The sequence below is a fragment of the Crocodylus siamensis genome, chromosome 1 (genome assembly GCF_052110815.1).
Source record: "Crocodylus siamensis isolate JL-2025a chromosome 1, ASM5211081v1, whole genome shotgun sequence".
Taxonomy (NCBI): domain Eukaryota; kingdom Metazoa; phylum Chordata; order Crocodylia; family Crocodylidae; genus Crocodylus; species Crocodylus siamensis.
Genome location: NC_143395.1, coordinates 157,292,958 through 157,869,673, shown reverse-complemented (window position 1 = coordinate 157,869,673; position 576,716 = coordinate 157,292,958). Strand labels below are relative to the sequence as shown.

The window sequence follows — 576,716 nt, the reverse complement described above, 5'->3', positions numbered from 1 at the left end:
TGTTTGTGTAGAGGCATTTGAGGCCTCTTGTGGATGTGTGCACTGGCCCCCTCATCTCAGCATTTCCCTGGCCCCTGTCACTTACCTGTGTATATGTTCCGCTCACTGGTCTTGGCTGGGCTGTACGTGTGGGTGTTGCTTGGTATGGCAGTCCAAGGCTTCCTCCGCCCTCATCTTCCCCTTCCCCCAGTGAGCCTAGTTTAAAGCCCGCCAGAGGAGATCCACCAACCAAAAAGAAACACACGCTTACCTTTAGTGGAAAGGTGGAGCCCATCCCATCCGAGCATGTCTCTTGTCGTGATGTGTGGGTCATTGTTGAGGAAGCCAAAGCCCACCTCGAGACACCATTCCTGAAGCCGCCAGCTGGTCTCTGCAATGCACATTGCAAGCCGTCTTCCACATCTACTCACTGGTAGGACAGAAGAGAAAACCACCTGTGCGCCTGTCTCTTTCAGCACGCCCCCCAAGAGAGTGGTAGTCTGCCATCTCAGGGCATCTCCTGTCCGCATCATTAGTACCCACATGGATTAGGACCGTGGGGTAGTAATCGGTGGGCTGGACCATGGCCTGGATCATCCCCTTCATGTCCTGAACCTTTACTCCGGGTAGGCAGTAGACCTCATGTGTCAAGGGGTCCTGGTGACAGATGGGGCCCTCTGTACCTCTCAGGATGGTGTCGCCTATGACAATCACTCGACACCTTTTTCCCCTGGGACTGCTTGGCTCCTTCAGCCAGCTCAAATCATGGAGAGTGTGGAGTTGCCTCCTCTCCTTCCTTCTCCTCCAGAGCTGCCAGGGCCTCATACCTGTTCTCCAGCTGGACTGGAGGAACTGGTACTGCTGTGTTACAAGCAGCCCTGGTTCTGGAGGTGACTGTCTGCCACTCTATAGTGAAGGGCACTTCCCGAGGTGCTTCTTCCTTGGGTGTGTGGCCCTGCAGGGAAAGGAAATAGCTGACAGTTTCATCCTCCACCTCCCTGATTCCCCTCAGCCTCCTAACCTCCTCCTGGAGCTCCCTCACCTGAAACTTGTCATTCCCCTAGTCATCCTAGTAGTCATTTTCTGTATGTATTCCAGCTTGAATTCATCTTTCCTGAATATGGTTGATTAGAATTGCACCCAATATTTTTAATGAGGTTTCATCAATGACATTAATACTTCCTTATCCTTGTTGGAAATATTTGGCCTGATACATTTGAGGATGAGGTGACTAGAACTCTGGCTTTAATCATTCAATATATTACTCATGTGTAGATGGTGAGTACAAGGTGTGGCAGAATACCATCTCTCCCCCCCCAGAAAACTTTGCTATCTCACAATTTGGTTACCATGGTCACTGCAGAGGGCAGACACCTCTGGCCCCATTGGCTTCAGGTAACCCTGAGTTGTAACCTGAGCTAGATACATTCATGAGAGTGGGGGAAACCTGCTCCCTCTGTCTACATGACTGGCATCACATACCAGGGTCGGGGTCTTAAACTCCCTATTTTTCTAAGCAATACCAACATGACTGGGAGGGGGCTAAAGACCCTGATACTCTACCCAGCAGCCAGTAATGCATTTCAAATTGGTTGGCTAGCAGCCAACAGTTGCTGTCCTTTATTGGAAGGGCTATATAAGTGAAGGACTGCCCAGGAGGAGGGGGTGGAGGTGAGGAGGAGCAGAAGTGATGAAAACGCACAAAGAAGCTAAACCATCTGAAATTCTCTCTCTCTCTTGAAACTCATGGTCAAGGAACTGTTTGCCTCCAGAGGAAATCTCCACCTGCCTCTGGATGATACCTGTGAGTAAACTACTTGAAATCTAACTAGATCTATAGCTTGCAGTAACACAGATTAAAGAATGTACCTTTAATAAAATTTCTGTACCCAGAAGCTTTGATGCAATTATTTTACTTTTGATCAATAATAATTTTATTTTTCACAAATATAAAGATCCTACTTTTAAAGCTCATAATTTCCATGGAAGCTTTGATAACGCTAATGTTGATGGATTATTTCGCAAATGATGGTCATTTATCTTCAAAGAACACCCTGTTACAGCTGATTATGGCATCAAAAACATGCTCTTCCCTTGAGACCTGACCAATACCCTTGATTATTATACTCTGCAAACACTGCTCAAATGTTCCCAGGCACACAGTATAGTAGATAATAATCCTGGAAAATAAGAGAGAGGCTGGCATGCTTTAAGCAGAGGAGGCTTTACTGACTCTTACCTAGAATAAATAGATGGTATAAGCATATATGCATGCAACTACTTACATCCTGGAGGCAGCATTGCTTATAGTTACAGGCAGATTACTTGGTTCATCATCTGGCACTTTATTATACATCATAGAGATGTAGCAAAGAATCTTAACCTTGGAAATGTAATGTATCTAAACTTCCATGTTCAGAAACCTAGAGATTGCACCTTCCTTACTGTATTAAAATAGAATGAAAGAGAAGGATGTTCCAGCTATGTAATCAGAGGAGAAATGAATGTGAATGGGGAATAAGCAAAGAGACAAAAGATGCAGCTGCAAAGGTAATGATCATAACTCAACTGCTTTCAGTATAGACATTCTGAATAAAGTTCCAACTGGTGGCATATGCAATTTATGCATTAGAGAAATCAATTTTATAAAACAGAAAGAATTATGAGTTAAAATATCTGGACAAAAATAATTTAAACCAACAAAACAACTAACAAAAATGTGAATTACACATGAGAACTTTTTCAGAACCTTTTACTAGATGCCCAAAAGCCACACTGAAGAAAGAAACACTATTTAGAAGAGAAAAGAGTCTCATTTCGAAAAAAAAGTGAAAGCAACAATAAAAATATATGTAAGAGAAAGAGAAAAAGGGAAGCAGATAGCAGGGACTATAAATTAGACGCTAGAAATTGCTTAAAATTGATAAGGCCCAAGCAGCCAGAATTAAAGATAGTTGTGGGGGGAGGGTTGTTTTTTAAGTACATCTAAAACAAAAAGGAACTCTAACAATGGTATTGATCCATTATAAAGGTGAAATGGTAGAACTGTCAATAGTAATGCAGAAGGGCAGCACCATTTGATATTTTTGTTTTCCATTTATGAAACAACTGATGATGCATTTGTATCATATGCTGAGGATGAAACACTTTCCTGCTGAACTGTAACACAAGAGGCTGCTAAACAGAAGCTCCTAAAAATCAGACATCTTTGAAAAAAACAGGTTTGGAGAACTTGTGTCCAAGGGATTTAGAGGAACTGCAAAAGGATTCCCCTGGACTAGTAAACTGCATTTTCAATCTTGGAACACAGGGCATTTTAGAAGCCTAGGGAAAATTTAATGCTATGCCAGTATTTAAAAAGGGTAAATGGATGGCCCAGATGGACCTGTCTCAATGAGTGTGCACATGCTTCTTGTGGGACAAATAGCCCTTGCACATATTTGTGCCAGGGATATTTGTCCCTATGCATGTGCTCTGACACCTAGCAAAGTCATGGGTGGGGTAAGCTGGGGACCCCCAACAGCCTTACCTGGGGTCCTCCTGGGACAGCAGCAATAGTGATATGGGTGCTTGGAGCCTGGCTGGCAGCCAGACAATGGCTCTGGCTGGCCAGGTTCCAGTTTTTGGCATCACATGCTGCTGTTACATGCACCGCGCCACTTTTTTTTAAACAGTGGGGTTTTTTGTTTGCTTGTTTGTTTCATACTGGGATCTCCCAGTGTAAAAAAGAAGAAAAGGAAAAAAAAAAGAAAAGAAAAGAAAAGAAACCCCACTGTGCTGCAAATTAACAGCATGGCAAACAGATGCACGTGCCCTGTGTGGTTTGTGATGCCTTAAACAGGTTTGAGGGGCCACAAACCTCACATGAGTGCTCATTGGGATGTGCCTCATGAGTATTAGTAAGTGACATGAGTATGGGTAAGTAACATATGCAAATGTCATTATAAATGGAAAATCACTGCTGAGTAGGCATGTTTCCAGTGGAGGGCTGCAGGAATTGATTGTTAGTCCAGGGCTGCAGGAATTGATTGTTAGTCTTTATCTATTTCATATTTTTAAATTTAATATTCTTATCAGTGAATTTGTGAAAAGATTGAAGGCCTTACATACAAAGTTTGCAAGTGTCAAAAACCAATAGGGGTGTTAAATAACAAAAAGACAAAAGGAATCTGAAAAGGTCACTGGAAAGAGAAATCTGTATCAAGTGATAAGCAAGGCACCAGGAAAAATATGTTTTATGATATGGTCCCAATTGTAAAAGTTATGAATCGAGGAACAAAGAATGAAGACCATTCTTACAGAACAGGAGACTCTTCTCCTGGGAGATGGTGATTCGGTAAAAGACTTAGATCTACAGATTGTAATAGAACATAAGCATTGAAGGGAAGCCCTCTATCCCTAAATTAGGACAAAGGGAGCTTACTTTGTTGGAACCTGGAATAAAGAAAGAGCACATACTTGTCTGTTTTCCAGAAAAATCACTTTATTGGAAAGCTAAATGTACCTTTAACTAGTATTTAGATCAGTCAATGGGAATGCAAAAACATACTCATTCCTGGGAGAATGGGTGTAGGCCAGACCCTAGGAACCCTGTGCTCTTGTTAGTTGTCTCCCTCCCTCCCCCCACCCAGCTAAGTGAAGAATTTATGATTAACAGTTAACAATTGTTTAAATAGCATAGCCTTACAGATGTTACCTGTTAGGTCTCTGATTCTTGACAATGAGTGCTATTCCTTATGGCAACAATTGGTTTCAACTGCTTTGTTTCTTTTACTATGGTCAAACACTTAAGCAGATGCCTTTCTGTTTACATCAGGTGTTGCAAGCCTATCTATATACAAAGTTACCCAAAGTTTGTTTCAGTCATTACATAATGGAGGCACTTATGCCAAGGCTTCTAATGTGTTCCTTACAAGCATGGTCTCTCATTGTGATCCTTTGGCCCAAGGGGCTAAAGAAATCTTTAGATGTATGAGTAGGAAAATATCAAATAAGAACAGTGAAGTTATGCTGTCTATTTGGCACTGTTGCAACCACTGCTGGAATACCTTGTCCATTTCTGGTGCTTATGCTTCAATTAGTATGTCAAATAACTGAAAAGAGATATGAGATAAATTGGGAAGTGTGCCTTAAAGCATATGTAGACAGTAAACTGAAGGTCTAATTGTACCATGGATTGGCATATCCATGTTAGCTTCATATGACACCAGTAACAAGCTCTGGCTCCTGCTGTCCCTAACCCCCTCCCCACACCCTGCCATGGGAAGACGGATAAAGTGGGAAGCACCGGGGGCAGAAGAAGCATTCAGAATCCCCATGTCATCATCCTTCTCACCAAGGCATGCACCTGCTGGCTTGCTTACATTTTTCCCCCTCAATTTTTCTCTGCTTGCTTACCAACTGGGACAGCTTCAACAGAAGGGGTAGAGGGTGCTTTTGTTACTGCCTAGCCCATGGCTTGGTGGCTAGGGCACTTCTGGGTTGCAGTTATTGTTGATTCAACCCCCTGTACACCCTTGGTGTTAGAATCTGGATCTCCCACTTACTGAACAAGTGCCCTAATCACTAAAGCCCTGGTCTTAAAGAGAGAGGGCCCTTTCTTCCAGTATCAAATAGTAACTAGCACTTTTTTATGCAACTAACATTTCAGGGACTCTTATGAGTGGAACAGGATCACTACAGAGTGTTAAGTGGCCAAAGCAAACCCCTTCAGCATGCTCAGAAAGCCAGGACAAGTTGTGTAGGGACATAGGATCTAAAATCCACACAGTGGGGCAAAACGGCTAAACTTCACTACCTGACTGGTGCTTACCCACTTCCAAGGTAGTTGGATTAAAAAAAATATGTTAAAAATTATGCATGGCCTGTGCAATTCCATTCCGCAGAGGGGTAAATGTCAATCTGTGCTGTACTCCTCATGTGGTATCTGGATGTTATGCTGGCTGTCTGTACGCTAGTGAATTTATACCTGTAAGAAAAAGTCCAGAGTCTAGAGAAAAAAAAAAACATTTAACTGTTGTGGGGGAGGTAGGGTGTTGCTTATTTTTTTTAATTTCATTTTCTTTTGTTATCCCTTTCTTAATGCTTACAAAATGCTGGGATTTTTGCAAAACAATAGCAGTGCTGGCAGATGAGATGGTGAAATGAGAACCATGTTTATTGCTTCAGACAAGCCTATTCCTCTTCCCTTTCCATAGTGACATGAACCCCTTCATGGTGCTTTGTCACCAGAAAAGATAAATAAGGTTTTGCTTCAGATTTGGGTTGGGATTTTCTGTTTTTATGCATAGACCAGGAGTTTTAGATATCTTTTCAACTTAGATCTGCAGGACTGCTTACATGGTAAAAACAGAGTGAGAAAAAACAGGAAAACTTTTTAAACAACTTCCTTTTTTCCTGTGCAGAGCAATGATTCTGGCTGTCAGTGGGAGTATTATGATTTAATAATATGACAAAGCCCTTGCAAAGTCTAGTGTATTCTGCATTTAAATGAGAACACCCTGAAGCCAACAAATCAGCCTCTGTGATACACATAAGCAAAAGCAGCAAAGCTTTTCTTTCCACATAAGACTACGTGCCAGATCCAAATTGACCTTGCAGGAGGCTCCACACAAGTGTCACAGGTTAAGTACAGACAGTCAAAAAACCTGAGGCTGATTTAATTCAAACTTTGCAGGTTAGTCTAAGCTGTGTAGATTCAACCAATAAGCAAGTGAACAGACATTCACTTTTGATGCCAGAATGCAGCCACATGCCTGCAGTGGCTCAGGCCAGAAGCTGGGGGGCACTAGAGCATGCCTCCCTACTTGGCTGGAGCAGACAGTTTGAGCCAAAATTAGCCTGCCCACCCTGGGGGGTGGGGGTTTGCTGGAGAATTGCAAAGAATCCTGGAATGCGAGGGTAATCAGGGTTAACTTGAATCTGGAAGGGAGCTGGTACAGAAGTTCAGTAAACTGACTTAACCTAACTTAGTTAAATTGGATACTGCATCCATCCAGGTTTATGTTAAACCAGTTTCAGACATTTTGAAAGCAGTTTGTGCACACTGGACTTCTGTTGTGTTACATATTTGAATTGGTTTCTGGTCATTTATACCGGTTTGTGTGTAGTTTCTGTCCCTAGGCATAATGCCTAAAGTTTTGGCACCCTGGAGAATGATTCATTTCAATGGATTAAGTATGTAGATGGGAGGTACCTGCATCTCACCAAGGAAAATCCAGGGTGCCTATGTGCTCAGCAGGGAAGTGCCTACAGCTAGTCACTAGAAAATGGTAGGCTGAGGGGTGAGTCTGAACTCCTAGGCAGGAGTTCAGACATGGTACTCAGGGTTTGCAAAGAGGCAAAGTGTCTGTTTAACTCACAGTAGTACTGAGTTTCATATCATGCATTTAAAAATGACCAGTGGTGGGGCCTATCTTTTGCCCAACAACCAGGTAGTTGGACCACTCATGCAGGAAGTGGGAGGTCTGCTTTATGGCTAGGGATAGACATTACACATAAATCAGTTTCACTGTTCGAAGACTAGTTTAAACCTATAACAGAACACATAACTGGTTTATTCAGTGCACATAAACTAGTTTGAGAATGGCTGAAACTGGTTTGAGATAAACCTGGTTGACTGTAATATTAGACTTAACTGATTTGGCTCAAACCACTTTATACAATGTCTGTTCCAGACCCCTTGCTGATTTAGACCCTTCCAGACACCCCCAGCATGCTCTCTGGGCTGGGCGGGGCCCTCTGCTCCCTGGCTAGAGCTCCAGAGCGGCTGCTTCCCCACCACCACCACCACTTCCTGCTAAACAGGAATTCCCCCCTTCTCTCTGCCTTGCTGTGTATTAGCTAGCAGACCACGTGCTGGCTACAGTCCATGCTGAATCAACAGGCAGAATCAACAAGTAGCTGGTAATGTCCTTCTGTTGTTTTCTTAACTGGGTGATAAACACTATTATCAATTCCCTGCTGGGCTAATCAGAGCTCCTGCCTGAGCCTAGCCATGCCCCACTCAGCTCCTGCTAGGGAAGGAAGGGAGGGCTGCTCTAGTGCCTCCTAGCTTCTAGCCTGAGCCACTGCAGGGATGTGCCTGTATTTCTCGGATGTCTGTCCCATTACAAAATGGATTTAACCTAGCCAGGTTAGACTAACCTGCAAAGATTCAGTTCAGGCTCAGGCTTTTTTTAATGTCTGTCCCTATAGGTTCTGCCAAACCTGAGGGGATTCAAAATCATTTCTCTCACTTCCCAGTAGAGTGCCCTCTTCCAGGATAGTGCTTCTGTCTCACACTAAGAAATGCTTTCCCCTTGTAAAAATAGAGCTCTTGAGTCCTAGTCCTTGCTGTTATGATTGTTTATGCATTTTATTCAGACAAAAATTGGTAAAAATGAGGAATAGCCCTGGCAGTAGGGACCAGAACTCAGGACTCACCCCCAGTTGACAGTTCAGCCACTATGCCACAAAGTCACATTTGGTCTTACCTAATGGGTCAGCTTTAATAGAAGAAATGGAAGAGAACCCCACCAAACCTAGCCATAGTCTCATGGTTAGGATACTTACCTTCTCTTTTGGCAGTTATGCTTTGTCATGAACTGCATGCATGTTGTCAGCATCAAGCACCTTCTAGCAGTTTTCTGTCCCTGTCCAGTTAATCAGGGAATTTAGGGGATTTTAGGCCCTTCCGATGCTGAGGTGGATCATAACAGAACTTAGGTGGGAATTAGATGCCCTAGGTGATCACTTCTGAACATGTGCAAAAGTGTAAGTCTAGGTACCTAGCAAGTTTTTTATTCCTTCTGCTACCATAGGCCATGTGTGCTAGCAGAAACCATTCTAGACTTTTTTATTAATATTGTGGTTTGTTAGGGTTCTTTTTCCAAGTAGTGTAACAGGAATAATCTTCAAGACACCTGCAGTCAATGGTTTCTGTATTTATTCAGTAGCTCAGAGAATCATTTGCAAAAGCTGTTTATTTCCTCATATGCCTCCTCTGTGACTATTATCCCTTAAAAATTATTTCAGCCTTAGAATTTCTATACTAGAGCAAAGGGTTTTAAAAAAAACAACTCTTTCCCCATCTCTCATGATTTGGAACTGGAATGCTCCATGGTACTGTACCTTCCTGGACTGTAACTATAATATTAATATTGGTTAAGTATAAAGAAAAATGCTTAGTCATCCCCTCCTGCATCCTGTCTATTCTCTGGCTCTGTTACATAGGCAGTAATTCTTCAGGGCAGGGGTTGTCTATATTTTTGCATGCCTTGCTGAGTTGAACACAAGTTAGCATTGTGATGACCTGAGACAACTTTCCATTCATCCATATACATCATTGTGTAAGAATATGACCCGTGTGGCAAGAAGCACCCATTGATACTTAGAGTTATACCATATTAACATCATTGTAATGCTCTTATACTGTGATAACATCATTGTAATGCTGGTTTCAATTATATAAACATTAAAGTTAAATACAGACATTCAAAAAGCCCAAGGCAGAAGCACTAAGTATTACACTTTACTCAAAGTATTCTAGATTAGCCAGGAGTGAACAGAACAGACATTCACTGTTGGGGGGTGCTCAGAGCTTGCCTGTATTGGCTCAGAGTCCCCCACTACCCATCACAGCCTCTCATTACTTTTCACTGCACCAGGAAATAGGGGTGAACAGGGGGCGATGGGGGGAGGAAGGGGGGGAATGAAACCACCCTGCCACATGCCTCCCCCCGACTTGCTCACTCACTTCCCCTGCCCAAGCCTTCTGACAACTGCAGCCAGGAGCTGCAGCAAAGGGCTACCTGGTCTGGCTTTTTGCCACACTGGAAACTGGAGTTGAGAGGGAACTGAACCTCCCTGCCACATGGGCTCCCCCAACTTGCTGGCTCAGGTCATGGTGGGGGGCAGGTCAAGTCCTCATGGCAGGTGGGCTCCATTCCCTCCTCTCCCATAATTCCCAGCTTGGTGAAAGGTGGCACAGCCCTGAGATGCAGCTCCTGTCTGCAGCTGGGGGAGCCCCTCTGTCACACAGACCTGGCCTGCCCACACCCCAAGACCTAAGCCAGAAAGCTGTGGGGGCCTATGTTTCCCCCCCACCCCCATCCCAGCTATGTGGGGAGGAGATAGATCCTTTTCTGTATTCTCTCTGTGACAGCCCAGGGGTGGGACTGGGCCAGTACTTGCCCAAAGCTAATAAGCACTAGCCAAGGTTAGCATGCTGCCTTGTAAGAGGCCCCTGAGATGCCAGCAAAATGCAACCTACCTTGATTGCGATTGGATGTGGAACAGCTGTTCAATAAAGCGCTCTAACCTAAAGTTCTTTATTCTGATACCACATATATTCAGGGTTAACTTAGAGTGGGATCCACCATTTTTAAAGCAGTCTATGTGCCATGAGTATCTGTGTAGTTATAGCTGTAGGGTGCTTTCTGCATACTTAATCCAGAATAAGTATAACATCCGTACCTAGCCTTAGTGTGTGCCTCTTTGAATGAACAAAGCCTCACATGCCCAAATGTCCATGTGCTAAAGGTGACCACAGGCAATTAAAATTTGATTTATCATTAGGAGGAAAGTTCATGGAAATTTCTCTTTCATTTTATTCTTTGCTCCAATTTTTAAGCAAAGCAGTGCGCTGAGCATTTTATATGTTGTCTGTCTAAGCATTTATAATACCTTCACCAATTCAGGTTCTGAGTGCTCTGCACAACAATGGAGATAGACAAGATGAATGAATTCATGACATTCCATCACTAATTTCTATGATCCAATATAGCTAGGCAGCTATTTGCTTGTGGCTGCATCACAATGTTGTGTTACTTCCTCTGACTTAATATTTTCCTTAACAGGAACATTAGAGAAGGCAAAGCACAGATGTGGAGCTGTTAAAGTAGAATGAAACGATGTTTGGAAAAAAAATTTAATCAAAACACTCTTAGTCTGTCCATTAAGAATTCTAGAAAATCTTGTTCAGTTTCAGCTGAAGCGGGGGGGGAAAAAGCACAAGAAGAGAAGAAACATAGTGCTATTGCTCTTTTCTTCTAGCTAGTTTAAATCTGCTAGTGCTATTATTTAAGTCACAGGAAATGGAGTGCTTTTCCTCTTCAACATAAATTTTGGTAAACTTAGCAAATCCAGTCATTGGGTTTCCTGGTAATCATCTAAGATTCCAATGGCCTCCAAGGGTGTACTCTGGGTCAAAACTGAAAAGCAAAAAACATGTTCATGGAACTTGGTGGAAGTAATTCCTCTCTCATTCAAGTCTTACAGCAGAACTTCTGTTGGTTACAATGGAGGTAGTTTTCATAGACACCAAAGTAACTGAGAAGAGAACTCAGAGGAATGAGTTTCAGAATTGTTCTATATTTCCCCATTTCATGTTTGTTTGGTTTCTTTAAAGTTATAGTAACACATCAAGTATATCTATACAGTGCCAGACAACATTGAGCAGAATTTATCAACCTGCCTGAGTAACTATACCACTTCTTACTCTGGGGCTAACATGGATAAAGACAGACTCAAGGAAGGACGGCAGAGTATCTCAGCAGGTTGCTGCCTTGCACCATGAAGACAGAGTGAGCTGTCTTGGAAACACCATCAGTTCTACATTTTCTCTTCCCTTTTCATTACTTTTTATTCTCTTTCCTTGAGCACCACTGAAGAATCAGTGACTACATTTCTCATAGCCATTATAGTCACATGCTCTCAAATTTTTCCGGTGGATCAACCAAAGCAGCAACTCTGATGCATCATGAAAGATATGAGGCATCTAAAGTATGCAGCACCTTGGCAACTCAGGGAGACACCAGCTCATATTTAATTGAGCCAAAAGAAAGCATTTTGATTCAGTTCAACCAAAATAAAAACTAGAACTGGAGGTCCAATTCTCAGACACAGCAGGCACCTCTACACATGCACATTTACTGTGCACTAACCTAAATTACTGTGCAGCATGGACGCACGTCTACATGTGCACACCTATACTGCACAGTAACTATGGCAACTCATGCCAACTAGTGCAAAAATGTGATACTTGCATCATGAAGGTATCAAATTTATGCCCAGTTATTTACTTCACAGTAACACACATCTAGATACATTACTGCTCAGTAATGCAGGAGTTTCCCACCACTAGTGTGAACAGCAGGGGCCATTAGGGGGCCAGCCAGAGCCCAAACCCAGGGCTCCTGCCTGGCCCCCTCTTCTGCTGCTGGGTTGGGCTTCAATCTGGCAGCCCCTAGCTGCAGGGTATAAAAGCCTGCAGCCATTTTGTACCTTGGTACACACACTCCAGGGAGCTGCCAGGCCCTGTGTGCCCCCCTGGACAGCCCATAGGCTGTGTTTCCTGGGTCTGGCCTACTCCAGAGCTGCTGCCTGGCCATAGGTGAGTACTGCATAGGCCTGTAGTTTGCTGTACCCCTTGCCTAGCCCTGTGATCCCACCAGGGCTGCTGACCCTCGGGCCAACAGCACCCAGCCCTGCACTCCTCCCTGGCTGCTGCATCCACTGGCAGCCCAGGGTGCCCTGGCCAGTGGCTGCCTCAGCCCCGGCCCTGCCCCGAAACCACCCACAAGAAGGGACCAGCCACACCACCACCAGCAGCACTAGCTCCAGAGGCCACAGACACTAGGTGGAACCAGACACTCCCTGTCTGACACAGGGAGCCCCATGCTGAGCCGCCAGCCTCGCCAGCCCTGGACCTACCATGGTAAGTTCTGCACTGGGGGGTGGGCCCTCCCAAAGCCCCAGCTGCTCCTCCTTCCCCAACCTGCCTGCACTCCCCTGGCCCCAGGTTCCCCACCACCACAGCATGTAGAGAGGCAGGGCACAGGTCAAACCTTTACCGAACAGCCTGTGTCCCTGCAGCTGGGTGGGCATGGGCCTTTCATGCACTGAGGAAGGCATCAATCCTGGCAATGATCTCCTCCTTAGCAGGCAGGAGCAGAAACGTGTAACAGATAGCCCTCCAAGTGGTAGCAGAGGTTGTGGAGCAGGCCGGGCTTGCCTCCCATGCCATCATATCTCAGGGTCCTGATCCAAGAGTGCAGGTATGCCCAGGACACCAGCAGAATCAACAGCAGCAAGGCATAGTAGTCTAGGCAGCCCTCTGACTGCACAAACAGCCCATCATGCACCACCCGTGGTATGCACAGAAGGGGCACACTCAAGGCAAAGCAGTGGCATGGCTGAGGACTGGCCCCAAGGTATCTTCCTGGAGAGACCCCCAGTGGGGAGGACAGGGATACAGCCAGCCCTTTGCCCCAGTTGTCTGGAGCCCAGGCACCAGGAGCGAAGCAGAAGCACAGCAGAGTGGTGGGCCTATAGAGGCAGAGTGGGGGATCAGCAGGGGCTTGATGCATAAAGCGGTTCGTTTCTCTGGAGGCCCACAAAAAGTCACAGACACACACACATTAAATGGCACAAAGGTGGCATTTGTTTGCAAACAAAGGTCAGAGCAGAGTCAGGTACTCAGATTACTCTGACCCCGCATTGGTATTCGCAAGCGAAATTTATCTTCTCTCTCCTGGGCACGTGTGCAGAAACAGGAACTCTTACAGCTTACTTCCGTTTTATACAAACATACATGTAAGTTACATCACTACATACATCGCATGTATAGTATAATTAACTACTTAAGTATGCAGGGTGGAGAAGTAAATATGCATCAGCTAATTAAGCATGCTCAGAAACTACAACAGGTCACCAAAAGTTTACTTTCTCCCCCCCACTTTCAAGGACACAGATAATTGAATTTTGGCTCCTGCAGTCCGCATGAGAAAGACTTAAGGCAGGTGAGGGGGAGAAACTGCAATTAGCATAAGAAAGGCTGTAGCAAGGCTGGGAAAGAAAAAAGTCCTTGGCAGTATTTCTTTCTTATCAGGTGCAAGATGCAAGCTGCACATTTCTAACAATATTCTAACAGGCTGGAGCTGCAGCAACAGGTGCTGCCAGAAACTTTCCCTGGCCTTCCATGGGAAGAGGGCAGGGGATACAGCCTGAAGCCAGCCCCCAGGGAGCAAGTGGGGGCAGAAGCACTGGTGACACATAGCAGGTGCACACAGGTGCATGTGCACCCCCTGAGTGTGGCGGTGCACTCCTATGAAAAGGTGCTGCCAACACTGTCAGCAGCACCTGTGGGTGGTCACCTCTGGCCACCCCTGTCATTGACACCATGAGTGGCGTATGCAGGCAGTAACCAACAGGGCATGTGTCCCAGTTTACTGCAGCTGCATTCCCAACATTGCCGCTGCCACTGCCGAACTCGCACCACCGCGCCCCCCGCAGCCGCCAGGGGCATGAGTTGTTCATGGACAGGAGGCTTGGGCAGCACCCACTTACGCCTAGGCCTGCCTTCGCAGCAAGTAAGTCTATGTGGGAAGGGGCAAAGAGAGGGGAAAGGTCCAGGGCGAGAGCAGATCTAGGCCCCACCCTACACAGCTGGTGGGGCATGGGACAGAGCCACAAGCGGCTTGTTTGGGGGGTGCCTGGTGCAGGGAGTGAGTGGCAGCTCCCACCACTGCACACATTCCAGGAGGCATGTGCCCCCAGGTCTGCATGGAGCAGGGACAGGTTGCCGCTCACTGTGGGCTGGGGCCACAGCAGTGCCAGACTCTTCCCAGTGCAGGGACTGGGCTGTGCTTGGGTGGGGCAGTGGTGGTGCTGGGAGCTGGGCAATGGCGAATTTTGGGGTGGCTGCAGCCCCACTCATATCCCCCCTCCCAGCACTGCTGCTGCCTGCCTGGAGCACAATCTGGCCTGGCCCCCCACTGGGAAAAGCCCAGCACTGCCCCAGACCAAGCCTGAAGCAAGCAGAAACCTGTCCTGCCCCATGCAGATGTGGGGTCACATACCCCATGCCTCCTGGGGTGCGCATAGCAACAGGAGCCATGCCCCTCAGATAAGCCACTCTGTCCCAAAGCCCACCAGCTGTGCAGCACCTGCCCCATCCTCATTCTCTTCCTACCTCTGCTGCAGCTGCCGGAAGCCTGTGGCCAGGCTGCCTTTCGGCCCTACCACTGCTGCACATTTTGGGGAGCTAAGTCTAGGGCTGTGCAAAACAGCACCATTTCATTTTGACTCTCATTTCACCATTTCAATGGGACAGTGGGTTTTTTTTTTTTAGTTTTCTTTCATTTCAAAGGCACTGTTCCATTTTGTTTCATTGAAACTGTTTCACTTTTTTGACACATTTCCATGTTTCTCCCATAGGCAATAATGGGCAAGCATGAAACTGCCTATAACATTGTCATTTTTTGGCAGATCTAAATGAAAACAGCAGGGATAGTAGCCCCTTTTCAGGGAATAAAGCATACCAAGTTTCAAGGAGCTAGACTGCAGGTATTTCCAGTAAACTGTACCTCAAAATCTTGAAAGCAGAATTCGTGTCACTTGTAAGTGTGAAGGCACAGAGGATGAAAACAGCAGGCATGGTAGACCCTGTTGAGGCTACGAAGCCTGCCAGGTTTCAAGGAGATGGGTGCAGTGGTTTCTGGGAAACTGCACCTCAAGCTGCTGACAAGCAAATCTCGTGACATATGTGACTTGCGTATGTGTGGTAAGGCATGCCTTCACTGGCACCAGGGCCCCTACAAAACAAGGTAGTGTGCCCCAATGTGGTCTCCTCCTCCCCTACAGCCTCAGTTCAGCCCACCACCTTAAATGACAACAGGTAATACGTCAGTAAGCAGAACAGTAACACCACCATCACCTTAGGCAGCAAAACAGTCACAGTCAATATTAAAGCAGTCCTTCCCCACTCTTCCCCCTTCCTCTCCTTATCTTCTGTTTCCCTGCAGGCAAGCCCAGCTTCAGCTTCAAAACTCAAAACATTTTGAAACATGCGAAACATTTTGACTGCCCTCATTTTGTTTCGAGGCTGTTTTTAAGCCCTTCATTCCATTTTGATTTCACTGTTTCAAGCTCGAAACAAGTCAAAACAGCATCAAAATGAAACAGTTGGTGAAATTTTTCACAGCCCTAGTTAGCACCCCGCTTCCACTGCCTATGCCAGCCACCTTACTATGATCCCTGGATACCCATGCGTGGCTGACCAGGCAGCATAGGGCCTCTGGAGCATAGCATCTTATTTCTCAAATGTTGCAAACTCTAACAAAAGCTTTCTGTCTCTTGCCTCTTCAGGGCCAACATCTGGATGAGAGGGAGCAGCCACAGGTAGCCACAGGACCACCCCTGCAAGCTCACTGCTACAGCTGCCTGGAGGTGCTGGTTGCAACAAAAGTGCAGCCAGGATGGGATCCACCTGCTCCAGTGGCTAGTGGTCACAGTGGAGGGCTGGATGGCAGACCAGTGGGCATGATGAGCAAAGCATCTTTCCCAAGAGACCACCCAGGAGGAGGTGCCGCTCTAGGCATATGTGGTGCACAGGACTGAGCTGGTGGCCCTGGAACAGTGGTGTGTGGTGCTGCTGGAGCAGCAGCTTGCTGCCCAGAGCCACCTACCAGATGCTGTGCCCATGCCCTGCCACACCTGGCCCCCTGCCCCAGCCCCACAGGATTCCTGGGTCCCTCCCACCATCCTGCAGCAGGCCCCTAGCAACACCCTAGAGCAAGTACTGCAGTGCTTGCTGGCCATAGGCATCCCCAGGCTTTGCTGCGGCCACTGGACCAAAGGGGCACTGTCTGCAGCTATGGAGCAGGCCTGCTGCCAGTCTGTTCCCCCTGGGCAGCCCCATCCCTCAGCCCCTCGCAGGTATACTTAGGGATGGGGTCAGGCATGTGAAGTGTCTTTCAAGTTTGGGGAACGGTGTTTTTATTGTTGGTGGATGGGGAGGGTGGTGAAGGGGCACTGTGTGAGGGAAGTGGGGAGGAAGCTGTTTTTTGAGGGGGAAGGGAAGAGGGATGTAGGTTTTGTTCTGTTAATAAAGTTTGTATGGTTTTGCCTATGTGTGTGTCCTGGAGTGGTGCTAGGGGTGGGTAGGAGGTCAGGGGTGTGTGGGCAGTGGAGCAGATGGGCTGGAGGGAGAGCGCAGGAGGAAGGGGTCAGCCAGAACCTCCCGCAGCGAGTGCCCTGGGGCACAGCTGATGGGTGCACAGCTGCCCTGGGTCCCGGGCATGGGCAGATGTGGTGGGGCCACCAGAGCCAGCACCTTTGCCAGCAGCAGCACAGGCCACTGGTTCCAGGAGCAGGGGTGTCATGGGGAGGCAGGGTGGGAGCTGCTGCATGCTGCCCCTGTGCTGGGTACACAGCTCCCAGGCAGGGGAGCTGCTCAGCAGGGCTGTGTGGGCAGGGATGATCCTTTAAGATGGCTGCTACATGCTGGCAGCTGCTTCTGGCCTCAGCATGGCTGTCAGGTGCTGACAGCCATGTGGCTGAAGGCTGGAGCTTCTCCTGGTGGCCACAGGGGCACATGACAGGCTGCTCTGACTTGTGCAGGTGACCTGGAACTAGATGTAGTCCCATGTAGACACCGGCCTATTTCCAATTACTGCATAGTAAATTTAATACAATATAAATAAACGTGTAGATGTGCCCAGTGTATCCAGATCAAATGGCAACCAGGCTCCAGCCAAAGGCCTCCATTACTGGGTGAAAACCGGGCAAGTGGAAACCTTAGACACATTATCCTTTTACTTTTCCAAGGCTGAGCAGTGACATCATGGTCGGGTTAAGTGAAAGGAATCATGAATAGCTACCCCACCTTATTTATAGATTAGACAAGTCTTCAGCTAGTATGCACATCCTACTCTCAACAGCATTGTAATGTTAAAAAACAAACTGTAGAAACTTCCATTCATTTTTAAATTTCTTACAGATCCCTCATAAGCAAAAAGTAGGAAATACAGAAGAAACCTAATGAGACAAACATTATTGTGTGTAGAGAATACTGTGGATCGACTTCATACAATCATTATTTCTTGACCTGGCAATGACCTGTAGAATATTAAAACAATTGTGCTGGATTTTAACTATGCAACTTCCATTAATGTTCATGCCCAGCAGATGGCTACCCATTTATTAAGTACTCCCTTGAGATATAAAAAGTACTGAGCATGCAGTTTTGCTTGACATTGAAATCTTTTGTAAGTCTTTTATTTTTCTGCTATACAAAATTTCATTTGCTGCTTTGGATTTGCACTGAAAATGTCATTGTCCTACACATCTTTCATCAAACTGCATCACTTTTGACAAGGGAACTACCTTAAATTGCTCCCCCATTCAAGGTGCAATGAGATTACTTACTTTGTTTTTTGCATTTTCCTTAACTTACTTTTGTGGCCCTAAACAATGGGTGAGTTTAAATTATGTCACAGAGATTGAAATAATGATCATTTTTATACTTACAAATCAACTAAGTCTGGGTTATTGTTTGAAGATGCTGTATATTGGGCGTGTCTACATGAGGCACTAACTGTGTGGTGACAGTACTGCACAGTAGTAAAAAGCTACTGTGCAATAGCTCATTGCTACTGCACAGTAGCATCCGGAAAAAACTGTTTGGTGATGGTACTGAGCCATAACTTGCTTATGCAAATACTAAATGACTACGCAGTAACAACTGTGCAGTCCACCATTCATGTAGACATGACCACTGTATATTCCAGCAGTCCTTCTCAGGAAGTCTGGGCCTGATGAATTTGGAACAGGTTTTCCAGTTCATTTTAATCCCTTTAATTACAGCATATTCATTCCAGCTTCATATTTGCCTCTCTTCCCTGCCTACTACCTTCACTCATCGGAAGTCTTTATAGTTTGTCCTCAGTCCCTTCCAGCATTTCCACATGTGCAGGTTTCTCTTTAACAGAGGCCATCTCCTACTTTGTTTATCAAACTTTTTCTTCCTCCTCTTCCCTCCTGCTGTGTTGCTTCATGGAATTACAAAATTTAAGGACAGAAAAGGCTGACTAAGTCTTTTGGTCTGTCTCTCTGGAGTAGTACAGAATTGATCATTATAATACATTTTCTAGTGTTTTAGTCCAGCAAATTTTAAAGGGCCTATGTTTCTATAAGCTGAAAATCCCACAGTGTTATTGGTCTTATTGTAAATACATTCTCTGGATAGCCATCCTAAACTTTCTTCCCATTATTTCCAGCAATTGACCACTCAACCCTGTAAAACTTTGTGTTAAGTTTGAATTCTTCTAGCTTGCATTAGTAGCTTTAGTAGGCTTTTCGGTTTGTTACATTTAAGTTAAGCCAAGTTTGCATAAGCAAAGTTAAGAGAAGTAGTTTAAAAGGAATGAAATCATAAGCAAGAGAACATCCGAGGAAAGGGTCTCTCAGATCCCAACTGCTGACGGTCAACATGTTCCTGCCTGACCACAATATGACGCAAGAATATTGCTTTTCTGACCATATTTGCTCATTTCATAGAGTCATAGATGCTCAGGTCAGAAGGGACCTCAACAAATCATCAGGTCTGACACTGCCTAGCCAGGAAAGAGTGCTGGGGTCAGATGACCCCAGCCAGATGCCTATCCAGCCTTATCTTAAAGACCCCCAGTAGGTATATAGGAGAAAATCTCTCAAGGTCTTTCACAAATATAGGCTAGCCTCAACCATGGGATATTGCAAGCCTACACCCCCAATGCAAAATGCCTCCAAAGCTTGACATCTTGCTAGGTGTGCTAGGATGGCATCAGGTTCTCATCCTGAGTCTACTTTCTTAAGCTTAACCTCTGCCGTCACTCTCTGCAAAATCAAGAAGCCATGCATCGCTAAATAGATCTCACCTAAACAAACATCAGGCTGCAGCCCTAAACCTGGGACCTCAGCCTAGCTAGTACAACCACTCATGCCAAACTGCCATCCTACCATTCATCCCCCAGGCTGGTCAAGGCTGTCCTGAAGCTTCCAACAGGACTGAGCTCTCTGCCTGCTCCCTGTCACCAGTGTGGCCAGCTAAGGTCTGCTGACCCTCCACTTCCCACATAAAATCCTGAACAGGGAGAGGAAGTGTCTTCTCATTAAGGTGTTACCCAATTTATGACTACTCTATTGCTCCCTCCTAGATTCTGCTCTCAGCATTAGCTCACAGCTCACCTTGAATCACAGAACCATAGAAATTAAGGGCTAGAAGGGACTTCAAAAGATCATTGCAGGGTACTGACACTGCTTACATGTCACTTTTCTCATGCAAAGCAGCAGATACCAACAAGAACAAGGCAGCTCATCATTTCCTATTTTGGTGGGGTCTGCAGGAAGAGGTAAAAGACTGATGTGGGTGGAGCCACCCTCAGTGTCATACCTCTGTGGACCTGGCAGTTAAATCAACTGTTGCCTCTTGGAGTGGAGGAAGGGAAAAGGTACTTTCATAGATTTCATAGACATTAGGGCTGGAAGGGACCTCTGGAGATCATCGAGTCCAGCCCCCTACCCAAAGGGCAGGAAGTCAGCTGGGGTCATAGGATCCCAGCAAGATAAGCATCCAATTTACTCTTGAAGGTGTTCAATGTAGGTGCTTGAACCACCTCCGCTGGCAGACTGTTCCAGACCTTGGGGGCTCGGACAGTAAAGAAATTCTTCCTTATGTCCAGCCTGAAACGGTCTTGCAGGAGTTTGTGACCGTTCGACCTCGTCATCCCATGGGGCGCTCTGGTGAACAAACATTCCCCCAGATCCTGGTGGTCACCCCTGATAAACTTATAGGTGGCCATCAGATCACCCCTGAGCCTGCGCTTTTCCAGGCTAAAGAGTCCCATGGCTCTCAGCCTGTCATCGTAAGATCTGTTTTCCTGACCTCTGATCATGCGCGTGCCTCTCCTCTGGACTCTCTCAAGCTTTTCCACATCCTTTTTGAATTGTGGAGCCCAAAACTGGACACAGTACTCCAGCTGCGGCCTCACCAAGGCCGAGTACAAGGGGAGAATGACGTCCTGGGATTTGCTCGAGAAGCATCTATGGATGCAAGCCAGCGTTTTGGTCGCTTTACTAGCCGCAGCATCGCATTGGAGGCTCATGTTCATCTTGTGGTCAATGATGACCCCCAAGTCTCTTTCTTCTGTAGTGCCATCCAACGTAGCACTGCCGAGCCTATAAGGATGCTGCAGGTTTTTCCTCCCAAGGTGGAGACCCTTGCATTTTTCGGTGTTAAACACCATCAGGTTCTCGTCCGCCCATTTGCTGAGCTTGTCCAGGTCAGCCTGGATCACCCGCCTGTCTTCTGGCGTGGATGCTTTGCCCCAAAGTTTGGTGTCATCGGCGAACTTGGCCAGTCCACTCCTAACTCCAGTGTCCACATCATTAATGAAGATGTGGAACAGTATGGGTCCCAGGACAGAGCCTTGAGGGACCCCACTTGTCACAGGGCACCACGATGAGTGACTGCCATCAATTACAACCCTCTGGATCTGACCACGGAGCCAATTTCCCAGCCAGCGGATCGTGGTGGAGCCAAGGCCACAACTGGCCAGTTTGGCCAAGAGGTGATCATGGGATACCAGATCAAAGGCTTTTTTGAAGTCAAGATATATGACATCAATCTCTTCTCCCTTGTCCAGATGATAGGTCACCTGGTCACAGAAGGAAATGAGATTGGTCAAACAAGACCTACCCGCAACAAACCCGTGCTGGCTGTCCCTGGGCCAGTCCATCAAGGATGGCCTCCTTAATAAACTTTTCTAAGATCTTCCCCAGGATAGAAGTCAGGCTAATAGGCCTGTAGTTAGCCGGATCCACTCTCCTCCCTTTCTTGAAGATCGGCACCACATTCGCCTTCTTCCAGTCTTCGGGCACTACACCAGAGCGCCAGGAGTTTTCAAAAATCCGTGCCAGGGGCTGGGCTATGACGCTCACCAGTTCCTTGAGTACCCTGGGGTGCAGATTGTCAGGGCCAGCTGACTTGAAGGTATCCAGCTTCTCAAGATGTTCCTTCATGAGGTCAGCATTTATGGAGGGTAGGGGATCCCCATCACCCGGATCTCCCTGTCCCATAGCAGGCATGGGCATCCCATGTGACTGATGAAAGACTGATGCAAAGTACCTATTTAATAGGTTGGCTTTTTCCTGGGCGTCAGTTGTCAGTTGCCCCATCTGGTTTAGCAGGGGTCCAACGTTGCCCTTGCTTTTCCTCCGGCTCCCCACATATCTGAAAAAGGACTTTTTATTGTCCTTGATGCTTGAAGCTAGTTGGAGTTCAGTTGCAGCCTTGGCTTTCCTGGTTTGCTCCCTGCAGGACCGGACCAGTGCAGAATAATTCTCCTTGGAGGTGAATCCCATCCTCCATCCTTTGTAGGCTTTCCTTTTTAGCCGCAGGAGGTCTGCTAGGTCCCTAGAGAGCCAGGGGGGCTGCTGTGCCTTCTTGCTGCCTTTCCTCCGTGTTGGGATAGATTTGGCTTGTGCACTGAGGATCGCTTCCTTGAGAAGCAATCACTCTTCTTGAACTCCCATCTCCCTGGGGTCATGGTCCCTGAGGGCCTGACCGACTAGCCTCTTGAGCTTGTCAAGGTCGGCTTCTCTGAAGTCAAGTCGGCTTTTCAACCTTCTCTGGGTCCCCATCCCACTGCTGCTACTCCTGATCAATGATGGGGGGGCACCACTTCCCTACCCCAGGTGAATGGGAGTGATCCTGTCAACACGTGTCTTTATTGTGGGATCCTAGGACACAGACTTGCCCACTGCCGAAAGAGAGGCGATGTGGCATCCTGGGCCCTAATAGGCAGCTCAGCCTCTGGGCTAATTGTCTAGGTCAGTGGTTCTCAAACTTTTTTTTTTCCACAGACCACTTGAAAATTGCTGAGGGTCCCAGCGGACCACTTAATAAACTTTTTTTGTTTTACAAATCAAAGCACACAAGTCATATTTTCATATCAGTAGTCTTACCTTACAAGTACAGATATTCTTGATTGTTCCACAACCTTTCTGCGAACCACCTGAATGGAGCTTGTGGACCAGTGGTGATCCACAGACCACAGTTTGAGAACCTCTGGTCTAGTGGACTATACTTACCTGGGGCTTTGACTGGCAAGCCTAACCCAACCAATCTAGCTAGGCACTCTCTGGATCTCCTGATTGGCTGCCTGGAGAGCAGCTTCTCAATTTAGCTCCCGCTATAGCAACAGATCCCAGGGCAGCCAACAGCTCTGATTAAGGTCTGCTTTGAATTCCATTACACCAGCTATCTAAGCCATAAACCATCAATGCCATAGATAGTTCACCCCTGGTTTATTTAAGCACCTGTTAAAATTTTTTCTTTTTAGATGTGGTCAGTGCCTTCATGCCAGAATTGGTATTTAGTACATTTTCATTCAGCTCCCACTGGAGTGATTATTTTGAAAGTCTCATAATATTTGGTATTTACCTTGTAGCCCACAGCCCCTGGTATTTTTTAAATACAAGAGAATCTTAGCCTCCACTTCCTAAAAGGCCTGTTTCTTTTCTCGCCCTTGCATTTACAGAATAAAAGTAAAAAAAATGTGACCTAAGTTCAATCCAAAGGGTGAAACCAGAAAAAAGAGCACATCATCTTCAAATGTATTATTATATTATTTAATAACTTATTATTTTTAAGACAATCTCATTATTTTTAGACCCCTAACTCATGGTTTTGAAATGCCTGGGGGATGGCAATGCTAAGTGCCTGGCACAATAGGACTCAGGCACGGCCGAGAACTTTAGGCATTACTGTTGTAATAAGTGGTGGTAATAATGTATAGGTTTGTTACATATAGACGCCTTGTTCAATATGAGTAAAATTTGTCTCTCTGTAAAGGGTTGGCAAAAGACCCCAGCAATATTTATTTCCTGTCTAGATCCTCCAGGTACCATTGCTGAAGTCCACGCTTTCTTGAAGTCAAGGGAAGTTTGCCATTGACTGCAATATGGGCAGGGTTTTATCAAGCTGGGAAGCAATACCTCAGTTCCTTCAGGGTTTAGACAGGATTGAAGCAGAACATAAAAGCGGGGAATTTCACTCCATGACTAAACCTTTGTGATAAAACTGCACAGGCTCTTAGAATGAATTCTTGTAACAGAAAGGCAAGTTTTCTGTTCTGCAATACAGAAAGACTGCCTGATGAACAGGTTTGTTATGGTCCAATCAGCAGTCAGGAACAGCAGGACCACATGTGGTGTTCATGCCTTTACCATCACCTTAGAAGATGCAGGTGTTTCCCCAGTGAAAGAATAAGTGCTGTGTGTATGTGTGTGTTTGGGAGGGTGGGTTGGAATAAGAAACAGTTTCCCAGCTTGATGCATTAGCATCTTGTTTAGGGCTTCTACAGTTTTACCTAAAAGCTCATAAACACATGTTTATTTTGCTGGGACAATGAGGTGTCATTTAGCTACTGAAGGCTCAATTAACTAAGATTCTGTGCTGGTGCAATTGATGTAAATCAGGCTATTAGACAGGCAGTACAAATAAAGAAGCGGAATTGGCTCCAGCCATTTAGCTGCTGCTAATTGCGATGAAACGGAAGGCAACACATTGAATTTTACATGTAGACAGCTTAGTGCTTTTTTTTTATTGTAAGAATTTATGGACTGTGCAATGATAGCACCAGTGAAAACATGACAATATAATAGTGTGATGCATTGTAATGCTTTTTTTTTTTTATTGTAAAACAATTGGGGAATATGGGAGGTGATGGAACATTACCTCTCACATTTGCCAATGAACCTTTCTTTACTACTGTATCTCACGGAACTGCAGTGGCTACAAATGGTGGCAGGGACATAAGAGAATCCTAGTAGAGGGGTGGGGTTGGATTATTATTTTTTATGAGAGAATTTCAAGATTCACAAAGGGGACTTAGCTCTTTCAGTTTGGAGCATTTCAGCATTCTTTAAGTACCCTGCCTCCTCACAGAATTTAACATCTCACCTTAGGTGCCCAGCATCCCCCAGTACAATGTCTGGAGGGAGTTAGGCGCCACTCATATTTCCAAAACCTCTACCTGGCCCTGCAGGCGTAAAATCTCACTGAGCCAAAGCTTCTGCTGATACGTTCTCTTAGCCACCTCAGCTTCTGCTGCTGGTCGTGTATGCAGCCACCTTAGTTGTGGTAGCACTGAGCTGACCGGTGCTTGTCTCCTGCATAAACTCTATCAGAATGCACAGCATATACATTTCCTTGCTGGACCTGATGAAGTAGATGTATTCTGATCATGTCTATACCCAAACAAAAGCCAACTATAGGAGGTGGCCTAGTGCTTAAATATGTCACCCAGAACATGGAAAACATCAAATCAAGTCCTACCTAGGCTGCAGGGGAGTTAAACTAAGTCTCTTACCTTTCAAGAGAACAACCTAACTACTTGATTAGCATCCTTTCACTCCCTCTTGTTGAACCTGTCTTGTATATAAAATAATTAAACATCAATGAGGAGAGAGAGATTGGCTCCCTAGCCTAGTGATTAGGCTCTTCAGCTTGAGAGAGGGGAAGGGGAATATCTGAGTTCTATATCCCATTCTGAAGAACCAGATCTTTATGTGCTCATGAAAACTTCCTTGGCATAAAATCCTCAGGCACTTCAGCTTAAGTGGCAGCTGAGAGAGATCACAGGTATAAACGTAAGTACTTAAATGTTCTTAGTAATGCAATTCATCTGAGTTCATGGCAATTCATCGGAGTTCATGGCCCTTTTGCTTTCATTTCCATAAACTTATTGTGTGACTGAATTTCACTAAAATAAATATTTCATATAAATACATATTTTATCTCCAATAGTCAAATATCTGAGAAGTATATTTTAAAAAATGCTTTTTTTTTGAATGGATTGGCATTAGGAACTTGAGTTACATTTCATCAACCGAGGAATGGAAACAATGCCAGGGGAATTAAGTTATCAAACAAAGTAAACAACACAGCTCCTGGCTTGAATTTCAGATAGCAACCACAGAATAAGCAAAATAAGGGGAAAATATGATCAAATCCAAAAATGACTGAATTTGAAAAAAAATCTTTATGTGTTCATAGACATTCTTTGAAGAAAAATACAGGCAAATAAAATGGATCAATGTATTTACTATAAATTATGTGCTTAGCAGTGTTCCTAATGGTAAAAACTAATAAATAGTTAAATAAAATCTATTACATAATGAGTTGGCCATTAAGAGCAGTTTAAGCCCAGTTCCACCTATCAATGGCTTGTCCCAAAACACGTTACACAAACTGCCAATTGCTCAACTCATGAGTGAGACTTTATAAAGGGGGGATAAGGCAAGGTGATGCATTTATTGATTACATGAGTTAGACATAGAGGTTCGGGCACACCATTCTTATAAACACACACAAATCATCATACACATCATTACACACAGGCATACACATACACAAAGCAACCATTTCATCCACACATACACCAGATATAGTTACCAGCAATAGTTGCTCAATATCAGCCCAGGGTGGCCAACCCGGGCTTATTGAGTAGATGATGATGATTTGAAGATAGCAGATTTAAAGATAACAGCTGCAGCAGGGTGAATGGATGCATCTGTGCTCCGATGAAACAGCAGTAGAGAAAGAGACTCACCCAACCTGGCATTTTCAAAGTGTTCTTTTATAGCAGGGGTGTCCAACCCTTTTGAATGTGGGGCCAGATCATGAACTTTTTATCACCCCGTGGGCTGGCAGAAGCAGACACTCATTCGACCTGTCCAGTCCGGCCACGGCCTGGGGCTGCAGGGGTCAAGGGGTGCCTTGCTGTGTGGCCCTGGGTGGCCTCAAGGATGCTCCCACGCCTGTGTGCCTGGGCTCAGCAGCCAGGGGGACATGCAGGGACCCTATGGGGGGTTCAGGACATGCAGGGACACCCCCCTGCTCCCTCTCCCCTGGGGCAGCCCGAGCTCCAGCCCAACCAGCAGGGCTCCCTCCCTACCTGGGGCCCATGACTCACCACCCCCAGCACAATGTCTATGGGTGGAGGGGGATGTGGGGAGGCAGAAGCAGTGCCAGCTTCCTTCCCTGACAGCCACAGCCACAGCAGCAGCAGCAGCATCTCCCGTGGGCCCGGTCGCAGCATCCCTCTGAGCCAGCATCTATGCTCCCCACACCTGCCCGCCTGCTGCACCGCAACCTGCTCCAGCCCACGTGGCCAGCGGGGACTGGTGCAGGGCAACACCAGCATGCAAATGAGGAAGGGAGGGGTGGAGCTAGAAAAGGACACCATGAAATGAGGGGGGAGGGGAGGAACCGCACCGCGTCAACATCAAGCTGACACGGTGCATGTGGGAACCTTGTCCCTTCCCCAGCCCTTCAGCAGGCGTTAGGAAGCTGCTGAGGGGCTGAAGGAGGGACAAGGAGTGGGAACAAAAGTAAACAGTGTTTACTTTAGTTTCCTGTCGCAACACCTCAGCCCGTATGTTGGACAAGCCTGTTTTATAGAGATTGGCATCCTTTGTTTCAGTGCTTTGGGGTTCTTTCATACCCAGCTTCTGTTTTTGCAGTTGTTCTTCTTTTGTCTTCAGCTTGTCTTAGCCTTGGAGTGTCCTTGTTGTCCATCTGGCAGAATTTTTTTTTCTGTTATCTCCTTTGTGCCCTTGAGCTTCAAAGGGATTTTGTCAGCCATTTGTTAGTTAGTTACTGGCTGGTGACTTACATTTGGTGCCTTGTTGCTTACATAAACAGTTACATTTTATTTTCCCATCTCTATGCCATTCTCTCACCATTCACCCTTTTATACAGACTCATACATAAAGGCCACGCAGAGTTCATTCACCTATGTCAAAGAGAAGGATACAAAATGAAGTTTTCAAGTTGCTTACAGGACAAGACTAACATGGTTATATTTTACTATTATTACACTCAGTGTTAACATTAGCTACATTAGTTCAGTTTATGCTACACATGGAACTGAGATAAGGAGCCCCGAAGTAAAGTATCACATGGAGCATACAACCTCCAAGGTCAAGTGACAAGCAACTGGCCCAATACCTGGCATAAAATGAATTGCCTTCCTCTCAGCTAGAGAGAGATTATTATTGTATAAGAAGGGAGACTATGAAGAACTTAAGAAGCAGCAGTTGGAGTAGTCTGAGACAAAACCTTAGGAATATACAGCTGAATGAACCATAAATAAGTAACTGAAAGGACAATGATAGCTAGATATTTTAGTCTGAAACCAGGCACAAAGCATGGCATGGTGGCACCTTGGACTAACTGGCTCAAGCATAGATTTTGTAGCCAACAGCCTAATTTAACAGGTGATATCAGACTCCTAAATCAAGCTCTTAATTATTATTACTAACTGGCAAGTTTTCAAAATCTTGAGTCAGGATCACAGAAAGCATGAAAGTAGTTTAAAAATAATAAATCTCAAAAATTATAAAAATCATCCTAATGTACCTTCTCATTTTAAGTTTTTAATGCTCAAGTTTTTTACTTTTTCTCTACAGCTAGCACAGCTTGAAATTTAGTTTATAGCAGAAACTGGAATTTTTTTTGTAAAGGTGCTTAAGGGTTTGCTCAGGGCTTGCATATCCCATCAGGGTGTTTTCACCATTGGGATGTGGATTTGCAGCAGGCTATGCAGGTTTGGAACTGAAGGCTACAGAATGTATGCATGCGATTGGACAGCTGCAACTCTAGGCCAGGAAACCTGTGAAAAAAGGGAGAGCAAGTAGCTGAGAGCTGCGTGGAGAAGGTCCACTTCTGAAGGGGCTACTACCAGAACAATTGCTTCTGAGAGGATGGCTGGCAGAAGAATTTTTGCCGAGTGAGCTGCTACTGAGGGCAGAGGAGCCACCAGCTACTGAGTACCCAGGGTTGCCTGGTATCCTTTACTAAAGGAGCAGGTTTTGTGCAAACCAGTTCCTCTCCCCACTCCTTAGTTCCTTGAGTGCAAGGATTTACTGGGAGGGAACCAGGGAAAGGGGTTGCTAGAGCCGGTTCTCTGGGAGAACTAAAGAAAGTAGCAAGGAATCGTGGGAGCTCCAGCAGAGACCTCAATAAAGTAGAGCTGAGAAGGGGCACTCCAGGTGCCAAGCACAGGGGAGCTGCCCTGGGGAAGCATTTGGGGACCTGTGATTGTTTGCAAGACTCCAGGAAAGACTGGAAAAGAGAAAAAACCCCTGTCTCAGGAGCAGCTGCCCCCACAAGGGCCTGACAAATGACTCCATCTTCTGACCAGATGATGGCATTGTCACACCTCTTCTGAGGCAGAGCAAGCACAGCTCCACAGGTACTCAACTGCAACCATCTCACAGATGATTGCTTTGCTGTGGGCAGAGTGATTCTGTAGCGATCTAGCTGATTAGGTGTACACAGTAGCCTCCTGACTACGCAAGTATTGCATTCCGGGGGGATTTCGCACAAGTCAAATTTGCGTAAATCGAGATGACTTTCCCCATAGGAAATAATAGAATAGTGAGGGGTTTTGTACCTCAGACATACATTAGTCAAAGCTTTCTTCCACCTTTTCTCAGTGGACTCGCCTTTAGGAGGTGCAGCTAGCATTTCATCTATGCATCTTGAGATGCCACTACCACAATGGCAGCAAAGCTCCGCTTGATTCTGCCTGCAAATCTTGTGAGGTGTTTGTGTATATACATGAATCTCATGAGTGTTTGCATATATATGCGAATGGCACACATCTTGAGGGGCATTTTCCAGTCCGGACCCTAATAAAAAAAAAAAAATTACCTGAGGGGCCCAATATTGATTCTGTGTACCGAAAAAGAAAGCATGAGAAAGAGAGTCTTAAAGGGGGCAGATGGGGAACCATCAGTAAGGTATAGGCCTGGCTAAGAGAGCAGCAAGGAGGCCTCAAGAATAGCTCTAAAGCACCCTGGAAAGGACTATCCCAGTCTCAAGGGTAGTCTCTTTCTAAGAACACACTGGTTATCAGCAAATCATGACAGGGAGAATAAGGAAACAGAGTAGGATAAGGTAGTACAGATGAGAAGGGGTGGGGACAAGAACCCAGACTCATCACTGACTCTTGTAATATATATAAGACGGGTTATTAGCATGTCTGATGCTTTTCTTCAAGTGACCAGCGACACACATGTCTGTGCAATTTTTAGACTTCCTTTTCTTTTGTTACTTGAAATGGTGTCCTTGAACTGACATCAGTCCACAATTGCATTTCAAGGAATCTTGGTGTCTCCACAGTTAAAAGTCCCACTTTGGGTTGGAATCCCACAAGATATGAATGCCCTCTGCACCCATATTTTAGACATATTTTCCTTTGAAACTGAGGTTGCGCAGAACCTTGCCAGACTGGTACTTTGACAGACTTGCCAGGCAGTGGGCAGAGTGGAGTTGTAGGCATCTGGGGGACTCTCTTGCCATGAACATAGTTGTCTCCAGAAGGATGGGGAAAGCAAGCCATAATTAACTTTGCCTCAAAACCTCTGTACCATCAGACTGGTGGCACAGAATGACTCCTGGTTTTAGGTAATTGTGAGTAGAATAGCAAAATTCCACACTGTCTTCTACCTACTTTCTTTCTATTTTTCACTTGCTCTCCTTGTGTGTGGAAACAAGAGATGACATTCAATCTGTGAAGGGGGCAGTATGATACCTACCTACCAGTTTTATCATGTTTGAACATTCCAAAAAAACCACAAGAAGCAATGGAGTAGTGTATAGTAGAGGTGTGCAAAACGGGCCCTATTAGATTCAGATTTGGTCTGAATCAGGGACTGTGATTTGATTCACTGATTCGGATCACTATCCCTGATTCGATTCAGCTGAATCTGAAGATAGGATGCTGATTCAGAGAATCAGCAACTTGGACACAGACACAACTTTAAATGTTTTTTCTACATACCTTGAGGTAGCGGGCATGGCTCATGATGGCTGTGATGCATGGAGCATCCCACAGGAGTGGGGTGGGGGAGGGGCCTCCAGGTGCTCAGCAGTGAACCTGGAAGTGGACCAGAAGTAGTTCCAGTCCACTTCCAGGTCTGCCAGGGAGCACGCAGGGCTCTCCACCCCTCGCATCCCCCAGCTCAGTGATTGGCCACAGGGGGACCCTGGGTGTCCCCCCAGACCCAGGAGTCACCAGTCACTGAGCCACAAGGATGTGGGGGGGTCCCCCAGCATGCTCCCCAGTGGTCCCACAAGTGGACTGGAAGTGCTTCTGGTCCACTTCCAGGTGTCTGTTGCCAAGTGCACTGGGGAGCCCCCCCACGCTCCTGTGGGATACTCCAAGTGCCCCAGCATTGCAGTGTTCATGAGCCCCTGCTACCTAGCGGTATGTAGAAAAAACATTTAAAGCTCTCTCTATGTATGAATCGCCAAATCTTTCCAAAACTCTCCAAATTGATGTGGAGGGTTCCGATTCAATTCAGAGAGATTAAATGGTCCTCTAATTTAATTCAGATTTGGAGATTTGGGTTGTGGGGCTCATGGCAATGCCCCTCCATGCAGCGTGAAGCAGTGGGGGGAACCAGGGATTACCACCCCCACCTGGCAGCAGCCACTGAGTAGGGGATTTTTTTTTAAAGCACCAGGATCTGGGGCAGGCAGGGTAGTCACTGGGGGGTAAGGGGAGCAGGCAGGAGTCTGGGGGTGTTTGGGGAGTGAGGAGCAGGCAGGGGATAGGGCCTAGCAGGGGGCCCCCCATGTTCCCCTCCCCTCCTCCTGCCCTCTACTTACCAGCATGCAGTCTGGTGCAGTGGACGGGGACTGCCCAAATCACTGAAGCTCTCCAAATCTTTTCTGAATCAATTCATCAAGCTTCAATTCAGACCTTTTAATTGGTCCCCTGATTCAACTTGGATTCAGAGTTTTGGCCACCAAATCAGGCCAAGTCTCCTCCGAATCTAATCAGCAACCAAAACTTTGCACAGCCCTACTGTTTATGTATAATTGACAGTATGGAGGAAGGTTTTCATTATTTATTTTCAAATCCCCAAATTTACTTGCATACCTCACACCCTTCCCCCAAAAAATATCCATCCAAAATTGGGAGGTGTGTGTTAAGCCAGAACAGAGACATGAGAACATTAGAATGGTTGCTCAACCCTTCCCTTGTTATTCAGCCAAAAGCTACAAGTTTAACCCTCTCACAGCTACTTCCATGGCTTTGGAAAAAATACCTTTTTTTTCTTCATTCTACCTTCTAAAAACAAGCTGCATGTCTTATCTGATTATACTGCAGTTGCTCGGGGATGTAGGGGGTCAGTCAGGAAGGCCAAGGCAGAGATGGAACTGGGACTAGCTTCCCAGATTAAGGACAATAAGAAGTCCTTCTTTAAATACATAGGGGGTAAAAAGAAGGCTCCGGGTAATGTGGGGCCCCTGCAGGACACGTTAGGAAATCTGGTCATGACACTAGACAACAAAGCCAACATATTTAACAATTTCTTTGCCTCCATCTTCCCAAGCTGGGACCGGAACAGCCACCCCCCCACTGGCCGCCCCCCCAGGCCCCAGGGGTGGCACACCTCGGCCAAGGGTTAGTAAGGAAGTAGTTAGGGAGCTTCTGGAGGGACTGGAAGTATTCAAGTCAGCCAGTCTGGATGATATCCAGTCTAGAGTACTAAAGGAATTGGCTGAGGTCATTGCAGGACCCTTGGCACGGCTTTACGAGCACTCGTGGTGCTCTGGTGTGGTGCCAGAGGACTGGAAGAGGGCCAACATGGTTCCCATCTTCAAAAAGGGGAAGAAGGAGGACCCGGGAAACTATAGGCCAGTTAGTCTTATTTCGATCCTAGGGAAGCTGTTCGAGAAAATTATGCTGGCACACATCCATGAGGGGCCAGCAGGGGATTTCATGCTTAGGGGCAACCAGCACGGGTTCATCAGTGGCAAGTCCTGTCAGACCAATCTGGTGGCCTTCTATGATCAGATCACCAAATCCCTAGATGCAGGGGTAGCAGTGGACATAGTCTTCCTGGACTTTCGGAAGGCCTTCGACACTGTCTCTCACCCTGTTCTCATTAAGAAACTGGGGGACCATGGTGTCGACACCCACACAGTCAATTGGGTCGCCAACTGGCTGGAGGGCCGCACCCAGAGAGTGGTGGTGGATGGGTCATTTTCAGCCTGGAGGGATGTGGGCAGTGGGGTTCTGCAGGGCTCGGTCCTCGGGCCCGCACTGTTCAACATCTTCATCAGCGACTTGGACGAGGGGGTAAAAAGCACCCTGTTCAAATTAGCTGATGACACTAAGATGTGGGGGGATGTGGGCGCTCTAGAAGAGAGCAATAGGCTACAATTGGACCTAGACAGGTTACAGGGGTGGGTGGATGAGAACAGGATAGGATTCAACACAGACAAGTGCAAAGTGATGCACCTGGGGAGGAACAACCGGCACCATACCTACAGGCTGGGGAACTCCCTCCTTGTCAGTGCAGAGGCAGAAAAGGATCTTGGAGTCATCACCGACTCCAAAGTGAACATGGGCCAGCAGTGTGGGGATGCAGTCAGGAAGACCAACCACACCTTGTCATGTATCCACAGATGCATCTCGAGCAGGTCCAAGGAGGTGATCCTCCCCCTCTATGCAGCACTGGCCAGGCCGCAGCTGGAGTACTGCATCCAGTTCTGGGCGCCGCACTTCAAGAGGGATGTGGACAGCATGGAGAGGGTCCAGAGGTGGGCCACTCATATGATCAGGGGGCAGCAGGGCAGGCCCTATGAGGAGAGGGTACGGGACCTGAACATGTTCAGCCTCCACAAGAGAAGGCTGAGGGGGGATCTTGTGCGCCTGTTACAAACTAGTCAGGGGGGATCAGCAGGCATTGGAGAAGTCCCTGTTCCCGCGAGCACTGCCAGGAGTGACCAGGAATAACGGTCACAAGATGGTAGAGGGTAGATTTAGGTTAGATATCAGGAGGCGCTACTTCACAGTCAGGGCAGCTAGGATCTGGAACCAACTTCCAAGAGAAGTGGTGCTGGCTCCTACCCTGGGGGTGTTTAAGAGGAGGTTAGATGAACACCTTGCTGGGATCGTTTGACCCCAGTATGCCATGGCAGGGGGTCGGACTAGATGATCTACTCAGGTCCCTTCCAACCCTAGAAACTATGAAACTACTTGGGGGGTGGGGTTGTATGGTATGCAGTAAGATATGGTGACATCCTCTGGATCATAGGCAGGGATTGGGACACCTCAAAAAGATCAGAGAACAAACCTGAGCCAGCATCACAGACCCTGTAGACTTCTTCACACCATTAGGGTCTGCAGCACAGAGATAGACATCCTGCAGCAATAATGATCTCTTTGGAGACATACTATTTCTTTCCAGCTGCTCCATTTCTTGCTGAGAAGATCAATCTGCTAGCTCTTAATCAATCAATAAATCTGGTTATACAGGACTTTCCTGGAGCCCCATCTGAAAAGATTTGAAGAATCCACTTTAAATACATTCTTTCCCTTTAGGTCAAACATTAAAAAAGTTTCTCCTTCCTAACTCCCCCAGCAAAATATGACTATTAAAGAACAGACATCAATGTGCTATATAATAATGTGTCCCTTGTTAATTGTGTTATCTTAGGCTATACTTACATTGGAGGCTGCTTAACTGCTCTCTGAAACTGTAATATGGGACCATTGCAGAAGAAGCTTCTAGGGTGATACTATCACCTCCAATTAATAAGAGTCCTATTAATGCTCCTTAATTAACTGCCACGTGTGATTTTTTTTTAGCTGGAAGGTCTGACTCTTTTTAACAATTTATTGCCAAAGAGGCCCAAGCAGGTGCCCTTTATAAATCTGTTTCATTAATACAGTACATTTAATGAGAAAAAGGTTATTCTACAGAGCCTGGACTTGGTGAACATATTAGCTTTAAAGATCACTAGGCTTTTTCTAATCCTGCAACAACTTTTAATATTGAATTCTCAATAGCACCTTCACTTGTTCCTATTTTACTTTTTATTTTTTAAAAATCCATCAAAGCTCAGATTTTTTTAAAAATGAAGACTTGTGAGCTTGTGTCTAGTGGGAAAGACCCCACTCAATGTTCCAACTAACACTAGGGGAGCTCTGCAAGTTTTAACTGGGCATGAAAATTTTTTTTTTGTATCCAAACATCTTTATAGAAAGCAAAAGTAGGGTGGTCTGGTAAAACAAACACAAAGCTAGAAGCCAGGAACTCTGAGTCCCCCATTGTTAAGGTTACAAGGGATCAGTATGGTCACATATCCAACTCCCTGCTTAACACATGAATTTTATCCAGTAATTACTGAATCTAGCCCATAACTTTTGAGATATAGTCTATCAATTGGGAAGGCTTCTAATCAATATAGACAAGGCAGAGTAAAAAAAGGGAAAAACATTATGCCTATTTTACAGACATGGAACTGAAGCACAGAAATAAAATGATTCATCCAAGTTCCTCAAGGAAATCTGAAACAGTCAGAAATTGGGGATGCAGGGAAGAGGGGAAACAAAGAGAACCAAAGCTTTGCCAACCTCAAAACAGGCTGTCTGGGGCATTTGGCTGGGGGGTGATTATGAGATTAAAGATTTCATCATTTCAGTGGAATGTGACCATTATGGGAGGGAGGGAGGTATCCCTAAATGAGAGGATCTTTTCAGCTGCTTGGCCTAATGCCAGTGATGAACTTGCAGATCCTGGTATCCTGTGGGCATCCAGTGTAATGAGTGAAGTACTAGGGAAATAGTCTTGGCTACTGATACTGCTCTAGAGAGGAGCTGTCTAGTTCTGGACAAGCTGAGATGCTCTGTCTGCTCGCTCGTTCCGAAGTAGAATGATCTGCTGCAGTTCAGCCTGGTAGTCAGACAATCGTGCGGCATGATAGCCAGACAGCAAAGGATGCAGCCTCTTTGCCAGTCACAGATGGAAGAGGGCACCTGTGGCACCGGGGCACATTTGAGTGTTAAGGACCAAAGAAGAATTCAGTAAAATTCCAAAGTTATAAACTGACTTGACTACTGGACAACAGACTGTCAACAGGGAAGGATGCTATAATGGTAACCAGGTCACCAACATCTTCCCACCAGTATCACTTTGGTGTTGGTTAGATGTAATTTTAACCATCTGCCTTTTATTCACTAGCTGATCTCAGTCAGACAGGAAGATAATTGGGTAATAGAAAGTCAGGCTTTGCCATAAGCGATTTTATGCAGAGCTGTATATATCTTACATTGGGCAGCAGACAAATGCTGCTGGTTTTCTCCATCTTTGTTAGAGCTCTGTAAGCCTCCTCACAGGGGACAAGAAAAGTCTGAAGTCCTATGGGGCTCTAATAATAAGCATTGTAAGATGAGGTGCACTTTAAAGAAAAAAATGTCTATATGTTGGTGTTCCCTAGGCTAGATGCTCCATTGCAGTTTAACTGTGTTCGCTGCTAGGACAGGTGAGAGAAGGGGAGGGGAGTACTATGAAGCCTTATGGCACCTGATGGGATTTTTAAAAGTACCAAGACATCTAACCCGTGATTTCAATGGGAATTAGGCTCCTTAAGAATTGTTGAAAATCCCCCTGAGTGCCTAAAGATCTTTAAAATTCTGGCCCCAATTGTGCAGCAGGTCCCTATTTCTTTCATTATGCACAGAGGAGATGATAACCGATCATGGGAATAGGGATGGCGAACACTTCCCTCTGAAATGAATGCTCTGCTATTCTGGGCCTTGTCTCATTCTCCCTTAATTTAAAAACAGTTGTTTTTAAAGGTCCTTTGAGATGTTTTTGTCTCCTGAAAGCTCTATGGATAGGTTAAGAAAATGGAATAATTTGGGTAAACAGGGAATCAAACTTCCTCCTGGGTATAAACAGGAACTGGTGAAATGCTTGTATTTAATTAGTCCACAGCTGGGTTTGCTGGAGTCTGGAGAAAATAGTTTCCTGACTCATCAGCTCTCTTCATGCTTTGTCCCATTCTCTCTAGTCTCTTTGTCCTGTTCCTTCCTGTAGGTGTAGTACAGGTTCACATGCTACATTATGCTAAAGCCTCTAAGAATAATCAGCCAATGTTTTCACCAGGATTGGTGAAGAACTGTTCATAAAAAGGATTAGCCAAACAATTATTCTCCTGAGAGCCAATGGGATGATTTATTTGTGCCTTAAAGCAAGAAAAGTGAAAGCCTTTTGCAATGATTTGTAAAGATTGTTTCATCCATAGTGGCTACACATGCACTGAGCTTCAGGGTAGACTAATTAGCTGTGAAGTAAAGTATCACTGTCTACACATGAGATGGTATTAAGCAACAGTAAACTAATTAATGCTGCAGTGAGATTGTATTGTCAGGGACAGTACTATCTTACACCAGGGTACTTTACTGTGATTAAATGCGAGTGTAAGCGCTGACTGCAGGCATAAATTTGCACCGTCAGACCAGCCAGCTGGGGGCCAGACTCCTGCCTGCCACCTAGCTACATGGCTCCACGATTTCAGCACCCTAATGCTCCAGGCAGCCCCTCCACCACCTGACACCACCACCCAAATCCTGGGACTGACCCCTCCCCCCCACCCCAGGCGCACACATAGATGCTGCACTGGGAGTAGTTTACTTGGGCTCAAACTGCCCCAGAATTTATTGCTCCACATTGGGTGCATTACACATGCAATTAATACAAAACAATAAATCCCAGAGTTTATTACCATTTGAACATGAGCCCAGGAGCACAGCCTGTTGAGTTGGGTCAGAGCGGCCCCACCGGGCGGGGAACCTTTCGGGGGGGTCAGCTTGCTAGCCTGGGGCTGCTCCCCCCATCTTAACATGCTGCAGAGGGGCTGGCTGGGACATGAGGGTGCTTCAGAGTGCAGCTAACAGGTAAGCAACCCCTGCATTGAAGCACCCTCATGCTCCAGCCATCCAGGAGAGTGTCTATACATGAGCTGCCGTGGACATTTTTTTTTCTCTGCAGCAGGATAGTGCTTATATTTACAAGTAATACCCTGGTGTGGAGTAAATTAATTTACTGCAGCCTAATAGGGGTGCAGAAACATTAATTGCACAGCTAATTATCCTACTGTGCAGTAACCATCTCATGTAGATGCACCCATTAATTGCACAGCACCCAGTGTCAAGCATTAGGTGGCAGTAGTATAGCTAGGGCCTGCCACAGCTGACAACACACTGTCTTTCCCCTATTGGCCATACCATCCATACTAAGAACCTGCAAAGACAAGGTTGTGAATGGGCAGAATCCCCAGGAGGCCTGTAAATCCCACATTGACATAACAAACTGGAGTAGCTGGGGCATCACCTCCAGCTATCAAACCTGAAAAAGGGCAGAGGAGGGGAGGTGAAAAATATAAATGGCTGCATTGTCAGGCCAGCCATCACTGTTCCACTGCTTTGTACAGTGCTGCCACCCAGGGCACTCAGGCATCACGTTACACCTCTGAAGACCAGCTTTACAAGTGCAGAAGGGCTGTAGGAATGGCAGGGAACTTGCTCCTGTGGAAGGTGCAAATTCACATAAGAGACAGCCAGGCTACGTAAAAAAGAAGTGTGCATGTAAGGGAGAGATCTGAACAGACAACTTACTTAGATTATTTAACCTTGTGACAGAGATGCTTTCAGTACATTGCAAGATTCTAGACAGAATGGAACAGAGCTTATGGAAGAGAAGTGTGTATTATTACAGCTCTCCCACAGCATCAAGCTGAAAACTGCAATAAATTAAGGACCAAACTTTAAAAAGACCTTCATCAGACATTGAATAGTATTTTTTAGAATGATTGATAAGCAATTATGAAGCTGCTGTCACACCCCTCAAGTCATCTTTCATCCTGTCTGCCTGGTGGACTGCTTAAATCACTGACTGGTTCATGACAGGAGAAATAAATAAGAGCCTCATTTCTCATACAACACAGGGTCTTCTTTTTCTCTTTCTCTCATCCACCCTGAATATTTTCCCTCTACTGTATCCACGCTGGCTAAGAAGCCATGGGAATTTCTCTGTTGAAACTAAAGAAAAGTGACTGATGCGACTTGGCGGCCTGGCTTGATAACCTGTCCTATTGCATTCCTCTGGGCATGCTCTGTAGATGGACCGCTTAATTGTTGTTCACAGGTGCCATGTCCCGAGGGGAGCCCTACTGTTGACTAGGTTTTAGAACCAGCCACCAGATGAAACTACTGACAGCTCCTTCCAGGGAAGCATGCAAAGAAACATGACATTCGGGGACTAATATTTATTGCTCTACAACAGCTGCCGAATTGTTCTCATCTAATTCAACGGACTGCTCTTCGTTGGAAATCAATAGCAGATTGGAGATATTTCACTCCATCTATTAGGTGCAACAAATAAATAAATAACTATAACCATATACATATAGGGCTATATATGTATATATACACACAACTATAATTAAAGCCAGGCTTTGCATTAAAAACCTCATTTGAATTTGGGCAGTGCTTTACAATCCAAGTTACAACCCAGAAACTACAGTGGCTAATACATTCTTGTAAAGTGTCACTGGGGAAGTAAATAATGAGGTATACTCAGTCAGCCTTCCATGCAGCTGGTTCTGTGATCTTGGAATTTATTGAACAACTAACTTGATTCGTGGTCAATGTGACTAGTTACCATGCCCAGCCAGCAGGTGGCAGCATAAAATTTCTCTGCTACTCTACACAACTGATTCCCAAAATGCCTTTCACTCTATGACATGCATTGCCTGCATCCACAATGTGTGCCATAGAGAAAGATGGCAAGGACACGAGCAGTAGCCCTGCGGTGAGGCACCCCCCCTTCCCATTCTCCCATCCTTCTGATGCCACTCCCTTTTGGCAGCACCTGGGATGCATGTCCCCTTTGCCCACCACATGGTATGCTACTGCTCACAATATATTTGCTACTTGGGACAGTCAGCAGTAGCTTTCCCTAGCAGAAGGTTGTCTGACTTACTTTCAGTAAACCACATTATAGTTTCTGGATGGTGGCTCTGACTCACTCATCAAGCTACCAGACAACATGCAGATCAGGATTCAGGTGTTTATTTGCTTGATCTGTATGTCTGCAAAAGAGAAGCTTGCACAAATCCCACCTGCCTTTTCTTGATGTGTTTGATTTTTAGTACTTGCTTTTATGCTTTTACCTGAAGACTGGGTGCCTGGTAACCAAGCAGTGAGGATGTCATGTTAGCCCAGGTTATAGCAAATCCAATCAGTCCCTGTCTCATGTGTACTCTGAATCTTAACCTAAAAGGCTATGAAAGAAGCCAGACAGAGAGACCTTCATTTCCACCTAATATGTCAGATTAGCCTAAATTATTCACATTTTTAGCTGTGGATAATTCAAACTGATAAAGTTGCTTTTCCAGTGATTAGTTGCTTCAACCTACTTGTTTGCTCTTTGAATCCTTCCCTAGTGACTCACTGATGGCTGAGGTGTCTAGGAAACTGATTTTGAGAAAAAGATGTGGTATTAGATTGAGGCTGTTAGAAAATGGAAAGGAAAAAGTCAAAAGAAAATAGCTTTGAATTTATTTTGTCATGGGCTGCCCATGACTCCCAAGGGAGGAAGAAGTCAAGACAATTGGTTTACCACATTACTTCTGCATTCACTGGAGTTTGCCATGGCTCTAAGACATCAGTTGTAAGACATCTGAAGTGTTAGTTCTTTGGGAGAATTTTGTCTTTGGTCAAAATCTATGTAAAAAGTATGCCCTTACATATAGCCCAATTATGAGGGTTTGATTAGGACTAGAGTAGCACGAAGTACTATCCTGACTCTGCAGAGCAGTAAATATCACCCTTTCCTAACTACCAAGGGACTTGTTCATTCTCAGGGTGAATAAATTGAAATTGTCAAATAATTTATTCCTCATCCCATGACACATGCTCCTTCAGAACTCCCAATTCGCTGGTCTAAGCCAGGATCTTCTGAGTTCTACTTCTGGATTTTCTGCTCATTTCCTACTTGAAAGTCATTTTACCCATCTTTAACCTGAATGGATTAAATGGAGGGGAGAAGAGAAATATGGAAGACAGTATAGAGGGTTAAACACAAAGATTTAGGGTTTTAGAATCAAAATAATAGAAAATTAGGGTTGGAGGGGACCTCAGGAGATCATTTAGTCCAACCTCTGCTCAAAGCAGGACCATCCCCAAATACATCATCACAGCCAAGGCTTTGTCTACCTGGGTCTTAAAAACCTCCAAGGATGAAGCTTCTGCAACCTCTCTGTGTAACCTGTTCCAGTGCTTTACTACCTTCCCCATAAAAGAGGTTTTTTGGGGTTTTTTTTTTTTCCTACTGTAACCTAAACTTCTCTTGATGCAACTTGAAACCATCATCCTTGCTCCTTGTTCCGTCATCTGCCAACAGTGAGAACAGTCCAGCTCCATCTTCTTTGGACCCCACTTCAGGTAGTTGAAGGCTGCTATTAAATCCCCGCCCCCAGTCTTCTCTTCACTAGACTAAATAAGCCCAGTTCCCTCAGCCTCTCTTCATAAGTCATGTGCTCCAGCCCCATCACCATTTTCATTGCCCTCCATTGGACTATCTCCAATTTGTCTATATCTTTTCTGCAGTTGGGGACCCAAAACTGGACACAGTACTCCAGATGTGGCCTCACCAGTGGCAAATAGACAAGAATAATCATTTGCCTCAATCTGCTGGCAATGTTCCTACTAATGCAGCTAATGTGGGGATACAATGGGAAGGAAAAGACAGTTTAGAGATACAGTAAAAGAGACAGTGGCTGAACGAGAGCATGCAGATGAAGAATTTTATGTTTCTCACTTCTCTCTCTCTTGGTTTCTCTCTTTTCTGCTTTATTTTGCAGAATTGGCTCAATTGGCTTTTTCCCCTATAGCAGCTTCTCTCTCATTATTCATATTTTACCTGCCCAAGACAGTTCTGAAACGTGGACTCTTGGGGCTGTCCCCAGAAAGTAAGTCGTTTGTCTCTGTAATCCAGTTAAACCCCATGTCTGGATTTGGATTTTGACATGGCATTTCTGACATGACATGTTGCAGGTATGACAAGCTGAGCTAGGTCTTGGTGTCATGGTATATCAGATTAGAGCAGCCTGACAGTGGAAAACAAGACTCCCCGATAGCATATAACCTTTGCAGACAGTGAAGCATCTCATCAATGTGATGGCTGCTGCTAGATTATGAAGGCAGCCCAGGGGAGGACAGGAGAAAGTGGGGGTGGGGAGGAGGTGGAGGAGAGCCCTTGCCAACTGGCTCTCTGACATATTGTAACAAAAGGCCAGGAGCAGGGTGACCATGATGCCCTCTGGTGGCCAGGATGCCCCTGTTTCACCCTATTCTTTGAGCATCCTCCCCTAATGTTCTCCAGCCATGCCTTGGTATAAATAGGTACTTGTAAAAGGGAGGCTGCCTCAGGGATCCCTGAGCAAGATTTCATCTTCTCATGTACTATGACCTAACTGCTCACCACCCACCACCTTAAGTGCAATTTCATGGCTTCCTCATCTCCCCAATTAGCCATGTTCAAGCCTCACAGATGTTGCCTATCCAATCAATCAGTCTCCCTTGTTGGGACCTCAGATCTCTTGACCTCTGCCCCCTTTCTCTGGGTGGGGCCACTTAAGCTGGGTCCAACATAGTGGATCTGAGTTATGGGCTCCACCCCTAGTTTCATAGTTTCTAGGGTTGGAAGGGACCTGAGCAGATCATCTAGTCCGACCCCCTGCCATGGCAGGAAAGAGTACTGGGGTCAAATCACCCCAGCAAGATGTTCATCTAACCTCCTCTTAAAGACCCCCAGGGTAGGAGCCAGCACCACTTCTCTTGGAAGCTGGTTCCAGACCCTAGCCGCCCTGACCGTGAAGTAGCACCTCCTGATATCTAACCTAAACCTACCCCCTACCATCTTGTGACCGTTATTCCTGGTCACTCCTGGCAGTGCTCGTGGGAACAGGGACTTCTCCAATTCCTGCTGATCCCCCCTGACTAGTTTGTAACAGGCGCACAAGATCCCCCCTCAGCCTTCTCTTGTGGAGGCTGAACATGTTCAGGTCCCGTACCCTCTCCTCATAGGGCCTGCCCTGCTGCCCCCTGATCATACGAGTGGCCCTCCTCTGGACCCTCTCCATGCTGTCGACATCCCTCTTGAAGTGTGGCGCCCAGAACTGGACGCAGTACTCCAGCTGCGGCCTGACCAGTGCTGCATAGAGGGGGAGGATCACCTCCTTGGACCTGCTCGAGATGCATCTGTGGATGCATGCCAAGGTGCAGTTGGCCTTCCTTACTGCCTCCCCACACTGCCAGCGCATGTTCATCTTGGAGTCAATGATGACCCCCAGATCCCTTTCCGCCTCCATGCTGACAAGAGGGGAGTTCCCCAACCTGTAGGTATGGTGCCAGTTGTTCCTCCCCAGGTGCATCACCTTGCACTTGTCTGTGTTGAAACCCATCCTATTCTTGTCTCCCCACCCTTGTAACCTGTCTAGATCTGATTGTAGCCTGTTGCATCCTTCCAGTGTGCCCATGTCCCCCCACATCTTAGTGTCATCAGCAAATTTGAACAGGGTGCTTTTTACCCCCTCGTCCAAGTCGCTGATGAAGATGTTGAACAGTGCGGGCCCGAGGACCGAGCCCTGTGGAACCCCACTGCCCACGTCCTTCCAGATTGAGAAGGACCCATCTACTACCACCCTCTGGGTGCAGCCCTCCAGCCAGTTGGCAACCCATTTGACTGTGTGGGTGTCTACACCACAGCCCCCCAGTTTCTTAATGAGAACAGGGTGAGAGACAGTGTCAAAAGCCTTCCGGAAGTCCAGGAAGACTATATCCACTGCTACCCCTGCGTCTAATGATCTGGTGATCTGATTGTAAAAGGCCACCAGGTTGGTCTGACAGGACGTGCCACCGATGAACCCATGTTGGTTGCCCCTAAGCATGCAGTCTCCTGCTGGCCTCTCCTGGATGTGTGCCAGCATAATTTTCTCGAACAGCTTGCCTAGGATCGAGGTGAGACTAACCGGCCTATAGTTTCCCGGGTCCTCCTTCCTGCCTTTTTTGAAGATGGGGACCACGTTGGCCCACTTCCAGTTCTCCGGTACCTCACCAGAGCACCATGAGTGCTCATAAAGTTGTGCCAGGGGACTTGCAATGACCTCTGCTAGTTCCTTTAGAACTCTAGGGTGGAGATCATCCAGACTGGCTGACTTGAATACGTCCAACCCCTCCAGAAGCTCCCTAACTAAATCCTCGCTAACCTGTGGCCCAGGTGTGCCTCCCCCGGGGCCCGAGGGGGGCCTAGCAGGGAGGTGGCCGTTTTGGTCCCTACTTAGGAAGACGGAGGCAAAGAAATCGTTAAACATGTTAGCTTTGCCGTCTGGTGTGACGACCAAGTTACACATGTCGTCCTGCAAGGGCCCCACATTACCCGGGACCTTCTTTTTACCCCCTACATATTTTAAAAAAAAAAAATTTATATTAATTTATATTGTCCTTAATCTGGGAAGCTAGTCCCAGTTCCATCTCTGCCTTGGCCTTCCTAACTGCCCCCCTACATCTCCAAGCAACTACAGAATAGCCCTCCCTGGTGATGACCCCTTCTTTCCACTGGGTATAAGCCTCTTTTTTAGCAAGGAGACATTCCCGGATTCTTTTGGTGAGCCACAGAGGCTTGTGTGCTCTCCTGCTCCCATTGATCCTTGTTGGGATTACCTTCCTTTGGGCTTGGAGGATCGTCTCCTTAAGGAGCGACCACTCTCCTTGGACACCTGGCTCCCCTCCCCTCCGGGACCTCAGAGCTTCTCCAACTATCCTCCTTAGCTCGTTGAAGTCTGCCCTCCTAAAGTCTAGGGCCGCTGCCTTACTGCATGCCTTTGCCACCTTGCGCTGGATGGTGAATTCCAGCAGGCGATGATCGCTGTCGCCCAGGTGGTCGAGCACTTGCAGCCCCCCTCACCAGGTCATCACCCATGGCCAGCACTAGGTCCAACAAGGCGTCTCCCCTGGTGGGGCTGTGCACCTCCTGGGTTAGATGGAGGTCCTGCACTCTGGCCAAGAACCTACGTGAGTGTTCAGACCTGGCTGACTGCTCTTCCCAGCAGATGTCTGGGAAATTCAGGTCCCCCATGACAGCCACATCCTTAGCCTTCACTACCTCTGTGAGCTGACCCAAGAATTCCTGGTCAAGCTCTTCTCCCTGGTTGGGAGATCTGTAGTAGACTCCCACCATTAAGTCCCTTTTCTCTCAACTGCCTTGTACTCTAACCCAAAGCACTTCAGAGTGCCCCTCCCCTGGCTCCTTGCTAATTAACGAGGATGTGTATTCCTCCTTAATATAGAGCGCCACGCCCCCACCTCTCTTTCCTATCCTGTCCCTCCTGTACAGCCTATAGCCCTTGACATTGACCACCCAATCATGCGTTTGATCCCACCACGTTTCTGTAATCCCCACTGTGTCCGGACTGGTGTCAGCCAGCAGGAGGGTGAGTTCCTCCTGCTTGTTGCCCATACTACAAGCATTTATGTAGAGGCATTTGAGGCCTCCTGTGGGTGTGTATACTGACCCCCTAGTCCCAACGTTACCCTGGCCCCTCTCTCTTACCTGCTTGATTGCTTCGCTTATCGGTCTGGGCTGGGCTGTAGTTGGGGGTGCTGTTTGGTCTGGCAGTCTGATATTTCCTCCGCCCTCATCTTCCCCGTCCCCCGACAAGTCTAGTTTAAAGCCCACCGGAGGAGGTCCGCCAACTTAGAAGACAACACACACTTACCTTTAGGAGAAAGGTGGAGCCCATTCCATCCCAGCATGTCTCTCATCGTGATGTGCCGGTCGTGGCTGAGGGAGCCAAAGCCCTCCTCAAAGCACCATTCCTGTAGCCGCCAGTTGGTCTCCACGATGCACATTTCATGCCGTCTGCCTCGCCCACTCACTGGCAGGATAGAAGAGAAAACCACTTGTGCGCCCATCTCCTTCAGTACGTACCCCAGAGCGTCTCACCCTATCAGGCTCTAGGCTTAACCCCTCTCAGGCTTCAGGCTCCTGTCCCTGATTCTCACCCCTCTGTCCCAGCTTAGCTACAATTTGCAGTGCTTTCTCAAGCTTTGGCTTCACCCATTCTCAGGTGCCATCAGTCACTGTCAAGCCTGGCCTCTAGCTGGACTTAAAGTAGTTATTGGCCCCTTGGGCACCACTAGGACCTCCAAAGCAACCCCTTACAGTCCCACCCAAACCACTGGTATAAACTGTAATGAAGGAATAAGGCCACCTCGGGTATTTTGAACATCTGTTCTTATCCTGTGTCAGTTCTCTATGTGCATGTCACCACTCCTGAAAACCAAGCCTCAGCTCACCAGAATCTGGCCCTATGTTGGGTGTCACTGGTAGGTGTTATAAGGTTTTGGCCCCCTTTTGGTTGGTGCCTTGCACCCCAGCAAAGTCAGGATAAGATCTGATTTCAATGCCACCTAGATGTTTTGGGCACTGCCCCTTCTCACCTGCCATGTCTTTGATGTTCATTGCTGGGGAGGCAGTTCCCTGTGGGTGGCCCAAGGGGGTCTCGGCCCTGGGCTGTCTTTGTGGAGTTCCAAACTTGCCCTTTACCCTACACTTACCACGTCCTTGGCCTGGATAGATGCTGCTTCCCACAAGTCTTCCCCTGGATGGTTCCACCTCATCCACACTGCCTGCCTCCACAGGGTCAGGTTTTCCTGGCCATCAGTCTTCCCAGGTCCATCCCTCATCTTTGGGTCAGCTTCCCCTCTCCCAAGTAACTAAACCTGCCCCGTCTGGGGCTAGACTGTAACTAAAGAAAACATAACTGAAAAATGACCGGCATCTGCTGGAGGGATCCTGAGATTCTGTCTCTCTTGTCCCTCAGTCCCTTGGGGAGACTCGTCTGCCCATTTTATCTTAGTAGGCATGGGGACAGGCCATCTCCCTGTGCCCAGCCTCTGCCATCTCTTCCAGCATGACCTCCCTGGGTCCTGGCTGACCTGTGGTCCAGCTGTCCTGGTCCCTCCAGCCAGTGTTGTTTACTTCCCCCTCCCAGGGGCTCATGATCCCCCGTGCCCTGCTCCCTGCAAGGCTGCCTAGGGAAGCCTGAGGTCCTGAGGAGCTGTCCCCAGCCATGGCATCTGAGCTCCTGGTCAGAGCCCCTTTGTTCTCCTGTGGCGTCCCTTGAGGCTGGTGCTCCTCAGTAGGGCTCCCTTGCCCCTGTCATCCCCCAAGGCTGTTCTCAGCCTCACCGATCTGGGTCGTCCGGCAAGCACCGAGCTCCTTCCCCTGGCATCTGGGGGTTGAAGCCTACCAGCTCTGCAGCTGGCATTTTCCAGCTAGCATTCTGCTCCCCACACCTCGGCACCAGCTCAGCTGGGTCCCTGACTGCCTTTACAGCAGCCCACACTTCTTAGGAGCCATGCCCCCAGTGCTCGCTGATATGCAGGCTCAGGCAGCTGCAGAACTACCAAGCCTGCATCAGCATTTCCTTCTGGCTGCTGTTTGTCCTGGCTCCTAAGGTAAGTACCAGGGCATGTTGGGCGAGGGTTTGGGACACGCTGCGGGTGCTCTTGGGATATGTAGCTTTTAAGCATTTGTGATATTAGGAGTCAGTTTGAATATTTTTCAGTGGGCTTGTATAGCAGGTTGATCTGTCTCCCTCCTTATTTTAGCCTATTTTTGAAACCTCACAAGTCACTGTATTCTGCATTGAGGAAAGTTATGAATGTCTCCAGAATTAACCACACAATTACAGAAAGGGGCATGAAATAGGAAATGAGGAGGTGGGTTCATTCTTCAGATTGATTTGCTGTACATATTTACTGAGCTAAATGGTCAGTAATTTAATTTAGTCTCCAACTTGCTATTTGGAATGGAGAGTTAGAACAGAGAGTAGCTTTCCAGCACTTGCACATGTACTGCAGGTGAACGTGCCTCTGTGATAGCTCCGGCCTACTAGCCATGGACAGCTCTGGGGAAGATGTCAAAATTTAAAGCATCTTCACAAAATGTTGGTCATTACTTAGAGTCTGTTTTGGCCCATGGGACCTTCCAAAATTATGTGGGTGATAAAGGAGTTTTAAAGCTACCTTTGTTCCCTTATCTTGGTCTGTCCTGATGGCAGTGCACACAGATTCCTAGCCCCACTGTAAAAGATAACAAGTCCATTCCAGTCTGGGGAAAGAGGTGAAACTCCCAAGGACTGAATGCACTCTATTTAGGCATTCATCCTGCAGTTGCTCTAGACTCTTGCATGACAACACAGATCAGCATTATCCACAGTGACGCCATTTGGAGCAATCCTCTTGAGTCTGAACATAATTTCACAGTACAATGTGTGCGCTTGAGCAGAGCCGTTGTGCACTTTTCATTTGAGTAAATACATTTAAAATGGGTTTTCAAAATGAGCCTGAAATTATTTATTTCTAATATGAAAGAACTTTAAAGAGCCCCTGTGGGCTACTTTATTGGCTGAAAAGTGACAATTATAAACAGTAACTGGAATCTAAATAAGAAAACACAGATTTGTAAGTACTTCCCATTTTTTAAGTGGATGGAAATGGGAGAATAGTTAAAAAGTCCATAGCTGATGACAAAGAATGTCATAGAATTCCATTAAGAGGCAGCAGATTAAACATCTTTTTATTGCCTAGTCACGGAGCTTGTGCATCTTTAAAGGGTGCAAAATGTTACTGACAATGTTGAGGGAGAGTCGGAGTGGATGTGTAGCTGGGATAGGCTGGAGAATATGCAAGTGAAGTTTATTTGGCAATATCTTTTATTGGGCTAACTGTAGCTTGGAAAGAAGTTAGACATGCTTTTGGGTACAAAATGCCTTTCCTCCAGGGTGGGAAAGAAACATATACAGTTTAGCCTATGGACTGAACACAAATATTGGTTTTGTGACTTATTACTATTTACGTGTTCTCTCTCTGTACTCAAGAGACTGGAACAACCCTCTCCCTCTTCCCTTTTGAATGGTCTGTTGTTTTGCCTAATGTATGTAATTCAATTGTCCTTTATTTGCTTTGTAGCTATTTCTGAAAACTTCTTTGCTCCACAGGTTTCCAATCCTTTTCCACTTCAAGTGACTTCCAATTCTTTAAGTTACATTTACATAATGGAGATAAACAGAAGTCATTATTTTATCTGGTATTTAGCTTAGGCTATATCTGCTTTCTTATACCTGAGGAATGGCCCATTTTTTTTTAACTGAAAGCTTGTTGAACATGTCTCCTAATAATACAGCTGAGCCAATAAAAGATATTACCAAATTCACATTGGAAGTGTTAGTCATCTAAACCTCAAGTTGAGCTAGCTTGAGGAGAATCTTTTCAAATGTGTTGAATGTGTGCATGTGCACACACTACGATAGCCATCAGAGAGGACAGTCCGGTCGTCCTCTGTCCTCTTTTGATACAAAAACAGACACTCTTAGGTCTTGAAGAGAAAAATAGAGGACATAAAAGGCATCGGGTTTCATATCAATAGAGGACAGAATAGCAGAAAACCAGAATGTCCTCTAGCACACATACACTCACACACATACACAAACATAGCAGGAGGGAGGAGCTACTTGAGCATTTCAGCACCATGCCTTCAAAAAGATGGGTTCTAGAAATGGCTGCATTTGATTAAGGTGTGGGCATATAATGTAGCACTTGTCATGCTTGTGTCTTAACATTCAAGTGCCAAGGTATCAATTGTATTTGGTCCTGGAACCATGAGTAACTTACCAGCTTTGTTCCAAAATGGGCCTTGCTACATACACATTGTACTTCGAGCTGCACAAATGCTGACTGGTGTTAGTGCTAGCTTGAGTTTGGAGCAGTCACATGTGAAGGTTAAAACCCTTCTCTGAGTGTCCCCCACCTGCACAGCTGTAGCTTGCCACAAGAGGGCTGGCAAGTAGTGTGCTGACAAGGACCTGTAGCTGTGAGTTGCAATTACAGGGCTGGTGAACCAGGACAGGTATCAATCTCTGCTCTAGGTGGGGGTGTGGAGGGCGGGGGGGAGACAGGAACATAGAGCTGGAAGGTGAAGCATTAATGGGATGGGTAATCAAATGGGAGGAGGAAAGGAAGTGGGGGATGGAGGAAGGGTATTGAAATGAAGACAGCTAGCCACCAAAGAATAAAGTAAAATGAAGATTAAAAAAGCATTAAAAAAAGAAATAAAGAGGAAGAAAATTAAAGGAGGTCTCATGTTTTAATTAATTGGGGTTTGGGTCTAAGGGGTGCTGGTCATGCTTCCTGGTATGGCTGGGAGGTGGCAGTGGTGAGGGAAGGTGCTTTTGGGGGAGCTACTATCCCTGCCCTGGGAAGGACACCCAGACTCCCGGGGACCCAATCCAGCTCCCTACCTTGTTCCCCCACCCCTTCTAGACCCCACTTCTGGAGCCCATCCATGTCCTGAGACCTGCCTTCGTTCTTCAAGCTGTGGGGAAAGTCACACCCCTGGGAGCAGGAGGGGGAGTTGGCTTGGTGCCAGAACAGCCCCCTAACCAATAGAGTTCTCGGGGTGGAAAGTTCGTCCACAAAGAACAGGAGGGTGGGGAGGAGATGCTGCATCCTGGGATGCTGGGGAACTGCAACATTTAGTGGCTCAACTGTGGGGAGTGGCCACATTTTAATGGAACATGAGCTGGGTAACACGGATCAAAGATAAACCTGCCCTGGAATGGTATAGCTCTAAGCTGCCTAAAGTGTGCTTAAAACTAATTTCAGGTGTTAATGTGTGGCCAATCCAGGGGTTTTGAGCTTCAGAAGCCACCTAAAATGGATGTTTAACAAGACCCTTAGATGAACTTGAATGTTGTTAAATCTTATGTGTCCATGTTGAGTCACAGTCAAAGGCACTTGGAGTCAGGTACAGTGGCTGCAGTGGGAAACACAACTTGGCCCATAAGCCAAGAAAAAACGGAAAGGAGAAGATATCAGTAAAAATGGATGTGGAGGTGTTATTGTATTTTGATCATATGGTCAAACTTGGTGCTAGAACTGTTAAAATGTTCAGTTGAGTAAATCTTGATATATTTTCCAACCCTATTTGTTCATTCTCTGTTCCCAGATTACTTCAGAATGAGACCAGATGTGTCATAAGATTGGCTTGACTGTATCATACTTTTCAACACATCTAGTTTTCTTTGAAAGTTTCACTTGGTCTTTGACTATCAGGAAAGATTAACTGTTTGCCACTGTGTGGGGACTTCTAGAAACACTTTTCTTCCCCAATAGAGCTTGACAGTTTTAGAATTTAAATTTTAATTGTAGTGATGTTTCCAAGGCAACTATGGTTTGGCAGCCCTTAAGCAAAAACAAAAATAAAGGGGAAAAAAAATGAAATTTGCATTTAGATGGAGAGATTTTTTTAGTTTTGAAAAGCCTAACAAGCAACAAACTATGATAACTTCTAGTCTCTGAAATAACACCAGTTTGGAATAATGCCAACCATGATCAAATTAAGGGACTGTCTCTTATTTAAATATATTCTTCAATTCCAGGCACAATATGTTCCTTTTTCTCAATTTTGCGCCTTGCCTGTAGCAAGAGGCAATAGAAACAAATCAAATCAGCTCATTTTGTGCCAAATCTGAGGAATGAATTGCTTTCAGTAATGCACCTACACTTTCAGGCTGAAAGGAGAAAATTGTTGGCCCCCTGACTTTTAAAGATGTAAAGCATTTATTTTATTCTTTAAGAAGCAGCCAGTCACATAAGGCACTTGAACTGCACAGTTCAAGGAAAACAACATGCTTTGATGCTAAATGATGCAGCCTTAAGTGAAGTGATTAAATAGTTTGATGGATAAATGCTTCAAAGCTGACTTTCCCAGGAGGTGTGCATGTTGTGTAGATTTTCACTGACTTAGGAATGGGTAAATCAGAAATTACTACCTATGCTACTTACATGCCTTCATTGGCAATACAGACATACCTTCAGTTTCCTATCTGAATCCACTGAAATCCTTGGCCACAATAAGGTTTCTTGCATCTCTGGAGCAGAATAATAATAATAAAAAAAACACTTGAAATAACCCAAAGAGGCACTGAGAAAATACGGGCTAGTGAAGACAAGAAGGGGATGGAACAGAAATATTCCAGGGTGGGTAGAGGGGTGAGGGCCCTGAATTCAAGGAACTACCATTTCCTCTTGTTTATTCAACTGTGCCAAATATAATGGATGTTCAGTGTCACTGAGGGTTGTGTCCAGGTTGAGGAGATTGCAATAAATTATCCTGGACTGAATTCTTATATCAGGAGCCATTTGTCTGCTACTATGGTTAAGGTTTATGGCACATGTATTATTGGTAAAATGCCTTAACATGTCGTGTAAGGCATTTTTCCACATAGTGTTTCTTCAGCTAATCGCAGTGAGGGGGATGTAGCTGCTAGTGGTCTTTCGCACTTGGAAGCCTGAATTATGGCATCACTACAGACATCAGGAGGGTGGGTGTCAAAAACTAATCTCTGTATAAGTCCTGGTTCACAAAAATGAGCACTACAAGCCTCTTAGGGCACAGTCAGAAGTGACAATTTTCACCCAGTGTGGCCACTGAAAGCGTTTTACAGCTGTGACCAAACAGAACTGCAAAAAACTTTAAATGGTCCCAATGCATGAGGGTTCAGATGAAGATGTTTCAAACTATAGTGTCTTCAGTGACTTCTGTCTGCGCTGCCTCCCAGCCTGTCACTGTTTTCAGAATGGGAGAGGGGAAAAGCACCAGAGGAAGTATGGTCTGGGGTTTTTTCAACCTGCACTGAAGGATGGAGCAGGTGGATTGGAGCTTCCCTCCAAGACTGGAGGGGTGGGGTGGGAATCAACCCCTCACCCTCCAACACCCACTGGAAAACCCCGAGAATGAGCTCCCTCTGCTCCGTTTCCCCCCTTCCCATTCTGAAAACAGCATGGGCTGGGAGGGAGGAGGGGCTGTTGCTAGGTGAAATTGGCTGCAGACTCAAAGCCAGCAACTAGATTCCCTTCCCCCCTGGACCCAACAGTGAATTTCTGTTTGGTCCAGGGGATCACTGTAACTCAGAACACTTCCCGCAAAGCCTTCTGAGTTACAGTGTGAAGCTGCACTTCTGCTTGCAGCGTTAGTTCCCTTAAATTCCACTGCACGGGCTTCAGACAACTGATCTTTTCTTCTGCTTTGGTAGTTCATAAAGTAAAGGACTATTATAACACCTAGCAAGAACAATTATAATAGATTATGAATTCTGAAAGGAGCAGAGATGAACAAAGTAGGGAAGACAAAGCCAATTCTTTATAGCAATTCCTTTTATCCTACAATTTATGCCATCTTCCTCTAAATAGCCTAAAAATAGAATACAAATTCATTTTTTTCTAACTTCAATTCACCTTGCTCTAATCTTAGTAATACTTGACTCCAATTTTCTAAATATAATACTTTGTCATTTTAAAGATCTTTCACATTACACAAATGAATTCATTCAGTCTTAAATAATTCATTTATCCATTCATCTCCATGAGGCACAGAAAGCCGAAGTGACTTGCTCATGGTCATGCAGGTCTTCTACAGAGCTTGCAAAGGTACCCATCCCTCCTGACTTCCAGACATGTACCTTGCAATAACAGTCTTCAAAAGCTCTCACTTTCTTTTCTGTACCCAGAAGATACCTTATGATATGAATAAGCATGGTTACTCTAAGTTACTTTTCATACCTTTTCTGAAACAGAGCTGAAACTAAACAGCAGGGCCAGTCAAAAAGAGTGAGCAGTATACTTTTCCATCAAAAGAAGGCTATTTTGTCACATAGGAAAATGTTGATTTTAATGTCATATTCCTTTAAAAAAAATGAATTGAAATCAGAATGAAAGTTTTGAAAGTCCTCCCTGGAACATTGATCAAGATAAACTGCTCACACAATAGTTTACTTAAATCATTGGCCTGATGAGCAAACTTGACTGATGCCTGGACTCCTTATGTAAGCAAAACTTGACATGAGGGCCAGATGTGCACTCCTACCATGAGATGGGTAGGGAGATGGATCTATTAGGTGTAAGGTAGTCCAGTACCAGGTTGATATACCTGAAATAAAAACAGGCAGCTTAGAATGTGAAACAACCCCATGGTACAGGGCACTTTAAGATATTCAAGATGGAATGTAATATGTAATTTGCTTTGATCACTATATAAAAGAAGAGTTGGAAAGTATGGGAAATTTGTAGTGGCCTAGGGGAGCCTGCATGGTATTGTGCCAGCTACCGTATCACAGGTACAAATGCCTCAACTCCTGGTCTGATGTACTTGTCAGGCCAAAATATATTACGGCTATGTTCGTAAACAATAAATCTGGCTATGTCCTGTGGTCATTCTTTAAGACAAAATTGGTGCTGGAATTTCCTGGCTGCAACTTTGTTGACACCACAATTTCTAAGACTCCAACACTGACAACACATTAACACCACCTAACAAAGACAACAGCACTGATGACACTGCTATCACTGACACTGGAAACTCCAACAACAACGTTCTTTTTTTTGTTTGTTTCTTTGTTTGTTTGGGTTTTTTGGGGGTTTTTTGGAGTTGCCTGTTTTCTTTTCTTTTAATATTATACAGAGATGTGGTTAGCCATTTTAGTCCGAAGTCAGTCAAGAAAAAAAATAGGGCAGGGTGATGCTATAGAGACTAAATGGGCATATCTACACATGTGGTTTAATACAGTAGACTATTTTACTGCACACTGGCATAATGTCACTTTTTTAACGTGATGCATAGTAAAATAGTCTACTGCACATTAAGCATCACTAAAAAAGTATGCAAATGTGCTACTGTGCATTAGTGCAGCCTAATGTTAATTAATTTAGTACCTTACGTGGGGGGCCACTTTTACACATGCTCTATGGTGAGGGGGTCAGCGTTTTAATTTGAGCGGCTCTGAGACCCAGTCTAATTGAAGCACCCCAACTTCTCACGTATTGGCGTCCCTGCATTCCAGAGCTTTAATTCAAGCACACCCCTGCCATTTTTAAGCACGGGCATGCTGATACATGAGACACAGGAGGCTGCTGAAGTGTGGTAATTACTACGCTCCAGCAGACTTGATTAATAGAGTCTGCTCTGACACACTGTAATTACAGTGTGCTGGAACAGCCTCCACACCTGTGTACAGGTATCCACAGGTACTAAATTTAATATGCATGAGAAAAGGCTTATTAATGCACAAGTAGTCACGCCCACCAATTCAGAGAGACTTGGTCCTTTGTAGTCAGCAATCTACTTTGTCAGATATTATCAGCATCTGACATTATGCTTTAAGCATCTGACAAAGCAGGTTGTTGCCTACAAAGCTCACGCCTCTCTGAACCAGTTGAGCTGTAGGACTAGCTGAACCAATTGGTCTGCCCTATCTTCTGCCAATATTATGTATAGTTAATCAATTTATCCTGTTTTGACATTCTAAAATATCTCATTTTAACTTTTTTAGTTTGGGATGAAAACAAATTCTGAGATTCTGGCATTTCCTGTGTGATGGGAATTTCATTTTCTTGCCAATGCTAAAGACCCTGGATTCAGTTTAAGGAATTCCTATTCATGTCCAGGTCTGCCTAAGTAATGAGCTGTTCTGCACTTTGCCTCTTGTAAATCTAGACATATTGGCTACATTCACACAAACACTGTCACTATTAACCAGCAGGGACTCTCTCTTCTACAACCTGAGCTATTTTTAATACATCCCCAGTGCAAATAGGAACTAAGGGGAACAGGAAGAAGTTGCAGACAAAATGAAAATTCTGAATTGTTTTATCTCCAAAGTTAATGACTTGTCTTATACAGACCAGGCACTGATTTCCCAGTGGTATGTACTGAATGTTGTGGGATTTTTTTTTAATGGAAGCTCCTACAGAGTTTAATGGTCATGAAACAATTGGGTGTCCATGGAATTACTCTAAACTCTACAGACTATGGCAGAGAACGGAATCATTTCTATACATTTAAACTGTGTTATAAAGTTGAACAGCAAGGATGTAACTTTTTACATTCTAGATTTTGGTTTTAACTGCCTTTGAAAGTGATTATCTTTTCCATGTTCAGTTTTGTAGTCTTTTTCTACAAAGGGTTATGCAATAAAAAGACTCCTAGTAGAGACTTTAGGGGACCAGTCTTGTTCTTTGTATAGATGAAACAGGCAGAGAAGCAGACTGCTGATGAGATGGTTACTTTGGTCAGCCTAGTGTATGTGTTTTGAAAATGCTGAGAGAGGAACAAATCTGGAAAAGTGTTGAGCACCTGCTACTCTGATTAGTTTAAATGACAGGTATGGATGCTCCCCACACACAATTTTCCCTAAAATTAAAACCCACAGGAAATGTACTGCATATCAATAATATTTGTTTTCCTTTGAACTTAACAGTTGAGTGCAGCATTGATTAGATTGTCACAGATACAAAAGGAACATAGCACACAGGGTCATCCAAAGACCAACAGAGGATTAAAAGTGTATGATGTATTAAAAAGACAAGTGGCTTGGAGTGTCACCCACGTGCATATGAAGGCAGGGGCTGGGCACATAATTCAGCTGAGCTGTTTCTGGGAAAGAGCAAGTTTTACAAACATTATGATGTATGGAATCCTGGGCAGTCTTAAAGAGCAGGCATTTACTAGAGAAAACCATTAAAACTATATATTTAAACAAAGAGCTTCTATGCAGCTTAAATTCCTACCTTATCTCGCTTATTTGTCAGGGATTATGCCTTAACTGGATCTGTAGGCAACAGACACTTAACGGGTGAATACTGTATGCTACCACAAAAGCGGAATAGTTGTACGTGAGTTCAGTCTTCCCTCACACAACTGGTTTTAGGTTCACAAGTGCCGTCACCATAGCTTCCAGCACAGTTGATGAGTAAGAAAAACAGCCCTGAGAACTGAAGGAAGGCAGACCCTACAACAACAGGCTGAGAGCCATGGGGCTCTTTAGCCTGCAAAAGCGTAGGCTCAGGGGTGATCTGATGGCCACCTATAAGTTTATCAGGGGTGACCACCAGGATCTGGGGGAACGATTATTCACCAGAGCACCCCAAGGGATGACAAGGTTGAACGGTCATAAACTACTGCAAGACCATCTCAGGTTGGACGTAAGGAAGAATTTCTTTACTGTCCGAGCCCCCAAGGTCTGAAACAGTCTGCCATTGGAGGTGGTTCAAGCACTTACATTAAACACCTTCAAGAGCAAATTGGATGCTTATCTTGCTGGGATCCTATGACCCCAGCTGACTTCCTGCACTTTGGGCGGGGGGCTGGACTCGATGATCTCCCGAGGTCCCTTCCAGCCCTAATGTCTGTGAATCTATGAAATCTAAATTTGGGCCTCGGTGTGGCATTGCACTGCTGGCTCATGTTCATATTGTGGTCAATTATTACCCCCAGGTCTGTGGTGGCAAGTGCTGGGGGATCTTCAGTCCTACTGCCTGATGAGAGGCAGAAGTTGCACAAGCACCCTTGTCACAAGTTTTGCCTGTCAGCACCTAGGAGTGCAGGGCCCCAGAACCCCCCTGCACCAATCTCCTTGACAGCTGGCAGGCTTTGTAGCCTTAGGAGGGGCTAGCATGCCAGCAGTTTTGACCCTGCTGTGGCTTAAGACATTCATATGACACAAGTTTGGCCCTCAAGAATTTGGGGTGCAGTTTCTCTGAACTCCTTGCACCTATCTTCTTGAAACTTGACATGCTTTATGCCCTCAGAAGGTGCTACCACTTCAGCATGTTTTATCCAAATCTGGCCAGAAATGACAAAGTTATAGGCTGTTTCAACCTTCCCCATTATAGCATATGGGCAAAACGTTGAAACACCGTCAAAACATTTCAACTTGCCTCATTTTGTTTCAAGGCTGTTTCAATCATATCTGATACATTTTGATTTTGCTATTTCAAACTCAAAACAGGTCGAAACAACGTCAAAACAAAACTGGTGGCGAAATTTCACACAGCCCTACTATCCATCCTTCTCTTAAAGACCCCCAAGGTAGGGGAGAGCACCACCTCCCTTGGACGCCCATTCCAGATTTTGGCCACACTTACTGTGAAGAAGTTTTTCCTGATATCTAGCCTAAATCTGCTCTGTCAGTTTGTGACCATTGTTCCTTGTTACCACAAGAGGCGCCCTGGTAAACAGAGCATCTGCGATCCCTTTCTGCATCCCCCCTAATAAATTTGTAGGTGGCCACAAGATCACCTCTCAGCCTTCTCTTGCAGAGGCTGAAGAGGTCCAGGTCCCTCAGTCTCTCCTCATAAACCGCAAACCATATGAGTGGGTCTCCTCTGGACCCTCTCAAGTTTATCAACATCCTTCTTGAAGTATGGTGCCCCAAACTGGATGCAGTACTCAAACTGTGGTCTGACCAATGCTTCACAGAGGGGAAGCATCACCTCCTGGGATCTATTTGTCATGCATGTGCTGATGCATGTTGAAGTGCGGTTAGTTTTGCTGATGATTTCATCACACTGACAGCTCATGTTCATCTGGGAGTCCACTATGAATCAGAGATCCCTTTCTGCTTCTGTGTAGATGCGAGGTTCACTTCCCAGCCAGCAGGTGTGCTGGATATTTTTACATCCTGGTGCAGCACTCTGTACTTGTCCCTGTTGTACTGCATCCTATTGTGTACTGCCCACTTTTCTAACCTGTCTAGGTCTGCCTGCAATTGTTCCCTACCCTCCATAGTGTGCACTTCACCCCACAATTCAGTATCATCTGCAAACTTGGACAGAGTACACTTCACACCCACATCCAAGTCAGTGCTGAAGATATTGAAGAGTACAGGTCAAAGGACCAAACCCTGCAGGACCCCACTACCCACATCCCTCCAGGTTGATACCAGCCCATCTACTACCACTCTATGGGTGTGACCGCTAAGCCAATTTGCCACCCACCAGACCATGTAAACATCTATGTCACAGCCTCTTAATTTATTTATGAAAATAGGATGAGATACTTTATCAAAGGCCTTGCTAAAGTCCAAGAAAATGACATCCACCTCTACTCCTGCATCTAAGCAATTAACAAAGGAAACTTCTCAAAAGAAAAATTATGGATTTACCTTTTAACAATCTCCTGTTTCATATTAGAAATTGCTGTTTCTATCATGGCAGGACATTTGTATGGTTTTTTTTCAGACCTTAATTCATTCTGAAAGGCAGGACAAAAGTTTTGAGAGGTATCCAGGTAATGTCAACCATACAAGAAAAAGGTTCCATAGGATAAACACAGTGTGAACTGAGTGAGGGAAAAAAAGCCCCATTAAAGGACTTTGATTTTAATAAGAGGATGAAGTTAATTAAAGTGCAGTGCCTGTGAGCAAAGATAGGATGAGTGCACTTTGGGGTTTTTCTTTTTGCTTTGCTCCAGCTGTTCCTTTCTCCAAGCCAAGTGTCGGAGCCAAAATATTGCAGACTGGCAGACTTTTATAGCAAGGGGATCATCTGCTAACTGGTTAGGCTGGTTTGGTTTTTCATAAGGCGTTGTGAAGTATTTTGGAAAGCCTTCAGCAGGGATTTTACTGAGTAATTTGAACTGATTTCTTTTCCTAAAGGAATTATGCAAATAATCCCTCCTCCTACCCTCTGCGACATGTTTCTCCTCATTGGAAGAATTACTCTTCAGTTTCATTCTACACTACACTACATATAACCCCTTTAAATAATACATCTGATGCTGTCATGACTAAAGAGATCATACATGAAAACCTGTATGTGTACCTGCAACTGGATATTTCTACATAGAAAAAGTTGAGTATTTGTTAATGGGCTGGATGCTGAGATGTTAAGAATCAAAGTTCACATATTTCTTTGACCTATTAACCTATGTGACAAATTAACATGTATTATATTATCTTTCTTCCAAAGGTTTACCTTTACCTGATGGGCTTCATTTGGCTGACATTGCTTGGAAGACAGTTGCCTCATAGAGATTCAGTCTGATCCTCCAGTACCGAGTGCCTTTTGGGAGGTGTGCTCAACTCACACTTAAGTAAACGTGAGGGTAAGAGTGTTCATTGCACCTCAGAATGCATGTTACTACAGCTTAAAACTATCACATATACTGCACTTACATCAGGAAGTGCCATTATCTTCAGTGGATTTGCTCCTGAGTTACATCAGAGTACACTGGGAAGAACTAGACTCAGAGTCTCTCCTAATGTCCATCCAATAATATGGATTATTTCTTCCAAACTGGCTTCATTTTTGTGAGCTGCTGACCAAAGCCACCTTTTTGCAGCCTCCAAAATTACTGGCTTCTACATGAAATGACCAACTGTGGGCATGCAAAGATCAGGGTTTGCAAGTATACTCGTATAAAACAAGGGTCATGGCATTTGCTTCCAAAAGTGCCTCAGATGGGCAACACTCTCAATACTGTACAACTTTATTATAGCTTTTGGCAAAGAGAAAAGGGCTGAGATTCATTTCTAGCAGCTATGACAATACATTAAGGCCACTCATCCCTATACCAGGAACTAAGGCATCCAACTAAGTCTGTGTCAGAAACAAGTAAAAGTGAGAATCAGTACTCCCTGAAAATACCATGATTCTGCAAAGTGTCAGCAGACTTCCTCACCTGCTGAAATCAACTAAGGAGTCAGAATTTCATTCTTTATCTGAGGGAGTGAGGGACAGCCTTTTTTGGCAAGCATGCCTCAGATTACGCTCCATGCTGTTCCTGGGTGCATCTACATGAGGCGCTTAATGAACACTGGACTAATACTATTGCACATTAGCGTGACAGGCAAAAACATGCCAATACATTAATGCAGGGACTGTCAGCCAGGGATATGTGTACCCCTGGGGGTACTTGGGAAGGCCCCAGGGGGTACACAGCAATGGCACAGAGAAGCAGCAGCACCCCTGCCCCTGGTTTCACCACTGCACACAGGGACCCCTATCCCCCACTTGCCAATCAGCCACTGGGGGACCTCTCCCCCTCCTCTGCGCTTGTTGACCAGTCAGAGGACTCCCTGTTTCTTCACCAGCTGCTGGCAGTACACCAACCAAAAAAGGTTGAAAACCCCTGCACTAATGCATAGTAGTCCAATGAGTATAAGCATCACACAAAAAGCATTCATCTGCACTAATGCACAATAGCACTTATTATAATGCATTAAGTTGGCACCTGTTATTAAAGGCACTAAACTTAATGCACTGTAATTACGGTGCATTAATGAATGTGTATAGGCATGCACCTGAGTGCTACTCCAATTCCTTTAACCTGGCCTATCTGCTGCTGTGCTTTCTGCGCTCTGCTGTATCTGCAATCGTCCTGCTACCTGATCTGCCACATGCCACACCTAGGGCAACATGTAGACACACCCTAAGATGATACTGTTACTGTGCTGTGCTTTAGTACTTCCAAAAGGAAGTACTAAACCATGGTGCAGTAACCACCCATATCGCACGGTACATATGGCACACAGTTATTTCTAGCAGCTACTTTGCTGTAGTGGTGCAGTATAACAGAGGAGCACACTGCTATGGTGAAGTAGTTGCTGGTCAAGTGTAAACACCTGTGGATACTCCGTCGCTGTAGCAATGTAGCATCGTGTGTAGACGTGCCCATAGAGATTGCCCTTGTCACTTACAGCATGCATGCTACAGGTTGGCCAACCTTATCTAAGGTATCTGGTGAAAAGTGGGGGAAATGAAATGATACCAAAGGGATTTTAAAACACAACATATCATTATATGTTCCATTTTAAAGGAAGTGTCCCCAAAAGATGATTAGTTTTTGTACAATATAGTTCTACAGGCAGTTTGTCAATGTCTCTTTAAATACCAGAATTGCTAATATCCACAAGTAATTAATGGTGACATTTTTGGAAAATGGGGAGCTACCTTTAACCCCAGGGAAATAGATTGAGCTCCATTAAGTTTCTGGCAGAGGAGTGACTAGTCAACATGGATGAAATGGTGAAAGAAACTCTGCATGATATGCTTTTCAGAACAGTTGGAGCTCAAAAAAAAAAAAATACCTAATGACATCCTTTGCTGGGATAAACTTAAAAAAAAAAAAATTGAAAGCCAGTCAATGTCCCAGGAATGCCAACAAAAAAACAACCCTCCCACCCCCCTGTCAGAACACAGATGATCAGCAAAATAAGGGGAGAGGTTTGGAAATAAGGATATCCATGTTCTATTCACCAGCCTTCATGATCATGGGACACTCTGTACGAGGGTGACCCAACCCAAATCTTCACTTGAACCTGGAGTCTTTCATTAAGATTGGGCATCCCTCCTCCTTTTAGACACTGCTCAGAATATACTAAGTTTAAGGGAAATGAGCACATCTAAAGGGCTGTGCCATACTCCATAGACCATATTTGAAACCTTGAAGATGATATATTGTAAGAAGAATCCCATGTTCTTCAGAACTTGCAGCTATACTAAACATATGGATCCATGTGACAGGGGGCACACTCAGGGCTGGGTCTCATACTGGCCCGCCAACCTGTCTCTATGGGGCAGTCAACCTGGGCTTGCCTCCCATGACTTGTTGGTCACCTTGATTTGCTAAGCGGGAGGCTGCCCATTCCCAGCTCCAATGCCAGGGGGCACGATCTGTGGCTCCAAACCTCCCCTACACCATAGTCCAGGCCTCACAGATAGCATCCACATGATATTCATAACCAACACCATGAATGGTGCTTCAGGGGCTCACAGAGACTCTCCCTCCCTGGAGCAACAGGTGATTTTGCTCAAAACTTAGATCTTACTTTCAACCCACACTTGGCTTCCTAGTAGTGAAGGACTTACCAGGGTCATGATTCACCCCTAGCTCTCTGGCTGAGCCCCCCCCCACTTCCCCCCCCCCCCCACATACACATTCAGCCTCTGTCCCAAACTATGGCCTCAGGCATCCATGGACATACCTTGGCCTCTGCCCTACACATGGTGTTCCTACTATGTCCACTCTAGGGCGTCCATACCATGCCCCACCCTGAGATCTTCTCATCATCCTCACAACCAACTACTCACAGGGCTGGCCCATGCACTGTTCTTCAGGCTTACTCCCAGTTCAGTCCTACTCAACGCACCCCTAGGAATGTCCTTCAGGCCTACTCCCTGTTGAGTCCTACTCTGTGCAGGGCCACACAACCCTGCCTTCTTCCCTAGGGCTATACACCTGTCCCCTCTCTGGGGCCACGCTACCACCCCATCTCTGGGGCTACATTTCTATCCCCTCCAGGGCTTACAGGATCTCAATCCCCTGTGGGTTCAGGTGGCCATGGCCATGCCTGGCCCCACTTGCTAGATGTAACCCACCCAAAGATGGGGGCTAGGGGTTAGTAAGGCACCCCAACCCACCTTTCACCAGGGAGGTGAGCAGTCCTGTTATTTCCTGAGGACTGCTGAGCCATTGGCAGTCCCACCAGGCCTTCCTTCCCCAGCAGGGTGCAGTTTTAGGTCATGCCCAGGACCAGGAACCTCCAAGCCATCCCCCTAGCTCCTGCCCTTACCTCCAGCATGTTGTGAACCTCAGCTCAGTCAGCTAACATCTCCCTCAGAGCAACCAGCAGCAAACTACTGCTTCACCCTATATATACCCTGGGTCTCAAAATGGCCACCTTAATCAGGCACCTGTCAGCTGCCTCCTCCTTAAAGTGGCACCTACCCAAAAGTACACTGCCACAATCATGTTCAAATATCAGTCACTTATCCCTCAGAATGTACAATCATAGGTTTCTTTGCTAAAGGCTGAGATAGCTAACAGGTACAGTTTGAGGCAACTACTGTCAAATCAGTTAGCTGAAATGGCCAGCCTCAGAAGACAATGTATGTTGCAGGTCTTGAAGGGGGGCAACAGACCCAGGGAGGGGTGCACTGGTGCATTTGCACTATGAACAACGTGTGCCCCCAGAGCATGTGGAGGTATGGAAACCATCTGCAGGCAGCGGTGGTGGTGTTGGCAGCGGGGGTGTGGCAGCAGCAAGCAGAGACCATCCACAGATGGCCGCGGTGGTGTCTGCAGCAGGAAGCGGGGGTGGTGAGCAGCAGGCAGTGAGCTGGGACCAGCCGCATCCACCAGCGGCTGTGTCAGCAGTGAGGGGGGAGGGTGAACGCCCACAGGAGCTGGTGGCGGCCAATCTTGGGAGGATGCGTGCCAGCCTGTGCCCCCCCATGCATCACCTATGACTTGCAGCCTCCTTTCATTCCTGCTCCATCCAAAGTTTAAAAACAACTGCCTGGCAATGGCAGCAGCAGTTCTAGTCAGGTGGTGCTGAGGGAGTCAATTGACTCCATTGTTCACTGAGCCCTTCTAATCTCTTCATTCCATGGGTGTTAATGGAACACCTCTCTTGTTCTTAATAATCATGCTGTTCCACCCATAGGTGACTGGTGCCTGCTGAGTCAGGGGGGGCACTTGCCCCCGCTGTGGCCAGTCTCAACAACTGGCTGTGGGGGATTCCCTCCGCAGCTCATTGCACTTGCCAACCCAGAAGCAGTGTTCCCTCTAAGCTGGCTTTAAGTTGCGTGCCCAGAAGGTCCAGGGACACATCCAAAAGTGTCAGGGGCATTTCTCCTGGTGCCTCCATTCCCCAGCCGGCACTCTCGGGGGGACACCAGTGCTCCCACTTGCCCCCCCACCCACCACCTAAGTGGGGAACACTGCAGTGAGAGGGTGCACCAGCACTCTCAGGGGGTTTGTGTGCACTCCCATGCACCCCAAACACATTGACGCTGGTTCCACCAATCAAGCTATCCTTTTTGCTACAATTCTGCTAATCATGGTAATGAAGCTCCTATTTCACAAGCCCTGCAGACTATTTTTAACTCATGCCAATGAAGTTATATATTTTTTCTTCACATTTAAACTGAATACTACATCCCTGGGCCCTTATTGTGTTAGCAGAGCTTCTAGTTTATTTCTAACTGGAGAAAAAAATGTTATTTTGTATGAAATTATACACCTTAGCACCTGCACCCCACTTTGTCAAAATTCCAGATCCACCCATGGGTGTAACAATAGACATGTTTGCCTTCTGTGTTTGGAAGCTCCAGGAACCACTCTTATTACTTCAGGCACAATGTTTCCTGGCAGTTCTACTGTACATGCGCTGCTTTGCACAAAACCTATAATGTGCCTAAACTGAATAAGTATGTTTCAGCCTGGTCAGAGCTGCAGCTTCCTTACAAAGACCTAAAATACCTTGAGAGTCTGTAAAAGTGCTGGTTCCTGCGAAAGTATGCCTACTGGCTCTCCCTGCTCATGAGCCTGTTACTTAGAGAGAAGCATAGGTGACCTCTATCTAACTTGATGCAGAAGCACTTACCAATGGCCCTGGTATAGACAGTAAAACAGTATGTGGTGAATGATCCAGACTTGGAAAATTTTTTCCAAATTACTTTATAACTTGGAGCAAAGTTTCTTACTTCTCTCAGGAAAAGACATTTAAAATTCATGGACCAGGTCTCCAGCATGGAAGTTCTTCAAGTTACTTCATCTAAAAACCTAAGCTATCTACAAATGTGTCTGGGGAATATTCCCCAGCTTCCAAAGACCAATTTAAATATATATATTAAAATGAGATATACACATTATAATTTTGCATGGCAGTAGTACCTAGTAGCCTCAACTGGGGACTGGACTTCCATTGTGATACGTTGTTTCAGGGGTGAATCCAGGATGAGGTTGAGGGTGCAGCTGCACCCCTCCCTTCAGCTGTGTGATATATACACAGAGGTCTCTGAGCTCACTATCTTGTCAGCAAAGCTTCTGGCCAGGGACACCATTTTGGAATAACTCCAGAACCCAGGAGGTGAACACTGCTGTTGCTGACCTCTTGCCCCACCTTCTTGACCACTGGAGAATTTGGTGGCAGGGGAAAATGGGCAAGGGGGTGATCTGCCATGGTTCTCTCCTCAGTATGGATTCCAGAAATGTACCAAAGCAGCAGCTTCAGGCAGGAGCTGGAGTAACAAGCCAGTGAGCTCAGGGAATCCAGTGCACATGTGCCACACAGCAAAGGTAGGGGTGGCCATATACACCCCACTCCCCCTTACGTCTCCCCCGGATCTGTCCATGCTCTATATGCCTTTTGAAAAGAAGCTTGCCACAAAAAACTTGTCATTTACCCACTTATTACAGGAATGAAAAGACACCCACATCTTATTTTACCTGCACACAACTTCACCATGGTTAGGGCATTAGCCTGCGACTGGGGAACCCAGGATTTCATTTTTTTCTCAGCCAAAAGCTTCCATTATGACCTTTGGCAAATCATGTCAGGCAAAATCCAGACTGAACCCTCAAGTGTCACAAGGTCAAAAATTAAGTGCCTGTCCTCAAAAGGATGCTTTGGGGAAGGCAGAAGGGAGGGGCAAGCAGGGAAGATAATTCAGGCAACTCTGTTCCAATACAGTCAGTAACAAGAGTTAGGTAGCTCTGTGAGGCAGTTCACAGAGTCTGGACAGGGAGCAAACATGGCGATATATTGGAACTCCCATCAGCCTCTGGAACACAGGTACCTGACTCCTCTCCTGGCTATAAATTAGGCATCTGTGCCATCTTGTCCCTGCTTCCAGCGCTATATTTTACATTATAGTTATTCTTAGAAAAGAGGAATAACCATAGAAGCAGGGACCAGAATTCCTTTCTGTAAAGTGGCATAGATTCAGCCTACAGCCTGGTGGTAGGATACTCTCTGGGAATGTAGGAGAGGTGGATTTAAATTTCCTCAGGCTAGGAAGCATCTGAAAGCCAGACTTCCCAATTCCTGAGGAGTAAATACTAAGACACTGTGTAAAAGTTGTGCACCGTTGCTACATTTTTGAGTGAGAGTGACCATAGCTGCTGCACTTTGTACTGAACTGTCAATGCATGTTAGGCATGCTTGGTTTCTCTTTAACAGTATGTGCAGAACATTGCTGAATGCTTTGTTTAAATCCCCTTTTAAGAGAATGCTACAAGGTTCAGTTCACTATTAAGGTTAATAACAAAAATGGTGACCAAATATCAGTGAACCAAAGACCTGGATTTTCCTCTATCATTCTGAGGGCTGTATTTCAGCGAATAAATGACAAAGTTCCCCTTAAGCATTTCCCCTAGCTAAAAATCTGCCAGTTTTACCAACGTATTTCCCAATTTGTAGGAGTGCTGTATCAGATACCATGCTGTATCAGATACCAGCATCCAGTCAGTTTCTTGCAATTATTTATTATGCTGATATGTTTCCATTTTGTAAAGAAGATAGGAACAGTCTGTTGCTTGGGTATGTCATCTTTATAGACATTCAGCTATAGGTCCTGGATTTTGTTGCTTGTTTCTGTAAAGACAATACAATCCCTAAGAGAGCTGTCAGAATGCACATTATCAATTTGGCAGTTAGCAAGCAAATAAAACAAGGTCAGCTTTGCAATTAAGAAGTTATATTTATATCAGGTTGTCAGTATTTTGAATACAGCAAGTATGAAACCCAGTAGACATATACTTTACTCAGTAGTAAAGTACAAAAGGAGCAAGTACTGGATTCACATTGATGAGCACTACGGCTAAAATTATCAGATAGTTTATTTTAGGAATTCTTTAAATGCTACATATCCAAAATGCATTCAAAAGATTAAAGCCAGAGGCACTGCGATCAGGTGGTTTTGACACTGTGCTAGAACCCTGAATGTGTGGGTACTCACAACTAACTCTGTGACCTTGGGCAGGTCATTTTACCTAGGGTAAATTTGTACCTTATAAACTAACCAAAGTAGATAGATATAGCACAAACTGTTGTGGGCTGAAATTCACTTCAACAAATGCCGTGAAAGGACATGCACAAAAGCAATGCATTATTCATAGATTCATAGACATTAGGGCTGGAAGCAACCTCAAAGATCATCAAGTCCAGCCCCTTGTCCCAGGGTCAGGAAGTCAGCTAGGGTCAAAGGATCCCAGCAAGATAAGCATCCAAGCATTTGTTGAATGAGTCCAGAGTAGGTGCCGGCACCACTTCTGGAGGAGTCTGTTCCAGGTCTTGGGGGCTCAGACAATAAATAATTATTTTCTTATGTCCAGCCTAAAATGGTCTGGGAGGAGTTTATGACTCTTGGCCCTTTTTTTATCTTGGGACGCTCTGGTGGGAGTCCTGGCGTACACCCCTTATATAAGCAGCCACCAGGTCCCCCCTGAGGCTGTGCTTTTCCAGGCTGAAGAGTCCCATGGACCTCAGCCTCTCTTCATAAGGCCTATTTTCTTGCTCTCTGATCATGTGTGTGACTCTCCTTTGGACTCTGTCAAGCTTCTTGACATCCTTCTTGAATTGTGGAGCCCAGAATTGGATGCAGTACTCCAGTGGCTGAGTACAGGGGGAGGATGACATCCTGAGATTTACTTGAGAAACATCTATGGGTGCAAGCCAGAGTTTTGTCTGCTTTGCCAGCTGCAACATCTCATTGGTGGCTCATGTTCATCTTGTTGTCAGTCATGACCCCAAGTCTCTTTCAGCAGTGGTGATAGAAAGCGTAGCACTGCCAAGCCTATAAGTATGTCAGGATTGTTCCCTTGAGGAACAACCACTCCTCTTGGACTCCTCTTCCTGTCGAGTCATGGTCCCTTAGGGCCTCGCTGACAAGCCTCCTGAGCTTATTAAAGTCAGCGTTCCTGAAGTTGAGGACTTCTGTATTGCTGACTGACTTGCCAGCTTTGCAATGGATAGTAAAGCTGATCAGCTCATGGTCACTATCACGCAGATTTCCATTGATTCTTAGGTCACTCAATAGGTCATCCCCATTGGCCAGTAACAGATGCAGCAATGCTTTAACTCTTGACGGCCCATACACTTCTTGAGTCAGGTAGAGCTCGTCCTCACACGTGCGGAAGCTTTGCGACCCATCAGATTTGGCCGAGTGCTCATCCTGTGAGATGTCCAGGTAGTTAAAGTCTCCCATGACAACCATGCACTGAGAGCATGCATCCTCAGCCAGTTCCCTGGCAAATTCCTGGTCCAGCTCTTGTTTCTGGTTAAGAGGTCTGTAGTAGACTCCTACCATGGTGTTCCCTGTGCCGCGTTCCCCATATATTTTAACCCAGAGAGACTCCAGCCATCCTTCCTGGGTGCCAATGTCAATTTGCAGGGATGTGTAGCTGCCCTTGACATAGAGAGCTACACCCTTACCCCTTTTTTCTGTATGATCTCACCTGTATGGGGTATAGCCATCTATACCTCTGGCCCAGTCATAGGTGGAGTCCCACCAGGTCTCCTTTATCCCTATGAGTTCATAGTCATTCTTGTTTAGCAGGAGGACCATTTCCTCCTGTTTATTCCCCAGGCTCCTGGCATTGGTATACAGGCAGGTAAGTGTCCCATTAGGACCCCTGCCTTCCCTACAGATCATTCTGGAGTTAGGGTAGGGTTGGATTCCCTTAAGTGCCTTAGCCTGCTGGATTTACAAAGGTTGCCCAGTGGGCTTGCAGTGGCAGTAATCCCCACAACCTCCGGCAGGCTTAATTTAAAGCCCGGTTGAGCAAGTCAGCCAGTCTGGCTGAGAACAGCCACCTCCCCAGTGCAGTGAGGTGAAGACCACCTCTCCACAGCAGACCACTGTCTCTCTCACCAAAGAGCAGACTGTGATCATGGAAGCCGAAGCTTTCAAAATGACACCCGCGCCTCAGTCTTTGGTTGACTACCTTGACCCATCTCTCCCTCCTCAGCCCATGACCCACAACTGGGAGCAGCGAGGAAAAGATTACTTGCACCCCCAACCCTCTCCCAGAGCTCTGACCCAGCTGGGATTACTCTGACCAGTGTCATTCATGCCCACATGGTTAAGGAACATAGGGTAGTGTTTGGAGGGCCAGATAAGCTTTGGGAACCTCTCTGCCATGTCCTGGATGTGGGTCCCCAGGAAGTAGCAGACCTCCTGGGTTAGGGGGTTGGGGCATCAGATTGCCCCCTCTGTCTCCCTCAGGAAGGAGTCTCCCATGACAACCACTCTGCGTTTCGTCTTAGGGAGAGTAGGGGTGGGTGATCCTCCCTTGCCTGCAGGAGCTGGCATCTCTGCAGGCTCAACTGGGGCTACAATTAGAAGGAGAAAGAAATTTGAATATAAAAAGCAAAAAGGAGAGAGAAAGAGACAGAAGGGTGGAGAAAAGAGGCAGGAGGGGGGCAGTGCTAGGTCATTTCACCTCCAAATTCTCCTCTCCCTCATCCATTTAGAGTGTTAACTCAGGGCAAGAACTGTTTGATTGTACAGCATCCACCTAAATGGTGCTTCTCTGTTACCTGGGGCCTTTAGACACCAATATAATGCAAATAAAAAATAATCTTGAAGTGTTTTGATAGGTGTTTCCTGCAGGTCAGTGTTGAAGGAGATCAGTTGTACCAAAAGCTTATGTTTACATTACCCATGTTATCCATAAAAAAATCGCACAAAGCATGGAACTGTCAATCCAGCAGCATTCAACTAAAACTAATACAGTGGCAAATGAAGTGGTGTTTCCTGGTATTCTGAATGATGACTGTACAAAGATGTTGTTACAAGAGCTGAGTAGTTTAGCAATGAACTGAAGCATGGGAGTTATCTGGACTCTTTAAGAGATTGTAATAATCATCCCTTTTAAAAGGTGACAGGGAAATGACTGACCATCCACTAAGGACAATGGAATTGACCCATGTAATGAAAAGGATTGTGGATAAAATAAAAGATCTGAGGACTACAAGATCAGTAAAATGAAGTGTCCAGGCAACAATACGAAACCAGCAGACAAAACACGAGGTCAGAATATCAACTAAGTTACTGCCATGTGCTTTGTAACTTACCTCGTAAATTTTGGGGATGGTATGCATCAATTATTTCTATTTAATGCTGCTTTTGAAATGAAACAGCTCGGAACTGATAAAGGTATAAACTATGAATCCATTGTGGATCACTGAAGCATTTAATCAATGTTTTACTAATCTTCCCATCCTATCTGAACTCCAAGTGGCTTCTCACAGTAAAATCAATGAAACAAGTCTGTCCATTAACTCTGACTTGCCTGCTAAAACAAAATGTTTGGAGCTGTAATAAGGTCAGAATTTGGTTTTCAGGATTTGGGCTTCTTGAATACCCAGGAGATGATCAGTCCATCCACCTGAAGGCCAAATTCAAGGGGCAGAGAGTATATGAAATCTCCTATCTGGAATTTGGGCTTCACTGAGTGAGTTTCCAAAAATTATTACAAAATATACAGATTTATGAAGAGGATGGCAAAAAGTTTCTAGAAAAATCTAGAACTTTCACAATAGAAGACACTAGACACTGGAATTATTGTGTACTGATCCCTGCCGCATTTAATATTTTAAATCTTTTGGGGTTTAATCTTCTTGTCCTGATTTATATTATATTATTAGAATTAGTACATAAAGATCACCGACATCCCTGTATGTCTTACATTTTATTAAATAAAGAATTAGAGTCATCAGTGGGTGCATCTACACGAGACACTTTAGTCGAAATTAAAGGAAATTACTACACAGTAAGCATCACTATCTATATGGGTGGAGGCTTACTACGCAGTAATTTGCTCTAAGCATGAGTAAATTTGCTACCTGTAAATACAAATTGCAAATGTACTCACGATTGTACAGCAGATCGGAGCAGGGGGCTGGGGCCTGCCTCCCCCTCACAGCTCTTTCCATGCCCCGCACCTCAATCGCCTGATGGGGAGATGGGGCTGAGACCTGTCCCTGACCTGCCCCTCCCCTGCAGCTCTTTCCAAACTCTCTGTCCCTGGTCAGGGAGCTGGGGCCTCTGCTGCCAGGAACAGCAAATCTTCTTCCACATCACTGCATGTGGAGACACCTGCCTGGAGTGGGTTTAATCCAAAGTAATTTACTCTAGAGCAAACCAACCCCACAACATTTGCATGTGTAGACACCTCCCAAAAGCAGACATCTCTCACACTTAAGCTGAGGAAGTAACTCCTTTCATCATGAGTAAATATCATGCTGTCACAAGTCACAGGGCCACCAGTGATTATCAACCAGTGTGCCATAGCACTCTCGGGTGCCAAGAGATCCTCTTAAAGATGTTGCACAATATTAGGAATGTTAAGTGCAGAAACATTCACCCATGATTTACAAGATAAACTGAGAAATTTCAAAAAGGATTCCATAGTGTCAAAAACAAACTGATGTGGTGTGGTCTTTCTGAGCTCTCTGCAATACCAGAATTGCTCTATTATTTTTTCATAGTAAAAAAAAGTAGTGAAAGTAAAGAGATGGCATTTTTGAGGGGTGCATGGAGTCTAAAAAGTTGAGAACTGCTACAATAGAGGGAGACTTGAATATCCATACATTAAACTGGTTAAACAAATGAGTATGTTGTGCTGAGATTGTCTCATTGGAAAATCTTTCTTTGCATATCCTACAGGAGGACTTGGCTATACTTGAGCTCTGTGAAATGGAAAGCAAGTCTATACATTTTCTGAAGGCTCTAAAGAGCTGGATATTGACAAATAAAATACACTGCTCACAGGGACAGGGACTTGAATGGCTAAGGGCTGATACCCTCAGTCCTGAATGGTGCAATTGTTCACCTTTTGAGCTCTGGTGGCTCAAATTTACAATGTACCACTGGACTGGCCTTCAACTGGATGGGTTATAGACTTAGGGAGTTGAAAGACAGCAGGTACTCTGCTCTTACAATGTCTCTTATGAATTCTGTCATCCCAGGACCAAAACTGTTCCTGGTCTGAGGTCATTTTTTTAGCAGGCTTAACAGACAGTACCGAGGATGAAATCATACCAGATGGCAGAATTCTTGTGGAGCATATGGAGTCCATCTTCAGTAACACTGATGGAGCTTTGATAAATGGGTGATCATTGATTAACACAGATGGACCTTTGCAGATTTATCTCAGTGTAGCTTCCATGCTGTGCATTTCTTTCATAAATCAGAAAGATAGTTAACCTAATGTCCTCTCTATAGAAAAAGGAAACAATACAGGTCAGCTGTTACCTTTTCATAGGATGACATTTCCACTTTGCTCAGTGTTTATTGCAGGACTATGTGGTACATGGACCTGAAGTTCTTATTGTTATTACAAATTGAGGCCCTGAACTGTAACTTCTATATCTTCTTCTGAAACACATCACTAACTCAACTCTAAAACACCTGATTTTAGTTCAATTCTGCATACACCTTTTTCTGTACAAAAACCTTTTAGAGAGGTCGGACTATAGTACCAAGAGTCAGGAGATGTGAATTCTATTCTCAGGCTGACTTGAAGCAAGCTCTTGACCTGTTAGTACCTTTTTTCATAAAAGTCAAGTTCTGTGCCAACAAAAGGGGAGAAGGGGAGAGGAAGAAAAACAGACTGGGGTACTGGAGGCATGACTGATATACCTACCCCAAGTTTAGTCTCAAAACCTCCCAGTCTATGACAGCATAAGTGGCTGGAAAAGCAATGGCCTCTTGAGTTTATTAAGCATTGGGCAGAGTGGTTTAGCTTCCACTTTCTCCATCTAAGACAACAAACAAAGCGAGCAATGGCTCCTCTTTTAATGGATCCTCACACATCAATATGCCAACATGCACTTTATATGTATAGAATCCTTTGGACAACATTGAAGTTCATTGCCATTACAAACCCCTCCACACATATTTATGATGATAGAGAGAAGGAGTAGATGTTAGTGTGTGAATTGCTAAGTGCATTTTAACAGGCCTTTATGCCTGACATCTTGGAAATCTATCTCCTTTTGTGCCCTTGTTTCAAAACGGACCTGCCTCTATTTACTGCAGCTCTTAGTAACACGTTGCTTTTCAGCCCAATCCCTATTTATAACTGCATGAAAGACACAGGGGCAGACACAGACAAAAAGCTGGAATGTTTAAATTATCTAAAAGACTGATTGAAACTGACAAAAGCTAGGAAATTGACAGCTAAGGGCTGACACTCCCCTTATAATGTACCCTCAGATTTTATTCTGTGTGTGCACGTGTGTAGGACTTTTCTTTTGCAGAGTTCTTTAATGTTAGTTTTAAAGAGACACTTCAACATTGGAAAAAACTTGAAAGACAAGAATGCAAATACAAACAGACAACATCCTTATAAACAATAATGGCAATACCGGCAGCTACTATATATTATAATCCATCTTGACATAGTGCTGTGCATCAGTCTCCCGGGGCTATTTAGTATGACCTTTTTAACTAGAATACTAATGGCTGTGTATCTTACTCCCCTGCTGCCTGTATATAATGATGTCATTCTTTAGCAGCCCCTTCTTATTGGTTAAAAGGGATTTTTTCGTGATAGCATCATCAAAGGATGCAGAAGACGACACAGCAGGGAGGAGAGTACTTGGCATGTTACAAGGTATGAAAAGCAAAGAACAGATACACGTTGCCTTTTATGAGCACACTTTCATCCAAAAAACTCAAAATGCATTGTAAACATTAATTAAACATTTATCAAGTCTGAAATGATAAAATGACTCCGGTTTTTTTCCATAAATATGAGGAAAGGAAGCTAGGAATATGACAACTGTCTCCAGGTGTTTGGAAAACATTGTTAAACGAGGAGATTTATGCATTTTCTCAAAAACAACAGCAAAGGAAATTAACAGTGATAGTGATAGTTCTAGGCTCATATACCTCCTTTTTTTATTGTAATACCTTCCAAAAAGTCTTCACTCTCCAAAAACAATGAAGCTGCCTGCAGCAAGGATAAATCTGTGTGAGCTAGAGACAGGGTTTGATTGGTGGTCAATAATGGTTATTGGGCTCCCTTTCTGAACAGCCTAGAATTACCTGGAACTTGGCTGTTTTCAGGGCAGCATTTTAAAGACCCAACTTTCCCATCACACTAAGAACAAAACTCCACAAAAGGCAACAAAGAAAAAGCTTCCTCCTGAACAACACCTTTCTGTCTTGAGAAGGGCTACCCACATGGCAAAAAGCCATATGTTGGTTTTCTTGTAAAGCATTCAAGGTCATAGTAACAGACAAACAGTTATCCTTGCACAGTAGGAGTTGTCCAAAGGCTGGAATTGAGAGTGAAAGAGACAGAGGAAGATCTTTAGATTTTAGGCAATGGAATATCTAGCTTTATACAAGGGACTTTTTTTTGGCTTTTCTCAGATATTACCAACCCCTGAACTAAATACAGTACTTATAGTTATCTCATCTGTCCCACAGAAAGAGGTCCTTGATATGATGTGTGATGCTACTGCATATACAAAATGCACCTCAAATTCATTGATTTTGTTTAATTGCTCAAGATCTCATTGTAAACTGAATATGATTAGTAGAACATTTTCCCAATTACCCTACTTCACACATCTCCACCAAACTGAGTAGCTGGGATTTGAACAATTACTCCTTAGATTAATTAGCTTACAGAATGTTTCCTGCCCACTTTATTAACAGCTCAGTCCATTTTATTGTGTCTCATGTTGTGGCATTTGTAACGCTTCCTAGTTTACATTCACACACTTCAGATATGTTGTTCCCCCCCTGCCCCTCCTTCTGCACACCACACTAGTAGCTCTGCAAACAGTTGATTCATTCTCACAGAGAATTATGACCTCAGGTAAGATATAAACTTCTGATGCATATAAACTGGTATGGATTAAATATTCTGTTTTTATGTGAATATCACTACGATCTACAGATATCAAGTGCATTTTTTCTAAAATGAATGTTGTTTGTTTTTCCAAAAGCATCATCTGTGATACCAGGGGCACTAATAATGTCTAGAAATTCAATAACATTATTCTTTCAAAGTGCTATACAAAGTATTCAAGGTTTTGGTCTTCATCTTCAAAGCCCTCCGAGGTTTTAGTACAAGTTACTTGAGAGGTTGAGTCTGTAGCAGGTTGTCCCTTTGCAAAGCACAATCTTTATTTCCCTGGGGCAAACTTGCCCCTCAGTATACAACATAACTCATCAATCAGCAACCAAAGACATTAACAGTAAAGGGTTAAGTCACACACTAGTCTTTCCCAGACCCTAAGAAAGTATCTGGCTCAATGCTGTAGCCTCTAGCCAACAACCTTCCCTCTTCCACCCCATCGGTTCCCTCCCCTGAGAGCTTTTAACTTCCTCTTAATCAGCCAGTTATCCACATCAGCTTCCCAGTCCTCCTAGGCAGGCAGGCAATCTTGCCTTACCGCCTGCAGCCAAGCTGCAGCCTCTGCTACATGGAACCTGCTCCAAGGTCACTTTAGGTGCTCATGAAGTCACAATGATAGCAGTGTCCCAATGGAATAATGGAAGTATCAACCTCAAGAATACCTTTAACTGTGGAACTCACATGTAAATGCACATGTATTTCTCTTTTTTTCCCCTTTCATCCAGAACTGTGTTTTCTTAGTGGTGATAATCTGAAAACATTAGGCTAACAGGGTTGAATTTTGTTCTGTAAATTGTACTTATCTTCATCACTTATTATATACAATACTTGATAGGCATGGCATAATCAGAAAGAGATTAAAAGTTTAGACAAATTCTGTAGTTAAGTATATCCCTTGTTGGTATATGTTTAATTTTAAGAGGCATTCAGGTAGCATGTTGATATAACTACATTAAGCTCCTAGGATGAGTTCAGTGATTTGAGTGAATAATACATTCACTATATGTCTCCTTGTATTTTTTTTATAAATTGTCCATGAGCAGATCACAATTTTCTTGATTATATTTGTCATTAGAAGTAATTCTTGGTCCATGGCTTATTCACAAGCAAATACTTGCAATTATTCAGTACTGGAAATTGCAGCTTTTTTGATCTCTTATATAGGCCATGTGGTCTGCTAATTAGGCGAACATGACCCTTCAAATTAGGATTCTGTGTAAATATTCCTAGTTATGCAGTTGGAATTCATTTTTCACAAATATTCTGCAGTGTCCATTCAATCCTCATGCAATCCCTCTTTCCAGTTCCCTATTTTGTTAAGTGTAGATATGTCTATACTGTGTCCTCGGGTATTCCCATTAAGCACAGCTCTACAAAATGTTCCACCCATCCTCTCCTGCCAAACCCAGTAATGAGGCAGCGATGCAGGAATCCTCAGAAACAGTTTCACTGACACATTTCCAGGTTTGGTGTGTCTACACAGGAGTGGGCAGTGGGAAACCAACTAAAATAAATTCATCACAAATGTGAATACATATCCCTAAAACATATCCCTAAAATAGGATAAGGCCCGACGAAAGGTGTTTGTGCCTGAAAGCTTGAAAAGAACTTTTCCCCATCTATTTAGTTGGTCTAATAAAAGATATCACATCTACCCAAAGAACCTTACCTGCCTATCCCTAAAACATTTTGTTTTACAGTATTTGCAAAAAAAACCAACCAATTTCATTTAAATGAATAGATGATGCTATTCAAGTTTAAGCCTCTCAAAAAAATCAAACCCTGTTGTTACTGAAATTGGTAGTATTCAGTGACACTATTTACCATGTTGGATCAGGCATCCTGAAATGATCTTGCATTTAGGGTTCTATAGTAAGTTAGAGTAAATGTGTATAAATGTTAAGACTATCATGTATCTTACAGGGTTTTCTCCCAGAAATGTGTTACTTACATGGTACTGCACCATGCAGGACTGAGATGACTATCTCTGGGATTTTGCAAGTACGAATATGAATAAAAATAGTCAGCAAAAGCTAGAGAGCTAGTTAGACTGAGCTATTGTTTTCTCTATATGCTGATTTTACAATAGGCATAGAAATGTGATTGCAACTGGAAGCACTTTTACATGTGCTCCGAGGGTGGGGCAGGTGGCGCTTTAGTTAGAGCAGCTCCAAGAGCTGCTCTAATTAAAGCACCATCTTATCTCATGGATCAGTGTCCCCATGCTTAAATATGGCAATGGGGGCACTTGAGCTAAAGTTCATTCAACAAGCTTCAGATAAAGTGCCCCTGCTACTATTTTTAAGCACGGAGACACTGATACACGAGACACAGGTGGGTGCTGGAGTAAAGAAATTGCCACGCTCCAGCAGACTCAATTAATTAATCACAGAATTTCATAGAATTTCATAGACATTAGGGCTGGAAGGGACCTCAGGAGATCATCGAGTCCAGCCCCCTGCCCAAAGGGCAGGAAGTCAGCTGGGGTCATAGGATCCCAGCAAGATAAGCATCCAATTTACTCTTGAAGGTGTTCAATGTAGGTGCTTGAACCACCTCCGCTGGCAGACTGTTCCAGACCTTGGGGGCTCGGACAGTAAAGAAATTCTTCCTTATGTCCAGCCTGAAACGGTCTTGCAGGAGTTTGTGACCGTTCAACCTCGTCATCCCATGGGGCGCTCTGGTGAACAGATGTTCCCCCAGATCCTGGTGGTCACCCCGATAAACTTATAGGTGGCCATCAGATCACCCCTGAGCCTGCGCTTTTCCAGGCTAAAGAGTCCCATGGCTCTCAGCCTGTCATCATAAGATCTGTTTTCCTGACCTCTGATCATGCGCGTGGCTCTCCTTTGGACTCTCTCAAGCTTCTCCACATCCTTTTTGAATAGTGGAGCCCAAAACTGGACACAGTACTCCAGCTGCGGCCTCACTAAGGCCGAGTACAAGGGGAGAATGACGTCCCGGGATTTGCTCGAGAAGCATCTATGGATGCACGCCAGCATTTTGGTCGCTTTACTAGCCGCAGCATCGCATTGCAGGTTCATGTTCATCTTGTGGTCAATGATGACCCCCAAGTCTTTTTCTTCTGTAGTGCTAACCAACGTAGCACTGCCGAGCCTATAAGGGTGCTGCAGGTTTTTCCTCCCAAGGTGGAGAACCTTGCATTTTTCGGTGTTAAATACCATGAGGTTCTCATCTGCCCATTTGCTGAGCTTGTCCAGGTCAGCCTGGATCACTCGCCTATCTTCTGGCGTGGATGCTTTGCCAGTCCACTCCTGACTCCAATGTCCACATCGTTAATGAAGATGTTGAACAGTATGGGTCCCAGGACAGAGCCTTGAGGGACCCCACTGGTCACAGGGCACCACGATGAGTGACTGCCATCAATCACAACCCTATGGGTCCGACCACGAAGCCAATTTCCCAGCCAGCGGATCGTGGTGGAGCCAAAGCCACAACTGGGCAGTTTGGCCAAGAGGTGATCATGGGATACCAGATCAAAAGCTTTTTTGAAGTCAAGATATATGACATCAATGTCTTCTCCCTTGTCCAGGTGATAGGTCACCTGGTCATAGAAGGAAATGAGATTTGTCAAACAAGACCTATCCGCAACAAACCCTTGCTGACTATCCCTGGGCCAGTCCCTCAAGGATGGCCTCCTTAATAAACTTTTCTAAGATCTTCCCCAGGATAGAAGTCAGGCTAATGGGCCTGTAGTTAGCCAGATCCACTCTCCTCCCTTTCTTGAAGATCGGCACCACATTGGCCTTCTTCCAGTTTTCGGGCACTACACCAGAGCGCCAGGAGTTTTCAAAGATCAAATCTACTCTGATGCATTGAAATTCCAGCATGTCAAAGCAGACTCCATGCTCGTGTATAGGCACTGGTGTATAGGATCGTTAGGTTTTTGGCTGGCTTCATTTTAGTCCCACCCTATTAGCAAGAAAGATGCTAATCGAGCCCCATTGTAGATAGTGTGCATTATCTCCCCCATGGATATAATGGACATAGGAGTGGTTCTTTATAAAGAGGGGGATTTGTGATCTGAATCAGAGCTCAGACTGACACTTCCCTCATGTGTCACCTTTCAAGGATTTAAATTTGTCCTTGCTCTTCCTGGGAATAAGAAACAAAACATTCCCTTTTTTGTGAAAACAGAGTTGTGTCAAAATGTTATATTTGCAGTTTGGAAATTTCAGGTTTTTTATTCAAGAAGCAAAAGAAAATGTCCAAGAGAGACTAGCCTAGCAGTTAAGGTACTGGCCTGAGATTTTGATGACCCAATTCAAGTCTGCTTTGCCCGATACAAAGCTAATTTGTTCATTCCTATTAATTCTGACTCAAGCAGAACACAAACCAGGAAATCACTCTCCTGTCTCAATTTCTCCCTCTCCACAAAACCTTTAACAGTATTTCATTTCAGCTGCTCCCTGAAGAAATAGCCAACAAGGGAAGAAAACTTGGAGTGTAGCTTATGTTGGGGTTTTTGGGGTTAATAATGTCAAAGCACAGAAGCACAAGAAGGATGTGATTTTTGGGTATTGGGAACATGTGTAGAATATATTCTGGAACTGGCCTGCAACACTATTTCTTTCAAGAGTTAAGTCAGGACTCACTTGCTGAGGTTGATTTAGCCACTCTTCATCTGTAGTTGAATATTAATGTTGTTACAATCACCTCCTTTTCCTCCCTCACATCTGGAAGCAGTTTTCTTCCGGTTATTGTTTTAGTCCAAAGCCCATGCAGCAAGACAGCTACAGGGAGGTAGAAATCACCCCTAGAAGATTCCCCTCACCCTGAAGCCTCTGCATGACAAGTTCAAGTAGAGCAGTCAAACTGTCACTAGCATGAAGACTAGGCCTCTGCTGAAGAATAAGGAAGGCTTCCAGCTCCCCTGGGGCTTAGTTATGCATCATGACTAGTACTGACTAAACATTTTTCAACAGATTTTTTTTTTCTGTCAGAAAATGCCAACTTTTTGAAAATCAGCTCTGTTTTCAACCAAACAGGAATGTGCTAATTTTGTCTTCATTTCTGACCGCACATAGGCAGGTGTTGAAACATGGTTGCCATCTTCCATCAGAAACCCTCCTGGTTTCCTTCCAGTTCACCCACCCAGCTCTTCAGCCTTGCCTGAAGGACTGCTGTGGAAGATTAGGTTGATTAAGATAGCCTTTTCCCCAAATCCTGTACTTCAGGGAGCCAACAGCATCAAGAATCAGACAGCCTGAGGAACCAGCTGGCAAGCTCTCACAGCCTCCAGTTTCCCTGCTGTGGAAGTAGGAACCTGGAAGTTTTGGGATGGGCCTCTAGACTTCATAAATGTGAGCCATCTATGGTCTTGGGGTCCTAGCACTAACAGTTTTGGAGCATCTATGCTTTGTAGCTTGCTCCAGAGCTAGAGAGCCCAGGGCTTCGAAGTCCCAGGCCAGCTAACTCCTCAAGCTGCCAAAGACCTGCAGCCTGGAGACCCAGAGCACTTAATAGTCTGGAAACCAGAGATTCCCAGCCATGAGGCCTCCTACTAAGTGGGCATGGTCCAGAGCCTTAGATGCTTCTGTCTAAAATTGACATGACTCTTGTCATTTTGACTATGTCCTACCCATGTTATTCTATGGTGGGCTTCAGTGAAATGCTAGGAAGCCCCATTATCTGGAAATATCATGGAGTAGGTCCTCAAGGAATCTGTTGTGAAGCACCTAGAGGAGAGCAAATTGACCAGGAACAGCTAACATGGAGTCACCAAGAGAAAATTGTACCTCACCAACCTGACTGTTATGATAAGGTGACAGCTTCTGTGGATGGGGGAGAGCAGTCAGTATGACATATCTTGATTTTTAGTTAGGATTTTGATACTGTCTCTCACAACATTCTCATTAACAAGCTAAGGAAATAGAGACTAGATGAAAGTGCTGCAAAGTGGACATATAATTGGCTGGATCATCATACTCAACAGTTAGTCACCAATAACACAATCTCTATATGGGAGAAGGCATCAAGTGGGGTTCCCCAGAACTCTGTTCTGGGTCTGGTATTGTTTAATTACTTCATTAATTATTTGGATGATGGCATTGCTTAGCAAATTTGCAGATGACATCAAGTTGGGTAGAGTTGCAGATGTTTCAGAGAGTAGAGCTGGGATCCAGAATGATCTGAATAGACTGGAGAAATAGTCAATCAATGAGTTTCGACAAGGGCAAAGTTCCAAATTTCAGACAGAATAATTGCATACACAAATACAGATGGGAGAATGATTCCAGATGTGGGCTGCAGTATCGCAGAGAAGGCTAGGCTGCAGTATTGAAGAGAAAAACCTGTGGGTTACAGTAAACCTAAGCAAAATATGAGCCAACAGCGTGATCTTGTTGCAAACAAAAAGGCCAACAGCATACTAGGTATTGATCACCTGCAAACCAAAAGAAGTGATTCTTCTTCTCTATTCATCATGGATGAGGGCTCCCCTGGAGTATTGTGTGTGGTTTTGGGCTCTACACTTTGGGAAATACATGGACAAATGGGAAGTAATCCAGTGCAGATAAATAAAAATGATTCAAGCACTAGGAGACAAGATTTACGAGGAAGGTCCGAAAGAACCAGGGTTATTTAGTCTAAAGAAGAGAAGACCAAGGAGAGATTTGGTACCAGTCTTCAAATACCTTAAGGGTGATTATAGAGACGATGGAGATGGGCTTTTCTCTGTGGCTGTAGTGGATAGGACTAGGAGCAATGGCCTCAAGCTGTAGCTGGGGACATTTCAGTTGGAGATTAGGAGGAACTTTGAGGAAGAACTTTCTGACTATGAAAATGATCAAGTACTGGAACAGGCTACCTAGATTAAGTTGTGAAGCAGATGGGACAAACACTTGGCTGGAATGCTTTAGTCAGGGATGACCTGCCTTGAGCAAGGGGGCTGGACTAGATAACCTTGTGAAGTCTCTTCCAGCCTGACTTTCCAGAGCTCCAATGATCTTGGCTTTTCACCGTGGTTTAGGATGATTTTTTTTTATGGAAACTCAAATTATTGGAGTAAAGATATTTGATTCCTTTTAGCTGGAGAAAGGATGTGATCACATTAATAAGCCAGTTTAGTAGCCATTATATGCGGTGGAAACAGTACTTGAGGCTGTTTTACCTTCCCATCACTACTTCCCTCTTGTCCCAGTCCACTGTCAGTTGCTAAGGGATTGGGAATTCAGACTCTACTTAACAGAGAGACTGAGAAGAAACACATATGCACCCAGTGAAAGCAGCGGGTCTGATTCTACTCTCTTCCATGGCAAAGAAATTCCATTGGGACAGATCTTCCATTGGATTATATCTAGACATAGCTCCTTTGATTTTGATGGAGCTTTACCAGGTTACACAAACTGAAGATGTAACATTTTCCCCTAGTCCTCTGATCTGAACCTGTACCCCACTCAAGTAGAGTCACTGTTATATTTACTCTAGGATAAATAAAAGGGAAATCAGGTCTACGTGTTCTAGAGAGACTATGGTACAACGCTGGTGAGAGCACGGCTGTTGACATGACCAGGTGACTGATGCAATGAGAAAATTAATAGACGTTTCATTTATTTGGAGCTGTTTATGGCATCTCCCAATGTTAGCACTGCTCTTTCTTCTCTGTTAGTGATGGTAATTTTCATCCTGCTCTTGAAAAAATGAGATTTCTGGGGAATCAGTTAGGAGTCCTCTTCAGGTCACCAGTTCAAATCAAATCCATGTTAGTAGGTGACTCATATGACAGGCATCATTCATTAAGCAACATATAGTGATTAATCTATGTCGACTCCACAGTGATAGATGTGCACACCATGGCAAATACTATCATAGCCATGATTAGCTAGCTCACTTTCATTCACAGCACTAGCACCAAAGAAATTAACTATGGAGATAACATTGCTGTCTCATCTCCAGCACATCTGACAAAAACACTGTGGTTGGAGGATGGATAGAGGAAAAGGGGGTGGCTTATACTCACTATCCATTCTGTTCCTCACCCCCAGAGCTATGAGCCTTACACCATTTACCATCATCATTCAAAAGAAAAGAGAATTCAGATTATTTTGGCAGTGCAATTTGCCCTCCAGATTTAAAATAAGATGAACATGAGTATTACATGAAGGTGGTGAAAACTATAAGACCCAGTAGTATCTGGATCTGCAGTTAGCTAGAAGAAACAGCAGAGCAAACATAATGCATGGCAAAGAGTTAAGCAATCAATATTTCAAGGCCTGAATTATTGTAATTATGTATTTTGCACATCTGTTGCACAATGCAGCCAAGGATCACAAACCCTTTTACAAGCATTAATTATGTCTCATGACAACCCCTACATTATAGGTGTTGCAACAATCCTGTTATAGGTGTGGGAAACAAAGCACAGAGTTGTAAGTGATTTTGAGAAGGTCACAACAAAAGCCACATGGAAAGCTGGGAATAAAATGAGACTGCTAGTGATTAAACCATTGGACAAAACTCCCTCTCAGCGTGGCCACTACTGCAAACATTTATGTCAGTTTCAGGGAGCAGTTGCACATTAGTGAAAAAGATTAGCTTTCATTCAGCTTCTGAAGGTTCAGGATGTAGGCAGCCAAGCCTGCAGGTAGACCCTGAAGCAGGGGTGGGCAATTATTTTGGGAAGAGGGCTGCTTCCTGAGTTTTGGCAGGCCATCAAGGGCCGCATGACAGGCAGCCAGGGGCAAATAAATATTAATTTTCTTAACTTTCGTTGGGGCCTGCAAGCTGGATAGAACGGCCTGGTGGGCTGCATGCGGCCCCTGGGCCACATTTTGCCCACCCCTGCCCAGAAGCATAGGCAATTATTAGGGGGTTCACAGGGGTGCACATGCCCCCCCGACAGGGCCGGTGGCCCCCAAACGGCCAACACTGATGCTGTCAGCAGGGTTGGGGCCCCGCCTGACTGGGCTGCCACCATTGGCAGCTTCTGCAGGTGCCCCCCCCCATTCAGGAGGCACCAATCACTCATGCCCTGAAGGGCAACCAGAAGGTCAGCTAGGTGGGGGTATGTGTTACCAGAGCATCAGGTCAGTGTCTGGATCAACAGAGCAGAGAATATGGGGCCAGGTCAAGACAGCAGAGAGAGAGAGCTGAGAGGCATAGTCCAGGATGAAGCTGAGACCAGAAACTGGAAGAATCAGAGAGCTGGGTGACAAGTCCCCGGGAAGATCAAAGAGAAGGGTCAGAAAAAGCCAAAGCTGAGCGAGGAGACGAGACTTGGTGGAGCTGACTTATTTTTGTTGTCAAGGCATGCCTGCAGCCTAAGGACAAAGGTGTGCTTAAAAGAGCTGAGTGGCACTCTCAGCAACCGATCTAGTTATAGAGAACTAGGGCAGTTGTGTTAACCTGGGATCAAGGTCAGAAGTTGAAGCTCAAGAACTGGGAGGCCCTGACAGCTTCTCCCTTTCCTTGCTTAGATGTTCCTGTGAGACTGTATAAGGCTGGCTGCTTGAGAGACCAAAAGAGAAAAACACCTTTAATGAAGTCTAGGATGAAATTAAACCTGGGAATTTTCTGTCTTCTTTCTGATTATGTTATTTTACTTCCTTATTATGAACACTATGCTTTGAGGAAAGATCCTGCTGATTCAACAGTGATATCATCTGCTGCTGAATCATTCTACCCAAGTGAGGTCCACAAGGTCTCTGAATCATTAACTAGTACTTTGAATTTTATAGCTAGATTTCATGGCATGGGATAGAATACAGGTCATTTATAAAGGCTGCTGAGGAGCTACTAATTAACAATTAAGTTTCCATATTGTTCCACCAGATTCAAATTAGGAAAAAATGGCTAAAATGGATAAAATATTTTGGCAGTAATATTTCTATCCTCCCCTGGCATTTCATCCTTCACTCTGGGCACTTTGCCTCCAAACTTAACCCAAAGCCCAAAGTAGCTGCTTCCCCCCCATGGTCTTTCAGTATGCTAAGCCCTAGCATTTTCAGGTTTCATAGAGAAAGGGTGAAAGACTGTCCCTGAGAGAATTCCAGCCTGGCTATTCCAGCAGGTATTTCAGCTAAACAAAATTAATTAAAAAAACTAAACTAAATTAAACTTCCTCATTTCTTATTTTAAAAATTCATCAGCATTTTGAATTTCCACCAAAAGGGCTTTTTTTTTTTTCCTTTTTGGAATTTTTTGATGAGAATGTTAGTCTTTTAGACCAACTACACACACAGATTTTTCAAGCTTTGGCCAATTTTATTTAAAACAATATATGATCCAGTGAATTACCTATAAAGAAATCAAACACAACATTCTTTGTGTTCTGTCTGTCCTTCAAACTAAGTGGGTGACTTTGTGTTGCTTGTTCAGCTACTCTGTGCTTCTGTTCCCCCATTTGGTAAATTAATATCATGATTCTTGCCCATCTTTGCATACCATTTGGAGACTGATGGACCAAAAAAATGTTGTATAATTAGTATATCCCCTTTATCATTACCAGAATTGAATCTGAACTTTCTGAATTTGGACCCCCAATCTAGTTCTTGCCCTCTGAGTGTAAATACTATCATTATTTATTAAGTAAGAATGACTCTATTGTAAGTGTTCAAAAGTCTCAGTCCAGATCCAGACCCCTTTGTAACAAAACCTGTATAGGAATATATATAGTCTGTCCCAGTGAGCTTGAAATCTAAATAAGACAGACAAATAATAGTGCAAAACCCATTGTGAGTTACTCATAACGTTTATCCAAAGCAAGGAAGCTGAGTTTGACAAATAAAATACAAATACTCTGCCATTGTTTATAAAGGGATTTTAAAGTCAGTAGTGTCACAGAGTAATAAGCAGGGTGTTATATATTTTAAAAAATATTAGTACTAGAGGTTTCATTATTTATAAAGGCGAATGGCCATATAGCCATATAGCGGAACGCCACATAATTTCCTCTTCTACCTTGCCACTAAAGGTCAGGGTGCCCTAATAGAATTGACTTGCTCACTGGGGTGACAAAATGTTAATTAGTTTTCATGAAAGATTCATCTATAGCATTTTAAATGAGTGCCATGACTTCCAAGATGCTGGAAAAACTTGGTGTAATATGCCTTCTATTCACATGTCACATTGGTGCTATTGGCAAAGACCACAGGAAGGTGGCACATCCTGCTTGGTACAGTGTCTCACCAGTCTCCCAGAATCCAAAAGATTAAAACACAGGAGAAGCACCACAGCCAAAGAGATGGAAGACCACTATTTAAGTGCAGCATTGATGCAGGTACAGTGACTTCCTGCAACTGTTACGTTATAAGTAAAAGGACAGAACTAACAGGTGGCTTCATTTCCCAAAACTGCTGATGGTGGTGGTTGTGACTGCGGAAGAATTCTGCAATGCACCACCTAAAACAACAATTCAACCATTAAGAAGGCCTTTTCTCCTTTAAAAAATCCACCTTGTTTTATAAAAGCATAACTAAAACAAATGGGGAAAAAAGAAAAACTGTGGATAGCAATAAATATAAATCATAATTTACAAATTGTAGCAAATTGGTAAGGACAGCTAAAGGACACAAAGAGAAAGTTGTGGCCAGCAAAATTAAGGACATCTTTAAAATATCTTGTAAACAAAGGGTGTGCTAACACTGGTATTGGCCTATTAATACGTGAACATGTTGATAATAATGCAAAAAAGGCAAAAAAATATTTAGATACACATCTGTCTGTGTTCAGGGAGGAGAGGCAAATTGTGTTTTCTTATATGATGATAATGAACTACTCGTCATTATAACAATAATTCTGTAGGATGTAAAAGAGTAGATTATAGTCAGACATTTTCAGATCAGCTGGTCCAAAAAAATGGGATAGAAGAATTTTAAGAGATGGTCCAGGACAGTTTCGGGCTGTTATTGTTGTTTTGCAGCAAGTTTGGGGCCACTTGTGATGATGCAGAGAATTGCAAGAAATCTAGCAGTGTACGAACATTTAAAAAGGAAAACAGAATAACTGGAATAAGTATAGGCCTGTCACCATGTCATCAATCCCAGACAAAATAATAGAACAGCTGATACAAGACCCAGTTAAAAAACATTAAAGAAAGAAAGCATAATTAATGCTAGTCAACCTGAGATTTATGGAAAATATATCCTCGTCAAGCTAACCAACAATCTTTTCTGGTGAGACGAAATATTTTTGATCAATGCAATAACATTGATATAATAGACACCGGCAAGACAGATTGCCTCGATAATGCACAACATTTTAAGAAACTACCATAATACAATATCAACATGGTTCATGAAAAGTGGATTAAAAGCTGGTTAAATTGCAGGTCTCAAAATGTACATGTGCATAGGGAATCATCAATGAAAATATATATAGTCCAAGTAATTGGTTCCCAGAGCTACTCTATTTACAATTATTATAAATGGTTTCAAAGAAAACATAAATCATTTTTGATAAAGTTTGCAGATGCCACAAAGATTTTAGTTAATAATGAACAGGGTTGGTCATTGTTTCAAAAACATCTAAATTGTATGATAACCTGGGCATGAGCAAATAATGTATATTTTAATATGGCCAAAGGCAACACTATTTGTCACATTTCCAGGCTGTTGGAGCCTGTCCTAGGGATCAGCAGCTCTGAAAATGACAAGGAGATAATTACTTGAACATCCTCTCAGCTGGACCCCTTGGCTCAAGTGATTAATGAGATCAGGTGCTATATAAACAGGAGGATACTGATCAGGAAGAGAGAGAAGGCGTTATCTCTCTATTTGGCACTGTAGCAACCGCTACTGGAACACTTTGTCCACTTTGGAGCCTGCAACCCAAGTAAAATGTTTAAAAATTGGAGGGGACTCAGAGAAGTCAGGAGAAGATTAAATAATTGGAAACCATGACTTTTAATAAGGAACTCCCATAATTCAATCTATTTATCATTTCAAGGAGAATATTAAGAGATGAGATGGTCAGTTCAGAGGCATCTACCTGGGGAAGAGGTATTTGAAGAACAAAGGGCTCTGCAGTCTTGCTAGCAGAGACTCAGTGGCTGAAATCTGAAGCCAGAGTGGTGAGAGGTGACCAGACATTTTCTATAAGCTTTACTGTAATTCAAATACAAGTTCATTCAGGAAGTTCTATGGCCTGTTTTACACACAAAATCACTCTGATCAAAATAATCCCTTCTAACCTGACAAAACATGAATTTAAAATACCTAAGTGAGGACTTCTGGAAGTTCATCTTTTACATTGTCAGGGGCCCTAACAGGCAGCTCAACCTGTGTGAATTTCCTAGTGGGCCCACCTGCCTGGGGTTTTCACTAGCACCCCTAAGCCAGCTTCATAGATTTCATAGATGTTACAGCTGGAAGGGACCTTGAAGATCATCAAGTCCAGCCTCCTGCCCCAGCGCCGGAGGTCAAAGGATCCCAATAAGATAAGTATCCAAACATTTGTTGAATGAGTCCAGAGTAGGTGCCTGCACCACTTCTGGAGGGAGTCTGTTCCAGGTCTTGGGGACTCGGACAGTAAAGAATTAATTTCTTATGTCCAGGCTAAAACAGTTTTGGAGGGGTTTATGACCATTGGTCCTTGTTTTTCCTTGGGGCGTTCTGGTGAACAGACTTTATCCCGGATCCTGATGTACACCCCTTATATACTTATAAGCAGCCACCAGGTTCCCCCTGAGTCTGCACTTTTCCAGGCTAAAGAGTCCCATGGCTCTCAGCCTCTCTTCATAAGGCCTGTTCCCTTGTCCTCTGATCATGCGCGTGGCTCTCCTCTGGACTATCTCAAGCTTCTCCACATCCTTCTTGAATTATTTTTGATTCAAGAGCCCAGAACTGGATGCAGTACTCCAGCTGCAGCCTCACCAAGGCTGAGTACAACGGGAGGATGACATCCTCAGATTTACTTGAGAAGCATCTATGGATGCAAACCAGAGTTTTATTTGCTTGACCAGCTGCGACATCACATTGGTGGCTTATGTTCATCTTGTCGTTGATCATGACCCCCCAAGTCTCTTTCAGTCATGGTGCTAGCAAGTGTAGCACAGCCAAGCGTATAAGCATGCTGCAGGGTTTTTTCCCAAAGGTGTAATACCTTATATTTATTGGTATTGAACATCATCAGGTTTGTATCCGCCCACTTACTAAGTTTATCCAAGTCAGCCTAGATCACTAGCCTGTCCTCAGGTGTGGACACTATGCCCCAAAATTTAGTGTCATTGGAGAACTTAGCCAGTGCGCTTTTGACACCAATGTCCACATTGTTGATAAAGATGTTAAAATGAACTGGTCCAAGGACAGAGCCTTGGGGGACACCACTGGTCACAGAGCTGACCACTCTCTGGGCCTCCTGAATGGCTGCTAGGGGAGCAGCTTCCCCATTTAGCTCTGGTAATGGAAGTAGACTCTAGGCCAATTCATAGTTCTTGTTAAAAGTCTGTCCTGGTAAGCTTCTGTGATCTAGTTTCCTGATCCTGATTGCTTCATTCCTGGACTCTGGCTTCTGGATTTGCCCTTGAATTTTGTAATGTAATCGCTGACCCCTGAACTTCAACTTGGCTTGTGATTCAGACCTTGCCCCCTGGGTTTGTCTTGGATCTGGTAACTGGGTATTTGTTTCATGATCCTGGATTTGGCCTGTATTTTGGATTCTGTCTCTATCTCTGGCTTTTCTCTGGTGGCCTAACCACTAGATTAGACTGCCTACAACCAAGTCTGTTATACACATCCAGCAAGCATTAGTCTTTGGATGCTTCCCACTGTGCAGAAAGAGTGCAAAACTGACTCTATTGCTGCAAACACAAGGCAATGTCACGGTGGTAAGGTTGACAGAAGGCAGGAGAATGAGAAGAGAGTTGTCACCCAGATGGACAGGTACTCTATTGATCTGAATCAGAATTAACACTGAGGATTTACACTGTGTCATGCCAGCACTCACCAGATGCTTCTAACATAATCAATATGAGGGAGGTCATTGCATAATTCAACCCAACAGCAACAAGAACATCTGTCTCTTTTAACTACCCTTTCACTTTATTTTATTTAATTTTTTACTACTGTACACACCATTGATATTCAAGCATGGCAGCAGAAGACAGTGGTGTTAAAGCTCAGTGGTTCTGGAGTAGGTAATGGGACAATATATGCATTCTGCCCTATCATAATTGAGGCAGCAGAGAAACAGCAGGTAGATTGGAAGAGGGTATTTATTTTTAATATCAAGCACAGTGCCAGTCAATGTGTTAATGCTGCATGATTTTCCATTCTTCACATTAAAGCAGCCAACAGCTCCCACTGCCCCTTTAAAATAAGATTAGTCTAGTAAAATGAGCAAAGGAGCAACGGCACCTGATCTCCTGTTATCTTGGCCATCTGCAAGCTTTTCTCATGGCATTGCTCCAAACACTTAAAAGAGAATCCATGCAAAGTGTTAACAGCCAATGTAAATTTGCAAATGCCCTTCCTAGCATGTCTCCTTCTCATTCTCCCACCATCACTAAAAAAAAAGAATACAAGCCTGATTATTTCACTCTGATGAAATTGTTGGTGACAGTGTATGCTATCAAATCAGCCCAAGGCTGGCAGCAACCCAAGATAAGTCTTAATGGCTGCCTCTCAGACTTAGTCCCAGGCATGCCATGCTGCCAGCATGATGTACAACTGAACATTAATCCCCCAATCCCACAGAGATGAGCAGAATGTGAACGCCAAGGCAGAGGCACTCCAGAAGGCAGGAAATTCTTTCCTAGCCATTGAGTTTGGTTTTCAATATTTTTGTTTCTGGAGAAGTGGGATTGAAGAAGGCTTTACCATTCCCTAGTTTCTATCCTGCCTCCCCAGCCACACATCCACCTCACTTTTGTAAAAAAATAAGCAGCATTCATTCATTCTGGAACTTGTGTTAAGGGACTGGAAGCTAAAACAGCATCTCCCACAGAGCAAGGTACAAAGTAATGGTAAACCACTGGCCAGTTATCGATGTTTTCTTGGGAGTATTATTGTTGTTATTCGCACTCATGCAGTGCTATAACTGACCACGGTACTGTAGAGCAGTAAAGAGTTAGGTCCTTCTTACATATCTAGTCATTCTCAGGCTAAACAGTGGGGGAAGCCACATTTTGTGGTAGCAGGACTTAGACATTTCTTTTCTATGAATATCTGTGCTCATGGAACTCTCCAGAGGCAGCTTTGGTCCAAAATGATATGTATGAGAAGTATGATAAACATGTATCTTTTGAATGATATGACTTCCCTAGGTACTCTTTTCCCATTTTCTTCTCTATGTTTGTTTACCCACTCGGTGCCCAATGAAGTCAATGAAAGTCTATCCAGTCTTTCCAGGGATTCTAGCAGAGGTTAGTTTGCACTATTTGATTCTGTTCCTTTGGTCAGAGACCTTGTCTTATGTTCTGTCTGTGGAATCATGAGCATGTATGCATCTATGGAAATGATCAATTACAACATAGTAAGAAATGAATCTGCTAATACAAGTAAGCTGATGCAGAAGAAGCTGTCAGGTTCTTTCAAAAGGAAGGATAAATTGCATCTTTTTAAAAATAAAGCCGCCCATTTCTGAAGTTCAGCTCATAACACAGGAGAGAAATAGCCCAGAAGACCCTGTGTTCTCATTCATCTCTAGATCCTGTGCAAGAAACATGTTTTGTCTTTCTGACTTTTTTTTAAAAGAACAATGGGTCATAAAAAGCTTTCTACCAAGTGGCCACCTCTTTGTTGCTTTGTATTCATTTGCATTCATTCCTCATTCATTTTCCCAAACCACTAGAGATTAAATTGCTGTTGTTCATGAGTAAAGTCAAGGTTTGTTTTCCTGTAATTATCACACAATGATTTATGGTTCTAGAAACAAACTCTGTGATTTAGCTTTCAGAGAATTGCCAAGGAAGAAACATGCCTGGCAATCCTGCAAGGTGCTAAGTACATCCATGTGGCTTCTGGCAGGACTGAACTGCCAAAGATAGACTAAAAATAACAATCAACCAGGATTTTTTCTGCCAAACGTTGCTCATCATAAAAATCCAGTGTGTTAGGCTAAACTCACTATTTTGAAAAAAAAAATCACTGAAATATTTAAACATCATATTTTTCTAGGCAGAAACCTTCTGCCCCAGGTGGTCAAAATGACATTTTGTTTAGAGATGCAATTTTTTATTTTATAGTTAAAAAACAAACAAAAGGAGATGTTTGGTTTGACCTGAACTGGTTTTTCTTCTCCTTCAGATTTTTGGTTTATAAAAATTTGAGGTTTCAATTTTCCTTCTCTATTCAAGATGGGATATACACTTACTGTACACTTAATTCTTTCAGACAAGAAATGCTATTTCCCATCCACTTCTACATAAACGTCCCCACTGCCCATTGTGTCTTCTCTGCCACCAAGACAGACAAAAGAAAGCCTATAGTTCAGATCATCCAGTCTCCTTAGATTATCCAGTAGTCATCCCTTCTCATTGTCTGATTTATCAACATCTGACACTGACCTTCAGGTAGCATTATTGCTGTGATATAGAGTTTTTTCAAATACCGCGGTCTATTAAAAGCATCAGTTCATCGAAGTCCACAACATTAATTTACTAGGATTATTCCACAGGAATTTTTAAATATTTTTTTATTATGAAATCATGCTTCAAAATGAACTAACAGAAACCTAATTATAAATGGGAGCAGAGTGATAATTAAGCTACCCATTCTAGGGTTAAAGCCCCGTTGGGGGTAATACACACTGGTAAATTGCGAATTTGGACTATATTGTAAGATATAAACTTGTAGTACCAGTTAACTCTATCTACTCTTTGCTTCCCCCATTGGTCCATTCTCTAGTTACAAAGGGTAACTAGAAATCTAAAGGTCTGATCCCTTATGACTCTTTCTATGAATAACAATAGTTTCTGTAGTTACAATAGTTAGTAGACATGTGAGAAACAGGCCATATTCAATTTGGATTTGGATTCAGCCTGAATCAGGGACAGTGATTCAATTCATGGATTCAGATCACTATCCTGATTCAATTCAGCCGAATCCAAATCTGAAGATTTGATGCTAATTCAGAGAATCAGTGATTCAGGCATAGACACAACTTTACATGTTTTTTCTACATACCTCGAGGTACCAGGCATAGCTTGTGAACACTGTGATGCTGGGGTGGATGGAGCAACCCACAGGAGTGTGGGGGCCCCGCCTGCTTGGCAGCAGACCCAGAAGTAGACCAGAAGTACTGCCGGTCCACTTCTGGATCCACCACTGAGTGCATGGGGCTCCCCCCACCATGCTCCCTGGTTCTGTAGGAGTACCCCAAGTGTCCCCTCTCCCAAGTGACCCAGGAGGCACCAGTTGCCAAGCCATGGCAGCAGAGCGTGGGTCCCCCACACGCAACCTGGCAGACCCAGAAGTGGACTGAAAGTGCTTCTGGTCCACTTCCGTGTCTGCCGCTGAGCACACTGGGGACCCACTGCACTCCCATGGGACACTCCATCCGCCCCAACATCCCAGCATTCACGAGACACCTGGTACCTTGAGGTATGTAGAAAAAACATTTAAAGCTGTGTCTACAGCTGAATCATTGAATCTCTCCAAATTGATTTGGAGGGTTCTGATTCAATTCAGAAAGATTAAAGGGTCTCCTGATTAGATTCTGATTTGGAGATTCAGCCAGCGAATCAGGCCGAATCTCCGCCAAATTGAATCAGCAACTGAAACTTCAAACAGCCCTAATAAAAAAAAAAAAAAACAGTTCCCAAGCCTCATCCTCCACATGGGACAACATTTTGAAGTAACCCAGTATGATCTGTCACTTGCCTGATCTATCCCACATGCTGAGCCAGATGCCCTAGTCCTACTTTACTTAAATAGTCTGGGGTTGGGTGGCAATATGATATGTCTATTTACAGCCTGAGAGGTAAACATTAATTATTCCATTAAATCCACCTTGGAAATCATTATGGCCATAAATAGACTTCACATTTGTCCTGGGAAAAAGCCTATGTTCTGAGATCCTACAGACCTGCAAATCCATTGTCCTCCTCTTTCAAAAGTTCTCTTGAGGAACAGGTTGAGAGGAAGTGACACACTCTTGGGTCTCAGTTCAGACCAAGTGATAAAAGACAATACCTTTTTATTTGGTAGACTGGTACCTACATACTAAATCCTAAGTGTCAGGTGCATCAAAATGTGATTGGACAGAGAGGGACAGAGATAAATGGCAGGGCAACCATCTGTTGCTAACTGAAGGTGACCTTGTCCTTATGACAGGTTAAACACAGATAAAGAAATATTAACACTTCCTGTTTAGGACTGAATCTGAAACACTAAATCTATCTTCTGTGATGCTCATTAATTTTCAACATATATTTTATCATGTAGTTTAATTGTTACACCAAAGACATTCCTGCATGCTGTGAAGTGTATTCAACCCTGAGGTATCTTCAGTGACAAGGCACTAAAAACAATTTAACCATTGACTGGAGCCCCTATCTACTGGCCATGTGTGTGTGTGTGTGCACGTGTGTGTGTGTGCGTGCGTGTGCGTGTGCATGTGTGTGAGAGAGAGAGAGAGAGAGACACTAAAATGTACAAAGGGACCCTCATGCCCAGCAAAAAGTATCCCAACAGAATGACTACAAAAAGATTCCCTCTTGGAAACTTGAAATTGTGCCCAGCTTGCATCAGGAGGCCACTGCCTTAGATGTGATCTCATGTCTGTCCTCCTGCAGGTACCATTTTTTGGAGGAGACTGAAAACCAAGGTTATGATGCGTCTTGTGGCTGTTAAAGTTCTCAGAGTACCGTGCCCACCAGAACTATTTTGTTGCCTCACCAGAATCTTTATTGTATGGGAAAATGTATTCTATTCTACCTAAAATTACTTGTGGAACTTGAATTGCATATGGTATTCATCGCTTCTTCCCCTGTGTATTCCAGCATTTCTACTGTATGTTGCCATCTAACCACCACATTCTACCCCACATTCCTTCAATGAAGGGGAAATCCCCTACCTTGCTTGCCAAAAGGTTTTGCTTTTAAAGGTGTTCTTGCTATATCCACAAAATGGAACACATAAGTAACACCATGCTGCTGGGTTTTCGGTTATAGCTGTGTTGGTCTAAGGACATAGGTAGGCATATGCCTGAAGAAGGGTGGCTGCGCCCAAAGGCTTGCTAAGAACTTTTTTCCAACTATTCAGTTGGTCTAATAAAAGATATCACATCTACCCAAAGAACCTTGCCTGCGTAAGTAACATCATTGAATTCTGGCAGAATTGGCAGTGCTGTATCATAAGCATGCTTGATACTATGTCTTCAGTTGCTTAAAGCTTTGCCAACTCTTAACTGTTCGGGCTGAATTTTCCCATCTTGCACATCTGCCTCGAGTGGATTTTTGGAAAGCTTCATCCAAAACAGATTATTTTGCTCCTTTACAATTATTTCAACATTTTTTGAGAAGCTCTAATAAAGTCCTGCTTCAAAGTAGGAACTGAAATGTGTTTGGGGGTGATCTTTGTGCTCTGCATCTGCTTTTTCCTGTTCCCATGGACATCTATCTAAAATTGGCCAGGTTGTGCTTCAATTCACACAGAATCTATGGAGACATGTTGGAATGCTCCATCTAAGGTCTCTGGAAAATCCTTTCTGGAGCTATAGGCTGGATCCAGATATTCAGACATGCAGGCACCTCTTTGTGGTGCCACAAACCACATGCACTGCAAAGTAAACCATGAACAGTGCTGCTAATTTGCAGCACTAGGGCAAAATTTGCTCCTGGGATTCCCCAGTAGCAACCCCACCCCCCACCAAAAAAAAAACTGGAAGAAAAAAGTGGCATAAAAATGCCAAAGTGGCCTGCACCAAGACAAACACAGAGATGCAGGTGAAGGCATGGCTCCCCAGCTGGCTGGGATGCACTGTGCCTCAGGATGGGTGAGCAGGCAGCCCTGGGCTGGCTGCTCCTCTGCCTTGAGGCACACTGTGCCCCAGCCAGCTGCTGAACAGGTGGCTGGGGTGTGGGGTGCCTCAGCATGGGAGCTCCATGTGGTTCAGGGTGGCAACCAGAGACAAGGGAGCAGGCAGCTCGGGGCTGCCTGCTCCCTCATTGTGAGACAGCCAGCTGGGGAGTGGCTGGCTGGGGTGCAGGGTGCTTCAGCATGGCGGGGCTCTGCTGCGTGGAGAGACAGGGGAGCAGACAGCCCTGGGCGGCCTGCTCCCCCATCTCCAGGTGCCATTTCCCAGCTGGCTGCATCACAGGGTGCCTCAGCACACGGACTGCCTGCTGGCTAGCCCCTCACTGAGGAACCCTGGGCCTCAGCCAGCCCTGGCCCCCTGCAGGACAAAGCAGGACAATGTGCCCTGCTGCAAAGCACACAAGCAGGGGCATGAGCTGCAACACAAAGTAGTGGCACAAATTTGCACTGCTACTATTTGTGCTGCTGCAACACACACCCCTGAACATGTGGATGTGGCCATAAGGGCCAAAAGGAACTTTTCCTGTAATTTTACCTCCCAGATGCTGCAAGCTGGGGGTGCTGAGCATCAGAACTGAGAGCAGTTAAATGGACTTTGTGGTGTTCTAAGTGAAGTCTGCCTGATGCTAGGGCAGTGTAGAAAAGGAAAGAGCCTAATCTGAATGCAGAAGGGGAAGAACTGGATCAGAGTGTAAGGAGAAATAAGATGAGTAAAAGTGTAAGGAGACAGACAGTTGGATTGAAAGCTGGCAAGGTAGAGAGCTGAACAAGGGGATTGAAAGTGGAAGAAAGTGGGAGTGACTGGAGATAGGGAGCCAGTGGAGGGAAATGGCAGGGTGGAAAATGACTGAAGCCAAGGAGACTTTGGGTGAGAGAAGTTGGTACAGATCTAGAAGGTGGAGTTGGGACCAGCTGAACAAAGGGATCTGACATTGAGGTTGGAGAGAAAGAAGAGAGATGCTGGGACTGGGCATGGAGAAAGGGACACTGGGATTCATATGGGAAACGTAGAGGGTGGGGAACAAGTTTGGGCAACAAAAGTGGTCCAAAGATATGAAGCTAGTATTAGAGAAGAGACAGAAGCAAGACTTACAGCTTGTCAGAGAAGGTTCAATAGGATTATATTGGTGGGGGGGAGGTAAGCATTCATGAAGGTTTACATTCACTAGAGCAGTGGTTCTCAAACTTTTGGGACTCAAGGAACCCCTCACTGGACTCAAGATGTCCTTCCATAACTTTGTGAGTTGAGTGACACTCAATTTCAAAAACTAATGTATATATGACAGTTCTTGCTTCCTGGCAGAGGGTCCTGGCAGTGGGAGTGGGAGACTGGCCAGGCAGAGACCAGCCTGAGCCTGCACTTATCAGCTTATCTCTTCACACCTCAGGCCACCATTGAAAGAAGCTGGTGGCACCCCAGGGTGCCAAGGCACTACAGCATGCCTCCCTCCAAGATTCCTGAGTTGTCTCTGCTGACAAAAGTTACTGGTGAAATTTGCCAGCAAAGTGTGAACCCCCCACCTCCCTTTTTAGTGCTTATCCACAGCCTGCCACTGCTGTCACCTGGTCCCTTTGCTCAACTGGGAGAAATCTGTAGGAGGATCTGAAAGCTCCAGCCCCATTAATAACCTATGTGTATGTCAATATGATGTTACATGATGGATTTTTGTGGTCTATTCAGGAGTATAGCGAGATTTATCACTTGTATCTATCAAAGGATAGCTACATAAGCGCCTGTAGTGTGCCTGCTATATCTGCATGATTCTGTAGTGTTGTAAGTACAGCAGAATTACTGTGTTTCATTCAGGGTCAAAGGTAGGATGATTTAATTTTGGGATGTCAAACTCACCTGGAGCCCTGGGATAGATCTGGACCATGGGGTTTCTTGTGGCTAGATCTATCCCAGGGTGAGAAATCCTCCATGGGGATCCAGTGGCAGCAGTGGAAGTGGGATCTGGTGGCAAGAGTGACTGTGGGAGAGGCCAGGTGTGGTTACTGCCAAAGGCCGTGCCCAGCTGAGCCAAAGGGCCCTGGATTCTGCAGCAGGCCACACTCCCCAACTTCTAATGTCTCACCAGTACCCTGGCAGGCCAAATAGAGAGGTTCCATGGGCCAAATCCAGCCCACAGAATGTATGTTTGACATCACTGGTATCACTGTAGGTTCATAACAGTTGATATACACTTCCAAGCAGCAGCTTCCCCCCGCCCCCCTTTTAAAGCAGCTAAAAAGGATACAGACAGTCCTCTGCTTAAGATGTTTCGAGTCACAATGAATGGCATTTACGACGTTTATAAATTGACACCCTGTTTCAACTTTCTGACATCAGTTTTGACTTTATGATGCTTGACCCGATGCGACGCCATGCCAGCAAACAAGTTCACTGCATCACCCATCCCCCTGGAGAACATCCAACTTCCTTGGAAATTTTCTTTAAAAAAGCAGACAAGACTCCAGAAAACCCTGCGGCCAAGACTCCTGAGAAGACTGCAGCCAAGAACCCTTCGAAAAGTCCAACCAAGAGCCCTTCAAAAAGTCCAGCAAAGTCACCTCAAAGAGGTCCTTCCAAATCAATATGATTGCTATTTACAGTATAAATAAATTAATGTAGCTTTTTTACTCAACTATAATTGACCAAGTATAAAATTCTGGTTTATTTTTGGTGAAAACAGGGTATCGGGCCTTGGTTCTGGAACTAATCCCCATTTATAACATTGTTCCTATGGGGAAATCACTTCCAAGTTACGATGTTTTGACTTAAGATGTGGTTTTCAGGAATCATGTGTGTCATAAGTCCAAGGACTGCCTATACTTGATCATGACATCAGTTTGCTTTTTGCAAAAAAAGCCTTAAGTTATGATACAAATACACACACAAACTGTGTTACAAGAATATTTCAGTTGCTAAGCAAAATACTTGGAATTTAGGAAGTGCCTCCATTAAAATAGTCTATTCTACTTTAGTTGGGGCCCTTATGCATGTGTACTCTGAAACAGTCTTTAATTAAACAATCACATGTTCAATTAAATAATCTTTAATAGTCTTTAATTAAACAATCAGCATAGCCCTCAGTGCTTCACAAACAGTAATTGATTTATACACGCATGGAGGCTGCTAGTTTTCCCGTTTTAAAGATAGAGAATTACCCTAACTACAACATATGACACAGAATGAAACAGACATTGCCTTTTGTTACCTTTCTCAACACCACAGTTCCTGAGGCTTCAACACTGACAACACATCAATAACACCCAACGAGGACAACAGCAATGACAACACTAATAACACCTGATGACATGGTGTCAGCGAAGTCACAGCCAAGCGATTCTAGCACCAATCTTGTCTTAAAGAGTGACTACAGGCTCTGTTTAGTGGCAACGATTTGGTTGAGTTTATTGTCTACAAGCACAGCCTTAGCACATTTTGGCCTTACAAGTACATCAGATCAGGAGTTAAGGCATTTGTACCTGTGATAAGGTAGTAGGCAAAATACCATGCAGGCTCTCCTAGGCTGTTATAAACGTCCCCTGATTTCCAATTCTCCTTTTATACAATGATCAAAACAAATTACATATTGCATTCCATCTGAATTTTGAATCTCTCATACTGTCCTATTCTGGGTGTTCCTGTTCTAGTCTTATCATGCAGGCAGTAGAATATCCTACATCTTCTACAGCCATCTCCCCCTCCCATCCTTCGGCAGGAGAGCCCATCTGGACCACATGCCAAGTTTTGCTTACATAAGGAGTTCAGGCATTGGTCAGGTTTGCTGGTCAGGACCTACTCTGGCCAATACTTTAGCAAAGCCTTTGTATGAGAAGTATATATTGATCACTGCCCCAGTGAGACCTATAACCACTAGGGTCTCCTGGGCACACCTCAATAAGGGGAGAAAGCTGGATTTTTCACACTTACCGAGACATGCCCCAATGATCCCAGGGACACTTCTCAGTACGTGGGGAAATCCTGATTTTCCCTGCTTACTAGGATTTACCCAGGACACATCCTGGCATAAGTAATCTACTTCATTTGACAATATCTATTTCTAGCCACAGATTCCACCACCACCACCCCCCCCCCACCGATTTGTGAGCTCCAAGCCTTCATCCTGTACCATTCTGGTAGGACTTGATGAAACAGTGGGATGATATAAGACATACCAGCTAAACTATGGATATTACAATTTTTTCAATAAAGTAATATTTATCATGGGAAACAGTAACAGGGATTTTCACTTCCATCATTCTTTTCACCTGTAGCTTTCAAAACACTTTAAAAACAAGGGTCAGTAATGTTTTCCTCATTTTACAAATGGAGACACTGAAACTCAAAGAGGTTCAAGTGAGTGACTTTTCAGAAGGGTGCAAAAATAAAATTATTTGTCAGCAGTTCATCAGCCAAGAAGGAATCTGCACTGTAGGACACTGGGAAAGAAATATGGTTGGACTATGTTATTTCTTAGTGTCACAAAATATGCAAATTTTAGGAGAACTGAACGATTTACTAAACATCTTTTCTTTTCTTCCAAGCAGTGGGGTGAACCCTGAAGAAATGTGGGGCATGGGAAGGAACCATCTGAGAACTACATGATGTGACTTACCCTAAGGGAGCAGAGTTTTCTTGAAATATGTCCATTCCCCAGGGAAGTGTCTCACTTTTTCTCAGATCTCTGAGTTGGCTACCTCTCTGTTATATATTCAGCAGTTAAAGCATAAGTCACGTCATTGCTCTGATGGCTTCAGAATGAATGCGTTTCTGGCCTGTGTAACTGGGAAGAAATTAATCTTACAAATGGGCAAAAAATGTAGATTTGGCTCCTTAAATTAAAGTTTGCTGAAGTGTTCCACAGAAACTTTTTTGAGTTCCTTTGAAGCAATTTCATGCAGTCTTCCACAGGGGCATTTGCCTACAAGACTGAAGTCTGCAGAATTCATTCTCAGGCAGATACATGGAGACTGTTGATCAGAAGGGTGAAAGGCAAATTTTGTATCCTAAGAATTATGCTAGTACAGCTAAGAAATCCTGTAGTCTCCAGAGACAGAATAAGCTGCAGCAGTTTGCAACATGTTCTGCTCTTGTCCATATGAATGGAGAAAATAAAACAAACACACATTGATCCTGATTCTTATACACATGAATGCCCTTATACCGTGTCCTAGTGGAATAAGGGAGACTTAAGTGAATGTGTGTGAATGAAGCTTTCCGAGTAAGAATCAAACCCATTGGTTTTGGGGTTATTTAGTAGTCCCTGAAGCCTTTTCAGGAAACAGCTATGGCTGCCAAAATGGGGCGGAAGTCATTTGCAGGAGTCGGGGAATAAATCCCACTTTTGTTCAGGGTCAATCTCCATTTATAGGAGCTATTGAGCCATGGCATGTTTCCCATGGGAGCCCTTCTGCAGTCCAGGAGATGGTGTCATTTCAGTTCCCTACTGAATTTTAGGCTGGTGTCACAAAATTTGTCCCCATACCTAGCCTAGGTATTGACAGAGAAAGTGGTGGTGAATGAGCCTTCTCTGAGCTATGCAAATCCTTCAGGTTGGAGGGTTCTTTTTATTAGGAATGTGCATTACATTAATGCTGAGAGAGAGGGGCCATTTTTACAAGGTGATACATATACACTACAGGACATCAAGAAGCTTACAATTACATGAACAAGAGACATAATGGGTACATCTACACATGCAATTAATACAGATGAGTAAGCTCTGGAGCTTATTGCTCTGGAGTTTTTGCTTTCATGCATGCCATTTGAACATGTGCCTGGGAGCAAAAAACTCTGGAGCATATTGCTAATCTCTTTCTGGAAACAGAAGTTGCTTTTGTGCCACCATAAAAATGCTTATGGCAGCTCATAGGTCAAGCAAATAGACATTCATACCCCTTGTTACACCATAAATTGTGGCTGTGATAACAGGTGGTATAAATTTGTGCTGCTTTTTGTGGTGGGAGTAGCCCATAGTTGCCTGCACTCTCCAGCTGGCCTGAGCAGGTAATCCTGGGGCTTCAAGGAGCCAATACTGTGAGCCCCCTTGGGGAAAACTAGGAGTAATGGTCACAGTCTGGACAGCCTAATTGTGAAGTAGTTTTTCCTAATGTTGATCCTGAAATGAGCCTGAAATGATCTTCCAGGAGTTTGTGACCATTACTCCTAGTTTTCCCCAAGGGTGCCGTGGTGAACAGTTGTTCACTGAGCCCTAGATGTATGCTTCTGATGTAGCTTTGAGCTGCTACCAAGTCCCCTTTCAGCCTTCTCTTTTTCAGGCTGAAGAGTCCCAGGTCCCTCAGCCTTTCCTCATGTGGCTTTCTGTGCAAGTTTCTGATCATATGAGTGGCCCTTCTCTGGACTCTCTTAAGCTTTTTCACATCTTTGTTAAGGTGAGGAACCCAGAACTGGATGTAGTACTCCAACTGCAGTCTCACCAGTGCCGGGTAGAGCCAAGTAGAGCAGGAGAATCACTTCTTTGCAATGGCTTTGCTGGAGATGCATCAATTGATACATGCCAGCATATTGTTGGCACTGCTGGTTACAGCATCGCACTGCCGACTCATGTTCATACTGTGATCAATTATTACCCCCGGGTCTGTGGTGGCAAGTGATGGGGGATCTTCAGTCCTGCTGCCTGATGAGAGGCAGCAGTTGCACAAGCACCCATGACACAAGTTTTGCCTGTCAGCAGCTAAGGGTGCAGGGCCCCAGAACGCCTCTGCACCTCTCCCCTCGACAGCTGGCAGGCTTCATGGCCTCAGCAGGGGCTAGCAGGCCTGCAGCTTTCACTCTGCTGCGCCTTACCACACAGTGTCACCCATGTCACGAGTTTTGCTGGTCTGCAGCTTGAGGTGCAGTTTCCCCCAAACCCCTGCACCTATCTCCTTGAAACTTGGCAGGCTTTGTGGCCTCAGCAGGGGCTAGCACGCCTGCAGTTTTGACCCTGCTGTGGCTTAACACACACACACACGACAGGAGTTTTGCTTTCAAGATTTTGGGGTGCAGTTTCTCCAAACCCCCTTTACCTATGTTCTTGAAATGTGGCACACTTCATGCCCTTAGAAGGGGCTACCAATCCCGCAAGTTTCATCCAACTCCAGCCAGAAATTACAAAGTTATAGTCTGTTTCAACCTTCCCCATTATAGCCTATGGGTGAAACATTGAAAGGTTTCGACTTGCCTCATTTTGTTTCAAGGCTGTTTTGACCATATCTGTTCCTTTTTTATTTTGCTGTTTCAATCTTCTAACAGGTTGAAACAGTACCGAAACAAAACCGGTGGCGAAATTACACAGAGCCCTACTGCTCGCCTCTCACCCCATGGGCAGAATCTGGACCGGCTCCCCACAGGTCCAGAAATTTGGTGGTGGGAGAGAGATAGCAACAGTAGGGAATAATAAGAAAATGAATGCTGCCGCCATTCTCCTGCTGCCAAATATCCAGACCCATGGGGAACCCTTTGAGCTGGATGGCATGAGACTGCATGCTAATTTATGCTGTCGCATGGGGTCACTCCACACTCAGGGAGTGGGGTTGCTCCACAGCTGAACCTGGTGTGCTGTCTCACACCTGCAGGCTGAACCCACGCTGGATCAGGCCCTAGCAGCAACAATGCTCACAGGACTGGCCCCACACCACTCATCTGGCCCACAGGCTGAACGGTTGAGCATCAATGGACTGCACAATAATACTTTGCCTACTGAAGCTGGGGCACCAGCAGTCACAAGTCATGGCAATATAGGAGAGCTCACAAGATGACGCATGCCTCATAGTCCACTATTTACAGAAGCCACGTAAGGGTGGGGAGGACCCTGAGTTCGCGTCCCTGTGGCCATCACTGTTCTTGTTTTTTCAAATAATGACCATCTAATGTAAAATGCCCAAACAGACCCAGTAAAATCTTACCAGCAAGACCACCCTCCCTGTCATGAATCCATCAGTTATTTTAAATCACATAAAATTTAAGATGTCTTATTGTTTATCTAAATTGCCTTCATAGATGAATTGGGGGATTGCTTTGAGTTCTGGTGGGCCTGACAGGTGACAGAAACACAAACCCACTAAGAATAATCATTATATATTATTTGCCCAATTCCTCCAAACACAAAAGCTGTGGATCTGCTCATTACTTTGGTGTATGTCTGTCAGAGAGGTTTCATTGCGGATATAAGTTTCTGGTTAATATACCGAAAAAGATTCTTGAAGAACATCACTTGAATTATTTATTATTACAGGCATTCACAAGGCACTTATCACCATGATATCTGGATGCACTTTTCATAGCCTATAGTAGGGCATTAATAATTATGACTAAAAGGGGGGAAAAAGAACATTATTGCTGTTCCACCGCTTTAAGGCTGAAGAAGTGTTTTTGGCCAGTCAGCTAAAAGACTAGCAGCTCGTAGTTTATGATCAGTTGAAAGCCCACACATAAACGTGAATTTTTCAATTCTTTCTGTGCCTGACCGGGTGGATGATTAAATATATTGCTGAGGCCCATAGCCCAGAATGCTTTGCTTCCTGTTCACAGAACCATCATCTGAAGCCTAGTAAATTCTGGCATTCCAGATGAGTGTTGGCCACATAAGTGATAAATGAATCCCATCACTTGGCAACATGACATTGGACACATAAGAACTCACAGTTATTACAGAATGGGGCCCAGCATTTATGTAGTAGCTATGGGTGCCTGTCCATGTATTCGGTGGTGGGGAGAGGCCGTTTTGATTAGATCTGTTCCCCAACAGCTGCTCTAATTCAAATGGCTCCCCGTCACATGTATTAAGCCTCTGACATTTTAAAATGGCCACTGGGGTGCTTTAACCATTCGGCAAGCTTTAATTAAATGTCCTTGCAATCATTTTAAAATAGGGGAAGGGTGGGGGGCTTAATATACATGACAGTGGGGCGATGTTGGAGCATTTGAATTAGATGGCAGAGCAGGCTCAATTAATCAAGTCTGCTTTGGCCCATTCTAATTAGAACACAAACCAGCACATCTATAAACAGCCTATATTCCTATGAAATCCTTTGCCTATGAAACATTGCCTAACTCAAGGCTGTGGGAAGAATATGTAATTTCCTGGTTTTGTCTATGTGATGTTTCATTCTGGTGCCTGCCTTATAGAAATGTGCTATTAGAACTGTTGAAGAGAAAACTGCATTAGTCTCTAGTAGTAGAGATGTACCTTAGAGACTAACTAAATCAGAGAGCCTATCATATGCACCTCTACCTTGTCTTCTGTCTGACTTCAGACTAACAGAGCTAACTATCTTTTTGCGACCTTAGTTTTAAGAGTTAGAAACCTACATTTGGTGGGCCTGGCAGGGCAGAGTTCTCATCTCAGCTGCCTACCTGTGTACGAGGTATCTGATAGTTGTGTCTTGTCTAAAAACAGCACAGTGCCTTCCCCACCTGCTCCTGAATTTTGGCAGAAGGCCTTAAGGGCTACTGCTGACCTGTTTTTTTTTGCTGGAAGTGACAAGCTACTGTACTCTCCCTGCATCTGTCATCTGATATACTCCATTGCTATTCACATCATGATCCTTCCCCCATGCATCATTCTGGACTTGCTACTGATGCTTTTTTTTTTAAACCTCTCACTAGTTATATTGCAATTTTCCACTATGTTAATTCTGCTAATTCTGGTGGCTAAAAATGATACAATATCTTTTCCCTTATCAAGGTATAGCAAAAAGGGAAATCCCATGAAAAGCTCTTTAGCCCACAGGATTATAGCTTCATTTGGCCACAACTCACTAAGCTACTCTTACATCAGGACTTAATCTTACATTTTTATCTAATAGCCATTGACACTTTAGGCTGAAATTCAGCCTTCCCATGCTCCAAAAGGGGTGTCATCTGCATTTGAGAAAAATGTCTTTAGACCCTTTCCCTGTTTGGGCCTGCAGCTTGATGACGTGTCTCGAAAACTAAACACAGAAACACCACAAACACATTTGAAATATTCTAGCTAAGTGTGTTAGATCTCCCTCTGGTAATTCTTCTGCATAAAAGGATAAGAACTGGCTCCTGCTATACTGGTTCAAGTAGCATATTCCTTTAGCTCAAGCTCAAGAGATTGATGCCTGCTCATGGGCAGATCTAGGATTGTGAAAACAGGTTGGGGGGGAGGGGAGAGGGTGGGGGGGCAGATGGAGTGATGTACCATCACATATAACACAACACATATTTTTCAACAGTTAAAAAGAAACTAGAAGCCTTACTAATGTGCTAGTGGCCCAGAGCTATATTATTCCTTTTAAGAACAAAGCAAAAACAAATAACTTTACTGAAGTATGCATTAATTGGCTCTAACATATATTACATATCATAGGTGCTGACTTATTTTTGCTGGAGGGAGGGGGCTAAGATGTTGGGCATGTGGAAAGGTTTATGCATTTCAGATGACAGCCCTCTTTCTGAGGGGGGCCAAGGCCCTCAGGCCCCCACATACTAGGCACCTCTGGTATGTGTAAAAACACAACCAATTTAGCAAAATAAATTATCAAAAATTGTTTGCTTCATTAATTCTATAGTCATTAAAATTAAATGTACATCTTTTTTTCTGATCCAGAAAACAAAATCTAGCCTTCTTCAGAGTCTTCACACTGCATCCAATACTTCACTGGAAGTTATTTCTGCACCCGAGTTGATGTTTTTACACAGAGTTAAAAACAGTCTGCAGAGCTGTGAGGTAGGAGCTACATAACCCAAAGCAGCTCACAGCTAGCAGAATTGCAGAAGAAACATTAGCGCCATTAAAAAGGAAGAGAGGGTTGTTAACACCTGTGGAACAAAGAATTTAGAAGGAATCAAATAGATTACAATAATCCATGAAGTCAATGGACTCCCTCACTACTATCTGAATAGAAATGTTGTTGCCACTGTCTGGCACTTGGTTTTTAGCTTTGAGTGGAGCCAGAATCAAAGGGGACTGTGACTGCACCACTGCACCCACCATGGAACCACCCCGGTTTTTCTTCAAGGATTAATTCTTAAAACGACAATCCCAAAATAGCATAAGTAAAAAGAAGCAAAGAAAAAAAAAAGCCTCCTGCAGCTAAAGAGTTTGTACAACATAGCTTTTCCACTGATATTTGCCCCTCTCCCCCACAAGAGAGCCAATGTAGGGTCCTTCTTCACAGCAAATTTATAGGAAAGCAGAGCTGAGATTAACTATTGGCTCACCAAGGATCAGATAATAAAGCTGCACAGTGCAGCAATGGTGTTAATTCATTTTAAACACTGCTTTAAAATAATAGTAAGGATGAGGTTACCTGTTGATGAGCCCTTGGGTCTAGTAGGGCTGCCGTTGTAACGTGCATCCTTTGAGAAAAATTGAGATAATTTTTTTAGTGAAAAAACGCTCCAGTTTATAAGATCCAGTTTGGTTTATGGACTCCAGGATTGGACATGGTATTCTAGAAGCAATCCTACCAGGGCCAATGGAGGAAAAATCTAATCTCTGTGCCTTAACTGTTATCCCTATTTATACAGCCATGAATCACATTAGCATTTTTTTGGCCACAGTGCTGCCCTGAGGAAGCATGATCAGCTGACAAGCTATCCAGACCTCCAAACCTTTTCAGAGTTCCTGCTTCCCGGGATAGGATCCTGCACCTTGCAAGTATGACCTGTATTCTTTGTCTCTCATGGTATAACTTGAAATGTGACTATTCTGAAATAGGGAGTAAGTGAACATCTTATATTTTCAAAGTAATCCAGTTTGCTTAATATTAGCAATGTATGCTCCTTGTTATTTACCACTCCCCCAGCTTTTGTGTCGGAAACTTTATAAGTTATGATTTTATGTTTTCTTTCAAGTTATTAATAACATTAATAAAGAGCACAAGGACAAAAACCAAATCTCTGTGAGATTCCATTAGAGACTCACATATTCAGTGATGCTTCCTATTTACAATTTCATTTGGAGACTCAGTCATTAGCTACTGTTTAATCCATTTAATGAACTCCATGTTGATGTTTTGTCATTTTCTGTCTGGTCTTAAGTCAAATGCCTTAGACCATGTCTATGTGGCAAACCTACTGTGCCCAGAAGCAGCACCCTCACACATACACACCATACTGCACACAACACTGCCTCCTGAGCCAAAGCAGCGTAGCTGTGTTCACGCAGAACTCTGGGTGATCTAACTCACAGCACTACTCAGTCAAAGTTATGGTGCTTAGTTTAGGATTCTGTCAACCCAGAGCAGACATTCATGCTTGAGGGCACTACTGCTGTATGAGTGGTAAATGAATTGTGTAGATATGGTTTTACAAAAAGTCTAAACCTATTTGATCCATCCTTTTTCTGTGTGTGTACATCACCCAGCACAATAGGATCCATCTCCACGTCTAGGGTTCCTAGATGCTGCAATAATACAAACTACGATTATAATCAATATTATTATCATTGTCAATCAAGCTGATGATCTTGTCAAAAAAAAAAAAAAGACCGCACTCAGGTTAACAAGATCCATTTTCCATTAACATATGATGTTTGGCATTGATTATATTACCTGTAGTTAGTTGTTTCATAGATTTCATAGACATCAGGGCTGGAAGGGACCTCGGGAGATCGAGTCCAGCCCCCTGCGCAAAGGGCAGGAAGTCAGATGGGGTCATAGGATCCCAGCAAGATAAGCATCCAATTTACTCTTGAAGGTGTTCAATGTAGGTGCTTAAACCACCTCCGCTGGCAGACTGTTCCAGACCTTGAGGGCTCAGACAGTAAAGAAATTCTTCCTTATGTCCAGCCTGAAACGGTCTTGCAGGAGTTTGTGACCGTTCGACCTCGTCATCCTTTGCGGCGCTCTGGTGAACAAACGTTCCCCCAGATCCTGGTGAACAAACGTTCCCCCAGATCCTGGTGGTCACCCCTGATAAACTCATAGGCCGTCAGATCACCCCTGAGCCTACGCTTTTCTAGGCTAAGGAGTCCCATGTCTCTCAGCCTATCATCGTAAAATCTGTTTTCCTGACCTCTGATCACGCGCGTGGCTCTCCTCTGGACTCTCTCAAGCTTCTCCACATTCTTTTTGAATTGTGGAGCCCAAAACTGGATGCAGTACTCCAGCTGCGGCCTCACCAAGACCGAGTACAAGGGGAGAATGACGTCCTGGGATTTGCTCGAGAAGCATCTATGGATGCAAGCCAGCGTTTTGGTCGCTTTACTAGCCGCAGCATCGCGTTGCAGGCTCATGTTCATCTTGTGGTCAATGATGACCCCCAAGTCTCTTTCTTCTGTAGTGCTATCCAACGTAGCACTGCCGAGCCTATAAGGATGCTGCAGGTTTTTCTTCCCAAGGTGGAGACCCTTGCATTTTTCGGTGTTAAACACCATCAGGTTCTCATCTGCCCATTTGCTGAGCTTGTCCAGGTCAGCCTGGATCACTCGCCTATCTTCTGGCATGGATGCTTTGCCCCAAAGTTTGGTGTCATCGGCGAACTTGGCCAGTCCACTCCTGACTCCAATGTCCACATCATCATTGAAGATGTTGAACAGTATGGGTCCAAGGACAGAGCCTTGAGGGACCCCACTGGTCACAGGTCACCACGATGAGTGACTGCCATCAATTACAACCCTCTGGGTCCGACCACGGAGCAAGTTTCCCAGCCAGTGGATCGTGGTGGAGCCAAGGCCACAACTGGCCAGTTTGGCCAAGAGGTGATCATGGGATACCAGATCAAAAGCTTTTTTGAAGTCAAGATATATGAAATCAATCTCTTCTCCCTCATCCAGGTGATAGGTCACCTGGTCATAGAAGGAAATGAGATTTGTCAAACAAGACCTACCCGCAACAAACCCATGCTGGCTATCCCTTAGGATGCTAGCCTGGGCCAGTCTATCAAGGATGGCCTCCTTAATAAACTTTTCTAAGATCTTCCCCAGGATAGAAGTCAGGCTAATGGGCCTGTAGTTAGCTGGATCCACTCTTCTCCCTTTCTTGAAGATCGGCACCACATTGGCCTTCTTCCAGTTTTCAGGCACTACACCAGAGCGCCAGGAGTTTTCAAAGATCCATGCCAGGGGCTGGGCTATGACGCTCACCAGCTCCTTGAGTACCCTGGGGTGCAGATTGTCAGGGCCAGCTGACTTGAAGGTATCCAGCTTCTCAAGGTGTTCCTTCATGAGGTCAGCATTTATGGAGGGTAGGGGATCCCCATCACCCGGATCTCCCTGTCCCATAGCAGGCATGGGTGTCCCATGGGACTCATGAAAGACTGACGCAAAGTACCTATTTAATAGGTTGGCTTTTTCCTGGGCGTCAGTTGTCAGTTGCCCCATCTGGTTTAGCAGGGGTCCAACGTTGCCCTTGCTTTTCCTCTGGTTCCCCACATATCTGAAAAAGGACTTTTTGTTGTCCTTGATGCTTGAAGCTAGTTGGAGTTCAGTTGCAGCCTTGGCTTTCCTGATTTGCTCCCTGCATGACCGGACCAGCGCAGAATAATCCTCCTTGGAGGCAAATCCCGTCCTCCATCCTTTGTAGGCTTTCCTTTTTAGCCGCAGGAGGTCCGCTAGGTCCCTAGAGAGCCAGGAAGGCTGCTGTACCTTCTTGCTGCCTTTCCTCCGTGTTGGAATAGATTTAGCTTGTGCATTGAGGATCGCTTCCTTCAGAAGCAACCACTCTTCTTGAACTCCCATCTCCCTGGGGTCATGGTCCCTGAGGGCCTGACTGACAAGCCTCTTGAGCTTGTCAAAGTCGGCTTTTGTGAAGTCAAGGACTTCTGTGTTGCTGACTGACTTGCTAGCTTTACGGCAGATGGTGAAGGTGATCAGCTCGTGGTCACTGTCACCCAGCTTCCCATCGATCACTAGGTAGCCGATTAGGTCGTCCCCCATAGCCAGTACCAGGTCGAGCAGCGCTTTGCCTCTCGTTGGCCCATAGACTTCTTGAGTCAGGTAGAGGTCATCCACGCATGAGAGAAAGCCTTGCAACCGCTCAGATTTTGCTGAGTGATCTTCCCACGAGATGTCCGGGTAATTGAAGTCATCCATGACAACCAAGGTCCTGGAGCAAGCGGCCTCAGTCAGTTCCCGGGCGAACTCCTAGTCAAGCTCAGGACTTTGAGTGGGAGGTCTGTAGTAGACTCCCACCGTTGTGTCCCCTGTGCTGTATTCCCCATGAATTTTTACCCAGGGTGGGCTCCCTTAAGTGCCTTGGTCTGCTGGCTTTGCAAGGGTTGCTCAGCGGGCCAGCAGTGGCAGTAGTCCCCCCATCCCCCAGCGGGCTTAGTTTAATGGAACAACATATATAGGACTCTATTAATAAACAAAGCACCTTTGTTTTGCCCAGAATCAGTGTCAGGATGATATGTTATTATTTGAGCCACCCCACTTCCTTTTTTAAACTATATGCACAAAATTAAATGCTTTTAGTTTTCTAGAACTTCCCAAGTGTTCTAAACCATACTGAAAATGAACATAAATGGTCCAGAGAGCTCCTCAACCAGCTCTTTTAAGTCTTGGGTCATGTGTAGATGAAATGAGGGGTATGTGTGCAGAACCCTTTAAAGTGGGTTAAATCCTTTTGCACCGCTTTAATGGTGTTGTTTGTGTGCATTGATGGTGTATTGTGCAGTAATTCCAGCTGTAGCAAATCTGACAGCATAATGCACCTTAAGTGACTTGGGGTGCAGCAAACTAAAACTTCTCCAAGGAGTTTTACTTTGCTGCCCTACAGATGGGAAGTGAAGCACCAGGCCCCATGCAGCTCAGAGGCTCTGCAGGAAGCCCATGCAGGCAGCCTGGCAGCAGCCTCGGAAGGCAGGCTTCGCCCAAGAAAAGCAGAGAGCCTGGGTGTTTTGTTTTTTTTTTTTGTCTGGAGCCTTCATGCCTGAGCTGCATTGGGGTCTGGTACTTCCCTCCACAGCTGCAATGCCCCCTGGGACCACCTGAGCCAGGTGCCTGCCGGTGGGTGCTGCCTGGGGGAGGGCGGGGGCTGCTGCTGATGCAGAGGGAAGCACCAGCCCCACCTCGCAGCAGCCCAGGCAGCGCTCCACCAGCCGGCAGCTCACCCTCCACTCCCTACCAGACAGGCAGGTAAGTCAGCAGGGTGTGTGCACAACACAGGGGTTTAATCATCTCTAAATGGAAGTGGTGTTTTTAAAAACCCACTGCTTCAGTTTAGGGCCCCCATTTCATCTACACATGCCCTTGGACTCAAGTTGGCCAAACTTACCTGATTTTGAAAGGTCCATGTCTATTTGTTATTGTTTAATAGTTTCCTTGAGTGCCCATTGGAATTGAAAGCATTTCATCATATGGATTGAACACGTGACTTAGCTTTTTCCTCATACAGAATAGAAATATTTATTGAATATTTTTGCCGTTTTTATTATTATTGAAAATTCTATAATTTCCATCTAGAAACTGATAAGGAAAGCAAAAGGATAAAAGGTAATTTCTGTGGCCATCAGAATTAAGTAAATCAAGGAGTTTTCTAAGTAAATTAGTGGGGAAAGCTATTCTATCAGTGGTATAGGTCCATTATTAGTTGGAAATAATAAAATTGTCAATAGTATTATAGAAAAAATAGATTCTATCAGAAAGTGGAAAATTAGCATGTTACAGAAATCCAACAGAGAAAAGGCAAATTCTGGTCTCAGGAATATTACGTGATAAAGCTTTGTTGAGTAGGTAAAAGAGATGGGGAATATTGACACTAATTGAAGTATGACATTTTCCTTTTTAATTTAAAATTAGCACAAGAAGCCCTTTCTCTTCTAAACATTCTGAGCATTTATCTTGTTGTCTGTCAGCTCATGTAAAATTTTTGCAAGTGATATCCATCTTCTACATATCATATAGCTTGGTACAGAGTCATGGAAATGTCATTCCATCATAGCTTTAAAAAAAAATAAATCCCAAAAACAGTACTACCCTCTTCAAAGCAATGTTTCACTAGAGCTAGAGAAATTGTTGAAGTTGATATTTTTAAAGAACATTTTTTATAAAGCTCTGATGCCTGTGTGTGGAGCCTTTAGCTACAGTAGCAACATCAGAGGAAACCTAAAAGTAATTTTCCTAAGTGTGCAGTAAGAGAAACGGTCATTGGTAACCGCGCACTGAGTTAAAGTAAATTACCTTTGAAGGAGCCCTGCTGTGGAGAATGGAAGCCATTATATAACTGGACCAGCAGATAAGCATGAACTGTAGATTGAAAATTATGACAAAGATTGACAGGAAAATTGAAGCTGTTTGGTGCAAATCTGAAAAAGTTTGTAGACACAGAAATGAGTTCAGAAAACATAAAGCTATCCATCCTCATGCTTCTCCACTGAGAGCTTGTGGGAGTTAGTAAGAAACTACCACCCCCTCCTTTCAGAGTGCAGGTGTGCAATTATCAAGGCTCATCTTCACTTTTCAGACCAAGTAAAGATGATACCATAGATAGAAAAATGCTCTAATTCTAATTGTCAGGTAGCCGGGTTGTAGGCATATTTGTCTAGAGGAAAAGGCAATTGGGATGTGTAGTAGAGATGATATCTTGTATTAGACCAACAAGATTTTTGCAACAAAAAAAATCTTTAATTGCAAGCTTTTGGGCACTATGAAATATGGACTTTCATTTCTACCCAGGAGAACTTTTACAATCTTTTCTTCAATGCCTGATGAAGGAAGTTTGTGCCGGAAAGCTTGTAATTAAAGAAATGTTTTTGCAAAAATCTTGTTGGTCTAATAAAAGATATCATCTCTACTATGAGTCCTGATTGCCTAATTCTATTGTGAAATGTAGTGTTGCTGAGACAGATATCTTTGATAGTCTTGAAGTGTAGGGTGTATTCAACTCATTCATTTCTGCAGCTTTGATACACGGGAGGTGAAGGCGTGGACTGTTAACTTAAAAGCGATAACCAAATTGTCCAAGCAGAAAATATAGCTCCTGTAGAAAAACTGGAGTTAGTCTGCAAGAAACAGTCAGAAAATAAGTAGTGGAATAAGAGAACATAACCACGACTTAAGTATCAACTGCAGCATATGCTTCTAAGTCTTCAGCCCCCAAACAGAGGAACTGCTGAATAGGTGGGCAGCCAGATGTGTAAGTATGGAGAAGAAAGACAAGAGAATATTCTGGTCTAATAAATACAGAATTGTCAAAACAAAACAAGCAGAATGAATCCAAGGTGAGAGAAACTAGTTAGGTGAATGATAAGATGTGGCTGACGATGACATCTATGTTACTGGTAGCCAGTAAGTCTTGCTCTAGCAGGGAACACTGCCTGCAATTTCTAACTGAAGATCAACCATGACATCAGAGTATCTTTTCTCTACATTAATAATATTTCTTGTACAGGCAACCCCCACTTAGTGCTTTTAATTGGTTCACGAAAAACTGAGTGCTAAGCAAAACCACGCTAAGCAAAACCCATTTGCCCATAGGAATGAATGTAAATGTAAGTAATTGGTTACTGGCGCTTTTTGCCGCCATTTCTTGCCGCCACTGCCTCTTCCCACTAGCCTACCGGCTGCTGTAGTCCCACATACCAGCCCGGGCCTGCATTCCTGCTGCCTCACCCTGGGCCCTGGCCCTGGGCACCAACGCAGGCCCTAAGCTGATGCCCATCCCCTACAACTCACCGCTTCTCACTGCCACCACCTCTATCCACCTGCCCACTGGCCCCACGTGCCAGCCTGGGCCCCGCACTCCTGCTGCCCCACCCTGGGTGCAGGCCCCTGCTGGCCCTGGCCCTGGGCAAGGCCCTGCACTCCTCACCACCACCACTACTTCAGCTGGTGCATTCAGGTGATGGAGCATGCCACAGGAGCAGGGTGGATGTTTGCAGCTGACCAGGGGTTTGCAGCATCCCTGCTACATGCCCGGCTGACTGTAAACCCCATCCTGCTACCAGCTGGCTTCAAAACCGACCCTCCCCCCCCATGGGATGCTCCACTGCCCCACCAGTCTGTATTCAGCAGCCATGCCTGGCTTCTCCCCACCGCTCATGCCTGTCCCCCACTTGTTGCCACTCACCACACTTGCTGCTGCCGCTGCCACCGCTGCTTCTCCCCACCTTCCTGCCAAAACTTGCCGATTCCACTGAGCACTATAGCGAAACCCGCTGAGCGCTCAGTGAAACCAGGTATCATTTTTAAATGAGTGCTATAGCGAAAGAGCACTAATCGCAACCGCATTAAGAGGGGGCTGCCTGTACTGCCCTGTCATCAAGCTATGCTTTAGCTGAGCAAGGAGTTTTAATCTTCTTGCAGAAATTAATGTGTAACATATGTAGTCTGCTATGTAGGAAGTCAGAGGAACTCTTAATAGTGATTTTTATAGTCTTGAAATCCATGAAGCTGTATGGCTCACCATCTTCAGTGACATTATCTTAGAAAAGGGTAATAGGGCTTACTTTATACTAGGTTGATGAGACATGGACTTAGGACCTGATCCTCTAAGATGCTGATTTCCATGGAGTTCAGGCCAGTCCGCTTCTGACAGGGTTGTTTGCTGCAGGGATACTGAATATGCTGCACAAATAAATGTGTGCACATCCAACTTCAGTTTACACACTTCATGAATTGAATTTGGAATGCTTAGTTGGAAAATTAGCTCATTGCATTTGTGTAGATTTTTTTGCTCGTAACAGCTTGTAGGAATGAGAAAAGACCTCTTTGCAATGCAGTCTGGGATCAAACCCTTTACAGGAATGGTCACTCTGTTTCCCCTAGTGGCTCATCTACCCTTTCTTGACCAAGAGCAGGAGCAACATTCTGGCTACCTGCCTACATTACTGTCAAGATGATCTGATTATTTAGAACCTTCCCCTAATACCAGCTGTTTTTCCCTTTATTAACTTGAGGCTGCTTCTTGTCTTGTTATCATCCATGACAAAAAATAATTCCTTTTTCAAGGCAATATGGATTGCTTAAGAATCAATTATTATATTTTTTTAAATAAATGCAAAAGAATTCTATATACAAATATTTCAAAGGATTAATGAAACTAGCCAAAGAATAATTGGCCATGAACTTTGTTTGGTGCATTCATCTTCAACCAACTACTTTGCAATATACTCCTGTCCTTTTTCTGGGCTTTAGAGCACAGACTGGATTCAGCTGATATCCCCTCCCTGCATGTGATTCATCATGCCATAGTCCCAGGTTGTGCACTTACAAGATAAGCCTTTTTTTTTTTTTTAAATAGCCAGGCTTCATTATGTGGTTGTATCAGCATCTCACAGTTCCAAAGAATTACAAAAGAAAACACATGCGGCTGAAGACTTCAGAGGATGTTAGAATCTCAGACACTCTGTGATCACCAATTTATACCATTGTTGATCTGTAGTATTTTTCAGAAGTGCATGTAATGTCCTCCATCAAATCCTCCCTAATGATTTGAAACTGCAAACATTTATATATTATTCTGGGGAAGCATTTATAGACAGATCATGTCTCCTCAAGCTGTGTTTTCTCTTTTCTAGACAACATAAATTTAGCTCCCTCGTCTCAGCCTTCAATCTTTGTATCATTTTTGGTGCCTCCCTTTGTGCTTTTCTGTCAAACTAGTAATTTACTTATCGTCACACAAAACGCCCCCCAAAAGCAATCCATTTTGTCATCAAATTACAATTCTGCAATCTTCCACTTCTTGCTTCACTTCACTTCATCCTTTCTGACAAGCCAAGTAAATCGTTGGCCTTGGATGGGCTCTTCAGTTTATATGGCCACTTGAACATACCTTTTCTTCACACTGCTAATGCACCTCAATCTAGCCCAAAAGTTGTTCATCTGAAAAAACAAAAAAGTTCATCTTCCATACAGACTTGTTTGCCAATTTCTCTGCTGCAATTGGCAATTAGTGTGAATTATGATGTCTGCTTGCGTCATAAAAGTAGGCATCTAGTAAATTAGCTTGGGAATTTTCTGTCAAAATGCCTGTGTGACAGAAAATTCACTTTCTGAAAAACTAAAATGTAGTCCAGCCTATATGAGAGAATCGGGGCATGAGACAACCAACTGACAAAACCTATGAGGTAACACAACACCATGGGAATAAGCAATTTCATAATGAAATGTTTCAAGCCAATTCAGCAAATCAAAATGAAACATGATTTTTATATATCAAAAAGTCCTATTTCAATTTTTAAAAATTCCAAAATGAAATACTTCACTATGCCTGAATAAAAAAAAACTTTTGTTATGGGTAAAAATGCACCATTTCACCTTTTTTTCTTCTTATTCAGGATCAAAAAATGTTGGAATGATAGAATTTCCTGCAGGATAAAAATTTCGATTCTTGCTCATCTCTAATGATCAGCCATTGTACGGTGTAGCTGTGAAAAAGCGTTAATGTAATTCTCATGTACAGACCATTTCTCCTGGTAGAAGCCAGAAATGTACAAATGTTCAAATGGTTTCTCCTGGACCAAAAAAAAAAAGCCATTCCTGGAGAAAAATAAGCCAGCTCCACTGCTTTCTCCCAGCCTAACTCCTCCCAGTGACCAGAAGGAATGGAGGCAAAGAAAAGGCTCCCTTCCCATCCCTGAGACTGGGGCCTTGGAGAAGGCATGAGAAGCAGCTGTTCCTGCCCCGCCAGTAGACTGGGAAGGGAAGAGCAGCTGCCAGCTCCTGCCTGCTGGCTCCTCACTCTCCAGGGACTCCTGTGTGAGAAGCAGGCAGAGAGTTTTGCCATGCTGCTCCATCTGCTCAACTCATAGGCACTTGCTTGGGAGTCCTCAGAGTCAAAAGCAAGATGGTAGCTTTGCCACACTACTTCTTTCCCCTCCTAAATCAGTCCAAGACATGTGAAAGCAGCAGCAACAGCCATTCTTCCCTGCCTCCCTGCAGTCCCTGGTTTCAGGAAGAGGTGGGGGGCTTTGCCAGCCCCACCTGCTTACCCTGGCCATCCATGCTGCCCAAATGGGTGGTGCGGTTGATGATTTAAAAGACAGCAGGACCAGGAAGTAGGCTGTTGTGTAGGAGTGTGGAAGAGATGTTCTTGAACAAAGTTGCCTGAAAATAAAAGAAACTGGGCCCTGTGGCCCAGGAGGTCCTTTCTAATCCTAAATTCCTAATATCTAGACTAAGTATTTGCCTTCTGATTTATTTCACAAAGTAATTGCATAGGCATCAGACACTGATCCATGCTGAGTTAGAACCTGTGATTCAGACATATTTGGCAGGCTATTCTGCAGATTTGCTTCAGTAATTCCTGGCCAATGTGTGGAGTCTTGGTTAACAGTGATGGAATTCCTTCCAAGAATGTGATCTGTGATTGCCAAAGGGCACCAAGTTCCTCAGAAATACACTTAAACCCAAACAACGACTAATTTGTGAAATACCCTGCCACATAAAATCAGGGGAGCCAAGATTTTAGAAAGATTATAAAGATACTTACATACTTACATGAATAATGAGGACATCCATGTTAAGAGTGTTAAAAAAACCCCAAAGAGTAGAAACTTCAGTGGTTTAGGGTAGAGGCAGCCAATATGTGACATGCATGCTACAAGTGGCACGGACAGTCTCTGTGTGGCACTTGGCAGATTGAGGAGGGGACAGGCATCACCGCAGTAGATAGGGCAGGAAGCAGAATGGAGAACAGCAGGTTGGGCAGGGAGCACAGGACAGGCAGAAAGCAGAAAAACAGATTTGTCAGGGGAAATAGATCAGACTGGCACTTGGGGATAGTGTGGGGCTAATTTGTGGCAAGCCTGCCAAGATTGTTGGCCCCTGCCAATTTAAGTGATAAGCCCATTACCAGGGATCCAGGTTTTCCACTTACCCCAGAAAAATGCAGAAAAAACACAGATTTTCCTCATTTTAAAGAGAAAAATGTGTATTTTCTCCTTTAAAAGGAGAGAAACATGGAAAACAGTGCATTTCCCCTTCTAGGCAGGCAGAGTTTCAGCATGCAAGGGGCCGGGGGGGGTGGAAGGAGGGCAACCAGGCAGGGGGCACCATATGCATGTGTACATGCACAGATGCATATGGCAGCCAGGCAGCCTGGAGAGCAGCTTACACAGCTCCCTCCAGGTAAGTCTAGGGAATAGGGAGAGAGTGAGGCCTCCATAGTGAGGGAGGCAGGCAGGCAGGCAGGCATGGCTAGGTCTGGGGATCTTGCCCAGCCAGGGTGGTGTGTGGGGCCTGAGGCTTGGGTTCAGGGCTGGGGCAGGAATGTGCACCTGCAGAGCCTGGGCAGAGAGCAGGATGGAGGCACGGGTGGCTCATCTGTGGGGCGTCAGGGTAAGTGACTCCCCAACACTGTGTGCCCCCTATATTTGTGCACAAGGTTGGAGTAAATGTAGACCGGCCACTGCAGACTTGGGGCTCCCTACCCTGCTGCCCTTCCCCTGGCCCCTCCGCAGCCCAGCTGCCCTTCCCCAAGGGCCTCTACAGCCAAACAGGTGAGACCTAGTATTGTAGGGTGGGGAAGCTTGGTGCCACTGCTGGGAGCCCCATGCTGCCATGGCAAGGTATTCCCTGCCTGCCTGGCAGCAGCAGGGGGCACCAAGCCTCCCCACCCTGCTTGTTAAAAATCAGCCATGGGTATCAGCCCAAAAAGTCTCTATCGGTGCACCCCTACTTAAGACCATTCTGATGTTCAGATAAAAAAAATCATGCTTGGTACAGCTGGTTATAGGGCCCTCTGGATAAGAATGTGAAGACTCCAAGAGGCAAGATCCAAATCAGCTGTTGATATTAATGCACTGTTAATGAAGACCTTTTTCAGTAGTGTCAGTGATTTGAGTGGTAAGATAAATTAAGATGTTTTCACACCAACAGCTGGGCTGTCACTCCTCTTTCTGATATAGTCCAGGAACACTGAAGAGGAGATGAACTCAAACCTACAGGAAACTTGCAAAGTATAGCCCACTGGCTGCAAAGTGGAAGAAACAGAAGATCACTCCTTGCCACCAAAGCAGAACTGTTCCCTTAAAAAATATTCCATGGTTAAATTTTAAATGTTCAGGGAGAGGGTATGAACCAAATAGTGAAGTAAGAAAGGACTGGGACACACAACCCTCCTCTTCCCCCCACACCAAGTTCTGCTTCTTATTTTGACGATGATGCAGAGAGAATGCAATGGTGAGAGAATAACCTCATTATGTTGTTTTCCCTATGAAATGAAGATGTGTAATGATTACTGCTTCTCTAACAGGGCCCACAAGAGGAAAAATCATTTTGTGATCCCAGTCGTACAGCTCTTACAGATACAGTCCCATTAGGACTATGCTGACATAAAGACTACTCATGTAGGGATTTCAGAGTTTGCACACTGCTTTGAAGATGAAAAGGACTAGGCAAAGCATACTGTAATGTATTCTCCTTGCCCTTCCCTAAAGGCCTAATCCCATGGGGTGTTGAGTATCCTCAAGCCCACTGACCTGAGGTCTTCAACAGTTTGCAGCATCAGGCACTTAGATTCCCTTGGGAGTCTGCTAATCCTCCTTTCTACCAATGCTCACTGTAAGGAAGTGTTTCTTTGTATTTGCCTAAATTGTCCTTAACCTCATTTTTTTTGCTCTTAGCTGTTTCCTGTATACCATCTTTTCCTGTCCTGGACATTCAGATCCCCATCAACATCCCCCAGCCTTCTACATACTGCAGCATACTGCTCTGTTCTGCAAGACTCTGGCAGAGGGCAGGAAATGCAAGGAAGAAAATGATATGGTAATTTTGTTTAGTCAGTGATTGGAGCATCACTGTATACAGGGCAGTAATTTCCCCATGCAGCTGCTCAGAGATTATGGTGATGAGCTAGAATAAGAATCTAAATCATAGACAGTGGAAGAGATAGATGATAGAAAATATTCATTCACAGCAATTAAGGGAGTCACGTAATGAATATATATTGACTTCCAAGGCTTTGTATTGACATTTTTACCTAATTAATAATGCCCCTATCCTGTGCCCCATCATTAAAAGCATTCAAGCAGCCTGCTCTGTTTTTAATGCCTGGTACTGCAGTGGGAACTGGGATGTAGCAAGATCTGCCAGGATAGATTTAAGCTGTTGCAAAAAGAAAACTGACTGGTTTTCATGATATTTAAAGTGTACAGAATGCTGCCATAAATCAAGTTCTCTACATATATATATATCGCAATACAGGGCATCAGCAGCACATATTATAAATAGCTAGAAAACTGGCCCATCTTGTAATGGTTTTAAATTTATTGACTGTGTTGTGGATGCATTTTTCTGTTAAAATGCAGGTGGGAAACACATATTGCGTGGTCTCCAGGGAAGCTGAGACCATATGTGCCCTGTCTGATGTGAGTGGAAGTGTAGAGGAGAGTTATAAGATGCCAGTGTTTGGGTCAGGAAAGACATGCTGACACCCAAGCTGTCCTTAACACAGAAACAGGAATAAGTCATTCAGGCTCCTTTACTTTTTCCCTCTCTCCCCTCCTGCCACTCCTCTTTTATCCTGTCACTCAGGCAAATTAAAAGGGCATTAAAAATGCAAGTTGGAGAAGGGACAACGACAGAGGGGGATGAAGGAAGATCTGACAAATTAAAAATTAACCTGCACTCCAGAAAAATTATTTTTTCTATAAAATATAATTGCATCTTCCCCTGCTGCTCTGGTAAATGAAATTTAAATATTTTACCAGAGTGCTGGTGTCACCGGAGCTGCAGCATGTGCTATACCCTACTCTACCCTGCAGAAAGAGAAAGCATGTCTCAAAAAAAAAAAGAAAACAAAAAAAATGGAGTTACACTATTCAACATATGATCAGGCTAGCTGGCCCTTTTCACAGCTTTCCTATTTTGGTCACCTTTTCTGTTTGTAGTAGTAGAGTGACCCACCAGCATAAACAGGAGATGGTCTGGATGCCTCATGCAGGAGGCAGGAAGTACAAATGCCCCTTATGTCATCCTCAGCTAAGATAAGCAGAACTCACCAGTGGGATATCAAACCCTTAAAAACCAGGTCACAGACTATTGCAGCCAGAACCAGGAACAAACCACTTGGGTTGAGCACTGCAAGCTACAGATCGCAGAAACTTTCAAGGGAAGAGATTTAAAGGTGATTGTAACAATCAAACAAAGGTGATTGTTACAGGAGGGTATGAAATGCTTAGAAAAATGGGGCTTGGTAATGATCCTGAAGCATTTTTAGAGATTTTCAAGTTGGTGGCCAGAATTTATCAATGGGCACCTTACCTAAGGGCACTTTACCTGACCTGGGAAGTTCAAGCAGCCTACTAATCCTGGGGGCTGAGGCTGCACACAGTTGTGACACCCTTAAGTCTGCTATTTTAGATCAAGTGAGCTCATGGAAAACATAGCTTTCAAATGGAGACTGGATAGCTGAACAGGTTGCAGCAGTTGCCAGCCACCTTTCTTACCCTGTGAGTCAAGATTGGGATCTGGTGACCAAAATGTTATGCCTGCCTGTATGACAGAAAGGAAACCAGGCACCATCAGAGCACCACAGGGATCAACCAAATGAGACATTCCCTTTTGACCCTGTCTTCAGACTGAACCATGCCATGCTGAGAGTGCCAACAGGTCAGGAAAGCAACCTTGGCAGCCAAGAACAGACCAGGTAATAGGCAAAATAAAGTGGTCAGTGTCCAGTATGAGCTGGGTGGGCCCAGAAAGGATTCTCCAGAGTCAGGTTCTGCAGGTAGTTCATCTGAAAACAATGTAGGGCCTGACTTCATAAAAAGGCAAAGAGAGGACCCAGTTTTTGCATTGTTCTATGGCTGACTGGCCTGGGTGAACAATAAAGCAGTATACCCTCACCTAGCCACTCAGGATCACTGCAGTGAGCTGCAAAGGGTTGTCCCGACATGGGCCTCATGAAACCAAACAACTGGAGCCTGGAGAACACAGTTGCTCATGCCAAAACCACATCAGAATCAAGTTTTGAAATTGGCACATGACATACCTGGGCAGGCCACTGGGGGTTCAAGAAGACCCAGAAGAGGGTATATGCCAAGTTCTTCTGGCCTGGAATTTACTAGGAAATTAAAGGACTACTGTCTTTATGTCCCAAGTACCAGCTGGTGGCCCCACAACGATGATATCGGGCATAACTGGTTCCATTGCCAATGGTGGGCACCCTGTTTGAATGGGCTGGAAAAGATCTCATCAGGCCCTTAGAATCTAGGGCAAGCAGGTGCCACTTTATCCTGTGGCTTGTGAATTATGCTATCTGGTATCCAGAGATGATAGCAGTCCACGATGCCTCATCTCAAACAGTGGCCATAGAACTGTTAAAGATCTCAAATGTGGGCCTCCCAGGAGAAATATTAATAGATCAAGGCACAATCTTCATGTCCCACCTTCTGCAAGAGGTATGGGGACTTCTGAATATCTTTCCAGACAGAACCTCCATTTCCCACCCCAGACAGATTGGAGGAGAGGTTCAACTGGACCTTGAAGAGAACGTGACGAAATTTGTGCCAGGAGCCCCAGAAGTGAGACATGTTGCTACCTTATCTACTGTTTGCAATCCGGTGTCATGCCAGGCCATAGGCAACCAGGTTAGGGGGTCACCCTGGGTCAAGAGAAGCAGCCAAGATCTGAGGGGAGTATTCAGAGTCTGAGTGCAGGGAAGTCAGAAAGCCAGAAGATTTGGTGGGGGAACAGAGTCAGTGATCCAGAGGGCCGGGCAGAGCACAGGGTCAAGAAGCTAGCCAAGTCAGCTATTCAGAAGATCAAACCAGAGACAGGTCAGGGAGCCAAATGTTCAGGTCAAACTTGGAGTGCAGGGGCAAGCAGAGCCAGGTATGCAATAATGTCTTACAGATTGGCATGTTAAAGCAGGATAAATTTTCAAGCCTGAATTTCAAAGGAATAAAATAAAAAAATAAATAAAACTGGACTCAGTCTCATGAGGTCCCTGCCAGCCTCTAATGTCTATCTAGAGGACCTGTCAGAGAAACAGAAGCCAAGGGTGCAGCAGTCTAGGTACAAGATTGAGCCTTGTTGCCTAGAAACTTCCTCTTCCAGATCATGGATTTATACTGGAAGAGGTAAAGAGTCAGATGACCCTGTTTAGCCCTCCAGTGGTAGATCATGCAGAAAAGGCTGGTGTGCTCAATGCCTTCTTCGTCTCTGTCTTCACTGGCAAGGTCAGCTCCCAGACTACTGCACCAGGCAGCACAGTTTGGGCAGAAAGTAAGCAGCCAACAGTGGTGAAAGAACAGGTTAGGGACTATTTAGAAAAGCTGGACATATACAAGTCCATGGGGCTGGATAGGATGCACCTGAGGATGCCGAGGGAGCTGGCTAATGAGACTGCAGAGCCACTAGCCATCATCTTTGAAACCTCATGGTGATCAGGAGAGGTCTTGGATGATTGGAAAAGGGTAAACATAGTGCCCATATTTAAGAAAGGAAAAAATGAAGATCCAGGAAACTACAGACCAGTCAGTCTCACCTCAGTCCCTGGAAAAATCATGGAATAGATTGTGAAGGAATCCATTTCTAAGCACTTGGAGGAAAAGGTGATGAGGACCAGTCAACACAGAATCACCAAGGACAAGTCATGCTTGACCCACCTGATTGCCTTCTGTGATGAGATGACTGGCTCTGTAGATGCGGAGAAACCAGTGGAAGTGATGTACCTTGATTTTAGCAAGGCTTTTGATACAGTCTTCCACAATAATCTTGCAGGCAAACTAAGGAATTACAGACTGGATGAATGGACTGTGAGGTGGATAGAAAACTGACTGGAGCATTGGGCTCAGAGGGTAGTAATCAATGGCTCAATGTCTGCTTGGCAGCCAGTATCAAGTAGAGTGCCCCAAGAGTCAGTCCTGGGGCCAGTTTTGTTCAATGTCTTCATCAAAGACCTGGAAGATGACGTAGAGTGCACCTTCAGCAAGTCTGCAGATGACACCAACTTGGGGGGAGTAGTAGATATGCTGGAGGGTAGGGCTAGGATTCAGAGTGACATAGACAAATTGGAGGTTTGGACCAAAAGAAATCTCATGAGATTCAACAAGGACAATTGCAAAGTCCTGCACTTAGGACAGAACAGTCCCATGCACGAGTACAGGATGGGGGCTGACTGACTAAGCAGCAGCTCTGCAGAAAAGGCCCTGGGAGTAACAGTGAACAATAAGCTGAATGTGAGCCAACAATGTGCCCTTGTTGCCAAGAAGGCTAACAGCATCCTGGGCTGCATTGGTAGGAGCGTTGCCTGCAGGTCAAGGGAAGTGAGTATTCCCCTCTATTCAGCACATCTAGAGTACTGTGTCCAGTTCTGGGCCCAGTTCTGGGCCCCCCACTACAGAAAAGATATGGACAAATCGGAGAGAGTCCACCAGAGGGCAACAAAAATGGTGAAGGGCCTGGGGAACATGACTTACAAGGAAAGACTGAGGAAACTGGGCTTATTTAGTCTAAAGAAGAGGAGACTGAGAGGGGATTTAATAGCAGCCTTTAACTACCTGAAGGGAGATTCAAAAGAGAATGGAGCTAAACTGTTCACACTGGTGGTAGATGATAGAACAAGGAGCAACGGTCTCAAGTTGCAGCAAGGGAAGTTTAGGTTAGATAATTAGGAAGAATTTTCATACTACCAGGGTAGTAAAACACTGGAACACGTTACTCAGAGGGGTAGTAGAAGCTCCTTCCTTGGATGTTCTCAAGACCCAACTAGACAGAGTTTGGCCAGGATGATCTGGTTGTGGATGGTCCTGCCTTGAGCAGGGGTTGGACTATACGACCTCCTGAGGTCCCTTCAAACCCTAATTTTCTATGATTTTTTGAAATTCCCTTACCTCCAGAATATCACTAGCTAACCACATTTACAATGCCTTGGGGGCTCTATCAATTTAAGATTCACCCCTTTGGTCTCATGGTACTTTATTCACTTTTCACAACCTGATAGATAGGTTTTGTGACCACAAAATCCCTCTGTTACTGCTGAACAACTCCCTATCATGTAATTTGTCTAGTCTATTTTTTAAATGACCAAGCAATGGAGCCTCCAGCAGTTCCCCACATAACTGTTCCACCACCTACTAGATCTCACTTCTTCATACTCAGCCTCAATGTTCCTTTCCTTAGTTTATCCTGTTTCTACCCCCTTAAGCTGCCCTTATGAAACTCCTTTGTTTCCTTGAGGTATATTCTTCTAGATAACGTTAGATAAAATTGTCTGCACATATTTAAGACATAATTGCTTCTTCTATTCCATCCACCACCACCCTCTAGTGGCTAACCACATTCTCAGCATGAAGACATGGTATCCTTCCTCTTGTTAAAGCAGAACAAACATAGTACAGTTGGCTGGGAGCAGGCATCAAGAGTGAAAGCACTGAATGTTGAGTACACCGCTTTTTATAGCCCTACTGAGAATCCCAAGTGCATCAGAGCAGGAACTGCTAAGAACTCCCTGTGGGCAGGGTCCTTCCCATCCAATCCCTGCCGAAAACCCCCAACAAATGTGAGGATTTTGGCAGTGTCTTTTACTATTTATCTGTTGCTCCTAACCTACTAGTTAGCTCAACCCTAAAGAGACTGTAATGGTATAGGACATGTGGCTGAGTTCCAGCTGAGGCAAACTTCTACAAGGGTTGATCTGATGTCAGGAAAGAAGTAAGAGCTTGAACACACTTAGATGGATTACAATATCAGGGGTGTAGCCAGAGTGAAACCTTCGAGGTGAAAAGTATAGTAGTGGAGAACACTGTTCCCCTTTCATTTTAAAAACATCTCACACTGGAACGCTGGCCCAAAACCTCCTGTCTGACAGTGCTGAGCAACAAGATCAACAAAGCACAGGAGCCTTCAGGGCAGCTGGCTGGGGAAAGTTGAGCTTCTTAGTCAATTAGGAACTATGCTTTTAAACCCATTTCAGTCAGCATCTTTCCTCAAGATAAGAGCAGAGGGGACAGCCACAGGACTTGCATGTGAATTGTGTGATACCAGCTACCGAAGGCAAGAGGAGATAATTTGGATGTAGTTCAGAAATACATCTTACTTTGCCCTACCCACACCCCTCCCAAAGGTACAGCAGCCCCCTAAAGATTATTTCTTTTTCACTACAGATCCCTTTGGAAGGAAAAGGAAAACTACCTGAGGAGCTCTTCACCATGCGAGTCTTGCTGCCTTGGAAAAAGTTGACTGAGCTTGCAGATACTTAAGTATTGGAGGGACTAGGTGATTCAGGAGGGTCTGAAACTCAGACAGAGACCCTCACCCAGGGAGCTGTTTTAAACCTTGCCAGGGGTGATTCTACTAAATTATACTGTCACCCTATGGCTGTTCAGTGGCCCGGGACAAAGGAAATGGTGCTTCACAGTCCTATTTTTACTAACCTGATATTTTTTTACAGGCATTTTCCATTTACATAGACAAGAATTCCAATAGACTTTGCATCCGGTGTTAATTGGGAAGGTTGGAAGAGGGACTGACAACTGAATATGGGCCTGGGGACTACACTCTTTTCTATCCGTCTTTTGAAAAGCAGACTAGACTACACCAGATTGTATCAAACAAGACTGATAATCTATTTCTGCTACTGGCTGGTGCCTTGTGAACCTTGCCAAAAGCCATGTTCTGTCATTAAACCACAGCAAAGAGTGCTTTAATGGGGTTTCTATACTGCATCCTGAGTGAGTCCGGGCAAGCTGATGAAGAAGGAACCCCAAAATACATGGCTCAGAACCACCCAGGTGCACAGCCCTGCACAACGCCTATGCTTCCCCAAGACAGAGAGCCTAGGCATAGTGCTGAGACACATACCCAGAGCCACCCCAAGTCATCTACTGCAAACCTACTAGCCTGGGGACAAGCAGAGCTTATTTCTCAGTAGGTAGTATTTCTCATACCGGGCTTATTTCTCAGTGACATCCCCACACTTACTTAGGAAGCAGTGTTAGACATACCTACTGCGTATTTCCCTCCTCAGACAACAGTATGACCCCTTTCCTACCTCCATTTTGGAGAGATTAATGCCTGCTAAGGCACTAAGCCAGAGCAGCCCTTTAGAGAAGCTCAAAGGTAGCAGCTCTGACTGGCCCCTGCACAGGGGGTGAAGGGGCAAGAAGGTTCTTTGGCTTTCACTCCTGTGGAGTCCATTCAAGAACCAGTTACTGTCTGGCCCCCAATTCTTCATTGTTATACTTCACAGGGGTCCCCAGAGGGAATCCTCATGCAAGATGTACTTACCCATATCATGTATCACTACAAATCTTACTACTCACAAATCAAGACCTTTAGGAAACCCAGCAACTCAAGAAGCAAAATGCCATGGAAGCTGCATGAATAAAACTTATAGTCCCTTTTCTCCCAGCTCCATGGATAAAGAATAGACATTAGTCATCAGCCTGTCCAGGACTTTTAATTTTAAGCTCATTTAACACTCATTTATAATATTCATTTCTCATTGTAATCAAACAAAAGTTTGGGGGGGCTTTTTAATTAAAATAATTATCTGGACTTTTCATTGAAATCAATTACTCCCTGGAGCTCAGTTAACGCCAGTGTTAAAATGGGATGCTGAAGATGATGATTATGGACTTTGAAAGGAGACGCATGGGCAAATGGCACCAAGAGACAATACAAGTGGGATCCAGGGACTAACTTACCTGGATGATCTGCTCTATGGATTAATGGACTGAATCCTTGCATAATACCGTGCAGAACAGCTTCAATAAAACAACTTGACAGAGTCCCCTTACCTACTCTTTCACAAGTCATTGGGCTTTGATGCCGAAATCACCACATGAAATCTATGGTATGTGTTATGTAGGAGACCAGACTAATGAGTGTAATAGTCCCTTCTGGCCTTAAAAATCTATGAATCTCTGGGGCTCTGTCTCACTCTCCACAGGTGAAAGTCAATAAAGCAGCACACAGATTGCTCATTTAGAAGGACAAAGCTTGAATAAAATCCAGGTCCGCCCATTCCACTAGAATGTATATCAAGCAAGATTTTCCTTAGCCTGGCTCCTAGGCAGTCTTTTTTCTGCAGATTCAGACCAGACTGTCCTGCTCTAAGCAAACACAACCAAGCTTTCTCTTTGCTTTTTTTCCTCTGAGAAGGCAATTTATTGCAAGAAAGGAACACCTGGGTTGACAAGATTACTGCATACCAATGGGAGCCAGCTGTGGGCCACAGTGATCTGGATAACCTTGTGAACTGCAGCAGCTTTTGCAGAGCTCAGAGAGGGAAAAGCAAAATATTAATTTGCTGAATAAATATTCCATGGCACTGTCTAGTGTCTGGCAACACACTACGGAAAAGTCTGAGTCTTTGTCTCCTTCTAATGCTTATCTGCATAAGGGAACAGGAGTCTACTACAGCTTTCAGGTAAGGGAATTACCTGTAGGTCAAGAGATAAAGGACTATATTCTTTTAAGAGTGAAGGTCCTATGTTCAATATTTGTTATGTTTGCATAGGCATAGTAACATTTGTTGCACAAAGGGGATGTCCCTTTGGCAGGAAAGAATATTGGAAAAAAAGAGGACCCTTAAGGTGCTGTGGGAGATGAATGGTTATGTGGGAAGGGAAAGAAAACTGAAGAATGTGCAGCAACAGCAGCAAAGTAGAAAAAAGCGTTAAGGAGAGACGTGCTCAGTTTGGAAGGAAGAGTCCGTGGAAACTGAGAAAAGCACGCCAGAGAATCAGCATTAGGTTCATGACATGGAGCTAACGTGATATCTGCCTGTCTCAGGAACAAAACTCCAACCTGGGAAACTTCTATCATGTGCACATTTGAAAGGAGAATTCTGTGGAGAATGGAAAGCATCTGTTTATCCCAAGCACTCAGTAATCAGTGAGTGACTTTGTCAAATGCCATTTCAATATCTTGTGTCCCACAAGGGAAGTACATACCACATCAGTTGCATTTTTTAAAAAAAAAATAAAGATACCAAGCTCCAGTTCTCCATTGTGAAAGCAATACAGTCAGATCTTCAGGAGGTACCAGATGTGGATGAATGCATGAATCATTTGCGAACATAGCTATCAAATGTATGCACAATTCCAGTTGCCATACAGCTACACTATACTTCTAACTTGACTGAGAGGTGTGGCTGTGTGTGTGTTTTTGTTTTGTTTTGGGTTTTTTTGGTTTTTTGTTTTCAAAAGGTACATGAGGGATTGCCTGCCTACCATTTTATTCTACTCTGGATTGGCTCTGGGCAATTTCAAGAACTTTGTACCCAGTGATTTATCTGTGAAATTCCCTGAAAAGGTAAAAGCCACACAAGGGCCCTGAAGCTGTGGATGGAGGTAAAGAGTGCATCTTACAATGATAAAATATTGTAGTGATGAGAAATATGGAGAGGGGACAAATTCACCCCAAGCTACACAATTATTGCATTTATAGAGCTGAAGAACTGATTGCTTAGAAAGGAGAAAGTGATTATTTATTTTATATCAGTGTTTCCACTTGCAGTTTTCTGTCACTGAGATCAAACAGGTCAAAAGAGCTCCTTATCATAGAAAGAAAAAGGAAAGAGAGCTCTTGCAAGTGTCCAAACAAGGTAATGTCAGTGTCAACCCAACAGATATTTGAGCTGCTTTCCCATCTCTAACCCTGATTCTCCATGTGGCTTTAAGTAAATCAGGTAAACTTTCTATGCCTCAGTCAACCCACCTTTAAAACAGAGATCACAAAAATTCCTTCAACATGTGAAAGACATGGAGAATATTTGAGATAAGTTGTTGTATACTATAAGTGGAAAAGCCTCTTTATTAAACATAATGAGCTAGACCAGTCAGCAAGCACATAGAGGTATAGTATTATTGACGTCAGTAGAGCTATGGCAGTTTACAAAACCTTGGGACTTGACCCCCTGATTTTACTTAGGATACACACACATTTTAAAAAAATGTTCTGCTTTACTGGGTGTAATATTTAGAGCCTGATCCACAGCTCATTGAAACCAGTAGACCGGTATCCATTTATCTGAGCAGATATGGGAGCAGGTTCTAAAGCTCCAACGAAAGCATGGAGCTTTAGAAGCTGCATGCTTAAGTCCTAGCAAAGGACTTCAGCATGTGAATAGTGAGTACAAGTGATCTATTCATGTGCTTAATATTATATCACGCTGAATCAGATCCTTGCTGCTCTATCCTGCAATGTACTGGGCCCTTTGGCCATGATATACCACAACATTTAAGCATATGCTTAGCATAAAGTACATGCATAGTTTTCTTGATGTCAAAAATGGCATCCATGCACTTGACTATGGGTATATATGTGCTTAAGGGCAATGTTGGACTTGGCCCAGCAATTTGTAGAACTAAGATTTCATTGAGTATGTTGCTGTTCTCACTTACATTGATGTCAGTCTGGATTTATTCCACTGAAGTCAATGGATTTACTCCAGACTTACCATAGCATACATGAGAGCAGAATTTGGTTCATTTCATTAAGCACCCCTTATTGCATTCTATACCTTGAAGAATAATTCTGCTAGAGCTGCTTAGTTCTGCAATATCAGTGAGAAATTATCTATTATTTGGGGTAATCAGGAGATTTTCATCTTACTAATATTAATTTCTTGGCTTCTACCAGCATGGCCCTGAGGAACCTTCTTTCAACTTTGTAATATAGATCACCCATTGTTGATAAGTTTTATAATAAGCACTCTGCTTTCCTTTCTGTGTTTAAATTTAATATATTTATATAGCAGATATATTTTTAAGATTAAAATAATATCCCAACAGCCAAGCTGCTATTGTTCTCATGACTTAGCCTAGTATCTGTTGCTTGCTTCCCTAGTAACAGTTTGAATCGTCAATAGAAAGCAGGCAAACACTGAATCAAAGGACTCTCAGGGCATCTAGTGGTGCTTAAGTTAAACTACATCTTCACACACATTTTTATTCCTCCTTGCTTTTGTTAAAACAATTTAGTCCATGAATAAAGACCACTGGTATGTGGCAGAACATGACCAGTTTCAGCTATGGCCAATCTCGTATGACTGGGGCCAGGAACAAAAGGCCCGGTCTTTTTACTGGAGTTCTTCTACTAGCTTGCATGTGCTGAAGCCAGACTTCTGTAACACCTGTGAAATTCCAGCTAGAGACATTGAACAGATTAAAGTAGCAGAGGCGCTAATCTGTTGTCTTCATCCTCCCTTTAGAGTATAAATGAAGCATGGGGGGGAGAAGGGGATGGAACAGTATGCACCCTATTGGGGTACAGTAGTTTCAAGCTAGCCCTATTGTTCGTGGGACACAAGGTGATATGCTGAATATTGCCTATCAGACTGTTGGTTTCTGTGATTAATGGGGCACATTAAAAGTGAAGTTCTTACCCTGACACCAACACCCCCTCCAAGGACAAAGGAACTGCAGTTTGAGCATAGCTGCTTCAGTTATGCACAAACCATTCAAGACCCCCTGCTCACTTCCCTTTCACAGCACCCAGCTTAGCTAGCACTCCTGTCACGGCACAAGATTAAGAAACTATCTGAGGATGCTGCCTGCATGACCCTCCAAATGGCCAAAGACTCATTTAAGCTTTAATTTTGAGCACAGCAGTATGAACCGTTGTTGTTTTTTTGTATTCAGTTAGTGTTTAGATGCCCTAACTTAGACCAGGGCCTTTATTATGCTGGGCACTGTACAAATACACAGTGGAAGAGAGTCCCAGCTCACCATTTACAATCTACAGGAATCTTAGGAGGAGGAAAGGATAGTAATTGGTTGTCATATATTACAGTAACACCTAAGAATTCTAGTCAGGGATCAAGGCCCCATTGTACAAGCAAATAGCAAAAGACAGAGGGGAGGGCAGAGAGAGGTAATCAGAGAACTAATCTCCTCCCCAGTGATCCCTCTATAGCTGCCCAGAATTAAACTGTTGCCCTGCATAACTTTTTGACTGAGAGAGAGTACAAGCACTTTGGGTCAAGTGCAGTGTCTTGTAAAGCACTGGCTATGTCTCCCATGTGATGTAAATAAAACCAACACAAAACATAAATGAAAGTGTGCTATTAAGACAGCCAAGTCCCAAGTTAGGAAATGACAGAATGAATGCAGCAAAATGAATTTCACTTCAGCAGTCTTGTGCATCTCAATGATGAGACAGTCCATTATTACATGATGTGGTTTTCCATAGGACCTCTGGTTTGCATGTGGGGGGAGAGGCACAGCGTAGAACCACAACTGCTCAGCCATGTACTATTTTGCTAACAGCTAGTAGAAAGTCTTCTAATTTAAGGACCTGAGCTTTTGGATCAGGCAGATCAGAGTTCTACTCCTGCTGTTCCTTATTGTATCGAGCATCTGTGCTATGCAATATGGTGACATCCATGAAGTTCCCAGATGTCCCTTGATTTGTTACAAAAGTATGCCTTGAAGTGTAAATGTCATTCCATTTAAATATTGTTATCTAAGCCATCCTGGGCAAGACACTTCTCACCACTAAGTCAAAAAGCAGCAAAAGGAGTGAGAGGAGGAACTGACAGGAATGGCTGAATTTGTTTAAAGGGAAAATAATATTAAGTAGGAGAAATATTTCAGAGAATAAAGAGAAAGATATCAGAGGGTAGAAAGAAAAACCTTGATGGTAAGACAGACTTCTAATAAAGACTGCAGTTTGATCACTTGAAAGCTTCCTAAGGAAAGTAAAGTGATTCAAGATCAAGTCAGGTGATATAAAGATTATTTACATGTGCATTTGAGTGCTGCAAGTTTGCTGCAACCTGGATAGTTTAAAAGAACCTTGCTGAGATTATGGAACCAGACTGCATCCTGTCCATAGCAGTCACTTGGAGGTGTCCCCCCCTCCCCCCACAGTGAGCCTGGAAACGTCCTATATTCCAGCTCTTCTCTACTTGTAACTGAAGACTGGGGTGCATCTGATTAAGACTGCAAAGCTTCAGGTGCTGATTCAATTCAGAGAAGATTCAGCCCGATTCGGTGGCTAAATCTCCAAATCCATATCGAATCAGGAGACCAATGAAAAGGTCTGAATTGATCCAAAACTCTCTGAATCTATCTGGAAAAGATTCAGAGAGCTTTGGTGATTCAGGCAGTCCCCACTTGCTACAGCAGGGAGCTGGACCCAGACTCCATGCTGGTAAGTAAGGGGGGGGGGGGCTGGAGAGGAGGGAGGGGACCATGAGGGGACCCCCACTGGTCCCCATTTCCCACCTGCTCCCCCAGCCTCCTGCCCACTCTGCCAACCCCCCAAGCCCTGACTCACCAGCTGCTGCAGTGTCCTTGGGCTTCTCGGGGCTCATGGCAGAGCCTCCCATGAAACATCAGGCAGTGGGTGGCAGGATCTGGTGAATCAGGACTTTTTCTTTTTTAAGGGCCGGGAGCTAGGGTAGGGGGGACAGCCATGGAGGGGTACTGGGAAAGCAAGAGGGGGTCAGGGGCTCATGGCAGAGTGCCCCATGCAACAGGGGACAGTATGGATTGTCCCCCTGCTGGGCAGCAGCCAGTGAGTGTGGGCTTTGTTTATTTATTTATTTTCTTAAGAGCCGGTTGCTGGGAGAACAGGTGGGGCAGCCATTAAGTGTGGACAGAGGTGGGGCCAATTCAGCTGCAGCTGAATCTCCGAATCAGATTCAGGACAGTGATTCGAATCACCAAATCGTATCACTGACCTCCGAAATAGCCGAATCGAAATCCAAAGCAAATACTAGCTGCTGCGCACAGGTCTACAGCTGATTTCTCACTAGCAAGCTCAAAGAAGAAGCAATTTCTTTTCAACCCTCACACAGAGCTGTATGCACACTTTAGGAGAATTACCATGAATATTCAAATTATTGTGTGATTAATTTCCTGGGATGCTTTTGTATTTGACCTTCCATGAAACTGTGTTCTGTTAATAGTTACTAGGAAAAGTGTCCTCAGATAAGGAACCCTGAATTTGCATGCTTGGTTACACAGATAAAGCCATGTTAAATTTCCTTTCCAGGATTGCTTGGTATAGCCTGTTCATCTCTTTTCCTTCTGTTTAAGAGGAAGTTTCCATCCGCTCCTAACACCTTCCACAACCATCTCTACTTATGACCCCACCTTTTTATTTCTCTGCTCTTACCTTATTAGTTGATTATCACTTGCTGTAGGCATTAGCAGAAAACAGTCTCTGAATTCTGCTGAACAGGATGAAAGAGATGGGGAAGTTCTTTTTTGCTCCTCCCCTAGTGGTACCAGTCCCACTGTTATTTATACTAGAGGGGCTGTGGCCTAATAGCATCATCATGGATGAAATGTCAGAAGTTCACAGGTTCTAATCATGGCTCTATCATTGACTGCCTCTCTCTGTGGTTTGAGCAAGTCCCTTCACCTTCCTTGCTTTGTTTTCTGCATCTGGAAATGTAGATAGCAATCTCACTCAGACTTGTGTTGTATGGTTTAATTAGTTAAGGCCTTTTAGGCATTTTGAACATGTAAAGCATTGCGTGCTGAGAAATGCGAACCCATATTGAATAGATAGGGTCTCCTATTTAGATCCCTATATCCTAGAATTTTTTTAGTGTAGTTGAGTTGTGTACACAGGGTTTTTTTTGAGATAAGCTAGTTCTCTTCATCTTCTGTTGCAATCACAGTGGTGGATATAATTAGAAATGGCCTTAGAACTGTAAGGAGAATGAGCCCCATTTCTTCAGTACAGTTTTTCCCCTATCATTTTCTCTTTTTTCCCTTTTAATTGCATAAACTGCATTTTGTGGGAATTGCTGATACTTGTTGCCTCCTTCAGAGTGTGTGAAACTGCTGATAAAAACATACAGAGAGTAGAATCATAAGGTTATCCTAAAACTGCACCAAAGGGAGATGGTTTAATAAGTCCCCAATGCAGAATCTAAAGGGACATCAGCACTTGTTGGTTGAGTGACAGCACCTGATGAAAGGTGAGTGGACCAGCTCCAGACTTCTGTGCTCTTCATTCCATCTGAAGCAAAGCACTCCAACCTGATCCTCTAGGGGAATCATACAGGCTCTGTTTCCCTCTACCTCTCTCTTGCACAGAAAACTGGACATAAATATATTCAAGAATGAACCTGGCCACTTGGATCAATGGAACACAAATTCTGCTCAGGCTCAGAACTGCCTATCTCACTCCAAAACCCTCTACTCACTGAAACCTTCCCTCCTTCCTTCTCTTCCAATTTAATGAGGTGGCTTGATGTTGTTTGAATATTATTTTGTGTTCTTCAGAAGGCTTTGGAGGCAAAAGAATATTTTCCAGTGGCTAGAGTATCAGAGCTCCTGGATTCTGATCCTATTTGTGCAACTCACTTGCCACATTATGTAGCAAGTAAATCGGTTAACTTCCCTATGCCTTACTTTCACCTGCTCTGTAAGGTGGAAGTAATCAGTAATATTTACATTGCAGGGATACTGTGTGCTACAATGCTTAATGGATTAGCATGTGTGAAACTCTTTGAAAGCATCACATGCAAGTCTTCGTAGAAACGCAAAGTATTGTTATCACACGATAAACAGGTATTTCTCAACTGCTGTCTGGTTCACAGCATATTAAAAATCCTAAGATGTGGGAACTGATAGACCAATATAATTCAGATAACAGCTGAATGACTTGATCATACTCCTAATATCATGACTAGGAACCTACTGAAATCACAGTTGCACATTTTTCGCAAAAAACACAAAATTGGGAAGGCTCCATGAAAAATGGAAGACCACTGGAAAAAAAAAATCTTACTGAAAATGAAATGCTGGCTCCTCAGAAAGCTAGCAGTCCTCATGGCACTGTGAACTGGCTGTGCAGCCCACCAGGGTTGAAAGGGAGGAGAGGGGCTATCAGTACGAAAGGGAGCCCAAGATAGCTGCCACCCTCATCACTGATGGACTGAGAAGGCTGCCTGTTGTCTTTCCCCTTGCCACCAATTAGTGGAGAGGGGCAGGGTCACACCACATGACAGACAGCCCTTGCAACCAATCACCAGCAAGGGGCAGGGCAGCCAGGGTCCCTCGGACAGAGGTGAGGGAGGGCCCACCATGATCAGCCCAAAATGGCAGCCAGCCCTGCAATCTGCCTGTGAAATTGGCTGGCTGCCCCCTCAAGTTCAATAGACCCCTAATCATAACTTCTTTGGCATCGTCTACAGACATCTTAACCTAAGTGCAGAGTTCTGATGTGCTGGGAAAATCCAGGATTCAGAGATGACCCAAATAAAGTTACTATAAAATATTAGGAAGAGTATAATGGAAAATAGATTTGCTTCAGTTAGAATTCACATAGGAAATGTCATCACTCTGTTTCATATGATGCAGAGGCTGGGACAAGTTACCTACCTGATACTGTTATAATCTCAAGCCTTTGTGCATATGAGTGAGTAATGTGTTCCCTTAGCACCTGGCACATTGGGTACCTAAGGGACTTGCTGTTAGCAATAACTACAGAAGATCTTTCTTTAGGCCACACAGTTTTGTGCACTTCATTACTAATGAATGATAGGTGAGCTCCCAGTTCCCTATCTGTATGTAACTCATGTAACAGGTTTTTTGGTCCATTTTCCCCAGAAAGTGGATTCTTTATAACCCCCATCCTCATTTGCATAACTGTAATCCCTTTTCCATATCTTGGGGGTCAGCTTCTTATGGCCAGCAGTCTGGATCCAGCCCTGACCTAGGAGTACTACAACAATGTTCAGCAACAGGGGGCTTTGGCTGTAGGGGGAGTTTTGCCTGTGCTATGCCACAAACAGGATGTTGGTGGAAAGAGTGGTAGCAGGAGCCAGGTCCTAGCACTGGCCTTCCTTGTACCTGAGCTGGGTCCTTCTGGTCCACAGCTAGAAAAATGTTGCTGAACACTGACCACCACTACAGCACATCTGGAAGCAAGCTACCTTTTTGCTGCCAGCACTAGAATTTAGTCTGGCTGTGTTCCCCAGTCTGTCTGAAATAAATAGGTACAGAGGGGAGCCATATTCTCCTTGTATTGTGTAAAGCATGTAGGACTAGTCCCTTGCTTGTATATTTTTAAATTTAGATGGTCAAGGAACCACTGATAATCTTGACTTAAGATGTATATATATACATCTATCTACCTTAGAAAAAGCCCAAAGCAGATTCACAAGAATGATAAGAGGTTTAGAAAATACAAGCTGTGAGGAAAGGTTGAAGAAACTGCTATAGTTTCCTTTTAAAAAATGATGACTGTAAGGGGTCATGAGAAAAGTCTTCAAGTAAGTAAAAAGTTGTTATAAGGAGGATGGTGATCAGTTGTTTTCCATGGACACTGAAAGAAGGACATGAATAAAAAGTTTAATTTGCTGTAAAGAATTAGATTTGGTTTTAGGGGGCGAATTTCTTCATACCAGAACAGTTAAATAGTGAGACATGTTACCTAGGGAAGTTATAGATTCAGCTGCACTAAACGTTTTTAAGAACAGATGAGAAAAATGTTTGCTAGAAATGGTGTAAGCCTGCTTCAGTGTAGGGAGTTAAACTAGATGATCTCCTGTGTGACCATCTTACATTTCTACGATTCTATATATATATTTACAATACGCCTAAATATATCAAATAAGGTCTCATGTATACCTTGTTTTATGCTGAATAATAATCCTATCCAGCTCTTGAACAGCAGTTTTCATTAGTAGACTTAAAAGACCTTTACAGATTGGAAAACTGAGACAGGCATGGTGAAATGACCTGCCTAATGTTCTCCTGCAGGCCAGTGGCTAATGCAAGAATAGAAACCCTTTCTCCTTAGTCTCAGTCCTGTACTCTAGCACAGAGGCTGCATTATCTTCTCTTTGCTTATCACTTTTCTTGTTTTAACATTTGCATGATCTGAACATGATTTTAAAAGCAAAATTTTCCCCATTGGTTGAATATCTGGTTTTGGTATTGTGTAGTCCCCAAGCTTTGTTCCAGTATATCTCTTGAAAGAATATTTCATTCTTGTATGAATGAAAATGGTCCCTTTCCAGGCTGTCTGTTCAGTGCTATAAAGCAATAACAACTTAATTCCACTTATACAGCAGGTGTCCGGTTCACTTGAAAAACTTGTCCCTGATAATAATATGTTTCTCAACTGGCCCTTGTTCTTCCCACTGCCACAGTGCCATGTTTCTTTCAGAAAAGCAAAACCATTTGGGTTCTGAGAAAAGCAAGAGGCTTACAGCAGGAGTTTTTCCTTGGGATATCATAAAGAGCCAGTTTGTTTCAACCCATCGTCATATTGTTCAATTCATCAAAGCAGACAGGAAACCAACTCAAGTAGCCCAAACACTAAGAGATTCTAGAAATTAAACCATTTAAATAAATTGAAAATAATTCTATGAATGTGGCACTCTTTTTTTTTTTTTTCATATTCATTAATGTATATAAGCATCTGCTTGGCTTCAATTAAACACGTGCTTTTTGTCCCATGAATGTGAAGCATGTGAATGGGGTTTCACTTGTTAATGATGCTGTTGTTCCATTTTCACAAGGCAAAACATTTTATTTCACTGTGAGTGCTGGAGCCCTGATTTAGAAAGTTACTCAAGCACATATTATTTTGAGCATATGAGTAATCCCATTGACCTCAAAGTTACTAATGGGCTTAAATACCTTCCCTAATCAGTGCCTTTAATTGCAGTTTGAGTGGATGCATCATTTTTTGCAATGGGCTTTGTAAATTTACTTTTCTCTGAAACCTTTATAAAAATCATCTTTTGAATCTGAGGGAAATGATCTGCAATTGGTGGTTCTGCAGATTGTTGTATATTATTTTGTAAGTGGTTAGCCTGATTAATGCCAGTTATACTAAACTTGATTGATATCAGTGGAGTTACGTGAGAGAAGAGGTTTTTATTGGTTTTTTTTGGGTGAGAGGGAGGAGGGGCTGGTGACAACAAGTAGTACTACAAGATATTTGGGGATTGTGACCTGCTTAAGAAATGAAAATATCTTTTACTTTTGGGCTTCATTTTTATCCCATGCTGCTTCTGCAGTGTTGGTATTTCACTAACTTCTTTGAAACAACTCCTGATTTTTTCACTAACTATATAGTAGGTGAGATCAGAAACAAGCCTGTAATCTTTCATATTATGCAATTATAATAAACACTTATTAGTTTATCTAAGGAAAAAATAAATGTTATTGAATTTGGGCATTTTTACACAGTATGATACAGTGACTAACACAAGCTGGACTTTGGTCAAATCAGGCATAAAACACTATGACGTTAACAACATGGTGTTAAAATGAGTTGTTTAATTACCATAACTGAGGCACAAAATGATTAATATGGACCAGTCTAAATGCTAACAGGCTTAAAGTATATGCCAATACTTTAGGTAGCAAGGGCACCTATTGGGGGTCTTAGATGCCTCTATACTAATGCTAGGAGCATGGGGAACAAGCAGGAGAAAGTTGCACTCCTGCTTGTAAATAAAGAATTCAACGGGCTAACAGAAACTTGGTGGGATCCTGCCCACAACTGGGCAGTGGACATTGAGGGCTACAGCCTGTACAGGCAGAACAGAGTGGGGAAAAAATGGGGGGCGGGCATTGCTTTCTATGTTAATGAGCAATATACATCTTCTGTAGTTAAACTGAGCCAAGAAGAAGGGCAAATTGAGCTACTATGGGTCAGGTTACAGGGGGTCAGGGTGAAAGGGACTTGGTACTGGGGATTGACTACAGACCCTCACACCAGGGGGATGAATTAGACCTGGAATTCTTGAGACAGCTCTCAGAGGCAGTGTGCTCAAAGGACCTGATCATCATGGGTGACTTTAACTTCCCAGATATCTCCTGGGAGAAACAGGCAGCCAGGTCTGCCTGTTCGTGAAAGTTTCTTACCTCCTTACAGGACATTCACCTATCACAGGAGATGCATGTTCCCACTAGGGCAAATGCCTTACTAGACATGGTACTGGCCACAGGGGATGAACTGGTGGGGGATCTGCAGGTGCAAGGTAACCTAGGGGATAGTGACCACCTATTGATAGGGTTCACTATCTGGAGAAAGGTGAGGAAGATAACTAGTAGGGTGAAAGTGCTAGAGTTCAGGAAAGCCAAATTTAACAAGCTCAGGAGATTAGTTAGGGAGGGACTGACTGGTAAAAGCCTTGGAGAGAAGGGAGTCCAGGAAGGATGGGTGTTTCTCAAGGGACTAATCCTGCAGGCACAGAAAAGGACCATCCCAGTACACACAAAAGGATGCAAAAAAGCAAAAAAACTCTCTTGGTTGAGCAGGGAAATCTGAAGAGCCTGGAAGGGAAAAGAGAGGCCTACAGACTGTAGAAGCAGAGAGCTGCCACCAAGGAGGAGTATACCTGCTTGGCTTGAGCTTGCAGGGAAACAGTTGAGGACAGCCAAAGTGGAAATGGAGCTTAGGCTATCAGCAAAAGTTAAGAATAACAAAAAGTCATTCTTTGAGTACATAGGAAGCAAAAACAAGGTGCAGGGTAACTTAGGGCCCCTTCATGATGGACTAGGGCAACTGGTAACAGATAGGATGGTCAAAGTGGAGCTCCTAAATGATTTATTTGCATCCATGTTCCTGGACACAAATGCAAATATGCATCCCATTGGGACTTTAGGTAAGCCCAGTATAGATACCAACCCACCAACTGTTCAAGCTGACCTAGTAAAGGGGCACCTGGAGGGCCTGAATGTATTTAAATCAACAGGCCCTGATGATCTTCATCCTATGGTACTTAGGGAATTAGCTGGAGTCATAGCAGACCAGCTAGCACAAACGTTTGAGCATTCATGATGCTCAAGACAGGACCCAGAAGATTGGAAAAAGGCCAATGTGGTCCCTATTTTCAAGGAGGGGAGGAAGGAGGAACCGGGTAACTATAGGTCGGTTAGTCTCACCTATGTGTAGGTGTAGCTCTGTATGTCAAGGAAAGCTACATGTCCCTGCAAGCTGATGTTGGTGACCGGCATGGACAGCTAGAGACCCTCTGGGTAAAAATTCATGGGGAATATGGCACAGGGGACACAACTGTGGGAGTCTACTACAGACCTCCCACTCAAAGTCCTGAGCTTGACCAGGAGTTCGCCCGGGAACTGACTAAGGCCGCTTGCTCCAGGACCTTGGTTGTCATGGGCGACTTCAATTACCCGGACATCTCCTGGGAAAATCACTCAGCAAAATCCAAGCGGTCGCAAAGCTTTCTCTCATGCGTGGATGACCTCTACCTGACTCAAGAAGTCTATGGGCCAACGAGAGGCAAAGCGCTGCTCAACCTGGTACTTGCTACGGGGGATGACCTAATCGGCGACCTAGTGATCGATGGGAAGCTGGGTGACAGCGACCACGAGCTGATCACCTTCACCATCCACTGTAAAGCTGGCAAGTCAGTCAGCAACACAGAAGTCCTTGACTTCAGAAAAGCTGACTTTGATAAGCTCAAGAGGCTTGTCGGTCAGGCCCTCAGGGACCATGACCCCAGGAAGATGGGAGTTCAAGAAGAGTGGTTGCTTCTCAAGGAAGCGATCCTCAGTGCACAAGCTAAATCTATCCCAACACGGAGGAAAGGCAGCAAGAAGGCACAGCAGCCCCCCTGGCTCTCCAGGGACCTAGCGGACCTCCTGCGGCTAAAAAGGAAAGCCTACAAAGGATGGAGGACGGGATTCACCTCCAGGGAGGATTACTCCGTGCTGGTCCGGTCCTGCAGGGAGCAAACCAGGAAAGCCAAGGCTGCAACTGAACTCCAACTAGCTTCAGGCATCAAGGACAACAAAAAGTCCTTTTTCAGATATGTGGGGAGCCGGAGGAAAAGCAAGGGCAATGTTGGACCCCTGCTAAACCAGATGGGGCAACTGACAACTGATGCCCAGGAAAAAGCCAACCTATTAAATAGGTACTTTGCGTCAGTCTTTCATCAGTCCCATGGGACGCCCATGCCTGCTATGGGACAGGGAAATCTGGGTGAGGGGGATCCCCTACCCTCCATAAATGCTGACCTCATGAAGGAACACCTTGAGAAGCTGGATACCTTCAAGTCAGCTGGCCCTGACAATCTGCACCCCACGGTACTCAAGGAGCTGGCAAGCATCATGGCCCAGCCCCTGGCACGGATCTTTGAAAACTCCTGGCGCTCTGGTGTAGTGCCTGAAGACTGGAAGAAGGCCAATGTGGTGCCGATCTTCAAAAAAGGGAGGAGAGTGGATCCGGCTAACTACAGGCCCATTAGCCTGACTTCTATCCTGAGAAAGATCCTAGAAAAGTTTATTAAGGAGGCCATCCTTGAGGGACTGGCCCAGGCTAACATTCTAAGGGATAGCCAGCATGGGTTTGTTGCGGGTAGGTCTTGTTTGACCAATCTCATTTCCTTCTATGACCAGGTGACCTATCACCTGGACAAGAGAGAAGAGGTTGATGTCATATATCTTGACTTCAAAAAAGCTTTTGATCTGGTATCCCATGATCACCTCTTGGCCAAACTGGCCAGTTGTGGCCTTGGCTCTACCACGATCCGCTGGCTGGGAAATTGGCTTCGTGGTCAGACCCAGAGGGTTGTGATTGATGGCAGTCACTCATCGTGGTGCCCTGTGACCAGTGGGGTCCCTCAAGGCTCTGTCCTGGGACCCATACTGTTCAACATCTTCATTAACGATGTGGACATTGGAGTCAGGAGTGGACTGGCCAAGTTCGCCGATGACACCAAACTTTGGGGCAAAGCATCCACGCCAGAAGAGAGGCGGGTGATCCAGGCTGACCTGGACAAGCTCAGCAAATGGGCAGACGAGAACCTCATGGTGTTTAACACCGAAAAATGCAAGGTTCTCCACCTTGGGAGGAAAAACCTGCAGCACCCTTATAGGCTCGGCAGTGCTGCGTTGGTTAGCACTATAGAAGAAAGAGACCTGGGCGTCATCATTGACCACAAGATGAACATGAGCCTGCAATGCGATGCATTTTGTGACCCAGTAGTAAAATGAAACCAGGTTAGTTAGGCAGGATCTGGCTGCTATGAACCCATGCTGATAGCCCCTTGGAATCATTTTACCTGGTGGTCCCCCATAAATGTGATCATTAACAATTTTTTCAAAGGTCTTGCCAAGGATAGATTTCATAGATTTCATAGACATTAGGGCTGGAAGGGACCTTGGGAGATCATCGAGTCCAGCCCCCTGCCCAAAGGGCAGGAAGTCAGCTAGGGTCATAGGATCCCAGCAAGATAAGCATCCAATTTACTCTTGAAGGTGTTCAATGTAGGTGCTTGAACCACCTCCACTGGCAGACTGTTCCAGACCTTGGGGGCTCGGACAGTAAAGAAATTCTTCCTTGTGTCCAGCCTGAAACGGTCTTGCAGGAGTTTGTGACCGTTTGACCTCGTCATCCCTTGGGGCGCTCTGGTGAACAAACGTTCCCCCAGATCCTGGTGGTCACCCCTGATAAACTTATAGGTGGCCATCAGATCACCCCTGAGCCTATGCTTTCCCAGGCTAAAGAGTCCCATGGCTCTCAGCCTGTCATCGTAAGATCTGTTTTCCTGACCTCTGACTTAGATTTTTAAAAGGCCTTTGACACAGTATCATACCTAATTCTTATAAATAAACTAAACAGTTGCAATGTAGATTATTACACAGTCTGGTGGGTAGAAAATTGTCTTATGGGGCACATCCAAAGGGTGGTGGTGGACAGGCTGGCTGCTACCTGGAGAAATGAAACTTGAGATGTCCTCTTTGTTGGCCTACAACTAAGGTGTACTGGAGAGCTTTGCAGGGTGTGAGGACCCAAATAGAAGAAAGTGCTGCAGAACAAGATTGAGTTTGTGAAGCAGGGAACTTTCTAATTTCCCCTTTACCCTCACCCTCAGTATCAGCACATATCTATGAGGGCCCTTGTTTTGATAATCATTTTTAAAGCAAAACACTGTCAGTAATGAATGATAATAAGAATACAGACAGCTGCTTCAGATAAGCCTATTTTAGGCTTCCATGTATTCTTCAACCATTAGATGAAGAAGAATGTGATTAGTAGCTGCCTAAATCAAGAGTAGAAAGAAATAAAACTTTAGATTCCAACAGAAAATGGAGGTGAAATGAAGTGAACTAGCCCATCTGAGATAATACAGCATACATATTTTCCACACTTATACATAAAACATTGGCTGATTATTGCATTCACATGGCATGCAGATTTCAAAAAATTTAACATAACAAGATGCAACTTGTGAAAGCAGAACAAAAGGGCAGGTGTGGAGATATGATACTGGAAATGACCTTTTATATGACCTCTGGGGAGCAAGGAACAAGTATAGCAGAAAACAGGTATTATTTATTTTGTTTATTCTAAACAGGATACGGCCACATTGCTCATATGATGGGACATAAGCGTCTCTTCACTTATTAGTGTCACTGGAAAATTTTAGTGGTTTGGATTCTGTTTTCTCCCAGATGACATGACATTTCCTAATAAATAAAAGAAAACATCTGAATAATGTGAAATGTCTCAATTATAATCCATAAACAGTAGGTTTTAAAAGACATATTCTGTCTCTTAAAACACTCATGGTGTTTTGAAAGGAAAGAAATTCAACAGCATACATTCTGGATGGAGTGGGCGAACATTTGATGAATGAACAGCATACAATGCAGTATTATCCCAAGGAGTGTCTTTCAAGTAAACTACATCTTGAAGCTCACTGTAAAGTTAAATCATAGTGGAAGTGGAAGAAGGGAGAAATTCAGAGTCAGAGGAGGAAAGATGCAGTTTCAGCATCTTCATGAGAATGAAACATTTGACTAGATATTTCTGAGAGCTGGCATATCGGAGAAGGAGGCTCTTGAACTAAAAATAGCGAGATTGTTTGAACAGGCAGATGTTATACTGAATAAGGAAAGGAGGGAGAGATAGAGGAAGAGTTCCTGAAGGAGGCTGGAAGAAATAGGTTTTTTGGGAGCTGTGTAAACCGAAGGTACCAATCAGAAGGAACTAGCCCTGAAGGCCCATTAAGATAGATCACTCACCATTCCCAATTGACCATTTCCTGTAGATGAACTGAAGTTGTTCTCTGTTTATGCTTCCTGAGGTCACCAGGGGCAGGCATGGAAGTTGCGCTAATGAGTTTTGCATTGGTTGGATCCCAAATATAAAAGGTATGTCCAGATCATGAGAGCTGGAGCCAAACAATCTGAATTCTGTGTTTCATTTAGTCTCTGAAATTTCTAGGCAATTACTAAACAATGCTCTTCCACTTTGTGTGATTCTGAGGAGATGTCTGTGCTACTGAATTTCCTGCATTGCCTTTGCCAGCGCACAGAGGTCTCTAAACAAGGAATTCTTTTCACAGTTGTTGCCACGTTCCCTTGTTTCCCCGGAGTCCCTGTGATCGGATTCATTTGGAATATCCTTAGTGGACAGTTGTTTTCAGTGAATGACAGTTGAGAAAACAGAGCTGTCCTTCTACTTCTGCCAAGTGGTCCACTTCGCATACAGGTCCCTTCCTTCCACCTCTTGTCATTACTTATCAGTAGTATTATCTCTAGATAATGGTCCTGGAATTCAGGGAGCAGCTTGGACCCTCTGCCATAATGGTATTTGACACACAGTTCCCATCACCTTTTCCACTACTGTTGGCTTCATGGTTATTTGCTGTACACAACAAAGTGTGGACAGTTTGACATGATGAGCTGTAGTAAGCTGCTGCCCTGGCCTTTTGTTGGTGTATATCTCAAATCCAGTAATGCTACCCATGGGTCTCTCTCTCACTCTAGTTACCTTTTTATAGTAATGCCTTAGCCGTCTTGACAGCTTTTTGCTTTGCTATTAGCCAGGCTGTGGTGGAAAGAGAGTATAATAAGTTTAAATTCTGCAGATGTAGCAAATTGTGCAGATTCTCAAATGACATGGTGAGGTTCATTAGTCTTTGAAATTTTGTGTGTTTGAAATTCCCTGATGGGAAAACAGTACTTTATGGTGTTCAGTGAGATATAGATTTCTTAAGGTACAACAACTGCAGTCCATTTCTCAATAAACCAAGTGGTAATTAACGTTCACAAAAGTGTACTTGAATTCCTGATATGCAAGAGTCCATGAGACCCTGAGAATTTCCAATTTTAACAGATCTCCCCACATTCACTGCTTATACTTTGTAATACCCTGCAGTGAGGAAGTTGTTTGCAATTCATAATAACAACAAACCTCATTGGTCATGCAAATTTTATAAACAGAGTTCCATGTACAGGCAAACTTTGTATTAACTCTTTACTAATGTGCAATCAAAATGTTCTCAAACTAGCCTGCAAGAAACAGTGCAGAGCACTGAAATCATAGAAAAGCACCAATAATTGATGGGTGTTGCTGATTAATGTAACATCTGGCCACATGACAAACCTGAGAAGTGGTCAACCTGAGGAACTGCTGCATAATGAGTTAAAGTATTGTAACCCAGACGGTACTCCAAGAGGTATCCCCTCTCCAATTGAAGGGATCAAAGCAGGTGCACAAGCGCTGTAGGAGGTGTAGGGACTCTTCTCCCCTATAGAGCAGAGTCAGACCACCAATGGGGACTTAACCATATACCTTTTTCATGCTGGGAACATAACAGGCATAAATCAGAGGGTATAGTGGACACTACAATGCCCCAAGGGGGCAGGATTCAACAAAGGTTAGACACTTACAATCACTGACAAAAGACAGGGTTAACAAAATATAAAACACAAACAGCAGAACAAACAATACAGGTTGGTGAAATATAAAAAGGTGCAAAATGGCAAGGAAATATAGGCCCTTAAGTACCTGGAGGGGGAGAATAATACAATGGCCTGTTTCCACTGTAAGAACACTTGCTTCTGGTTATCTCATTCACCCAAAGTCACCCACTTGGTAGGCAGGAACACTGCCACACAGCCACCACTGGTGGCACTGCTCCAGCCTCCTAGGGGTCTTGACCTTTCCAGAGCCCTGGCCTCACATCAAGCTGCCTGGCCTCTGATTGGAGGAGCTGGAAGCAAAGCTAGGAACCCCTTAGGTCGCTGCTCAGATCCTTGCTGGAGCGGAGGGAGCCTCTCCTGCTGGCTGCAGCCTCTCCTTGGGGACTCTGGAGCCCAGTGGGGAGCCTCTCCTGCTGGCCGCATGCCGTGCTGCTGAGGGTCCCACTGCTGCCTGCAGGTCCTGCTCTTTCAGGCTCTTCCGGGGCACTGCTCCTACCCCGCTGGCCCAGCTCTGTGAAGCTCCTTCCTTGTTGTCCCTCACTGGTCTCTCCCCTGAGTCAGCCCACGCTGCCCCTTTTATCCCCCTCCAGGTGACCTAAGGGGCCAATCGGGACATGGGGAGGGGGGGATGAGTCTCTGGGGCCTGAATGGTGCAGAAAGGGAATCCCAAGTCCTCCAATCATCTTTTGCCCTTTCAAAACCCTGGCCTAGGTCACTGCCAGCTAGCCCATCACAGTATTATGGGGCAGTTGATTAAGTTGCTGTACTCCTCCTTCAACTATACCTCCTGAAGAAGTCAGTATATTTTTGTCTGAGTAAAGACTGCAGGTTATTGATATTATTCCTTCACTGAGCAATAATATCAGGCAATTGAAGAATGAGCTACAGTATTACAGAAAATACTGCGTGAATGTGTTTTCTTGGCAGGGAGTAGCAGTGTTAACAGAAGCCTTTCTCATTACCATCTTCAGCCTGTAATCTGGTTGTCCTTCTCAGGTTCCATGCGATAAGGATAATGGAGTTTCTAATGGCATTAGTCATTCTTTTTATATTCAAAGAACTTTGACTAGTAAAAAGCATAAAAATAAACAAGACATGGGAGAGATAAGCAGTAGGTAATATTTTTCCATACAATTGTTCTGTGCATATTTGTGCTGAAAATGTTGCTATAAGAAAGAACTATAATCAAACAACAAATAGAAGAACAGAAAATAAGCACAATTATTCCTTAAACCTTAGAATCTACAACTCATACATTTTGAGATGAAGGGGTGTGACAGTGGTCATTATCTCAACCCTATGGACTGAATTACTTGTAGTAATACATTTCATTTGTCTCATTTGAGTGGTTCCACAGTATATGGAGAAGAGTAGAATAGGTCTTTAAGTCCTAAAGCATGAAGAGATGTATACATAAATGAAAAAGCAAAGCACAAGCAATATTTTTATTATACATAGAGAGTTGTGAAAACCCAATGGTGTGGTCACATCAACACTATCCAGTTCAACATAATCGTGAAAGTAGGCCATTCAGCCAGGAAATATGGGCACATTTTTGTGGTGCCTTCTCCCAAATGCCTTCTATTATTTCATATATTTATGTTCAGCCTTAACTTTTTTTTTTATCACCTATCATAGGTCTAGCTACCATAATCAAATACAGAGTAAGAGGATGGTTTTAAATTTCAGAATAGAAATTCTGGAAGCATCTGCCCCACTTGCATATCTAGATCTTCAGATAAACACGCCAGTCACATCACTTACAGTCATAGTGCTTGAATGCCTTATGGAAGCATTCTGGTTATCTTATACTTTAAGTCATTTTGTCTTTTAGTTCCCTCTCACACTGTAGAAACAATGAAGAAGGTTTGGGGTTTGTTTGGTTGCTTGCCTATATAATTGATAAAAACTGAAATCAAATCATACAGCACTACTGGGGCCCTGAGAGCTTCTGCAACATAAAAATTGCATTATTGTTGTTGCCTGAAAAACACTACCTCCAGCACTATAGCATGACACGTAGTCAATATTGGCTCAGAGGGAAGAATGACACCTACTGAATTAAGAACACCATGTCTTCCAGGCCCTCAATATTCCTTACAGCTTTTGTATTCAAGTATGCTTCCCAGCCCTACTTAGTCTCTCTAATATGAGCAGATCACACCAACAAGTAAGATTCAGATTAATCTGATCATTACTTACTTGGAGGTGATTAAGTATATTAATGGTATTCCTTGTGTCCAATTAGGGCGCAACAATTTGCAGAGATCATCTAACAAAAGCAGATGGATTGTTTTCTGTCTCATTCCTTTCTCCTATTTCCTGTGTATTTCTAAACCTCTTCATATAAATGTCCCAGATTCTTAACTCTTGGAACACTGGTATTTTCCAGACTGTTAGCAGGATGAATACTTAAGAGGACATCATGCACATGCGCACACGCACGCGCACTAATAATAGCCATGTTTGGAACAAAGTTAATTTAACTATAAGAAAAGCAGTCCATAATGGATGCCTGCCTACTGAGGTCATTATTTGATATACTTACTGACCTGGAAGAATTTCAGCTTATTTTACATATGGAGAAGGATGTAGCCATGCCTCTAGAATTTATGCTATCTCTAGATCAAAGTCAACCTTACAGTAATAGGCTTGTCACTTCTCAGATTTCGTAATCAGGTTAAAATTGCTGAGCTGCTGTATGGTGATATGGTATCAGATATACGTAGATTGTGATGTCAGTGATCCTGGCTTTCTCTGTTTAAAAACCCTAAATTCTCTGATTGAAAACTCCAACATCCATGTTTTTCTGCGATTAAAATGAAATGCATATAGTTATCAATTGAACACAATATTTTACTGATATATTTACTATTTTAAAGCAGTTTGGAAGCCCATCAGTGCCTCCATCATTATAATAAAATAAATTTTAAATGTGTATATATTTTGCTGTTTGATTTTTTTTTTTTTTTTTTTGTCTTTTATCATGGAAAATCAGAGGTTCCCCTTCACCTTCACTCACCAGGATGTGGGTTCAGCTGCAGCTGTCCCCCTGCTGTTTGGTGGTGCTGAGCAGCCCTGATATACTGATGTCCTGCCCCTGCCCATGCCATTGCCCCTCACTCCCATGTCACAGCCCTCCCCCAGCCCTGCTGGTGCCTCTCACTCCTCACCCACAGCTCCCCATCTCTGCCAATTCCCTTCACTCCCAACACCCCCTTCCACCCCAGCCATGCCAGTGTCTCTCACTCCCAACCTGAAGCCCTCTGCCCCCACACTAGCCTTGCTTGAGGGGGTCCCCAGCTGCCAGGGTTATGGGACCCAATGGCTGCTGTGGCCAGAGTGGAGCATAGAGCCCTCTCCCCCACCACCCCACCTGCAGGTGGCATAGCCGCAGCAGAGCTGAGCAGAACGTGTGGAGAGCAGGGGAGGATGCAGGCTGCCTACTGCAGAGCTTGGGGCTCTCTGCCCTACTGTCCTTCCCCAGGGCCCTCCGGGGGGGGGAGGACATGGGAGGGTGGAGCTAGCTGGGGAGGCTCAGTATTGCTGTCACCACTACCAGGAGCCCTGCACCAGCCAGGCTGCCATGGCAAGGCACCCCTTGTCTGCCCCCACACTACTGCCGGGCAGGCAGGGGAGGTTTTGCCTTGGCAGTGCAGTTAATGTGGGGCTCCAGTGGCGGTGGCGGTGGCAGTGGCACTGAGCCTCCCTGCCCCACTCTACCCTCCTGTATCCTCCCCCACCCCACGCATATATCTGTGGGGGAGGGGGCACATGCCCTCCTCTGTACCTCTCCCACCACTCCATGGATGAGCCACACATGGCTCCGTGCCAGGCCCCATAGCCACACATTCCCACCCTGGCTCAGGGCCCTGGGCACTGCCCTGGCTGGGCAGTACCCCTCAGCCTCAGACACCACCCCTGCCCCACTCCCTCAACCTCACCATGGCCTCTTCAATCTACCTCACCCCCTCATCACCTATGACCTCCTTCACTCATTGCCTATGCCCTCTTCCCCGTGCCCCCTAGACTTACCTGCTGGCAGCTGAGGGAGCTGCTCTCCACCACTGCCTGGCTGTATTGCTGGCCAAATGCATGTGTGCCCTTACGCACATGCATGTGGTGCCCCAGTCTCCCACTCCCCCCAGCCCCAAACTACCCCTTGCAGGCTGGAACTCTGACAGCCTGCAAATGGAAATCCATGGTTTCCTGCACTTTTTTTCCTTCAAAGAAGAAAATCCATATTTTTCCACAGCAAAAAGAAAATCTCTGGTGATTTGATGCAGCAGAGCACAGTGATGTTAGCACCCCAGAGTTATGTTAGCAAGAAAAGATACCTAAACTGAAACTGGAAATTAAGATTCTTACAGGAAGCAGGCAAGATCCAGTTGAGACCATTGTGTAAATTTCAGGATGGGTGGCAAGACATGCTACCTGATGAAGTAAGTTTTAGGACAGTATCAACTTTGATTTTTCTCAAGCCACATAGTTTCATAGTTGGTAGGGTCAGAAGGGACCTGAGCAGATTAAGTCCGACCCCCTGCCATGGCAGGAAAGAGTGTTGGGGTCAAATGAGCTCAGCAAGGTGATTATCTAGCCTCCTCTTAAAGACCCCCAGGGTAGGAGCCAGCACCACTTCCCTTGGAAGTTGGTTCCAGATCCTAGCCACCCTGACTGTGAAATAGTGCCTCCTGATATCTAGCCTAAATCTACTCTCTGTCAATTTATGGCCATTATTCCTTGTTACTCCCAGTAGTGCTCGGGGGAACAGGGACTCTCCCCTTGCCTGCTGGTCTCCCTTGGCCAGTTTATAGACGGCCACCAGATCCTCCCTCAGCCTTCTCTTGCGGAGGCTGAACAGGTTCAGGTCCTATAGCCTCTCCTCGTAGGGCCTGCCCTGCTGCCCCCTGATGATACAAGTGGCCCTCCTCTGGACCCTCTCCACATTGTCCACACTCCTGCTGAAGTGCGGCACCCAGAATGGGAAGCAGTACTCCAACTGCAGCCTGACCAATGTCATATACAAGGGGAAGATCACCTTCTTGGGCCTGCTCGTGATGCATCTATGGATGCATGACAAGGTGTGGTTAGCCTTCCTGACTGCGGCCCATGTTTATCTTGTAGTCTATAATGACTCCGAGATCCTTTTCTGCCTCTGCACTGATGAGAAGGGAGTTCCCCAGCCTGTAGGTATGCTGCTGGTTCTTCCTCCCTAGGTGCAGTACCCTGCAGTTGTCAGTATTGAATCCCATCTTATTCTCATCTGCCCACCCCTGTAACCTGTCTGGATCCAATTGCAGCCTGTCCCTCCCTTCTAGCATGCCCACATCCCCCCACATCTTAGTGTCATCTGCAAATTTGAACAAGGTGCTTTTCACCCCCTTGGCCAAGCCGCTGATGAAGACATTGAAAAGTGTAGGCCTGAGGACCGAGCCCTGGGGGACCCCACTACCCACATCCCTCCAGGTCAAAAATGACCCGTCCACCACCACTCTGGGTGTGGCTCACCATGCATAACATTCCTCCTAGGAATTTTGACATGATGCACACTACCTAATCTCTCTCCTCATTTGTGTTGGTGACACTGGACATAACCCTGGGTAACTCAGAGGGATGGAAGACCACGAGTGTTGAGGAATGCCAGAGTCGGCGTCCCCTTCGGCTTTAACATCTCCACCATATAAAGATCAGATGCCCCCGGTTCCAGAGATTCCTCCCTCAGTGGGATTTTATCCTTTACTTACTGAAACTGTAATAGTCCGGCCTGGGGCAGATGGGTGTGCAGCCCAGACCATGCAAGTATACACCCATGTACCTTTTAACCCAGTGGCCCTGGCAGCTTTTAAAGCACAGGCTGGAGAATTTTCAACTAGCCCGAGTAAGTTTATCTCTGTCTTTGAGGGATGTTTAGCTAGTCACAAGCCTGATTGGGATGATTGTAATATCCTTATGCAAACCTTATTATCTGAAGTAGAGCGGAATCAAGTTATTTCCAAAGCAAGGGAGGAAGCACAGCGGAGGCATGAAAGGGATCCTGTCAATGTTCCTGCTCCGGCAGATGTGGTTCCCCTAGCAGACCCTAGATGGGACCCTAACAATCCTGTGGATCATACCCGTCTTACCTCTTACAAAGAACTACTTATGCATGGGCTCAGGCACTCGGCTGTCCGACATAGTAACTGGGCAAAGCCGTATGAAATAGTATAGGAGCTGAAGGAAAGTCCTATTGCATTCCTACGGTGCATCCAAGACGCCATTCGGCAAAATACCAGTGCAGACCCTGATGATCAGGCGATGGAGGCAATTATAAAGGGTATTTTTACCAGCCGTGCAGCCCCTGATATAAAGAGGAAGTTACAAAAGAAGGAAGACTTAATGGGTATGTCTGTAGCACAAATCCTGGAAACTGCAAACAGGGCGTATACTCTCAGAGAAGGAGAAAAGGAAAAGAGACAAGTTAGAATGCTAGTAGCAGCAGTACAGGCTGGAGTCAGAGAAAGGCCACAAGAAGGTGGGAGAGGCAGAGGTATAAGGGGTCGTGGGCGCGGGCGCCCTGGCCCACAAGAAAGACGCCTGGGACGGAACCAGTGTGCCTTATGCTGGCAAGAGGGACACTGGAAGAATGAATGCCCAGAGAAAGGGAGAGACTGTACTCCTGTAATGACAGCAGAAGGACAGGAGTAGGGGTGTCAGGGGAAATGGACCACCCCACCCCTGGAACCCCAAGTAAAAATGCGGGTGGGGAATTCAGAAATTGATTTTTTGATAGACTCCGGGGCAGCATGGACCGCTGTAAATCAACTTCTTCAACTTCCCGTAGCGGACTCTCTCACTGTGATGAGTGCCATGGGAAAAAAAAGACTCAGTCACCAGTGTATGCTCCTGCAGAATGTGCTCTGGAAGACCGGGCTCTTTCTCACAAATTGGTCTACCTTCCAGATTGCCCAACACCCCTGCTAGGACGAGACCTGCTTTGTCGATTAGGTGCATCACTGCATTTTACCCAGGATGAAATAACCCTCACATTGCCCCCTGAAAATGCATGGATAATGACCCTCACGGTTGAACCCTCGGCCATGAACGCTCCCCAGGAGTGGAACCAGTGGGAAGACCAGGTATACCCTTTGGTGTGGGCAGAGGGGGTCCCTGGAAAGGCTACACATCAAACCCCCATTAATATCCAACTACTGCCAGGAAAAGGTCCAGTACGAATCAAGCAGTACCCAATGAAAAGGGAAGCCAGAGAGGGACTGCAGGAGACTATAGACTGTTTCCTAAAGTACAGCATACTGCGAGAGTGTCAGTCAGCCTGGAACACTCCTGTCTTGCCTGTACTAAAGTCTGAAGGCACATATCGACTGGTGCAGGACCTAAGGGCGGTTAACGAACGGGTTAAAACTATTCATCCCCTCGTCCCAAACCCGTATACCTTGCTGGCCTCCGTAGGGGGGCAGTATACTCATTTCTCAGTTCTTGATTTGAAAGACACTTTCTTTACAATTCCAGTTGACCCCCTGTCTCAGGAGATATTCTCTTTTGAATGGGAGGACAGAAAAAGGGTTAAGAAACAACTTTGTTGGACAGTATTAGCCCAGGGATTTAAGAATTCTCCTACCCTTTTCAGCCAGTCCTTAGCTAAAGACTTGGAGGAGTGGAATAATGAGCATGAAGTTCTCTTGTTACAATATGTGGATGATTTATTAATTGCTGCTGTAGATTTAATCTCTTGCCTTAACGCCACTGTAAGCCTCCTGAACTTTATTGGACTTATCGGGTGGCTCGAAATAAAGCTCAAATTGCTCTCTCCGAAGTACGATACCTGGGATTTCACATAAGACAGGGGGAGCGCCAGCTTTCAAGTGAACAAAAGGAGGCTATATGCCAGGTTCCCATCCCAAGCAACCGTAAGCGGCTCAGGGCATTTCTTGGCATGGCAGGTTTTTGCAGAATATGGATCCCTGAATTTGGACTATGGGCAAAACCGCTATATGACTGTGTAAAAGGGGCAGACCATGACCCCTTTTATTGGACTCTAGAAGCTGACAAGGCATTTAAAATACTAAAAAGGAAACTAATAGAAGCCCCTGCCCTGGGTTTACCGGACCTTTCTAAACCTTTCCAATTGTATGTGCATGAACGAAAAGGGATGGCTCTGGGAGTGCTTACTCAATTGTTGGGGGCGTGGAAACATCCCATTGCTTATTTCTCCAAACAGCTTGATCCAGTTGCCAAGGGATGGCCAGCGTGTTTACGAGCAGTTGCGGCAACTGCCCTAGTACTTGAGGAAGCTGAAAAGTTAACGCTGGGAGGAGTCGTGCAGGTGTATACCCCACATATGGTCCAGGCTCTGCTAGACGCAAAGGGGGGTCTCTGGCTCACCCAGGCTCGAGTGGCTCGGTACCAAGCTAAGTTGTTGGAGAACCCTGAAGTGACTCTGCAGCCCTGCCCCTCCCTCAACCCGGCTACTCTCTTACCTGAAACGGAAGAATAAGAGCATGATTGTTTAGACATCATAGATGCACAGTACTCCAGCTGTGCAGACCTACAGGATCAGCCACTTCTGAACGCTGATTGTGAGTGGTACACTGATGGCAGTAGCATTGTTGTAGAAGGGCAAAGGAGGGCAGGTTATGCTGTTGTGACCCTCTGTGATGTTGTTGAGGCCAAGGGTTTGCCCGCCGGAACATCTGCTCAACTTGCTGAACTGGTGGCCCTGACCCGGGCGCTAGAACTGTCAAAAGGGAAACGGGTCAACATCTATACCGACTCTAGGTATGCTTTTGGAGTACTGCATGCCCATGCTGGCCTATGGAAACAAAGGGAACTGCTGACAGCCCAAGGCTCCCCAGTGAAGTATGGACCCCAAATTCTCCGATTCCTGGAAGCTGTTCAACTTCCCTCGGAAGTGGCAGTAATGCACTGTAAGGCACATCAGAAAGAGGATCAAGACGTAGCCAGGGGTAATGCCTGGGCAGACAGAGAAGCTAAAATTGCTGCCACCCTGAGGACACCGAGACCTGCTGACATCCCTATGCATGCTCTCATTCCATCAGTGGGGGAGCTCCCAGATCCCCAGTACTCATATGAAGAAAAAGAACTAGCCGACAAGCTTGGTCTCCAAGAAAAGAAGGGATGGCTCTGCTCCACGGACGGGAGGATCCTCCTACCAAAGAGCCTGACCCAGCCGGTGTTGCAACGGCTACATCAAACTACACACGCTGGAAAAGAAGCTCTCGCTCAGTTGGTGAACAAATATTTTCTAACCTCTGGACTTCGACCTCTGGCCTCCCAAATACAGGCCAGCTGTTTGATTTGTCAAAAGAATAACCCTCGACCCAGTCTCTCAGCACCTCCAGCCACTTTGGAACCTACTCCAGGCCCCAGACTGGTTTAGCAAATAGACTTTACTGAGTTCCCCCGAACTCAAGGATTTAAGCATCTCCTTGTTATAATAGATCGATTCAGCGGATGGCCTGAAGCCTTTCCATGTTGCAATTGTACAGCCAAGACTGTAGCTCTAAAATTCGTCCGGGAAGTTATTCCCCGCTTCGGACTTCCCCAGTGGATGGAATCTGACAACGGAACACATTTCACTTCAAAGATCATCCAAAACATCTCAGATGCCTTACAGATCCCCTGGAAACTCCATACTGCATGGCGACCACAAGCTAATGGTGTAGTAGAACGTATAAATCAGACCCTCAAGCGTCATCTATCATAGATCTGCTAGGAGGCCTCTCTGCGATGGCCCAATGCTTTGCCCCTTGCTTTGCTTCGTATCCGTGTCCCCTCCCCAAGGGAAGATTAGGGCTTAGCCCCTTTGAGATTATGTTTGGAAGGGCATGGCCTATGAACGGGACGCCAGTTCTAGCAGGGGAGTGGGAAATAGGATGTAGTATTTTGTCACGGTATATGTGCTCTCTGTCTGCTGTTCTTTCTTCTCTCCATAGGTACACTAAAGACTTGCAGCCTCTTCCGCTGGATGCTCCAGTCCACTCATTACAGCTGGAGATTCCATGCTCATTTGGACCTGGAAGGATGAGCCCCTCCGAGAAGTGGAAAGGACCTCACCCTGTCCTACTAGTTTCCCACACAGCGGCAAAGGTCGATGGACACAAGAACTGGATTCATCACGAGACAGACTTGGCATGATCTTTCTCCCGGCATACGGAGTGGGCCGGTTAGCCAAGCTGTATCGTCAACTTTCTACGTTCCTTACAAAATTTGCTAATGACACTTTAGCTATTGAAAAGATCCTTAACTCCGAGATTTATCAACTTCATTTATTATCTCTTCAAAACCGTCAGGCCCTAGGTTATGTTTTAGCTTCTCAGGGCGGGGTATGTGCTTTAATTGGGAACGAATGTTGTACTTATGTCCCAGAAAATTTCCAAGGTATTAACAAACACATTTCAGCTGAACAGGCTTTTGAGCTGTGGAAAAGTCAGGAACGTGAACCCACTGTCTTTGATTCTCTCTGGAGCTGGTTGCCCAACCTCGGAGGCCTAGGAGCGGGCATCCTTAACCTCCTGATCACCAGCGTTGTGTTGTGTTTAATTACTCTCCTCTTATTTGCGTGCTGTAACGCCCTCCTGCACAAAAGTCTGTGCATCCCCCTCCCCGAGCGCCTCATTATACCCTTGCATTGAAGATTCCAATCCTCAAACACTCAATTACTTTTTGTCTTCAGAATATGAGAAAACTCAGCCAAAACTTTGTTGAGTATTCTCAAAGGGGGGAGCTGTTGGTGACACTGGGCATAACCCTGGGTAACTCAGAGGGATGGAAGACCACGAGTGTCGAGGAAGTCCTTCTTCTCCAGGCTCAGAAGAGCCAAAGCCCCCCCTTGCCCAACCTTTGCAACCCTTTCTCTCTGGCGCCTGCAAATCTCATGTCCTTCTGGAAAGCAGGCGAGCTAAAACTGTTATCTGTGGAATGCAAGGGCACCGCTCGGAGAGAGAAAGGAGGAAGGAGGAGGGAAAGCGGGGCCAGCTGGTGGAAAATCACTGACAGTGAAACTGACCGGGGTATAAAGATCTCGCTGTTGCAGGGTTAGGGGTGCAGGATTTGAGACAATACAGCCTTCATGTGCCTTTTACTTGAGCTCAAATAAACTCTGTCTGCTTCTCCCCCAGTGTGTTTATTTGGCGCAACGCACACCGGGCAACGAACCCAATTGTTGCCTCCCTCGGGCACCTTGTGCCGGCAACATTTGGAGGAACCAAGTGAGCCATCAAATGGCAGCTGAGGAAATGAAATGGCTATGAAGGGCAAAGCCAAAAATATGAATCCAAAGCTCAGAGTACAGGATTTCCATTGTGTACCACAGACCAAATGTAGCATCAGTAACATGAGACTTTAGTAGAACTTACCTACTCATGATGATAATTTTCATGTCAGTTAGTACAGAGCTTTGATTCAGGATATCCTACGTGCCTTTGCTTTTTGTCTCTTTCTGTTCATAAATAAAAAATGTACGAATGACCTGTATTAGGATGCACATATATTTAACATGGCGCATCCCTGTGCCCCATTATGAATGTCTCCTTCTCTCTGTCACTATGGAGGACATGATGATGATGACAGAGATTCATCTGCTCCTCAGAAAAACTTCAAAAAAGACCTATTTCAGTTTCAGGGGGAATGTCTGTGAACTAGACGTTGAGCAGCCCGATCCAGAGGAATGATGAAAAGAATGGAATGGATGGTTGTGGGCACTTGCTGACTCTTGAAATGTTGCCATTCCCTTAAAACCCATATCATGGCAGAAAGGTCCCTTGATCGAAACCAGCCTTTGTGGGGTAGGTAGGGATTTTGGAAGTTGGTTTTGGTTTTTTTGTGTGTGTTTCCTAGGCCAATTGCACCACCTAGCTGTAAACACTTGATTTGCTCTTTAATTTCAACATACAACCTATAAAACTGTTAGCAAAGCATGGAAGTGGTGGCTGCTGTACAAGCTCTACAAATATACTTCTAATCTGGTTTACTGTTTCTCCTGCTCTTCCAGTCCTGGGCCACACTAGTTGAGTTGTTTATCCTTGGCAAGTCTGCTGTTTATCACATGGTTTTGTTGTTATAGGGTTGCTTGGGAGTTCTCAGTAATGCCTGCTGATTTAGCATCATAGGGTTGCTCATTAAAGTTCAGCTATCTACATTAGTTAATAATTATAGGAATTCTCCTGTGTTCTGAGCTACTAACTTTGCTATTTTTTTCTGCTAATAAGGAAAGAGCACTGAATTCTGTTAGGAATTGATAGCAGAATTACATGGACTTTTAAAACTGAATGGCAAAAGAATTAAAGAAAAACCAGTTCTTGAAAGAGTGGGTGATTGTTTTTTGCTGAAAACTGGACTTTCAGGAGGATAGAACTGACCTTTGAATCTGGTGATTTTTTTTCTCAGCCAGAAGAATAAGGGAAGAAACTTAAAAGATGTCAAAATGCTTCGTTTCAATAGTTTCTATTGAAAAAACCTCACCTACATTTAAAAGAAGAAGGTTCAAAAAGGTGTAATTGAAACAAAACATCTTGTTTCAGGTGAAATTAAACATTTCTAGCTTGACCCCAAATGAAAGTTCATTTTCTTTCCATTTTGAAAAATAGAACAAATAAAGACCTTGTTACATGGTAAATTTGGGCAGCTCCTGGAGCTGTTAACCTGCATTGTCCGCACATTAGCACCTGCAACTAGTTTTAAGCATTTGTTATATGGCTCACAGTTACACCCTCCAGGGCAGGATTATCTCTCATCCATGTTACCCAGATCATGTTAAACTAAGGTGTATCCACTCTAGGCTACACCTTGGTGAAAACAATGCCCACCCCCACATCCCCTGATGGCCTGGATTAGGCCCAATGCCCCCTCCCCCCCAAGAACCCCAGATCCTTACTTGCTGCTGCCCCTGTCCCCCACCCCCACCTGCCCTCTCCCCTCTCCTCCTGTTGGACTGCCTGCACTGTCTGTCTCAGGAAGCAGCCCCCACAACTGCCACTGCTGTTCTCTGGTCCAAATTCAGCTCAGAGAAGAGCAGAAGCCTAGAAACCCAACAGTAGCAGTGGTAGTGGCCATAGCAGGGGCTAGGCAGAAAGGTTAACCATTTTCTGCCTGCTCCTCAGGACAAACAGTGTGGCCAGCCACAAGTAAGTGGGGGGAGACCCAAAGACAGACTGGAACCAGGGAAGCCCCAAAGGGCAGGGGGAAGCCTAGAATAGGATGGGGGAATTCTTACTTTGCAAGTCCTCCAGGCCCCTGCTGGCCTGAACATCTGACTGCCTCCAAACTCAAGCTAGCACTGCCACTTGGCTGCATGGCTCACAGTGTAATGTGTAACAAGCCTCTCACTCTTATTTCAGTTTGACCCAAACCAAATATTTTTCTCAATTTTACACTTTAGCCAATGACACAATAATCCATTATTTCCTCATCTCCGCTAAGGAGGATGGAGACTATGCATTTCACTGGTATGAGCTTTCATTGCACATAATGAACTTTCCAGATATCAGTTATATGAGGAGTAGAACCAATATTTATAAAATGGATATTTCTTGAACTGAGTACACTTCAGGATATAAATCCTGGATACAGTTCAAGAACAGTGGCCATACTCATGAGAGATCTTTAGAAATGAATGAACACTGTGCCAAGGGGACGTTATTGCATTTGGTGGAAGAATGAAAAGTTAATGTTTTGTTCCATGTGCATACATTTCTGGTGGAAAGTCAGAGAAATCCCTGCAAAAAAGATGAAATTGCATGCTTAAGAAAGTAGTTTGCCTTTCTCCTTTTAAAGGTGACATTTCAGGCACGTCACTTTTGTTGTCTCACTGTGGATAATAGTAAGGGATTTACTTCACTCACAGAGAAAAATCATTTTGAGAGAGACCTATAAACAAAAGGACCTTTTCTCTCTGTGTCACCATCAAAGTCATTGCTGAGGGTTCAAATGACAGCTTGAGTACAGTTAGACATCAGCTTTTTCACTGTCACTGTGGAACTTAACTCCTTCACACCATTCTGTCATTTGAAGACTCAGCATGCTTATTTCAGGATATACTGAAAGTGGAAGAAAGAAAAATTAGAAGACAAAAGATTGTGGGACCTCCTATCTTCACGCTTCAGGCTTAGAAAACAATCATCAAAGATGTCAGGAAGGTAGTCTTTTCCCTCCTCCCCACTCGCATCCTGTTTTAGCAGAGATCAGTCATGCAACATTGTAACAGAGCCCCTACCCCATTACTAGAATATTACCTCTAGAATACACTAGAATATAACCAGGAGACAGGCAGGTGATCCAGGCTGACCTGAACAGGCTCAGCAAATGGGTGGACAAGAACCTGATGGTGTTTAACACCAAAAAATGCAAGGTTCTCCACCTTGGGAGGAAAAACCTGCAGCATCCTTATAGGCTCAGCAGTGCTACAGTGGCTAGCACTACGGAAGAACGAGACTTGAGGGTCATCATTGACCACAAGATGAACATGAGCCTGCAATGGGATGCTGTGGCTAGTAAAGTGACCAAAACGCCGACTTGCATCCATAGATGCTTCTCGAGCAAATCCCGGGACGTCATTCTCACCTTGTACTCCACCTTGGTGAGGCCGCAGCTGGAGTACTGCGTCCAGTTTTGGGCTCCACAATTCAAAAAGGATGTGGAGAAGCTTGAGAGAGTCCAGAGGAGAGCCACGCGCATGATCAGAGGTCAGGAAAACAGACCTTACAACAACAGGCTGAGAGCCATGGGGCTCTTTTTAGCCTAAAAAAGCGCAGGCTCAGGGGTGATCTGATGGCCTATGAGTTTATCAGGGGTGACCACCAGGATCTGGGGGAACGTTTGTTCACCAGAGCGCCCCAAGGGTTGACGAGGTTGAACGGTTAGAAACTACTGTGAGACCGTTTCAGACTGGACATAAGGAAGAAATTCTTTACTTTCCAAGCCCCCAAGGTCTGGAACAGCCTGCCATCGGAGGTGGTTCAAGCACCTACACCAAACACCTTCAAGAGTAAATTGGATGCTTATCTTGCTGGGGTCCTATGACCCCAGCTGACTTCCTATCCTTTGGTCAGGGGGCTAGACTCTATGATCTTCTGAGGTCCCTTCCAGCCCTAATGTCTATGAAATCTATGAAACATTTTTAAGCCTCCAAAAAGGATTTAGTTCAAGTTTGGGGCAGTCTGGAGTAGGATTAACCAAACCAGTTCACTCATCCCTAACTTCAGTGTGACTTGAATCTTTCAAAGTAAATAATTCAGTGAAGCTAATGATTAGATGGTGAAATCTCCACCCTTAAAATATCTTTGTATGTGATTTGTATGTGGTAATCTCTTTGTACATGATTATTTATTCATTAGCAAATGCCTTCTCTGGCCCCTGCTTGCTTCTTCCAAGCAAAGAATTTGTGTGTAATTCCTTCCCCACCCTATATATTATTTACCACAACACAGCAGTTTGGAGACACATGAGAAATAAAGGTCCTTGTTAGTATTTTGCTTGCATTGTATACCTGCCAAAGAGAGAAACTGACACAACACAGGGATGAAGTTGGCCCTGGGTCACCTCCATGTGGTGCTTTACAGCATTTCTCTGCCTGTCTCAAGACAGCTGTAGTTTAAATGCTCTCTAGAGAAGGACTCCCAGATCTAGATTCCCAAAAAAAGAAGGAAAGATTGGGCACTGTAACAGGGGGCTTTCTCAGCACCGATTTTTTCCCTGTGGCCCACACACCTGTTTCTGGGCTAACCTCCTGCCTTCTCGCCAACCATGCCTTGCTGGTAATTGATTAATTGTTCTTGATTAAGCAGGAGGCTGCCCATTTCCTGCCCTGATGCCAGGGGGCACTATCTGCGGCTCCATTCCTCCCCACACCACAGCCTGAGCCTCGCAGATGGCATCCAGATGTTCTCGCAATCACCAGCCCCTCACTGGATCCCAGAATCCTACTGTTGGACCCCTCTATGAGCCCTCCATTCTGGAAACCTAATCCGCCTTCATCCTGGGCAGCATAGCTCCCTGAGCTGCTTCCCCCTTTCAGGTGTGGTCCCTCCAGGACCTTTGGCTACTAGCCCTGTCCCACCTCCAGGCCCTCGGCTCTGAGAGTTCCTCATGGTGGGCCCCTGGCCCTTCGACCCTTCCAGTCCTGGCCCCAGCATTGGCCAGTCGGGGGAATGTTCAGACAGGTTTGAGAGTCTATGGCCTCACACTCTTCCTCTGGGGTCCACCTTCCAGACCCTACACAAAAGGGTAACCCACCCAGTTGTGGGGGCTAGGAGTTAAGGCACCCTGACCCGCCTTTCACCGAGGTGGTAACTGGCCTGGCATTTCCTGGGGCTCCCACACCACTGAGAGCCCCACCAGGCCACCCAATCCTGGCAAGGTGCAGTTTTCAGTCATGCCCAGGACCAGGAGCCTCCTGACCATCCCTTACAGCTCCTCCCTTACCTCCTGCAGTCAGGCGATGTTGTTGCCTGGCCTTCCAGCAGCAACATGCCCTGTTTATATGGGCAGCCCTGAATCTAAAATGGCTGCTCTAATCAGGCATCTGCTGGCTGCTGGCTTCCGGCCCTTGAAGTGGCAGACACAAACAGTGCCCTGCCACAGGCATCTAAGGCAAACATTTGGTATTTATGAAATCTCCAGATAACCTCATATGCGCTGAAATGCTCTGGCGCCTATGTCTCTGCTGCTGGGCATAAAAAGGGCTATGTAAATTCTGAACACAGGATGGGCTGCATGGTACCCATCTCATATTTCAGCTTCAAATAGGCTGGGGGATGACTACTATGTGAATTCTATCTCACCTGCAGGGCATGATTCAGTACTTGTATCCAGACCACATTTAACACAACACAAAACAAAATCTAAAGAAGAATGACCTCCACCCCCTCCTACCACACATGCACGCATACACACACCCACACACACACCCCATGCTTTACCCAGTAATTCACTTCTTGAGGCATACTTCTCCATGGGTGTGGGAGACTTGCTTTATTTTTTCTGGGTGAGTGCTCTCACCATTACACTGGAATGAATGTTACCCTCTGTCCTTGGCTAATGAACATGTACCGTGTTTCCCCGAAAATAAGACATACCCATAAAATAAGCCGTAGCAGGATTTCTACGTATTTGCGCAATATAAGCCATACCCCGAAAATAAGACATAGTGATAGGCGTGGCTAAGCGTACCGGCGCGAAGCGGTAAATAAGACGGGCAGCCCTTCTCATTTGCCCCATCGTGACAGCTGCTATCTCAGAGGTGACCGGAGAGGGAGAAATAGAAAGTGAAAGTAAAAGTCTCCTCAGTGAAGTGAGGAGCAGGAAGTTCTGCTTTAGGTATTGTGTGTCCTCAGGGGGAAGAATAAAGCTGTGGCTGCTGTTTTACTCAGCACTGTGGGTCTCTCTCAGTGTCTTATTTTCGGGGAAACACGGTATACTTAATAAAAATAAGACATCCCCTGAAAATAAGCCATAGTGTGTCTTCTTGAGGAAAAATAAATATAAGACAGTGTCTTATTTTCGGGGAAACACGGTAACTATTCAACAAAAGTAGAACAGTTTCAACAGGAGGGACTAAGAGATGCACTTCAGATCACCCCATAGCCTGGTGATAAGAGCAGTACTTGGGGAAATGGGCGATCTGGATTCAAGTCCCCTCAGACAAAAGAGATTTGTACCCAAGTATCCTTTATCCCAGATGAGCCTACAAACATCTGATCACAGTCAAAATAAAAGAAAGGTTGCTGTTGCCTCCTCTCTCCCATACCCAATTTTTTTTAAAGGATTGACCCATTCTCCAGGTTTTAAACCTAATTCTAAAACAGATCCATTTAAGTATAGGTTTCAGGGAGGTACACAGGGGGTGCAGCTACACAAGACACTAACTTTACAGTAGCCTAATAACACTGTGCAGTAGCATACCAGACAAAACCCATGCTAATGCACTATAACAGGGAGGCCGTTACCAGCCCCTGTTAAAAAGAGGAATGTGAGATACTGACCTGGGATGAAAGTGTGGAGCGTAGCACTCAAGGTGTTACACAAATTGCCAATTGCTCAAATCACAAGCGAGACTGTATAAAGGGGGATAAGGCAAGGTGCCGCGTTTATTGATTACATGAGTTAGACATAGAGGTTTGGACACACCACTCATACAAACACACACAAATCGTCATACACATCATTACACACAGGCATACACATACACAAAACAACCATTTCATCCACACATACACCAGATATAGTTACCAGCAATAGTTGCTCAATATCAGCCCAGGGTGGCCAACTCAGGCTTACTGAGTAGATGATGATGATTTGAAGATAGCAGATTTGAAGATAACAGCTGGAGCGGGGTGAACAGATGCATCTGTGCTCTGATAAAAGAGCAGTAGAGAAAGAGACTTGCCCAACTTGGCATTTTCAAAGTGTTCTTTTATAGGGATTGGCTTCCTTTGTTTTAGTGCCTTGGGGTTTTTCCATACCCAACTTATGTTTTTGCGGCTGTTCTTCATCTTCAGTTTATCTTAGCCTTGGAGAGTTTTTGCTGTCCAAATGGCAGCATTTCTTTTTCTGTTATCTCCTTTGTGCCCTCGAGCTTTAAAGAAATTCTTCAGCCATTTGTTAGTTAGTTAATGGCTGGTAATTTACACATCTGGCACCTTGTTGCTTACATAAACAGTTAAATCTTTTTTTCCTGTCTCTATGCCATTCTCTCACTATTCACCCTTTTACACACACTCATACATAAAGGCTGTGCAGAGTTTATTCTCTTATGTCAAGCAGAAGGATACAAAATGGAGTTTTCAAGTTACTTACAAGACAAGACTAACATGGTTATATTTCACTATTATTACACCCTATGTTAACATCAGCTATATTAGGTCAGTTCATGCTACAAAGATATCATAAAGTGGCATCCACCCAAAGATCTTCCATAAACAATTGAAGCAGGAAAGCTATTGGTCTTGAGCAGGAAATAACTATACAAAAGAGTGATGGTAAGAAGGTTAGTTCCCCCAGGAAGGGAACAGAGGAGCAACTCCTAGAAGTTGCTGTTATCTATAAGCCATCTGACAGTGAGTGTGGTCAGCAACCCTGAGATCACTGAGAAAGTAACAGTGAGTCCTGGTAAACTTGACAGCTGGAAGGGAACAAAAAAGGAATGGAAGACAGAGAGAGAAAAAGAATAATGAGTAAGCCCTTCTGAACTATGCTACATAAAGCAGTGACAGGAGGGGGACCCCTTTCTACACTCTCCATTAGTAAGATTATGGGAAGGGAATGTACATTAATACATAGGACTGTATACAAAGAAAATAAAGAAACTGTGTATCTGATAACCTTGAATGGATGGATTGATGACAGAAAAAACCCACTGACAGTATAAGCTGGGTAAAACATTTTCCCATTGTCTGTGGACTAAGAGTCTTAAGATCAATGCAGGTTGGGCATAGACAGGGTACGAGGGGAGGTGGAGCTCCGCAACAACAACCCCAAAGTGGACATTAGTTATCGTATGTGAGTCAGTAGCCTTCCCTTCATGGTAAATTTATTTATTTTCTCCCATCAATGCGTGGCAGAATATTTCCCAAAGAGGAGGCAACTACATACAAACAGAGCAAATAGAGACACCCTTGGGTGACATGTAACAGTTATGTGACAGCTACTGCACAGCAGTATTAGGCTATTGTGCAGTTAACATGTGAAAAAACCATGCATCAGCAGTATTGCTCTGTAGTGCAAGTTACTGCATATTGATTTAGTACTTGGCTATCCAAGTACTAAACTTAATGTGCAGTAACTATGGTGCATTAATGAACATGTAGACACACCCAGAATAAACTACAAATTCCTGAGAAAAGAAGGACTTAAGCTACACCTCTCTTTTCAGCGTTTCCTAGCTTAGATCTCAGGACAGCATGCTAGCTGCTATAGAACTCACATGCACAGATACAGTCACACATTAAACACACATTTCTCAGCCTCAAACCTATTTTGTAAAGACCATTTTGTGATTTATATGTGTGCCCACTGCTTCTGAATGGTTTCTTATAATCGACAAAGGTTTGCTTTTAAATGCGTGGGTTATAGCCTGAGATTTTGATTCTGAAAGACCTGAGATCTATTCCATGGGCTGTCTGATGGTGGCTAACCTGATGTAAGTTGCACTTACATAACCCCATAGCACCGGGCTTATGTATGTGACCCTGCAGTACTGCTGGTAATCCAATGGGTTTCTACCAGTACAAATACCTGAGGGAAAGTAAGAAAAACCAAATTCATTTAAATAAATCCTTTCCAAGCCTGAATAGATGATCAACTTCAAGCTTACCCCTAACTTTACAAAGTACCCCAATGAGGAAATACATAGAAATGGCATATCTCATTATCTTTACTTATTAGTTTGTCAATAGTAAAAATGTTGATGAATCTGCAGGGGCATAGACCTGTCCCTTTCTAGTTTTTGTGGTTGTTAGAAAAAACAGTCCCCACTTTAAATTATTCAACATGCTGATTAAAACAAATCCTTGTTTCCCCTTCCTAAACTCAGTTTCTGCCAACTAGTTTCTTTCTAAAACCTTCCTGATCATCTCTCTGAGCCTCTCCTTGCTTTTGAAACTCTCTCCCTTCCATCTTTCTTCAGTTTCCAAATTGATCCTCCTGAGATGTTGCTCAGAGGTCAGGTCCTGCTCACCCTCCATGTCTGAGTTCTGAGAATGTTTTGGAAAGTGAGTTTCTAGGAGTTGCTTTTCTTCACCTGTCATCTGATCTTTGTGACCAAGTTGACTTCCACTGCATCTGAGTTGTGGGAGCAGGGCATCCTTCCATGCTTCTACATAGAACTGGGAAGCAAACAGATTCCTGCCCCATGAAAACACACATGATTTCAATTTTTTTCATGAAAGAACACTTTCCTAGAATAGCTAACGTAGATTTTTATAGACATTAGGGGCTGGAAGGGACCTCATGAGATCATCGGGTCCAGCCACCCCAGCCATAGGTGGGAAGTTAGCTGGGATCAAGTGACCCCAGCAAGAAATCTATCCACCTATTTTGTTTTTTTTTAAAGAGTCCAGAGTGGGTGCTTGAACCACCTCTGGGGAGAGTTTGTTCCAGACCCTGGACACATGCACCATAAAGAACTTTTTTCTTATGTCTAGTCTAAATCAGCCTTCCTGGAGTTTATGGCCATTAGACCTTGTTATCCCTTGGGGAGCTCAGGTGAACAGCTGTTCTCCCAGGTCCTGATGTACCCCTCTTATGTAATTGTAGGCTGCCACTGAGTCCCCCACGAACCTTCTCTTCTCCAGAATGAACAGTCCCAAGTCCCTCAGCCTCTCTTCATATGGCCTTCCCTCCAGGCCTTAGATTATACACAGTGGTTCTCCTCTGGACTCTCTCAAGCTTCTCCACATCCTTCCTGAAGTGGGGGGCCCAATACTGGATGCCGTACTCTAGCTGTGGTCTCACCAGGGCCAAGTAAAGAGGGAGAATGATTTCCCTAGTTTTGCTTGAGATGCATCGGTGGATGCATGCCAGAGTTTGGTTAGCTTTGCCAGCCACAGCGTCACATTGGTGGCTCATATTCATCTTGTGGTCAGTCAAGACCCCCAAGTCCCTTTCGGTCATGGTACTAGCAAGCGTAGCACTGCCAAGCTTATAAGTATGTTGGTGGCTCTTCCTACCAAGGTGCAGCACCTTACACTTCTCTGCATTGAAGGCCATCCAGGTTTGGTTGGCCCACCTTGATAGTGTGTCCAAGTCAGCCTATATCCCTATTCTGTCCTTCAGTGTGACTACCCTCCCCCATAATTTGGTATCATCCATGAACTTAGTCAGTTCACATCTGACTCCCAAATCCAGATCATTAATGAAGACATTAAAGAGTATCAGCCCAAGTACCAAGCCCTAAGGGACTCTGCTAGTCACCCTGCACCACATTGATTTGTTCCCATCAACTATTACTCTTTGGGTCCAACCCTGTAGCCAGTTGCCTAGCCATCGGACTATACGATGATCAAGTCCACAGTTCCCCAGCTTAACCATGAGGACATCATGGGGAACTAAGTCAAAGGCCTTCTTGAAGTCCAGATATGTGACGTCCACGTCATCTCCCTTGTCCAGGGCACATGTTACCTAATCTCAGGAGGAGATGAGGTTGGTCAGACAAGACCTCGCAGTCACAAAGCCATGTTGGCTGGCATTCAAAAGCTTTCCTTCCGGTAGTCTGGTGTTGATGGATCCCTTGCCAATTTTCTCCAATATTTTTCCAGGGACGGACATCAGACTGATCGGTCTATAGTTCCCCAGGTGATCCATCCTCACTTTCTTGTAAATAGGGACCATGTTGACTCTTTTCCAGGACCTCACCCAAGTACCATGATTTTTCAAATATCTCTGCCAAGGGAGATGCAATGATGTCTGCCAGCTCCTTCAAGACTCGCAGGTGCATTCTGTCTGAGCCTGCAGACTTGTGAATGTCTAGTTTCCCAAGATGCTCCTTCACCTTATCCACATCAATTTTGGGTCTGTTTCCCACTCCCAGATTGGTTTGTGTCATTCCTAACCATGTGATCCTCCTGGGAGGGTGAAAAAAATGATGCAAAAATGTAATTTAGGAGATTGGCCTTTTCTTCGGCACTGGATGTCAGTTGCTCCATTGGATCTCGCAGGATCTTTGGTATCTTTGTTCTTTTTCCAACTTGCCATATATCTGAAGAAGGGCTTTTTTGTTGTCCTTGATTCCTGTAGCTAGCCTAAGTTTGGTTTGTGCCTTGGCTTTTCTTGACCACTTTCTACAGGCGAGTGCAAAGTAATCCTCTTCGGTAATGCATCCTGTTTTCCAGCTGGTGTAGGCTACTTTTTTGAGCTTAATGAGGTCCACAGGTTCCTTATTCAACCATGGGGGCTTCCTTGCCCATTGACTGCATTTCACATTGTTTGTGATTAGGCTATTCCTCTAAATGTGGGAGTTTGAGGTTAAGGTTCCTACTCTGAATTATTTTTTATTGTTCTTTGTGTCAGAACAAATGACAGATTCCTGCCAGATTTTTAATGGAACAGATCAAGGGTAGCTATATAATGCTGGGGAAGATGCTTACAGGACCTGTAAGTACAAAGGGATCTTCAGTATAATTTTTCTGGGCCCCATAAAAGGAAGATGAAGCATGACAACATAATGAAGATAAATAGGTAGCTCACAGGTTGGGGCACAGGTAAGTTCAACTATTTAAAGCATTTTTGGAAATGTGACACTCCAACACCCACTTGTACTGTTAAATCTCCTCTGACTGATAACAAACCATTTCTCCACTCTATCCAGGTCATTCTGGATCGTAGCTCTACCTTCCTGACTGTTTGTAATTCCACTCAACTTGGTGTCATCTGCAAATTGGCTGAGCAGGCACCCACTGTCATGATCCAAATCATTAATGGAGACATTAAACAATACCAGACCCAGGACAGACCCCTGGGGAACTCCATTTGATATCTCTTCCCAACTAGGCATTAAGTCATGGAGGACTACTCCCTAAATATGATGACCCAACTAATTAAGTATCCAGCTTACAGTACTTTCATCTAATTTTCATTTTCTTAGCTTGCTAATAAGACTATCTTGCGAGACTGTGTCAAAAGCCTTGCTGAATTCAAGGTATACCATTACCACAGCTCTCCCCACATCCACACAGCCTGTCACTTTATTATTGAAGGAAATCAGATTGGTCAGGAATTACTTGCTCTTGGTGAATCCCTCTAGGCTATTCTTGACCACTTTGTTCTCATTTAGGTGCTGCTCAATGGATTCCTTGAAAACCTGTTCCATGATCTTTCCAGGTATAGAGGTCAGATGGACTGCTCTGTAGTTCCTTGGATCCTCCTCTCTCTTAAAGATGGGCACTATATTTGCCAGTTTCCAGACATCTGGGACCTCACCTGACCTCCAGGAGTTCTCAAAAAAGATAGTGAATAGCTCTGAAATTACCTCAGCCAATTCCTTCAGCACCCTCAGGTGCATCCCATCTGGCCCTGCTGACTTGAATGCATCTTCGTAATCCCTAATCTGTTCCTCTGTTACTCTAAGCTATTTGTCTTCTTCCTTATCTGTACTGCCAGCTGCACTCATCATCTTGTAGCTGCCTCTATTTGTTAAAACTGAAGTAAATTAAATACTTCAGACTTCTCTAAATCATTTGTAATTAGGTTGCCTTACACATTCCCTGAGCAACCTATAGTTCCTCTGGTCTTCCACTTTTGACATGCTTGTAGAAGCCCTTGTTATTGCTTTTTATGCCCCTTGCCTGCTGATTCTCAAACTGTGCCTTGGCCTTCCTAATTTTCTCTCTGCATACCCATGCAATACTTTTATACTTTTCCCTATTACTATGACTAAGTTTTCACTTTTTATAAGATTCCTTTCTGAATTTCAACTCATTGAATAGATTACTGTCTAGCCAGGCTGGTCTCCTGTTGCACTTCCCATTCTGCACTTCATTAGATAGCTTGCTCCTTTCAAGCATAGCCAGTTCGTTTGGACTTCTTTTCCTCTCAGACTTGTTTTTCACATACACTTAGTACTTATACAAGTACTAAATGACCATGCAGTAACCCGAGTTACTGCGTAGTAGTGCCCACAAATGGCTTTGTGATGCTACTGCACAGTAGCCCTAGACTACTGTACAAGTAGCATTGCATCATAGTTGCTTCCACATGACACTACTACACAGTAGTCTCAGGCTACTGCACAGTCAGTGTCTTGTGTAGACATGCCAGTGACCATGAAACAATAGAGTATAAACAAGTACTGAATGACTGCACAGTAATGACTGCTTAGTCAGCATCTCATATAGACACGGCCACTGTCATCCAAATGACCTTCTACCTTCATATTCTCAGCCAATTCCTTCCTGTTTGTGAGCCATAAGTCCAGAAGAGCTTCCCCCGTCATTGACCTCTCTCTCACCTGGATCAAAAAGTTATCCCAAACACAATCCAGAAACTTGTGGTAGTGCTTATTCACTGCTGTGTTTCCCTACTAGCAGCTGTCCTGATAGTTAAAGTCCCCCATGAGAACCAAGTCTTGCAATTTGCAAGCTTCCACCAGTTGTTTTAAATAGTGCTTATCCACTTCCTCTCTTGTTTTGGGTGCTTATAGTAAATGCCTACTGTGGTATCCCTTAAAGTTTGCCATTTTGAAACAGAAAACTTATTTAAGACTACTATTCATATACAGTGGGCTTTATCTATATAGACCCATATCTAGGTTACATACACATACATTTATTCATATATAGTAAAGAATAAAGGTGGAAAGCAAGGAGAAGAATGCTAATTTTGTGTGGCTGTGAAGAGTAATCCAGGGTTACAGCTAATGAAAGGACTGTGCCTGATCCAGTTTGGGAAACAGGTGAGGCCAATGAGAAACAACTGAGTTGTTTGTATCCAAATGCCAGGAACCTGTATAACAAAAAGGAGAAACCAGGCCATAAAATCAGTATTAAAGGGATAGGAGAATGTGGGTGCGTCTACATGTGCACATTTACTATGCAGTAACCAAAATTACTGCACAGTATGTGTGTATAACATAAGATAAGGTGGCATTAGGTCACAGTGTCCAGATGCAGAGCCCTTGGGATTTCTGGTTTTGAGGAACAAACCAAATTAGGAGGACACCGGAAAGAAGCAAATTAGGATGTGTGCACATGATGGGTTTGTGAAACAAGGGAATATGTTGACATGACAGAATGTGGATAGTATGACAACCACAAACAGACCAATCAGTGATGCCCAAAGATGAAGAGTCATCAGAGGAGAGAAAGAGTACAAAAGGAGGGATTTTAGAGCAGCAACGGGTCCCCAAGAAGGGAATTGAAGTCCACTATGGACAGAGGGAATACCACCAGCCCATCTCATCCACCCTGCTGAGGGAGGTTGGGCCTCAGCCTCCAACCTCCAGGCTGCTAACATCTGACATTCAAGAGAAAACCTCAGAATGAAGCTTGCATATTGGCCAGACATACTTTGTGCAGCTCTAGCACTGGTAGATATAGAATTGTTTGTATTATTCTTATCTGTTATCACTGTATATCAATAAAATTTGCCTATTATCAAATGGAGAGGTCATGGCCTGAGGGTTTTCGGTCTGCCCAGAACAAGGTATCTGGGTCATAAATCCAGTGCCAGCATTGGTATGCTGTAGAGCTTCAGGATTTGTATATGGATTTGCATGTGGATAAAAATGTATATAATATAGAAGAAAGAGCAGCTGTAGGGAAATATGTTATTATGGGAGACTTTAATGTCCAAGACACAAATTAGAGAAAAAATGCTATTGAAAGCGGTAAGTCACTGATATTTCTGGATGTGGTGACCAATAGACTTCTCTACCAAACAGTTAGTGAAGGAGAAAAAAGTAATGCTATTTTAGACTTGCTTTTGGTGAGCAGTGAGGGCATTACAAAAGACCAAATGATCAAAAATAACCTTGGATTGTTCGACAAGCTTATTCATTTTAAATTAAAGGGAAGACTAAATGAATACAGGTCTTAAATAAGGCTTTCTATTTCAAAAGGGCAAACTTTGAGGGAATTAATTTATGAAGTCAGCTGAACTGAAGAGCCCAGAGACTGGACGGTAGAGGAGTCTTAGAATTTCTTTAAGTCAAAGGTGCAAAAATTATCTGAAATGTTCATCCCAAGGGGAAGAAAAAAATCTTCTAGGGAAGGGTTCCAGATGTAACTGAATGAATAACCACCTCATAAAGGATAGTAGAAATAATCACAGAGTCTACAAGGAATGGAAAAAGGACTGATCATTAATGGAAGTCATGTCTTAGAGGTCAAGAAGTGTACAGATAAAGTGAGAATTACCAAAAGCCGAGCTGAGTTAGCCCTTGAAAAGGATATTAAAACAAATAGCAAAGGATTTTTTGGACCTATATAGTTAAAGGGAACAAAAAAAGAGGACTGGAGTCACTATATGTAGTGAGTCCATATGGGCTAGGGGCTAAAATAATCTAGTGACAGTCCAAACACTAAATGGATATTAAGAAAGCAATAGATTGTGTCTATCTGGACACCAGTGAGCATTTGATATAGTGCATGTAGGACAATGCTAGTTAAGCAGGAGAAAATGTGGGTTAGTACAAGCTTTGTAAGCTGGGTAAGCAATTGGCTGAAGTGGGGATGACAATCAATTATGCTGAAAGAGGAACTGTTGAGCTGGAGGGAGGTTACTGCTGGAGTTCCTCAAGGACTCATGTGGTCCTTATTTGATATCTTCATTAATGGCCTTGACACAAGGTAAATTATGGTAATGAAATCCACTCATGATATGAAGTTGGGAGGCATCATCAATACAGAGGACTGAAATATCATACAGGATGACTTTCATACTATTTGTTTCATCCCATTTCTGTTGTTCTGTTCATCAAGTGCCAAGTCATACACTTAAGAGTATAACAAAAAGAATTTCTGCTTTAAGCAGAGGTGGCTCCCCTTTGGAAATGACAGACACAGAGAAAGACTTGGGTGCATGAACTGATCAAAAAAGTATGTTCAATTCATTTGCTCACAAAAGAGGAATTCAGATTGAAGCCAGTAAAGAAAAGGATGTACAATGGAACGTGGAGCCTATCTTACTGGTAGAAATTAAAAGAGCTTGGATTTTTTAGCTTAGTAAAATGAAGGCTGAGAGAGGATATGAGAGCTCATTTTAAATACATCGGAGGCAAAAATGCTCAGGAAGGAGAAAAGTTATTTAACCTAAAGCATAATGTTGTCAAAGGAACAAATAGGTATAAACTTGACATAAATAAACTGAAACTTGAAATTACAGCTGTCTGGCATGATTTGTAATGATTAGAGCACAGTAGTTCTGAAACAGCTTTTCAGTAGTAGTGGGCAAAAAAATTATTTCATTTTAAAATGCAGCTTGATAATTCTGTTATTTTACAAACCATTCTCAGGCAAGGGGCTGCATCTGATGAACCAGGAGATCTCCAAGCCTTCATTCCTATGTTTCATAGAAAAGTTTTCAGTTCTCTTCCTAAATTTCTCTTATTGTATTACTTTCCCACTGACGCACATGCACATACACGCAAGTGTGCATGTGCCATTATTATCAAAGGTGGCAGTACAGAGAACAAAAAGCTGCTAACAAGGTGTTAAACAGTACTCCAAAAGTGGGCAAGAATTTGCACTCCCTTAGAGGAACTGAGCAGGCTACATGCAGTGTAAGCATTAATGTTCATAGGATGTGAGCATTTAACAAAGGCATTTTAAACTTCTGCATCATTTTTAGAACTATTTTTGTACCTTCTAATCCTTAGACCTTCCTGTCTGCTACATGGACTGGGCAAAGTCTTTGCTAAATTTTCTTTAGTCTTAGAGTTGATGAGTGCATCTACACATCACCATACAGGCACAGTTACTGTGCCCCTCCATACTACCTTTTGGAAGTACTAAAAAGCAGCACAGTATGGGTGGTTACTGCACCATCCACACAGCGTTGCCACAGTAGCACACTATATCCGGGGGAATGCACCACTATGGCAACATAGCTGGCAATCATGTGTAGACACATGATCACTACGTCACTGCAGTGTATCATACAGTGACATAGCACATTGCTACATCGCCATAGATGTGCCCAGTGATCCAGTGAAAAGTAGGGGAAAAGAGTTATGAGATGCCCCAAACCAGTTAGAGATAATCCTTGATGGAAGAGAATTATCTCTAAGTTACTCAGAGGACCCTTAGCATGTGTTTCCCTGACTTCATGTGTGGACTCCTGGTTTAAGGGCCTTTAACACACATTTAAATTAGCATGTAAAATACCCAAGGACAACTCGTATAGTTCCACCTTTGCTTGAGCTTGGTTCTTCTGGGGTTGCAGAAAAGGGTTGGTTCAAAAATGTTCTAAGTAACAGTTTCCCATTGGAAGTCTAAATATTTTATGTAAATTTATAAATGTCAATGATGTTCTTGTTGGGAAAAAGTTGAGATTTGCTTTGACTTCTTTGTTTCATTTTGATAATTTTGAAATATTCCATTTTGAGCTTGTCAAAACTTTTATTTTCAGTAAGGCAAAATATTTAGTTTGATACTGGCTTTTCGTTAGTTTGATATTACCTGCTCTCTGGCCTCCTAAACTATTTATTTACTTTTATGATGTGGAAGAGATAGGGAAAGACCTCATCTCCCTCTGGGGAACATTGGCTAATTCACTTGAGCTGTTTGTCCTGTTTCCTTTTCTCTCCCCTCTGTGTCCTATCTGGCCTATTTAGATTACAGTCTCTTCTGGGAAAGGTCTGCTTCTAACTCCATATTTGTATACTGCTTAGCATGATGAGGTTCTCAAATCAGGCTGCTTTACTGGAAGATTCTGGAGCACAGCCCAAGCATTATTATTTTATATCCATTGGTTTCAATAGGACTTATTCCATACTTAAAGTTTAGGACTTAATTTCAGGCCTCTGCAGATTTGGGTGCTCAAGGTGCAACCATGAAACAAACAGAAACTGAGATCAGAATCCATCTGTATGTCTCTCTTCTTTCCTCAAGGCATTGTATTAATGTCTCTCTTCCCTGAGCTCTAAATTCACTGGCATAATATAAACATAAAATGTAGAGCCCTGCAGTGTGACATGCATTGACAGATACAGTCTGCTCTGTCACAGCAAGAAAGCTCCTCACCAGTCGAATTAAATCTTTTTTACCCCTGCAGAGACTCATCCCCAACAGCATGCATCTAATCAGCTGTGAGAATCCCCCCTCTTATCTCTCCCCTGTCCCTTAGGCTGTTGAAACATTGTGAGTCAAATCAACAGATGGCCAGCAGATGACACCTCACAGCTAGTTGGCCTTGAGGCCAAGAAGGCTTCTGCAGGAGATTTACTGTTCATAGGCTAAAGGAAAGACAGCTTGTAAGGTGTTTATATCATTTTCCTGATAAAGGGAACTAAGAGTTAGGAAATGCATGTTCTGACATTAAGTATGTATAGCTGTTAATGCAGGGGGATTGGAAGTTAAAATATATACTAGGCACAGTAAATATGGGAGGAAAGAAAATTGGGGCAGCTAAGTGTGCGCACCAATGCACATGTGCATGCACACCCCCACCCCACCCTACCCCGCACCATGGGAAAGTTTGTGGGAGAAGGGATGGGGGAGGGAAAAGGACCACGTGGGGATGGGGGGGAATGGGGCTGGGACAAGGTAGGAATTAGAGCAGAGCTGGACTGTGCCCATCCCTTCCCTCATGCCCAGAGTTGTTGCCTGTGAATTCACCACAGCCCAGGCCCACATAGGCCCCGGCCATCTCCCTGCACCATTCCTGGCCCCGCACCACCCAGGGGGCCCTGAACAGGGCCAGCCTTGGCTGCACCCCTGGGCCATAGGGGATGGAGCCCATGGGACCCCCACACCAATGGCTGCTCCAGAGGCACAGTCCCAGGCAGCCAAGAGGGAGAGGCTTTGTGGCCCCCAGTCTTTGCACAGGGCAAAGGCAGGCTGCAGCTGTGGGCTGGGTTCTGCCTGGCCCTGCCTTGCTGCCACCTCTGAAAGTGGAGCAGTGCCATGTGCCTTGCTGCCCAGCCTGCCCAGCAGCAAGACTCATGTAGTGGTGCACTGCGCCACTCTCAAAGGTAGCAGTGAGGCATGGAGCAGGCAGAGTGCAGGTCGCAGCTGCAGTCCACCCTTGCCCTGTGTAAAGATCAGGGGCCACATGCCCCCCGCCCTTGGCTGCCCAGTGCCATGCCTCTGGAGGAGCCGCCAGACTCCGATTGTCCCACGACGCAGCCAGGCTGGGTCATGGGGCAATCCAAGCCTGGTGGGTGGTCCAGGGGCATGGTGTGGGGGAGCTAAGGGGGGGAATGTGCCCCCATCTCCTCTTCTACCACCTATGAGTATAGGGTACCTCAAAACTCTAGCCCCCATTGCCTTGTGGGTATTCATTGGTGGGAGTAATTCTAAGGAACATCATCCTGTCAGAAAAGTACCATCACAGAGGCATAAGGCAGTCAGCAGCAGCTTTAATCTGTTGCTTTCTGGCAGAAGTTAAAACCATCAAGGCACTAAATGTCTCGACTTGGCCAGCCCTTAGGAGTTGTCTCAATGATCTAAAGGAGGGATAATAGGTCTAGGGCAGCCTCCACTCCTTTATACTCATGTCTAGGCATACATGCTGAAGCTTTTGGGGGCTAGTCCTGTTATGATCCAGAAGATCAATGGCTGCCTATTATATAGAGGAAATGTTTTCATGAGCTCGAGCTCACTTCATCAGATGCTGTAAAAAGACATGCATAAAGCAGTATGTAAAATAGAGAGTGACTGGAATACAAAAGCCAGGAAGGGACAGTGGCTGTTGGGAGCATTACTTGCAGAGGCCAATATCATGCAAATATTGTCATAAGAAACTTAGCATCATGCTGTTGTAGCCATTGTATCTTTGAGTCAATGTTACATATCTCCTAAGAACCAAGCAAATAAAAGTCAGCCCACTTCTTCTTCATAAGAGAAAAAAAAATTGATACATACACCAACTTTTATTAAAATTGGCTCCAACTATGAAAAAATTTCTATAGTACAGATCTAAGAACCACCACTACCTAAGTCATAAAATAACCTTGAGGACTTCTCAGGTGTAGAATACCAGTGTTTGGGGAAAAAACATATCATAGAATCATAGAAAATGAGGGTTGGAAGTGACCTCAGGAGCTCATCTAATCCAACCCCTTTCTCAAAGTAGGACCAGCCCCAGCTAGATCAACCCAGCCAAGGCTTTTATCTAGCTGGGTCTTAAAAACCCAGGTATCATCTTGATTGTCATTGTCATCATCATCATACTAACCAACAGAACAAACACATAACATATAAGACAAAACATATGAACAAATTAAATGAGGAAAAAATGGATAAATACCAAATTAATCTAATTATCAAGTTGTTTAAACTAAATTCAATAAACCGCCAATTCCTTATAAACTCCATATATAATGCCATAATTTGAGGAGCCAGCATTCTATTGAGGGGCTATACTTCATCATTTATCTCAGAGGCAATCAAAATATATTTAGGTTCCCACACCCCTGGGAGGAGTCCAGCACAGCCCCGCAGCCCTCTCGGGGGGTGCGGGACCCCGGATCTGCGTGCCAGATGAGAGAAGACTGCCACTGCCGGCAAGTGTCAGGCGTTGTGTTTTGAACAGTTTGAGGTATGGTTTCCCATAAACCTCTGCACCTACCTCCTTGAAACATGGCAGACTTCATGCCCTCAGAAGGGGCTATCATCTGTGCAATTTTCATCCAAATCAGGCAAGAAATGACGAAGTTTTAGGCATTTTCATGATTCCACATTATAGCCTATGGGTGAAATGTCAAAAGGCATTGAAACAGCAAAAGTGTTGACGAAATGAAATGGGACAGCACTTTGAAATGAAATGAAACACCACTGTCCCTTTGAAATGGTGAAATAGATGTTGAAACAAAATAGTGGTGTTTTGTTCAACCCTATCACACACTGTAGACACTGCACATGCACTGTACACACTGCACATGCAGGCATTCCCCGTGCTGCTACTTTACGGGGGTGGGGAGGGCGTTTGACCCTGGGAGATTCCTGGATCAAAAAAAACCATGCCTAAAAAAAGCCAGGTGGAGCAAACTCCCTGCTTCAGACTTGCTGCAGCTGCAGCTCCCAGAGGCCCCCAGAATCCCAGATAAGACTGCTGGGGCCAGCACACCCAGGGTAATGTGCCATGTGCCAGAGCACACATGGCATGGGTGTTACCTGGGGACAAGTAGCAGCAGCATAAGGTGTGCTGCTGCTACTTGTCTCTGGGGAGACATATGTTCCTGATGATGGGGACGTGCCCACAGAGTCCTCATTGCTTGAGATTCCGATCATTCTTTTCTTAAAATTTGTACTTCCTAATTATTGGACACATCTATGCATGCAATTAATACATAGAAATAAACTCCAGAGCTTATTGCTCCAGAAATTTTTGCTCACAGTTTGAATGTATGCCTGGTAGCAAAAAACTCTGGAGCATATTGGTCTGGAGTTTTTTCAAGTGCAGCACTTGGAGCCACTTACCCCCATATTAAAGCATCCTCCTGCCTCAGCAAACCGGTCCCCGTGTCCCCGTCCCCATCCCCATCCCCGCCACTGTACATGGAACCCAGTAGAAGCTCAATGTGCAGTGGGGAGGAAAAGGGCATGGGCTGGGAGAGGCACAGCACAGGCCTAGCCGGCAGCCCCGCACTGAAGCACCCTCCTGCCTCACTCAGATCTGTCACTATCTATACATGCGCTACAGTTCACAAAACACCACTACCACAGGGTAGTACTTGTGTTTAACAGGACTACTTGGGGACAGTATTTAGGGCAGCACATATAGACAGTGACATTTTACTGCACCGGAAATTTGTCTGCTGTGCAGTAAATGTCTTGCGTACACATGCCCACTAAGCATTAGACTGTGTGAACCCAATGCATATTTAACATAGGGCTGTTGTCATCTTCATGTTTTGCTTTTTTTTTTTAAAGAGCACAAACTGCAGACACAGGGACCCCGTCCTGTGGAACCATACTGATCCTCAGCACTGAGTTCCAGGAGCTGCCTACCAGTAACTCCACCCCACCTGTTTACAGCCCTACTGTGGGTAGAGCCGGATACAGATTTTTTTTCTTTACTTCCTATCTCAATTTTTGTCTCTGTTATATAGTTGCCATGTTCTCCCGAGAGGCAGCTGCAGATTTGTGGGCATAGCCCTCTCTGTGAGACTGGGCATAAATGGCAATTGTTTAAATGAGGACATCTGGCAAAGTAGGCTGTTGCTTACAAAGGCTTATGTGTTTTTGAATGAGGTAGTTTGTAAGAAGCCTTCTGCCTGACTTCAAATGAACCACTTCTCTCTGCTCTTTTACTTGAAGATTTATGCTGTAAAATTCTGATCTGGATATCAAATATGTCAAAGTTCAGGGGTATTCTGATTTGGGCTTCAAACTACAGCCCCTTAAATTTATGGCTAACAAAAATAAAATGGCTTCTTCTCCCTTCTCCTTCTGTGCTTTCCCCATCCTTCCCTTTCTGCTTTCTTTTATGCCATAGGGCATTTGACAACACTGCTCAGCTGGAGTTTCCTTCCACCTGAATAAAATGCAAGAGTGCTGTGCTTAGAGGTGAGAGACCCACAGTGAAAGTGAGATAAATTGGCATGTGTAGGCTACCAACCATTAGTGATGCTTTTTGAAACAGGATTTTATCAGGGTAGTTATCTGCCCCGTTCCTAGAAAGAAACAAACTAGTAAGCAACATAAAAACTCTTCAGCTCAAATTTGTATTGATAGGTGAGTTCTTACAATGCCCATCTCAGGGGTACATGGCTAGATTTCTACAACAGAAAAACTGGAGACTTTATAACTACCGCCTGTTTTGCTCGTAGTTCAAGAGTGTTTGCCACAATAGAACTTTTCACAGCCTAATGTGAAATGATTTTCCCAGTGGGTGGATATCAACAAACCTAGCAAAATTGCCACCAAACGTTTTAACTGTAGAAAAGAGAAATAATACACTGGGTCTTACTGGGTTGGTCTCAACAGAAGGGGGTGAAGCTGACTTCACAGGGATGGAGAGGACTTGCTTCTGAGTGTCCAGCGTAGGCAGCACAAATCTAGATGAGGGAGAATGATTTCCTCTGAGTTCTGCTGTTGTTTCTTCTCCTTTGGGTAGATTCTGCAAAGAAATGAGATTCTCTACCTCAGGTGAAATTGCCAGTCTCCTTCCGCTAAGCATTTTTGAAAATGTCCCCTTTTTATCTTCTGGGTCTAAAAGATGTACAGATTGGAGCTGGGATCCAGTTAGATAGTAAATCTATGACTCCTAAATTTATCAAACTAAAAAAATGTGCAGCTCACTATCTTCTCACCCTGTCAGGAGCATGTGTCATGCAAGAAGTATGACTGCCCCTGTGAAGGGGCAATTCCTGAAGCCACTTTCAAACACATTGGACACAGGTGTCTTGAGAACACCTGCAAAGTATTCCTCCAGACTGGCTCCCCCATTGTATTTCCAGCTTTGGTGACAGCAACATGTTAGAGACTAGCCCTCCCTGAGGCTAGGAGCAGACAGTGTATTTGTCCCAGATCAGAAATATCCTGCAATTGACTTGTACACAGATCACCCTTCTAATCAGGGCTTAGCAAGTAGCTGAACACACCACTGCTTTCTGCCTTTGATTTGATGATGCAATCCCAAGCTAACTGTTCAAATGTACTTTGTGATGTGCCAGGATCAAATGTTAGTACTTCTTCTCCCATGTGTCTTTTTAGAATGTTATCTAAAACAACAGACATGGACATCTAAACAACTGTACCTTGTTCATAATAAAATGTTTTATCCTACAAAAATATAACATGTTTGTAGCCCCAGAGAATTGCAGCTATAGAGTAGACATACCCATATTGTCCTAGTTAAGGTGCTGCTCCATGTCCCTACTCCTTACCTTTTGGTTACACTGGGTGTGGCTACACGTGGGCATTTAATGCACAGTAGCCCAATTTAAGGTGCATTAGGGGCATACATCTACACATATGCCCTTAATATACCTTAAAATGGTGATTTTAGGCTAATCATGCCTACATTTGATACCTGCATAAAGCAAGTACCAAATTTAGACATGATTAAAGAGCATTAGCACACGTGTAGAAGTGTTAATGCACATTAATGCAGGGACTTCAGTGCTGGGTCTGCCCAGGCAATAGGGCGCCAGCCAGAACCCAGCCCTGGGGCTCCTGGCTGGCTGCCTCTACTTCTCCAGGACTGGGCTGCTCTCTGGCAGCCCACAGCTGCAGGCTATAAAAGCCTCCAGCCATTTTGTGTTTTGGGGCACACAATACAAGGAGTTTGGACAAGCTTGTTGTCATGTACAGGAGCCCACTAGGCCCTGTGTGCCCCCCTGGACAGGAGTCAGGCAGCCTCTGCCCATCCTATGCCCTAGCTGGAGCTGCTTCTTGGCCACAGGTGAGTGTTGCAAAGGGCTGCAGCCTGCTACATCACTTGCCCAGCCCTGAGATTCTCCCCAGGGCTACTAGCTCTGCTCTCTATGGCAGCAGGACCAGCACCTGCATACCCCCTGCTGGTGTCTCTTTGCAGGGACTGTGGTGAAGCATCTCTACCATGTGTTCCCCATCCCTGGCCATGCCCCTGTCCTGGGTGCTGCTGGCAGCCCTCCAGGGCTGGCATCTCATGGACAGCCGTGTGGGGCCAGAGAGAGCTGATGCAGGGATCATTGTCCCCATGCAGCCAGCAGGTTAGGGCCAGAGGCTCCCCCTGGTGGCCACAGGGGCACATGGCCAGACTGAAGTAACTTGGGACTAAAGTTGGTCCTAAATCCTACCATGTGTAGACACCTGCCAAAAAACACTTAATGTGCATTAGCTTAATCTACATGAAATTTAAGCATGCTTAAATTCATGTGTAGACACACCCACTGTAAAGCATCCTTAGGGGACTGAGAAGTGATCTCATAGGCCTACAGTGTGTCATCTTGGAGTCAGTAGCTGGCCAACACTTACATGCCCCTCCTTCCATTGTTTCTCTCCCTTTATGTGACTTGCCCAAGGACAGAATCCCTACAAACATAAAGCTGGACTAAACATATTGCTTTCCCAGGCTCTTGTGAAGTGTTATGTGATAGCACTTTAAAGATGAAAAGCTGCCTTATCTTGACTAATAAATAAAGTCATTTGCTGAGGAAGAGTGAAGCAGTAAGCACAATGCAGTAATGATAAAAAGACCATTCAAGTCAGTGTAGTTTACACTGTTACAGCTTGGCCTGATTTACTTAAAACTAGTGTTCAGATCTGTGGGTCTGTAAAACCAAATCAGTCCAGTAATAAAACAGCATTTGGAGAATGGTACTTTCCCTTGCTATGGCCTTCTAATTACCACATATCACCTTAGTGCACAGGAAATGTGAAACTGTTTGTTTGCAGAATCAGTTACCTCTAGTGATAACGGAGAGTCCTATGTGCATTCCTTTCCTGAAATGAATAACCCACATTCAAATACTTGCAGCACAAAGTTCTTTAGATACTAGGCAATCGGCCAGATGCAGAGTCTGAGTAGTTACAAGTCAATGGGAGCTATAAGAGCTTACCTACCAGGCAAATCAAGCCTACTGTTAGCATCTTGGATCCATTTTAAATTGGTCTGAATAACTAAACACTGGTCTAAGTGGAGAATCAGACCCCCGGTTAGAAACACAACGGGAACCTTTTTTAGATGATAGGGTTTGCTCATTTTGTTTGGCAACATAGCTCAGAAATTGGTAAGAGGGAGGGGGACATGAAAAGAGCAGTGAAAGAGTGTACTTAGCTCATGAAAAGTTCCTTACTGTCTGTCTCTCTCAAGACATGAGTGCCCAAGATATAAGTGTGAGGGGAAAAAATTCAGCAATAGTTAGCTGGCTACCTCACAGTTCTTTCTTGTGACTTTCACAGAGTGAGATGGTACAGTTGTGCCCCTGGGATCTGAAGTGACAGAGAGGGAACTGAATGTAGGATGCTAAAATGCAGCAGTGACTTGCAGCATCTGGAAAAATACACCCTTTGAAATCAGTTTTTACACAAACAAAATCTGCCAACCGCTCACAGTGATGCCCTCATTTTTTCTTTTTTAGATTTTGTTTCTGCCTTTGCAACTTTTGAACTTGCCAAAAACTTACTAAAATAATTTTATACAGATTTACTTCCTTACTTTGGGGTTTTTCACACTCTCATTTGCCTTGAGGGGCAGGTGATTTTGCTCTAACAGAAGAAAAATGTTCTTGTTTCACTGATGCACTCCAAAGCCAGAGAATAAATTCCTGCCTGTTTTCACTAACCCTCTGCTTATAAATGCAATTGAGCCAGTATGCCAGTTCAGTGAACAATGGGTTCATCTACATGTATACTTTACTGTGGAGTAGACTAATAAGTTCAGCAGTAAAGTGTCACAGCCTACACATGTGCTGGTATCAGGGCACAGTAAACTAATTAACTCCACTGTAGGATAGTACTTGTCAAGGACAGTACTATCTTATGGTGGAATAATTAAGTGAGACTGAAAGACATATAGCCAGTGACTGCAGGTGTAAATTGTACCCATCCAGACTACTGCCTGCCACCTAACCAACACAGCTCTGCAGTTTCAGCACTCTTGTGCCCTAGTCAGCCCCTCTACCACCCAGTGCCACCACCTGGAGCCCAAGGCTGACCCCCTTAGCCTGCTGCCAGCCCAAGGCTACTCTGCCCTGGATCAAAGTGCTGCTGTCCTGTCCATGTAGATGCTGTATCTGGGACCAATGTTACGCTGGCACACACTTCGCTGGAGTTTATCACATTGCCTTAATTTCAGATGTAGATGCAACCAATTACAATTTACAATGTAGACAGGACTCTATCAGATGTGCCAAACACTCACAGTACCCGTGACAAACCTGCAGGATAGTATTTCAGAGATTGTTTCTTGAGTGGATACCAGGAAGGGTCATAACCATTTATTTATTTAAATTATTTTTGCATTTATTTGCATTATTTATTTACATTATTCACATAATTATTTATTTACATTATTGCCCTCATAGAAGATGCCTGAAATATTTTGTGAAATATTACATGTCCAGTTCTTTCTTGATTGGGGTGTTATGGGTTGTGATGGTGTGGGTTGCTCACTTAACATAGAGTTAATTCCAAAAGACACTGATAGATCCTACCTCAGAAAATGAGTAGTAGCTCTTTGTAACTCTTTTTGCCAGTACTTAAAAGGAAAAAGCAGGTGGTTGTCCCTTTGAAGTATACCTCTGATCACACTGTTTTCAATCCCCTTGCTTTGGTGCAGGGAAAGGGACACCTAGGCAGCAAACTAAAATCAAGAACTTTGGGGTGGATAAAAACTAAGGTACTGGAGTATGGGGGTGGGGGAGGGGAGAAGAGGGGAAAGGGGAAAAAGAGAAAGAGGGAAAGAAAAACAGTCACAACAGGGATAGAAACTACTACCAGAAACAGAGGTGGGGGTACCTGGATCAGCTAGATCTATCTAGCTGATTCCTCCTAAACTCTTCCCTCCACAGATGTTAGTGACCCTTTCTCCTTCTTATGGTCTTAATTGTCCACTAATCAAGCCACTTTGTCTTCTCCCATTCTGCTGTCTGTTAGCTCCTCCTGATAATATAACTATTTCACAGCCCTTAATGTTTTAGCTAGATTTAAAAGCAGTATTAACTCAGATGTGAAAACATTAACACATTTGAACATTAACTCATGTGTTGGAAATAACTTTCAGGGAAGCATTGGGTGTAATGTCAAGATGCTCAAGAAGGCTCAGTTTTGTTTCAAGAATCTGAAAAAGATGTACAGTTAATTCTAATAACTACATGACTAAAGAAACAACATATTTTGATTATTTTTACCCAGTTTATTGCATTTTATATGTAATATATGATATCACAAATTAATGTACAGTCTAATAAAGTTATACTTATGTGTGATGATGCACCATATTATCCCTACCTTCCCTTTTCAAAATCCTATATCTGCCCATGAACATGTAAACGGTGTTCATTAATTACAGGAACAGTGTGTGCTAAGCTTTTCACACATCACTAAGACTCCTTGTCTTGTTTTCCTAGTGCTTTATGCCACTGATAGTGATCCTGATCTTGACAGGACCTGGTTAGTTCAAGGCTGCTTGAAATTAACAGCTCCAAAACAGTTTGGGGAATTATGGGATTAAATAATGTTGTGAAATTATGGTACAAAATAAACAGTGGAGCTGAAGAATTCCTAGGCCCTCCAGCAGTTTGTGTGCTATACAGATAACCAGAGTGTGGTACAATGTAAGCAATAAGCAAAAAAATAGGACTGACATTTATAGGCCACAAGGCAGGCTTGGAGCAGTAAAAATTAAAAGGTACTGATCTGAGGTTTTGTGGAAGACAGTGGGATGCACCAGAATACCTGGAATCTATTCAGGAATATCCTGAGATGGACAGGTGTAGTACACATTGATACAAAAGATAAGGAAAGCCTGTAGACCAGGATGAACAATCCTGCTAAAATAGATATGAAAGGTATGTTGGAACTTTACAAGGAAGTTCATAAATCAGCAAATTATAAGGTGCATGGCACCAAAAGTGATTAGATCATATATGGGTAATGAGTCACACTTAGTTAGTAAGCAGTAAGATAATTACTTAATAGAGACAAGAACAGCAATATAATTAGTTACAAAAACATATGACTGGAAACACCTTGGGAATGTACAGTTGCTTACAAGACAGAATAGGTAGGATAGGAAAAGTAGACTAGAAATGAATCTTGGATTTGTATTTAACCCTGCACTATCCCTACTGTTGGTCTGACTACCAGAAATCTGGGTTTTACATTTCCCATGGCAAAACGGAGGAGAACATGGATTCCCCCTTTACCTGCAGATTTTGCACTTTTGCAAAGAGCTCTCTGCAGGCTGGCAGATTTCCAGCCTGCAAGGGGCTGAGAGAGGGCAGGAGGAGGGCAGTCAGACAGGGGCCACCATGTGCATGTATATGCACATGGCCTATGCACATGGCCACCAGGCAGCCTGGACAGCAGCTCCTGCAGGTAAGTTGGGGTTGCGGGGGATTGAGGACCCCATAGGAAGGGAGGGAGTTGGTCAGGGCTGGGGCTGCTTCCCACCTGGGTGGTACATGAGACTTCAGGCCCAGGGCCACAATACGCAGCTGCAGGGCCCTGGCAGGGAGTGGGATGGAGCCACAGCTGGCTTATCTGGGGGGCAGATGGTGGAGCCAGCTATCCGCCACTGCATGTACTAATGGGGGACAGGAGAGACCTGTGCCTCCCAGATCTGTGCATGGGCCAGAGGTGGCTGTGGGCTGCCCACTGCAGTCTTGGGCTCCCTGCCCTGCTGCCCTCTCCTGGGGCCTGTACAGCCTAGCAAGTGTGACTCAGCACTGAAGGGCACAGAAGGGCTATGTGAGACAGTTCTTTGGTACTCTGCAAGCTCTGCACTGCCCTGGCGAAACATCCCCTGCCAGTGTGTCTGCAGCAAAGGGCACAGTACCATGCCACCACCCCCACTGCGGCTGCACAGGCAGGGTACACCTCATCAGGGCAGTGCAGAGCTTGCAGCAGCAACAAGCTTCTCTGCATGGCCTTGCTCTACCTGCAGCACCCACTAGGCTGTGGAGGCCCCAGGGAAGGGAAGCAGAGTGGGGAGCCCGAGCCCACAGCAGGCAGCCCACGTCTGCCCCGGCCCCACCCAGTGCACAGATCCGGGGAGCAGGAGTCTCCCTGCCCCTCAGGAGTGCACACAGTGGCAGGGAGCTGCCGTTCCCCTCCCAAGGGTTGGGGGGAGGCTTGGGGGGTTGAGGAGCACCAGGAGAGCTGGGGAGGTTGTAGGTGAGGGAGGAGTGAGGGTCACCAGTAGGGCCAGGGGGCTATGAGTGGGGAGTGAGGGGGAAATGATAGAGCCAGGGGGCTGTGGGTGGAGAGTGAAGGGCACCAGCAGGACTGGGGGTTGCAGCTTGGGAGTAAAGGGCGTGGACCTGTATTCACTGAGCTAAGGAGGCAGGGGGAGCTCTGATTTTCCATGATAAAAAACTAAAAGTCAAATATCAAAATTTAGAAGTATTTAGATCTTCCCAGGTAAGATCTCAGGTATATACCAAGGTACCAGTTGTCTCTCAGGAAGGTGGGGTGCCCAGGGCTTCCACAGGGGGATTAAGGTATCTCTTCACTAATGCAAGAAGCATGGGGAACAAGCAGGAGGAGCTTGCTCTCCTGCTTGCAAGTAGTACAATTGACCTGGTTGGCCTAGTGGAGACATGGTGGGATGAAACTTTTGACTGGGCAGTAGACACAGAGGGCAATAGGTTGTTTAGAGGAGATAGGAAGGGGAAAAAAGGTGGAGGGGGTTGCGGTCTATGTTAGGGAACAGTATACCAGTTCTACCTTCCAAATGGGACCAGAGAAAGGCTTAAATGAGACCCTGTGGGTCAAACTTCAAGGAGGGCGGGGGGAGAGGGATCTGGTGGTAGGACTTTACTACAGGCCACCACATAGGAAGGAAGAGCTGGATCTGGAATTCTCCAGGCAGCTGGGGGAGGCCGTGCATGCAAGGACGTTGTGGTCACGGGTGATATGAATTACCCTAACATCAACTGGGAGGAGCAGTAGGCCAGGTCTAGCCACTCACGAAGGTTCCTGACGTGCGTACACGACCTCCACCTCGTGCAGGAGGTACTCATCCCCACTAGGGGAAATGCCATACTGGATCTGGTGGTAGCCTCTGGGGAAGACCTGGTGGGGGAGGTGCTTGTACAAGGGAGGCTAGGGGACAGTGATAATGAAATGATCCAGTTTGCTATTCAGAGAAAAGTAGGGAGGGTAACTAGCACAGCACAAATGCTTGACTTTAGGAAAGCCAACTTCAATGTGCTCAGGGCAGTAGTCAGGGAGGCACTCAGAGCCCAGGGTGTAGCTAGTATGGGGGTCCAGGAAAGGTGGTCCTTCCTCAAGGAGGCTATCCTTGGGGTGCAGCAGGATGCAGTTCCTCTGTGCAGGAAGGCAGGAAAAGGGTCCAAGAAACCTTCATGGCTGAGTGTGGATATCCAGGCTGGCCTGAGGGCAAAGAAAAAAGCATACTGGCAGTGGAAGCAGGGGGCAGGGACAAAGGAGGAGTACACCTCCCTGACCCGAGATTGTAGGGATTTGGTAAGGAAGGTTAAAGCAGCACTGGAGCTTAGATTAGCTTCTGGGATTAAGGATAACAAAAAGTCCTTTTTCAAGTATATAGGTAGCAAGAAGAAGCCTCTGGGTAACATTGGACCCCTATGAGGAAAGCCAGGGCAGGGCAGTTGGTGAGGAACGCGCGAGAGAAGGCAGAACTCTTCAACAAGTTCTTTACCTCTGTGTTCCTGTCCGCTGACAATGGGGTGCTCTTGGGTGATAGCATAGAGAGGCCCGGGAAGGATGCGAGTCCCCCGACTATTAGTTCAGACATAGTTAAGGATTACCTGGAGGGCTTAGATGTGTCCAAGTCAGTGGGCCCAGATGACCTTCATCCACGGGTGCTGAGGGAATTGGCAGGTGTCATTGCAGAGCCATTGGCGTGGCTGTTTGAGGACTCCTGGTGCTCGTGCCAAGTCCCTGAGGACTGGAAAAGGGCCAATGTGTTCCCTATTTTCAAGAAGGGGTGGAAGGAAGAGCCTGGCAACTACAGGCCAGTCAGCCTCTCTTTTATCCTGGGGAAGGTCTTTGAAAAACTTATCAAGGGCCACATTTGTGAGAGTCCTGCAGGGGAAGTGATGTTGAGGGGTAACCAGCATGGGTTCCTGCAAGGCCAATCCTGCCTGACTAACCTGGTTTCTTTCTATGACCAGGTAACAAAGAGCTTAGATGGGAAGGAGGAAGTCGATGTCATCTTCTTGGACTTCCAGAAGGCCTTCGACACAGTGTCCCACCCAATTCTGGTGGGCAAGCTGAGGGACTGCGGCATTGACAAATGGGTGGCAAACTGGCTACAGGGGTGCACGCAGAGGGTGGTGGTGGACGGACCAATGTCGACCTGGGAGGGTGTGAGCAGTGGAGTCCCCCAGGGCTCGGTCCTAGGGCCGGTGCTGTTCAACATCTTCATAGCGACCTGGACAAGGGTGTGGAGGGCACCCTATTCAAGTTAGCTGATGACACCAAGCTGTGGGGTAAAATGAATACACCAACAGGCAGGGACCACATCCAGGCAGACCTGGATACGTTAGAGAAGTGGGCGGATCTGAACAGGATGCGGTTCAACAAGGACAAGTGCAGGGTGCTGCACCTGGGAAGAGGGAACCAGCATTATGGTTATAGGTTAGGGGTTGACCCTCTCAGCAGCACAGAGGCAGAGAGGGATCTTGGAGTCAGGATTGACTCCAGGATGAATATGAGTCACCAATGCGACAAAGCGGTAGGCAGAGCCAACTGCACCCTGTCATGCATCAACAGAGGCATCACTAACAGGTCCAGAGAGGTCTTGCTCCCCCTCTATGCAGCGCTGGTCAGGCTGAAGCTGGAGTACTGTGTCCAGTTCTGGGTGCCGCACTTCAAGAAGGATGTGGAGAACCTGGAGAGGGTCCAGAGGAGGCCACTCGTATGGTTGAGGGCCTCCATAGCCAGCCCTATGAGGAGAGGCTGAGGGACCTGAATCTCTTCAGTCTCCGCAAGAGGAGACTGAGGGGGGATCTTGTAGCTGCCTACAACTTTATAAGGGTCCAGCAGCAGGGACTCGGGGAAAGTCTATTCACCAGAGCCCCCCTTGGAGTCACCAGGAGCAATGGCCACAAACTGAGGGAGGATAGTTTTAGGTTAGATATTAGAAAGAACTACTTCACTGTAAGGGTGGCCAGAGCCTGGAATAGGCTTCCCAGAGAGGTGGTGTCTCACCTTCCCTGGAGATCTTCAGGAGGAGACTGGATAGGCACCTGGCTGGGGTCTTATGACCCCTCCCACCCCCAGTGCTCCTTCCTGCCCATGGCAGGGGGTTGGACTAGATCATCTGTCTAGGTCCCTCCCGACTCATTAATTCTATGAATTTATTTTAGTATAGAGGAGGAGGGACACACCAAAGGTGGCATTGAGCACTGGTAGGCTTCCAAATTTCTTTAAAATTTTAAATATATCAAGAAAACATTGTGTCCAACTGATACCTATATATTGCGGCCTTTCATTTTAATCACAGATTTTGGGAGTTTTATCAGAGTGTCCCAGGAAGCAAAACAGTAAACGGGACTCACCTGCAGCTCCAGACAAGATGTGCATGAGGTGGAGGGAGGACCCCGCATGGCTCTTTAGCTGTCTTTTTATCCAATTACACCTAGCTGGTGATGTCACGGAGGGACACCAGCCGGCAGGGATAAAAACGGTGGCTGCAGCTGCGGAGAAGGCATATAGCAAGGAGCAGCAATCGGCACCGTCGGCGAGGGGAGTGGCGGTGATGGCGACAGCAAGCAGCACGCAGCCAGGAGAGCCATTGGAGACACAGACGGAGCAGAAACAGATCCCTCTGCTGGAGACTGCCCCGGATGATGTGGGAGCTGAAGGCACGGCTCTGGAGGACGTGGCGGGACGGAAACCAGAGAGTAGCACAACCCACAGGTAGGGTGCCGGAACAATGGCACACGGAGAAAGCCGCACCAGGGAGAAGAGACCCCAGGAGAGCCCCAAGGGGGTACAGTCGGGGCGGGCATCGCTGCCAGGCAGCTGGGGTACCAAGCAGGAGGAGGGACCGGGGGAAGCGCGTGGCCAGGGACAGGCCAGAAGGGAGCTGAGGAGGGCTTGGAGCAAACTGCTTAGCAAGTAGCAAGACACTGAGTAGTCAGCATTTCTTTTGGGGTTGTTTTGTTTGGTTAACCCTGGCTAAGGGAGAAAGAGCTAGGGGAAGTGTGCCTGCAGATTGAGGCTGAAGGTGGCCTCGGTGAGGCCAGAGTTTTCTTTGGAGTTTCTGTTCCTTGAAGGGAGGGGAGCAGGCAAGGTGGGCTGTGGGCCAAGCTTACTGGTGGTCACCACGACATGGGGTCGTGGCCACTTAGGGGCAGGCCCAGTGGTGTCATTCCACAGCTGGGAAACAAGACCATTGGAGGAGGGACACACCAAAGGTGGCATGAGGCCGGGGTGCAGGGGTGGTGGAGCCCTGTGAAGTGACCGCCAAGGGATCTTGGGCCACGGAGTATCCTGCGAACTGACCCCTTACACTGAGGAACATCAAGTCATGGCAGGCGAGAACGGAGTTGGGGACACAGAGAAAAGAGAGCTACTCTGACACCGACAAGATCCCTACAGGTGTTTGACATCTACCTGCAAGGCTAAATCCACCTGAGCACAGGTAATCGAAGCCCAGTGGTCACACAGAAAATTTGTGATTTTTTTTATCAGGGAAAACCAGGATCCTTGCTGATCACCTGACTGATTGTGTAAATAGAAGGCTACACTACGCTTATATTTATTAGATAGCTGCCTAATTATGGTGGGACCTAACTGGCCCTTAGAAGCAACACCGCCATCATTGTGTTATGCAATTAAGCAGATGACGTATGCATCCGATATGTAGATCAGATGCATGAAGATCACCCGCTTTTTGCCATGAGGATATTTGTCCTGGTTTAGATGCAGTAACTCCACATTTGGATGTAGAGGATGATTAACCTGAGATCTCTCGCTTGCTGACTGTGTACTGCACCTTTGCTTTCTAAAGATTCTTCCCCTGTGCAGTGTGTAGCAGCTATTCTGTTCTCAGAAGAAAATACGAATGCTAGAGGAAGCACCAGGCAAATATACACTCCCTTCTGCTGGCATCTCCCATATGAACTTCGTATCTGCTATTTTTTGTTCTCATAATCCAATAAAAAACCCAGTTGCTATTCTGATTTATTTTAAGTTTACTTTTACTACTTATGGATGGCATAAAATTCTGGGCTGGTCATAATCTTTTGTACTGTTCCTAAGTAAGTTCATGAAGTACGCTAAGCTATGGACTTTGACCTTCAATTGTTCATGCCAGGTGTAATATTTCTTGGCTAATACGTGATTTATTTGTGTGGTACAGAGCAGAGTACATTGTCTCAGTGTCCTGAACATGTACTAATCTGTGAATGTGCCACAGCCAACTGGGTCCAAGATGCCAGCTCTGAGCAGCCAGGGTCCTGCCACTGGCCTCCCTAGCAGGTATTCTGGTGTTCCCTATTGGAAAACTGAAAAATCCCTGATCAAAAAAAATCCCAAAGTCACTCTGTAAAATACCCCAAAATCCATGTTCCTCCACAAGTAAAATAAAAGACCACTATAAAGAGAGAGAATGAGTAAAACAGAGACAGCAATCAGTTGGACAATGTTTTATTGATATATCTACAGTGTTAAAGCAAGTCCCTTATCATAATAATAAAGTGAACTCTAAATACTTGTTTCATAAATTCATGAATACATATTTTGCTGCCCTCCCACAGGGGCAATGACCCCCACACATGGGGTTATGACCCCCCCCAACAGGGGATTCAGCCCCCACACAAGGGCTGCAGCCCCCCAACAGGGGAATTGGCCCCCACACAAGGGCTGCAGCCCCCCAGTGGGAGGTTCAGCCCCCATACAAGGGATATGGTCCCCCAATAGGGGCCAAATGGCCCCCCACAGGGGCTACCACCCCCCCCGCAAGGCCCACCCCAGCCCCTGGATTACTGCCCCACTTGTCCCCATCCCCCACCAGCTGCTGCATCCCCCCTGATGGCTGCCCCACCCAGCCTCACCCCCCCAACTTGCACCCCCCAGACCCCCCATGGCTACCCCCACAACCCCAGGCACCGTCACTTAAAAAAAAAAAAACCCAGGAAAAAAAAACAGAAAAAAAATTGAAATAAAAAGCCTCTGCTTACCTTAGAAGTGGGGGGGGGGGGGGGGGACGACTCCAGGGCCTCCTGGCAGAGCCCCCACAGGCAGCACAATACGGGGGGGGGGGGGGGCAGCAGGGCCTGGCCTGGGGCCGCTGGAGCTGTCACCCTACCCTGCACTGTGCGGGCAGGGCCCCAGTGATCCTGATGGCAGCTACAACTGCCCGTAAGTGCTGAGGGGGTTGTTTTTTTTAAACTATGAGGTGAAGGGGCAGAGATGGAGGGGCTAGGCAGGGCAGGGGGAGGGGCAGAGCAGGGGTTGGGGGTACGGGGGAGTGGGTGGGCCCATTGAGGGTCCCCTCCTCCAGCCCCCCCAACCCCTTACTCACTGGCACTGTAGCCCTGGTGCTGAAACATGCAGCCGGTCAGGCCACGTGTTTCAGCACCAGGGCTAGGGGCCAAATGCAGAGATGTTCTGGCAGCCAGAGCATCTCCGTGGAGGACGCAGCCTCCAGTTCCCTCGACATGGTCCAGGACCATGCCCTGCTCCACTTTTTTAAACGTTGATTTTTTAAATTTTTAATTTGATTTTTTTAATTTTCTCCCCTTGCTGCAAACTTGCAGTGTGGGGAACATTTTTTTGTTCCTGCGCATGCCTGTTCCCCTGCCTCAGAGGGGTTTGAGACAGGGCAAGAGGCACGTGCACACTCATCTGGACATGCCCATGGTTTCTAACTGATAGATGTAATTAATGATTTCAGTTGAATAGCCTAAGTCCTTAGCACGCAATTCCATTTCCACCCTAAAATTAAGACTAAAACATGCAGGGAGGAGTCCAACATATTGAGCAAGCCCTTTAGATTTGGTTCTGAGACAGAGAAGTCCAGATAAACTAAGACATTCATAACTGAGTAAGCGTGTCTACATGGTGTGGGAGTGCTAACACTTATATAGCTAGTATAACAAATTAAACTGCATAACCAGTAAACTTCCCCAAGTAGACAAGGCATGACAGCTTGATCTTGCAAACAGGCTCATACTTTTAACTTTACTTGTGCACATATTCCCATCAAAGACAATGGGACCAGAGATATAACTCAAGTTTGGTACATGAATAAGTGCTTCAAGAATTAAGATGCAAATGAGTTTGAAATCAAATGGTTTTATATTAATGGTTTGCGTGGAGGGATATGGGGGATAATGCTTTTTTTTTTAATCAATTTGTTGTTAGAGAAGAACCACCACAGAAAAAGAAGATATTTAAAGAATTAGGGAAAGAATTTTAAAACACTGCTGGTGACTAGGCTACATAAAACTTGGTTGCTTCCCTTTCTGGAACTGCATGTGCTTTAAAGCTTTAATCATATTAATTAAACGTTATCTCTACTAATAGAAGTCATATTTAAATGAACAATTATTGCATTTAACATGTAGCTAATGAAGCCTATATTCCAGCCTTTGCTTTATTTCAATATCTCAGTCATTAAATCCTAGCTATTACATTACTAGCTACATTACATTACTAGCTATTCCCTACATTACTAGCTATTCCTGTTGTACAGTGTGGGTGGTGTCTGTTGTGCAGGGTATGTTTTCACTTGCATTGGTGCTGTCTAAACCTTGCTTTTGCATACTTTTTTTTGCTTCTGTGCTGTAAAGTATTCACTATTGTTCTGATTTTTAATCATTTTTTTCAATGATATACTGACACAGAAGTGGCTGAATGTGTCCCAGAATACATATTTGTCTTTACCACAGGTCATTCTGGTCCTTACTTTCTTTGAAGTTTTAAACGCAACTCAACTGTAGGCTGAATCTTGAAGTCTTTAATCAAACTATTTTCTCAATCCTAGCTTGAAACATTTTGCAGTGGGAAATGGCTTTAATGTAACTTAGCTCCAAAAACAGGCTGCTTCCAATCTGGTGTTTATCACTAAAGCCAGTACCGCTTCCTACCCCCAGCTGCCCTGCTGGAGCCCAGCACCTCCCACCTCTAAAACACCACAAAAGCCCTTCAGCTCCGTAGGTCAGATAAAATGGATCTACAGACCATAGGTACTGTAGTTAACCCCTGCTCTCAGTGATTTCAGTGAATGTTTTCGACAGCTAGCGTAGCAAAACCCCCAGTTTCTTTTTTTTTTTTTATTGCATTCCCTCCCCTTCCCCAACCATTTCTGACTTTTTCTCTCCCTCTCTATTCCCTACAAATAAGTATAAGTGAGCTTAAACTTAGGATAAGCTTTAAACATTTTTGGTTTTGGATACCCACTGTTTTATATTGTATAATTATTAGGCTCGTATTAATTTTTACTATTGTATATTGTATTATTATAATTTTTGTTTTGATTTTTTTTTTGTTTCATATGGATATTGTATGGTTTAGGCCTGTATTTGTAAGTGAACCAAAATCATGTCAAGTTTCCATTTTATATGTCAAGCCTCCATCTTCTGTCCTCTGCCTGGGCATCCCATGTTGCAACAATATGATTCATTGTACCCCTCCCATGTAAACTGATTCCCCGATGAATGAGAATGATTGGGCATGATTGAAATACAATGGTAGAAGGCCTCTACTGAATGGCCTGTAATGACCAGGCCATCACCTCGCATTGATTCATCCAGGAACCACAGACCTCACTCAGGAACAAAGACAAGACCAGCATTTCAAATACAAAAGACTCTGCAGAACCAGCAACTCTCACAATCACAGACACCTGAAACTGCACATCTCTGCATGGAGCACACATGCTCAGTACACCAGGGCTAACCCTTGCTTGGGCATGCCTCCTGTCACTAGGGTTACAGAAAGTCTGCCTCTGTAAAAAGGGGCAGTGAAGACAGACCCAGTGGGACGCCTTCTCCATCTGGACCAGCACCATGCCACACCACCTATCCGGCCAGAGGCCCTGCCGGCAACCCCCCTCTGGACAACATCTACTGGACAAGGACCTCTTTCCAGCCTGGATAGGTAGATATTACCTACATACCTCCTCCTACAATTTGGACTGTCTCTCTCCTCCTGGACTTCAGTGGACTTCAGCCTCTGCACCAAGCCTCTCTAACCCCTGATGCCATTGTGTGGGTGGGTGGGTACAAGGGAACCAATAAGACATTGTGTCACCATCTCCCCTGTTCAATAAAACCACTGCCATTTGCAACCCCGAACTGGGTCATGTTTTACTGAATCCCAGTCCCTTCCCTATCTTAAATTCCAGCCTCGTTCTCACTCTCTCAGCTCCAGTTCCCACCCTCTCTGCTAGTTTCCCCATCTCCTCCCAATTCCATCTCACCTTTTCTGCCATCTCTCAGCCTCTCCTTGCTTTCCTGCTGTCTCTGCTGCTTTTCCTGTGATTTTCTGCTGCCCTCTCTCTGTTTTCAGGCTTCCCCCACTCACCTTCTGTCATTCCCCTCCCTCCCCCCGCAGCTTCCCAGCTCCTATTATGTCCTGCAGTTCTCTCAAGCTTCCAGGACCTACTGCCACTCTCTGCAAGTTCTCTAGCTGTCCCGAAGCCATCCTCTGGCTCCCCATACCCAGAGCCCCTCTTTAACACCCACACTTCCCCTTAGTCCCATTTTTCTCTCTCCCTATCTACCTTTTCAGCTCCCCCGTAGCTCTGGCTCCAGTCCCAGACTCTGTGCTGGCATACTTCCCTGTCCTACAGGCTTTGGGTGTTGTCTTTTAATCAAATAAGATCATTTAACCTAAAGTTACCCCCAGCTTCAGTTCTTCAGCCCAAGCCCCTGTAGTCTACCGGGTCTAATCGCAGTCCTGGTAACTTTAACCCCCTACACTTCTACTTTCTTACCTTAACCTTTTCCCCAAGTATCCCAAGTACACCAAGCACATACATACATACACATCATAACACCCAATTTAGGAACTCACTTGTGTATGTGTATGTATTCACTAATTTACACACATACCACCCACCTACACATACACACACACACATATATATATATACATACACACACATATAGATATCATTGTGTGTGTGTGGTATACAAATTTAGTAATCCACATATGTGTATTGGATGTGCAGGTGTTGGTAACTGGTAACTGATTCTGTATAAATTTGGTGTGTGTAGCGTGTGTGGGCTTAAATTGGTAATAGGTATGCATGTGCCTGAGCTGGTAGTGTGAGTGCGTATGCCTAGTAGGGGTATATGCACCTAGTCAGTGTATGTGTGCTTAATTTATTTTTGTGGGTGCATGTGTGTGTATGTGTGCACCCTCCTGTCTAACACCACAATATTGAGATTCTGCGCATTGGCCTGACCCCTCAGGGCAACACTTGGACTCAGAATAATGAACTTCATTGGTATTCCATTTTGGTGTATATTAAGTCTTGGTTGGGATGGTGTGGTTTGCTCAGTTAACATGGAGTTAATTTTAAAAGACATTGATAAAACCTACCTCAGAAAATGAGTAGTAGCTCTTCTTAACTCTCTTTGCCAGTACTTAAAAGGAATAAGCAGGTTAAATAGCAGCCTGCACATCAACTTGTGGCAAAAAAATTTACAAGTACAGGCAGTCCTCAACTTAAGAAGTTTTGAGTTACAACAAACGGCACTTACAATGTTTATGAATTGTCACCGCGTTTCGACTTTTTTTTATGTCAGTTTTGAATTTACAACGCTTGATCTGATGCGATGCCACACCAGCGAACAAGTTTGCTGCATTGCCCATCTCCCTGGAGAACATCTATCCAAACTTCCTTGGACACTTTCTGAGAAAGCAGACAAAACTCCAGAAAAACCTGCAGTCAAGACTCCTGAGAAGACTCCAACCAAGAACCCTCCAAAAAGTCCAAGCTCTTAAAAAAGTCCAGCAACGTCACCTCAAAGAAGTCCTTCCAAATAAATATAATTGCTATTTATGATATAAATACATTAATGTAGCTATACTGCTCATCTATAATTGATTTAAGTACAAAATTCTGGTTTATTTTTGGTGAAAATAGGGTATCAGGCCTTTGTTCAGAAACCAATCCCCCATTTATAACATTCTTCCTATGGGAAAATCAGTTCTGAGTTACAATGTTTTAGTTTAAGACGTGGTTTTCAGGAACCAATTGTGTCATAAATCTAAGGACTGCCTGTACACGCTGTATGAAAAAGAACTTCCTTTTGCTTGTTTTGAACTTTTTGCCTAATAATTTTACTGCATGATCCCTAGTTCTAGTATTGTGAGAGATTAGTAAATAGCAACTTCCTACCTTCAGTAATACTCAACATTTCTGGCCTGTGGACCAGATGACTGGCAGATTGTGCATTCAGGGCCAGACCATGTGTGCAACCCTATGCATTAGATCAAGCCCTGGTATCACTCTGTGCTGGCATGACTCCACACACCAAATCCAGGATCAAGAAATTTGGCAGCAGAGGAGATGTGGCAGTGTTAATTGCCATGGCTCTGAGAACAATTACTGCTCCTGTCTGCCAAGTTTCCATACCTGTGGGGGCTGGATGATAAAATGCTCTGAAGGCTGTGTCTGGTCCACAGGCCAGAGGTTAAGCACCACTGGCCTACCTACTTTCTTTATGCCATTTCACTGGTTTTTAAACCTCTGCTATATCTCTCCCTCACTTGTCTTTTCTCTAAACTGAAATGCCCTAGCCTGTTTAGTCTCTCTTCATCCGGAAGTCCCTGCATGCAAGAACCATCATTGTTTCCACTATCTGCATTTTTCCTAGTTTCACTATATCATTTTGGACGTGAGCACAGCTGCATGCAGCATTCAAGGTGTGATGTAATAACATTTTCTGCTTTGTTTTCAATTCCCTTTCTAATAATTCCTATCATTTTACCTTTTTGACTGCTGCTCTGCACCAGACAGATGTTTTCAGGCAACCCCACAATAATTCCAAGATTTCTTGAGTAGTAACAGCTAACATAATGCCAAGCTTTGGGTTCTTGCTTTCATTAAAAGCCTCCTTAGAGGATCAAGACAAAAAGAGCTTGATCAGGCCTTTTAGATTTAAATCCTTAACACAGATTTTTCATTACAAGTTTTTCTCATGCATTTGCAATAGGTAGGAATTAATTAAACCAAAGTGTTGGGTAGTGCTAATCAAAATCACCTCCCCTCCATTTTCTAACATTTCCACAATGTCAGAAACCCTACCAGTGCATTCTTCAGTGATTCAGAGAGGGTTCTAGGAAAAAACAAATCAGCCAACCTGAACTTCCAGGGTTGTGAGAGTGTCTATACCCCTTTTAGTGTTTCTCTTCTAAGTGTTGTGTGAATGCCCTTAGGGTTCTGCTGCTGCCGGATCTGCAGAGGTGGCTTTGCTCCTAGGGAGAGGTAGTTAGCCGTGTTAATTTCAAGTCAGGCAGAGATGCACATGAGAGTATATCCAATTTGGTTAGATGGAGAGCACAAGCTTTCTGCATGTGAGTTCACTTCCTCCAGTGTGCTTCCTTTGACAAAGCAAACTTGTGCCAGAGATTCTCATCTGAGGAATGGGTGGGAGAGAATGACACCCTGAGGTACCTTGAGATCTTTTGTTAGTCCTATTAGGTGGGCAAACTTCCCAAGATAACCCCAGAGATTTAGGAATTTGTAGTATGAAAACTACTCTGCCCCGGTGCTGTCTTTCTGCTCTAGTATCTTTCTATGTTCAAAAATGAAGTGAAAATTAAGAGCTGATGTTTTCCAAGGGGGAGGGAGCTTCACCTTACCTAGGGGTGGCTTAAGTCTGAAAAGGCTGAAAACCACTGATTTATGCCCTCTGTACCAGTGGTCCACAACCTTTTTTGTACCAGGCCCTATCTGTAAGCATCAATGGACATTCCTGATCCAGTGCCCCTCACTCCTGACCCACTGCCCCCAGGCCCCAGCTCCCAAGTGTGTGGGGCAGGGTGGGGTGTGTAGAGTATTGGGAGGGCCCACGTAGCCCCCTGAAGACTGGAACTCTGCCAGCCTGCAAGGGAAAACCCATGGCTTCCCACGTTTTTCTCCTTTAAAAGTGAATCTATTTTTCAGGTTTGCTTGTGACTCCTGTATTCTTACAACCTACCAGGCAGGTGCCCCGCGTTTGCGATGGGTGTTGCAGCATCTTGCCTTTCATCCTGTCAGCTCCGCCCTATGGGACAGTCTGGAGAGGGCTAACCCTGCCGCCTCTGGGGCACCCTTCCCGCCCTACTCCCCTGTGACGTGAGTCTATGACTGGGGTGAAGGGGCAGCCCCCTGGTGTTCCTAGCCCCCCTGCCCCGAGAACTACAACTCCCGGCATGCCGCGCGGCGCCAGCAGCCGAGGGCGGCCATTGGCTGCGCTCTCCGCGCCCTGCCCCACGTGCTGCCGCGGCGCGCGGGGGCCGCTGCGTTCCGCTTGCCGGCGGCCGGGCAGGGCAGGGCAGGGCAGCGCGGCGTAGTGCGGGGCCATGGCAGCGGTCGCGGCGCAGTTGCGGCGCGGGGGCCTCCTGGCGCGGGGGTGGGCCCGCGCCCGGCCGGCCCGGGGCTGCAGCTCGGGGGTGCCCGTGAGGCAGCAGCAGCAGCCGCTGGAGACTCCCTGTGCCCCGGCTCAGGTGAGCGAGGTGTAGCTGGAAGGGGGAGAGCAGGCAGGCAGGTAGCGGGGTGTAGGCATGCGTGCATAAATGGCGGGGGACAAGACACATCCCTGTGGAGCTCTGCAGTGGTCGTTCCCAAGGCAGGGGCCAGGGGGGGTTATATGTGCAGCCAGCCTTGGGGGATGGGGGGCTGTGCTTGAGAACACCTGCCACCCTGTCCTGGGGTGCTTCGGGAGATGGCAAAGGAGCTGGAGAAGGGAGTTTTTGGGAGAAAGAAAGGCACAAAGAAAGAGGTGGCTTGTGTGTTTGTGCCCATCACCTGCCATGCCCCGAAAGCAACTGCTTTTTGCCTGCTGCTGCCCCATGACTTTTATTTTTTTTCCCTGGTACCTTGCAGAAATGCCCTAGCTGGCAGCCGGTTTGTGTGCTGACAGAACCAGCCCCTTCTAACCTGACAGGTAGCATTGCCAGTGGATGGAAAAGCCCTGAGACAACGATTCACAGCAGCTCTTCAGCTCCTTGTTGGTATCAAAACACTTGTTTTTTTTAGATAATCCTACTACTTAAAATAAAAAAAGCCTCCACGCACACTAAGTTGTCATAGATAACCTCTGGCATGTAGGCATAGTCAAAGGTCAGGTCCTTGTGCAAAGGGCAACTTCTTCAAACAGTTTTTGGAGTGATCTTAAAAATATATTTTTACACATTAAGCACCCCCCACATAGCTTGACTTTCCTAATATTTTTTCCCACATAATTTTGGTTTTGCTAAGTAGGATTGGCTTGCTTTCCTCGTTTGTATTTTTAAAAAAGAGGTCCTTTGGATTGATCACAGTTATGTTACAGTAGCTTTATAGGTACTAAAATGGACTGAAAATGAAAGTGAAGCTGTGTAGTCACATGGCAATATAGGAGCAGGGAATTAAATACCTTGTATGGAGAAAAGCAGACTATAAACATAGAATTAAAAATCTTATCTGACATACGTATACATGTATAAAAGTGTGTATTTCTGTGTGTATGTTATATAGACACTAAGGAATCCAGTGTGTTCCAAAACATCCAGTTTGGTAGCAGTGTCCGTCAGTAGTACTTCTTGACCCCCTGTTAAAGGCTTGATTATGTTGAGCATAACGGTGAAGTTTAGCTATACCTCACGATGAATTATTCTTTAAGCAAAGGTTTTTTTCATCCTGGGTAGCCAGTTGAAAGCACATGATCTGTAAATGCCCAAAGTGGCCATAGTTCTGTAAATTGAACATGACCCACCAGGTCATGTCGACTTCTCAACAAGATATTATTGTTTGCTTTTCACAGCTGGCTTGAAATTGAGGTAGAGTTTTTTTCTGGGTTGTTTGCTTAACTATAAGATGCCTTAAATGAATTCCACCCCTTCCAGACAAAAATGGGAGCAGGAGGGAAGGGGGCAGAAAGGCACAGTAGAAATGCACTGGGCCCAAACCGTCTGGTACTTGCAAAAATAGGACTTGACAAGCAGAATAATCACAGTGGACACATGATTTATTGACTTCATCCCATCACATGGTGGGTCCTCAGTAAGCAGAAAATAGGCTGGAACTGAATTCTTACATTGGTCTTGGAGAGTCACTAGAAGTCAGTTAACTCGCTGTTGGCTCCAATGTATTTATTTTATAGGAAATAAAACTTACTAGTTTATTGTCATTAAAATCACCCTGAAAATTGAAAGATATTAAGTGATTTAATTTTAATGGTTTGTGTAGTAGATTTTCTGAATTTATATGAAGTTAAAGTCCCAAGTTGTTCAGAATCTAAAGACTGCTGGAGTCTGAGCAGTCTTTAATAAATTATTCCAGATTGCTTATTTTTTTTGAACCCAACTGATACTTTAAGAAAAGAAAAGGGACATGGTTGGGATATCTGTGGATTTTATATGTTGGTTTTGTGGTGGGAGCTGTGCCAAGTGGTGAGTGATTGAATCCCCATGTGACCTAAGCAGCAAGTTGATGCCAGCTGTATGTAAAACAACTTCTTTCTCCCTGCAGGGAGTCAAATTGAAGGTGGGGAGCAATGGTACCCTTCCAGTTTGCACTTGCATGAGACACTGGAACCATGTTGTCCATCATACATCTCGCAGACAATCAGCATATGGTTGTGGCACACATGCTGCAGGTTGGCCATTTCTGGCATACACAAGTGGCACAAGCAGCCTCTGTGTGTGGCATGTGGCAGATTGTGGAAGGGGCAGGGAACAAAAAGGAGAGCAGCAGATCAGGCAGGAGAGGGGGATTGGAGTGGCACTCAGGGAAGGCGTGGGCTTAATTTGGGGCATCCTGCCAAAGAAGTTGGCCCTTACCAGCATATACTGACTGTTTGGCTTCCACTTTGGTCGGACAATCTGTCCAAATCTGACTGTTGTAGCTTGTGAGCTGGGCTCCTCTTTTATTACGGTGGGAATGAGGAGAGACTTGCAAATGCTACCCATTGGCAAATCAGCATGAGATGCCATGCATCCTAAATTGTGTGGATCTGCACTGTTCCCTTGCTTCTTTTGTAAGGTATGAAGTATAGTTAAATACCCAAATTTGAATGGTTGCCACTGGCTGATTGACTGGCAGGGAGAGGAATAAGAAAACCCACATCTTTCAGAGCTAGTATTCCAGGCTGTCTGTAGACTTGGTCCACTTCAGTTTTTATATATATATAAAGTATATATATATGGCTCATATTTCTAAGCTTTCTTATCACAACCATTCAAGCTAGCAATTTAAACTGGGAAGGAGGATCACTAGGAAAATTTCTTTCTCCAGTCCAGTTGCATCATCAGAAATGACCTGTGCCTGGTTGAGGAAGGATTTCCTGGCACAGGAACTGCAGAGGACAACCAAAAGGCTGCCTTCCCCTCAGAAGGCAGAAGCCTTAGCAGAGGAAGCAAAGCAGAAGATGGGAAGGACCTCCAGGCCTATCTATGTGATGCCAAAGGCCTCCCCAGTTGGGCAAAACAAAGCATGAAGGAGAAGATGTAAGAGTGACTTGTAACTGTCATAGGCTCTGCCCCCCTACCTAGCATTTTCAGAGCTGGCAGCATGTTGTTTGGAGGTGTAACATTTTGGGGTTCTGCTGAAGGGTCCTCCACAGTTGTTGAATGAGTCACTTTTTGCTGCCCCCTCCGGGAGAAGCACCTGCCAATGTAGTATCTCACTGATCTGTAAAACGGAGTACAGTTTGGACCCTGGCTCTCTCAGGAGAAATAAAACTGGCCAGTCTAGCTAGATTTGATATAAGTCCCTTCTGTGGGGTTTTTAGTTCAGTCTGGACAAGTCTCAAGTTTTACTTTCAGCTGGGGGGTTTCTACCTCCTGCTTCCCCCCTCTTTCCCCCCCCAACCCGTGTGTGTTGTTTCTTGATCTTACCTGAAGCTGCATATTTAAGGAATAATGTTCAATTCTGGGTGATGTAATTTCACCTCTCATAGTTTTGCAGGACATGAGGCTCCTTCCTCCTTAGAGAAGAAAGGCGATTCTTAATATAAACGATACCCTAAAAATTCTGTGTAAAGGATAGAGAAGACTCAGACATGGTGCGTAGGGTTCTAGGTTTTTGATTCTGAGCAGCTCTCTGACCAATGATACCAGAAGCTGTTCCGCCTATGGAGTTTAATTCCCCAGGTGACTGGGAAGAATCCCTGTGCCCAGATCTGCTCATCCAATTAGTCCTGTAGAAGGATGGATGAAGCTGCACAAGCATGCATTAGATCTAGAGTCCAGGGAAATGTGCACCAAATATTTTAATATAAGTGGTTGTTTCTCAATCCTTGTTCTTATCCATGCTGCTCAGTTTGGATCTTATCCTGGTACTTCAGCCATTTAGCACACTTTCAGCCTGCACCTTCACTTTATTCCCAGGCTGCCTCTGGAATTGCTGCATCAACTAATAGGAACAAGTGCTCTAGGCACTATTTTCTTGATACAGATGCCACTGCAGATGGAGTGCAGGAGAATTATACTAACTGTGCCATGCTTAAGTTTTCCCTTAGTATTCCCATTTATTGTCAGAAACCAAAAAGGGCTGGACTCTGGCCTCTAATAACCTCCAGAGTCTGTTCTTGTCCTGCTGCTTTCTCTGCCTTTGTTATATTTTCCTTTTGTCTTTTGGCTATTAAGACTGTATCATATTAAATTAGTTATGAGTCAGAAAAAGACACGTTGGATCATTCAGTCTGACAGCTTCTTCATTTCCACTAACGTTTTATCTAACATGCAGTGGAATCCCAGCCTGTGGGGTCCCTTAGGTACTTTTTCCTTTGGGAGTCCATTCTGCTGACCAGTCCTATCTGCCCTACTACATAGTATCCCAAATGGCTGTTAATATTTCTTGTAGTGAAATCTGATTTTGCTGTACTAGGAGAAGTTATTTTAAAAGTCACAGCCAGGCTGGTAGGCATGAAGGCATTGACAACTTGTCGGAACATGTCAGGAAGAACTGTCTTTTTATTAAAAAATAAATACATTTCAGCCTGATCTTCCAACCTGATTTTTTTTTTTTTGTGCTAATATTAACTGTAGGATTGACAGCTCTGGAGAGTGAAGTTCTCTGTTTGCAGACCAGGTAGAGAGCACAGCCAGTGGTAATGCAAGCTCTTCCGGCGCTGTCCTGCTATCCTGTTTCCGCTGTGACTTAGAGCAGTGGTTTTCAAACCTCCTAAGCTGTGGGAGCCTTTCATATCACTTCTTCTGTTGTGGCATCCTTACCCCTATCTTGTGAGCTGAGTGGGAGCCAGGCAATCTAGCCTGGCAGTGATGGTGTACCTCCTCTTGGCTAGCTCTGCCATTATCCTCAATCTCTCTGCAGGTCCTGTGATGACTTATCATGGTATAATGAAGTTTGAAAATCACTTAGAGGATTGCTTGTAGGTGAGATTAAAGTAATTCACAACTGATAATGATTTAATCCTTGTTTTTTCTGTTGTTCTTGCCAAGAATGCTAGTCAGTCAGTTAGGGTGGAGTGTTTGGTAATATGGGTGCCTTTACTGATAGTGATTGAGAGCAACTAAACTCATTTTGCATGTTCTTGAATAGCTGTCAGTTGCTAATAACTCAATACTAATAACTAGCCTAGACTAGATTTAACTTGACAATCTAAAAGTGGAAGGCTGTTTTTCCCATTGCTAGTTCTTCTCCCCAGACCTTCCCCTTCACCCTCTCTTCAATATCATTCCATCTCTCTTGAGGAGTATGGTAACAAGTTAATGAATAGGCTGGGCTAGCAGTTATAAAGAAAACATGAGCTCCATGGTTTACCCAAATCTGTTTCCCAACCAAAAATCCTTTGCTTCAGAGTGTACTTCTGAAGAGGCAAGTGCTTTATGGTCAGAGCAGATTGCTGCACAGGGTGATGGGTGCATGCAGGGTGACAGCACCTGCAGCAAGGGCCAAAATCAACTTAATAAATATGGGAGCATTTGTTGCAAGTGTTTATTCTTGCGCAGACAAGCAAGTGGTGGCAGAAGGAGTTCAAAAATCAGGACAGAAGACGCACACAACTTAAGCTGCTGAAAATTGACCTAGAAAACATACTGTTTTGTTTATCTGACTTGTGGCTTTTGAATCCTTCATGGTGAGGAGATTTTTTAGAATTGCATTTGTTAGATGGAGTCAGGTCTAAAGGGAGACTGGATGCCACAACTCTTAATGTGCCTGGTTACCAGAATGAAATCCAAAGCTTGGAGTTAGACTCTTGGATCCCATATATATTTTATGGAGAGGGTGAGGAGGTTCAGAAAACTGGTATGCTGAGCAGCATGTTGCTGCAAACTAGCCAGTAGGAAATGCTACGCATGCAATTGCCTTTAAAATTCCACTTCTCTAGAGCAGGGGTGTCAAACATGGTCTCTGGGAAGATCTGGGGAGTAGGGAGTCTACTTGCAACCCAGAGCCTACCTTTCAGGGCAGGTGCCTACAGGTATCCTTTAAAAGAACTGGTGACAAATAGAAGATGTAATGGTAATGCCCACCTTTTATCCTGTAGCCTAATGCAGTGTTTCTCAACCAGGGTGCCACAAGCACCTTCTAAAGGTGCTGCACAATATTAGCATTGGTAGGTGTGCAAACACCTATTTGTGATTCATAAGATAAACTCAGAGATTTCAAATGGATCAACACAGGTCACCATGCTTCCTGTGTGAGTACTGCAAATGCTAGGCCTGTGGTTCTCAACTTTATTAGACCTGAGGCAGCCCTCAGAAAATGCCAGGTCTTAGTTTTCACTCAGTTCTTGATTATGGAAAAATTACAGAACAGTTCTTCTTGTGCTATTCACCTTGCTTAGTGCTATTGGAGACAACTCAAATTTTAAGAAGAGTGTAGGATAAGAAGCTACAGAACAGAGATTCTCAACCAAGATACTGCAACCTCCTTAGCAGGGTGAAGTGTGGAAATGCTTACATGTGAGTCACAAGATAAGCCCAGAGGCTTCAAATAGGAATCAGTACTGTCAAAAAAAATCTTACCTATTGGTCTGTCTGTGGTTGTTGCAAATTCATTCTTAGTAACTGGTTTAGCCAAAGGCTTAGATGATTAGCAAATTATAGGATGAGAGGTGGAGAATGGGCTCTCATATTGTATTACAACTCGTAGGTGTTAATAGACTTGTGTAAAACTAATGTTCCTTTCAAGTAGACTTTGCCATTAATTCAACCAGTTCTACTTGAAGAACAAGGTCAATTGGTTTTCTTGTCCAGTAAAATTTGCAGCGCATGCTTCTTTTTATTAAAATCCTATTCATCAAAAAAAAAAAAAGAATTGCAAAACACGAGTTTTTGATCCGAGTTTTATATGTTCTCTTTGCCAATATCTTTGGTTTTTAGATAGTTAATAGAAACCCTGAGTGAGATTTTTTTTCAGCAGTAAGAAGTGATCTGAGGGGGTCCTGGTTTTGGAGTGTTTAATCTTCTTCTTTTGTATGGCTGACTCGGAGCAGCAATTACAAGTCCAGTTTAAGGTTAGTTAACCAGTCTAATGGTCTTGAAGAAAGGGAATGTACCTTTGCAATGTCACCATCAAATTTGTGTAGAGGGCAGAGTGTTGTTATGTGGTCCATAGTTTGATCGGGGTTGCCACAGTTGCATTCTGAAGAACACCTAATTCACCATCTGTGCATGAAGTGACTGCAGTGGCTATGGCCGCTTTGGACCTGATTTAGAACCCTCCATGTTTTTCGTGGAAGGTCAAAACCGGGAGGCTTTATCATTGGGTCAGAAATTAGATGTACTCCAAATGGTGGTTTTATTCCACGCTTTCCTCCAAGCTGCCTGCACTGTCGTGTCCTACAAGGGCTTGTACATGTGTCCGCAAAGGTTTCCAGGAGACCAAGCATTGAGCCAGGATAGTGGTTCCCAAGCTTTTTTTTTTCTGCCCCCTGCTGCTGAGAGTGGAGTGCGGCGGCAGGGTTGGGGGAGCAGCCGGCACGTGGTGCAGCTCATCTTTTCTGTGCATTACTACCAACTCTTCCCCCACGATCCTTATTTGGGTCACGACCCAGGGTTGGGAACCACTGAGCTAGGAGGTTCTTTAAAACTCTCTGGGTGGGGAGGTCTGGGTTGTCATTCATGCGGACATCCTCTCTGTATGTCGCTTGACCACTGTGAATGTCTGGAGAAACGATGTTGGCCAGCACTGGTAATCATTGTATTGGTGTATATTCCAGGGTTTGGGTGGTAGGACGCATTGTGGAATTTAACTGAACATTCATGCATTTGGTATGAGCGCTAGCAACCCAGACAGGTACATAGTACTTGCCCGTTGAGAAGACCAGTCCCATAACAGAGGTGCAGAGTACTCCCACAGTGACACCCCAGCTCGTTCCGGCAAGTTTTTGTACTATGTTCGCCCAACTCTTGATCTTCACAGCTGTTTTTCAAAGATGATAATGAAAGGTTAAGGTGCAGTCGAGTGTTGCTCATAGGTAGGTCAGAGTTGGATCATGAGTTAATTTTTCTCCACAAAAGGTGACATTGAGATTAACATGTTCTTTGTGGCTGTTGGGGTAAAACACTCAGATGAAGGGCTTAGTTGGATTTGGTCACAGCCTTTGCTTGCAGGAATATTCTGCCATTATTGACATGTCTAATGTCAGCATGTCTTCAGTCTCTTTGAAGGTCCTTGTCTGTGTGGTTAGTGCCAGGTTATCGACATATGGAAATTTCCTCAAAGAGGTAGCAGGCATATCACTTATTATTAGCGTTGAAAAGGGTTGGAACAAGAACACTTCCCTGCAGGAGGCTGTTATTTAGTGTCCTTGGTCTGCTCACTTTGTCTTGGAAGTACACACGTGTCTGTCAGTTGCCCAGAAAGGTCCACAAAAGACAGAGCAGCTTGACACCTAAAGTGACCTGAGGTTTCAGAGGGTGAGTGCCTTGTAAGTTCTGGGGACCCTTTTGAGGGATGTTGTTATGGGCACTCAGAAAAACAAAGGACCTTAGGCTCTAGTCACTTTTGAAAATGTTGGTCCTTTTATTCGGATACTAATGGAGGAATGAGAGTTTCTTTCACAAATGCAGTTCGTAAATGCAGAGCTCCAGATAAATGACGCTTCTCTTTATGTGGGCATGGAATGGATGGCAACCTGAAGGCTTTGAAGTAGTTCTCATGCCGTATGTCTCCATTATCTTTAGAGGTGCACCGATATATTGGTCCAATATCAGAACTGCACCAATGCAGACAATTGACTAGATCAGAAATTGTCCTGATGCGGCTGATAATTTGGCCGTACCGCCCCGCGTGCCCTCCAGGACAAACGGCGGCTCCATTCTGTGCTTGCCCCACCTTGGCTGGGCAGTGCTGTGAGGGACATTGATATACCCCGCCCCTCTTCCCCTCTCCTCCCCTTTCGCCACAACAGACTTAGCAGCAGCAGGCAGCTGTATCAGAATCAGAGTGGTGTCGGCTGATATGCTTCCCAAAAAATTGGTTATTAGTATCAGCCCCCAAATCTCTATTGGTGCACCTTTAATTATCTTCTGTCTCTCTTACTGTGTCATTGTTTCTCTGTTTCACAGCCACACAGGCTTGGCTTGGTCTTCATGCACTGCACTTACTTATTTGTGTTAAACTCTGGCGCTAATGAAATTGAAATACTTAAGAGGCTCCGCTCATTTTGCTGTACCCGCTGCTCTGCAGCTAGTCCAAGGAAAACAGTTCCTCCAAAGCATTCATGAAAAATATCACTAGTAGGCTCCTTAAATGAAGGTGGTGTGATAGAGCCCTTTAGAAACAGGACTCACTGTTCCTAAGTGGATTTTTTTTTTATAGCCACCCTTCAGCAAGAGGAATAGTGAACACTGCCAGAATCTTTTTTTTTTTTTTTTAAATAGATTTCAAATATATAGTGGTATTACAATGGAAATGAGATGTGACGAGAACCTGTCCTAAGCTTAATAACAGTCTATTAGTAGATTTATCCTAGCACAGAGGAAATTACAAATAATATTAATGGGAATAACTTATTGCTGGGCATTCGTTAATGCGCCATAATTACAGAGCATTTAGTACCTGTAATAACACGCACTAACTTAATCCTCCATAACCAGTGCTACTGCGCAGTAGCACTGGTGCACACTTTTTTTTGGTGACACTAACTAACGCACAGTCGACTTTCTGCTGTGCCTTAGCACGGTTTTTGCCTGCTGCACTAATGCTTAGTAGAATTAGTCTACTGTGCATTTAGTGTCTCATGTAGATGTGCCCACTGTGAAGTTAGACGATTATCCTCCAAACTTCTGAAGCCTATGGGCCATGATCTACACTCATTTTTTCTGATATAAACTTGGAGTAACTCCACTGGTTACAATAGTGTCCAGATTTAATGTCAGAACTGAGATTAGCATCTTTCACCACCTACCTAGGTGGCTAAAAACATTCAGGCATTTCTAAGGCACATAGGTGAGAGTTTGAACCCCTTAAAGAGAGATCTGCTGCTGTGGCCAAAGATAATAGTCTAGTCTTTCACATGCAATAAATAGTATGTGGAACTTGCAGGTGTGAGCAGATGCAGTCTGGCAAAGCACTCTTTCTTAATGAGTTGCTCTGTTAATTGTCTGGTCAGTCACTTTTAATGTATTCACTTAGCTGTTAGTATTCCTCCTCTTTAAATTATTTCTGGAAGTTTTTCTAAGGGCTTAATCCCCATCAACAAACAAGTCTTGCTTTGTTCTCAAATACTTCAGAGAAAGGCCAACCCCCTAAGGAGTAACAGCTGCAGCTCGTGTACTTGAAAAAAAACAAATTCTTCCTCCCCACCCCGTTCCTTTCTCATACCTCTGTTCTTTATTCACGGAGAAGTGTTGCTGGACCACAGGTCTTAAACTGAGAAGTCCTGTTGCTGTTCCCCAGTGTGCCACCGCTTTGCCAGTGCTAGTGTGCAGTCCCTAACCCCTAAGCCTGAAGGTGCTCCATGTTTCATAAGCACGGTGTTATGACTGAGCCAGGAACAACCTGCAGGGGCTGCTGACACCCTATGGCCTCTCTAAAAAGGGAGAGAGATGTAGTATTTGTTTCCAGTATGAGTTTCTTAGGGTTTTCTTTTCCTTCATCAGCTTCTCTTAATAACCCCATAAACAAAGTGGTGGCCTGAGCCTGCGGCTAAGTTTAACTCAGTATACAATGTCTTCAGTGGCTTGCGTGTTTTCATCAGTATGTTTTGTCAGCTAATTATTGATATGGTTTGAGATCGGATTTGCCTATCCCATACAGACCTATTTGCTCTCTCCAAGTTCAGCCCTACACACCTCTATGTGCACTTCTCCACCTGCTGGGTTGGTGCTGGGTTACTTCCTTTAATCATGCAGGCAGGTTCATGAAGCGGGGGTCATCGATAGTGTTACATCCTCGAATTAACTATTCTCTGTTGGTTAAAGCTTATAGTTCTCTTAGACCATCTCCTCGTAGGCGAGGAAAAGAGAGCACCATGGTATGGTTTGCAACTTTTGTTTAAAATGTTCATAATACTATGAAAGGTTTTAGCACTGCTCCTTTGACTCATGCACTTTTATCTGGAAATCATGCTAGCTGCAGCATGCTGGAAATTAGCTCTTTTTAATGTAGTACAGTAAGAGCCGCGTTATCTAGCACCTTACACGCCAGCATGATCTATGTACTGGCATGCTGGCTTGTAAGACAAAAGCAAAACTGGAAATGCCCACCGTGATGCTTCCAGTTTCGCCAAGCACCCACGGCCCGGGGCAAAGCAGCCTGCGCTGCTGAGCCCCCACGATAACAGTTCTTTTTCCCCTTTCTCTTCTGCCCCCCTCCCTGTCCCTTGCAGCGGGTGGGATGGTGATGCACTGGATACGACAAGAGAGGGAGCAGCCCGAACAGGCAAAGATGCCTGTTCAGGCCTCTCAGGTAACCGACATATTTGATTATCCAGCACCCTCCATTCCCCATGGGTGCCAGATAACAAAGCTTTTGCTGTACAAGCTTTCTTACATAATTCAGGGTCATAAATCTGATTCTTCATTTAGCATGAAAACAATACTAGAAATCTGCTGGGAATAGCCATATTGAAACTCAGTTGGAACCGACGTTCTGCTGTCACTGTGGACAGAACCTTATGCCTTGTACTTGGACCTTGGCAGGCAGAGGAGTATATTGTACTGTTACTTTAATTTAATTCTTCTGCCATACAGCATAATATATGAAAGGATTGTGTATGGTTTGATCTAGTTGAGGGCTGCAATAAGACTTGCAGGCTGTCTGGATCACCCTTTCAGGAATACATTTTTCTCTCTTTGTATAATTTTCAGGAATTAAATTGTCCGTGTATTGTACCCTGCAGAAATGTATTCAGTCAACTGCTACACAAAATGGTTACCTTTTAAAATAGAGTGGGGAAGAACATTCTTGTTAAAATGAAGCACAATACTGTATAATTAAGCAAGGGGTGAGAACTGAACTCCCTGAAACTCTGTAACTGTTCTATTGATTTTTTTTTTTTTTTTTGCCTTGGTTTTCAGCAGATGCCCTTGGCTGCTTTTCTCGCCTTCTGTGGAAATGAGGATTATACTTTTCTAGTTATTTTCGGCTCCGTTAATATTTGTTCAGTGAACTGAAAATAAAGACAGCTATACAAATGCTAAATATTTTATTATTTCACCTCAGGAATTGTCAAGCACAAGGAGAAAAGGTTTCTTGATGGAACATGCGGCCCCTTTCTCTGCTTTCCTGACTGACAGCTTTGGACGTCAGCACAACTACTTGCGGATCTCCCTGACTGAGAAATGCAACCTCAGATGTAAGTCTGCCCGTCTTCCCTGTGCTTGTCTTGGTGAAGTTCATATACCCCTTGGGATGTAGGAGTATATGCTTATCAGCCAACACTTGCATTAGGTTGGCTACAGCTGATTCAGTTATCTGTTGTTGTGTATCTCATTTTGATGAAGTCATGTATAGGGTCAGAAGAGATGGTAAATGTTCTGAGCTGCTGAAGAGATGGGAGAACATGGGAGCTAATTCAAAGATCTGGCCAATGATGAACAAGAATGGTTTATTTTGAGTGAAAGGGCTTTATGCGTGTGCCTGTTAGCATCAGCACACAAATTCATGCTAACTGTACATTCTTACACACAGGCAGAATCTGTATACCTATGAGAAACGATCTAAGTCAGTATGGATCTTTGGGACTGGTTCTGCCCTTACCCATTGCAGGTCAATCCTGTATTGAGACTAGGTTAGGTGGTGCTCTGGAGGCAGGCAGCATCCTTCCAAAATGTAAAATGGTTAACATGATTTTGAAAACCTCAAGCATGAGTGACAGTTATCTAAAAAGTAAGCAAGCTGCCTTGTTTGTGGGTTTCTAGTTTGACTCTGCAAAGCAGAGCAGTTTTTAAGGACCACACGTTATAGGCAGTTGCTATGCAAACATCTCCCAAGTGCACTATCACTTTGATGCTAAGGGTTGATCTAGCCCTTTACTGATGATTGCATTTGTCGTGTTTCTGGACTGGTCGCTGCAGGTCAGTACTGTATGCCAGAGGAGGGTGTTCATCTGACTCCCAAATCCGAGCTGCTTACTACCCACGAGATTGTCACCCTTGCCAGACTCTTTGTAAAGGAAGGCGTGGACAAGATTCGACTAACTGGTGGAGAACCACTCATCCGGCCTGATGTGGTTGATATTGTGGGTGAGTTCCAGGTTAGACTTATTCACCTTTTGTTCTGCTCATGATATATGGGGACTCTTAAAGGCAACTCCTCTCACTTAAATTGAGCAGGGTTTCTAAGGGTGATCTGACAGCTCAACTCTGTTAGTGTGGTCTGTTGTTCATAAATAAATAAACCTTTTCCGACAATTTTGTGCCCACCCCATGCTTTTTGCAATGCAGGATTGCTCCATAAAGAAAACTAAGTGTTTGGGTTCGGTCTCTTTAAGGCTGCCAAATGATGGGGGCTCTACCATTTCTATGACTTTACTGGCCAGTGTCCTACTACTATACTAGCTATAGAGCCTGTGCACTGTGCCCATGTTCAGTGTCAGACAGAGTGAATTACATTGATTCAGCCTGGAGATGGCAAATGCATGCATCTCTCTGGTCGGGGGTGATAGGTGCCTCCTGAGTCTGGGGGGGCACAATTTGTGGATGGGCCGGGGGCTGGCCAAAAGCCCCATATCCACCCCTATACTTCTGTGCTGCAGCTTAGTGCCTCCCCCACAACACACCGCTGGCCCACACAGCAAAAAAACTGCCCTGTTGAGTGGTGCCGGGCGGGGGGAGCACAAGCCCCCTCTGTATCCCCCACCAGTCACCCGTGACCCTGGTCAAGTTCCTGTCTTGGAGGAAGTGACAAAGATTCCTGGAAAGCAGAGGTGAACACAGGCATGTTTAGAAACTGATGTTATTTGGTCATTGAAGCTTAGTGAAGAGTCACAGGGGACCCAGAGGCTCTCTGCCACTTTGTTGAGTGAGACCTATGTTACCTCAGTTGTGAGAGGAGAAAAAGTCTGAGTTACGTGCTTAAAATATTTCTCCTTTCTGATCAGCAACATGGTGGGTTTGCCTGGGCTCAGCTTGAGTCAGCTGCTTTTTCATTTGCAAAATAATTTCTTGTAAGCCTCTGATACCTTACTAATGATAGTGGTTGCATTAGTAGCAAATAAAGAGATGCATAGTTGTGTGTAATTGGCAGCTGAACCCAGTGAGTCTGAAGGCCTCTTGCTGGACTTGTGAAGGTGTCAAAGAAAGGGGTTAGTATTGAATGTGAAGGGCCTTCAGAAAGAATCCATTATCCATTGCCACCCTGAGTTTTTCTAGAGAAGAATGATTGGAGCTAGTTTCTGTCTAGTCCTGTTATGTCATGTACAGTGACTAGCAATGTATCATTATCCTCTCTGCCGAAGTCAACAAAAAGACCCAGCAGCATGAACATGGAGCTGAATGAATATGGGGGCATTTATGATACGCATCCTATTGGATGGCTACCTCACTTGTTCTGTACTGCTGATACCTTACTTTGTTTTCCCTGCTGTAGTGGAATAATCCTATGAGAATTGCTTGTTTTGCTTTAAGAAAGATTCTTAATGAATTTAGGTATTCTTTGTGACAGTGGCCTTTTAGCTTTCTACATGTGTGCTTTGTCTGCCATGCAGAAAAGCTGGCAGACAAAGCAACTTGGAGATCATTGTGGTTGATGTCAGAAAAGTGGGTAGCGTAGCCAAGGTATCAGATGTAGTAGATACTGGGTCAGATGAGCTCACTGGTGTCATGAACTCTTTTGCATGTCCCCATGAAACCATGGAGTGTTGAGTCTGTATTATAATCATACATGTCTTTATTGTTATAGCTGTTGTATACCTTGTGATACATGTATCTGGGATATAAAATTAAAATCCCCAAATAAATATCTTACAATTTACAGCGAAGGGAACTCTCACTGAGCATGACAGTTCCATCAACATTTTCTCAAGACTTTAAGAAGTGGCTGAGGCACCATTACAGCAGTGATTTCAGGACACGTTAGTTAAGATATTCCTGTATTTACCTGAATCCAAGACGACTTCAAATTTTAAGATGACCCCCTTAATAATTAGATTCTCTGCATGGAAAATTATAACAAATTTATAATTTTTCATTAAGACAATCTAATTAGTGGGACGTTGCTTTAAATTCATTGGCCTCCTTGCCTACTGCTGTCATTGGGAAAGCGGCAGTGAGGGGTCAGACCCCTACCCCTTGTCCCTCCCATGTTAGTACCTGTGCCTGTCCCCCTGCAGCCTCCCCCTTTGCGCTTGTGCCTACCCCCTGCTCTTGCTCCCCACTACCTGCTTCCTTCACCCCCTGCTCCTCCTTGCAGACTGCCCACCTGCAGCCTACCCCCAGCCTAGTGCAACCCAGCCCAGACAGGGAGAAGTGGTAGCTGGAAGGAAACAGCTACAGCAGAAGGTTGAGCAGGAGAGGACAGCTGGAGGTAAGGGAGAAGGTTTTGGGTTTCCCTCCCTCCGACCCCACGGTCTGCACCACACTTCCCCCAAACGCATTCCCTGTCCCCCAACAAATGATCCATTCTGGCCCAGGGTATTCATAGAATGTAGGCTGGAAGGGACCTTGGAAGATGATCGGGTCCAGCCCCCCTGCACCAAGCAGGTAAGACAGGTGGGATCAAATGACCCCAGCAAGGTGACTGTCCAGTCTCCTCTTGAAGATTTCCAGGGTAGGTGATTGCACCGCCTCTGGAGGGAGCTTATTCCACAGTCTGGACACCCTAGCTGTGAAGTTTTTCCTAATATTGAACCTGAAATGGTGTTCCAGCAGTTTGTGACCATTGCTCCTGGTTTTCCCCAAGGGTGCCCTGGTGAACAGTTGAACAGTTGATATATGCCCCTGATGTAGTGGTAAGCTGCTACCAAGTCCCCTCTCAGCCTTCTCTTCTTCAGGCTGAAGAGTCCCAGGTCCCTCAGGCTTACTTCGTATGGCTTGCCTTGAAAGCCTCTGACCATGGGTGTTTCTTCTCTAGACTCTTGAGCTTTTCCATGTCCCTGTTGAAGTGTGGCTCCCAGAACTGGATGCAGTACTCCAGCTGCGGTCTCACCAATGCCAAGTAGAGTGGAAGAATCACCTCCTTGGTTTCGCTGGAGATGCATTGATTGATGCATGCCAGACTCTTATTTGCTCTGCTGGCTATAGCATCATACTGCTGGTTGAGGCTCATACTGTGATCAGTTATTACCCCCAGGACTCTTTCATTTGTAGTGCTGGTCAGATTGGCATTGCCAAGCCTGTAGGTATGCAGGGGATTGTTCGTCCCCAAGTGGAGCACTTTACATTTCTCCATGTATATGGTGGCTCAGCTTCAGCTCCAAGCCTGAAGCCGAAGCCAAAGCCAGAGCTGAGCCCCTGCCTGCCCCGGGGGGCAGGTACTCAAATCCAAGACAAGGTTCTCTTTTCCCCATGGTGATTGGGGTGGGGGCATCATCTTGTATTTGAGTAAGTATGGTAATTTTAGTGATGTGAATATCCCTGCAATGGAAGGGAGCAGGTTGGATGGATCAAAAAGCCTTTACAGATTTCAATAGCTGTCTATGACTTTGAAAGCTTCAGTTTTGTGACATAGCACATCTTGAGGCATGGATTCTGAGTAGAGTGAGAACACTGTGGGATGTGGGGTTTGCTTTGGTTTGGTTTTGGTTTTCTTTAAAGAGGCAAGCAGCTGCACCCTGGTTTTGTTCTGCAGTTGGTTAGAGAGGTGGGATAAACTTTCTTGTTAGAAAGTTTAGCTCTTCCCCTAAAAGAGCTAAAAGTTGAAAATTGCTTCTAAGTTGTTGAGCTGAAAGCAAGATTCAATGAAACAAAAATTTTAGTGGCAGGGCAGGGGAAGAAGATAGATGGAGTCTTTGTCTTCTAACCAGTCAGCACAAAAATGTGGTTGAAGTGAAGAATGAGTTGGTCAGTTCAATAGTTCTGCCTTGATTTAACTCTTAATAAAATTCTTTGGGTACTAGAGAATTGCTGTATTCCATATTTCACATTGCTATGAAATGATAGCTGCAGGTACTTTTGCTAAATAGATTGAACAGTCAGGTAGTTTTATTGTAGCTTAAGTCACACTGGTATGTCCATAGTAGAGGGAAGTTATGGAACTAGGACTATAAAATCTTTACTGCTGTGGATCTCAGACTGTTTCAGTACTTGCAGTTCTGCAGATTTTCTAAAACCAGTGAAATTAGCAAACCTGGCACTAAATGTTTTATCTTGCATTTTATAGCTACCTCTACACTTAGTCTGTAATTTCCTATTATGTTTGAATTTGTCCTTGATTTTTAATAGCCTGTTTGTGTTTTGAAGTACCTTGGTAATTAAAGAAATATAACCAGCCTGGGTAGGTCTTGGTGATTTCCACAAGGTTTTTAATACTAACATTTTGAATGCATTGGTGTGGCAAATATACATGTATGTCATTTTTCATGGTCATATTTGATATGAACTTGTTGCTTCAGTCATGTCTGGAATGCAAAGGCTGCAGGCACTTTACCCCAGTAATGCTTAATTGTAGGTACACACATTCATTCTGCTGTGTAGGTTCCTTAGGAAATATTCCTGTTAGCTGCTTACCCTACATAATGTACACTCTCGTACCAATCTGAATTTTCTCTTAGGGACTATAGTCGGAGGTAGTACTGTTCAGAAGCAGTTTAAATAATGCAAGAAAATAACTTTGCTTTTCAGCCTTTAGACATCACAGGAGTAGGTTAGACAAACATTTATTCTAGGATAGTTTAGAAGGGGTTGATCCTGCCTTAAAGTGGGGGTTGTATTACCTCTTCTGAGGTCCCTTCCAGGTCTATCTTTATGATTCTAAGTCTTATATACAGCAAGCAAATTGTTTCCTATTCACCAGTCTTTATATTCATAGATGTTAGGGGCTGGAAGGGACCTTACAAGATCAATGGGTCCAGCCCCCCTGCACTTGGGCAGGAAAGACTGCTAGAATCAGATGACACCAGCAAGATGGGCATCAAGACGCTTTTTTAAGGTCGCCAGGGTGGGTGACTGTACCACCTCTCGGGAGAGCCTGTTCCAAAACCTTGGCACTCACCTGTTAAAGTCGGTATTAATTATGTTGAACAGGCAGCTGTTTCACCAGTTAGAGAAACACTAGTCACATAACCTGAGAGCAATTAAAAGGAAAAACCCAGCAGGACTATCAAAGTAACTGAACAAAACTTTACAAATATATGTCAGTGACTTGTGCCAGATAAATGACTGTCTGTGGGTGAGTTCGAACTGTTCTTGCACTTCTAATTGAGCATTAAAATGTGCTGCAGGCATAGCAGACTCTAAATAGGCATCTCTAAAATAGCCTTTGCTAAATGTTTGTTTATAATGTCCTTATCTGGTAAGTATGCTTTAAATTAATAAAATGAAAACCTTGGAATTTAATGTGTGTTTTATACCCCATGCGATTTTTTTTTTTTTTTTTTTTTTTTTCATTCGAAGTGGACAGTGATACTAGACTGAATTTTTTCCTTTCCTCCTGCTAGTCTTTTTCACTTCTTACATTTCATGCATTCACACTGTGCTGTTGTGATCTTGTTTCCAACATTACAGGAAAATATTTACATTGTTTTTAATTGAACCTAGAGTTATGAAAACATGTCTTACTGTGTTGGCCTTTCCAGCATGTTTTGTAACTTTGTGGCTCCTCTGAAATCCTAATCCTGTCCTGTCTCCCTGAGAAGCTTTTTATAAGCGGCACACATAGCTTAGTTATCAAGATGCCTGGGTTGTAAATTTTGCTTAATTTTCACTGAATTAATGTTCCGTCTGTGTGAAGTACTCACTAAATAGTTAGTAAAGTCCTGAAAACAGTAAGTGATAAAGGATCATTTGCGATGGCATTTTGCCTAAGACTGGTGCTGAATATTTGTTTTCACTGTGCTACTGGGGCTTGAGGCCAATGTGAGAGACCATGATATTTAATCTCCTGTTTATCCAGGGGCCTGCTGCAGTTACTCAGCTAACTTATTTTTAAAAAACGGATGCATGTGCACCATGATTGAGCAACTAGCCCTTGCTGCAGGTTAAATTGTTTGCTTTGATTGCAGGTTAAAGGGTTTTTACAGGGTGACAGGTAATGAGATACACTGCCAGAGAGAACAGACTATCCTTACTGGCACAGTTTTAAATGGTACCAAACTTTAACATTATTATCATTATTGTCATTGTTATTTTTAATTTTTTTTTTATTATTATTAGTATTATAATTTTACTGACAGGCCATTTAGCGGTCTCTGAGAAACACAAAGTAAGGTGAGAATAGATTAACAAAATAATTTCTTGTTGGAAAATGCTGCTTTGATGCAACTGAAACTTGTGGAATGGATATACCACCATTTTTGACAGGAACGCTGACTCAAGTCCAGAATTTGATTAGAAAGAAATGGACAGAGACTGACTGTGAAGTCTGGTGGTTAAGGCACTGACCCAAGTCAGGCAGGCAAGAGCTTTAATGACACTTTCTCACATCTCAGGTGAATACCCTAACCACCAAACTATTGGAAGTGCTGAGTCAAGCATGTGAAGGTGAGTCTCTCTGGTTTCTAAAAGGTCTTGGTTTCATACTGGTAGAACAGGAACAGTTTTGAGGTCTTAAATATTCATAGGATGGGGAAACCAATTTCCCACAGATCTGCAGTGAATTGAGCTGGTCATGGGAGGAAGCTGGTCATGGGAGGAAGTGGTGTCTCTGCTCCGTTTCTAATGTATGGACTGAAACTCTGTCTGGCCATTCCTTGACTTCTGGTTCTTTTGTGGAAAGCATCAGCAGAGGATTCTGGTAACAATGAAAACCAAAGGATTGTCGGAGCAAGAGTGTAGGTGCATACAAGTAGTGGGGGATTTGCTACTTCGAAAACCCAGAGTGGGGGTAGGGGGTGGGGGCTTACTAGAGAAGGATAGTTTTGCAAGCTCTAATGGCTAACATCAGGATCACTGCAATAAGATTTGGCCAAAAATTTAATCCCTCACCCCAACCCCACTGTCATTTAAATTATCCAGAAATTATACTTTGTTCTAAGCAACAATTTTTGTGAACATTAACTTGAAAAATGAATGGTCTCCCCACACACTCTATCCATCCTCATTCTTCTCCCCCATCTCCTAATCTACTTTTCTGACTTCAGCAGTAGTTAAACTGAGCAGGAATGTAACTCGTTCTGGACTAGCATTGTTGCTGTCTTGATTACTGCCATGTATAACATGTGCAGTGCTCCTAAGGAGAGTGCTTTGGCTTCTAAATCATTTAAGAAATGAATGGAGAGGGCTTTTTTTTTTGCTTTTTTTTTTTCTAGATGCTTAGCAACTTGTGTGCCTGTTTTACTAGCATTTCCACCAAAGGACCTCCAGGCTGATGTTCGAGACCATGTGTGGCTTGGGTCCAGATGAATTTGCCATAACTGGCATTGCTTCAAGTGTGCAGCACTATAAATGTGGCGACACTTAATGTACATCCTGAGTTCCCAGCTGCCTTGTTCAACTCATCAGCTTGTCTTCTTGATGCAAACAAGTTAGTTCTGTACAGCCCCATGGGAGGGGAAGGTGGGAACCATTCTGGCTCATGAATCAAGCATTACTTATATAGCCGTCATGCTGTTGAGCTCTTTAACCAGTGAGTAAAAAAGCAACATTATGCCTCAAAGTAGAGTCTATAAAACTAGGTTATAGATACTGGTTTGGGCCTTGCTAGGAATGGGTATATTTCAACTGGTAAACAGAAGTGAATATGAGGAGGAAGCCATTGAACGAGAATAATTAGGAAACGGCCATTTTCAGAGAGAAAGCTCTAATGCAGAGGGAGGAATTTAGTCTTCAGTCAGCTGCCTTATGCACTGAAGACTGTGCTTTATCCTCAGGCTGTCTGGGGGTTGGGGGAGAATACAGATTATTTTTGCTGAAACATGTACCACAAGCATGCAAACAAACAGCTTTAATCCTGTAGCACGTCTTTGTCTGAATTATGAAATTGTTCTCTCTAATCCCTATTGAATTTAGAGGTTAAACAGTGCAGCCTAACACAGTATAACTGCAAATATTTCACTGCTGAGCCTGCACAAACAAGCCAGGCAGGCAAGGGTACTGGCTGGTCCTGTTGGAGATGTTAATTATTAGGTTTCTATTCTGTTCACGAAGTGCTATGCAATCTGTTTACCACTTGTTCCTTTTGCTAGGTTCTCCATATCTTGTTTAGTCATGTATCTGTTACACATGGTAGCAAACAGATTCTGACACACATTGCAGTTTGTTCCCCTTTGCCTAGTGTCACTTTATTGCCATAATACTTTAGTTTTAAAATCCTTTAATTTCATGCTGCAGGCTGAATCTGATCAGACTTTAGGTCAGCTTGTACATCCTCTGCATTTTGAGAGTTATAGTCTAGAGTGGCTGGTGCTTTTTCTTGATTGTAAAATTCAATGCCTCATGTATTCTGCGGACATCCAAGGGTCAAGAAAGCCAGTGGTGTTCATCTGTCTTCCCAACATATTTCCCTTCATGGCAAACAAGCTATACTATTAGCTGATGTGACTCTCATAATTATTGATGACTTTGAATCAATGGCATTTGCTCTTTCTCTACCAGTTCAGCGCTAGTGGTTGGAAAGTCCAGAAAGGAAAGTTAATAAGAAGTTTGCCTCTTAACTAAGACGTGTCTTGTCCCTCTGTTTCTCATAGCAGCTTGTATTCACAGTACCAGTAAACCATTATTTAAGCCACAGCTGCAAATCTCAACACTGCCCACTGTGTGCTAACATGTCTTCTATTCCTTACATTCCCAAATCTTTGGCCCAACTTATGTTTACTGAGAACAGCTAGGAAGGGAGATCAGGCACAAGTGAGAAGGTGACAGAGGGAACAGTGAAGATGTGGGTATGAAGCAGTTAAAGAGAAAATACAGGAGCCTACACCTCCCCTTGGCTACTAGAGAAAACGCAGAATCATTTTAATCTGATTCTGCTCTGAAAAATGACTGCAAGAATTGTCCTGCTATGTTTCATGGCTGTGATTTTTTTTTTTTTTTTTCTCCCCAGAAAACTGACTTTCAACTCGCTGGTTATCTGGCAGGAGTATAATCCCCAATAATACAAAGTTGACAATCTAACTTCTTTCCTTCTCTGCAAATTCAGCATTCTTGTGATGGTGGCACTTAAATAGCTGAGAACTGAATTAGACCCCTTAACTGCAACCTAGATCTGTTTCTGATATATGAGCCAAAATAGACTCGCTCTGGCCATAGCATTAATAACTGTGTTGGGCCTGCAGGTATGTAAGGTACATGACCATTTATTTTTGTCTCAGAAATGGGTAGATAGACCTCTGAATACTCATGCCTCTTGCCAGTATTAAAGAGTTTGGAGAACTCTCTTAACAATGTAATTCTACTGGAGATAATGTAGTTGGAGACTTAATCTTGAAAGATAAGGCTTCTTTACCCATGTGCTGTTTTTCATAGAACTGTTGTTAATAGGGCTAGATGAGTAAGATTCTGGCCCCATAACTATGCTGATGCTGCCCCTATTGGTACTACAATGAGTGGGAGATTTTCAAAGAATTTAATGTCAGCAGCTATTGGGAGCAAACCTACTGAATAAAAAGGTGCTATTTTTTTACCAGTTACTTCCTGAAGAGCTAATCTACCAAGTTATGAGAAGATGTTGGTTTTGAAAAAAATAAAATTGCTTCTTAGCATAAAAGGCACTATATAAATGTAAGTGTCCAGAACAAGAACAGTTGTTCTACAGTTGGAACAACATAATTGAAGTACAGCACCTCCCAAATTCACTGAATTTGACTTCAGGGAAATAGAGTGGAAATTCTAATTTATTCCACATGCAAGTTATAGTCCTGGGGAGAGTGGATCCTCTGCCTATCCAAGATTTCTCTGCAAAGGAGGAAGAGGTGACTTCATGGCAAAATAACTCTAGTTTTTCAAATAAACTCTGGCTGCTGACAGAAAAAAACCCCAGTGCTTTACCAGAAGAGGAGTATGCTAGTTCAACTCAGCTCCCCAGTCTCTGTATAGCTCACATACTTCAGCAGAGTATTTTTGGCACATTTATCTAAAGCTGAGCCTATCTAAAGCTATCTGAAGCCATCTAAATCTAAGCTCAGGGTAAAATACTTTTTCTTTTTTTTTCTTTTTTTCATGCCAATAAGCAGCCTCTAAATGCTGCTCAAAGATGAAGAAACTATTATAAAGAAAGGAAATGTTAAGGAAGGAGGAAGGGGAGGGAAAACCTAGAGAGAATAAAGGAGGTTAATTTTTATTTTCATAATAATTTGACAAATGATTTGTCAGAAACAGTCTCTATATTACGTAACCCTGATTGATGCGACAGCATTGCTAAGCTTGGAAAAAGCCTTGTGACATGATGCAATGTGATGTGATCTGATATGGGCAGTGACTTCCTTCCACATAGACTAGATGTTAAACCTTACAAATAAAGACAGTGGTTAGTGCTTGCCACCTTCTAGACTAGTCTTATTTGTAAAATAATACCTCTTTTTTTTCCTTAACATATTAAACCCTTTGAACTACTTTATAACTACACGAAAACTTGTGTCACTGTTGCTCATGGAATTAGCACTAAACTGTGTGGTCATCAGGGATCCTGGTTTTCATTGTTTAAAAATTACAAATTGTCTGATTTAAAACCTGAAAATTCTCTGGTTAAAACCCCCAAAATCTGTCACTGTCCACCCAAAGTCCCCCCCCCCCCCCCCACACACACACACACACTTGCTCAGCCCTTCTGGATGGGGCCCCCAGCTGCAAGGGCTAAAGGGCCAGGACTCAAATCTGCAGCCTGCTGCCTCCCTCTTCCCGCCCTCCGCTCCCAGCAGTGCCTGAACCTCGGCTGCTGTCCACAGGAGCACAGAGCCTGATTTCCCCCATGGGTGGCAGAGCCCATATGCCGGCTTAGCACTGCAGGCCCGGGCCCCCCACCCTGCTGTCCTCCCCCCAGGGGCCTCCGCAGCCCAGCAGGTGAGACCCAGCACAGCAGGGCAGAGTGGGGCTGGGCAGGAAAGCTTGGTGCCAAGCACCACCATTGCGAGGCACTCCCTGTCCACTCGGCAGCTACAGAGGTGGTAGTGCAGACTTATGCATCCCACTGTGGGCAGGAGGCACTTTGCTGTGGTAGCGCTTGTCTCGCAGCAGCAGCATTGAGCTTCCCCACCCAGCCCCACTCTGCTCTGCAGTGCCAGGTCCCACCCACTGGGTCAGTCCTGGTGCTGGGGGGAGGGCAGGGACCCCAAGCCTGCAGTGGGCAGTCCACACCTAACCCTGCCCTGTGCACAAATCTGTGGGGCACATACCCCCTAGGTTCTCTCTAGGAACACGCACATTGTGGGGGGAGCCAGCTCCCCCACACCCTGGACAAGCTGCCTGCATATCTGTCCTGCTCCCCACCTTGGCCCTGTGGTTACACATTCCAGCCTTGGGCCCCAAGCCCTGTGCACTGCCCAGACTAGGCAGCTCTGCCCCCAAACTTACCTGCAGGGAGCTGCTCTTCAGGCTGCCTGGTGGCCATGTGCATGTATACATTCACATATGTGCATAGCACCCCCCTGCGTGACTGCCCTCCTCCCGCTCCTGCCAGCCTGCAAGGGCAAATGCACTGTTTCCCACATTTTTCTCCTTTTAAAGGAGAAAATCCAGGCTTTTCTCCTGAAAATGGAAAAAAAAAAAAAAAAATCTGAGTTTTACTGTGTTTTTCCATGGCAAATGGAAAACCCGGATCCATGGTAGTCATTAAGTCAGAAACCATTTATATCTCAAGCTCCTGTAGAAATTTCTGCATATACTTTAGGATGGTGGGAGCCAACTTTCTGGGCAAACATGCCACAAATTAGCCTTGCATCTGCCATGAATGCACCTATTTTTCTTACCTTATCTGCTACACTTTTTGCTCCCTGCCTGATCTGATGCTCTGCTTTGTACTTCCCAGATGTCTGGATAATTAAAATCGCCCATGACGACCATGTCGCATGTATGTGCAGCCTCAGTCAGTTCTTGGGTGAACTCCAGATCGAGTTCCTCCCCCTGGTTTGGTGGTCTGTAGTATACACCTACAGTTAGGTCTCTCTGACCACACACCCCGTCCCCCAACTTGACCCACAGGGTTTGAAGCTGTTCATTTTTGGAGCTGATGTTGGCCTCCAAAGAGGTATACTGCTCTTCCACATGGAGAGCAACGCCTCCACCTTTTTTCCCCACCTGGTCCCTTCTGTGCAGGGTATAGCCCTGTATAGCTATACTCCAGTCATGTGAGGAGTCCCACCAGGACTCTGTGATCCCTACTAAATCATAATGCACACTGGAGAGTAGGAGGGCTAGCTCCTCTGGCTTGTTCCCCATGCTCCTGGCATTAGTATATAGGCACTTGGGTCCTGCTGCTGAGGTCCTCATCTTCCCTTCCTGCTGATGGAGAACTATTCCCTCAGCTCCTGCAAGAGTGGCTCTCCGAATATGTGTATCCCCATCCTCTAGCAGCCTTAGTTTAAATCCCTGTCCAGAAGATCGGTCATCCTGGCTGCGAACAGGAACTTAGCTTTCCTCGTGAAGCAGATGCCGTCCCTTCCCAGGAGTCCTCTTTCTCTGAAGTGTGCACTATCGTCAAGAAATCCAAAGCCTTCTCGATGGCACCAGCATTGGAGTTGCCAGTTCACTTCCTCAATGCATCCTTCCCTTCTGGGACAACAAGGAGCGCAGAAGAAAAGACTACCTGAGCTCCCAACCCCTTAAGCCCAGAGCCCTGCAATCGTTCATGACCCAGTCTGAATTGCTCCTGGCTGTGTCATTAGTTCCCACATGGATGAGGAGCATGGGATAGTCAGAGGGCTGGACAAGCCTGGGGATCTTCTCTGTTACATCTCAGATGTGAACCCCTGGGAGGCAGAAGACCTCACAGATTAGGGGGTCCAGATAGCAAATGGGTCCCTCAGTGCCCTGCAGGAGAGAGTCCCCTACCACCACCACCTTGCGCCACCTCTTGGGGGAGGCAACAAGCTGCTTGGTTTTCTCCTCTCCTGGTGTCATGATCAGAGCTGCCTCCTGTGTGGGGAGGGGAGTGTACCTGTTGTGTAGGGCCAGGGGAGGAGCAGCCCTGGCCCTGGGTTTCCTGGAGTGTGAAGTGACTGTCTTCCAAGTCGCTCCGGGTAGATCTTCTTGGTTATCCATCACATTAGCTACCATCTCTGTCTCTTCTTCCCTCTTCCGGAGAAGGGTCTGGCAGTAGCCATCAATGAAGTCTTCATGGGCCCTGATGGTGCACAGCTGACGCATCTCTTCCTCAAGCTCCTGTACCCAGCCCTCCAGAGGCTCCACCAGGGAGCACACCCCACAAGCGGGGGTGCCCCCATGCTCAGTTCTCAGCAGCCACACCAGGCAGCCCCTGCAGTCCAAGGCCTCGGGCTCTGTCTGGGTGAAGGTCTTAGTAGTGATGGCAGGATGCCTGTGGGTATGACGAGTCACCGCCATGGCCGAGAGCAATTATGTGGTAATAGGCTATGCTACTACCCATGAACTGGCCTGCGAAATGCCTGTAAACTGCTTCCCCTGTTTGCAGCCCTGTTTGCTGGCTCCCTGGTTGCCTGGGGAGTCTCAGCATTTCTTGCTGACTAGCTTCAGTTATTGGGAAGTTTTTCCTTGAGCTGCCATATAGCTGCTACTTTTCCCCTCGGAGGTAACTAAAACTCTTTTTTTGTAAAAACTTCATAAGGTAAAAGGCGCTATATAAATTCAAGCAGTCCAGTATCTGGATATAGTTACGGGACCCAAAATAGTGTGGAACGGCATCATGATAAAAGTAATAGTTAAAAAGAGACTATTAGAGTTGAAATTGAGCTTTCAGACCCAGGCATGAGACCTCTTTCTCTCATGCCAGAAGTGAGGGCAGATTAAATGTGTTCATAGGACTTCCTTCAATGTTAAAGTGCAAACTTTTTCTAATAGATGTAGAGCAAGGTTAATCCAGAGCCTAAGCATTTGGATCAAATATCTATAATCACTTCTGCATGACACACTTGGCTTTTTTAATACTGCTAGAAATTGGCGTATGTGACACTGTTAATCTAAAAAGTACAGCTTGAAAGAGAGAGAGGGAAGCATAAATACCTGCATGCTCAAAGGAGGATCCTGGGGAGCTGTGCAGCACATGTGCAGTGAGCTGTCTGAGTTTACAGCTTATTGCTGTGCCTCCAAAACCCAAGGGGGGAGCGCTGTCACTGGTCATGTCGTTCTCCACCTGCACCCTCAGCTTTTTCCCTGCTGCCAAAAACAGCAGCAGGCATAAGGTTTGAGGGAGTGAGCAGTAGCAACATTCACCCCCTGGGTTCTGCCAGCAACCACTCGGACAAGCCAATGAACTCAGAGAGGCCAGTGCATGTGCACTGCAAAGCTAAAGGAGGTTTAATTGCACCCACTCTGCAGCCTCCCCTAGACCAGCTTGTATGCATGCTTGTTGTCAACAGACTCCAACAGCTGTTGGTAGGAAGGAGATCACTCTCTGTCAATCTATAATTAATGAAACAGTAAGTAGGTGTGCAGATAGACTCTGTAGAAGGAAGCATTCAGGGTCCTAACTGCTCAGAGGACAAATTAGTTTTCTCCTCTGCACCATTTTGCATATTCCCTTCTCTACAGGGTTTGGCCCAAGTTCTGATTTGGCTCCTTCCTTTTAAATGTGCTGCCATTCTTTTGTTTCCTAGCTCAACTGTACAAGATAGAAGGGATAAAAACCATTGCTGTCACAACGAATGGGATTAACTTGGCCAGGCTGCTGCCCCGGCTGAAGGAGGCTGGTCTGGATGCCATTAACATCAGCTTGGATACTCTAGTTCCAGCCAAATTTGAGTTCATTGTCCGGAGGAAAGGTACCAGTATTCTTCTTTTTACTTTATATAAACTTGGTTAGTGTCTGTCTGTCTGTCCTCTAAAACTAGCATAAAAAGTTCTCACCTTGACTTGAGTTTGGTTGGCTCTTCCATCCTATCTACACTTTCTCCAGACAAATGGTTAGAGTCAAGATTGCTTACCTATGAATAGCGGCTTGCATTCAAGTCATTGGTATTTGGTAGGCTCCTAACTGCATTTGCCAAACCTTAAGTGACTGCTGGTTATTTGTGAGAATCTTTTGAATCCTGTAAGTCAGGGGTATCAACCATCTGACCCACAAACCAGATCTGCTCTGTGGCCCCCAGTGCTGCCCTACGGTCTGATCAGTCCCACAGAGGGCATGGCTCACCCATGGTGCAGGCTGATTCAGGCCCACAGACATCCTCCGCTTTCCTCTGTGTCCCCCCAGCTTCTCCAGCATCCCACAGAGATCCCAGAGCACTGGAACTGATGCAGTGTGCAGAGCAGTCTGGCCAGAGCAGCAGCACACGGTGAGTGCCCCAGCTAAACTGTGCCAAACACAGTGCCTGCTTTGGCATGCAGCTGCTGCTCCAGCCAGTCCAAGACCTTTGCTGCATGAAGAACTTACAGGCCTGGGGTGGCTGGGGCGGGCACATGTGCAGCACAGTTCAGCCAGGGCAGCCACCATGTGCAGTGCAGCTGCTGCTCCGGCCAGACTGCACCGCACAGTGCCCATTCCTGCTACTCTGGACTGTGCCGCACACAGTGCAGTCCCAGACCAGCTGGAGTAGCTGCTGGATCAGGCATGCTGAGGGAGGGGAAAGGAGAAGGGTTTTGTGGGCCAATGGGGCTGAAAGAACTTGGCACCCCTGCTGTAAATCCTGCACATGAAGTCTGACTGGTCTCCTGCTAAATGCTGTCTGCCCTCCTATCAAAAAAAAAAAACAAAAATACCAAGTAACTGGTTGTGACAGGCTTCTCCCCTCAATCGCCTTCTGCCCTCCTACAAAACCTAACATCAGTTCATCTAGATCAGTGATTGTCAACTTGTTCCTCGCTAAGCCCCTGTGCTGGAAGAAAAAAATTGGTAAGAACCTCTAATCATTTGTGCCCCAAGAAGAAGAGGGTGGCTAAGCTGTGCTGCAGTTTGCTTGCAGCTCAGGTTGAGAACCCGTGCTTACTGGTGATTGGGTTGGCTGATGACATGTTTCCTCGTTACCACCTCTGTTTTTGCCATACTCATTTTTTATTCTTAAATTCTAAGAATGTTTGTTTCTCTCAGAATAAAAATCTTTTCACTCCTTCATTGTCTCCAGTAAAGCCTGCATTAAGGGCCCACCCAATGGACAGCACAGTGTCTTATGCAACCACTTAAAATGTCTAATTGATTTTCACTTTTCTCTTAGAAAAGACTGGTAGTAGTAGTTCAGTCCAAGTCTAATGGATAGGTATCAGAATGGCCTTGTTTGACTTAGCATTGACTGTCCCAGAAAAGCAGCTATGAATTATTTTGTCACAGAGACTGAATGAAGTTTAATGTGACCAATGTAATTAGTCTCCTAAAGTCATGGTTGAATTGTATCAGTCATATGTGTAGCAAGTATTGCTTTCCATTCATTACTTTTTATGAGGAAAAACAGCCTGCACCTGAACTCACTGAGGAAGGACTGAAATTTTGTCCCATGTGGTCTAGCTACTTGCAAGATAATAAATCAAAATGTAAATTTTAGAGACATGTCCCAAGAGTGTATATGAAATGTCATGGTCATGTGTTTAAAGATGCCTATTAAATGAATCCTAATACATTTTCAAGTTTGTTTCCATTCTGAAATTTAAAAATCTAGTATCAAATTTTTCCATCTAAAGATATAAATATGTCAGTGCCTGTGAACTTATCTGAGCTTCAGTTTTAAACAGTTTACCTACAGGCCATTAGATGGCAGTGCACTACCAATTTAAAATATCCTGTCTTAAATTTAAAAACCTGCAGTGCAGCAGAAAAGTGACTTTAAAATACTGAGAACTTGGTTACTGAGCCAAGGTTTGGCTATATTCCCCAACCAGACTCAGCACAGGTACATATCTGAGACAGGTGAGGAATAGAGGTTTTTTTCCCTCTTTCTGTTGGTACCTATTTAGTGTCTGGTTCATGGTGAGGAAATGCGCTCTATTCAGATAAAGATATGACATGTACAGACATTGCAACCTCAGTTTAGGGCACAGCAGTGTACCATGAGGCAACTGTACCAGTTGAGTTGTTCCAGGAAAATATTTGCAGGGAATTGGGGTCACACTAGAGAATTCTTCCATTCTCTGCCTCCTTGCTCATTGCAGTTAGATCAGCACAGTTTTAGACACTTAATTGAAATATGCCCTTTCTTTGTTACTGAAAGGGCAAACTTGATCCTGCAGCTTCCTGAATTACACAGCAGCAGCTCTGGATATCTGATTGAAAGTCATTAGAAACATACAGCATACAGAAGTTGTTGGGGGACACAGATAATTTATATATTTAAAAAAAAAAAGATACTAGCTACAGAGAAATTTTTCTTGTTGAGTGCTGCTGAGCTAAATGTGCAAGAGCAAGATAGGGAAATTCCTATGACTCTCAATACAATGTATCAAGAAGAAATGAGGAGTTAAAATTTCCAAGTTTTTTTCAGGGTGGATCTGATTTAAATCATGATTTAAATCACTGGTCAGGAAGCCTCGATTTTAATTGTTTTCTACAAAAAAGTGCATTCTTGTTATTTGGTATAACCCTCATTAAAATATTTCCAAACAGGGTCTCTTTTACAGCCTGGCAAGCCTGTTGCAATAAGTTTTCCCTTCTACCATATCATTCCCTTGCTAGATCTCAAATCAATGGAGAGGGTATACTCAGAAATTTATCCCTCAAGACTTCTGGAATATCCTGCTCTAGATGTTTTTCTTTTGTTTCTGCTGCCCCTCCCTCCTTGCATTTATCTCCAGACTTTTCCTTGCCCAGATCTACTCCACCCCCAACAATCCTCGATTCATTTCACTTCTTGAAGCTTTGCGCTTTTAAAGAGAGGTAAGGGCTTGACTCTGTATACACAAACTTGCAGAGAGAAAATAGGGCTGATGGGTAGAGAATCAGATCTGTTATCTCTCATCTGCATATACTGCTGTTAACAAGGATGTTATATCTGGAGACATAATCCACAGTTTGAGAACTGAAACTAAGCACTGCAGAGATGTTCAATGCGATCTTCTAGACTGAGCACAGAGTCCCATTGGGTAGAGTGGTTTTCTTTAGTCTTTACTAATCTATAGAGGAGCCTCTGGGAACCCCATAAGATTGGTCTGCTAATATAGTCCATGGCCTGTTGTGAGCTATTTATAAAACTTTTTCCTAAAAAGATTACATGAATATATTGTCTCAAATAGTATATGATTAGAAGTTATAATCCCTATTCCATGATGGGGACAGTACAGTCATATAGTGGAGTAATTATGTGCTCTGAAACACATGTGTAGACATTGACAGAGGCTGGCAGGGGTACAAGGGTGCTAAAGTACAGGGGCTGCATGCTGCCATGCCCCAGACCTCAGCATCTTCGTGCCACAGCCAGCCCTGCCACCTGCCAGCCCAGGGCTGCTTTGCCCCAGCCAGAAGTGCTGTGGTCCCAGGTGCACATGCAGATGCTTCACCTGAGAATTTATCACATTGCCTTAATGGCACATGTAGATGCATCCTTATGTATGAAAGTGCATTAGACAAACATGTTCTCTCAGTTCATTCCTACCTCCATATCCCATGGGATGGCCTAGTGAAGAATATCTGTCCTTGGATAGTGACAGTCTAAATTAGCCTATAGTTCATCATATTTTTTCTCTTCATCATCCTGAAGAAAATAGGATAACAGCCTTCTGAAAGCTCAAACCACTTTTTATTGAGGTAATATCTGGAAAGTGGAATTTTCATGTGGGGTCATTCACAATGGAACGTAAGGGACAGACATTTGCTTTGTTTAAGAACCTATCAGGGAGCATGGTGGAGATAATGACCAGCTTGCATGTTCATCCTTGAAAATTTCATGCCATAGGAAAATCCCTGTAAAATCATTTCTGAAGTATTTATATTTCAGATTTTTTTAATTGAAATTTTGAAGCCTAGTATTGATATTTTATTTTATGAGGATTTTTCTTATTTGTATATTAGTTCATGACATATCAGTAATGTTAGTGCATAATATGACAGGATGATATGATACCTGGAGTCTTATTTTTTCAGTCCCCTTTTTTCAGTACAAAATTCCTAGATCTAGGGAAAATAGATGTTTCAGTTAATGTCTCTTCCTGGCCATGTTTAGTGTGAAAAATCACTTAATCAGAATGTCACACATTCTTTCAAGGTCAGGCATTAAGGATGCTGTATATGTTGGTCAGGAAGGATTGTAGGACCTATATCTTCTACTTCCCTTCTGTACACCCTTGTGTGTCATGCTTGTTATGTACCAGGCAAAGGTAAATGGAAGGAGGAAGAGGAGCAATATTTAAGTACTTTTCCTTCCCCAAATCTAGAAACATTTCATACATGCTCACCTTGTATAAAATGGTAAAACAATGAGCAGAACTGAAGCACAGAAAGGTTGAAAGCCATTTGAAAGAGGTTTGGTCACATACAGATGCAAAAAGGTGCTACTGTATTGTGAGGTGTGTGGATACCTTTAAAAATCTGGCCTTATGTAATTTAGAAACATGGGCATGAAATGAACCTCTTGGATCATGAGTCAGGTCCCCAGCTACCTCAAAAACTAACTATATACTTCTTTAGATAAGCTGAGGAAGATCCATCTTAACGTTGGGTTTTTATCCCCACTTTCCCCTATTGAAAGGGTGTTTCAGGACTTCACTGCACTGAAGTCTTAAAAACCTTCCTCTGACTTCCATCCTAAATTTATTTCTGGCCAGCTTTTATGAAGTTTTTCTTGTACCAGCATTGTCACTTAGCGTACATAGCTCTTTCCCCTTCCAGTATAGTTATAGAAAGCAGCCCTGTCCCCTCAGCCTTTGTTTGGCTATGCTACGCAAATTGGGTCCATTTAGTGCCCTCTCATAAGGACAGCATGAGCTGCTCTGAGCCTTTTGGATAGGGTGGGGTATAAAATAAAAAGATAAGATGAAAATTTCTGTTTGCAGAGAAGCTGACAACAGAACCAGTCTCTTGATTCACAGTCCACTGATCAATCTGCTGGAACCAGTTCTTTTCTGTCCCAGTCATCTAAAGACTTTATTCTTGTTGCATTTCAGGCTTTCACAAGGTAATGGAAGGAATTCACAAAGCCATTGAACTTGGGTACAATCCAGTCAAGGTAAGTCCATTCAGCTTGTAATCACCTAGGTTCATTCTGTGATACCTACCGCACCTTACTTCTGTAGGTTTCTTTGGTCTGGTCTGGTTTTCTTGTTCTGTTTTTGGTTTTGTTTCTCTTCCATTAAGAGTTAGCATTTTTTTCTTGCTGATATTTAAGGAATTTTTCTGCATTATTGAAGGCTGTTTACAGTGATGCCACTTTGTCATTTTGTGTAACTGACTCAGCTGTTCTCTGTTCAGAGCTACAGCTCTGACTCATTTCCCTTTCACTGGCTACTGGAACATCATCTAGTATAAATAGCTTTAGATTGTAGAAACAAGATAAATATTTAAAGTTGAGTATACCTGTGCTTGAAAATATGGGCATTACAATCTGTTGAGCATATAAGTCTTATCTTGGAGTGCGCTGTGGTTCAGTAGTAGAATCCTTGTCTGCCACATAGGAGACCTGGGTTCAATTCCCAGATGCTTATACAAATAGAGCCGTGGAGGCACCAAACGTCTGGACTCAGTCTAGCCTTTGGATTCTGTCTCAGTAACCTAAAGTGAGGGTGGAAGGTCTGGGCAGCCTCCACTCCTCCAAAACTCCTGCCTAGGCATGCGTGTTGAAGGTCCGGGTGACTTCTCACGCATACACCATGATCTGGAAGGATCAACGGTTGCCAGACAAATCTATCTTACTAAGAAAAACTACAGCATGCATCATCAGTGATACAAGCAAGAGGACCTGAGACTCTGTGGGAGTACAGCTATCAGGAAAGGCTTCAGTTTAAACTTTTCAGGAGCCTGGCATTTCTAGTAGTCAAGCTTGCTTTCACTATAGAGTGCTGTCAGCATTACTCTAGTATGAGATATGAACCCTATCAAATGTTGTATGCACCCCAGAAGAAAACATTGCTGGATGAGCCATCCTGTCATATTTCTATATGTTTTATGGAAAGCAGAGCTGAAAAAACATTAGCCATCTTCCAAAGTAAAACTAGAACAGTTAGCTGAGGAGGACACCCATAGCAAAGGAGCCAGTCAGAATGAGGGATGAGATAATATGTCATCACTTGCATCATTTTAAATCTCCTGACATCTCTTAACACTTCCTTTGAAGGAGATGCTGTGATGTTTCTGTATACCCTGGTCCTAACCTTGCCTAAGGGCACTGAGTCTTCTTGTACAAGATGAGGTCATTGGGTTCTGTACAGAGTGGTTTCAGGCTGCTGGGTTTTTTCTCCAGGTGAACTGCGTAGTGATGAGAGGTCTCAATGAAGACGAGCTGCTGGACTTTGTGGACCTCACAAAGAATCTGCCCCTAGATGTACGGTTCATAGAGTACATGCCCTTTGACGGTGAGTACTCATGTCCTCAGTCTTCCCTTCTCTGAAGGAACGGGATATGTTTCATCTAATTTTTTTCTTAGAACACATGGTTCCTAAACCTCTTACTGTTTTTGTTGCTCTTCTCTAGTTTGTGTACAACTTTCTTAAAGCGTGGTGCCCAAAACTGGAAAGAATGTCAGCTGAGGTATCACTCGTGCTCATTTGAGCTGACTGTAGTTTAACATTATGTTTACTTAGATGCTTAACTGTTTACATATTTTTGTTTAGAAAACAGTAAAATGTACATTATCTCAGGCTCTCGCACCTCATTTTTATACATACTTTGGAAGAAATTGCCTTTTCAACTCCAATTTGATTTCTCAACTTTGAATGAGCTAGTTATTGTACTGAATAAACTGAAGAAAATATTCCCTCTGCATTTGCAAAAGCTGATTTAGCACTCAGCAAACTCTGGTTCGAAGTGCTTGGCTAGTAACTTCTACCAGTTCACCAATTTGGCTTCAAAACTTTGGCAGCGAACATACTGCTCATTTGGTCACATAATGATTTTAATAGATTATACTAAATTTAGGGCTTCAGGCAGGCTGTCATAACTTCAGTTTTAATTTAAATGGGTTTTTCCTTGTTTAAAGAGACAAATGTATATAGTTTTCTTATTTGAGATATATAGTTGGAGTTAAAAAAGAAAAAAGTTTTGATTTGGTTTCCCTTCACCAAATTCTGTACCCTTCCCAACAGGGCTCAGTTGACTTGCAGGCTTTGCTAAATTTGTCTTTTTTTTTTAATGGTCTAGAACAGGGGTGTCAACCTCATTTGACCCCCCTATAGGCTGGACCATGACCATGGGGCTTCTCATGAGCCAGATGACCCACCTTCAGTGTTGAGACAAGCACTGGCCATATTAACCCCCTGAATGGTGGCACCTTCATACATAGTATCTTTGGCAACCATTTAAATTAATACCATGGTTGTTTGCCCCAGCACTGCAAAATTCCATCCCCAAGAGACATTTCAATTAAAAAAATTGGTGGCAGGGCAAGCGACAGCGACATTAACTTCCACCACTGCCAGAGCCATTGTATCAGTGGGGCCAGCACCCAGGGGATTAGTGCTGTTGAATAATTTAATCCCCAGTGAGAATACCAAACTGAATTCAGTGGTAGGGCAAGCAGCATTAATCCCCAGGCTGTTGGCCTCACCTTCATAACAGCTCTAGCAGCTGCAGGGGTTAATGTTATTGTTGCTCACTGTGTTGCTGAATGTCCAGAGGTATATCTTCCAGATCAGGGAATCCCCACAAGATGGACGACCCATTTCTACAAGCCAGATTTGGGTGTGGCCTTTGTTTGACACCTATGGTCTAGAAGGTTGATACAGCTCCTCGGGTATTGTTCACTGAAAGGGACAGCAGATATCCAAGGAAAAGGAGTGTGTTTTTCTGTTTAAAAACTCCTAATGACTGATCTATACCTAGGCAACAAGTGGAACTTTAAGAAGATGGTGAGCTATAAGGAGATGTTGGATACAATCAAGCAGAGGTGGCCTGAGTTGGAGAAACTGCCCTGTGAGGCCTCCAGCACAGCAAAGGTGGGTGCAGACAACACTGTGAAAGGAGATCCAAGGCTTCATGAAATTGAGACAGGCTAGCTAGGGTAAAGGGCATGATGGTCCCTAGTCCTCTATGTAATGAACTTGAATTCATTGGTCAGAGTACATGCATGCAGCCTCTGTGAACAGCAAGCATGATTTTTTACTTTTAGAAACACAGCACTTTTGCCAACTGTGTCTTTGTCAGTTGTAAGTAGTACTAGACTTCAATCCTGTATCCAGGACTATTGCCATTACAGGAATCATACTTTCACACTTGAACAGGTGTTGTACATGCCATTCAGTAAATTGCTTCATTACTTCTGTGGATATTGACATGCAACAGCCTGGACTGTAAAAATCTTCATCTGATGCTTGATAGGTAAGGACCAATTTACCCAACATCATGTCAACAGTCTTGTAGCATGCCTGTGAATCACAGGGAGCAGGGACATATTTTGTAGATGCCCACTCATTGATTTCTTTTTTCCTCCATGTTGTGGAAATTTGGTTCTTCAGAGAGCAGTGAAGTGTGTACACTTCATAGCAGACAGGTTTTGGTAGGTATGGCATTTTTTGTGGCTTATTCCAAAGTCTCTGGCTCTCCAGAAACCCTGTGGTGTTACTGCAATCATGCTGTTTGCATTGATGGAAGGCATAGGACTCGTGTAAAAATTAGGAGCAGAAATAGACTTTTTAGGCTTGCAACAAGGTGAATTTAGTCTTTGTGAAAGCTGCAGAGCTGATAGCTTTGAATAAAGTTCTCTCTGGCTTGTTGAGGCATTTATAAGCTTACCAAAACTTGCCCTTTCCCCAGCTGCCAGTATCAATATGGTTTAAAAGTTTAACTAGGAGAGCAACTGGATCACTCGGCCTCTCACATGGGCTGGTGGGATTAAAGGCAGAGTGCACGTGTGTGTGTGTGTGTACACCCGTGCACTGTGAACACTGACCCACTGAGAAATAGATTGAAATCACTAAAACCTCTTTTTTTATAAGGCAATAGACATTACAGGATTGACAACTTATTCTTATCCCATCCTGATCCCAACTCCATTCTGTCTTCCATTGCTGAACCCCTGGGAGGGAGGAAGCCAAATTTAGATGAGGGGTCTCCAGAACAACTTAACCTAGGTTTTTGGCTCCTTAGTAAAGCCTTCTGAAAAAAACCCAACTTATTAGTATTTCTTTTCTCCCTGACTTCTGCAGGCTTACAAGGTGCCAGATTTCCAGGGGCAGGTTAGCTTTATCACCTCCATGTCAGAGCACTTCTGTGGAACCTGCAATCGACTGAGGATAACAGCAGATGGGAACCTGAAGGTAGGTAGCAACCTGGGACTCCCTTCACCTACTTGCAGCTAAAATGTGGGGTTGAATTGCTGCTTTTTTATGGTGCTGTGATACAAGACAGCAGGAAAAGTCCACCTCAGTGTATCTTTTTTTTCCTGGGAGGGTTCATTTCTGGAGCAACTTGTATATTTTTTTTTCCTTTTTTGGCTCTGACACGCATTACCTTGCTTTTCCCAGTATTCCATCCTCTGGTTATGTTTGGATAACACAGTAAACTTGAACTGTCTGACTAATTTGTTGTGAGGTCAGTGAAGATAAATACACACTTAAGTTTTTTTTTTTTATGTTAAGTCATCTTAAACATGAAACAGGAAAATTGCTTACAGTAAAAAGGTTGTAAGCAGCTGAAAACTTGGATTTCCTGTTCCGTTAGAATACTATCCCATTTCAGGGTTACTCTGAAGATCTCTTTCTGCATTCTTCTTCAAAGGCAGCCTATGTGTTTTGTGCAACAGCTGTGGAAGGGGGAGCATTTAGCTTCCTGCCACGTTGAAGCTGGCAGTCCTAAGGGGAAAAATTAAGTTTTCAATTAAAAATTGGCTCTCTCAAGCTGCCACCTGATGGTGTCACGGTAGGTGTCTTGCTGTCTAATATTGGATCACCCAAGCAGCCTGGTAGCCCAGATTTGTTCAAGATCATGAACTGCTTCACAAAAAAACTGTTCTTTTTTAATTTTAATATCCATGTAACTTTTGTGGATCAGTTTTTGCAAAATTTTCTTCTTTTAACTGCAGAAAGCTTAAGTCTTGATATATGGACTAGACTGACCAATGGGCTCATGTTGGGGCATTTACTCATTTAAGATGACACAGCTGGAGATATAGAATAAACTGGGTGGAGACATGGAGTGAAGGAATAATGGAGCCAAAGCTGAACAGTGTAATACCACAGAATAGAGCTGGAGAAGGAGGTAGTCATGGGGAGAGAAGAAAAGTGGAGGTGATTAGAGTGAGGAATGTAATGGAAGAAGCAGGAAAGGAAGGTCACTGAATACTGATTGTACCTACACTACGAATTGAATGGAAAACAGAAGTGGTTGTCATAGGCTATGTCAAAACATACATCTTAAATATGGGGCTGCCCCCACCCCACATACCCTTTCACTTACATGGTGAGATAAGAACATAAGACATGTCATACTGGATCAGATCATAACGGTCGACCTAGTTCAGTGTCCTGTCTCCAACAGCAGGAAAAGTGGCTGCTTTACAGTAAGAGCATATGATGGGGGCAGAGGCTAGAGATCACTCTAGATATTAATGGGTCTGTCATCCATGAATTTGTCTAGTTCCTTTTTGAACCTAGCTATACTATTTGCCTCTACAACCTTCTGTGGCTTTCATAGATATTTGGGCTGGAAGGGACCCCGAAGGATCATTGAGTCCAGCCCCCTTCCCCAGGGGCAGGAATTCAGCAGGGATCATAGGATCACAGCAAGATAGACCTCCAGATGTGTCTTGAAGGCATTAAAAGTGGGTGCTTGAACCACCTCCAGTGGCAATCTATTCCAAACCTTGGGGGCTCAGACAGAAGTTCTTCCTTATTTCCAGCCTGAATAAGTTGTGGCGGAGTTTGTGATCGTTCGATCTCGTCATCCCTCTCGGTGCTCTGGTGAACAGCTGTTCCCCCAGATCCTGGTGAACACCTCTGATAAATTTATAGGTGGCCATCAGGTCACCCCTGAGCCTGCGCTTTTCCAGGCTGAAGAGTCCTGTGGCTCTCAGCTTCTCATCATGAGGTCTGTTTTCCTGACCTCTGATCATGTGCGTGGCTCTTCTCTGGACTCTCTCAAGCTTCTCCACATCCTTTTTGAATTGTGGAGCCCAAAACTGGACACAGTACTCCAGCTGCGGCCTCACCAAGGCTGAGTACAATGGGAAGATGATGTCCTGGGATTTCCTTGAGAAGCATCTACGGATGCAATCCAGCGTTTTGCTCGCTTTACTAGCCACAGCATCACATTGAAGGCTCGTGTTCATCTTGTGGTCAATCATGACCCCCAAGTCCCTTTCCTCTGTAGTGCTAACCAGTGTAGCACTGCCAAGCCTATAAGCATGCTGCATTCCTCCCAAGGTAAAGCACCTCGCATTTCTCAGTGTTAAACACCGTCAGATTCTCATCCGCCCACTTCAAGAGCCTGTCAAGATCTGCCTGGATCACCCTCCTGTCCTCAGGAGGGGATGCTTTACCCGAGTTTGGTGTCATTGGTGAACTTGGCCAGCCTGCTTCTGACACCAATGTCTACATCATTGATGAAGATGTTAAAAAGTATAGGCCCTAAGACAGAGCCTTGAGTGACCCCACTGGTCACTGCGCACCACAACGACTGACTTGCTGTCTGGGTCCTCCTGCAGAGCCAGTTACCCAGCCAGTGGATCATGGTGAGGTCAAAGCCACAGTTTGCCAATTTTGCCAAGAAGTGTTCATTTCATAGATTTCATAGACATCAGGGCTGGAAGGGACTGCGGGAGATCATCGACTCCAGCCCCCCACCCAAAGGGCAGGAAGTCATCTGGGGTCATAGAATCCCAGCAAGATAAGCATCCAATTTACTCTTGAAGGTGTTCAATGTAGGTGCTTGAACCACCTCCGCTGGCAGACTGTTCCAGACCTTGGGGGCTCGGACAGTAAAGAAATTTTTCTTTATATCCAGCCTGAAACGGTCTTGCTGGAGTTTGTGACCGTTCGACCTAGTCATCCCTTGGGGCGCTCTGGTGAAAAAATGTTCCCCCAGATCCTGGTGGTCACCCCTGATAAACTTATAGGTGGCCATCAGATCACCCCTGAGCCTGCGCTTTTCCAGGCTAAAGAGCCCCATGGCTCTCAGCCTGTCACTGTAAGATCTGTTTTCCTGACCTCTGATCATGCGCGTGGCTCTCCTCTGGACTCTCTCAAGCTTCTCCACATCCTTTTTGAATTGTGGAGCCCAAAACTGGATGCAGTACTCCAGCTGCGGCCTCACCAAGGCCGAGTACAAGGGGAGAATGATGTCCCAGGATTTGCTCGAGAAGCATGTATGGATGCAAGCCAGCGTTTTGCTTGCTTTATTAGCCGCAGCATCGCGTTGCAGGCTCATGTTCATCTTGTGGTGAATGATGACCCCCAAGTCTCTTTCTTCTGTAGTGCTATCCAACGTAGCACTGCCGAGCCTATAAGGACATCAATCTCTTCTCCCTGGTCCAGGTGATAGGTCACCTGGTCTTAGAAGGAAATGAGATTGGTCAAACAAGACCTACCCGCAACAAACCCGTGCTGGCTGTCCCTGGGCCAGTCCATCAAGGATGGCCTCCTTAATAAACTTTTCTAAGATCTTCCCCAGGATAGAAGTCAGGCTAATGGGCCTGTAGTTAGCTGGATCCACTCTCCTCCCTTTCTTGAAGATCGGCACCACATTGGTCTTCTTCCAGTCTTCGGGCACTACACCAGAGCGCCAGGAGTTTTCAAAGATATGTGCCAGGGGCTGGGCTATGACTCTGGCCAGCTCCTTGAGTACCCTGGGGTTCAGATTGTCAGGGCCAGCTGACTTGAAGGTATCCAGCTTCTCAAGGTGTTCCTTCACGAGGTCAGCATTTATGGAGGGTAGGGGATCCCCATCACCCGGATCTCCCTGTCCCATGGGCGTCCCATGTGACTGATGAAAGACTGACGCAAAGTACCTATTTAATAGGTTGGCTTTTTCCTGGGCGTCAGTTGCCAGTTGCCCCATCTGGTTTAGCAGGGGTCCAACATTGCCCTTCCTTTTCCTCTGGCTCCCCAAATATCTGAAAAAGGACTTTTTGTTGTCCTTGATGCCTGAAGCTAGTTGGAGTTCAGTTGCAGCCTTGGCTTTCCTGGTTTGCTCCCTGCAGGACCGGACCAGCGCAGAATAATCCTCCTTGGAGGTGAATCCCGTCCTCCATCCTTTGTAGGCTTTCCTTTTTACCCGCAGGAGGTCTGCGAGGTCTCTAGAGAGCCAGGAAGGCTGCTGTGCCTTCTTGCTGCCTTTCCTCCGTGTTGGAATAGATTTAGCTTGTGCATTGAGGATCGCTTCCTTGAGAAGCAACCACTCTTCTTGAACTCCCATCTCCCTGGGGTCACGGTCCCTAAGGGCCTGACCAACAAGCCTCTTGAGCTTGTCAAAGTGGGCTTTTCTGAAGTCAAGGACTTCTGTGTTGCTGACTGACTTGCCAGCTTTACGGCGGATGGTGAAGGTGATCAGCTTGTGGTCGCTGTCACCCAGCTTCCCATCGATCACTAGGTCGCCGATTAGGTCGTCCCCCGTAGCCAGTACCAGGTCGAGCAGCGCTTTGCCTCTCACTGGCCCATAGACTTCTTGAGTCAGAGAAAGCTTTGCGACCGCTCGGATTTTGCTGAGTGATCTTCCCAGGAGATGTTCGGGTAATTGAAGTCACCCATGACAACCAAGGTCCTGGAGCAAGCTGCCTCAGTCAGTTCCCGGGCGAACTCCTGGTCAAGCTCGGGACTTTGAGTGGGAGGTCTGTAGTAGACTCCCACCGTTGTGTCCCCTGTGCCATATTCCCCACGAATTTTTACCCAGAGGGTCTCTAGCTGTCCATGCTGGTCGCCAACATCAGCTTGCAGGGACATGTAGCTTTCCTTCACATAGAGAGCTACACCCCCACCCCTTTTGTCAACACGATCCCTCCTGTACAGGGTATAGCCCTCTATATCCGTGGTCCAGTCATGGGTGGAGTCCCACCAGGTCTCCGTTATCCCAATGACGTCATAATTCTTTGCACTGAGCAGGAGGACGAGCTCCTTCTGCTTGTTGCCCAGGCTCCTGGCATTAGTGTACAGGCAGGCAAGTGTGCCCTTGGGGGCTCTTGCCTTGCCCACAGATTGTGCCAGGGCTGGGGCAGGGGTGGGCTCCCTTAAGTGCCTTGGTCTGCTGGCTTTGCAAGGGTTGCTCAGTGGGCCAGCAGTGGCAGTATTCCCCCCATCCCACAGCGGGCTTAGTTTAAAGCCTGGTGGAGCAGGTCAGCCAGCCTGGCTGAGAAGAGCCTCCTCCCCAGGGGGGAGAGGTGGAGGCCATCTCTTCCCAGCAGCTCGCTGCCTCTCTCGCCAAAGAGCGGGCTGTGGTCGTGGAAGCCAAAGCCTTCTCGATGACACCAGCTCCGCAGTCTTTGGTTCACTACGTGGATCCTCCTTTCCCTCCTCAGCCCATAGCCCGAGACTGGGAGGATCGACAAAAACACCACCTGAGCTCCCAGACCCCTAAGCCCCGCTCCCAACTCCCTGTAGCGCCTCATGACCTGACTGGGGGTGCTCCAAGCCATGTCATTGGTGCCCACGTGAATAAGGAGCATGGGGTAGTGGTCTGTGGGCCGGAGGAGCTGTGGGATCCTCTCCGCAATGTCTCGGATGCGGGCCCCCAGGAAGCAGCAGACTTCCCGGGCTAAGGGGTCGGGGCAGCAGATTACCCCCTCAGTGCCCCGCAGGATGGGGTCTCCCACAAGAAATACCTTTCGCTTTGTCTTGGGGGGAGCGGGTCCAGTAGCTGTGGTTGAGCCTGGGTTGCCTGCAGGAGCTGGCAACTAAACAGGCTCTGCTGGGGCTGCAAGAGGTGCGAACCTGTTGCTAAGCTCTGGCGAGGGAGCGGCCTTGGTGCGGCGGGCCTTCGGGCCCTTGACCACCTTGGTCCATGCCCCTGCCTGGGCAGAGCGGGAGGTCCCAGAGTCCTCCTTAGTCGTGGAGGGAGACGGTGCTCTACCCTGCGGCTCCCGGGGGAGAAGGGCCTGGCAGTAGGAGTCTATCTCCTGCTCACAGTCCCTGATGGCACGCAGTCTCTGGACTGTGGCCTGGAGCCCCTCCAGCTGGTGCGCCAGAGACCCCAGCAGGGAGCAGACCAGACCCTGCAAGGGGAGGTGGCCATGCTCCCGGGCCCCAGAGCCTGAAAAAGGGACAGGGAGCCCCCGCAGCCAAGAGCCAGGGGCTCTGTCTGTGTGGAGCCTGGAACCATGGGCTCCGTCTGGGTGGCTGTCTCTGAGGTGCCTAGTGGGGGGGGGGGGGGGCCGCAGAGCCCGAGGGGACCCTCGGGGTGCGGCGCATGCCATCCGTGTCATGCCTCTGGCAGGCTGGCTACGGCTGGGGCTGACTACTCTGGGGGGGGTCACAGGCAGGGTCTCGTGCCCTCACCTGCACGAACTCCGTGCTAACTCGAGCACCTGTTTACGCAGCCTGTTCGTGCGGCTCCGGTCACGTGGCTCCGTGGGGGGCTGAGCCAAATAGGGACCTGGGCGGGGGCTTGACCTGGCCCAGCTCCAGGCAGCCGCCTCATCCCAGGGAGCGAGGAGTTAACCCCTTCCCACCACGAGCCCGCTTACCTCCGGCTGTGCTGGGGGTCGGCAGGGGGCTCTGCGGCTGCTGAGGGGGTGTCTGGGGGGCTTCAGGGGAGCGGGGGCGCAGCGGGCTTCACCTGCGCGTCTCTCACCGCTCCGGAGCCTAACATAGCTTTTTTTCCCTGTTTGGCGGGCCCTTTTAAACTGCGCGCATGCGCAGTGGGCCTGCTGTCAAGGAAAGCTGGTTTCTTCAGGCCAGGGGGGCCCTGCCCGGGATTTGGGGGGCCCTGCCCTACAGGAGGGGGACAGGTGAGTACCCCACTCCTTCTCTTCTCACTCCCTGGGGGGCTGGGCCAAGTAGGGGCCTGGGCGGGGGCTTGACCCGGCCCGGCTCAACGCAGCCACCTCCTCCCAGGGAGCAAGGAGTTAACCCCTTCCCACCACAAGCCCGCTTACCTCCGGCTGTGCTGGGGGTCGGCAGGGGGCTCTGCGGCTGCTGAGGGGATACTGCATCAAAGGCTTTTTTAAAGTCAAGATATACGACTTCAATCTCTTCTCTCTTGTCCAGGTGATAGGTCACCTGGTCATAAAAGGAAATGAGATTGGTCAAGCAAGACCTACCCACAACAAACCCGTGCTGGCTATCCCTCAGGATATTGCCGTCAGGTAGTCTGTTAAGGATGGCCTCCTTGATAATCTTTTCCAAGACCTTCCCCAGGATAGAGGTCAGGCTGATGGGCCTGTAGTTTGCCAGATCCACTTTCCTCCCTTGCTTGAAGATAGGCACCACATTGGCCTTCTTCCAGTCTTCAGGCACTTCACCAGAGCGCCAGGAGTTCTCAAAGATCCATGCTGGGGCTGGGCTATGATGCTCCCCAGCTCCTTGAGTACCCTGAGGTGTAAACTGTCAGAGCTGGCTGACTTGAAGGTATCCAGCCTGTCCAGGTGTTCCTTCACGAGGTCAGCGTCAATGGAGGGTAAGGAACCTCCCTCACTCAGGCATCCCTGACCCACAGTAGGCAGGGGACTGATGAAAAACTGATGCAAAGTACTCATTTAGCAAGTTAACTGACAACCGATGCCCATGAAAAAGTAGTCCCGTCTGGTTTAGCATGTTGCCCTTGCATTTCCTCTGGCTCCCCACATATCTAAAAATGGACTTTTTATTGTCCTTGATATTTGTACCTAGTTGGAGTTCCATCACAGCCTTCACTTCCTTGGTTTGCTCTCTGCAGGTGCGGACCAGAGCAGAGTATTCCTCCTTGGTGGTGGTTCCAGTCCTCCATCCTTTGTAGGTCTTCCTTTTAAGACACAGGAGGTCTGCTAGTTCCTTGCTGAGCCAAGGGGGCTGCTGTGTCGTTTTGCTGCCTTTCCTCCGAGATGGGATAGACTGTGCTTGCGCATCCAGGATTGCTCCCTTGAGGAGCAACCACTTGTCCTCAACTTCCCTCCCCTTTGGGTTGTGGCCCTTTAGGGCCTGACTGACAAGCCTCCTGAGCTTGTCAAAGTCAGCTTTCCTGAAGTCAAGGACTTCTGTATTGCTGACTGACTTGCCAGCTTTACAGCAGATGGTGAAGGTGATCAGCTTATGGTCACTGTCACCCAGCTTCCCTTTGATCATTGGCAAAGACTTCCATAAGGTAACTATGCACTGGGCACATCTACACGACACACTATGTTGCTATAGCGATAAGTTAGTGACATAGCTCATTGCTATGGCAACATAGGTTTGGAAACAGCCCATGCATTGCTGGGACTGTGCAGTCAGGGGCATGTGTAGACGCGCCCACTGGGTGCATCTCCGCATGCACTTCATTGCAGAGTAGGCTAATTAGCTGAGCAGTAAAGCATCACCGTCTACACACGCGCCACTATTTGGGTACAGTAAACTAATTAACTCTGCCGTAAGATAGGACTGCTGGGGACAGTCCTGTCTTACAGCAGAGTAAGTTACAGCACTGAAACGCACATATAGATACTGACCATGGGCGTAAATTGCACCCAGTCAGCCCAGCCAACCAGGGGCCTCCCCAGCTCAAATTGCTGCTGTCCCAGGCTCATGTGAGGCTCATCCTCATTCAAGGAGGTTATCCTTGGGCGCAGCAGGATGCAGTTTCTCTGTGCAGGAAGGCAGGAAAAGGGTCTAAGAAACCTTCATGGCTGAGTGTGGATATCCAGGCTGGCCTGAGAGCAAAGAAAAAAGCATACTGGCAGTGGAAGCAGGGGGCAGGGACAAAGGAGGAGTACACCTCCCTGACCCGAGATTGTAGGGATTTGGTGAGGAAGGCTAAAGCAGCACTGGAGCTTAGATTAGCTTCTGAGATTAAGAATAACAGAAAGTCTTTTTTTCAAGTATATAGGTAGCAAGAAAAAGTCTTGAGCAACACTGGACCCCTACGAGGAAAGCCAGGGCAGGGTAGTTGGTGAGGGACGCACGAGAGAAGGCAGAACACTTCAACAAGTTCTTTGCCTCCGTGTTCCTGTCCGCTGACAATGGGGTGCTCTTGGGTGATAGCATAGAGAGGCCCGGGAAGGATGCGAGTCCCCCGACTGTTAGTTCAGAACTAGATAAGGATTACCTGGAGGGCTTAGATGTGTCCAAGTCAGCGGGCCCGGATGACCTTCATCTGTGGGTGCTGAGGGAATTGGCTGGTGTCATTGCGGAGCCATTGGCACGGCTGTTCGAGGACTCCTGGTGCTCGGGCCAAGTCCCTGAGGACTGGAAAAGGGCCAATGTGTTCCCTATTTTCAAGAAGGGGAGGAAGGAAGAGCCTGGCAACTACAGGCCAGTCAGCCTCACTTCTGTCCTGGGGAAGGTCATTGAAAAACTTATCAAGGGCCACATTTGTGAGAGCCCTGTAGGGGAAGTGATGTTGAGGGGTAACCAGCATGGGTTCCTGCAAGGCCGATCCTGCCTGACTCATCTGGTCTCTTTCTATGACCAGGTAACAAAGAGCTTAGATGGGAAGGAAGAAGTCGATGTCATCTTCTTGGACTTCCAGAAGGCCTTCGACACAGTGTCCCACCCAATTCTGGTGGGCAAGCTGAGGGACTGTGGCATTGATGAATGCACAGTCACATGGGTGGCAAACTGGCTCCAGGGGCACACCCAGAGGGGGGTGGTGGACAGGTCAATGTCGACCTGGGAGGGTGTGGGCAGCGGAGTCCCCCAGGGCTCAGTCCTAGGGCCAGTGCTGTTCAACATCTTCATTAGCGACCTGGACGAGGGTGTGGAGGGCACCCTGTTCAAGTTCGCTGATGACATCAAGCCGTGGGGTAAAGTGAATACACCGGCAAGCAGGGACCACATCCAGGCAGACCTGTATAGGTTAGAGAAGTGGGTGGATCTGAACAGGATGCGGTTCAACAAGGACAAGTGCAGGGTGCTGCACCTGGGGAGAGGGAACCAGCATTATGGTTATAGGTTAGGGGCTGACCCTCTCGGCAGCACAGAGGGATCTTGGAGTCAGGACTGACTCCAGGATGAATATGAGTTGCCAATGCAACGAAGCAATAGGCAGAGCCAACCGCACCCTGTCATGCATCAACAGGGGCATCACTAACAGGTCCAGAGAGGTCTTGCTCCCCCTCTATGCGGCGCCGGTCAGGCTGCAGCTGGAGTACTGTGTCCAGTTCTGGGTGCCGCACTTCAAGAAGGATGTGGAGAACCTGGAGAGGGTCCAGAGGAGGCCACTCATATGGTTGGGGGCCTCTGTGGCCAGCCCTATGAGGAGAGGCTGAGGGACCTGAATCTCTTCAGTTTCCGCAAGAGGAGACTGAGGGGGGGAGATCTTGTGGCTGCCTACAACTTTATCAGGGACCACCAGCAGGGACTTGGGGAAAGTCTGTTCACCAGGGCCCCCCTTGGAGTCACCAGGAACAATGGCCGCAAGCTGAGGGAGGATAGGTAGGTTAGATATTAGGAAGAACTACTTCACTGTAAGGGTGGCCAGAGCCTGGAATAGGCTTCCCAGAGAGGTGGTCCTCTCACCTTCCCTGGAGATCTTCAGGAGGAGACTGGATAGGCACCTGGCTGGGGTCTTATGACCCCTCCCACCCCCAGTGCTCCTTCCTGCCCATGGCAGGGGACTAGATGATCTGTCTAGGTCCCTTCTGACTCAGTGGTTCTGATTCATGTGTAGATGCTTCACCTAGGAGCAGTTTACTCCAGTAAGCCAGCTCATAATGCTCTGGAGTTTATTGCTTCATATTAATTGTGCGTGTAAATGTATCTAACATGTGTGAAAATAAATAAAATAAATGCATACACCGGGGGGGGGGTTAAGTTCTAATCCCAATTCCTAATGATTTAAGTGGGTGTCCCCTTAGTTTTAGTATTTTGAGACTTGGTTAATGACAGTTGCCTATTCACTTTGTACACACCCTGATTTTATTCCCCCTCAGCCTTCTCCTTTCCATACTGAAGAGTCCTAGCCTTTTCAGTCTGTTCCAGTATAGCAACTGCTCCATACCTCTGATCATCTTGGTTGTCTTTTTCTAATTCTACTGCATCCCTTTTTGAGGTGCAAAAATCTATTGATGCCCAAGGTCCTTTGCTTGAACAAAAAAGGGGGTTTCCTTTAAATTAGAGTCCTCTGTATTAAAGAACAAAATAAAACTATAGAAGGGGAATAACAATGTTGTGTTTGTCATATGAGCATGCACACACTGTCAGCAATATCAGTACACTTCAAAATCTAAGTTGTGGAACTTTACAAAAAAAAAAAAGACTACAGCTTGGTTGTTAGCTCCTGAGATATCCCATGGCTTATCAGATGGGCAGCTCTCAGTCCTGTCCTAGTGCAAGAAGTCCTGTGCTACAATGTCAGGAGAGATGAAGGGAGGTGAAAACCCTAATGATCACTCTGTCTCCAGTGTTTGCAGATATTCCTATTTTAGATGGTTAAGTCACTTGCTGACCGGTGATTTTTAGGATTGAGTAGAGGGCAAACACTATAGTTATAATGCTGTCATTCTTTGGTGCTTGATATGAGGTTAATTATACAAATAGTGGATCTTATTGGCTTGGCAGCACATACTTCAGAGTGCAGTGCCATTTTTGCATTGAATTTTGTGACTTACAGCCATATCCCTTGTAATCCACACCTCCCTACTCAGTAATCACATACTTGAGGCAGGAGTGAATTCTTTTTTTACAGGGTCACCTCATTCGGTTCTTTGCCACAGTTAATTGTTCTCCATTAACTTTGGAAATACTTATCCTTGAAATTGAGGTTGGAGATTTGGACAGGGCAGAACTTGTTTATAGGCTAATGTCTCCCCATTGTGATGTTGGCACCATGAAGAAATGTAAAGTGCCATCCTCTGACTCACAGTTTCAAGGGACTAATGCAAAGACAGGACTGTAGTGTCATACTCTTCCGATGCTCAGCTAGTGATACAGAGACTAATGCTCCCTAGCCAATTCTTATCTCCTCCCTTTCACCTGCCTGTGTTTTATTGCAGGTGTGCCTTTTTGGGAACTCAGAAGTGTCTTTGAGAGATCATCTGCGGATAGGCTCCTCGGAGGACGAATTGGTTGAGATCATTGGAGCAGCAGTGGGCAGAAAAAAGAAACAGCATGCTGGTATGTTTACTGCATCCAAGCAGTAACAAGGGGGAAGAGGGCCAAGAAGTGTGTTTCTCCAAGATAGAGTGCATGATGGCCAAGACATTGATAGGAAGGCAGGAAAAATTTATTAAATAGAGTTGTATCGTAGTGACTCTGGAGAGGAGACATTGAGGTTCCCACTTAATTGGCAGCATAGTCTAGCACTGAATTTGAAGTAGTAAGTATTGACAGGTCAACCTGAAAATTATGTGCTTGCTCTAAAATTCAGATTGGTATGCACATATTACTGAATCTCCCCCACCACTAGAACTGAAGCTGCCTAGCAGTCTTGGATTTCCAGAGACTTATTTTCACATGGCTCACAAGTGCCACTTTGGTGGTGATCCCCAGAACAAAAGCATAAAGGCCTACAGAAATCTGCAGCAGTCTGTTTGCTCTGCTTCTTTTAATTAGAAGTAGGTCAGTGGGAGACTATAAAAACCAGTTTGGAAGCTCATCTGTCTAGCCCAATGTCCTGTTTCTGACTATGACTACTATCCTGAGAACAAGAGGAGGAGCAGAGCTTCATGATCTCTGGGGCAGTACATTTACACCCCAGTGCATGAGATGACATTACCCTTATTTTAGTTGGCATACCTGCAAGCTACTTGATTCATATTCTCTCTAGATGCCTTTAAAATTCAAGTAGCTACTCTGGTTTCTTGTGTGAGGAAGTAAGTCTACAGACTATCTTTATGCCATAAGGAAGTATTGCCTTTTTTTTTCTAAATACAGTGGCCACTCACAATCTTCATTCCCCTTCTCTGGTCCTATTACATCTATTAGAAGGTATGGTGACCAAAACAGTATCTCCACTTCACAGAGTAAATTCCTTTCCTGCCCATGCCTTCTTTAAACTTCCCTGAGCACATAGCATTAGTGTAAGAAAAGGAACTTCTGTATTCAAAGCATATATCTTTAATTTCTTGCTAAAATCCTGGGAGCTTTGAGCTCATCATTTTGAGCCTGGGCAGAGTTTCATTGTGTACTGTGCTTTACCAAATCAAAGTTTTCCCCTCCTGTTTGAACCCCAGTAACTAAAGCTGTGTGTAGACAAAAAGTGGGTCATGTGTGAATGAAGCGAGTTAAATGTTTTTGCACTGCTTTAATGGTGTTGGTGTTTACATGCATCGGCATATTACACATTAATTCCAGCTGCTGTAGCAAATTTGGCAGCATAATGCACCTTAAATGACTTGGGCCGCAGCAAACTAAAACTCCTCTGAGGAGCTTTAGTTGGCTGCCCTACAGCCACGGAGCAAAGCACTGGACTTTCTGCAGCTCAGGCTCTGTAGGAAGCCAGTGCAGGCAGCCTGGCAGCAGCCTGGGAAGGCAGGCTCTGCCCAAGGGGGGGGAAAAAAAAAAAAAAAAAGAGGCGAGCCTGATTTTATTTTTACTCCCCCCCCCCCCCGGAGCCTACCTGAGCTGCGCAGGGACCTGGTGCTTCCCTCCACAGCTGTGGTGTCCCCCAGGACCGCCCAAGCTGGGTGCCTGCGAGTGGGTGCTTCCTGGTGGGGGGACGCCGCTGCCACGGAGAGAAGCACCATCCCCCCTCAGCCCAGAGACCACTCCACCTGTCAACAGCTTGCCCTCCACTCCCCACTGCCAGAGAGGCAGGTAAGTTGCATGGGTGTGTGCATGGCACGGGTTTACATGACCCTAAATTGAAGAGGTGTTTTTAAAAACCCACTGCTTCAATTTAGGGCCTCCATTTTGTCTACACACACCCTAAGAGGTTAAGTTGTCTGAAAAATTCCAGAGGGTTTTTTACTGGCCAAAGCAATGGGACATCAGCAAATGTCAACTTCACATTTTGTTCTTTCTGCAGGTATTGCTAGCTAGCTTAGTATCGAACCATGGGGCATCTTGAGATTGGTGTGCCACGAACTACAGTATATAGCTACGTGTTCAAGTTGTTTCTTTCTGTAGAGAGATTCTGTTGCTCTTGAAGTAATATGACAGTCCTGAATTATTTGAATGTTGTAAAATAGAGATTGCAATTCTGATTACAAGAGACCATCTGGGAAAGGCTGATGCATATTGTGGATCCACTTGGGCCCTTGAATGTTTTCCTCAGATACCATGGTTTATGTTTTTATGTAATATTTTCAGGTTGGGTTTCTTGAGCTCTATTTTTCCTGCAGGTTGGAATATGTGGTGGTGGTTAGAGAGGTACAAAAAAAGCTATGACAAATAGAATATGCCCTACAAATGACCCAGAAAGTAGAGAACTAACCTTTTACACATGTGCTTTATTTCCTAGGCATGTTTAACATTTCCCAAATGAAGAACCGGCCAATGATCCTGATCGGTGGGTGACAAATCAGTACGTAATAAATACACTGTGATCTTGTTTGTTTTAAAGTCTTCATGGAGCAGAGAGGAATGGATTTTAATTCCAAGCTATGTTAGGTTCTTTCTTTAGGTACAGATGAGCTGATTTTTTAAAAAGGCAGTCACAGTGAAAACAAAAAGTGAGGCAGGGGAAGAAGGTTAATCTATCAACCGTCAGTCCCATCATCCATCTATTTCTTAAAAAATTCTGTAAAAGTCAAAATACAAATGTATTTAGGGTTTCATAGCCTAGACTGGTGGCTTTGACACTGCTCTTATTTTACTTGCTTTATGTTAAGCAAGAACAGTATGCTGATAGTACAGAGGTTCTGGGTGTTTCTTATAAAAAGCTGCAGTGCGCTGAGATTTTCTTACCTTGAAAAAATTGCAATAGATACTTGAAAGCTGTAGGCCTTGCTTTATTGCTGGGATGGGATTCCTGAGCTCCTGTGGAATGGTATGGCTACTACATGAAAAGCTTGCCATTTCACCTAACTGTCACCTTCTGAAATTCAATGAATGGCTCCAGATAATTTGGGATTTGATTCTTTTGAAAGGTAACACTGCAAAGGTTCACAATAAATACTACTAACAAAACTGTAGCCTGGTGTCTGTCTAGATACTTACAGCATCTTTCTCCATCGTGCCCCAGCCACTGAGGGTATGTCCTCACTCAGAAAGCAGATTGTTCAGTCCTGTTGATGAGGAAATAAAACCCACCTGCCATTGCATTAGCCCTGAAGAAGCAGTGGTGAAAATGCCTTGAGGAGCACCCTGTACACTGTACTCAGCACCTGGGTTACCAGCATGCTCCAGTATGGGGGTTTGGGGCAGCTCCAGGGTATCTTCACTGTTTCATTTATGGAGTTGGCTTGCACAGAGCAGGAGTGGGACTTACTTCCTCAGTGGGGAGACAGGACAGTCTATCCCTCAGGCACCTTGAGCACCCTAAACCAGTGGTATGCAATCTTTTGGGTCCCACAGGGTGGATAAGTAGTGTGGGGGTTGGTCTGTGAGCCTGATCCAATGTGTGCTAAGCCCTGGTCCCATGTATATGTTGTACCCACAGTCCAGGGCTTGTGAATGCTAAATCAGGCTCTGGCTCCACACTCTAAATAGGGCCCAATACCCTGACCCCAGCCCTGCATGCACCAGATAATCTGCTGTCCTGGCCCTGACCCTGAACTCTTACATGCTATATTGGCCTGCCACCTCTGCCTCAGCCCTGTGCTGACCTTGACTCCATGCATGCCATGTCAAACCTGCTGTCCTGGTCCCAGCCATGCATATGCTAAATTAGGCCCACTGCCTTGGCTCCAGCTCCACATAAATCAAATAAATCTGATGTATAGAGCCATCTCATCTGGCCAGCAGGGATCAGAAATTAGGCTGTGTGACAACAGTGGCAGTGTTAACTATCACTGCTCCCCTACTGCCAAACTTCCAGATCCTCGGGGAGCCCTGCAGGCTGGATCACACAGCTTGAGAGGTAGATTTGGCTCATGGACTAGGGGGTTGAGCACTCCTGCCCTACACTAAACTGTTCTAGGCTGTAGAAAGCAATGTGCAATGTATTACTGTTCCTATTCCTAGTGAAGGCATTCTCCAGACCCTCCCTTTGCTAAAATGTGTGTCCAGGTGATTGTGACAATGCCATAGTACATGATTTATATCCAATTCAGGGGAGAGGCAGATTCCAAACTATTGAGCCCTCTAATCAACTATAGTGTCTAGCAGGCAAAGTCAAGGACTGGGACTCCTGGGTTCTGTTAGTGACTCTTATAAGTTACATCACTTCTGTATCTATATTTCCCCAATTATAAAATATCCGTTTATGAGGAGGTGGGTGCGTGTGCAAGATGAGCTTAAGTTTTTGAAAAAAGCATTGAGAGAGCATTATGTGAAAGCTGATCTAATAAGCACTAACTCTGGCTATTCCTTGCTAAAAGGTTTTAAACAATCAAGGGAGGAATACTCTCCATCTCTATTTCTGTCTCATGCTTAGTAATACATCAGTCATGAATTTTGCAGTATAATTTGCCAGTTCGGAGAACTGCCCTGAATGGAGTGATGCAGACACCTAGCTTAGGAACTGAAAACTGTCTTAGTAGACAGGCAATATTCCTTAGATGGGCAGGTGTCCAAGGAGGGTGGTCTTGCAGTACCTGCCCCCTCAAATTAGTCCTCTGGAGCTTCCAAACACTTTACTTGTTGCAAATGCGTTTTTTTTAGATTTATCCTTCTGTTTTTACAGCCTCTCTTCCCTTTTTCTTTGATTGCATGCCATCTTCTGTCTTGTTGAATTTTTATGTGGACAAGTTGAACCATGCAGGCAACTGTGGCCCTCTGTATTTGCTTTATGCATGCATGTGTGTATATGCATCTACAGATAGATATAATCTATATATAGATTGGGCCTACTTTGAATAATTTACTTATCACCACCTTCAAAAACCAGGTGACCCCTATTTTGCAACGTGAGACTGCTTTAAACAATTGTTCCTGATTCTCCCTTCCTGGAATGTAACACTGCAACTCTGGCAACACACCCAGTTTATACCTATATCTAGATATAGATATATACTTGTATCTACATATAGGTATAAACTGGGTGCATTGCCAGAGTTGCTGTGTTACATTCCAGGAAGGGAGAATCAGGAACAATTATTTACTCTTGCATGTTGTAAGATAACGGTCATCTGGTTTTTGAAAGTGGTGGAAAGTAAACTATTCAAAGTAGGCCCAACCCAATGTAATTTATTAGTACGTGCCTTTCAGACTTCTTTCTAATTAATACTGGGAGGAGGGAGTGAGGCAGATTGCAGAGGTAGGATCCATCCAATTTCTCTTGGAATAGCTGCTTGGTTATATAGAGCCTGCTAAGTAAAATAATAGCAGAAATCTATCCAGTTTCTCCCCAAGTGTTCCACATCTTGAAAGCTAACCACTGGCATCCCCTGTATAAACAGAACTGTCTCCATAACCGGAGATGAGTAGGGGCTGACACATGGGCCAGTAGACACGCATAGGAAGCAGCTACAGGATTTCCTAATTTACGTTTTTAATTAATTTCAAAGTTCAGTCAAAGTTATCATGTGAACAGTCTGAAGAAGATAGGCAGAAAGAACATGGGATTCATTTAATAAAATCTAATGTTCTGGAAATTAGTAATCTGTCTTGTCCTAGCAAGCCAAATCTAGCTGCTTCTCTCAATTACCTTAGCCTAATCCCTTTCTGTAATATAGTATGTCCCTTATTTCCCTTACAGAAATGTTCTTGGAAAGTTGTTCTCACATGTTCACTTTACTGTCCTTAGTTTAAGTATTACCTGCTTCCTTGCTACACCCTCTAAAATAATGTAAGTTGAAAGTTAACAAACTTAACTTTTCAGGGTGGCTAGTAAAGTACAAAGAGAACATTAACAAACTTTTCCCTGGTTCATTAGTGGCATTGTACTGTCATTTATAAAATAATCTATAACTGGCAGGCATGGTACATGTAGTATGTTTTAAAGCTGTTTAGGAAATGGGTCATTACCACAGGGAAATGAGGTCTCACATACTGCTAATTACCTGTTCACCGCATTGCTGTACAGCCAGAAGTAGGCAAGTTATGCAGGGATGCAGCTCTAAGGGAGTCAATTGAAGCTGCATCTATTTTTCCCCATACCTGAATTAAACTTGCTGCCTTACAAAAATCTAAAGACCATTTGACTTTACGCACACCTCCCTTCCATATAGATATATTGTGTAAACTGGTATTTGGAATAGACTTTAATGTGGCTAAACTGAGATGCCTGGAGCATCTGCCTATAAGAGCGAGGTGAAAGACAGCACTGTTGAGTCTAATAGGGAAGAGGTTAAACAGGCCTTAATCCTCCACTGTAGTTTATGCAATCCAAAGCAATTTAATGCTGGGGGCGGTATCTGCCCAGCATATTGTTGTTTACAGCACTAGGTCTGAAAATAAGTATAAGTCTTCCCTTTCCCTTGCAAATGGTGCTGCAAAGGTTAAGGTGTCCTGTTGCTTTGATTCATCTGAATTAGTTATTGAACTTGCTGGTAAAGAATTCCATATAAAGAGGGACTGAAAGACTATGAGCAAAGCCAAACTACTCCTTAGCATGGACAACTCTCTTAAAACAAGAAAGAGCCTGGTAGCCTCAGATGCAGCAGAAGTGGAACACAGTCCTTAAAGCAAATTGTGAAAGCAGGGATTGACCACTTACCTCATCACCGCCTTTTCTCTTTGCTTATCAAGTGAATCACTTCAGTTGGGCATGTAACAGGCTCCTTCTGTCTTGGTGCTTGGCAGTAAGCTCTGTAGAAATGCCAGAGATGAGGGATTAATGCAAGGGGCAGAAGGAGTGCTACTAAGTGGATTTAAAATAAAGTGCCAGACTTAGCAGGCAGAGTTCCTGCTCAGCAGGGTAACTGGTTCAGTGAGGGAACTTGAGTTTCCAGTGACTGAGCTTTAATTAGGGCATACATCATTAACACAGCAAGAGCTGGCAGTAATGACAGAGGTTCCCATCGCAAAGCCAGTCCTAGGAACTGGTAGAAAGCATGGCTGCAGCTCATGCCTGTTCCCCTGGCCATCCTATGTGCTGGGAGAAGTAGCAAAACAGAGTGATCCCTCTTTACACAGAGAGATGGAAGGGGCAAGAGCAACAGCCAGAGCTCAACAGGGAGGAGATAAAATGAGATAAACTGGGCTGAGTTATTTGGTAATTGAAGATGGGACACAATCCCTTCATTGTTTTATCTCCAAAACTGTTCTCCATGTTGCTTCTCAGAAGTAAATGTTAATGCATTATGTTGCGGGTGTCAAAGATATGGCCCATGGAGCCCCGTCTGCCAGTGTGCAGTGCTGTCTGTGGGTCTTGGAGTGGACCCACTTGCCATAGGTAGTGTGTGTTGGATTAATGGGGCCTAATGAGTTTGACATCGTTGCTTTGTACTAAAAACCATTTGTTCCTCTTTTATGGATGACTGTACAGTAATGCAGTGTTTCCAGTTCTAGTGGTTGCAAGCAACACTAACAACAAATCATTGAGTGCTTAGAAGTGGGGAAAAAGGAAGTTTGAGTTTCAGTAAAGAAGTGAATTTCAATTCCAGGCTTCCCAGACGTTTTTATAATAGAGCTGTACTCTGCTCCTAATTCAATATGCTTATCCTTCCGATTCGGGGGTGGGGGGCCTGAGGAGGAAAACTTTGTCTCATATTATTTATCTTTTTCTTCTTCAGAGAAAGCACTGAGTCCATCTCCACTACTCCAGGTTGCCCTGCAGAATCCCCCCAGTTCAAAGCAATGGGGCCACAGCAGACATAGCCACTGGCTGACTCCGGGAGTAAGTTTATTAAAACAGATGGAAAAAGCATTTAAGAAAAATGTGTTTACAGGACAGCTTGCCTTGCCAGCATCTCACCCAGAGCAACGGCAGCTTGTGGCAGGAATTCAGCAAGCTCAGCTGAGAGGCAGTTGCATCGTCCGAAGGAACTTGAGCTCCAGCTTAAACATGAAGTGCCTTAAGACAGAAACTCCTTCTATTAAGCACACTGGCCAAATTGTTGTGGACACTCACTCCAGAGATGCTGCCAGAAATCAGTCAGAAGAGAAGGGTCCAGGGTCTGAAGCCAATTCCCGTCATCCTGGTTTTTGTGCCAGTGTACCAGGTGCCTCTGATCATCTGACTCACACTGACCAGGAAGGACGGGCCGCTATGGTAGATGTTGGAGGGAAGCTAGATTCCAAAAGGACTGCAGTGGCTACTTCTGTGGTTCGACTGGGTCAGAAGGCATTTGGGATGGTGGTTCAGAACCAGCTGAAGAAAGGGGATGTGCTAGCAGTAGCCCAGATTGCAGGGATTCAGGGAGCCAAGCTGACCAGTCAGTTGATCCCATTGTGCCACAACATCCCACTAAGCCTTGTGGAAGTCTCTCTCATCCTGGATGAGAGCAGGTATGCAGTGGTGATCCAGGCACGCTGCTGCACCCAAGGGAAGACAGGTGTAGAGATGGAAGCCCTGACAGCTGCCAGCCTGGCTGCCCTGACTGTGTATGATATGTGCAAAGCAGTCACTCATGATATAGTCATTGAAGAGGTGAAGTTGTTGAGCAAGACAGGAGGGCAGAGAGGAGACTTCCAGCGAGCTTAATCCATAGTCATTGGATAACACCACGAGAGTTCTGGGCCTCTAGGCCTGCCTGCACTAGGCTTGGCAAAAATGCCAGCAGACACCACCTGAAAGATGTGACTTCATGTATATTGCCTAATCATCTCAGTGACAAGCTGGGAATTATGGAACTACTGTCTTTTTGCCTCAATGAATTGGTTTTGAGTTTGGTTTTCAGTTGAGAGCTTGACAGCCAGCTTTAAGAGGTTTCCAGGTCAGACCACAACCAGATTTTGGCACTCCTGATATTGCCAGTAGGGGTGCCAAGAATCTAGTTAGGTCATGGAGATTGAGCTTTACTCTCACTGCTCTCAAGTGTCAGGGAAGCTTGCATGCTTCCTGTAATCATGCTGTGTGTATATTCACATCTCCAGGGCTCACTATCTTGGCACTTTTCATCAATGCTAAATTCACTTGACAGATGTAATATTATTGTAATAGTGCCTTGGATTAAGGGCTATGACAAGAGCAGTCCCTCCTTCTGCCCACAGAGGTTGAACTGAGGAGTAACTTCAGGAAGAGACACTGGGAGCAGTTCAAGAGACATGGCCACAAGCAAAATTTTTAATAATGTGCATAGACTTATCATCAGACAATCCATACCAGTGATGGGATGGGAGCCTAGCTTGCCTGTGACCTGAAATCGTAGCTGTTTATTGACTTTGGCGGGGGGGAATGCTGGCAGGCATCTCAGCCCAGCCCTAGTCTTAAGTGCATTGTGAAGTATGATGCAAAAGAAAGGGAAGTTTTGGCCCTCCCAACACTGATTTGCATATCCTGCCCTGTTTCATTACAAGTCCCAAGTCTTCTCCCTGGCTGGCTTTGAATTTGCCCTACAACTGAGTAATTTCAGAAAGGGTAATAGGTCTATTTATGTCCCTCCAGGGTCTTGAAGGAATACCATGTTGAAGTATGTCAGGTTTATTCTGCTAAACATTTTCAAAGCAACATTAAATATGACCAAAAACAGGTAGCCTTGACACATGTCTCAAAAGCGCCATCAGATTGACACTGTTTAAACTAGTTGGTGCATACTGCTGTGTACACAGGCTTATAGACTATGGCCCCAAACCTGTTGGTTCTAGTGGGAGTTGCACTCAGATTGTCAGATATTTAAGTGTGCAAGCCCAAGGACCTGACTAGCTTCCATGTCAACACTCAAAAACCAAGGTATGTGCCCCAGCTCAACATGTGCTGCACATGAATAAACTGAGGAGTTTATTGCTCCCAGGCACACATTCAAGCGGTGTGCCTGGGAGCAATTTATTCATACACTGTAATTGTGCATGTAAACATGCCCTGTGCCTTCCACAAAATGACCATTCCTTTTGACAAATGGGAAAGTAAACATCCTTTTGTTGTTTAACTTTGCAAAGAAGAGAGAAATCCTGTTATTTCTCAAAGGATAAACAGTTAAAGAAGAAGTTTCAAGTAGCCATTTAAGTTTTTAACAAAAGCACTTACAATACAACCATAAGAGTTGGTAATAGAGTCACAATATTTGACTTTTCTGAATAGCCCCTAGATCCTAGAGGAAGTGAGAATCTGTACCTTTTTGTCTTTAAATACAAGTCTGTAGCTCTCCTAGGTCATGCTGCCAGTTTAACAAGGTAAACACGTTAAGAATGCTTTAAGAAAAAATGCCTTTTCAAATGTTTGGGGTTGATAATACTGAGTATTTGAAACTGTCCCTTTTCTATGAATCAATGACAATAACACTCAGTTTTTTAATATATTAAAACAAATTTGTTCTGTTTTACCCATATGAAGAATATTTCCTCCTTTAAGTAAAGTTCAGGATTCTTTCTTCTGCTACAGTTGATGTTAAGTAGCCACTGCAGACCAATAGGTTTAGCTCTGTGCTTGCCTAGGGTATGGACAAACATGCATTTTAGCCACTTTAAAAGGGGAAGGAGAATTGCTGCTTGGAAGCATGCAGTAGGTGTTGTTCTAAGTGTTAGGTCTATGTGCTCCTACAAGGATGCAAGTAAACCGAATCCTTTGGAAACTGGATCAGTTTTGCTACTCTTGCATTGCTACAGAATTGTGCAGGTATAATAGTTGCATCATAACAGATGTAACAATTGTACTGATTATCAACCTGTCTGTATCAGGGGTTCCCAAAGTTTTTATTCTGCAGCCTGGCAAACTGCCCCAGCAGTCGCAACCAACCATGGCTGGAATTTCTGGCCAGAAGACAAGTAAGAATACCCCCGTCCTGGGGGCAGGGGGTGGGTCAAACCCTGCGCTGCTGTGGGCCCTGCAGAAGGAGCTGCAACCTCTCTACCTGGCTCTGGGGAGCTGCAGTTTGCAGATCCGCGGCCATGTCTCGTCCAGCTGCCAACCATGCTTCAGGCCAGCAGCCAGGCTGCAGCCCAAGGATTGAGAACTCCTGGTCTATGTCCTTGGATACTAGTGACATTCTCTTTCTACAGAAGGATGGGTAGGTCCCCTAAACTTCTGTGTAGTTTTTCACCTTCATAAAACTAGTGGGGGAGGAGGGGGGGTGAAGGGAGAAGAGGGAAATGAAGCAATAATTATACGAAGTCCACAATGGCACCACTGCAAAGTTTCCAATAAACTCTTCAGTAACATTAACTGGCTACTCCAGTTGCTTCTAACATGTCTACATTTTAACTTGCTCTCCAGTATCAATTTTAATACAGAAGTAACCTGTAAGGTCTGATTAAACCATACTTACTCCAGTAATGTTAAGTCAAGTCAAGTCACACAGCTTGCACATTCCTGTACATGCACAAGCATACTTTGTACATCTGGTTGGTTTCTTTGAAACAAGTTGGTGCACACCAGCTGTACATAGTGACCACTATGTTTTTTTCCTTATCAAAGCCACAGGGCATGAAAAGTGGCATTTATGGAATGGTGCTTCAGGTGTCTACTCTTTTCTAACAACCACAAGAAAGTGTCAATCAGAGCTCTTAAATAGGCACTGAGAAGTTGCATCACAACCGGTGAGGATGCTCATGAATAAAAACAGCAGCTTACACGTGTAATCACCACAGCAGTACAGTAGTGATTACTTGCATGACAGAACTTGAAAACACTGATCCAAGGAGTGGCCCATGACTACTATTACTACTTTTAGCACTGGGAAGAGGGGCCTGGAATAGCAGTATAGATGCACTTTGGCCCAAATCAAGAATTCTTGGTGTCTTAGAACCATTAATGTAAATTAAATAACTAATAAACCTCTCTCGGTAGGGCTAAATACTGTTTTGCACTGAAGTCACTTTCAAATCTACCAAGAAGAGATTCCTAGAGTAGGATTGGCTATTTGATCTGTCAAATAAAGTTTGGTCATTTGACTGGTCAAATATTGTTAAAATAAATAAATAAATGCCAGTAGAACCAAATAATACACAGAAAAAACAAATTTTCCATTATGTGTCAAAAATCAAAAATTTCTGTCAAAACTACGAGTCTTATTTTTTATTTTTAATTGCTGTAATCTCTGATTAGTCACAAATATTTTTATCAGTCAGTTGACCAGCTTGCCAACCCTGCCTTGGAGCACTTGCCCAGCATATAAATAACCCATATTCAGACACTTATTTTTTCTAGTAAAATACTCTAATCACTCAAGTTATAGGCTATGGGAAGTCATTCTCTACTCCACCAGCTGGAGTTGTGTCACTTCACCTAAAAATACTAATGATTAATGGAGCTAGAGCAGGGGGCCATGACTCTCAGACCTAGTAGTTAGGATACCTACCTGGCAGGGTGAGGCAGCCATAGGGATGCAGGACTCTCCTATTGCCAGCATAAAATAGGTATGACCCTAGCATGGTTTGTGCAAGGAAGGGCTTGCCTTAGAAGGTTTGAAGCTCTGAATCTTAAGTGGAGAGGGTCAGTAGAGAGCCGACACTTAAGAAATAAAAAAGCTGCCCCAGTCTGAGGCTTCAGTCAAATCTGTGTTGTTGGCATTTCCTAATAACTGCGTGAGGCATCCCCCCACTTATTGTAATGTTCCTGGTTCTGAGTGGTTACTCCTCCCCATTGCATATTAATATGCATTGCATATTAAACCTAGACAGCTAACTCAGGGCTGCAGATTATATATCAGGGCCTAGAACCTGAGGGTGAAGTTCACATTATGCTTAGACCATACTAAATCCCTAGAACATTAAGCAGTGTTAAATGTTAGAACATGCTATGAGCAGTCACACATTAAAGGTTAATACCGTTTCTTGCCTGCACGGCTCTGATTTACTATTAGAGGGCTGGTAAGTATGGCCTAAGTGTAATATGTAACTTCACTTTAGGTTCTTTTGTGGATCTGGGCCTTGGATACTCACGATGAGCTTCAGTGCTGAAATGTAGAAGCCCCTGCATCTAGAATTTAGGTGAATCGGCTGAGCCAAGAATAGAGATTTCCTCCTGTGCACCTCTACTCAACTTTGTTCTCCATAGTCAAGACTCAGTTGACTGACTTTCAAAAGCATTTCCATTTATCTAAGCATATCTCTGGAAAACAAAGAAAAGAAAAAACAGGCTTTTTCAGCCTGGTTACTTTTAATCTCAGGGCACTTTTTGACACTGGGGGAAGACCAGTTGTATTCATAGTATTCAGGGTAGACTTTAACTGTGAGATGATGATGCATTTGAACACAATTTTTTTCTGAAAATAGCTATTTTCGGAAGCTCAAGTTGGCTGTCCAACTACTGTACAGTAGCCAGTTGGAGAAATAAGGATGTGTACACACAGATCAACTTTCAATCAACTTTTTGCCACAGGTTTTAAGACGAGGGAAAGAATTTTGGAAGGAAGTCTGATTCTTAATCTGAACATTTGGGTAACATGACTTAAAAATATTTTGGTGCCATACTATTTTTGTGTTACATAATAAAGCCTTGGAACTATGCACTATTGTTTTAATATGGACATAAGATGTTGAAGTAAGTAGACTTCATCAATTTTTTAAAGACAAAATGAGCAATAGTATGCAGTGTGGTACTGTATGCATGTTGGGGGGAGAGAATAAAAGTGGTATGTTACAAATTTACGCACAGGTAAACTAGGGCAGCATTTTAGTGTCTTATTCTCTCCATTACATTTTTAATAAATACTAATTATAACCAAGTTGAGTATTTTTGTGGATTTATTTTGCAAAAGGAATTTAAATTACACATAGATATACATTAAAAAAACTCTCCGTCTCCAAGATGGGTTATCATTTTTCAATATACTGCACTTCAAGATATCTTATGCATGTACCCTGTTGCAAGTTTCTACAATAGACAGTGACTGAGCAGTCAGCCAAGATAACACCTTTCTTATATTGAGAAACAACTTATTTTTCTCTGTAGGATTTGGCCTTTAGAACTGAACTGTCTGCAAGTACATATGTATGTACTTAAATTGAGTAATCAAATAATAGTGTAGCATAACCTCTATAATGTCTCTTTTTTCCTCCTTTTCCATTCTCCAATATACTCATCCACTGATTGGCATTTATTAACATCTAACTCTACTTCCTGCTGCTCAGTAACATACAGAAACACTGTCTGAAACAAGAAAAATCAAGGGAAGTGATTCTTCTACTCTTTGGGATTGGTGTGGCTTCAGCTGGTTTACTATCTTCAGTTTTGGGCCCTGCACTTCAAGAAACATGACAGACTGGAAGGAATCCAGCTGAGAATGACAAAAATCATCAGAAGTTCTTTAACCAATTATCTTATTTGCCATGAAATAAAAATGTTGATTTATTTTTTACTCCATTGCACTGACTTTTGCTTTTTCTCTGAAACAGGTTAAATACTGATAAGAGGTTAAATACTAGAAAGACCTGTCTTTATGGAAGTAGGTCTTGATAAGGAAATTTAAGTAGGCAACGTAGGAGCTTTTTGTTGCATAATATCAGAAATAGCATTCCTACTCAGCACACAGAAGAAAGCAAAGAAGGAACCTTTCACCTCCACCTCACCAGTAATGCACTAAAAAGCTATGGTGCCCAAACTGACTTCTCTGGCCCAAATCCAGCTCCGCTTTAAGGTTGGTAAGTAGCACTGATGAAGCTAAGGTTAGTTATGTAAGCAGTATTCTTACTGCTTTGAGACCTCCCATAACTAGCAACTGGAGAAAATAGGGGAAAGAAGAAGTGTTCTCCTACCTCTTAGCTCAATGGTTAAGAGTTAGGCACTTGCCCATGAAATAGGAGATTCAAATTCATGGCTCCCCCTCCCTCCAGTTAGAGTAGGATTGCATCTATATCTTGTTCCGAGCAAATTGCTCAAACTCTAGGCCAGTAGTCTCCAAACTTTTTTGATCGCGCACCTCTATCAGTAAAAAATTTTTGAGCACGCACCCCCAATATATGTATATTTATTTATAGATTATATACATGTACTACTCGGTGTAACACTTTAGAAAGTTTGGAGACCACTGTACTACTGTACCTCCGCATTGTGGAACTCCCACTCTTCCCTCGGGATACCTCGCATACCGTACGTGACATGTGACTGTCTGACATACGGACCAAGTGAGGGCACCAGTGTCAATCCGTATATTAAATAGTAGTAAAGCTTAATTTCTCTAAATTTTTTTTTTTTTTTTAGATAAAAATAAATATAAATAGAAGTTCTAATATTTTCTTCCCTCATGCCAGTGGATCGTCTTGCGCACCCCGCTTTGGAGACCACTGTCCTAGGCTATGGGCTAGGCATTGCCAAGAGCACCATCTAGCCTTCCTGTTGATGCCAGCCATTGGGCAGTCAGGAAAAGAAGGTCTGTAGGACTAGAAATTGTTTCTTCATGTCTTAATGAGCTAGGCACTCCCCTTTCAATATGGGAGGTACCTGGGGTTCTGGTCCAGCCCTCAATGGAGTTTCCACGTTTTGCATTTAGTACTCATTGGATAAAGTGGAGGGACAGTAGTGGGGGGAAGAAACATTCACCAGGAAGTGATGGAAACTCGATAAAGCCAAGGACGCAGAGAACATGAAAGAAAAAAAATCAAAGCTTACTAGTTGAGGTGCCTATGACTCTCCTAGGATAGGTAATGGAGAATGGATATCCAATAGGGGTGTGTGAAATGGGCCATATTCAATTTGGATTTGGCCCAAATCAGGGACAGCGATTCAATTTTTTGATTCAGATCACTATCCCGATTCGATTTGGCTGAATCGCTGATTCTCCAAAGAGACAGCTTTAAATGTTTTTTTCTTTATACCTCAAGGTACCAGATGCAGCTCATGAACCATCATTGCGATGGTGGGGCAGATGGAACACCCCACGGTGTTCTGGTCCACTGCTGTGTACATGGGCCTGCCCCCGCCGTTTCCCCTTGGCTCGGTGATTGGCTACAGGGGGACCCAGGATGCCCCCCCAGGCCCATGAGGCACCAGTCACTGAGCTGGGAGGAGGATCCCCTGCACGCTCCATGGTGGACCCAGAAGTGGAACAGAAGTGCTTCTGGTCCACTTCTGGGTCCACCGTTGAGTGCACTGGGGACCCCCTGCGCTCCCATGGGACGCTCCATCCGCCCCAGCATCTCAGCGTTCACGAGCCACCTGGTACCTTGAGGTATGTAAAAACATTTAAAGCTGTGCCTATGTCCGAATAATCCAATCTCTCCAGATCAATTTGGAGAGATTAAAGGGTCTCCTGATTCAATTCAGATTCAGAGATTCGGCCACCTAACTGAGCCGAATTTAATCAGTGACCAAAGCTTTGCACAGCCCTAATATCCAAGGAGCCTCATCTATTCTCTGCCAGAGGCCATAGAAAGAACCAGCTATAGCTTAGATTCGACATGCAGGATTGGGGAGATGTAGGTTGTCATCCCACTGACACAAGTACTGATGATGTTTCAGGATGTACAAATTCCTACATTGAAACACTGCTAGAAAAACCTCATTTTGACAAACTGTGGAGACATACACTGACAAAGAGATGCATTAAGAGCATGACACCAAAGCTACATCACCTAAAGAAAAGAGCCTAGTGCTTGTGCAAAGACAGCAGAACCCTCACAGATGGCCTTATACAACCAAGAGGTCTTGCAGAATCTATGGAGTGCACAGGACTGAGCTACTCCAGTTCTGGGGACTTGGAATGAAACCTTTTTATCTTCCCTTTCTGATATCCTCCTCTGGGGCCCCATTTTTGAAAGCCTGTGAAATAGGCATAGCCACACATCCCAAGCCCTCAAAATGTAACCCTACTCCTTACCTAAGGAATCTGATTTTCTTATATCTCAACAATGCTCATAGAGCTCATCAGACCATTAATATGTCATTTAATTTGATCTTTGAGGTAAGTAATGCACTTCATGGCTATTCTCATAACCCATGCTTCTGTGGACACAAGAAATGGGGGAGAGGTTTGTGGCATTGCTTTTTTTACCCACTGTAATGCATTTCTCAGGTTTTCCCTGCCTCAGTTCCCCACCCCAGCCTCCCACCCCCATGTCTCTCACTCAGACTGTTTGCCATTGCTGGTTTAGCCTTTGTCTTCTGGTAACCACCTTGCCCCATTCTCCTACTGGACTGAGATGTGGAAACTTAGGCCCAGATCCTGAGAGGAAGTCAATGAGAGACAGAAAGCCAAATACCTTTGAGGGTCAGTGAGAGGCAAGATTGGTTTTCTAATATCTTTTATTGGATTAAAGGGTGGGAAAAAATGGATGGGAAAGATGTTAGACAACCTTTTAGGAATACCAAAAGGATTGGTCCAATAAAAGATTACCAAACAAACATAATTTCTTGCTTATTCCCTGAACCATCACAGCTACAGCTCTCCAGTCCTGCCTTACACTGGGCTTTAGCAATATAAATAATTGGCCAAGCGTTCCAGTGTGCATAGGGGCCTTAACCTGCAACACATTTTAACAAGGACCTGATGGAGACAGCACAAACTAGGCACCCCCGGAAAGTACCAATCGCTTTCATAAACTTCTTTTGTTTTATACTATTTAGTATGAAATTCTGTCCCTGTCCCCACCACTTAATTCCAATTAAGACCTGCAAAATCTAAGCAAAATCACTTTGTTCACCTATATTTGCCCTTCAAAGAGTTTCAACTACCATTATGTCTTAGTGATGTTATGTGGGCCTGTGATAGTTTTTAAAGGACTGCACATTTCTGTGTGCATTGGCCAGGAAGTAGGACTGCTAATTAGTCAAATAAAAACACAACTTACTTCATCTCATTTACTACAACTTGGTTCTAAGAGAAACCTGAAGTTTCAGTGAACTTAAAATGGTTGGAGCAATTGCTGGTTGAAACAGACTAAGAAGCATATCAGGTCCACATCCGACTCATCTTTCCATCAGCTACCTGGAGGACCATGTTGTACAAAATAGTACAACAGATCTACTGGCATGTGTACAGTTTGGATTAAGAGACAGTATTGCCTACTGGTACTCTGGAGAGTTGTTAGCAACAGGTGTATATAACTTGTGTAAATCATAGAAAAATAGGCTGGAAAGTATCTCAGAGATCATTTAGCCTAATCCCCTGCTCAAGGCAGGATCATCCTAGACAAATGCTTGCCTATGCCTAACCCATGCTTAAGAACTTGCAATGGCAGATTCCACAGTTTCTCTGGGTAATCTGTTTCACCGCTTAACCATCCCCAGCACTGGAACGTACTTCCTAATATCCAACATAAAGCTCTCTTGCAGCCAGCTAAACTCATTTCTTTTACCTCTTATCTGTACTCTCAGAGAATATTTGATGTGGTATTCAAAGATGTATTAATGCCCACTCTCCCAGTATTCTCTTCTCTAACCTAACCAGTTCCAGTTTTTCCAACTTTTTTCTCTTCCTCTATCTTGTTTTCTAGCCCTTGAATTATTTTTGTTGATCTCCTCTAGACCCTTTGGAGAATGGCAGTTGAGTGGAGAGATGAAAAATGGTGGGTTTCACATCCTGGCTCATCTAAGGGCACACAGAGCGTGACTGTAAAGTCGATTAGCTTCTGGGTTACATGGGGATACTCCCTACTTCATAAGGCTGTTGTGAAGCTTAATTTTATTCATTTTTACAAGTAGTTTCATAAGTTCAGTAGAACTAGTCAGTGTTACTAACAGAAGCATACTAGGCAGCTGTGCACCCATGGAAGTAACAATGCATGGGACAGTGGCAGTTGCCAGGCTGCTGGCAGTGCTGGCATGGCCAGATGACTGCTGTTTTTGTGTTCCCTACCCCAAGTGAGTAGCTGAGGCTGCTGCCCCAGTCACTCTCCCTTAGTTAAGCTACTGGGTAGCAGAGGTGCTATTTGTCTGTGACACTTGGTGCAAAATTTAAAGGAAACCAAAAGCTAATTATTCTCAAATTCTAAGCACTCATTAAACCCCAGATGCACAGCTTGTGTCTACATTCTTAACACATACTACCATGCTACACATTTTTGTCTTAACATGCTTATATTTGAAAATGGGAATTTAATTCAAAACATGTTAGTGTAATTTCTAGCATACTTGGCTAAAAGAACACAAAGCCAGCAAAAGCTGGTTACAGTTGATGTGGGTGGCAAGGAGAGGTGCTAATTTGGCTTTGTTTGGAAAAGCACATATTATCACATGGACAGCAGATGCAATGCTGCTGCATTAAAAGTGTTGTAGGCCTGCTTGTGAGATGGCTCTGCTGAAGTCAATAATGCTGTTCAGATGTACACCAGCTGAAGATCTAGCAGGTAATTTTTTGTTCTCTCTGTGTGCTTGTGTTTGGGAAAATGTGATTGCATCTGGGCAGCCTTAACATTGCATTACTGTCACTTCCTTTAGATATATAAAGCATGCTTAGTGTGCATGCTGAATGCTTGAGTACATCTGGATACAAAGCATAATGTAAGCACCACTTCTTGCCCACACTCAACTCCAACCTCTCCTACCACCCAGAGTCTTGGAACTATAGTGAGCTGCGCTTCCTCATCCTAGGTCTGATGCTGAATACAAAAAACTTGCAGTTGTGTATGGCTCATTTGGCTTGTGTGCATCAGTTCCTGGGGCCATCCTCAGTGAAGAATCCAAGAAGTGGAGATGAGCAGAGTGAGTAATTTCCGTTGCCCGTGAAGCTGAGTTTCTGCTATTGCAGCTCACAATTTGAGAGGTCCCATTCTGCCAAAGTGGAATCTTAATTGAGTTCAGTGGAAAAGACAAGCAGCTGCCAAGGCCTTCATGAACCTGGGTTTACAGAGACATGGGGCAGTACTGACTTAGTCCCACTGGGAAAGAGACGAGGGGCCTGCGGAGATCTCACTACAGCTTACAAAATATGCCTCAGTATAAGCCAGATGCTTTACACTGACAAAGGAAGCAGGCAGGAGATGAAGAGGAAGTCACCATGTTGCATGCAGAGACCACAAGCCCCAAAGCCAGCCATAGGCAGAAAGGTCAGACACGAGGTCCCTTCCGCTGGCACACAGCCAAGGCCATTAGGACAAGACAAGCTACCAATGAAGTCAAGAGGCAGCTGGCAGTCTTAGTCTTGTCATCAGTCAGGATGCTACAGCTAGGCTGTAACAACAAAGTCCTTCTTCAGGTATATAGGGAGCAAAAAAAAGGTGCAGGGTAGCATAGGACCCCTACAGGGCAAACTAGGGCAATTAGTGGCAGATAGGTGGGACAAGGCTGAGTTCAATGAGTTTTTTGCTTCTGTATTCCTGAACATGGTTCAAGACAAATCTCCCAGTTGGATCATAGACAGGCACAAAAGGGACACCAGTCCATCAATGTTAGTTCCAGCTTGGTGAAGAGGTACTTGGAAGGACTGGATGTGTTTCAGTCAGCAGGCCTGCATGATCTTCATCCAAGGGTGCTAAAGGAATTGGCCAGTGCCATAGCAAAGACACTGGCATGGCTGTTTGAGTGCTTGTGGTGCTCAGGTCAGGTCCTAGAGGATTGGAAAAAGGCCAATGTGGTCTCTATTTTCAAGAAGGGGAGGAAGGAGGATCCAGGTAACTACAGACCAGTTAGTTGTTGTGAAGCTTAATTTTATTCATTTTTCCCTCTATCCTTGGGAAAACCTTTGGAAAAAAAAAATGATTAAGGATTGCATTTGTGGGATTCCAGCAGGAAAAATAATGCTGAAAGGTAACCAACATGAGTTCATAGCAGGTAGATCCTGCCTGACTAACCTTGTTTCTTTTTATGACCAGGCCACAAAATGCTTAGATACAGGAGTCAAGGTAGATGTCATTTGCTTGGATTTTAAGAAGGCCTTTGATATGGTAGCTCATCCTATTCTCATCAATAAACTGAGCAGCAGTGACATAGATGATTACATGGTCAGGTGGGTGGAAAATTGGCTTAGGAGTTGCACCCAGAGAGTGGTGGTGGTGGACAGGTCGGTATTGACCTGAAAAGATGTGGACAGTGGAGTCCCACAAGGCTCAGTCCTTGGACCTGTGCTGTTCAATGTCTTCCTCAGTGACTTGGACGAGGGCATGGAGAGCACTCTGTCCAAATTCACGAATGATACCAAATTATAGGGTAAAGTTAATACACTAGAGGGTAGGGAACAAATCCAGGCAAATCTGGACAGGTTGGAAAATTGGGCAGAACAGAAATGGGTGCAGCTCAACAAAGACAAGTGCAAAGTGCTGCATTGAGGGAGAAGGAATCACCAACGCACTTACAGGCTGGGGGATGACCTCAGCAGCACAGTATTGGAAAAGAACCTCGGAGTCATAGTCAACACCAAGATTAACACGAGTCGTCAATATAACAAAAGTGATCAGTGAAGCTAACCACACTTTATCATGCATTAGCAGGCGCATGACAAACAGGTCCAGGGAGGTGATACTTCCCCTCTGAGGCATTGGTCAGGCCATAGTGGAGTACTGCATCCAGTTTTGGGTGCTGTACTTCAAGTGGGATGTGGACAACCTCGAGAGGGCTCAGAAGAGGGCCATTCATATGGTTAGAGGCCTGCAAGCAAGGCCCTACGAGGAGAGATTGAGGGCCCTGGATCTCTTCAGCCTATGCAAGAGAAGGCTAAGAGGTGATCTCATGGCTGCCTACAAATTTATCGGGGTGGGGCAACAAGGAGTAGGAGATGCTCTGTTTACCAGGGCACCCCTTGGAGTAACTAGGAACAATGGCCACAAACTGATGGAGAACAGATTTAAGTTAGACATCAGGAAGAACTACTTTATAAGGGTTGCCAGAATCTGTAATGGGCTTCCAAGGGAGGCTAGACAAGCATCTGACTAGGGTAATGTAACCCTAGTGCTCTTTTCTGCCCATGGCAGGTGGTCAGATTTGATGATCTATTGAGGTCACTTCCAACCCCAACATCTATGAATCTAAACAAAAAGACTTCTTACTGCCTTATAATAGAGGCCAGCAATGTTTTCTGAGTAGGGACCAGATGCTGAGCTCAGGTCTAAGGCAGCCTGGCACTAGGACCTGGCTTCCTCTGCTGCTTCTCCCTGCCACCCGGCTGTGCCATGGTGTGGACAGAACTTCCCCTACATCAAAACCTCTGATGTTTGATGCGGCATGGTATAGGCAGAGCCCCTGCTGCCAAAGTCAAAGCTCTGTAGGCTGTATCTAAAAAATCCATTGGCTTGATCAGACCCACAGACCGGAGGTTACAAAACCCTGTCCTGTAAGGTTGGAGTGGCCCTGCTGTATAAGAAGGCACAGAGTAGAGATGTGTTTTCAAAGGCATCTCAGACATTAGTTTGAAACCTTAGTCTGTACTAAATGAAGGCTGGGATAAAGACCCTTCAAGCAGCCTGGCTGCTTTAGGGATAACTTTTGACATGATACTCTTTAAGCCATAAATCCACGGACAGTGGTAGAAGTCACCGAGGACACTTTTGTTACCATTTTTATACCTGGTCTACACACCTCTTAGGGTTTAATGATGTTTCTGGGAACTGCCACTCCCACCTAGTGTGCGGTAGAGGATGGACATTGTTATTTGGAAAACTGTAGGTACACCGAAGCAAATGAGGTCTCAGTCCAACTCAGCCACTGCTGATGCATCCCAAGTGGCAGTAGTGCAAGCCAGGATCACACATATAGTAACAGTGAACTTAACAGCCAGCAGATTTTCCTTTTCTCTCTACCCTGCATATGTTAGGGGAGGCATTCTTCAAAGACACTAAACCGCAGGATGAAAATCCATAGGTCCAGGCCACATTCTGGGCAGATACTTGGATGATAGAACAAGTTGCTGTCCTTTGTCCTGAATCTTCTAGCTTTGTGGCCCAAAGCCTGAGTAATGAATGGGCATCTGCCACAGCCCCACATGGAAGAAAGTGGGAAGAAAAAGATCCATGGTTTATCTTAGCTTCAGTGCTTGATTGCACCCAGTGGTCTGTATGAAGAGGCTGATTGATCCAACAATGATCAGATATTAGGTAAGGAGTAGCCCTGATCAAGCCTCTGCTGTTCCCAAGAGCTGAGCGCCACAAGGTTACTATGCTCCAGCCATGAGGTTGTAGCATTTTATTACAGGTGGAGTCTGAACAAAATGTAGCCCTGATCTAACCCCAAGGCCCACTGTAGATTTACCTGTTTACCCTCCACTCCAGAGCTCCTTGCTTATTTAACTACAAAAGATCAGATGAAGCAACCAAGCAGATAAGCCTAGGACTTCCAATTTTAGATCTGTTTGCAGGGCACTCAAGGTGGAGGTTTCTGCGTGTCTCCGACTCAGAGTCTCAAAGCTACCTGCACAGGTTCAGCAATTCACTTGACCTATTGACTTCTTGCAGCTGGAATTACTAAAGAAACTTAACTTTTTGCTCTAGAATTTGGCTCCTGGGCCAGGTGAAGAGGCCAAATGCAATTTTTCTACTTTCTAATTTTGTTGGTTGCCACATGGAGCTGGGATGGAATTCCAGCCCCCCAGCCCCTTTTCTGCACCCCGTGTGTATGTGTGTGTGTGGGGGGGGGGGTGTTTTGTTTGTTTGCAACTTTTGTGTGTTTGCAAGCTTTCCTCAGAAGCTTTGGATGTTGGCTGCTGCCAAGGCTGAGGATTTTGACTGGGGAGTGCTAGTGTTCCTGCTGGGACTTAAAGCTGGAGACTCCTGGCTAGAGAGTCTTGCCACTATGCTCAGGGTCAGGTCAATTACTATATTTGGTGTTGAGAAGGAATTTTACCCCACGTCATATGGGTACATACTGGGGGGGTTGCCTTTCTTTGTAGCCACAGCATGGCCCTCTGCTTGAGATCTTGTGTGCATATTAACAACCTTTTACAGAAGCAGGACTTTGGCTGCAGTGGTTCTCCTGCTTTACCTGTGGCAGGGTAGGCTGCTTTGTCTTGCATTGCATCAGGGTTGGTGGTTGTTTTACTAAGAGGTTAGATTATGGCTTATATAGGATGGTTTGGTTAGGGATGATCCTGCTTCAGCCAAGGAGTTGGACTAGGTGATTTCTGGAGGTCCCTTCCAACCCTGGTTCTATATGATTTCTATCATTAGCATTGCACAGAGGCCTTAACAGGCATGTTCAATATACTAAACCCAAACAAAGCAGAGAACAGAGTTAAGGTTCTGAAAGCCCTCACCAACTAAGCCAGCTAGTCCCTTGACTGGTTCTGGATTGATTGGGGATGCCTCCCCATGATGCTAAGATCTTAGACACAGCAAAGGCAGTAGCAGTAACACTAAGCCAGCTCCAGGGAGATCAGGTAAGCCAAGGATTTTCAAACCTTCCCTGGAAGAACTCCAGCTGAATGGATGCAGCTGAAAGGTTTCACTTCACTTTTCCTCTGTTTCAAGGTATTTGTATTTATTTAGACTTAATGAATACTTGGGAGTGTGCATGGATGGGGAGGGAGGAGAATCATGAAAGGAGAGGGAAGCAATGCAGCCACTGTATCTCCACAAAGTGGTTCCACATGCAAGCAAGGCTGGGCTTGACTCGCTGCTGCGTGTTTTGCAGTGTGGTTTTGGGCAGCCATTCCACCTCGACAAAGCTGTTATTTATTTACTTAAAGACTTGCATTCCATGGAAAAAGATGCCCCAAGATAGCACTGCGTTTCTAAAATTAAACCCAGCTGGTTGGAAAGGAGAAGAGAGCACGCCCCTTGAGCCATCAGCAGCGGCAACAAAGCTTGCAGTGTCATTGCCGCCTCCTTCAAAATATTTTCCTCTCTGAATTCAATGCCGAGCCTGAGCGAAAAAGTCCTCTGTGTCCTCAGTTGAGCAGTGTTAGTGGCATAGATCTTCAGAAGGCTGAGCTCTGCTCAAATACATTACTCAAAGATCACAAACTGGCTCTAACAGAACTGGTGTGCAAGGAGTATATTAAAAAAATGCTTTGCTCTCATAGGCCTCAACAAACCAGTCTAAGTTCTTGTTCCTCTGTGGGTTCATTACCTATAAATCTTTGGCTGACACATGTTTGTAATGCAATCAGGAAAAATTTCTACAATGTAATTTACAGGCCCTTGCTGCATTCCTGATCCTGATCTCCTATCTAATCTAGCCAAGGGTTTCCTTTAGTTCCCGTGTCCAAAGACTGTGCCTCTTGATGGCCAAAGCCATTGAACTGCAGCTCATTGTACAGCTGAATTTACTAATCTATGTGAGAAACACTTCCAGGTCAACAATTTTAAATGAAAATATATACCCTCCTAGTACTAACAGGACTGAACTCATTGTTAGCAAAGGAATGGGAAACAATCTTTTTGCTTCTCACCATTTCTGCTAGGTTGTTTTCCCCATTGGTTTACCCTCCATTTCACTTTCTGGCTTTCATGTTCATAGTTTTTCATATCATTGCAACATTTGGCTTAATCATTTCATGACCAGCCATAAAGGTGTGTGCAGAAGATAAGGGAACTTCATAATTCAGGCCAGAAGACAACTACTGCAGGGGGTGAGAAGGAATTGTACCTCAGCCTATCTCCCTCCTTTGTACTAGAATGATAGGATTGCCAAAGGGGCATACAGCATCATTGTAAACACAAAGACACACTAAAAAACTGCAAGAGGGCAAAACTCACTTACTAGTGAAAATCTGAAGTGCTTCAAGGCCCCTAGTACACCTTTCTAGCTACCAAGCCACATGAGTCTTTTGTGGCACGTGGACATCTGGCAGTTCACAATTTAATGCAATGGTTCTCAACTGTTTTAGACTCCAGGTACCCCCCTGTTAGACTCAAGACACCACCCCTCAGAAAATGCCAGCTCTTAGCTTTCACTGTTTGTTTTTACTATAGAAAAATAATAAAGTGATTCTTCTTTTGCAAAGAATTCAGAAAGACCACAACAGGTCAGAATGGTTTTGATGAGATGGATTCTTGTTTGAAATCCCAGGGTTTATCTTGTGAATTGTGTTTTGGTATTTGCACAGTGCTAATATATTTGCAGCATGCTGTGGCACCCTTAAAAGGATCTCACAGCACTTTGGTTGAAAATCAGTGATCTCCTGGGATCCTCACACATCCAGCTGGGCTGCCTGCAAGATACACTTCTTATTTCCAGACACTAGAGGCTACTGTGGTGCTTGCTGTGCACTGAGGCAGCAAGAAGGACACAGGAAAAGAAGACAGAAAGGTGGCCATGGTGCCAGAGAAAAGCTTAAAACAGGGAGCTGAAAAAAAAGTAGAAGGGCAATATTAGCACAGGATCTCAAAGTGACAGAATGGGGATGCTGAAAAGAAGGACTTTTTTTTTTGTGGATATGAAGAGGGTTACCTCAGGATGTATACTGTTATCTGTGGGACCCTTGTCTCACTTATTAAAGTTAAAAGGAATGCAATGAGTGAGAGGAGGAGATAGCATAATCTTACAACTAAGATGCTAGACAGAGATCCTGGAGAACCAAGCTCTGTTCTGCCACAAAGTTTGCATTTGGTAAAAGATCAGGGTTTTCAAAGGCATCCATATGCGCATTTCCTTTCATTTCTGGATGCTAGGCATCTGACAGCTGGCATCTAATTTGCAAGGGTGCCAAGAGCTCAATATTCTCCCTGGAGCTATATAGCACCATCAGGCCTTCATCAGGCTACATTGGGTACTAAATTATTGGGGAAATTTTGCAATTTTGGGTTCTAAAGCTCTGTGGCTCAGTTTCCCAATGATTAAATAGGACATATACCTTCTTTACCTTACAGGGGAACACAAATGTATTAAGTGTTTCAGCGGTACAGTGTCAGTAAGTACAACAGAAAAGAGCTTAAGATGGTCTAAAGCACTCTGAAAGGCCAATGAAAACCTTTGTAGAAAGGCAAAATGATGGTATTAAAATCAGGTGTTGGCAACCTACAGTCCACAGAGCCTTTAGATTTGGCCCATAGAGCTGTGGTTTCAGTGGCATTTGGTAGCAGGGCTTTTTCTGCCTGCACTGCCCTCTAGCTGGGCCCTGGGGGCATTGAAAGAGGGAGGTCTCCCTCTACTGCACCCTGGGCAACTGCCGAGGTCTTGTTGATGGAGGGTTTTGTCCATACTGGCCATGTCTACACAAGACACTTACTGCACAGTAGCTCATTACTAAAAATCAAAAAGTCATTACAGTAGCTCATTACTAAAAAGTCAAAATCCAGTTCTTTTGAGGAAGGAGAAAAACAAAACCCTAGTAAGTGTAGCAACAGGAGGGGAAAAAGTCCACCAGGCAACCACTAAAGCCAAGAAGTACAGAGAAAAAAAAAAAAAAAAAATCAAACACCTTCCATTCTACACTGCAAACTGGGGACAGCTAGCCTCGCTCTACATATCACGCCCTCCTACTGGAGAGTCAGAACTCCCTTTTCTGTTTCCCCTCCATAAACTTATTCCAGGTGCTTTAATGGTCTTTCATAACTAAGCTAGTTGTGGAGCTCTGTTCCATCCTCCTGTGGAGCATGGCTTCTTCAATATCTACCTGCTCCACGCTGCAATCACCACCTTCTCCTTGCGCCTTGTTACGCAATAGTTTTAGGTGGCTTCTGGAACTCTTTCCCTTGGATAGGCTGCATTACAACACCTTTCCAAGGACTTAGAGCACTCATTATTCAATTTAAAGTTACAGGACTCCAGGGCAGGACTCTCTCTAATCCACCTAGTTTTACTCTTGCTTCATTAAGGAGTGGCCACTCCAGACAGCTATTCTGCCCAAGTCCTCCAACATCCCAAAATGCAGTGGCCCTTCCCAAGTCAGGGTGGGTGGGGAATGCTGGGGTGCAGTAGGGCCAGGCCTCACAGCTCTGCCCCACTGTTCCTGCCAGGCAAAGCCAGTGCCACAGCCCTGGAGCCCCCTAAAGCATTTCCTGGACTGGCTCGCTCCTCCAAATGCCCAAGCCAGACTTAGGCTGCAGTGCTCAGAGCTGCCTCCTAAGCCTGGAGGTTAAGGCCTTGTACCACCCCTGCCCCAGGCTTGCTGCTCGCACTAGGAAGAGCCAGCACTACAGCCCTGGAGATTGCTCACTCTGCTGGGGCCCAACAGTCAAGAAACATGCCTGGGGGTGGAGGGGAGGGCGGCACAGGGATGGGACTTTCTAGCCGCGCTGGGCTTGAGAGGCAGTTGTGAGTGGGACGTCCTCTCTGCCGGCTTTGTGCAGTCCCAGCCCGGACAGGCACTGCTTAGCCCCCTGCTCTGTGCCCAGAGCCCCCCAGCTGTTACAGGGGGTTTAGTTAGAATGTACCAGCTGCTGCCCTTTTGAAACTGCTCCAAATGCACGTGTGTCCATACCCAGAGAGGAGCCTGCCCACTGTGGCCAGCACCAGGTGAGCCAGGTGGGGGGAGCCAGCAGCTGGACACTACACAGTTCAGTGTAGTGCAGGGTCAGCAGGAACCAGCCTTGGGCTACCACACTGCAGTCACTGAGCTCTGCCCTGACGCAGCTGCCCACCCCCACTGGGGCATGTATCCAGGTCCTAGAGGCCTGATCCTTTCTTTTTCCAGAGCTTGCCACCACATGCTGCTGCTGGTCAAGGAACTGCTTGAACTCCAAGGGACACTTTTGAGAGCCCAGGCAGTGCCTGGCTGGCTGACAGCTGAGTCAGGGGTGGCACAGGGGGGTGGGCTTCAGAAAAAAAGAAAAGGGATCGGGCCCTTCAGTCAGAGCTCCAGCAGCAAACCAGTCTTGCCTCTGCTCACCAAGCCTGTAGTGACAAGTCAAAGCTGTGCAGGTAAAGGACAGTCAGAGAGGGTTTTGCACTTTAAGGTGCAACTACTCCACTAAGCAGAACAGCACTAAGTCAATTAACGTTTGTTCAGCTTTCAGCATAAGGTGTAACAAAGCCTTTTATCTCCCAGTGATCTGAGAGGTGGGGAGTGGGGGATGGAGACCTTCCTGGGCTTCCAATGAGTGCTCCAGGGCATAGCTACTCCTAGATCATCTCTGAACAATGCATATCCAACCTCATCTTAAAAACTGCCACAAGTCCACAGCCTCCCTAGGCAGTCTGTTCCACTGCCTCAGTGTTCTAATAGAGAAAAAAGGGTTTTTTCCCCCCTAATATCCTATCTGAACACACCTTGCTCCAACTTTAATCCATTACATGCATCCAATGGGAAAAAAGGTGTTCTACCTCTTCTTTATGGCAGCCATTCAGATACTGCAAGATTGCTACCATATCCATTCTTAATTCTTTTCTGCAAACTTAACATAACCTACTTCTTTCAATCTGTCCTAATTGGGCTTTTCTCCCAAGCCCTTTACCATTTTTGTTGCCTGCCTATGGACCCCATCTAACTTTCCCACATCCTTTTTAAAATGTGGAGTCCAGTACTCTAGATGAGGCCTAACCCGTACCAAATAGAGGCACTATCATTTCCCCTGTCACAAACCTAATGTCCCTGTTGATGCATCCCACAAATACATTTGTCTTTTGTGCAGCTGCATCACACTGCAGAGTCATACTGAGCCTGTGATGCACCAGGACTCCTAGATCCCTCTCCATAGTGGCCCCATGCAGCCAGTTACCCATTTTATATTTGTACTTTTGGTTATTTTTCTTGGAGTGTAGGCACCTTGCATTTGCTGGATTGAACTGATGCTGTTGGCTCCAGCTCAGTTTTTCGATTTATCAGGATAGAATTGGACCCATGTTCTCCAAGGTGTTCGCAGTCCTTCCCAGTTTTGTGTTGAGCAGATCTGCAGGCAAGCTCTCTATTCTAGCATTTGAATCATTAGTAAGCACATCAAACAGCACCAAGCCCGAGACAGACCCCTATGGGGCTCTGCTCGAAACATCCTGCCATTCCAATATGGATCCATTTATAATTACTCTTTGCTTGCTACTGAGCCAGTTGCATTGTTTCCAGCTTGTTCACATGTAACAATTAGAATGCAACAGCTGCTAGCCTCTGGAAACAGTTCCAAATGCATGTGTGTCCATACCCAGAAAGGGAACTACCCCATACATGGGCCCAAGATGCTTACATATCATTGATCCATTTGCCCATAACTGTAGCATTTTGTCTTTTAAACAGATCCAGATCAGAGCTTCTCAGTATTGGTCTGGGTCCAGTCTCCTCTTGCTCAGGGTGATCTGGATTTAGTCACTTTGGGCAGTTTAAACATTAAAAGGTAAAAGTTTTGAAATATCTCATTTAATCCCCTTTCTCCTGCAAGCTCACTTCCAGGTTATGTCATGCTGGGTGGCATCCCTCTGGGCCCAGCTGAGAGGGAATTAATGGGGAGCAGATAGGGAGCTGGCAGCTGCTTCACAAGGAAGGGACCTTGATTATGGGAGAGGCTAAGATTGCAGATTTGGAGCCTCTCTCTTTGACCTTGCTGCCAAGCTAAGACATGCCAGCTGGTGTCTCCCAGTGCTGGGATGAGAATCGGGCATGAAGTGAGCACTCCAGGCCTTAGCCACAGTTGACTGTAGTTGAAACAGCTGTGGTTATAGCAGTTGAAGAGTGGCTTTTGTGGAGAAATGCTGCATGTTTCCTCTGGTTCCAGAGGCTGCATTGACTCTTCAGTTGGGAGGCTAGGGCTTGATCTGAGAACACTTTCAATTTGAAGGGAACTAGAAAGAAGGGGGAAGATCACTTTCCAAGACAGAAACGTTCCATTTGCTCACTCAGTTAACCTGGCCATAATACTACACTCAACAAGGTGGGGAAGAGATAGGGCCAAATTCCACTTACAATAACAGCAGGGTAATACATGCCTAGGAATTGCCTTGTTCAAGGCATTGCTATACATGGGGTGTTGGAAATCTTCATGCTGTGGGGGTAAGGAAGCCTGCAGTGGGTGGTTATGGGATGCCTTCCCCAAGACAAATCTTATAACCAAGATTTAAAAGCATAACCAAAATTATCAGAATGAACACATGATATTTCCCCTCAGAAAAGTCAATCCCAGATATGGCCCTGAGACCATGGGTATGAACAATTTCATGTATTAAAGGGGAAGGAGCACAAGTATCTATAAGCTGTTCTTTGGTAACCAGAGTGTTCGCTGTCACTGTGCAACAGACAAAAAATAAACTATAGTAAATTAAGTGCCCAATGAATCCCCAGTGACTTGTTTGACACTTCACCCTAGGTGAGGCTCCCAAGGTCCATCCTGTGTACTATTAGTATGAACCATCCACCTACCTGTGCCTTAAACATAGCTCCAGAAGTTCTATTGGCTGCCACCAGAAAGACGGATCAAAAACCTTGCCTGTTCTCCAACCCTAACATTAATCTGAAGCCTGGCTTAGACTGCTCCAACAGCTCCAAACCTAGCACCAAGCAAGACACCATGGCAGTTTGACCATGGGTACTCCCTTAGAGAGGCTACAAGTCCCATTGCAAAGCCTAGGCAGGAGAACTCTAGCTGCCATAAGACCCACTAAAGAAGAACCCTCCCACAGTCAGGCCTAAGAACACCACTGGAAGCCTTTTACCACCAAACCAAAGAGGGAGGGCCCAGGGTCCATCCCACTGACTACTACCTTGGCTTGCCCCACCTACCTGTGTTCTAAACACAGCTCCAGGAGTGGACCATTCATTAACCCTAATCCTAACCCTAACCCAGAATGCTCCAGCAACCCCAAACCTAGCCCCAAGCAACAGACCCAAGGCAGCCTGAGCACAAGTACTCCCTTGGAGAGCCCCAAAGCCTACCTGGAAATCACTTGATGCTATAACACCCACCAGACCAAGAGGAATACTCCCTTGCCCAAGCTTGATCCCACCACTGGGAGCACTCCCACCTCCAAATCTGAGGTGAGGGCAGGGTCTATTCTGCTGACTAGTTTCATGGATCACCCTACCTACCAGTGATCAAGCTCTGGGAGTCCTACCACCCCCAAGCAGAAAGGCTCCAAACCTTGCCCATTCTGCAACCCTAACCCAAGCCCTACCCCTAGATTGGGATACTCCAGCAGCCCACAGCCCAGCCCCAGGCAAGAGATCCTGGTTAGCCTGACCACAGAAACCCCTTGAGGATCCCTCTATCCAATCCCTAAGCCTAGCCAAGAGATCCCCATCTTCCACAGCACCCACTGGAGCATACTCCCAAGCCTGACCCCACAGCTGGGAGCTATCCCACCACAACTCCAGGAGGAGTCCCAGCACCCATCCCACTGACCATTAGCATGGATCACTCTGCCTATGCAGTCCCTAAACATCTCTCAAGAAGTCCTGCCACCCACAACATGAAAGACTCCAAACCATCCCCACTCTGTAACCCCAACCTTAACCCCAGCTTAAGCTGCTCCTGCAGCCCCAGCCTGAGCCTTGGGCAGGAGACCCTGGGTAGCATGACCACAGGAGAGCCTCCACACCCCATCCCTATGCCTAGCTTGGAGATCCCTAAATGTCACAAAATCCAGAAGCAGAAGCAATCCACCAACTCCTAAGCCTGACTCCAGTGTTGGAGACCTCCCATCCTCAACCCAAGAAGGGGAGACCCCAGGGTTCATCCCACTATTATCATGCATTGTCCTACCTACCTATGCCCTAAACGTAGCTCCAGGAATATTACCAGCCCCCAAACAGGCAGGAGAGCTTGGGCAGTCTGATCATAGCAACTCCTCAGACAACCCCCAAACTCCAGCCCTAAGCCAAACAGGGAGGTCCCTTGCTGCCACAACAACCACTAGAGGGAGAAGAATTCCCACTACCAAGCCTCACCCACCGATGGAAGCCCTTTCACCCCAACCATAGGAGGAGCATCCCACCAACCATCCCACTAACTATTAGCATGATTGCCCTACCTATCTCCTCCTGAAACATAGCTCTGGGAATCCTACCATCTGTAATATGAAATAAAGCTACAGAGCATTCCCATTTTTTTTAACCCTAACCCTAGTTTAGGCTGATATTCAAAACTGACTTTGTGTTTCTCTGTGGCAGGCTACTTTTATATCCCGTGTCATAATCAAAGGCTATTGCTCATTATATCTATAACTGTTGGCTCTCTAATCATGCTGTAAGGACAACTTCATTCAGGATCCAATCCCCTTTTCAACCTGCTTATGTTACCAGCCTCAATGACATCTTGTGGCAATAAGTCCCACCAGATAATTATGCATGCTTCTGGGGAAGGAAAAAACAAAAAAAAGACTTTTGTTTGTCTTAAATCTGCTATGTAATGATTTCATTGTATGCTTCCTCAGTCTGGTATTCTGAGAAATAGTAAATAGAACATCCTTGTTTATTTTCTCTGTGCCATTCATGATTTTAAGACCTTTATCCTCCCTCCATTACCATTTTTTTCCCCTCAGCTGAAAATTCCTAGTTTATTTAGTCTCTCCTTGTATGGAAGCCTTTCTATACCTCTGCACAACTTTGTTACTATTCCCTACACCTTTTCTATCTTTACTAATTTGTTTGTTTGTTTGTGTTTGTTTGTTAAGATGCAGGGACAAGAGCTGCACAGTACTAAAGAGGTGAGCATACCATGGATTTATTAGGTGGAACAGCAGTATTTTCTGTGTCGCTTTCAATCCCCTTCTAAATAATCCCAAATATTTTATTGGTCTTTTTGACAGATGCTGAACCCTGGGCTGATGTTCTCAGAATGATCCATGATCATTCCAAGATCTCTGTCTTCACCAACAACAGTTAATGTAGAGCTCATCCTTGCATACGCACATCTTGGGTTATTTTTCCCCACATGCATAACCTTGATTGGGCAACAAAATGGCAAATGAAGTTCAATGTTGACAAGCACAATCAATTTTATGAGATCCTTCTTCACGATAAAGCTTTGATTTTTTGGTTTTTAAAAATCAGTTGGAGTAATTAATGAGAACAGGGGCAAATACAAGGGCTTGTAGTTGCCCTTCCCCCTTCCACAGAGTAGAGTAGTGAGCTCTCCAGAAGACATGCCTGGGGGGGGGTGAGGGGAGAGGAGTCAGGAAGGGGCAGATTTAAGGAGGGACCTACCCACCACTGTAGCTGTCCCTGGCAGCAGTTGTGCAGCACCCTGCATACCTGCTCCCCACAGTCCACAGGTCGGTCTCATTGTGCTTGCTGCTAGCCCACCGGCAGAAGTATAACAAGGAGTTGACAACAAGGGCATGAGCCCTAGGGGCTGATCATGAGGAGGGTGCCAGAGTCATAGTAAGGGGCTGGGCTGCTCTGACCAGGCAGAATTCCCCTCCCAGATGTATGGCAAGAGGTACTGCTGTAACCCTTTCACAGCCATAATCTGCATGCAGGTAAGACCTGTTAGCTAATTTAAGTTAAAATACCAGTGAAGACAAGGACACTTGGGGTTTGGAGTTGGCTGAACTGCTCAAGTGAGCAGCTTGTGCCTCCAGCAGACATGAGTGGGAGCTGTGGAGAGAGGGGTCAGGCATGGGCAGGTGTAAGGAGGAGAGATCCCCACCCACCACCACCATAACTGTCCCTGCCTGAGCCCAGCACCCAACATCTATAAAAGAAGCATACAGTTGAACTCAAGCTGCTAAACCAACTTAAAGCCTAGCTCCACTACTATTTTAATCCAAGTTAAGAACACATCTATTCATACACTAAGTGATTTGTTCAGGTCAGCTAAGTCTTTAGCAGAACAGGGAATTAGACTCAGGATTCCCAAGCTAGCATCATAGCTTACTGGGCCATCCTTCCGCAATTTTCAGCCCTCTGTCCTATACAACACAAGGAGAACTCAGATATTTTACTTCATCTTCTAAGTGCCTCTGTACTTTATTCTATGAAATGGAGCTTTCCCCTGCCGATCTATAACTGAACCCATGCAGGATTCCTTGCAAGATAAGTCCATTAGTCAGTGGCTTCATACACCAGTTGGACTACTCCAAGGCACACAACACCAAATGACAGATTGCATACACAGGGTGAGAACTTAGGGAAATGACATGCATGCTGGTAAACAGCCATATAACTCCATAATGTATAACATCCACACCACTCTTCCAAACACACACTACCAAGCCCATACCAGAACCAAAGAAGAAATAGTCCTACTTCCCTGATAAGCTGCTCAAACTGGGGCTAACAGTCAAACACATCTCTGAGCATAACAGCAATAAGCTTTTTCAGATGTTTGATGGTAAGGTAACTGAAGCATAAGAAAAGGTCTGGCGAGCAGCCCTGAAAGCAGAGTTAAAGGCTTAAAAAGCCATTTAGTCATTCTGTCCCCAGGTGAGCAAAGCCCAGGGCTCAGCCATTTTAATTCCAGCAAACTGCATAGCATTCTCTGCTCTGCTGTAGGTAGGGATTTCATCCCTCCCCAAAACAGGCAGTCACAGCTTTAAGAAAGAGAGACTGGGATCTGTACTGCTCATCATTTGTGGCTCCTGCCAACAGAGCTTTCCCTGTCACCTTGACCACAGAGAACAGCTAATGCCTGGTTGTGATCTCCTTGCTAGTCTATGGCCCCTCTACAGCAGAAGCACTTATCTTCCTTCCCCTATAGTGACCACATGAAAAAAGGCAGGACGGTTCAAGGTGCTCCTGTGGTGGGTTCTTTCCTCTCAGACTGAGACTACAGCTCTCTTCCACTCACTGTTTCAACCCCCTGCCTATATCTCAAACAGGATTGCTTGCATTTTCCTTTTGTAAAGCAGACAGGGCAACTCTGCAGCCAGAACAGAAGCCCCTTCTAAGCTTGCCCTCCTGTGAAGGGAAAGGTGTGACTTGCTTTTTTTTTTCCTTCTTCTTTTATTACATCCAGGCAGGTGAGGACAGAGACCAGACATTCAGGTTTGGCTCATACTTCTGTCACTTAATTGTCTTGGGAGTGAGAGGCAGAAAAATACCCATGTTACAAATGGAAATTCAAGGGCAAATGGTAAGCAAGCTTGAATCAAACAGATTGTAATAAAGAAATGTATATTAGCAATCAATCATACCTTAGAACAGTAGTTCTGGAGAGCTCTCAGTCTGGTGTGCTTGTTGTCTCCGAATGGGCTTCTTCAGACTCCCTGGTGCAAATGTTTTAGCCCCTGATTGCTTTTGGCCAAAAGCCCTGGTTTACTACCCTAACCATTCCCACCTGTGTGGTTGTAGTGCTGTAGGGGGTTACTTCTACCTGTCAGAGCCAAGTCTGGATGCTTTGCTTGCATTGCCCTGGGATGTTATGCAGAACTTGCTGTTGGAATGTACCATGTTTTTTTTTTTATAGTCCCAGCAGCCAAGCACATGGTTCCCTGGAGCAACCAAGTCCCAAGCAGAGTAAAATCTAGCTCTCTGCAGGGTGAGTGTACAGCCAATCAGTTGCAGATCTGTATTTCAAGGATGTGCTTAGCCAACAAAGCTGTTTCTGCTCATGCACCATGGGAGGCTTATATGCAAACAAACAGAGCAGCTGTGTGCATTTCATTTGAATAATAGTATGATTGAATAATGGTGTTTAATGAAGAGTAGCAGCAAAAACTGAGGGCAGAGGGGAGCTTCTTTAGAAAACTACCCCCACTCTGTCATTGATTAATTGGGCCTTGGTCATGCCCAGCAAAACTCCTGGAAAAAAGAATCAGTGATAAAATAAAATCACAGAAACACAGTGGGGTGCAATATATCTTTTATTTTTTTATTTTTTTTTAGTATTACAGCATATTCTTATAAAAAGGTGCAGATAAAAAGGACACTACAGGATTTGTACATTTAATTCATTTATAGTCTTAAATTGACCAAGAAATGAGGATACACCAAGGCATTACAGCAGCACAGCCTCACACAACCCTCCATGTGTGGGGAGCATCCTGCTTTCTAACTGAGCGTGTGGGAGGCTCTCAAAGTGGATAGCAAGTTTCAAGCTAAGTCAACCCCGAAGGAATGACAAGATCCTAAAAGGAGGAAGCATTCACCCATCCCGCTTCGTAAACTCCTGACATTTCATTTCAGAATTGTAAGCAATTTTAGAAAGTTTTTTTAAGAGTTGAAGTAGAAGGATGTGTGATAGGCTGGGCATACAGGGTTTCAAAGATTAGCAATGTGGCTGCTGGCATAAACCTGTCTCACAATGTCCTTCATGAGATCAGTGGAACATCTTATGGGTAACTCACCCTATGAGATTATGGTGAGGTTAGGGTGAGATCCTACTCTGAGTTACATGGGTATAAAACCAGAGATAACTGTACTGACTACACTGGAGTTGATCTAGATTATCAGTAACAGAGACAAAGCTGGCCTTAGAGATTTGTTGGGCATTCCTTCAGCAGTACATGCATTATGGCAGTGCTATCAGGTTTGCTCTGGAGAATTTTCAACAGATCATTATTACAAAAAAAAAGCAAATGGGAACAAGACACCATAGCCCTGTTTTAGGCTGACAAACGCAATCTGCTCTGAGAGTTATATTGAGCAAAATTTGGCCAACTTTGTTTTTTTGTCATCATCCTCCCAAGGATTAAGTGACTTTTAATTTCTATATTTGCACATGGTCAGCTGTCTATGGCCACCCTAGACTGAATGCACCTTGTCTTACCTGATACTTGGGTACAAGCCAAGGAGTTGGGATCAAGTACTCAGTTAGTGTCAGACCACAGAAACCAAATGAGTCGAAAGCCTTCATTCAGCCTCACTGATGTTGAGCCAATGAAGTGGAATAGAAAAAAAAAATCAAACTGCAAATTGGACTCAATAGGTGCCTAGAATCAATTCATAGCAGAAGCTGTCTGTTTCTGCAGAATTTAGATTTTTATTTTTTAAATAGTCCTTATGGAAAGAAAACCTTGTAAATGTAGAAGAAAAGGAAATGCTGCCTCCTTGAGTCTGCAGATAAGAAGGAACAATAGCTTTAAAGGGTGAGAACTGTTCCAGTTCAATCTTAGCAATATGTTAACTCCAATAAGAACATAAAGAATAGTCTTGCTTTTGTAGAAATATTCAACTCCTTTCAGATTATAGGCAGAATTTGGGAATGTGAGGTGAATGCTAGTAGCTTTTTACTCCTCTGTCCCACTACTCTGAGTCATGATTGGGATAAAGTAAAAAATGTGCAATAAAACATCATCTGTATTGGTTTTAGAAATGACTGAAAAAAACATCACTGGGGACAGCCCACGCTTTTGGGGCAGCACGTTTCCCCCACCAATGCTGACTACACACAACCCCTGGCCTACCACAGCCTCTCCTGGAATAGTCAAACCAACTGTCTAGCCGGTGTAATGCCCTGGCACAGTCTCAATAGTCCTTTGCTGCAAGGCAGTGTATACATACAGACATAGCAAACTAAAATAAGGCAAAATAAATAGAGGTGTCAGATTTACAAGTTCCCCTTAGAGATTCCTAAACCTTAATTATTTTTTAAACATTTAACCAATAATAATAATACTAATACTAATAAACCCAACCCAGAAACAAAACTGCATACATCATGTACATCATGAACTGTAGAACTGATCTCCATTCCCCTCAAAGACATTTCTCCCATAGCCTCTCCCCATATAATCCAGCTCAAAGCATAAGCTTTCCTGAAAAAGAGGAAAGATTCATCCAAAGAAGCTAACCCTAACAGAAATGTCCATCCCACACCTCTCCAGTAGGGCACCTCACCATCCTTCTCCCTTCCTCAGACACCATGAACACATTACAGAAATGCTTTTAAAAGGACACCCAAGTTGTCTTCCCCTTTGGGAAGTCTCTCACCCCAAAGCACTAGTCCTGCTGTTGCTGTTACAGGGATTTGGTGCTCAAAGCTTTTGTCTCCTGCAGGACAGGAGATGGCCTTTGTGCTCTTATGTCCTGGAGCAGCTTTAATGTCATTTTACCTTGTCTCTGGAAATTCTGCTTGTGATTGATGAGAACAGTGATGCGCATAGAAGACAGAGAAGAGGGGTGAACTGACCAAGCACTTATGTTAGCATCTCTTCTATGGTCACCCTGATACAATCTGCTAAACTCCAGTGGGTCATCCAGATGTAAGCAAAGGAAATCTTTGAGCCAGACTGGGAGGCAAAGAACTTAACATGGTCCTGTAGCAGAGAGGCTCTGGACGGACTTGCCACAAGGGAAGTGAGGCAATGTTATTCTGATTTGGATTAAAAAAATCCTGTCATGCATCCACATAAGCTCTGCTAGCAGGAAGAAGTGAATTGGTAGATCTCCCCAGCCAGGGCTCTATTATGCCAGTCGACTTCATCACCTGGGCTGGGAGGTCACAGCTGCCTGTTGGCAAGTTAGTTACCAGCTATGTTGTGCCACTGCTCCATAGTTCCTGCTTCCTGGGATCACTGTGAGCATTTATACGAGTATGATCTTGGAATTAGCCACATCTCTTCACTCGTTGGACTCTTTTGTTCCCCTGTCCACATTACCTTATATACAGGCTTCCCACCACTTTTCTTTCCCTGGGGCTCATTGGTGCAGAAGCAGCCTATTGTTAGCATCTCACTAGGGGTGGCAAAAAGGCTTTTGGGAAAGTGGCTAACAGGATCTTCATATCTAGCCAAAGATGCCAAGCTCACTGCAGGAGGCACCAAGTTACAAGGAGGTGGCTGTGCCAAAAAACAAGATTGCTTCAAAGTGGAGGGTGCTGGCCACCCCCAAGTCAAAGCTATACTCGTTTCCTCCACAAGGAGAAAACATCAATATCATTTTTCCAGGGAAGTGTTTTCTTGATTCATTGTATCCATCAAATGAATGAGCTATACATCCTATAGGCGTTGCTAATACTCCTCTTTGTTGCTGCTGGTTTCAGCCTATTAACTACCAGTGAATGCAAGGAAACAAGGAGATACATATCTACGCAGATGCTGCTCCTATCTTCTTTCCAACCAGGATGCACCTGAAGAGCTGGGTACACCCTGCAAAGATTCTTGCCCAATTAGAGAGTGAAGTTAGAAAGGCCGCACAGAACAGGGGCTGGAGAGTAACCGAACAAGTTGGCAAAGAGGATTTTGAGTCTTAGATCTGGGTAGAGGACAAAAGAGATATTGCAGGTCTTGCTGGCTCCCTAGCAAGTGTAACATGCCTTGGTGACACTGAAGCTCTGCCTGTTTTGGGGAGCTCTTACCTCACTGTATCACGGCACAGCTCCATCAGTGCTAGCTCTAGCAGCAGTGCCAGTGCAGCTGGGTAAATCTTAGTATAGGCAGCAAATGAGAGGAATTAGAAATACGAAATGCATCAGTCTTTGTGCCAGTCATCACTGAAGATATTCTGCATGTTGTTGGGGCACTATTAGGACAAAACCTTATTCGACTGAGGACAGGGAACAAGGTGTTTATCTTTCCTTACCTGCTCACTGACTGCACTGGGCTGTGTGGGGATGATGTGGAGAAGATGTACAGCTAGCACACTTCTGGATCTAGAATCAGACAGAAACTTGGATCCAGCGGGCACGTCTATATATGCACCCAACTGCGCAGTAACTGCCATTACTGTCCAGTCCCAGCGGCACATGGGTTGTTTCCGACCCTACTGCACAACAGCAACGAGATACTGTGTAGTAGCATCGGTGTCATGGTTCATGCCCTACATCACTGTAGCAATGAGTTATGTCACTGTAGGCTTGCTGCTATGATGTGCCCAGCAATATTAGAAGGCAAGTTCCAGAGTAGAGTTAGCTGCTCCCTAACTTCCTTGTGGAAAGACACCCTTCATGCTGAGGACATGTTAACAGGCCTCATTACTTTCTGCTACCTATTCATACCAGAAAATACTGCCAGTCTTTACTGACTCAAGGCAGTAATAACCAACTCCATCTCAGAGCCTTCTTCAAGAACACTGACCACAGAGTTCATGGTCAGAAAAGAGGAGTTAACAGTCCAAAGACTGCTTAGGCATGGAGAAAGCAGCCATGAGCAAGCATCAGAAACTCAATTAAAAGGTTGTGATTCCTGACTGCAGAGAAAAATGAGAAGTGGACAGAGAAAAAGTATATGGAGAGCTTTTCAATCAGCTACAATAATGTAGATCTACAGTTCATCCCAGGTCAGGGCTTATGGCCCTTGTGTTTCGTGTGCTCATCTGGGAGTTGGCAAGATTTCAAAAGTTGTCTTCAGCTCTCTCAACATAGCCTGTAGCATCCAGAATCACGACAGAGGTCTCTGCAGCACCTTGGGCTGGGCTGTTCCCATAACCTCCCTGGCTCTGCTTTTGCTACATTCACGGCTCAACAAGGTGAACTACAGTTTCAGAAAGTCTCACATAAGCCTGGGGTGACAATCACAGGATGTGGGGATGCCGTCTTGTAGTTTCAAGGTTCTTTGCCTGGGCTGGATCTTCTTTGATACCACAACCACTTCTTTCTAAAACGGGTTAGTCTTGGACTGGAGGCCAAGCAGATGCAACTCCAAAGAAGCCACAGAGTCAGATATTCTTCCACCAGGGCTGAAATCTGACTCCGTGGTGCTAAACCTGAATTCCCGGGTGGGTCCAAAAGCCAGAGAGATAAAACAGGAGCAAAATCCCAATATTTATAATCCTTAATCTCTAAACTCTAAGGAAGAGATTTTCTTTTAAATCAAAAACTAAACTCAACTGTACACCAATTTGGCACACATTATTACTGTCTCATATGGCTTACAATGTGTAGGTTATATGGCATGCTTTAAAAAAGGGGGCTGGGATATAGTACATCTCTAGTTTGGACAGCAGCAAGGAGCTTATTAATATCTTTTACAAAAGATTTTTTTTTAAATCTATTTTGTAATTTAAAATAAAAATTGCTTATAAAAGGAGGGCTTTTTTCCTTAAAATTCCCCAAACCTGTATGAAAATACAAAGTCTCTCATCTAAAAGGTGCTTAAGTCTGCTGCAATGGGAATTTCTGCTAACTGCTAACCCCAGACAGGCAGGGGAATTATAATGGAGGAGAATGCACCCAGCTCTTGTAAGATACCAGCTCTTTACCACAAGTAGTAGACAAAGGCGCGGCAGACTGGAATGTCTAAATGAAGGAAATTCTGGGGCGGGAGACTCAAAATACAGTAAACAATAAAACACTACAGTTTAACATTTTTCTTTTTGCTTATCTCCATAGTTTATATAATTATTTAACTTGCAAGGTGTTCAGAAAACCACCACAGCTGGTTTCCACAATATTGTTTGAGCGTAATACTGATTGGGCAGCGTGCATGGGGCAGGAAGTTCTGTTCTGCTGACTCAGTGCAGAGTCTGAGATTAAATGACATTCAGAGAAGAATCAAACCAAGAGTGAATAAAGTGACGAATGGAGCCTTTTTTTCTTTTCTTTTCTTTTTTTTTCTTTTTAACTTCCATTGGATTCTTTCAAATTTCCTGCTGTTTGCTTTGGACATGTGTTTTGCCAAGAGCATGTCCCCCTCTCATCTAGGATGCTTGCATGTAGTATCTAGATTCCACACGTTTCTTTCTTTCTTTTCTTCTTTCTCTCTCTAGCAAGATAACCAAAAGTTCATTTAAGGAAGGCTGGATGAAAGAAACTGCAACAACCCGCACAATCTAGATTTGCCGCTAGAACCATGAAGGTGCACAGAAATATGAACACAACAGTAGGCTTCTTTCTTGGGCTTTTTAGGCTGTGTGCTTCACATGTTTTTTAATTTAAAAATATTTCCTATTAATTAATTAATTGTAATCTCCAAAGGCCTCTGGGTCCATTTGACTCTGTACCCTCCTACTTAACATCTGCTTTGTTTATCGCTTCCTATGTTCACTCATCATCAGTAATCCCTCCCGAAGTGGAAAAGACATTGGGCAAACATGGATATCTTTGACATATATTATTAGGTTATGTGACTCTCAAGGGGGGTTGCAGAGAAAGCCAAGCTGTTAGATGCAAGCTCTCGTTCTTCCCAGTATAGTTGTAGCTAGCTACATCTGTAGCTCGCATCAAATGGAAAACAATCTCTTTTCTCCTGCCAGGGACCTCATTTGATATATTTATTTATAATCTTACGAGGATGCCAGACAATTCCCAATTTCCATGTGGATGAACTAAGAAATTGATGCGAAAACAAGTGAAATGACGAGTACTGGATGGATATTTTCTGCCCACTATCTGGCAATGGCCACTGGCCCTAGGAGTGTCTGGATCTGTCCCCATCCAGCAGTGGCTTCGTTTTCTAGATTCCCATGTGGAGTTCCTTTTCTAGAACACTTGCTTCTCTCCTTCTCCCAACTTCTCATAGTCTAGAACATCCTTAAGCCTCAAAATCTTGAGCAGCTTCCAGCCAATGGCCTTTTAGCAAAAGAATCTGGATGAGTTTTATGAATGGTTACTCTAGCCATTCCAATCAAGGAATTTCAAGCCAGGATTCCTCCATCTTGCTTCTGAAAATTCTCTCTCCCCTTTGAGAATCACTTGCTTTGGATATTAATGGCCACCAAAAAAAAATAATAATAAAAAATAAAAAAAATATATATATATGTACACAGTACATGAGATCTAAAGCATTTTTCTGGCTCTAGTGAATGGCTTGTTATAAATCCAGTTCTAGAACAAAATTGCAAAACTCTAGAACCACTCCATGACAAGCTCCCAAAGGGTGATCCAGATCTTGAAGAAGCAGCAGGCAGATTCAGAGCCAGCCTGAGTCTTGATGATTCTCAATGGGATGGAGAACAGAGCTATTTTTTCCTTTGGCACACAGCAAACCATCCTCCCCGAGCTGCTAAGCAGTCCCCAAGGGCCCAAGTACTTCCTGTCATCTCCACTGGGCCTTTGTTGTGGTTGGAGGCAGAACTCCCAGAAGCAAATCTGTCAGCTCCGAACTGCCCAGTCAAAACCCCTCCTGGCTCCAGGGAGGCACTTTTACAAATGAAGAGCACAGAGGAGGGAAGGGAAGAAAGCTGATCATGAGAAGGTACCATTTATAGCTGCAGGCTGGATATTCATTGGGGCAGCTGTCAGCCAAATGCCATCATACCCATTCACCTTCCTTGTACTGCTCTTCGTCATCATCTTTTGGCTGATTATTTTTCTTCCTCTTTTCCTTTACAGTTAATAATTTAGCTTTGTCACTGCCCGCTCCCGGCTCGTCTCCAAGGCCTGGTTCCCTGAACGCTTGCGGTTGCGCTTCAGCTTGGATAAGTCTTTGTCAAAGACCTCGCCTGACCTCAGGGCTGATACCAAGTCATCAAACTCTCCACTCTCCTCAGAGATGCTGCCAGCCTTCGCTTTCTTTTGTCGTCTCTCTTTCTCCCTTTGCTCTTTCAGCTGTTGAGAAAGATACATAGATTTAGGCTTCTCAGCGGGTGGAGAGAATATTACATTATTAAGAAGTACAGTTATAAAAGCACTAAGGGAAGAGTCCATTTCACCTTTCAGGCATCTATAGAAGTACTTATGTATCTAATATCCCATGTAATTCTATTCCATTTTGCTCAAGCCTCTGAAAAATAATTAACACCAAAGATGGGTGGGCTCCCTTCTTCCTCACTGATTTTTGTGACTCGAGTCTTACAGATAAAATGAAAGCATACTACCAAAGGCAGATGCATTAGCATTTTTATGGTGACTCAAGCAAAAGGGGGATAAGATTTAAATATGAGACTTAGAAGCCTAAAGTGACACTATGATGTCTAGTAGGCAGAATATGATCTGTCCCTAAAATACCACAGGGATTGGCATGGTGTGAAAAAAAACAGATTAGTGAGGCTTCAGTCAAATTAACACAATCCCACAGGAGAGATGGAGGCATACTAGATGACCTTGTGAGGTCCCTTCCAGCCCTACTTTCCTATGATCCTATAAGAGACCCCCCATGACCCCACTTCCTAAGGGGTGGACATGTGCAAATATGTGTGTATGTATGTGTGTTTCTGAGCAAGAAAGGTAGGAAGTGCTAGGACAAGGAGTTGGTAGAGCCTTGTGTCAATCCCATCAACCCATATGCTGAACCCAGCATAAAAGGGGAAGTAATTGTCAGGGATGTAAATTAGTTCACCTGTGAAGGAAAGGAAAATACAAATTAGGAAGTATGGGTTGGATGAATGGACTGTAAGGTGGATAGAAAAATGGCTGGATTGTCAGATTCAAAGGATAATAATCAATGGCTCGATATCTAGTTGGCAGCCAGGATCAAATGGAGTGGGCCCAGAGGTCAGTCCTGGAGCCAGTTTTGTTCAATATCTTTATCAACGACCTGGAAGATAGGATGAAGTGCACCCTCAGCAAGTTTGCAGACAACACCAAGCTGGAGGGGGTAGCAGATATCCTGAAAGGTAAGGCTAGGATTAAGAGTGACCTAGACAAATTGGAGGATTGGACCAAAATAAATCTCACAAGATTCAATAAAGACAAGTGCAAAGTCCTGCACTGAGGAGGGAACAATCCCATGTACCAGTGCAGGCTGGGGACTAATTGGTTAAGCAGCAGCTCTCCAAAAAAGACCTGGGGTTACAGTGGACAATAAGCTGACTGTGTGCACTCTTGTTGCAAAGAAGGCTGTATTTGTAGGAGCACTGCCGGCAGGCTAAGGAAGGTGATTCTTCCCCTCTATTCAGCACTGGTGAGGACACATCTGGACTACTGTGTCCAGTTTTAGGCTCCCACTACAGAAAGGATGTGGAAAAATTGGAGAGTCCAGTGGAGGGGACCGAAATGGTTAGGAGGCTGGGGGACATGAGTTCAGAGGAGAGGCTGAGAGAACTGAGTTTATTTATTCTGGAGAAGAGAAGACTGAGCGGGGTTTAATAGCAGCCCCCTGAAGGGGGGTTACAAAGAGGATGGAGCTGGAGTGTTCTTAGTGGTCACAGATGACAGAACAAGAAGTGACAGTCTCAAGTTGCAGCAAAGGAAGTTTAAGTTAGATGTTAGGAAAAATTATCTCACTAGCAGGGCAGTAAAACACTGAAACAGGTTACCCAGGGAGGTTGTAGAATTCTCAAGCCTTGAAGGTTTTCAAGATCCAGCTAGAAAAACCTTGGCTGGGATGTTGTAGTTTGGGATAGGCCTACTTTGAGCAGGGGATTGGACTAGATGATCTCCTGAGGTCCCTTCCAACCCTAATTTTCTATGGGCACCTATACATGAGTGCAGAGGCTGCTCCAACATGCTGGAATTCCAGTATGTCGGACCAGACTCAGTTACATAGCCCCCCCAGGCCTCCCAGTATTGCCCTTGCTAGTGGGAGGGGCACTTCTCTCTGCTGCCTTTCCCTCAGGAGCCCCACGCAGAGTGCCCTGAGCAGAGGTGGCACTAGGGAGGGCTTAGGAAGTTATGGCCACCCCAAAATTCCCTGTAGCACCCCCCCCATGGTCACCCATCCCAGTGCCACCACCCACCCTGTGCAGCTGAGCCTGCCCCAAGTGCAGCCCCAGCCCAGCCCCCCCAACCACCCCCCTCCCACCCCCTGCCAGGGAAGAGGCTGATGCAGTCCCCTGTCCTGAGCCCACAGCAGGCAGCCTGCCCTCACCCCACGCACAAATCCAGGGAAGGCACATGTCTCCCGTGCCTCCCCCAGGGTGCATGCAGCACCGAGGAGCTACTCCCCCTTCTTACCTCACCTCCCCACACCTCCTGGATAAGCCACTCGCAGCTGCAGGATCCTATTCAGTACCCTGGCTGGGCAGTGCCTGCCACTGCCCCAGTCCCTCCCTCACCATAGGGGCCTCAATTGTTCCCCCCATGCCCCTTCCATCCCCTGCCCACAGACTTACTTGCAGGGTGCTGGCTGCTTGGCTGTGCTCCTGGCCAAGTGCATGGCAGCACCTTTAATTTTGTACGTTCCCCTGCCCCCCCCCAATTGGTGGAGGGGCCGCCCTTGCAGCTTGCTCCTCAGCATGGAAGCAAAAGCCACAGTTTTAAACTTGGCACCTTATTTGTCTCCCCACTACCGATTGGCTGAGGGGCTCCAGTAGCCGAGCTGCTTGCTGCCCGCCCACCAGTTAGGAGACAAAAACGGCATCAGGTTTAAAACCACAGCTTCCACTTTCCTTCCAAAGAGGAGCGAGCTGTAAGCACAGCCCCTGATGAGCAGGGACTCCTAGGCCCTGGCCCCGCTGGCTCATGCATTAATCTGCCTATGTGCATTTAATTAGAGCAGCTCTTGGAGTTGCTCTACTTAATGCACCACTGCCCCACCCCCAGAGCACATGTATAAGTGTCTTATGATTCTAGATTGTGAGGCAGGCTACATCTAGGTAATTTTGGGACTGCCAGCATTGTGGCCATAACCACATGGAGCTGAGCATAGACTCACTGCCCCAGAATTTACCTAGCTTCTCAGACAGGTTCTACAGTCCATGCTGAGCTCTGCACTGGATGCACGGTTCCCAAGCCAGCTAATGTAAAGCTAGCTCAGGTATACCTACATGAGCTGCAGTTCCTGCAAAGAGTGTCTTGTAGTCCTACAGGGTCCTAATCTAGTTTGTCTGGCTGTTGGGAAATGGGACAGTAGTAGCTCTGTGCTGCCCCTTATTCAGACCAGCCTGGCATCTAGCTTACAGATGAAAAGGGGAGGAGAGAAGTGTCAGACTGATGTAGTTTAGGTCACAGATGAAGTAGGCTGGAGTGTTCAGGATGCACTGATTAGTACTTTGTGCCATTCAGTCAGTTTAGATTTGGATGAGTCAGTCTCTAACAGTAGCAGAGGAAACAGTGGGAGCCAGTGCCCAACCTAGAAAAAGAAACTCATAAGAAAAAGAAAGGGAAATGAACTGGTCCAACTGCCCGACCTGAGTGAGATATAGAAAGTAAAGAACTGACATTGGTGACAAAAACAGCAGCCAATGTTTTAAAATGTATCAGCTAGTAAGATCTCTCAATGGGATGAACTTGCTTTGCTGGAGCTACAGCAAAGATGAGTTTGGCTGTGTGAGTTTTTCTAAATAATGCTCATTTGAACTGTCCAGGGCAGGCTGACTCCAAGAGTTAGTGGCAGTGCACAGATGCCCCCCAAAAGCTGTTCTCTTGTGCTGTATATCAGCTCCCGGGATGCATGAAGAGCACCTACATACATCAACTACAATCCTTTTCTGGGTGAACAAAGGGATGTGAAAGGTTTCTATTCAGTATCTGTTCCCGGAAGGGTGGGTCAGGCTGATAAAAGCCACTGAGGACAGGGAAAGCAGGGCAAAGATTTTGTATTTTGAAGAGAAAGGGAGAGAGGGAGTGAGAAATCTCTGCCAGGTTTCAATGTAGGCTTCTCCTCCTCCCAGCCACACAAGAAATATTTTTCAATTGTGTTCCACAATGTTTCTTGCTCCTCCAGTCCTTACCAGACACAGTTCTCCCAGTGTCCCCCAGATCTGACCTGTCCCCTCCTTAGTTGTTCCAGTATTACCTTACCTTGCCCCCAGCTATGTTACTGAATCTCAGTCTAGACCTGTGTAGTGCCCTTCCCCTCCTGGCTTCCACTGCTAGCACTGTTGTTGATGCCCCTCAGTCCTGACTGTCAGCCCAATTCCCCTGTTCCATTATTGCAGTCCTAAGATCCTTAACTCCTACTCTGCTGATGCCCTTCAATAAGGATCTGTAGTGCTGCCAGATTCCAGTCTAATCTGGACCTGCCATACCCACCCCTTTGCTATGGAGCATTGGTGAACCAGTCCCATCCAAGTCCTGACATTTTGAATCCCCAAGTACAGAGACTTCAAGGACACTGCTAAAACCCGGGAGATTCCCTATAAATACTCTTCTCCCCTTTTGAATGAAACAAAGTAGGGTGTGCTCCGAAAATAAAGTTTTAAAGCAGAGAGCATCCTGTGCAAGGCCAGGGGGGTTGATAGCTGCTGGGGTTAAAGTGCTGACAGTGTGAAAGGAGATGGAGGAATGCTGAGCTGGTCTCAGGCCTTGGGGCAGTCTGAGGTTGGGGGGGGAGGGTGGCTCACAGGAAGCCCTGGAGACCCACCCATCAGAGTTCCAGTGAAAAAACATCAGTTCACATCCAATGCACACAAGTTTTCCCTGCCTTGTTGAGGGCCAAATGCAGCCAATGAGAAATACTGCCAGTGCCTGCATGGCAGATGCTAGTTCATTCACTGTGCCACAATGCACTGACAGGTGACAGGCACAGAATGGATGATAACAGAGTCTGAATGGAAACAACCCAGCTGGCAGGACACAGGGAAATCTGGCTCCAAGACCTGCAGAACAAAAATATCAGCCCTCAAGCAGAAGGACATGCTGTGCTGCAGGGGTGGCGGTCCGGGACAGGAAAGGCAGGCAAGGGGCAAGGAAGGCAACTAACTGCGGTATGGGAAAATCAGGAATAGAGTATGGCACATGAGGGCAGGGAAGATGTTGTTGAAGGCCAGAGTAGTGTGGTCTGAAGAGAACCCCATTGACAAGACAAGACAACAGGACCCTTTTGGGGGGCAGAAGGATGCAGGTGCCCAGGGGCTTGGGACAGAAAGTCTTACTTGGTCCTGCTCCACTCTGACTATTGTGCTAAGAAGTTCAAGGCAACCAAAATATGTTCACCCTAAATAAGAATTCTGCAGGGGTAATACAAAGACTACAATGAGAGGGGAAATTGCCCAGTTAAACTGGATTTAAGCAGGAGGAGGGAGAGTTAGGACAAGCCACTGGGAAGATGCGAAACTAGGGGTAGCAAAAAGATAGCATGTTCTGCCAAGAGGCAGGAGAGAGAGAAAAAGCAACTGTAAAATAGTGACAGGACAGAACATGAACAGTAAGGTTATCTCCCTCAGCCCTTGTTCTCCCAAGACGCAAAAAAGTCACTCCCTTCCCCCTCTCACCCCTGCACCCTCACCATGGCCTCCATGCGTGCCCTGCGCTCCTCCTCTTCTTTCTTCTTCCTCATATTCTCCAGATCTTGCTTGGCCTCCAAGAATGACTGCAGGAAGGTGTCGAAGATGCCAAAAAATTCATCTGGCTGCATCTTGCCTTCGTTCTCTCCGAAATGCTTCAGCGCCTTGGCGTACTATCGGGGGGGGGGAGGAGGAAGACAAAGTGAGTACAACAGTTAGACAGGCAGACAAGGAGATAAAGCCTCAGAGTGATTATGCACATAACTCTCTAGTTCAGAGAAAACATGCCCTGATAATCCTATCAACTAAGGAAAGAAGTTGCTCCTTTAACTGTCCATTTGCCTTATGCAGGGGGATCTGGAGGGCGTCAGTGAAGCAGCAATGCCAAAAAACATGGCCAGTGTCTGGGCCATGGAGTCATTCCAAGAGGAACTAGCCAGCCACAACACAGCAGCAGCACTGAGCCAGCTTGGGGACAGAAAAGCATCCAGCCAGTGAGAAGCTGCTAGCTAAGGGATGACTGCCAAACCCTGTTTGCTTTCTCTCTCATCTCTCCCCTCTGGGTCAATTGCTAGTATGGCTGGGGTTAAGGGACTTCTCCAATAGCACTGCAGTCTGTTCTGCCTTAGGTCTTTTCCTTTGTAATCTGTCACCATGGAAATCCCTGAGCCAATATAAAAGGGTGTTGCCTGGGAGAGATGAAACCATGGACAGACATGGCATGAGAGAGGGAGCAAGGAAAGCAGCCAGTGCTCCCAGGCAAACTTAAAAGAGAGCGGAAAGATCACAAGTGGCCTTTATTTCACCAGGCAAATGCTAAGGCTATAAGGAAGTGTTTGGTTGCTGCCAACTGGCAGGACTTCAATCACAAGCTGGCCTATATCTGGATATGGTAAATTCACAGCAGAGCCTGGCTCTCTGTCATCAGTCCTGCCGCTTGGGTGCATGCGCATACCCCGCCCCCCACGTACTGTCGCCAGTATGCACATGCACACCCACACAGATCTATAATGGCAAAAATGAGCGGGCATGGGGGAGGTAGAGATCTATTCCTATTCCAAACTTTCTCATGAAATGCATGGATCCACCTCTGCCCATAACTACAGATGCATCCACAGATTCACATATGCCACACACATTGTCAACAATACATCCATGTGCTCTCTTACATACTCAACCACTTTCATGGGGTCTGTACATGCTTCCCCCACTCCATACTATCAAAAGATGTCTGTGAACATACACACTAGGACTTTCACTCATGCACATCGATATACATGCACACACTTTTATCCAGGTTCATAGCCTACTTCAGAAATACACTGGCTATCAAGCTGCACCTTGACTTTCCACAGACTATGGATTCCCATCCTTTGGTGATTGTAAAGCATCTTGGATGTGCCCCAAGGTAATATAAGTAGGAGCTTCCATGTCCACAGGGGTAACAAAACAGCTTTCCATTTCTCGTTGGATGCTTTTACAGAACATGAAATGCCCCAGGAGCTGTGGGGCTCAGATCCCAAACAGAAAATGAATGAAGGGCCCAGGATCAGAAACCATTCAATCTCTGACAGCTGCCTCAGATACAGCATAAGGGACACCATCCAACCCATGAGAAGTGAAAGAAATCCTGTAATAGTGGGCTGCTTTCTAGCACTGCCAGGGAAACTGCAGTTCTCTTCTCTTTTACTCTCCCTGCCAGGCCCACAAAGCAGTTTTCAGCAACAGATTCTTTTTTTTTTTCTGTTCAGGATTGCTCTCTCAGCCAGAAGGAAACAAACAAAGAAATCCAAAGTAGCTGAAATGAAATAAAATTTTCTGGAAGAAATGCAAATTGCTTTGAGCCATTAAACATGGCAGGAGTTGAAAAGGAAGCACAGAAGCAGCAGAAGAAAAATCATGAAGATTTCAGGATGTAACAACTGTCTGGCAAAAGATGCCTGTTTTGTTGAGTCTACCTCTTTTTGACACTTTTAAACATTACAAATATATATACATACATGTTTATATGTATGTATGTATGGCCTTTATTTTACCACATATATTTTCCTAAACATACATATATGCAGGCGTTCACACATACATACATAGCCCTTACCTATCTAAGAAAACATAGTAGATTATAAATCATTTCCTTTGGCAGGACAGATTGGTGGCTCCAACCCTTTCCTAGAGAGACATGACAGATTGCCTATACAAAGCTGGCTAGACAGTAGCACCTGAAAAAAAGATCCCTTTAGATACTTCTTCCTTTAAACTACTAGGGGCCAAATGATTAAACAGAAACAAAAAGAAAAGAGACTTCCACAGTGCATAGACACTGCCATTTCTTCCAGAAAAAAGAGCATGGAACATTTTTGACTATGTGGCACAGACTTATTTGGAGATTCACTTTCCATTGAACTTATTCCTGCGGTTTACTGAGAACTGAAAAATGTCACAAATCAGAAGCAGTGACATTCTTTTCCCAACATAATGCGGACAAAAATTGTCACAGTTTCATTCTGAGCAATTTCCTGCCCCTTTGAATTGCCACAAAATTTCTCAGACTGATTTATTTACTCAAAGGCAGGCCATAATCCAGATTCTGAATGTATGTCTTTCTCTTAATAGCCCACAAAGGATCAGAAGCACAACTGCTTCCAGTTAAAAGAATGGCTCCTTTAGCTCAAGTGATAGAAATTCATCCTTTAAGCATGAGAGGTCTTCATTCAAGGTCCTGGTGAGAGCGTGTAATAGGAAGGTGGTATATATTGTCACAAACAGCTTTGGTCACAAGGGTTCTCACCAGTACAGATGGTAGAACCACTAGAGCTGAATTGGAAGGAATTTCTCCATTGCTCTGTTATAAAGCATTGCAAAGGGGAGTGAGATAGTGGAGAAATACCAGCCTGGTTCAAGGCCATGGATGGGCAGTCCAGGCACTTATACATAGCCATAGGCTCAGAATTTGTAAATATTTTCCAGTCTGTCTGCTGGGACTCTCAAAAACGTGGTCCTTCCCTGGGCCTCTTGGATGCTGCATAGATGCAACTTGTGTATAACTCCCAAATAATACTTGTAATACTACTACTTGTAATATTACTTGTAATACTACTACAAGGGGGAGAGGGAGGAGCCTATAAAGGCACACATAGGCACATACCCAAATGTCCTGACTGCCATTGCCCAACACCTACAATGGCCCAGCTCCTTGTGTCACCCCTGCAGACATACGTGGGCCATCATACCTCCAACTGGGTCTACCAGAGCTCCACCACCTCAAAGGCACAGCATCCTTTAAAGGGAAAGGTGGGCAGAGCCAGGAACATAACTTCTGTCTTAAGAAGCCCTCCAGTCTAAGCTCCCTGTAACAACTTGGGATTTCCCAATCTGAAAAGCAGAATAATGTACAAACTTCAAGGAAATGAAAAGTACCAAGATAATCATAAAAGCAGCAACAGTGGGGATCTTCTCATTAAATATTTTCTCTATGTTCCCATTCAGAACCAGTTAAGGTAGAGGAATGCAGAGTAGAGGGCATATCCCAAAGCTGTCACCACAGTGTCCTTGTGCTGGTCATTTTCCCTGTACTTTTGTTTTCCCATCTGTTAAGTAGACACTATGTTGCTTCTCTGATACCTGACATGGGAACTAGTAGGATTAAAATATTTTAAAATTCTAACATCTGCCAGAGCTGAATGGCCCATCACACTAATTTGGTTAAGGCACCCTGGTTTCTATAGGCAGCATAACACAAGTGAGTGATGTGGCCAGCATCACAACCAGCTGTCTTTGACTCCTCAACCTGAAAGACCAGTTGGGTCAAACAGAGCCAGCCTTTGTCTCAAATCCTGAACAAGGCTTGAATCATGCCTCTGATTCTGTAACAAGAGACCTTCACAGTTTTACCATGTACGGGTAAGTTAGTTAACATTTGTAGAGCACAATGTAAGTGCAAGGTCTCTTTGTACAGAATGCCATATGCTATTTGCATATCATTTAATTTCCAACACACCCCTTCCTCTGCTTCCCAACTGTGCCAGTTTTGTCACGTGTTTCTCTAAACAGATTGTCTCTGGGGCACACATTATCGTGTATGCACATTATCCTCCCAGCTCCCCAGCCTCCAGCGCATGAACAGCATGTGATGCACCTCCACTGAGTATGTCTTAATAGCAGCTTTGTAGTATTAACTAGTCAGGGTCATGTGCTGTGATTACCACCATCTCAGTGCACCTCCTTGTCAAAGCAGAAATTTGGGATTACACTGCTTATCCTTGGCTGGCTGCCCATTAACAGTAAGTAAGTGCTTGTCACACTGAGCCTGCAGCATGCTCCAGGACTGCCACAAATCTTTACAAAACTATTGGCCATCCAAGAAACAACATGTTCTTCTTATTTAAGATTAAATTACACTTGGTGTAGGCCAAGCTCCATACTGTCGGAGATCCTTCTGCTGGGTTTCTTGCCTCTTTCTGTCAATCCCAATCCACATCTCGGAGACATTCCAAGAAGTTACTGTGGACTGTCTGTTATTACCATCTCCTTCATTCAGTCCCCTGGACAGTGAGTATAGTAGGCTTAAATTATTTTGCCTTGAACCTCATCTCCTCTATTAATAGAAGCGGGTGTATTTCTCACCTTCATCATCACATATAGGCTAGCCTGTCATACAGCCTTCATCATCTGGACCTTGTTTGTCACAGCAAATTGCAAGTTCTCTGTAGGCATGATGCTGTACATGTTACAGACACAAATAGTTTGATTGGTCCTAGACTGCTTCCACTGGCAATCTTGGCAGACTTTGTAACTTAAGCAACATCAGCTTTTGTCATCTGAACAAGAGATAGCTGCAAGAAAGTCAGAACACTCCAGGCAGTAATGGTAACTATGCAGGAGGTGGCATCTTTCATTCCAGATCAATACTTAATATGTTGTGGTGTAGGAGGGTGCAGTGCTTCTAGGGATCATCTCTTTGGGAGTAGAATACAAACACAAACTCTTTGAGCAAAGGTAATCACAAAGCAGATTGCTTAATTGCCTGAAAGTATGGAAAGTAAAATAAAACTCACCAAACAGGAAATACACCAAGGAATCTGATCCCTGCCACCTATTCTGTGACCTAGTGCAAGTCACCTAACTTTTCAATGACTCAGACTCGCCATCTGTTAACAATAGTTCTTATGGCATTCTCTTTTGAGTAAATCACTTTGAAATCCACAGATGAAATTCATTATGTAAGTGCAAAAGTATTTTATTATGTTGTGATGCTCTTTAATGTCAAGTCCTGGAACATGGCCTGAAACTTGTTTACTGCTGAGGATGTTTGGGGAAAGATACATGCACAAAGAGAGATGGAAAACGTGCCTCAGTTTCTCCTGCCTTGCAATTGAAGATGGTTTTGCAATTCTCACTTAAATAAATTCAGGCTCACAAGTTATCACTCCTCCATTTCATAATATAGCAGGTCTATAACTCTGCAACTCTCCTTCCTCTGCCAAACTTTCCACTGAGCTCCTTCTTTTGCCAAAGCAAATAGTTTAGCCAGTTATTTATTTTAAAAAGTTGTTTCCACAAGAAGATGGAAAACATGAGAGAGGCACACGCTCACCACTACACCCATCAGCAAAATATTAAGCAGTAGCAAAGACCCCTTTGGAACAGCCAGAACAGGGCCCCACGCACAAGGCAAAACAGCAATGAGGAAAATTATCTTGCTGTCTCTGACCATTATTAACAGACAAGTAAGGAGAAAAGTGAATTACTTCACCTCTCCTGATCAAGTCTTCCCTAGTCAAGTAATAACCAAAGGTGTTGCAATGGAAGTTCCAGTTCTCTGACAATTCAATTCAAATAAATAATTATTCTCCTCTTCATGGGTTTGGTCTTATTCAAGCAGTTGAAAGACTCCGCCAGATTGTAACAGGGGTTGGATCAACCCCTTCTGTCTTCTTGAACTCCCTCCATGGTAGCCAATGGCATGCCTAATCACATGGCACAGACACCATAAGCACTCAGCAGATTAGATAATGGCTTGCACTTAGCCATCTGCAATTCCACTCTAGCATATGGCAGGTAAGTAATGTACTTGATGAATGGCTCTGTTTGCAGTGGCAGGCTTCAGCATCTGTCTTTGACACTTGGAATAGACTCTTGCTTGACTCCACCATATTCCATTAGTCTTAGCAACTGGCAGAACAAACAAGTTCCAAAACACCCATGGGCGCATCCAGATGATTGTGCATGTGCAGTGTGGCCGTGCCGCAGACCTATCTGCAGTGCCACACGCTGCACATGCAGGCATTCCCCATGCTAATTTGCAGGGGGTTGGGACTGGCACTGGGAGATCCCAGTGTCAAAAAAAAAAAATGCATTAGAAAAAAGCAGGGTGGCACACACAGCAGCAGCGTGCGCCACCCAAAACCAAAGCCTGGCCAGCCAGAGCCACACTCCAGTTGCTGGCCAGGCTCCCTTCTGCTGGAGCCTCAGGAGGCCCCCAAGTTAGGCTGCTGGGGCCAGCCCAGGTGGGCCTACCCAACCCGGGGCAACTTGCCACATTCCAGAGTGCACTTGCACAGGCATTCCTTAGGGACACAGCACAACTTTGTGCTGCTGCTGTTTGTCCCCAGGGAAATGCATGTGTGTGCTCATCCGGACATGCTCATGGAGGCCAAGCTCGATGCTTGACATAGACACTCTTCTTTTGCTTTTTCATTGTGGTCCTCACCACTTTCTGCCACTAGTGGCTAATAATTTAGCTAGACTTTGGCTCTTTTTCTCTTGCTGATCTTCAGAGCAGAGCTTTTGTACCTGTCAAATTTACTGGAATGATATGGAATGGTTATTTTGATTTTCCAGGTCATTGATTAGTCCCCTGCTTGAGAGAAGCTGTCATGAAAAAGGCCAGTGATAGGTTACCACTTCCCTTTCCCTCCTTACTCCCTTCCCTTGCCACTACGTGGGTTACACTGGTGCCATCAGCATTCCCATGTACTGGGCAACTGTATGCAATGAGATGTTTGCTGTTGATGTTGATATCTATTCTGGCTTCAGTGCTGAGGACCCACCTTGCAAATGCCAATAACTACAATCATAATCTTGACTGAAACAGATACAGAGCCTATCCTTCCAAAAGGATCCAAAGCATTTTATAGACTTTTTTTATATATATAAACTATAGAGTAGAATTCACTCCATGGTGAAGAACTACTACAATGCCATTGCATAATTATAATTCTGTTGTCAGTACTTATGTAGGACTTTAGTAGTATGAAGACCTTGTGGGGTCAATATCACCACTTGCAAACAGGAAAAAAAGAGTCATACTGGGGAAGAAAAGGTGAAAAAAAAAATCACATCGGTTTGGCCTCACTGTGCCTACAAGAAAAGAGTTTTCACAGGCAAACTCAATTCTATCCTCTCTTTTTTTTTCCTATGAAATTTTTTTTTTTCATCTGGATCAAATGTGCATTTTGGCAATAGATTCCAGTGTGGAATTTCTCTCTTTTTTTTCCTCCCACCAGCTGACAGGAAATGACAGAAAACACCACCCTTGGATCAAATCTGTGAATTCTCCCAAGAAGCTGTTGAAGGCTGGACATCCACCAGAAGAACAATGTCCAGATCTTCTAGGGGGGCTATTAAGAGAATCAAGGCTTAGGCTTCAGCTTGTTTTTAACCAAGAGTATCTTTTGAAAGTGCACAGATAGCTGTGGTTACAGAACTTCACTTGTAAACAGCTGCAGCATCTGCCAATCTGGCCCTTTACAGATAAAATACCACCTCCTCAGCACAAAAGCTGTCACTCATTGCTCCTACCATTATGTGTCTAAACAGGAAGGCCAAACATTAAATAAACCATGTGAGCCCAAATACCCCTTTTTCCAATTAGATGGGGTGGTTTTAAGGCAGGGCTAGAACACTTTGGTGGCGCTTTGTTGGTAATGACCCACCCCAGATCACAGGTGGGTGGGAGGGTGCTAGGACCCATCTGCCACTTGTCCCCACACCCATAGATAAAGTGGTCCTGTCACAGCATGGGGAGAGCCCACAGCCAAAGGTCCCATGGGTGTTACATTGCTGACCCCTGCTGGAGTGCATTGGTCACCTTTTAGGTTCTGGGTAAAAAAAATCTATGTTAATTTTGGCTGTAAGAGACCTGTGTGATCTAGGAGCTAATTAAGAGACTCTCTCCCATCAACTCATGCTGCCAGGACTGGGTTCAATTCAGGTACTGAACTGGAACCTCCACTGGTGCCGGAGCACAAAGATGCTCTCTGTAACAGACATGACGCTTAATGCCCTTAATGCAGAGCAGCTGGAGTTCATTGCTGTCTTGTGTAGGCTGCCAGGGCCCATTCATATCCCTTAGCAGCAAGGGTATGGAAGGCTCTGGAGGCATAGAGGTTTTACTGCTACACTAATTAAGAACTGCTAGTCTTACAAATGAACACTGAACAAGCTGTCAGGTGTACCCCCTATTGCAAAGGTTTGGGGAGCCCTTCGTAGCAAATGGTTTCTCTCAATCTAAATAAAGTCAATATGCAGCACATTTCACCAGCACAAAAGACATTTAAAAATGATTTCCCAGGTTGGGAAAGATAATTTTTATTGTTTCAAACCCCAGATGTGGAAACATGGCCAATTAGCCACTTCTATATTTAGAAAGATATTTGAACCCAGCTGTTGAAACTAGAGGGTCATCATTATTAACAAATCTGTGAATCAGACCAACTCTTCTAGGGCTCATTAGTATATTTTTAAAACAGACGTTTTTTGTTTTGCTTTGTTTCGGGAAATCAAGGGGAATGGGGTAAGTAAATTCTGTGTGCTCCATCCTTCTTGTCTTACAGGGCAGTTCCAGTGGGTTTCCTTAGCAAGGACAGCACTCTCGATTCAGCAAACACAGAGAGCTGACCATGAAAAATGGTTGGGACTCTGGGAAGCACATCTGGTTTGCTGAGGAGGAAGAGAGGGAAAAATATGAAGAAAAGATAAGAAATAGCTCAGCGCTGGGTAAGAACAGACCGTTCCCTTTCAGGAATCCAAAGGCAGCTCAATGACAGTAGAAAGACCAAAGCCATAGGCTCAACAGAAGCTGGAAAAGACCCTGGTTCAAGAATACAGGGGTGTATTAGGGAAATGTAATATGGAATGGAGGAGAGGTTTCTTAAATGTGTTATAGTCATTAAAATAAAATATCTCCTCTTGTTGAGTGCTTTATGTTGGCAAATACCTACAAATGTGTGCAACATCTTCCAGACACGGTGGTCTGTCAGTAGGAAGACTCCAGTTATCCTTAAAAGAACAGGATCACAACTTTTCTGCATCTCCCTCATCAGGAAAAAAATTGTAGCACTGACTAGGACTGCAAAGTTTTATGTTTTTAACCTGCTTTTTGCCTTTAAAAGAATCAAACTGCATCTCACCCCTGTTACATGGAGCCAGTAGAACAGACCATTCTAGTACAACATCAGACAGGGGGAGGCTTATGTAAAAAGACATCACTCTAGCACAGCTAAGCAAAATGGTTCAGCTGCTTTAAGAGCTGAACTGAACCATCTTTCAAAAGCTATCATGAACTAAATCAGAGTATTTTGAAGGCTGAAAACCCCTCTCCAGGCTCTTTTTCCCCCCACAAGCACTTCCTGCCCCCCACGCACATGTAAAGACATCCAAAGGTTCCCAAAGTATTTTATAGAGCACTTAGATTCAGAATAACTTACCCACCTCTGAAGTACACTCACCGATAGGATGGAAAGCAACAAATATTTCACAACCTGCACAGCTTTTTATTTTACCTGGCTGCCCAGTCTAATAATTGGCTGCCATAGATTCTTTAATATCCCAAAGCAGTCATGATCTCTATTTGATATCTCATCCAAAAGAGAGCACCAAAAAACATAGCCCCTCTTAACATCATGTCATATCATCACAATTGCTCTTCAGAGGCACCATCCTCAGAAAACCTCTGCACAGAAGAGAAAGCTTCAAGAGAGTCATGAAGATGGAATTACCTTCTGGCTATGGACATCATCTATTCAATGACTGGTATAAACTAAAGATTGGCTAAAACAGCCACTTCAGTCTGAATATCAGGTTTAAATTCCCAGCATTTGATCCTGCTGCTGCCTTCTTTTTGACTCCAACCTAAATCAAGAGTTCTTGCTCTGTAGGAGTTTTTGCCACAAGGTGGACCAAGGTCTCTCAAGATCTGCTTACAAGATCCAAACTCTGTCCCAGGAACAGGAAAGCCTAGGCCTAGACCGTCTCCAGATTAAAGCACTATATCATCATGGTCCATCCCCGTCTTCAAGGCTGGCAACTTGGCACATTAAAACTGGGGAAAAGATGCATATAAAACATAAGGAGAAAAAAATAACACCTCTATTGTTTCTACAAGCTGAATGGAAAATCCCCTTTATCCACAGCACACACAAACATCAGTCATACAGGTTGCCCCACTTCTAAGAGCAGAACAAAGGAGGTTTTCTGTCTGATTCCGTTATTGAGACAGAAGATATTAGAGCAGGCAGCTCTTGGCTGAAAGCTGCAGGATTCAGTACATGGAGCCCCAAACACTTCAAAAAAGTTTTCCCACCTTGTCTCTGGCCTCGTTGAGAAGGTCTTCTATCTCCGAGAAGCTGAAACTGGCTACAGTGATAAAGTCACTCATGACAGGGACAAACCTGTCCCCTGGTTCCCGTATGCGTCTCTTCTGGTAGTCCAGTTCCTGAAAGGAAAAAGGCCATAGTACAGATTGTCACCTAACATTGGTGTCTCAGTAAAAATAATAGGATTGGGGAAGTACATCTCAAGTGTTTGTTTAATAAAGGGTGTATGCCCGCTCTCTTTCTTCTAATAAACCCATCAGCAATTAGCACTCAGAAACCAACTACTTTTCAAATTAAAGGTGGCAGCTAGATTAGGCAGAGGCAAATCTTGGTTGTAATTGCCTGGATCCCAGAATAATTCTCACACTATCCACCTAATTTATTTTATTTCTAAGATACCTTTAGCATTGAAGTGCCACATACCTTTGCTATAACAATTTTCCTTCATACTTGGCATGGGAAATAACTGAGATCTCAGACAAGATTGTAGGGTAACCGCATGCACATGTGGACCTTTTAACAGAAACTGTTATGCCATAGAAACAGCACCTGAAGGAATACCAGTCATGCAACCTGTCACAATAATTGTAACTGCGAAAGAACAGCAAACAACTATATCATGTGGTTTCCCTTTGTAGGAGTAACTGTGTTACTTATAGCCCACTCTTCCAACACCTCACATACCAGAGCTGAAGATCAATCATATGCAAACAGTCTAAAAAAATGTAATTCAAATTTAGTTGTGATGAGGGGAGAGGAAAGCAGGATTTTTGTTCTCAAATAGGAGATATTCTAGGATTCTCCGACTATTAACTCTTGTCCAAGGCCCCTTGACAAGTTGGCATATGCTTTTCATCAAGGAAGATATGGCTACTTCCTCCCTAAGAGTCGGTTAATACTTAGATTGACCAGAGAAGGTCAGTCAACAATGATACCGTTGTCCTCTATTTTACCTGCCCTTCAGAAGCCTAGAATGGTGAGATGGTACATACAATGGATGGTTGTGTTTCTAGCTCTGCATCTCCTGATGACTAAAGTCAGATTGTAAGACCCTGTTAGAAGAGCAGAAAACTCATTCACGCTGAAATAGAGGAGAATTCACTGTCTGCTCCTTTCCCTCAACTCTGGCACATGTTCCTGTGTCTGGTCATTTGAAGAGAGAATCATGGACAGTTTCTCACATGCCCTTCTTCACCACACTGATGGCATTCAGCCAAATCATGATGCTTCCTGGAAGGATTATACTGTAAAAAGAAAGTTTCCTGTTCCTTTGTCCATGTTTGATCTGTGCGTGCACTCTATAGTCCCATGGCAGCCATGAAATTTGGATATTATTTTCCTTTCAGCTGACCAATCCATGGGAATTATGGAGCCCTGTTCTTTTTATAGGGGGACTAATGAAGGACCAACAGTGGGTGAAGTTACTACGTGAATTTTTGTTGCTAAATGCCCTTTGGAAACAACAAATCTTCCCACTTTTATTGTTCCATATCTCTGCCTGATGCTTTTTCAGCTTGATGAAGCTACCCTTTGAAGACCATACAATTACCTCTAGAAAGACGAAAATTTTGAGAGTTGATTAAGTAGGAGTATAAGCATCACTTTTGAGAATCTCTTTGGCTTTCGCATGCTGAATACGGACACAGAGCTATGCAGAAACAGCAACCAAGTCAAAGTGATGTAGGTATGGGTGAGAGAGAGACATGCTAGAACGTGGATGGAAGTTATAAAAAAAGGGGGGTGCAAGTGAGGGGAATGGCAGGACAAGCCACAAGCAGGAGGATGTAGAAAGATACAAGTTAGAGCACCACCCCCCTTGCTTTGTATTACATCTTCCTTCTAATTGCTTTTCCTAACAGAGTATCACCTCCTGCCCTCTCAGCACAAGTGCAGCAGATTACTACTTCTCCTCTGAAATGGACCCAACATAAGGACAAACTGATTCATAATGCAGAGTTCTGCTCAGCATCCTCATACATTCTGCCTCTTTTTTCCTCCAGATGTGGTCTTTGGACAGTGAGGGATGGTCATTCTATGTGGTCTTTCTGCCATCCTATATGGTCCTTCCCTGGCCCACAACAGAAAAGTGCTACAGTATTAGCTCAGATTGTAGTCGTAGTATCCAAAGCCATAGCATTTGGGGCTGTTACTGTATAATATTTTTTTCCAATATAAGTATAGGAATCAGGGGTCTGATTTTTAATTTCTCATTGTAATTTTATACCAATATACTTCTCCTACAGTAAAAAAAAATCCCTCACCAAAAACAGTACTTGTGTTAAAAGGTTCAGTAGGAAGGACAAAGCATAAACAGGCCATGGAAAACTCTCCTCTAACAGCTAGAGATGGTTTCTCGTGGCAATGATTTAAGGATGTTGAGAAAAAGCTAGCGCTGCCCTGATCTGTGCTGATTCCATTCTTTGGCAGGGCTTCAAGCTATTGTAGAGGTTCACACCAAAGGATCATGGCTACTCTGTTCTTCCCATGTTGCTAGTTTAAAAGAAATTCCTGATGAATAGAAGATCGGTCCCAGGTAGAAAAAGGGTACAGAACTACTAAGATGCAAGTCTGAAGGTCAAGGCTTCCTATATTGTGTGTGATAGCATTGGAGATTCAAGAGAAAGATCAGGAAGCTGGTGCCAAGCAGATAGCAGAAAGCATCTTCCAGAGAGTTGCAGAAGGCAGAAGACCATTGAGGCAGAAGAGCTGCAGTACAATGCCCCTAGCAAGCTAGAGAAGCATAAAACCTAGCAATGTTTGTCTCAAATGTCTTCAAAGTGATTTGAGATTAAATAAACATGGAAGAGCAAAATTTTGTTATCATTCAGACAGTCATATGGCAGAATAAAGAGAGCCCTCAGTCCTTACCAGGGCACCTCTTGGAGTAACTAGGAACAACGGCTACAAACTGATGGAGAGCAGACTTAGGTTGGACATCAGGAAGAACTTCTTTATGGTAAGGGTTGCCAGAATCTGGAATGGGATCCCAAGGGAGGGGGTGCTTTCTCCTACCTTGGGGGTCTTTAAGAGGTTGCTGGACAGGCACCCAGTGCTGCTTCCTGCCCAGGGCAGGGGGTCAGACTTGATCTACTGAGGTCCCTTCTGAACCAAACATCTATGAGTCTAATTTTTTTTTTAAAGAATTCTTCCAAACTTAATCTGAGAAGCCATAATTTGGATTTTTCATTATGTTTCTTTTTAAGATGTGGCAGATTAATTTCTAAACTTCCCTCTCCAAATAAAAGGCAACATGGATTTCTGTTAAAAGATTACATACTTTATGCCACCTATGGGAAGGAGAGGAAGACAGCTATTTTTGAGGCAGGGAAGGATTCTCCACCTCACTGAGATACTAGATTCAAAATTGGAAGGAAACTTTTATCACTAAATAGTCAAGCAAAATAAATTAGCTTTCACAGCAGAGCTTTTCTTCTAATCACTGAGGCAGCATTACAGTTGAAAATAATCCAGTCACCGACACAGGCGCTTGCCTACCCCCATTTGCCCTGAAAAGGCCCTCACCCTTTGAACAAGATGGCCACCATCAGCTCAGCAATACCAACTGAATTTACAATTTCATTTGCTGACATATCCAACATAAAAAAAGAAAAAAGTGGATGGAGGTATGCCATGACTTGGGAGGAGGGCCAAGCACTGGACTGAGCTGTAAAGAGATTTTTCTCATTTTTAATTCTCAGTGCAAGCCCTGGGAAGCAAAGGGTTACAAGCATCTTTAAGAACAGCTGACTGTAAAACTATTTTTAGGTTTCTACTCTTCTGGGGCCTTCCCAATCACTGGAGCCAGGATTGTGGCAAGAACGTGCTGGAAGGCGATCAAGAGTCGCACCTTCCCCCCAGCTGACAATGATCTTCTATTGTTGCTACAGTGTTGCATTTTATGTGCCAAAAATGTGAAATGAATGAGCAAGACTGGGAGTTGTTGGCAGGCCTGACTGAAAAACATCAAGCAAAGGAAGGGAGTTGGGGAAGGGGGGAGGAGGGGAGATGGTGACTGAATAGGAAGGGGATGTACAGGAAAGAGGAGGAGAATTGGCTGCAAAGACAAAAGGGAAAACCAACTGTATACAGAATAAAGAACACAGCAGGCACTTGCATTTCAAGGAAGGAACGATCTGCAGAAGGCATGACTAGGGCTGTCTTCATAGCATAGGCCCCATGTTGGCATTGCTTGCTCTCAAACACCTACTCATATCAGCATCCCCCATTTCCATTTCAACAGTGCACACTGAAAGAAGTCTGGCATTTTTTTTGGTCTGGGAGGAAGCTGATGCAACTGAGGATGAATCTCTGAAGTTAGCAGAGTTGTTCTGGGAACCAGTAGTACATCATAAAGCCCTTCCTTCTCCCGAGAGAGCCATGGAAACAGCACTTTTCTCATGACTGGAGTGGATCCTTGCTGGCAGAGGTTAAGGCACAATGGCAGGGTCACATGGTGGCAGTTTGTGCTGTTGCTGCCGGTGTTACACCTATCGAGTGGCTAAATAGAGCCTTTCAGCCACTGGGGAAGCTAATCTGGCAACTTTCAGTAGTACAAACTGATATATGTTCGAAACAAAGGCCTATATGAATGATAATATAGGTCACCAAAGGGTGGAAGTTTTTGAATGTTGATAGCCATGGCTGACCAGGACGCTTACAGCTAAATGGAGCAAGGATCTCCTTGAGTTCAAAACATCTCCCACACTGTCTTTTGTCTCTGTTTAATGCTATTCTTGCCCCCCACATCCGTCAGTCAATCCTGAACATATGATATATGGATTTCAAAGCCAGAAAAAAGATAACATTCAGTCTGGCAGGTGATAGAAGAACTTTGGCGAGAGGGGGTATAACAACAATCACACTTGGCTTTTACAAAGCAATTTACATTTTCAAAGCACTAGCCAAACATGAACGTGTTAACCTTCAAAACACTTCTGTGGTAAGTCAAAATTATAACCTCCATTTCACAAACGGTTAAATGACTTTTCCAAGGTCACACAGAAATGCAATGGTATAGCCAAAATTAATATGCAAGTTTCTGACCCCATAAACTCAATGCTGCAAAGTCATAATGTACCATGATACATATATAGAGTCAAAATTACTCTAAAAATCCACAGACCTATGGAGAATGAAATCCATCCCAAATGTTTTCTGAAACATTCTATAGAATTTTACAAGGGGGAATATAATTCTCAACTAAATGAAAAAGTGCCATAACCAATTTCTCTATGAAGAATCTGAAGCAGCACATATTGAATCACATTGATTTCCTTGTAAGTGATCTTTGGGGATGAAGAACTCTTTGGATCTCCATTATACAACACATACCTTTTTACCCCCAAATCAGCTCCCTGAAAATTGGGGTCCACATGTTAAGCAGGGAACCTGATTTTCTGTGTGAGAAAACACCACCTGGGTTTGATTCCTGTTCTACAATGTAGCAGCTGTGATTCTGCCATTCAGGTAGCTAAACGAGTCAGATTGACTTAATGTTGTTCACTCTATGGGTCTCTCCATTTTTATGATCTTACTGCTCAAACTAACTTTTCTTAGGGCAATTTTATTGTTTGCTAGCTGCCCCTGATTTATTTTACAACCTTTTTAGCTCACTCTTCAGCTCTTTTTAAAAGTATGGATCCACCCATGGGTACCAGTATTCAGTAGCAGCTATGCATTCATCTTAAGCTACACAGGAAAGGAAGGCAAGCTTAAGATACATCTTTGTCCCTCCACTATGCAGCCATATCTCTAGAAACATACTTTTTCTTCATTATGCCTTTCAAAAACAAGATGAATATAATATTTGGGGGTATGGTGTATGCATGAAAATATGGTACTTGTTCTTTGCTGTTTACATTATTTAACCTCTAAATTCAAAGTTCTTTACTTTTCCCACCTCTTCCATTAATAAGTGTCTCGCCTATTTATTTACTGAAATCTTCTCATTCTACATATGCCTTTATACTGAGGAGGTGATGTTTATTTTTTTTTGGAGATTTCCAGGTACCACACGCTGACATAAAAAGCTTAACCCAGGGATTATTTAGACCAGTGCTTCATCTTTAACCCCTACAACATAATACCTTGGGTTATAGTTACCCAAAGGCAACATTTCCTGAAGCCTATTGAGAGAGAGAGAATGTTCTGCATTAATTAAGCAGAGGTTGAGGCAACACAGGTTGTAGTTCAGGTTAAAGTACTTTGGAGCAACATTAGGAAAGATGCCATTGCATTTCCAGCTGCTTTGTTTTTGTTTCATGCCCTAGCCCAAACCTTGCTCCTTCCTCCAGACAGGGAAATGGGGCAACTTATGATTGCCTAACATGTAGCATATTCCCCATCTGCTTACTCCTATCACAAAGGCCAGGCAAGACACCTGCTAAGTGAACGTAAGTTCCTCAGCAAAAAGCAAAGGGAGGTTTGTTTCACTTTTTTTTTTTGTTTAAGTAGTCTCTATTTATCAAACTGTCTTTTCCGCTCTGGCCTAAGATCAAATGAACCTTTTTTGTTAAAGCAAATGTCTGCTAGGATCATCATCAAAAGCTTTTATTTATTTTTCTTGATGAATACATGGTGCTTAACAAGGAAAGAAAAGCCCCCTTTTCCTTTCACAGAAAATACAGTGCCTCAGATTCTGAGAGGGATGTTTTAAATACGGAGATTTGGAAACCTTGACATACTTACAGCCTCAACAGCTTTCAATCCGGTCTTTATGTTGTTAACTTCCTTTTCTAGTTCCACCAGGCTGCAAGGGAGACACAGAGACGCAGTGGTTAAAACAAAAACGGCAGTGTTACATAAGAATACAGGAACTACTGTAGCAGAACAGACCACTGGTCCATCAAGTCTGGTATCCTGCCTCTGGCACCAGCCATGCCAGATGCTTGGAACTGGGGGAAGGGGTCTGTGTTGCCTTTTGTATGAGATATAAACTAAGGTCCCAATTGCTCGTGGTCACATTAAAGATCCTATGGTATTTCTGGAAAGGATGGGGGGTGTAATCTCAGAACATCTGTCACAGGACACAAGATACTGGGGCCTGTGTATTGAGCCTAGTTCTCCAGCAAGGAGTGCAAGCCACATGTCCAACTTGTAATAATTGCCTGACTCACAGGCAAGGAACTCGACTTGAGCACCCACATCGCAATGGTCTCAGATAAGCTCTGCATGCCATTCCTTCCCCCTGTGAATTACTGCATTCCACGAGGGATAAACCGTCTATTTTTTTTCTTATGAGCTGTCCAAATACAGTTGATGACTTTGTCTTTTCATCACAGAAGCCCATGCAAGTGAACTTCCTAGTTTAGCACAATCTCATCTTACTTCTCACTTTAATGGACAAAGAATGGATTTTATTCCCCCTACATGGGCAGCTAAGCCTATGCAACCACTTGCCACCATAATCTGGGAGAGTAATCCTGTTCTACCTGGGGCAGCATATAGCTCTCCCATTCTCTCAACAGACAGCACCTCCAGAGCACACAGGCTCTGTGTGGGAAATGCTAGGCACAGTGGTGCACATGAAGTACAGCTGAATCAGGGCTGAGAGAAAGTGCTTCCTTCACATTGGGATACAGTTTACTCAGAAGATGCGAGACCCTTATCTGATCCTTCAGTCATATTGAGACACAGCATGTCTGAAGGATTCCAACTGACTTCAGTTTGAAGTACAGTGGATAGGGAGAAGAGGACAACTCATCCACCTTTTTCATCAATAGTGCAGAGCCCAGGTATATTTATCCAGGAAACAGGAGATGTGGGCTCTAGGACCTTCTCAGCTTAAGAGTTTGAACCCAGAATTCTCCACTTTTTAGAAAAGTGCCATAACCACTAGGTAGGGCTGTTGAAGCTCCCGCTGAAGTTGGGCCACTGGGTAGAAAGGAATGTAGAGTCATGGAGCCAGATAGCCTGCAAGATCGAACCTGACTATACGCCAAACAAGTAAGCATTCCCTCCTCCGCTTTTCTCCCCTTTCCCCAGGGTTTGTGGGGAGGAGTAGAAGACCTGGGTCCTGATCCCAGTGCTGTTTATGTACTTTGCATGAAATCATTATTGGACCAAAAAAAAGCAAAAATAGCATTTGAGCAGGGTCCAAATTTCAGAGCTCACTTCCTTCCCAGAGCAGTCACCCTCTTATTAGGCCAGAGTCACACTTCCTCTTGCTTGCTGCCTTCCTATCTCAGGAATCTTGTACTTCTGGCTGCCCGGGTGAGCCAGCTTCAATGGGAAGAGTGGAAAGGACCCTCAGCCCTGCCTACCAGCTGGAACACACCCCGGGAAGTGGCAGAGGTGAGTTAAAACACACTCTGGCTGGAGAGGGTCTATAACAAATCTCTCACAACCCAAGGCAGATGCTCAAACCACCAAGCTATTATTAAGGGATAGGTCCTTTGCCTCCTTCATTGCACCCATACATACACCCTCTGCTTCAAATAGTTGCTTGGCCTGATTTTTCTCCACCTAAGAAATCAGGAATTTAGGTGGTGTTTATCTGTTTCCCAGACTGAACAGAATGGCAACAGAGCTGAGGTAAGATTAAGTGGCTTATGTGCTCACTGTGGTCTTCTTCAGACCATGCAAAGTAGCCCATATCTGGTTTCCAAGGGAGCTTTTCAGGCCACAATGGAGGTGCAATAACAAACTCGGGTGTCTTAGAGGTTTTGTGACCACTGAGTGGAGTGGAACACAATCACACTTAGTGACTTAGATAACTAAAAGCGAGGTAAGAGCAACTTAGCCAGTTTAGAAGCAGAACAACTGGGACAAACTCTTTTTAGACACTAGTATTGTACTAGGTGTCTTCCCCTAGCATAAAGACAATAAGAGGATTTTCCATCACCAGTAAGAAATGAAGCCTTTTACCTCTAGGTCACTTGTTAAAAAATGGTGACTAAGAATGATTACTTGCAACTGAAAAATTGTTTGTTGATATTTCATTTAAGTCCTGAATTAAACAAAGTCTACAGATCAGAAAAAGAAACAACCAGAGCTTGTGTTTCTTCAGGCTTTTAAGTGCGAGTTTGGAAAGCAGCACCTCTGGCTTTATATCCTGCATTCAATTCTCACTTGTTTTTCATTGGCTTAGAAGCACTGGACTTATTTGGCTCCTTACACAAAGAGCAACAGCTGGGGAAATTCTGCATCAAGGTATTGTGGAACAGTATTTCAGAAAAAAGTTATTTGCCACAGATGTGAATTTTATGCAAAAAACAAGTTTCTCTAACTCCTGTGCAAGAATGAATCTGTGCAAAGGTTTGTAGGGCTGCATGGGAAACAGCTTACACAGCCTTCATGATGTAGTCTCTTTAGTTTAAAATAAACCTTCAGTTATCTAATCATCCAACAGAAAAAAATACCACGCGATCCATGGGGACTAATCACACTATGAATGGTAAATTACAAACAGCAGCTTGTCTAATGGCAGTGCACAGTTTGGGAGTAACATACAGGCTAAGACAGGGCTACATAAAATTGTTAATTGAACAAATAGACAAATGACTGGACCAAATCCTCTACTGATATATATCAGAATAGCTCCGTGGGTGTCAGTGAAGTCTGGCACTTATACCAGCTGAGGCAATAGCCCTTACTTGGAAATATACCAATAAAACAGATTTATAAACAACTGTGAAATCCCGCTGAAGTTGACAGAAATCTCTCCATTGATTTCACTAAAACAGAATGGTGTCCTGAGACTGACAGATAGTACTGAACTTACTTGACTTTGGCTGCTTCTGGAAGATGTTGCAGCTCAGACTGGATATCAAGGAGGTCTGGGTAGTTTTTCTCGAAAATCATAATTAGGTAGTGCAAGAGTGTAATGTTCCTTAGAAGAAAGGACACAAAGGAGAAAGTATAGTTGGTGCAGGCATTGCAAAAAGTTTGGTCATGGAATCTGGTTCATCAGACAAAGAGAACTGTAGATAAGGATTTGGCAATTCTGTTGATTAAATAAAAGCATCAAAGTTTAAAATTAACTATTCTCCTCAGACTCATTTTCCCCCCAAGAACTCAAAGGACATTCCCACCCTGCCTCGTCTTTATTCTCAAAGTGACTGGATTCCTGCTTCTGTCTGTACAGTGGCATATGAGCTAATAGAAAATGCAACAGCACAAAACATATATAGTGGCTGTCATGCAAAATGCATCTCAAAATGCTTCATAGATTAAACAATAAATACTAGCAAAATGATATTAAAAGACAAGGGAGAGCAGAGTAGTTTGTAGCTGAGACCTGAAATGAAATGGAAAGTTAATGAAGCAGAGAAGGCCATTTCAAATTCCTAGAACTACAGAGGAGATGACTCCTCCACCCAGAGTGAAGAGATTATATCAGGAAATAGGGAAGACTAGGGGGAGGGTAACCTTACTACTGCATAAGCACTAGCAGCAGACTTAGGAATTGAATGAGGAGAGGCACAGGGCAGAGATTAGAGAAAGTTCATAGAGGGTTTAAAAAAACAGAAGGACAATTTTGAACCAAACCCTTTAGTAACTGGAAAGCCACAGCAGCTGTTTGAAGGTGTACACTTATTCAAAACACAAGACAGTTGGCAATCATTGCCTCAGATACTTGCCAGAGTCTGGGGAGTTGCATCTTGTGGAGACTATGGTATCTGAGGAGGACAGTTCACATACAGAAACTCAGTCCAAGCCATGTAAAATCAAGACGCTCCCCTTGTATTTGCTACATAGGGGCAGGTGATTTCCAAATGTTTATATGGGAAGCACACAGCAGCCACTAAAACAGAGCTCTATTAGTTTAAAATCTTTTAGGAGGAATGAATTCAATGTGATTCTTGCTGCTGTTATTCATCCTTCAATACCCAGAAGCCATTCCTTTAGAGGTCTAGTCTCATCAGGCCTCACAAGTGAATGTAGGTACAGCTAAAATCTCAAAAACACTGAAATGCTGCAGGGTGTCATTGATTCAGAAGATGGCACTCTTTTCCCAGTCACTACTGAACTAATGCCGCAGAATTGGTTGGGATTGTACTGTACTTTGGAAGAACTTTTTCAGATGGACTGTAATGCTGTTGCTCTGGATTTTGGGGCTTTGTTTGTTTAGGGTTTTGTTTTTTGGGGGGTTTTTTGGGTGGGGGGGAGGGTATTTACTTACATTTATTGGTTTGTGTGATTATTGCTGTTACAGGACACCAAGAGGCTCTTTGTAAAAGCAAGGACTTAAAGCACTGGTGTCCAGGTCATATTGTAAAGAAACAGCCTCTGTAATTTCTATTATATGTGAAATATTAATCTACTAAAATAGTGGTTAGTAAATTAATGTTAGATGGTTAAACCACTAGCATGCTCTACACAAAAAGACCAGCTGCATTTCCATACTGTGTTGAGAGTTGATAAAGCACTCAAGGGTCCTCCAGCATAAGAGGCAGGATTCACATGTAAGGTAAGACATTTTTTTTAATTCTCTACAGTGTGTCAATGCATCAATTAAGCAAACAAACACTCACAGCCAGTCAAAAAACTCACTACCAGTCAAGGCAAGATACAGGCAAGACAGCTTTCCTTTGGTTGGGATTTTCAAACCTACCTGTCTATGCTGGACTTGGTGTCTGCAATTTTGTTCAGACTGGAGACTTTGAAGCCATATGCACTCCCCCTTTGGCCCTTGTTCATATAGTTGCCGAAGGCGAGAACCACCTCCAGGAGTTGCTTCAAACGCTTGCTGCGGATGAGCTCTTTGGAGGCCAGAAGAATGGCTTGAAAAAAAAGCAAGACGTGACCTGAGGTTAACTCACAACAGCCCTTCTGGAGGCCCTAGCTTTTGAGCATCCAAAGCAGAGCCCCAGCAATCCTTAGTCCCACTGAGGTGCTGACCACAGTCTGAACTAGGGAGGTTTAAACTCATTCACAAACCTCACTCTTAACAAAGAGGGATCCTATATCCCTCTTCTCAAAAATCATACCTATAGAGAAGACCACTATGACCAAGATGTCTGCAGCTATTGCTCCAAAACATGGGGATTTACACCAGCTGGTGAGGGCTAGAAGTGGAAACGAGGTGTCACAGTGAGTTGAGGTGGCTCTGAAATGCACGGCGACTCCCAGGGCAAGAGCCACAATGCCTTTTACAACAGCTTTATTAAGCCCACATATATAATGGCAATGTTAGACAGACACCTGTGCCTAGTAGATGATACTTCTGCCCTCATCCTAACTGAGTCTACAAACGCTGCGCACACAACAGTGGGTTGCGGGTGGCTTCCTTTGTGGGTGAGTCTCTCTGACATTCTCCGCTTTTCACCCAGTCCCTGAAGAGGCTTCTCCCATACCTTCCACTTTTGGCTTGGATTCTGCCAGTCTCTCTGGCAACTTCTTCTTAAAGAATAATGCTTGCAGCCGCTGCTGGTAATGATCAATCCTACATGAGGAGAAGGAGAATACATATTGTGAAGCTCAGGCTACCTCACAAACATAGGTATGTAGTTTCATACATAATTCAGTGATAGGAAACCAAGCCCCACGGAACCACGTGGTTGGACTGATGAAGCAGCCTGCCATGTATAAGACCGTATTATGCCCGATGCCTTTTGGCCAATGCCAAAGTGCTGTTACTCAAATTGAGGATGTTAATGTGAGGACACAGGCTTTGTAATTCAAACACATCCCCAGGAGTGACTATAAGGTTTCAAGTCCCTCAAAAATACATTTTCACAAGAGACTGCAGAGGAGATGTGGGAAAAGATGCAACTGGTCTGGGAACAGAGTCCAACCAAAGGGCATAAAAGGTGGAATGCGGAAAAGGGCAAATACCCGTAAGGATAAGTGACAGGCAGGTGGCACTGGACTGCATAATAAATCTAAACCCAGAGCCCAGAGATGCAGCAGCTGACAGCCATGGCTAAGCATCTGTTTACATGAATGGTGCTAGAGGGATGTGACAGATGTGTATTAGTTAATCAGGAGACTGTCCCTAAATGGCACTCAGAAAGAGCTCTTACCAGCCAACAAAGCTCGTGTAACAGACAAACATGCCAGTAACATTATTGATTTCTGGTAACTCAAGGGTATAATTCAGTGCAAAACCTAGCCCACAGTATTTTGATTGTGTTCCACTGATGCAACATTATTCCTTTTCAATAACAATTACAATAGTTTCCAAGAAGCCCCTGGCCTGTTTTGCCATTATGCATCTCACAGACCTGCTCATTTCGTAAAGGAAACGATCAGCCCGGGCCATGCGGTCAATTTCATGTTTATGTTCCTCCAGCAGGTCAATATCACTCTTTTCAGGAACAAACTTCAGCAGCTAGAATGACATACAAACCAAAAACCATCATGAAAGATCCAGCAAGACACCCACACAGACAGAGAGAGACTTCATGAGAAAGAGGGCCAACACATATTGTTTTACCACCACAGAGAACTGCTGCTTTAATTCATCCATGTGACAGTAACTTCAAAGCAGGGCAGCTGTGGCTTCAAAAGTGACCTTGTTAAAATATCTGCTTATTGTTCTGCCTTTATTTTCCTTCAGTGACCTCATTAATTTCTGTTAATTCATCCAGACTGCTAGGGACCAAATCCTGCTCTCAACTGTGTGAGAATCCAGAAAGAATTCTGACTCTCATGATATTACTCTGGATTTTAACTGGTGTAAAGAAGATCAGAATCTCTCTCTGAGCACAGATTATCCATCCCACTCACCCCTGAGTACACACAAAGCCCTAACTATCTCTCTCATAGTCTGCCCTGCTCTGTCGAAACAATAAACAATATTTAAGCCACTGAATATGAGCTTGACACAGGCTGCTATTCATATGCTGACCTTAAAAGCTCATACTTTGACAGATTTTTGACATATCTAGTAGGAGTTCTGTTTCAGCCTGGTTATAAATATTGTCATGCACACATGCCCCCCTTCACCCCGGTCCACACCCACAGGGAGCAAGTTGCCTGCCAGAAAAACCAGAAGGTGAACCTGCTTTTCATCACTGTTCTAATATTTTATTTCTTGGAGCCCAATATTCAAAGGTGCTAAGCACCTGAAGGTTTCAATGGCTACAAAGTGGACCTGTGGGCATTCAGCCCATTTGAAAATCAGGGCACAGATTTCCCAAAAAAAAGGCTTTGTGCAGGCCCTCTCAGAGGTCGAGAGAGGCCTGGACCACTTCCATTTTTTGAGGCTCCCAGTACATTAAAAAAAATATTAATTCATAGTACACTACAGGTGGTGTATCCTGGTAAATGGGCCTGGTAACTGGGCCCATGAATGAGAGGCCCGGGCCAAATGGCCCTCCTGCTCTTCCCTCTCCCCATGATAGGCCCTGGCTTTGTACACACAATTAAACATTCAGATAATATACATGGAAGACGCTGGTCTCATATGGAATGATATTTTGTGCTCTTATAGCATTTTTTTTATTGGGGGATAAGTATGAATATGTATAATCACCCCCTTCAATTGACAGGAAAATTCAGGTAAAGGAGGGTTGTGGGGGGGGGCTCTCACATGTCACATAATTAAACAATAGTGGAGAACAGAACCTCACTCCTAATTCTCTGGTTTGATTATCACTAAATTGCATTGCTGGATTCACAATGCTCCTCAACTGAAAGCTTGGGAGATGATGAAGGATAGGAGAATGGTTGGCAGTACAAAGGAAGAGGGGTGAGCTGTGAGAGAAATTTAAGGGACACAGTAGGAAAGGCAAAAAAGGGAAAGATGTAATTAAATAAAAAGAAAACTAAACATCATGTATACATGAGATCAGGACACTTATACTACAATGTAAATTAAAGACATACTAGCCTAAATTCAACCCGGCATGGTTTCAGTTGATGCATTTGGCATATTGGGCAAACTTCTCCTTTTATACACAAATACAATTGTACTGAGGTCTTAGGGTCAAATTTAGACCTGAAGAAACTCCTCCTGTGGCATCAACCAAGTTGCATACATCTGCCTTAAATTTAACACAGGCCTAACAAAGTGCTCCAAGCAGAACAACTGGCCTTTAATACTTAGAAACAATATTGTTAGATGAGATTGTGATTCTTCTCACCTGTTCCAGCATATCTTTGGCCAGATCTTCTTGTTCATCCATCTTCAAGATTGCCCGTCGGATTTCTTCATTGGATAACTTCAACCTTTCAATAGCATCAATATTGTTCCATTAGTTTATTTGCATAACTTCAATGACAATTTAAAAAGTCTTCCCTGGCTACCTCTACCTTCTGAGCCCAAACCCATTTTGGCACGGCATGGCAGGAAACTTCATTATGAAGTTTTCAGTCCAAAGAAGTAAGCCACCTTCCTGAACAGGGTTTAATCCTTTCTGATCCTACAGAGATTTTACAAAGTATAATTTTTCTCTACTTCTCCTAACCAAATGCACAAAGAAAGCAATAGGAAATTAACAGCTCTTCACAGATCAGAACTCCTTCTACCTTCCCCTCATGGCAGACACCTTCCTCTTCAAATCCTCTTACTGCTAACACCTTCAGTGCACACAACTTCAGCATAACTATGAAACTAATATTCACTTATGCTTCCCAATATTAAGGACTCTCCAAGGCCAACTAGTAATGGTTCTGAGCCCTCATATCTGGACCACAGAAGAGGCTTTTGTGTAAGTGTATTGCACATGACTGGTAGGTTCTTTTTTGCCAGCATTCACAGTTGAAAAGTGGACTGACAGCATCCCAGTCCTTAAGTGGCTTCAACAGGCAGCCACTGCAAAACAGAAACTTCCATACCAGGTGCACAAGGCAGTACAATTGTTCTCTTCTCCCCCCTCTCCCTAATCACCATGCCCTCACCCATATAAGTCTGTTGCTAATGATGCAGTTGGTTCTTGGAAAATAGGCGAGGCTCAGGGAACTGATTAAAAGACTGTATTGCCATTAGATCACCTGTTTGAGGCAGCACAGAGCAGCAGCAACCAAATCCTGTCATTTGGTGGTGAACAAAGTTTCTGCTTTGCCAAATCTACCCATGACATCTGGCACCCTCACTGGTTGAGCCAAGAGAGAAGAACAGGATTGAATGGCCTACAAAAGCAATTGCCATCTTACTCCTCCCCCCCCGAAGAAAAACTCTACATTGGGGTTGAAACATATAGGTTGGCAAATGTGAAGAGGAACTGTTGGGTAGAAAGCTTCTGAGTCTCCATGGACCTTCTATAATTGACACATTAATGAGAGAAGAAAGAAAACACTAAACTAAATGACACACAGGTTCATCAGTAGATCAGAATGTTTTCTTCTTTGCTGCTGAGAAACATCATGGTAAAATTTCAATTGCTATTGCCATTTGGATGGGATCACATTTTTGGAACAATGTAAAAAGCAAATGTAAACGCTTTATTTTTACAGACAGGAAATACTACTAAATCTGAGAAACTTAAAACATTTTAAATGTTGCCCAATATAATCAGCAGCTGGAAACTAAAATATGAATCAGCAGACATTCAAAAGCTTTTAAAAATATGCTCCTTAACTAAATTCAGCAACACTGTTCCCAGCTAATTCATTCAGTTGGTTTTAAATGTAAAAGAAACTGATACTGTCTAATGTTGAGATGCTAAGTCTCCACACAAGACATATATTTGTGCCATAGTTGGAAGACAGGAGAGTTAGAAAGCTTTGTAAAGCAAGGTTAGGAAATGGTTTTCTCCTAGGTCATCAGTCTGACTTAAGCACAAGTTGACTGGACTCAGTACAGGGGTAACTGGGTGAAATTCTATGGCATAAATTAGCAGATGTCAGATTAGATGGTTTTATGTCCATTCTGCCCTTAAAAGCATGAATGTTAACATGTGTGATTCTGTGTACTTGCTAGCAATCAAATCCCATTGCTACCTTGGGACTGAGGAGCCTAATGTAAAAAGAGATGACAGGACTCTCTACTTAGCAGACATATACAGTGTGGGCAATGCCACTCTGCAAATATGATGGTGGTGGTGTTCTTTGGATTGCACTGTCACATCTCTAGAAATCTGCTGCCATTTTGTAAGGCAGAAATAAGGCAGTGTCAAAAAGAGGACACATTGTGCTCTCTCGTGGACACTTGACTGTCCTTGCACGATTACTTTAATCTCAAATAAAGACAATTCCGACTGAGAAGTTACAGGGTGCTCTTTGCATATGGAAAAAAAAAGGCACTTGGTAAATTGACCATCCTGCCCCAACTGACCCAAGAGTCAGCAAGAGGGACAAAAACTGAAGAGGCAGATTTGAGATTCATTGACCGGATGGCGACAGTGGGGTATGGGGGAGAATTTGCATTACTGCTGGCTAGGCTAATCTGTCCTATGACCTAACCGATGACTTCAGTCTCCAATTTCACCACTCTGGCATCATTCATTAGCACTTAATTCATTTTAAGGCTTTTTCTCTGCAAAAATAATTAAGAATCCCCACAGAACAGAGGGTTACACAAACACTGATTTTTTTGGATGCGTTTGTGCTCAACAACCAGCAACAAAAAAAAAAATCTGACTTGATTGACCCGACCAAAATGGTCAAGAGGGCTGTACAGTTTGCCAATCCCCTAAAGAAAGGCAATTTAGTTTGGGCAACATGCAAGCTTGTAATGGGGGTTATGGAGCCTGCAGATGTGCATCCCAGATTATTACCAATCCAATTAAATCCCATTGCTGGGTTTGTAGTGAAACATAGTCATTTTTCAGAAGCAAGGTTTTTTTTTCTGCTGGGGCAACAAGTGCTTAGAACTCCTGAAACGTGCACAGCACAAACATAGATTTCCTCAGATGGAAACAGCCAAAGAGCTGTTAATCAAGTGATTCTTATTATGTTTTCAATATTCCTGCTCAACCATGCAGTAGATCTTGAAATGGCCAATCATAACTTGAAACAGATGGGTTGCTTTAAACAGAAACAGGTGAACTGATTTCATAGGGACCTAAAGCAGATGCATAAAATCCTTGCACTCAAAACTGAATAGAGGCATCCCTGGCCTGAAACAAGTATGGGACAGACATCATATTAAAGTGTAATCATGGTTGGAAAAGTGACACTGTAGAAATTGCATCTTAGTGTTGGATCTGTCTTCTCCAACATCAATGATTTTCATACCAGCTCGGCAGAGGCAGTTGGCAGTTTTCCAGGGGCCACAACCATACAAACTCATGTGTTATCCAAGCTGCATCCTCTCTGCTTCATCTGTCTTCATTAATAACAAAAATCCTAACTCTAGAATCAGTCTGGTAAATGTGACTCAGAAGGGAACGTGGCAGTCTCTTGTTCAGCTGCAATAAGCTTTGCCCAGCTTGGTGAAAGGGAAAGGGGATCCTAGAAAACCTTGAAAATAATCTCTCATCTTTCCCTTTACCTCCCTGCCCCCCCACCCCTTATCTGGTGATGGAGCAGGGAGACCCAATGGCTTGTACCATCTTCAAGTGATATTAAAGATGAACAGTTACCAAATAGCTTCTAATATGGTACTTAGCCAGCCTCCCTCTAGCCCCTCAGGACACATAAATAATCTCTATTGACTCTGCAGAGTAATTCATCACTCATCTCCCCAGGATACCTCGGCTGATTTAACGCCAGCTTTGCTTGCAGACATCAAGTGGCTTATTGTTTGGTCCTCTTAGAGAAGGGAGGTGGCCTGACTCTGAGCATGCCTGCGAGACATGAGGCAGTTCTGCATCAATCTCCTTTGCAGACAACCAATGCTTTCTCATTTTTCTTCCTTAAAAGATATCCATTGATTCAAGCAGGACTTGGCCCCTACTCCATCCCCCCAAAGACTGACATAAAACACTCATCATTCATCAGCTATCTCCTCCAAAAGGAAGGAGCGAGTCAGCTTACTGGCCTTCTCACTGGTAGATATCAGGTCTTGCTCAGCTGCCCAGGAAAAAATGTGAGATCACATACTACTATGAGAATTGTTAATTTATTCAAAGCACATTAACCTTTCCTACCAAAAGAATCACATTCCCTTCTCTTCCTCTTTTCCTGGGAAATGGAGTATGTCATTTTTGACCAAGATACTGCAGATCATTAAAGAAAGTATCTGTAAATGATACTGGGGGTTGGCAGCCCTGCAAATCAAAAACCTTTATTTATTCACAGAATAGGTGAATAGCAAACAGTGAAAATTCTCCCTGCCCCTCCAAAAACCCATACTTTCCCTTTTTGCATGCTTCAACAAATCCTGACTTAAAGAAATGATGTCTAGGACAAGAAAGACCAGCTTTCACAGGCTGGAACATAGTTTGTTTGGGAAATGTATATAGTTATCCTAAAGAAACAAACTTGTATCTCTCCCATCTTCACAGTTTACTTCATATATGATGGCCACAAAACCTCCATCATACAATAATGCATGTCACACGCTGCCAAACTGGGCTGGATTTGGACTAGTGATAGAACTGAACACTTCTACCAATCCTGGGCGTTACAGAGGAGTAGCATTAAATGCATGTAAATGAAGGTTTAAGCTAAAGTCTGAATGCTCACACACAAAGCTTTAATAACTTTAATTAGGTCTGTGCAACTCCTCCATTTAGTCAAACTCTTACAGTTTAAATGAAAACTAAGTCCCAAATGCTTTTAGTGTCCTCTGATTATAAAGAAGCTTCATTCTTCTATAATGAGTCTCTCGAACCATCTCTCTTGATATAGAGCAGCTAACAACCCTAAAGAGATGTTAGCTCCTGCATTCCAAGAAACAGTCTCCATCCTTGTTCCTGCTTGAGCAGAGACACTGTCACTATCCTGAGCATGAAAGGAATTCCCTTTCATGCTGCAGCACATCCTAAATGGAGAAAGGCTGAGCTCATCTAAACTAGCTTCCTTCAACTGGGAATCTATATATAAACTTTCCAAAGCTGACTCTTTCTTCCTGCTGACAGTGCACCCTTCCAGAAGTGGAGAGAGAGGCTGTTATCACTCCCAGCTGAAGTGACTGGGCTTTGCTGTCAGAAGAACCTTGCCCCATTACATTAAATTTCTCTTTATGGTAAACACCTGTTTCCAGTTCCTTTCAATGCTTTACTGTAAGACCATTCTGAGTGGTGAGGGAGTATAAAACTGGCTTTCACTTTCTTTAGACCCTTTAGAAAAAACACATTGGGACTAACCATATTTTGGCTCTCAAAACTCATTTCTATGAATGCCTCCAAGTTTCTATGACTTTAAGTAGAGGTTGGTCAAAACTTGGGAAACTTCATATTACAGCACTGCAGTGATGAGCATGATTAGTTCTGAGCCATACAGATGTTCAAGTCAGGGCACTGTTGGCTTATAATGATTTAAGACAGGCTGGTTGCATATAAGCCATTATATTTATCACCAACTGAGCAGGAGGTAAAGCCATTCATCAGGGACCTTAACTTAAGAAGTTCTCTCAAAGAAGCCCAATCCTTTTGGGGGATAGTACTTATTGCCTTAGTCTTTTTCAGCCATTTCAGTCAACACTTGTACTGCTGCCATCATTCCTGTACTGTATAAACAACTGATTTTAAAAGAGCCCCAACTATAATGGTGTGTGGATCATTCAGGGCAAGTAAAAGCAAATGCTGTGCTTTTTCCAATGGTAGCTAGCAATGGGGTAGGGTCAGAGCCAGAACAGTGGCACTGGTTGAGTCCCTGTAATATCTGGACTGAAGTGCATTGTAGGTGCCAAGGAGGCAGTGCCACGGGGAAGACTAATGTGACACCTATTCCCTTTAACATCCAGGCTAAGGACTCAGTATCTGGTCTACTGCTTAATGGATCATTGAGGCCTCAGCCAATTCAGGACTGATCCCGCAACCTGGTTTGCAATGTCCAACTTCTGTCTAATTCATACCTCAACTTACCACGTGGGACTAAACGCTACCTTCAGTTATACCTGAGTATCTATCCATTATCAGCATATATTAAACTCACTGTTGTCCTATCCTCTGGAGAGGATCATTACAAACCAAAGGCAGAATCCTATTTCATTTTACACACAAATAGCACTTACCCAGCCATGTAACTGATGGTTTTGACACTTGTGCCTAGTTCCTATTCTACATGCAGTGTAGACCCAAAAGCATCCACACAACAACTGAGTATGTTCAGTAGACTATGCTCCAGCCAGGCAGGCTGTGTGCAGCTGGATATGTGCATGCTTGGGTGAATAAGTCCCAAAATCACAGCCAGGCAAAAAGCTTATGAGCAGCAGAGGGACAGAACTTGGAAGAAGGCAGCCCTCCCATGTTTTTCACCCAATAGCTTAGTGTTATGGTTACTTCCCCAGAACTAGGAAATCTTCCTCATCCAGAGGCCGAGAGGGGGAGATCTGTGAGGCCAGGCAGACTAGAACAATTCAGAAGGTGTATATCCCAATAATGTGGCTGATGCTCTTAAACGGAAGGTGCCCCAAGTTCCAGTCTAGATCCTGCTCCCAGTAGGGCAGATAGTTCCCCACTGCTCTCCATCCATTCTACTCAATGACTATTTAATGTAAGGTGCAATGACTCAGCTTCAAGAGGGGGAGTGGATAATGCCTAACCCATGGGTGTCTGGTGCCTCTTGAGTCAGAGGGGGCACGTGCCCCCCCCTCCCAAAATCAGTCAGCAATCAGGGGGCGGGGTACGGCTATCCCCTGGTGGCTGATCCCGCTGACTATAAAAGTGGCTGCGTCACTTCTGGAAGTGGCACAGCTGCTTTTGCTGCCGGTCCCGCTCCCCGGCTGGCACTCATGGGGCGGGCACTGGTGCTCCCACCTGGCCCCCTGCCTGCTGGTTAAACCGGGATCACGGTCTGACAGGGGGTGCACCGACACTCTCAGGGGGTGCACATGCACCCCTGTGCACTGCCTACACGTCACCCCTGGCCTACCCTGTGGCCTGGTCATTCAACTACTGTGCTGGAAAGTTGAAAAGATGAAGTTTTAAAACTACTCTGTACAGAGGGAGCCTACAACCTAGGTTTCCCACTTCCTGGGCCAGTGTCCTAATCATTAAACCAGAGGGCTAAAACAGCTGTCTAACTGATAGCCATATCCCGCTCCCAAGGGGTTAACCTGTGGCCCCTGAGTCTAGGCCAACCACTGCTGCTCTCACCACTCGAGCTGCTGCTTCTACCAGAGTCTACAGTCTCCATGCCCCTCTCCTCCACCTTCTATTTTCTGCCTCCTGTGCCTGGGACTGGGGTGACCTCAAGGGGACCCTGAACAGTGAAGTAGGGGCAAGGATGGTAGCAGCCACCACACGCTGCAGCCTGCAACCCCCTGGCCACTTGGAAGTTGGACAGCTGTGAGCTAAAACGTGGGAGAGCTCTTTCTATGGGGTTTTACTGGGCTACAGTTTTGGGGCTTACACTCAGATACACATGTACAAAGCTCTGTACCCAACAGGCTCAATTACAACCTACTGAGCATGTGCAATAGCCATGTGGACCCTTGTGCAAAAATGTCTACGCTGCATGTTGAATATGTTTGATAACTGTGTGTAAGCACCAAAATGGCAGCTATGCAGCTGGGTAATTGCCATTTGGATATGTCAAGTGAAATAGGATTTGGTCTTCAGTCTTCTAGAAGAGCCACAGGCATGAACAACCCACTGTCATGAAATAGCTCCGGTGCAATAGTATTAGATAGGATCTTAGCAACAATTGTGCTGAACACAGCAACACAACAGCTTGCTTTCAGTGCAAGGTTACTACGTTATAAATAACATTTTTCAAATAAGCTGCACATCTCCAGAGTGACTCACAAAGTTAAATCGCATAAGAAGCCTGTCTGTGTTGGACAAACACATAAGAGAAAGTGCAAACACACTGTATTTGCACTGTGAGAGTATTAAAGCACTTTGTTGTAAAGCTAATAATAATTGTTTCCAGCTATGTTTTGTAGAAGAGACCATGCCTATGAAGTACAGAGACACAAGAAGGCTGTTTCAAGTCACTAAGCTATGGTCTGATGGAAAATGGGGATTTACGACAGAGATGGGCCCATGATCTTGCTGAAGCAGACTATAATGGAAATATGCAAGGGCAGATAGTCTCCTGAGATAGCTCAGAAAAGCAACCAGAACACCAGCCTACCTGTTTGAACTTGGCCTATCACTAATCAATATGAGCCGAAGCCTGGATTTGGATTCACCAGGGTGGAGGAAACCTGAAAGACGCATGCTCAAAAGAAAAACTCTTCAAGAAGAAAAGGCTGGAGGATGGGGAGAAAGTGACTTTAAAAGGAAATTTACAAATGCATTTCGATGTCAAAACAAATCAGCCAGCATCCAACTTTCATCCCTTCTAATCTATCCCAATTAATCTCTTCTGCCTCACTCTTACTAAATGCAAGAGAGACTAGATGGCTATTTCCCCACTCCAGCTATGTTTTGGCTTGTTTGGCCCTATGAAATATGAGCACTGCCTGACCCTTTTTATCACAGTGTCAGTAAAACAAAAACATTCAAGTAGTGGAAAAGAAAAAACCCATACAACTATTTTACTTTAAAGGACACGGCAGTTTAGTGTAAACAAAGAGGGAATAAACTGCAGGAATATATGCGCAGTTACAGTCAATTGGAAACAGCTGCTGGAAAACAGTGTGGCAACCTGAGAGTTGGGTCAACAAAGCTCTTTATTTTAGGATTGCACAAGTGTTCCCTCAATTTGTTTATCACTGTTTTTAAATGACCTCTATGTGCGTGCGCCTGTTAAACACGTTGCAGAAGGGGTAGGCAAAGCAATGGAGAACATGACCGCTGCTCCCCTCTCCTAAAAGGTTTGGTAAAGGCTAGAAAAGGAAGTGAAAGAAGGTGGGGAATGAATGAAACAACAAAAGGAATAATATCCTTTTTAGGGTTTTTTGGTTGCAATGAACCCCAAAGAGCCATGTGCTATACTTGGCTGTAAATCTGAATAAAACCCAAGAAGCAGAAAAGGCTTCAAATCCCCCATCACTCTTCAAATATCTTTGCTCCTCTTGCTGTTTGCAGTATCATGCCATGAGATCAGGAGGGGATTATGGAGTTCAGATTCAAAATAAAGTAACAACTATAGGCCAGATCCACAGGTCCTTACTTAGTTTTTCTCCCTCAACTTTAGCTCAGGAGAAGCTCCTCTTGTCAATTAAAAATGCTGACTTTTTGAGGCAATTTAATGAGCATAGAAAATGGTGAGCTAGTAGTTCTGAAAAGGGGCATTCCCTACTCTGGCACAGAGGACAGCATGGCAAGCTTCATACAGCACAGTACGAGCCCACTACTGGTTTATTGATTAGGTTCAAATCTAAGTTCAGGCTCTTTTGCATTCCAGCTTTGGCCTTTCTGCCAACAACTGGTTCAGAATGACTTTTGGTGAAGAGGCTCCTTGATTCAGGAGACTGGTAATGTGGAAACACACCCTTTCATCTGTACATCCTTGGTGCAAATCCAGATCAGGTTGGGTCAGCGGTGAGCAAAGTTGTGCTCATAGGCTGACCATTTAATAACTGATGTGAAGCTAGCTGACAGTTCATAACCTAGTTCTTAGAGCCCAAATCCTCCCCATCTCATGGCCCCAAGCCAAGTCTTTGCTAGACATCACTGAAGGGAGAACAAAGTCTGGAGACTGACCTCTCTCTCACCCTTTAAAGCAGGAGTGGGCAAAGTCTGGCCCGTGGGCCGGATCAGGCTGCGGTGGACTCCATTTTCCTGTCTGCTTCCCTGCAGTTTCTATGGAGACCCCCGCAGCAGTGGGGCCATGACAGTGCAGGGCCAGGGTTTCCATGGAAACTGGCCCCAGCAGCGCTGGCAGGATGCGGGCCTGGGCAGGGAGCTGCTTTGGGGCTGGGAACTGCAATCCACTGCCTGCTTGCCCCAGGCTCTGCCCCAGCTCTGGACCATGCTGTCACTGCCATAAGATCCCAGCCCCAGAGTCACTCCCTGCCCAGACACGCATCCTGCTAGCAGTGCTGGGGTGAGTCTTCAAGGAAGACTGTCATGGCCCTGCCACTGCTGGGATCTCTATGAAAACTGGCCACAGGAGTTGCTGGGAAATGGAGTCCAGCCAGATTCACTGTTTTGCCCACCCCTGCTTTAAAGAGATTCCTCCCAAGTCAAGGGTGAGGCACAAGGACAGGGCAAGACAAGTGCTGGGAGAAAAACTTGCACTGTTGCTGCCCTAACATTTCCTGTTCTGGGAGGAAAGAACTTCAGCTTCACCCTAATGCCTTTGACCAGCTTGCAGTTTGCTTAAATGTGTGAAATATCTTCTTGCCAAACCAAGTAGTGGGCTCCCTCCCAAGGATATGCCAGTCCTACACCACCATCACTCGAAGACACAGTCCACATGCACACAGGAGTTAACCTGAATCCCAGGCACACATCTGTATATCTTTCAAACAGAGGTAAAATTCTTCTGCCCCTAAACAACCCTCAGGCCTCCTGGTGGCTTGCAGTCTGCCACAAGTATCAAAGATGTGTAGGCACCTACTGCAAAGAGAAAAAATGTAAATCTATTCCATCATCAAGATGTGGGTTGGAAGGGAAGGGAGGACAGGGGTGCATCTCACTGACAAGCCAGCTAATACCACGTAAGTATCATAATAACAGCCTCAGTGGGTTTCTCTGAGCAATGGAAAGAACTCAGTTTAGTGCTGGTGGTCTAGCTGCAGGTAACTTTTAGGTTGCTGGAGTGTGTGGAGGAAGATGACACACCTGCACCTTCTGTCAAGTAATGGAATTAATTTTTTTCTTGGTACCGTAAAAACCCTCTCCACCCCGTCAATAACTTTCCTTCTCTCTAAGCAAGGGGAGTGTTCCTATGCACAGCTCAGAATGTAGCCAGATCTGTAGTTTAGTTTAACAACAGGCTAGTTCAGATGAGTTGGTAAAGGAAATGCAAGAAGCACAAATAGCCCAGGATGCTACAGCTTCTAAGGACATACAAGTTACAGCAAGAGGTTACAAGGACACCTCATAGACCCTTACAGCTGAGCCATGAATAAAAGACTCCTAGGGGCACAACCAAAAAAAAAGATTTCAAAACCTATAGTGCAACTTTGGAAGAATTTAGGAACATAAGTCCAAGTCTGTGATCCTCAGCTGCCTAGCTGCTTTGGTGTGTGTGAGACAATAGGCATCATGCTTTTCCCATGAATCTTACTTAGTTCATAAAGTTCTGCTACTGCACCTGCCCAGAACAGCTTGCTTGGAAGTGCTGAATATCTCAATGCCTAATATCATGCCTACGGCTCTTTGGGATGCACAAGATAGGGGACCCCATGACTTAATCCTCTGAGGGGTCTGATAGGATAGGTGTGGTCTGGGCACTAACAAGGTCCCAAAGATTTAAAGGTCAGCCCAAAACCCGGCAATCACATCCACTTCAATTCAAAAACATGGCCAGAGGAGAAGGAAATGGTGGTGGTGGTGGATTTTAGTGGATAAAATGGCAAATGCAGAAGTGGGAGTGGGGATCGAAACTCAGTACAGCTTAAGGTCCTATGTCCAGGAAGCAATTTCATGCTGTAAATCCTAGTCTTACATTGATGCCTGAGTCCAGAAGACAGGCAAGATTTGAGAGCTCTTCCTGTTTTCAGAGTTTCCTATTGGCCAGCTTAAGTATCCTCCTATGCTGCTCACTGCCTTTGGTGAATTCCAGTCCTACACACTTAACTTCCCATTCATGATGCATGCCTAACTGAGGTTTGTGAATTCAGTTCCTAAGGCCTTGCATCTAGAAGTTATATGTGGTAAAGCTGATTATCTCTCCCTGACCCTACCTCCACCCTGCTCGGATGCTACTGGGACATCCTCCACCCCTAATAGTCTTAATCCAGTCTGCTGGTATAAAGCCCAAAAGAAAACAAACACACTGGCTATAACTAAAACTATTAGGTCATTGGCTGTATAATCAACCTTCACCCCCAACCTCTGCAAGCCTTCAGTGCCTTATTTGCATTCCCAGGGCAGCTCAGGGGTCAGCCAGGAACTCTCCTGTAGCCTTCCTGGTCAGGAGGTGTTTCATAGATTTCATAGACATAGGGCTGGAAGGGACCTCGGGAGATCATCGAGTCCAGCCCCCTGCCCAAAGGGCAGGAAGTCAGCTGGGGTCATAGGATCCCAGCAAGATAAGCATCCAATTTACTCTTGAAGGTGTTCAATGTAGGTGCTTGAACCACCCCCGCTGGCAGACTGTTCCAGACCTTGGGGGCTCGGACAGTAAAGAAATTCTTCCTTATGTCCAGCCTGAAACGGTCTTGCAGGAGTTTGTGACCGTTCGACCTCGTCATCCCTTGGGGCGCTCTGGTGAACAGACGTTCCCCCAGATCCTGGTGGTCACCCCGATAAACTTATAGGTGGCCATCAGCTCACCCCTGAGCCTGCGCTTTTCCAGGCTAAAGAGTCCCATGGCTCTCAGCCTGTCATCGTAAGATCTGTTTTCCTGACCTCTGATCACGCACGTTTCCTCTACAGCCTGTCCTGGCTCAGGCTGTATGCTCTCTAAGCCCTGTCCTGTTCTGGTCAGGTGGCTTTCCTTGACTGGCTGCAGGTTTGCCCTTCTACCTAAATGGGCAGCTCACTGTTTCCTTCCTGCCTTCCCTCTTACAGCCAGCCCCTGAGCGCTATATGTTACTTTTTCTCGCAAAATAACAGCAGCCTCCTGGCCTGTTACAGGGGGCTTGAGAACGGTTTCTCAGAAAAGCATATAGAAAACAGTAGTGAAGAAAAAGTGTAGTCAAACGATGTATATCACACACAATACTCATCACGATAGGAAAACCTATGTCCTCCTGACTGCAGGGTAGTCGTATGCACCTGCTTATGTGCGTTTCTGGTTTTGTGATTGTTTTGAGGGCCTAGTCTTGTGCTAGTATTCCAACATACATCCATGTACACATCTGTGCACACATGTGGATGAACATACACACACACATATATGAAAGCATGAGTTTCAAGTTACCCAGGGGTGTCTGGAAGCCAATGAGTGTGTTTAGGTTTCCAGGAGTGGATGCCACTCCAGACAGTCACATCTCATCTGGTTGTGGATGTATCTGATTCTGTGTACATGTGCCATTATCAGCAGATGAGAATTGGGTTGTGTCTAGGTATTCGTGTCTGTCTTCATCTGTTAGCACATTAATTAACATATACACTGTGAATTCGGGGTTGGCACACTCACTTGGAGAGGAGAATGACACAGTTCTGGGCCCTCCGGCCATCAATCACAGAAAGTTCTTTCACTTTCCTTGTGGACAGGTACAGGTCTTCAGTTGAGCCCATCTCCTTCTGCAATTGAGAGAAAAAAGAAATCAATGCCTAATTTTTCCTCATTTATCTAGCCACCCAGCTTCCAAACAGACCAAGTATAAATGGGGAACAACAAAGCCTGATTCAACATAGCTGAGACTGTGGAGAAATTTAATCAGGATGCAGGACTGGAGATAGAAAATGCCAGGAATGTGCCTTCTAGAGAAGGAGAAAACCAGCAGAAACGCAATCTAAGACACTTGACAAAATAAATGCAGATCCTCATTAGCTGTGGAGCACAATTCTAACTCGGAGGTGTTGATCACGTTTACTTTGGGATTTCCGCAGGAGTACCTCCCTCATAAGAGCACCATGCTAGTTTCACACTAGTGTCAGAGCAGAATTGGGCAGGTTACAGCACACTGCCCATGTGTCTGTATCCAGAGAAATATGATCTGTCCAGAAGTCTGGACTGCTTCCACATAGAGGTTATGCAGCAGCACTGAAAGACTGAATCTCAGCTGGAGGCAGTTAGGCAGGAGTCCATATAGGGTCTCCTAACTATGAAGCTAGCCATTGGGGAACAGGCCTGCCAACCCCCCTGAAGTCAAAAATGCCAAGACATACTATATGATACTAGGGATTTCTGGAGTCTGTCAGCTGTACTTGCCTCAAAAATGCAAACCAAGACCAAGGGGATGTTCAGCAAGAGCACGTGCCTGTGAGAAGTTTCAGGACCAGATTCTCTAGTCCACTGAGCACACTTTGTACCAGAGACTGACCCTGGAGAATTTCCTTCCAGGTAGAAAGCTGGCAGGAGCAGCATAGCCCTCTCCCCAGCCAGCTGCTCTCCCATTGCTGGTATATGGAAGGAAGAGGAAAGGTAGGAAGGAGTCAGGTAGGAAGGAGCCATAAGGGAGCAGATGTCCCTTTTCTGATATCAGGTCTATTCTGGAGATTACACTTGTGACAGAAACTAGACTAAGCTCCATGATACTCTTTTTTCTGCTGAGGCTAGGAGATGAGGATCAGGGTCCCAGTGTTTAAATGGGATCTGAGAATAATGCTTTTCCAGTTTATCCTCCCAGAGGACTTGTGGGACTCCCACTGTGGCTAATGGAAATGCTATATGGGCATATCTAGAAAGATAGACCTGCATGAATAACAGTACTGGAACAGTTTGCTTTTTCAGACCACTTTAAAGAGCCTAATTAATGCCCATAAATGATGGAGAAATAACAGTTACTTTTTGTTATATAGCTGTCCATGAGGATATGGCTGGGATTTTCAAACATCTTCACTGCCCAAGGGACTCCACTGTCTACCATGTAATTATGTGGGTCACCTTCAGGCTCTTGGAAAGTTCTTTCCTAGCCCAGGAAACTTGCTCCAGAGCAACAGATAGCAGAGCACCCAGTCACCCAATAATAACTACTGGTTTCCAGTCCTGTCCTTGCATTACAGCCACAACTCTCACACCATTTTTAAAGGCTTCCTTTAAATGAGTCTTTTGAGTGTCTGAATTTTACTTCTACAGTCTAAGAAATGCTTTAAAGGGATTTTATGCTGACAGAAGGTGGTGACCCTGGTTGCTAGTGCTCCAGAGCAGAGAGAATGGAAAACAGGAGTGTATACCTCCCCTGGATACAGCTGGGACCTGTTGGGTATGTTACAATCCATCCTCCCACATCCATACATTTCCACAGAACCAGTCTAATGCTGCCTTAAATATATCCAAGTGATGGTAACTACTTGACCTCCCTTTGACAACTTATGTCATCTTCTGATTTACTTTAAGATTATGAAGTATTTGAAAAGTTTCCTATTGTCTCCCTCATCTACTACTAGAAATGCTGACCTGGGCACACACTGAACTTTGGAGTTGACTGGCCAGTCTCTCAAATGAAGACGACAGCGGTAGCTTAACTATATTGCAGCTTCCTTTGCAAAGAAAATATAACATGCTTTTTCAAACTGAAGCCTTCTTTCAACTTCAGGATATATTTGCTATGCTCCATCCAGGTACAGTGAATCAGTTGGGTTCTTGGATGTACAAGGGAAATGTACATAGGAGATTTCACCTGAAGTAACTACTAGCTGCACCAGCTGTTATGCAGACATGCAAGTAGAATGTGTCCATAGTACCACTGATTGTAGCATAAACTGTGTTTTAGGAAAAACGGTGGTGCTCCTAGATATGCAATGTGTATGCATATTAATACCAGGTAACTGGAATGCTGCTGGAATGACCCTACTTTCCACTTTTCCAAGTGCAGTGCTGGAAATGGAGCAATTAAGATGGGAACTCTTAGCATTTGGTGTTGCTTATTTCTGAACCAAGAAATACCAGAAGCAATGCACTCCTGCAGTACTGATGATCTGGCACATGCAGATGTCGAGGCTTTCTATAACACCTTCATTTTCAAGGGGAAGTAGGGATGAGTAGGAAGCAATGACAGGTAAAGAGCATTTGGATGGCCTGTGCTTTGGCTCCTTCTAGGGGCTTTACTGTATTACACTAGGTAATGCTTGCTGACAAGTACACCTGTTTAGGATTAACAACAACTGCTCCAGGGCAAGAGACATATTCGTCTGGGGCCTAGCTATGGTCTGCTTGTTCAGTGGTTCCCCCCCACAGCCACACAAACAAGCATAGCAATAGTGCCCCTCTCTCTGCCCACCAGCTCCCCAAGATCCCAGATGAGGCGGCCCCTGAATTACTCTAGCATTGGCTGCTCCTCGGCTTTATCAAAGAGAGCCTAATCTAAAAACATGTCCCCCTTCCCTCTCTCTTTTTATTTGGGAAGAGTTGTACATTTAGAGGCCCACAGTGGTGTGTAAGTGAAAGCAGATGAATTACTGGATATTACCAAAGCCAGAGTGAGAATTTAGGCAAATGAACGTCAAGCAGTCTACCTGCATTTTCTCAAACAATAAAAGGGGGAGGGGGGGCAGTAACAACCAGCTAAGTCTCATGTTTTTACAAGCCTGGCCCAGATCGTGAGGCAAAAACAAACAGAGCTCATATCAACCAGGCAGATGTTAGGAAATTTGGTCATCACACCAGACGACAAAGCCAACATGTTTAACGATTTCTTTGCCTCCATTTTCCTAAGCAGTGACTGGAACAGCCACCCCCCTGCTGGGCCCCCCTCAGGCCCCAGGGGAGGCGTACCTAGGCCAAGGGTTAGCGAGGAACTAGTTGGGGAACTTCTGGAGGGAGTGGATGTATTCAAGTCAGCCGGTCCAGACGATCTCCACCGTAGAATACTAAAAGAATTGGCCGAGGTCATTGCAGGACCCCGGCACGGCTTTATGAGCACTCATGGTGCTCTGGTGTGGCACCAGAGGACTGGAAGAGGGCCAATGTGGTTCCCATCTTCAAAAAGGGGAAGAAGGAGGGCCCGGGAAACTATAGGCCAGTTAGTCTTACCTCGATCCTAGGCAAGCTGTTTGAGAAAATTATTCTGGCACATATTCACAAGGGGCCAGCAGGGGATTTCATGCTTAGGGGCAACCAACACAGGTTCATTAGTGGCAGGTCCTGTCAGACCAACCTGGTGGCCTTCTACGGCCAGGTCACCAAATCCTTAGACGCAGGGGTAGCAGTGGACATAGTCTTCCTGGACTTTCGGAAGGCCTTTGACACTGTCTCTCACCCCGTTCTCATTAAGAAACTGGGGGACCGTGGTGTCGACACCTACACAGTCAAATGGGTCGCCAACTGGCAGGAGGGCCGCACCCAGAGAGTGGTGGTGGATGGGTCATTTTTGACCTGGAGGGATGTGGGCAGTGGGGTCCCCCAAGGCTCGGTCCTCGGGCCCGCACTGTTCAACATCATCATCAATGACTTGGACGAGGGCGTAAAAAGCACCCTGTTCAAATTTTCTGATGACACTAAGATGTGGGGGGGGATGTGGGCATGCTAGAAGGAAGGAATAGGCTATAATCAGACCTAGACAGGTTACAGGGGGGCATGGAGGAGAACAGGATGAGATTCAACACTGACGAGTGCAAAGTGATGTACCTGGGGAGGAACAACCGGCACCATACCTACAGGTTGGGGAACTCCCTTCTTGTCAGTGCAGAGGCGGAAAAGGATCTTGGAGTCATCATTGATGCCAAGATGAACATGGGCCGGCAGTGTTGGGATGCAGTCAGGAAGGCCAACTGCACCTTGTCATGCATCCACAGGTGCATCTCAGGCAGGTCCAAGGAAATGATCCTCCCCTTCTATGCGGCACTGGTCAGGCCACAGCTGGAGTATTGCATCCAGTTCTGGGCGCCACACTTCAAGAGGGATGTAGACAACATGGAGAGGGTCCAGAGGAGGGCCACTCACATGATCAGGGGGGCAGCAGGACAGGCCGTACGAGGAGAGGCTATGGGACCTGAACCTGTTCAGCCTCCAAAAGAAAAGGCTGAGGGGGGATCTAGTGGCCTGTTACAAACTAGTCAGGGGGGATCAGCAGGCATCTGGGGAGTCCCTGTTCCCCTGAGCACTACCAGGAGTGACCAGGAATAACAGTGACAAGCTGGCAGAGGGTAGATTTAGGCTTGATATCAGGAGGCGCTACTTCATGGTCAGGGCGGCTCAGGTCTGGAACCAACTTCCAAGAGAAGTGGTGCTGGCTCCTACCCTGGGGGTCTTTAAGAGGAGGCTAGATGAACACCTTGCTGGGGTTGTTTGACCCCAGTACTCTTTCCTGCCATGGCAGGGGGTCGGACTAGATGATCTGCTCAGGTCCTTTCTGACCCTAGAAACTATGAAAGCATATGAATATTACCCTGCCAGTCTTAGGTGGCTTTCAGATGGGACAGCACTTTGTTATATGCTAAATAGGACACAGCAGGTTCAAAGGTAATCACAAGTTTAAAACTGTCATAAAAATATCCACCATGAGAGACTTGGGAGTGCCAAGACAAGGAACAGTGGAGATATGGAATAACTTCTCTGTATCATCATCTCCTTCCAAATGTGATTTGGTTTGGGGGAGGGGGCTGTGTGATGTATGATCCCACTCCTTAATGCTGTGCTACACCATTGGACACCAGTAATTCCAGCTGCCTTGTGAAACCACTATTTTAAATACAACCTTATTCTTTCATGTCACTTAATATGCTGAATACTAGAGAGCTGACTACAATCATATATCAGCTTCCCCTCAGTAGAAGTGGTTCTTATAGGACTTCCTGGCACTTTCAGTTCCCCAAGGCATGATGATCAGGTTTTCAAACTCCATCATATGACTGTACCCATAAGTTCACTTTTGAGAGATTCACCTCACCTTGAAGTGCCCTCTATTAATTATGGGGCAGGTGACTAAACGATGTGAGCTGCACAGCTGAGCAGGTCCTGGATTACAGGACCCCAGGATTGGGCTGTCAGGACAGCTGTGCCCCAGACCCTGGGGCTGCCCCAACCTGGATCCTGACATTCATCTGAGTATCGAGATCTGTCATGGGCTGTCATGGGCCAGCCTCAACCAGCCACATGTTCAATTTAAGGCATGATACAAATGAGCCACAAAGTTTTTGCACATTATACCTTAACTTTGTAGCTCATTCACTGTATTATCATGTCTTAAAATGACTCTAATGTGTGACCAGGTTACTATTTAAATGTGTGATTAACAGTCACCTGCTGGTAGAAAGTGGATGGGGGCAAACACATTTTGACACAGGTGAGTGAATGGCTTCTTCTCAGCATTGGAGTGAGGGCAAATAGGCAATCCTTTGTACCTCCTCTGCACCCTTGGAACATCCATTCAGGGGCAGGTAAATAATCAAGGACAAGCGTACCCCAAGACTCCAAATCTGCAGGTTGCTCTACTTTGGCCTTTGATCTGCAAACAGCAGGACAATCTTGAAAGCCATACGTATTTAGGAGGCAGACAGTGGTACTCACCTGCTTACAGGAGGAAGGGTTAGTTAGCAGGTCCTATGCAGGCACCAGCCGCAAATAACAGAGAAGGAAACATGCCAAAAATTAGTCACAGAGATAAAGATATCAAAGTTTAACAAAGCAGCAGAATTTAGACATACACCATTTTCTAAGAGACTAAAATGCTTAGCAAGTATCATAAGCCCAGATTTCTAAAGGTGTTTAGGCATTCCCTTTGGTTAAAGCCAATGGGACTTAGAAACGCACTTTGGAAAATCAGATTAGGAACATAAGTTACTTAGGCCTTGTGATACTGAGCAGAACGATGCCTAAACTCTTGTAAGAATCTGAGCCAGAGACTTTATTCAAAACTGCCAAGGTTAACATATCTGGGTTTGTTCACCTCTCCTTTTGCATGTCAATAGCTCACTTTTAATATTGAAACCTGGTTGCACTTTATAAACATTTTCAACCCAGGATCTCCAAGCACTTTACACATACTAAACAACTGAGTCTTATCACATCATTCCAATGTGGGTACTTGTTATGGTCATCTCCCTTTAGTAGATGGGGAAATTAAGATGCACAGACTTAAGGGAATTTGGTCAGCTTCATGCCATGAGTCAATGGCAGAGCCAGAGAGAAACTAAGAGGCCTCTTAGTTCAGAGGTTTGTCCACTGGGGGGAATACTGCCGTCTCCCCAAAGCAATCAACAAAAGACACATTTGCCATAGAAGGGGAGAACAAACCCTTTTGCCTTAAAAAGAAGCAGTTTAATAAAAATGAAACTGGAAAAAAATATTAAGACCATGTTAATAGCAGCAAAGAAAGAAATGCCTTATTTGCACTCTGTGTAATTCAGATGCTAAAGAGAAGGGATTTGCTTTGACATTTTTCTTTGTAGACATTTGGATGAAGTTTAAAGTTTAAATGAAGTCATGAACCCAGGGTAAACACATACTAGGCTGGAGTAGAGCATTTCCAAATATAAAAGGGAAGAAAAGACTAAGTGTGGATCAACTGGAAAAGTTATCATCAGATTTTGATTCAGGAGCAATTTTGGTTGCTTGGACTTTTTTTTTTTTTTAAATGGTGTGGATTTGTCAATTGGAATCCAGTTTGCATTTGGGACAAGCATAGATGAAAAAGTAATAGCAAAAGAGTGTTAAAAAAAAAAAAAGGTATAAAATTGAAACCAAAGCTGGAATGGCATCAATGCACCTTAGTACAAAAATATGACTACATTTCCCTCTAGTGTAGCATACTATAGTGTCTGAGGCTGTTATCAAAAATACTACAGTATTCTTTTCTTTAAATGAGGATCAAAAAGACTGTTCTAAGATGCACCAAGGTCACTAACAAGGGATGACTTAATGCTAGCGGGAAAGGGTTAGGGGCAGGTTAGTTTATGGTCAAATAAGCCAAATTGCTTTTCAGTTGTTGGTAATGCAGCCATAAATATTATGTTGCTAACTAACTGAGAGCTGGCAGACAAAGATAGCCTTGGCTTTGGATTTAGGGGCCCAAAGAAAGCAAGAGATTGGAAAGCCTGGGGTTGAAGCTTCAATGTTTGCATCTTGATGTCACATGTTAATGCAAAACCACTGCATCAGAATAGTATCTTGTTAGCCACACTGCTGCAACCATGGGCAGATGTCAATTCAAGCTACTTGGGCAATGATTCCACGGTGCCAAATGGAGCACCATTTCAGCACCTTGCCAGTAACTTCCTGCTTATTTCCTGTGCATGTCCCAAGACTAAGCAGCAGTGGTGACCCCATACATTTGGGACACACTTGGTTTTCCTGAGTACGTTACAAGTGTTACAGAAAGCTGGAGGAGTAAAAGGGTTAGGAATACAGTTTCCTTCCGGTTGAATCTCATTCAGCAGAGGCAGACAAATTGCAGGTGACTCGGTTTCCAGGAAAAGAAGGAGGGGGAAAAAAAGACCTTTTAATAAATTACTGCTTTTAAAGTGTGTTGTTAGCATTATAATCTTCAGCTTTGACCATTTCTGTAATTCAGGCAGCTTGGCTAACATGTTGTTTGGAAAAAAAAGACAAAGCAAAATGTAGCTAATTTGGTGGCACTGCTCAATACTCTGTAGGTGCCCAGAGTTTTTCCATGGAACGGATGGAAGAAATAAAGATAGAAAGAACCATGGCGATGAACATGAAGTTCAAGAACTTTACAGAAGCTAGTTGTTACTCGAATCAAACTGGAGCACCACCTGCTGAAATAAGCAGTCTCCAAGAACAAAATTCTATTACCCTTCATGCGCCCTGCCTGGCACATTCCCCAGCTGTGGAAGGAGCCTTCGTGGCACTTACTCACAGTTTGTAATTCTGTTATTGCCTTTGGTGTGGATATGCAAGCATGTGTACTACTCATGTACCTGCTTGGCTATGCACTGGCCAAGCAGGTGTGCAGCTACATAGCTGTATACCTGAGCATACAGTCTGGGGAATAAACCAACAAAAGGACTCCCCCATATTTTAGCCCCAGTAGCTGAATAGATTAGTTCACCCAAAAGGATTTGAACGTGTACCTCTTTTACTTTGATTAATCAAGCCTCCTCCATGTTCTAATTAGAACGCTCCAGTGTTGCCTCAACATCATGTTTATTAAGCTGCCCCCAAGTTTCAAAATTAATGTTTCAAAATTTGTCGAATCACCTTTAGTCAGATTGCCTCTGCAGCTGTTTTGAAACACAGTGGGGCTTAATACACGTGACGATGAGGTGTCTTAATTAGAGTAAATCTCCAGGAACCACTCTCATTAAAACACGTTCCACTCCGAGCACGTGTATAGGCAGCCAATGTTTATAATACTGTGCTAGGAAGCCATGCAAGACTTGCAATTTTTTTTTCTGACTATAATTTTGTGCTTCTCGTATCCACAATGGGCACAACTGTGTACCTGCTCAGTCAGTGCGTACTCTACAGCATACATGCACATTGCAGAGGCAACAGAATGATACACAGCATGTAAGTGCCAAAAAGGCTACTTACATGGCCAGATATCTGCCATTTAGGCACACAAAGGGTAAGAGAATTCTGCCCCAAGAGCTGTGTTAATAATAAATATGCAGGCAACAGCAGGTTGTATTCTTGTCAACATTTCCCTACCTGAGCCTCATGAGTTTGTAGGGAATATCAAACATTCAGTAAGACATAAACCCTCCACTTCAATAGTCTTCACATTGGTGCTAGCTCTAGTCATCCTACCATGTCCCAACCTGATCCAAAAAAGCAGGGTCTGAGATGCTGAAGAAAAGAGCCTGCATACTTACCTGGTGTCTTTGATAAGCTGAGAACATTTTTTCAAAATCCTCCAAGTCCAAAACTTTGAAAGCCCTTAAGTCATCAATGTCATGCCAAATTGTGCCGTGGATCTTCTCCTGCAATCCAAAGTGAAACCCACATGTTCAGGAGATAAACTAGCGTGAAAACTTACAGCTAAACGCATCCAATTTCAGCTACACAGAGAAAGCTATCATATGTACTTGACACGTGATATCACATGTTGGTTCTGTCATTTTTGGGATCATGCTTTGCTTCTGAAAAGCAAAGAGGAATTTGCAAATAAAGGGAGAAAAACTTATAAAATGATGGACACATCTATCCTGGGCATTTTGCAATATGAGTTGCATCCATCGCTCTGGTTAAATATTGCATTTGCAGGCTACTGTGTATCATCTTGGATATCACTCAGCCTCCCATGGGCATGTCTCCTGTCAAGGCTGGCCATTATTGCAGCAGATGAATGTGGTCATGCTGCAGCAAAAGTGGCCATCATCAGAAGGAAACAGGAGAGATGTGGGGAGAATCCCAGGCATTATCCCCTCCATTTGCAGCTTTCACAAGGCTCTGTCACAATTCCTAATTGGGTGTGGATTCTTATCTTGGATATATATGAAGGTGACAAGGTTATTACTTCCACTTGACTGCTTCCAAACCTTTAAAGGCCAATTGTCTCCTCGTGAATGAACTTCCCTGTCCACACTACAAAATTCCCAGACATGTCAAATAGACATGAACTATATCCCAATTTCTTAAAAAGCAGCACTGACAGTAGTGGGCACTATTCATAGCTGCAAAGGCAGCCAGATGTCTAACAGAGTTCCCTGTGGTCTGGTGGGTGGTTAGTATGAAAGTGAGAGAAACATCAGCTTATCGGAGCCAGGCAACACTCCCTCTCTCCTCCCTCTGCCTTCAATAACATGCCTTCCGGGATCACTGGAACAAGGAAGCTTTGACAACGGCCGAGTCAAGGCTTGGCAATCATTCTGAGCTGGGAGATGGGTTTTGCCATTCCTTGCAGTCTCAGCAAATGTGCCCCCAGCTGAATGGGCCATGGAGACTGAACAACCTTCTTATTCCCAGAGACTATCCATCCAAGTCTGGGTAGAGGCATGGTGGCTGGGAGCAATCTACTCATTCAGCAAAGAAGATTTCATTCTTTAGGGCTGACAACACTGTGTCTTTCAATTGCACTAAATTCCTTTACTCTACTAGAAGAGATACTTATTCAAAAATAAAAAATCTAGACAGAAAGAAGGAAGTGCTAAAAGAGAAAAAAAATTCCTGTGAATGAAAGTGCAAAAGAATAACACAAAGGGGATCTCAGACAGAGTGAGGGACACCTAATGATGGCAATGAGACCCTTCCACAGATTCCAGCCCCGGCATACACCTATGTAGCGCAGTGCATTAACACTTCTTTGTAAGTACTAATTAGGAACGGGCTCCATTTCCCATGTACAGTCATTAAAGGAATGAGAGAAATGTGTTCAGCCACAAGGGGCAGGGAAACAGGAAAAACACCTGATGGAGGATAAATAAAGGTAGGAAAATAAAGAAGGTGAAGTGTTCCAGAGGAAATTCCTAGTAGGAAAGAAGATGCAAAGGAAAAGCAACACCCTTCCTTCTCTGAGGCAGCTTATGAATGCTTAAGTCAGGAGTGGGAGGAGAGCTATGCCAGTGAGAGTCACTACAGCCTTGTAAAGCTCTCACATGAGAGCAGCACTCACAAATCTAGCAAGCTCACCACCAACAGTTTTTCATTTTTTTCCTGCATCCACTCTGTTCCTCTTTTCCAACACTGGAAAGTTGTCGTTATATTGTCACAATATTTAGATTTCCTTGTGACTAAAGGAGAGCCAACCAATTTAAGAGAAATTACAACTACCCCAAACCTTTTTGGTAACAGAAAACAGTTTAATTTCATTCTGTCCCATCCCTGAACTCTATTTTCATTCTTAACCAAAAACACAAAGACAGTGTGTGTTTTCATGAGACTGTGCACCTAGTTTGGCAGTTTCCAAAAGTTCTAGACCGGCATCCATATTTCTGGATAATTCTCTTGCAAGCCTTTTCTGGTTGTCCCCTTGCTAATTGGGACCTGGGGCTGTGCTTTTTTATAGGGCGGGCAGAGACATCCATGAGAAACTCTGGACCTTACTGCAACTCTGGACCTAACTGCATTAATAATCCCTGAGGGTGCCCGGACCAAAGTTACAGGTATTTGCACAGACTCTGTTGATCTAGATACCAGGCTGGAAGTCTATAGCAAAAACAAAGTCTGAGTGACTAGGACCTGTGCGAATGTATTCTAAACTAGCCTCACCAGAATTCAGATCTGCCTGGAAATAAGAACTGCAAAGAGAATACAATAATTACTTTCCCCAGTCCTCCCCCAGGGAACACTACTACTCCAAATAAGATTCCTTCCAAGATGCAGGATGAGCATGGTCTTATTTAAAGCTGCTTTGCTGCATATTACATAAACCTAAAAAAAACAGTTCACAAACCGGGACTAGTCTCAGTGGTGAGTGCAAAAGACCTTTCTTCCCAGCTAGCCTAGCTTAAATGTTGAAAAAGCATACCAGGTAATACAGTCGAAGAAAGACACTGGACAGAGACGTGGGTGTATACAAATAGTATTCATTACAATGCGCGTGCGTGTACACACACACACATGCTGCCACTTCTTTTCTTGTTATGAGCTCTGCCCTTGAAAAGTTGCACATTGCTGCCAGACAATTTCCTCTGCTGTGCTCTTGCTGCTCCGTTATGGATTAACTGGCTGATAGTTTCTTGTCATCGGCCAGAGAGACTGAGCATTTTAAGAGAAACAGACTCACATAGTGTGCTTGGTATGATAAATGATTCCCTCAGCTCCATAAAAATATTTATGGTCCCCAACTAACAATTTAAAAATAAAATAAATTATTTTACTTGTTCTTTCTCTCCCTTCCCCCGAAGAAAGATCACTTCATTTATTACGTGCATTTCCCTCCTTTGCTAATTCTTTTTTTTTTCTTTTGGTTACAAGCCTGCCAATCTATGTGGTTTCCCTATTTTGCACAAGTCTCAGCCCATTTTGAGAAGCCAACCTCATGAACTACATTTCCCAGTGTCCCCAAGTGATTACCTAAAAAATGAGGGGGAAGTGCTAGTTTGAGAAACACTGTGATTAGCTGGGAATTTGCACTACTGAGATAGGGTCTTTTAATGTGCTAAATTTATAACCCAGCGGCATGTACTTCATTCCACACTTGCATGCTTGAAATGAAGCACAGCCTGCTGGAACAACTGTAAGATTTTAAGTACAGCAAAGCTAGGGGGTGGCATGGAGTGGGAAGTCATACTGCCTTGTCTTCCTTCATATCTGCCCAGCTGTTTCCATTTGTCTTGTTAGACTAATAACTGTACCCTCAAGTCATCAAACACCATCAGACATCAGTATAACATCCCAGCATGAGTGAGCAATGATATCATTTTGGGGGCCCTCTACAGCTATCCTGCAAGTCAAGAGAAACGCATGAAAATCAGGAGCGTCCTATTCATTTTGTAAAAGGCAATCCCTAGACAAGCATAAAATACTCACAATGGAAAAAGGGAAATTGCTTGAAACTGGCGTTCATTCCACTATGAACTTGAAAATGGGGTAGAAAAATGTGTTCATTTCCAGGGTAAATAAATAAATAAACCTATCTTGGGCCCATTTCAAGGAAAAAAACTGGCTTCAAATTTCTATTTTTGACACTTTTTCAACTTGACAGCAGCCATTTTGTCTCTTTTAATGGCAAAGCACTACCCAAGATCACTGTGAGCGCTGAGATTCTATGGAAAACTTTCCATCAATGTTGGAAAGCTTGTGTCTACCCTACTGGGGTACTGAGGCTAGTTTAAGGAGCTCTTTACTAAAGAAAGCCTTAGCATCCTTCACACTTTTTCCTGTGGGAAAGCAGAATCTTTCCTTCCAAGTTCAGTGGCAGTTCATCAATAATATTCCTATGGGACAGAGCTCTCTAAGAGACTTCTGCTTTACCCATCAAAACAGGAGATCCAATAATCCAATCCTATGAATAACTTGTGAAAAAACTACTGGCTTCTTTTCCTTGGGCTAAATCAAAGTTTTTCTACAATGACAAACGATATTGAAGTTATCTTATTTCTCCAGTTTCTACCAGCAAAGGCAACTGTTCACAATGGAAGCGGCAGATTCCATATTTGCACGAATCATTTGCCATCTTCACAAAAGGAGATAATTACACAGTCCTGAAATAAATTCAGATCTCAAGGTGAACTTTTATTTTGTTAAAATGTGGGGGATTTTTTTCTTTGACTATGTAGATGCTATGGTAGACATGGAAAAAGCAGCGAGAGAATCTCAGAACAATCTCAGCCATTGGGAGTTGGCTACAGACAGTCTGTTTTAGCTCACCTGTATACTGGCTACTAAACGTTGAAGAACTCTATAGTGTGAAGTCACCAGAAAACAATAATCACAGACAAAGGCAAGTCAAGGTTGACTCAGGTTACTCAGACAGCTTCAAATGAATATTCTAACTTAGTAGGGGCCAACCTTTTTGACAAATTAGCTCTACAACCTCCCTGAATCCTATTCTGATCACCTTCCCCTGCCCGATCTGCTACTCTGCTTTCTGCTTTTTGCCCTATCTGCTGCTGTACTGCCTGCCCCTCCCTGGTGTGCTGCGTGCCACACAGAGGCTGCCCATGTCATTTGTGGGTGGCATGCTGCAGGTTGGCCCTCCCTATGCCAACTTATTATACTGATAGAGAGCTAACTAAAATCCGATCTACATCTGGACCCAAACTTTCAGAATGACTGGATCTGGTCTGTCATTAAAATGAACAACAAGACTCTGGTTCCAGTATGCCTTTGAGCCTTGTGTAGAATCCCGGGTGAACCATCGGTAAGGATCAGCAACCTCTGGGAACAAAGAAGGAAAACTTTCTAGGAATCACAATGGCTATACGGCAATGCTCTGCCTTTTTAGAAAGCACTAGTGATGAATATACAGTACTGTATGGCATCTTTGACATCTAGCCATCAACTCAGAACAAAGCTAACAGACTGTCAATCTCTGGGGAAATTAGTATGTGGCTGGTAGTTTCCTTGTTAGAAGGCATGTCTGCCAACTAAGCTCCTCTTGACTTCCCTTTCCCAGTGCCCCTGGGAATTGTGGAATACAATTTATTATTGCCACGTGCTTAGACAGCAAGACTAGAAACATCTGAGCATTCTCAAAATACACAATAGGATGGTTCTATCCCACCACCGCTACTGGTAACAACACAAGTGAAAGGTGCCAACTCAAGCATCCAATCCCCTCTATTTATATAAGGAGCAGGTATGTTACAGGCAATGCAAACTTTCCTCTACCCCTCTGCCCCGCCTATAACAACAACACTCAACTCCTTTGTGTACATCTTTCCTCAACTTTAAAATACAGTTATGACCCCCCAATATAACAAGACTCTGTCAGTGTTTGCTAGGCACTTGGATACTATGGGAAACAAGTGCTATAGAAATGCTGATAAATAAATAAAATGAAAAACAGATCCATTATGCTGTATCAGTTGTCTGACTTGTGACCTTTCATTGTGAAGGCAAGATTAAAACCTGTGGGCTGTCACCCACAGGAGTGAGCAAAATGCCCAGTAAGGAACTAGTGAATGAGTTCTGCCTTACTGCAATCAGAGCCGACTGACACCAAGACAAAAGGTGCCCCAAAAAGCAGATCCAGCTACTCTCCCTGACTCCAGCACCACTTCTGGAATCTAGAGACACCTTGCTAGGTCAAATTATTAATATTGGCAAATGCTCTAATAGGAAAATCCTTTCCCTTAGACCCTCAAAAGTATTTTGCTTTCCCCAAAATAGCATCTTTCACCCACCTCACAACTGAGGCCTTCAAATTTATTAGCACAGCTGCCTCCACTCTTAACCAGAGGGCAGGCTAAGCCTGTGGTTACGGTACACTAAACAGAAACACCTGCGATTCTCTCCCATTTTTTAAAATACATCTATATTGTAATTATTGCTTTTCTTCAGAGCACTAAGTCCCATGTTCTGAAAAGGAAAATAAATCCCTGCTCTTACATTCTCTCCCACACCCCCACGTGGCCCTGACAGACAAGCACAGACAGTACAGCAGCTATTTTACTTCGTTTTATTTTAAAGGAAAGTAGGGAGAGAGAGAGAGAGAGAATTCTTGCAGCATTCCAGAGGTCCCCGGACACTCATTCTGAATGCCTGAGTTGGGCCCCGGGTGAGCTTCAGTCTAAAAAAGAACGTGGGTTTCTAGGCAGCCATCCAAACTCAACACAGACACCTTTTTATCTGTGAAAAAAAAAGAAAAGAAAAGAAAAAGAAAAGACAGAGAGAAGGGGAGAAAAAAAATCCAGGAGGAGGGAGGAAGCAGAAGGGTGGGGGAGGCTGAAGAGGTGGCAGAAAAGGAGTGAGCCATTGGAGAATCAATCTGAATTCTCTTCCATTTCTTACTGCAGTGTCACTTAGGACTTCTTTTGCCCTATGGAAGAGTATAATGGCAAAAAGCTGAGGGTCTAACTGTGAGAAAGGCAATTCTTTGAGTTTAGGTGTGGCCATGAAAAGAACGAGTAATGAGAGTGATGGACCAATGCCCATTCCCAAGTTTTCCCTGGCAGGGTAAAGGAAGCTCATTTGAGAACTGGTTCTGCCTTATGCACAGCCCACAAGGTGCTTTGGTTACAAATCATGGATTTAATGTCCAGCAAGCAGGATGAGGCTCTCTGTGCTTTAGCCATGAAGACATCTAGTTCTGATCTGAACCATTAAAACTTACTGTGCCTGTGTCCTCATCACAGAGACACCTGGAACTGATACAGAAAAGTCTAGGTGGTGCTCTGTTCACTACAAAGGCTGTCCATCAGGGATGAGATATGCTGCTGATATCTTTATGGCCTGCAGGAAATGCCTCCCTTCCAGCTGAAGAGAAGCATGAGGGCATCCACTTCTATTACCATGGACATTGCCTCTATCGCACCAGCCAATTCTGGTGAACTCCTAACTAACAGAGTATGTGCTGACAGGGTTTCCATATCTTACCTCATTCAGTTTGGCCCAGTTGAAGGATTTCAGGGGGTGCGAAGGCTGAGGGATAGATTTCTTCTTCAAGCTGGTCCCAGTACTGCTGAAGGTGGTTGTGGTAGGTAGTGGCATCCCCATGCTGAAGAAAGGTGGGGCTCCAGGTGGTGGAGGAGGTCCTCCTGGAGGTGGTGGCGGTGCAGGTGGAGGAGGACAAGTGGAGAATGGGAGAGGCGGTGGCAGGGGTGGCAAGCTCTCTGACATCACGGAGGAGGGCACAGCCAATGGGCCACCAGGAGGCGGCGGGGGTAGGGGTGAGAAGGAAATACTTCCCCCTTGCTGAAAAACAAAAACAGTACGGGATGTTTGAAGATGCCCACGTCTGAAGCCATGATGCCACCTGACCACAGAAGAACTTCAGCCTCCGTTTAAGAGGGAAAATTTCCAGCCTACCCAATGGTTGAGGAGTGCTTGAGAATGAGATCATAAACACCTTAGAAACCAGAGAGTGAGTAAAAGAACAATATATATTGTTTAAGAAAATGAAAAGGCTAGTGCTTTTTCTTAAGCCAAGCCATGAATTTTAAGGGTTTGATGCATGAAGTTGGACTGTTACGGTCTGAAATGTCAACTGCTAACTCCCCCTACCCCCCAATGGTCTGAACACAAAGTGGGGAACAAAGCACCTATTTGTAGTGCCTTAGCTCTTAAGGGCTGTGCCTCAGCTCCGGGAGGTTAAGGCATGTTGGGAGTAGAGAAAAAAATGGCATCAGGGAGGAAGGACAGGTTGGAAATGTGATGCTTAACAAAGCATCAAGGCAGCTACAGCCCTTCCCAAGGCCCCACAAGAAGCATGCCTCTTCCCAATATTCCTTATACCTATTAGTGTCAGCATTTCCATTCTCCCATCCGCCCCTGGCAAGAGGAGCACCATCATTACTCAACCACATTTCATTTGGTGTTTTCAGTACAAATGATGGTTATCTCCTGTGCTGGGTGAAATGGGGGAGGTGCATCTCTCTCTCTCTCTCAATTTTAGTGCATGGTTGAAAAGAGAGGAAGGAACATGGATGTTGACCTGGGTAACACCTACCAGGGAAGGTACTTTGTCCCTACTGCAGGCCTCTCTCTTCAATTTTTAAGCTTTTTTTTGTTTGCAGCTCTCATTTTAAATGCACTTTGTACAGGAAACATACCCCTGTTTCACATTATTTGCTTCTGTGTTTTAAAGGGGGAGAGGAAAAGTCCCAATTCCGTACCGAGAACTCACTGAGTTGAACTACCAGGTCATTCATCTGATCCCGGGTCTGGCGCAGCTCCAAGGATTCCTTCTGCAGCTTGTCTTTCATCTTGTTCAATGTCTTCATCATTTCATCTTTCTCCTGGGTTTTTGTCTCACATTCCCGCTCCTTCTTCTCCAGCCTGATCATCAGCTCTGTGTGTTCTAGAGAAAGCAGTGCAAGGAGAATGTAGAAGCATGCCTGATGCAACAAAGCCTGTGAATGACCTCCAAAGAGGTGCAAGTTAAACAGCGATAAATGTCTATAAGTACCTGAAACCTATTAGTTATGTTTGAGGGTTATCACTAAGAGCAATGGGATGGAATTAGGGAAAGGAAAAATGTAGGCCAAAAGTGTGGAAGCATTTCTGGAGAGAGACTTTGCAAACTTCTCTCCTGAGTAGTGATGGAAGCCCCATTACATGAGTCATTTTAATGAGTCTGGCTGAGAACTGGGAAAATTTAAAGTCCAGAAAACAATCAAGCATTTGTCCCCAGGAGAGACAAACCAGATGACCCAACACATGTTTTCCAATTCTACCGTCTGTCATTCTGAAATTATATTGTATCCTCCCTCTCACCTCCAAATCCAGGGAGTGCACTTACCTTTTCGGAACTTCTCTGCCTGATCCCGCCACTGTTTCACTTCATTCTCGTTCACCAGCCTGAAAGGTGAGACCAGATCATTCATGATCCAAACTAAGCTAAGAAACTGTTATAAGCAACTACTCGCAAATTAAAATAATTAGCAAATGATGTCACATATGCAATGTAGTATTTCTGCACAAGATCAGGTCACTTGTCAATTTAGTTCAATACCCATCTTCCCACTATAGTTAATATCTGATGCTACAGAAAGTGATCCCGCTATCATTCAAAGCTATACAAGAGGATGCCAAGGCCATGGAGCCTTTCTAATTTATTTTCTGGTGATGGATAACTTGACCTATACAATCTACTTTCTTTCATCAAGATATTCAGAGCTAGAAATACTACTGCTGGTCACAAATTATTGTCCTGTTCTGTTTAAAGACTCAGTTGCCATTCTTCTACTGCCCTTTTGCAATTGGGTTTTTCTTTCTGGTAGGGAGACAGGGAGTGGCTACACTTTTGAGAGCCAATCAGTGTTGTCAGACAACATTTCTCTGTCCTACTGGCTTAGATGTTTCCCTCCTAGTGAAAAAATATGCAAGATAGAGATAGTTTAAATATATAGCTTGAGCAGTAGCCACAAAACAAGCAACAGGTGATGAGGTACAGGGTGTATGTAGAGGTCCTATACTGGGAGTAAAGAAAGTCAGTTAGAGTGTGCTTTTCAGATTAACTAATTCTGGCTCACAGTCATTAAAGAAAGTACTGTTAAATATGTAATAGGATCGGATCTGTTTTTACATGATGGGGTTTTTTTCTATCCATCACAAAACACTTCACAGTGACTTCACCCAAGACCTAATGGACCATGAATTGTCCTCAGCGGCCATCCAGATGTGCAGTACAATCAAACTGCTTATAAGTGGAAGATGCAGGGATGTGCAAGGTGTGTTGGACAGAAAGAGCCAACCAGAAAACTGGCTTGTATGATGTATGAGATCTATCATATCATATCATATCATATCATATCTATACATATGATGTATGTATCTATCATAGACTGGCATAACACAAGAAGCCTTCTGTAAGTGAGGGTTCATCAACATTTTCACAAAAGAGATGGGATAAGAAAACTTTAGTTAAAATTTCATGACAAGAAATTAACAGGTGACAATAAAATATAAATGAGACATGCTCCTCAGAGCAGGGACATGATATTTGACTTGTTAAGCATCACTTGCAACCTGTATAAAATAAATGAATGATACTTATTAAACACTGTGCTTACATCTTGATAATGTTCTTGACATTGAAGTTTTCCAACGGAGCTGTATCTGGATCTTCCCCTCTCTCATCCTGGAGAACAATTTGTTGTAGTATTCTATCTAACAGCTGCCATTGCTGGAAATTTCCCCCATTCCGCTTATCTTCAGGGAGAGAAACCAAACACAAAACTGTTTTTATTCCCATGTGAAAGTGTTTGTAACTGGCTCATCCCCAGACATTGAGCCAATACCCCTACCTGTTTTGTACCCACCTTAACAAAATCAATGGAATTGTCAACATCTTACAACTGGTCAGTTACAGAACACTGCCTTTCACCTTATATAGTTGCTTACATAAACTGTGCAAATGCCTTTCAAACCAAAATAGTATGAAAAGTGCACACAGACACCTGCAGCTAATTTGCACATTCAGACAAGGCACAACCTTCTGCAGATCAAGGTAAGTGGATGCATACACTGCCCTATAGAAGTAGCTCCACAAGTCCAGGTCCTGACTTTGAGACTTGCTGGGGCTTGTCATTTGTTTTTGGTACCAAGATCCCACAGTGTTCAGGAATTTAGCAAATACTCACATTTGCCATCTGCATAGTGAATTATCTGCATTCAGTAAAACTTGATTGGCATAACATGCTATCCAAGTGTTACCAAAATATAAAAGGAGACTTACCCACTAGGTATCTATTAGAAGGGCAGGAACCCTTTAGGGCAGAACTACGTACTGTGTAGGCACAGCAGCGGGAAACGTGCTGTGCATTAGCCCATTAGATTTCAAATTTAACCCTTTCAAGCTATTTTTAGCAAGTACTTCAATAAATTTTTGCTGACAACATACCCATCACAATTTATCCCTCCTTCTATAGCACATTCTGGGGTCTCCCTGAACATCCAAAGTTCATGTGTTGCTTTGAACAATGCTCAAGAGCTCAGTATGTGACAGTGGATTGGGTCTGTGGGTGACTATTTAACATCCAACATTTGCCTCTTACTGCATTGTGTCCTTTTGGAAAGGCATGGCATAGAGTGATTATTCCTGAGGTTCCCTGCCCCGGTTCACTGCTCAAGGATGACTGAAACACTACAATCAATCTCTAGCAGTCCAACAGCTCCACATTCCTAAAAGGTGCTCATATAGTTGTGCAAGGGGTCCGCAGTAGGCCTTTTCTCTGGCCACCACCTTTTTGAAGCATCAACTATTATTGTATTTATGATTTAATCAAATAATTATTGATATCATCCCCCACTGAAAAGAAACTGCTAATGGTACTTTCCAGTTAGAGTTTGAGAGCCCTTTACTCATACGCTGCCATGAGCACAAAGGCCAAATGCACATGTGTTGTGGAATTTCCCATCAACAGTAAAGCTTTTATTTGATTTGTTTAATTCCTTGTTTCATTTTGTTAAAATTCAAAATGGCGCCTACTCTGGGGAGTTCCCAGACCCAGAGGACAAAAGTTCTTTCTTTATCCCCTAAGCCATCTAATTTAAAACTAAAAAAAGCTCTGTTTGTGACCAGCTGGAAGGCCCCCAGATAGTTAATTTTGTTTGCAAGGGCAAAGAGGTCAAGCCTCCACTTGATGTATTAAAACCTTGCAAAATCCACTGGATGGGATCAATGTTAAAAGCCAGCTCATTTCAACCACACGCACATCTGAATGAAAGCCACAGAGACAACTTGTCCTTTCTTTTCATGGTCTGTCATCTCTCACCTCTACCAAAGCTCCTGTTCACTTCCTCCCTTGCCCACTGCTCTGGGAAAGCAGTGATGTACTCACAAGGCATCTGCAAGCAATGCTGAAGGATTGATAACAAATAGGGGTAGGCATCTGTGTGCTTCAATCTCTTCTTGATCAGCTCAAACATCTGAGTGGCGCTTTTGGTATCAATATGGATCTGAAGTGAAGAAAGGCAGCAAAACAGCGGGTGAAAGAGAAAAGAAAAGTAGTGAAAGACTAAACTAAACCACAAGTTAAAAGTTTTTAATAGGTAGAGATGGAAAAAACCCAAAGAGTTGAGCAGCCTCTCACAATGCTCCAGAACATAGACTACAGTGGGAGTTGGGATCCAGGCAGGGAGATACGTGGGCATTTGACCTCAGCACTGCCAGACCTCACTCTAGTGACCATAAACAGAGCATCCTCAAAGGCTGATCACAGTGCACTGAAGAAATTCATGGCTTTAATCCAATTATTTCTTTCCGTTACTACATTGTGCGCCGTCACACTACCCAATGATTCCAAAAATACATGGGAATTTGAGAGAGGGGATATTAAGGTGAGAACCTTAATAAGGTTATCCTGGGGTTTCTGATTTTTTTTTAATATATCAATAATAATCAGAAATGGCCCGGAGCCACATCCAGAGCTGAATTCTGTTTGCATCCAGGATTCTGTTTTGGGCCCATCATTAATAAGAACATAGTCGTCCTCCATCTGCCCTGTTCTGTTCTTGAACTCCCAGCAAAATGCAAGGAAAGAAAAGCCCTTGTCCAAAACCTTTGGCAGGAGCAATGCCAGTGGTTAATGTTTTCATTGTTCACATGTCATGGTTCCTACCCCCTAAATGAAAAACAGTGATCACAAGAGCATCCAACACCCCTTCAGCCGCCAAGGCCACTCCTTGCTCACAGCATGGGAAAATCGTAGGCTTTTGCATTCGGCAACCAAAGTAGATATTCAGCTTCTGGCAACTCCAGCTCCCCTGTGGAAAACTTACCATATCAAACCGCTTGGCAAGTTCCAGGTCATCTTCATTTCTCACCATCTCAAAAAAATCTAAGTGCCTAAGAGAAAGAAAAACAAATCCAACCAATGTTCATGGCACAACTGTCACTTAGACTGAAAATGCAATCGGGGAGAAAAGGAACTGTTTTCTAACAAAGGACTTGCATAATGACTGGACTGATGAAGCAATAGCCCAGCCACCTGAGATACAGGATTGTCCTTGAAATATTTATTCAGGATATTTCATAGGGATTAATTGACTATCTGGGAAAAGTGGATGGGCGAAGATGCATCTGGTCTTTAATCTGCATTTAAATCCACAGACTGAAGTACTTGCTACTTCTATAGCCTAAAAATGGGGGGGAGAGGGAAGTCATGTGATAAGTGGTATCATAACTGATCTAATATCACTTGCTGCAGATGGATTTCTTAAAAATGTCCTTTGCCTGGCACGTTAGCCAGATTGCCAAAATAATCTGTTAATATCCTGTTCCATTTTTAACATGTACCAGAGAAAATGTCAAGGTTCCTAGGGTGTGTCTATAACCCATGGGTGGGTAAAATATAGCTCACAGGCTGGATCTGGACTGCCAAGGGATTCCATCCGGCCCACAGTGGGTCCCCTGGCCCTGGATTTATAACCATCAATGGAGCAGGGTGAATCTAAGGTCCTTAGATTCACCCTGCTCCACTGCTGCTTACAAAATACAGAAACTCCTCTGCCTTCCTACTGAAGTTTCCTGAGTTTTAGCAGGATACAGGCATACAGAAATGTCACTGTGCCAATGGGCCAAAAACTCATTTATGTAGAAGGGTGCAAATGCAGAGCAAGAGCACTGAATTCCCCTCTTTGACCAGCTTTAGAGCAGAGGAACAGAACATGATCTGGCCCAGTAGTGCTACTGCTTAAATATGTGTATAAAAAGAGAAACCTAGCAACATACTTCCATATGCCAAGTCAGGCTTTAAACAGATGTCACCAAAATGAAGCTGACCAGCTGTGCCAGGATGTGGTTCAGCAAATAGCAAAACCTGGGCAGGCATGCATGTGGTTTCAGTGGCCTGGTCCTGCACACCCAGGCCATTGGCCCAAAGTGGCTGGATTTCACAGGCAGCTCAGGGCTGTTTGCACTGAGAGGAGAGAGGGGAGGGGGGAACAGCACAGTTTCAAAGTTATTCTCTTTATGGAACTTATGTGGGATGCAAGAGAGAATTTGCTTCGCAGCCACCTGCTCTCATTATCACCCTCCTTCCAGACCTCCTGAGTTGTCCTGTACAGCTTCACTTTATTAAACGGATGAGTTTCCATGGGCTCCCCATTGTTGTGTAGAATTTAATAAGTCCTTCATGTGCCTTAGTCGAATTGCCCAGTTTTGTTATTCTAAATATTTAAATCCATTAGCTGTATCAGTGGTTGTGGCAAGCTATAGAATTGGCAGATAACTTAATTTCCGTCACTGCATCAGCATTTCAAAACAAGAACTCTGGCCCTGTGAACTAGATCTTGACTGAGTGAAGCTACTGAACTTTGGCCGTGTACTTCTCTTCTGTCAGCTGTTGTACTGTTGCCATTTGCTTTTTGAAATTAAAAAAGGCAAAAAATTAGAAGAATTTTTGGACTCTGCTCATTACCTCCACTTTACAAGGACATAATTCAGGAAATCCTCATACAGTCCACTTTCCGTTTCATACCAAAAAAAACCCTATGTTGCCTTGACGGCCAGTATACCAGTTTTGAGGATGGTGTACCCCTTTTTGTCAATTTTTGAGAAAAGGGTTGTCTTCAGATTTATATCAAACTCAGATGGAAAAAGTTCTAGAGCAGCTACTGGTGTTCCATACTTCAGGAATTATTCTCCAAAAAACATGCCTCACCTGTCTAATGTTGCATTTTCATGTCCTCTTAGCTTGTCAATAACAGGTTGAATTCCCAGCATTAGAAACTCATATCGTAGGTGTAGCCGGAATTCCAAGTTGTCCTTAAAAGAGGGAAAAGATGCATTAGACACCAAAAAACTAAATTAAGACACATACAATTAAAATTTGTTTCCCATTTTTAATATAGCCTGTCTTGCTTTTTTAAGTTCACAGGTCAGCTCACATTCCCTCTCTCTACTCAGAAGCTCTCTCAACAATATAGCTCCCTCTACCCATAAAAAAGTTCAAATTAGGTTCTCCGCCATATTAGGGTAACTATATACTTTGCTGTTTCCCTTCAAACGCTTCTCCTATAGCTATGAGCCATTCCACATATCTGTCTAGAAGGACAGCATTTCAGACACCTACCACTGTTCTACAAATTGCCCAACAGAGGACAGAGAAAAAGCAAAACAATTAGTAGTTATCCTATAAGCTAAAAGTAGGCCACTTCCAGCCATGGTCATCAATGAAAAGGAATTTAAAGGCTTCTTCCAAGTTCCTATGTATGTACATCATAAACCCACCATAAATTCTAGCACACTTGGTAGTCCCTGCTGTAAAAATAAGCTGCAGATAAAACACTCAGGTGCACTGGTAAAAAAAAGTTGACCAGGATTTTTTTTCCAATATGTTTTACTATCAGTGGCTGTCTTGAAGTGAGAACCGTTCACAAAACAGAATCACTGTTTCAGCCCTATTTTTTTTTTTAAGGAAAAAAAAAAGGTTTTAAACAGTCAAGATACCCCATTTTGATATACAAGTCAAATAATTATATTTACAACCATAAATCTGGGTGGGGAAGGGGGTTGAGTTGAAATGACTTTCCATTTTGAGAGTTTAATACATTCAGACTAAAACAAGATTTTAAAATCTTAAAAGGCCATAATCCAAACAAAATATTTCACAATTACTGAAACAAAATGTTTTTACCAATTTTTTTATTACTAATTTTTCTTGTTTTTTCCCCTGACTTTTTCTCCCAGCTTGGGATAGGAAAAATATTCCTCATCTTACAGCTTTTAACTAGAGAGAGAAACTGTTTCATAATCAGTTCTGCTGGCAGAGATGCCTGGATGCAAGAGAACTAAGTTAGCACAAGACAATGCAGATCAGGAGCGAGATGCACTGAGACACTTGTGTGGGGTAAGAGGGACAGAGTGGTAAGTTAAGGTTGGCAAGGTACAGGAGAACTGTCCAAATATGAAGGAGGGTAGAGATTGGGTTGATAGTTTCTGCTGCATCTGAAGGGCTTGTGGAATGATGTCAGGATTGATATAAAATAGAAGATGTTGAAGAGCATGCTTAGAAGGTCAAACTAACCCAAGGGGTTATACCACAATACAAGACAGTTCAATAGTACAGTAAGATTTGCACTTCAGTCTAACTGCCATTTCCAAGGTAAAATTATTCCACAGGACAAGTTCCATTTTAGCTGTAATATCCAGGACAGCGACTCACCTCACCAGCACCTGCATTCAGAACAGCATTGATAAAGGACATGATGGCTGTTTTTAGATTCACTTCATCCCGATATCGCCCCATGCTTCGGTCTAGCTCATTCAGCAACGTCTGAAACAAAGGTGAGGTATGAGAAGCTAATGAAATCTATGGCTTTCCAATGTACAGCTTTCAGAGCACATACTTATCTTCTGTGTGTATAAGTTATAGCCGTGTTGGTCTAAGGTTCATTACATCCAGGAAGAGCACACACCAACTGCAGATGCTTCCTCAACCTGACGAAGAGTTTTTATACCCAAAAGGTTGCAAAGAAGAATTTTTCCAACTATTTGAGTTGGACTAATAAAAGATAAGCAGATTTACCCAAAGAACCTTGTCTACTTCTCTTCTGTGCCCCTTGGGACAGTTATCTTGCCTTTCTGCATGAATTGCATTTTTAGTTACTCAGAAGAAAAAAAACCCCAACAAACAGCAGCTCTAAAATGCCCAACTGAGCCTAATGAACAATCCTTGTTTCACTATCCAGAGTGAAGCTAATATTGCCATTCCCTTCAAGTGCCTGCCATTATGATCCAATAGAGCATCAGTAAAAAATAATAATAATAATAATAATCTTTCCATAGCCCAGATATGGCAGTTAGCTTTATTCTCTGCATGTAAAATAATACATCTCAGCTTATTCATACCAATTTATCCTCTCTTCTTTTCTCACACCCCAGCATCAGAACCTGCCAGTACCACTGGGGACAGAAAATTCCAAAACAGAACCCGCCGTCTGGGGAAAAGATCCTGCTAAAATGCATTAGTGCTCCTATACTTTGGAATATGTCTTGTTTCTACTTGCTCCCTTGATAGCAATTAGTTCCCATAAGGCAGAATCATGCTCAATACTCAGTAAGTTTCTTTTAGGTATTTGTACTCAACAGGAAGATTGTCTGTGGTGCATTCAATTCCAAACTCTGTAGAACTTAAAATGTGAGCTGCAGTGCTGATGTGGAAATAGAGATAAACCAGGATTTCAGTACTGACATCCTCTCACTAACCAAGCTATGCAGGGGCATTTGGCACAGAAATCATGTCAAGCTATTCGTTTTTATATATTCCAGGTTCACCAGTGATATCCTCGAACACACGCTACAACTATTGTGAAGTACATTATTTATGTCACAAACTCATGCATTTTTGTGACATCAGAGATGCTCTTAGGATCATCAAGAGATGAGGGGGAAAGGATTGAAAAAAGTCATATATTTTGGTAGCACATGCCTTCTACAGCCTAAGTAAGATTAATTTCATTTGAATTTGTGCTCTAGAGTTCACCTTTAAAAAATATAGTCATGGAAGTGACTCCCTAAATTAGGCATTTGGGCATAAATTATGCATCCCTTCTCCCCAACTCCAGATCAGATCTACTTAGCTCTTAAGTTCAAAGAAAATTCCTCTCACCGGTATAACTGCTAGTTCTGTTTGGGACCTGACAATTAATCTGGGTGGCTTTTGCCTCTCACATCAGTATCTGCAATACAGTCTCTGCAATCAAAACTCAGCTAATATTTGTACTGCTGATGCACTAGGTAGAGCTGAAGCCTGCTCACCCTGCCAAAACTGTTTTGGCCCTGTAGGGAGAATAAAACTAAAACAACATGCAATTGTCAAAGTCAGCAGATATGACTAAAATCTATGGTGCGAAGATGCTGAGTACAGAAGTTCATTTTTACTTAGTCACACTTCTGACTCTGGCTCTGAAAGCTTTTCATTCATAGCTAAATCCCTCACCATGACTGCGATCAGTTTAATAAGTCTTTTCTGGCTTCCTGTAGAAAATGTACAGCACTGTGGAAGTATTATGCCATAGACTCCTGAAGGGATCTCACCATGGCTTCATATATGTCCTAAAAATTTTTTTATGCTTTATAATACACCTTTCTGGTCTGTCCTAGGATATCACTGGCAGCCCCCACTATAGCAGAGAATTGTGTTCTCCTTTATTCAGTTGCGATGCGTAGGGGTGCATGGGGGTGCACATGCACCCCCTGAGAGTGCTGGTGCATCCCCTGACAGCCAGTGTTTCCCACTTAGGCAACGAGTGGGGGAGCAGGTGGGAGTGCTGGTGCCCCCAATGAGAGCACTGGCTGGGGAGTCGGGGCACCAGGAAAAGTGCCGCTAGCACTTCTGGGTCGACGTGATCAGCTGCGGAGGACCCCCGCCCCAGTCACTGACTAGCTATTGGGATAGCAAGTGCACCCCTGACTCAGGAGGCACCAGTTGCCCATGCCTCTATTTTACTACAAGCTGGAGTCTCCAAACTCTTTCCAATGCCTACATCTGCTCTACTGCAAAATGGCCATTTTGTAGTAAGTCTGAGCTTTGTCTTCTGTACCAATTGAACACGCCACTGCTCCAGACTTATGATTCTCCACAAAATTCAAACAAGTTTTCCCATTGTCGCATATACCCATTCTTGCCCCATCTTTGCCATAAGTGGTGGTATTTGAAGACTTAATCCCAATGAAACCAAACTAACTGATAGGGCAAGTGAGCAGAGAAGAAACAGCAGAAAGAGATTCTATTAATTCAGATCTTGTGTAGCTTTTAAACTGATGTGGGCAGAGTTTCTCCACTCATTAAAACAGAAGCACCAGAATGAAAGGCTTTTTAGTTTTACACAAACCTGACCTCTGAGTCAGAATTTCATTTGTCCAAAACAAATAGCCATCAGTTATCTGGAAAAAAATAATCCTTTAAAAGACTGAGAGAGAATGTCTTCCAGTCATTTTACACTGATTTTGTGAGAATATGCATGAATGACTGAATGCTAGGATTTACAGCCTGTCATTCCAGACCCACCAACCACTCATCTCAAAAGGATGTCAAGTTGTCAACTACTGTGTCCAATTCCTGTGAAAAACCAGGGAATACGAAGCAGAGCTAAGCATCCTGGGAACATACATGGTAAGTTATGCAGAAGTGCATCCTCACACAATCACTTTGATCTAGAAAGGAAACCTGTAATGTCACGCACCCCCTTAAAGGTTATAGTCTACGCCCATATGCTGTGGCAGAACTCCAACATCACTAACCCTACTCGAGTGGCTGATGCTGATGTCTTTGCTTGAACATTTCCTGTGAAGCAGAGTTCACCACACCTCTTGGCAAGCCTGCTCTCTGGCCTAATTGATCATAGGGTTATAAAGGTTCTTCCTTCTATTTAAGCAAACCTTTCCTCCCTTAATCTCTTTATTCCTCATCACTGACATCCAGGTTTCATTTAGCGACCAGCAAATCTCAAAAGAGTTTGGATGAACCCTGATCCTGAGGGGAGGAAGCAAATCAAATGGGAAAATAGGGTTTTAATGTCCTTCATTTTAGCTGCTTAACTGTAATCCCAGAACGCTCAAGTCTGTTTCTGCAAAGCCTGCTCTTCACTGGTGATATTTAATACAAACCAAGCAATAGGTTTCAGAAAGGCATGCCAGCAGAAAAGGCAGAGCTTAGAAAAGGCAGCGCTTAGAAATGAGGCTAAGGTGCCTATCATTCCTTTACCTTGAGTCTCAAGGGGTGCCTATACATATGCAGTGAGGCTGCTCTGACATGCTGTAATTACAGTGTGTCAGAGCAAAGTCAATTAATTGTGTTTGCTGGAGCACGGTAATGACCACACTCCAGCATGACACGTTCAATGAGCTTTAGTTAAAAGTGCCTCCAGCTGCCATTTTTCACCGCAGGGACACTTATACACATGACACTCTAGGCGCTTAAATTAGAGCAGCTCTCAGAGCCATGCTAATTAAAGCACCCCTTCCCCCCTCCCGGAGCACGTGTATAAATGCCCAAGATTCCTAATAGCCCTGACCATGAAAGCCAGTTACTGACTATGTCCATGTCATCCTCAATAATGTTCTTAGGTAGTTAGGGAAAATACTTCTTATCAGCCAATGGGTCACACTGTGAAGAACCATGGCAGCAAGAAAGCTAATTATCCCCCAGCTGGTCCAGATTCTCTGAGTGGACCTGGCTGCCATAGCCTAACTACCCTAACTACCCCAGTTGTCTGCATGGGCATGGCTGCCTGCTTATAAGTAGCAGCTTTTTCAGTGCCCAGCAGGCTACTCACCAGAAGAGAACCATGAAGAACAAATAAGCCATGAAAATTGAAGTCCTCTCTAACTAGTTCTCACTAACTAGGTCTCAGAGCTCAGAAGTGAAGCATATTAGTGATGTGGCAAGTCATGGTTTGCACATCTGTGACTTTCTTCTGTTCCTACTTAGAGCTATTGATCCAACACCTCTCACTTGCACAAAATCCCATTCCAAAAAATCAGAATAAAACCAAATGTGTCTGTTGGTGTCTTGGGTCTGCTTTAAGTTACTTTTTACCTTTACAAGACACCCCAATACAATTAAGCTCAGAGGCCTTGTTTCAGGGAAGCCCCATCTTCCCTTTCAGTGACCAAACAGTTTCCAATTCCAGGACTGAAAGTCTGAAATCCACTTCCTCTTTGGTTTACATGCTGACTGCTTAGATAGGCTTTTATCTCATTGCTTTCACCACAAGCTGCTTCTAAAGAAAGATAGAGCAGGGCCTTTAGAGGGGTTCCAGACATTTCCCACCCCCCCAAGAGGCCAATCCACAATTTCTTCTTCAGCCATAAAGAACATTGAAGCCAGAGGAATTTCTTTCTGCTCTACACTCTCAGAATATACTTCTCCCATTCCCCCTGCGTGGTTTGCTTTTGATTAATTTTCACTACTCAAAAAGAATTTTAATAACTTCATTCTGTTGATGCCAGACCTCCATTTGTGGGAGTCCTGAGGTGGTTTTACAGGCTGAGAGATAATTTCCAAGGGGGTGGAGATTAGGTGTGGCTGATTAAAATTGGCCTAAAGCTGCAAGCGCTAAACTCTTTAGTGGCATCCGCACACCAAGAGCTGCTAGCTATTGCTTCAGTGACAGGAGGTATGTACCACCAAAGCTGTCCTTAAAAACTAAAGGGTCTCTGAACTATTTACAAAATCTGGTTATAAAGGTGCAGATCAAAGAACAGTGTGAACAGCTGCTTAGAAAGGATGTGGTCACTGGATTTAATTACACAGAATCATAGAGAAATAGGGCTGGAAGGGCTTTGAAAGGTCATTTGTCCAATACCATGCCTAAAGCAGGATCATCCTTATCCAAATCATCCCATACAAAGCCATCGTCTAACCTCTTAGCAAAACTACACAGTTAACCCTGACCCAACACAAGACATAACACCCTAATGTGCTACAAGTAAAGCAAGGGGAACACACCAGGCAATGTCCCTGCTGCTGCAGAGATTGTTAAAATATGCTGAAGAGATCACAGGTACAGGTTCCCTACTACAGGGGAAGGTGAAAAACTACACAATTCATATAAATCTGACCATGGGGTAAAACTCCTTTTCTGATCCCAAATATGGTGACTGGCCCAACTCTGAGCAGAGAGGCAAAACCTTCTAGCCAGGTACCTCCAGACTTAAGTCCCAGCAGGAGCATGGTAGAATCTGCTTTATTGTACCCTCTTTTCAGCTGTATACTGTAAAACCTGGCTTGTCCAATGCCTCTTGGACTCAGCCACATGCATTTAGTGAAAGCTCCACATGAACCTGCGCTGTAGGTATCTGATGATCCTTCTGGGGCTGGCCAGAAAAGATCTACAAGCCCACACTGAACTTAGCCCAGAGGTGGGCAGCAATAGAGTTTCACCCCTGAGAAGGGACAGAAGAAGTTTTACAATATGTACATTCTTAATAGGAAACTTCACAATAGGGATTCACTTTCCTTCCTTGTCTTTTAGTGCATAAGCCCACATTTGCATCATTAGAACTCGAGATGCCACCAATGACCAACTGAGCAGAAGTCAGGAAAGGAAAGGGGTTTTTCAGCATCTATCATTCTTCAAAATGAAGAGAACTGTTTGTTTTCAACCTGACAGAGAGTGCTGGGGTGGGGGGAGGAATCACATTCCAACTTCTGAATGCAGATTTTAGAAAAAGAAACAAATTAGGAATATCCCCTGATGCCAATCACTTTTTTTTTTTAAATGAAGCAAACATTTATCATTCATTTTTTTCTAAGCAAAAACATCTGAAAAAGGCAACTACTGGTGCATTCCTTGCATTCACAAGTGAGACAGTAAGTAAGCTCCCCTGGGCTCACAAGAGCTTCTGCAAATCATTAGATGCAACTTCACAATGGCCCAGCTATATTAGAAGATCTATGTTATAATACACTGGCCCAGCACTGACACCTCATCCTGGTTATTTACTCAATTATAGACCCCAAAAAGATGCATATAAGGAGGCACTTGAGTCAGTTTGGCAACCCTACACCATATGGGTTTATTCAACAGAGCAACCTGGTCAGGCTGGGACAAGAAATTAAAAGCTAAGTGACAGAGTGTTGCCAGAGGTGAGAATTGCCAGCCTTCTCTGCCAGACATGTGAAGCCACCCCAAACTGCCTCCAATCTAAACAGCAGTAAGCTTCAGAAGGGATTCCTTGGGTTAGGTTAATTCCCAGAAAACTAGTAAGACTGAAGCCTGCTTCTCTTTTTCTTTCATACACTCAGACTACAACCCAGAAAATAAATTATTTTTGCATTTGGCTTCTATTCCCTACCCCCATCCTCTGTACCAGTAATTCCTAACCTATTCATGGTATTTCAGTCTTTTGTGATTGGAACCTTGGCCTCCTCACCTTCCTACTCTAACATTATATCATTATTAATATTTGTATTGCAATGACCTCGAGAGCCCCACACTGAGATCAGGGTGCTGTAGTGCTAAAGTCTGCACAAACACATGGTGGGGGATAGCCCGCACAAAGAACTTTCAGTGCAAATAATGAAAATAAAATAGAGGCACATGGAGGCTGTGGGAACTGTAGGTCACCGACAGAGCAAGGAAATAGTGTAGGTCTCCTATTCTCTAGTACATGTGCTCTGAGCATTAAACAATTTTTCAGCTTTCAGCCTCTGTACCAGGTCCCACCTAGATGAAAACCAGGAACTACTGCTGTTGACTAGTGACTTTTTCCCATTCAGCTGTGGATGCTGTAAACTTTTGTGGAGCTAGATCTTTACATATAATCAAGTTTGGTGCAGCCCAAGATGCTCTGAAGCCTAGAACAAGCACAACTAAATGGGAGCAATAGACAATCACAAAATAAGCAAGGTTTTTGGTTCCAATATGCATGAACACCCTAATTTATGAAGGTAAAACCCAATGGGAATTTCAGACATGTAAGGAGTACAGGGCTTGCTGCGATCACGATTACAGCTGATCACTCAGAATGTAAACCACTTGCCTACCTAGCCGGAGCATCTGAGACTACCAGAATTGTCCCTCTAAACTTACAACAAGAGATCTTTGTGCTAACAGTGTGGCAATGATTAGTATATGCTGATTTATTAACAGCTTTCAAAGCAGATAATTTAGCCCATACTTTTTATATTTATGATAGAAATCACTTAAAATTTTTTTACAGAAGCTGCGGAGTAGAGCTTTGTGGCATCAATACCTAGACAGAGTAGTGATGGATACCCTTTGAATGAAATCAACTAGATTTCATTCAAAGGGTATCTAGATTTCAATATCCAACTAGAGTACAAAGTCATTGAAAGCCTTTAAGTAATACAGCACTATTGACTTTTAAGGTGAAACTTAGTAACTTTAAATAAGTTTCTAAGGTGGAAAATGAATACATTCTGAATATGTGCCATTAAAAAAATCTATTCATGGAACTGACACTTCCTAAAGTCCAATCCTGTGGAAAAAGAACTTCTACAATATGATAATACACACACGCACTGGGCCCATCTTCATGTGATGCTATCGTGACATAGCAACACGCTATGGCAACATAGCGTCGGCAGTCACAAACTGTGACGCCACCGTGAAGTTGCCGTAGCAATGCACTCCCTCGTTATAATACATTGCTATGGCAACATTGCAACTAAAAAGAACCATGTGTGGTGCACATGGCATGGTACGGGCTGTTACTGCACCATCACTCAATGCTTCCTTCTGGAAGTACTGAATGACGGCACAGTAACAAAGGCACCATAGGGACATGTGTAGATGTGCCCTTGATGCATCAATCCAAAAGATGCACTACATTTGGTATTGTTGAAAGTGCATCCTGCCTGTACCTGGAATCTTGTCCTCTCTGCAGCATAGACCTGGTAATGAAGCATGGCCTGCAGGACTTTCTTGTGGCCGTCTGGTACCAGGCAGACTGCTCCTAGGATCTCCAACACAGCAATCTTGGTCTTGATGTTCTCAGTCCGTAAGCTCTGGGAAATTATGTTAATGCTTTCTGGATGAGCTAGGACATGTGCCCGTCCCTGGGAGTTGTTCATCAATGCCTTGATACACCCTATAACAGATGTATGTATGCGGCTCTCTGAGGTCTCATAGTCCATGCTCTTCAGAAAGTTCAACAAACAGCTCAGGCCATCCAGCTCAATAAACCTGGTCACAAATCTGAAAAGGAAGAGAAGAAAATAGACTGAAGGCAAATTATACAGCAGACATCAAGTAAATGGAGCAAGGAACTGTAAGAACAGACGGGTTTCTTGCCTAAAGAACTCTGGACAATCCCTGGGTTTTTCACACAGAATTGCACTCTGCCTGTTTATAATCCCATTATTTCTCCAGGCCTACGTACTTGGGTAATGCAGCTGTATGCCAACAAACAGCTATCTTGTTCCATTGCAATATTTGGTTCATTTTCAGTGGTTGGTGAAAAGATTCTTATATGCTAACATAAAACATTTTTAATTGATAGACAGACACTTACATATATCTATGATTATACTGGACCTTAGTATGGATTCAAATTAATCTGAAGACTATTGTCAGCTTTAGGTCCCAGCAACTCATATGATTCTGTATCCGGGATTCCTACACAAATGCACCCAGCTCCACTTTACAGCTATGTCAGATGAACTCCAGAAGGATGGTGATACACACAGGAGGGAGGTATGCAGCTCTGGTACTAACATCACTCTTGTACCAATACGTACATTACATAAACTAGGGGTGGAGCAGACTCATTGGTAGCCTTAGATACCACATAAGTATAGTATAAGAAAGCAAACAGATGCTTATAAGAATAGTGAAGCTGCAGAGGGAATGGAAAGGACTAAAGCCAGGTTGGAACTCATTTAAGAGTAACTTTTCAAATCACTGGAGCTCTGAGTGAAATTTTCATAATGAGAATATATACAATTTGACTTAGTTCAGGTAAAGATTATACTCCAATCTGTGGCTGGAAACCATAAAGGAAAAAAAAATCCACAGAGGCTCTATGGTTGTATTTACAACCAAGAAAAACCAAGAAAATGGCCAATTTATCCATGAAATCAATTCACTGAAGTCTGTTAAAGTCAGTGTAGTTAAACTAAAAAAGAATTCAGTCCATTGGTTATAGCTACTTTTCATTTTGAGTTTCCAGCAGATTTAAGATTCTCAAGTCCCATGCAAAGCAAGATGACCATGACCTCATCCAGTTCTCTAAACCATTTATGTACTCCCCTACCACTCTGAAGTCTATCTGATATTACTTTTAGCGATAGTGGAGCCAATAGAGTTGGGTGCATGTGTGTGTCTATGCCTGCGAGAGCCTCACTCCTAGATATGAAGCACCAAGAGTTGTATTGACCTAAACCTGCCAATGGTTTTTAGGCTAGCTTGAATACATAGCTCCCATACTATAGTCACATGTGCACTACGAACACAATGAAGTAAGGGTGAAAACCCAAGTGAATATAAAAATCGACAAACTGTTTGACCCTGTGATATATGGAAAGCACAAAAGTCTTCACACCTTTAATCCTAAGATTTCACCTAGCACTGAGTAAGGTGGTCTCTCTTACTATCTATACTAAACATTTCTAGTGTGCTATCTTCTCATAAACGTCTTGACTCTGTTCACTGATATTACTGCTACAGTGTATTTCCCCCCTGTATGTGTACAACCCGTGTTAGGTTTGATATTTCTTCTCGGATTACAAATGGGAGGAGTAACAGTTAAGTAAAATGGCCAGTGATAGGTGCATTGCCTGCTAAATCAATACCCTGCCTAATGCAAAAAAAAGTCCAGAGTCAGCCCAGATTCAGTGCAACAGCTGGCTTTACTGGATCTAGAACAACACCCTGTGTTGTACTTAATTATATGTTGCTGCCAGAGGTGAAAATTGCCAGCATTTTCTGCCAGAGATGTGAAGCCACCCCAAACTGCCCATCAAGAACTATGAGTACCAACCCAAGAAGCTCTCAATGTCTCTTCTCTACATATGAGAACACACTTAAGTTTTATTTACATATCTATTTCACAACATCTATTGGTTACAGATATTCCAGTTCTGCAGTTGATATGTCATACAATCAATCATATGAGGAATTGCAGTGCCTACCTGAAAGGTGAGCCAAATAAACTGTGGATTGCCAAAATTCAGGCTTAATTGGGCTAACATTTTCAACAAGAGCACAGACAAAACCCAGTATCCATTATTTCCAGTGGAGCTTTGTTTTGAAGTCTAGGCTTTGTTTAAACCTGAACTTCAAAGCAAATATCAGGATGGAAGGGAGGGATAAATGCATATACATCAAAAAATGAACACAACAGAGTTTTTGCAAGCCCAGCTCAGCAGGACTGGCCAATTTTACACATGCCTGATCATCTTGTTTGGGGTAAACCATTCTAACACTCTACCCTAAAAGTCAAAGAAGCAAATGCTCCTCCCCTTTGGGACTAGAGAAAGAGAGATCACATTTAGTGCACTGGCAATTTAGTAAAACAGAAACACAGGACTGGAAGAGGACTCCCAAGGTATTGAGTCCACCCCTTTGCATTTTGGGGCAACTGTTTACTAAAAAATCATCCACTCCAAAACCTCATATAAGATAGCTACAATAACACCTTGCAGCAGGTGTAAAAAAAACAAGTTGAGGAGGACGCTGCCATTGCCCTGCCATTGCAATGACATGGAAGTAATTGATTAGTGTATGACCAGGATTCTAAGAAAAGTGCTACACCACAGGGGAAAGCAAAAACATCGCCAGTCCATAGGAATCTGACCAAGGGAAAATTTGTTCCTGACTGCAAATATATAACATGCTTTGCAATTTTAACTGGCTATAAGGGAACTTAAAAGCAGCTCAGTTTCTGCGACCAATTGGTGGTTAGCATGTCTGCTGAAACTGTAATTAATGAAGTCCTAGTCAGCTCTGAGGTTTTATGCCTGCTGGGGAAACATGGTCATAGGGAAAGACTATTAGCCAACTTAATTAGCCCAGGCTATCAACCATCAACAGGATGTCAATGGTTTTAAGATGCTTCTCCAGCTATAACCTGGAAGAGCCTAAAATCTACTCCAGCACAACTCTGAATGGGCTGGCACTAGTCTCTTTACATACCATAAACTCTTGAGTCCTGTCATATGTTCTCTGAATACAGGTATGCACAATGACTTTCTACAGACTCCTTAGTGAAAACAAGGCCTTCCTTAACTAAAGCAACAACCAGTGTTAAAAACTTTGTCATTTGTACAGCTGCAGGCTTAAGGGATGGGTTAAAAACTGGTGCTGGCTTGTAGTTCAAAAAAACAAGCCTTAAAGACAGGTGGAGCATTCCCTCCTGCTACTAGTCATTATGACCTCCACAATGCTGAAGACCAGGTGAAATGGCATTTGAGAAAGACATGTCATGTTCTCCTGGGTTAGTACAATACCCAAATAAATCTTTTCCAGATCAACATTGTTAGGACTCCTTGGGTGAGGTCACTCCAACAGGAGGGCAGGTACAGGAAAAAGCTGTGTGTCATAGGCCTTGATTAATAACCCAATTTTAAATAATGTTGGGATTTTCCTGTACCCTGTCTGGTTCAAGAAAGCAAAATGTTAAACTCTGTTACTCAATAGGAAGCACATCTGAGTACCTCCCTGTCGCAGCTGACATTAGAAGAAGAAATAAAGTAAAGATTTTCATCTTCCTTTTCCAAAACAGTCAGTTGCCTGTCCTCAGAAAGTTAAAAGTCTTACGTAAGAAAGATAAATAGAAAAACTGGGAAGTCCTGCTCTTCAGCTATCATTCTCCCTGTCTATTGTCTGGCACTCCTGTATGCATATGAGAGAGAGAGAGGGGTAGAAGATTCAACTCAGTTGAGTTCCACTCTTACCACCATGTTCATTTGACTCTTTTCTGTATCTTGGGTATGTGTATATAGCACCAAACAGAGTTGTTCAGAGATAGGTAAACTAGTTCCTAGTTTGGATACTGAGAGTAACACAGTTGCATTAGCATGGTGCTGTGCCTGGGCTGAGAAGCAGGGTGTACTAGTGTAGGCAGATGCAATTATACTACTTCTAGGACCCAAACACCTGGGTACAACATTTCTTGGACCATGTATGTAGATATGCTGTACGTTTGTATAGACCTGTGGGCACACATACACGATTATGCATGTCTAAGATGGGGAATGCAGGGATGACCACCAGTTTATCTGTGTCATTTATGCCCATGTCAGAACATCATCCCATATGCTCTGTATGTTACACGTTAAGGCCTTGCTCTGTTCTAGGATTTAAAGGTGTGAAGTCAGCACATGTTTGCCAAAATGATCTAACACATTTTAGAGTCTAGCATAAACAAGCCAGCATTTACTTTAATAGGTGCCAAATAGGTCACATTAAAAGCCTAAGTTGGTCCTTGGCTTTAACTAAACCAATTTAGCTTTTTGGCTGCAGAGTTTCAGAGCATGGTAGTTAGAATGTGTTGGCTAACAAGCCCTAACAGCACCCCTTTTATCCCAAAACAGATCAGGCTGAGGAGAGCAGTGATTTTTTTCCCCCATTGCTGTGTCTTATGTGCTCCTTTCTCCTTGTACATATTCTGCTACAGCCTCTCTGTGAGATATGACAGCTTGGGAAAGGCGGAAAGAACATACACTGGGGGTGTGGGGAGGGCAGGATGTTCCCACCCTGCTGACAGTCAAGCCAACATTTCCCAGGCTAACTGCAGCACTGGCCTTTGGATCAGGAGACATGCACAGCCTTGACATGCATTGGACTCCTGCCCTGCCTAAAAACCTTAGCTGAATGAGCTGCACTTGCTGGATACATTGGTGATCAGCTACAACACACAGGAGTGTAACCAGCTAAGCCCAACCAAAATAAAGCAAGCTCAGCCTCCTTTCATTTTAAATCTAGTAAAACAGAGATGGAGAAGGGCAGAAGGGTGAAGTTATTTATTGCTTATGGTGGAACCAGTTCAGACCTCTTTTTCTCCTTGGCTTTCAAACTCGATCCAAAAATCTTAGTAGGATCCAAAAAGTTGCCTTTATTTCTACAGACCCTTTTTTTTTTAATTTATTTATTTTACTGTCACAGTGATGCTGCACTTCCATATTTGAGGGTTGCAATATCAGATGAAAAACTGCTTGTTCGCTGCTTCTGGTCCAAGAATTTGTAATTACAACTGTTTACAGTAACCACCTTGTAACAGGGTGGTCTGGCCCTTTAAGGGAGGCAGACAGCCCTGGGGTAGGAGCCCAGCTGCGGGTGATTAGCTAGCAGTTTCAAGGCCCAAGGGGAGAAACAGGAGGCAGCTGAAGCTGGAGAAGGAGCAGTTGTGGCCAGGAAGCCCCAGAGGAGAAGTTTACTAGAGCTAGAAGGCCCTCTTCTGTCCTCTAAAGAAAAGCTAAAGGATTTTACTTTGTCATCTGTTTGGCTCTTTGGGCAAGAGGCCTTGTTTGTATTATGGACTATTATCTGGACTGGCTAAGGACTCCTAAAGGGATAAAGCCTATCTGCATAGGAGCAGGCACCCCACCCACTAACAAAACCCTTAAAGGATTTGAGAACTGTGCCCTCGCTCTCAAGTATATAGTCTGCATGTGTATGTGGACACTGTAAAAACATACATTATCATTCCATCAGAGAGAGATAATATAATGTGTTTATGTACAACAGCAGCACACATATATATATAATATGTTAGGGCTGCTCCTGAGTGCTAGGACATGTGTTTATTATAGTAGGGCTGCTCCTAAGGACTGGGAATGATTCACTATGTTCTTTTAAGTGAATCTCCAAAGCGCTCTCATCAAAAAGTGTTGTGCTTTATGATCATTAATCAATTAGGCCTCACATAGTTCCCTGAGATATAGTTTGTAAGAACTGCACATTTTATAGGTAGACTCTGCTCTACAGCAGAATACAACAAAGATCTAAAGGTCCATATTCTTCTTTTCTGTGACTCCTGTGGAAGACACAGGTATTCGGCTCTGATTGAAGTGCATCCTTCAGTCCATCCAAGGTTAGCTTTTAACGCTCCATTTTGATCAGGGACTTGATAAGCAGAAGTGACATAGAAAATGAGGTTTCCTGCCCAAATTCAAGAAAAAAGACTAGTATTTTGAAGACTGATGTACAGAGCTGCTCACAAAAGGGATTTGCTGTAGCCACAGGCCCCTTCACAGCATCCTTTCCATCAAAGAAGGAATTGGCTTGCTGATCAGGCACTGGCACACAGCCCATTTGGCAGCTAACGAATTGAGTCACTGGAAATTAGTTGAGACATGGGACTTAACTCAGAATTTTGTTTGGCTTCAGTATTAAAAAAAAAAGAGAGGTCCTAAGCCATTGCCAGCGATTTGAGAGAGAACACTGTATGTGACAGTTCATGGATGCTAGTGCTGACACTCGTTAGGGTTGTTATTATAAACAGATGAAACTTAGGTCTGTTGTCAGAAGGACCCAGCTAAAGCAGCACAAGGGTGGCTCAGAAAGCCCTAATAAAAATCCAATTTTTGGCCCAAGGCATTTCCTGTCTCCCACTCACCTTGACCTCAGAGTGCAGGGCTGTCTTATCGGAAAGCCTAGAGTGAAAGAGTTAATGCTGGTAGGGACTATGCACTGGGGAGCTAGTCATTCAAAGCTATGGGGTGCTTTGCTCCAACTATTGCTGCCACAGATGTGTTCAATAACATGGTGGAGTCCATCATCTCCACAAGGTAAACAGCTAAACAGGTCTGCATCAAGGCACAGTTGTTATTACATCCCACCACAGCAGTATTGACCTGTAGGCTGAAATATCAGGAACTGCCCTCTAAGAATGGGGAAGCTGGGACAAGCACTAAATCTCTTGTTTTCCCTTGTGCCATTATGCATGTGGCATAATATGCTTTGCCCATAGGCTAGAGACAGACAGGATTAGACAGGCAAGATTATATTGTCACTTCAAGTCAAGCTTCCTTGCATGCCAACTTCATATTGTAAATCATCGTACCAGTTTCCACTACTCTGCCCTGAAGCTTGCCAAGGAGGAGGGGCTGCAGACCACAGTTCAGCACCTCCTGTGGAGCACACAATGAGAACTGCCACAAAGACTTCTGAGTTACATTAGCGAAGATCTAATGGCAAGTGGTTGAAAAGGAGGTCATGGCTTGACCCAAGTTTGAGAACAACAGTTCATCAAGTCAATTTCTTCATCTTAAACCTCTATGCTTACCCAACACCTGTGCATGGACTCATGCAGCCCATGGAAAGCAAAAAAGCCAAAACAATGGCTAAATGTATTTTCTTGCTCTTGAAGAAAGAAAATGCTGTTATTTTGTGAATGTAGAGACACTTGTGCAACATAAGCAATTTTTTTCTGGGTGACATCCCGCCCTTTCTAACTGGACATTTTCCCTCCTGTAAAACTGGGAGCCGACAGCACTAATGGGACTTGCATAAAGCCAAGCAGAGAACAGAAGGTTCCTTCTGCTGAGATTAATGTGCTTCTTACTCCTTGGATGTTTCTTGAAGGAAAAAACATGGCATGAGCTGCTTTCTAGAGCTGCTTTCAACACAGGAGATTTGAGAGCCTGAGGAGACAGGGAAGACATACATGCCGAACAGAATAGACTCCCCCCCTCCTTCTCTTAGAGGGTCACATTTTCAGAAGCTGTAGGTGGAATATCATTTATCAGGACAGAGGACAAAAGAAAAGCTAATACAGGGAAAGACTTGACTCCTGTTAAAGTTCAAACAACCTAGCCTATGCTAAATTAACATTCAAGCAGTCCATTAAGGACTGCCTGAAGTCCTATGGGAGCTAATACCTGATGCTTCTGAGGAAGAGGCCCACACAAACACACACACCACGCATCCAGCTATGCAATTTTGCACATAAAGAGAAAAGGCTACCTTTGTCCAAATCCCCATTCCCAACTGGTTTCATCCCATTATGTGGAACCCTCTGAGCCAATATTAGTCCTGGTGTAACTCTACTAATCTTGTTCTTTTACTGAGTCCATATATTTCTATGTCGTTCATCCCCAGAAGAAACAATACACAACGAACAGAAGTGTGAGCATCTCAGTCACTGGGCTTAGCAGGAATTCTCAGAAAGAAGCATCTTCTTCCCTGTTTCACTCTATGAGTTCCCAGCCAGCTTGAAATCACTTAGAATTTATGGCTTCAACACTTTTCATGAAACTGCTTTCTTTTAAAAATAAAAAAATGAAGTTATTGACTGATGATCTCTTAACTTCAGTTATGGACTGAAAAATCTCTTAACTTCTACATGGTTTTGAGGTAAACACATTTACTGTATTTATTTGATTCCAAGATGAGGTTTTTCTTCCCTTTTCAGCATGGGGGGAAAAGTTCCTGGTCTTGGATTTGAGCATAAGTGAGGAGGGGGCAGCAGTTGAAGCTCCGGCTCTAACTCCAACCCCAAAGCTAGTCTTGGAGCCCAAGCTGCAGCACCTTCCCTCCCTCCCACCTTCTCCCTGCAGCCTCTGCTTCTAACCTTTGCTCTCTGCTGCCCCATCCTGCCTCCACTCCCCCTCCTCTTCAGCTACTACTTACCTCCCTGTCACAGCTCCAGCTCTGACTGGGGCCCCACTCCACCCTGAAGCAGAGTAGAGAGCATGTGCCATCACCTCCAGTCCCAGGCTAGCTATGCAGCAATGGTGCCAGCTCTGGTCCCAGCTCCAGGGCCAAAGCTGCTACAACACAACAGCTGCTATGTGGCTGTGCTGGAGCTTGAGGCAGCACATGCTCCATGCTCCCTGCCCCAGGCCAGAGAGGAGCCCCAGCCAGAGCTGCAACAGGGAGGTAAGTAGTGATGGCAGCAACCACACGGGGAGAAGGGGGGCATAGAGGAGGGTCCAGCTGCAACAAGGACCAAGCATGGGAGCAGGGGCAGGAAACAGGTATGGGGAGCAGGAAGGAGGAGAGGCAAAGCAGAGGTGGGGGGAGAGGGCATGTGCCAGTGGGGTCTAGTGGATGGGATGGCAGGTAGCAGGGAACAAGGTGCAAGTGGGGTGGGGTGCAGATACCATGGGAGTGGTAGGCAGCAGCGGGGTAGTATGGGGTGGGGGACAGGTGGCAAGGGCCTGGAGCTTCAAGCCACTTGACTCTCAATGCCTGCTCTGAAGCACAACTGGAGGAGAGCAGGAAATTTAAGACAACCCTCCAAATCTACGCTACCATCTACTTGACTTCAGACTAACCCAGCTAACTAGGTCTCTCTCCAAAAACTGTCCACAGGATATTAACAACATAAATTGCCTAGAGTTATGTGCTTAAATCCTCGTGTCACCTGGTTCAAGAGTGTAAAAGTGAGAGAGGTAGGATCCCCAGTGGCATGCACAGGCTATGGAAATGCTTTCTGTCCTTGAGGAGGAAATGATCGGGTGTCTTCCCAGGCACTACTGAACTCACTGACACCATTTCCTGCATCACATCTGGTCTCGTGGGGGCTGGTAAAAGGAACTGAACAAAAATTACCTCATGGGTTGAGTCCGCAGAGCTGTTTTCAAGTCTTCAACTATTTTATTCTTCATTTCTGTTTCTTCATCGTCAAAAGCATATAAAGTCTGCATCTGTTTGGGGGAAAAATAGCACAGAGAGGTGACTACAAAACCTGTGGATGCTTGAAAGTTCGGAGAAAATTGAGGCTACTGGGCAAGCCAGGAGTCACGGGTAAGAAATATTCTACCCAGTCATTCAGAGTTATCCGTATAAGATAACCTTAAATTCTCAGATTACCGTGGGAAATCGTATTTGCCAGGAAGCCCTCAGAAGACATTGTTCAACTGTCTAATCTGGAATGCTCACCACAACACGTGTAAAAAAAATGCTGCTTCAACATGCCTAATAGATGGGTATCTCTGTCCCCATTTGGAGATGGATAGGTTGAAGCACTAATTTTGTGCATCCCATTTGAGATATCCACAGCCTGAATTGCAGAGGAGTTGAAGGCCTGAATCTTTTCTTTAGGTCAGCTGCAGTTGACAGTACTGATCACCACTCACAATTGGGCATAAGCATCTCAAGCTGAAAGCACAAAATACTGTACCACTCAGAGCTATTGAGCATTTTCAAATGTTCACATTCAAGCACCTTGCCAAAAGGGCAGAACACTCGCAATCTATTCTCCCAGCTCTGCTGCTGATTTGTTGTGTGGTCCAGAATCACTCAGATTTTCAAACTTGGATGCCTAAAGTAGGCATCCAAGCTCATATTTAAAGACTTTAAATAAGTAGCTTGATTGTCAGAGGTGTTGAGCACCTACAGGTCTCATTGAGGTCAACTGGATTTATTAGCATTCAGCAGGTTTTGAAAATCAAGCTCATCACTCCACCGAGACCTGCACATACTCAACATCTCTGGAAATCAAACCACAACATCTGGGATTTTTGGCCTGTTCCCATTTCTGTTTTAGCATCTCCTGTTGCAAAACAGGGATCGTAACTCCCACCTTATTCAGCAAGGATGTTGTGAGGTTTTACTGAACAATGTCGGTGAGCACAGGGAGAAATACAGTTTTCAGGTTGGGCTCTTCTTGTATTTGGTTTAATTCAGAGGAATTCTATTTCCCTTTGTGTCCCTACAAAGCACTTTTCTAGCCACATACCTGGCCATTTTTGGCCCTGTCTGTACTGTGGATGTAAAAGCATCTGTGCACACACTGAACACGCTTAGTAGGCTCTGCAATGGCCATGTACATAAACTTAGGTATGTGACTGTGTAGCTGTGCAAGTCAAGGAAAAAGCATGGAAGCAATGGAAAGGGACCCTCCCATGTTTTCTCCCCAGTAGTTGAGTGGTTAAAAATACTTGCCCAAGAAGTAGGAGACACCGGTTCTAGGCTCTAGCCTCCTTAGTCCAAAGGAGAGTTGAACCAGAACAGTGCTCAAAACACCATGCCTCAGGTCAGCCATTTGCCATGGTCCTTTCTCCAGTCCTTCCTTTGAAGCTGAGCCACTGCCCCTTACATTTAATAATCATTGGATACAACAGATGAAGAGCAGTGCAGTGGAGCGGTTTCTGTGCCATTGGGAGCAGGGCTCCAGACTAAACCCCAGGGCCTGCTTCCTTCTAAGCCAGAATCCACTGTGGAGAGCTGCACACCCTCTGGCTAATTTGCTTCTGCCTGAACCCACATATCTTCTTTCTGGCTGTCCAGGGGGCCAGCTTCAAAAGGAGCACTGGAGAGGGGACTGGATAATGCCTAACCTATGGCATAGTGGTTAGAGAACCGTGCTGGGAAGAGAGGCCTAAAACCTTAGTCTCTTGCTTCCTGCAAGTGGCCAACCCACTGAGGTAGTAGAGCTAAAACAGGAGAGAGTACTCCTCTAGCACCCATTTGTTGGGTTCTAGCTGGCTGCATTTTCATGACTTATCCACAGTTAAGCATCAGCAGCAGGTGTACATACGAACCAGCTTGGTCAGTGCATAGGCAGCTGTACATGCTCAGCACACATATACACATTAACAAGTCCACACTGTGGGTAAAGGTGAATTTCTACCTGTGTGTAAGTGCAAAAATGCCACCTACACAGCTAGAAAGCTGCCACTGGGGTGCACTAAGAGAAACAGAATCCTGCCTCCACGTCTATCAAGGTTCTTATATCGTACCCCTCCACTGAAGAATCTGAGCACCTACAATAATGGCCCATTACGGCAAAAAACCCCCAACCTAGTCTTTGTCAAATTATGTATCATATTATATGTAAAAAATATAAATAAAATCCTCCTTTTGTTGGATCTTCTTTTAAATTCCTCTGCCCTTCCTTCCCTCATCCCCTGGTAAATATTCTTGTGATGCCAACTTGTGAACCACGTGGTGCCAACACATGTCAAATCCTGAGGGTGGTCATTTGGCCAAGAGCCATGGCTGTCTTTTGCTACACAGCTGGCACAGGGAGCTGTATTTAACTCTATGGGTCCTTTCTCTGATCCACGGTAAAGTCAAATTCACTCAGTAACAGAGCAAGCTATTTCCTGCCCTAATGGAATGACAGAGCGCTACTGATGGAAAACGAGCTGACAATGTTTTATCTTTTGCCAGAATCTCCCGACAGCCAGAAACATAAATTGAAACACTTGAGCCAAGCCATATATGATCCTCTCTTCAAAAAAACAAACAGAAATCCTAAAAAGGCATTGTGGAATCTTGATGGCAGATTCCTGGGGTGAGATTCAGGGTCTGATTTGTGTTTCCTTGGGCAACAGCCCATATGGTCATCTTTTCTTGGCCCATAAACATTCCTTTGAAAGGTCCCCATTTTTTACAGCAGCTTAATTTCTCCTCTGAGCCACAGTTGGGGAGAGGTGAATGGACAGCAGGAGGGTGCTTAAAGGTATTTTGCTGGAGAGTGGAGAAGGCCTACATCCAAATGAAACAAACACAAGTAATCCTGCCTTTGCAGCACAGGGTAATTACAGAAAACCCCTTTCCGAAAGCTGCAGGCAGCCAAGAGCCCTTCACTTCTCACTCCTACATGAGGCCAGGAGCACTACTCCTTGTGCCTCCCCTAATGACAGAATGGTCACATGTCCACACTGTGAAATAATTTAACAATGAGAGAATTACAGAAAACATGACTGTAACTGGGAAAGAGGGATGGGAAATTGTGTTGTAAGTGGAGAGTGCTGTCAGTCTTGTGGCTAGTCTTCTCTGTTGTGGTTGGTGGAAGAATTCTCTTGTGAACTACAAACTGCATATGGGCAACATCGAACTAGTTTAGAATCCAAAATTACAGTATGTTCTGTAGCAGAAAATGGAAAAGGAGGAGCCTCAATTAGTCTCTAAAACTCCATGCACAATTACGCAGAGATGTATGTTTGGGCATAATAGTTTGCATCTATCAAGGAAATCCAACAGCTAGCTACCTGCCTCGCTTGTACCACTCTAGGGGCACCTATACACGCGCCTGATGCCTGCTCTGATGCATGCCAATTAGCACAGGTTGGGGCAGACTTGACTGAGTCTGCTGGAGCATGCTAATTAGTGCACTCTGGCAATCTCTGCGTCACAGGTGTTCAGCATCCCCATGCTCCAAAATGGCAGCAAGGGTGCTTTAACTGAAGTGCATTGAATGAGCTTTAGTTAAAATGACCCAGCCACTATTCTGAATCATGGGACACTGAATACATGAGAGCTCTGGGCACTTTATATCGTTAGAGGCTCCCAAGAGCTGCTCGAATTAAAGCACTCCCCACCCCAAACTTGGAGCACATGTGAAGATGCCCTATAATTCTAACTGAGGAGTAAGAGAAAAACTGAAAGTGTACCTGGGTTCTGCTTTACAAAATTTGCCTCAATTTGAACAAGAAATATTTTAATATTTTTCTCTAAGCCAGGGGAAACTCCTTCCACTATCCCCAGGGTTAAATATTCCCTTGAATTTATTGAAACTACAAACACAGCAGCATAATGCTAGTAAAGACAAGCCAGAAAGTGCAAGTGACTAGAAGCAGAATGCGAGCATGGCAAGCGTAGTTTCACTTACTAAGTTAAGCCAAGTGAAAGAGAAAGGAAAAGATTAGCAAAGATAGTAGCAAAGTAAACTGGATTTTCAGATTTTTGTCTTGGCTCCCAATTTGTACCACTCACTTGCACCATTTTTTACAAAGTGGGTGCATTTACACATGCCATTAAGGCAACGTGATAAACCCTGGTACACTCTGCGTCTGCATGTGCGCCCAGGGCTGCAGCAGTTTGAGCCAAGGCAGAGCAGCTCCAGGATGGCAGGAGGTCAAGGGGGTCAACACCAGGCTCTGGGTGGCAGCATTGGGCAGTAGAAGGGTTGGCTAGGGCACAAGTGTGCTAAAGTGAGGAACTAGGTGGCAGGCACCCCCACACTTTAGCCCCAACCAGCCCTGGTCATCATCTATAGCTGTGCTGTGGCAGAGTCAAGTACTATCCCCGACAGTACTATCTTATGGTGGAGTTGATTAATTTACTGCACCCTAATATCAGTGCATGTGTAGACAGTGACACTTTACTGCAGAGCTTACTACTCAACTCCTCAATAAGGTGCAGATGTAGATGCACCCAATGTTATTTAATTGACTCCGTGAAGTTACTTCTGATTGTAACAAGAATAAATTAAATCAAAATTTGGTCCCATGTCATAAGCTTTTTATTTGTTTTTTTTAATTTAACCACTATTATCCAGGTGATTCATATTTATATCTTCAAAGAAACTAACAAAGATGGAATTCAATCTGGCACAATTTCCCTGTAACTGGACTGCAGGTGATCCAAAGCAGAAATTTTGAACTACAGAACTGATTTAAAAAGCCAAAGAGACTTTGAGTAAACAATGGTTTTTAGAGAAGCATGAATGTCACCTAAACCACACAAGAGACAAAGCTATCACCCACCTGTTAGATGCTGCTGAAAGATATATTTTCTTTTAGGCCCCATGAAATGGTTTTGCCCAGAGAAAGGGATTTCTGAGGCAGGGAAAAGGGCCTGGTAACAGCTGTATTTATGAATTCTGGCCCCATCACATGCTTTCAGCGCAGCTCTCTCCACAAAGCTGTATCGACAGCTACTGTTCACCTGTGAGCCCTTCTGTGGATGTACAAATACTGCCAAGCTCATAAAAGCAACATGGTGGTGTCAAGAGTAATGTTCCCTCTCCCCAGTAAAGTGAGGTTTGTGTTTATTCAGGCTGACAGAGAGACAGAGTGTGCAAGCGTATGAGGAAAGAGAGAGACTGGTTTCTTGACATGTGATACAAATAGAGCAGCTGCTGTATTTTATGAAAGGAAGTTTTGTATGTTAAGGGGTCAGCAGAGGGAATGATGACCCTGATATACAGAAAGGTTTCTGATTTTGTGCCTTTAGCCCATCACTGGTATAATCACAGAACTTCAATATCAAGCTACTCGATTTTCAGGTACCAAACTTCCAAGCACAAAATTGGAGGGTACTATTCTGAAACAGGCAGTGTCAATAAGCAACTTTATTTCTTGCAGGGACTGATTGAAAATTATTCCACCTATGAACTACTTGGATCTTCCTTTTAGCTGGGCAATCTAAAGGATATTAAACTCCATCCAGAACAGTGGCATTATAACGGGGTCTGATTCTACTCTCAGTCAGGCAGATGAAAAGTAGGGGGAAAACCACTGAAGTCAATGAGGCTACAACAATGTACAAGATAGATAAAAAGGGTACAAGAATAGAACTGGGCTCCAAACATCCAGATTTCTGAGCTGGAACAGGAATTTGTGACCACTTTTTATATGCAAGAGTGCTTCCTAACGTACTGACCTATGGTTACCAGCTGAGAGTAGCAAACGTATCAGAAATCAACACATTTTTCCTGAGCATACAGGTTTCCCTCACTTTATGTTGTACATGCGTTCCTGGAAAATGGCGCATAATTCGAATTTGCATAAAGGGAACCCACTTTACAAGACCTTGAGTGTACTGACCCCCAGACCCATTTCTACCACTTTTACAGGACAATTTTGGTACTTACCAACAGCACAAGCACAGGGTGGTGGTGAATGTTACTATAATGGGGAGGGCAACTACAGAAACACGCGTCACAGACAATGAGCAAGGAGCACAGATCCATGCAGGAGACTATATTTTGGTGCGTGTCAATCCCACAATGCACCGCACAAAGCAGCTGACTGTAGGCTTCCACCGCACCAATCGCATGAGTGAATTTACCTTGCATATATAACGAATTTTCCTATAAAAAGGGCCATAAGAACAAATTCACATACAGAACCCACATAAAGTGAGGAAAACCTGTATTCTGTTCCTATACAGAATTAATGGCATGGCAATGAGTCTTTTGGAGAGATATCACTGAACACAGTAGCCCAAGAATCAGAAGCTTGTCTAGAGTTCACTGATATCAGCAGAAAGACACTCACTGATCTTAGCATGTTTTACATGAACTTCTCATTTTATCACTGAATAAGTGGAACTACCTACCCCATCCCTCAAATCAAAAGAGGGACCCTAAAAAATAAGTTGAGCAAAAAAAAAGGGAAAATGTACTTTGCAGTATCATTGTCAGATTGATTTATGGCCATTTCAGAACTTTAATTTTGCAAAAAAACAGGGTTTAACAACATCTAAAAAACCCCAACACTTTAATCATTATTAACTCTATTATTTACTAGCCTTTTTTTTAAAAAGTATTTTGTTTCAAGACTAACATACCTTTGCAACATTTGTAATTTAAGTAACTGTGGCAGCCACTGGCACATATGACAGCCAGCAAGTGAACTGGCTTGATACTGATTGGAAACAAAGTGAAACTGATCAGTTGGTTTTCATCTCCATTTTGGGTGAAGTGTAAAGGAAAAAAAAACCAGACAAACCATATGACTTTAGGAATGAAACGAATGGGATTATTTTTGTAAAGATACTTTCCATTTTAAAAATCTCATTGCACTAACAACAATGCAAGAATGGACACTTTAAAAAACTTGGAGCCAGCTTACAGTTGTGTTATTCCAGTTTACACAGATGTAACTCCATTGAAACCAAATCCGTGGGACTTTCACCTGCATAAAAATAGCACAACTAAATCAGGCTCAACATTTTTAGCCTGAGACCATAGCATCCCTTTAACATCTCTAAGGCAAAGGTAAAACATGAGGCTTGAGACCAAAGAGAAAAAAAAGTTACCATCAAGCATTGCAGAAGCAACGCATGACAAACAACACTGCTCGAGGCTCATGTTTATTGGTGCTCCAAAAATGTAGTCAAGATAAAAAATGTGGCATCTGCCCATGGAACTACTCCAGATTTACAAATGTGTCATTTATATCTTCACTCCAGATTTACACCAGTGTGATATAGGGACTAATCTTAAAAGGCCATTGAAATCAGTACAAAGACTCACTAACTTCAAAGGGGTTTGAATCAAGCCCTTCCAGCAGAATTTGGCTCAGTGACATTACACAATTCCCTAATTATTTTACCATAATGGCTTTCTGAAAGCAAATCTGTTCATTCAGAAGTCAAAGCTCAACCTATTTGCTAGCCATTCAAGCTCAAAATACCCCTCCTCTTCACATCAAGATGTATTGTTTTGACTTCATACCTCATCACCAACAGCTTCTGGACTTAGCAATTAGGAGGTAACTTTGGTGATCCATGACAAAAGTATACAGCAGCTTTTCTTTTATCTTCCAGCTTTGAAGTGCTACTAAAATTCTTATTTTGTCAGTAAACTTAACGCATACAACCAAGAAGAAACACCAACAACTGAGAAATTAGAGGTGTAACAAGATGCCTTTTTTATGGCATTATTTTTTTAGCCTGAAACAATGCTATAAAAATGAACTGAAAAGCTTTTATAAATTAACTACAAAAGTACAAACAAGCAACCAAGCAAAATGCATGTCCCAAGAGACTAAGAACTAAATTCTGTCATCAATTATGCATGTACAACTGCCAAGGGAAGTCAATGGTTTGTGCATATAAATAACCAAAGGCAGAATTTGGCAATAAATCAGTAACAGACCAAAGAACTTCAGGACAGAAGAACTGCTATACCAGAGCACACAAGTGATCTACTTAAACATTTAGCATAGGGCCAGTACCAGATGCTTCAGAAAAAAAAGGTACAAAAACAATGTATTAGACAATAATTAAGCAGCATGTCTTTCAGGGAAGATTTTCCCTGAACCCTATCTTTTACTGGTTGGTTTATGCTAGAAGCTTAACGATTTTATAAGCCTGATGCTTCTTTTTTTTTTCTAATTCTGTAGCATGTAAGTAAATATTTTCCATACAAAAGCTTTACTCTTTCTTTAATTATTTTCCTAAATGTTTTTCCTTAATGGCTTGTGGCAATAAGTTCTGTGGGTTAATTATTTGGTAGTATTGGACTGATGTAGCCAGCATGGTCCAGGAAATATGCAAGAGGCAAGGAGTTCTGCAGGTGATATCTTTTTTTGGACCAACTACATGGCTGGAACGGACTTAGATAAGCTGTTAAACGTGAAAAACTAAAACTAATGCATTGCATCCAAAAGCTTGTTAAAGTCTACCCCAGAGAAAGAGACAGTCTGTCCCAACTAGGCAGCTGATCCAATAAAAGGTATCACCCACAAAACCCTTGCTTTTCATAGGTTAATAATGCAGTTTAAAAAAATATTCCTTCTTCTCTTTTCCATTTTTTGCTTTTCAGTTTTTCTGACTATCACCTTGTCCTTTTATTATAAGGAAGAATAAATGGGACCTCCTGGCTCATCTCCTTTATAGCACTATCATCCTATCTCCCCTTTTAAGGGTCTAAGTCTCCTACTGTCACTGGCCATGTGTAGACGGAATGAGAGGCATGTGTGCACAACACTTTAAAGCAGGCTGAATGATTTTGAACTGCTTTAACGGTGTCAGTGTTTGCATGCCTCAGCAGCATATTGCGTATTAATTCCAGCTGCTGTAGGAAATTTGGTGATGTAATGCACTTTAAATGACTTGGGGCACAACAAACTAAAACTCCTTTGAGGAGTTTTAGTTCGCTGCCCCTACAGCCAAGGAGCGAAGCACTAGGCTCCAGGAAGCTTCACAGCTCTGCAGGCAGCCTGGCAGCAGCCCGGGAAAGCAGCTCCGCCCAAGAAAAGTGGTGAGCCCGATCCCCCTCCACCCTACCCTAGCCTGCCTAAGCTGTGCAGGGGTCCAGTGCTTCCCTCCAAGGCTGTGGTGCCTCCTGGGACCACCTGAGCCAGGTGCCTGCAGGCAAGTGCCACCTGGGGGGAGGCACCGCAGCCACGGAGGAAAGCACCGGGCCCCACTGCAGCCCAGGGACTGCTCTGCCTGCTGGCAACTCACCCTCCCCTCCCCACTGAAAAGACACATAAGTCAGTGGGGCATGTGCACGACATGGGGGTTTATCAGCCCTAAATTGAAGCGGTACTTTTTAAAACCCACCACTTCAATTTAGGGCCCCCATTTCATCTACACATGCCCACTCATACTAAGGAAAGAACCAGCCTGCAAGTGATTCCACTCAAGTGAAAGCTATTTCTGAGTCAGGCACAATTTAGTGTGCACTTCTTCAGCCTAAGACACTAGGGGTAGGAGACACTGAAAGCCATCTCTGTAGTCTCACTTCCGTAAGACCTCTGACATAAGAGATGTGACTGAAGGTTTTCTGTGTTCCAGCAAGCCCCTTTGGTCTAATGATCCTTTGTGGACCATCACCAACTGACATAACTGAGAGCAATCAAAAGTTTCTAAGTTGTGCTGGGACCCAAGCTGGTTTTAGGATTAGGAGAGCACAAAGGTGGCATGCAGCTGATGTTGCCCCTCCCATTCAAGTGCTGTGCCAGTTGTGGCCAAGTTAAACTCAAAAACTGGGGCCAAATTTTATTACATGTTTAAGAATTTGGATTTATATTTAATTTATTTTTAAACCTATTATGATCTTCTTTATATGTGGCTTAAAAAGAGTATGAAGGAGGCAAAAGGCATATGCATTTGTACATATGAGTGAGTACAGTAGAAAACCACTGATGATGTCCAAGATCCAAACCACAGTTCTACAATCTCATCTTGTTACTAGTGTTTCGAGTTTCTAGTAAAAAAAATCTGATTTCTTCTTCTTAATAACTCTGAATCATAGAAATAAGAGCTAGAAAAGGCCTATTTTGTCACGTAATCCAGTGGTGCTCAACCTCTGCCTTATGAGCCAGATCCAGCCTGCAGAGCCATGTCATCCAGCTCATGGACTTCTGCACAGGTTCAGAAATTTGGCAGCAAAGGAGCAGCCACAATTAACATTGCCACCACTCCCTTTTCACCAAATTTCCAAGCCCTGCAAACTATATAACATGGTCCTGGGGCCAAATGTGGCACATGGGACCAACACGTGGCCAAATGTGGCACATGGGACTGGGGCCCAGCCAGGTTGGCCCCATGCGCCAGATCAGACCCCTGAGTCAGGTTAATGAGTCAAGCTATTGAGCTCACACCACTTTCCTCCAAGGACTCTTTCCCAGACAGATTGTACTCTTAGAAAAATCTTTCCGTCTCTGCAGGAGAGGTAACTTACTGCAGCCATGGAGTTGATGCGATCAATGTAGTGATCTGGCCAGCTGGTAGCAAGCTTATTAGGGTCTTCCTGTTCCTGAAACAGCAAATTAAACAAGGTTATATGTACAGCATTTAAAAGGAGGAATCTCTCTCATAAAGGTGGTACTATCTGGGATTCTTCACTGTGTTATCTCCAGCCCACTTCTATATAAGGCACATAGGTTTAGGGCATTTATTACAAACTTTTTCTGAAGACTTAAAGCTAGAGCTGTCACTGTGGTGGAAGAGAAGGAATGATCATGCTTTAGCAAGGCTTACTGAAAGCAGCATTAAGAAACTAATGGAGGCAAGGTTATCCATGTGTACCTGAATGGCAAACCTCCACTCCTTACAATATGCTGGAAATGCTCCTAGTAAAAAGACAGGCCTTTCAGGCATAACAGTTATGTTTTCTGAGTTTTACAACTTGTGGATTGTTTTTGAAATATTTTGCTTTATTTCTGCTAATGAGGCACAGAAATTCACTAAAAAAGTAGAGTGAAAATGTTTGCCATGGAAAAAAAAAAATACAAGCCAAGGAATCTGCACACAGGTCAAATGACTGCTTCGCTGGTGATCTGATAAACAGTGGAAGCTGAACACCACCTGAAAGCGTGCTGGGGTACAGAACAGCAGCCTGTGAGCTACAGTGAAACCTGTGTTAACCTCCTCTCCAATATCCATCCTACAAATCATTTTAAGATGTTCCTGTGCATTTTCTAGTTCAGTGAACCACAGCCTTCAGTTAACATCCTACCTCTACTTGGCAATGAATATTTGCTGGTTCTTTGGATGGTCATTTAAAAGAAGTTTCACTTTTTTTTTCAGGTATTTTACTTGATTTTGTGAAGGCCATATGGACAGATATAGTAGGTACCAGTAAAAAAAATTAGCCTGGGTTACTAAGGAACTAATCCCTCACTGAAAACCCCCCAGAAATTAAAGCTATGTTTATTATCTGGTAGGCAATCTGGATGCCTGGAGTTACATTAAAGATGGAAGAAGGGACAGTGATGAGACAGACAAGAAGATTATCATCCCAATATCTAAACATTTATTAATATCAATTAGCTCAGCTTATGGAAGACATACAAATGAAGATTAAATAGCCAGATCTTTATCAGAATACATCAACATTTTCAACACTGTGAACATATCCATGTTATTTAAAAATAGTTCTACATGTCCACAAGTTGGCCCAGCCTCAGCAGCTGCTTATCACTTGCCCAGTTCCTTTCAGGTTAAATGATAACAAACATTGTAATAAATCCATGGTATTATACACCTTCAAATTTTGAACTCATAGCAACAAGAGGGACAGAACTCAGATCCTTTAGCCCCCAAACCACAGAGTATGCTTATTACCGGGGGGTGCTCCAACCAAGAGGCCTCCAAGCTTTTCCACCTGCTCCTTGGCACATGCCCCAAGCCTAGAAATGTTCCAGCGAGGCCACTTTGCTAGAAATGTTCTGAGTGGCCTTCCTCAAGCACACTAGAGACCAAGGTCTCAAAAGTAACTGCAGAGGGAGGCATCAGGGCAGCCACACTGGCATGTTCCCAGGTTTGGATTGGGTAAACAAGAATGGGTAAGAGTGTGTAAGAGATGTTCCAAGTAATGGTGTGAAACATGTGAACCAGAGGAGAAGCTACATTGGATGTTCATACTACTTTGGCAATGGCAGAAACAACCGTTCTATTTCTGACCAAAAGAGGGCAGAAGTACACACACACACACACACACACACACACACACACGTTATTAAAATACCTATTTAGAGATGTTGGGGGGGGGGAGGGAGAGTGAGACATATGCACACACATCCACACACAGAAAAGTAAACTGTCAAAATGGTAATGGGTACCAGATTTATCCAATGGTTCTCCAATTTATCCCATAAATGCCACTTCCATTTAATTGGTGTATGTAGGAATACAGACTCTTTTTCCCCAATACACATTGGAAAATTTCTCTGCTTTCCTTCTCCCCTATGCACTAATTATAGCGATGAGCTGGTAGAGCCAGATCCACACTTACCAACAGACTCCAGAGCTACATAAACCACTCCCAATAACCAACTAGATTTTGACATCCTGTTTTGTTGCTGAGAGCCTTTTAACACTTTTTCTTCCATTAGATGTTAAGTGACAGCAACACCACTGACAGTTATTTTTGAACAAAGCAGGCCTTAACTTCCTGTGCATTAATCAAAATATGACCTTGTTGAAGGAAAAGCAAAACAAAAATCACGCACTTGATAAATACATTGTTATTTTTAGAAGATAATCTTATCATGCCCAGAGCTAGACAAGAAAGAAAGGGATAATATAGAACATGTTGAATAAAGGTCATTTCACAGGGCACATAAGATTACATAGTACCCTATTTGCCAAGGGACATCCAGCCAAGGGACCAATGTGCAGTAGAAAGGACGCTGATTTGCCTTACTGGAAACTTCCTATATGTAGAAGTGTGGAAAAGCAAGCGATCAAGAGCTAAGATTGTTCACTGGACACATGTGACATTAAGTCTGGCAAACCCATGTATTCACCTATGTTCCTGGCATCTTCTTTGCCCAGTTGCTGAACCTGGGCTAAGAGCTGCCTGGATCCCTCCTTCAAATAAAAATTCAAATCCAAACTGAATCTGAATATTTTTTGAGTTTCAGAAACATCTGATTTTATTTTCTTCTGGTCCAAAGAAAAACCAGAATACTGTAAAATCATACAGAAAGAAAAGCTCCAAAATACTGTGCTCTCTACGGGCTTAATCCAGACAGTGTTGCTTAAGCATCATTCAGAAAAATTCTCATTGGAATCAATGACTGTCTAGCTTCAGTTCAGAATAAACACGAGGAAGAACTTCGAAATCTGGGTCTATATGTCCAGAATGAATTCCCAGAAAGCCAGCTCTTGCAAAACCTACTTTTAAAAACCCAAGAGGTCTGAATAAGTGCTTGGATTTTAAAGCCGAACAACCTAAACATTGGTTATCCAACTGTTATTTTTAGCCCTGTACCTGGAGAAGATTTTCAGAACATCAGATTCTGAAGTGAGACCCAGTTATTGCACTGTGATTTCCATCACTCTGGTGCAGTAACATAACATATTGCAACTGTAGACCCTGGGGAAAGTGTTTCATTACCCAGATGATGTGAATGTTCTTCTTGGTAAGCAATCATAGCACTGTGTGTTTCCTTGCAGACAGTAAATGAGCAGCCAAAAACTGAAAGCAAATTTTTTTAAGTTCTTCAATGCTCTGAACCTCTAAGAAAACCCTTCAGTGAAAGTTGCTGAGAGGCAGCTTGATGATGATGACGACAAAATTCTTCTCTTGGTCCAGTAGACATAGAAGGAAAAAAAGGACGTCCTTCTATCCAAAGCCACACAGGCGTCAATAGCTGGAAACAATTACCCATTTGTATGAAGCAAAACGTCAGCTGAAGAAATCCATTAAAGCAAAGCCTGCCTTTAGCTCCCTGAATAGTATAAATATTACATTAAAAAAACAGACGTCAGTCTGAGAGCTTTGTAAGCAGCCATATCATTCTTCACCAGAGCAACAGCTATGTAACCACTGTGAAAACACCGTTCTGATACCATACAAGCTGCAACATAGTCAAGGTACTGTATAGGCTTTGGCACTAACTTGATTGGCCCCAACCCATGATGGAAACTGGGACTTTTGAGTTAACTGACTTAATCTAAAATAGGATTTGATGGAATATGTTAAATATTTGGACAATTTGAAGCAACTGCAAACATCAAACTAACAAAATTTGATCTACACCTCGTTTGATCCTTCAACTGTTTTAGGGGACTCTTCAGGAATCAATCCAGTATCCTGTTTTCAAGGGACAGCTGTTCTCACTGGAACACAGAGACTTGGTGGCCTCATCCCCTAGTGCCTCATCCCCGGCACAGGGGTCCCAAAACCAGAAATCATTACCGGAAGAGGCACCAGCCCAAACTGGATACTGTCTCCCTTGTTGGTGGTCCTTTCCAGCAGTGGTATAATCTGGAGTGGACAAGCAGGGGCACACCCACAGACCCCACCTAAAGCAAGGGGAGCCAGAAAGGGAGATAGATCCCCCCCCGCCCCTCAGGGGTTCTGTTGGCCTCTGCTACCTGCCACCTGCTTGCTTATATTGCCAGCCCAGATACCACGTGCCATAGAGCAAAAGACGTTCTGAGAACTGTAGATTTGTAGAGCAGCATTAGGGTTTGCAGCTGCTGCTGGGGGGGAAACCGACCCTCATTTTTTGCTGCTGAAGTCACCTTTTTCCCCCCCTTCTGGACCTGGGCTTCAACGGTAAAAAATGGGAAGAAAGCCTGCTCCCTAACCCCAGCAGCAAACTCCACTGCCAGTCTAGAAAACTGTAATTCCCAGAACACCTTGCACTCCCGGAGACTTCTCAGCTTCCTGCTCCGTACCTGCATGTGCAATGGAAAAGGTAGGAGAGAAGGCGGATGGGATGAGTGAGAGATGGTTGCCCAAGGTAGCTTTTTTCCCCCCCACATTATGCCTCAGCTTTCCAGAAAGGCACCCCAGCTCTAGGGCAATTAGTTCTATGTAGGTAGGCAGGATATCAAAACCTGAGAAAGCCCTAAAAACTAAAGTCTTTGCTCATCTGAGGGGTGTTTATTTAAGATCACAGCTGAATTATATGGGAAGAAGCATGAGTTAAGCTTAAACAGCTACTGCCTATGCTGATAAGGTTCTTTGGGTAAATGTGATATCTTTTTTCAGGCCAGTTAAAAAATTGGATGTCTTTGCAAGCTTTCAGGCACAAATTCAAGCAAAAATTTCAGGCACAAACACCCTTCTTCAGGCACTAGAGAGTCTGCTCTGGGTTTGGGTGCTCTCCTCGGTAGATTATAAGCCAACATGCAAAAACATAGGTCTGTGCAAATGCAAATACTGTGCTCATAGATTAGACTTTAGTCTTTAGGGCTGTCAGTCTGGCATCGGACACCCGCACCAATCACAGTTAAAACAAGGTAAGGGGCTTTCCTGTAACACCCTCTCAGCAACTGAGACCCTCAGAAGCACTAGTGGATATAGCCTCACAATAGCTTGATAAAGTAGGGAAATATGATCCCCATATTATAAAAGGGGAATCTATGGGCAAGAATAAAGGGAAGTAACAAATCCAAGAACACCCAGGAAGTCAAGGACAAAGTTAAAAGTAGGACCTGGTCTTTTGAGACCCAGTCCAGAGACCTTATAATGGATTCTCTTATTTCCTCTAATACTAACCTGGTTTTCTGAGGAGGTGCTGGGTACTCCCAGCTCCCCAGAACCTACAGGTAGTCAGCACCTCTGAGAAAAAGGGCACATGTATGTTGGGCCACCAGCATCATATAACCACTTAACTACTTAAACAGGTGCACACACAAATAAATCCATCCATCCATTGATGGGAAGCATATAGAGAGGTTAAACTGACCCACCAGGAACTTCTCTCTTAAAATTGCCTGTTCAAGAGTGCAGCCAGTTCACCTCATTCATAAGCATTACTTGAAGCAGCAAGAGATGGGAAATATACTTTATTTTGTCAAGCATGGTTGTGCACCTTTTGCACAAAAGGCACCACAGCTTTGTTCCACAAGCTAAATTCCCATTGACATAAAGAGAAGCAGTGTGCAAAGACACAAAAATGTCACACAAAGGTGGCAGCTGAAATGCAGATTTCTGTTCTAGTCCGTTAAGTAGATCACACAGAGGCCTCAGACTGAAGCAGATACTTACCCATATGCCACATCAGCACACCTTTGACACCCAACTGCCATTTGGTCCCATCCCCCCCCCCATCCCTTTCCCTATAGAGTCCACTGGCCAGTAAGAACCACTGTCACAACAATGCAGCAGTGCAACTTCTTGGGCCCAGTATAAGAGCCTTACATATTTTTCTAACCAGGGTCACTATAGATGGGGAAATGAGGCAGTGAGATTAAGCAATACACCCCAAATTCACACAGGAAATCTATACAAGAGGCAGATATAGAATCTGTATCAGATACCCACATCCTGCCTTTTTATCCAGTAAAGCATTCCCCTTTTTTCTGTGACTGATTCCCTAAATGTTCAGCATTTTCACATAATTTTTAGGAAATGTCTCAATCCCAACAGAAATTCTCAGCTATTAAAAGTACTTAGTCTAGTTGGCTAGTTCACAGTTCACAGTGGTAGAAACTGCACCAATAATAGAACCTGACCTACCAGAACACTTTCATTAAGTGATTAACTGTTTAATCTGTTACTAGAGGAAATATAAATCTCTAAAGCTAAAATAAATCCAGGATTTCTCAGACAGTTCATTCTCAGGAAAATGAACCAAGTCCCAAGAGATGCTAATTTTGAAACAGGGCAAACCATAAGGACTGAGCCATTCACTACGCAGATGTGGTCATTGCACTATTTCTCATACTGTGCAACTAGCACTTAAAAATTCTCAGGGGTTTGTGCATGAGTCATACCCAGCCCTTTCAGTACAATTCCTCCAGAGCAAAAAAGACAAATATGTACTCCCCCGCACCCACGGTGGAATCAGACTATTGGTGTGCAGATAGCAATCAATCCTTTAGCTCTAAAAATAGCCTACTGCATAATTTGATCCAAAAGAGCCCATCCACTTATTAGCAGATTTAAGACTTAACTGGGATATTCCACTTGCATTCAGTAGGGGGTGATCATACACACATATAGACTAGCCAGGTTACTAGAGTATGAAATAGGGATATCTTTAAACCAATCAACAACTCTTTCATCTACTCTGGCATCTCACTTCCTTCTACGCAATAGCAAACCACTGGTCAAATTGCCCTAATAAGCCATCTCTGACTGTGACTGCTAAGTGATGTGTCAATTCAGATGTCAACAGTGGGCATGCCGTTATTAATTGCATCACTGTAACGTTCGGCAGCGCCAACTGAGACCATATTGTATTGGGCCCTGTACCTAAACACAGGGAGAGACAGTCTCAGCCCCAAAGAGCTCACAGTCTACTTAGGGAAAAAAAACAGAAGCACAGCCATAGGGCAAGGGTCCACCTGAAGTTATACAACAGGTCAGCCACACAGGGAAGAAACACAACCTAGGCTTTGAGTCCCAGGCCAGCAAATCACTGGATTAACTAACTTACAAAGAGCAATAAAAAGAAAAAGCATTCATCTCTTCCTGAAGTTTCCCCCATAGGAAGCTTCCCACTGTGGAGGGAGGAACATTCACCCAACCTCTCAAGAGTCCAGAGATCTTAGCAGATGACAAACTGTGCTAAAACTTTTTTCCAAAAGATGGTTTTCCACACAATACACTAGAATCTTGCACATAAACCTGCAGCAAGTAGTATTGTTTGTTTTACTTCTTAGCATTCTAACCATCACATTTTCCGCTATGTATGTGCCCAAAGCGGAGGGGGTTATAAATTGTTAATATTGCATGCGTGCACAGCAGGCCCGATGCCGATCTTGCGTCCCAACGCACCATCCTTAGAGGAAGTGCTCCTAAGTGACATCTGTTTAAATAAGAAGAGTTTCAGACCTCTATGTATTGTGGTCACTTTTCAGGTAAAGCCAACTGAATACACAATCTCCCCCTCTTTCATGAGAAATGGCCAAGCAATCTAGACCTGGAAGAGAATGAGCCTTGGGGTTTATTTCTGTGTCATGTGAAGACAATGACTTTTTTAAAAAAGTAGGCATAATCAGAAATCTCAAAGTCCAGTTTAAATAAACAGTATAATTGTAGTGTATAAAAGTTTAAAACAAGATTAAGCTTTACAATAACTGAATCTGGCACAGACCTTTCCATAGGTTCCTGGATAGGATCCCATTTTGGGGGAACTTTAAATTATAACAAGCCTGCACAGTACATTTTTAGTTTTAAAAATTCCCTTATGTTCCATTCCCCTTGCCTTTCTTTGGTTCTTTATCATCATCACCATCATCACTGCAGACAGATGCAAGGTTGCTGGCAAGGGTGACTGCATCAGCCTCTTATTATTTATAGAGCGTGCAAGTTTGCTTGTCCCTGTCCAAACATATAGCCCTTACCATCCACTGGGGATACTGCCAGCACGAGCCACTGACTTATGGGAACAACATTGTGATGGGATGGCATCTTCTCCCTGTCTTTTAGTCCAATCAAAAAAATAACTACAGCCACAGCTTGAAAAAAAATATGCCCAACTTCCTTTAAGCACAAGGACAAAGACTACTTGCCAGACTCAAATAGGCCATTACCCTAGGCCACATCCCCATCTCCTTCATTGTCTCATCAGGTTTTCCAAATATTTTATCTGAAATATTTTAGTTGATGGCCCTCCTGTCTTCCTGGCTCAACTCTGGGCCCCCATTTAATGCCATTCTTGTACCCTGATCCTATGGCACTGAATAAATCAATTCACACTCAGCTATTTTGAACCCCCTAATAAAGTAATGGATGTGGCCAAAATCCCAGCTTCTCTGCCCCCAAATTTCCTATTAAATCAATTCATTCCAGTGGATGGAAAGAGCACCACACTTTAACGCTTGCAAGTACATTTTTTCTAGCTCTAGGCACAGAGTCTTCAGGAGGCAGCAGGAGGGCCATCAAAACTAACTCCTTATACTTGATTGCATGGGGATGGGAGACTGAGTTTTTCCTTCCTCCAAGGCCCAAATCCTGCCAAAAACATGCTACAGTAAGTGAGGAGCAGGAAGCTCAGTGGCAGTGGTCCCTCCTACCGACTTCCATCTGCCAGCCCAGGAAAGTGCTAGGTGCAAAGGAAGGGTAGCTGCCACCCTATGGTAAATCCCACTTCTGAGGCAATAGAAACACTGGGCTATTACTCTTCCCCTTCCCCCAGTTTCTTAACTGTCAACACCACTTTAGTTGTCTGCTGCGCTCCACCACTGCTCAGAAGTCTCCAGGCCAGCACTGACCCTACTTTACTTGCCAGATGGCATGGATACATGCATCTGGATTTGTTCCCCACTCCCTAGGCTCACTGCCCTCAGCTCAGCCTGTTCCTTTCCAGCAGCATCATTTTCAATTGTTTACCTAAACAGCTGGTATTTGTGTCATTTTGGCTGACAAAAGAATAAAAAAAGAAAAAAAAAGAAGAAATTCTTTTTCTCCTCTTTCTTGGCATCCTTTCAGCAGCTTGGGGCAAAGCCACAGGAGGAGCCAAGCCCGTGAAAATGACCCTCCCTGCTGCCACATGCTTGCACTGAAAGTTTCCTTTTCTGTGCTGTTTTGCTTATTTCTAGTGAACCACCATTTATTTTCCTTTCCCAAACTGGAGAGCCCCTTCCCCACAAGGTTCACAGCAGCAACTCTGTCTGCTGACTTGATGATGGGAATAAGACTTCACCCGCTCTTTTCTGAGCACAACAAGCTACCGGGAACACATCCGTTTGGGAATACACTTACAGAACTAGCTAATGAAAAGTTCCAAAGACCTCGCTTCCCCCTTGTACAAACTCTCACTTAACTGGGGGAAGCTCCTTTGCAAAGGAGTCTCGTTTCGCCCTTCAGTCTGCTTTCCACTGGAGCCTTTCCTGGCCACCTTTCTCTGGGGACACTTGGCAGAGTGCCTAGTGGCCTGCTGCACTCCATCTCCATTCAACCCAATTCTTGCAGCTCCCACCATTGACCATCTGAATCAGTGGACCAGGTGAGAGTTGCTGAAAAGGAGGGCTCATGGAGCATGAAATGTGGCCTTGCAGTTGAGAGATAAAATTGGTACTCAAGAGGATCTGGGCTTTGTTGTGGCTTTTTCTTAGACTCAGTTCCTTTTTGCAGCCCCTCCAGCTCTGTAAAAGGTGGATAATTCTCCAAACCATTCTTTCCCTTGACCATTTGAAACTCTTTGGGACATAAACCATCTTTTACCGCATGACTGAAAAGAGCTTCACACAAGGTTTTGGCCCCTAGTTGCTACTTTATTATAAATTTAATTTTAGTGAAAAATCAGTAAGAGAAACTTCCAAAAACAGGAAGCCCAGACAGAATTCAGGTTATTGGTTTATTTTTCATACAATCAATAGATTCTGTAAGCAATTCTTTATTTTTCTCATTTCAAAAACAACTGCCTCCAAGGAGAGGAAATGAATCATTTTTGCCTTGGGTATTTTCTGGTCTTGGAAGATTAATGAGCACTGAAGCAGGCTTCAGAACACACACAACTGGTAGGTCTTTCCTATACCAAATAATTTCCTGATGGATGTTGTTTTTTGTTATTTATTCTTTGCTCCTAATTATCCATTTGAGACTTGTCTGGAAGGTGCGACATTTCATGGTGAAAGTATTAGTTATCAGCAGTGCTGTAGCAAGAGGAGGTGAGCAGAGCAACCACCCTGGGAGCTGAAGCAAAGGGCTGCCAACAGGCACTGCCCAGCTGGAGCGAGGCATGGGATGGAGCCGTGAGTGGCTCATTTGGGTGGGCGCAGGGACAGGGGACAGGGGAAGGGTGGCTCCTGCTGCTACTTGCACTCCCAGACAAGCATGCGAGGAAAGTGGATCTGGCCAACTATAGACCCATCAGCATACCCCCCAGATCTGTGTGAAGGGCGAGGGCAGGCTGCCACTGTGGGCTTTTCCCCGCTTGCTGCTCAAGGGGCATGAGTGTTGCCTGACCCCAGCCCTGGGCTAGCACTCAGAGGCAAGCAGGGGGTGTGCAGTGCATGCATCTGTTGATGATACTGAGCTTTTCAATCTCCCTCTTCCTGGCTGCAAACCAGCAGGGGGGCTGATTATCCCATCAGCAAAACGAAAGCTTTTCTCATTAATTCAAGCTCTTCTTAAATAGCTTTTTTCGAGGAGGCACATTACCAGCTGACCTGCTGATTAGCTCCAAAAAGTCCTAAGTGGACAGTATTCCGTCTACTTTTGTCCTGTCCCAGTAAAATTGGAGACACACACACAGACACCTCTCAGCTTTAGCTAGCATACCACATGCCTAGGGTTTGCGGGGCTGGGGTCTGGGCTGTGGGAGATGGGAGGGAGGGGGGGATCCCTGCTTGAGCAGCAAGGGAAGCCAGGCAGACCCTGCTGTGCCTGCAGTCTCCCTTGGAGCTCTGGCTAAGGAGAGGGGCAGAGCCAGTCTGTTCTTTGGAGCAGACAGTACAGCATAGCCTAGCCCAGCCCAGCTCAGGGGTGCAAAGCATCTGGGATGCTGGGGGGACTCTGGTTTAACTTAAATCAGGAAGGAGTTTGGGACAGGCATTGCATAAAATGGTTTGACCCAAATCAGTTAAGTCTGATACTACATTCAACCAAGTTTATCTTAAACCAGTTTCAGCCATTTTGAAGCTGGTTTATGTGCACTGAATTTATCTTGTTACAGGTTTAAACCAATTTCTGATCACTTAAACCAGTTTGTGTGTAATGTCTGTCCCTAGTCTAATAGATAAATCAGGTTGGTTTAAGCTGTATTATTTTCAGCTTTAACTTTTTGTGAGGTGTTTTTTTTTTAAGTCTGTTGTTAGACACTCTTATGGACTTGGAATATTATGGTGTTGATTGTGAATTTTTCATTGTGAGGATTATTTCATTTCCCTTCTAAGATATCTCCTTTTAAATGTTGTAGTCTGTATCCAGAGCAGTTAAAACTGAGAACACAATGTTGTACAATGCTTCAGAAGTGTTTTATAGAGAAACTGGGGTTTTATAAAGAATCTCAGAGCCTGGCATGGCTCTGTTAATAGCTTTTTCTCATGACTGTGTTTATATGCCATTTAAGATGAAGCCCACTCCCTCCTCTTACTGGAAGCTGTGGAACTCAGAGTAACCCTGCTGCTAAGGCAGGAATGAATGTTGTATCATGGTTACTTGAATAAGCCACAGATGAGAGTCGGAGGAGCTAGCTGCATCTGTTCAAGTGTAATACGCCAACTTAATGCACCTGAAGTCTTGTCTCTGCATTGGCTGTTCCTTACATGGTAGAATAGCCTGTTAAGTACATCTAATTAAGGGAGTTCATTCCTTTAAATGAAGTTTTTTGGTGCCAAAGGTGTTGGGTTCTGTCCTCTTTCAAACTTGGCTGCAAACAGACCTCACCTTTGTACCACTATAAATTTTTACGTCAGCACCAAGCAACAACAAACAGATGTCTATCCCCTTTGTCATGCCACAAATGCTCAAATGTGCGGCTGCGACAGAAGAGTAATAAACATTAGTGCTGCTGTTTTTCAGTGGACATCTGTTTGCCTTAAGGTACAAGCTTGCAGTAACCCAACTGCCCCAGGAAGTCATTCCTGCACAAGAATTCCTAGGACATGTAGGATTGGGCCCCTGAAGCCCCTGGGTCTCCCTGTTTGTAGAGGTCTCCCTGTTTGCAGAGGTCTGCAAGGGAAACACTGGGTTCCCCCATTTACAGAGGCCTGAGTGTTACCTCGCAGGATTGGGACCTGGCTGCTTGTGGGTGTAGCAGGGGCCTGACCCTGCAGGACAATGGGCAACTTCTGTTTCTCCCAATGATGTGAATCAGCTTTGCAAGGGCAACACCTGGCACATCCTAACACAGCTGCTCCACTTAACTTGGCAATGCCTGTTTATAGACTTAATAACTATGTTACAGAAGATGAGCCCTTCAGTCTTATCTTTTAAATAGGAATACAAGGGGAATGGGCCAAGCTAGGAAAAACACTTTTTATATTCAGGACTAATATATATATAATATGAAAGTTAACTCCAAGGTTGCTGACATTTTCCAAACTTCCCAGTTAAAAGAATTCAGTGGTTTGCTAAAGGCAACATCTTCCCTCTGGCAACTTGCAATTACCTTGATTTCCTCTAAGCCAGCAAGTAACCAAAAAGCAAGGCTATTTTCAGACTTAGTTTTCATCAACCAGTCTTGTGAGCTGAAGGAGCAATATAGCATCCTGCCTGAGAGTACTCAACAGGGATCTTGAGAGCCTGAACTGCATCTTATTTCAAATAGCAGGTCTCTTTGTGATGGTGCCAGAGATGTTGGTTGGATCCTAGATTAATACAAGCATCAAGCAAACACAGAGGCTCAGTGCTGACCAGTTCCCTTTAGGGTGCCTGTAGGGTCCTGCACGTAGTATATTATATTTAAAATCACACACACACACACACACACACTGCAAAGCTAGAGAAAAAAAACTGATATATATAGGGTCCTGCACATTACATTACATTGTTATTTTTTATATATATATAATCATTTTGATATATATAATAATTTTTATATATATAAAAATAATAATGTAATGTAATGTGCAGGACCCTATATATATTAGGTTTTTTTCCCTAGCTTTGCATATGTGTGTGTCATTTTCAATATAATATAATACATGCAGGACCCTACAGGCACCCTAAAGGAACTGGTCAACACTGAGTCTCTGTGTTTGCTTGATGCTTGTATTAATCTGACCCGGGATCCAACCAACATCTCTGGCACCATTGCAAAGAGACCTGCTATTTTGAAATAAGATGCAGTTCAGGCTCTCAAGATTCCTATGAGTGCTCTCAGGCAGGATGCTGTATTGCTCCCTCAGCTCACAAGACTGGTTTGTGAAAACCAAGTCTGAAAATAGCCTTGTTTTTTGGTTACTTGCTGGCTTAGAGGAAATCTCAAGGTAATTGCAAGTTGCCAGCGGGAGGATGTTGCCTTTAGCAAACCACTGAATTCTTTTAAGTGGGAAGTTTGGAAAATGCCAGCACCCTTGGAGTTAACTTACTATTTTCCCACCAGTGTTTGTCTGTCTGCTTTTTCCCTTAACAGAATGATTTAATGCTCTGTTACGTGGAATGCTTTGCTAGCCTAGTACCAGCTCTGGGTTACTCCAGTGTCCCTCATCTAGATGTGCAGACAAATGCCCCATGACCTTCAGAGGTTCTGAGGTGTAGAATTTAAACCAGTTAATCAAGAGGCACTGCTCTATGATAAGCACAGCACCTGAATTAGCAAAGCAATGAAAATACAGCGTGAGCGTGGCTAGCACATCTGAAATGATAAGACTGATAAGATCCAGTGGCCCAAAATTTCTCTAGCTCTTGCCTTTTTGTAAATATTGCAGTCGCAGAGAAAGAGAGGAAAAAATGGGTTATATATGGTACCTGACCAATAACACCCTGGAGCTTTTGTGAACTGAAATAACTGCTTTAATGGTTTCACAATTCATCATACAGCACATCATGTATTGTAGGTATCAGACTGTGTCCTCAGCTTTTGGGCAATATGACTAAGGCGTAATTAAAATGCAACTATGAGCCACCATAGTTGATATCCTATTCTTTTCTGGCTAGCTAACTGGTCTTTTTGGTACTTGCTCACCCAGAAGAATTTTATTTCTGGGTGCTTATGGATGACTATAATTGTGCATAACGGCAACAACAAAATAGGTGTGTGAACACCTGTTCTCTTCCCCAAATATCTCAGTGGATAGGGCACTCACCTGTGACGCTAGAGGTCCTGGGTTCTGGGTCCCCCTCCCTCAGAGGGAGTTTAAATGTTGGTCATTGGCTGCTAAGCAGAGCACTCTAACTACCATGCCACAGGTCTCTTTCCTGATTTTTCTAAGTGCCCATGTGCTTTCCTCTTCAGTTTTTATTACAGCTTTATCTGAAGGATAGAAAGGCTTATCCCAGTTGGCTATATATAGTCCAAGTAATTCCAGTACAGCTCTAGTGTGACAAGGCAGGGCCTGATGCTTCTGTCTTGCTGATACAAATTCTGATGTCAGCAAGAATTACCCCTGATCTAGACCAGCATAAATAAAAAAAAAGAATTGGGTCATTGTGCTTACATATTGTGTGCAGGAAGACATAATTGTGGGAATCTAACATTTTTAACAAGCAGTTAATGATAAGTGATTCAAGTTGTTTCCCTTGAGTGTTCATTATGGAAGGCATAATGGTGTGGCAGACTCTTCACTAATAGATTGACTTTTCTTTTAGTCATTTTTCTTCCACAATTTTATTATAGATTCGCTTGATGGGAAGAGGATAGGGAAGAACAGACTTACATTCTTCTTAGCGTTCAGATGAAGTACCAGTATTCTGACCCGGGCTATCAATGTTCAAGAGAGCTGTAGCATGCCAACCCATCCCCATCCAGCCCTCTTCCATGGTCTGTCAAGAGAAGACTGAAGTTGCTTCTGCCTTTAAAAAAAAAATCTCTCTCTCCCTGGGTGCTCACAGTTTCCATAGTGTAATGTTGGCAGCTCTTAGGCGCATTTATTTATTTTCAGATTGGAGGTTATTTTGGGTCAGGCCTTTGGAATTATATATTTATTTTTTTAATCTGAGGAGGCTTTTTTTTCTCCATGGGAAAGGCATAAAATATTTTTAGTTTCATCCTCCTCACTTTTTTTTTTTTTTAGCCTTCATTGTCCAAAATGAAGGACTGGCAGCCATTTAACGGGTTTTCTAGTTCTTTGAGGAGGCTGCTGAAGGCAGTGTCGCACGTTAGCATAAGAACAATCATGGCAATGATTCTGGATGCCTCAACTTTTGGGTGTCCAACATGAGGTACTTAGAGCCTGATTTTTCACGTGTTGGATACCTGAAGTTCCTAATGACTTCATGTGGATTTAGGAATATGAAATATAGGGACCTGATGGCTGTCTGTAAACTTACTAGGGGGGACCAGTGGGGAATGGGGGGTACCTTGTTCCCCCGAGCGCCTCCCAGAGTAACAAGGAAGAACAGCCATAAATTGTTACAGAGTACGTTCAGGCTGGACATTAGAAGACACTACTTCATGGTCAGGGCGGCTGGGATCTGGAACCAACTTCCAAGGGAAGTGGTGCTGGCTCCTACCCTGGGGGTCTTTTAAGAAGAAGCCTAGCTGGGATCATTTGAGCCCAGTTTTCTCTCCTGCCCAGGGCAGGGGGTCGGATGAGAAGATCTGCAAGGTCCGTTCCGACCCTACTTCTATGAATCTCTCAAGCTTGAGCAGCGAGAGTACAAGCTTGCTTTTGATTGTTCATAACATGTTAATTTGTACTGTGCATATGGCTTGCACTGAAAATAGTGAGGGTTTAGTTGTTAATGTGCTTAGATTTACATACCTTATTTGTAAAGATAGATAGTTGGGCACGTTATCTTGAAGTCTATAGAAGGCAGAGAAGAGTGACACCTTAAAGACTGACTAGTTCAGAGAGGCATAAGCTTTCATAGGCAACAGTTTAATTTGTGAGATGCTAAAGTAACCACTCTTAAGAAACCAATATTTACCGAGGGATTATTGTGTTGTGGTATCAGTTACTATAGTGTTTTCATGTACTTTTAAGCAAATAACTGGGGTCTATCTGATTCTGTGGTGTAGAAATTTCACATAAATGCTGATGCCTTGTTTTAATGACAGTTATTGTGTTAGGTTGTCTAGTCTACCCGTTCCCAAAAGACGTTCAAACCCAGAAAACAGGTACTCTGTTTTGCCCCCTGATGATGTATCTAATACTAATAACCCATCAGCCTGACTTCTATCCTGGGGAAGATCTTAGAAAAGTTTATTAAAGAGGCCATCCTTAATGGACTGGCTGACACCAACATCCTAAGGGATAGCCAGCACAGGTTTGTTGCAAGTAGGTCTTGCTTGACCAATCTCATTTCCTTCTACAACCAGGTGACCTATCACCTGGACAAGGGAAAAGAGATCGATGTCATATATCTCGACTTCAAAAAAGCCTTCGATCTGGTATCCCATGATCACCTCTTGGCAAAACTGGCCAATTGTGGCCTGGGGTCCACCATGATCCGCTGGCTGGGAAAGTGGCTCCGTGGTTGGACCCAGAGGGTAGTAATTGATGGCAGTCAATCATCATGGTGTTCTGTGACCAGTGGAGTCCCTCAAGGCTCTGTCCTGGGACCCATATTGTTCAACATCTTCATTAATGATGTGGACATTGGAGTCAGAAGTGGACTGGCCAAGTTCGCCGATGACACCAAACTTTGGGGCAAAGCATCCATGTCAGAAGACAGGTGGGTGATCCAGGCTGACCTGGACAGGCTCAGCAAATGGGCGGACGAGAACCTGATAGTGTTTAACACCAAAAAAATGCAACGTTCTCCACCCTGGGAAGAAAAACCTGCAGCATCCTTATAGGCTTGGCAGTGCTACGCTGGCTAGCACTACGGAAGAAAGAGACTTGGGGGTCATCACTGACCACAAGATGAACATGAACCTGCAATGTGATGCTGTGGCTAGTAAAGCAACCAAAACGCTGGCTTGCATCCATAGATGCTTCTGAAGCAAATCCCGGGACGTCATTCTCCCCTTGGCCTTGGTGAGGCCACAGCTGGAGAACTGCATCCAGTTTTGGGATCCACAATTCAACAAGGATATGGAGAAGCTTGATAGAGTCCAGAGAAGAGCATGATCAGATGTCAGGAAAACAGACCTTACTATGACAGGCTGAGAGCCATGGGACTCTTTAGCCTGGAAAAGCACAGGCTCAGGGGTGATCTGATGGCCACCTATAAGTTTATCGGGGTGACCACCAGGATCTGGGGGAACGGTTGTTCACCAAAGCGCCCCAAGGGATGATGTGGTTGAATGGTCATAAACTACTGTGAGACAGTTTCAGGCTGGACATAAGGCTCTTTACTGTCCGAGCCCCCAAGGTCTGGAACAGTCTGCCATTGGAGGTGGTTCAAGCACCTACATTGAACACCTTCAAGAGCAAATTGGATGCTTATCTTGCTGGGATCCTATGACCCCAGCTGACTTCCTGCCCTTCGGGGGGGGGGCTGGACTCGATCTTCCGAGGTCCCTTCCAGCCCTGATGTCTGTGAAATCTATGAACCCTGCTGGGTGGACGGGCTGGCCACACACAAAATGCAGGAGGCGCCTGCAGCCTCTCTGGGCAGCACTCCCCTTCTCCCCCGCCCGGTGCCCGGGGGTCTTGGCCCCCTACTATCCCCCCTGCCCCACCCCTGTCAGTAAACCACTGTAAGGAACCCATCTCAAAGGGATTCCCAATCAGATAGATGGTAGAAAAATGAAGGAGGAAAAAAATGCTTTACAGTAGGATCTAAAGGGCATGAACTCTGCTCCCTGCTGGAGGTGATGGCATAACTAATGCCTAAAGTATCAAAAGAAAAAGAAATATGAAGCCGGGATCTCAAGGCTTAGGAAGAAAAGCCCTTTCCATTCATATATAGGCTGAGAAATGAATACAAGTAACAATCTGTTTAGATCTTTAGCAACAGCCAGTCAGGATGCTGACATTGCATGCAGGATTCTCCACCAGTACCAGCAGGCTTCAGCTCAGGGCCAGGAGGACTTGTATCATCAGTGATATTCCCCTTCTCCCTGCCCCCTCCCCCTCCACACCCCGTCCTAATTTACATGTCTTCATAGCTGCAAAAATGGTTCTAGTTCCTCAGTATATTTCAGTAAAAATAAAAGAATAATCATGATACAACTGTGAGCCAGGGCAAAATGCTCTATATACATAGACTGGAGCTAGGTCAGAGGTTAAGGCATGGTTGAGAGCAGCAACTGTAGTCTGTCTTCAGGCTGATGCTGCACTTAAGACTCTAGATAGAGACAAGACTGAAGATGGAGCAGGACCTGAAGCTGGGGGTAGACAACATAGGCATATAGCTGTACATCCAGCTGTACAATATCAGGCTTTATTTTTATGGAGGATTTCTGCTGACAATGCTACGAGGGCAAAGCTCAAGTTGTAAGAGAAACCTGTCTTCAAACATTTAGATATTCCCTTCACTAATGTTAGACAGAAGGTGTGGTTGTGTGACACTACACTGAGAGCCTATAAAAAGCCTCTAGTAGATACTGTTAAAAGCTAAGGGCTTCAGCCTAGGAGGCATTAAATGCCTTCCACTTCTGATGAAATCAGCAGAGCATGCACAGCCATTCCAAAATTAACACCCCAGAATGACTGACCTTTGCACCCATCAGGGTGGGCAGCAGCGTGGAGAGTTGAGAATACCTTTGAATTCTGCTACAAAAATAGACATTGCCACTTAGCCAGGCAGAGCATATTGCAGAAGGGAGAAAATAGACATTTTCCATGATATTCACCTTTCCCCATAATACATTCTTAGTTTTATTATGGGCATTTTTTTGAACTTGGAATTTTCATTTGCACATGATAATTCAAAATATTCTATAAAGTGCCTCAATGTCACTCATTATACATGTTCAAGAAGCAATTCATTCTCAATCCTTACCTATGAGGTAGGTTTGCAGAGTGAAAGGGAAAGGCATAAGGAAATAAAATGACTTGACCAGCTCTACGTTGTCACTTAGAGGCAGAGCCAAATGTAGACTTGAGTAGTTCCTGACACATGGGCCCAAGCTTTAGCACAGACTCCACTTTTTCATCTCCCCAGTGGGCAGTAATGGAATTTTTACCATCACAGGATCAACAATGGAAAGACAGAAGGAATAACAATCCACAAACAGTGGCGTGAGGAGGAAGTTCTGCTTCTTTCTCCAGCTTAATTTTTAGCAGGCACAGAAAGCCTTTTTAGTGGCTTTTTTCAGGCCATTTCCCAGTTTTCACTTTGATGCTCCCCATCTCCACAGACGTAACTGTCAAAAGGGGAAATGCCATTGCTTTGAAGCTTAAGCATGCTGCAGGCTCTCTCCACCCCAGTAAGTGCCTCCTTATGAAGACCTGGATGTAATGTGTACTCCTTCAGCACTTCAAGCCTTAATTCTTTATAGGCGTAAGTTTACTGAACTCAAAGGAATCACTATAGGGCAAAATAAGAATCAGGGCATCAAGTCTTCTTCCTTACATTTTGTCTTCAGCAAAGAAAATAACAAAACAAAAGCAAAGACTTGAGCCCTTGGCAGATAGCAAGTTAAGAAGAGGTTAACCTGTTTAGGTTTTCTTCCAACAGATCTAGTTCAAGCAGATTTTTGGAGACAGATTTGCTTACAATTCCACTTCAAAGCAACACAAAACAGAAGAAGAAAAATCCACCTAAGTTTGCAAAATCCAGTTGCTTTTTACTGAAATCTGGTCAGCGGAAGATTTACAAATTAATCCCTAGACGCAGGAAAGGCCACAAAAAGGGAACAACTTCACTTGTTTTTCTGACTGTAGTTAGCCTAACAAAACCTGCTTTAACTGAGATTCTACAGAAGATACTTAGCTGTTACTGGCACATTAAGTCTCAATTCTCTTAAATACAGGAGCCCAAATCAGAATAAATTGTAGGTACTTGGCATCTCAAACTTGCCTAGCTCTTATGGAACGTTAATACAAGGTGAGCAAATAATTTAGACAATGGACTTTAAAATGATTTCACTGAATTTAAAAATAGGCACATGACAGAGCTCAGGTGAAACAATACTTAGTATTTATACTTTCTAAATGTTGGTGGCATGTAGGAAGTTTTTTGTACCCTAACTGCATGGTAAAGGTCTTGATCCTAAAGTTTCTACCACAACAACAACTCCCAGGAAATATAAAAGGTTTTAGAAAGATTGTAGAATTGCAACACTAGTCTTATCACAACCCAAACCCCTACTAAATGCTCACCCTGTGAAAAGGCCACCTCTGTTTCTCCCCAAAATCTCTGCTCTGTGACAATTTGGTTAAGATGGGCCCTGCAGAGGGTACACACCTTACCCTATCTCTTTAGGTAACTTGAGCTGGATACATTCCTGAGGGAGGGGGGAAACCTGCTCCTTCTGCCTACATGACTGGCATCACATACCTGGGTGAGGGGCTTGGGCTCCCTGGGAAGCTAAGAACTGCCAGTCTGCCCAGCAACTAGTGATGCATTTCAAATTGGTTGCCTCACAGCCAGCAGGTGCTGACCTCCACTGGACCAGGTAAATGAGGTCATAAGGGCTATATAAGTTAAGGACTGCCCAGGAGGAGGTGGCAGGAGCCATGAGGAAGACTCAGAGAGAGAGAAGAGCTGGACTATCTAAAACTTGCTTTCTCTCTCAAAACTTATGATCAATGAACTACCTGCCTCCAGAGGGAATCTCCACCTGCCTCTGGATGATACTTGTGAGGAAGCAACCTGAGATCTAACTAGATATATAGCTTGCAGTAACTCAGATGTGTGATCAAAGGCTACCCAGCCATGCCAGTTTGCTCTATGAGATTTCTCTGATATTGCTCTACCCTGTACCCTATTCTAACCCTACCCCTTGAAACCAATAAAGTTCTCTTTTGTACCTAGCATGGGAGACTTATTGGGAGTGGATCTAGATTATGCCTTGGGGTCCCCTTGGTTCAGCTGACTAAGGGAGACCACTACTTGTGCTTCCAACTGAAGGAAGCATCCCAAGTTCAGGTACCCTTGAGAGCTACTAGGCCTGTGTTTCCCAGGGTGCATGGAGCCAGAATCAAGCCCATCCCTGGGTGGTGGCAGTGTTACCCCCAAACTAGCGGGTGTGCTCCAGGAAGAGGGTCGGCCAGGCATGAGGTGCCCCCAGGGAGGCACTCAGAGCCTGGAACGTGGTCGGGTGCAATGATGTGGATGGCTCAATGCAGGAGCGCCCCCTACTGGCCCACCACATCCACAATGAATAAAAGCAACATGAGGTATAACATGAAGGGGCCATATGCTAAAATTCAGTCAATATATACATCCCCATTTGACATGAATGGAAGTTCACACTGTAGGAGAGCAATCCATAGATCAAAGGCAGGAGTTTAATGTTTAGTATCTGAGATACTTGGGACAAGACGCCTTCAGGGGAGACTACATGATGATTCAGCCTAGTACACATGGATGCTTGTGAACATCAGTTTGAAAAGGTTATCACATAACAGTGCAAAGGATCTGCTGTGAGGGCTTCAGAGAATGCAAATATTTTATATTACAGAGAACAGATCTTTGTTCCCTTCAACCAGCTGGTCCACAAATAAATGTAAGCAGCATCCAGTCACTAGGTAGAAAAGCCACTACTCCTTAACTCAAATGGTAGAGAAATCCATTGTTAGCACTAGTAATCATGGGTGAATCTAGAATTTTGAAAAGAGGGGTGTAGATGATAAGGTTCATCATCACATTTTAAACTGGAGAAAAATTTGTTGTTTTATAATAAACTAGAAAATTTACTAAAATACTAGGGGCCTTAGGCTGCATTATTCAGTTCATGACTCATGCAAAAACAAAAAGAACTTAATTGGAACGAGTTAAAAACAAATCTGCAGGGCTGTGAAGTAGGAGCTTCATTACCAGGAGCAGCTAACAGACAGGAAAATTGCAGAACAAAGGCCAGCTTGATTGGTGGAACATAAAAAAGATTAAAAAGAAGAGAGGGCTGTTAATACCTGTGGAATGAAGAGTTTAGAAGGGATCAGGTAGATAATAATAAACCATTAAATTAATTGACTCCATCAGCCCTACAAGACTAGAAATGCTGCTGCCACTGCCAAACAGCTGTTTTTAAACTTTGGGTGGAGCAGGAATCAAAGGGAGGTACAAGTGCACGCCTGCCTGCCCGAGTCCCCCGCCGCGCTAGTAATCCTAGCAGGCTCAATCTAGTAATCCAGACTCAAACCCTGACAATGACCAGGGTGAACTTTGTTATGTGAACTCAATAGAAACCTATCAATCTGCAAACATAGTTATCAAAAATCAAAGTCTAGTCCATATCTCCTCCGTTACAGCTGAACCCTCCTTTCTGCTTGCAGAGATACTCTGAATGGAGTAAAGAAGCAGTGTCAAACTCATCCAGCCCTGGAAGAGGGCTGGTCTGTGGGCCAAATCAGACCCATAGACCAGCCCTGCATTCCAGTATATGTCCTGGAGCAGCCACAGTCAGTGCTACGTGTGGCCTGGTCCTGCTCTGGCCACCACCAGGCTGCACTGCATGGCCTGGAGCCATTGTCACATGCAGCATGGCCTACATGTGCTGCATGCAGGTGACCACTGCACTGTTTTAGGATGCGAGCTGGAACAGGCACTGTATGTAACATGTGGGACCATATGCATTCTGCATGCTGTCTGTGGGTCTTTCTGAAGCCCACGGGCAGCACCAGGGGCCAGAGAATATGGCTCTGTATGACAGATCCAACCCATGGGCCATATCTTTGACATCCCTGGAGTAAGGCTTCTCTTACCACCTAGACCTGGCAGAAGACATGCATAGACATTTCTGCACCTTCTGCCAAATTCTACAGCCCCTTCAGCAGTTGATTCTTTCCCAGGGTATATTTCCCTCAGCCTTCTATCTTTAAAAAAAAGCTCCCTTTTCCCTATTTCTCAAGAATTATGCATCAGGCCCAGGCTGTAATGAAGTGGGTTCTGGTGGCTGAGTATTGGCAGCAGATGTACAGGTACTTAATGTTATTCTGGTTAACGTTGTTTTGTTATTATGGTCGCTAATCTATTAGAGAACACACTCATTTAAAAAGTCGTGCAGTATTCAGTTATACCATTGTTTGGCCACCTCCTGGTAGTTGGCAACTACTGTGACATAATTGGATTTGCTTAAGATGGAGTACCATGTCCAGTTTTGGGTGCCGTACTTTAAAAAGGATGTGGATAACCTCAAGAGGGTCCAGAGGAGGGCCACTTGTATGGTTAAGGATTTGCCAGCCAAGCCCTAAGGGACCTGGACCTCTTCAGCCTCCGCAAGAGAAGGCTGAGAGGTGATCTTGTGGCTGCTTACAAATTCATTAGGGGGATGCAGCAAGGGATCAGAGATGCTCTGTTCACCAGGGTGCCTCTTGGGGTAACAATGAATAATGGTCACAAACTGACAGAGAGCAGATTTAAGCTAGATATCAGGAAAAACTTCTTCATGGTAAGGGTGGCCCTTGGGGGTCTTTAAGAGAAGGCTGGATAGGCATCTGGTGGGAGTCATCTGACTCCAGCACTCTTTCTTGCTCAGGGCAGGGGGTCGGACTCAATGATCTGTTGAGATCCCTTCCGATCAGAGCATCTATGAACCCCGTCTAGGAAGCTGTTGTTTTTTACGTAGCACTGACCTTTCATCATAGGAACCAGCACCATAAACGATTAAATTGGAAGGGAAGTTGTCAACAAAAATGAATTATGTAACTTTAAGTGATTCACACCTTTAGTTTTTGCAAATGGCATTTGTTTAGTTTATGGGCAATGGGCATTGCAGCCTTTGAGCAAATTAGGGTGTTTTGACCTTTTTTTTTTAGGCTGACAATGGCACTTCGGATTAACATATGTGAATGGTCCTTTCAATTTTTGCTTCTTAATGCTTCTGTTTTACAGTCTGCTCACTTTGAACATTGCTAAACTCCTCCTATAAAAGGTCCAAATGCCCTCAGCTTCCAGAGAGCTGGGAGCTCTCAAGAATTTATAGGGTGGGATCCCATGCAGGGAATACATTCTGGGGATGCCTGGAAGAAGATGAAGACTTTAACATTGAGAGTTGGTCCCATTCTGACTAATATTAGATTGCAAATTCTTCAGGGAAGGGACATAGGCACTGTGCTATGAGGCATGTAGTGCAATTTTTGTTACCTGAAACTAATACTTATAGCTAGTTTAGATAACGACAGCCAAAGAGACAGAGGTGTCAGAACTAAAAATGTGACTACTGGAAGAACTGGGTGGAGTAAGAAGGAGTAATGGACGATCTCAAATAGCTGGGGTTTCAGGTAACTTTGCAGTGCACTCAGTGAGTATCTGGCCTATCAGAGGATCTTGTTCCCATGAGCATGTCATTTGAGATCCCAAGAGTTCGGAGAATTGAGGCTGCACTGGACATGTATTAAAAAGATTTTCTAGCATGTGGCCCCTTTAACTCCTGAGGTCTTCAGAATTCTTATATCAAATCAATTGCCTGAAAAAAAACCTAATGTAGTGAATCCAACCAACATATTAAATACATTAAAGTCTGCAGCTTCCTGCCAAAGCCGACTGGTTCAGGAGATGGAATGTGTGGTTCTCCAAGACGGCTACAAATAGATCCTCTCCCACTAGGGCTGAAAAAGCCAGCTGAGCCTGCCAGCAAAAATGTAAAGCAGACATTAATCATAGGATCCAGCACCTTCCCTCCATGTGCACGCCCAATGCACCATGAGGAGGGGTAATGAAAGGCACTGAATACACCAATTTGCGGAATTTGCAAAGCTTAAGAAGTTCTTAGGAACTTCCTGGATTAGTGCTAGCTCTGAGACACTACTACATTATTCATCACCGTTTGCTTTTCTGTGTGAAACGTTATAACTGAGAGCAACCCATATGCACAATCTCTTATGCTCTCTCTCTGGATCATAGATTTCATAGACATCAGGGCTGGAAGGGACCGCGGGAGATCATCGAGTCCAGCCCCCTGCCCAAAGGGCAGGAAGTCAGCTGGGGTCATAGGATCCCAGCAAGATAAGCATCCAATTTACTCTTGAAGGTGTTCAATGTAGGTGCTTGAACCACCTCTGCTGGCAGGCTGTTCCAGACCTTGGGGGCTCAGACAGTAAAGAAATTCTTCCTTGTGTCCAGCTTGAAACGGTCTTGCAGGAGTTTATGACCGTTCGACCTCGTCATCCCTTGGGGTGCTCTGGTGAACAAACGTTCCCCCAGATCCTGGTGGTCACCCCGATAAACTTATAGGTGGCCATCAGATCACCCCTGAGCCTGCGCTTTTCCAGGCTAAAAAGAGTCCCATGGCTCTCAGCCTGTCATCGTAAGATCTGTTTTCCTGACCTCTGATCATGCGCGTGGCTCTCCTCTGGACTCTCTCAAGCTTCTCCACATCCTTTTTAAATTCTGGAGCCCAAAACTGGACGCAGTACTCCAGCTGCGGCCTCACCAAGGCTGAGTACAAGGGGAGAGTAACGTCCCAGGATTTGCTCGAGAAGCATCTATGGATGCAAGCCAGCGTTTTGGTCACTTTATTAGCCGCAGCATTGCATTGCAGGCTCATGTTCATCTTGTAGTCAATGACGACCCCCAAGTCTCTTTCTTCCGTAGTGCTATCCAACGTAGCGCTGCCAAGCCTATAAGGATGCTGCAAGTTTTTCCTCCCAAGGTGGAGAACCTTGCATTTTTCAGTGTTAAACACCATCAGGTTCTCATCTGCCCATTTGCTGAGCTTGTCCAGGTCAGCCTGGATCACCCGCCTATCTTCTGGCGTCGATGCTTTACCCCAACGTTTGGTGTCATCGGCGAACTTGGCCAGTCCACAACTGACTCCAGTGTCCACATCATTAATGAAGATGTTGAACAGTATGGGTCCCAGGACAGAGCCTGGAGGGACCCCACTGGTCACAGGGCACCACGATGAGTGACTGCCATCAATTACAACCCTCTGGGTCTGACCATGGAGCCAATTTCCCAGCCAGTGGATCGTGGTGGAGCCAAGGCCACAACTGGCCAGTTTGGCCAAGAGGTGATCATGGGATACCAGATCAAAAGCTTTTTTGAAGTCAAGATATATGACATCGATCTTTTCTCCCTCATCCAGGTGATAGGTCACCTGGTCGTAGAAGGAAATGAGATTGGTCAAACAAGACCTACCCGCAACAAACCCGTGCTGGCTATCCCTTAGGATGTTAGCCTGGGCCAGTCCATCAAGGATGGCCTCCTTAATAAACTTTTCTAAGATCTTCCCCAGGATAGAAGTCAGGCTAATGGGCCTGTAGTTAGCCAGGTCCACTCTCCTCCCTTTCTTGAAGATCGGCAGCACATTGGCCTTCTTCCAGTCTTTGGGCACTACACCAGAGCACCAGGAGTTTTCAAAGATCCGTGCCAGGGGCTGGGCTATGACGCTCGCCAGCTCCTTGAGTACCCTGGGGTGCAGATTGTCAGGGCCAGCTGACTTGAAGGTATCCAGCTTCTCAAGGTGTTCCTTCACGAGGTCAGCATTGATGGAGGGCAGGGGATCCCCATCACCCGGATCTCCCTGTCCCATAGCAGGCAGGGGCGTCCCATGTGACTGATGAAAGACTGACTCAAAGTACCTATTTAATAGGTTGGCTTTTTCCTGGGCGTCAGTTGTCAGTTGCCCCATCTGGTTTAGCAGGGGTCCAACGTTGCCCTTGCTTTTCCTCCGGTTCCCCACATATCTGAAAAAGGACTTTTTGTTGTCCTTGATGCCTGAAGCTAGTTGGAGTTCAGTTGCAGCCTTGGCTTTCCTGGTTTGCTCCCTGCAGGACCGGACCAGCGCGGAGTAATCCTCCTTGGAGGTGAATCCTGTCCTCCATCCTTTGTAGGCTTTCCTTTTTAGCCGCGGGAGGTCTGCTAGGTCCCTGGAGAGCCAGGGGGGCTGCTGTGCCTTCTTGCTGCCTTTCCTCCCTGTTGGAATAGATTTAGCTTGTGCATTGAGGATCGCTTCCTTGAGAAGCAACCACTCTTCTTGAACTCCCATCTCCCTGGGGTCATGGTCCCTAAGGGCCTGACCGACTAGCCTCTTGAGCTTGTCAAAGTGGGCTTTTCTGAAGTCAAGGACTTCTGTGTTGCTGACTGACTTGCCAGCTTTACGGCGGATGGTGAAGGTGATCAGCTCGTGGTCGCTGTCACCCAGCATCCCATCGATCACTAGGTCGCCGATTAGGTCGTCCCCCGTAGCCAGTACCAGGTCGAGCAGCGCTTTGCCTCTCGTTGGCCCAGAGACTTCTTGAGTCAGGTAGAGGTCATCCACGCACAAGAGAAAGCTTTGCAACCGCTTGGATTTTGCTGAGTGATCTTCCCAGGAGATGTCCGGGTAATTGAAGTCACCCATGACAACCAAGGTCCTGGAGCAAGCGGCCTCAGTCAGTTCCCGGGCAAACTCCTGGTCAAGCTCAGGACTTTGAGTGGGAGGTCTGTAGATCGAGCAAGGTTTTATTTAATTCCATGTTAAGAAGTGCTAGGGAAATGAGCCATGTAGACAGCCCCAGATACTGAAGCCTTCAATCTATTCACAGAATAAGTGGGTTAAAGGCAGCAAGTATAATGACTCCAGAAGAGTCCTCATTATGGTTTGATCCTGGGATCTTCATAAGCCTATATTGTATGAGCTCACTGTTCTGTCAGATGTAGTGGAATCTTATCCTTTTATGGGGATACAAATTTATGTTCTCTTGATGTGACTACACAGGCTTAGGGAATAAAAAAAATTCTTTAATGAACACAGGCTAAAGCATCAAACAAATGCTCTTTTTATTTCCCATTGGAAATAAAAAGCATCCAGGAAATGACTTGTAGAGGAGTAGCTCCCTTGCAGGTTTTACAAAAATGATAGAACCTGTCATCATTCCCAACACCATTTTGTTTTTTGGTTTGTATTATTTTTTTTTTTTAAGAGGAAACTGGGAATTAGATACCAGTCCATGTCCTGGTGGTGTCTCTCTAAATTGCTAATACTCTAAAAATCTTTCTATTTACTCAGATGAAGTTACCCTAAGAATTCACATGAATTGATCTCTCTCTGTCTCTCAATAATCGGACATATATTTGCTGTTAGCTTAAAAAGACCCCAAAATATCAGACTTTACAACACCACTGTTATTGTAGATATTACAAAATATATTAAAGACATTTTAGAGGTTCCTAAAATGTATACTTCCACTCTCTCCAAACCCTCCATGATTAGATTCACAGTAACCAAGGCAATAAAAGATTCTTAAAATTCCCTAAAACATTTCCAAAATAGTTTTCCTATAAAATGTGGCATATACAAGATTCATGGTAGGGTGGTGAGGCACAAAGAGTTTAACTTGTTAACCTGTTCTTCATAAATCATTTGTGCTTTTATTACCCAGGAGACGCATGCCCCAAACTCATGCCAGTAAAATCCTTATACTATTTCACCATGTATTCTAGATCAGGAGGGATAAAACATGCAATATGTACACACGTGCACATAATTAATTACACACATGCACAGAGTTTGTTGTTTAGGTCCTTAAATCAAACCAATGACAGTACCTTCTTTTTGCTGCAGTAAATTTGCCATTTCTTCTCTGGCGGAAGTGCAAACATAGCCTCTCTGTTCTTATCCGTGAGATCCAGCTCATCCTGGAGATTAAAAGAAATATATACAAAATCAATAGGTGCATTCATATCTTTTACTATTCAGAAAAGAATCTGGGTTAAGCATTTTGCCTGCCTTCCTGTAAACGGGCAAAGAATTCAGAATCTCCCAAACATTTTCCCTGTAAAAATTCTCATTGACCCCAGCTCCTTCACCACAGATTTCTTAGGGTCATGCTTTCTGCCTTGATCTTAGCCAAAAGGCTAAGAGTGCTACCACAGGGTCCTCTCAGTCAGCACAGAACAGACAGAGGGCTGCCTAAACAACATAGCGTTGGACTTCCCTTGTCAATTGTCATTATAATACTTGTAATTACTGGGATGGGAGAGATCACTGTTTTGTGAGCAAATGCTTGAAGTAAAGTGATATACACCACGGAGAAACTGAAGAGGTAAAAACCCTGTGCGTTAGCTGAAACAATGCATGTTTAAAAGACTACTTCTTCTTTTACTGGTCCCCTGATCCACACATTCCCCAGCAGAAGACAGAGATAAACATTTGTATTGGAAAAGCCACAGATTTCAAATCTCAATGAAGCAAAGTGAATCTTCAGCATATGTGGGAAAAGGCAACATCATCTGTTCAGGAGAGCAAGGAACATGGTCCCATCATCTCTTTTTCAAGACATCCCTTAAATGGCTATCAAAGTTGATATCAATAGGAAGGATCATTTTCTGGTTTAGGACACTACACTACTCAGGAGACCAAATTCCAACTCTACCACAGACCTCTTGTGGATCTGGGATCGGCCACTTAAGTCATAATTAACATGGCAAATTTACTATGCCAGGTAGCAGCATCCTCAAACATGCAACAGTGCTCTGCATGGACTGTCTCTTAAACCAGAAGCATTATAGTCCCATCTGTGTAGCACTTCAGGGGCATGTCTACATGTGCAATTAATGCAGCTGAATAAACTGTGGAGCAAACTGCTCCACAGTAAACTACCTCTGGGCACAGTGTCTACATGTGCGCCTGGGACAACAGCAAATTTAGCCAGGGAGGAGCAGTTTAGGCCAGGGCTGCTTCTGCCCTGCTCTGCCCCCCTGCAGTAGAAGAGCTTCAGGCTCCAGCCATACCTGCCCAGGTGCCAGCCCTGGACTCTGACTGGCAGTGGCAGTATGGCCTGGGGTCCCAGTGGCAGCCCTGGGCTGGTACAGGGGTCAGGCCTGGATGGGAGGTGGCTGCATTGAATGGCAGTGGAGCTGAATGTACTGTGAGGCTCCTGCACCTGCCAAGCCATGTGGCTAGGCAGCAAGAAGGAGTGTTGTCCCCTCCTGGCTGGGCTGACCAGGCACAACTTACTCCCAGGTCAGCAAATACATATGTGTTCCTGCACAGTAAATAACTCTGAATTAGTATTTACAAGTACTGCCCTGTTGTGGTGTTTATTACTTTTCTTCAGTCTAATAGTACTGTACATGTAGATGTGAGATGTTTACTGTGGAGCTAATTAGGCAAGTAAATGTCTTGTGTAGACATGCCCCAGATACACCAATTAGCACTGCTCAGCAATAGTACTAACAGTGCTACACTGCTTCTGGTTTACAGGGTGGCCTGTGGGCTCAGCATGGTACATTTAAGAGCACCACTGCCTAGCACAATAAATTTGCCATATAGACATGGTTTTAATCTCTCTGGATGTGGACAGATGTACAATCTTGTAGTGAACAAACACTGACAGTGCCCTCATCCCCCTGCTTTACCTCTTTGCAAATTAGCATGCTCTTGATGTTTGGGAGCAACACAACTTGCATACCGTCTCAGGAATAAGTCAGACAAGTATTTGTATGGAATGGTTTGGATAGGGATTACCCTGCCTTGAACAGCAGGTGGGGTCCCTTCCAACCTTACTTTACTATGATTTTATAAGAGTTAGAAACTCAATATATAAAAGTTATAGACTGTATGCTATGTTATAATGAATGAAACATGCTATAACTGTTATAGTTGTTTGTTCTGATAGGAGTATAAGTGGAAATAAGCCAGTGTACTTGAACTTTGCTTCATTCAGCATTACAGCTACAGCAGTTTAGCTCACTTACTGCTGCTACAGGCAAGCAGAAACAAAACAATTATATCATAACAGCTGATGTGCCTTCCTGAGCAACAAATCTTCTTTCCCTTTCAAAGCAGCTGAAAGGTACATCTGTCTACTGCTTAATTCCTCTTCTGTAAAAGGGTAATACTACCTTTCCCCCAGGCTACTTAGATCGTAAACTCTTGAGGGTAAGGACTGCCACTTACTGTGTATATGTTTAACATTTAGTAGTTTTAGAGCTAGTAAAGCCTGTAGGCACTACCAAGATATAAGAATAACAACAGTAATAAAAGGAAATGCCAATGGTTTTTGTTTGGTTCATCTATACCAATCAAGCAAGACAAGCTAGAGCTCCATGTGCTCACATGAGAGTAATAGAGAACGTGCGTCTTGTTGAACAAAATCTCAGCTACCTCCTTCATTTTAAATGTATGTACTTTTTGGGGAGCAGGAGGATGAGGACAAGGAAGCACTCAGGGTCCCATAGCAAGATGACTTTGTAGTACTAACAAAATGATAAAGGCAGCTAGCTCCCTGCATTCACGCTTGGCTAACCCAATGCAGGGACAATACCTCTTTAACTCTGTCCAACAATGGCTCATTTGGAAAGCTTTCAGGGCTGGGAAACTTGTGAAAACAGTGAGCTAAGTTGCATACTGAGCCTGGTAGCGGCTGCTGACAGATTTAAAGGCCCACAGGGATTTCAACAGCAGAAAGGTACAAAAGAAATGCAAACAGTAACAAGACTAGGTCACTGCCAGCAGCCCAAGGTAGAAGAAGCAGAGAGATTTTTTTCTGATAGAAAGTGTTTAAACACAGAAAAAGCTTTAGCTGTGCCTGAAGAGTGCAAGCCATGTGGAAATGTTTAGGGTGAGTTTCCAAACAAGGGGGCAGCCAAGCGAGGCCAGTTTTATCCTTGCTACATACAAGTAGAAAGCTTAGGCCAGGATCGCATTCTTGGGGGGAGAGGGAGAGAGAAACTACATGTACGGTCTTAAGACAAGCAAAAGAATGTTGTTAGAGGTCAAGTGTGTGGGAGGGCAGGGAAGATGGGGGGGCCGGGAAGGAGGGAAATCAGAGATGTCAGGTTAGGAAGGCAAGAGCTGCCAAAACTAGAATATACATATGAAACGAACTGACCAGTCTCAGCAAAATCCTTAGAAAAATCCTCATTTTATTTCAGTGCCTAGTGATCTTATCTTTTGTTGCACAAAGGGCAACTACCTGGGTCTATTAATCCCCTATGTTCTGTCTGGAACAATAAAACCCAAGAGCCTGGAGGCAAATTAGACAAACTAGAATTCCAATCAAAAGCTCAATTCAACTACATGAGAAAGCTAAGAGGCAGCCAAAGAGGAAGCCAGTTCTCTGTTCACCCAACCAACCTCTCCCACACAATACAGATGATAGAGTGCTCAATCAATAAAGAAAAGGACAGATTTTTTTTTAAATAGACAGACAGACAGACAGACATACTACAACCCTACCAGTTTTCAAGACACATACACAGTTACAGAACCCCCTACCCATTACAATAAATGCACCCACGCAGCCAATACACAACTCACACCTGTGCACCTGCGCACTCATCCACATTCCTTTCACTGTTACAATTACATTGTTCCTCTGCTCTTTTCCTTAGTCTCTAATCTCTATTCTTTAGTTTTTACTCCATTTCACTGTCCTGTTGCTGCCTCCATCATCGTCGCTGTCTTCGTTGTCACTCGATCTGTTCTCTTCTTTGCTGTCCTCACTTTCTTCACCTTCATCACTGCACTCTTCCCTGGGGGGGCAGAAGGGTCCTTGAACGATCTGTGCCAGTGGCACCTCTGCCACATGATCTTTACCATCTCTTCTCCATCTTTGCCTCCTGTCTTCTGGTAGTAGGTCTGCATCTCGCTCAGTCCCATTTTAAAACAATCCTCAGCTGAGAGCTTTGTGTACCAGTACATCAAGAGGTTCCTGGTCTTCCCCGGGGCACTCCTAATGAGGAGACAAACTGGTCGAAACAGACTGATGGGGACCCCTGTTGTTTGGTCAGGTGCCCATACAGTGCCGCTTCTCTGATCATAGTCCTGACCTCTGTCACCTCCCAGCGGAGTTGGTTTGCCTTCCTCCATACCTCTTTGGCATGTGGGCAGAACCACAGGAGGTAATCAATGGTCTCTTCTCTGCTTTGGCAGGTTTTCCTGGGGCAGCTCAGTTGGCTTCTCTGCCACACTTTGTGCCTCAGAGCTTGCACAGAGAGTGCCTGGTGGGCTGCTTGCCAGTTCAAGTCCCTGTGGTCTTTCCATAGACCTTTGTGGAAAATTTGCAAACACCTGGCCTGACAGCCGTCACTGGCAAACAGGTCGACAGTCTGTCTTTGGCAGTGACCACCGCCCGCATTTTCAGGTGGTTGGTCCTGATCACAGGGGCTCCTTTGAGCAGGCTGTATTTTCTCTGGAACTCATCTAGGACCTTGTAGAACCATGGCTGCAACATGGTCCACAGTCTCCCATTGGGCAGCACACTCAGGAACCCGTTGACCAGCACCTTGCTGCTCACATCTGTGTACAGTATCTTTATCCAGAACAAGACAGAAATTCTTCATCGTGAATGTATTCTCATGGAATGAACACAAACAGAAGAAAGTATTCTTCTGAGGGCTTCTCAACCCTTCCTCTGGTGGGTTGAGAAGCACCAAGCAAACAAGGCATTCTGCTCTTTGTTCCATCCAATGGATACAATGTTTTATCATGCAATTATAGGGTATATTTTATATTCTGGTACATAACTTTCTTTTAGGAAAGAAGTAAGTAGTGCCTAATAATGAGGGAATAGAAAATACAATGGAGAACAGGGGGGAGGCATACATGTCTCTCATCGTAATATAACAAAGAAAAACTGGTTGAAAGAACAGCAAGTGTAACTGCACTAGCTAGGATTCAATTTTAAGAGCGATAGTGTTCATGCATCAGGGCATAACCTATTTGCCAGCAGAGGATCTGGAAGAAATCTGACTCTATTAAAGAGCAGTTAGTGCTGGACTAATAAGGATTACTCCTCCTTTGAAGCAGCTGAATTTAAGCTTCCTCAGAAGGCCTAATACTGGACACCTGTTTATACTTCAAACAACAAAGCGGTGAGCAAGGGTGCCTCCCTACAGGAAGAAGAAAATATTCCTAATAGACAGAAAGCAGTAGTGAAGCCATTCTGTGGCCATCACAGAAGCATGCAGTCACCCCTATGTCACGTGTGTTCTTCTTCAGCGAGATACAAAAAGGCCTGGAAAACTGCATAAAATAGATAATGTTCCCTTGTCTGCCTTCCACTCTATTTCTCACCTCAAAACCCCATCACAGTAAAGCACATGGAGTCCCTGAAACCCACAAGGGTCATGCACCTTCTGCCTAGGAGTTTTTCAAATATTGCTTCCCTCTGCCCCTTCCTCTTTCCCTCTAACTGCTAAGAAAAGAGCTGTACCTACCCCAGACATAAGATACTGGATTAGCCAGACCATTGGCCTGTTTTGCCATGGAATTTGCATGAAAGCCACATCACGAAACTGGCTGCTTGGGAGCATAACAGGATCAAGTACCACAGGTACTGAAGTGATTACAGAAGGGTAATGTGCTCCAAGAATAATCATGTTGACCTGCTTACAGAATGGAAATAGTTGCCAAGTGAGGCTGTGGACCCTAATGCCAGTGCAATGACAGAGGCTACCCACTAGAACAGAGGTTGTCAACCAGGGCTACGCGTAACACTTGGGGTACTTGGGAAGGCTCCAGGGGCTATGTGACGATGGTGTTGAAAAGTGGGATTACTTGGGAAGCGTGGTGTGGTGCGCGGTGGCGGTGCACTTCCTAAGTACCCCCGCTTCTCTGTGACGCTACCACGCACCTGGGAAGTATGCCGAAAGTACTTTGGTCCCCCCCCACAATCGACCGGCCACCAGGGGACCACCCCCCCTACTTATCCAGGGGGGTATACTCCAGGGGGGGTACCTACCAGAAGGGATACACTCCTTAAAAGAAAAAGTTGAAAACCCCTGCACTAAAAGAAGGAGGACTCAAAAAAAGGAGTAAAATGAGGAAGGTGAGAGAGTTAGAACTAAGGACTTTGGAGATGTCTAGGCCAGACTTGAAGCTAGGTGAGGAAGGCCATACGCTTGTGCGCCCAGAGAGCATGCGGCGGGTAGGGGAGAAGTTCCACCAGAACAAAAGGGGAAAACTCCCATGCACCCGTACAGGAGCCCTCCTCCATCTGTTGTGGCTATTTCCCAAGAGAAACATAGTAACTCTTCTTCCATGTCCTGGATGAAGGGCTCACTTCCAGCAATGCATGCCAACAGGCTCCTGCACAGCAGAGCTCAGCCACCTGGCTTAAAAGCACTTCAAGCTGCAAGTGCTCTGGTGAAACACAGATTAAAAAGACATTTAGTGGGCTGGCCTTAGGGAGACATAAAAAAAGGCCAGTTAATATTCCTTATGTTTCACTCCATTTTATATTTCCTTTTTTATTTTATTTACAGAGGGATATGTTCAGTTAATTTTACTTTTATGTGGGTACCTTTTACTGACAAAGATTGAATTTCAATGATAAAACATTAAAATATATCAGAAGATGGATTTGAGGTTCAAATATTTCCAGCCCAGTTCTGTGGGCCAGTGGGGAAGATGGCTTTCTTTCAAAATGGCTGCAACCCAAGGAAATGAGAGACAGAGAGAAGAGGAGGAACAGGCAAGAAACATAAAACCGCATTTTGTGGGATTTAAAACTGTATTATGCCCTATGTTTTGGGAAAACATTCATCAAAGTGTGAAAGCTGGATTTGATACTCAGTAGCCATTAGTTTATGGCGATATCAATCAAAATCCAACACAAGCTGAACTAAAAGGAATTTCTCACCAAGAACTAACAGTATGTCTGAAAACAGAGCGTGTTACATTAAATTACTACAGGGAGGGGAAAAAATGACAAAATAAAAAAGACTTTAAATTTATCCCAAAGATCTTGCCGCATATCGAGGAGTGTGTATAAAAAATAAATTTACCCATCTCTAAAGTGAAACCACTTTAGGAGTGGGAAATACAGTTCAGGTACACTCTGAAGTGTATTATGTCCATGAGCAACTCTTCAGAAAGAAAGAATAGTTTATTCACATGAAGGTGTTGGGTTTAGGCAAGTAAAACTTAATACATAGTAGCATGCTGAACAACTGCACTAATTGGGACCAACCTCCATGCAGCTATGAATAGCTGGGTCTCAGGACTTCTGGGCTCCTTGCCACAGTACTCAGAGCCTGGATACCCTGAGGTTCCTAGCACAAGCCCAGCCATAGAGGCTTCTTGCTTGAAAATGGGAGACTTCAGGGGTCTCAGGGCAGTTCATTGATCCATTTCACTTTGGCAAAATCACAACAAAAACATTTCAAATTTTAACTAAGATATGTGTAGAACTTCTAAATTTTGTTTGATTTAAAAGAAATTTCTCTCAAAATATCAGCATTTCCTCTGGAAAGGAAATTCAGATTTTTGACCAGTTGTAGTCTCAAGATCTATATTAAAATGTTCTCAATACTGAGACAAACAAAGCCAACTACATTTAACATTTATAAATGTGCAGGATGGAATCATGCCATTGTATCCTTTTTGTCCATTGTAGGAAAAAATGACATTGTTAAGTCCTACTACATTCTTTTTCTAGGAAGTAGCTGTGCTTTCCTTGATGACTACCTTTCTAGTTCCTACTCAAGCTCTTGCAAATGTGGTCATTTTGTTTTTGCCACATTTTCCTTCAGAAAAAAGGAAGCTTAATTGTATTTACTTCAAATTCCTCTTTGTTCAGCTCCTGGTTTTTCCTTGAAAGCATGTCTGACATATGGATGTCCTTTGCAGGCCTGTATTGCAAAAGTATGATTTAAATGTGAAATATCATATGAGCATTGGGATATCACCAGATCATTGGACTCAAAGGGTAGTAGTCAATGGCTCAATGTGTAGTTGTCAGCTGATATCAAGTGGAGTAACCCAGGGGTTGGTACTAGGCATGTTTTGCTCATTATCTTCATCAATAACCTGGAAAATAGGATGGCGTGCACCCTCAGCAAATTCACGGATGACACGAAGCTGGGGGCAATAGTGGATAATCTGAAGGGTAGGTCTAGGATTCAGAGAGCTCTCAACAAGTTGGGGTACTGAACCAAAAGAAAGCTCACACGGTTCAACAAGGCCAAGTGGAAAGTCCTGCACTTAGGATGGAAGAATCCCATGCATTAGTACAGGCTGGGGACCAACAGGCTAAGCTGCAGCTCTGCAGAAAAGGACCTGGGGGTTACAGTGGACAATAAAGGTGGATATGAACCAACAGTGTGCTCTTGTTGCAAAGGCGGCTAACAGCATACTGGGCTGCATTAGTAGGAGCGTTGCCAGCAAATCAAGGAAAGTAATTCTTCCCCTGTAGTCAACACTGGTGAGGCCACATCTAAAGTACTGTATCCAGTTTTGAGACCTTCACTAGAGAAAGGACGTGGACAAATTGGAGAGTCCAGCATAGGGCAACAAAAACGGTGTGGGGGCTGGGGCACGTGACTTATGAGAAGATGCTGAAAGAACTAGGATTATTTAGTCTGGAGAAGGGGAGACCAGGAGGGGATTTAATGGTAGTTTTACACTACCTTTCAAAAGAGGACAGAGCTAGACTGGTTCCCATTGGTGGCAGGTGACAGAACAAAGAGCAATGGTTTCAAGTTGCAGCAAAGGAAATTTAGGTTAGATATCAGGAAGAATTCTCTCACCAGGAGGGTAGTAAAGCACTGGAACACGTTACCCAGAGAGGTGGTGGGATCTCCATCCTTAGAGGTTTTTAAGACCCAACTAGACAAAGCCTTGGGTGGAATGATATATTGGGGGATGGTCCTGCTTTAAGCAGGGGATTGGACTAGATGACCTCCTGAGTTGAAAATCCAACCCTCATTTTCTGGCCTCTATGATTCTCTGAAGTCCTGGTGGAGCTTTGCACAATATGGCTTTCAAAAGTTTATAGTTGTAGTTGTTTCCGACTCTACATGGGTTTCCACCTGCGGACATTCATAAATTTGCTCACAACAACAACAAAAAAAGAGATTGCCAGCCCTTCTTTTTCAATTTGAGTGTGGTTCTGCTGACTTTCATAAGTGCTCTAAAAGCACATGACCATGCATTTGTCTTGGAAAATGACAGCTTGCATCAACAAAGATCATGGGGTGAAATTATCTGATGGCATCAACTAGCATAACTCCACAAAGAATCCAGCCCTTACCATACTTTGAGCTCAAAACAAGAATATATGAATTCCCAGATTGGATCAGGCCAGCAACTCACCTGATTCAGCCTCCAAGACAGACCAATACCGAAGGTACCAGAGGAAATAGCAAAAAGCCTTGTAGTAAAAAAAATATGGAATAAGCAGTGCACAACTTGCTCTACCCGCCTGAGTTAGACTGGTAATGCTGTGAAGCAAATGAGCATCCCTCAAAATATTTCAGTGCCTGTGACAGACTTTTATTAAGGCTACACGGCTTCTCTCTCTTACTAGCCACCCCCCTGGCACTCTGCCCTGCTCCCACAGCTGTGTTCTGATCACAGCACACCATTGTGAAAAACTAGGGACAAATTTGCTTCATTGTTACATTAAGATGTCTCTTGGCACACTGAAAGGCCTTCTTCTTGCAGGGAAGGAGAGTTTCCATTTGTGAAACAGCTTTCACCTTTACTGCAAATAATCCTGGTCCCAGCAGTTTGTTCACATTCATATTCTCAGTTCAATTTTTTGTATGCATTTTACTTAAGCATGCTTACAAATGCATACACCCTCTCTTATTCATGCCCTTTGCCCCTTTTTCTATGCTCCCTCACACACACAGTTTCTTTTCTTTCTTTTCTGTCCACTCTTACATCTGTGACAAACACCTGTTCTTTCACACATTCTTCCCATTTACCCCTTTGTCTAGACTTTTTCCAGTGTCACTCAAACCCAGAAAAAAAGGCAGCACGATGACTTTCTGCCTGTACAAATGTTTAGTCTCCCAAGAGAGATTCTCCTGGAAGCCACTTCACTGAGGTCGTTCCCAAGGTGTTTTTCACCTAGGAGTGGCCACATTTTCACTCTGGGAGAAAAATTATGAACGTCTATACACTCATGGTTTCTCCTGAGACAGCAGGGACTCTTCCTGGAGAAACTGAACATGTGTACATAGCCTCTGAGGGAGGTCTCTGACTCTGGCATGCTTGAGAGTGGCAATGTGGGGTCCCCTTAAGACAGCGTTGCTGTCTCATTGAAGGATGTGGATGTTATGTGCATGCAGCAGAAGCAGAGGAGTGAGGTGTGTTTGAGAGCAGAGCTCTTGAGTGTGCCTGCAGAAGGAGCAGAGATCTCCTCAGCCTCTCGCCTTTCCCCATTTCCCAGCCTTCAAGAGGAAGCTGGATAAGCATTGGACAGGGATGATTTAGCAGTGGTATTCATGCAAGGGGTTAGACCAGGTCATCCCCGAGGTGCCTTGCAATCCTATAATTCTTCAAATTTCAAAAGGTACCAAATTTACCTTAGATACAATATTAAAAAAGGGGGGGGAGGGGGAAATAACTCTTCTTTTCTGACCCTCTCAGAGATGTCAGAAAAAAGATGAATGGCAGAGGTATCACATGCTTTACACTGTGATCCCACTAATTGCATTACCTACCAGACAAGAGTCATTTGTATGCATATTTATCATCATATGAACTAGAAAAAAAAGCCAATAAAAATTCAACGTCTTGGTGCATCTCCCAAGTAGGTCAACAGGGGCCTATCCCCAACAAGCTGCCTCAATCCCTGGATTAATTTATTTTATTCTTTAAAAGGTAAATGCATCATGGGTTCCAATCCAGCATCCTCTAGCATTGGCACTGTGCAGGCTCCAACCGTTTGAAGGCTTACTGCAGTATCTTCAGGGGAACTGGTGGTGGTGGCTTAATCAATGCTAAAATGCAATTCAAGCCGAGCCAGATTAAAAAAACCCACACAAAAATAAAATGACATCCCTGGGACGGGGGAGAGAGGAGAAGCAGTGGAGGGGGATGAAGGCGGGAGTTGTCAGTAGCATTCTACAAGCCTTTCCAACATAGGATCAGATCCAGCATAACTGTTATGGTGTTAACAAGTGAACCGAGTGAGACCACATTGCTAACATGTGATTTACATTGCCTGACAGCTACATTTTTGCATTAAACAACAGTCCCCAGAACCTTTATTTTTCAGTCCACATTCTCTGTGCCAGCCCCATCTTGGCAGACTACAAATGGGTTGTACTGATGGCTTTCACATTTTGTCTGCACTTCTCCCCACAGAGGAGAAAGAAAGAAAGAGAGAGCGAGAGAAGAGCCTACTCAAAGACTACAGACACAGAAGTCCTGTAAGCCACTTCAGAGCCATCCCATAAGGGGAAGGAATAAAATAATTCCTCCGCAGATATCCATCCCACTGAGCAGAGCTATGAAATCAGAGAAGCCAGAGATAAATCTTCCCTATTAGATCACTTTGTCCACCTCCAGGGGACAGCATAGGATTGCTCCCCTACAGCGTATTTTCCAGTGCTTTGTCCAATCCAGCTTGTCATGCTGATAAATAAGCAACAGCATGCTGGAGAAATCCCCGTTTGGAATATTAAGGCATCCGACAGGATGCGTCAAAAACTGACTACTGTGTTTTCAGCAAGAGATGGATTCAGCTCTGCAAGCAGGTCGGAGCCGACTGTCTCGTTCCAATGCAATCAATTCCACGCACCAAAGCTACGTAGCAGGGACTCAACGTACGGGCATCGCCTAATGGGGGCTGGGGGTGGTCATACCCAGTGGGCAACAACACTGTTGCCTGCCCTGCTGAGATTCCCTCTTTTCCTGCCTGGACAGGAGGCAAGTTAATAACTCCCACATATACACATGCTATGCAGTTTCCATACTTCTCTAACCTAAGTGAAAGCCTCCCTGTTCCCATCTTAACCCCTTGATGAAAAGCAGCTTCTTTAGAAGTACAATGAAATAACTTGCTTATGATTAGAGGAAACTGGGGGAGGAAGTAATGCTTTGATTTCCAGAAGTAATGAGAAATTAGGTATGCTTTTTAAATCATTCAAACAAAACTGGGTTTTGTTATGTTTGTATGGGCCTGTGAATATGCTGTGTGAGTGTCAGCTCTAGGCACACTACAAGCAGATGGGCATTCACCACTTATGGTATATGCCTGCACATGTGCACTGTGATTTTTTTCATGGACATGTCTGCATAAAACAGGGCTCAAACACCATATGCAGTATCTGGGAGGGGGCACTTCGAAGTCTGGAACTGGCAGCAGCTGGATAACAACAAAGCCCAAGTGTGGCTTTGTTGCAAAGCAGATGCAGCAGTCATCCCTAAGGTAGCCACTGGTCCTGTTTGATACCAGACCATCCTACTTTTAAACCCTTTGCCCCTTCTGAATGAGGAGTGGACACCAAAAAAGGCCTGTTTTTCAGTTCATTGGTGGAAATATATGTCAGTCATTTGTCCTTGTGATTCTGTTGGCTGTGCCTCGAGGTAGGGTGGTGCCCAGCTAGGAGGAGAGGGGTTCAGAGCCAGCCAGAAAGGGAAGGAGGCGGTGGCCCTGTCGCTTGCTACCAATTGGCCAAGGGGCTCAGTGGCCCTACCCCTCACCACTACTTGGCAAGGGAGGCCACTCTTCACCAAAGGACTGTCCTGTATTCTGAGTGTGTCGATGGTCACCCTAGTCCTTCCATGCCCCATATTCATCCTTGCCTTTGCGGCAAGCACTCCTCTAAAACGCTCCAGGATACTGGATGCCTGAGCACCACCTCTCCTTCACACCCATACAAACCAGAAATGCACTTCCTTCAACTCAATGGTGTCCCGGCTGCATGAAACTGGTGCACAAAACTGGAGAGGGGGGGATGGGAGGGCGACAGAGGCCAGGGTGTCTTTCCTCTTCCCTGCCACCACATTGCCAGTCTGCTCCTGAAGCTCAGCACCAAAGCAAAAACCTCATCTGCCAAGGAGGTAGGATTTTACAGTGGAGCAGAAACCTCACCAGGAACTCACACCGCGCTGCACTCTGCTGCTGCTTCCTTTCTTAAATCACTGGTTAATCACTTGTTTGTTTCCTGAAGGAAAGTGGTATCCCACCCAGGTCCTGCTCCTCGCAGCTCCCTCAGCTTCACTGCATCTGAGTGCACAAGAGCAACAAGACCCATTCTGACTGGCTGCAGGACACGCCAGAGAATGGAGGCAGAAACGTCAGAGCCGTGCAGGCAACTCTTCATGCCTCCCTCCACACCCAAGAGGCAGCATGAGAAAGCTGTCAGCTGGGGAAGTCAACATTTATTTAGGTTCCTAGCTACACCTTTTGTGCACGCACATGTGTGCGTACGCATGCACACGCATCCATGCATGCAAGCACATGGGCACGCACACACTTCCCACAGTGTTTACAGGTGTGTATATACACTAAATGAGAGGGGGAGAGAGATGACCTCCCTCTCTCTCTGTATGTTGCTCATCCTCTTAGCATACAAGCTTCTGGGACTAGGCACCATATCTACCTCCATGCTTGGACAACACGTAGCACGCACACTGGAGCCCTCTTCCAACAGGGGCCTTCGGGGATTACCACAAACACTGAACAATAAACAACAAGGTCTGCCATTTCAGCACAAGTGCCCCTTCCCCACCCCACATTTCCCTTCCCCCTCTCCTCCCAGTCCCTGCCCCGGTTTTGTTTTTTTATTGCCGGAGCCCATTCAAATGAGTCTCCATATAGGAAGGTAGGTGTGGGAAAGGTTATTAGGAAACCAGCATCTCAATTGCTACCTTTCCGGCTCCTCCCATCCCATCTCCCCCGCCCCCCCACAAAGCCTCTTCTGTTCTAATACTAACACGTTCAGAGGAGACTCCTGGGCTGGAGCAATTTACAGCTCCGACAGTGCCAAAGCACACAGGAACACACCTCTCTGATCGCTTCCTGCTTCAACACAGCTCTGCTGGCTCACCCCACAGACATGGGCTGGGAAAAGCACAGCAAAGAGAGCACAGCAGCAGGGGCTCCATGCCAAAGACAGCCTGTGTTTCCAGGGGTGTTGGTGCAGCCCCCTCCTTCCCTTCCCTTCCCTCCCCTCCCCCACAACTCTATCCTCCTGTGTGTATCCTATTTACCATGTGCCTCTACAGGGGAAAACATGCGTAAGCCAGAGCCTTGCCTGACCTTTCATTCTGAGACAATGTTATATAAAAGGGCAGGAGAAAATGAGGAGCCTAACAGGAATTCCAGAGAGTGAAATTAGCAAATCATCAAGCCGTGCTCTTCAAATCGCAGGCCCAAGCTTTGCTCTTCCACGCAGGTGTAAACCCAGAGGAGATCCAATAAAATCAACAGGATTAGTAGAGTTCCTCCCAATTTAAACAAGTGTAGGTGAAATCAGGAGCTCACCCTAACTCCATGAATTCCAAAGCTCTCACTCCAGGTCTGCAATAGCATCAGCTGAGACCAGACTCTAGTCTCAATTCCACCAAATTTACAAAAGTTACGCCATTTCACCAGCACAAAGAGAACATTATCTATCCCTAGCTCAATTGCTTTCGATTCCTACCTATATGAGAGGGAGAACAGAATTCCATTCTTCCTTGCTTCCACTGGGGGCTTCAGGGATACAATGACCTAGCATGTCCCATTTAAATCTGTTGCTATGCCCTCCTTCAAACATAGGAAGGTGATATTCCTTAAGGCTAGGGACAGAAGTTACACATACACCAGTTTAAGTGATCAGAAACTGGTTTAAATCCATAACAGGACAGAAGCTCAGTGCACATAAACCAATTTCAAAATGGCCAAAACTAGTTTAGATAAACCTGGTTGAATATAGTATCAGACTTAACTGATTTGGGTCCAACTGGTTTATGAAACTTGTCCCAGACCCATTCCTGGTTCAAGTTAAGTCTCAGTCCCTCAGCATCCCAGCATGCTTTGTAGCCCTGGGCTGGACTCTGCTGTCTGCTTCAGAAAGCAGGGCTGGCCCTGTACCTCTGCTCCCTAGCCAGAGCAGTGAGGGATAGCTGATGGGGAGTGGAGGGGCAAACCTGGCTGGGGATGCAGCCTAGTCTGGGGGGGGCAGGGGGGAGACTTGGCCCCCAGGCAAACTCTGCATGGAATCTGAGGTGAGGGAGAGGGGTTAAACACCCCTCCCCCACTCAAACTTACTGCTGGCTGCAACTGTGCACTACAAATCCCAGAAGCACCTGGAAGCAGGAAGAGGAAGTGATGAGCAGCCCTGCAGAGTGCTGCTAGTATAATACTGGACTGCAAATCTCAGAGACTTCAGGGTCAGGGGCAGCAGGAAAAGGAAGTGAACACACAGCCAGAGAGCTCTGCTCTAGTGCTCCCTGGGTTCTGGTCTGAGCTACTGCAGGCATGTGGCTGCATTTCTGGAATCAAAAGGTAAAACCTTGTTTACTTCTGTTTCAATTTAATCTGTGCAGCTTAGACTGACCTGCAAAGACTGAATCGATTCAGCCTCAGGCTTTTTGATTGTTTGTACCTAGCCTAATAATTCAACCAGACTAGTTTTAAGCAATGGGGCTTCCTCCTCCTCCACTGATGGAGCATTTTCCAATTCTCAGCATTTATACATGGCATTAGCTCATGTCCTTAAGACAAACACAACAGCAAAAATGTGACGGCCTCTTTGGCTTTTCACTCACACCCTATAAGTACATGTCATTGCTCAAATATTGTGCTAACTGAAATAGCAGCTACTGCAGTGACATCATTTGAGTCAATAAAACAAGCCCTTTTTTCTTCAAAGTCTTTAAAAGAAAGCAATTAACAGCAAGCCTCATAAAGCCCAGCAAAAGGAACAGGTTGGGATGGGCATTGGCCACAAGAACTCTGTACATCTCCTCAGTGCAGTTATAATTCATTGTTATTATACTGGTAAACATTTTTAATACAAAACTCACCCTGGCACAGCTAGAGTAAGCAGCCAAAACTCTTTCACACTGACAGATAAGCTCCTCCAGCTGTTGCTCTCAATGCTGAGATTAAACATTGAGGCCTAGCCATTAAAAAACCCAAGGGTTTTTCCATGACTCAGGGATATCTCTGGCTAAACTCCAGATTGGGTAATTGCACTCTGCCGACACAAAGTTCTTGCAATTGCAGTCAGAGAAGTTAGTCTTCAGCCCCCCCATTCAATAAACAGTTGCATATTGTTGCACACAGGCAAATGCTTTCACCCTTCCAAAAGATGCAGTTATAGGCCAATGATCCTTTTATATAGTCAGCAAAGGTTATGGGAAGAACCACAGAATAACAGTGACTTGTAGTAGCAGTCAGAAGCTGGTGTAACAGACACTAGACAATTTACAGATGGGGAGAGGGGAAAAGACTAACAGAGAGCAGAGGAGATGTGCCTTATGCAAAGCCACAGAAGAAAAGCTGAGGACAGAGCCCAGGAGCTCCTGGCTCTCCATTTTGCACTCTGACCACAGTTCTGAGGAAGACACTGCTCTTCAGGGTCTCCTCCTGGCAAGTTTTAAAAGCTGGGGGAAGAGAGAAGCACATAAGCATCCGCCTGCGTTCCAGTCCCAGGTGGAAAGCATCAGTCTTCCAGTCCGCTGGACATAGCTTCTCTTAAGGCAGAGCAGCTGCTGAGCGATGAAGGACAGGGAAAGCCTCCTCCACAGCCTCCCTCCTCTTTCTGCAATAAGAGTTTTATCCAAGCTGGATTTCAGGGCAACGCAACAGAATGGCTGCTGGTCGCTTGCTTATGTCAAAGCTCCTCTTACCCACTGCAGAGGGAGGTGCCCCTGAACAGACAGCTCTACCCACAAAGGGCACTCTGTGCGCAGAGACTTCCAAGTTTGATACATGAGAGACTTCAAGTTTGATAGGGTGAGGAGAAACACTTGTGTAGGCGGAAGAACGCCATGTCACTTCTGTTGCACAAAATAACAAAATATTACAGATATTTATCTCCTATTTTCTCCATTTCCCCCCCACCCTCCATAGATGCACAAATATTACACCATATATTATAGCACATCACACAGGCTATCATCTTGTCTGACCTAAACCGCAGAGATAAGCAGGGAAGTATTTAGATGCGATTTAGACTCCATAAAATCAGATGGCCATCCTCTCTCCCAGTTCTCTCCTATCTCTGTTTTCTATTTCTCTGTTTTTGCAGAGTCCCTCTCACTTTCCTACTGACCCCTTCTCTCCCTGAAAACCCACCAAGCTCCATCTTTCTTTTCGATTTAAACCTTTTTCTGTGGGTGAATGACCCAGCTTCTTTATCTTCAAATACTACGTTTACATGAGTGATGCACAAATCTCCCTGGACTGCATCACTCCATTCAGTCCCATGTTAAGCATCCCTTTCCTCGAACTCTCTTCCAGGAGCCACCTTGTGCCCTTCTTCCTACTGGTTCTTCCTACTGGTATAAGAGTTACATGGCTCCCATCTCCGTAAGACCGCATTGCCTCCCTCTCCCTTGCCCCTCACATCTAGTTCACAGCCAAATCTTGACCTTTCAGATGTTTAAGATCAGGCCTTTGCTCTCTGTCCCCCAGTACTTTAAGTGTTCATCCAAGTGTCATTCTTCCCCACCTTACTGTAAATGCCTCCTCTTTTTTATCACACGTTTCTCTCTCTTTAATACATAAAAAAGCATAGCCACAAAGATCTTCTCCTCAGCCCACCATTCGTAACAGGCTACTTCCCTCTCACATTTCTGTATGCTACCCGTTCAGCAACACGCCAGCTTTAGACTTTTTATTTTCACTGTCCAAGCCCTGCAGAAGTCTGCCCTTCCTCACTTATCTCCCACATTTTCTTTTAAACTGACGATATGCTCTAAAATGACATCAGTCTCAATACTTTATGTGTCCACTTCCCATTAAACAACCTTCATGCATCCCATGGTACCAGCAAAGGAACATCCTTCACAAGCTGGTCTACAGGAGTTCTACCCTCCCAATACCCCATCCTTCCTCCCTAATCTCTTATGGGTTTGGGGGGGGGGGGGGATGCCTTCTTTCCATGGAACATTTTTGAAGCTTGACTGTTAAATCCCAAAGATAGGGATCAGCTCTTATTAGATTTGCCTAACAAAGCTTTGAACACTATAAAATAGTAATTAACAACATTGTTTACTTAACAGGATAAGGACAGTTAGAGACCATCTGACTGAGTAGTCACTATACTTAGACTCAGAGTAGCTATATCAAAGGGGTAGACCAAGGGATACACTGCTGTACAGGAAACCCTCACTATTCATGGATTTGTGATTCACGGTTTCAAATAGTCGCAGTGCGCCACACCAACCCACACTCTCTCCCCGCACAGGGTGATAACACTTAGTTACTGCACTCTGGTGATACTGCAATGCACTGAATGTAAAAGCATCAGCTAAGGGTTTTATTAGAGCAGGGAATAAAATGCTAGTTAGCATTTGGTTGGAATTACTGTCTCCGGCCTGTTTATCCTAGCCCATTATTGGTACAGTACAATATTCACAGATTCCCCCATTCGTGGGGACCTCTAGAACGTATCCCCCATGAATGGTGAGGACCTCCTGTATTACCAGAGCTGCTCAGTTCCCACTGGACTAGGGCAAACTTTTACAGGAAGTCAGCAGGACAATAAGAAGTGACAAGCATCAGTTGTATTTTATATGAGACCTCGGAAACAACCATAAATTTGATACTGAAAGGACCCAGGCAACTGGAAAAGAAGATATGCTAGGCCTGTGCTTCCAGTCAGCATGTACTCTCAGCATCATCTTGGAGTTTTATCATTTCAACAGTCTTACTGTTCTATGCAGGAGGTTTTCTGCTATACATAAGAATCCCCATGGGACACACAATTATGTTATTGTATTAGTGTCAGTGCAGAAAGAAATAGCCCACTATGTGGCTCCAGACATTTTTCTCCTTCTAATTGATGTAGCTTTTATGACAAATGTACTTTTCAAGTCAACCCATGCAAATTGATAAATATCAAAAACACATGGGTAGACAATTTAACAGCAAAAAACAGCCACCCTGATGTTAACTTCCAAGGATTCAGTAATGGAAGGACGTCAGGAACATCATGTCTCACTCTGACAAAGCCAAACTAGTGGCAACACAACAAAACTTGGTTTCAGCCGTCTCTTTAGTTTTTTTTCCTTTCTCTTGGATGGGTCACACACTTAATCCCGTACTGCTAAAATCCAGTAATGTGACAATGAAAGCAATAGGTTGTCAGACTGAAGTAAAGGCATTCACTCAGTACAACAGGGGCATCCTAGCACAAAGATGTCTTTGGCCCAATGAATGGATACTATCTGGAATAAATCTAGGCACTGTAGATGGGCCAGAGCTGGAATATGTTCCCAAAAAAATCTATTGGTGCAGTATACCTTCCTCTCAGAGCAATAGGGAAGGTACAGGGGACATGCATCAGCAGTCAGTCAATCACCACAGAGCAAACATGGTCTTCAGATGGTGTAGACTGGCATCAGTGGAGTTTCTATCAGTTGTGGATCCAACCACAGGTCTAGTGATATGGCAGCAAACTAGGAACAGAAATCTGAGAAGTGATTCAGTCCACAGTTTTTCCCTGTGCAGTCTGACAATTGCGAGCAAAAATACTAAAAACAAACAGATACTTTTGACTTCTGCCCCTCTCACTTTCCCCTCACTGAAAATCTGACACGAGTGGCCCTTAGCCATGGTACAAACATTCAGTTTCTCCTGGGCGAGAGCCAATGCCTGGGAGAAACCACAAGTGTAAAGATGTTCAGGATTTGTCTCCCAGAGCAAAAATAGGCCTCCAGAAGAAAAAAAAAAAAAACCAACCTGGGAACAACCAAGGTTAAATCACTCCTGGAAACATGCGCATTTGTACACATTTTCTTCTGAGAGAAGCCACAGCATAATCCTCCATCTTCCCGAGTGCTTCGATTCCTGCCCCTGCCTTCTCCCCCCACCCAGGGGCTCATGTCCTTGCTGGACTCTATTGCTCCAGCCAACCAGGCAACAAAACATGCCCCCTTCACAATCCCCGCATTGTGCTGCAGGGACACACAGACGGACTCTGAGCAGTTCATGGCAGCCAACCAGGGCTGCCCTGTGCACTGCAGCCGTTCTGACTCCAGGCAGACTGAGGGAGCCTGCAAAGCAAGCTGAGATGTGTGCACAGGAGCTTCCTGCCTGTACAGCACCAGCACTGCAAGCTGTCTGCTCTTCAGAGCCTCACCATCTGAATGCCTATTCAGGTAACTCCGGGTAAGGTTTTTGGGGGTTTTTTTTACCTTGGGAGCATTCTCCCACGTTTTTTGAATGCGTGTACACAGTCCTTGATTTACAATCGAGTTACATGTGCATGATGATTGGGAATTACATGTGTCCATTACTGTTCATGAATGTGCAACTCAAATGCACAGTTGCTTTTTCTAGTCTCACAGGAGCAGATGCTCTAAAGACAAATTGTCCTGGATTAGGGGAGGAGACGACAGACAGAAGGGAGGAGAAGCGGAATTAGAGGAAACAACTGAGGAGAAAGCAAGACACACTGCATCGCCATAAAGAGACTTTGCTTTCAAAACACTGCTGTCCTAACAGCTTAAAAAAAAGCTGAAGCAACAGCCCATCATATTTGCCAGTGATTATAATGGAAGAGAATTACATCTGACAGCACTGTACAAAAAAAACACCCTCTAATCAGTCAGCTACAATCTAATCCAGCAGAATGGAGGGTGGGTTTTGTGGTCTGGCTCCCCTCAGCTAGAAGAGAACTGCATTGCTACAGGGCTTCACTTATCTCCGCTTTCTGCAGATCAGTTCTGATGATGAATCTATGGACCCCCATCCTCTTCCCAGCTAGCTGTCACTGGCCCTACCTAATATTTAAGAAATTCCAGTTATTCTCTTTATTATGATTTTTCATAATCTTCATTGGAGCGTTCCTGTTTAGCAACTGAAGGGGAAGGAGGAAGTAATTAGCAATTGGGGGAGTCTCAAATGGCTCAGAGCCAGCAAGTCTCTTACTGTATTGGAACCAGAGCTCATCTTATGTGAATCAAAACAAGGGACTGCCTCCAGATCTTGATTGTGTTTGGCACAGCGGCACTTTCCTGGCTAATTAGGAACAGCCATTTGGTATATAAATATGTAGATGGAATGGGTGCAGGGAGGGAAAGGGCCGTGTGTCTTGGGGGCAAAACAAACACAGAGACATTCTTAAAATATGTTTTCAGTGAATTTTGTACTGATCCACAGTTCATGTGACTCAAGGTAGCTATTTAGCCATCCAAATATCTTAACTGGCATGAATATATAACTGGTACACTATAAGCAGGACTAGTATAAGTGACCCTAAAACACTAGCCCAGAAATCTAGGAATCAGACTTAATTTTGTAGCAAATACAGCAAGTACAACATTTTTCCCCATTCCAGAATGGATTGAAAAAGGTTTTTCCCCCCAATTTCCTGCAGTATGGAATTAAAACAACACAATTTAGGTTGATCAAAGACTTTCATCCTAACATTGATGTTACAGAGTATAAAATTTGAAGTTGAGTCTTTTCTAAATAGAAAATCAAAATCGGCAACACAATTCCCTTTAAATTTTAAAAGTTAAAACTTCATTGGAAATGACATGCATCTATGAAGCGTTCTCTTTGTAATAAATTGGCACTTTCCAAAAAGAGAGAGAAAGACCACTTCAGCTATAGTAATGTTGAATCATGATCCACTGAATCCCACCGTTTTTTTTTTTTCTGGAAGCACTGCTGTCAAATAATAGCAGTCACAGTGGCAAGGTTTTTTTCCACCACCCCCTGCTTCTCTAAATGCAGACCCTCATCCTTCAGGAACTGGGCCAAAAACAGCCAACTCATTTCATGTAGGCCAAAGAACAGTGATGGCCTTAAGGGGGAAGAAAGCCAGGAGCTCCTCTAAGGGCCAAAGACAAAACAGCCTTAGCCAGGCTCTCCTCTCCAATTTCCTTTCTAGTGTCCACTCAAAGTCTTTCCTCTACCCACTACCAGTTTAAAGTTAACCAATGACCAACTTCCCCAGAAGCAAGATTTGTTTGGTTATAACTATTATTGGACAATCTCCCTGCTGTTTAGTTAGTCCAATAAAAAGATATTACCAAACAAATCTTGGTTCTTATGTGTGTCCTGGGCCATAACAGCTACAACATTACAGGAGTACTGCAACATGAGGTCTGTCATTCATCCTCAGGGGCTCTTGTAAAACCGAATTTGTAGAGGGAGGGACATCTCTTTAGGAAGTACAATACAGTACACCATGCTCCATTTTGACACAACTGTGGTTCCATTGTTTGCCAACCAATTTGTGTCTTGCAGGACAAGACAGAAAATGTAAAAACTGAACCCCAAAAAGGAGGTGAAGGTTATGTATAAACAGCACTGTGAGCCTCTGTAAGTGAAAGAGATTATTTGACAATAGCTAATGTAATGCACTCACAAAGTGATAATAAGGGACAAGTGAACAAGTCTGGCAACTATTAGAATCATAAATCCTTGTCAAAAAAGGAACAAAATATAAATATAAATTCTTGGATTAAGTGAAGCAGATCAGATTCCCGCCGCCCCACATCAGATTTGTTCTGACAAAAAAGTACATGGAAAATAATAATTTCCTGCCACATGCTTGATCTTTCAACAAAAGAAATCTAAACAAACATTTTTATTTAGTTTCAGATTGGAAATATTTGGGGAATTTTACTGTTTTCTACCTCCACATTCACCTCATATTTCCTTCTCCACCAAGAGGAAAGTCACATTTTTTTCTACTTGCATGTAAATGAAAATAAACCAATTTATTTAACCTTAATCCACAAAAAATAAGTAAAACAAATGTTTCCATTTTGCTTAATGTTCATAGATATCAACTATTTTTTGGCAGACCTAACTTGAATTCTACCACTTCTTTGGGGAAATAAGGTTGGATGCATGCGCACACTCCTTCTTCAAAGAAGTTACAGAAGCCCCACTGTTTGAAACATTAACTATTAGGCTAGAACAAAGTAGAAGAAATTCTACTATATTTGTTTTTCCATTGGCAAGGAAGTAGAAGATGGCTAACTAGATCATCCAACCACTCTCTGGACTGTTATCATTCAGGTATTTAAAAGCCGCATCTCTTTTTTATGGATCCAGCTGGCTGAGGCTAGTAACAAAAAAAGTAGTGAAATGTCTCAGAACTATTTACACAGTATTTACAGCTTTGGGATGATAGTTACAATCCATAGAGGTACTGAAGTTTGTACCTAAGACATGATTACCTCACTCTTGAGTGGTTCCTACAGGCATGTTACATATACAGCCTGAGCACAGTACAAGAGAAGTTTTTTAGCATGTTTACATGCTCCACTAGTAAATTTAATGTGCTACATGTAGGCACGTGACATTGAATGCAAGGGAAACAAAACTGAATTGTCAGTGTGGAGTAAAAATAATTCACCTAGGTGATGGGGTGGCTTGAACAATGGCTAATGAGATACAGGAACACTTATCTCTTGGCCACAGACCTGCATTTAAAATTATCATCTGATGGGCTTCAGTGGCTTATCTGGCGTGGAGCCGGGCGTGGAATACGAGTGCCTAGTGGGCCACTGGAGTCATTTAGCCAGTTTCTGCCCTTGCAGTTTTACCCTCCAAGACTACATCAGACACAATCTGGTTCTCTGGAGTGTCTCCAGATCCAGGAATGCTGGGGCCAGGTTCACCCCAGCTTGGCCCCATTTTAAGTCCTCTCCCCAGTGTAATTTCTGTTTTAGCTGTTTCTGTAATTGTTTCTATCAGCTGGAGTCTAAGTTCATTTCTCTCTCCCCCCCTGCCCCCAACACGGCATGATAGAGACTTAGTTGTGTGAGGTGCCATAGAAATCGTTAGGGTGGAATATAAAGTCAGAGGATAAAAAGGAGATTAATGTGTGGGGATGGAAGAAGACACATACTACACTTATTCCAATGTTTAGCGGACATGTCTCTGGAGGGGAACCATGCTTGATTCCCACTCAGTTACTCTTGTTCCTAGGATCTGAAGAGTTTTATGTAGAGATAGCAGTTACAATTCAGAGATACTCCCTAACAGGAGACTAAGGGAATTGGGAGATAGTCCCTCAATTTGGGAGCAGCTAATTAGTGACTAAGAGAGACAAGAGGGTCTGCAAAGGTGGTCTACTGCTCCACATTAAAGGTTGTTGTTTAGTTCTCATTCACTGCATGTCTTTATTTCCTGAACCCAGTACTCAAAAGTGGTGAATGAGAAACAACTTGAAAGAATCTGAGTTCCAAACTGAAAGAGGAAGTTAGAAACTGAGAGCAGGTGGAGCAATGCAGCCACATGAAAAGGACAAGGGCCACAGAGAGGCTAGGGACAGACATTCAAAAAGCCCAAGCTTAAATTGATTCAATCTTTGCAGGTTAGTTTAACCTGGAAAGGCTAAACCAGTTTGTAACTGTCAGACATTCCCTCTTGATTGAAAAAATGCAGGCACACACCTGCAGTGGTTCAGGCTAAAAGCCAAGGGGCGGGGGTACTAGAGCAGCCCTCCCTTCCCTTTCACAGTGCTGAGCTGAGGAGGGTGTGAGCAGGCCCCAGCAGGACATTCTGATTAGGGAGGGGTTCCCCTTCCCCACCCCACCCCCACCCAGCCCAGCAGGAATTGATAACACAGTGTTTAATCACCCCATTAAGAAAACAGAGGGACATTACCAGTTACCTGTTGATTCTGCCTTCGTCCTGTCTGCCACAGCACAGACCATAGCCAGCATGCAGTCTGCTAGTTAATACTGTGTCCCTGTGTAAGGCAGAGGGGACGGTGGAATCCCTACTAAGAGGGGAGGGGGGAAGCAGAAGTCAGGTAGATGCCTGCAGAGACTTCTGAGCTGCAGCCAGGGAGCAGAGGGAAGGAGCCAGCTCTGTTGTGGAGCAGAGAGCCCTGCCCACCCAAGAGAACGTGCCGGGATACTGGGGGAGTCTGATTTAACTGAAATCAGCAAGGGGTCTGGGACAGACATTGCATAAACCAGTTTGACTCAAATCAGTTAAGTCTGATAATACATTCAAGCAGGTTTATCACAAACCGGTGTCAACCATTTTCAAACTGGTTTATGTGCACTGAACATCTGTTCTGGTACAGGTTTAAACCAGTTTCTGATCACTTAAAATCGGTTTGTGTGTAATGTCTGTCCCTAGCCTAAGTGAGCTCCCTTCAGAGTTATAATCTAAAGTAAATGGTTAGTTAGTCATAGAGGTTTTTGCAACCTGTCCTTCTGATGTCAGGCAACATAGCAAAGCATTGGAGAGCATTCAGACAAAGGTTTGAATGGCACCTAGTAGTCACATAAGCAGGAGAGAAAAATGACGGTCAGATAATCTATCTTCTTGCATATTTCATGGTTTCATAGTTTTTAGGGTCGGAAGGGACCTGAGCAGATCATCTAGTCCGACCCGCTACCATGGCAGGAAAGAGTACTGGGGGTCAAACAACCCCAGCAAGGTGTTCATCTAACCTCCTCTTAAAGACCCCCAGGGTAGAAGCCAGCACCACTTCTCTTGGAAGTTGGTTCCAGACCCTAGCCGCCCTGACCGTGAAGTAGCGCCGCCTCATATCTAGCCTAAGTCTACCCTCTGCCAGCTTGTGACTCTTATTTCTAGTCACTCCTGGCAGTGCTCGGGGGAAAAGGGACTTCCCCAATGCCTGCAGGTCCCCCCTGACTAGTTTGTAACAGGCCACTAGATCCCCCTCACCCTTCTCTTGTGGAGGCTGAACAGGTTCAGGTCCCGTAGCCTCTTCTCGTAGGGTCTGCCCTGCTGCCCCCCAATCATGTGAGTGGCCCTCCTCTGGACCCTCTCCATGTTGCCCACATCCCTCTTGCAGTGCGGCGCCCAGAACTGGACGCAGTACTCCAGCTGCGGCCTGACCAGTGCCGCATAGAGGGGGAGGATCACCTCCTTGGACCTGCTTGAGATGCATCTGTGGATGCATGACAAGGTGTGGTTGGCCTTCCTGATTGCATCCCCACACTGCCAGCCCATGTTCATCTTGGCATCAATGATGACTCCAAGATCCTTTTCTGCCTCTGCGCTGATGAGAAGGGAGTTCCCCAGCCTGTAAGTATGGTGCTGGTTTTTCCTTCCCAGGTGTATCACCTTGCACTTGTCAGTGTTGAATCCAATCCTATTCTCCTCTGCGTCCCCCTGTAACCTGTCTAGGTCTGATTGCAACCTATTCCTCCCTTCTAGCGTGCCCACATCCCCCCACATCTTAGTGTCATCAGCAAATTTGAACAGGGTGCTTTTTACCCCCTCGTCCAAGTCACTGATGAAGATGTTGAACAGTGCGGGCCCGAGGACCGAGCCTTGGGGGTCCCCACTGCCCACATTCCCCCAGGTCGAAAATGACCCGTTCACCACCACTCTCTGGGTGCAGCCCTCCAGCCAGTTGGCGACCCATTTGACTGTGTAGGTGTCGACACCACAGTCCCCCAGTTTCTTAATGAGAATGGGATGAGAGACAGTGTCGAAGGCCTTCCGAAAGTCCAGGAAGACTATGTCCACTGCTACCCCTGCATCTAAGGATTTGGTGACCTGGTCACAGAAGGCCACCAGGTTGGTCTGACAGGACCTGCCGCTAATGAACCCATGGGAGAGGAAGCCCTAACTGCTTATAAACACCTCTATCTTTGAAGAAAATATGCAGTTATATATAATACTGTCCAAATTTGAGGAATACAGACAAAAAAGAATGAGGCCTTTGAAAAACAGACTATGTAAACAAACAACAGAAGAAAGTATAATCAGCGTATTACTGATCGGAAAAGAGGCAGAGTACAAACTGTGCATTTGGGAAATAGACAGAATCTCTGATTAGAGACAAGATTATTTGTGACACTGAAGACAATGCATTGCAAGAAAGGCTATTGCATGAGACACACATCTCTAGAACAGGCTATCCAAATGTGCCTGGCAGCAGAAACTATGACAGGCCAGACAATGCACCAAAAAGGGTTGTCCAAGCAGTAGGCAAGAAAGAATGTGGCCAGAAAAAGTCACCTCACAGGGTGGGGTGGATTTTTGCTGGTAAGAAGTCATCTCATTGGGGGGGGATTTTCCACTGGCATGGAGACAGCTAAGCAAAAGTTGGTTGTGCAGAAACTATGGAAGGCAACATGTCCCCAAATGCTGTGCTGCATTTGGAAAGCTTCATTTTATCTGTAATACAACTGAAGTTTGTTGTTTAGTTCTCGTTCATTGTATGCCTGTATTTGAGCTCAGGGATCACTACAGTGTTGGTAACCCCACATACAGAAATGGATTATTAATTACCAGTGTATTAACCGTTGATCACATGCACAGCTTTGTAGAAGGTCACAGAACACACCTACCTCAGCCTCTGCTTCAAGAAACGTCCATTAAACTAGATTAAATTTGAACTATATATTTTATAGGTACAAGTATATAAAAATGTAATGTGATTTCTACCCTGACATAATGTCCCTTTAAAAATACCACACCCTTTGCATTTCTTTCTTGGCTACAGCCTGACATTCCTTTCATTTTTCTGATTTCTCTGGGTTTGCAGCATTCACAGTTACTCTTTCTGGTGTGGTTTGAGTTCACACTTGGGATCAGGTTGCCTGTATAACTGACAGATTGAGGTGGCAAAACCTCCAACGTTGAGGGACTTCAAAAACAAATCACCTCCACGAGCAATGAAAGTCCCGGACTTCTGATATGCCCGTGAACAAAGAAAGAATCAGAATCCGGCTTGGCAGGAGTGTCTGAGTTTCCCATTGCAGACAAAGCTGAACAAGGAATTGGGAGTCTTCCCCCCCCCCAAACAATTTCCCTTTGCTTTGCAATAGACCTTTTTTTAAAGTTCTTCCAGATTCTTCTATAGTTCCTGCTCAGTCAATAAATCTGTGCAAAGGAAAACATATGTGCTTAGCATGACCCCATTTGCCAGCAGGCACACAACCAGCTTGGCACATGCTGGAGAGACCACCAACAGCAACAGCACTTCATTACAAGGCAGCACGCTTAGTCAGTGCCAGTTGGGAAGCAAGGCAGAGGAGGTAGCGGAAGGAGCTAGCACAAAAAAAAGAAAATCAGTCCCAAATGGTCAGGAAAGGCCAATCTTGCCATTTACAGTGCACAAAGCCACTGCACAACCCCCACCTGCTTCTCCACAATGCAGGGCCTCCTTCGCTGGTCCTATTATTTGAGGAGAGGTGAAAAAAGACAGAACTTGTCTCCAGAGGCTTCTTCCCCTCTCCTAGCTAAGACCAGAGGCAGCACTTGATGTAAAGCCCCTAGAACAGGATGCGTGCCAGAACTTGGCATGTGAAGGCATTTTGCTTGGCATGTCCACCTTGGGGCAGATGGCAGGGAAGGGGCCATGGCTGCACTGCCACAACAAGGATTGGGCCCCTTGAGGCTCCCTCACCATCCACCTCTGGCTCATCAGTATCTTATAGGTTGAAGTTGTGGATGTTTTTGGCACTCTGCCCAAAAACATTGCCAACCCCTGCCCTAGGATAAGGACCAAATGGTAGCTTGCTTAGTACCAAGAACCTGTGTCTATAATTTGGATGTGTTATAAAAACTGATAGTTGCCTCAGAATTTCCCTCTAATACACCAGCAGATGATCCGTGAATTAATCACCACCATCACCAAGAGAGCACATGCAATCACTTCAAGCAAAGATCCACGAGGAACCCATAGTCCCATGTAGGAAGTGAACGACTGCCTTTCTTCCCCTGCAAACCTGCCTGAGGAAACCATTCCAAAAACTGTTCTGTCCCCCATTTTGCCAGATTTGGGTTCCAAAACTACCTTTCGGGAGATTAAATTAAATTCCTAGAAAGGGGCACTCAGCTGACCTGTAATGTCCCATTACGTAAGATCTTAGGAGGCTTCTCCACAGAAAAGGTTTTCCTTGAAAGACCAAGTAGCAGCTTCAGTAAATGGTGGGATTTTCTCATCATTAAGTTAATGTGGAACAATGCCCCAGATTTCAGCTACATGAGAGAGAACAGGCACAGGCTGTTTTCAAGCAAGATAAATTCAGTTGAGGTCAGATGCAGGTTTTGTTATACCTTTTATGGAACAGATGGTACAGACCACACTACACCCTCCAGGCACACTCCAGGGAGTCCCATGCAGTATGTATTTCACTACTCAGATGTCAGACTGCTGGTGTCATCATTTCATTCAGGGATTTGTGTCAAAAGTCTCTACACTCATATCTGTTTTATATAATATATGCACACACATTAAATCTTAAAGAATAAACAGTGGGTGGCTGGTATACAAGACAGAGCCCTCTCAAGCACTTCCAGGTCTCTGATTTACACTGGCACATTTACAGACCAAACCTTTCTAACCCAATTAAAATCTCATTTCAGCTGTCAATACAAATGTAGCCTGTTTTAGTTTAGTGGTCCTGAGAACATGCGTTATCCTGGAACTGTGGACAAACTTGATCTTCTGGACAAATCTACTAGCCTACTCTCTATCCCAAACTACTCACACATACATCACTTACAATTCTTCCTCCTCCCACATACAGAAACCCTTGCAATTGCTCTTAATAGTACCTGAGCGCCCTACAAACTAAGAGGCACTTCATTATCCTTCTGCAAGAGAAAACTTTTCTCCCCCAACTGAATTATTGATATTATTGTAGCTATAAGTATCAAGAAATACATGTACATAAATTTTGTTTCCAAATATGAGTTTGTTTCAGGTTCTGTGTATATGCAACATTGGTAAATATATGCAATTCATAAAGCAAAATTAAAATAATAAAATGATGACACCCCAAATCCCACCACAAAGCTCTCAGCCTCTTCCTAGAAATAGATCCCATCCCCTTCCAAGAAAAGCTTAGCAGAACATAATCGTAGGCCCTGCACTGTCACTTGAAGGGCAGCAGATTCAAGTTCTGGCAAGCTTAAGGAAGGAACTGTCACCTTAGTTGGGAACTTTCATCAGGAAATTGAATTTTAGTCCTTCACCTGGCCTCATCCCTCACAATTTGACATTTGGGGAGACATGGGTTCCATGACAGCCAGGTTGCAACCCATTAAAGCTTTGCAGGTGCAAACCAACATCTTGAATAGCATCTAGTAAGAAACCAGTAATCCCGTGTGGCAGAGAGCCCTGGTATAACACAGTATCCACATGGTAACACTGGTTAGCAAACTAGCTTCCATATCCTATATCATCCAGAGGCTCCAGTAGGACTTAATGTAGCCTCATACAGCAGTAGTGAAGTCTCAAGCTGACAAATACATGGATCAGTGTGGTGAAACATTCATCCAAATACTGCCCTCCCATTCTAGAAATGGCCTAAAAGACTCATTGGAAGTCCTTCAGAAGTCTCAAGTAAGTCAACAAAACCTTTACTGTGCAGATGAATCTACCCATCCTCTATAAAACAAGCACAAGGGAAGAGACAGGGGCAAAAAAAACCAAACAAAAAAAAAAAAAACCCCACTCACCACAAGCTCGGCAAACCTAGCATTGAGCTCCTCTGCTGACGGGATTGGAACAGAGAACTCCAGAAACTGGAGGGGGTTATTGTCCTTGAGGTTGATTTCAGGGAGGTCACTGCCTCCAAAGCAACAAAGAAATCCCAGAGCATGACGATTCCTTTTCCGAGGAGCCATGATCATATTGTGGGATGCTATCTACTGATCATGATCTGCAGAGAGAAGAGGAAGAAAAGCTGTTAAATGGGAAAGAAACTATACCAAACAAAGCATTTGTTGTTATCATTTGTGTATAGGGTAGACAACAAAAATATATCTTACAAGCCAAGGAGTTAAATAAAAAAAAAAGTGAGCCACCTGGCTGGAGAGGTGGATCAAACTCAGATCATGTTGTCATCATCATCTTGCATTGCCGTATAGCATCTCTCACCCCAAAGTTTCTACAAATGTTACATAAAACTTGGGTGGAGTTTTCAGAAATCCTTAGCATCGTCTTAAGGTCTGCTCTTACTGAGTCAATGACAGTTTTAATATTTACTGGAATGGAAAATAGGTTAAACCAGTGATGAGTCCTTTGGACAATCCCTTTCCCCCACTCCAATCAAATAGGCACATGCAGCTACCCTCTCACCCACACCTAAAAGATAGCCACCTACCTTACAGCACCCAAGGACATGAAGATATCCCAGTATGAACACACATAAGTAAAACACAATACAATGCAACAGAGTAGGACAGGCACATAAAGCATGAAGCTGAAATTACAGGTTTGCAAATCATTAACAGATAGGGTGACCTCTGTTGATATGAAACTAGATGCATTTATGTCTTCTGTTTTTTACTGCTTGGCACCCACCCCCGACCGCCAACACCACTGCGGCCGCCTGCAGGAGCTCCCTGCTCAGCCCGCCCCTGCCGCTGACACTGTTGTGGCTGCCTGCGGGAGCTGTCTGCTTGGCCCACCACCAACACCGCCGCAGCTGCCAGTGGGAGCTCTCCACTTGCCAGCACCACGTCCCCGTTGCCAACATCACCACTACCCCCTGTGGGAACTTGCCCCCGCCTCAGGAGGCGCACAATGTTCATGGTGGTGGGGACGGTTGCACTAAATACAGCTGTCCTCTATTCTTGAGGTTCCCTGATGGCCAACCTAGTAATAGACAAGAAAGTGGATTCCATTCACTTTGATTAATAAAAACACTTCTGGAAGCCTTAAACATCCTGAAGAGACTGGGCTATAGGTCTCCAGGGGAATCACTGTTTGAAGACAGCTACTTGTATCACTTGTGATGAAGGAAAGCTGGATGGAAGTAGGGTGACCACCCCTCCCTAATTAGGCAGGTCAGTCCCAGAATGGGAACATCAAGTCCTGGTCCCAGGCTGCATGACTTCAGCACAGCATTTTTCCCAGATTCCTGGTATTGTGCAAGGATCTGGGTTTTCTGTTCACCATGGAAATACAGGAAACAGTGGATTTCCCCTTGCAGGCTGACAGCATTCCAGCCTGCAAGGGGCTACTTGGGGTGCCACATGCATGTGTGTGCCTACGCAAATGCACATGGCAAGCAAGACAGCCAGGCAGTGTGGGGAGCAGCTCCCTGCAGATGAGACTGGAGTGGGGAGGTAAGAGGGAGGGGGTGCAGACTGAGGTCCCCACAGTGTGGTAGGGAGTGGGACAGGGGCTGGGGGTGCTGCCCAGCCAGGGCAGTACATGGGGCCCGAGGTCAGAGTGTGGAGCAGCACAGGATCATGGGTAGCTCATCCAGAAGGTAGGGGGACAGGGACAGCTCCCTGCCACTCCACACAATCCTGGTGTGGGGGAGGACATGAAGGGGACGTGTTCCCCAGATTTGTGTGCGAGGCAGGGGAGATGCAGGCTGCACATTGCAGCCTCAGGGCTTCCTGCCCTGCTGCCCTTTCCCTTGGAGCCCCACGCTGGCCACGCTGCCATGGCGAGGTACCCCCTGCCAGCCTGGCAGCAGCAGGGGCAGTGGCATGGAGTTGTGCCCTCCGCACTGCTGCCGTGCAGGCAGGGGGTGCGTGGCCGGTACAGGGCACCTGGGGGAAAGGCAGCAGGGCACTGAACCCTGAGCCCACTCTGGGCAGCCTCCATCCATCCCCACTCCTGCTCCACTCAGCTCTGCTCTGCCTGCGCTGCCAGCAGCAGTGAGGGGGACGAGCATGTGTCCCGCCTTTCCATTTTGAAAAGGTGGTCACCCTAAATAGGGCTACAGTTTGATATCATACCGCTATGGTAGTTATTAATGGCAAACAGAGCAAAGCACTCCAGCACTGGAATTGGGACTGTTCTAAATGTTTCAGCCCAACTTTTTATTTTGTCAAAAAAATTCTGAGATTTATGTTTTTAAAAACATCCCAATCTTTCTCCAAAAGTAATTTTTCTTATAAAAATGTTTTATTTTCCCTTTAAAAATGCTCCCTGTTACTCGGGACTTGCATGTTAGTGTTTGCATAATGCTCACAGTGCTGGTGCTGTGGGAATAGTCAGAGGGCTTCAGTCTTTGTGGCTCTAGGGCCATCAATTTAGTAAGTCCCACAAGAACTGTATTCTCTCAATGAAAAAACAAGTGAGGATAAGTAACACTCAAACGAGGCAGGGGAGGATGTGGAATAGTTTTAAGTAGGTTAGTGGATCTCCATCAGCATTTCAGCAAGTTAAATGGGAGCTTTACACATTGAAAACTGAAGGGTCTGCTTCACCCTATTACATTTGAGAGCCGTTTCATATTTCAAAGCTAGACATGGTTCTTACGAATCTTGCCAATATACAGTCAGCTGTTGTGGCCCTAGGAAATAATATTCTATTTTAATTTCCCCCTCTGTCTGGAGCCATATATGCATTTAGATCATGGGTAGGTGAAGTCCAGCCCACAGGCTAAATCCAGCCTGTAGAGGACTCCAGGGAGACCCACTGGAAGCCACACAGGCAGTTGCTGCTGGGAAATAGAGTCCAACCATCAGCTGGAGCTGCCATTTTACCTACCCCTGGTTTAGCTTCACATACTATACCATCTTCTACCTGCTAGCTTACTGGAGTCCCTGCCTCATTAAAACCATGTGGTGTAAGAGGTAAAGAGAAAAAGCATTTCATGACAGCAAAATTCCAGCTAGCTAGTTAGCAGTGTTTGGGACCTATCCTCTCCACCTTTGTGCCCCAGAAATATGGGTTTGGCAACTTAAGGGGCTGCCCAGGAGAAAACAAGGATCATAAAAGTTTTGCAACCTTGAATAACATTGTTTTTTATTCATTGCAAGAATTTGCTCCCAGATCCCGTATAGGCATCTTAGGTAATTTAGAGTCATGTGCCCCATCATAAAAACTGAGCCCAATGAAATATTCTGCAAGAAAACCTGGCAGCCCTTTGCGCTGCTCATATAATGGAATTAAGCTCTGACCACTATTGGCTCACTAGAGAATTCTGTGTTTTGTCTAGCAAGCCAGTTTACTGGACTAATCCCTGTGTAATGCCAGCCACTGTGCTTTGCCTCCTATTCCACCGTGTGCGTTCTAACCTGAAATGGTGCTCACGAGTGATGCTGAGGTTTGGAGCAGCTTCAAAATCTGCTCTGGGATAGAGCACTGAAATGAGAGATGGGACCCAACAGCATGCAAGGGCCCAGAACATGTGTTTATTGTTAAGGGAGAATAAGCCACCAAAACACAAACTGCAGACACCAGGTGTTGCACATGCCAGAATTTGGGAAGCAATGACTGGTTTAACCACTTTGATGCTGAGTACTATTATACAGGCCAAAATACACACCAGGTGCTGGATCCATGTCTTGACTATCAGTTTGAAGCGCTTAAACATGGAACAGAACAACAGCTTTTCCACCATGGTAGCCTAATAACTGGCCTTCATGAGTATATAAACATTATATGGGACTGGGTTAAGGCATTTTTACCTTGACAGTGACTATCTACACAAGATGCTGACTGTGCAGTCATTTAGTACTTGTCATTTAGTCATTTAGTACGCCAGCGCACTCCTTTTTTGTGATTCAGACTGTGCAGTAGCCTAATACTACTGCACAGTAGTATCGGACTACTGTGCAGTCAGCGTCTTGCGTAGACACGGCCAGAGTGATGTAAAGGATCTAGGGTAGAAGACCTAAACCCATAAATCTTTTCTTATCCAAGAAAAGATCTTTGTCTCCCACCATATAAGACAGTGAAGAAGGAAGAGCCCTGTGTAGGTCTATTTCCCATGAGAGAACGCTCTGCCATTCCCATGTCAGGGACAACCCTGGAGCTAAATCAGGCAGGTTCTCTTAGCTTATGAGCTTGTCAACCTTATCATGTATGCCGTTTCCAAAAACAATGAATTTAAGATAACAGAAAACAAGTCATACTTATCAGAGAATAAGATGGGCAACAGATTACAGTTGCTCAACAAAGTGCTGTGTTAACAGGAGCATTCAAAGCTAACTTTTCCTTCCTCGCACACTTTCCTTGATGTTTGACAGTGATCCAGAGAGACACAAAGAAAAAGCGACACGAGCCAATTTGTGACCTAGTCTAACACAAAACATTTAGTAGCCCAAATATTGGTCAAGTAGAACCTCGTGATAATGTGGTTTTCTGTCTGCAGCCCTTGAGTTTCAGCCTTTGGTTTCCCACTCTTTAGATAAGTGTGATTGGATAAGCTTGGAGTGCTAGTTCACGGGTGAAATGAAAAAGTTGCTTGTGAGACTCTTGAATCAGTAAATTAAGCTGTGCTGAACTTCATTACAGGCTCCAAACCCACACTCGATGCACTCCTCCCGATACTGGGTTTTATACAAGAAACTCAAACTTCAGTCTACATTTTCCAAAAGACTTCCAAAGGTCTGAAAACCCTCCAAGCGTGCCAAGGATTGGCTTAAAATATTAACAAGAAATGAGGTTGAAGTTGGAGGTTTCAGTTTAATTCTGCCTCCCCTCCCTGATCTCCCCAGATGTCTGGGTTTCATTCAAACCACAAATGCAAAGTGAAACTCAGGGGATGCAAATCCATGTGAATTAAAAGAAGAGGGCTGATCAAATCTAAAGCAGCGAGTTGCACACAGCTCCACCAGCAAAACCTTGTAATTAAAATCCCCCCTTCAAAGTCCTTTGAGAGTTTCAAGCAGAGATGGAAAGAGCAAGCACCAAGCTTGGCAATGATGGAATTTTCGTTTTGGACATTTTCATGCATTTTCAGGAGACTTTGTCACTCGTATTAAGGAATAACATGTTTCCTTCTCTAAACTTGCACACACTTTGCAGGGGGTAGGAGGGGATGGGAAGGTTTGCAATCATTGTATTAAAAGATGTGATAATAGGGGGTGGAGGGGGGGAAATCTTTGTTTCACGCTAGCTGAAAACTGCTGTTGGAGAGAAACCTCACAGAAACTTTGAACTGTGCGTTAGGATATGCAGTGGTTCGGTCTGGAACATCATCAGAAACATTTCTTCTGCAGTTTCATCCCTTCTACTTCTAAAGAAAAAGATTTTCATTGCACCTTGATAAATAAGGGTTCCTCTAGACATTCAGGTAAAAGTTAGATAGGATCCAACATGTGCTCTGCACAATCTTGCCACCTGCCATGACATGTGCCTGGCAGGAGAAGTGACTGTGGGATCCAGCATCAAATCCTATCATACCTTATTGCTGCTGTAGGGAGATCCCAGCATCATGATCCAAAGCTCCCCCTGCACTGACTCCCACTGTGTGGACAGGAATCTTGTTAGCTGATGAGACCTGTGGCAGCCCATGGGGTGCTGCTGTAGATAAGGAGTCCCCTCAACTGATGGGACCCCCAGCCGCTGCAGCATATAGTAGACTCCTGTGGATGGGAGCCCTGCCAACTAACAGGGATTACAACTGCAGGGGCATAGCTATGCTACACATGCAAAATAAAGCTGGATAGAAACCATCTATAAAAGTTAGTACATATTTTCCACTTCTAACTTTATAGCTAAATGGACCTTTTCATGGCACAATAGTTCATTTATATGTGTAACCAGTCTAAATTAATTGTGCAATTAACTCAGTAACTGCATGATACACATGGGCAGAGGGGGCCCAAGATATACTGATGGGAAAGTAATTAACTCAAATGGGAATTCTTCACATGAGATGCACTTCACAGTCAGTCAGATGCATCAGTGAAGTGCCACAAACAGAGTAGAAGACAAATCTCTGGCTCGGTTTCTCCTTCTCTCACTGCTATGGCCTGGAGTATTGGAGAGGAGGAAACTCAAAACCATAAAGCCAATCCTGAAAAAAAGAGTGGGGGGAGGGGAATAAATCATCTACAGGAAGTGGAAGGATCACAAAGAATAAAAAAGAAAACCCATAATGAACCAAGGTAGCAGAAATCCATGCTTTGCAACCTGGTAGGCAACAGGTAGGAGCCCAGCTGAGCTCTTCAAGGGCAGCAAGAACACAGCAGAACAACTTCAGCCTCACTGTTTTTTGTTCAAAGCACAAAACTATTTTGGGGCTGTTTTATCAACCAAGGGATTGTCCTTTTGCTGGGGAGTGGAGGAGTTGTTCACAATGAACACACTCTTTCTAGTGTATATTTTAACTGCCAGATCCAGTCTTGACAGGAGCCAGGTGTGAAGAGCTTTGGGTATCAAGGAGGAGTGTGATGGAGGGAGCCTGAAAAAAGAGGGGACGGGAAGTGACTGGCCTCAACACACACCACTGATTGTGAGCAGCCCATTCAAACAGGAAGTCTCCTGCCAGCAGTTTGAAAGGAGGGATCTGTGCAGGCCACAGAAAAGCTGCATATTTTGTCCTTTTAAGGGACTTGTTGTTTGACAGCTCAGGGGTTTATTTGTGTTATTTTTTTTAAAGGGCTTCATTTTTTCCACTTAATCTGAAGAATAAACCATATTCTGAGAGTAAATAAGTAAAGCCCTCTGCAAAGTCTGGTTCCTGGGGGCACAAGACAGGGAGCAAAGGGAAAGCCAGCAGGTGAACTGAGCCCCAGGGATGCTGCATCAGCACAGCATAGCTCTGTCATGGAGGCTGCCACCCTGAGAGTACCGTAACCTGCCCCAGGATGCTCTGGCTTGTCCATTTGCCAGAACAAGGCTGCTCTGTGCAGATGGCAAGACCAACAACAGGTGCTAGAAAAGTGACTTGTGGCAGCGGTCTCACATTGGAGCCTACGTGGCATGTCAAGCCAATAGCACTCAAAGGGATATTCTGTGTAGAAATCTGAGCATGCCAGCTTCTTCAAAGAAAATAAATAAAACACACCCACAACGTACAACTGGCCTGTGGCACTTACATGTTTGGCAGGGCTTGCTTGCCCCTGCTCTGTGACCTGGATTAACCTATCTAACGCTGCCTCCTACATCCAAGAGCAAGACTAGCAGCTGTTTCTTGCACACAGCTGAGAGGAAAGGGACAAGACTCAGAGAGCGAGTGCCAATGCACTGCTCTTTTGAAACGCCCACATTCCTATGTTGTCTTTGCTAAGGGTATAAGGGGCCATACATCCAAGGGGTGCTCAACACAGCCAGTGGAGGTTAACGCTGGCTTCCAAGGTACATTCATAAGGACACAGGAATCTCATTGGAATAGGCCAAGGGTGACCCAAGACTGGAATCCAGTCTTGGACCATGACCTTGGAGAAGGCAAAGTGCTCTCACACACTGCACCATCTTGTGGACTGTGGCTTTGTAAGAAAGTGGAGAGGATAAGCAGTTATTTCTTTGTCTCTGTAGCTGACAAGCTGGAAGTTATCAAGTTTTCACAGAAAAATCTCAAAAAGAGGCTAATCTTTTCTACTCTGTTCCACACTGCTCCTTCCTGATGCTCTACATAACTGCCTGGCCATAGGTGCAGTCATTGACGATGCATAGGAGGTTCACGTGCACGTCCTGAGTGCGGCAGTGCACCCCTGGAAAAAGGCACTGCCGAAACTGCCAGCAGCACCTGTGGGCGGTCACCGCTTACCACCCCCACCACTGCCAGCAGTGTCTGCGGGTGGTCGCGGACCACTGGTCGGCACTTGCCACCCCCCTCCTTCCACTGCCCACAGTGCCGCAGCTGCCTGCAGGAGCTCCCCACTTGCCACCACCACGCTCCTGCCACTGACGGTGCTGCCACCACCTGCGGGAGCTTGCTGTGCCCCCCCCAGCCTCCAGAGGCATGTGCCATTCATGGTGCAGCTATTAGCTTCTGATGAAGCTGCTGCTTATGAAGGCTTATGCATCTCCAGTTTAATTAGTCTATAAAGTGCAAATCTACCCCACCTAACATAACTGCCTCTCTCGATGCTTATAAATGACAATTGCACTAATATAGCATCATCTTGAAGGAACTCCAAACTGAGGCAAAATCTCAGGGACGGGTCCAGAGGGGGTGCAGTTCTGCAGCTGAACCCCACTTTTGGGCTGTGTGGGGACTGGGCTCAGCTGGGAACACTGACAGTGGCAGCAGTGGGGATGGGCAGAGGGGTGGGTTCCCCCCCCCATCCAGTGCCCCCAAAGCAGGTGGGGGAAGGGGAACACCCCAACCCCTCCCATTACTGCTATCCCATTACTGTTCCCAGCTGAGCCCAGCCTGCATACGGCCTCTCTGTAGCTTCTCTAGGACTGCAGGGAAGGCAGCAGCAGTAGGCAGAGGAAGAGATAAGAGACAGGATGTTCCTTTGAGCAGAGGGGAAGGGGATGGGATTCTTATGTTTTGGGGACTGGTGAGGGGGTGGAGGCTGGAGTGAGGTGCAGTCACCCCTGCCATATGGGTTGCTGCTCCCATGCACCCCCACCCCACCCCTCTTGCCAAATCCTGGATCCACCCCTGCAAATTCTGATGGTCTCTACTGAAGTATAATGGGTAATTCTATTGGCACTAGTGTAACTGCAAATAACAATTTGGCCTGATAGCTAGGGATCTCTTCTCCAACCACCAAATTACAGCAATACCAAGATCAAGAAGGTACAATAACTCACATGAAAATTTGTTAGGGATGATACTACAGTACAGTGATATCTTTAATTATTAGCCATGGTCAGGACCTCAGTTTTAGCTCTCATAAAAGATGGAATCTTCAGCAAGTGAATTTATGCTAGTGAAAAGAGCTAGAGGCATTGAACTGTACTAATGTATCAGTCTCCAATCTGGAGTGATCACCTTTAGGAGATGAAGTGTCAGACAGTCAGTCTATAAGCTGCCTTTGCTGAGATGGTTGACTAAATAAACTAGTTGATGCATATAGGCTGTGTGTAGACAAAACGAGAGGCGTGTATGCACAACATTTTAAAGCAGGCTAAATGCTTTTGCACCACCTTCATGGTTTCATAGTAGTTTCTAGGGTCGGAAGGGACCTGAACAGATGGAGTCTGACCCCCTGCCCAGGCAGGAACGAGTGCTGGGATCATAATACCCCAGCCAGATATCTATCCAACCTCTTCTTGAAGACCCCCAAGGTAGGGGAGAGCACCACCTCCCTTGGGAGCCCATTCCAGAGCCTGGCAGCACTAACCATAAAGTAACGCCTCCCGATATCAAGCCTGAACCCGCTCTCAGTCAATCTGTGGCCATTATTCCTTGTTATCCCAGGTGGTGCCTGGGGGAACACAGCTTCACCTATTTTCTGCTGGAAAGTGGTGTCAGTGTTTGCACGCTTCGGCAGCATATTACACATTAATTCCAGGAAATTCAGCAGTATAATGCAACTTAAATGACTTGGGTTGCAACAAACTAAACAACTCCTTTGAGGAGTTTTAGTTTGGTACCCCTACAGCCACAGAGCGAAGCACCGGGCTCTGTGCAGCTCCACGGCTCTGCAGGAAGCCCTGCAGGCAGCCTGGGAAATCAGCTCCACCCAGGAAAAAAGTGGCAAGCCTGATCCCCCCCGGGGCCTGCTTGTCTGCCTGAGCTGCGCAGGGGTCCGGTGCTTTCCTCCAAGGCTGTGGTGCCTCCTGGGACCACCTGAGCCAGGTGCCTGCAGGCAAGTGCCACCTGGGGGGAGGCACCGCAGCCACGGAGGAAAGCACCAGCCCCCACTGCAGCCCAGGGACTGCTCTGCCTGCTGGCAACTCACCCTCCCCTCCCCACCCGAGAGGCAGGGAAGTCAGCGGGGTGTGTGCAAGACACAGGGGTTTAAAATCAGTCCTAAATTGAAGCAGGTTTTTTTTAAACCCACCGCTTCTATTTAGGGCCCCTGTGTCATCTACACATGCCTATAGACTAGTTCATGTGGACGTATGTTGAGGGTACTCAAAATGAATGAATGAATAAATTCAGCTTTTATTGCCATTTGTAAGTGAAAGTCTGGAGAGCTCACATGAATAACACCGTTATCCTATACTCAGTAGTAAAAACTTTAGAAACTCTATCTTAACACTGGCATTTAAAATACATGACAAACAACCATGATGTCATTCTATACTGACTTTGAAGTGGCCAAGTGTCACCTATATATTGTTATAATACTTTAACTTTATTTAGAAAGATTAATCTTGAGCATTTAAAAATACAGACCACTGAGGATCTGCATTCCACTCTGTAAATCAAGTATTTTATAAAACAGAATAAAGGAGTAACTAATGTATTACAATAAGGGCACTGTTAGTCTAAAAACCAAGCCTATGACAGAAGAGTAACAAAAGTTTATTGCTTATGAATAATTAGTACTGGTTAAGCTTTTAAATTATTTTCTTGTTGGAAAAAAAAATTATCTTTCAAATAATAATCAAAAATGTTTGTGATTTTTTTTAATTTTCCAGAAGAAATTTCAAGAATATCCCTACTAATTAAAAACATTGTTTTCTCCTCCATCTTATTTTTCTTTTAGTTTTTCAGAGGCCAAATTTGGTCAAAAAATGATAGAAACAGGCAGATGGGGCATGCAGAATCATTAAAATCTCATATAGAAGGTGATATAAATATAAACATCTGGTACTAGTTTTCTGAACAAGAGTAGCAAAAACAGTGGGAAATTTCTCCCTGGAGGAGTCACAATATCACACATACACCCCCAACTGTTCTTGGCTGTGGAATCCTGGCCTTTTCTACAATACGTAACAGCTCGCTGTCATTTGAACAGCCAGTTTTACAATCCTTCCTTAACACATGCTCTCTCCTTCTCCCTCTTCCTGACCCCCAGCAAAGTCAGTGGTTCAGCTCAGGTCAGGACCCAAGACATGGTTCTTTGCCCAAGAAGTAATTATAATGATGTCTGCTTCCTCTGACAGGGAGTACATGTTCAGTTCTAATCCATTTGGCCCAGTGACCAAATACAATTACACTAATGCAATTTCTACTAGTCTTATCAGATGATTTAGCCACATGTAATAAGATCTACTCTAACTGCCCACAAGAGCCCTCTTTTTAGTACAGTCTTTAAAATTTGCTGTCCTTTTCCTGGGAGTCAGGGTAGGGAGGATCCTCTCCTCATCCTCAGAAACTGTATTCCACACACACAAGTGTCCCAAACTGCCTGTACTAACTGATTAAAGCAATGTGCTTTCAGCAATTGTCATTTGCAAGCAGCTCAGGCCCATGGCTTTTAACCCCACTATTCTGTCCCTCAGGGTAAAGAACAAACATAACTGAGATCAACATAAAGGAAATTATTTATTTAGCTATGGGACCCTGATAGACCCTAGATGTTCTCTCTAGCTGTCAGTCCAACTCAGTGATTCCCTTTGAGATCCTTTCCTGGATACTGTGGAGTGCCATGCAACATTAGCAAGAGCCGTTCTAATTAAAACGCCTGCAGTGTCTTGTGTATTCAGCGTACCATGGTGGGGCACTTTAACTAAATCTTGTTCACAAAGAACATAGAATTCCGTACTTTTGCAGCACTAAGTGGAATCATTGATCTCCCCTCCCCAGTGGCAACACGTAGGGGGTGCACGGGGATGCATGTGCAACCCCCCCCAACCCCAGAAGTGCTTGTGCACTCCCTGACAGACCATGCTCCCCACTTATGCAACAGGCAGGGCGGGCAGGTGGGAGCATCCGTACCCCTCCTGCAAGCGCTGGCCAGGGAATGGGAGTGCCAGATGAAACACTGTGGCCACTTCTGAGAGCACCACGGCCATTTCCTGGTAAGCAAGATCGGTGGGGAAGCAACCGCCCCTTCCTCCCCTCCCCGGTCACTGACTGGCTCCTGTGGGGGCATGTGCCCCCCCGACTCAGGTGGCAGCAGTCGCCAATGCCCCTTCCTGTTATACATCAAAGAAAAGGTAAATACTGGTTGAAGGCAGAATACAAAATCCAGCCAGTCAGGCCAAGCTCTTAGGCCAGCTCTGCTCAACATGTCTGTGTGGCTCCATCACAAGGCAAGCTCATTCCTCACTATTCTCTTCATCCATTTTCCATTGCTGATGCTTTCCATCAAGTCAGAGAAGGTGAGTATTCCAGAGCTGCCCTAGAACCTCTAACTTAGGTCCGGCTGCACAGATCACTTTTTCCATTATTCATACTCTTGGGAATTTTATGCAAGGTCACCTGGGGGATGAGCAGACTTAAAATATTAACATTGCAGACTGTGTCTATCAAATTTTGATTGTGTTTAATTCCAAAAAGAAGCTGTGCATCTGGTGCCTGGACATCATGAAGTCATCACCCAGCAGTATCAGGCACCGGAACTTCATGAGAGGCTTCTTGTAATTTTTTGTACCCGTTCTTCACTGGGGAGATGGTTTCTAGCTACCAAAAGTTGTTAGAGGCCACCTCTAAAGAGTGAGTCAAGGAAATCTCTCTCAGCCCACAACAAGGAACAAACTACTTTCTCATCTGATATTTCACTTTATCATCAATCCAGAATGCACCCATAAAAAAACCACATCTTAAATACACTAAAATTTACGAACATGAAAATGGCAAGGGAGGGATGATATAATGGTTATAGTAAGGGACTAGGTGTTCTCCCCCCAGGTCTGATAAGGATTCTCTGCGACTTTAGGCAACGCATCCCACAATCCGTTGGCTTCCTTATCTATCAAATGGAGAGAATACTTCTCTGCTCTAGAAAGAGCTGGGTGAGCAATTCATTGAGGGCTTGAGTCTCATTTCTGCTGACAAATTATTTTGATTTTATAATTATTGCAGAGTGCCAAACTGGTATAACTAAACTATTCACTTCAACTATGTTAGCAAGCTCAATTGTAGATCTACTCCTACTCTCATTTATAGGCATGCAATTCTACTGATTCCAATACCAATTAGAGAGAGCTAATTTGGCTCAGAGAGAGAGAGCTTTCTTTTTGAAGTTATTACAGCAAGGATGTATTTAGTTCCTGTCCTACATTACCACGTGCACATGTATGTGAATCTTGTTACTACCTGAGGCGTAGCAAATCAAATGCTATCATCACTTACAAGTGCTCGAGCCAATGGGGTTGCATGCTTTCAAAAGTGAGAAAGATCAACCCCACCCCCCCAAAAAATAACTAAGGACCAATCATCATTTTTCTTTTTACACTTTCCTTTCCTTTCCCCACTCAGCACCATCACCACCAAGCCTGCAATTTGGTAGCCACTCCAATTCTTCCATTTTCATCTCATAGTAAATACCATGCACTGTTACTAGCATTTTCCTTGCCCCAATTCAGAGTAGGTTTAACTCCCACTCCTGAATTTCACCACTGATCCCCATTCTTTTTCTGTACAAAAGCAAACTTTTCCTCCACTTTCAGGTTATCCAAATAATGCACAGCTTTCCAGCCCTGCCCTAGCTCCTCAGTCTGCTTCCCATTCTTTGTTCTCATACATAGGGTAACTATATGTCCCGGTTTGGCTGGGACAGTCCTGCATTTCAGAGGCCAGTCCTGGTCAGCCAGTGAAAATTAAAATCGAGTGTCCCAGGTGCAGGGCACAGTCTGGTAGGAAGGTGGAGTGGCACAAGCTGTGAAATAGGAAGCCCTAGCAGACAGCAAAATTGCCCTAAAATAAAATTTGCTTAATTAGCAGAATGACCATTGAAAAGTTCTCCTCTGCCTGATAAATGGTGTTTGGACCCAAAAGCTTACAAGAAAATATTTTTCTGCTACTATTTAGTTGGTCTAATAAAAGTTATCACCTCTAGCCCAGGAGTTTTGTCTGTCTCTGCTTTTCAGATCAACAGAGCTACAAGCTATATCCCTGAAACATGGAAGATATTGTAATTAGCTTTTTGGAAATGTAAGTTTCATTGCTAAACAGGAAGTAAGCAAGATTCAACTCCCTGCCTGACATCTTCAGGGAAGAAGCCTGCTGGAGCCTTGTCTCTGCCTAATCTGCATAGGCACACAGCAACATTTTCACAAATGGACTTTGAAACCCAGGGGAACCCTACCATCCTTTACCTCCCCTGTGCAAGATGAAGTTTCTTTTCTACCTGGGATAACTTTTACAATCTTTGAGTTCTCCTCTGCCTGATGAGGCGAGTTTGGACCTGCAAGCTTGCAAAGAAAGAATTTGTTTTTGCTACTAGTTAGTTGGTCTAATAAAAAATATCTCCTCTAGTACAAGAGTTTTGTCTGCCTCTGCTTTTTAAACCAACATGGTTACAAGGTATATCCCTGAAAATGGGAGGTGATTGCTGTGGCAGGAAGCCACCTTTGTTTCTCCCCAAAATCTGTGCTGTGACAATTTGATTAGGATGGGCCCAGCAGAGGAGACACACGTTTACCCTATCACTTTAGATAACCTGAGCTGGCTACATTCCTGATGGAGGGGGGAAACCTGCTGTCTCTGCCTACGTGACTGGTATCAGCTACCTGGGTAAGGGGCTTCTACCTGGTGGGCTAGAGTCTGCCCAGCAACTAGTGATGTATTTCAAATTGGTTGGCCAACAGCCAACTGGAGCTGGCCTCCACTGGACCAGGTGAATGAGGTCACAGGGGCTATATAAAAGTTAAGACTGCCCAGGAGAAAGGGGCAACAGCCATGCGGGGAACTCAGACTTAGAGAGGAGCTTTACCATCTGAAACTGGCTCTCTCCCCCATAACTCATGAGCTGGGAACAGCCTGCCTCCAGAGGGAATCTCCAACAGCCTCTGGACGATGCTTGTGAGTAAGCTACTTGAGATTTGATTAGATATCTAGCAGTAACTCAGATGCATGATCAAAAGGCTACCTCAGCCAGGCTGTTTTGCTCTATGGGATTTCTATGATATTGCTTAATCTTGTACCCTATTTTCACCCTACCCCTGTAATCAATAAAGTTCTCCTTTGTGACCGGTGTGGAAGACTTATTGAGGGGTGGGTCTAAATTATGCCTAAGAGACCCCTTAGATCCGCGGACTAAGGGAGACTATCCTTTCCGGCCCCTGACTTGGGGAAGTGCCCCAAGTGCCTGTACTGGGTTGAGTACCCATAGAACTATTAGGCCTGTGTTTCCCCAAGGACACTGGGCCAAGACAGTCCCTTCTCGGGGTGGTGGCAGCTACGGTACCCCCAGGCTAGCAAGTATGCTCCAGGAAGGGGGTCAACCAGACATGAGGCACCCCTAGGGTGGCACTCGGAGCCTGGAAGATGGTTGGGCGCAGGGAGGTGGGCGGCTCAATGCAGGAGCACCCCCTGCTGGCCTGCCACAATTGCTAACACCTGTGAAATGAAGAACAGTGGGTCACTGACTGGCCTCTGACTCCCTTAGCTGCCTGAACAGTAATACCAGAACTGCACCCCCCACTCCTATCTCTCCTTGCTGACTTTGGGTGGGAGGGGAGAGCAGTGTCCTGGATTTCAACTTAGTCACCCTACTCATACACCAATGTACTTGTTTCCAGGACTCCTTTTTCCTATCATCTCATTCTAGTCTTCTTGCTTTCTTACCTGCTTTCTACTTGGAATGGCTTCAAGCTCTCATTTAAATGCACCTCAGCTTTTACCACTAGTTTCTTTTTAAATAAAATCAATAATTTAAACAAAAAGGGAGGGAGGGGCACAACACTTCTGAAAACACACATTCTGTGATACAATCTGTCAAAACTGACTCGCACTCTGCATTTGCTGTTTTTATTGTGTTGCGCACTATTGTCTCAACCCTCAGGCTGTAAACCCTTCAGTCAGGGTGGCAAGTTGGATACATATTTAACCTATTTTAATTTGCTGTGCAGTGCCATACAGACTTATGGCGCTACACAAATAATGAAACAGTTGATTGGCAGAATGTCAACTGCCTGCCTGGAATCTGGCCAGGACACTGGGATTCACACCCCAACGCCGACATAATTGTTAGGAGCAGAGTTCAGCAGTGTCTGCAAGTTTGCTGCAAAGTTAGTTTGCATAACAGTTAGAAATGGATATCCCTATGCTTTGAAATAAAGGAATTTATGCAATGGTTCTCTTAACCATGTATGTAGCAGTGCTAACTTCACTGGATGGGTTGGGTTGCAAACTGTCATTGTTCTCTTGCAAGTCTGAGATTGTGAGTGCCCTTAGGGAATCTGTTTACCAAAAACCAAGCAAGAGAAAAGAATCCCACAGACTCCACAGATGCTGTCCACGGGACAAGTCAGAACCAAGTCACTCAAGCAGGCAAATCACTTAAAAATGCCCCACAACCCCCAGACTTTTTTACTGTTGCAAATAATCAGGTACCCAGAGTGATATTTTTAGGCCTGTCCAAGATTAAACTGTCATCTTAGTGCCACAATAGTCTCCCAAATTCCACTTCCCTTTCTGCTGCCTTTAGATGGACAATGTGCTCACGATTCTAGGTGTCATGCCTCTCCTTAGAGGTGATCTAGGCCAGTGTGTCCCAACCCTTTCCAGCCTAAGACACACTTACATTAATCATTTTTTTCTGTGGCATACCTGTTAAAGCATTCCCTATCCCCATACTTATGAGCTCATTGTAGCTTTTTGCCACAGCAAAATTCTGTGGCACACCTGCCCACTTCTGACGGTACGCCATTGTGCCACAGCAAACCAGCTGGGGAACACTGGTCTAGGCTGCCTCTCCTGCCATCTGGGAATCTGAGTTTCACTTGAGTTTTATTTTTACCTCCTTCAGGATGCCTAACCAGGCAATTTTACATGAGAGGAAAGAAAGGAATGACTGCTTTTAGGAGGCTGGGAGTAGGAGACAAAGCATTCCATTTCCTATAATGAATTCTGGTAGCATGAGTGGTGAGTTACCGGGGCACCAGCCCTGAGCACCCACTTAGAGGGGACGCAAGAATGGCAGCTCCCGCCACTGCTAGTCCAGTTGGTGTTGCTGCCACCATCCACAAGCATAAACCCTGGTGGTTTATCCTCCGATTAATCCATATACTGAAGGCAAGACATTATTACTGGTCACATCACACATTCATATTCCAGGACTACAGTTCTGCAACTTCAGTTCAAAAGACACAGGGCTCTACTGCTTCCACAAAAGCTTGTGATGGCAGGACATACTCCTTTTGTCCCTTAATCAGGCAACAGAGCTCACCTCATTGCTGATGGACTTCCATCTCAAGTCAGCACCCAGTATCACATGGACAGGAATTTCTCTAATATCAGTTATGTTTCAAATCCAAGATAACCAACACCTCCATTATTGATCTTTGTCTGCTGACAATTACGTAGTTTGTGCCCATTCAATTGAAGAGCTCCAAATCGCTCTTTACTGCTTCTGCGACGCATATAAAATGCTTCGACACTATCAACTTCACAAAAGGCAAGACACTTTACCAACCTGCCCCAAACCAGGCAGCTGCTCCTCCACATTTTACAATCAGAGGGTAATCCTTGGAGGATATTGACCATTTCCCCTATCTGGGTAGATAGCTCTCCCAAAAAGTACAAATAGACGATGATATTCAACATCAGATAAAACCTACCAGGGTTGCCTTTGGACATCTCCAAAATCATGGTCTACCATGTTGATGACATCAGGATCCAAACCAAACCTTGTCTACAAAGCCTGTTGTCAGATCTACCCCATTATATGGATGCGAAACCTGAATGACATATTGCAAACATGTGAAAACTCTGGAAGGTTACCATCAGCAATAGTCTTCGGAATATCCTCGTTATTGACTGGAAGAAAAGAAGAATGAATGCCAACATTCTTGGCTCAAGCAAAACACTGCCCCAGTTTAAGCCATGTTTATATGGCACCAGTCCTGTCCAATGGAGCATGTCCTAAGGATGCCTGACAACTTGTTCCCAAAATAGGTCCAATACTCTGAACTCATCAGTGGCCACTGCTGTTCTCTTGCAGGTGGACAAAAGAAGAGATTTCCAAGAAGAGAAGGCCAATCTGAAAGAATGTGATATTAACACCAATACCTGTGAAAAATCAAACAATGAATCTCCTTCAGTGTAGTGTATGACAAGGCATTAATTGTTTTCAGCAAACCCACCTTACCATGAAGGTGGATAGGTGAGAGAGATGCAAAGGGAAAGAGCTGTGACTCATCATCACTCGGATCCAACTCCTTCCTTCCAGAATTATTTGCCATATCTGCAGAAGAACATGCAGATCTTGGATTGGCTCCATCAGCCATCTACAGACTCACCAATGACTTTCCTATCTACTGGAAGACTGGTCATCCTCATAGAAGGACTGCTAACTGGTCATCCTTAACCGTACTTCTGACAAAAATGACATGCAAGGTCTTGACACCAAATGGCCTTATGTCATTGCTTTGAATTTGGCCCATATCAGTAATGCCTGAAAGTTCTCTCACCAAGTCTAGTTCCTAGCTAAGAGATGGCCACATCTTAAATGCCAACCTCATCAGTCAGCTCAGGAGAGAAGACAGGGATTGCATGGCTATGGAGGAAAAAAAATTCCACAATCCCTCCACACCACAGATGAGGAACACCAGGCATGATACAGAAGACAGTCCTGCTACTGCCCATGTTGTATTCCTACTGGAGAGAAAGGAATTCAGATCTCTAGGGCTGTCAATCCAGAGCTCTCACTAGTGCAAATAAACATCTCCTTTTGAAGAATGAATGAGCAGAGTCCAATTCCCAAGAGCCTCTATCTTCTTTGATTCATCTTAAATCTTTCCATACTGTCACTGTCCAAGTATTTCTAGACATGATGTAACTATTTTGCCAGGGGATTTGGGAATCAACATTTTGCTGTTATTATCCTGGGTGCCTGAATTTTCCAGACAAAATAAGCAGCTGAGGGCATTGCAGTGCTTCTGTGAGGAAAAGGAATATTCTGTAAGAATTGCCCATCTCCAAGAAAAACAAACAAATGGTAATGCTCCAATTATGTCTTCCCAACTCCAAACCGTTCCATTCCACGTGAACTGTTATTTTCTTTTCCAGACAATTAGTAGAATAATGTTTCATCCCTGAGTACATGTCATCATAGCATTACAAAGAGTTAGATTTCCATTCTAAACACTGAGTTCAGAGTCAGTACATGTCAGACAGCACAGTAAAGCCTTGCCTCCATTGGGGGTTTGCCCAGTTACAGCTATCGATAGCCACCCACAGATGTAGCTATACCAGCTCATTTCCTAATAAAGACAAGTGAATCTACCTGCTAGGTGTGTAGGTTGTAGCCGTGTTGGTTTAAGGACACAGGCAGAGAAGTTCTTTGTGCAAATCTGATACAGGTTTATCTTTCTTTATGCAGTATATGCATTCCTGGAAAATGGTGCATAACATGAATTTGCATAAAGGGAACCCACTTTACAATATAACAAATAGGGATAAGTTCCAAGACCTTGACTATACTGACCCCCAGACGCATTTCTACCACTTTAACAAGACAATTTTGGTACTCACCAACACCAAACAGTACACGGGGTGGTGGTGAATATGGGGATGGCAACTACAGAACCACGTGTCACAGACAGTGAGTGAGGAAGACAGATCTATGCAGCTGACTGTGGGCTTCCACCATACTGGTCACATAAGAGTGAATTTACCTCGCATATAATGAATATTTGGTATAAAAAGGGTCATTGCATAAAAGCTAATTTGCACACACAGAACCTGCATAAAGCGAGAAAACTTGCAGCTTTTATTAAACCAATTATTTAGCATCACTAAAAAGGTGATCTAATGTGTAGTAGACCAATTCTATTGTGCATGAGTGCAACAGCCTGGCTTTTAACATGACATGCTAGTACACAGTACAATTAGTATATTGTGCGTTTAACATCTTGTGTGGACACACCTACTGACAGGACAAGCAGAAGCAACAACAACTGAATAGGTCTTGAAACGCCAATCTACAGCTTAAGTCCTAAAGACAATTCCTCCAGAATAAGGGTGAAACACTTAACAAGGTCAAGCTGACACACTAGTCCTATACCCAATTTTATCTAATGGGTGACACCAAGGCTGCCAAGTTGGCACCAGCACTAAACTCTATTTAAAAAAAAAATAAAGAGAGATTGAGACAAGGTCATGCACACTAGTGTCAAGCACATTCTAGTGTTTTTATTTTTTTTCAGCATTTTGACAAGAGCTAGTGTGGGTTCAATACCCTGAAACCTCAACATTACACAAGTAGGTTGGCTTTTGAGCCAACAACTTGGTGAAAATGTTGAACTTTTAACCTCAATGGATAGTTGGAGAGAGTTCTGCCCGATAGATTTTTGGGTTGTTTTCTGTGTGTATTTTTGTGTGGTATCCAGATAAAATATATTTTCTGGCTGCCCTGTAACTCATAGGGGCACAAGATTACAGACCTACACTAAGCAAGTGGTTACAGTCCCTGGATTTGCTTCCCTGGGCTTTGGGGCCAGTAAGGGGGATTATACGGATATCTAGGCTAAGTGATGCCCTGGTCTGTGTGATGGTGACAAGAAGACACTTCTCAGTGTGACACTGGTGCCAATTACAAGGATCAGAAAAGAAGTCATGGTGTCTGGCACAAATCATCCACTGTGTTTTCATAAGGAACAGCTGCTCTTGCCAGAAAAAGTGCTAGACCCTACATATTGCTAGCAGTCAGAAAAGGTGAAAGAACACTCTGGACCACCGAGGGGGCAAATACACCTGCATCTTGACTATTTACATGAACTGTCACCTCCCTATAAAATACAACTATAGGCTGAGAGTGATGAGCACCCTCAGCCCACATTGCCCAGAGGTCATTCATGATGTACACGTGTGGTGCGCACGCATTCTGCAATTACAGCTATGCACAACTTTACTTCTGCAACCAGCCTGCCACTCTCGGAGTATATCCCTTTGACTCATGGGAAGATGCTGTGGTTGCACAAACTTTTACAACTCCTAAAAGCCTGTGGTAAGAAGAAAAAGTTTAAGTATGTCCGGAAAAGGGTTTCCTAGAATGGTCCAACAACCTCTGTTTCCCTAAGGACAAGCCAAATGACCAACTCGGGCTTCTGGTATCCCAGAGCAGAGATAGGAAATTTACATACACACCGCACAATTGGGAATTGCCTTCAATTCCTTAATGCCCACACCACCCCAAAGGCCTTCCCACAAAGGGAGCAGAGTTTGGGCTGTTGTCCCCAGACAACACATCTCCCAGCCTGAGATACAAGACTGCCAGTTAGAAAACTGGCTCGTAAAAAATATTTCCAGCCACACACACAAGACATTAATCCTTACTTATTAGTCAATCAGCTGATTCATGCCTCTTCATTTCCTTAGATCATTATGATGTCAAAAGAAGGGCAATACAGTTAATACAACCCCTCACTTACCGTTAAGAGGGATAACCTCCAATAAAAAAAAAAAAGTTTGCACCCCTGCAAACTTTTCCTTCCTGGTTTTTCAATATTTGAAGTTCTGTTCACACTTCCACCACTCTCCTACACATCTTTGTCATATTTTACTGTATCATTAACTCTTGCCTTGGCAGTATATGGCATCTTAATATAAATTTTCCTTCTGCCTCCATGCAGTCAGAAGCTGCCTGCCAGGCTTAATGAGCCTTAATTCAATCACCCCAATACAATTTATTTTGCCTCACTCTTCAGAAAGGTTTGCTGGAAAGCTGCTGGATTCACTAAGACTTGTGTTCAGGCAAGACAAGATAGTATAGATAGCAATAAGAAAAACTTCCCTCATATCTGTTCCTCCATCACCCAAGTTTATACCAGTCAAGGGGAGAGCAGATCTTAGCCTAATACCTGGAGAGGCAGGAGGGAAGCACAGCTCATCTTTTCAGTCCCTGGCCTCTCTGCTGACACTGCCAAGCAGGGTCAATGACAAAAGTGGCACAAAACCAATGCTTGCTGCAAGATGTAGGCTTGCTTCTGATTTCTATACAAGGGAAACAAGCAATCCTGAATCACAATCTTTGCATCAACAAGCGATTGCACAGTGTCACTTGACATTTAAATTAATGATCAGCCCTGAAGCCTCCTATAAAAGACAGTAAACTGGATATTTAGAAGCACCAAATGCTTGCAGTCTGCATGGAAGTAGCTGAGAGCTGCAGGACCTCAGCACTTCTGAATAATCATCCCCATGTATTTTTGAAGGGACAAAGCTAAGTAGAAATTCCCCACTTCTTCCTTAAGCCTGCTGCCAGACTCTAACGCAGCATTTTGGGACCCCAGGCCATGGGCAAGCCAGCAAGTCACAGGGGAAAAGACTGTCTATCCCATGTCACCCAACCCCTGCACCTTGCTTCTTTCATAAAAGCTTCTTTCATGGAGCAAGACAACCCCTGCCATGAGGCTGCCTCAGAGCAGCTGAGTGCCGAGTAGTGGCTCCAACACCAAACACCTATAAAAGTGGGTACATGAACAGTTGGATAATAGAAGACCTTTGGCCAACAGTGCTAAGATGCTTTTGTGAGCAACTTGTTCCAAAAGCTGAAAACCTCCTTATTGCCTGAGCTCTCCCACACCCTGTTACAAATAAATACAGTTTACATGGTCTATATGTAAAGGTAGCTACGTTATTACAGATTAGGTAATACAGTGGGCACTGGACATAAAACTGCCACTCTTTCAAAAACTACACTGTGCCCCAGTGCAAAACCCCAACAGAATCGTAAAATAGAGTGGTGGTCAGATTAGGCAATGAGTTTAAGTTGCCTGAGCAGGTGGATGGGAGTGAAGGAAGGGTGTCTTTGAGTGCTGCTTCAGAGAAAATAATGCTCTTCAGACAGGAGCAAGCCTGCTGAGAGACAGCCAGGATATCCTGCTCACACTGGGATTTCAAAAATAGGATTTCAAATGATGTCACAAACAATTATTTCCTAGCCTCTTGAAAGGTCACAGATGAAAAGAAATCAATTTATGTCCCACAGAGTCTATGGATGATTATACCAACTCTCCCCAGTCACCAATGAACATCATCAGTCTATATAGATAGTACAGTATACTGACAGCATGCCACCCTTTGCTCCCACAGCTAAGGGTCCCCAGCACCTCAACTCCCACTGTGCAATGTACCCCAATGCCCTACTAGCATACATCCTAGTACTTGCTTCCTAGCAGACAACCCCCTACCATAAAAGCTGTTTCACAGGAGGTGATGCCCCTACCACTACAAGAAGCTGTTGTGCAAAAGGAACAGTGAAATATAACAGAGCCCCGGTTAAAAGGAATGTGTTCAGCACTGCAACTGGACCTACCCAGAAAAGGCATTTGACACTTCCATTTAACAGCAGAGCAATCAAGCCTGACAGTATCTTGGAAGTGATAATTCTCAGCCTCCCTAAATGATCATATCTGCCCAAGGAAAGCATTTCTCTGAGCTAGAACAAGCGTCTCTAAGGACCAAGACCTGAGCTCAAGTTACTAACTATTTGAACACAGGGAAACCATTTATCATTGGGGACTGGAGCAAAGGGCAAGATGGGAAGATCAATTTTCTGGCTGGAAGGCTACTGTGCTCATTAAGGCACATATCATAGGAGGCATTGTCTTGTGGAAAGCCCTTGGTGTGTATGGCATACCAATGGATCAACCAGCCAGTGGTTCAAACCAGGAAATGACCTCATGCTTTTGCAATCAGATCTTAAATATTTAGGCTGAGGAAAGAATCGCTCCCTTTCTTATCAGAGGCCAGAGGTCTTCTGCTTGATGCTGTAAGGGAGGGAATGTTTTCCTGCCTTCCACAGGAAACATATTGGTAGATACTCCCTATAGATTCTGGGAAAGGAGGAAGGGTCAGCAGGACAAATGGGGCAGACCAGCACCTCCAGCACTTCCCCCCTAAATCAGATCCTGGAGACATCACATAAAACTTTGTTCACCTGACCCAGATAATACTTTCAGGTTGAATGGTCCAGATGGAGTGCTAATAGCAATGACTCCATCAATAGTCTTTCACTTCTTGGGGTATCAACAGCCATCATCTCTGGAGCAGGATCAGCTGTGCTGAGCGATGCATCCTGGCACAGCTGATCCACTCCACCGGTGTTTACAGGCACCGCCCAAGGCCACTGTCCCATAGGGATGGGTCCCCGCCAGTCCTGGGGCTTCAGGGGACAATGGGCCAAGATACCATGACCTACTCAGCCTGGTACACATGCCATGGGAATGCTCTGTAGAGGGATTTCAGGGGTATGCAATAAGCAAACGCACATACTCCCTTATAAAGCATTGCAAACTGTGACTACCTACAGGTGTGGTGACATTTTTAGGCAGTAGACACGGGGTTAAGACATCTGTGTGAAACTAGTTCTGCAAGAAGCATAACAAGCCAAGTCAACACCTGGGGCAAACCCTGCAGGAAGAGTTGAGAGGGGGAGTGGAGGGAGAGGGCACATGGTTCTGAGTGGGGATGCAGAGAGTGGGTTCCAATAGCAGGGGAGCAAGAGACACGCAGCCTCAGAGGTGGAAGGTGGAGGGACCCAGCAGCAGCCTTACCCTTGCCAGGAAGTTCTAAAATAGCCCCAACTGAGCTGCTGCCGCTGCATATGCTCTGCCACCCCGATTCTGTCCTTAAAGCAAGAGCAGCCAGGAGCTGTTTCAGAGCTCCCTGCATGACAATGCTGCCAGTACCTGGACTCTGCAGGGGTGGGTGTTGATTCTAGCAGCCCTTCTAACCCAGCACCCAGGCTGGATGCCCCTCCTCTCACCCACCCTTAGTTATGCCACTGTATGCCGCATAAATTCTTTATGGTGGCACAAGAGCAACATCAGCTTGCACCCTCAGATGGACTTGAGTAACAAAATCTTCTTATGGATATTCTCCTCTAAGTGGGTGTCAGAAACTCTTTAGAGTGTGAGCCAAATTCAGTCCCAGCGCATGGTTTTCAATGGAGTTGCACCAGACAGACAATGAAACCAATTTCTTTATAAGCAGAGAGTTGTACATAGCTGTGTTAGGTCTGAAGTCAAACAGAAGGCAGTGTAGATTTGTACCTTATAAATTAATGAGGGGGGGGAGGGGGAGGGAGAGAGAGAGAGAGAAAGTTCACAAAAGCTTGTGCTATCTATCCATCTACTTTGGTTAGTTCATAAGGTGTAAATCTACCCTGCTTTCCAATTTATTTATCCCACAAATACTGGGCATTTTTTTCTTTCCTCAGAAGACCTCTGAATTTCTGAGTAACATTTTGGGCCAACTTATTCACCCCTGCCACCATTGTTAAGCTAGTAAACCTCTGCAAGATGTTTTCCACATTACACACAAGTCACAGCATAGGCTGGTTTAAATGATTCACAGTGGAAGTAATATCAGTCCAGGTAAGCAGTATTCAGTCCAAGCCACCTCTTCACCAAGAAAGGAAATGAAGTAAGACAAGATAACTGGTGATAAGACTCAATATGAGACTTTTTTGATAGTGGTAGATATCCAAATAAAGTATCTTCTGCTTGCTGATCCTAAAACTATGTTCCTTGCCTCACTCAACCCAGTAAAAAAAAAAAAAAATGCAAACCCAAATGGGGGAGGGTCCATTACACTGGGGCAGAAGAGCCTGGGTGTGTTCAGTCCATGCTACGCAGGCCTCTTACTAGGCAGGACGCAGTTTAGAACACGACTTTAATCCTAAATAGCCCACTCTTTTAAACCTTAGATATACAGTAGTGTAAGAAGGGAAGCAGACCCTTTGTACATTAGTTATAGGCTCCTGCTATTTCAGGACCATTTTTTCCCTGAAGCTATTACTCCATATCACTCCCAATTCTTCATCCCTTTGCAACTGGCAACCAGTTTAAGTCAATCAGTAGCACATAGGGGAGCATAAGATGCTCAATTTTGCTCCCATCATCATTAAATAGAGACTGGATGCCTTTCCAGCTAAAGGGTAAAGCCACTCTTTACCAAGCAGAACTGCTGCACTTCAGCCAACTGGCCTTCTGACTCTACCAAATCAAGGTGCTAGGGAAGGCATAACATGCTGCCTCCAACATAGAATTTGAACCCTGTCTGACCAAAGAGTTTGTGTAAGGGAAGGAACAAGCAGCTACCCTTTGTTCATGCCTCACCCTCTCCCAAAGCCTTCCAAAGGGATGTTTTGTCAGGTACTTCCGAGACTAATTTTAGAAGCTAGGGTTCTCTCGTCATTACTTGCATGTCCTCCTAGCATCCTGGAGAGCGTTCAATAGGGATGTCTATTTATTTTGTTTTAAAGGGACTCTGTTCTGTCCATCATGCACTCAGGACCATATATGTGAATAGGAGACCTGTGAAAGAAAGCCTTGAGTGTTCAAAGCCATTTTTCAGCCTGGTGGTCCTCAAACAGGTGCCTGAAGGCCAGGAGACATAAGCAGGCCTATACCAGCAAGCCAGGTACCAAGTTTCCCAACAACAGTCCTACAACAAGTTAACATTTACAACCCTAAATACTCAAAACCCCATCCCCACCATCACCGACCACCAAAACAGCCTGTGCGTGAGAAGGTAAACATTGGTCTGCAAAACCCCCAAGCAGCTGTTATAAATGCCAGTAAGCAAATAAAAAAAAAAAGAAGAAAGAAAAGCCTCTTTTTAAGATTGGTTGACAGCATCCCATTTGGTGGTCAAATTCCCCACCTCTCTCTCCAGTTTAGCCACATATTCCGGCTCTTAAGTGACAGGTGCGCCTGTACTGTAAATGTTTACAGGTTATAAAAAAAGTTACTGCAGTTCAAAGGGAAAGAAACAAGCAAAACTTTCATGCAAGTTTCCTGGATTATAAAGCATATACAGCACTCCCGCCCTGTTTGCAAACAATAGAACATTCTCACCCCGCTAACACAAAGGATTAGATTTCTCTGCTTGCCAGAGGAAACCCCCACAGCACTGCGCACACCTATTCAAACTCCTTACCCCCACACACACAAAAAGAGAGAAAAAGAGTGAAAGCATTTGCAAGCCACAGTAATTTTTGGTTGTCTTAACATAATGCAACTAGAGCCAGCACCCTCAATGCCCATATAGAGGTCTAACCAAAATCATTCCACAATGGTCAAGAGATTCCTTCTGCAGAATAAGCCCCAAACCCTGCATGTTCCTCTGAGATCTGCAGGAATAGCAAAGGGAATCCATGCTAGATCCTATTCACCCATCCCAATGTTTCTCCCTAGCATCCTAACCCCACTGGAGTTAGGACTTCCCTTCTGGATATCTGCTCTGAGAGCCAGCCTTCCACTCCTTCCCCTTTAAGGGATTCTTTAAAGGCAGAGAATGGAAGAGCCCATTTCCCTCCACGCCAGGCCCTCAATCACCCTGGCAAAAGCACTGCCCAGGCAGTACATTCTCCACACAGTGCCCAAGGTGGGCAGCTACCAGTAACTAACTTCCCTCCCCCATTTGGGACATAACTCAGGTGCAGCCAAACCTCCTTGTACAGGTCTTTTTTGGCTCATCTTGTTCAGTAGACAATAATAATGAAATCTGTGGTTGCAAACTAAATTTAGCCATTTTGTTCAGAATTCCTGGGTCCATTCAAACTTGAAACTGGAGTGAGGCAGGAGCCCATCCCACCTCCTTTAGGTCCATACAGCTGTAGAGCATAACATTTATTTGCAGCTCAGGGTCTGACTCCCAGTCTCCCACTCTTACATTTTCCTTCTCTTCTGAGATTTTTTTTTTTTAGTTCTAAAGAATGAGGCTAGCGCTTGGACTCACCCCTTTTCATCCACACTTGCAGGGCAGAACCAATTCTAAGTCTACATTACTTTTGCATATATCAGTGGCTCACATGGAAGGAGAGACATAGGAGGGGAGGGAGAAAAACCCTGCAAGAGGAGGGAAAAAAAATCAGCATCATGGAAAAAAACTCAGGAAGCCATTTTTCCATCACAAACTTCTTTGTAAACACTGCAAGGTAGGAAACTAAAAACACAGCTGATTTAATAAAAAGGAGCTGACTGCCTCTTTCAGCAGCAGTGACAGGGCAAACAGATGCTGGGAACCTTTGGCAGAGGGATTAGCTGGGACACACCCTTCATTCAGAAGCTGATAAATGAATCTTGAACATTTGGCAGAGGAAGAGAGAGGATAAGGGTGATGTGAAGCAGCAGGACACAGAACGGGCTCCCTCTGAGAAAAACACCAGGAGGATGGACTGACAAAAGAGGATGGGGCTTCCTAAGCATGGCACTGAACCTCTATGCTGCACTGATATAGATGTGCCACTCTTCAGCATAGTATTCAAGCACGCTCCAGTAGTCGATCAAAAAACATGACTAACATCTGTCACACATTTTATTTCTCATCCTCCCCTCAGGGGAGAAGTGTTTGTACTAGAGCATTTTGTGTCAGAATGTTTTTAATGCATGCTAGCAAATGTACTGCTATGTATGTTTACATGAAAAGCGTGCCAGGTCAAAGAAATGCGTGCTGCCTGTTGCATGGAAAATGGAAACATCTATTCATGATCAAGAGCTATAAGGACAGATGCATCCTGGTCACTAAAGTTAATGGCACCAGAAGTGAACTTAGACTGCCTTTTGTAAGTCAGGATGTATATATCCATAAGTGCTGATGAGAAACACACAAAAATCCTGTGTGAATCTAATCAGCTGAGAGGCAAGTGACAAGATAGTCAGTAGGATGCCGTTGATCATCATTAATATCCACCTTTTGAGATCAAGGGTTTGTTTTTTTTATGACTATTACAATTGGTCTCCAAGCACTGGTAACAAGTACAGAATTGATTATTTTCTCCTGAAGATCATAGCACTGCATACCTAAGCTGGTGTGGTTAGGTATGATTTTCAGTCAAGTTAATGCTGGGATAAAATCTGTCCTGATGGCTTTGACTGGTGGAAAAAATGTGCAGCTGTCCATGCATGGGCACTCCCAGAGTAAAGTAAAGTAAACTTCTTGGTACTGAGCCTTGTCCTCAGTCAAGAAAGCATCCAGTATCCCATAGGCTTATCCTATGGACTATATCCCTGCATTAACCACCACAGTCTCATATCAATATGCCTTTAACCTCCTCACTGCTGTCTACCACTTCGGCTCAGGAGTGAGAGTGGCAAATATGCACTGGCCGGTACCGAAGACCTTACACAGCCTTGAAATATGCAAGACACTCTACCTTGCATGTCGATGAGCACTAGTGATGGACTCAAGTCAGCAGGCTTGAACTGATATACCCTCGTTTGCCCTGCTGGCTGGGAAGAGATCACCTTTGGGAAAAAGAGACCCAGCTAAAAACTTCAGATCCAAATCTGACTTCTTCCAAAGTTCAGGGGTTTGGGGATCCAGCTTCATCATTCAGGCCCATACCTATTTGCAACTGATCTCACTGCCCCAAAAATCAATGAGGATTTCACTGCTGATTTAAGTGGGAACAGGCTGCAAGCCTGAAAACATCAGGGCAGCCAATCAAGGTTAATTTAAATCATTGCCTTAGGAAGCTTTTCAGGACAAATACTTGGAAAGCAGATGAATTCAATTCTGGTGAGCAAAACCCAATGAAATAGCTAAGGGCAGGGGGAGGGCCTTCTCTTTCCCAGAGTTCAAGCCCTGGTCCCAGAGGCCCAAGAGCGGTCCATTTGGCAGGGCTTTTCCTGAGCCTGCTGTGTGGAAGATAAGGAATGCGAATGATTTCCTGACTCAGTGGCATGTAGCTCCCCAAACATCTGACAGTTTATGTACTAGAGATTGTCTCCACAGAAACCTGGCGTGAAAGACCAGGACACTAACAAGTGCCAATTTTCCAGTAGTGAGAAGCTGATCTTCACTCTCTCACACCCTCTACCCTCTTCTACTGTCCAACTTCAGCCTCCTCCCTGATGACTTCCTAAAACCCCCTGAATGCTTGGTCCCTCCTCCTAACCAGATGCGAGAGATGCTCTGTTAACTCCCACACCAGTGCTGCAGATCAAGCTGCTCCCAGTGCAAGCACAGAAATACATGCTCCCTCCTTTACTGAAGCCATCCCAGCTAGTAGGTCATCGTAAACAGGAGGTCCCAGAGGGGATCACAAACTCTCTCATCACTATGTTGGGACCTTTCCTGTATCCCCCAGTGCTGCATCTTGTGGTCCCTGTTATGTGGGGACACTGGGCAAGATTGTGCAGAGATCTAGAGCAAAGGACCACAGTATGCTGAGGACATACAGCTCTACCTGTCCTTTGCATCTGATCCTGGGCCCACAGTCTCAGTCCCTTCACAGTGCCTGGCTGCAGCTGGGGACTGGATGTGGATGAATGAATCAAAACTGAATCCACACAAGACCAAGGTGATAGTGGTGGACAGACCACTTGGCTTGAAGGGGCTTGGAACACTTATCTGATACAGTTCTGCTTCCCTTTGACACCCAGGTCTATAGTTTTTGGGTGCTTTTGGATCCTCTGCTGCACCTGGATTTTCAGGTGGCTAGGAGTGCCTTTCTCCAACTCTATCTAGTGAGAAGATTGAAACCTCCCTTCTTTCAGATATGGATCTGGCCACCATCAATTATGCCTTTGTAACCTTGAGTCTAGACTAATGCAATGCACTCTACATAGAGTTGTGCACTGAAGACCATTCTGAAGCTGTGGCTGGGGCAGAACAAGACAGCCTGCCTTTGGACACATGTGGGTCACCAGGAGCACGTAACTTTGGTGCTACAAATCTCCACTGGCTCCCAATAGCTTTCAAGGTGCAATGCAAGGTGCTGGTTTTGACCTATAATGCCCTAAGAGGTCAGGGAGCCTATTTACCTAAAAGACCACCTTCTCCTTTACACCCTGTCACAATCCTTAAAAATCAGTCAAAACCAGCCACCAGCAAGTACCATCACTACACCATGTCTACTTGGCAAAAAAACGTATGGGAAGTTTGTTCTCAGCAGTTGCTCCTTAGCTCTGGTGGGTCTCAAATCAAAGGTAGTTTCAGAGCCCAAGTACAGACATCTTTTATAATCCCCATAAGGCTTTCCTATTTGGACAAGCATTTAGCAACCAAGTTAGCCTAAAACACTGTTCAGGGGGTCTCTGGTTTGTGTTGATACTCTGGTTCCCTTGAAAGTTGTTTTGTTCTTTTATTGCTTTCCTGTTTTATAAAACTGATTGTGTTCTCTTATTTTAAGCTGCCCTGGGCTTTTAATGGGAAGGGTAGCATATAAAGAAACTGTATATAACTGTATAGTACTGACTCACCAGTTTCCTCACCTACCCTGATAAGCTACCTCCCAGATAAATTTGGGATAGAGCTTTTGGAGATAGCTTTGTTTTGCAGTGGTATTAGTCATAGGAGATAGAAACAAGAATGCCTCATCAGGTTATCTTCCTAGAGAGCAAAAGGTAACCTGGCAAAATGCCAAGGCACACCTTGCACACTTCTTGTGGGTAACAACTCATAGGCTAGGGACAGACATTCAAAAAACCTGAGCCTAAATTGATTCAATTTTTTCAGGTTAGTCTAGCCTGGTTAGACTAAACTGGTCTGTAACTGCACAAACATCCCCTCTGGACTGAAGAAATGCAGGCACATGCCTGAAGTGGCTCAGGCTAGGAGCTGGGGGTCAGGGGGACTACAGCAGCCCTCCCTTCCTTTCCACAGTGCTGAGCTGAGGGAGGGACTGTGACCAGGCCTGAGCAGGACACTCTGATTAGAGAGAGGTTCCCCACCCTTGCTGCCCCCGACCAGTGAGGAAGCCAGCAGGGAGTTGATTTCACAGCATTCAGCACAACATCAAGAAAACAAAAGCCTCTCTCATTATTTCAAGCTCTTAAACAACTTTTTCCGAAAGAATGGAGAAACATTACCAACTCACCTGTTGATTACTTGCAAAAAGCCCTAAGCAGACACTGTCCTCTCTGCCTTACACAGACACCTCTCAGCATTAGCTAGTATACCACATGCTGGCAATGGCTGGTGCTGTGTGAGAGGGGAGGGGGGAATCCCTGCTTGAGCAGAGGGTAGTGAGGGGAAGAGGGGGACAGGAGAAAGCAAGGAAGACACTGCTGTGCCTGCCATCTCTGCAGGAACTCCAGCGAGGGAACAGAGGAGCAGGCCAGCCCTGCTCTGGAACAGTGTCCCACCCAGGGCTGTAAAGTATCTGGGATCCTGGGGGACTCAGGTTTAAGTTAAACCAGGAAGGGGTCTGGGACATACATTGCATAAACCGGTTTGAGCCAAATCAGTTAAGTCAGATACTACATTCAACCAGGTTTCTCTCAAACTGGATTCAGCCATTTTCATACTGGTTTGTGTGCACTGAACATCTGTTCCGTTACAGGCTGAAACCAGTTTCTGATCACTTAAACTGGTTTATGTGCAATGTCTGTCCCTAGCCTTAAATCCTACAAGGACTGAAAGCTATGGGGGGGGGGGAGGGGAGAGCTCTGCTCAGACTGGCCCCCTATTATGCTGCTGCTACATTCCAGCTTTTTGAAAGCATTCTCCCACCTGGACAAGTTTCACTGTCAGGGCTATGGCATGCAACAGCTAAGTCTACACAATGGATGTTAGAGATGTTATGGCTAGTTGAAATTTGGTCTACACAAAGCAAGAAGGATTTTGCACAAGGCGCATGAACAATCAAGTTCAAAGTCCATCTTAAAAAGGGATTGTGGATAGTAGTACAATGGGTAATTTTTTTTTCTAAAACCTATACCTAGCCCTTCAGGAGTACAATTCAGGGGAACACTCTGAATCATTACCACATATAAAATTAGACAGAAAAACAAACAAACATATGAATAAAGTACACTAAATATCACTAAAGCCACTTACAAATATGGCATGCATTAGGCAAGCTGGCAGAGTATTCCCTGGCTTCAATACTAGTGTAAAATACACACATACACACCCACACCACTACTGAAAGGTGTAGGTGCAAAAATCTCCAGTTCTTTGGTTGTCCCCGAAACACTCTGCTTCCTTTTAGATTTCTGGCAACACCCTCGTTCCCCTTGCAATGGAAATGCATACAATTGAGAGGGCTGACCATGGCTGGATCACAAAGCCCCAGCTGTCACCAGTGCAGTCACCTGAAAAAAGAAATACTGAAGAACTAGTGTATTAAGGACAAGCTGGGAGAATGGACCAGTAGCACAGCAACACTGTCAGGCATATGGGGCACAGGGGCAGCTGTGAATTCCAGTTGCCATGAAACCACAGTTATGGACACACAACTGCCAGCAGCAGCTATTTTTCTTTTTCACTTCCTCTCAAGACGACACTTGGGTGGTTACCCAGTTCGCCCTGCCCTAGTTGTACCCCTGGAATGGAAGGTGCAACAAGGTCTTGAATGCCAGTTTCTTCATCCAGGTTCACATGCCTCTGGTTAGCTTCAGTGGAAACAATGTTAAAGAAGCTAAAGACAGAATTTCATGAATTACAAACCACTGTGATCACATATGAATCTCCAGTATCACACATGCTATGGGACTTCCCCAAATTATTTCCCATCAAACTAGGGCATATCTTTCAGAAAAATGTTAAGTCTTGACTTTATAAAAATTCCAGAGATGGAGAAATCTCCAGGCCTTCAGTCAATTGTTTCTCTCTATTAAAAACTGTGCATTTTATTTCTCATCTAAGCCTGTCCCGCCATTGAGTCTTGTTATACCTTTATCAACTAGGCTGCGAAGCTCTCTTGTATTAACTGTTCCACATGTACACACTGGTAGACTGCAATAAAAGACATCCCTTAATCTTCTCCTTAAGTAAATATATTGTACACTTGGAGTCTTGCCCATCATTACAAGGGATGAAATAGGGGTATCATTCTGCCCCTCAACCCACAACTTCACAGATGCGTGCTACAGTCTGTTATACTACATATACTGCAAAAACACTTTGCATCTGCAGAAAATCCTTCATCCAAAAGGTCTAAATTGGGTCTAACTGGGCATGTCTACACAAGACAGTAAATGCAGTACTGAGTAATGAGCAGACTAACTCTACTGCTCATTAGTACATCACAGCAAAAGCCATGCTAATGCAGTAATGAACAGCAGAATTAGCCCACTGCACATTAGTGACGCACAAAAAAACTGTGCCCTGGTACTACTACTCAGTAGTGTTGATTATGGTGCATTAAAGTAGTACCTGTTATTACAGGTACTGAACTTAATGTGATGTAATTACAGTTCATTAATGAATATCTAGACAAGCCCACAAACAAGAAATTTCTCCTCACAGTGGACATGTCTACAAACAACTCCAACTGCTCAGTAACAACCATTACCGCACAGTCCCAGCAGCACACAGGTATTTTCCTACTCTACTGGAGAGTAGCATTGGTGTCATAGTTCAAAGCTACAGCAACGTAGCATCTCATGTAGATGCACACAGTGGTTCTAGGAGACCAAACAACATTAATCCTAAAGTGTAAATGCTGAGATTAAGGACTTTGTTCCAGATCACAAGTTAGTAGCTGAGCCCGACTAGTACTTGTATCCCCTGATTTTTCACCCTGCAACTTGACCTCAAACAAGTCCAGTCTTCTTCCCTATGGAAGGATCCTTTCCAATCTGATCCAATGTGTATGCCAGCACACTGTGGGCTTTTGTGGAAACCCTTCCTTACAGTTCTCTTGTGAATTACCATTGGCCCCACAAGTTCAGGATTCTCAGTTGTTTCCTGTCCCTTGGATTAGTATCTTCACTAGGGCAGGAGGAGGCTGCTCTAAAAAAGTGCTCCTAAATCTTTTCCCACCCTAGAGTTAGATTGCTCACATGCATTTTGCTGACATCTAAAAAAGTAAAGCAAAGCTCCAGGTTTGTTCTGCCATTTAACGATTGTCTCCAGACCATTTTGAGGCCCAGAAGGAATGACACTCATACATCTCATTCCACAAGAGATCCAGTAGTATAAGCTCATTTCCTTGTGACTAACTGGATTCCACACATGTAAAGGGGTCTTCTAATCCCATGGAAGTAACGGCATGGATCCTAGGTATTTTGTATAGCGTGCAAGCCCCTTTCCCCTATAAACAGCTAAATTGCCACCAAGGCTACACTCGCTCTGGCCACTCATGGAAATAGCAGCTGTGGCTAGAAGCTAATGCTGCAAGGGGCAGCATTAAGCTATTGGGACCTTTCTGTTGGATGGATTTTCGAGCACTGCAGGTCACCTAGACAACCAGCTGTTCCCAGACTGTTCCATGACCACGACCAACCAACCATGTCACTGGGCTGCTTGTGCTGACTTAAGGCTACACTGCATGTGTGTAATTGTCCACTTCTTTTCTCCTCAATCTTGTTTGCCCGTCTCTGTACCACACAACAAAAGGAGAACATAAGCCTCACAATGAAAGCGATGCTATATAGGCAGTATAAATGCAACCCCTCCAAACATGGCCTCTCTCCTTACTTCCCATCAGTAGAATTCAAAACATTCTAATACTCTAATACTCATACCTTCCTAGAGCAGCTGAAGTACTCAAGATTGCTCACATACAGGATATGTCTCTGCCATGTGGGCATACTTGGCCAGATGCTACTGCTGCACATACGTCAGATACTTTAACAGGCATCCTCAACCCATATCCTCACATTCTGTGGGATTTGGTGCTAGTCCTCCCTTAATGCTCTCTTCCTTGTGTCTTACCAATGGCCCCAAAAGTTCAGGATTTTAAGTCATTTCCTGTCCCTTGGATTAGCATCCAGAGATGTCCTGTTTACATTTCAGGACTGTGGTGAAAATAAACACCATAATGTCAGGACATTCCACCAGCAGGATTCAAACACAGTCATGCTGTGCTTCAAGCAGGATGCTGAACAAAGTACAATATTAATTTATTTTTTATTCCTTTCTTTTATTTCAGCATTACTTCATGAGGACAGCAGGGGGCACCTGCTAGTGATTTAATTAATATGGGTGATTGATTCACAGAATAAAAAGGATATTTACCATTGAACCTTACTAATTTGCACTCAAGACTGTAAGATCCACATCTACATTACTTCCTAGCTTGCTCAAGTCAATAAGTGAACAAATACACTAAAACAGCAAGGGTTTTTGCATCACAAAGTGGACTTGGTTCACCTCTTTTGGAGATTTTTGATCAAGGCAATTGATAAAATTGAATAACTGTCCTTCTCCCTATTTTGCAGATGAGGAAATGAAGATGTGATGGAAGCAATTTTCCACAAGTGTGCCACACTGGGCGCATCTACACGAGCAATTAATGCACCTGAATAAATTGTTCATGCCAGAGCTTACTGCTCCCAGGCACAGCATTCATACATGTGCCCAGGACTACAGCACATTGAGCCAAGGTGGGACAGCCCTGGCTGGCAGGGGATCCAGGGGCTCAAGCCTGCCTGCCCAGGGCTGCTCTGCCCCAACTTAATATGCTGTGGAGGGCTGGCTGTGGCACGAGGGTGCTACAGTACAGGGCTATCCAGCCAGCACCGCCCCCCGAAGCACCTTTGGGCCTCAGTCAACCCTGGTCAGCATCTACACTTGAGTTATAGCAGAGTAAATAACCACCATAAGGTAATACTTGTGTTAGGCAGTACTATCCTATGGCAGAGTTATTTTTTCCCTGAACTTTTTTCCCACTGCATGTGTAGATGGCAATGCTTTACTGTAGAGCTTATTAGTCAATTCCCACAGTAAAGCACACATGCAGATACACCCACTGAGAACTAAATTATGCCTTACCTAGAGTCTGGCTGATAGCACATTTAAGGCCAAAAATTCATTTGAATGATTCATAAAAGTACTAGCCAATGTGTTATAGAATTTTTCTTTAGAATAACAATATCTGACTAAGCCAGAGACCTCACTACAGCATCTGCTACCAAGTCTTTGCCAGGAGAGAATTTAAGTAAGTTATAACATTTTCAGCCTAGTAAAAGGCCTATTAGAAAAGTTCTACAAGTGTAATTGATATAAGTCTTTGCTTCTGTCCATGTACTTATGCAGTATTTTACAAAGAAGATTCTCCCTTCCAGTTTTAATATTAACTCTTCATATTACAAAGATAGATCCCTTTTAGACACGCACATTGGAAGACTAAGAATAAAAGACCAAATTCTTCCCAAGTACCAGCATGTACTGAGTCAGTAAGACTGGAGGTGGAATAGATCCATGAGTTCATGTAGTGCAGCTCAGTAACTTTTCACAACATATTCACTTGCAGTTGGTCCAGTCAAGGTCTAAGCAATTCTATCCATGTGGTAGGGAACAGTGTGAGCTTGGGACTTAGTCCACCACATGGATGAATACAATCAGAAATGAGGAGAATGCTACGCTGCTGTTTCAGCTCAGGGAACAGGTGACCTTTTTTACCACTGAAATGTATGAAGCAGAGTTCAGCAGCCAGGGTCTGCCTGGCCCATGGCACCGGAGTGGAATAGCAGGGTTCTCTCTTGCTTACTGCTCAGGTAGGTAAGTTTGCTTTCAAGGAATTGATCAGGTGTTACTACCTCTGGTTTTTGAAATGACAAAAAGTATGGATTATGCAAGATGCCCACATGGAGACCTTGAAGGCCATGTGGAACCTCCAGCTAGAGTAGGGAATACAGTGTACTAACTCCCAAGTGGGTCAGACAAGTAAACACATATTAAAGCGGTGCTCGAAATTTGGCAAGGACTGCCTACATATGTTCTGGAGTTAGTAACCATCCACAAAAGCTGAAAGTGGCTCAGATCCACTCTTCCTCTAAAATTGCCTCTTCCCAGCAGTGCTAACTAGACACATGGAGGTATCCAAACAAAGCGTTCAAGGGTATAGGGGAAGTCAAAGCCAATACAAGGCGCTGTCTATCCTATCTGATGAATTTGATTGATTAGAAATGCATGCAAGCTGGCTTAAGCCTAGCCACATCTAGAACACAGTGCAGTAACAATCTCTTTGTCAAGAACTTAATACTAACAGCAGGCTCCAAATCTCTGGTGTTTTGCCCAAAGGCTGGATTTTCTTTGGCCCTTTAAGTTTAGCAAATGCATTGTCAGAGAGGCTGGCTACCAGTGTGTTTTATCCCTATATTTGCGACGGTGTTGATTTAAACTATGTGTACCTCCATATTAGCTGCTAGGGACTGTGAATCTATATAAAACAAGATGGCTACCAATGATCAACAGCAAATGAGTTTGGTGGGTCTCAGTCAATTTCCTGGAGGACAAACTTCCATGTCACAAAACCAAATGCCACAGCTGGCATTAATCAACCTCTCAGCCAGTGGCCTCTGTAGAGTTGCCCAGAGGTGGATGGACAGAGACCAGCGCTGCCCTAGCCCCACTTTCAGATTATCCGGGGGCTACTGACAAGATAGATTGTGGGGGATTGTTCGCCCTGCCACTGCCCTTACCTCTTCCTGCCTGCAGGATTCTTGCTCCCACACCTCATACAAATAGTACATTTACTTTTAAAATAATCAGTGAGCCTCAGTGTAAAATAAAGTGTATGCTCACTCCTCTGAGAAAAGCAACTGGAGCTGATGCCATTTATAGTAATTTAACGTGTCACTGAATAGCATCATTTTTATAAATACACTGAAAGCCGGACATGAAATAACTGGTTAACAGCTCCCTAATCACAAGGGCTTCCTCTGCTACACATTTTTCCTATTTATCCAATGGCTTCTGTTTTATATCTAGTTCACGAATGGAAAGGAGGAGGGGGAAATTGGCCTAAACTGATCCAGCAGATGCACAGTGCTGGGGCCTCAAACACAGGCTTCTTTTCTGCCGCCACAACAGAAAAAGGCATTTCAGCAGAATTCTTTCTTTGCAGAAACTACCACAGAAACACATTTCCCTCTGTTCAGAGCCACTCAAAATAATTGCAGTTCAAATGCCAAGAGAATATTTGGTGCCTCCTGCATTTAGAGACAGAGCAGAAAACGCTGAAGAAAAGTCCCAGGGCAGCAGTGTGGAGACCAGAGGCACAACAGGGCAGCTCTGTGCCCTGGGTAGCAGTAGAACATGGGGCAGGCAGCACCAGCTGCTATACTGACAGTGGCATCAGCGTAGCCAGCTGCTAGATAAACTAGCAGCTATTTGTGTGCTCCTCAACCCCTAAGGCTAGGGACAGATATTCAAAAAGCCTAAGCCAGAATTGATTCAATCTTTGCAGGTTAATCTAACCTGGCTTGGCTGAACTGGTTTGAAACCAGACAGACATTCTGTCTGGGCCGAGGAAATTCAGGCACATGTCTGAAATGGCCCAGGCTAGAAGCTGGGGGGCACCAAAGCAGCCCTCCCTTCCCTTCTGCAGGGAACTGAGCTGAGGGGGGCATGGCCAGGTCCCTCTCATTAGGAACGTCTGCTTGCATGGTCCCAGGCTTTTCCCAGCTGACTGCTTAAGGAATGGAAGTGTTGCCAGCCCCCAGCTATCATTGAGGCGGTGGGGGAGAAGGGAGGGGAAGTAGTGCATGCATCTCCAAACAGCCCTAAGCAGTCACTGTTCTGTCTGCCTGCCCCAGTGAAACTGGAAACACACACACACACACACACACACACACACACACACCCTCTCGACATTAGCTAGCATACCACATACTAGCTAGCATACCACATACCCACTAGTCCATGGGGCTGGGATCCCTGCTGTGAGAGATGGGAGGGAGGGAAGGGGAGATTTCCTGCTTGAGCAGTGAGGGGATGGGGATGCCAGGCAGACACTACTGTGTCTGCAGTCTCTGCTGGAGCCTTACACAGCATTAGCTAGCATACCACATGCTAGCTTTGGTCCATGCTGTGACAGAGAGGAGGAAGGGATCCCTGCTTAAGCAGTGAGTAGTGAGGGAGTAGGGGGAGCAGGGCATGGGGAAGCCAGCAGACCCTGCTGTACCTGCAGTTTCTTGGCCAGGAAGCAGAGAGGGCCAGCCGGGCTGTGGAGCAGAGACCACCGCCCAGCCCAGAGAGCATGCCAAGATACTGGGAGACTGATTTAATTTAAACCAGCAAGGGGTCTCGGACAAACACTGCATAAACTAGTTTCAGCCAAACCAGTTAGGTCTGATACTACATTCAACCAGGTTTAATCTCAAACCAGTTTCAGCCGTTTTCAAACTGGTTTATGTGCAATGAACATCTATTCTGTTACAGGTTTAACCAGTTTCTGATCACTTAACCTGGTTTGTGTGTAATGTCTATCCCTAGCCTAAAAGGTGACACTCTGGGATGCTGCCAATGTTGCCCCCTAACCCCCCTCACTTACACTGCTGGTTGAGACCACAAGTTAAGGCCCTTCATGGATCACAAAATATTTTTAAAACACACAAAATGCAGAGGGATTTTTTTTTTGACACAAGCTGCCCTTTGAACCAAAGATATTTAGGTGTTTTAGAATTATTCATCTGCTTATAAGAAATTAGGCACTGTGAATGCATCTGCAGATAGGAGTAGCTGCACTGCAAGATGCTGGAAACTGCAATAATTTTGAAAACCCACAAGGTCTGTGCAAATTGGGCATGGATCAGCTCTACAGATCTTGGCTTCCGTGTGTGCTCTAGAGACTTAAGGATGTAAGGTCTTTTGGAGGGACCCGTCTGCCTATGTTTGAGCACATAACTATTCAATAGTCAGCTCTCTCTGTGCTTCTCTTCGAAATGGAGCACACAAATTAAGAGACTGTCTCAAACACGAAATACCATGCTAGGGAGAAGAATCAGAGGATGATTTTCCCTAACCCTTCACCATGACAGAGAGTGAAGGGCATGTACACCCACTGCAAAGCTACACCTCCATATTACTGCAGTTTCTGCATTTGCCAGAGGATATCTGGGGCATACTATAGTCCTTTGCCTTCTAACATGTTTCTTAATTAGCTGTGGAAAAGACTGTCTGTCTGCTCTTAAGGCAAGATGTGGGAGAGGCACTTGAATGATTTGGCTTGTGTTCTCAGAGGAGTGGGCAGCTTCCAGGTAAACTGAAGATGGATTCCTAACCTATACAGGCAACTGCTTAAGTCAGCCTCATTTTAAGCATATCCAAATATGGATCAGAAGCTTATCCCAATGGAAAGGGAAGAGAAGTCTGGACTGAAACCCAGAAAGTAACTCACTGTGCAGTAAAGACATCTTTAGACTCAGTTCACAGAGGAGGTCTGTCAGGCCGATTGAAGCATGAACTGCAACCATGATCTAATTAACACTCCAAGCACAATTCCCTTTTTAGCCATAGGAAAACATCACCACAGCACAATGCAAGGCCTCTGATGCTGAGTTAGCAGGTTAAGAGCAAAATGAAGCTTGCACTGATACTGGACCCCAGCGAAAGTAGAAATGATCAGTTGATCTCTGATCAATTATAGCTGCTTAGAACCATGGTTCTCAACCTTCTTATGCTTACAGCACCCCTCATTAGACTCAAGACACCCCTTAGAACAAGAATGAAAGCAAAGAGCTAGCATTTTCCAACTACAGAAAAAAACAGAGCAATTCTTCTGTTGCAAAGACCTCAGACAGACCACAGCCGGTCAGAATGTTTTAGACACTATAGATTCCTATTTGAAATCTCTGGGTTTATCTCGTGAATCACGTTTGCACACTTAATGGTGCTTACATTGCTTGAAATCCTACATCTAGAAGGGATCTTAAGGCACCCCTGGGTGCCATGGCACTCTGGTTGAGAATCACTGGCTTACAAAAAGGCCCCTGTGCTGACAAAACCTCTTTCCACCCAGTACATCAGCAAATGCACCCAGATAGACAGCCAATCAGAGGGTTATCGGAAGCATTTGTAGCACGGGTGTACATGGGTTTGTACTCCCCTCTCCAATTGAAAGGGAATTATTGGCAGGGCAGAGTGCTGCAGAGGGACACAACAGCCCAGCGGCCACCTCTGTCCCTTATAGAGCCAGGCCCAGCCAATCAATTACTTGACTATATACAAATGTATTATTACAACAAAACCATTAAAGGGTAAAAACATAAAATGATGTATGTATGTATATATACACCCATACACACACACACACACAACACAATAAACCCTATACATATACACACACAAAAAACAATTATTATTTAAAAATGCAAATGAATAATAGAACAACCTAGAACAAAGGATATTGATTGGGTAATTTTATAAAACTCTGCTAATATACAAACTATTGCTTCAGCTTATTCACATAGACTATAAGGCACAGCCTACAAATATAACCAGCAGTCCTTAGACTATCTGGGTGCCCTCCAGCACAGGGGCCCCACTCCTAAGGTACCACTACAGGAAAGGAGGTGGGGGGAAAGAAAAGCAGACAGAGACCCCAAGACTCCTAAGTTCCCCCCTCTATCATCCAGAAGCAGCCCATGTGGTGTCCCTTCACAACCCTGGGGGCCTCTCCTCTGTTGGGACCCTCTCCAGAGTAACTAACTACTCCACAGTCCCAAAGGGTTGCCTCCTGTTCCCCACCAGGCTTTCCTGCCACCTGACTCTCCTGCCACCGGCCTGGCTTAGGGCCACATGCACCGCTGTGTGTAGTTGGCGCTTCGTCTTGCACTACGAGTTGGAGGCACAGACAGCCTTGTGCAGCACCGTGGCTTGGTCTGTTCCCCGACCCTCTGGTCTTCTCATTGTCTGCACTGAGCTGCTGTCCCAAGCCACCTTGAGCGGCTCCCAGGATCTCTCACCCTCCATGCAGTGCCTCCTGCACCAAGCTCCCAGCCTTATGCTGGGGGCTGTGAACCTGAGCCACCCAATGGCCTCCAAAGATCCTGCTCCATGCACCGTGTCTCTGGCCGCACACCAGAGGTTACAGACCTATTTAAAATTTCCTTCAGATGCCATCAGGATGAAAGCCATTGCAGGAATTCAGCATGTACATAGTGCAATTAAGGGGCATGAATTCAAAAGAGAAACCTGGCCTTAGATCCCCTTCACTAGTGGGGGGAAAGGGAATCATACAACAAACCCCCTCCCCTCTGCCTTCACAGAGCACATGTTTTATATCTATGAGAACTTGGAGGCTGGCTTATTCCTCACACATGAGATAGCAGCATATCCCACAGCTGTGGGCATTCATCGTTAAAATTCCTTAACTTGTTTGCTGAATTGACATTTTGAAAGGGAAAATTATGCATAGAAACTTCTGGTTGAAGAGATATGGTTAGTCTGATGGTGCCTAGGTAACAATACAGGCGTACCAGATGCCTATACAATACCTGAATAGTACAGCACCTAGAATAAATTCTGCTTTCAGTTAGACCTGCAGAATTCACTGGACTTTAATGTACTCAAAACATCAGGACATGACCCCAAAGGGTATAAGATGACACGGGATCTTGTACAAATTAAACTTGCATTCTAGTTCACGCAGGATGCACAAGTGGTGATTAGAGCAACAGTCAGCTCCCTTATCTGCATTTTACCCTTAGGATTGCAATAGGGAACATAGTTTTAAAGTTTACTATCCTGAACAAGGCATCCCACAAACCCTCAGCTAAAAAACTGTAGGACAATAACAGAGTTTGTCAAAGTGAGGACTAAAGTAACTGATAAGATTCTTGATAACTGATGGTATCCATTTCCAATTACTCTGATGTTACCTTACAGCCTTTACCTCCAAGTGCTGATAATCCAGGTGTTGAGCTAACCAACCTCAACAAGTTTGAGACATGTCCAACATCCTGTTTCTCCATACTACTAAAACTAGCTGGAGAGCTCAGAGCAACCACCTCAAGGTCATGGGCAGAACAGCTTCAGAAACAGACAGAAAGCCTCACTGCTTCCTCTTGCTCCATCATCATTGACCAACAGCTCTACCTAATCAACAGTAATCAGTTATTCAAGACAGCATAAGGACAGGGCAGAGGAAGTAGTAAGCTACAAGTCTGTCACTGAATGAAGCAATGCTTCTGCTCACATACCATAGCACTGGCCTACTGCACATTCCAGAGTGAGACTTATTTATGCTTAATTTGGTGCTGTCTTCTGTAGCTAGAGTACTGTATGCTAGAGGGGACTGGGGACAAGTAGTAGTAGTAGTAGTAGTAGTACATGTTCCTCTGCAGCAAGCTTGTCTTTGGCTTTGAGAAGAGACCAAAAGTAGATCCCACCAGGCTACAGGTTGGCATGAATGAAAGAACATCATAAATAAAATGGAAAACTGGGTAGGTTTTCACCACCTCCTCTTGCCACTGGGACCGGACACTACCATTTCAGGCCAATCCTGCTGAGTGAAAACTGAGAAATCCAAGATAATCTCAAAACCAACCTAAAAACTCATCTGTTCAAGGTTAACAAGCCACAGTCAGAAAATGCTACTAAAAATCCTAAATTAGCAAAACCAGTACTCTTAACAGTATCATTTTCTCCCAGTTTGCTGTTATATCAAGTGCTCTCCTGTTCAGGCTATAGGTTTCTTGGAGCAGAGGCTGATTTTCTTCCTTTATTCTGTGTTACTAAACTGAGGAATAACAGACAAATCTGTATTGGCACCATGTGCTGTGGCTGGGCCACAAGCCTCAAAAGCATGTTAGAAATACTCTCACCCTAAACATACCTCTCCGTTGCTCACTGTGTTCACAGTTACAGCAGTTGCTGAACTACAAGGGATTAGCTTGCCTTTGAACCCATTGATTATGATCTCATTATCATAGCAACACCTTCCCAGAAACACTCCGAATACCAGGATTTGCACTATAATAAGGCAAGTGAAATGTAGAGACAAGGGGGTGGGGGGGAGGAACAAGGAGAAAAATTAGATAAATCTGAGGTTATAAACTGTGGAGCTCCTCATATCAGATGGGTATTGTCATAACTGATAGTGATGTTTGCACACATAGAAGTTCATTGCATAGGATTATAACCTGGCACATCATTCACGTCCGGAGTAACATCAGACTGCAGATGGTAGGACATAGCCAGGTCACATAGGAACATGGCTGCTTCTCATACTTCTAGGCTAGGTTAGGCTCATTCAGTCAGAGGAATCATGGGGTTGGAAGAAAAAGTCATCTAATTAACCCTTGCAGGAATGCAAAAATGCCCAGATTACAGGCTTAGGCACTTGTCCATGTGACCAATTTTTACTTACCACCCACACTCAAGGCAGGAGTTGCTGAAACATGGCCTTTTCTAGATTGAAGGCTTAATCAGCAACTCTGTCTTGATGCAACACAGCATAGACTAAACTTCAATATAGAAATCTTTGCACTTGTTCAGGTAAGCTAGGATCAGGAATGCCTAGGTACACCAGGAATCTCTGCCCAGGGAGTCTACTCAACCCTAATGTAGAACTTCTTGCTTTGAAAATACAGTCCATTCCATTAAGGAATGGGAATTATTCCTATTAAAAGAATAGGAAGGGATTGGAGATCATCCAACCCGTCTCTGGTTTTGTTGGGGGGGGGGTTGTATTTTTTTTTTAAATTAAGAGACAGGCTAGCAATTTTCACCCAATAATATTTACAAACTCATCACTTCTCCCATCCTATAAGAAATAGAATGGCCAATCCAATGGTTAGAAGAGAATTTGGTGAAAATTTTATTGCACAAAAGCCCTTTGGTAATTTGTCCCAAATCCCATCTGGTAACCATGCATTTCCCTCTCGATGCAGACAGCACAGAAGACATTCTACAGCAAATTGAACTATAAGCAAAACCAACTTTTAGATGCACATTTATACATTGCATGTGACTCATATCATCTTACCCAAGGACTGCAAAGTACACCTGAGCATTATGGATGTAAGAGCAGTCATCTTTCACTGTCTCACAGATGGAGAAATTTAGATAGAAAGAGATACAGCAATATTTACAGTTACTTAGTTGTAGTACTGGGAACAGAACAGAGATTTCCTTACTTCGAGACCTAGGCATTAATAAAAGACTATCTTTCCTGCCTTTAGGACAGCAGACCTCATTAAAACTGTTCCCTGCAGTAGGTGAACAAGTAACTTTCAAACCACTTCATATAGCAATGGCCAGACTGGATCAATCTGACTTCCTGTCTCATGTAGGTCAGGGAATTGCACACAGTGCTATCACTATGTCCACTTTGCATTGAAAAAATAGACATAGATGGATTACCGGTCTGAATAAGTATTGCATACAGGATCTGTATGGGGTGAATTGCAAAGAACACCATGAAATTTAAATCAACTTTGAACTCATTTCTTTATTACATGCTTGTACTGTATTCTTTAGGATATAAAACTGATCTGGAATTGAGAACAATGACAACCTCCCATACTGTAACTGAATCATTTGTGTACAGGGTTTAGAGATACCTGTATAGAGTAGGAGGTAATATGCCTTCACCAGAATGATCCAATACTGCCCTCCGTGTCCAGGGATAGATTCCAGAGACAGGATTCCAGTCCAAATGGACCACTAGTCCCTCCTGGCATAAGAGTTCCTACATTTAAAAAAAAAAAAACAACTTTGCTACTGTTACAGGATTTTCCAGCCTCTGTTCCTGCACAAATTTAGCCATGATGTCTGTTTAAATTGCTGCCAGTGAGACATGCTGTAATGCCAGGGCCTACCACAGAAAGACAGGAAAGAAGGTACAGTGGAACAAGAGAGGGGTTAACAAAAAAAACAACCCAACAAACCACAAGAACATTGTACTTGGCTGTACAAGCAACCGTCAAATGCGTCTTCAGAAATGTCCGATTACCAACGGTAATAAAAACCTCCCAATGAGGAAAACAGGTATCTTCTAAAGAACGAGGAGTTCTCACTCTCTAAATTAAACTCAGTGCAAAATTCAACAGAAGTGAACTCTTTCCTTTTTGATAAATTAAAGCAAAACCTAAAAACTCAATCTTCCAGGTACTTAAAGGTCAATGTGGGTATGGCTTCACTCGGTGAAGCAGAGTGACCCAGAGGAGTGTAAAAAATAGACAGGTGTCAAGAGGACTCAAGGACAGCATAGAAAAAAGGATTCATATGAGTAAGAGCATTTAGTCTGAAAACTAGGAAGGGCAAAGATTTCATCCATAAGTTTAAATCAGTCAGCTTCACATCTTAGTTGGAGACTGGCAACCAGTTAGTATAGCCAGATCCTACCTCATGACTTATTAGGAAAGAGAAACTAAGATTAGAATGATGCACAGGTATGCTAGACTAGGTTTGAAGAAGAAAACTGTCTGGCTCAACCAGGCAACAGGGCTTTAAAACCAGGTACAAGATGCTCCCAGATTACTGTGAAGAGTGTGTCGATTCTATCCAGGTTCTCACATTGCATCTCCTCACTATCTTGAATTTTTGAGCAGCAACTCAGGATGCTGCAGGACCAACCAACAGAGCTGCACCATCACTCATTTCCCAAAGGATTGACAAGGGCAAAAAACCAGGCTTCCACAGAAGTTCCCCATTTCCTAGTGCATTGTTTGGTCATCATATGGCCTAAAATACAATGGGGTGAGTGGGTGTCCGTGTGTGTGCGCACACATGTACATGCATATATACATTTTTTTTGTTTGTTTTTATTGGCTTCAGCCCTCTTTTGATGCAACTGGTACACTTCAACATCTGAATCTCCACATGCTGAACATGGGTTATTATGCTTTAATTTGTAATATCATTTGCACAGTGCCCAGGGATTTAAATCACATTCTTCCCTAATTTGGAACCACCTCATGTGACCTGTAACACTCAGCCATAAATGCTAGTAAGGGGGTTTGCTTCTGCCTTATTTCACATTCTTTCGTGATGCCTGAGCTACGTGCTAGAACAAAATGCCATAAAAAGAAAGACCTTTAAATAAAGAAAAAGACAGAGCAAGCAACAAACCTTATCTTCCTATCTGCATCATAAAAATGTAAAACCATATGGCCCACTGCAAAAGAATGCACTTCCTGGAGGCACTGTGCCGTGTCACTAATTCACATATACAAGATGTACTGTACACAGTCTGAAGATCACAAAATCCCACTGCCAGTTAGCAGGCACGGAAAACTCATGTTTCACAGCCTGGACATTATCACATGGGTATGTTTCACAACATAGAAGAACAGCTGATTCAGGACTTCTCAAAAAGGCAAAAATATAAAAATATTTTCCAAGTCCTAAGATGAATGAATTCTATTCAAGACAGAGAAAAGTATGTTCATGTTATTAAAAAGAAGAGGAGCTGGATGCAGACATGTGTTTTAGATGGTATATTTGTTTGTACACAATGACGCTGGGAAGAAGAACAAGCGTGTGTACATGTATATGAGAAGGAAGGTATATGCTCATGTATCTGAGCATATATACATGCAAGTGCATACCCTAGGAGTACATTTGTGCTATTAATGTAAGCATGCCAATAGATTTGCCACTAGAAGGACATAAGAGCAAGCATGTACATTGTGCCTCATCCCTCTTCTGTGTGCGTGAATATATGCACACATGCATGTGCACACACAGGATCCTAGAAAATTAGGGCTGGAAGGGACTTCACAGCTAGGGACAGGAGTTGCACATAAACCGTTTTAAGTGATCAGAAACTGATTTAAACCTGGAACAGAACAGAAGCTCAGTGCACATAAATCAGTTTCAAAATGGTTGAAACTGATTTAAGATAAACCTGGTTGAATGTAATATCAAGCTTAACTGATTTGGGTCAAACTGGTTTATGAAACTTCTGTCCTGGACCCCATCCTGGTTCAACTTAAGTCACGGTCCCCTCAACATCCCAGCATTTTGCAGCCCTCGGCTGTGCTGGGCTGTGGTGTCTGCTCCAGATAGCAGGGCTGACTCCACCTCTCTGCTCCCTAGCTGGAGCAGTGAGGGCTGGCTGACAAGGGGGTGGGGAGGGCAAGCCTGGCTGGGGATGCAGCCCAATCTCCCCAAGGCAAACCCTGGCTGGGGTCTGGGGCCAAGGAGGGCGGTTAAACACTCCTTCCTCTGCTCAAACTTAGTGCTGGCTGTGACTATGGACTACAAATCCCAGAGGCACCTAGAAGCAGGAAAAAGAAGTGATGAGCACCCCTGCAGAATCCTGCTATTGTAATTCTGGACTGCAAATCCCAGAGACCTCGGGGGCAGCAGGGAAAGGAAATGAACCCACAGCCAGAGAGCTTCTGGCCTGAGACGCTGTCAGGATATAGCTGTGTTTCCTGAGTCAAAGGTAAATGTCTGTTCACTTCCATTTCAATTTATTCTGTGCAGTTTAGACTAACCTGCAAAGACAGACAGTAAAACTTCAGGTATTTTTACTGTCTGTACTTAGCCCATAGGGTCAACTACTCCAGGCCCCTTGTCAGGGCAAGATCATCTCCGACTAAACCATCCCCGACAAGTGTCTGTCTAAGATTCAGAAGGCTTTAATTTGGCAATTGGGAAATAAATGTTTCTCATACAAACACATGCCACCCTAGCTATAAAAAAATACTGCCTCTGCTTTTCCATTTTACGTGCATATTGGCATCCCTTGCAGCCACGAAGTCAGTGCATTCCAGGAACAGCTCTTGCTTCTCTTTCTATAGCGCCAAGCTCATCAAATATCTGCTTAAACCATAAAGACAGGGACCCTGGGAGAAAAGTATACGTTTAAAAGCAGGGCAAGCACCTTCCAAAAGCAATCTTGGAAGTCTGTGCTCTCGTGAACTCCAGCAGAGTCAAAACCACAAGTGAAGTCATTTGATGATTGTGGAAGAAGACAGAGGCTTCTGTAGGTTTGTATCCAGTTTGCCTGTGCTGTATTAATAACCTGCGACTTCTGAAATTTGTAATACAATCCAGTTATTTTCTGATAAAAACAGGACGATTAGGCACCAATTTCACTGTATATGACACTATTAACTGAAGCTCTGAAGCAATGCTGTGCATCTTGAATAGTCGTCTTGTGTTTAAAGTGTGTGTAATAAATATATATTATTACACACATACACACTGTATTTATTTATACCACATACACATGTATGTATGTATACTAAAATACACTTTATGTATATGGAGGAAGGCACGTCACAGAAAAGGGCCATTTCAGTTCCAACTGAAAAAGCGAGTGATATATGTGTGTGTGCATGCATGTATGTAATGTACATTACACACATATTACATGTACTGTATGTGTGTGTAAAATATATATTACATGCACACACACACATATTATATATCATTCGCTGTTTCAGTTGGAACCCAAACAGTCATTTTCTGTGATGTGCCTTCCTTCCCAGGCATCAATTATTCTCCGAAGTATTTTAGGCTATTCAACAAAAATAAAGGACTGAAAGTAGAAACAGCAAACTCTATGCCTGTCAGAACCTGCTACAAAACCAAGGTCTTTCAGGGACCTCAAAGCCACAGAATTCATGCCCTTTGATTTCCTGAAGCCTCACTACAGAATCCATGTCTACACCTTCCCAAGTCTAACATTTCCACAGAACTTCAATAGCGTTTGGCCCCGCAAGCTTCGCTAGCATTCCAGGGGCATACCTGAAGGCCACTTTGCTTTGCAGCGACTGGTACTTGTTCCAAGCTGTATTTGACAGTTGAGCTATGGAATAATATCACTGTCTCCATTCAGTTCATTATGGACAAGTGTCCATAATAGGAAACAAAGTTCACATATGTTACAGGATCCTGCCATTGACAGCCTCAAGAGTGATCAAACGTTAAACAGGACAAGGGTAGAATTACCTAGAGATGAGAACAATAAGGCTAGACTGGAACAAACTGAGGAGAGCCAGAAGAGAAGAGGAGTATTAGCTGTGCACTGAAAGCTACAAGTGCATGCTAACTAGAAGAGAATTATACAGTCAGAAACTATGTTTCATAGTTTCATAGTTTCTAGGGTCAGAAGGGACCTGAGCAGATCATCTAGTCCAACCCCCCGCCATGGCAGGAAAGAGTACTGGGGTCAAACAACCCCAGCAAGGTGTTCATCTAACCTCCTCTTAAAGACCACCAGGGTAGGAGCCAGCACCACTTCTCCTGGAAGCTGGTTCCAGACCCTAGCCGCCCTGACCGTGAAGTAGCGCCTCCTGATATCTAACCTCAACCTACCCTCTGCCAGCTTGTGACCGTTATTCCTGATCACTCCTGACGGTGCTCGGGGGAACAGTGACTCCCCCAATGCCTGCTGATCCCCCCTGACTAGTTTATAACAGGCCACTAGATCCCCACTCAGCCTTCTCTTGTGCAGGCTGAACAGGTTCAGGTCCCGTAGCCTCTCCTCATAGGGCCTGCCCTGCTGTCCCCTGATCATGCGATTGGCCCTCCTCTGGACCCTCTCCATGTTGTCCACATCCCTCTTAAAGTGTGGCGCCCAGAACTGGACGCAGTACTCCAGCTGCGGCCTGACCAGTGCCGCATAGAGGGGGAGGATCACATCCCTGGACCTGCTCAAGATGCATCTGTGGATGCATGACAAGGTGCGGTTGGCCTTCTTGACTGCATCCCCATGCTGCCGTTTGTTCCAACTGCATATAAAAAAAAAGTTTCCTTTAGGACTCCTCTCCATGTTACGTTGATGCTGCGATTAATGCACCTAATGTAAAGGCACTGGAAATGGTAAACCAACCATAAAAATGTTCCACATATAGTGCACACCACTTTCATGGTTGGTTTGTATGGTGCCTTAAAACTGAAGATTTGGCATATCCAGGGCTGCCACAGGACCACTGCCAACAAGTCCCAGTCCTGAGACAACCCCAGGTCATGCAGGGCTGCAGGCACTTAACTGTCAAACTGATCCCAGGCTCCACATGCACTGGCACATAGAAAGGACAAGAAAGGACACAAAGGACATGATAAGAAGGGGGGGAAACAAAAAAACCACACACACCTGTTGCTATGCATACGTGGCATGGCAAGAAGCGTGATTGTTGGGACTGGGGATCGGATACCAAGGTGCCTTCAAATGAACACATGCCAGGGCCTCCAATTTATCTGTTTCAGCAAACTTTCTCCCTAATTTTACATTAAGCAAACAAAGCTTACTATACCTATAAACAAGGCTGTGTATCCCTTTGGCAACCAAAGCTTTGTTATCACAGTTTGAAGTGTCACCAGATAATAAGACATTTGGATTTAATTTATGCTTCTCTAAATATATTTAACCACATGCAGAGAATGGGAAAGAACATGTTATCAAGGGATCAAGAGCTACTCCAAGTGCAAGAACAATCTTACCAGCTTCTTCCAATTCACTGCGTCTATTGCAGTCATGTGAGCTGCTTTACTTTGCATTGAAAATGAGCAAGATTCCTTTAAAGGACACAACTCCTATTTATTCTGAACCCTGTGGATTGCAAAGAATCCAAGCAATGTTTTCATGCTTGGATGCTATAGGGGGAAAAATTATCTGTGGGTCATGCTATTTTAATGCCTCTCTTCCTGCCATGCCATAGAAGCAATGACACCTCTATGGCTCTATGGGAGATGGCAACTTGGGAACAGCCTCAGTGAAGAAAATACGAAATCCACTCAAAATAGCAATTACTAAGTCCACATCATATGGACCACAGAGCTCATCTCTTCAATAAGGCTGCAAATTTTTCGCCACAATACAATGGAGTGGGTCACAAACCTTTCCCATTAAGAGTCAGTGGTTCAGGAATGAGGAGAGACAGAACAAGAAATAGACACAAACCATTCCAGTACTTATGCCCCATTTAATAACTGCTCTTACTAGCAATTTTAATTTAAAACAGAGCCACATGAAAGGCAACATTGTCAATCACATCCCTAGTGAGTATGACAGTAACTGGCCACTAATCATTCCCTGAATAATGATCTCACTGGGGTTACTCTCAGATCTCTCAGTGCCTTTGAGTCCCTTTGACTACAGAATGACATTTCTTCCTAAGGTCTTTCATAGGAAATGATTTACATGAAGACTAGCTGGTTTTTTTGCCGCCATTCAAATAAGAGAATGGGAATACTTTATGTGACACAAGAATTCAGGGGAGTTGTCAGAGATTATGGCTATGTACGGACATTTAAATGATCTGGGAGAATTCTCCCAGGTTTGTTTTCCTCATAGAGAAAACTTACCTAAAGACCCATGAACAGACATTCAAATACTCAGCCCAATGAGCAAAAACAACGTGTCCCCCCCACCAGAGCTGAAGAGTAGTAGCAGCAACAGCAAAAAGTCTCTGGACACCCAGGATTTGGGTGGATTATATTATTCTGTTGTTGGCAAGTCAGCCTATAATTTAATTAAATGAGAGGTCATTATGGGCAAAGAAAAGAGGAATTAGGACTTAAGGGGAAAAATGCTGAAGTTTTTCAAGTTCAAATTTGCTCTACCCTTTGAGTTTCAGAGCATTAGCAAAAAGTCCTTAGCAAAAAAAGGCAAAAAGCCAGATTCTACACAAAAATAAAAATATTCAAAAAGAGCTGAGGGGCAGGGTAAAGGAACACAGAAGCATATTTGAAACCTTTAAAGCCAGCCAGAGTCAAGAAACTCACAGAAAAGGCTCTTTAACCTATCCCTTCCCTCCTCTGCTCCAGCACCTGTGAAATTGGTGGATAAACAATGGGGATTCAAACAGAAAACGTGTAGCAACAGCTTCTGTCACTGATATATTTGGATGTGTTCTTGAAGAACTACTTTTCCAGGTATGGAGGTTAATTCAGGATAACTCTGTTCAGACCCTATCAACAAGACTTCCATCAAAAGATTCAGCTGAGTTGGTGGGTTTTTGACATAATGCTCAGCCACTGAAAACCAGAAAGAAATAGCAAAGCCATTTCACAGAAATCAATGAATCCATCCAATTTTAAATTATATTTTGCTTTCAGAATAAAATAATTGTGACCCAAACAAAAAAAGCTAGAGGTCGTTGGTGAAATGTCCCATTACCAACTCCCACGTCACCCAAAACATCCAAGTTTATCTAGGAAGACTTCTAGCAAGAGAAACTGATTATCTTGCGTCTAGGCCAGGCAGGAACAGACATTACACAAACTGGTATAAGTGATCAGAAACAGGTTTAAACCTGTAACAGAACAGACATTTAATGCACATAAACCAGTTTGAAAATGTCTGAAACCGATTTGTAATAAACCTGGTTGAACATAGTATCAGACTTAACTGATTTGGCTCAAGCCGGTTTATGTAATGTCTGTCCCAGACCCTTTGCTGGTTTGAAGTAAAATCAAAGACCCCCCAGCATCCAGGTATGCTCTGGGTGTGGTGGGGCTCTCTGCTCCAGTCCAGCCAGGCTGGTCCCACCCCCCTCCTCTGCAGCCCAAGCAGGGACCCACAGGGGCAGGGGTCTGGCCAGAGAGGGGTTTAATTCCCCCTCCTTGTGCCACTGGCAGGGACCTGAGCCCCCACCTTCCACTGCTTATGGATCCCCTCCAAATTCAAGTTAACTAACAGTCCTCCAGCATACCTTGCACCTCCCCTGCAAGCCCCTCCTTGTAGACTAGCCTTGGCCCAAGCCATCTGCTCCAGCTGAGCATGGAGGCATGCTTTAGCACTCCCCACCCCCTGGTTTCTGGCATGGGGCACTGCAGGCATGTGGCTACATTTCCAGAATCAAAAAAGTGATAAGCAAGTGAATGTCCATTCACTTTTACATATCTGTTCACTTGCTTATCGATTCAATCTATGCAGCTTAGACCAACCTGCAAAAATTGAATCGATTCTCTCAGGTTTTTTGACTGTTTGTTCCTAGCCTAAGAGGTAGAGGAAGCTAGGAAAGAAAAAACAAACAAACAAAAAAAACCCCTAAAATAAAAAGGTGATAAGTGTCCAGGAGATACTGAGAAAAATTAGACCATGAGATAAGAACAGCCTTCAGTGGCTGCCTTAAGGGTGGTAAAGGCAGAGATATCAGAGTGGCTGTTCTGGACCCACAGCAGATAGGTCATAGAAAGCAGCTCCTACATCTCCCTGCCTGATCTTTCAGAATGGCAAGGAGCTGCAGCAGAGTATCTTCAAAAGAACCCCAGGAACAATGCCACAGAGGTGAGGCTCCATCCTGTAACTGGTTAGATCTCTCCCACCAACAATTTGCGGTGGCAGGGGAGATGATCCGGACCCCCCAACTGAGACCGTACAATTCTACAGAAACTGGCAAGCAAAGGAGTAGATGGCCCTGGACAGCATGTCACCAGGCACTCTACCATCTCCATCAGCCTTGACAAGAGACCGACAACAGCTAGACAGTGCTGTTCAGCCACAGGGACACTGGGATGTGTGAAGAGGTTTTTTTAAGCATCTCGAACAGGAAGTTTATTATTTAAATGCCACACAAATCTCATCTTGTGCAGCTTAATAGTTCATAAGGAATTAAGCTTTAGCCAAGAGGGAGTCAGGTGGGGGAAGGGCCTGGGAAAGCACAGTCCTGTCTTGCAAAGTTTGAAGACGTTCTAGTTAATAGTATATGGGATGGGAGTGAAGATGTGTTCTTGTGCATAAGGGGTAAATGAGAGGAGAATGAGAGACAGAAATAAAACTTCAGAAATAAAGGGGTAGAAGGAGAATGTACTATAAAATGAAAAATCATGTAAGTTTTGCCCTTATCCCCCCCCATAAAACACAAACTGATTGTCATACAAGAGGTAGATTTTAAGTCTCCCCCTGGGAAAAAAAAGTGACTTTTGAACTCATTCACTGCTTCACTATTTTTACTTGGCCTCTTCCATCTTTAATGTACTACATAGAAACATAGTGACCCAGAAGTCCTGAATCACAGGTCTTCTGCTCATATCCACAAACCACTCTCTCCTTGTGGAACCAGGAATAAAGCCCAGTAGCGGCGATTCCCAGCCCGCTGGTCCCTGCCATCCGGGAAATGGCTGCTGAAATGTCAAAAAGAAAGATTTCATATTGGAAACCACCCCCAAAGCCAAGGCCAGATGGCTGCTATCACCAGTCATCACTGCTGTGTGTTCATAGATCTGTAAGTTTACCTGCAGAAGTAAAACAAGGAGGAAAAAGGAAAACAAACTATTCCTGAGCTGCCCAAATGAGCTTGAACAAGATGGGCTCTTTTCTCCAGGTTGGGCTCAAAGCAGTGCTAAGAGAAACGTTATTTGCTAATAAAAAAAGTGCGAGTACAATGAGGCTTCCCATTGCCTTACAGGACACACCCCAAACTAGATTAAGTTCACCAACAGGTTTGGTGGGGCACGTCCGTGTTGATAAAGAAAAGCCCAATTCCATCTGGGCCTAGAGTGAGTCACTGCGGCCTCCCATAAGAAACCAGATGCATACCTGACATGAGGCCCAAGCTTAGTAATTAGCGAAAAAGGACCAAGGCAGAGCTATAAACAGACTGTAAGAGTGATTCTCATGCAGGATGTTGTGAGATCCTTGGAAGAGTAGAAGTATAGTGACTTCAATGACAGCCTAGGGCAACAGGTTAGGGGAGGAGGGTGCCTACCGCTGTAAAGCAAAGAGGGGCTGGGTGCCACATTCACCCCTGCTTACCTGCTATTGTTGGAAGGGTACCATGAGGTGTGAGAAGATAGATAAGTGCAAGTTGCCCCTGCCTGGCCAATCCCCCACCCCTACTGCAAGGAAGCAAGCACTACAGTATAAAAAATTGTTTTTGAAATTGGTCTCCACTTAATTCACAAAAGTTATGGAGGGGTGCCTTGAGTCCAAAAAGGTAGGAGAGCTGTAATTTGGAAATGGACACCATCCAGAATAATGTTCAAATGGAATCTCACTCAGTTTCCAGCATTACAAACATCCATGCTGTACAAGGAAAATTTAAATAATCTGCTTTGGCTGTGGTCAGTGCCAGTTGCCCTGGCATTCAGGCCCATGCTCTTTCCGTCAGCTGTTTTAATGGTAAGCCTGCAAAACACTAAAGCTAAAGCCAATTTATGCCCCTAGAACATGAAGAATTCTAACTGGCTTCAGAATTTGGCCCTCATATGCAAGTATTTTTGCTACACCCGTCAGGAAAAGATCCCAGCCTCTTACAAATAGCTATAGACTTGAATTTTGTCTTTTTTGCTACCAACCAGCAGTTTGGAGGGGTAGAAATGTCACCTCGCTATCTCTAGCCTCCCCTCTGATATTTTGGACACATTTGGATTTATTGCAATTAGACCTCACTGTTGACTTCAAACTCTTCTTTGCCTAACGGTAGTAAGTATCCCTTCATATGCTCAGAGCCTTCGTTCCAATATCCTGGTCACCTGGTAGTCTAGTATATGCATGCTAAGGGCCTCTGTTTCGCTCTTAGAACATTATGGCTAAGCTACCAGATCATTGGTCCCTCACAGAGGCAAAAGGAAACATTAGAACACCAGGCTTTTTTGTACTAACTAACAAAGTAATCATAAAATCACAGAAATTAAGTTTGATAAACGTATCAGGCCAAATCCCAGTTCAAGCAAAGTCAATGGCAAAGGTCAAAAGATCATCAGTGGGAACAGACTCTAGCCAGACTCTGGTGTTTAATAAATGATCTTTCGTTACCCGCCTTGAATGGATCCTGTCCGTGTACCCAACCAAAATAATATACAATTTAGTCTCAAGGAAATAAACAACCTTTACAGAGCACATGTTGAATAAGTCCCTTCATGAGATCCACCAGCGGTTCCTCCCTCTGTACTTGATAACAGCTGTGGCCATTCTGTCTACTGCCGTGGCATTCACTGCCCTTGCAGAAACAGTAATCTCACCTCCCACATCAAAAAAAAACAAAAAAGGAAGCTGGTAACAATAGCAACGCATTGATAAACAAGTAATAAGTCAGGATGCAATACACATAGAGCTGTGCCCACAACCTTCAGCAAATTAAACATCCATGCACATGCATAAATACTGCAGAGAGATAACATTAAAGGGCTGACAAACAGAATGAGTTGGCAAAACTTCAGTCTTGGAATCAAAAGATCTCCATATCTTGATGGGGCAGGAAGAAAGGAACTGAAACCAACTGGAAAGAAGTGATTGCTATGAAAATGTTAGCTCAGATTAACATTTCAATGTTAAAAAGGTCTCCAAATAAATCAGGTGCTCTTATAACACCATGGAGATACTGCTCTTGTATTCATAAGCCATTCATAAAGTATTCAGTTACAAGACTGAGGGCATATCTACACGAGACATTACTGTGGAGTTAATTAGGCAACTGCACAGTAAAACATCTCAGCCTCTACACCCGCAGTGCTATTAGGATGAAGTAAATAAACTCCTCCACAGGTTAATACTTGTAAATACAGATACTACCCTACAGCAGAATTATTTACTCTGCAGCAATGCATGGAGTAGATGCCAGTGGGGCTGGCTAGGGAATGGGGGTGCTTTAGTCTGGGGGCTGCCTGCCAGCTGGAGCACCACTGTGCCCCAGTCAGCCCCTCTACAACACATTTAGCCAGATCAGAGCAGCCCCTGGGCCTCCTGCCAGCTGGTACTGCTCCAACCCTGCTCAACGTACTGCTGTCCCAGGCACATATTCAAACATGGCGCCCATGAGCAGTAAACTCCAGTACGATATATGCCAGAATTTATTGCTGAGCATTAATTGTACTTGTAGATGCACCCTGAGGGAACACATTCAATCTACCAGTTCCTGTTCTGCCTGGGTCTGCCCTAGGAATGAGATAGAAAGGGTACCCCAGCAGCAGTCCAGAAACCCAAGGGCACCTCAAGGCTCCCTTCCTCATCACTTCATTTGAGTTGACAGATGGAATATGGATAAGAGGATGGGGATTATTCGTTCAGTAGCATGACTGAGCTCTCTGTTACTGTGGCATAGATCAGCCCTTGCAGCCTGAGAAAGAGAATCTAACAAGGTTCTTCCAAAGCTACCCATTCTGCTATTACCTTCCTTTGTTCTGTGCTGGTGCCTAGGAGCCTCAGTCATGAACCAGGAGCTCACTGTACCCAACACTGTACAAATGTAGAACAAAAGACAGCCATCAGGCCAAGGAACTTACAATTTCAGGGGAACTGTTCTTCAAGCTGGAGGGATTTACCACCTGATCAGGACAGCAGCATCAAGTTCTCCTTCCTGCTGCTGCCACTTGTAGCATACCCTCTCTACTCAATGCTTTCAAAGAGTCATCTACCCCTCCCCTCAACATTGGGCCTTCAGAGTTTTTAAAATTTGCCTTATGTCTGATCTGCCCACGGGACAGAAAGTGACAGAAAAACGAGGGAACCAAATTGAAAAATTTATTTCCTTCTATGGAAGTTGCATTCCCTTTTAAAGTACATTTATTTTTGGCCCTGCCGGTCCTTCATGAACCTTCTCTCCAGGAGCCTGGAAAGAGAGAAGTGATCTAACCCTGCCTAGTAACTGTAGCATCCTTGGCAGAAATCAAAAAGCAGCCCTTGTTTATTATGACCCTCTGCCTGAATTTCCATGCAAGAAGCAAGGAGCCAGGAAGAGAGCACAGCAAGGGACTGTGTACTGGTATTTAAGAGCTTCCTTAAGAAGTTCACTGGGGTGAACAGCTGAACTCAGAAGACGGTCAGCTAAGATCCTTGCAATTCCACTCAAGCACCTGTGGGATCACCAAGAGCTCTTCTCCCATTCACAGGGTCCTGGGAACTCCCTCGGCACCTACCTCCATGAAGCCTGCCTCCTGCATGCAAGAGGCCCTGGGAATTTGCCCTGCGACTGCTGAACTGAGGCAAGCACAAAGCAAAGACGCACTGAGATCTTTTCATGTGAAAAAGGACAAGTTTCTGGGCAAAACCACAAGACTGGGCATCAAATCAAGGCCCTCTTCCTGTCTCTGCCACAGACTTGTTGAGTGGTCTTGAGCAAGTAACAGCATTTCTGTATCTCAGTCTCTTCATCTGAAAAACATGAGCTATGTTCTACCACTTATGGTAAGGTTATAAACCATGATCAGTGCTTGGACTGTTTTGAGATCCTCAAAAATCCAGGCAGTATTATAAAAATAATAATTAGCACTCTTTACCACAGAACTGCTGAGCTTAACTATCCCCATTTTACACAGGGAGAAACTAACCCAAATCCAATTTAATCACAGGAGAAAACAGCACAGCTGGAAATAAAATCTTGACTCCCTAAATTCCAACCTGATCCCCTCTTCAGTGTATCCACAAGCATCTTGGTTATGTAAGCCACCAAAAATCTGGCTCCTGCTCCAGGAACCTGACTGCTTACCCACAAGCCCAAGCTTCATCCTGCTTAACACCATCAGTCCTGAGAAGAAATGCTCACTTCATTTTCGGAAAGAGCAGAACCAAACAAAACCAATTTAAAAATGTTTAAATGCCTACTGGTCACTAGTGCAGAGTCCTCCCCTTCCACCCTTTCCCCCTTCACTCTGGGAATGAGATTAGCACTTCCTGAATAGATCCCTCTACCAATGTTTGAAGACTACTGCATAAATGAATAAAACTAGTCAATGATCAAGTTCCCACTCATTCTTTCCACAAACTAGTCCTGGAAACTTTCATAAAAACCTAGCTTTATATCAGAGGGACTCCAGAGTTATTTTAGTAAACCTACCTTTGCTACAGATAGCAAACTAGCACTGCAAAATGCTTGGAATGGCCATGGCTACTACGCGTCTTCTGTCTACTGCACCTGTAGTTATAAGCAGTACAGGGGACCTAGTTATGCCAGCCCCTGCACCTCTATTTTGCATCACACTATAAACAAGGGGGGTAGAAGCAACTGTGACAACTACAGACTTCTCTCCCTGTTGAACGTCGGAAAAAAAATGTCACTTGCCTCATGCTCTCTAGGCTGCAATCTCTAAGTGAAGGAATATGTCCTGAAAGTCAATATGGTTCTCTCTCAAGACATTCCACCATTGATATGGTATTTTCAGTCAAACAACTGCAAGAGAAGTTTAGAGGGGAAAAAAATACCACTGTACACAGGCTTTTGTCAGATTCATGGAGGCTGCAATACAGTCAGACAGGGCTTTCTTACTGTTCTGAAACAACTGGCTTGTCCCCACAAACTGTTGAACAGTTCACGCATTACATCACTCATTGAGGTAATGAGTGAATGACTCATGGATGTCATTCACTCATTACATCAGGGTATGAAGGCAACTATGGTGTATGAAAACAAAGAATCAAAAAGCCTTTGACATCAACAATAGGGTGAAATAGGAGTGTGTCTTAGCCCCCATGCTCTTTAACATCTCCTTTTCATTCCTGTTTTTTCATGTATTCAAAGACAACAATGATGGCATTTATCTTCAAACTAAACTAGATGAAGCACTGTTCAATATTGCAAGATTTAGAGCACAAACCAAGGGGAAAGAGCTGATACTGAGAAAATTCCTGTTTGTAGATGATGTGACCTTGGTTGCCCACAGTGGATCTTCCCTGCAAAATATTTTGGGTTGCTTTTCTGAATCATGCAAGAGCTTTCAGATGGAAATTAGTCTCCAAGAAGACTTTGATCATGTACCAACGGGTGGAAGAACCAATACCTGAACATCAATCTGGAGGGTAAATCTCTTGATATCATTGACAGTTTTTGCTACTTCCATTCTACAAATCAGCAGGAATGACTTCAGACTGAACTGACTAACAGACTATGAAGGCAGCTAAGTTTTTGGGGCTATTATAGAAACATGCATGGAATAACAGCAAAGTATCAGCTAAGATAAAGATGTGAATCTATGGGACCTGTGTGCTGTCATCCCTGGTTTATGATTCAGAAACATGGACTACAGTCTCTTGATATGCCTAGCATATAAAAAGTTTCCACATGAGATGTGTGTGTAAGACCTTGAAAATGAAGTGGAAAGACAAAATACCAAACACAGGTGCTGGAGTGTGCAGGACTGACACACTTAGAAACTACTATCAAGAAAAGGAGGTTGCAATGGATTGGCCATGTCAGGAGAGTGGGAGGAGACCATATCCTCAAAAAAATTTTGTACAGCAAGATTTGAGATGGCTCTACAAAGTGGGATAACCCTCTATAGCAGTACCACAATGTATGCAAATATGATATAAAGTCATTCAACATCAACATAGAAAGCTGGGCGAAGCATGCAGAATCCCATCTAATTTGAAGGGAACATCTGGCCCTGGGTGCAGCTCAGTATGAAGCAGTTTTGATCTAGAGGACAGAACCAAAATGTGAAAGAAGAAAGCAACATGCTGGAAACTTGGACTCCAACCCAGACAACAAATGGATCTGTGAAACTTTTAACAAGCTGCAACTCTCTCAAATTGGGCTTGTCAGCTACAAGCAGATTCATCAGGCATCTAACTAGACCTCTTATGTGCACACCATGATTCAGAGGATCAATAGTTGCCTACTACACGGTGTTTGTAGAAAACAGCAGAACATTTCTGTTGAAATCTAGCTGTAGTTATAACCTGTGATATTGAAGGAAATAGTTTTCCTGCCCCACAAACTTGTGAGATTTCAAATATTTTCTCATTTTACAAGAGGGTGAAAGCAAGACCTTTCAAAGTGTTTCTGTGAAAAGGAAGAGGCAAGAGACAGACCAAGAACCCTCCAGTTAGGGGAGCCACCTGAGAATGGGGAGATTCAGTGAGCACCCTATGCCATCAGGCTGTCAGTCTGTTTCAGGGTAAGCCCATAACTCTCTTCATTGGAAATTGCATCCTAGAGCTGAAAAACTTTTCCCAATAAAGTTGTGTTAAAACTCATATGGTCCTGCAAGGAGTTTGAGGAAAAAGATCCCATGATATATTTCCCAACCAGCTGTAGTCATCGCATTAATGTTTCCAGTAATATGGGCTTAGGTTAGAAGCATTCTATAAACCTTTTCCTGTTGGAGGTGCAGCATTCCTCAAACCCTCTAAAACTTAAGCTGCCAAACAAGCCTAACTGTCCACTGCCCAGGAAGGCAGGCTGCATGGAAATGTATCAAGGTCAAATCAAGCCATACTTAGCCTCCTTACTGGCCAAAGCGTAGCGTGGGATCCTGTCAGGAGGAGCTTCCCACTACTCATCCTTGGCTGCAGTTCTCCATCTGCCCACAATTCTCCTTCCTCAGGGATTCCCATGCACTCCAAAAGGGGAAAGATTCCAGGTATTCACGGACTGTTTCTTCATCTGAGGTCTGGGAGTCACTTGCCTCATTCCTGCTTAAAAAGTGGCTGGAAGGTTGCCCTCAGACTCATTTGTGACCTGGATTCCCTCCAAAGCCTTATCAGCTTGCTCCATAGAAGCAGTTTGTTGTTGGTGGGGTGGGGTGGGGGGTTGTTGTTGTTGTTTGGTTTTTTTTAAACACTGGGGTGGGAAACCTGCTGTGGATTAAATGAGTGACCCAGACCTGTCCCATTCAAATGAACAAACCCCACCAAACCAACCCCCATTTTCCATCCCATACACTCCATCACTCAGGCCTCTAGTGATAACTCCTTTTTAAGATTAAACTTTAAAAATAATAATAATAATAAGAAGAAGAAGAAAAATGAATTTGACGGTAGGAAAATTGAAGGGAAAGGGATAGTTCCTTCCTAGTCTTGGAGTAACCAAAAGGCTATAAGGCTAGGGACACATATTCAAGAAGCCTGAGCCAGAATTGATGATTCAACCTTTGCAGGTTAGTCTAACCTAGCTAGGCCAAACCAGTTTCTAACCATACAGACACAATCTGGACTTCCTCTTGACTGCAGAAATTTGGGCACATGACTGCACTGGCTCAAGCTAGAAGCCGTGGGCGCTTGAGGAGCCCTCACTTCCCTTGCACAGAGTTGAGCTGATGGGGGGCATAGCCAGGTCTCAGGACTCTCTCATTAGGGAGGTCTCCCTGCACAGTCCCAGGTTTTTCCCCACTGGCTCAAGAAGCAGGAGAGTTGTCATCCCTGAGACCTTGCTAGCACTGAGGCAAGGAGGGGTGTGCAGTGCATGCATTTGTTGATGATACAGAGCTTTTCAGTCTCCCATCCTGCTTCCTCAGACTGTCTGCAGCAAACTGACAGGAGAGCAAGCCAGTAAGGGAGACTCTTTATCACCAGCTCAGTAAAACAATAACCTCCCTCCCATTACTGCAGACTTCTTAAACAGCTGTTGATTAGCTCCAAAAGCCCTGTTCTGTCTGCCTGCCTGTCCCAGTGAAATTGGAGAGAGACACACGCAGGCACCACTTGGCATTAGCTAGCATACTACATGCCTGGGTCCCTGGGGCTGGGGTCTATGCTGTGGGAGATGGGAGGGAGGGGTGGATTTCCTCCTTAAGCAGCAAGGGGCACACACTCTGCTGTGTCTGCAGTCTCTGCCAGAGCCTTACACAGCACTAGCTAGCATACCACATGCTGGCTATGGTCTGTGCTGTGAGAGAGGGGAGGAAGGGACCCCTGTTTAAGCAGCAGGTGGTGAGAGGGGAGGGGGAGGGGGCATGTGGAAGCCAGAAGACCCTGCTGTGTCTGCAAGTCTGTGCCAGAGGAGCTCTGCCCAGGAACAAGCCCTGCTGTGAAGCACAGAGCCCTGCCCAGCCCAGAGACCATGTCGGGATGCTGGGGGAATCTGGTTTATTTTAAACCAGCTAGGGGTCTGGGACAGACATTGTATAAACCAGTCTGACCCATATCAGTTAAATCCGATACTACATTCAACCAGGTTTATCATAAACCGGTTTCAGCCATTTTCAAACTGGTTTATGTAACAGAACAGATGTTCAGCACAGACATTTAAATCCGTTTCTGATCACTTAAACGGGTTTATGTGTAATGTCCGTCTCTAGCCTAAAAGTCTTCTGGCTAGTCAGAGATAGAAGTGGCTACATAAAAGTAGCTTTTGCTTGCTTAGGGACTCAACAGGTCAAGAGACCAAAAGGCTGCCTAGGTCTGTGATCTGGCAATGTTTTTTGGGCAGATCTGATATCTTTTATTAGACTGAGTAGTTGGAAAAAATAGTTATTTGCAAGCTTTCAGGCACAAATCACCCTTCTTCAAGCCTACTCAGTTGATCTAATAAAAGATCTACCCAAAGACCCTTGCCTGCCTATCTCTGTAGACCAACACAGCTACAATGAAAAACCCAGATCATAGGGCAGCGATTCTTAACCTCAGACTGAGGGCACCTCTTGTTAGACTCAAGGCTACCCAAGAAAAATGCCAATACCTAGCTTTCACTCTTTTTCAACTGTGGATTCCCACTTGAAATCTTTTCAAAAACTCTATATTTATCATCATGTGATTGACATGGTGGTATTTGCCAGTATTGTGCAGTACCTATAAAAAGATTTGTCAACACCCTGGTTGAGAATCACTGCTATAGACTGGTTTATCTGAGGGCAAATGCCCTTGACAGTGGGAGTATCATAGCAGATTTGACAGTAGTGAAAGGTGAAAAAAAAGAGAAAGCCTAGGAGCTACCAGTCAATCATAGGATTACAATAAACTACCAACTTGATGTAGCCATAAAAATTCAAATATAATCTGAAGATTAACATGCAAGATGTTTCTAGAATAGATAGGAAAGTATAATTGCCATTGTAGAGAGTAGTCATCTGAAATACTGGGCTCAGGTATGTTCATCTATGTGCAAGAAAGAAGTTCAAAAGTAACAGATCCAGAGAAGAGCTATTAGATTTCCCAGTCCCCTGATAATTTTCCCTCACAGAAGGAGACTGAAATAGCATGGCCCATTTAGCCTACCTAGACTGGGATGGGACATCACTGTTGTCTATAAATGTGCAGAGAGACAGAATGACAAGCTAAAAGGCATTAGCATAGGAACACCTGGTAAAACTGAGACATTAATAAAAATTGAAGCTGGAAATTAGACCATCAGAGGAGTGAGATTCTGGAACAGCCTGCCAGTAAAAGAGGCTATTCTCCAGTTACAAGGAGTGAGGGCAAAGAAACTATTGAGGTTTAAGATGGAGCTAACCAAGATTATAAACAGGCTCATAGAACATTGTTGCTTGCAGTAGCAAGGGATCCGAGTCAGTGACCCAGGAAGTCCCTTCCATACCTACATGCCTAAGCAGACAACCTATAGACATATGGTAAGGCATGAGGTGTAACATAAGGGAGATGTTAGTGAAATGATTAGCACACTATGGCTAGGGACAGAAGTTGCACATAAACTGTTTTGATTTATCAGAAACCATTTTAAACCTGTAACAGAACAGAAGATCAGTGCATATCAACCAGTTTCAAAATGGCTGAAACCGGTGGTTTAAGATAAACCTGGTTGAATGTAGTATCAGACTTGACTGATTTGGGTCAAACCAGTTTATGAAACTTCTGTGCCAGACCCCTTCCTGGTTCAAGTTAAGTCACTGTCCTCCAGCATCTCAACATGCCTTCCAGCCCTGGGTTGTGCTGGCTGGAGTCTGGGGTTACGGGAGGGGATTAAACTTTGCTTCCCCCAAGTACAGAGCTGCCCTGCCCTGCTAAAAAGTTACTGCTGGCTGTGACTGTAGACTACAAATTCCAGAGGTGCCTGGAAGCAGGAAGAAGTGATGAGCAACCCTGCAGCATCCCTGCTGCTGTGATTGTGGACTGCAAATCCCAGAGACCTTGGGGGTAGCAGGAAGAGGAAGTGCACACACAGACCATTCCGGCTATGTGCCAGGAAGCCATGTGCTCTAGAGCCCCCAGCTTCTGGCCTGAGCCACTGCAGGCATTTCTGGAATTAGAAGTGAATGTCTGTCCAGTCATTTCTCAGCTTAATCTCTTCAGCATAGACTAATCTGCAAAGACTGAAGTGGTCCAATTCAACCTCAGGCTTTTTGACTGTCTGTACTTAGCCTATACGGTTGCCTTGGCTTGGTTTTTATGAAGCATATTTTTGGGGTCTGAGGTAGGTTTTTGAGCGACTTTGGAGATAAGTGTTTGCAGGTTACAATTTAGGTTTGAGGGGGAAGGATAGCAGACTAGGTTGGGTGAAAGGGAGAAGATGCAGTGTGCCTCCTCCCAAATACCCCACAATTGTTGAGTGCCCCAGGCAGGCAAAGGCAACAAAGCAATTAAGATAACTTATTACGGCTGCAGAGGTACAAGTTTAAGCTCTGCTCAGGACTTGTGCTAAAAGTCACCTTCAGTCAACCCAGCTGCAGGTAAGTACCTGGTCACTTTGGCTGGTGACTGGATGTAATGTATGCATCACTCCTTTGTGTGCCACTGCTTCACAACACTAAACCAATGGGTCTTAGGCCCAAGCAAACCTTGATTAGAACTCAACTGCGAAACAATCCACATGAGTGACACTGCTTCCAATTCTTAATAGTCAAAGGAATTGGAGAAATTAAGAAACATTAGTAGGGTTTATCATAAGTAACTTGCCTTCTTAACAAAAAGACTGCCATCTGCACATTTCACAGCTGTACAGTGTGATGGGGACAGCTTTGAATCTGGTCACGACACTGGCCCACCCACCTGTCTAGAGCAGTCTGCCCTGCCTTTCTTGCCACGTCTTTGATGTTTCCCAAAGAAAAAAAAAAGGTGCTTATTTGTGAGAGGCTGCTCATTTGGTTGCCCTGATGCCAAGGGTGACATACACCTCTTCAAACCTCCCCTCACACCATGTCCCATGCCTTGCAGATGGCATCCAAAATCACTTCCAATTCCTCTGGCCCCTTAGCTGGGCTACACTCAGCCTCTGGCCCAAACTTGGCCTCAGGTGTTGTCAGACATACCTTGGCCTCTCTGTCGCCTTCACTGGGCTGCTAGGCCTTATGCCTCATCCCTCTTGGGCCTCAGGCCTCACTCAGTGGACCTTGGCTCTGTGCTTTTCTGTTGGAATGTGCTCCCCTAGCCTTTCCCCTCCACAGGGTACCCACAAAGCACCAGGATTTGAGGCTTTACAGTGCCCCATCCTTGCCTTTCACTGGGGAGGCACAGGTGTAGCATTTCCTGGAGACTGCCCCACCACTGGCAGCCACACTACTCCATCCAACCGCAGCATGGTGCAGTTTCAGGTCTTACCGAGGACCAGAAACAACCTCCTCCATCCCCATAGTTCCTACCCTGACCGCCAGACATTCTGGGAGCTGCAATCTGCAGGCTGAGTGATGTTCCTCTGGCTCCCTAGATGCAATTACAGGCTCAGCACCTAGGGCCTGGGTTTATACCCTGGCTGCCTGGCCCTCATCCAATCTGGTAGCCCCCTTGCAGTCATATGACTACCTAATTAGGCCTAACCACACCTACTGGCTGCTCCACAGTCTGCTCAAGCCCTTTAAAGTGGTGGGCACCAAAGGTGCCTGGCCACAACAGTAAGAGTGGCCATCTGCCTTGATCCAGGCAACAACAAAATGTATCTAGAAAGAAGTCCATGAAACCACTGAAAAGCCAATAGGAAGCAATCCTCCCCCATTCTATTCACTTCTCCAAGGAAGCCAGGCAAAACCTCCTCAAGTCCAACAGAGAGGAAAACCTAGCATGAAAACCAGAACACTGTAAAATAAAAGAGTCATCTGTTATCTCCTCCACAGCACATCCAACATGAGGTATTCATTTTTTCCCAAAAAATGGAGTCAGTCTGGATTTCTAAGCTTCAGCTCTGTACCACACATTTCAATTTCATGCATTTAAGCCAGGCAAACTTTCCCAAGGGACTGAACCAGCTACAGTGAGCGGTGGGTCTATTCTCATATGACAGCATAACAAATCGTTGTTTCAGACACTGGGAATAACAGCTGAGTAAGCTAAGCAGCATGGTAACTTTACAGACATCCTTTCCACAGGAATATCCATACACATGACTTTATGCATGAATACTTACCCTCACTCCTGTAGATACCCTGCTGCAGTCATATCCAGTAACATCCACGTATCCAGAGCTGATTAAACAAGTTGTTCTGTTGCCATTATGGGAGCAAAATGGAATGAAAATCTCCACTGCAGTGAGTTATCTCCGTACCACCAAGCACTGCAGCACAGTCTTATTCCACTTAAGCAGTCATGGTGGTAGGTAAATTAAGAAAAAGAAAAACTTTCCATTTTCCTCTTTTACCAAGCAAATGTGGGGTGATTTTTTTGTCTGTTTTTTGATTGCTCAGCGTTTAATTTATGCATCTTATTAAATTTACATATTCCTAAGAGAAATCAGTAATTCAGAGGTCTGACAAAAAAGCCAGGGGCATTGGAAGGCCTTTGTGCTGGAGTCTCAGTATTGCTAACGTTTGCTTTTGGTTTCCAGCAGAAATAAAATGATGTGCAAATTCACATTATTAGCTGCTTTTTTTGCAAAGGATATCAAAGCACTTTACAAAGATGAATTTGACCATACTTCACAACACCCCCATGAGGGAAGAAAGTCATTTATATTTCAGTTTATTGGTGGGTAAACAGACATGAGGGCTAAGACTTTGAAGAGAGCTCAGGTATCCTTTAGCAATGAAAACAAGAGTCTAGATTTTCCAAGCAGCCTGGCTCATTCAGTGCTGAACACTTTTGAAAACCTGGCCCCAAGTGTCAGCATGAGGGCTGCTGGACTCTTTTGGGAAATTGGTCTCCCACTTTAAATGCTGAGCAGCTGAAAACTTTGTTCTGAGGTCTTACAGCAATGGGACTTTCCCAAGGTCAAAGAGTAGGGTGGTTTCAGAGGCTAGGGACAGACATTACATGTGAACCGGTTTAAGTGATTGGAAAGTGGTTTAAATCTGTAACAGAAGTGATGTTCAGTGCACATAAAGCAGTCTGAAAATGGCTGAAACCAGTTGGAAATAAACCTGGTTGAATGTAGTATCAGACTTAACTCATTTGGGTCAAACCAGTTTATGCAGTGTCTGTCCCAGACCCCTTGCTGGTTAAAGATAAATCAGACTCCCCTAGCATCCCGGCATGCTCTCTGGGCTGGGCAGGGCTGTCTGCTCCACAGCAGAGCTGGCTCCTTCCCTCTGCTCCCTGGCTGCAGCTCCAAAGTCTCTGCAGGCATCTGATTTCCTCCTGCTCCCCGCTTCCCATCCCCACTCTGTGCTAAGCAGGCATTCCCCTGTCCCTCACAGACACCTCCACATTAGCTAGCACACCACATGCTGGCTACAGTCCATGCTGTGGGAGAGACAAAAGCAGACAACCTTTTTGGAGCTATTCAACAGGTAGCTTAATGTCCTTCCTTGAAAAAGCTGTTTAAGAGCTGTTCGCTCCCCTCCCCCCCCAGCTAAGCAGGAATTCCCTACTCTCCTCTGCCTTACAGAAAAGGTATCTGCATATTAGCTAGTAGACCACATGTTGGGTCCATGCTGAATCAACAGGTAGCTGGTAATGTCCTTCTGTTTTCTTAATGGGGTGATAAACTAAGATGGGGGGACATCTATCAGCCCCCACCCCCACCCCCACACCTGGCTTGTTTGCCTGTCAGTTTGCTGTAGAGGGTATACAGAAGCCAGGAGGGAGATTGAAAAGCTCCATATCTTCAACAGATACATGCGCTGCACACACCCTCTTTGCCTCAATGCCAGCTGGGGGCTGGTAACACTCCTGCCCCTTGAGCAGCAAGCCAGGAAAAGGCTGGGGCTGCACACCCCTCCCTAATAAGAGCCTCTTACTGGGACCTGGCCACACTCCCCTCAGCTCAGCTCAGCAAGGGAAGGGAGGGCTGCTTTAGCACCTCCTGGCTTCTAGCCTGAGCCACTGCAGGCATGTACCTGAATTTCCTTAGTCCAGAGGGATTGTCTCCATGATTGGAAGCCAGTTCAGCCTAGCCAGGTTAGACTAACCTGCAAAGTTTAAATCAATTCAGGCTCAGGCTTTTTGAATATCTGTCCCTAGCCAGCAAGAGAATCCTAAAATCTTGACCTGCAACCTCCTGCTCTGAAGGAAAGATTGGTATTAGCTCTTTTCTGTCCAAGTTAATTATGGTGTCTTAAAACTAAGTGAAATAACTTGACCATGGTTCATTTTTATTTTTCTTTTACTTCAATTCCACCCACTAGGAATGGCCAAATTTGCTACCTTATGCATGACACTATCTGGTTGACTTAGGCACAAAATTTATTTTCAAAACAGAGAGTCAATAGAAAATGATTTCATTATTTGTTTTTCTTCAAAATGAAAACTTTCTTGTATTTGGATATGAATACATCCCTGTAGGGTTCCCAGCCCAAACAGAGTGTGGTGTTAGTGTGTAAAAGCTGGTAGCAAAATTGACAAGAAACAGGAAGTAGAATTGACCAACTGAGTTTCACTGCCTAACCTGAGCAAAAGCAAGCAGAATAAGGGTAAAGAATAAATTCAATTTGAAAAAAGGTACCTTCAGGTTTAACAAGCTGCTTCTCTATAAGATCCAAGGGATTCATCTGGATAATATTTAAGTAGGACAGCGCTCTCCCAAAGCTCAAGGGGAACAATAAATATGAAAACATATAGTTTGCAAAATACTTAAAAAGAATATGCTACATTTAAAATCACAGCACCACATCCTGCCAATAAATCCTGCCCGTCTTAAACTGATTCAGCCTTCTCATTGTTATCACAACCTCTGCATCATTAGTATACATATCCCCCAAACCCACCTTCCAGTCTGGATGAAAATAATTGCAGTTCATAATCTAGGATTTAAGGATTAATCTCACTGAAAAATTCCCATGTGACTGCTTTCCCAAAAGTCCCAAGGAAACCTGGTTGGTCCAGTGGAAATGCAAGCTCTGCATAATTTAAAAGATGTATAGAAAAACTACATCAAGACAACTGAATGAGTCAAAGCTGGTAATGGGATATAAAGCCTCTCTCTACTGGGTCATTGGGCCAAATCCACTTCGGTTAATGACCGAAAAAAATCATTACCATCTGATGGTTCTTTGCATGGAATGAGTCAGCAGAGTCTGTTCAAATCTTAGCATAGTAACTACATTACAATATTTGACGTGTAGAAGCCCCTCTCTCACCAAACCCAAAATCCCTAGTTGACACTGGGAAGACACAGCTCCTGACATGGACAACCTGCACTCTAATTGCTTTCACAGTGCAATGAATGGTTATCTCATGGAGTTGGCCAAAATGAGACTGAACTCACCTCTGGAACCCCAAGGCCAGATCATATTCCCACAGATGACCACATTAGTGGAAGCTTGCCCTGACAGGCACATCCAGATGAACCCGCATATGCTTCTTGCAGCAATTCAAACCCCGTTGAGACACTGCAAGAGGCATGTGCAAGAATGAGAAAATGTTCCCCGCACTGCAAATTTACAGTGCAGAGGCAAAATTAGACCCCTGGATATCCAAGGATCAAAAAACACCCTCACAGAAAAAAGCAGGGCAGGGCATGGTCCCAGACCGGGCCCTGAGGCAACCGGAGGCTGGGTCCTCCATAGAGATGCTCTGGTCCTCCATAGAGCATCTCTATGGTTAGCCCTCACCCTTGTGCTGAAGCATGCTGCCTGCCCATGGGGGCAGGCAGCATGCCGGCAGCAGACAGCTAGATCCAGGCTCCACTGCTGGTAAGTAAGGGGTCGGGGAGCTGGAGGAGGGGATCATGGCAGGGACCCCCACCGACTCCACCCACTTCCCCAGCCCCTTGAGCCCTTCCCCACCTGGCCTCATCCCCCCCCAGCCCTCTGATCGCTTCCCTGCCCAGACCCACACCCTGTCTTCCCCCTGACCCCCCCCAAATCACTTCCCTGCCCAGACCCCATCCCCTACCTGCCCCACCCACACAGTACCGAGTGCAGGGCTGGGTAACCCAGGGAGGGTGGGGCTTTGCCAGGAGGCTCTGGAGCCCCCATAGCCCCTGCTTGTATAGTGACTAGAGCCTTTTTTATTTTTTTTTGCTTGAGTGCTGGAGGCTGGGGTTGGGGGGCAGCCATGGGGGGCTGGGGGTGCAAGTGGGGGATGGGAACAGGCAAAGCAGCCATTGGGGGGTCTGCAGGAGCCAGCATGGGATAGGGCCAGCAATCCAGGAGGCTGGGGGAGCAAGCGGAGTTGGGGCAGGGCATGTGGGCCCTGCAAAGGGGGGTAGCTCCTGGGTGGGGGTGCATAACTTTAGAAGGGGGGCAGCAAAACATATATTTATGAAACATGTATTTAGAATTCACTTTATTATTATGATAGACACTGGTAGTCTTCCAGATTGCTTTAACACTGTAAATATATCAATAAAACATGCCCAAATGATCAGTGTCTCTCACTGTCTCTATATATAGTGGTCTTTTGTTTTAATTGTGGAGGAACATGGATTTGGGGGTATTTTACAGAGTGACTTTGGGATTTTTATTATCAGGGATTTTTCAAGTTTCCAATAGGAAACACCATAATTCCTGCTAGGGAGGCCAGTGGCAAGACTCTGCCTTCTCAGAGCTAGCATCTTGGACCCAGCTGAAGGTGGCTGACCTCCTGGCCAGTTGGGGTCAGGAAGATATGCTTTGACAGTTCAAAGCAGGTGACCACACTGGGAACATCTGGGTGATAGCTGCCCAGATGGCCGGGCAGGGATACACATGGCAGTGGTACCACAAAAAGGCCAACCCTGCAGCCACAGCCCACTGGCAGCTAGCCCAGAGGAGCAGATGCCTCTACTGGCTTTGCAGTCCCCATCTGGGTCTGGCAGGTGTGAAGCAGGTCACAGCCAGCAGCAGCCCCCACTGCCAGACCCCTGCAGTATGTAAAGTGTGCAGGGAACTCTCAGGGCTTCTTCAGCAGTCCAGCTGGCACAAGGGGTAGTGTCCCTAGGTACCAATTTTCTAGGCTCCAGTAGCTCCTGAGAGTGAGTAGCCCTGAGTTACTTGCCAAGGCAGCTTTTTCTACTGATGGGGCCAGGTCAGGGCAGTGTTTTATACTGCTAGGGACAGCACAGTTGTTGGCCCAGAGCTGTAGCTCCCCCTGGCTGCAGATCCAGAAGAGCCAGGCAGGGTTATTTTGTCCCAAGTGGCACAATTTGCTCCACAACAAAGTGCATGTCCAAGCACGTGCACTGTGGCAAAAAGCCCCACCTCAAAATTTGCACCGCTTCTATTTGAGCTGCGTGTGGACGCGCCCATACTGTCCAAGCTGCATTTATTCTGTACAGAGGACTACAGTCTTCAGAGCTGTCAATCTGTCACTTTTCAATAGAACTAAATTCATTTTTCCTTCTTAAAAGTGACATCAAAGAGCCCAGGGAAGCTGCTCAGGATTTATGAAAGATAATAATCCTTCAAATGCTACGATTTAAGCTTAAGTGATTGATATGGCAGCCAGACAAGGTAGCCTGACCCCAATTCCTCATGCACCTTTCTTTTCCAAAGCACGCTGCTTTTAGCACAAATCTGGCACATCTCATCGCGTCACCACTCATTTTGAAGCATCATGTTGCTACAAAAATGTTTTGTTTGCCTACTAGTAGATAAAATTGATCCTTTAAAATATTTCCCCAAAAAACTCATTCATAAGCAAACACCAATAGTTTCTACTTTATGCTCCTCATTCAATTGGACTGTTTTAAACACTGATCAAATAAGTTCCCAAAAAAACATCTCTACATCAAGATTTTTAGTTGCAAGTATATTACAATGTCCTGGCTGCTGTTTAAGTTAACAGTCAGAACCAGGGTGATGAGATGCACACAGTATTTTATAAGAACTGCCTCTGTAAGGAATTTGGGGTTTATTTTTTTAATTAACTGAAAATGATAACACAGAGTTTTTCATCTGGCATATGCTCAGGCTTCATCAGCTGCTGGAAGAGATTCTCTCCAAGGGCTGAAATTACAGTGCTTCTCCATGAACTTTCAGTGAATTTCAAAATAAACACAGCTATATGATCACATCTTTTTGTTGCCAGAGCAAGGTAAGGTTACAGGTTTCGATACATTTAGAAAGAGGCTGCAGATCTAGACACATGGTCAGGTACACGCATACACCCCACGTTGGTTAAACCACAAAACACTATGTTAAAGCAATGCTTCACACACCAATAGGAAAAGAGAGTGTAGGACAGCAAAAGGGTATTAGAGGTCATGTACAGACATTCAGTGTCTACTGGACAAATCCTTTTTCTTTTGGTAGAAACCAGGAGTGGGCAGACATTCAAGTTTTTCCTCCTGCAGCCAAAAATGGCTGCTCTGGGAGAAAAATAACCTGACAGCAACTGCCTACAGGAAATCACTCCTGGGAGAGTTTTTCTTGGGAGACTGAGTTTTTAGCTTGGGGAAAGTGAAGATATTCATTCTGGAGACCAGGAGGAGTGGAGCTGGAGGAGGAAAGGCTCCCACACCTTCCAGAGACCAGCGTCACCCCCATCTGCAGAGAGCAAGGGTAGCAGCTGCTCCCACCTATCCCATAAAATGGGAGAGGAGGGGAGGAATAACAACCAGCTGCAAACCACCTACTTCTCACTCCAGAGTTCCTAGTGTGAAAAACAAGCAGGAGCTTTGCTGCACTGCTCCCTGACTCTCTTCCTCCCCACCACTCAGCTGGGCAGCAGTTTAAAAGCCAGAAGGGCCAGGATCCAGCGTGTGGAGCCTTCTCCCAAGTCCATTTCCTGGCTGGCTTCCCCTTACCACTCAGCTGAGCAGCAGAGGGAACAATTTAATTGCTGCTGGGGCTGGGCTTGAGAAGCATGTGTGAAGGCAGCTTGCCCAGGTTACTGAATGGGGCTGTGGGTTCTACTGGGTTCCCAACCATGCAACCAGGATGTTCCTTCTTGTGCAGGTGTCACCAATGTGCTGAGGCTGCATGGTGCTTTGAAGATGAAGAGTGCAGGGAGTGCTGAAGGCAGAGGCTGGAGGAAGTAGGCGAGTAGGGCGGGGAAGCCAACAGGCACCAACACTATGTGGGATACAGAAAGGAAGCTGGAGTCCCAGGTGTGTGAAGCAGGAGGGAACTTTGTCACACGCTCAGTCCTGGTGCCAAGGAGCTGAACAGGGCAAAGTGGTGCTGCAAGTCTCTTGCCTGATTCTCCCACCTGAGTAAGAAGTGGGCAGGTGGCTTTGCCTTGCTGCTGTAGTCCTCCAACAACAGCAGTCTACACTTTCTACAGAAAAGGATCCCTCTGGTCTGGAAGGCAAAAGGGAGAGAAGGCAGTTGCAGTCTAATCATCTCTATTGCTGTCTCACCTGGAATCATTTTACTTCTGGAAATGAATGAGGGCTCTCAACCTGTCCTTAGCTTACTTCCCTGTGCCTGGCCATTGAATCAGACCCTGCAGAATACAAAAGATCATTCAGCAGTTGGTGAAGCCTCCTCCCACCCAGACATCTCAGCCTGCCAAGGACCAATACAAGATGCAGAAGGAAGGACACAGGAAGTCAGGAAGCTAGAAAAGTGATGTGAAATGAAGGAGCCCAGCATTAATTTCAATACCTATAAAACATTTTACAAGTCAATAGTTCTGCTATAAGTACCTTAAATTCATAAGCAGGGTGGCATGGAAAGTTTGTAAGCTGGAGTCTCTACAAGTCAAGGTCACCTCTTCTAATGAGGAAACAGGGAGGCATGGCAACACTAGGACAGACTCTCAGCTGCAATTTAGACTTCTTTTAATGCAGACCCATTATAATCCATGGTCCCTTGAAATTATCTTGTTATAAAAGAAACAGGATTCTCAAAAGGATTTTTTTATGATTGGGTCCTGAAAATTCTTGTCCATCCTCCTTTCTCCATATGGTCGAAAATAGTTTGAACGGTCTGGGCTCTTTGAAAGCCATTTATTTGGTAGGGTTTGGTCAAGGAGGTGTAGAAAGGGACTTTTTTGTGGATTTGATTTATTGACTAGATGAGTTACTGTGCTATTTGAATGCAATTATTTAATAGTGCTGGGTGGTCATCATTATGTCATTGTAAGTTTAGTTAACTGGTAGGGTGCCTAAAAGCTTTCTAACCAGACATTTTTCATTGTTGTTTACATCTGAAGAAATAATAAAATCAGCAAGACATACACAGATGTCAGCGTCCTTGGTAGACTGCAGAGGTGCTGCAGAAGAAGCAGAATTCAAAACTCCAGGCAAGATTAAAGGAGTTGCTCTCAACAACTAGCTTTACCAGTCAACAGATAACAGTATTGCATACATGGATACACACACACACATTTATTTATAATTCACACACACACCTTCCAGCAGCAGATCCCAAGCTTTTTGAACTGCTGGACCATTGTCAATCCTCAATATTTCTCATGGACCACCATGGCATCTGTATTTCAACTAAAAAGTTGAAAAAAAAGGGAGGAGAGGAAGGGGAAAGGGAAAAGGCTAATGTGACCCATGGGACTACCCATATTGCCTCATGGCCCACTAGTGATCAGTGGGTGCAGCTACACATGTGCTTTACTGCAGAGTTGACTAATCAGCTCCACAGTAAAGCTTCACCATCTCATCTACATGTGCACTGGTATTAGGGTGCAGGAAATGAATTAACTCTGCCATAAGATAGCATCTTCAGCAAAGTAATTAAGTGTGACAAAGCACTTGTAGATGGTGACAGGGGCTGACTGGGACACAAGGGTGGTAAGGTACAGGGGCTGCCTGCGGCATGACTCCGCACTTTCGTAGTCTTGTGTCCCAGCCAGCCCCTCCACCGGCACCCAGAGCTCAGGCTGCCTCCCTCCCCCACCCTTTCCCAAAACTGCTGCCAGTCCAAGGCTACTCCACCCTAGCTCAAGTTGCTGCTGTCCCGAGTGCATGTGTAGACGCTGTACCCAGGAGCAGCTGACTCCAGCTTGAACTACTCCAGAGTTTATTGCATCATATTAATTTTATGTGTAGATACACCTGCTAAGACACAGCTTGAGACTAATGCTACCTTAAAGAATATTCTTATACATGCAGATAGGTCTTGAATGATCTGTCTAGAGGGACCAATCAGAACTAGCTGCATTTGGGTACTCTCACCAAAGTTATCGTTGAAAGAAAGCAGACCTGAGAGATCTTTCCTCTTTACCCCAAGTCACTTTAATCCAGGGGCAGGCAATTATTTTAGATGGAGGGCTGCTTAACACGTTTTGGTGAGCTGTCAAGGGCTGCATGGGTTGTCTCACCCCTTGACAAGTGCCCTGCCCCCGGTAGCCATCTTGGGACCAGAAGTCCCACCCGTTAACCCCTGATCTTTGCTACCAGAAGTCCCTTGCCTTGCCCCAGAAGTACTCCTTTTGGGAAAGGGGTTGCCATCTTGGAACTGGAAAAAAATCAAATGCTGACAATAACATCTTTTAATTTTTGTCCTAGTTTCTGCATGTTTGTGTTGGGAATACAGAGGTGACTGCATAATACCTCCAAATGAAGGTCTTATTCTTGTATATTGGGGGGGGGGGGCGGGGGTTGGAGGAGGCACACAGCAGGGCTGGGACAGCTCTGCAGATGGACTGCCTTTCTAGGCAGACCAGGCAGTGGCAGCTCTTTTTGGCTGCTGCCACTGCTAGCCCCATCCCTACAGTACCTATGAGGACTCACGCTCCACAGCCCCAACTCAGCCCGCCCTGTACCTGCTCCAGATTCGCCTGTGCTGAACAGTGGCAGCAGCAGAGCAGAGCAGAAACCGTTGCTCAGTGCAGGGAGAAAAGCAGCCTCTCCTCACCACTGCAAGATGCTTCCTGCTGCAGCCACCCAGTGCACACACTGGGCTGCCCTGCAGCTGCTCTGTGCTGCCCCACTGGGCAGCCTGGAGGTGGTGGTGATGGCAGCAGAGATACAGGGCAGCCCATGCGTGGGCTCCAGACAATTACAGCAGGAAGTGCCCAGCAGCAGTGAGGGGTAGGGGCTGCTTTTCCCTATGCTGAGCAACAGTTCCTGCCTGGCTGCCACCGCTGCTCAGCACAGGCAAGTCCAGAGCAGGCGTAGGCCAGACCGGGTCGGGGCTGCGCATTCAGGTCCCCACCAGTACCACAGGACTCAAGCCAGTGGCAGTGACAGCTGGAAGGAGGTGCTGCCACCTGGGTTACCTTGAAAGGCAGTCCAGCCATGGAGCTGCCCCAGCCCCTCTGTGTGCCCAAGGGACAGCAAGACACGCCATGGCCAGATGGTGCCTGGGTCAGGGAGGACCGAGGGACCTGCCGCAGACTGGACAAAAACCCTCCATGGGCCACATTCAGCCTGTGGGGCATATTTTGCCCACCCATGCTTTAATCTCACACCCTATTCTTTGTCACCTCTGCAAACCCTCATGATCTGGTAGCAACACGTGCCAACATAGGCAATGCATACACGTGCCTCCGCTGAGATTGACCACCGCTGAAGCTGCTTGCAGCTTCTGTGGGCAGTTGCTGCCCGCACCCTCTCCCCTTTGCCACCAACAGCACTAGCTGTGGGAGGTCCCTACTCATTGCCATGGTGCCCCCCCCCCCAGTCGCAGGAGGCACCAGTTGTTAATGCGTGCCAATTACACATGAAATTCAGGATGGCTGAAGGCCTACCAGCAGTTGGAGGCTCTCTCAACTGTGAATTTTACAAATAGACTCAGGGCAATGATGTATATATTCAGCCACAGAGAAGACAGGAACACCTATAAGCAGATCTGCAAATCCATCCAGTGCTGCACACACTCACATACATTTTCATCACATGGTTTTGAACAGTCCAAGTGTCATGTTCTATGAATATAAATGGGAGTAAGTAATAGACAGAAACATCCCTTGTATAAGGATTTCAAGTACTGGATCGAGACATAATGGTCAAGTTAGTAAATGAGGCCCAAACAAGCCAGCCCCCTTTGATTTATAAGAATGACAAATGATCTCAAAGAGGAATCAAATTCCATAGACAAAAAGAAAAACACAACAAAGTGCAATTAACTTACCAAACTCTACAGATGGAACAGAGATATGAGTTGGGACCTTGCTAGAAGAGCAGTTGGGTCTTTATGTTAAGGGAATCATACTAAGAGCAGGAAGTAAACCATATCCAACTGTACTGTGAGTACCAAAAAAAAAACTGTACTGTAATTTTCACTTCTCCAAAAAGGCAGTGGTGTTCCCAGTGGAGGACTTTTATGGAAGTCTATAGTAGGCAGATTATGGCAGGTGTTCAATTCTACATTAAGAGCAAGAACTAAGAGACCTGCAAAACAAACACTGGTAGTTACTAAGCAGAGACAAATCATTAAGAGTTGAACTGTCAACAGTATACAGAGCAACCACGGGTCTCAGTCTGGGTAGATTCACATGGTGGTGTCAGCAACAGCATAACTAAATGACAAACAAGACCTCCAAAAGAAAAAAAAAAAAAAATCAGACTTCAGGGTCATCCCAATGTCATAAGCATCATCTGAAGGGTAAAGAGTATTTCATTGTTAGGGAAAGAGTTTGTAATGGGTGATCTCAAAGACCTCAGTATTCAAAAAAGCCATTCAAGCCAGCCCAGTTTTATTTACAAGTTTAAGAAACCAGGGGAGGGGGAATCTCTCTCTTTTTTTAGAAAGTATGTACCCCAGTCACATGAAGACAATCATCAGGAGTAGAGCCACATTTGAGCATCATGCACAAATAAATTAACAGTGCAGGCTCTGGAACAGACCTTCAAGCAGAATCCTAGGAACATAAGTAGGAATGGGATCAGGTACTCTGTGGACTGTGGATAGAATAGGAGACTACAGTCTGAGGACCTAGTAAGTGGAAAAAACCAACAGAAGTTGGATGGAAAGTACATGCTACGTGAAGCAGACATGCTGGCCAAAGGAGCAGGTTGGAAGATGCAACTGATAAACGGGATTATTATTATGACCTAAATGTCAGTCAGTGAAGAGGGAAAATACTAGTTGTCACAGCCATCTCAAGAGCAGCCTGGGTGCTCAAAGGGGCATTGTTTAGAGGCAAGTTTTCCCTGATGTTTCTGATCATTTTATCTACACTTTAATCTTGTTACCCTAACTAGTAAGAGTTTCACGAGCAGAGAATGAAAATTGATGCTGTACATTACATGACTCTATAGCCCAAATCAAAAAAGGAGATTCAGTCTTTTAAAGGCCTTGCTAAAGTACCTTAGAGAATCAATCACTCCTGCCACCTTTCTAGATCAGGGATTAGCCAAACAACATAGCACTTCATCTAACTCTGGGGGCAGCCTCCTTTATCTCCCTGAGAAAGCTGGCATACCCTAACCAAATTCAATGACAGATGGACAGCAGGACCTCCAGTTGAGTAATTCCAGAAGGACAGCTGCTTAAAATGAAGTTACTGAAGAAGAAAAAAAGCACATTACTGAAAAAGCAAAAGCAAGCAGCACTTAGATAACTGACCTGTGACCACTCCAGTTGAGAAAGAGAGAAGCAAATAAGTAGTATCTTCAATAACAGAAAGCAATCAAGACATTGGGGGAAGGGAAGAAAAATCTGATGTTGGAGAATGCATCTCATCAAGGGGTATTTTATAAGGCATGTTGCCCGTGGATGCATGACAAAGACAAACAGATGTCACAACAAATGAGAAAAGGGTAGTACTTGTCTGCTCACTAGTTCAAGGACATGCTTCCTCATACTTCTTTAAATGCCTCCTGCAATGTAGGAAGTTAATTAGTGTTCATACATGCTACTGGCCCAACGCATGTAACAGTAGTCTAAACTCTTCAGTGAAGTGTAGTCACGGAAAGCCTGAATAAGCAGATTCCATACAGTCATTCAGCCTGCGTTAATCTGCCTTTCCCACCATGTCTTGTGTTAAGATTTCAGACACTAATTTTACCCACTCCACCCTACCCAAGCACTTTTTAAAGTAGTAGGAATGAATGTTGCAACTTCAGATTACCTTAGCACTCAAGAAAGAATAGAAATCTTAAACCCTAAAATAGATATCAAGCCCTGATGAATTTGGGGCTAGGTAGGAACTTGTGAGCTCAGAGCCCTCTCTAGCCTTAATTGAATGATATCATTTAAAACAATACTGTCATTTTCTTCTAGCATCTTCATCTGAAGATGTCAAGGCACTTAAAAGCCACCTTTTATAAAAAGTTAAGTATTTGTATACCCACAGGCATGGATGAATGTGTATATATAGCAATACATATGTTGTAATACTATCTGCTGCAACCCTTATTTTATAGATCGGTAAAAAAAGGCATGGAAGAGTTAAGAGTCTAGTCTCAAGTAATGCAGTATCGCTGGCAAAACTGGAAATAGAACTAAGTAATCCCAGTGCCCATCCACCTAGCACCCTACCTTCCTGACACTTGACCATAGTCATGTCAGAGACAGATCCACGGCCCCCAAATCCTGGCTACTCAGTCCAGTCTTCTGCACTGATCACTTGATTGTATTGGATGCAAACATACATTTTTAGACTCTGAGCTCAAATTCTGATTTGCAGTCTGGTTCACATAGAATTAACCTCCAATCTCTCTCTCAAAAGATGTTTCTCAGAAATTCTAACAAACTATTTAGTCCTGTACCTTATCATTTTTTATTTTGGTTGAATCTACTCATGAAGCACAGCCCCTGATACAGGAGAAGCAGTAATAAGAACCCTACATTACCTTTAAGAGCTCGCGTGCAGCACGAGTCATTTTTCTGCATTGCTCAAAAAGCTACATCAGTGGCTAGCGTGCCAGGAAACCGGTCAATGAAAGATTTAACTCCTCTCTCATTCATAAATTCAGAATTTTATTTTTATAACTAGGCTCTGATGTGACTGATATAAAATGTATTCTTATAACAGTTCAGATCATTAGCCAATATTTGTTCCATAAAGTTAAAAAAAAAAAAAGAAAAAGAAAATTCAAGGATTTTCCTGTTATAAAAACTCTACAGTATAACAGTCTCTACACATATATCTTTTTTTTTTTGACTCACTTATTACTCATTCATTTATTCACTTCAAAGTTTTAACAACTTTAACTATTTGACAGTGGATCATTACCAGATGTAGCAATGCTGCCCTCGTCTGCTGCAAACAAAACTGCATTTTGTACCACTGCCTGAGCGTCCAACTCTACCACTTCATTTTTATCTAAAACAAATCAACATCATATGCAACTTTTTCAGGTATATTTAGAAAACAAACTTTCTATCAACAGCTCATGTTTAAAAACCTTCCCTTATTGTACAGGGAGTCAACTACATTTAAAGAAATGTAGAACATGAGATGTGTTTTTACCTTTTTAAAGGAAATGACAAGTCACTTCATTTCAAGCTCTTTAAAAGGATTTCTTTTTAAAACATAATTTTCACTACAAAAGCCAGTTAGAACTCTTCCCTTACCCCCTTACAAAATGCAGTGGCTGGTTTTCTCTTACAGCAAAGCATTCATGGGGGAGGTGGGAGATTTAAAAAAAGAAAGAAAGAAAGAAAGAAAGAAAGAAAGAAAGAAAGGACAAATGCTTCCTAGCCATTTTACATTCTTGTTTGCCCTCCACTTTTTTCCCAGCTGCTCTACTTAGAAGACAATATGGGGAGGGGAAGAGAGGGGGGAATCCACACAACAGCCTGAAAAGAGTATGAAAAATAAAGCAAAGCTGCAGCCCAAGGAGGAGGATGTGACTCTAGTTTGACTTACCAATTTGATCCAGCTGTATATTTTCCTATTTGCTTTTTACAGCAGTTGAGCTCAGAGCCCAAGAACTTCCAGCCTGTGTCAGGGAGCCAGGCAGGAGTGCTGATTTCCACGCTGAATGGTACTGAGTGCTGGAGATAGGGCAGCCGCCTGTGAGTACTGTATTCGGATAAAGATCAGGAACTGTTTCCCATTCCAGAGCTGGGCTCCAGTGCTACAAGCTTCAGGAGGCAGGGCCCTCCTCTGCTACTGTGTTACACTTTCTTAAAGGGACAAGCTCCAGGCTGACAATGAATATGCATGAACAGGCACTTTTGAGGAAATCCGAAGGGGGTGGTGTCTGGGTGGGTGCGGTTTGGATAAAAGAGGTTATGGGGAGGGTGTATACTCATTGCTTGAAACCTTGCTGATAACCATCAGGGTATGAAATAGTTTCCCACATGCCCCATTAACAACAACACTTTATTTTTCCATACAGCTTTTCATTCAAGACTGTCAGGGTACTTAGAAAAGTGGGTAGGAACTATCCTAGAAACAGGGAGGAGACAGGGTAATAATACCTGAGACTTGACTGTTTAATTAAACTACCTTTTTTTTTTATTAATGTATTTTGTGTTCCAGGTCAAATCAGCCAAATCAGTTTCAAATCATATTGATTGAGCAGAATTCAGTTCTTCCAAAACCATATTGATTGAGCAGACAGAACTCAATTGTTCTAAACACCATGTCTGGCGCTACAATCAGCAAGCATCCTCCATCCCAAGCTCTCACCCTGGGATTTTAGATGCTCCCAAATCCATTCGCAGACATCTTACATGCAGGCTCAAGCCTAGAGGTCTTGGGGTTCAGATGCCCCCACCTTGATCTGAGGCAAAAGGCCAACACTTGATCTTAGCCTTGAGCAATGGGAACTGAATTCAGGTGGCCCACATCACACTGCCCTGCAACCCCCACCCAGCCCCAACCCCCAAAATAATATATGAATATTTTACACAGTTTATCCAATCAGGGATGTCTGCAAGTGATTCAGCCTACGTTGCCATTAAGATCTTTTATAATACAGAGGATACATCTTTAGCAAATGCAAAGCTGTAATTTCCTAGGTTTTTTCTCTCTCACTCTTAGCATAATTTTATTTTCATAGTTATCCACTATTTTTAGTGGATTTTCCACTCCCCAGCTTTATATGTACCTACCTTGAATATACATAGTACAGTAAACATAGGAGAAATGCCTTTTTTAAGTGTACTGCTCCTGCTCTCTGACAGGCAGCAGTTTTTGCACTCCCTGACACTTAGGGAAGGTGACACAGTTCTCTTATAGAAATCCTGGATCTGTTCCATTTCCTCTCCTTTTCCCTCCCCCACCCATCAATCTCATAAAAATTATCCACACTGGCACTATATGGTTTGCTTTTTGTACAGATTGTTTACCCTTGCTGTGATAACAACTAAACAATGATAGGGACAATGCCGACCAACACGTATCCCAAAAAAGCTATGTTAAAAATATGATTTAGCCATATAAGGCAAAAGTCCCCTGGAGAAAAGCATTGCCTTCAGACTGATAAGTTAAACCAGACAATGTGGAACCAATTTACTGCTGTCCTGAACCTTATACAGTCCTTAATACCGGCACACAGTAAGAACAAAATGTGGTAAAATGCTACCATTCCAGTTTGGCGCCACCCTAAGCTTGCTTTGCACGATAACAAATAACGGTACAAAGTGCAGGGGTCCTGTTAGTGCTAATGAGGCCTGCACAATTGGTTTCATTGGATAAGATTGACTTTTATCTGTTGCCATCCAGTACAGGACTAGGAGTAATGGCCTTAAGATGCATCAGGGGAAATTTAGGTTGGAGATTATGAGGGACTTTCTGACTATGAGGTTGCTCAAGCATTGGAACAGGCCACCTAAGAGAATTTGTGGACTCCCTGTTCCTGGAAATATTCAAGAGCAGTTTGACAGACACTTGGCTGGGATGGTTTAGTCAAAGATGACCCTGCCTTGAGCAGGGGTCTGGACTAGATGACCCTTCCAGCCCTATGTTTCTATGATCTTATGATCATAAGACAACGATTAACCACTCCAAAGGAGCAGTCCAGCCCTGCAAGTGGAGAAGGTATCCAACCTAGTAAATGCCAGTCTTAAGCTTTAACAGCCCTGTATTAATAAATCATGGGAACTGATTAAAGTTCTTCTAGTGTGAACAGTGCCACAGGCTTGTCTGGCTTCTGCACAACAAAAAAATCGAGCATTTTATATGATTTACACATACAATTTGTGTTAGTTACGCAAAGCTGAAAAAGCCTTCCCCAGCCATCCGTGACCCCATCCCAATTCCCTCACCTGTCTATTAATGCCTTATGTCCCAACAATGTCCCATGTCCATTAATATTTCCATTTTATTAGTCCCCTTCGCTCAACCCTTCCTTTACTGCTAATCCTTCAGCTCCCTCTCTTACAGGGTAGGTACTTGTCACCAGCTACAGTAATGTCTTTTACTTGTTCTCTTTCCTGTAACCTTACCAACTGCTCAAGGTGCCTGACTCCCCACTCCTCTCCCAGAACCTTTGACATCTTCATTGGAGCAAAGGGAGAGGGTAGGAATGACACTGACTGACTAACAAAGGAAGGAGAGTAAGTCTCAACATCAGGCCCCATCTGCTTTGGCAGAGGAGCCAGAAGTTCAGCATGAAGGCCCAAGAACAGCTTTGGACCTTCAGACCAGAGGCTAAGGCTGAGATAGGTCTAAGTGCTACTGGCACCATCTCCTCTTTTACCTTGGCATCTTGTACAGGGCCTAAGTTGTGTGAACACAGGAGAAAAGGCAGACCATCAGTGTGCTCATGAGGAAAATGAAATAAAATGCCCTGCCTGAGTGGTCACCCAGATCATTTGCTTAGTTCTCAGTCAGCACATATGGATGTGAAATGGGTACAAAAAAGCCTGAGTGAGAGATGTCAGAGTGAAAGCAGCATAACATACAAAATACCTATCTCTAAAAATATAGAGGGATCCCAGTACTCCAGATGAATAAAAAGATGTATTCTGATTTTACAGGTATATTTGCAAATGCCAGAATCTGTTCTGCGGGGGGCAGTCCTGCACTGTTGCCAGCAAGATAGATGATTAGACGGGTCTGTTCAATCACTAATTCTTCTAAGTCTGCTACATTTTTTTCATATATACATATAAGCATGAACTTGAGCTTCCAAATGTGGGGCTTAAATAGTCTCTTCAGAGAGTGTGGTCCTTGGGTTAGATCAGGACTCCTATCTTCTAGTACTGGAAGGTAAGTGCGGTTTATTGAAAAGCACTGTGGACTAGAGGTTCTGTCCCAGCCCTTGGGCTGACTTTTTGTGTGAGAATGGGCAAATTATCTAATGTCTCAATTTCTCAGTTTTTCCAACTCTGAACTATGGGTGTAAAATTAATCAGCTTCACTCGAGTGTTAAAATATGATCCAGCAATTGTACTTATAGTCGCTGGACACATCTACACGAGACGTTTAACTGCACTTTAGCATAATTTACTGTGACGTAAACATGTCCGTCTACACATGCACGTTTACTATGCAATAAACCTTCCTAATTCCGAGTAAATTTCCTACCTGCAGATGCAAGTAGCAAATTTACTTGAGATTAGTAGCAGTGCAGTAGCACTCATGTACATGCCTGGCTGGGAGCAAAATCTGCTTCTGGCCAGCTGTCCACCAGGGGCCGGGAGATAGATCGCTGCCCCCAGGAGCTGCTGGCTGCCAGGGCAGGCTCTACCATAGGAGCCTGGTAGGGGACTTTGTTCCTCTGCCACGGCAACAGGGAGCTCCAAGTCCCCTGCTCCAAGATTGCAATGGGAGAGTGGGGCCAGGGAGATTCTTATCTACCTGCCCCAACTCCACTATCACAATTCGGGAGTGGGGGGCTGGAAGACCCTTATCTCCCAGTGCCAGCTCTGCAATTGCCAGGCCAGTGCTAGGAGATCCTTATCTCCCAGCGCCAGCCCTGCATCACAGAACTGATGGGAGATAAGGGTCTTCCAGCATCAGCCCACGGTCATGGAGCCGGCACTGACCTTCCTGCTGGTGAAGGCAGGGGAGCCTGTTCCTTGCCCAGCTCCACAAGCACAGAGCTGGGGGGAACAGGCTGGGGAGCTTGTTCCCTGCTCAGCTCTGCACTCATGGAGCTGGGCAGGGAACAATCCCCCCAACCTATCCCCCTCCCCACCCCAAGCTCCAGGCTCACCAAGCTGAGTGGGGAATAAGCTGTCTAGCCTCCTCCTGGTGTGCAGGGTGGGGGCTACAACCTGTCCTGGTCAGGGACAGTTTCCACCCCCATGCCCTGATATGGGTGACAGAGGCACAGGGCTTGGAAAGAGCTGCAGGGGTGGAGTAGGTCCCAGTCCCCTGCCCTGATCTGCTGGTGGGGCAGATAGCAGCAAACTAGCTGCTAGCAGCCCCACCCATGGATTGGGGCAGGGGGCCAGAGGCAGGGGGCCCCTCCCCTGCAGCTCTTTACAAGTCCCCTGCCCCTAATTGTGGAGCCAGAGCCAGGGGCTCCCTGTCCCAGTCCCTGCCCTGGCAGCAGCTGTCTCCTGGCCCAGTGCTCCCTGCCAGCCCCTGGGCTAGCACCCAGGGGGAACCTAAAGCTCCACCTGGTCGTGGCAGGGACCCATTGCAGGGCTGTGGGAAACTAGGTGTAAAGAGCAGCAAATCTACTCCCTAATCCCCACGTGTGTAGGTGCCTGCCCAAAAGCACTTACTTCAGAGTATCTTACACCAGACTAAACTTAGGCTGGATCAAATGCATGTGTAGATGTGCCCACTGTGGAAGAAGCAAAAGGCAGGGTAGTTTTTATCAATTAGGAGCTCCTGCTGCCTCACTGAAACCTAAAAAGTGCATCGCAAAAATAAGCCTGATCATCATACAGCTGTTACTGTTAAGAGGAATCCCCATTGATATACACAGGCAACATATACCTTATCCTGTCATGGAAAATGGTTTATAGCTTACACTAAAGGAAACAGTCAAATCAAGAAAGTACCATCTCTGTCAAAAAGAGCACAGCATATAGGTCTTCCTCTCTAATATAAAACTCAGCTCTGCCTCAAAAAAATGACAGCCAGTCCTGCTTCCCTGCCAGTCCCTTTGAAATGTAAGGGGCCAGAACAGAGAAAACAAAATTATCAGAGAAATCAAATAGCTACTTAAGGAAGTGAGAGAGATACCCTTGGGTCCCAAACAATGCATTTCCAAGCTCTGCAATCCAAGAATGAAGACTGAATCTATGTGGTTATTTATATATTTGCATGTTAACAGAATCTGTGAGTGAAATTGTAGCTGTGTTGACTTTACTTGATGCAAAATTTCCTACTTCTTCCTTTCCAAACTCTTCCTACCGCTTCCTTACCCAGAATCACGGTCTTGTATTTAAGGCATGATGATCATCTTCCTAAGCAGTTAGGTCTGAATGTTGAAATGAAGGGTTATCAATTCAGGTAGGAAAGCAGTAACAGGATCAGATAAAGAACCAGAGGTCCTTCTGCATCCTTAGTGATAGGGAATGAGAAGACAGGGGGGAAAGAACTATTTAAAAAGGGTAAGTTGTGCCATACATGCTTACATCCATCCATCCACACACACGGTTTTTCACTGAATGTCCTACAACAGTTTCTATCAGACCTCACTGCCTTTGGAGATCTAAATTGTTTGTTAGATCAGCTATCAAAACAAAGGGACACACATCCATTTATCTGGGAACAAAGGTGCCTATTGTGAATGGAGACCCAGTGCCAGGCTGCCTGCTCCATCTGACAATGAGATTATATTACACAGCTCTGTGGGCAGGGCTAAATGCCATGTCTGGGTCTGACACCATCTCTCAAATGTTGATAACAGGATCAGTGACTCCTTTTGCTCAGTCACCTCAGGCTGCAGAATTAGCAAGTCTTTAATCTTTCCTCTGTGGAGACTGGTTCTGCCTGTTTTCCACTTTCCAAAAATGTGAAAAGGATCAAGCATCTCCTGGCTGTAATACACAGAGCTCACGCAGAACAGCAGATTGTGTACCACCATGAGAGAGAACAATAAAGGTGACATTATGTTTGGATAGGTTCAGGAAATCCCTGCCTCCCTCACTATCTTACCCCCAGAAGTGTTGTCACCTTTTGGGAAGGACACTTGCTTAGTAAGATGGGAATAATATATATGTGCATCTAGTTTCTTTTAGTTAGCATTGCTGTTATTAGTGTTGTTGTTGTTATTAATCCTGGGGCCAGGCCAAAACCTGAACTCCAGGAACTTGTTCCTGTTCCCACTGACTTTTGTAGCACATGCAGGCTGAAATAGCCTCAAAGTTAGGAACTGTTGAGTTCCAGATTCAAACATTTCACCCTGTTCTATATAATAGAGCAAGCCAGAGTCTCAGATTTGAGCATACTTGAACTTTAATCAACTTAGGTTGTAGACAGTGCTGCTCAGGCCATCTAATAAGTCTTCTTAGGAGATGGACACTTCAAAAATATGAAAACTAATGAGTTATGTATTTTTCCAGTGGGTAAGTGCTACTGAATCTACACATGTATGTGTGTGTATGTACATGTTTGTGTGTTATTGTCCTAGAACATATATCTACTGACAGTAATTTGAAACTGAAATGGATTTACAGCTTTACTTTTCCTGCATACTGCTGACACCAATACACCATTAAGTACAAAATTTCTTAGCTGACTGTTGCCACAAGAAAAGTAAAAATGAGTACTATTTGTTGAAGTCTATTATAAGCATTAATTGTCTCTGGGGGTTCATTTTCTTAGAGAGGAAAAAAGGTAGATTGGAAAAGAAAAAGAATTTTAAAGCCCTAGCTTCATAACAATTGTAAAGTAAATCAAAATGTTGTGCTTATACATTTGGAAAATGTCCTTTGAACAAATCCAAGTCAACATACCAGATACCTAATTATTTGTAGCAGTCCTCATGATACCAACAAGGAAGTTTCTCTGCCGCTCCAATGGAGAGATGCTATCCCAATGATTGTTCTGATTAATGAGTCTATTCTGGGCTCAGAGATGGGGCTGAACCACAAAAATCATATCCAGACTTGAATATATCCAAAGTTTAGATCACATGGAGAGATCTTGAGATCCAGGGGTTAGGATTAGCTAGTTATAGACATTTGGGCCAGCTACCAACTTCAGATCTATGTCCAAAAGGACACTGGGATCTGAAGTATTGTTTTGAGTCTCTCTCTGTATTGCACATTGCAGCTTCCTCTCTCTGAATTCTCTGTTTCACACTCTTGGCTCATTTCCCACCTTCTTTCTTAAACCCGTTTTAACCCTCATATCCATTATCTATTTAGATTTAATGAGTTGTTGGCAAGTGTGGTTCATTGCTGAGATAGAAACTGAGCCTGATGCAAGGGAAACAGATGGGGAAGGTGAAGGGCAGCCATTTGTTTTTAGCCAGTCAAAATGTTTATAAACGATTGGAAGGGCAAGACTTAGAGACAAGGAAGCAGTAGGAAGGGGAGACAAAATAATTTTTTTCTAAAAAGGAAATTGTCTCATCAATATAACTGGATTACAGCTGCTCTGAGGCAAAAGGGAAGTCAAAGATAGAGCTGTACAGGTCATTGCTTTGTAAAATGAAGCTCCCTATCATTTCCCCCCATGACTGCCACATGTTGGCTTCCACGTAGTATTCTCCTCCCGCTTAGAAAAGGAGAATGTAACTGTGAGCATGAGCAAACAGTGTCCTTTGGGCATATCTACACCTTGTCTGCTGCATCTCTTGAGCACTGCTCAGCATACCTAACTGACCCACTCCCACTCCTCCAACGCCAAGCCCAGAAATAACCCTGAAGCCATCCTGAGGCAAACACAGCACTGGCAGAGGTCTCAAGAGGAGCAGAGGAGGGTGCCCTCAGGACAGTTTCCCCACCTCATTCCTGGGTTTAACACATGCAAAGTGAGAGCAGGAGCTAAGAGGGTCTTTCTCAGCAAAGCTCTGGGGAGTACTACAGCAGCATTATAGACATGGCCTCTGAGCAGCTCTCCCTAACAAAGGGGAAAGTGGGAGATCTGGAATGTAATCTAGCACTAGCAACTACATGCAATACTTTGTGCTGTGTTCATGACCTATTCAAACTAGGAGGACTACCCTTCAGAGACCTGCCTGATGCTAATCCAGAGCAACAGAAAAAAATTATCAGCTAATACAAGAGACTAATGAAGTCTCCACCTGTGTGTCCAGTCACTTACAAAGAAAGCATGGCAGTGTCTTTGCAGAAGGAACTGAAATGTAAAAATGTACACAAAACCTAGAAACAATAAATAAGTGAAATGTCCAGGAACATCTCATTATGGAATTAGAGTTCCCATTTATTCCCGCATGGGGAACAGTTTTTAATTTGGGTTCAGACTTGAGGCCACATGATTTATTTTGGTAGAGCTCAACTCTGAACAAGACCAGATGGGAAAATGCAAAGGTGGCTGTAAGCTGCCTTTGTGGCTTACTGTTCAGGGGCATGTTTGGCCTCTGCTGCAACTTAGAGCAGTTTCCCAGCTGCTATAAATGACACTCAGCTATCTGTGGGCCTCATCTGCACATCCTTTACCTAAGGAACTAATGTCCCTAATGTGCTATCCTGGGGACCAAGCTAAAAAATATAGCACTTTTATACTATCCCCACACCACATAGAAATTCCCTTCCATTCAAAAAGACTGTCCAAGTAGTTGGATCTGTGAGGTTTTAACTGGAATCCTCTCTACCATTTCGGTGAAACAAAGCAGGTGGAGCAGGCTCCAGCAACTGACCCACCAACTCTATAACAGTAACACATCTGTGAAGTGGGAATAATAGCATCTGTCTATAGCCCCTGCTCTGGAGAATGGTTAGACAGTTTCATGCTCGTACAAAGTGATACATAAATTCCAAACTACAAATATTTTCTCGAATTCCTATGCAAAATAATTAGAAGAGCCAATCCCTTTCTAAGAAGCTGTGCTCTATTAGGAAAGCAGCTGACCTTATTATAGCAACTGATGGTAAATGACATTTAGTCTCAGCTGTCTGCTCCCAAACTCCTCTTTTTTCTTAATTCTTCCACATTTAACCCACCCTGATTTTCCTGGACATGGCATGATTTCTACCACATAGAAGTCATCCTGGTTTATGACACACACTTTCCTGAAGAACACTTGGCTTTCCTTACAGGAATTCCTGTATACAGAGGAGTCCTGGAAATGTGACAGGGTTCCTACAGAAAGGTGGCTCCATGTTCATGGAAGCGAGGTGCTGAGTTGCACACTTGGAAAATTGTTTGAATGTAGGTGCCGGTGGAGAAAGGACAAAAAAAAAAGTATTAAAGCTTCTTTGTTATACTTGACAGGCAGGATGGCTTTAAGGGGATTAGCAATGTGCAGCTCCTATGCTGGAGAGGGATGTTGAGCAGTACAAGTGATTAACAATAAAGCTGTGCTGCTCTGAAGGGGTGGGGGGAAAGCATTAATTTGAGTGAAGAGTGTGACTGGGATATGAAGAGAGGCACACCCATTGCCTGCAAGGCTGAATTCCATCAGTGACAATGCGAGCCAGGAGGAGATCCAGCATGTGCCAGGAAAGCAGCATGCATTTAATGTAGGGATTCTGATTCTTCCCTAGTTTCTCTAGGGCAAATGTAGGATTGGGCCACATTTCATCATGATTGTTCAGTTCCCACATGACGGAGATAATGTGAGATCCATTCTCCTCAAGGTATTTCAACCATTTAAATGATTCCTGCAGAAAACCCAAAGAAAGTTAAAGGCCAGCACCAGTTCTAAGACATCTGGGTTCACAGAATGATAGGAAAGGAGGGCTTGTCCAACCTGCTCCACTATTTCTCTAGATAACCTGTTCCAATGCTTGACTACCCTCACAGTCAGAAAATTCCTTCTAGTCTCCAACCTAAATTTCCTCTGCTGTGGCTTGAGGGAACTGTTCTTTCCTATCCCCTACAGGCACAGAGAAAAACCCATCTCCATCTTCTCTATAAATTGCCCTTCAGATATTTGAAGAATGTCATCACATTCCCTTCAGTCTTCTCGTCTCCAGGCTAAATAAATCTAGATCTTCCAGCCTTTCCTTGTAAGTCTTACTCCCAGGCCCCTAATAAATTTTTATTGCTCAGAGCTGGAATCCTTCCAACTTGTCCACATCCTTCTTAAAGTGCAGGGCTAAAAACTGTACATAGTACTTCAGATGAAGCTTCACCAGTGCTGAATAGAAGCAGCACAGCCACTTCCATGGATCTGTAAGTGACATTCCTATTAATACAACCCAGAATGCTGTTGGCTTTTATTGCAACAAGATAAACTGTTGGTGCATATTCAGTGCATGGTCTGCTGCAACCACCAGTCCTTTTCTAGATTGCAACCTAGCCAGTCATTCCTCAGTTTGTATTTGTACATGCAATTATTCCATCCCAAGGGCAAGACTTTGCATTTGTCCTTGTTGGATCTCACCTGATTAATTGTGGATGATTTTTCAGCCACTTTGGTTCATTCTGGATCCTAGCCCTCCCCCTAGGGTGTCTGCCACTCCACTGAACTTGAGCTGATCCACAAATTTGCTACATGGGCACTCAGTCCTATCATCCAAATCATTTATGAAAATGTTGAACTTCTTCAACATTGATTAGATTAAGTTGTATGTAGAGCTTGAATCCATAGCCCTTTTAGGAACACATAAGCTTTTTTAACAGATTAAAGCTTCATTGGGGTCAAAATGTCTTTGGAGAACATGGAAAAGAGACAGATATTATCCCATAGGGTTAGAGAGAACGAACATTTGTTTTCATTGGTACCTATTGTGAGCAACGCCCCCCCCCCCAACATAGTCAATCAAGTTACTAAATTACTATTTCAAGCAAATTTATTTCTTATCTTAAAAGAGAGAGTTTAACCTAAAACCGACCCCAATTACACAACTGCTATAACCAACACCACATTTTAATATACGCCCTTAAGCCAACCTACAACATTGTTAAAATTTGTAGTGTAGATGGGACCAAAGTTAAAAACTCAATTTGCCCGTGGTTTTATCCAGTTACTGAGATGTATTAGCTCTGTCTACCCTACAATTGATAAACATGTGGTAACTAGTAAACGGAAGACTGTCTTGTAATGGAGTCCCATTAGTTTGTGTAGATGAGATCTTCAGTACAGGGGATGCAATAAGGATTTTAGTGGAGGAGGACCACACATACACACACACAAGCAAATTAGAACTAACCTGGATGATCTCCTATAGAACTTGATGTCCTTTCTTCTTTCCCTCTGTTTGCAACCATACATTAATTTTCTGGCCCTCACAGTACTTGTGTAGGAAAGACCCACCTTCACATAAGTTAGTACAGCTTTTGTGCCACTGGAAGTGTTCTGTTGGAGAAATAAATTACCAAAAAAAAAATATTTTGTTTACTGTTGCTGTAGAAAGTCCAGACATATATTCACTGATTCACTGATTCACTTGCTTTTCAGAGAAGTTACAGTGTATAGACAGATGTAATAACTGTATCGATGTCAAATGATAACAAGAAGTGGATACAATGCAACTGTTACATATACATACTTCTGTAGGAACCTGAGTGTAGCAAAACCATTGTAGCTACAACCTTGTTTCTTTCTGAGTTACAGCCATTTAGTCCCCTTGTATCAAGCACATTTAACAGTGACATTGTAACAACTGGCATAGGTCCCAAGGATCAACTCCTCCTCCCATTTTACAGTGCTGGGAGGCTGTAAGTGGGTCTGGCAAGTCTCTGTGCACCCCAACTGAGCCCATTCCACCCCTGCTGGGCCCCACAGCTGCTTAGCAGCTCCTCACATACCTGCCCCCTTCCCCTGTGCAGAGCTGTTAGACAGTTGCTGGGGAGGGGGGATGGACTGGAGGGTGAGTGGACAGATGAGGGTCCTGGCAAGAGTGCACTGGCTGCATCTGGGTGCATAGGAGTGGTGTGGGTTGCAGGCAGACTGGGAGCAGGCAGGAAGGGGGAACCCCACTGATGCTTTCAGGTTAATCAGGGCAACAGGAAGCCCAATGGAAGTAGCCAAAAGGAGTGCAGGGAGGAAGCAGGGCAGCAGGGGGGCAATCCATGGAGTGATCACTGTGGGTGAGTGATCGGGGTGAGGTGATTTGAGAAACAGGAGTGCAATCAAGTTGCCAGATGATCAGTGTGGTAGAAGTGATAGGGGAGTGTGGGGTGATCCAGGTAGCAAGGTTGCTACTAGGGGGGTATCCCAAATGACCTGGGGAGGCTGGGGGACCCCTGCCACCCTCCCCCTCTGACCTATACTGCAGCTAGAGAGCAAAGAGGCAGGCAGGCACAGAGCAGACTTAGCAGTTCCTAGCAATGCCCTTGCTCACCAGCCCTCTAGCAGCAGGTCAGAGCTGTGTAGGTTAGATGGGGTATTAACCCGTAACAAGTGACTGCTCACAGCATGTGCTAACTTTAGCACAGGCTAACATTCCTTAGAGTAAGTACATGCTAGTTGTAACATGGAACTACACCCTTAAATGTATGCTTAACTTTAAAAGGGTTAGGAATGCCATTACTAATATGGAACCTCCCAGTGAACTTAGTGCAGGTTCTAGTTTGTGTGCAATCCATTTATCCACCAGTATTTGTATAATTAAACTTTCACAAAAACTAACTTTATCTGCTTGGAGGGTATATTAGATGTACAAAGATATTTGTCCTTTGGGAGTAGAATAATTAGCTCTTTCTTTGGACTTGTAGGTATCAACTACTTCAGACAGAGTAGTACTTGTTTCTAGGATTTAAGTGAAGACTGAAAAAGTACTGTTGCAGTTTTTTTCTTAGTATTTTAAAAAGACAAAGATTTGGTCCCAAAACAGTTTTCAAATGCTGCTATGCTGTTGTCATTCTAGGAAATGCCATGAAAGTGACCTCGTCCTTGTTCTGTGTCCTTCACATTTCACAAATCTGTTTTAAAAGAAACATCATTAAAGCTGAAGGAGTGGTTTTCCCATATGAATGCATTCACAACATTCATACTCATGTTAACTTCTTGGAAACTACAGACATATGCGGTAATGGAATGAGAAGCTGGTCCTACTCAGTAAGCGGCCCTCTGCCCAAAATACTTGCCTGCCCTTGTGTTAAGGGCCTCACCACTTCCCCTCCTGCCATGAAGCTCCAGGTAGGTCTTTCCAGCTTACTGGTGTGAGGAATCAGTTCCCAGACCTTGTCTGACTTCTAACCTCTCACTTGGATCATCTTCTGAATTCATTCTGCCTTAATAGTCCTCAGCAGATTTGATTACTCATGAGCTTCTGTCCCATTGTGCTTCAATTGAGAGGTAATCTCATCAGAGTTGAGGCTGAACCTAGCAGGACTCCCATAAATATATATGCTCCTGACTTCTCAAGCCGTTTTGCTTATATCAGTAGATTTTCTGGTGGAATAGTGTATTAATGTGCATTAAATTACTAGGTTCTCATCCTGTGTCTTTGTATCACTCTTACCACCACAGTATCTAAGAACCTGAGCCATAGGAATCCCCTTACATTTTTTTAGAAACCACATCTGTGCTCACATTAATCATTCCAAAGTCATATGCCCTCATACATTTCAAATGATTATACAGCCTGACTTTATGTTATACTTAAAACTAAATCCTGCCCTAATTAAAACATTGTTTCCATAGTAGCTAATGGACTTCAAAGTGGGGGATACGAGGGAAGGCAAAAGTAAATAAATAAATGAATAAACAAAATTAAATTACATAAATACAATCTTGCTGATATGAGAGGACTATGAAGTATTTTACTAGCATTTATTGGGGATTACCTCTATAACTCACTTATGGCACAAGCACTTAGGAGTTACTTGGTCATCTCAAACCCACTGAAATAAAAACTTTATAGCACCTTACAGCTGCATTCATTCATTCACTCACTTGCTCTCTCTGTGTTGCACTGGTATATAAAACCCATTTCCTATTTTAATAGAGAGAATTAAAATCCTTTGTTTAGACTTTCAGCTAGTGGATTAGCCACTAGTATTTCTACTGATGAATTCAGATGGCTGCAGAAGAATAGATTGGCCTTTTTTTTAAAAGCATCTCACTCTTTGTGGAGGTTTAATTTGAAACCAAACCTCCTTGGGAGGAAGCATGGTTTAATGTGAGAGCAAGAGAATGGGAAACAGATTGCATAGGTTCTATGCCCACTTTTGAGTGCAGACATGTTTGTGCCCACACCTGAACCATAAATGCAAATCTGAGAAATTGCACCTCCAGCTATCTAACCACAAGGGAAAACTTGGTGATGAAAATTACCTCATTTTTGCTCACAGAATTAACTTGCCATAGCAAAACAGGGGTTCAAATTGTCACCCTTCTTCAAAAACGAGAAACATGGCCCCCGCTGTTATGGAAATGTGCCCCTTTTGCTTTCTGTGGCCAGAAGTGGTAAAATGCAGATAATATATTCTGTAATACACCTTGATTTGAGCACAACATGCTGTGCCAGTCCAACTCCCTTTTATAGGGGTTAGTAGTGCTTACTGCAAATTGCAGAAAATATCCGGATGCTATTTCCCCATTTTATCCATTTACTATTAAATAAACAGGAATGCTATTTAAGGCAAGGGCAAGAAGAGGGGCAGAGTCCCTTGCTGCCCAACTTTCCAGGGTAATGCCCAACCTATTGAGCCACATTTCCTATGCCTTGCTCTCTCCTTCTGGTCCTTCATATGAGTCTCCTTCAACAGGAAGGGTGTAGGGTGCTTTTACCAACACTTAGCCCCTGTACTAGCAATTAGGAGACTCTGCTGGGAATGGGAGATCTAAGTTAGAAATCTTCTGAGTCTAGAACTTAAATAAGTGGGGTCTAGAGCCTGGGCAAATACAGTAACCACTAAGCCAATGGGTTAAAATGTAGGAGGGCTCTTCTCTGTTTTTCTGTTATGAACACAGAATTACTTTGTGTTCTTGTGGGGGCAGAGAGCACAAAATCTACAGAACAGGCCCACAAGGCCACTTAAATAGCTAAATGTATGTGTGTAAGTGCTATTTATGCACATAAAGATTGAGTTGGATTTGGGCCATTTGTGTGTAAGTGTGAAGTGTCTATTATATTGCACTCTCTGTGTTTCTCTTGCATGGATACTTTTCATTACCGCAGACTTGTGTATGTAAACAGTAATTCTGTTTCATCTATTCCTGCTTTCTCTTCTTTTTAAGGCTGCTTTCAGGGTAAGAAACTGCTGGCTTTTCAGACCAGTGATCACAAAGAAGCAGACACAAGTATGTCTATTAATAACAGAGACCTGAATTAGAGTTTCACACCTGAACTTCCTCTTCCCCTTCCCTGAAATTCCCATAACCAACACACTCCAAGGTTTTGCAGCCTTGTTTTCTGATTCTTTGACAAATGCACCATGTGATGGTCAAAACACAGTGGCAATGAATAATCTGGTAGAATTTCCACCATGCAAAATAACTAAAATAAGTTGGTCTCACAGTACTGCTGTGGTACCTAAAGGTCATATTTTTAAAAAAATGTTGTTACCATAGTCTGAGCTATTGTCTACATCTAGTCTTGATCTGAATTCAAGTGAAGCCTCTTTGGATTCCTCTTAGTAATAGTTTCCAGTGAACTACAGTGGATGGAGATAAAGGTGAAGAACATTTTGCTTGTCCTACTCATTTCCATCTCTTCCATTCCACTTCGTTACGATGACCATGTCTTTCACTTGTCCAGCATCCTCCCAAAACCTCTGCTCCGTGAATGTGTTAATGGGGAACAAAGTACCCTGCAAAACCTCTTCTTGCAGTTCTCCTGACTGATTTCCTTCTTGGAATGCATGGGTATTCAAGGTCTAGCTACACCCTACCTCACTGCTTGTACCCAATATGTAGGGTTTCAGATGGCAGACATCTTCTCTTTGGGCATCTTCTTCCTGAAGTGGAATTCCTCCCAAAGTCAGTTCATAGTCCCTAATATGCTAATTCATCTCTCATCAAACTGCCTCTGTAATTCTGGGAAGACAATAAGAAGGAGCTTTTCCCCCACCCCACAACTTTCCACAGGAGACAGGCATAATCTGGAGCGTTGCTTTCCTGGATAGCCTAGGAGTGGCACAGACACTGGATCTTGTAAAGGTGATAGAAGAAATTGGGCAAGCATGGAACCATGACTACATCTTCCCAAAAGAGGACCCACCAGCAGAGCCAAGTCCCAAAACAGGGTGTAGCAACAGACACTACTCTGCACACACCCCATTGCTGTCGGAGATGCGCCTGTGGAGAGGCAGGAGGTCGGAAGGATTAACATGACACTTCTTTGCCAGATACAAACATCAGTCCCCTTGAGTGTTAATTCAACCTTCCTCTGCGCAGACACACTTTGCTTTTGAAACATTTACCTGTCCTTTATTTTTTTTAACTGTAAGAAATATTGGGAGGAATGTGGATTGTTTTGCTTGCTGTCTTCCTATGACGGCAGAGATTTATTTATAGCCAGGAACCAGAGGACAGTTCTCATGTGGCTGCTGAAAATTAAAACAGCATGTGGGGTTTTGTTTTGTTTTGCTTTTATGCCTTTGCAGTTACAATCTCTCTCTGCATTCCCTAAGCCCTTGTTATTGTAACCAGAGCCACAATTTGCATTGCTACAATTGCAGGGTTATATAAATTCTGAGGGCTTTAAAGGAAAGGCCTGCACATTCTGTGTTGGGCCATGGGGAAGTTGACATAAACTGTTATGGCCGACAGTTCGGCATGGGCAAACACATTTATAAACTATGAACGAATGGAATCTTAGGTCAACACTTCAGAGTGAATCAGAACTGAAGGGCTTTCAGAAGTTAGAAAACATTTTAACTTGATCCACCCAACATTTTTATTTTTATGCACCTCTGTGCCAAGGCAAATTTAAATAAGCCACTTTAGGAACTCTTTACATGGCTTCTATAAGTTTCCAGTAGACTAAACTGGTTTCTATTTGAGGACCAGTAACCACACAAACCAGTAGATATATCTAGTTTACAAACAATGAGCATTTATTTTTTTACAGTGATCATGAAATACATACAAGACATTGGATATTTTTACCACCCTACAGACCCTTTTATATTAAAAGAAAGATTACATCAAAAAAGAGTACATATTCATGAAAGGGTAAGTGGCCCGTGTGCGTGTGTCTCCACGGCAGTGAGTGGCATCTCAGCTCAAAAATGGCAGCTACCTTTGCAGCAAGTAGAAGGATTTATCTTTATTTAATGGTTCAGCACCCATCGCTTACCTCTGTGTTACAGAGTTGTAATCCTGACTACCTGTGAATTTTTGCATGGCTGCTGGCAATTTAGTTCATGTCTCTCACTTTCGTAATAATAGTAATAATGATGATGATGATAGGAATGATAACATCCAACTCTTACAAGTGCTCAGCTTAAGGTGCTCACAAGCTCACCATAGAATGCAATGTTTGGAAGAGTCAGCTAACTAAAAAGGTTATGTAAGACACCTTTTTGGCCCTGAGAACACTCCAGAGGTGAAACATGTTTCGCTTTTCTGTCCAGAGAGGCCCAAACCAAAGGGCTAGATTGAGTTCCCCTAGATGTGCACAGATGTCTTCCTAATGTAAACCTGATCCTTTGTAATTCTGATCACTAGTGGATAGTAATGAGATCACTGGGGATTACGCCATCATTATAAAAAGGTGTGGCCAGAACTTCCCCATAACACTTCCTAGTGTGCAGGTCTGACATGACCCCTCTACAGCTATTAGATCTCCCAGTCAGCCTTAGCCCAAATATAGCTGCCATGAGGGAGCATGACATCCTATGCCCTCTCTTGATCTAAACAAATGTCTACACAAAACTATACAAAGCCTTGTAGAGATACCTTTGACTATGTCTGCTTGGGTACCAGAAATAGTATGGTTGCATTAGGGCAGCACTTTACCTGAGTTAATTAGTTCTGCTGGTACTATAGCCCTAACTTTTGGTCCCCAAATTACCAGATTTAGAGCTAGCTTAGATATGTCTACCCAGAACTGTTTTTCCTGTGTAAACATAGAAAGCCAGCCACAATAAGCTCCTTACCAAAGTAAACCAAGGTGCAGCGCAGTTTGAAAGTGTGATGTACTACAAAGTCCTACAGCAAAACAATTACTCAATAATCAGCTGGTCACTACTGAACCTGTGTGTGAAAAGAATTTTTAAGCAGTTTCAGTGTTTGTATTTTATGAAATAATCAGTACAGCTAAAGGAGAGATCTTGGTAAACACAGATCCTTTCTCAACTACCTACAGGTGCTGCACAGGTGGTAAAACTGCTATTTACTGAAAATAGAGAGACTTTTGAAAAAGAAAAGCAATGAACTACTTCAAGAATGGCAGTTATACAGGATTCTTGCACAGCTCAGGAGATTATATCAGTTTTTCTTGTGCAGTTTCTTTTTCACTGGAAGGCAGAAATTGTTGCATTCTAGTCTTGGGTCTGATCTTGACTATCTCAGAATACCGGGCAAATGATTGAGTCTTTCTGTGTGTTCCACGACTCTGTTTGGCAGTATTGGTGATGCAGGTAGAATTAAGCCAAGGGGTCCATTGCAACTCCCAGTGAAAGCAGTGCAAGTTCTCCTGTTGAATTCATGGATCTGGATCAAGTCCTAAAGTGTCTGAAACTGGGAACCCTAAAACTAAAACACTGCCAAAAAATGGAAACTCTTGAAAATGTTGTCTTAAGCAACTAGACCAGGATAATATATCAGGTTATAGACATAGGAGGAAACAATACAAGAGATCACCTATTCCAGAAGTTTTCGAAGGGGACAGTTTAACAAGGGACAGGAGAGAGCCCTGAGCAGGGTAGCAGAAGGCTCACGTTGACTGAAAAAAGTCCAGAAATTGGATACATCTCCCTTTGTCTGAATCTAACTATCATTCTTACACACCTAGATAGAGACCCAATAGTGACAAGTCTTCTCCCTGCCCAAACATCTGACTTACCAGGACTGGACTACTGTTCTTCTCATGAAGCACTGAAAAAATGCATGCATTCATTATAAAAGATGTTTCCTACTAGTCTAAAAGAGCCTCTAGAATAAACATTTTTAAGATGATTCGGTTTACACTTAGCCTTCAAAGCCACCATGGCACTTGGGAAAAAATGATCCAACTCCCTGTATATTTCTAACTAATCTCTTCTTTTCCAGTCTCCTAAAATTAAATGTTTGTATACATCTAAATCACTAGGGCAACTTCTTGGAGCACAGTGACTTTTTACTGTTGATTCCCAATCACTGACCAAGCTGGATGTTGCTCAACTTATAGAATTTGCAGAGCATGCGGTCTATAGTTGTTGACCACAGCAGCAAAACCTTCAATATGTTAGTTCCCCTATTTGAACTGAATAAACCTGTAGTCATCTTCACACTTGCATAAGCTGTGATCCATATTTTGCTTGGTTCAGCAGAACCAGCAAGTTAACTATGGGCCAAGAGGTTACTTTATCAGATCTGTGACACAATTTGCACAATTTAGAGACTTTTTACAGCTTGCTAGCACAGTTCAAGGGCAAATCCATAAAACATTGATAACTATTGTCAGAAAGAACACACTGGATATCAGACAAGGCAGAAAAAACTGCTGTGACTGAGAACAAGAGCTATGTAGTAAAGAGAATGGAAGTCGAATTCCAGCAGGAAAGAGGAAGGCCTTTTCCTGAAATATGACTTCTAATAATTCATGAACTACAGTTCAGCTGCAGTAATGCTTCAGCTGAGTTAACTTCTTCCATCAAGATGTAGAACTCTAGTTACCTCTTCTCCCTGGTATGCTCACCTCCATGCACACAAAAATGAGAAAATAATGACAACTTCTGACACTGTCATGGTAAAAATAACCCAGACTAAGGAGAGTTGGATGTGTACATTTGAGGGTATGGGAAAGTCTGCAAACAGCTCATTGGGAGTGACAAGTATTCAAAAGCTAAAATAATGCAGTGACTAATGGATGTCTGTGCAGTGAATATTTTAAAAAATAAGCCCTCTGTTTTACAGAAAATGTACAATGAATAATGAACAAACTTCTCGAATTCTGATGTTGCTATTTGCATTGCATTCTCTGTTATCCTGAGATTTTCATGGGATGCCACTCAGAATAATTATTTATACAAAGAACCAGAGATGCAACTCAGATGCAGTATCATATTCAGTGCTTTTTAAAACCCTTTCTAGACACCACAGAGCTGTAAATAGTAAGAAGGCTGTGTTTGGTCTCAATTCAGGGCAATTAACAGTGAAGGATTAACTGTCACTTCCTAAGTTGTTTCACTGCACAGAGGTAGATTCTGATTTCCATGATCTGGAACATCCCAGGAAGACACTTGAGGCCACCTTTCCACTCATTTTTACATGTCCATTTTTGTCTATCTTTTCTGGACAAAAATATTTGCAGGTTCAGCTAATGCTGTTTAGTTTTCTAAAGCAGTGGTCTCCAAAGTGGGGTGCGCACACCACAGGGGGTGTGCAAGATGATCCATTAGAGTGCGGGAAGAAAATATTAGAACTTCTATTTATATTTATATTTATATAAATATACATATATTGGGAGTGTGTGCTCAAAAATTTTTTACTGATAGGGGTGCACAAACAAAAAAGTTTGGAGACCACTGTTCTAAAGCACTGATTTGATTTGTGGTGCTAGATTGTGGGATGTAAGGAACCTAATATATAGGTGCCAGTGACCACAGGCATAAAACTCTCCCTTAAATTATCTGTGCTTCCAGTTGCCCCTGCAGAAATGGAGGGTGGTGACTGAAAACTTAGGCAAAAGTCTCAAGGTGTTACACTCTTCAGCTGCCCTTTTTATTAAGGGAGCAAGCATCTAGTGCAAGATCAGCATGACCTTGAAACGACAGCATCTAGTGCAAGGTCAGTTCCATTCTGTATGTAGTTCTTTTTTAGACAATACTTCCATTGTGTAGGACAGCGGTTCTCAATCAGGATGCCAAAAAACTTCAGGGGAGCTGCAGCAATGGCTAGGTAGAACTGTACTGCATACTTCTCCTGCATTACAGTTTTTTGATCAGCCTAAAGCAAGCAAGAAAGATACCTTAGGCTGTAGCTCTTCCAGAAACAGAGGTGCACATGTCATGCAGGGTCATACCAGGAAGGGATGGAGCATGAGCTCACTTTCCTGCCTGCTTTAGGCTGATCAGAGAATCCTAATGGAGGAAGAGCACGTACATGTGCCACTGCCCTTCCCAGTCTGGCTGGGCAGCAAGAGCATGAGGCAATATTACCTGGAGGCAGCATGATCCAATTGAGAAGCACTAAACTGAGCGGAGTGGTCCTTAACCAGGGAGCTGCCACATTCAAAAAAGTTGTAGAGAGTCACTGTGACTCTGAAAAGGTTTAGAACTACTGGTGTAGAAGCAGGGCTGAATAAGGACTGAGTTAATCAGAATAAGAACCTCTAGAAATGGTCTACTGAATATGAATGTACTAGCATTAGCCTGGCAATTTAGATAGGAGATGAGAGAATCAGCTCTTGCCTGTAAAATGCTGTCTCCTTTCAAACATAAAATGTGTCATGAAGGGCACAGTTGGACATCTGTAGTAGAACACACATCCCCGAGAAGGTTATTCTTGATAAGCCCAGACACAGCCAGAAAACTATTAACAGGTCCCACAAGAAACGTTTCACCTCATCAGAAAATACATCTGCTTTTCTCCCCATAGTGTAGCAGTGGTGAATGCCAGAAACTCCTCTATGCTCACACAGGCTAGCTGCCTGAATCCTGCTGATGATGAAAAGCTAAGGTCAAGCTTTGTATTTCTGTCACTGGTGACACATTTCAAGGCCTCTACATGAGAGCAAGAAGGATTCACTCATCAGGACACCTGACCCCTAGGGCAGTAAAAATGTGGAAAGAAGCTACAGGGCATATTCATATCTCAGTAGGGCACAGCTGGAGAACAGTCCATATTGGCAGGGCCCTGGAGTTGTTATTACTTCATTCCTGCATCCCAGTGCTGTTGGGCATTAACACATCAGAACACAAGTGAGGATACAACCAGCTGTCTCACCATGTAGTCAGCTGCTAGCAACACAGTGTAATTGTTTCCCGCTGTATACATAACTGTAAAGGAGAGGACTACAGTGTTCTTGTATTTGGTTAAGAGGCTGCTTTCTTTTATGTTGTGTGCAGATACTGATGAAGTTTCTTGCAAAGGCGGGGGGGGGTGTCAGGATTCTGCTAGGGTAGATTAAAGCAGAATCACTTCCTAGGATGTATTTGGTAGCCGTGTTTGTCTGAGCACTAACAGACAGCCCCATTCCTGATAGCACTTGTACTGGAACCAAATCTCAAATCCCTTTTTGAGGGGAAAAAATATATAACATTTTGGGGTGGGGAAGAAGGATAAACACTTCTAAAATATTTGTGAGTTTCTTTTTAACAAGACATTTTTATGGAAAATCATCAGAGGCGGTAGGCCTTCTTTAAAGGAAGGAACAAGGAGAAGCTTATAGCAAGGGAGAGCTGTCAATAATGCCATTGCATTGAAGCTGCATTGCCAATGGGCTGCTGCAGGGTGCTTCTGTTCAGATCTCTGTGCACTTTATAAATCCCCTAGAACTTGAACAGATCACCATTCATCCCTTTCTGATCAAATTAGTCTATAAAATGCCACGCTGCCCTGACTTCAGATCACTAGGAAGTTCCTGGTTTTCCTGTGCAGTCCCCATGGCTTACCTCTTTGGGGTTCAAACCCCAGTTCCATATGGAACCACCAGGAGAACATCAGACAGAAGATCCTCACCGTGATTTCTCCCACTGAAGGTTTTACCATTGCTTTACCCTGGCAGAAGGTGATCAGGTATTACTGGAGCCCTAAAGTATAGGTTGCATGGCTTCATTGCTGCGAAATATAACTTTGGCTGCTAGTGGACGGGAGTATTTTTGCTATATCCAAAGTGTTTATGTATATGTATGTTTAAATTAGGCAGATTTCCTAGGAACACATCTTCAGCCCATGTCCTACAAATGAATTGGTATCTCAGTGCTTGTCTCAAAGAGGATGGATAATTTTCCACTTGGTTCCATGTAAATCTTAGGCTGTCTGGACTTCATGGCCCATGAATTCATTCAGCAAAGAGCTAAAAGCATTTTCCTCTTCCTCCAAACAAAATAATAAATAAAACATTATTTAGATCTGTTAGCTATCTTGGATCAACAGAGGAACACTTCCTTGTTTACATTCTACTTTAATAAAAAGTCTACCAGGGACAGGGAATAGGCACTGCTGGAGCTCCAAGATTTGCTTGACATTTGGTTCAAATAGGAGCCAGGCTGGACTGGTACATCTGTTGCCTGCATTCAAGTCATCTTGGGACACAATTAACAGGCGAAAAAAACTCTTGAACAAAAACAAATGTGCACTTCAAAGCTTATGTCAATTCAGGGATTATTTCTTTGAAGCCAGCAAAGCTGGGAAATGAGTAAGGCCCTGGTGTTCAGGGAAGAAGTCTATACCCCACTTGGAGCCAAAGCACAATGGGATCCAAAATGATTATTTAAAGCTCTTCCCAGACTTTTAAGCTTGCCTTTCTTTTCTCCATTCACTCCTCTCACTGTGTTTTTTTTACCTTCTTCATATTCCCAACCCAACATGTCCTATTCCCTGCATGATTCCTGGCTTCTACTCCATGAAGTCTACAAGCACTCTGTTCTCTTGCCTTGCCTAGTTCCTTCTTGTTACTTTAAATGAATCTCTCCAATTCTTTCTGCACCTCCAAAGAAAGCCCTAGCTTTGATGGTAACCCATGAGAAGGATCTCAGGCTTCATTTTCTCCCTTCAAAGAGTCACTTCTCTATTCATATCCCACACACTCCTGAGTTGCTCTTGGGCAGATGCACTGTCCTATCTCTCTCCAACCCACAATATTCATGAGACAATAGCTGACTGCAGAGTTCACCAGACATGATGCTTAAACTATGAGAAGACAAACACTTTCAAAATTATACAAAATCTAAAATGGACCATGAAGCAAATGTTAAATGCGAGTCAAATGCAGTCTGCTGAAAGAACTTTGTTGTGGGAAACTCCTTATGTCACCATAAAAGAGAGTACAGGGCTGATGTTCAAAAGTTCCTCAGAGCTATTCCCAGCTCTGCAAAAATAGGACTCAAGCCCTCTATTTACCCTGGCATAAATCAGGAGTAACCCATTAATTCTAATGGAGCTACACCAACATAAATCTGGTGTGTGAAGAACTAAACCTACTTACTGCATAGGTGTGGCCAAATCACTTAGGCCATCATTTTCAAATGTGCCTTTTAATTTTGGCTGTCTCATTTTTGAGTGCCTGGATGTTTTAAATAGGGCACCAAAAATAGAGACCCAAAATTATAGGCCACTTGAGACAGTTTGGACCTCAGTTTCTCTAAGCCAAATTCTGCTGTCATTTGAACTTATTACAATGGAAGTCTGGAGTTGATGCACTGAAGCCTATAAAGGTTAAACAGATTTTCTGTGGCAAATGAGAAGAGACTGCAGCTGCCTGTACCTAGTTTACCTAATTTGTAACCCAGAGACAATGGATTAGTTCCTGAGCTGATGTAGACTGGCATCGATTCTCTGGAGCTCCAATGCCAGTTATAACACAGAAATCTGGCCTAATAATATAATAACCCATCTAAATTATGGGGGCACTGTGAGACATAGTAATTAGCACTTTGAGGGTGATGATCCTGATATCACGCACACTATTGTTAGCTGGAAGTAACTATACTGTAAAGTCAGTAAAGTTACAATGCTATAAAATCAACCTGTATGAGAAACAAATCAGGTCCAGTGTGTGCTTTTATGTTGATTCCTACCACTATTAACTCCCTGAGATGGTGTCAGTTCAAAGGAGCCACATATCAGAGAAAAGAAAAAGCCACAAGGGAGATCACTGTCCACTTGCAGTGTGTTGAAAAACATGAAAACAAACAAATGCAGTTTTTCATCTGACTAAAAATAGAGCAGTCAGTTTTCATTTGGTTTAGGAACATGTTGTTCTAGCCTTGGTGGGTCAAATCTCAGTAGGACTGACCCAAGTTTGAAAAATTGCACTAACTATAGAGCCCAAAGCCAAATCTCCTACACATCCTAACCCTTAGTACCAGGAAATGGGACACTCTTCTATTTCTCAATAATTAGGACATGTGGTTAACCTGGAATGACTGGAGATCTTTCCAATGAGCCCTCTGGGAATCCTCCAGCAGCTAAAGGAAATGGGTAGGCTACATGTGAAGAGATGCCTATGTGAGGCTACTCAACTTTAGTAAGTTCTCACTTACTGTCTATAGAATAGGAGCTGATCACAGAGAAACCTACAAATAAAGTCAGTGTTTCCTAAATATGGACCTATTCTTTCTGGGAAGAGGATTTGCCACAGGCTTTAGTGAAAGCAGGATCATAACTCACATGTACAAGGCTCAGATGAAGTGAACTGTAGTTCTAGCACTATTTAGGAAAAATTTACAAGGATGCAACTAAGATCGTAAAACCACATGACTATACTTTATGACACAGAGTGAAGATATTTTAAAACCTCAGTCACAGCATGACTGGCATGAGACTTTCATAGAGAAATCTCCTGCTACATCCTGAGGCCAAAACCTGAAAAAGAAACTAGCACCGTCTTCTCAGTATAGTGTTTTCCTCCCACCTTCTTCTATAGTTTAGTAAGATCTCTCTCTAGTAAAGTGATCTGATCCATATCAACAATCATAGATCATAGCTTCTCCCCATCTTTTCCCTCATATCTTTCTTCCTGTAATGTTACAGCTTCTCTCCCTATTTTCTACACGCAACTTTATATGTACAGTGTCCTTTCTGAACTACAGGGAAATTTCCTTTCTCCAAGCATTTCCCAGGCTTCCAAGCCATTGCAGGTAGAGCAGTACCCTAGCTAGCTGCTTGTGGGTAGATGTCTGGAAACCAGAAAGACACAATCAAGTCTCCTTCTGTGGATCCTGACTTGAAAATCCTTTCCACATTCCCCTGGCCTCTACTAGCTCCACATGCATTAGTCCAGAATGGTACAGAAGCACTTCAGTGCCGGCCTGACTCACTGCTGAGCCAGCTGAAATGGTCTGTCTCATCATTTTTACTCTTGCTGATTGTATCAACATTCAAGCTTTTTATTAGGGAAAATATTTTCAGCTCCTAACAACTCATTAAACCTATTCTAAAAAGTTTTGTTTCCCTTTTTAATGCTGTCAGCCAGCCAATTAGACTGCTGCAATGTAATATTTCCTGGAAAAGTAGTTGCCAACCTACAGTAAATAAAGTTCAATAAAAAATAAATAGGGATGGGTGAATATTGCTGTGGTACACTGGCATAAACCCAGATCCTAGTACCTTCATGTCAATAAATTTAATTTCATACTTGTATCACCAAGGGTTTAGCTCCCAGAATATACACACTCTCTATCTTTCATAGCTATGATCCTTTCCAGCACAATTTAATTTCCCTCAAATCAGGCAAGCTTGTATAGCATGGTGTGGCAGCCCTGAGCTTGGATTAGCACTTGAACACCTGTCCATTAAACTCTGCCCCGTTTCATTAGCTGACATGGACGTTACCCCACCCACTCAAGCAGTGAAGGAAATTCCAGCAGCAACTTTATGCCCAGAAAACTGGAACTGACTGATTTTGCTTTGGAGAGCCAATAAATGTTATGCACAGATTTCCCATCCAATCCTATCCTCCCTCTCCCCAGCAACCCATTCTGCCACCCACAAGAAGCAAAATATTTGCAGACTTGTTCCATTACAAAAACAATGCAAACCAGTTAGCAGTGACTTAAAACAGCCTTTTTATGGTTGCTTGTTTGTTGAAGCCAATTACTGACATTGCAGAATGCTGTATTGTGTAATTCACACTGACTCTGCTTTTCATTGTAGCTTTAAATTGACATTAAACAGGATCACTGCTCCTCGCAGCACCTGCATGGGTCCAGCTTGCTGATTTAGAAAAGGGTTTTTCTTTTCTAAATCTTTGGTAAATGAGAAGTGTCAAAACATATGCATCAAACTCTTCTGCTTCATCTGGTGAGGAAATCTAAAATCCCTTTCTGATTTCAGCAGAGGTCTGATCAGAAACTCAGTCCAGAGTCAGTTGGGTTCAGGTCTGTTAGGATTAGAAACAACTATTTATGTCTCCCACGGACAATTGTGAGTTCACCTCAGTATGCAAGGAAGTGACTATTTTAGTTATACTAAGGTAAGTACAGTGTGTTATAAAGTTTTCATTTAAAAATATTTTTTCTCTTAGTGAATGTGCCTTCTTCTAACTGAATGGCTTTACTGCTGGTTTGAGTATCATTCTGGCTGCAGAGGAAGACAATTATTTGTTTTCTCTGGCACTCAGACTTCTGTTCTGTTTTATAAATTTCCTAATCCATTATCCCTGGAGACGCCAGAGACCCTCAAGTTTTCCACTGTTACCATCTCCCTGCCTTCTTCAGGGATGACCCTGCATCAGTCACTCTTCTATCCTGAGATATTTCTCAGTTCTTTCTTCCTATATAATTACCAAACTCCCCTAGGGAGCCAACAAAAGGCTACATAGTTCTGAGGTGTTTAGTATTCAGGACTTTGCAGGCTTTATCTAATAAGCAGTTTGTATCTGCTTCTCTGAGTAGCCTGACAAATAGGATTGGACAGAATTCCTCAATGCCGTTGTAAGGAAGCCTGGAAATGGCTGTCAGATGATGAAAGAAAAACTTCTCATAGCTGCAAGTTAAGACTGAAAGGGTTAAAAATAAATCGCCTACTGTGAAAAAGCTTAAGGAAGTTAGTTCTTGCCTGGGGTTTATTTGGGATTTTACTGACCTGAGACCAGTACAAGAAAATCTTGATTTCAGTCCCCAATTAATTTTGTAGATTTCCAAAGATATTCCCTCCCACATACCCCCACACAGAGCATGAAAGGGCTGGTTTTCAGCCCCTCTCTATGTACACTTCAGGAAAAAAAAAACCCAGCTAGATCTAAATCATTGTGGCTTCCAAGCTACCTTCAGCTTGTTTTAGAGAAAAAGAAAAGAAATCGGTGCTTGTTTGTTCACAAAGAATAGAGAAGAGTTGTTGCAGCAGCTGCACTTACATTGTAGTCCCCATGTCCCTGCGCAGTTCCCCTCTTTCTGCAGTCCTATAATCCACACAGAGCCGTGCTTGTCTTGGTCCTTTTGCTCTCTGTACCGTACTGTACTCAGATTGGAACTGCTGCTGTTTTCACTTTCAGACCAGCCTCCCAAAGCCTCTGACGTCAGGCAGCGTCAATGAGATATTTATGGCATGAATGGTAAAGTCTCTCTAAGCAGAGAGTTTGAATTGCAGCGCTTTGAGAATTGTAGTTTTCACACTCTAGGACTGGAAAACCTTTCCTGGGGGAGACTGCTAGGAGGGGAGGTATAGAGGGAACATTACTGGAGGACCAAGGCAGACATTGAGGAGGACTGTTTCAAATGCTACTGAAAGAAAATTCTTTCTCCTTTCTGTCTTTTGTGAACGCATCCAGGCCTGAAAGGCAAAAATCTTCCATATGGATGCTATTTGTGATAGAGGTGTTTTCAGATGATGCCTCAACTGCAACATGCAATGCAGAAATATTGTTCTAGATCATTGTATTTGGCAAAAGAAGACATTTTTAAAGTGTCACTCTCTGTGCCACCAGCATATCCCCCCAACTGTTTCAAGACTTTGACTGGATTTACATAGAAAATGGATGAATCTGGTCTTCCTAAGCTCCTTGATCCTTTGCATTTCCTACAGCCTTTCCTGATTTCACCATCAATCACTCTTCTCTTTGTTTTGGGACCACCCTCCCCACTAATGCAGGTCCAGTTGCTGTGTCTTGTGGAAAAAAAGAATGGTGCAGAGCTGATGGTGGCAGAAAGAGACACTAGAGTGAGTTACGGACTAATCTGCTTCATGCCCCAAGTATAGCGGATGAAGGGTAAAGTTGCTATGCTAGGAAGGGTAACAGCTAAACCTGCACGCTGTACCATTCATGCCACCATTATCAATAATATCTTCTCATAGTTACCTAGGGCCTGAGCTATAAAGATATTTAGATGCCCATGCTTCTATTTTTTTTTAGCACAAGAGTGATGGTTTAGCTGGGATGATCCAGAAATGATGCGAGAGGCAAGGATTTCTTATTGGACCAGCTAGGTAGCGAGGTTATGTTACAAAAGCTTTTGAAGGACATTCTTCCTAAGGTCTCTGATCACAGAAACAAGGCAGCAGGAGAGGGGAGAGGGGGAGGGAAATTCTCAGGGGTAGCAAACATTCAAGTAGCAGAAATTACAAAGCTTATTACTGGGAGGCAACAGCCTATCAGACAGGAGGAGGATCACCTTTCCTGTGTGGAAAAAGTTCAGGAATTGGGTAAAATATAATGTATCATAAACCCGATATTAATGCTTAGTCCTTGATTCTTAGTGTCCAACCAGCTTATGCATTTTTGTTCTTAAAAAGTTCACCTGTTAAAGGTGTTAGGTAGATTTCCCTTGAGCCTGGGGATAGTGAGGTCAGAAAGCGAGTGATTGTTCTGTGACAAATGGGCTCCTAATGGTGTGTGCGCCTCCTTCCTTTACATATTTTTGTGTCAGGGTTCATTCTGATGCATAGTTGCTGTTTAGTCTCACCCACGTAGTTGCCATGAGAGCATTGGATCAGATATATCATATTTTGGGAAAGGCATGTAAGGAACCATGGATTCTAATGTTTTTTTTTATGGGGGGTTAAGCATTTCTTGTTAAGGCAAGTGTCCCACTTGATGTCTGTTGGGCAGCAGAGAGTTTGCTTCTGATAATGAGTTGGGCAAAGTTGAGGAGCTGTTTGAAAGCTAGGTGCAGAGGGGCTGGGGATGTTTCTCTCAGGGTCTGATCTTTGTTGAGTATAGGCTCCCTATGCAGTTTTTCTCTATGCTGTGCCTGGTTCCTGTGATTAGAGACAGGAGGAAGAATGTTTTGCTTTCAAACAGTTGTCTAACTTTATCCCAACTGCGTGATTGGTCCAATAAAGATCTCACCCTAAGAATTTTTGCCTCTCACATAACAATCTATTGAAATTAATGGGAATTTAGACTTCTAAATAGGAGTTAAGAGCCTAAATATCTTTTTCAATCTGCCCCCTAATGTTTTGCATCTGGGAACGTTGTTCAAAAACTTCACAAATAACAGATGCCTCTGAAATTGCAGCTGTTCTTTTCCCATGCACAACTATTTTTGGTGTATGAAGAGCACTTGCTTTTACAAATCCAGCAGTTGGGTTTCTTAGTGCCAGTTTTGGATAAAGAAGTACTATTTGCAAATGCGAAGTTTTGCCTATCCAAGTAAGTGAAAGTGCAAATTTATAAACTGATCCTGTGTGTACATACATGTCATAATCACATTTGTCTCTGCCCTGCCACCACCCCTGCATCTGAAGCCTGAGCCAAAACCCATTAAAATCAATTGGAATAATTTGATTAACTTCAAAGAGCCTTAGATGAAGCTCTTTTTGATCATTCCATAATATGCATTAGTCCAGCACACTGAAATGTCACCAGTGCAGCCAAAGGCCTTGAGATAAAATCCAGAAGACAGGAGTAGTGTGCTCAGAAAGGAATTTCCCACTACCTTACTTCAATGAGTCTGGGAATCCAGGAGTATTGGAAATGTTCTCAGGCAGATGGGTGTTTTTTTAATCCCAAATTGACATCTTCCAGAGCAGTGGTGCCCAACCTATTTGCTGTGCCCAGTCCATCCATGGGCCAAATCTGGCCAGTGGTGCTGACCCACACCTGGGGTGGGTGCAGCAGGTACCATCCAGCCACACAGGGGGTTGCAGAGGGAAGGCCGGCCCAATGCAATCCCACAGGAGAAAGGAGCTTGACCCAACCCCAGAAGGGAAGGGAGAGTGGCCCAGCCCCAACCTGGTCCTGCAGGGAAGGGGGAAATGGGGTGTGGCCATGTCCCCACTTGTCCCAATGGGGGAAAGAGGGCATGGGCTGGCACCAACCCAGGTCCAAGGGGTGGGAAGGTTGCATGGCCAGGTCCCAACCTTGCCTGTGATGTGGGGGAAGGTTGTGTGGCCCAGCTCTGATCCTGAAGCATGTGGAGGGGGGTATGGATCAGTCTTGCAGGTGAAGGGGCTGCACATGGGGTATGGGAATTTGGCAGCGAGGGAGGGTGGCTATATAATGGCCATCACTCCCTCACAGCCAAATTTCTAGACCTGAGGGGATCACCATGGGTGAAATGAGATGGCTCCACAGGACACATTTGGACCGTGGGTTAGAGTTTGAGCACCCTTGCTCTATAGCTAAGGACCTAATGACATTTCTATATAAAAAGATCCAAGTTCGGACTATAAAATGCAGCTGCTTAAGGCCTCCTTCAAAGCCTTTCTTCCATGACTACCAAAATCCCACCCTATCTTTTAAATGCTGGTTGGGGTATGAGTCCCTAGCCTTCAGCATTACTTTGCCCTTCATCCATGTATTGAAGTTAAGTGTGAAGCTAACTTGTTTCCTGCTAGTAATGATACAGGACCTCCACAGCGTGTGATACAGCTTCTCCACAGGGAACTTTGGATTTTATTACAGATTTCAGATATTCTGTGTACAATCTCTCAAGCAACTTCATGTGTGGAGTGCTGTCAGTGGCTTTCACTGAACCAACTTACCATACTTAATCATTGTGCTATAAACCCAATAAAGGCTCCTGTTGTATGCTGAAAATGAGAACTTCACAGTGAGTCATGTTTTCTCTCAGTTTAATTTCTAAAACGATATTACATTCTAATCCCTTGGGGGTGAGGAGGGGGTGGAAACCTTGAAAATCACGAGGAAGTGATACACTAATAAATACAACCAACCTTTGTATGTGATCTAATTGCAAATATAATTTCTCTATTTTAAAGTAATTTTTCCATGTAAAAAACATCCCAGACACTTGGAATCCTTTGTTTATTCAGAGATTGAACACTGCATGGACAGGGCAGTTTAAATTGTTGCTATAAATGCATCTCTGTTCTGTTCTTAAGTGATCACCTCTATGAATTAAGTTTGTTCTCCATGATTCAGCCTCTGGCTTCTCTGTTAAGATTGTCAATTACCACAGGAATAGCCAGTCACAAAGAACTGGACTAAGACCAATTCATTTCATTTAGGGTCACAAATTTAGAAGGTGCAGATTATCAGATCCTACTCCCCCAGACTGGATTTAAATCAGTGGCCAAGAAATAAAAGATTCCCAAACCCAACCCTGCAATCAGAAATTGCTGGTCTCCTTTTGAGCTCGGAGGCCTATATTGCATGGCAAATTGCAAGAATATTCGCTGCCTATGGCTCACTAGGAAATTCTCTACTAAGTGGGTTTATTTAAGGCCATGTTAATGTTTCCATTATAAATTCTTATTTACAGGAGTAAAACACAGAGTAAGTTTAGATTTAGAATATGGTTATGAGCCTTTTCCTGAAGCACTTAAGATGCAGGTTAACAGGCAAATACTGCTCTTTATCCCAAGCCCAATCAAGCGGAGTTAGCATGTAGGTGTACCATGAAGGTCTCCCATCTCGAGCTGTTGGGCCATTTTATTCTTTATTGCCACTATTGCAAATAGAGCAATGCTGCGCAGCAACCCCTGAATTTGCAGCCTCTTGTGGGTGGATGGCTAGAATGCCTGATTGACGTGGGCAGTTACAGAGCTAAAGCCCTACCTTTGAGATGTGCCCCACCAAGTCCAGCTCCATGAGGCCCAACCAAAGCCCCATTAGAGCACAGCTCCACAGTATGCAGAGGTTGGAACCCCCATTTGGAGATTTCCCACAGTCCTGGATCTAACACACATCCTCTCTGCTTGTGATGGGGAAGCAGGAACAGGATTTGTCAAGTTTTAAAACAGGTTTAAGATGGAAACAAAATGCAGCCTTCTCAGAAATGGGTTATGTTCAGGTACTTTCAGGGTAAAATGTACCCTTGGGCACGGGTTAGCAAAAAGCCAAGGCAGCAGTAAAACTCTCAAACGTGGAACTTCAGTGAAGACTTCAGAAGTGCACAGACCTCAAGCTGGCCTCTGCATAAGAGTTAAATTCTGCATAGGTACCTAACTCATGAAATGAGGGGTCGTGTGCTGTACATTTTAAAAACCATTTCAGCATGTGTACATATGAATACCTATAAAATCCTCATTTGTCAGCCTTTCCACGCTGCATAACAGAAAAAAATAAACCAAGGAAATTAAACCACATTCAAATCCCATTGTTGATGCCACAGAACACTGATCTCCCTAGTCCGGTATGTGCCTCCAGCAGTGGCTGAATACCTGATGACTCAGAGCCCAGAGAATGGAAAACACAATGTACCTAGTCAGTGGCTGGATGAAACAGTACATAGGCAAAGCAGGGGTGGGGTGGGGTCTTTCTTGACTGCCACAGTTTATCAGTTTACACCCTGAAGCATAAGGATTGAGATGCCGGATTTCTAGATTTAGCTGGCATAGCTACAAATGTTATTTCTGCATATAATTCTGTTTGGAAACTTACCAGGTTTTAATAACATCTGCAGAAGACAGGAAATGCAGAATTAAAGCATGTGCCAAAGAGAATAGGGCACCCAAGAGCCTGCCCAAAACTATCTAACTGTTGTCTGAAGAACAAGGTGTTAGCCAGTTTTAAATCTACCAGGTTTGGCAATTTTTTGCTTCCTTTGCAGGCTGCAGAGACAGAAGACTTATCTTAAACTAGCACCCTACCTACAGCCCCACTCCTGACTTTCCAGATATCATTCTCCTCTGCTCAACCTGGGCACATCTACACATGCCATTAGCATTCATGAGGTCTGCTTGCCAAACTGGGGATGCTCTGACCCAGCTCAGTGTGCTGCAGGGGGGCTGGCTGGGACACCAGAGTGCTTCAGAGTTTTTTACTCTACAGATAAGTACTATCCTGCTGCAGAATATATTAATTTATTTTGGGTGCACATGTAGACACGTGACATTTACTGGGCAGCTAATTAGTCGGCTGTGCAGAAAACATATGGTGTAGACATGTTCACCTTGTATCATCATTTATACCTATGCAAAAAGCTACTAGGTCAGAAGGTTTGGTTTATGCTAATTTTGCTCAAGTATAAGAGTTAAGGAATAGGAAAGATAGTGAGGAAACAGGCCCATTAACTGGTGATATAGTTTGAGCTTGGCATCAGACCCATAAAGCCAGAATCTCTTTACCATACTTCAAAAGCTGAACTCAGTAGGAGCAAGGGACTGGTAGGTAAATGCACAGCTGTCCCTGATTCTGAGGGCTATTTACAACAGCTCCACCTCTACCTCCATTTAAAACAGCCTGAGGTTAGCTAGAGCTCAATCCAACACCTGTTTCTCAGTCCCCTGAACTGTCAGTAAATTATGTAGTATCTGGTTATGTCAGCTTGGTCCTGGCTAAAAAGTTGTGGCCAGGCTCTGGTTCATCTGCATCAGTTAAGCAACACAGAGTTGAGTAAACCTGGGAATCTGAGCTAATGTATTTCATTACAAACTAAAATTATTTTACACATATAATACTGGAGCTAGAGAGTATTTTTGTGCTATATCCTATTCCATCCCTTCGTTCCCAGAATTAATTGAGCTTCATTTTATTTTTCACGGACAACTAGATGATGAATTCAGGTTAACCAGAGTCCTGGGAGAGCTTTGTGGGACAGCAGCATCTTGGCTACCATCATACACAGGCTGGATTAAGTAATGGTAAAAAGCCAGAGAAATAGCTTGAGAAAAATCCCACCAAAAAACCCTGCAGGACTAGGTGTTATCTGTGGCACACATTACAGAATGCCTAAGGAGGAGGGAATGGGTGAAGGGTTTTGATCCTTTGGACTATGTCAGATTTAAGTGTCTTCAAATACACTAGGTTTTTTTCATTTTCTTTCCTAGACTTTCCCTTTTCTTGTGAATGGTTTTATTTTTAAAAGACTCCAGGAAGCCAACATCGTTCATTAGACTAGCTATTATCCTGAGTCACTTCCTACAGTATTCTAAAAACACTTTTAAAGAAAATCATTTCTGAGGGCATGGGCACAAGTATTTCAGTAATCCATGGAGTTACACCAGCATTCCTGAAAGCAGCACCTACCACTGCCTACATTTCTTAAAATTACATTAAAATAACAAAGTTACAAGATTAAACACTGAAAAATTACAAATCACCAAACTTAAAGCCACTCTCTTCTGTGTAAAAAGCCAGTTGGAAGGCTAAGTATGGGACCTCTCTTTCCTAGTTTCTACTTTAAGACTTTAATCATGAGACCTCCCTTTATTTTCTTGCAACTCTCTGCCACATTCAGTGTCCTTCCTCTGCACTATGAGAAAGGTATCCTAGAGAAGAAATAGGATGTGATCATGTAATGCAAGGTTTAGTTAAAAAGCAAGACAGCACCCTTAAGGTTGCGTGGGCAACTGTAAATGTGGCATTTCCATACTTTTGGGCACTTGGCTTGACAGCTTTTAATGTTCTCTTACAATACCTTCTGTATGTCACTTAAGAGTTTATAAGCAACAAAACAAAAAATCCATGGATTTCTTTCCCAAAATTATATTACATATTCAAAATGACCCCACTATGGGTTATAGCAGGGTTTGAAATTGGGACCTTTGGCCTTACTTCACCTTTTGAGATAAAGAGCACCTGCTAGCAATAGCAAGTCATTACATTCTTTGTGGAGCCATTGGTAGAAGAGATTGTAACAAACCCTTTAACAATGGGGTACACAACAGCCTCTCGGGACCATTAGGACTCAGACTTCCTAGAATCCATTTTAGGCTCCAGAGGAGAGTGTGGTTTAGAGACTTACAACACAGCGACATAAACTGGTACATCCATCCAGCAGGTAAAGGGGTAAAGACTGAATCTTCCTTATTAGAGACCTGGGTTTTATAATCAGATCTGCCAAAAATGTGCTTATGCAATCTCTTTGTTACTCCATCTGCAACGTGGGGAAATAAGAAAAGCCTACCTCAGAGGATAGGAGCATGAGGCCTTGATTGTTAATAATTCTGTTCACTTTACAACTGTTATAGGCACCAGCTGCTAATATCAGATGACCTCTGAGCCATTTGCACCTAAAAGATATCACATAGAGACAATATTCCTGTGATAAATGTATCTACCATGCATCTTGACCTCCTTACCTGCCACCTACTCAATGTGCTGCAAGGAATAATAATTTTCAGAATCAATTTAAAGCCATTAAACTCAAGGATTTTTTTTTTCAATCCTCAGACTCTCAGAATAATTGAACTTATTAGTTAAATGAAGAGTTCATAATCTGGCAGTAGGGAAAACATTTGGAGAATTTAATTCTGAATGCTGGACTCAATGGAAAGTAAGAGATGGAGAAGCAGCATGCCCCTGGAGAGAAAGAGACAAGAATGACAGATCTAAATTTGACATTAAGGATCATGTACTAGAGCACTATCAATCACATTTGAGGATGCCTGGTATCTCACAGGATCAGATCCCTGGTGAGTAAGGCCAGCCCTGATTTATTTCACAGCAGAACAAAATCAAACGCTGCAGAGCAGATTGTGGCAGAACTCCCAGGGGACCTTGTGATAATCATGAAGCTACTCTACCATTTTGAACTGGGATGGCACAGCTCAGGTCTGAGCTTTCTGTTGGACAAGAAAGGACAGAAATGTCATCATAGCCTCCTAAATGGAGGGTGAAAGCTGCTGAAAAATGTCTCACAGGCAACCACAAATATGTGCTATAGGCAATGCTGGAGACAGTGAGAGTGTAAAAGTTCCTGGGTCAAATTCAACATTGGTATACGTGGGTGCCATGTGCATACATGGGTGCACCGTGTTTGAACTCGCCTCAGTTATCTAATTTTCTTTAACCAATAGCTGGTGCAATGTGTTTTTGCTTAAAGGAACGAAAACAGATGGTCTTCAAACTTCATTCCAGCTGGAGATGAACAAGAGGCATATCTCTAGTGTGAACATGTGTGTGTTTGTGTAGTGTGATGGCAACAAAGCCAAACTACTGCTCAAAATTTGACCATGCCCTTTTCAGTTGATAAATATTCCCACAACTGATGATTATGATGACTATGACGATTTTATAAACCTGTCTGCAGGCCTCTTGAGTCTTAGAGATCTAAAGTACCTACTGGGAAATACTCAAATGAAAGAAAGTTGGGAGAATTAGCATTCTCAAAGATCTAGCCCTACTGCATTTGTAGGTGTGTTTTTGAAACAGTCTCTTTTGTTCTAATGTTGCAATTTCTACAAGCATCACAACCTATAAGAATTAATGAAGGGTATACCAGGTCAAATAAAATCTGAACAACACTTCACCAAATATTTCCACTAGAACCATGCATTCCTCTTTGAAGGGACAAATAAGTTTTTGTTATCTTTTCCTTCATTTCCTTGCACTATTTGAAGCTGAGATGAGAAGCTGAGGAGATGAAAGATAAAAACATGTTCTTAGAGGATTTCTAGCCTGGCTGAATGAAGAAACATCACATATGTGATAAATCCATTCCTGTAATTTTTCCTTTTTAATGTTGTAAATTTAGGAGGTTCAATAAATTTAATTAAAATTCAGATGAACCTTCTTTTGTGGCTAAAACACCCGATCGGGAGTCAGAGATCGAGATTTTAGTCCTCATTTTGCCACGGGGTACCTGTGTGCTGTTGGGAAGGCCAATTAACCTATCCATGCCTCAGTTTCTTCATCTGTAAAACTGGAATCACAGTGCAGATGTACTTGAGTAGGGCTGTTAGAAGGATAAATTAATTTAGGTTTGTAAATGAGATCCTCAGACTGAAGTTGCTACAGAACAGCAAATCTCTCCTATAATTAAAACCTTGGGTGCTTTGCTTCTCTGAACCAAGTCTAATAAAATCCACAAACATTTTCACAGATGTGAATGTAATATTATAGTAACAGTCTTCTCACTTTGTCCTTACTTCCATTTTACCCTATTTGACAACAGTAATTCAGATAATTTGTTTGAAATGGGCCCAAGTCAACAACAACCAAGTAATCATTTCTGATGCTTGTGTCTGCCTTCATTAATGTCTTAGTATTAAAAAGCTCTTCCCAGTCATCCAAGGAAATAGTTAGAAATGAATATGTATAAATGCTTTTCTCTGTGCACATCTTATCATTTTGAACCAAGGCAAGATATTTACTATCAGCTTATAGGAAAGCAAGACATGTAATCATGCAAGTCTCTCCACATTTTTCTGGGGTTCTTATTTTACTGATCTGAGAAGTGTGCATACAAAAAGGCTCACTGGGAGCCAGAATAGTCAGAGACAGGGGGATAATGAGATGTTGCTTTCCAGGAATTATATTTGTTTAAACAATTTCCAAGGATATGCAGGGAAGAGCGTCAGTAACAGCCTCACAGAGGTCGTTACATAAAGAAGACATGGGAGGTTCTAACACAGAAATGGGTTATAAAGTAGTAAGTTCTGATGATTTAAACATATTATAGAAACAGTGTCCAGATGAATATGAGGCGTCTCTAGCCATATGTGCTGGTGTGTAAAGGGTTATATCCCATTCATGACCTCTAAGTGACACTCTCATGAGCACCAATAGAACATCTATCTGTAAGACAAGTTGACAAAGAAAGAATGCCACTCACAGCTCTTGTTTTTAGTAACAGTAGGATTTTCCTTGATGTTTCTGACCTCCCTGTAAATATCTCCTCTTTCATTCTATTTGGCGGCTGTCCTCCATATCAAAGTTTGTTGTACAATCAGCCCCTTGAAAGTGCTCTACAACTGTACTGTGACACCTGTGCATGGCTGTGGAGTGACCAATTAAGAGACAAGTTAACCATCATCAAATGAGGGATCAGATGAAGGCGATGCACTTTGGAGCGCTTTAGGGAACTTGTGTTCCCTAGGATTAAATTGTGGCACAACTGGCCCTGGGCTGAAGCAGCTCAGCCCTGGCACCCAGGGCTATCTTTAGGAAGGGAGGAAGGAGAGGGGAGGGAGGCCAGGGCCTGGAGCTTCTCCCTGGGATCCCATTCTTGCTGCTTCCCTGTGATGAGGGCAGAGGCAGCCAGCTGCAGCAAAGGGGAAGGAGGGCCTTGAAGTAGGACGCTCTGACCCTCGCACCATCATGCCATAGGGTCCCACAAAGCCCATGTCCAGGTCAAGGACCCGCTAGAGCCACCAAGCCCAGCTGTGATTCCCTGTGCGTCAAAGCCCTGCTGGGGTGAATGTGCTATACAAGATGTGAGGCTTAGAGAGCCCCCAGCCCTGCTCTGGCTGGACCATGTGCCCCTACATGTCCAGATCCCTGAACCCACACAGTCTATGGCAAGGGCTCCCCAGTAGAACAGGCTGAACAGCAGCAGGTGCAGGCGACTCAGGGCTCAGCTCTTCCTGCAGGAGCCTGGGAAGTGGCTGGTTCTTCTTTCCTAGCCTCAGGTTCACTCCACCATCTGCAAGGGTGGCCGCATCCCTGACAGCTGCACCTGCCCCATGCGTCCTCCAAACTCCAGCACTATGGGGCTGCTTGGGCCCCAGTGATGGAAGTACAGGGCATGGGGCCTAGACAGCCAGATAGGGGCAGAAAGGAGATAGGCAGACAGGGACATGGTGCAGGGTGCTGTGGGTTGACAGGTGTGAGGCCCCTGAGCCAGCACCAGGTCTGGGCTGGGAGTTTTGGTGCACTGGGCTCACGGCATGGGGGCTTTGGTTTCAGGGAGCTAACCTGGAGGCAGTCATGGGCTCCCACACCCTGGGCCCTACTGTTAGCTCCCACCATGGGCTGGGAGAGGCTGGATTCTCCCTACCCTCCCCTACCCCCCCCGCTCCATTCCTGCAGACAGTCTCAAGGAGGGTGATGACAGCACCGGAACTGGGAGTGGGGGTGCGGCTGGGGGAGAGGGGCAGTTCCTTGGGTTTCTGCAGCCAACTCAATCCTCCCCACCCCAACTCAACAGGTAAACAT

The 576,716-nt window shown here is 44.3% G+C and overlaps 2 protein-coding genes across 10 annotated transcripts; one reads left to right on the top strand and one right to left on the bottom strand.

The window, feature by feature from the left end:
• The first annotated feature begins 202,321 nt into the window (after positions 1-202,321).
• On the top strand, positions 202,322-265,504 carry MOCS1 (molybdenum cofactor synthesis 1). 2 transcript variants are annotated; one of them, XM_090046834.1, is made up of 11 exons: positions 202,322-202,538; positions 214,654-214,786; positions 215,508-215,675; positions 230,249-230,413; positions 235,674-235,735; positions 236,966-237,077; positions 238,543-238,655; positions 239,865-239,975; positions 251,750-251,870; positions 254,158-254,205; positions 259,475-265,504. In XM_090046834.1, exons 1-11 carry the CDS (start codon positions 202,395-202,397, stop codon positions 260,383-260,385), a joined length of 2,088 nt encoding a protein of 695 aa, XP_089902960.1. In that variant the 5' UTR covers positions 202,322-202,394; the 3' UTR covers positions 260,386-265,504. The 2 variants fall into 2 exon arrangements, with proteins under 2 accessions (XP_089902960.1, XP_089902968.1); XM_090046842.1 differs by having other exon boundaries at positions 254,158-254,220; positions 259,475-259,614.
• A 22,729-nt stretch (positions 265,505-288,233) lies between these two features.
• DAAM2 (dishevelled associated activator of morphogenesis 2) lies at positions 288,234-564,980 on the bottom strand. Of its 8 annotated transcripts, none has more exons than XM_090046767.1 (27): positions 564,849-564,980; positions 547,944-548,089; positions 499,775-499,902; positions 453,442-453,644; positions 422,717-422,806; positions 393,911-393,985; positions 383,371-383,465; positions 373,737-374,070; positions 365,568-365,678; positions 364,065-364,168; positions 362,182-362,248; positions 361,176-361,359; positions 359,472-359,610; positions 358,199-358,257; positions 357,573-357,757; positions 356,335-356,652; positions 349,227-349,334; positions 339,982-340,088; positions 326,931-327,015; positions 325,068-325,174; positions 324,198-324,286; positions 323,456-323,624; positions 321,623-321,730; positions 318,589-318,649; positions 311,889-312,020; positions 301,309-301,479; positions 288,234-295,808 (listed from the first exon to the last, which is right to left on the bottom strand). In XM_090046767.1, the coding sequence occupies exons 4-27, from the start codon at positions 453,613-453,615 to the stop codon at positions 295,593-295,595; spliced, it is 3,288 nt and encodes a 1,095-aa protein (XP_089902893.1). In that variant the 5' UTR covers positions 453,616-453,644; positions 499,775-499,902; positions 547,944-548,089; positions 564,849-564,980; the 3' UTR covers positions 288,234-295,592. The 8 variants fall into 8 exon arrangements, with proteins under 8 accessions (XP_089902893.1, XP_089902941.1, XP_089902899.1 ...); XM_090046815.1 differs by having other exon boundaries at positions 361,242-361,359; XM_090046773.1 differs by lacking the exon at positions 499,775-499,902.
• Between the last annotated feature and the right edge of the window lie 11,736 nt (positions 564,981-576,716).

What these genes read in the sequence shown, in the direction of transcription:
- MOCS1 (XM_090046834.1), top strand. Translation starts at nt 202,395, where the DNA reads ATGGCAGCGGTCGCGGCGCAGTTGCGGCGCGGGGGCCTCCTGGCGCGG. An exon ending in TTGGGTACAATCCAGTCAAG is followed by an intron (nt 235,736 to 236,965) that starts GTAAGTCCATTC and finishes TTTTTTCTCCAG; the next exon opens with GTGAACTGCGTAGTGATGAG. An exon ending in CAGCAGATGGGAACCTGAAG is followed by an intron (nt 239,976 to 251,749) that starts GTAGGTAGCAAC and finishes GTTTTATTGCAG; the next exon opens with GTGTGCCTTTTTGGGAACTC.
- DAAM2 (XM_090046767.1), bottom strand. Translation starts at nt 453,615, where the DNA reads ATGATCATGGCTCCTCGGAAAAGGAATCGTCATGCTCTGGGATTTCTT. An exon ending in CTAGGTTTGCCGAGCTTGTG is followed by an intron (nt 422,807 to 453,441) that starts GTGAGTGGGGTT and finishes TTTAATCTCCAG; the next exon opens with GATGAGCTGGATCTCACGGA. An exon ending in GAACAGGAGCTTTGGTAGAG is followed by an intron (nt 359,611 to 361,175) that starts GTGAGAGATGAC and finishes CTCTCCCTGAAG; the next exon opens with ATAAGCGGAATGGGGGAAAT.